Source organism: Pelophylax lessonae, assembly GCF_965119305.1.
Source record: "Pelophylax lessonae genome assembly, chromosome: 3".
NCBI classification, from domain to species: Eukaryota; Metazoa; Chordata; class Amphibia; order Anura; family Ranidae; genus Pelophylax; species Pelophylax lessonae.
This window is the reverse complement of record NC_138770.1, coordinates 266,308,200-266,838,328: the sequence shown is the minus strand read 5'-3', so window position 1 is coordinate 266,838,328 and position 530,129 is coordinate 266,308,200. Positions and strand designations below refer to the sequence as shown.

The following is a 530,129-nucleotide window of genomic DNA, read 5'->3' as shown; positions in this document are numbered from 1 at the left end:
CCTTTTAACATGGTGACAAAAGTTGATACCTATGCTACATGTGTGTAAAGTTACTTGCACCCTGCTAAATGGACAGCAATAAGGTTGTAAATACAGTGACTGCCTGTCCCCCCTGATGGCGGCCCTGGGTGTGTCATGAAAGGCCAATTGAGAAAATGGCTATATCATGTAGAGGAAATCACCAGTGTGGGGCAACCTATGTCATGGAGGTAGATTTGGACATCGATGTATATGTATCACCAGAAATGGAATTCTTTGTTCTACAATATCTCAAAGACGACCTAGCATGTTATTTGAAGACTGTACTATTTTGGACATACTTGGACTCAAACATACACTGCTCTTTCCACAGCTCCTCCTCCTCTGGGGGTATGATAAAGTTTATACGCATCTTCACCAAAAGCACAAGATGATGTGTCGTCTCCGGATGAGGCTGCAGCGGAGATTTCAGTTTCTGCCTGAGATAGTGGATCTGCAGCGGGCCTGGAGTGATGCCAAAAGGCGCTCACCCAGGCTCCTGCTAAAGGCTGTGGAGCAAATCTCCGGTAAGTAAAAATATACATTACATGTGACCAGATAGGTTACAATTTTTTGGGTAGGTGGACATGTGTTTAGCTATGCAACAACACTAATACCAACACCCCCCCCCCCCTCCCTCTCGCTCCTACCTTTCCTACCTCCATCAAGTGTCTCTTCACAACCTTTAATACTACTATGTACATTCGTATTTTTTATGTTTTTTTTTTTCTTCTGCTTCTAGCCAAAGCGGACGGACGGCACCCTCTTGTGCTTTTGGTGAAGAAGGGGAGGAGGAGGACGGCCACACTCCAATATGCAGTCAGAGGCAGCGAGCCATTTGAGCAGCTGAAAATTGTGGATCGTAAGTAGAAAATAAAAATGTTAGAAATTTCTAATCTCTAATCACATTTTACAGAGCCCCCTTTACATCGGAGTCTCCAGACTTACTACACTGTAAGAGGGAAGTGTGAAGACTCTGATATAAGGAGAGTTTGGGAACCATTATTTGAGGGGGGAAGCTGGGGACTCTGGTGTAAAAGGGAACTCTGTGTTCCCCAAAGCTCCCCCATACATCTGAGCTTACAGAGACCCTCTTACACTTCCCTTCCTCAGTCCACCACAGTCAAGGGCACAACAAGTCCCACTGCAGAAGGCTACCTGCTTGGACTTGTAATCCTCTCTGTAGGGGAATGAGGAAATACTGCCTGCTATGCTAAGACTTGTAGTGCCCTCTGTTAGGGACTAAGGATTCCTCAGTCCTCAACATTCTAGGGCACTATAAGTCTCAGCATAGTGGGCTGTCATACCTCAGTCCCTCACAGCTCGGGTCAAAAACAACACAGTTAAACATCTAAAGGACAACTCCAAACAAAACTACCAATAATGGACAGAGTCCATATGCTCTATAATGTCAAAGACCCGCTACCACTCACCTTCCACCTCTGGTGCTGTCATTGTGTAGGGCAAAGGGCTCCATCTACACCATGTTTGGCTTTCATGTCAGATAGGCAGGACTTGCTCAGCTCCACTCTCTTCCTTGGCAATTGACTCTGGCGTCATTGTGGATCTTTCCTCCTCTAGAAAACCCCCAGGGGCCCTCTCCTTGTCCCCCAGCCACCCAGGGCCTTCTTCTCCTCCTCCTCCACCAACCATTTTCAGACTCTTCCAACTTCCCTGGGGCTACTCAACCACTTTGCATAGTGGACACAACAAATCTATGACCAGCCTGCAAAATATCAAGTCTGGGCCTGGTTACCTGTATGTTCCGGGTCCAGGGCAGAGCTCTCCTCCCAGAGCAACAACTGATGATAGCAGAGTGAGTTGACCGGCCAGTCACTTCCTACTGGTGCAGGTACACACCTACCGATTCCTCCACATCTTAGGATAACATGATCAGACGGCCAATCCCCAGGCAGAGAAGGAGGAGTAAGTGTCAGCGGACAACAGACACCTGGCAGACGCAGTGAAGGGACTGCAGCACACTGCTGCAACTTTTTGATCCGAGGATTGAAAGCAATCTTTTACTTGGGAGATTTCCCTGACTGCGCCCTTCGAAATGTTGGTGCTCCGCCACTGGCCGCAAGGCCCCTGTAGGTGCGAGGCCTTAGGCGCCCGCTTAATTTGCATGGTGCCCTCCTGTTTTAAAACATGGTCAATGCATCTCATTGGTGTAAGTGCACTTCTATGTTCTGAATTGTAGGGGCATTGAGTATGGTGCTAGCATGATGAGAGGTTACTGCCTATTTGTGTCCATAAATAATATATAATGTTTTTCTTTTATTTTAGAAACCAGTGATCAGGATGTTGCGGCTCAGCCTTCTCAGGCCCCCTGTAAGTAATGTGGATGTGCTGGTGTGTTGTGTATTAGGTCGAACTTGGAGGAATGATTGTTTGTTTTGTTTTCTTTTGTGGTTGATGTAACTTCAGCAAGAGAGGAGCCTCAGGCAGGGCCGAGTCGCCTGGATCCGGGCCAGGAACAAACTGTTGGCCAAGAAGAGGCCAATTGGTCCGACTCGGATGAGGACCTGGGCTCTCCTCAAAGGGGAAGTAAGTATTCTACATGTGTTTGTGTGTTCAATGTGTCCTGGTAAATATAAGGGCTGTAATATATATATTTTGACATTGGGGTTTTGTAGCAGCTGACATTGAGGATGTTTGTTGTGGAGGACTGGGGAAGAGGGGCCACTGCTTACCCAGTCCACTGTAACTACTACCTTCAATGTTTCCAGACTACTTTCTGTGTGCCTTTATCAAATAGCTTTTGTTCAAGGATTGTATTTGTGTCTTTGTGTTTCTAGGAGATACAACGCCATCCCCCCATGAAGGGACACCATCCCCCCATGTAGGGTCTCCCCCATCCTCCCCCACTCCAGGCTCCCCTGAACTAGTCTGTAAGTACCTAAAATTAGATTCTCACATGAATTGTGTGTGCTAGGATGATGTGTATCTAGGATAATCTAAGTTGGAGTCAAAGCAAGTGTAGTTTTGCTATATGTGACAGGAAGGTTGGTCATGAAACACTCTTGCTTAACCTTCATGTTTGAAAGGTGGTTTTGGGGAGCTTTACAGGACATGTTATCTTTTGTAAGTTATCTCAAGCCACCCTATTCTAAATTGGTGTTAGTTTCTCTACATTGGAAATGGTGTGCTTTGTACTTGTAAATTTTTAGGGGACATTGTAATTTAATCATGTCCTGATTTAGTCAACACTGAAAATGTGTGTTTGTCAATCTTTCATAAATACTCTTCCTCGGTAATGTACCACATTCCAGTTCACAATTTGTGTTCTTTTTGTGCAGTTTCTCCAGAGCCAGCCACGCCATCCACTTCAGGGGCCCCAAAAAAACCTGATGATGGTAAGTTGTGTGCTTTTCCAGTAATGTGTCTACTTAGTAAGTGGAGAAATGCTAACTGTGTATGTCCCCGCTCAGGCTTCAAGTTGTTCTAAAGGCAGCGGGTTCTTTATGTGAATGCATTCTATGCATTAGTATTCCAAGTGATAGGTGTGCATATTCCCCCTAAGACTTACTGGGACCATTTTTTACGGTCCAAATTTTTGCACTAATACTTGTCTGGAACAGACTCCCCCTCCTCCTTAACTGAGGTGACAGCATGCCAATATTGCCTCCTGATGCTGTCACTCCTAATCATTGAGACCATTGGAAGGGAGGGGGGCAAGGCTGGCTCACAGCCTAGTGCCTGAACAGGCACAGGGTGCTTGGCTTCATCTCATGTGCCTCCATAGCAAGCTGCCTGCTGTGGGGTCAAACAACAGGAGGGAGGTGCCTAGAGGTGTGTACAGGGGCCATGTAAAAAGGAGGATTGTTATTTCTCTTGTCCCCAAAAACCTAGAGAGTGTAAGTCTAACCTGATTAGTTTTCCGCAGCCCTCCCAAAATGATATGTTTCCAACACTTAGAACAGGCAGGGCTGAGGCACCAAAAACATCAGAAAAACACAATCAGCACAAAAGCAGGGAGTACGTATCCTTAACGCTACAAGCTTCACCCAGAAGAATGACGCTTGCACTGTACAAATCTGCATCACCACCATATCAATGTCTAAATAAAACTTTCAGGGAAATGTGGAGGGGTAATGAGTGGGTGTTAGAGCGTTTTCATGACTGCGTAACCTACAGTTAGCGTGAGTCCATTTGTTGATAAACTTTTTCTTCTCTCTTAACACAGCTGGGATGGCGGAAAGGAGATCAGGGGAGCAGACACATCTGCTCCGTCCAGAACTGGCCCTCAAAATTCCTAAGGGTGAGTCTCTACTATGTGTCAGGTTCAATCTATAGACAGTAAGAGTGAGAGAGAACGCTCCACAGATTCCAATGGTGATAGAGATAAATGTGTGCACATGTATCGTGTTGACCAATTGAACCCAAAACACCTTACATTCTTCAAAATGATTGCTTGTGTTTACATGCAGAAAAGCATTTTACTTAGCTTTGGTGGAACTGCTACTAACATTCCAAGCCATCTTATGTAACCTTTTGAACAATTTGCTGTGAAAGTTTGAGTTTAAGGTTTACAACAGCAATTTAGCATATTTGCTTCAGAGTGTTGATAAAAGCCAACCAATAGACTCCTAAGCATATTTGTTGAGGCACATTAATTACAATCCTTGTTTGGATCATTTTGCCTAAAACTAATTGTCATGTTTTTTTCTACCCAGGGCACACCCACCTCACCTACGAGGTCCTCCTGGATTATATGAGGTGGTGCGGAGACCGAATTCTATATTTGGAACACCTTTGTGGCGTGGATCCAGACCCTAAGGAGCCATTCGTTAGGAATGTCACACCTTTAAAAAGATCCTAGTATTTTTTTTTTGTGGTTTGTTTACTTATGTTGCACGTTGCAACACAAAGAAATGTCACATTTGTAATTGTTGCCCATTATAAACAAAAATCTAACAAAAAAATCAAAAACAGTTTAAAAAAAAACCCTTTTTTTGGGACCCAAAAAAAAAAAAAAACAAAAAAAGCCTTGTTTTTGGCAACCAAAAAAAAATATAAAAATTTATAAAAAACCCTTTTTTTGGGGACCCAAAAAAAAAAAAAAAACAAAAAAAGCCTTGTTTTTGGCAACCAAAAAAAATATATAAATTTATAAAAAACCCTTTTTTTGGGGACCCAAAAAAAAAAAAAAACAAAAAAAGCCTTGTTTTTGGCAACCAAAAAAAATATAAAAATTTATAAAAAACCCTTTTTTTGGGGACCCAAAAAAAAAAAAAAAAACAAAAAAAGCCTTGTTTTTGGCAACCAAAAAAAATATAAAAATTTATAAAAAACCCTTTTTTTGGGGACCCAAAAAAAAAAAAAAAACAAAAAAAGCCTTGTTTTTGGCAACCAAAAAAAATATAAAAATTTATAAAAAACCCTTTTTTTGGGGACCCAAAAAAAAAAAAAAAAAAAAAAAAAAAGCCTTGTTTTTGGCAACCAAAAAAAATATAAAAATTAATAAAAAACCCTTTTTTTGGGGACCCAAAAAAAAAAAAAAAAAAAAAAAGCCTTGTTTTTGGCAACCAAAAAAAATATAAAAATTTATAAAAAACCCTTTTTTTGGGGACCCAAAAAAAAAAAAAAACAAAAAAAGCCTTGTTTTTGGCAACCAAAAAAAATATAAAAATTTATAAAAAACCCTTTTTTTGGGAACCAAAAAAACCAAAAAAAAAAAAAAAAAGCCTTGTTTTTGGCAACCAAAAAAAAAATGTTTACAAAAAAGCCTTGTTGTTTTTATGGCAACGGACAAAACCACAAATGTTTACAAATAAGCCTTGTTGTTTTTATGGCAACGGACAAAACCAAAAATGTTTACAAAAAAGCCTTGTTGTTTTTATGGCAACGGACAAAACCAAAAATGTTTACAAAAAAGCCTTGTTGTTTTTATGGCAACCGACAAAACCAAAAATGTTTACAAAAAAGCCTTGTTGTTTTTATGGCAACCGACAAAACCAAAAATGTTTACAAAAAAGCCTTGTTGTTTTTGGTAACAAACTAAACCAAAAATGTTTACAAAAAAGCCTTGTTGTTTTTATGGCAACCGACAAAACCAAAAATGTTTACAAAAAAGCCTTGTTGTTTTTATGGCAACCGACAAAACCAAAAATGTTTACAAAAAAGCCTTGTTGTTTTTGGTAACAAACTAAACCAAAAATGTTTACAAAAAAGCCTTGTTGTTTTTGGTAACAAACTAAACCAAAAATGTTTACAAAAAAGCCTTGTTGTTTTTGGTAACAAACTAAACCAAAAATGTTTACAAAAAAGCCTTGTTGTTTTTGGTAACAAACTAAACCACAAATGTTTACAAATAAGCCTTGTTGTTTTTATGGCAACCGACAAAACCAAAAATGTTTACAAATAAGCCTTGTTGTTTTTATGGCAACGGAAAAAACCACAAATGTTTACAAAAAAGAATTGTTTTTGTGAAAACCTTCCAAAAAATGATGTCAAAACATAAAAAATGTTTAAAATGTTTATCTAAATTAAATTTAAGTATGTTGCTCTTTGCAACACAAATGTTACATTGGCAATTTAGTTCATTCTATTATATATTGTAATATATTTTTTGTACGCTACAGTTGGTAGACACCCACATGTGTTATTAAAACATTTATTTTATTACCCAAGTTTTCTTTTTGGTGTACACATCGAATGTCTTTTGTGTTGTATTTGTTTACTTGAGTGGTGTGGTCTGTAATTGTTAGTATGTTGGCTTTGGTTTATGTTAGCCTTGAGACTTGTTTTGAAGCTACATTTGAAGGGAGACCTTTTCTTGGGTCGTTATGTGAACATTGAGTTATCTAAATTTACATGAAATCATATGTTTGGAGATCGAGAAGCACGTGTGTATAAATGCCTACATTAACCAGGGCCATTACTTGGCCACCAACACTCCTAAAAAACCAAAGAGCAAACACAAACTAATCATTTTGCATAAAATTTTATTTCATCCCCAAAAAAAGCACTATAAGAAATCATATTGTGCCACCCTCAAATTTAAAAAAAAAATGGCCCCACAAATTGGCCAATGTAACAATCATTAACAAAACCAAAAAAAAAAAAAAAAAAGAAATTAAGTTGGTGGTGGTGGTGGTGACTGAAGCAGTGTGGTGAGCAATGGAAAGGTTCCTGCCATCAAATGGTGGGCCAATAGTCCCATCTGCTCTGGGGTTAGCCTTAGAGTTCTGGTAAAGTGGCCCATTAGAATCAGATCTTGTGTCTGAGGCTGCTGCTGATGCAGGGTGTTGAACCCTGGAAATGTCCCAGACTGAAGATCTTGTGCCAATAGTCCCATCTGCTCTGTGCTCAGCCTAAGAATTTGGGTAACGTGTGCCATTACCATGAGATGGGATCGTTGCTGCTCCAAGGCTATTTGATGCTGCTGGTGGTGCAAGGGTTGTGAAGATGTGTGGGGAGTGGTGGTTGATTGGTTGTTGTGGTCCACGGTGCGGGGGCAAACGACATGTCGCATTGGTGACAAAAAAGAAGAACGGCCTGGGGAGGAGTGAAGTGATAAAGGTGTGGAGGGAATGTAGTCAGGTGGAAGGGGTACTGTGGAACCAGTGCGCATTGAGGTTGTGCAGGAGGATTGCTCATTGAGGGGTGTGGGAGTCCGAACGGAGTGTGAAGTGCTAGGAGTGGCTACAGGAGGAATTGTCCCATCCCCAGCTGCCTGACAAGTGGCCAACACTGGCATTACCCTCCCACTACCACAACCTGCAGTGGCAGGTGAGTGAGATGTTTGGGAGGGCTCTGCCAATGGGGCATCTTCAGATCCAAACAGGCATTGGCGTGTGGCCAGCACCTGAGTGTCAACACTTTGCCGATCCCGTTGATGCTGGTCTGCTAAACTTACCAAGCTGTTACGCATATCCTGTTGAACCTGTAACATATCCTGGTGAACCTGTACCATTGTTGCTACAGATTCCTGTATGAGCCCGAGCAGACGTACTGCCTCAGTAGATTGCTGAGTACGCCTCCTTAACTCATTTTGGACCTGATACTCATCAAGCAGCCTCTCGGCTACATCCAGCATAGATGGACGAAGTTGGGTAGGTGACAATCCCTCTGCATCTAAGGCTACCTGAAAGCAGAAGAAATAGACCAAATCATTATCAAACATCATGACTAAATATTTCAGATTAGTTTGACAACTTAACACCCCAAGCAGAACGTTGAAAAGTTTGATGTGCTTCTAATGAGTACTTGTTCATTGTAAGATTATCCAAGCTAGCAACACTTCTGATAATGGGTACATATTATATTGGTAGGACTAATATGACAAAGGCAAAAAAGATTCAACATGAAGGTGTTCCCAATTAACCCTGGTGTGGTAGGTTGTTTATGCTTTTGGTAAATCTGTTACTACACCAATGACTTTATACATCTACGTATGTTGTCTAAAATCTTGCCATCAATCGGCTAGAGGACAACCCAACCAAACGATACCCATGAATTTGGACCTGGAAAATCAAAGACGGGCCGGACTTTAAAGATCCTGGATGTTTTTGGAACATTAGTGGCACACCAAATTATAACATAATTCCCTGATGTTCAAGATAGAACTCTTGTTGTGCTGGTGCATCGTCAGAATGTCATAGCACTAATTTAACACACACAATGTAAGCCACATCTAGTCCAAAATCAATGCTACCATTGAAATGTTACATGTGCACCTTGTTCCCTTATATCACATACCACAGCACTGGATGCAGAATCGTCGCCAGCTCCTGATCCAACTCCAGCTGCAACGTCAAGAGGGGCCTGATGTTCTTTTAAAAAAAAAAAAAAAAAACATGTTTAGTACATAACCTTAGTCAGTAATGATTATGGCCAGATTGCCCTCCTAGCTTCATGAATGAAGCATTGAGGCCAAACATTCAAAAGTGCTTTCCTGGGCTCATAGGACACTTGCTAAACCCTCCCAAAGGTTAAGAAGGCTTGGTCTGCCTACTAATGACGGCACCCATTAATGCTGTCAACTGTGTTTTGCAGGGTAAACATCTAAAAGGCAACACTCTTTCCTAAGAAAAAACATGTGTGTTAATGGGGTTAATAAGATTCAAAAAAACATTATTTGACTAGACATACCAACACCTTCCTCCAGGCCTAGCTGCACTGGGTGTGTTCCCTGCTGCGGATCTTCTGTAAAGGACATAGCAATATGAGCTATCTTGGCCAAAAAAAAACATCTACATTGTTTGGCACAGTATGATATTGGACCTACCAGGAGGAGGGTCAGCACTGATGTCAACACCTGTGAGTCCGTCTGGTTCGCCAAGCTGCATGGGCTGTGGAGGGGCTGAGATCCGTGCTACAGATGAACAAATTGCAGGTTGGGGAAAACAAAAAAAGGACAATTGGAAGGGCAAGTATCACATTCTCTTAATGTCACACATAGGATAGTAGTTAATCTTTTCCAAACAACTCACACAATTGACATCCAAGATAATATCCTACCTCGGTGCAAAGCATCCGAATCTAAGTCCTCTCTGGGAAAGATGGTATCGGGTCCTATGATGTTCAAGAAAGGTAATTGATAATCCCAGAGAGAACTTCGTGCACGTTCATCCAGCCGACCTTGACGGTCATAAAGACCCTCCGCAGCCCATGCAATTAGCTTCTTCCGAACGGACCCACAGATGTCGTTGACCTTCTTCCGCACACTGTCACGGTGGCGAGGTGCTTCACCCAGTGCATTTACAGCATCCCGGATTTCATCCCACAATCTGTTCTTCTCTGTTACTGAGTAAGACGCGGCCCTGGTCCCATGTATCGCCTGATATCTGGCCATATAGGCGTGGACCAGGGCACAGCACTGATTGTGGGTGAAACGGGGAAGCCGGGTTAATGTGGACAAGCTGACTCTGGTGGACGGACCCGCTCCAGGACTACTGTCAGAAGAGCCAGCTTGTCCACTTGGTGTGTTAACACCTCCCCCGGCTTCCTCCTCCGGGATGGGGATGGTGGACTCCCTCATGGATACAGCTGGAGCCTCCCTCACACCAGAGCCAGACGATCTGCCCACCCTGCCCCCCCTGCCCCCCCTGGCCCCCCTGGCCCCCCTGGCCCCCCTGGCCCCCCTGGCCCTTCTCATCCTTCCAGTGGGTGGGGCCATGGGAGCACGAGGTGGGCAGAGAATCTGGCTGTCCAGCAGCAGCAAAGAGCCCCAAACTCCTAAATCTGAAATGACAAAAGAGAAAACAGAAAAAACAGGATTTGCAGATTGCTCTTCATATACAGTATAATTAGTGAACAGTTACAGAACACACTTACCTAATGGCACAAACAGACTTGGTCGTGGTGGTGGTGGTAGTAGTGGGCAAAGAGCAGAAGAGGCTGCAAAGAAAAGGAAAAAAAAAAAACACATAAGAAAACGCATATGGGTACAAATCACACGAGGCCCTCCAAACACTTACCTAATGGCACAAACACGGTGGTGGTGGTGGTGGTGGCAAAAAAAGCAGAAGAGGTTGCAAAGAAATGTACAAAAAAAACACATAAGAAAACGCATAGGGGTACAAATCACACGAGGCCCTCCAAACACTTACCTAATGGCACAAACACAGTGGTGGTGGTGGTGGTGGTGGTGGCAAAGAGCAGAAGAGGCTGCAAAGAAATGTAAAAAAAAAACACATAAGAAAACGCATAGGGGTACAAATCACACGAGGCCCTCCAAACACTTACCTAATGGCACAAACACAGTGGTGGTGGTGGTGGTGGTGGTGGCAAAGAGCAGAAGAGGCTGCAAAGAAATGTAAAAAAAAAACACATAAGAAAACTCATAGGGGTACAAATCACACGAGGCCCTCCAAACACTTACCTAATGGCACAAACACAGTGGTGGTGGTGGTGGTGGTGGTGGCAAAGAGCAGAAGAGGCTGCAAAGAAATGTAAAAAAAAAACACATAAGAAAACGCATAGGGGTACAAATCACACGAGGCCCTCCAAACACTTACCTAATGGCACAAACACAGTGGTGGTGGTGGTGGTGGTGGTGGTGGTGGTGGTGGTGGTGGTGGTGGCAAAGAGCAGAAGAGGCTGCAAAGAAATGTAAAAAAAAAACACATAAGAAAACTCATAGGGGTACAAATCACACGAGGCCCTCCAAACACTTACCTAATGGCACAAACACAGTGGTGGTGGTGGTGGTGGTGGTGGCAAAGAGCAGAAGAGGCTGCAAAGAAATGTAAAAAAAAAACACATAAGAAAACGCATAGGGGTACAAATCACACGAGGCCCTCCAAACACTTACCTAATGGCACAAACACAGTGGTGGTGGTGGTGGTGGTGGTGGCAAAGAGCAGAAGAGGCTGCAAAGAAATGTAAAAAAAAAACACATAAGAAAACGCATAGGGGTACAAATCACACGAGGCCCTCCAAACACTTACCTAATGTCACAAACACAGTGGTGGTGGTGGTGGTGGTGGTGGTGGTGGTGGTGGTGGTGGTGGTGGTGGTGGCAAAGAGCAGAAGAGGCTGCAAAGAAATGTAAAAAAAAAAACACATAAGAAAACGCATAGGGGTACAAATCACACGAGGCCCTCCAAACACTTACCTAATGGCACAAACACAGTAGTGGTGGTGGTGGTGGTGGTGGTGGCAAAGAGCAGAAGAGGCTGCAAAGAAATGTAAAAAAAAAACACATAAGAAAACTCATAGGGGTACAAATCACACGAGGCCCTCCAAACACTTACCTAATGGCACAAACACAGTAGTGGTGGTGGTGGTGGTGGTGGTGGCAAAGAGCAGAAGAGGCTGCAAAGAAATGTAAAAAAAAAACACATAAGAAAACTCATAGGGGTACAAATCACACGAGGCCCTCCAAACACTTACCTAATGGCACAAACACAGTGGTGGTGGTGGTGGTGGTGGTGGTGGTGGCAAAGAGCAGAAGAGGCTGCAAAGAAATGTACAAAAAATACACATAAGAAAACTCATAGGGGTACAAATCACACGAGGCCCTCCAAACACTTACCTAATGGCACAAACACAGTGGTGGTGGTGGTGGTGGTGGTGGTGTTAAAGAGCAGAAGAGGCTGCAAAGAAATGTAAAAAAAAAACACATAAGAAAACGCATAGGGGTACAAATCACACGAGGCCCTCCAAACACTTACCTAATGTCACAAACACAGTGGTGGTGGTGGTGGTGGTGGTGTAATCCTTTATAGGCAAAAGGAGGCTGCAAACATTAAACATACATGAGAAATCGCATGACCTACATACGTGCACATAATAAATTACAGTTATCAGGAAAGCAAAAATGGTGTCTTTGGAAGCTGGGAAGGTAAGGGGGCAGGTTTAGATGCCAAATCTAGACTGCACACCTTTAACAAACATGAGAAAACACATGTCCAAACCACATGCACATGGGGCCAACTGCCAATGATTAAAAGACACTTGAGGGGTTCCCAAGCTATTGTGGGTTGGAGGGGATTCACCATAGACAACTTAAGCACACCCAAGATAAGTACAAATTGTCTCCTTCCTTTTTTTTGGGAGAGAGAGATACAATTGTCTTACCTCCAGATAATGTAGGTTGTGGGTCACAGGGTCTTGCTAGCACATAAGAAACATCGATCTATAACATCCAGCAGCCATATTGGCCATGTGCTCCTTTTATAGCTGGCTCACAGGTGTGATAATTAGCGGCCGTTTCTATATATATCTGCGCATTCGCGAATTTGCGCGTTCAAAATGGAGGACGATATCCCAGACGCATTAGATGGTGCAATGCTGGCATTTATTGGTGCCTTGTTTGAGGAGGCCCTGGCACAGGAGGCAGCAGAAGGTGGGGAAGCTGCAGCAGCAGCAGCAGCAGCACCTTCAGCAGCAGCACCTCCAGTCCGTGTGCCCTTACCTCGCCAGCCACGCATTTTTGCTCCAAGGATCTATTTGGACAAGCTGCGGGATTCTGATGTCAGGAGGAAGTTCCGGCTCGAGCGAGGAACTATTCTACACCTCTACCAGCTCATAGCAGAGAAAATTGACCCGGACACACAGCGCGGCCATGCGGTGCCCGGCATGGCCAGATTGCTGGCCACTTTGTATATTTTAGGGCGTGGCAGCTTCCAAGCCACTTCGGGAAGTATCATGGGCATTAGCCAGCCCACAGTTTCAAGGGTGTTCATGTTGGTCATTAATGCCATAGTGGATATAGTGCCCAATTTTATCCACTGGCCACAGAATGAAAATGAGTGGAATGAAGTCAAGTTGGGTTTCTACCGGCGGGCACACATGCCGCAAATCCTAGGGGCAATCGATGGCACCCACATAGCCATTAGGCCCCCAAGGAGCCACGAAAGTGAATACCGGAACCGCAAGCAGTACCACTCTGTGAACGTCCAATTAGTGTGTGACGCCAAACAGCGCATCATGAGTGTCAACACTGGTCACCCAGGGTCGTGCCATGATTCCAGTATGTTAAGAACAAGTACTCTGTACGAGGTGTTTGAAAGTGGACAAATGCCCGAAGGGTGGCTTATTGGTAAAGTATTTTGTCTTAACAACATAAACTGTAAGATTACATAGACATAGGAATAAGCTACATCGGTGTACACCCTGATTTAAGCAAAGCCTACCTAAAATGGATGTGTTATTAGTTGTCAGGCTGTTCACACACAACCAGATCAGCAGCTTAGCAGCTCACAAAAGAAAGATTTGCAAAGTTGTCTTTGAGTCCAATGAAGGTGGTTAACCAATGTGTAAATGGTGTCCTCTAGCCACCCAAAGAAAACCTACAAATGATTCCAATGGTATTGCCATATCCCCAAAGTACTTTGCATAAGTGAGTCAATATTGGTTTCCTCACTCTAGTTGCAGATATATTCCAGAAGTAAGACCTAGGCTAATGTAATAGGAACAGAATAGGGGCCAAGTTGTAACTTGCAAGAGAAACCCACCACTTTGTGTGTCCTTTTTCCCATTTGTATTAGTGATTTAGGCAGTTAGACAGAGTTGAGATGTTTCATATGATTTTTTGCAAACAGACGAGCAGGTTGTTTAGTAAAATGCCTAATTGTCTCCCATTTTGAGGAGTCATCTAAAGTCACATGATATGAATAACTAATGTATATTTTTCTTATTTTTCAGGGGATGCTGGTTACCCGCAGCTGACGTGGCTGATGGCTCCAATCAGGTACCCCCAGGGCCCAGCAGAGAGGAATTACAACAGGGCCTTGCGGAGAAGCCGGAGTATCATTGAGTTGACCATAGGTCTTCTCAAGTCCCGGTTTCTCTGCTTGGCCCGGCCTGGGGGTGAACTCCTGTACTCTCCTACAAAGGCTTCCAAGATCATCCTGGCGTGCTGCGTGTTGCACAACATGTGCGTTGCCCGGGATGATTCTTGGGAGCTGACGGAGGAGAGGGAGCCAGAGGTCCGTCAGCCGGCGGCCCCCAGGCGGCGGAGCACCGCTGCCGGTATGGCCACCCGGAATACCCTGGTTGCTAGCCACTTTACATGTAAGTACTGTAACCGGTCAAGATAGGGCATGTGTATTAATTAGCTAGTTAGCAGAGGTGCCACTCACAGGGAGACAGAGGGTGATTATCATCTGCCAATGACACTTGCCATTGTAGATAAAGTGTAGTCAACATTGGTAAAATTGTGTTACTTGAGCAAAAACATGCACCTCTAACCATAAACATGTTGGTATTGTGAATAGTGTAAAGGGCTGAGAAGAGCTGGCAGGTGTTTATTTGTGTCTATGCCACCTGTGTAGTTATTGATAACATGAACGGCTGCTTGGTATCTTATGGTGTTGTAATTTTCCAGAACATCAACATCTTGGAATCATGGCACGTACCATGGGAAGCCTGTGGTGATGGGCTGTCTGGCGTCACAGGTGTGTATTCAAATGTTTACATTAATGATTTCTGGTTTGTGTAAGTTGGCATAAAATGTGTTATTTCACTCGTGATGTCGAAATTAAATGAAGTTCAGAATGAAGCAAACAGGCATTAAGATGTGATTTTCATAATGAAATGTCTTATCCTTTGTTTTATTTTTCCAGGAGTGGTACTGCTTGCGGGTGTAGGTGGTAGAAACCCACCTTGATGGACTCCACTCATTTTCTTTTGTGGTCAGTGGATATTTGGTAAGGCACATGGCCAATGACCAACATGAACACCCTGGAACTTCGAAAGTGGCTTGGAAGCTGCCCAGCAACCTTGCCATGCCTGTCCCCTATGAGCTGGTAGAGGTGCAGAATGGATTCTGAACTCTGCCGGAAGTTGTGGAAGACATCAGAATCCCGTAGCCATGGAGCAAAGATCGTGGTCTGGCGCTGTAAAGGCACACGGACTGGAGAGTGACAATATTCTTTTGCTGCATCCCTCCTTCTGCTGTCATTCTCAAATAAATAAATACATTAGAATTGAACATGTGTTTTTTTGTTTTGTGTGGGTGCCTACAGACAAAAGGGCCATCCACACTGTAAGATTTAGAGAAGACTTTATCCTTCCGATTGACATTTTCTATGTAGTGCAAGGGCCTGCCTGATTGCATCCAAATTGAAAGTGTTGAGGTTTGAGCTTCTATTATATGGTTTGGTTAAGTCTACAGGAAAAAGTCTAGACAAATTGTTAGTGTATGGCCCATTAAGCTGCCAAGGCCGGAGTTTTGCACTTTGCATGCTGCTTGTACTGGTGATGTGAGGGGTTGTAATGTAGAGTAGGGATGTGACAGTGTTGTGTTGAGGTGTGAGGCAAATGTAGTGTTGGACTATGAGGGCCTGTGTTGTTGAAATATGGAGAGAGTCCAATATCAGACACCTATGTTTATTGGTCAAGAAATTGTAAGAACCATGGTAAATATGTAAAGAATTGCATCTCGATAAAACTAGGACCACACTCATAAAATCAAAATTGTGTTGTTTCCATTGATGTGCTTGAAATTTGGGTAGGACACCCCCCTCCCCCCCCAAATTCAAGATAGTTTAAAAAAACTGTTTAAAAAAATGAGAGTGAAAAGAGATCCCAAGTGTAGTGATGTGATTTGAACCCATGACGTTGTGAACTGCAGTGAAGTTGCAAAGCACTTAGCTATTGTGCAGAATAAAGCTGTATGGTGGAAAAAATGGAGTGTGTTAAGGCTAAAAAGCACATATAGCTAAAGAACTAAACATTGTATGGAATGTGGGAAGAAGACCATGGTAAAATTGTGAGGTTTCATCTTGCCCTGAAGTAGGGTAGGGGTTTGGTCACTTGCCTTTGGTACTTTCCTTCATAAGATCGATTCGACACACAGACAAGATCAAAAAAACACTTAAAATGGTGTAAGCTTGCAAGCGCTTCTGAGTGTAACATTATTTAGCAATATATATGATGTAATCCGTTCCATTTTAGCAATATAAACAAAAAAAGAAAATAAAAAAAGTAGGTGGAGATGGTAAGCCTCGAACCTACAGCAGAGGGAGATGAATTACAGACATGTGATGTGTGCACTAATCCACTAGCCCACATCGCTATGTGAAACTGCTATAAGCAGGAAGACATAAGTTTGCGAATTGGCGAAGCCGCGATCGTAAGTGAATCCCGCTGACGGCGGAATTCATTATTGCTGTTTTACTCGCCAATTCGCCGCAGCGCCAGTTAATTGATTTGAACGCGGCGAAACTGAAACACGTCATAGATGTTTGAAGCTGCAGTTTCTTTAAATCCGGCCCCCCATCACACAAAAAAGTTCTTAAAATTTGTCATTTTTGATAGAGAGCCAATTATTGGAAAAATTAAAAAAAAAAAACTTAAAAAAAAAATTCTTTGTATTTATTGTCTGGGGGGTCTAAAAAGCGTACCTGTGAAGTTTCAGCTCTGTAGCATGTCCAGAACCAGAAAAAAAATAGAATTAGGGTTAGGGCTAGGGTTAGGGTTAGGGCTAGGGTTAGGGTCAGGGCTAAGGTTAGGGTTATTTTTAGTGCTTAGGGTTAGAGGGTTAGAGTTAGAGGGGTAGGGGTAGGGCTACTAACTCTAACCCTAAGTATCTCACCATAACCCTAACCCTAGCCCCTAACACTAAACCTAACCCTAACCCTCTAACCATAACCCTAACCCTCTAACCTTAACCCTAACCCTCTAAGCCTAGCCATAAAAATAACCCTAACCGTAAACCTAACCCTAGCCCTAACCCTAGCCCTAACCCTAATTCGTATTTTTTTCTGGTTCCGGACATGCTACAGAGCTGAAACTTCACAGGTACACTTTTTAGACCCCCACAGATGCTAAATCCAATTTTTTTTTGTTTAATTTTTCCAATAATTGGCTCTCTAACAAAAAATTACAATTTTTAAGAACTTTTTTTTGTGTGATTCGGTGTCTGGGGTCTAAAAAGTGTACCTGTGAAGTTTCAGCTCTGTAGCATGTCCAGAACCAGAAAAAAAAATTAGAATTAGGGTTAGGGCTAGGGTTAGGGTTAGGGCTAGGGTTAGGGTTATTTTTAGTGCTTAGGGTTAGACGGTTAGGGTTAGAGGCGTAGGGGTAGGGTTACTAACTCTAACCCTAAGTATCTCACCATAACCCTAACCCTAGCCCCTAACACTAAACCTAACGCCTAACCCTAACCCTTAAAGCCCAGTTCCTGTCCCATTTTGGTCGGTCTGGTCTGTTTGCGGTTGTTTGCGGTGCGTTAAACGGGGAGTTTGGTCTGCCACTGTGAAGCGGGCGTAACCCTTACACTACCTGATCGATACAACATCATACCTGATCGTATACACACACTGGATGTTTTAAAGCACATTATTCCAAACAATTTAGGAATGTTAGGTGATTTATGCCCTTTATGGAATAAAACCCGACTCTGCGTCAACTACGTAATTTTCCATGGGAGTTTTGCCATGGACCCCCCTCCGGCATGCCACAGTCCAGGTGTTTGTCCCCTTGAAACAACTTTTCCATTACTATTGTGGCCAGAAAGAGTCCCTGTGGGTTTTAAAATTCGCCTGCCTATTAAAGTCTATGGCGGTTCGCAATGTTCGCCGGTTCACGAATATTCGCCGATGTTCGCGTTCGCCGTTCGCGAACGGCAAATTTTATGTTCGCGACATCACTAAACAAAGCCCTAACCTTCACCTAAACACACCCTCAGGCTAAGAAACGATTACACATTTAACCCATGCATGCATCCTTTTTCCAAAAATCTGATCTTATAAAAAAAAAACTAGGGGATTTAAAGGACAGAAAGAAAAGCCGCACACCCAGAGACTGACAGACAGCAGCTACGGGGACCTGATATTCCTCCACGCCTTTGTCCAGACCCCCGGTCACCACTAGTTCTACTCAAGACCCCGCATCTTCCCAACCTCACCCAGAATTTTGTGCAGCACCACCTTGACAGGAAGGACTTTTTTTTGAGTGGAAACCTGACACCATCCATTCCACCTGAAGTAGTGAACTAGAAAAAGTGTCTAAAATCAAAATCCTGATGCGTCTCAAATGACCTGTATGACCACTCCGCATAACTCAAGCAGAAAAGGAAAGGGATACCCAGAGCCCCACCCACCCACTTATAGACTTCTATATTGAAGGGGCACTGAAGCAAGGAATGACCCATCATCAACTCCACACCGCCACACTCCACTTTTGGACAAGCACGGTTTTCCGCAAAGCGATGCTTCAAATTGCCCTTCACATAGAGTCTGCCATGGAACGAGAGCCAGGCCAAATCCCAAAACTTAAAGGCATTCCCTCCAGATTAATCAAATGCAGACCCCCCCCCCCCTCATAACAGGGCCTGGGCAATCCCTCAAGTCCAGTGGCTCCCTAAAGACAGATTCAACAACCCTCCTCTCCAGGGCTTTCCTAGGAAGAGACTTAATTTCTTCCGCCCTTACTCGCCACTGCCGAAGCATTTTCAGGCGCAGGGCAACGTAAGCTGGGAGCTTACCGTGTCGGACCCTCAGGCTTTTTACTGGTCCACCATTCTCCCAGCTTTGCAGAAAAGGCCAAAACCAGGACTAAAAAAATATCAACCCACCCAGGCGGTTCCTCTGTCAGCATGTTACCAAAAATATGTTTTACAACCATCAGAGAAAAAATACCACTGGGTTGACCATACCTAGGCCAGCCATCCGCCTTGGAAGGTAGGTTACAGACCTCTTAATGAGGTTCAGTTTGTTCTCCCATAAAAGCTGGAAGAAACAGATGTAGATCTTTGCATATGAGAGACACTGGCAAAAAACAGACAAAGCTGACATACAGAAATACCGGGATCAAGGCCAATCCTTTCCCTGTAAGAGAGTTTCCATCCCTTCCAGCTTGGCATCAGCATCTTGTAGCCTGCTTTCCCAATTTGCAAGGCTGTAATCGCCTGGGCCAAATTTGATACCTAAAACTTTAATTTCCTGCCGGAGCTCTGGGAGGGTGTCCAGGAGCTCGAAGCCATCGCCTTCGTCTCCCATCCAGAAAACTTCACTCTTATTATGATTGATCTTTGAGCCTGATGCCTTAGCATATCCTCCACCTCCTCTGTCCCAAACATGAAAACAAACACGGCATCAGCATATGCCACAACCCTCAAAGGAGGTCATCAGGAATGCCCGAAGGCGTCCTCCGCACAATGGTCCATTTTCTAATTTCCTAATGAAGGGATCAATTGTGAATGTGTATAGCAGGGGATTCAAAGGACACCCCTGATGCACACTCGAGCCAACTTCAAAGGGCCATCCGATCCAACCATTTACAAGCTGAAAGCCCCTCTGTACACAGTCTTCAAACCATCAATAAAGCCCCCCTCCAGGCCATATTTGCCAAGAAGCAGCCAAAGGTACTCTTGATTGTCCTGATTAAAAGCTTTAGCCTGATCCAATGCAAGCAGGTACTTTCTCCGAGCCTGCAGCCCTGCACCGTTCCAGGACCTCCTGAAAAGCTATCACCGCTGAAAAAGTGCTTAAACCCTGAACCGAACAGTGCTGGTGGTGAGAAAGTAGATTGCCCAAAACAGATTTTAAATGCCAAAAAAATATTTTTGCCAGTATCTTCCTATCAACATTGAGAAGGCTAATGGGCCACCCTCTCTCAGACAGCCTTTAAAAACCTCCACCAAATACAGGGCCAGAATAACCTTAAATTGCTTATAAAACTTAGCTGTCAGTCCATCTGGCCCAGGCGACTTCTTAATGGCAAGTGTGACGGTATTACCCGTCACTGGGAGTGAAAGACAGATAATTAATGGTTTGAATTGCTTCAGATGGGACAGTAATATTTGTTAGCAATATCTTCATAAAGAAATATGAAGATGTATTCTTACTTTACACTGGGAGACTTAGACTGTTATAGACCATTGCCATGAAGTTTGACTCCTAGATAATGTGTATTCCGTGTGCTTGTCTGTGAGAGAGACACACAGACTGTCATTGACAGGCTTCCCTATTGTTTGTGTATGGAAATGCAATGTGGATTGTGCCTGTCCCATTGTTAACTGTTAATGACCTCACATTGTTCCGTCCAGATGGCTAGATAATTAGTTTAGGAATTCTGTTCCTGTATACACTTTCATCTGCATATGCTACTGTAATCAGGCAGAGGGGAGGGATTGTGTACACTGTATGGGAGTGTAAATCTCTGTTTCTATTGGATTGTGAATGTCATGTCATGTTCTCCACAAGGTCCACCTGGGCGGTAACCTTGTGGGGGAAAACTGTATAAAAGTCAGTTTTTACCCCTTCATGAAGTCTCAACTCATGTTTTTGGGGGGGGGGGGATATGCTACAAGGGATTGTTATGCTCTTCCTACTCCCTTGGATAATCACTAAGCTCTTGTAAGAGCTTGCTCCTGCTTCACTCTCTGGGGAAAGAGAGGTTCACCCACTGGAACCTGGAGCCTTGTCGTAGGTCCAGGGTGGGTAGGGGACAGCGAAACCCCAACCAAGCTGCGTCGGTTTGTAGGGTCTGAGGTGGTTATGGTGTCTGGTGGAGTGCTTGGAGCCCTCGGGAAGCACTACGAGCATCCGTCAATGGCGGTACCCAGTCAGGGTGCCGGTTGATCCGTTACAGCAAGCTTATCAATCATCTTAATCACCTCATCTGCAGTGGTGTCCTCTGTCAAACTCACAAGAGAACTGCAATTTCCCAGTTCTGGAATAGAACCCAGAAAACCTGACATGCCTGCCCGATCAAGGTCTCTCCTGCCCAAGAGTCCAGCATAAAATGACCTGTTGGTTTCCAGGATCCTCGACTTGGACTTGGTCAAGGAACACATACTGTCAACCAGGCCTAAAACTGACTTAACTGCTCTACCTTGTTTGCAATTCTAGTAAGGGTCGGGCGAGTGATATTTCCTATAATCCCTTTCCAGAACCAAAATGGCATGCATGTCATATTGACATTCCCTGAGCAAGAGTTTACCTTCAGAGATCCTCTCCAGATCTCCATTATTCAAGACAAGGCTATCAAGCTTTCTCCACATACACTGGTAGGTGACATACTTATTAAGCTTTTTATTTCTTTCTTTGGCCTTGAAAAACCCAATGATCCTTTGGTTTGTAAGCTCCCATCACTCCGACTTACTGCTGCAAAAGTCCATGATCGATACCTGTGCCTGGAAAAAATCCTCAAAGGATTGACTCACCTTCTCATCCTCCAGCAGTGCCAAATTCAGCTTCCAGGTACCCCTACCCCTAGGTTGTGTATCGGGGGGATATTCAGAGTCACAGATAAAATACACTGATCTGAAAACTCCACCACCTGACACATACTGGTGCAGAGAAGACAGAGTTCCCCTTTAAAAAAAATGTGTCTATTGTACTCTGACTAGTACCTCGCTGAAAAGGGAATCCCATGTCCCCTGGGCAGCAATGAATGTGCACATCAACCAGACCTGCCTCTCTAGCTATTTTGTTTAAAAAAAAAAGCCCTCACAGCCTAGTCTGGCTCCGGTGTCCTTAGTCCTAATGACGGTCTTGAAATCGCAACCGAAGACAACTTGCTGGGCTGTAAAAAGAAAAGGCTTGATCTTAATGAAGAGGCATTTCCTGTCCCACTTTTTCTGGGGCCCATAGATGTTAATCAGGTGCAGGTCCTGCCCCCCCATGGACATGGGGAGACCATGCATCTCCCCATTTCTATCTCAATAACCTGTCGACAGGTTACCATGCCGGAAAAAAGTACCGGCACTCCCGTGTAAGGCTCGGCTGCAAGAGACCAAAAGGAGGGGCCGTGCCTCCACTCTTTCTTCGCCAGATGAATATCAGCCAAATTAGACAACCGTGTCTCTTGCAAAAAGAAAATATCAGCATCAAACCTGCTGAGCAAAAATAAGGCCATGTTACGAGCACTTACTGATTTTATGCTGGCGACATTAATGGTGGCCACCTTCAAAGGAGTGGGAACTGCCATCAGGATTGTTCTGCTTCGTGTTATTGAACTATTGTATAACACTAGTCAGACAGCTTAACAATAATTCAGAAGTCAAGAAACGTGAGACATCGGATCTGTATGTATTCTTTTTTCTGAATAACTTTGTAAAACTACAACATAAGCATAAACAAAACATATGTGTCAGTACATTAAACATTATACAGCAGCCTCATTCCATCAGTGGATGTACTTACAGACAATTCTCTGATTAGTCCTGGAATAGATAAGAGCTCTTCTGAATGCTGTCAGGAATAGTTATGAAATGGAGGAAATACAGTTCCAGGTTAAAGGTTACTGCCCTTCCCTCTGAGGGGAATACCTTTTCCTGTCAAGCTCTAGCAAATATACTTCCAGGTTAAAGGTTACAGCCTCTTCCTATGATGGAAAACATTACTTCCTATAAGCTCTGGCAAATAATAACTATAATAACTCTGACCACTAGATGGCAGCAAAATCAACAACATTGCAGTATAATCTGCAACAGCACTGACCAATATGGGCAGAACACTCCCTGTCTGGCATAATTTATTATGTCACTACCCAAACAATTACTGCTATGCAGAAAAAACATAAACAGGTAAATGGAATCCTACTTAGTCTGAGATCAAAACTATAATGTCAGTTATAGGTCTGAGATAAATTCTGGCAGTCTCATTTTTTACAATCTTGACCTCTACCTTTCTAACCTTGCAATCCCTGCTAGGTAGAACATTGACAATAAGTCCTATGGGCCACTCGTTTCTGCTCTCTTGGCTGTCCTTCAACAGAACAACATCACCCACTTTTACATTTGGGCGATCCTCAGTCCATTTTCTGCGGCATTGCAGGTTTGACAGATACTCTCTCTTCCATCTTTTCCAAAAGGTGTCTGCCAAGCATTGTACTTGCTTCCATTGTTTCGCATGGACTTGAGTTGTACTTATGGTTCCAGATGGAGCAGACAAAGAGTTCACCTTTTGAGTCCACAACATTGCTGGGGTAAGGACCATAGGTGTATCTGGGTCGGAGGACCATATAGAGTTCTGAAGGCATACTGCTTGAATAGGTCTAGTGGCATAATCTGCAGGGTTTTGCTCTGTAGATACAAAGAACCACTGATCTGGGTGAGTTGATTGCCTGATTCTATTCACTCTGTTGGAGACGTACAGATAGAACCTCCTAGTGGTGTTGCAAATGTACCCTAGGACAGTCTTGCTATCGGTGAAGAATTTCACAGCATCAAAGTCAGTGTCTAGTTCATCTGTGATTAGCTCAGACATTTCGACTGCAAGTACAGCAGCACACAACTCTAAACGAGGAATAGTGTGGGCTGGTTTAGGGCTTAATTTGGACTTTCCCATGACAAATCCAACATGACACACATTTTCTGTATCAACTACTTTCAAGTAAGCTACTGCACCTATAGCTGTGGTGGATGCGTCTGAAAAGATACACAGTTCCTTCCTGCAAGCTGATGATAGAGATACGGGCACATAGCATCTGGCTATCTTTAGGTGCTCTAACGTTTGCAAGGATTCTGTCCATTTTACCCACTCACTTAGTCTCTCCTGTGGAAGCAATGCATCCCATTCACTTTTCCCAGATGACAGTTCCCGAACTAGGGCCTTACCTCTTATTGTCACAGGCGATACAAACCCTAGGGGATCATAGAGGCTATTTACAGTAGATAGAATGCCTCTACGTGTAAAAGGCTTTTCCTCTGAGGAAACTCTGAAAACAAAACTATCTGATTCTAGATCCCAACTTAGGCCTAGGCTTTTCTGCAGGGGAAGAGTGTCTGTACCCAGGCAAAGATCTTTAAGGTCCTTAGCTCTGTCTGCTACAGGGAAGGCTTCCATTACTTCTTGGCTGTTGGAAGCAATTTTATGAAGACACAGGTTGGATTCTGCCAGCATTTGCTTTGCTTTACTGAGGATGGAAATTGCATCTTCAGGTGTGCTAGCAGAAGCGAGTCCATCATCTACATAGAAATGTCTCAATACAAAGTGTTTGGCTTCTTGTCCATAGCGCTCTGCATCTTTCTGGGCAGCTTTTTACATGCAGTATATAGCGACAGAAGGAGATGGGCTATTGCCAAATACGTGCACTTTCATTCTGTACTCGACAATTTCTTTGTCTATATCATTGTCTTTGTACCAGAGAAAACGTAGAAAGTCTCTGTGGTCTTCTCTGACAAGAAAACAATAAAACATTTGTTGCACATCTGCTGTGAAAGCAACAGGCTCTTTTCTGAAGCGCATGAGGACACCTAGCAAAGTATTGTTTAGGTCAGGGCCACTCAAAAGTACGTCATTTAAAGAGACTCCTTTATACTCTGCACTGGAATCAAAAACTATTCTGATTTGGTTAGGTTTGTGTGGATGGTAGACACCAAACATCGGTAGATACCAGTGTTCCCTGTCTGTCTCAAGTGGTTCTGCGACTTCAGCGTGATCGTTGTCTAGCATCCCTTTAATGAATTCAATGAAATCTTTTTTCACCTCTGGCTTTCTCTGCAGTGTTTTTCTAAGTGAATGCAAACGCTTCATGGCTTGTTCCCTGTTACTAGGCAAAACACGTCTGGGTGTGCGAAAGGGGAGAGGGGCCACCCAACTGTGATTGTCATCTTGGTAAGCCTCTCTATCCATAATCTGCAAGAAGGTCTGATCCTCTATAGAGAGGGCCTGTTTGTCATCATCTCTAGTTTTCTGGAACACTGTAATCCCTAGATTGTCTGTTTCAATGTTGGAATTGACTTCTTCTTTACCATATAGTGTAAAAGAGTCACAGTGTTGTGTTGACCTGCCAAAGCTTTCCTTGACAACGAAGCTGTTGTGACAGGGACTGAGAAGGGATGTGCGTCCATTTGTTAACACAGACGTCTTCAGAGTGCTAATGTTGTCAGGCTGGTGCACTGTCCCCAGGCAAACTTCTCCTACAATGACCCACCCCAGGTCCAGTCTCTGTGCATAGGGGGCATTATAAGGTCCATTTATTTGCTGGCGCACCTTGTGTACCTGAAGGATGTCTCTCCCAAGAAGTAGAAGGATAGAAACATCTGGCTCAACAGCTGGGATAAGGTGAGCAATTGATCGGAGGTGAGGGTGGTGATGGGCTACTTCTGGAGAGGGAATCTCAGTTTTGTCGTCAGGTATCATGCCACACTCTATTAGGGTAGGAAGCGGGAACTGCACTTTCTTATTGAAGGATTCAATGGTAAAGTCAGTAGCTCTTCTCCCTGTGGTTTCAATTGTCCCCGCACATGTCCTTAGAGTGTATGGAACTGCACTTGCCTTGAGGTTAAAGATATCAAAGAAATCTGACTTTGCAAGGGATCTGTTGCTCTGTTCATCTAGCACTGCATACATTTTCACTGCTCTTTCTCTCTTGCCAGTGGGATACACGGTCACTAAACAGATTTTTGAGCATGATCGTGCACTCTTGCCTTGTCCACATACTTCAGTGCAATTAGACATTACTGAGGAGAGTGGGGTCTCTTGTTGCTCCCTGCCCTGATCTTTCCTGGGTTCTACAGTCTCTAGTGAAGCAGGAGCAGGGCCAGGGTGTAAAGCTGCAATATGTCTCTCACTGCCACATTCTGTACATTCTACTGGTATTTTGCAGTCTTTGGCAATGTGACAGGTAGATCCGCAGCACTTGAAACAGATGCCGTTTTGTTTAAGGAAGGACATCCGCTCTGCAATGGGTTTGCTTCTAAAGCCTTTGCATTTCTTTAGTGGATGTGGTTTTTTGTGTATTGGGCAATGTCTATCAGGGTTTTCTATGGTGTGTACCTTGTGGGTGCTTTGGTAGTCTGTGACTTCTGAAGGTACAGCTGTTTTGTGTGTGGATACAGAGGTCCTACCGTGAGGTCTGTGAGGTCTCTCAGGTCTGTGTGGTTGATTGCCGCTGGTGGTGAAGGCGAAACTGGGATCACTTCGGATTTTCGCTTGCTGTCGGACAAACCTAGAAAACACAGAGAAAGGGGGAAAGGCAACTCCATAATCTTCTTTGAATTTACCTCCCACAGACATCCACTTGTCTTGTAGATTTGAGGGCAGTTTCTCTACTATGGGATTAGTGCCTCTAGCTGTATCTAGATATGAAAGTCCTGGTAAGTAGCCATCCTCTTTGGCATATTCTATCTCTAGTAGAAGATCACTTAGTTCTTGTAGCCGCACGTTGTCTCTGTAGCCCACTTTGGGAAAGACTTCAAGTTTTCTCAACAGTGCTCCTTCTATTACCTCTGGGGATCCATACGTTTCTTCTAGTCTTTTCCAGGTCATGTTGAGTCCTGCTTTAGGATTGAACAGGTTTGCTCTTCTCATCCTCTTCGCATGCTCTACTGACTCGGTACCAAGCCATTTTATCATTAAATTAAGCATTTCTGCTGGTGATAAGTTCAGGCCTTCAGTGGCATTCAAAAAGGAAGATTTCCATGCCCAATAGTTTTCAGGACAGTCATCGAATTGGAGAAAGCCTGAGCTAACCATTTCTTTGCGGATGAGATATTTGGTGACGTCCACTGCGCATTGTTGTTCGCGCATGTAATCTATAGGTTGAGGCGATGGGAACACTTGTTTTTTGTTCTTAGGGGTTTCTGGTGCTTCATTCTTGATTTGCTGGCAGCCGCTGACCTCATGTGGTTGATTGGGCCTGCTCAGGGGGTCTGTTGATCTCGGCCTGACTTCCTTTGTTTCAGGTTTAAGAGACTGTTCCTTTGTGTGTGCATCAGTAAGGTTCTGGATGTACTCACTTGTACGATCTGCAGAGAATAGAGGTTTTTCTGGAACCTCTGCACCTTTATATGATTTTTCACTTTCTGATCGACTTGTTCCCATGTAGGCATCGGCCTCTGCTTGAGCAACTGCGGCTGCAGTCTGTCGCTGCAGGATGAGCAATTCTGCTTCTTCTTGTGCTATGACAGCTTTCTTTGCTGCTAACTCCTGCATCATCTTGGCTTCTTCTTGTGCTGTGACAGCTTTCTTTGCTGCTAACTCCTGCATCATCTTTGCTTCTTTTTCTGCGTACTGTAGCTGGACACGGGCAGCTTCTGCCTTGGCACGAGCTCTATCCGCTGAGGAACTTGCTGAGGACATCTTGCTAGCCCGTGAAGATCTGGATGCATGCGATTGTGCATCGTCTTGCTGGGCGCCGGGAATGTTCTCCCTGCCTTGCTGTGTCGGCGGTGGCGTGACATCAGCCTTGTACTTTGTTCCTGATCTTAGACTCATGCTGCAGTAATGGCGTCTCAGTTTATTCCAGACCGGACGTGGTTGTCTTTTTACTGTTCTGCTTCGTGTTATTGAACTATTGTATAACACTAGTCAGACAGCTTAACAATAATTCAGAAGTCAAGAAACGTGAGACATCGGATCTGTATGTATTCTTTTTTCTGAATAACTTTGTAAAACTACAACATAAGCATAAACAAAACATATGTGTCAGTACATTAAACATTATACAGCAGCCTCATTCCATCAGTGGATGTACTTACAGACAATTCTCTGATTAGTCCTGGAATAGATAAGAGCTCTTCTGAATGCTGTCAGGAATAGTTATGAAATGGAGGAAATACAGTTCCAGGTTAAAGGTTACTGCCCTTCCCTCTGAGGGGAATACCTTTTCCTGTCAAGCTCTAGCAAATATACTTCCAGGTTAAAGGTTACAGCCTCTTCCTATGATGGAAAACATTACTTCCTATAAGCTCTGGCAAATAATAACTATAATAACTCTGACCACTAGATGGCAGCAAAATCAACAACATTGCAGTATAATCTGCAACAGCACTGACCAATATGGGCAGAACAAGGATGATTGAGGCACATGTTTCTTAGCCTGCTTACCCCCTCCCTACTCTAAGACCCTACACGCTTTAATGTTCCCTGTGATTCCTCTTTCATGGAGATCACAGACTCATCATCCGAAGAACCCCCATCCTCCACCTCAGAAAACACTTCAAACTTATTGGACACCTCCATCCTCCCAGGTTCAGGTACAGGCACATCCTTCTTCTTCTTCCTCCTCTTCCCATACTTTCTTTATGCCGCCAACCACACCATATCCTCATGAGACCATTCTGACTGCAAAGCCTCTCCCCTTCCACCATCACCTACAACATTCTCCACCCCACTCACCACAACAGTCCCCCCATCCTTCACCCCAGCACCCCCACCATCATTCACCCTATCCCCCGAAACCTCATGCCCTCCAGTCCTCAGACGCTGGGGAGTGGGGGTCGGTGCAACCATGCACACCAGTCCAACTCCCTCCACAGCCCCTACTACCTCTAAAGAGGCTGACACAGGAGGATCAGACACAACATAAACTGAAACCGACTCAGGGGGCACAACACAAGGGGATGACACAACATTGGATGGACCATCAGACACTGATTGCACTGAGACAACAGGGACAGAAACATTGGGGACCCCTGGTACAGCCCCCTTCTCCTCTGTCTCCTCCATGTCCAGACGAAAAAAACTCTTCCTCCAAAGCTGACTGGTTATGCAAGACTTCAGGGCACTAACTGTACGCATGCCCAAACTTATCACAAAGATTGCATTTGATCTTATTGCAATCCTTAGCCAAATGTACCAGACCCTGACATAGAGAGTACTTCATCTCTGGACATGAGGAGGCGAAATGACCCAGAGAACTGCACTTATTACAGAGCTTGGGCTGCCCAGGATAAAACACAACAATCCCAATCTTCCCAATAATGGTTGAGGAGGGAAGATGCTGGACCACATTCTCAAACACATGCAACCTCATCTGCACTGACCACCCACCTGTCCATATGCCCCTCTAATCCACAATCAATTGTGTAGATGTAGGGGCTTGGTGTAGATGTGAGACTAGGTGTAGGGGATCGTTGTGTATATGTAGGGGCTCGGTGTAGATGTAGGGGATCGGTGGAGATGTAGGCGCTCAGTGTACAGGATTGGTGTATATTTAGGGGCTCGGTGTAGATGTGAGGCTCAGTTTAGGGGATCGATGTAGATGTAATGGCTCAGTGTAGGGGATCAGTGTATATGTAGGGGATCAGTGTATATGTAGGAGGCTCGGTGTAGATGTAGGGGATCAGTGTAGGGGATCGCTGTATATTTAGGGGCTTGGTTTAGGCTCGCTGTAGGGCAGGCATGTCCAAACTCCTTTAATATGGCTCCAAAGTTAATTTGGAAAAATCTATTGTTATGGCCCCTGGGAATCCCCGAGCGCTGCTCAGGACCCCTGGGATCTCTGGATCTTTCAATGCCGCAGGACTGCACGTATGCCATATTAGTTCTTTTATCATTAATTTTATACATCATCCTATATATGCTACTTTTTTGAATGACTTATACTCAAAATATTGGTCCATCCCGGCCCGCTGCATCCAATTCCGTTTTTTCCTGTTACTTATGAATAAACTATTGTTAACACCCACCGCCCTCCAACACCAACTTTATATTCCTTGCTCAATATGGCCTCATGCTTAGCCTGATTAGGGAGCACTAAAAAAACACAAATAAATCCAGTGCTAGTATGACAGGACCAGCGTCTTCTCCATGATAATTGGCATAACACCTGGGGGTCAAGTAGCAGCTGTGTAGGAACACAACACATCAGGAGGGATGTTTAAAAATATCAGTTACACAAGGGTTAACCACATATAAGCCCTATATGAACCCACCAATGATAATTTCTGATAGTAGCAATAATAGTCATGAATGATGCCAATGTAGTAAAAAGAACAATGAAAAGTTGTCAGAATAACCATACGAGAAGCATGCACTCCTTACGCTCCCCTGGCTCCCCTGCATTGGGTCACCACACATGCCGCTTACCACCAGTGGCTCTATAGTGGTTCAAGCCTTGTTTTGGTTCTCCTTCCCCCAGAGTCTGACGTCACGTCCGGGTCCCCTTCCCGGTCGGCACTCATCGTGGGTGATCGGAGCGGCCGCAGACGGCGATCTTCCTTGCCTCCTATACCGGGCATTGTGTGACTCCTTTTCCAACCTTCCCTGTCTAGGATTGAGGCATTCCATTATCATCTCCTCACAGCCTGAGCAAGGCACAACTTTCCACAGTGCTGCATTGTTCCTGGCTGTTTTTATGCCTTCACACACACTGGATGGTCACCAAGCTGTGAGTTTTTAACTCCTTATTTTAGCTTCACCATTACAGATCCAGCGGGGGTCGTTGTACAAGGTGTACTGCTGTTTTATACATACATGGAACTGATTTGGAATAAAACTTTTCAATGTTTTATTTACTACCAGTGGTGGCTGGTGCTCAAAATTTTTTTTGGGGGGGGGGGGGGGGTGGCGCAAACAGAAAAATGTAATAGGCATTGCTTTGCGGCAAAAAACGCTGTAAAAAATTGCGTGACTTTGAGGTCGCAAAAGTGTGAAAGAGGCCTTCAGTAATTAAGGTATAGTCTGCCCCCTTTCAATGCAGAGAGACCAGCATGCCCTGTTTCAATGCAGAGAGACCAGCGTGCCCCCTTTCAATGCAGAGTGACCAGCGTGTCCCCTTTCAATGCAGAGAGACCAGCGTGCCCCCTTTCAAAGCAGAGAGACCAGCTTGCCCCCTTTCAATGCAAAGAGACCAGCATGCCCCCTTTCAATGCACAGTGACCAGCGTGCCCCCTTTCAATGCACAGTGACCAGCGTGCCCACTTTCAATGCACAGTGACCAGCGTGCCCCATATTCAATGCACAGTGACCAGCGTGCCCCCTTCAAAACACTGACCAGCGTGCCCCCTTCAATGCAGAGACCAGCGTACATGCCCCCTTCAATGCAGTGACCAGCGTGCATGCCCTCTTAATGCAGGGACCAGCGTACATGCCCCCTTCAATGCAGTGATCAGCGTACATGCCCCCTTCAATGCAGTGACCAGCATACATACCCCCTTCGATGCAGAGACCAGCGTACATGCCCCCTTCAATGCAGTGACCAGCGTACATGCCCCCTTCAATGCAGAGACCAGCGTACATGCCCCCTTCAATGCAGTGACCATCGTACATGCCCCCTTCAATGCAGTGACCAGCGTACATGCCCCCTTCAATGCAGTGACCAGCGTACATACCTCCTTCAATGCAGTGACCAGCATACATGCCCCCTTCAATGCAGAGACCAGCGTACATGCCCCCTTCATTGCAGAGACCAGCATACATGCCCCCTTTAATGCAGTGACCAGCATACATGCCCCCATCAATGCAGAGACCAATGTACATGCCCCCTTCAATGCAGAGACCAGCATACATGCCCCCTTCAATGCAGTGACCACCATACATGTCCCCTTCAATGCAGTGACCGGCATACATGCCCCCTTCAATGCAGAGACCAGCGTACATGCCCCCTTCAATGCAGTGACCAGTGTACATGCCCCCTTCAATGCAGTGACCAGCATACATGCCCCCTTCAATGCAGAGACCAGTGTACATGCCCCCTTCAATGCAGTGACCAGCGTACATGCCCCCTTCAATGCAGACACCAGCGTACATGCCCCCTTTAATGCAGAGACCAGCGTACATGCCCCCTTCAATGCAGACACCAGCGTACATGCCCCCTTCAATGCAGAGACCAGCGTACATGCCCCCTTCAATACAGTGACCAGCATACATGCCCCCTTCAATGCAGTGACCAGCGTACATGCCCCCTTCAATGCAGAGACCAGCGTGCGTGCCCCCTTCAATGCAGAGACCAGCGTACATGCCCCCTTCAATGCAGTGACCAGTGTACATGCCCCCTTCAATGTAGAGACCAGCGTGTGTGCCCCCTTCAATCCAGTGCATTTACCTGGATCAGCAGCAGCGGTGGTGGCGGCGTGGCTTCTCCTCAGTCCCCCAGGGTGCCTCCTCGGGTCCTCCTGCTCCCGCCTCCTCCTCGGCAAATGACATGGGGTTTGCCTTGCGGCCAATCAGGAATCAGGTATTAGACCCGCTCCCTGATTGGCCAGGAGAAGGATCCGTGTGACAATAGTGAATTTTCATTCACTATTGTCACACAATGGGTGGAGTCGGGGCGCACTGCTCTGCGCCCCGGGTCCACCCTTTGCATCGCCTGATTAGAGCCTCTGGCTCTAATCAGGTGATGCAAAAAAAGCCCCATTGCACTCCATTCATCCGGCGCTCCTGCATGCAGATTAGGGGGCCGGACGCATGGATGGGGGGGGGGGGGGCGGCGCCCCTGCGCCCCCAACACACCGGCCGCCACTGTTTACTACATTTGCATCATTCATGACTAATATTTCTGCCATCATTAATCATCATCAGTGGGTTCATATAGCGCTTATATGTGGTTAACCCTTGTGTGACTGATTAGGGAGCATGCATACTCCTAATTGAGATGAATACATTGTAAAATCTCAGTTAATGTCAGTTGGTCTAAATACGTTATAAATATGTTTGGACACAACATGTATACTTGGTGTTATGTTCCCGTTCATATTTTTTTAACTTAAAAGTTGACAGACAAACTTTATTACCAATAATATGTAATGTACTTTACAATATTCCTGACATACAGTATATTTCAGCTTCCTGGATTTTTTTTCATCTAGCCTTCAGATATGAAAGACAGAGTGATTTAACACCTGTTTAGATTTGTCATCCATGTGACAAAATGAAAAGTATGCCTTTTGCAATAAACTTTGCATAAAATAGTTAAATTGCATTTAATTTTAATGGTCCAAAGAATGTCAGGCAAAATGGTTGGCCCTCACACATGTTCACTTCATCAAATCTGGCCCTCTTTGAAAAAAAGTTTGGAGAACCCTGCTGTAGGGGTCGGTGTATATGTAGGGACTCGTTGTAGATGTAGGGGATGGGTGTAAATGTAGGGGCTTGTGTAGGGGATCGGTATATATGTAGGGGCTTGGTGTATATGTAGGGGATAGGTGTAGATGTGGGGCTTGGTGTAGATGTAGGGGATCGGTGTAAATGTAGGGGATCAGTGTAGGGTATAGGTGTATATGTAGTGGCTCGGTATAGATGTAGGGGATCGTGTTGATGTAGAGGCTTAGTGCAGGGGATTGGTGTTTATGTAGGGGATTGGCGTAGTTGTAGGGAATCGGTGTAGATGTGGGGGATCGGTGTATATGTAGGGGCTCGGTATAGATGTAGGGCATTAAGGTAGATGTAGGAGAACAGTGTATATGTAGGGGCTTGATGTAGGAGATTGGTGTAGATGTAGGGGATCGTTGTAGATGTAGGGGTTCGGTATAGATGTAAGGGATCATGTATATGTAGGGGCTCAGTATAGATGTAGGGGATCAGTGTATATGTAGCGGCTCGGTGTGATGGATCGGTGTATATTTAGGAGTTTGGTGTAGATGTAGGGGATCGGTGTATATGTAGAGGCTCTGTGTAGGGGTTTGGTGTATATGTAGGCGCTCAGTTTAGATGTAGGGGATCTGTGTATATGTAGGGGCTTAGTGTATATGTAGGGGATCAGTGTAGATGTAGGGGATCGATTTATAGATGTAGGAGATCCTATAGATATAGGAGATCAGTGTAGATGTAGGGGGTCGGTGTAGAAGTGGGAGATCGGTGTATATGTAGGGGCTCGATATATATGTAGGGAATCGGTGTAGATGTAGGAGATCGTTGTATTTGTAGGGGCTAGGTGCAGGGGATCGGTGTATATGTAGGGGCTCGTTGTAGATGTATGGGATCGGTGTCTATGTAGAGGCTCAGTGTAGGGGATCGGTGCATATGTAGGGACTGGTGTAGATGTAGGGGATCGGGGTAGATGTAGGGGATCGATATAGATGTGGGATATCCTATAGATGTAGGAGATCGGTGTAGATGTAGGTGATCGGTATAGATGTAGGAGATCGTATAGATGTAGGAGATCAGATAAAGATGTAGGGGATCGATATAGATGTAGGGGATCGTATAGATGTAAGAGATCGGTAAAGATGTAGGCGATCAGTATAGATGTAGGAGATCATATAGATGTAGGAGATCAGTATAGATGTAGAGGATCAGTGTACATGTAGTGGCTCAGTATAGATGTAGGGGATCAGAGTATATGTAGTGGCTCAGTATAGATGTAGGGGATCAGAGTATATGTAGTGGCTCAGTATAGATGTAGGGGATCAGTGTATATATAGTGGCTCGGTATACATGTAGGGGATCGGTGTATTTGTAGTGGCTCGGTGTAGATGTAAGAGATCGGTATAGATGTAGGGGATCAATATAGATGTAGGAGATCGGTATAGATGTAGGGGATCAGTGTATATATAGTGGCTCGGTATACATGTAGGGGATCGGTGTATTTGTAGTGGCTAGGTTTAGATGTAAGACTAAGAGATCGGTATAGATGTAGGGATCAGTGTATATATAGTGGCTCAGTATACATGTAGGGGGTCAGTGTATATATAGTGGCTCGGTATACATGTAGGGGATCTGTGTATTTGTAGTGGCTAGGTTTAGATGTAAGACTAAGAGATCGGTATAGATGTAGGGATCAGTGTATATATAGTGGCTCTGTATAACATGTAGGGGATCGGTGTATTTGTAGTGGCTCGGTGTAGATGTAAGAGATCGGTATAGATGTAGGGGATCAATATAGATGTAGGAGATCAGTATAGATATAGGGATCAGTGTATATATAGTGGCCCGGTTTACATGTAGGGGATCGGTGTATTTGTAGTGGCTCGGTGTAGATGTAAGAGATCGGTATAGAGGTAGGGGATCAATATAGATGTAGGAGATCAGTATAGATGTAGGGATCAGTGTATATATAGTGGCCCGGTATACATGTAGGGGATCGGTGTATTTGTAGTGGCTCGGTGTAGATGTAAGAGATTGGTGTAGATGTAGGGGATCAATATAGATGTAGGAGATCAGTATAGATGTAGGGATCAGTGTATATATAGTGGCCCGGTATACATGTAGGGGATCGGTGTATTTGTAGTGGTTCGGTGTAGATGTAAGAGATCGGTATTGATGTTGGGGATCATTATAGATGTAGGAGATCGGTATAGATGTAGGGGATCAGTGTATATATATAGTGGCTCGGTATACATGTAGGGGATCGGTGTATTTGTAGTGGCTAGGTTTAGATGTAAGACTAAGAGATCGGTATAGATGTAGGGATCAGTGTATATATAGTGGCTCGGTATACATGTAGGGGATCAGTGTATATATAGTGGCTAGGTATACATGTAGGGGATTGGTGTATTTGTAGTGGCTAGATTTAGATGTAAGACTAAGAGATTGGTATAGATGTAGGGATCAGTGTATATATAGTGGCTCGGTATACATGTAGGGGATCAGTGTATATATAGTGGCTAGGTATACATGTAGGGGATCGGTGTATTTGTAGTGGCTAGGTTTAGATGTAAGACTAAGAGATCGGTATAGATGTAGGGATCAGTGTATATATAGTGGCTCTGTATAACATGTAGGGGATCGGTGTATTTGTAGTGGCTCGGTGTAGATGTAAGAGATCAGTATTGATGTAGGGGATCAATATAGATGTAGGAGATCAGTATAGATGTAGGGATCAGTGTATATATAGTGGCCCGGTATACATGTAGGGGATCGGTGTATTTGTAGTGGCTCGGTGTAGATGTAAGAGATCGGTATAGATGTAGGGGATCAATATAGATGTAGGAGATCAGTATAGATGTAGGGATCAGTGCATATATAGTGGCCCGGTATACATGTAGGGGATCGGTGTATTTGTAGTGGCTCCGTGTAGATGTAAGAGATCGGTATAGATGTAGGGGATCAATATAGATGTAGGAGATCAGTATAGATGTAGGGGATCAGTGTATATATAGTGGCCCGGTATACATGTAGGGGATCGGTGTATTTGTAGTGGCTCGGTGTAGATATAAGAGATCGGTATAGATGTAGGGGATCAATATAGATGTAAGAGATCGGTATAGATGTAGGGATCAGTGTATATATAGTGGCCCGGTATACATGTAGGGGATCGGTGTATTTGTAGTGGCTCGGTGTAGATGTGAGAGATCGGTATAGATGTAGGGGATCAATATAGATGTAGGAGATCAGTATAGATGTAGGGATCAGTGTATACATAGTGACCCGGTATACATGTAGGGGATCGGTGTATTTGTAGTGGCTCGGTGTAGATGTAAGAGATCGGTATAGATGTAGGGGATCAATATAGATGTAGGAGATCAGTATAGATGTAGGGATCAGTGTATATATAGTGGCCCGGTATACATGTAGGGGATCGGTGTATTTGTAGTGGCTCGGTGTAGATGTAAGAGATCAGTATCGATGTAGGGGATCAATATAGATGTAGGAGATCAGTATAGATGTAGGGATCAGTGTATATATAGTGGCCCGGTATACATGTAGGGGATCGGTGTATTTGTAGTGGCTCGGTGTAGATGTGAGAGATCGGTATAGATGTAGGGGATCAATATAGATGTAGGAGATCAGTATAGATGTAGGGATCAGTGTATATATAGTGGCCCGGTATACATGTAGGGGATCGGTGTATTTGTAGTGGCTCGGTGTAGATGTAAGAGATCGGTATCGATGTAGGGAATCAATATAGATGTAGGAGATCAGTATAGATGTAGGGATCAGTGTATATATAGTGGCCCGGTATACATGTAGGGGATCGGTGTATTTGTAGTGGCTCGGTGTAGATGTGAGAGATCGGTATAGATGTAGGGGATCAATATAGATGTAGGAGATCAGTATAGATGTAGGGATCAGTGTATATATAGTGGCCCGGTATACATGTAGGGGATCAGTGTATTTGTAGTGGCTCGGTGTAGATGTAAGAGATCGGTATCGATGTAGGGGATCAATATAGATGTAGGAGATCAGTATAGATGTAGGGATCAGTGTATATATAGTGGCCCGGTATACATGTAGGGGATCGGTGTATTTGTAGTGGCTCGGTGTAGATGTAAGAGATCGGTATCGATGTAGGGAATCAATATAGATGTAGGAGATCAGTATAGATGTAGGGATCAGTGTATATATAGTGGCCCGGTATACATGTAGGGGATCGGTGTATTTGTAGTGGCTCGGTGTAGATGTAAGAGATCGGTATCGATGTAGGGGATCAATATAGATGTAGGAGATCAGTATAGATGTAGGGATCAGTGTATATATAGTGGCCCGGTATACATGTAGGGGATCGGTGTATTTGTAGTGGCTCGGTGTAGATGTAAGAGATTGGTATAGATGTATGGGATCAATATAGATGTAGGAGATCGGTATAGATGTAGGGATCAGTGTATATATAGTGGCCCGGTATACATGTAGGGGATCGGTGTATTTGTAGTGGCTCGGTGTAAATGTCGGAGATCGGTATAGATGTAGGGGATCAATATAGATGTAGGAGATCAGTATAGATGTAGGGGATCAGTGTATATATAGTGGTTAGGTATACATGTAGGGGATCGGTGTATTTGTAGTGGCTCGGTGTAGATGTAAGAGATCGGTATAGATGTAGGGGATCAATATAGATGTAGGAGATCAGTATAGATGTAGGGATCAGTGTATATATAGTGGCTCGGTATACATGTAGGGGATCGGTGTATTTGTAGTGGCTCGGTGTAGATGTAAGAGATCGGTATAGATGTAGGGGATCAATATAGATGTAAGAGATCGGTATAGATGTAGGGATCAGTGTATATATAGTGGCCCGGTATACATGTAGGGGATCGGTGTATTTGTAGTGGCTCGGTGTAGATGTAAGAGATCGGTATAGATGTAGGGGATCAATATAGATGTAGGAGATCAGTATAGATGTAGGGATCAGTGTATATATAGTGGCCCGGTATACATGTAGGGGATCGGTGTATTTGTAGTGGCTCGGTGTAGATGTAAGAGATCGGTATCGATGTAGGGGATCAATATAGATGTAGGAGATCAGTATAGATGTAGGGATCAGTGTATATATAGTGGCTCGGTATACATGTAGGGGATCGGTGTATTTGTAGTGGCTCGGTGTAGATGTAAGAGATCGGTATAGATGTAGGGGATCAATATAGATGTAGGAGATCGGTATAGATGTAGGGATCAGTGCATATATAGTGGCTCTGTATAACATGTAGGGGATCGGTGTATTTGTAGTGGCTCGGTGTAGATGTAAGAGATCAGTATTGATGTAGGGGATCAATATAGATGTAGGAGATCAGTATAGATGTAGGGATCAGTGTATATATAGTGGCCCGGTATACATGTAGGGGATCGGTGTATTTGTAGTGGCTCGGTGTAGATGTAAGAGATCGGTATAGATGTAGGGGATCAATATAGATGTAGGAGATCAGTATAGATGTAGGGATCAGTGCATATATAGTGGCCCGGTATACATGTAGGGGATCGGTGTATTTGTAGTGGCTCGGTGTAGATGTAAGAGATCGTTATCGATGTAGGGGATCAATATAGATGTAGGAGATCAGTATAGATGTAGGGATCAGTGTATATATAGTGGCTCGGTATACATGTAGGGGATCGGTGTATTTGTAGTGGCTCGGTGTAGATGTAAGAGATCGGTATAGATGTAGGGGATCAATATAGATGTAGGAGATCAGTATAGATGTAGGGATCAGTGTATATATAGTGGCCCGGTATACATGTAGGGGATCGGTGTATTTGTAGTGGCTCGGTGTAGATGTAAGAGATCGGTATAGATGTAGGGGATCAATATAGATGTAGGAGATCAGTATAGATGTAGGGATCAGTGTATATATAGTGGCCCGGTATACATGTAGGGGATCGGTGTATTTGTAGTGGCTCGGTGTAGATGTAAGAGATCGGTATCGATGTAGGGGATCAATATAGATGTAGGAGATCAGTATAGATGTAGGGATCAGTGTATATATAGTGGCCCAGTATACATGTAGGAGATCGGTGTATTTGTAGTGGCTCGGTGTAGATGTGAGAGATCGGTATAGATGTAGGGGATCAATATAGATGTAGGACAGTGGTTCTTAACCTGGGTTTGATCGAACCCCAGGGGTTCGGTGGGTCAGTCTCGAGGGTTCGGCACACCCTCCGCTAGTACCACTTCGCTGTCAGGGACTATTTCTCCAGTTTCGGGCATATCCTTCCGCTCCCGCTCCGCGCCGTCATCATGGAAATACATAACATCCAGTGGCGTAGCGTAGGTGGTGCAGGGGGGGCCGGCCACACCGGGCGCAACATCTGGAGGGGGCGCATCTGCTCCGCAGTGTCATGTCACTCACTCTGTCATGATAGGCTGGCCGCCGCCGCCCGCTGAGTCTGCTCGCACTCGCAGCTCTCTCTGCCCCTGGCTCACTCTCGCTGCTGGCTGTGCAGCTCGGCTCCCGGCCGAATCCGATCCAGCCAGAGCCGGCGTCGCCCACTGTGGAGTGGTGGGGGGGGGGGAGACAGGCCAGGCGTGCGGTGCTGAGAGGGACTGTCTGGGGGAGGGACTAACCCATGCCGAGGCCGCCCAGCGCAGTGCGGGAGAGAACCACCAGGCCAGGCAGCAGCAGCAGCAGAAGAAGCCGGCAGGTGAGAGGCCAGAGAGCCAGTGGTGACAGTCGTGCTGCAGCCTGCAGGGGGGGAAACCTAGCCTGTGATTGGGAGTTGGGACACAGGTGAAAAAAAGGTAGGACTGGAGTAGTACTGGCTGTACTAGTCTAGTGACTGACTGTCTGACTGACTGTGTGAGAACACTAAGAAGACTATGTAAAGAGGATCTATTTTATGGGGAACCTGGCCTGCTGTAAGGGGGGGAGATCTAAATGGGGGACGGGACCTCACCTCACCCTGGCCTGCTGTAAGGGGGGATCTATATGGGGGACATGATCCCCCATATAGATCCCCCCTTACAGTAGGCCAGGGTGAGGTGAGGTCCCCCATATAGATCCCCCCCTACAGCAGACCAGGGTGAGGTTAGGTCACTCTGGGGTCCCCCATATAGATCCCCCCCCTACATCAGGCCAGGGTCTGGACCTCACCTCACCCTGTCCTGCTGTAAGGGGGGAGATCTATATGGGGGACGGGACCTCACCTCACCCTCACCCTCACCTCACCCTGGCCTGCTGTAAGGGGGGGTCTATATGGGGGACCTCACCCTGGCCTACTGTAAGGGGGGATCTATATGGGGGACCAGGTCCCCCATATAGATCCCCCCTTACAGCAGGCCAGGGTGAGGTGAGGTGAGGTCCCGTCCCCCATATAGATCCCCCTTTACAGCAGGCCAGGGTGAGGTGACATGAGACATGATAATGACATGAGAGTGGCACTTGCCAAGATAAAGCCGCGCATCTCTGAACTGGTCTCTGAAAGACAACAGCAGAAGTCACATTAATTTGCAGTAAATATTCATTATTATGTTTTTGTTTTTGTGTGAAAATCATATATTTAATGGTTTTGTTCTTTGTTCTTAATGGTTTTGTTCATTTTGTGCACCTATGTATAAATATATACCTAAAATAATATATACCTATGTTTTGAATTTGAAAAAATCATATTTTATTTTTCCAATTAAGAAGGGTTCGGTGAATGCGCATATGAAACTGGTGGGGTTCAGTACCTCCAACAAGGTTAAGAACCACTGATGTAGGAGATCAGTATAGATGTAGGGATCAGTGTATATATAGTGGCTCGGTATACATATAGGGGATCGGTGTATTTGTAGTGGCTAGGTTTAGATGTAAGACTAAGAGATCGGTATAGATGTAGGGATCAGTGTATATATAGTGGCTCTGTATACATATAGGGGATCGGTGCATATATAGTGGCCCAGTATACATGTAGGGGATCGGTGTATTTGTAGTGGCTCGGTGTAGATGTAAGAGATCAGTATCGATGTTGGGGATCAATATAGATGTAGGAGATCGGTATAGATGTTGGGGATCAATATAGATGTAGGAGATCGGTATAGATGTAGGGGATCAGTGTATATATAGTGGCTCGGTATACATGTAGGGTATCAGTGTATATATAGTGGCTCTGTATACATATAGGGGATCAGTGCATATATAGTGGCCCGGTATACATGTAGGGTATCAGTGTATATATAGTGGCTCTGTATACATATAGGGGATCAGTGCATATATAGTGGCCCCGTATACATGTAGGGGATCGGTGTATATATAGTGGCTCTGTATACATATAGGGGATCAGTGCATATATAGTGGCCCGGTATACATGTAGGGTATCAGTGTATATATAGTGGCTCGGTATACATATAGGGGATCAGTGTATATATAGTGGCTCGATATAGATGTAGGGGATCAGTGTATATATATAGTGGCTCGGTATACATATAGGGGATCAGTGTATATATAGTGGCTCGATATAGATGTAGGGGATCAGTGTATATATATAGTGGCTCGGTATTCATATAGGGGATCAGTGCATATATAGTGGCCCGGTATACATGTAGGGTATCAGTGTATATATAGTGGCTCGGTATACATATAGGGGATCAGTGCATATATAGTGGCTCGGTATACATGTAGGGTATCAGTGTATATATAGTGGCTCGGTATACATATAGGGGATCAGTGTATATATAGTGGCTCGATATAGATGTAGGGGATCAGTGTATATATAGTGGCTCGGTATACATATAGGGGATCAGTGCATATATAGTGGCCCGGTATACATGTAGGGTATCAGTGTATATATAGTGGCTCGGTATACATATAGGGGATCAGTGCATATATAGTGGCTCGGTATACATGTAGGGTATCAGTGTATATATAGTGGTTCGGTATACATATAGGGGATCAGTGTATATATAGTGGCTCGATATAGATGTAGGGTATCAGTGTATATATAGTGGCTCGGTATACATATAGGGGATCAGTGTATATATAGTGGCTCGATATAGATGTAGGGGATCAGTGTATATATAGTGGCTCGGTATACATATAGGGGATCAGTGCATATATAGTGGCCCGGTATACATGTAGGGTATCAGTGTATATATAGTGGCTCGGTATACATATAGGGGATCAGTGCATATATAGTGGCTCGGTATACATGTAGGGTATCAGTGTATATATAGTGGCTCGGTATACATATAGGGGATCAGTGTATATATAGTGGCTCGATATAGATGTAGGGGATCAGTGTATATATAGTGGCTCGGTATACATATAGGGGATCAGTGCATATATAGTGGCCCGGTATACATGTAGGGTATCAGTGTATATATAGTGGCTCGGTATACATATAGGGGATCAGTGTATATATAGTGGCTCGATATAGATGTAGGGGATCAGTGTATATATAGTGGCTCGGTATACATATAGGGGATCAGTGCATATATAGTGGCCCGGTATACATGTAGGGTATCAGTGTATATATAGTGGCTCGGTATACATATAGGGGATCAGTGCATATATAGTGGCTCGGTATACATGTAGGGTATCAGTGTATATATAGTGGCTCTGTATACATATAGGGGATCAGTGCATATATAGTGGCCCCGTATACATGTAGGGGATCGGTGTATATATAGTGGCTCTGTATACATATAGGGGATCAGTGCATATATAGTGGCCCGGTATACATGTAGGGTATCAGTGTATATATAGTGGCTCGGTATACATATAGGGGATCAGTGTATATATAGTGGCTCGATATAGATGTAGGGGATCAGTGTATATATATAGTGGCTCGGTATACATATAGGGGATCAGTGTATATATAGTGGCTCGATATAGATGTAGGGGATCAGTGTATATATATAGTGGCTCGGTATACATATAGGGGATCAGTGCATATATAGTGGCCCGGTATACATGTAGGGTATCAGTGTATATATAGTGGCTCGGTATACATATAGGGGATCAGTGCATATATAGTGGCTCGGTATACATGTAGGGTATCAGTGTATATATAGTGGCTCGGTATACATATAGGGGATCAGTGTATATATAGTGGCTCGATATAGATGTAGGGGATCAGTGTATATATAGTGGCTCGGTATACATATAGGGGATCAGTGCATATATAGTGGCCCGGTATACATGTAGGGTATCAGTGTATATATAGTGGCTCGGTATACATATAGGGGATCAGTGCATATATAGTGGCTCGGTATACATGTAGGGTATCAGTGTATATATAGTGGCTCGGTATACATATAGGGGATCAGTGTATATATAGTGGCTCGATATAGATGTAGGGGATCAGTGTATATATAGTGGCTCGGTATACATATAGGGGATCAGTGCATATATAGTGGCCCGGTATACATGTAGGGTATCAGTGTATATATAGTGGCTCGGTATACATATAGGGGATCAGTGTATATATAGTGGCTCGATATAGATGTAGGGGATCAGTGTATATATAGTGGCTCGGTATACATATAGGGGATCAGTGCATATATAGTGGCCCGGTATACATGTAGGGTATCAGTGTATATATAGTGGCTCGGTATACATATAGGGGATCAGTGCATATATAGTGGCTCGGTATACATGTAGGGGATCGGTGTATTTGTAGTGGCTCTGTGTAGATGTAAGAGATCGGTATAGATGTGGGCTTGGACAATGCAGTGGGAGTGTCTGTGCCTCGGCTAGTGAATGGATCGTCCATCAGCCTTGTAGAGCCCGGCTCTGAAGGCTTTTGTCCGCAATCCTCCATACATTATTCTATAGCAATGAAAGGAAAAGGCCGGCTTTGCAACATCGCCCCGGAGAGACCCTCCTCCCGGTGTCTGGTTCCTCCCAGGAAGCTGTGACAGTCTTTTCTCATCAGTGAGCCGTGTGTATGTGTGTGTGATCAGCACCGAGCACACTGCGAGCATGCCCCAATTCAATGCACCCCCCCGTCCTCGCTGAGCAGAGCCGCACCGCCAGGCGCACACCTTCCCCCCCGGCCGGGATACACAGCCAGGTGGACTGTCTGCCTGCCTGCCAGGGGCGCGATCTGACAGCACCGAGCAGGAAACATGGCGAGCGACTCCCCGGCTCGCAGCCTGGATGAGATAGACCTGTCTGCGCTGAGGGTAAGGGGCATCTTGATGATCACTGTCTTTTATCTACACGATGCCAGCTGTCATCATTGGCATGCATTCAGATGTCATCCATGGATCGCCTCTGTAGAGATCTGGTGTGGCTGATCGCTTTTGTCATTCATGCAATAGCAATGTATAGATAGACAGTTGCATAGATGATGGAGCTGCACCCACAGGACCGAGCTTTGCATGGCTGTATGCAGTGGGACATGTTGGTTGTCTCATGATCCTGTAGCATTGCCCTTGGTTTACACCAGGGTGCCCATGATGAGTGTCTGCAGTGCTCCCTTTGTATGGCACTCAGATGACTCCACACATCTGCCCTTCCATTGGAATTAATTTGAGATTTAGGCACTCATATTTCATTGTGAAGGCTGTTTTCTTTCATTGGAGGGGGGGGGGGGGGTTCCAGGATGGATCACTCTTGCCATGGAGAGAATGCAGTTTGCATTCCATGACCAGTGCCTGCCTGCCCCTTAGGTTGATGGCATAGTAACCAAGCCTGTATTGCAGTGCCCTGAGGTCAGAGGTCTGCTGTGATAACACCCTATTAACAGGAGATTTTCTGATTCTTGTCCGCTCATTGACGCTAAGCCCAGCCTTTCCTCTTTCCTACAGCGTGCCATCCATTGTTACTAAGTGGATGCCATGTTCATTTTTTTTTCCTGACATGCATATGAGGATGCTGTGCACAATTGGGGCTCTGTATTTGCTTCTTCATAAGCAGCCGTCAATGAATTGCCAAGTGTCTTAACCTCATGCCTCCCTAAAATGACCTATGCTAATGAGAATGCAGTAGTGGCTTGTATGTCATACTCACATGGCCTGGAAAAAAAAAAAAAAAAAGAAGGCTCTTTGTATGTCTTGATATGTCAGACAGTCAGTTAGATTAAACATGGACATGGTTTGTCAGATTGCCTGAATGAGAGACTTAGCTCTGCTCCAATGCACAGGCTCTATTGGCAATGTCAGACTCAGCCTAGAAGCTTGGAGTGGAAATATAGAAAAGATGCATATTTAACATTTCACGAGAAATGTTGCAAGCCCTATTGTGCGCTCCTAGAGAAATGCCACCCAATGGTGATATGTGATTGGTGTGGGTGCAGTAGACATCAGGATGTACTATGCCTATCTACTAAGATCTTTAGGACTTGACTTGATATCATGTTGGTGATGAATTGCTGCAGCCCATTTTCATGTCTACTCCATAGAACCTAAAAGAATTTATGGCTGCTGTAGAAGGTCAGAAACTGTAGTGATGCATTGATGGCTTCCAGTCATTTCACAGTGTCTGAACCTGGATCAATAGTGTATTTGCTGCCTGAACTGAAAATAAAGAAGTGCTTAGAGTTTTCCTGTATTGCCTTTCATTAGTTCAGTCTCCCTGCTCACATCAGTTCACCTTGAGGTTTATATTGAGGATCAAGTGTTCAGCAGATAAGGAGAAAATACCTTGGGCATTGACCTGACCACGCAGAGCATCTAGGAGATGATAGGAGCTCATTTAGTAAAGGGGGTTATAATGGTGTTCTACAAGAACCAATTAGATAACTGCTGAAATTTTAACCTAGACTCGTAAAATTAAGCATGGAACCTAACTGGGTTATAGAAGCAGCACAATATTCAATTGAATTAGCATATATAAAACAAGGCCCAGTGATTTATGTTGGTTTGTTTCCATGAACATCAGCTTATCTAACACTTAATGCGCCAAACCCTTTAAATAAACCAATTCACAAATGTTTACCTAATGCTATCTTACCAGTCTTGCATAGATGGATATTTTTATTTTTTTATAAAAAAATTGTATATAACTACTTTTCCTGGAGAAAATGCTGCAGCAAGTTACCTCCAGTGCTGCTCAGATAATCAAAAACCTAGATAAATAAACACATGCAGGAGAATTCATAAAGAGTGTAACACACTCTATCCTCAGAGCAGTTGAGCTCCCTTCCCAGCGCTGCAACCATCGCTAAGACAGTGCTGCGGCTGAGGAGTTTTGTAGCTGGATAGGCGGAGCCTGATAGAGATTCTCAACCAGGTTTGCGCCCTTTGTGATTGACAGCAAGCAGTTGGTGGATTGATACCTTACACTGGCTGCTGTCAATCACAAGGCTTGATGGGGATTTAGACTATCAGTTTTTCCATCAGGCTCCTCCGATTGTAAGCATTACTGATGGCTAGGAGCTTGTTGGCTGTGAGGGAGGGGGTTTCAGTTGCAAACATGCCGAGCTGCTACAGAGTGTAGGGAGACGGGCACTCTGCCTATCTCTGTACGCCAAATTTTAGTTGCTCCTAATTCCCTCCAGTTTTGTTATCTACGGCAATTGTGAGATTTTGTATAAGAACTTTTTTGTTAAGAACTACCTGAATCTGTCATAAAGACAGGTCATGTTTGTATTTCTGAACAGCTTGGATGGAGTTATTTTCATTGACAGCTATTGTATTGTGCAGCTGTCAGAATATCTGAACAGTGGCTGTATCTAAATGATTGGTTTTAGTCACTATTCAGCCAAGCATTTTGTGCCCGGCTCCTTTAGATTTTTCAGACCAAAATTAGTTGAGCTGGAATGCCGACAGGACCACTCATGACTTGAATTTAGGCCAAGTTAACAGGAGTCAGCCAAATTCGAGATGTTTATGGCCAGCATAATCCCAGTTGGTAAAGATTGCGTGACTAAAAGCCTAGTCTTTTTATTTGAGTATTGCCAGAGAGATCTTTTAGCAGCCTTTTCTCCAAAATAAGTAAGTATTCTAGCCCTTCCATTTCTCTTTATATATCCATCACAGCAAAACCATCAACATAGACTTGTGTTAACATTTGATCATTGATTGGTCTGCTTTTACCGGAAGATTAGTGAATTGATATTTGTCTCCATGTTATGCAATTTTATTTGAACAGCTTCAATTTTGTAAAGAAACCTGGGCCTAGGAAACGGTGATTTGTCTGTGAATTGCATCAAATGGCAAACACCTTTGGGTGCTTGCTTGTTGGTCCTGATGTGCCTTAAGCCTCGTACACACGCAACGATTGTTGGCCGACCGATCGGCCGTCTTTTGTCCAGTGTTGTTGTGTTGGTTGTTGGTGCTCTAGACTGCACACGAATTTTGTCGGCCAACAACAACCAACTGCAGAAGTGATGTCATGTGCTGGTCTACTTTTCGTGTGTTTTTTCTTCTCTGAGCATGCCCAGTCTTGCTCCTCACATTTTTGTCTGCCAAAATCTGTACTGACTGAAGAACAATCGGCCGTTCTGGTGACGGCCAACAAAAATTTTATAGCATGCACACCAGATTTTGTTTGGCCGAAAAGTCGCAGTCGGTTGTCGGAAGCATCATACTAACAAGCCGACAATCGGCCGATCGGACGTTGGCCGAAAATTCACGGCCAACAATCGGTGCGTGTGTACGAGGCATTAGAAACCGGTGAGAACCTCACTATGCTAATAGGAACCAGCTTTTATCATCACAGGCTCTGGTCAGGAGCTCTCCCCAGATTTGCTGGTAAAAGTTAGGGACCATGTAACTGATAGTGATTGACAAGAGTAGTGGGCCACCAAAAGTGGTTACTGTTTGCAGTTTTCTAGGTTTCCGAGGGACTTTGCAAGAAATCAGGAATGGCGTGCAAGCTCCCGGAGGCATCTGCTATTTGATATAAAGCCCAGATTGCTGTTTCCTAGACACAGATTTACTTTAAATGCAGTTGTCAATTACTTAGAATGCTGCACAAATTACATTTAACCTGCTGGCTTAATACCTCTAGGACATATTGTGCTTCTTGGCATTGCAAATCAGTGATTTGGAAAAACTTAGTCTTGCATAACTACGGTTCGAGCAAATCTGGGAACTGTTATTTCTGTTTAAAATATCTATCTGACCAAATTTTGTATAATATGCTTCAATATTTGATACAGTTGTTTTTCTATAGTTCTTTTTTATTAGTTACTTTTCAATTTGTGTTGATGTTTTTTACTCAATGTAATTAAACATTGGACATTATAAGCAACATGAGAACCTTCCGCACAATTTCATAACAAATAATCTATAAACCTTCAGTTTAAGGGTTCTTTCACACGGGCGGTCCACCGTAGGTCCGTTTTTCATTCCATTTTTTTGCGGATGAAAAACGGACATATTGCATGTCAATGGGATTGCAGATGTCAGCGGGTGACCATCCGATTTGCGTCCTTTCTGATCACTTCCATTTTTTGGAACGGAACAGAACCCTATTTTTCTTCCATTTTAAAAAAACGGAACGGACGCAAAAACGGATGTCAGCTGTGTCATCCGCTGACATCCACAATCCCATTGACATACATTATGTCCGTATATCAACCACAAATGGATGGGATGATAAACGGACATACGGACCAGATGACACAAGTGTCACTCGTGTCCATAAAAAAAAAAAAATGTGCCGGAGCGGATCAAAAAACGGTCCGCTCCGTGTGAAAGGATCCTAATGCACTTGAGTGTCCGTTTATGAAACCGAGATGAGCAGCTATCCTGATGATCGCAGCTCATCTCGGATCATTTTTGGTTTATGAAACAGAGGTGATCAGGGGAGAACAGGTTCTCTGCTGATCATCTGCAAACATGGAGAATCTGTCATTGACTGACACACAAATGGCCAGTTTATGAAGCTGCGATTTCCGCACTTCACTGGCGATCTGTGCCAGAATTCACACTCCCAGATTCACCAGCCCAGGGGTGGAGAATTGGGAAGAGAAGAGAGAATCCAGGGAGAACTGAGGGGGAAGAAGGAAGTTTGACTTCCTTCTTCCTCCATCAGACCCCCGAAGACAGTAAACATGCCCCCCTGCAATATATATATATATATATATATATATATATTATATATATTATATATATATATATATATATATATATATATATATATACATACACATATACAGTGTGTATGTGTGTGTATATATATATATATATATATATATATATATATATATATATATATATGTGTTGTACAGTATCTGACAAAAGTGAGTACACCCCTCACATTTTTTCAAATATTTTTATTATATCTTTTCATGTGGCAACACTGCGGAAATTACACTTTGCTACAATGTAAAGTAGTGAGTGTACAGCTTGTATAACAGTGTCAATTTGCTGTCCCCCTCAAAATAATTCAACACACAGCCAGTAATGTCTAAACTGCTGGCAACAAAAGTGAGAACACCCCTAAGTGAAAATGTCCAAATTGGGCCCAATTAGACATTTTCTCTCCCCTGTGTCATGTGACTCGTTAGTGTTACAAGGTCTCAGGTGTGAATGAGGGGGAGCAGGTCTGTTAAAATTGGTGTTATCGCTCTCACTCTCTCATACTGGTCACTGGAAGTTCAACATGGCACATCATGGCAAAGAACTCTCTGTGGATTTGAAGAAAAGAGTTGTTGCTCTATATACAGATGGCCTAGGCTATAAGACGTTTGCCAAGACCCTGAAACTGAGCTGTAGCACGGTGGCCAAGACCATACATCAGTTTAACAGGGCAGGTTCCACTCAGAACAGGCCTCGCCATGGTTGACCAAAGGAGTTCACTGCCCGTGCTCAGCGTCATATCCAGAGGTTGTCTTTGGGAAATAGACGTATGAGTGCTGCCAGCATTGCTGCAGAGGTTGAAAGGGTGGGGGGTTAGTCTATCAGTGCTCAGACCATACGCTGCACACTGCATCAAATTGGTCTGCATGGCTGTTGTCTCAGAAGGAAGCCTCTTCTAAAGATGATGCACAAGAACGCCCACTAACAGTTTGCTGAAGACAAGCAGACTGAGGACATGGATTACTGGAACCATATCCTGTGGTCTAAAGGGACCAAGATAAACGTATTTGGTTCAGATGGTGTCAAACCTGTGTGGCACAAACCAGGGGAGGAGTACAAAGACAAGTGTGCCTTGCCTATAGTCAAGCATAGTGGTGGGAGTGTCATGATCTGGGGCTGCATGAGTGCTGCTGACACTGGGGAGCTACAGTTCATTGGGGGAACCATGAATGCCAACACGTACAGTGACATAGTGAAGCAGAGCATGATCCCCTCCCTTCAGAGACTGGGCCACAGGGAAGTATTCCAACATAACGATCCCAAACACACCTCCAAGATGACCACTGCCTTGCTAAAGAAGCTGAGGATAAAGGTGATGGACTGGCCAAACATATCTCCAGACCTAAACCCTATTAAGCATCTGTGGGGCATCCTCAAATGGAAGGGAGAGGATCGCAAAGTCTTTAACTCCATGCCCAAGAGGGTTAAGGCAGTGCTGGAAAATAATGGTGGCCACACAAAATATTGACACTTTGGGCCCAATTTGGACATTTTCACTTGGGGGTGTACTCACTTTTATTGCAAGTGGTTTAGACCTTAATGGCTCTGTGTGTTGAGTTATTTTGAGGGGACAGCACATTTACACTGTTATACAAGCTGTACACTCACTACTTTACATTGTAACAAAGTGTCATTTCTTCAGTGTTACATGAAAGATGTAAATATTTTATTATAAAAATGTGAGGGGTGTACACTTGTGTGATACTGTATATAAAATGGGGGGACTAATTATTTCATTAACATTAGGTGGGGGGGGGGGGGTCTCCTCTGAGAATGCCTGTGTACTGTGTGCCAGTGTATAATTTATCACTGCTTAATAAACGACACCAGTGATTTTTCTCGCACCATAATCTCGCTCTCGTCTCATGAGATTACAGGCAGCCCATTCACTTGTACACAAGGAAAAACCTCTTCTCTGTTCTCCCTGTGAGAAGTGAAGTTCTCTGCTTCTCAAACAGGGTGCCAGAGGAGATAATTTTCCTCTGAGAACTGCCGAGCAGTGAACTGAGAAAAAAATTCTCAAGTTTCATAAACGTACATCTTGATTCTTAGGCTGCATTCGCAATTTGAGCAACTTTGGTCATTTCGCAGGCTTTCGACTAAAACCAACTAAAACGTTTCCGTCTACTAAATTAACACAATTTTAGTCGACTAAAATACGACGAAAACTAAAACAATTCAGATGACTAAAATACGACTAAAACTAAAATGGCATTTTAGTCTTAAGATTAAAATATGACTAAAACTAAAATGGCATTTTAGTCAAAAGACTATAACTAAAACTACATTTGCTGCCAAAATTAACACTGGTGCATGCTCGAAGCTTAATACCACCATAAATAATAACATATTAGATTTTTCACTCCAGGACCAGCAGTAGTATATAATGAGTTTGGAAATTGTAGAGAAATGCTTAACCACTTAAGCCCCGGAAGATTTTACCCCCATTCCGACCAGGGGGTATTTTGCGATTCGGCACTGCGTGACTTTAACGGACAATTGCGCGGTCGTGCGACGCTGTACCTAAACGAATTTGGCGTCCTTTTTTTCCCACTAACAGAGCTTTCTTTTGGTGGTATTTGATCACCTGTGCGATTTTTTGATCACGCGCTATAAACAAAAAAAGAGCGTCAATTTTGCAAAAATAGCAATATTTTTCACATTTTTTTATATGAAATTCCCCCAAAAAAAAATTTAAAAATCAAAATTTTTTTACTTTTTCGGCCAATTTGTTTTATGCTACCTATGTTTGGTAAAAAAAATCGCAAAAAGCGTATTTTGATTGGTTTGCGCAAAAGTTATCGCGTTTACTAACAAAGGGAAAGATTTCTGTCATTTTTGTTGTTTTTTTTTTAACGTGTAATGGCGGCGATCTGCGATTTTTTTTTTTTGCGGTACTGCGACATTGGGGCGGACAGATCGGACCCTTGACTGACATTTTTGACACTTTTGGGGTTACCAGTGACATTTCTACAGTAATCAGTGCTATATATATGCACTGTTACTGTAAAAATACACTGGTAGTGAAGGGGTTAACTTTATTTGGGAGGGAGGGGCTGTGTGTATCCCTAGGGGCGTGCTTTCTACTGTGATTGGCTGGGGCTTGAGCTGTATGGACACTGATCAACGGATCTACATACTAGATCCGAGTGATCAGTATCCTAACAGCAAGGAGAATGACAGGTGGCTTGTTTACACAAGCTGCCTGACATTCTCCCTCTCCCCCGCCGATCGCCGAGTGACCGGCGGACATCGGGTCCGCCGGTCACACGCGCGGGGGGGGTCCGTGACCACGCGGGAGCGGGAGCACGCCTCCGGGGGCGCGCGCTCGCTCCCTAGACCCTCACAAGCTAGTGACGTAGCCCTACGTCACTTTGCCTGTGAGGGGCTGACTGCCGACGTAGATCGGCGTTAGGCAGTCGGCAAGTGGTTAAATAATGCATTACAAATTACAATTGAACTACAACCATTCGATTATAGATGACTAAAATTAGTTTTAGTCGACTAAAATGTACTGGAGTTTTAGTCGACTAAATATGACTAAAACTAAAACACTTGCAGAAGACTAAAATAGTACTAAAACTAAAATGCCATTTTAGTCCTAAGACTAAAGGCCCGTACACACGTACCGATCGTCGGCATACAAACGTCGGCGGACGAAAGATCTGCCGATTGTACGCGTGTTAGTATGGTGCCTCCGACAGATGTCTGCGCACAATCCGCGGACAAAAGTCTTTCGTGCAAACATGAAAATTTTTGTCTGCGGACACCAGAACGGACGATTGTTCGCCTGTCAGTACAGAATTCGGCCGACAGACCGCAGATTTGCAAGACTGGGCATGCTCAGAAAATTAAAAACACAGGGAAAGTTAACCATTACATGACATCACTTCTGCAGTCAGCTGAAGTCTGCAGACAAAATTCTTGTGCTGTCCTTGTGCTGTCTTTGCACTTTTCAACAGACACCGACATCCCGGGGAGAAAAGACGAACATTTGTATGCCGACGATCAGTACGTGTGTACGGGGCTTTAGACTAAAACTAAATTGAAATTTGCTGCCAAAATTAACACTGGTGTGATGTAAGCTAAATACTAGGGAATAAAATACATAATAGAATACATGCAGTTGTGGCATTTTTTCATGCATGTTCCTATGCACTCCCATTGAGATTTATAGGGGTCAAAAATGCTTGAAACTTGAAATTCAAAGGAAGGTATTTTGGGTGCTACAAACCTCAAGCTTTAGGTGACACTATACTCAGGTGTGAACAGGCACAATTAAAAATCATGGGTTTTCGTATATTGAGCATTTTGGAGCTTCGAGCTACAAAACGCTCAGGTGTCAATGGGGCCTAAATGCTACTGTATGAACTGATCCTAATTTCTCATCATCTAAATTCCAAATTAATATTTGGTCCTGGAACAGAAGAAATGCTGATGGGTCAATGGGTTTACATCATCAGTATGTATGTTCATGTTCTGTGTAAAACAGAAATAGGTTTGTTGTATGGATGGATGCTTTTTTTTAAAACAAATGCATGTCAATGTGCATTACAATGGACATTAACACACATAAGTACCAACACACATCCGTGCACGTGGACGCTCATAACTTCCCATTGTCATGCATTTTCAAGCATTTCCACTGTGTTCAAAGGAAACGTGGTAATGTGAATACAGCCTTAAAAATAAGCCTAGGTTAGAGTAGAGATAGACCTCATATTTTAATAGAAAATTCTCCTCATATTGTGCTCCAGTAAAATGGCAGAAAGTGATGGGAAATCTAATGAGGCAGGGACTGCAACAAATATACTTTTCTTTCAACACTAGAGGGTAGTTAAATTGTTTTTATTTCTCTCTGTCCTGGTGACACCACCTAATTTCTTGCTCTGCTGTCAAAAAGTCTGAAAGTACAGTGGATTCTCTATGAGTTATAGACAGCAGATAGCATTTATTTTTCCCATAGACCAAATAACAATTAAACATTAACAGTTGTAGTCTATAAAGTGTTTTGGGACCTGCCAATTCTGTCTGGCAGGGGATTGTAACTCACAAGGCTGACTATACAGAGTTACAAATCCGTTAGCGGGTTGCAGGGTCTACAACACCAGGTGTTTAGTTTGACAATTCTATGTTGTAGGTGACTGTTAGGACTTTTTTAGGCAGTATCATGGTGGCTGATACACTTGTTGGGCAGTTTGAGGGTCTTGGCACAGGATCCCTATACTGGGGATGTTGTAACACACTTTTCCAGAACTAACAGCATTGCGTCTAGTCCTGAGGACCAGGAGCTTCAGCTTGATCTCTGGAAAGCTGCAGGGCATGTAAGAAAAACAAAGAAGAATGGTATTCATTGGATTCTGTTGAAATAAGGAGTTTTATTAGAGTAGTAGAGGAGATTTAGGATTTACATGGAGTTGATTTTTAAATAAAGTGTAGTCATTATATTGTTTAGGTATTATATTTTATAAGTATTATATTCTTTGAACAGTTTATAAAAGCATAGCCTGGTTGTTGTGGTCTGTGGGCATGAACTTCTTTTCAGTTCATCAGAAAGCAACAAAGACGACTTTAAAGCGGAGGTCCACCCTAAAAAAAATCTTTTAACAAACAATACCCCTAGGACAGTAGGGGCTAGTGCATTTAGGCAATGATTGCCTCTGAACTGTCCCCTGTTTAACTTACCTGTAAGAAGAAAAACTTACCTTGAAAATGTCTTGTCCAGCGCTGCCATCTGTGTTGTGGGCAGCTGAAGCCGGAGCGTCCCTCTTTGTGTCCTCTTCCGTGGTGTTGGAGTCCCAGAATGCCCTGCTCATCACTTCCGGGGCAGGCGCGTCATCACGCATGCCCAGAAGCTGTTCAGCAGGGAATGACGCGCCTGCTCCGGAAGTGACGAGTGACTCCGGTACAGGCGCACTGACTCCTGGGATTGATGACGCTCATCTCCCAGGAGTCAATGCAAAGGAGGAAGTGACATCGGGAGCCACGGCCGCAGAGGGAGGAAGTGGAAGGAAGGTAAGTTATTTGCAGAAAAAAATAAGGCAAGTGAAAAAAAAAAAAAATAACTATCCAATTCTTTTTCAGGTTATTTTATGCTAACAGAAAATGCTAAGTTGAAAAATAGGGTGGAACTCCGCTTTAATGTAAATCTATTTGAATAAAATCTATTACAGGCCAACATTAATTTCCAATAGTAGGCATGGCAGTGTTACTGTACATACCATCCATCATTGATACAACATCTTCTTGTAGATTTCTAGGGAGTTTCTTATTACACACTGGCAATTTATGAAAATCCTAATTGTTACTGTGCATCCAGGCTTACCTCTTCAAATCCCACCACACAATTATTCACTGGGGTGTATAGGTTGCATTGCTTTGTAGAATTTGGGGGTAGACTGTATATAAATTCCAGCTTGGAGCCCTGTTTAGGACTTCTATTAGCTGTGACTAAAATATATAAAATGTCTGGGTTGCTAAAAAAAAAAAAAAAAAAAGTTTACCTGTTACTTTTCCTGGTACCTAATTGCAGATGCCCAGGGGTGCTTGCACATAACTTGTTTCAATCTCCAGAGCTTTTAAGCCTGTGTTACCCTGTATGAAATGATGAACCTTCCAGCTGGAAGAGGCAGGAATACTTTGCATAAAAATATGAGCTTCCCAGGTGAAAAGCTACAACTCCCTCCCCTTTACAATATATGACTGGTCTGAAAGATGTGGGGTTAGGGGGATAGCCAGTGTCAGAGCTCAGATTCCTGACCTGTATTTGCATAGTGAGTACATTGGGCTCCAAGTGACAGGTTAATTTTAAAGAGATCCTGTCACTGATTTAAAGCTGAACCTTGGGCAAAAACAATTTTGGACCTGTGCACTAAAAAAAATAGATCATAAATCTACAAAAATGACATATGTTCGATGTTTCTAGGTTGCAGCATTATGTACCACTCACCTTTCACTTACCCCCATACAGTGCAGTCAGCGTTGAATAACTGACGTGGAGTGTTACTGCTCAGCTGGAGGACAGAGATCACAGCGGGTTGCATGCACTTCAGCTCCTTTATTTAGTAAACGTCTTGCATTCTTTTCAAAGTGTTTTATGATTGGAGGTGGAGAAATTGTGATGTTTATCTGACTTTCCTCCAATCAGAGTGCCTTGCATCTCTTAGAAAACCACGCCAGAACTAACGCATTAAATGTTTCGGATAGGGATGTACCGAAATGAAAATTTTGGGCCGAAACCGAAAATGCAGGATGCCCTTGGCCGAAAACCGAAAATGACCTTTTCCCCCCAAATAATTTTAAATTGGAACAGGGGCATACACCAAAAACAGGCAGCGACGTACACCTGTCGCTGCCACCCTGTCACAGTATATGTACTGTGACGGGTTGGCAAGAGGTTAATTTAATTACCAATGGTATTAGTATTATGCAGCATGAGGGGGTTAATATATTGTCACTGCTGGTCACTGCTGCATTAGTGACCGACCAGAGGCAGTTAATTAACCCCTTTGTGCTGCATTAGTGCAACCAGTGTCAGTGCAACCAGTGTTAATTAACACTGATACTGGTTGTACTAATGCAGTACAAAGGGGTTAATTAACTGCCACTGGTCGGTCACTAATGCAGCAGTGACCAGCAGTGACAATACATTAACCCCCTCATGCTGCATAATACTAATACCAATGGTAAGCTGCCTCAGCTATCACCCCCCTCCCCCCCCCCCCCGCAACAGCCTCAGCATCCCTCTCCTACTCACTCTGCTCCTCCGGTGTCCATTATTCAAAAGACGCGCCTCTGACCGGCCGCCCGCCTCCCGGTGATGTCACTACTACTACCATCTGTCCATGAATGAAGTGACACACCGGGCGGGAGGGCGGGCGAGCAGCCGCTAATAGATATAACTATGTGAGCCTTCACTTCACTTCCCTGTCAGCGGCACGATGTCCATGAATGAACTGACACTGCGGGCAGGAGGGCGGGGGGAGCGGCCGCTAATAACTATAACTATGTGAGCGCTTCACTTCCCTGTTATGCGGGTATCTCCTCTGACAGGGAAGTGAAGGCTCACATAGTTATAGTTATTAGCGGCCACTCCCCCCGCCCTCCCACTCGGTCTGTTAGTTCATTAATGCAGAGATCGCAGTAGTAGGGACATCATTGAGAGGCGGGCGGCCAGCTAGAGGCGCGTCTTTTCAAACCTGCACTGCGCCCTCCTCCTTCCTCAAGCGGCCATTCATTTCTGTATTTTAACCCATTTTCGGACGAAATGGGATAGGCCCATTTTCGGCCTAAAATTTCGGTGGCCGAAATTTCGGTGCATCCCTAGTTTCAGAAGTCATCAGATCGGTTAATTCCCACTATTTTATTAAAAAAAAATTCACTGCATTTAATAATCAAGGTCTGAAACTTTTCCAAACTAAGTGGAGCTATTGGGATTCTATCTTCAAATTATCAGAAAAATACCACCAAGTCTTTTACTGGTTCTGGATATATTGGATTTTGGGGTTTACTACAAAATGTAGTGCAGGTAGTTTTTAGTTGTTTTAATTTTTAGTTTTACGTTTCTTTTAATTTACACTTTACCTCTTGATATAGGCATGGCATATGCCATTACATTATCCACTTGATAGACAGATTATGCATGATAGAGTTGAGTATTGCCCAGCGATAAGGTATGGCAATTGTTGAACTTCTAAAAAATTGAATGTAGGTTTTCGTCCCTCTTTTCATCTATGTTAAATCAGAGGTGCCTGCGTGTTCTTCTTATAAATGTGTTGACCAACATTATTTATCTGCATTGCGTTTAAACTTTAAAGAAAACAACACCACATGTTTACTGAATTGAGGAGCTGGAGTGCAAGCAACCCGCCGTGATCTGCATATTCCAGCCAGAACTTTAACTCTCAGAGCCAACGGAAAGCAAGTACAGTAAAACCTTGGATTGTGAGCATAATTAGTTCCGGAAACATGCTTGTAATCCAAAGAACTCTTATATCAAAGCTAATTTCCCCATAGGAAATAGTGGAAACTCAGATGATTCGTTCCACAACCATTTATTCAGAAGTCCTTCCATTTATAGTCCATATAAAAATATTATAGCAATGTGATAGTTTGTGTAACCATAAAATGTCCATCCACAAATGGCCACTTCCACAAGGGGATTAGAAGCAAAATCCAGCAGGAGCTACAGAGTATAAAAGAAAAGAGAGGCGCCTCTAAGTGTAGCGATATGGTTACATTTAATGAAGGTCCAACATTTAGCAACTCACATGGTTGATGATTAAACAGGCACATCTAAGTATGCAGGCATCCAGGGTAAAGCTTTCCACATAGACCATCCTCCTCACCGTCGGCTCTCACTGCCGTCAGTCTGCAATTGTGACCGGAAAGACTACCCTGCAGTAGAGCGATCTGAAAGCGAGGCTTGAAGCACTTGTGGAGCACAGCGTGGAAAGGATGACGTCAATGGCGTAGCGGAGGACGGGCCATGTGGACACTTTTACTCTGGTTGCCTGCATACTTAGATGTTTTAATCATCAACCATGTGAGTTACTAAATATTGTATCTTCATTAAATGTAATCATATTGCTACACTTAGAGGCGCCTCTCTTCTCTTTTATACTCTATTGTGACATGATGCTACTTGTATATCAAGACATCGCTTGTTTATCAAGTCAAAATGTATTAAAAAATGTTGCTTGTCTTACAAAAGGCTTTCAAACCAAATTACTCTCAATCCAAGGTTTTACTGTATTTATTTTAAAAGCTTACTTGCAGCTTTTCCGTTCAATACATAATTGTGTATTCTCTTGCAATGTGCTTCTGAATTTGCAATTAAGATTTGACTTCTCCAGTTCCCTAGCTTAGCCCCCTCCCTCCTTGCATGTAATCGCCCCCTCCCTTTCTTGGTGTGTCTGATTACTGTCTGTGCTGGGCTAGCTCCTCAAGTTCTTTCCTCACCTCATTACATAATGTTTTTATGTAGCTGCCAGGGGAAGAGCAAAGGGGAATACTACAGAATGTAACTTGAGTTTTAGCTGAGTCTGCTGGGGCTGCTGACATCACATCCAATATGGTGACAGCCAGCAGCAGCATTAGGGCCTTTAGTAGTTTAGACCAGGGAGGCTTTTACAGGTTAATAACATTCATAAAATGTTACATTTACATATAATCCTATGGGAAGGTGCTTGTTGTAACGAATGTTTTGGCGATATGGTCTCTTTTAAACAATGCTATTATACTATACTACGTTATACTATTTTCCAAGAACCTCTTGGCGTCTCCAACAACATGTTAGTTCTTGACATTCTAACCAAAGGCTCATTTTAAAGAGGTTATCTACTTAGAGGAAACTCCTTATTTTTTATTTTACGTTTTCATAACACTGACAGGGTGAGGCATTTGTTGACATGTACACTGGCAAGTAATGAGATGAGCTGCTCACAGCCATGTCAGAATCTGTAATCAGCACAGGGGATTTACCAACCTCTAAGTGGTAAGTAACTTCCTCTCAGATGCAGCTTGCGGCACTGCAGACTAAGGTAAAAAATAAAATGGAGATACAAGAACAACTCCATTAATGAATGTCACGACGTTCGGTTTAGTAAGATCTGCTTCATTGCCTGTGTTTTTCCTTTTTACTGTAGAAATCTTTCCGCTGAATAATAATAATGTGTAAATATTATCTCTGCTTTCCTGTAAAGACAATGAATTGTGTATATATAAGATGCTTTCAATTATTATTTTTTTTTCCATAGCAGAGCTTGTTTTTAGGTTTTTTTATTTTTACAAAATGTTATTAATAGTGTCCCTTTAATAAAATATGCGAAAGGGGGGCTCTTATAGCCTCCACTTTCCCATGGGATGGCAGAAGGGAATAGGGACACATTAGCTTTTATTCAGCCATATTGTTAGGTAGTTTTAAGCTGAGGTAATGACCTTTTGACTCCCTAGCCCTCCTTAGCCCCCTTCCCGCTCTGAGGATCCCGCTCTTTCCCGTATCTGGGCAGCTTAGGCTGGGTAGCTGGGGAGTTTTTATTCCTCTCTAAAAATCTGTACTGACTGACGAACAATCGGCCGTTCTGTTGACAGCCAACAAAAATTTTATAGCATGCACACCAGATTTTATTCGGCCGAAAAAGTCAGAGTCGGTTGTCGGAAGCATCATACTAACAAGCCGAAAATCAGCCGATCAGACGTTGGCCGAAAATTCACGGCCAACTATCGTTGCGTATGTACGAGGCTTAAGTTTAGCAGCGAATGAGGCCCCTTCCCGCCTTCCCTCTCCCGCCCTAGAAGCCCACCAAGTACCTCAGTTTGGGGCTATTTAAACAGGGTTCCGTGATCAAAGGGCTCAATCCCTCAGGACATCTCTTACCCAGCATTCCCCTCCCTCCCCTTGGTTTTTCGCGGCTACAATATTAACTGGTTGGGTCACCTCTTTTGCAGAGCGGGACGATTTGTTGGTTGAAGGATCGTATATTTATGTGGATATATATTGATGGTACAACCTGAGTTGTTCATGACTGGGTTGTGGTTGTGATGTAAAATTATATTTGGTGATTTTGTTTATGTTTTGTTAACCAGTTAATAAACAGCCGTGGCCTTTATACATCAGCACCATTTGTCTGAATTGCCTTATTTTTTCTTAATTATTTATGTATTTATTTATTATTTATTTCCTATTTAATGGTATGACAAATTAGAGTGTATGGTATAATAGATTCATCTTAACTCCTTCCTGCCATTCCATAAAAACAGTTTATGTCTAATTGTGGAATGACAGTTCTTTTCACAAGTGGATCTCCAGTTATCTATTGGTTTGTAAATACCAGATATAGCTGCTGTATTTTATACCTTGAAAGATAATTGGAAATATTCTTGTGGATTTGTAATGTTTGCATGGAATTTCCATGTGGTATTTTGCAATGAAACCATTTTGGTGTAGTGATGCCCTACTGATCTCTTAGCCACCGTCTGAGCAAAACGGTTTTGTTTTAGTTTTTCTACCCTTTTCTTATACCTACTTTTGATGGAATGAATAAGTAAAGGAGGCAAGATTCCACAGCTCAGTGCTTGATACCATTTCATCCTGTGCATCATAAGTGTGTCCATCACAAGATGTTAATGAGCAGCAACTTGTTACTGAACACTGCACCTGTACAGAGAACTGAGAATCTCAGCTGGCAACATCTGTACTACACGTCATTATTATTTTCTGTCTCCCTAATCAGAATAAAAATTGTAATTGCAAAAAAAAATTGCAGTTGATCAGGTCTCAGCTGGCAGTATGACAATTTTTCATTTACTAGAAAGGTCGGTGTATGGTACAATATTTATGGGTTATTGCTGCCTTTTGTTGGCTACACAGCCTCACTGAAGATTATACATTTCATAGTAGCCCTATACATAGGGATTTTAAATATGTCCATGAAGGATCAATTTATCCAGTAAATGGTATAGCCAGTAGTAGTCATATTTAACTAGACTTATTCTGTATGTTGATCAAGCCACCTATTAACCCCTTCATGCGGACATAACACAAATGATAATGATATGTACCGTTTTACTTTATGCTAAAGTTGCAAAATTGTGCTTAGGCATTTCGATTTTTTTTACCCTTCGGTGTGAAGGGGTAAGCCACTTCTTCAGATCCATTGAGGGTCAAGGTGTGAATACATGCTTGGAAGCTCCCAGTCACTCATTGGAACTGAAGAAGTGGCTTGGTAGGCTATGAAACATCTTCAACATTACACAGCAAGTCCAATTAAATGTGACTAATTACTACTAGCAACATTTTTCCCTAGTGGTAACAAACATAAAATCTTCTCTGCTTGAGAGTGTGCCCTAGGGCTGCAACTAACGATTAATTTGTCTGTCGACTAATCTATCGATTATTTTTACGATTTAGTCGACTAATCTAACGATTATTTAAATTTTTTCTTTTTTTGCTTAATCTAGTGTTCTTTCTTTAATTAGTTAAATAATCCTTTGAATAACTTTACAAAAAATGATACGTACAACTTCTAATATAATATTTCAACTTTTATTAAAGTTTTTCCAAAAAATACTTCAATGTGGTTGAAGTTTCAGTGGCAAAAATAAAACGTAAAACAACACTTTAACATCAGGCAGGAATAATGCCATTAATTCAAAACCAAAAGCATTCAAAATGCCATATAAATTATAAAGCACTGCAGTGCTCAACACCACTTGTGCAACTGTGCAAAAATACAAGAGACACATAAAGTGCCAAACACTTTAGGGCATCAGGCATGAAAAATGCCATATCTGCCTAACACTTTAACTTCTTTAAACTACAAGTCAGCTCTCTGCCTTCAGGTAATCTTTTGCTGTATTGGCCATTATTTTTGGCCATTACTTTTGCACAGTGTTGAGCAGTGCTTTTGTTGGACTAGTTGGCTCCTTTAAAACTTGGTTACTTTTTAGGTATGTTTTTCATATACAGTGTTATTGTTGACCAGTATTTTTTTTGGTGTGTGTGTTACTTGTAAATGTAAAACATACCTAAAAACTAACATAGTTTTAAAGGAGCCAAGTCCAACAAAAAGCAAGCACCGCTCAACACTGTGCACATTATAATGGCCAATACTGAGGAATGATTACCTGAAGGCAGCCAACAGCCATCTTGTAGTTTAAAGAAGTCCAACAATACAACACAAGAGTGCAACAGGTACAGGTTGGGGGCCTGTATCTATAATGTAGCATTGCAATGGAGGAAGGTTAGCATATCGACATGCTCTGCAGTTAGGCTTGCTCTTTTTTTAGTCACAATGTTGCCAGCAACTGAGAAAAGCCTTTCAGATGGGGTTGATGTTCAGGCACAGACAAGTAACTCTTTGCCAGCATGGCCAAGATGGGAAACCTCCCTTCATTTTCCTTCCACCATTTCAGTGGATTGTCTTCCTTTTGGAATGGCCTGCTCACTAAAGTACACGTGTATCTCATTCCTCACAACTTCACTGTGAATTTCTGGATCTTGGATGTGACCAGTGTCATCCTCACCATTACTGTGGTGTTCATTTGAATCTGAACCGAGCAAAGAGTCCAACATAGACACTTGCCTCTTTTCTGAAAGTTTCATGTCTGGACTCATTGCACTGGCTGACTGAACCTGTTCCTCACATTGACGTTGATGTGTTTGCTCTTCCTCATATCTTCTTTTCTCTTCAAGAGCAAGAGCTTGGACCTTGAGGTGAACTTTTAAACTATCCTCTGCTGCCAGGAATTTTAGCTTGCGGAATCTGGGGTCCAGGGCTGCTGCAATAAGACATATTTTCTCCACCGTCAATTCTGAATTTATTTTCCCTCTCCCATCTTGTGGTCATCTACCTGTGCAGCAACATTTTGGAAAGCCTTGACTGCCGCTGTCTCGCAAATTGTGCTCTGTATGGATTTCTGGAGGCCTTTTACCAAAGGAGGTAGAGCGGAACCAGTCACATAGGACTCTCCACTCAAGAAAACAGTAGCACACTCAAAAGGCTTCAAGACTTGTTCCACTTCCTCAAGTAAGCTCCACTGATCATGTTTTAAATCCAGGAAGCGCTTCCCTCATGGTATGACATCAGAATCGGAAAGTGTTGCAGTGACAGGCCACCTCTGTTCAAGCAGGCGACTGATCATGTGACGGATACATCATTTATTAGTGCATGATCAGGGGTACCCATTTGTTGTTGCTTTGCTTTAAGCTTTGTAGTGGCCAGCTCACTTTTTTTTAAAATGTTCCACAAGGCACTTCGCAGCCCTCAGTGTCTTGCTGATCTGGGGATCCCTCAGGGCATGGTTGACAACTAACTGCAATGTATGACCAGCACACCTGAGAGAAGAGATGCCAGGGTGCTTTTCTTCCAAAATACGCAGAGCAGCGACAACATTTGCAGCATTATCATGAACAACTGCAATTACATTGGCCATGGATATCTCAAACTTCTCAGCTGCTTTTTCCACCCAGTTAGCAATGTTTTCAGCTGTGTGGCGATCTTCAAGTGGCATAGTGGTCTGATTGTAGGATGTAAGCTTCCAGTCTTCATTAATGAAGTGGCATGTGACACCCAAGTATGCCTCTGTGGCAATACTGGTCCATGCATCTGTGGTGAGAGCTATTTTGGATTTGACATCTTTGATTGACGCTTTCAATCTTTCAAAATATCCACTCCATCCGCTTAGTGAAATGGGACCTGGAGGGAAGTGTGTATCCTGGGTAAAATGTGCTGATCATCTCACGAAATCCTTGACCGTCTACAATGGAAAGAGGTCTCATATCTTTTACAATCATGTTGAGTATGCTATTGGTAAGTGTAATGGCCACTTGGGGTGTGCAAGCAGTGACATCCTTTTTATGAAAGAAAAAATCTTGTACAAAGCTTTGCCTCTTCCTGAGGAAAAACAACAATAATAATAATAATAATTAATAATAATAATAATTAATAACATTACCAATTTACACATCTATGATGCTCAGCCTCAACACTAACAATATTAAGGGCTCTTTCACACGGGCGTTCCTTTTTTTTTGCCCGATCAGGTCCTTTTTTTTTTTTTGTAACGGACACGGATGACACTTGTGTCATCCGGTCCGTATGTCCGTTTTTCATCCCATCCATTTGCGGGTTAAAAACTGACATAATGCATGTCTATGTAAATACGGATGTCTGCGGATGACACCACTGACATCCGTTTTTGCTTCCGTTCCGTTTTTTGAAAGGAAGAAAAAATAGGGTTCTCCTCCATTCAAAAAAACTGAACTGACAAAAAACGGATGTCAGAGGATGATCATCCGATGACATCCGTATTTACATAGAGATACATTATGTCCGTTTTTCATCCGCAAACGGATGGGATGAAAAACGGACATACGGAACGCCCGTGTGAAAGAGCCCTAATTGTATTTTTTCTAGTAGAAGTTTGAGATATCCATGGCCAATGTTGTAATTAATAATGCTGCAGTGACAGTCAAAATAGCTCTCAGGTGTGCTGGTGGTCATGGTCAGATCATTGCACTTGTCAATCATGACCTGAGGGATCCACAGATCAGCAAGACAGACACTGAGGGCTGCAAATGCAAATTGCCTTGTAGTCCATTTAAGAAAAGTGAGCTGGCCCGGCCTGAGCAATCATCAGCTAGCAATGCATTAATTATATTGTTGAAATTAGTAGTACTAGTACTTACAAAGATGGCTCGTCCTTTGTGGTCAGTGCGCCAGGATGCTTTCTTCTGAGGTGCTCGTGCATAGCAGTTGTGCTGCCGTTGTATGCCATTTCACTTTTGCAAAGGGAACAAAGGACCATTTTATTTGGCCTCTGCTGAAAGTATTCCCATACCCTTGATGACCGTGATCGTGCTCTCGCTCCCTTTTGTACTGGAACTGTGCTGCTGGAACTGCTGCTGGAAGCCTTTTGTGGTACTGGTACTCTGCTGCTGGACGTGGAACTGCTGCTGCTGCTGGCTCTTTCTCCCCCAGGATCAGATGTCGCCATTACTGCTGCTATGTTCCGCTATTTTAATGCAACTCGCGCGAGATGCGTGTGACGTCACGTGTTGACGCGTCAACGCTTTTCACGCACGTCGACGATTTTTTTGTAGTCGACGTGTCGTGGCAGCCCTAGTGTGCCCGAAGATACAAATAAGCTATAAATATACAGTATCTTGGCTTTCATGGTGCCCTCATTAGACTGGGGAGTCTGGAACCACTGAAACCACAAAACAGACGGCTAACCGGCCTAGTGCATTATTCTAAAAACATAGCTTTATTAATATTAAAGGCTAGAGGCTAGTCCTCAAAGTGATTAGCCTATTTGGATCTCTAATTGTCTTGTCACAGGATATGATGTGCTGTTCTTTGTGATGAGCTTGAGTATAATACTTACCACCTTTTATAATAATAAAGCTATGTTTTTAGGATAATGTACTAGGCCAGTGCACCCTCTGTTTTGTTTTGTGGTTTCAAAATTTTCCCTAGCTTCCACCATCTTTTGATTGCAAAAACAAACCAAGGCAATCAACATGTTCTGTCAAAAACCATGAAACAATTCAAGCTGTTGGTGGTAGGTTGCTTACAGCGCCGTGGTAGTTCATTGAAAACTAGAAGCCGACAACCACTAAGGCTGTCGAGACTTGTAGTTTTCCATTCACAGAGGACTGTGAATGTGTGATACGGGCGGTCGGAGCCCCGCATGGCCACGTTTTTTTCAAAGAGTGACAACGGTTCATGCTCTGTTGTCTGGTGGAATATTTTAAAACACAAGAATTAGTTAAAGCGCAGTTGCCTTGGGCAGTCCTTTTGCAGATTAAATGGGGAAAACTGACCCTTATTGGAGGTCAGTTATGTTTAAGGTCAGGCATTTTAAGTACTTGTCACCTGTATGCCATCATAAAGGTGAGGCTTAGGCTTTTCCTAATAAAAAAGACTGTACCTAAGGGACTGTCTTGTTTCATTTGTTTATGGAGGCTCAAATCATCGCTGTTACGTAGCATAGCTTATATTCTGGAGTAGTGGTACCAAATGTAGGGTCTTAAAGGAAAACCCCATGTTTAATTTAACCAGATATATTGCATGTATACTTTCATATAATATGTTGATATAATTTTTCCTACACCCCCCCCCCCAAAAAAAAATAATTTACATAAATAAACTTAAGCTTTAACTGTATTATTTCCATGGACTTAGAAACTATTATGGTGACTTTGGGCTCTTGTGAGGTCTGCCTGTCTGCTGTATGATCACTGAAAATACTTTGTACTTTCACTTTTAAGACCAAATTTGGAAAAAATGTTATCTTGAACTAACATTTTGCAAACCTTTTGGTTTTGAAACACCGAGAAAGTATTTAGCCGATTTAAACTGAAAGTTCAGTTGGGTGTAAGGCCTCATTCACATGGACGACGATGTCCATATAGCATGAATGGGCCATTTTTTGTCCCAGCGCCTCAATTTCTAAGTGCTGCGTATGAAAAGATGCCAGAAAACTGCACAAACTGGTATTGTTTTCAAACTTGCAATGTACATAATGTGTCTGTATGGAATATAACATACTGGGGTCATCTCCAGTAGAAAACATCACTGTCCACTTAGGACAGAGAAAACTAACTGTAAAGTGCATCAAATGAATATAATCTAGTAATCTTGAATGCCATACAGAGATTTAGCAATTTTTCCACTGTAATAAAAAAACAGTATATTTGGAAATACTGTGAGTCTTTTTATCAAGATTTATTGGTTCCTGGGCAATTATCTGCAATAACTGCAGAAGCAATTTAAGAATAATAAATTAGATAGTAACATGAAATCGCTACATGGGAGCATCCTCTCATGTTGGGGAAATTGACAAATTCCATTTCCTATAAAAGGCAAACGAGAGAGCTGAACAGCCTTCCCATTTGTTTTCATTATTTAGATACAGGGAGACACTAAAATAATGTCCGTACTTTAGTGAGTAGTTCTTAAAATAATCATGGGAAATCTGTATGGAAGGGAACCACATGCTGTACTTTACTTGACTTTTTTTCTTACTTTATTTTATGCGGGGAACAAAGGAAAAAAAAATATGCAAATTACTAATGAGCATTTACCATTTATTGCTGTTGATTCAGTTAATAAGTTTATTTTCATGCAACAGTGGTTTTATCATATGAAAAAAAAAAATGTCAGCTGAAGATTAAGAGATGAAGATTGTAGTTCAAATGTAACCTTAATTGGCTGCTGTAAAATTAAAGTCTCCAGTTTTCACATATTGCCTTTTATCATGGCCTTTTTTTTGTTCTTGTTATGTAATTTTCTTGAAATTTTAGCAAATGTGTACTTTTGAAATATAGAGGAAGCTCAGTGTCCAGTTAGATGATAAAATATGTGTACAGAGTACTTGCCATCAGTATATCAAAATTGGGTATACCTTGAGCAGTCTTGTTCATTTTTAGCAAAGAAACTTAAAGCAGCTCGTCAGTAATTTTTTCATCTTTCCATCTATTTAATCTTCTGCCCTTGTTGTTTTATCTTTGGATAGTAAAACATTTTTTTACTGCCAGTAAATACCTTATACAGCCCACTTCCTCTTTCTTGTCTGGTGAAAAGCCTACGCTAATGATATCATGCACAGCTCTCTCTTTCACTCTTGTGAGAGTTTGCCAGCAAGGGAGGAGGGATGAGTCATAGGACAGCCAATGAAAGCTGCAGAGCTGGAGGGGGCTGGTTGAGGGCAGAGATAACAGAAGACTGCAGAGATCCATGAGTATTCAAGAGAGGAAAAATGTGCAGGCAAGCAGTGGTGGATGTGTGGTGTGTGTCTGTATATATGTGTGTGCCTCTGTGTAAATCCAGGAAGTGAACAGTCCAGCAGCTTCAGTTGCCCACAGTTAAAATGGCTGCAGCCAGACTTAGTGGATCGAGATTTCTGCAGCATATTTGGCAAGTACAGAATTGCAGTATATAAAAAAAATTATATGTAAAGATGTTTTTATTACAAATTATGTGAGCAGACTGCAGCTACTCTTTAAAGTAGCTGTAAAGGCTAAAGGGTTTTTCTACCTTTTTTTTAAAGCAGAACTAAACCCATTGATTTAACAATTTAAAAAAATAGTTACATTCCCATCATTCCAGGATTGTAACGGTCACATTGGTTGTGCTCTCAATCAAACCATCAAATGGTGGGTGTCATAACTTATCACATGTGTGACATCATGGCAGTTAAAGAACAAATAGAAGTCAAGATGGCAGCTTCCTTGGTTGAAAATGATAGGGAGTTTTAGTTCCATTTTAATCACTTCAATACAGGGCACTTTTATCCCTTTCCTGCCCAGGCCTGGGCAGGAAGGGAGTAAAAGGTCCCTGTATTAAAGTGATTAAAGTGGAACTAAACTCTCCTATCATTTTCAACCGAGGAAGCTGCCATCTTGACCTCTGTATGATCTTCAGCTGCCATGATGCCACACGGGATAAGTTATGACACCAGGCATTGGATGGTTTGAAAGTTTGTTCGAGAGCACAACCAATGTGACCATTACAACCCCGGAAGGGATCATACAACACTGTACCGATATGACATTTCTATAATTCTTTTACACAAATAGAGCTTTCTTTTGTTGGTATTTAATCACCAATGGGCTTTTTATTTATTGCTAAGTAAACAAAAAAAGGCCAAAAATTCTGAAGGCAAAATGCATTTTTTTATAGAATTTTGCAAATAAATAATCTTTCTTCATAAATTTCGGCCAAATAGTATTCTGCTACATTTCTTTAGTGAAAATAGCCCAATCAGTGTTTATTATTTAGTCTGTAGGGAAGTTATAGTGTCTACAAACTATGGTATGTACAGTATATCTGAAACTTGATCAATCCTGATGTACTGACGGCTAATGACTGATCTAATTTCTTGAAGGTCGAAAACGCCAGGACTGTACAAATACCCCCCAAATTACCATTTTGGAAAGTAGACAGTCTGAGGTATTTCGTAAAAGGCATGGCGTATTTTTTGAAGTTGTAATTTTATTTCACTTTTTTTAAAATGAAGTAAAAAAAAATATTATTTTCTCTTTCGTTCATTGACGGACACAGCTCCTGATCTTCTTAACCATTGGGTTATACTGCCCCCTACATGGGTAGGACACTAGGCAGAAAAAAAGTCTGACTGTGCCTATGGACAGTCAAAGAGGGTATACTCTCTCTGCTATAGGTACTTTATTTTTGGTTAGATAGAATTTTTTTCTCCTGGATTTTTTTCCTGTGAGATCTACAATCAACTGCCGGACTGGGCAACGGGCTGGATAATCTAGATCCAGGGGTCACCCCAGTCTGACAAGCGAGCATGCTCAGTCCACAGCTCCGCACTAGGTCGGCTGTGACATAGCCCCATTAAATGATGGCTGGCCTGTGAGTTAAACGCCTCGCAAGGTCGCATACGACCGGGTCTCAGCATTCCTCCTGGCCGACAGCCCCCCCCATTTCGAGAGGAGGTTTTGTCTGGAGCGGTGCCCGCCTGGTTCCTGGTATGATAACTGTCTCTCTCCCCCTGGAGGGTTTTGGGGTGAACGTGGGCCCCTCCATGGGAAGGTCAGACCCCTGGGTTCTCCTCCTTCCTATTAGGGCACTCCCCTCATCGGTCTGGTGGTCCCTGTGGGCCATCTCTCCCCCCATCCGACTCCCCTCCTTCACTGATGCTGGGGCTATGGGGTGGCCTGGTCAAACGCCTAGGGTGGGGACAGGGTGCTGTGCTGGCGATTGGGGGTGCGTTGCCTGCAAATGGGCAATCAGCTGTCGGGGGCGGTACCTGGTGGGGGCTCCTGCCAGGGCCCCCCCTACTGCCTGTGCTGTTTTCTGAGGCCTAGGGATCCCTCCTGGTGCCGCGCTGGGTTGCCATTTTTTTGTAGCCTGTGTGCATAATACACGGCAGCCATGTTTGTGTAGTCCGGTGGCCATTTTCTGGTGGTTTGCTGTTGAAAATAGCTGGCGGCCATGACAGTGGAGCCCTCTGGGTGGGGATTTTGGCAGTGGAAGCCCCTCCTTAACCCCTGGTGTTGACTCCTGGATCTTTTCATTTCCTGATCGCCGTTCGTGCAGTGCAGATTTTCCTGGTAGCTGCGGTGTCTGGTTTCTGCAGGGTGGTGAGTCTGGTGGGGTCCTCTCTCTCTCTCTCTCTCTCTCTCTCTCTCTCTACTGAGGATTGATTGGTGCTCTGTGGCTGGCAACTGGGTGGGCTGCCAGAGTGGTGGGGGTTGTCCCTTAGCAGTGTTTTACACTTTTTTTGTGGGGTCCCCCTGGTGACTCGTGGAGCGTTTGAAGCACATCTCCTCACCTGATCCCCTCTCTGAGGCTGCAGGGCCCTCCGGGGTCCCATCCTTCAATCGATGCGCTGACGGTGGTCCTGGAGTCCTTGGTGTCCTGGGTGGAGGTGGTTTTTGGGCGACGGGCTGGCAAAAAGTGCCCCCTGCCTCATCTGTCTCATCAGATCCTGAATCTGATTCGGCCGCCGCGGACGTGGGTAACCCTGCGTAACCTGCAACCACGTGCCCTGAATCCTCAGATAGTGAGGAGGATTTCTCCACTTCTGCAACCGCATACAAAAAGGCGCTGGTGGACGCACTGATTGTAGCTGTGCGTGAGACCTTAAAGATGGAGGATGCAGTTGAAGCTGCAGCGGAGGCGCAAGTTACCTTTGGCATTCACAAGTCATCCAAAGTTGAAAAGGTGTTCCCTTTCCCGCTCCAATTTTGACAGAATTGTCACTAAATATTGAGGATGACCAAAGCGTCCCCTTGGGGTCCCTAAGAGATTTTGCTAGGAGACACCCCCTATAAGGAGTCCCTTCATGAGAAGCAGACTGTTTCACTGGTGGTAGACCCTCCGGTTTCCAGATTAAACAAGGTAACCATGATTTCGGTTGAAGAGTCCCTGGCCTTTAATGTCCCGGCTGACAGGAAGGCAGAGGTTGTTGCCTGCAATATGTACACCCTGGCTGGTTCGGCACTGAGGCCGATATTCACCATTGCCCTGGTGTCGCAGACTCTGACCGAATGGGCTAGGCTTTTACGCCGTGACCTGGAGGGGGAGTAGCCCCCCCTGCCTTTGCCGAGCTGGGGGACCAGCTGGTTCAGGAGCTGCAGTTTATCTGTGATGTCTCTTTGGATGCGGCTCCCCTAGTGGCTTGGCTCTCGGTTTCGTCAGTGGTCCTTCGGCATGTGTTTTAGCTCAAATGCTAGTCTGTGGACCAGACTTCTAAAAAGGCCTTGAGTAATTTTCCCTTTCAAGGAGATCGCCTGTTTGGTGCTGCCCTTGATGACATCATTAAACGTCTCACAGGGGGGAAGAGTATCTTCCTTTCGCAGGCTCCTAGGCCAAGGACACTCGTCGTAGACGCGGGTCCTTCTTCTCGGCTCATAAGAAGTTTTTTCGTCCTTCAGGGTCGAATGACAAGGGATCAGAGCCCTTCAGGGGCCTCTTCTGGAGGATCCAAGCAAACTTGGTCCAGCAAGTCAAGAGCGGGCTTCTCTAGACCTGTGGCCAAGGCCCCTTCAGCATTAAGGTGCGCCCTCACCCGTATCTGGGGTGGGGGGATGTCTTTGCTGGTTCCCGGACCTGTGGACTCCCCTGGTACAAGTCAGGTGGGTCCACAAGGTCATTTGGTCCGGCTACAAGATCGAGTTTCATTTTCTACCCTCCGGTAAGGTTCTTTCTTCTAACGTGCGAGTGTCTCTGGTTCACTTACAGGCTCTTTTTTGGGAGGTGCATGACCATTTACTTTAAAGGGTGATGTTCCCGGTTCCGACTTCGGAATGTTTTCAGAGGTTTTACTCAAACTTGTTTATAGTCCCCAGGAAGGAAGACAAGGTGCGTCCAATTCTGGACCTCAAGGCACTTAACTTCTTTGTGCGGGTACAGAATTCAGAATGGAGTCCGTTCGCACGGTGGTGGCTTCCCTGTATCAGCGGATTTTTCTTGCCTCCATCGACTTCAAGGATGTTTACCTTTACATTCCAATATGTGTCAATCTCCAGCGCTGTCTTCTCTTTGCCGTTGGAGAGGAGCATCATCAGTTTGTGGTCGCTACCTTTTGGTCTTGCTTCTGCTCCTCTGGTCTTCACTAAAGTGTTGGCCCTGGTGCAAGCATTGTTATGCCAATGAGGGATTGCGAGACTGGGCTACTGGGACAACCTCCTTCTGCGAGCGGAGTCTCCTATTGCTCTGGTGGAAAACCTAAAAATCACCTTACGAGCTTTGGAGTGTTTGGCTGGATTCTGAATTTTCAAAAGTCTGCTCTGGTTCCGTCCACAAAGCTGGACTCCAAAAAACAATAAGGTGTAGCCACCCTTCTCCTGCGCTTGGTATCCAGACCCCTTGACCACACACTTCACGGGACTGACAACTGGCTTCTCAGATGGCTAAGGTCTTGCTGCCCTTACGGACTGGGGTAGTCCACCGATACTAAAGGCAAAAAAGAACAAAAAAAGGGCGCACCGACCTAGCGCATTATCCTCAATAAAAGGCTTTATTTAAATAACATAAAAAAAATGGCTACTCACAGACGTAGATAAAGGTATAGCATATCAAGCTGAATTGCTCAAAAGTCCGTGTTTAGTCCATATAAGCGTCCATGATGAGATGACTGACGCGTTTCGAGGACCAGCCTCTTCCTCAGAGTCACCCTGACTCTGAGGAAGAGGCTGGTCCTCGAAACGCGTCAGTCATCTCATCATGGACGCTTATATGGACTAAACACGGACTTTTGAGCAATTCAGCTTGATATGCTATACCTTTATCTACGTCTGTGAGTAGCCATTTTTTATGTTATTTAAATAAAGCCTTTTATTGAGGATAATGCGCTAGGTCGGTGCGCCCTTTTTTTGTTCTTTTTTGCCACAAAGCTGGACTATCTGGGTCTGGCTCTGGCTCTGGACTTGTCCTTAGCCAGAGTGTTCCTTCCTCTAAACAAACTCCAGAAAATACAGGCTGTAATTTGTCTCCTGCTGTCCAGCAGATGCTAATCCCAATGGACTTGCATGCGGGTGCTGGGCCTGATGTTGTCTACCTTTTTGAGGTGGTTTAGTTTGCACAGTTCCATACGAGGTCCCTGCAAGGGAGATTCTGGCCAAATGGGATTAGAATCCCCAGTCTCTGGACAATCAGATCCGGCTGAGCCGGGGTATGAAAGAGTTACTGATAGGGTGGCTTCTTACTTCGGCGGGGCAAATCCTTCCTCCCCTTTATTGGACAGTGGTCACCACGGGTGCCAGCCTGCCCAGGTGGGGAGGCATCCTCAGCCAAATTTCTGCTCAGGGGGTCTGGACACTGGAAGAGTCCAGACTACTGATCAATGTCTTGGTACTACGAGCAATCAGACTGAGCCTGGAACATTGGACGGGTCATCTTCAGGGATGTCCAGTGTGCATTCAATCGGACAATGCCATGGCCGTGGCTTATGTCAATCACCAGGGGGGACACAAGAAGTGTCCTGGTGGAGGTACCCGACATTCTAAGGTAGGCAGAACAGTTAGTCTCAGCCCTCTCCGCCGTACACATTCCTGGGGTGGAAAACTGGCAGGCGGATTACCGCAGTCGGCAGGCGTTGGACCAAGGGAAGTGGTCCCTTCATCCGGAGGTGTTTCATCAGTTGTATCCCTGGTGGCATTCCCGAGGTGGATCTGTTGGCGCCCCGGCTCAAAAGAAAGGTGCAGAGGTTTGTGGCTCGGTCACGGGATACTCTAGCGGACATCACCAATGCGCTGGTGGCCCTGTGGGCTCAATATCGTCTGATTTACGCCTTCCCTCCTCTCAAACTTCTGCCAAGACTTCTACACAGGTTCGAGGCAGAAGACATTCCGGTCATCTTAGTGACCCCGGACTGGCCTCCCCGGGCTTGGTACGCTGATCTGGTGCGGCTGGTCACTGACGTTCCTTGGAAGCTTCCTCTCTGGGAGGGTCTGCTGTCCCAAGGACCAATCTTCCATCCTGATTTACAGTCGCTGGCTTTGACGGCTTTGCTGTCGGTGATTCCAACGCTGTTAAAAGCTAGGAAATCTACTTCTAGGAAGATCTACCATCGTACATGGAAGCCGTACATTGCATGCTGTGAGTCTCTTGGGGTTCATCCTCGCTCTTTTTTTCGGTGGCTTGAATCTTGACCTTCCTTCATTGGGGGGGGGGGGGGTTAAGCAGAAACTGGCCTTGAGTACTATCAAGGGTCAGGTTTCTGCCTTAGCAGCCTTCTCTCAAGCCCCCTGGTCACATACTCCTTGGTGCCTACTTTTCTTCAGGGAGTTAGGCTCCTTTTGAGAATCTTAGGGAGATACCCCTGCTTATGCTCTGTCCTAGAATGTGGCCTTTTTGGTGGTTTTCACCTCTGCGCGCAGGATATTGGAATTGGTATTACCCTGTCATTCACCTTACTTGGTGGTTCACAGTAATAAGGTGGTTCTTCGCCCCTGTCCTTCGTTCCTTCCTCAGGTCTGATTTTCATTTGAATGAAGACATTGTGTTGCCGTCCCTGTGTCCCAGGCCAAAACATCCAAAGGAAATTGCTTTGCATGCCTTAGATGTGGTCCGAGCGATTAAGGTGTACCTGGCAGCTTTTGAGTCTTTTAGGAAATTAGACTCACTATTTGTGCTTACAGATGGGCCTCGGAAAGGGTTTTCCACTTCCTCTGCAACCATTTCCAGATGGATCAGACAGACGGCGATTCAGGTCTATTCCATCAAGAGTCAGGCTCCTCCTTTCCCTGTCAAGGCGCACTCTACTCGGGCGTTCAGTGCCTCCTGGGCCTTCCGTCATTAGACGTCAGTGATGCAGGTTTGCAAGGCGGCCTCCTGGTTGTCAGTGCACACTTTCACAAAGTTCTATAAAGTGGATGTGTTGACATCTGCGGATACTTCCTTTGGCCGCAAGGTTTTTGCAGGCTGCTGTTTAGAGGACCTGGTCCTCTTTAAGGGTGTATTGTTTTTTTCAGCTGAGCTCCAGTTGTTTTGGTTGAGCTCCTGTTTACCTGGTTGGCTATAGTTAGCTTTGGGAATTCATTTTTCGCTGTTCCCGCCCCTCATGTTTAACACTGCTTTGGGACGTCCCAATGGTTAAGAAGATCTGGAGATGTGTCCGTCAATGAACAAAAGCGAAAATGGGATTTTTGACTTTCTGTAAATTCCATTTCTCTTATGTTCATTGACGGACACAGCACCCACCCCTCTGTGGAGTTTTAATTCTTCTGACAATGCTTGTAACAAAACTGAGTACCTATAGCAGAGAGAGGGAGTATACCCCCTGGGACTGCCCATAGGTGTAGTCAGACTTTTTTTTCTGCCTAGTGTCCTACTCCTGTAAGGGGCAATATAACCCAATGGTTAAGTAGATCAGGAGCTGTGTCTGTCAATGAACATCAGAGAAACAAATTTTATGGTAAGTAAAAAATTCCATAATTTTTTTAACTATATGGTCGCTAGTGCAGTACAACGTCATCATATAACTGGTGTGGCAGTGACCAGGGACACCAACTGGGTACAGTATGTTGAAAAAAAAAATAGTTTTTTTTTTCCAATTTTTTTAAACATTTTTTTTTTCTTTTTATTTTATAATTGATCACAGCGATCACATAACATCCTAAGACGTCCTCCCAAAACAATAGGGTTACAATGATGCAGGCAGGAAGCAGTTAATAGATTTTCTGCATTAAGGTAAAAAAAACTTTTAGGTGCAGCTCCTCCCTGCCCCCTCGAAATACTCACTGAGCCCTATCTCGATCCAGCACTGTGCACAGGAGCAGCGGTCTTGCTCTCTCTTCTTCCTCACTAGACTGAGACAATTGGCTCCTGTTGCTGCCAATCCAGGCAAGGAAAGGGAGGAGGGGTGAGGCCAAGATGCACTGTGTTTGTCAATAGATATACATGGTGCGGCTCAAGATACAGCCCACCTGATTGCACTCCTAGCAAGCGGCTTTCTGGGGGGGCACTCGGAAGGCAGAAGAAGTCAGGAGTGCCAGATGGACTGCTCTGTGCAAAACCATTGCACAGAGCAGGTATATCATTTGTTTTATTTAAAAAGAACAAAAAAAAAAGAGCCTTTACAATGCAGATCACAAATGAAGTAGATTTCATGGTACCACAGTGTAATGCGATTTGGTGCAGCACATTTTTCAAAAGTAGAGCAATCTGGTGCAATTTCTTGCACTGCAGTGGAAAGCGCATCACACTGCAAAGGGGTGAACCAGGCCATAGGATCTCTTGTACTGTTGCCATTTAAAAAAAAAAAAACTGGACAGACAAAGGTGTGTATCTTCTGAAAATTGGGAGGGGGGAGAAAGCTGGAGGCTGCATCTGCATCTTACCCACAACCCACAAAAACCTATAGGTGGAATCTATACCACTGAAGGCAAAAGTGTAGACTTTCCCTTGAAGTTTTTCTACGGTTTGCTTTCTTTCCAAAATGCAAGCAAACTGCACCTATGGAAACACTCCCAAAGCAGAAACCTGGCCAAGCAGAGTTCATACATGTCAATGGATTCACTTTACAACATTTAGAATTCTGTTTGCCGTTTTCATACACTGCAGAATTTGCTCATCTCTGATCATATGCGTGAGAACAAAAATTTAATGATGCGTAGATTTGATCATTTCATGTGATCTTTTTTTTTTTAATAAAAATAGTATGATGCCACAAAGAAAAAGATTGATAGGGTCAAATGTGATTAGACTTTCTGCCAGGAGATATTGTTCCTTCTTGATGGAACTGTTTATTGATCGATGTGCGTATTTATTGCAATCGCTGGTTGAAAGATGCTATTCTTTAATCAAAACAATTGTAACATCAATGAATATGTAGTTACAGGCATGACCAGCATGATTTTTTTTCTTATACCAAAGGAAAGAATTGGAGAAAAACTCCAGGAATGAGATTACTTCAAACACTTTTACCTTGGGCCAACTTGACTCAAATGATTATGTAGAAGTAGGGGTGCACCGAATGGAAATTTTGGTGCCGAAACCTAAAATGCAGGATGCACTTGGCCGAAAACCGAAAATGACTGGTTTAAAAAATATATATATTTTTATATAGAATTATATTATTTTCAACTTTTTAAATGATATCATGAATTTGAATGAATATTAATTTGTCGGCCATTATTGACACCTTTAGTGCAAGAAAAGCTCAAGAAAATGTATCACTTTAAATTCTATATATGTCTTCACACTAGTCCGTTGTGCTTCCGTAGTGGTGTTAAAAATCCTGCTTGCTGCATTTTTGGTCAGTTAAAAAAACTCCACCAAAAATGCATGTCCCTATTGAAATGCATTGAGAACGCCTTTCTGAGAGGGTGTGGCCTTGTTATGGCTTGGGCAGGGAGCATGGGCTAGAGGCTTCTGAGAGGATGGCTGTCAGGAGCGACTAATGGATCGGCGTGAGATGTCCCTCGGCGAGAGGCCTGTGGTGCAGTGGTGCGGCACAAAGTTTAAACGGTGCTAAATCACCCCCAGTGGAATCCCTGGAGGTTGAGGATTGCTGCGGGGCTTAGACGTGCGCTAGGTGGATAGGGAGGCAGGCTGGAAGGACTGGATGATGGAGAGGAGAGAGAGGCAATGGCGCTTGCAGCGGAATCAGTGGTGTGCTCCCCGGAGTACAGCCTGGCAGGCTACAGAACCGATTCATCTGAATGGGTGCTACACACGTGGGCAGAAAATTAGTGATCCATGGTGAGCACATACCAGGCTGGGAAAAGGAGAAGGAGACAGCCGAGGAAGAGAGTCAGTGAACCGGAGGGGGGGGGGGGGGGGGTCAAATAAGGGCCATTAACTGGCAGTCTCTAAAGGACACTACATTTCAGCATATAATTGTTTGAATTTGAGGTGCAATATCCTGGGCAAAAAGAAGGAATAGAGGAAGGGGAAGCTAGTCGGTGACTCCCTGAATTACACAGTGATAAAACAATAGACGATATTGAGTATAAGGACTGCTTCAATGAGAAACACTGTGTACTGCTAACTTTGAGTCAATCTAGGGTTAAAGAATGGAACTGATCTAATATAGTTTGGGACAGTAATTCCAGTCCAAAGGGATAGCCCATAAGAAGGTACAGCTGGAGACGCTGGGATAATTGCATAACCCAGCCTGGGACAGCCCGAGGTCACTGGACTGTGCCAGACTAAATAAAATAAGTCGGCTGTACCTGCTTGTGGATAAAAGGACAGAAGTCCTATAGAGTGGCGAGAATTGCCATTCAGATCCCGATTCCGGGACCTACTCCCCTCTCCTCCTTCCACCCCAAATCCTTTTTTTTTTTTCTCCACAAATAGTTCTAAACGAAAGGTAAATCCCCTAAAGCAAATGCAAACACAAGCGAAATCAAGAAACACCTGATCAAGGAAGGAAACCTAAAGAGTCAAGAGACTAATAGTAAGAGAATATCAGGGTGAAGAAACGCAAACGAGCATAGGAGAACCCTCAAATCAAACAACAGAGGATATGGGAATGGAGGATATGGATGGGAGCAGGATGGTAGAACAGAATGCAAGTCCCCAATTGCCAACAAAAGTCGAAATAGCAGAGATGTTCAAAAAACTGGAGAACACTATTAAAAAGGAAATACCAACTCTAGATGAAGACCTGTGCCATATGTTGGCACGAGAATAAGAGTCAGAGGGTAGAATTGAGAAGCACACTGAGGAAATACCGTGTTAGGTTTTTGATGCGCTTTTTGAGTCACATGACCTATGAAAAACACGCCATAAGCATAGTAAAATTGCGGTAAAGTTGCATCAAAGTCACGTGCATTTTTGGTGCCGTTATTGGCACCTTTTTCTCGTATCAGCAAAATGGCAAAAACTAAATTTTCAGTGTATCTCTATGAAGAAGTGATGCTCAGTTTGGAATTATATTTTTGTAGCCTATTTAACATACAGGAAGCGACGTCCTCTTACAGCGGGTGTTCCGAAGACTTCACCCTTTTCTTTAAATAAAGAGTAATGCTTGCTCGCTCTGGTACCACCTCCACCCAGAAGAAGTCTTGTCATTTTTTTTTTTTTTTTTAGTGTATACAAGGGTTTCCCTGATTGGCAGAGGCACAGATCATGGTGTCATGCACCTGCCTCTCCAAATCTAATTGGAGAAAGCCTTGTATTCATTGAGATAATTACAAGGTATTTCCGAACGGCCGAGGTGCCAAAGCAAATTATTTAGTACACCATGGAAAGTCACTGGAGCCATCGCTGAAAGAGGGTTCTGCTTCCTGTATATAACCTAAGCTAGAACAGTAAATTAGAGTCACTTTTGTCCAAATGGAGTGGGAATCTGCATGATTTGTTTGGGCCAAGCTAAAAGTGTATAAAGTAACCCTATTCCTGGAGTTCTTCTTTTTACGTTCTACAAATCAGGCTATTGAAAATGCCCCTATATCCACCTCAATAAGTTAAAGCTTAACTCTAGAAAGATATAAAAGGCACACATTACTGCAGCTCAGCAATCATAAACACAACATCTTATTTATTTGTATGTAAACAAAGCGGGCAGCTCTTCTGTCAGACAGGCACACAGAGATCGTGTTTTTCATGTTAGCTGAAACACCGATCTCTGTGTGCCTGTCACAGAGCCTCCCCCCCACAGTTAGCAAGCACATTTAGGCTTACATTTAACCCCTTGATCACCCCCAGTGTTAACCCCTTCCCTGCCAGTGTCATTAGTACAGTAACAGTGCAAATTTCTAGCACTGATTACTGTAGTAATGTCACTGGTCCCCAAAAAGTGTAAAAAATGTCAGTTAGGGGTCCGATCTGTCCTCCACAATGTTGCAGTCCCGCTAAAAATCGCTGATCCCCACCATTATTAATAAAAAAAAAATCGATCCCATAGTTTGTAAATGCTATAACTTTTGCGCGAACCAATTAAAATACGATTTTTGGGATTTTTTCTTTACCAAAAATACGTAGCAGAATACAAATTGGCCTAAACTGATAAAAAAAAAATAGATTTTTTAATTTTTTTTATTGGGAATGTTTTATAGCAGAATGTAAAAAATATTGTTTTTCAAAATTGTTGCTCTTTTTTTTTTGTTTATAGCGAAATATCTAAAAACTGCAGAGGTGATCAAATACCACCAAAAGAAAGCTCTATTTGTGGGGAAAAAAAAAAAAAAGACATCAATTGTATTTGGGCACAGCGCCGCACGACAGCGCAATTCTTAGTTAAAATAACGCAGTGCCGAATCATAAAAAATGGCCTGGTCATTAAGGGGGTAAAACCTTTTGGAGCTGAAGTGGTTAATTGGTGATTGTGGAAAGAAATGAAAAAGATATTTCAGGCTGTGTTATTCATGACATTTTAAAATACATTCAGTGGTTCTTAATAATGCTTAACTGGACATATACACTCACCGGCCACTTTATTAGGTACACTTTGCCAGTATCGGGTTGGATCCTATCACCAATTTTGCTTGGCAGACTTCTGGCATTGGTGAACAAACACTTTAGTGCAATATTACAGGGGGTAGAGTCACCTGATCGCGTTCTCATCACATGACTATACCTGTCTTCTCAGCTGTCCTGTCTACACAGAGAGGTCACAAGGTGTGTGGTGTGCAACACAGAGGCAGGCTGTCTGGTGCAAGGGCCGGGGAAAGCCTAATTATTCCACAGATATTTCTACCAATCCCAGAATATTCTTCTGGGTCAATGCGGAGTCTGTCTGCTTTTTACATGTTAGAGTGAGTAATATTAGAGGAGAGGTGAAGGAAGGATTAAGTCAACTCAAGGATCTGGCATTACTGCTCTATATCATAGCGCATTTGTCCAACCATGCAAATGGGGGGCAATTACATACTAGAGTTACCATCTGATGGGAGTGGGGAGTGATCACACACAGCAGTGGTGGAGATCTGTGATGTCTCATATTCACTGGACTCACTATTTTCTGAATTATTATCCATTGGACTCCCCATTATTATTTTGGATTTTCACATTATTACAAGGATAATAGTTATTGGACTTTTGTATTGTTCTGTTTCCTTTTTTTCTCACATTTTGGGGTATATTAATTTTGTAATGTTAGTGGTTTATTGTGCTGCTGATGTTGCACAGATTTATGCGTGCTTTCTTCACTTTTGTTTATTCATTATTACATTTTGCTTTTGTGTTTTGCATATCATTTTTAGTAGTACAAACCGCACCCATTGATACAAGGCAGGATGGTTTCATGTTGTTTATGCCTATTCTGACCCTACTATCTGAATGTCACAGCTAAAATCGAGAGACTCCCCAGACCAGGCAACGTTTTCCAATCTTCTGTTGTCCAATTTTCTTGAGCCTGTGCAAATTTTAGCCTCAGTTTACTGTTCTTAGCTGACAGGAGTGGCACTCATTGTGGTCTTCTTCAGCTGTAGCCTATCTGCTTCATGTTTCGATGTGTTGTGCATTCAGAGATGGTATTCTGCATACCTTGGTTGTACCAAGTGTTTTTTTTTTTTTTGAGTTACTGATGCCGTTATTATCATCTTGAACCAGTTTGCCGATTCTTCTCTGACATCAACAAGGCATTTTTTATCCACAACACTGTCGCTCACAGGATATTTTCTCTTTTTTTGTAAACCCTAGAGATGGTTGTGTGTGAAAATCCCAGTAGATCAGCAGTTTTTAAAATACTCAGACCAGCCTGTCTGGCACCAACAACCATGCCACGTTCAAAGTCACTTAAACCATCTTTCTTCCCCATTTTGATGCCATGTAATTAGCTGATTATCAATTTGGGTTACCAAGCAATTGCACAGGTGTACCTAATAGGGTGGCCAGTGAGTGTTTGCTCTTCTTTGAGACTACCCATTTCCAAAAAAAATCTTGGTTTGGTAGTTGTGTCATACAGTGGGTACGGAAAGTATTCAGACCCCCTTAAATTTTTCACTCTTTGTTATATTGCAGCCATTTGCTAAAATCATTTAAGTTCATTCTTCTTCCTCATGAATGTACACATAGCACCCCATACTGACAGAAAAACACAGAATTGTTGACATTGTTGCAGATTTATTAAAAAAGAAAAACTGAAATATCACATGGTCCTAAGTATTCAGACCCTTTGCTGTGACACTCATATATTTAACTCAGGTGCTTTCCATTTCTTCTGATCATCCTTGAGATGGTTCTACACCTTCATTTGAGTCCAGCTGTGTTTGATTATGCTGATTCTACTTGATTAGGAAAGCCACACACCTGTCTATATAAGACCTTCCAGATCACAATGCATGTCAGAGCAAATGAGAATCATGAGGTCAAAGGAACTGCCTGAAGAGCTCAGAGACAGAATTGTGGCAAGGCACAGATCTGGCCAAGGTTACAAAAAGATTTCTGCTGCACTTAAGGTTCCTAAGAGCACAGTGGCCTCCATAATCCTCAAATAGAAGATGTTTGGGACGACCAGAACCCTTCCTGAGCTATCGGGGGAGAAGAGCCTTGGTGAGAGAGGTAAAGAAGAACCCAAAGATCACTGAGGCTGAGCTCCAGAGATGCAGTCAGGAGATGGGAGAAAGTTGTAGAAAGTCAACCATCACTGCAGCCCTCCACCAGTCGGGGCTTTATGGCAGAGTGGCCCGACGGAAGCCTCTCCTTAGTGTAAGACACATGAAAGCCCGCATGGAGTTTGCTAAAAAACACCTGAAGGACTCCAAGATGGTGAGAAATAAGATTCTCTGGTCTGATGAGACCAAAATAGAACTTTTTGGCCTTAATTCTAAGCGGTATGTGTGGAGAAAACCAGGCACTGCTCATCACCTGTCCAATACAGTCCCAACAGTGAAGCATGGTGGTGGCAGCATCATGCTGTGGGGGTTTTTTCAGCTGCAGGGACAGGACGACTGGTTGCAATCGAGGGAAAGATGAATGCGGCCAAGTACAGGGATATCCTGGACAAAAACCTTCTCCAGAGTGCTCTGGACCTCAGACTGGGCCGAAGGTTTACCTTCCAACAAGACAATGACCCTAAGCACACAGCTAAAATAACGAAGGAGTGGCTTCACAAAAACTCCGTGACTGTTCTTGAATGGCCCAGCCAGAGCCCTGACTTAAACCCAATTGAGCATCTCTGGAGAGACCTAAAAATGGCTGTCCACCAACGTTTACCATCCAACCTGACAGAACTGGAGAGGATCTGCAAGGAGGAATGGCAGAGGATCCCCAAATCCAGGTGTGAAAGACTTGTTGCATCTTTCCCAAAAAGACTCCTGGCTGTATTAGATCAAAAGGGGGCTTCTACTAAATACTGAGCAAAGGGTCTGAATACTTAGGACCATGTGATATTTCAGTTTTTCTTTTTTAATAAATCTGCAACAATGTCAACAATTCTGTGTTTTTCTGTCAGTATGGGGTGCTATGTGTACATTCATGAGGAAGAAGAATGAACTTAAATGATTTTAGCAAATGGCTGCAATATAACAAAGAGTGAAAAATTTAAGGGGGACTGAATACTTTCCGTACCCACTGTATGTGATGTCTGTGATCTTTCTTTACCTCAGGCCAAGATCCAGCAGGGTTTAGTGGCAAGAGGCATGACAGTATAAAAAAGAGGACTTGGACATTCAAATACTGCTGCTCCTTTATAAATACTGAAAACATTGAATGTGTCGGAGGCGTAAACTCACCCTAAGTGCCCATTCACACTACCGCGACTTGTCAAGCGACTGGTCAGCCTGACATGTCACTGTCCATGCAGTGCTATGGGAACCGTTCTAATAGGAGCGACTCAAGTCGCTCCAACTTAGAAAATTATTCCTGTACTACTTCGGGGCAACATCGGAGCGACTTGCATTGACATTCATTATATGAAATCTGTGCAAGTTGCGGTGCACGCGACTTCACAGGTCGCCCCCGAAGTCGTGCCGTGGTAGTGTGAACCGGGTCTAAGAACTCTGGCATTTGGTTGGAATAATTTTTAAATGGGATACTATTTACAGTTTGTGTCTTATGCAATGTAAAATCGTTCCCTGAGAACAGAGGTCAGATGCAACTAGCATATAAATAAGTTTGTTTATTTGTGATAACAAGGGTAAACTATTCTTTTTTAACTAAAGGTGAAAGTGAGGCCTTTTCTCTATATTGGCAGGGCTCTGAGGTCTCTTAGATTTTCCCTGGCCAAATATTTTATGTTCTTATTTAGAATTACAGAAAGAAAAATATCAATTTGCCAAGGTGAAGGGCATCATAGATATCTCATTGTGGTTGGAGCTTTGCAAAATCTCCCCACCCAGTACTTGTATATACTTTTACCTCAGCATTGGCCAGATTAGACATAAAAGCTAATACTAGGGAATTTTTTGTTTGCTAGTTTTTAGTTAATTATATTAAAAGGTAAGCTGAGTTATATACTTATGTTTATGCACACAAACAAAATGTATACATTCGTATTCTTATTCATGGTCCATCATGCAGTACCCTTACTGCAGGACACCTTTTTTATGCTATTTGTATCCAGCTTTATAGATATTCTTTGTGTTAAATAGATGCGACTTCATCTTGGTGAAGTAAACAGGATGTGTGGAGTGTGGGAGGCAGGTCAAGGTAATACCAGGATTTTTACACACAATATTCCACCTACAGTACAATCAACAAACGTTTTATTAATGACAGATACATTCTTAGGCAGAAGAGAGAAAAAAAATAATCTAAATATTTAAACACACTAACATTAAACAATCAGTTATTGATGTGCAGTATCTCTGTACATGATGACCCTAATGAAGTCCTTGGTGATGAAACGCATCAGAGGGCATCATGTATGGAGATAACCAGAGCAGGGGCCTTTTTACCCACTTCCCGCCTGGCCAGGGCCATAGATACATTTTTGTTCTGGGGGGGGGTTCAGCAGTAGGTACTAAGTAAAAGTATTTTTAAATAAAACAAATTGCGCCAAATTAAAAAAAGCTGGAAAAAGGAAAAGCTATGTGTTGCTTAAAGTAAGCAATTACATTCTTAATTCTATTTTCTCAGATCCTCTTGAAAATTGAGCCTGATTTCAGTTTTGCCTTCTTCCAGTTCTTATGAACATTGCCCAGTTTGGTTGGCTTTTGTCCAGTCTAAACTGGGTACTGGCTGAAGGAAAAAACTGACGGATCACTGTACTAAAACTCGCTGTGTTAGTGCAGCAATCTCCCCAGCTGTGCTATTGTGCCCCCCCCCCTCACCAAAACACAGTGGACAGTGCCCTCAGACATTGGACTGCCCACAGGGTGGTGCACTGTAATAGCCAATCTTACTGGGCAGGTGCAAAGGGCACCATCTTGTGGAAGGAAGCACTAATTGATTTTTTCGTTAACCTGGCATACCAGACAAGAGAAGCAGCTCTGTGCATTGTTCATACATACAGAACATACCTGACATGAGAGGGAGGAAGTGACTTGCGGCGCGTGGGTGTGATAAAACATTAGAGTGGGAGGGTCTAAGGGACATGGTTAAACAAAACCTGGGCTTCTTTTTAACTATAGAATACATTGAGGCTGGGGCCTCCATAATTGCTGTTGTGTTAGCCTGTTTGGGCCCTGACATTTCACGTGTAGCAATTTGGGATCTTTACTGGGCAGATGCAAAGGGCACCATCTTGTGGAAGGAAGCAGCAAAGCACACACTGATTTTTTCTTAAACATGCATACAGGACAAGAGAAGTGGTACTTTGCAGATACCGCAGAGTCCATACATACAGAAAAAGAGAAGATACTTAGAATGCAGTGCACCCAGGAAACACAACAGTATCACGACAGCAATGGAAGACTCGGCCCAGCCTTAGTCGATGTCATTAAGGCTCTGTTCACATGTAGAGATTTGGGATCACAGGCTGGCAGTATCCCCGTGATTCTGCCTGAAATTCCAAATCACACTGCAATGCTGGCAAAACGCAGCACGTGTTTGTGTTCCATTCATTTTTAGTGGCACCAAAACATGGTGTGGTTTTGGATCCTTGTGTGATAAATCGCTCAACAACCACAGCAAAACCACACCACATTTTGGTGTCACTAAAAATGAATAGAACACAAACACACGTGCTGCGTTTTGCCAGCATTGCCGTGCGATTTGGATTGGAATCTGGGTGTGGCGGTGGGCGGAATCACAGGGATATTCTTCCCACAATCCAGGAACAGTCAGGGCCTAACAGGCTAACCCAAAAGCAATTATAGAAGACTCAGCACCCAGCACCTCAATCAAGAAACTTTGCCAGCATTTCCCACAATCTCAGATACCTAGTTATAGTTTGAATCAATGACGGGAAGAAATTCTGCACTGCAGTTTTAGCCTGAGGAGCGCAGAAGGGAAAGAGACATACACACACATCTCTGCTGTGAGATAATTAACACAGAATACATTCAAATATGTAACAAAAGAGCAGCACAAAAATAATGTGATAATAATAATGTATGAGAGGCATTGTTAGCTCGTCCACGTCAAGAGACAGGTATGAGATGATTTACGACCCTTCAGTTGCTAACCCCCCTGTATAGTGAATTCTCTCTCCTCCGGCCAGGAGATGCGGCGACACAGAGCACTTAAGCAAAGCGTAGACACATCTAGTTTATTTCATGTTTCGCTCACACGTTTAAAGGAAATTTGGGTGGCAAAACCCCTTTTAATAGGTGTAAAATAGGGGTGCGCTGATATAAATGATAGCTGCAACCTGAACTGTGCCTTAGTGAAAATTGTGTGTAAAATAGGTGCGCTAACAATGAATGAATAAATAAATATATCAACACAGTGATAAATAACAATCTTAAATATGGTGATATTCCAAGTGAGTAAATAAAATAAATCAAATGTCCAAAAGAAATCAAAAGTGACAAGTGATGAAACGTTGTGATCCTTGACTTATTAAATACAAAAACTCATATGGTGATGTGAATTCAAAAGTCCACAAAAACTCTTCACCAAAATGTTGAAAAGGTAAAGTGAGTTGCCAGTGCTCTGTGATTGAAGATCCCGCCACCACCACACTATCCTTCTTACCAGATGAATGAATTAGGAAGGCAGAGAAAACTCTGATGATAGTGTTGGGGAGAAGAAAATAATCAATTAATCCACCCTGTGATATGGTGCAGGATTAGCCTCTTACCAAATGGCAGATGGAATCAGCACAGAGAATATGGAGCAGACAATGCCTCTTCACTGTATCTGTAACTGGCAGCTGTGTTTCACTTTCACTAAGAATCCGTCCTCCTATTAGCTCTCCAAGATGAGCATTATGGTGATAGAAAATAAACGGACCATAGTGTAATATCCCCGAGGTAAATTTATTCAAAATAAAGTGTTGCACTTACATTAGGGATGGAAACATTTGCGGCAGTACAGAAACGATACACCTGACTCGGCTGCAGACCGAGCGGTGTTGGACGTTCGTGGCGGCGCGACACGCCTCCTCTCTAACGACGTTTCTTCCAAACAGGCTTCTGCTGAGATAGGAGGGACGTGCGCGCCGCCACCTCCGTCCTCTTGAAGCTCAGGAGTATGACCACTTCCGGTGTCCGCAGTGCATGTGCGGAAGTGCTCACTCATAACGAAAATAAGCTGATTATCCATTGAAACCCAATCATTTCTTTCCTTCGGTACTCGATACTTATTGGAACGATAATCAAGGTGTATATCTATATGTGGGCTTTTAATATGCGCATGCAGTATAAAAGGGACACCGGAAATGTACAATCCTCCCACTTCCTGTGCCACCATAAACCTATGCATGAAACAAAATCGGAAGTGTGGGGAATGTGAATATTGGACCAATCACGGTCCATATAAATGCAAAATAAATGATGTATGTCTAAAAACATAATATTACATAATACAGTTTAAAAACTATTTAACATAATTAAAATTAATATTAAATATATATGACTAACATTTATTTGCTGATAATAAAATATTAAAATTTTAAATATAAAATATACAATATTAGAATTATTAAAATCATAATAAAATGTGTAAAATATTGAAATGTCTTAAATCAGTGTATTGAGACTGAACAAGGAGTTAATTGTTATTAATATGGGCATTGATGTCCCATTCCACGTTGTGTCCCCAAGGTCTAAAGCACTTCATTTCGTAGATCCAGAAGGTTTCCCTTCTTGAAATGGATCTCTTCAGGTTACTCCCTCTCCAATGGGGTACATATTTTTCAATCACTATAATTCGTAAATTCTTGGGATTTTTATGGTGACATTTTGAAAAGTGTACAGATACACTGTGTCCAGTGAACCCTTTTCTTATGTTGGAGAGGTGTTCACCTATTCGAATGCTGGCAGTGCGTATAGTTCTCCCAATGTATTGTTGCCCGCAACTACATTGGAGGAGATAAATCACCCCCTTCGTATGGCAGGTGATGAACTCCTTAATCTTATACTCTTTTCCAGTGGCGGTAGATGAGAACTTGTTAGTACGTATAGTCTTTGCTCCTTTGCAGATTTGGCAATTTTTGCATGGAAAATAGCCTTTCATATCTGGAAAGAATTTTGGTACTAACGGTTTTTCAATAGGATTATTTGCAATGAGGTTTTTCAAATTCCTCGCTTTTCTATAGATGATATCTGGTTTCTCAGGGAGAGAAGGCCCTAATACTTTGTCTCCTTGTAAAATACTCCAGTGTTTTTTGAAGACATGATTGAGCCATCTATAGTTTTGGGAAAATTGTGTGACAAAGGCATATTCGAATTTAGGCTGGGAAGTTTGATCAGTCGTTTTGGTCAAGACGAGATCTTCTTGTGTTTGTTGACCTATCAACTCAATTTCTTGGTCAAGTATCTGTGGCATGTAACCCTTTTCTAAAAATCTTTGTTTTAAAACGTTGGCTTGTTCTTTAAAATCCGACTCATTTGTGCAGTTGCGTCTAATTCGCTTGAATTGTCCCTTAGGGACCGATCTGAGCCACTTCGGGTGGTGGCAACTGTCCATGGTGATAAAACCGTTTTTGTCGGTCGGTTTAAAATATGTTTTTGTAATAAAACCTGCGCCATGTCTTAAAATTACTAGATCTAAAAAGTTAACCGCTGTGGGGCTGGATTCGTAAGAAAATCTGATTCCCCAGCTATTGCAGTTTAGCTGGTCCATAAAAACTTTCAATGATTGGTTACTCCCTTTCCAGATAAAAATTGCATCATCAATGTAGCGTCTCCAAAACACTAGTTCCTTGGCTCTGTGGGAAAAGATATTTCGATCCTCCCACAGAGCCATAAAGAGATTCGCCACACTGGGGGCAAATTTGGCCCCCATCGCAACTCCGGTACGTTGGAGATAAAACCTTTGATCGTAATAAAAGTAGTTATGTTCCATGCCAAAGGTTAAAAGGTTTAAAATAAACTCTTTATGTGCCACCGATATATCTTGATTGGTGTCCAAGAAAGTGCTTACCGCCTCATATCCCATCTCGTGTGGGATGATTGTGTATAAAGACGCCACGTCAGCAGTCACGAGTAGTACATCTCCTTCAATATTTAATTGTCTTATTTCTTGGATGCACTGCGTGGTGTCTTTTAGGTAAGCTGGGGTTTCTTGGACCAAGGGTTGCAAGAAGTGGTCTATATATTTCCCGATCCTGGAAGTGACAGAATCTATCCCACTCACAATGGGTCTTCCAGGAGGTTTCGTCAAGTTTTTGTGAACTTTCGGGAGATAATAAATAATGGGCAATTTTGGGGAAAGTGGTATTAAAAATTCCTTTTCTTTCTTATTTAAAATCCCATCTTCGAAACCTTGTTTGATAATCCTTTCCAATTTCTTCTTATATGAATAAGTGGGGTCTTTCTTTAAAATAGCATACGTATTAGTATCCGCTAGGAGATTATTCATTTCTTCTAGATAATCTTCTTTTTTTAGCAGTACTATTCCTCCCCCTTTATCGGCTGGCCGAATGACGAGATCTTTGTTATCACACAAAGTCTTGATCCCCTTTTTCAAATCTATTTGGGGTTTATGTTGTATCACCTTTTTCTCAAGTTCGTTCAACACAGTATCTCTAAACACTGTGATGTTGTTGCTCTGTGCCCCAGGCGGGTTAAACAGAGAAGCGTTTCTCAGGTTAGTAGAGTGTGTAGAACTGGTTTGATACGAAACATAATTCCTTTCACTGGCCTTGGATAGGAAATGTCTTTTGACATTCAATTTTCTTACAAATTTTTGGATGTCTATGAAGGTTTCGAATTTATTGAGCGATTGTTTAGGGGCATATTTAAGACCTTTGCCTAGCGTGTGTTTTTCACTTTCTGTGAGTTCTACCCCACTCAAATTGAATATACCCATCTCATCTTGATTCTTCTTCTTTTTAGTTTTACCACCTCTGCAACCTCTTGTTATCTTTTTCTTTTGTTTTTCTTTGGGCCCTGTCCTAAAAAACTCCGCTTTTTTGAATTAATAGGAGTTCTGGACGAAGGCTCATCTCTCGAGTCTTCTCTATTTTCATATCCTTCGTACCTCAATGGTTCAAACCTCGTATTGGTGTTATACTGGTGAGACCTGGGAGTATGAGGTGTATCAGGATAGTTGCCCATGTAATCCAATCTGACCCTTCTGGGAGATCTCGATCTTGAACGTTCCCGTTTTCTTTCCACTGATCTGGAACGATTTTCAAGATCTTCTCTATATGGTTCTTGTCTAGTAGGACGTTGATCTTCCTTATGATTCTCTTTCTTCTTTGCCTTTTTCCCCTTTCTGTTTTGGGAATTATCTCTCAACGGCTTATACCCTTTGTATGGAACATTAGAGGGAGGATGTGATTTGGTCTGTTCTTCAGGCATCAAGGTTTTCTGTTTCGCCAGATTCTTAAAACCAAAAGGTGTAACAACCTTCTTAGATGTCCCTTCATCAGGGTCATCTTCTATCATATCTTCTACTTCCTCATTTTCCATAAGGTTTATTTGCCATTTAAAAACTTTAGCTGAGTGATAATCTTCTAAGTCCCTGAAATATTTTTTCCGTTTTTTGGCTTTTTGTTCTTCTTCTTCAAGTGCCATAATTTCTCTTAATTCCTGATTGTAGATTTTATAAGTTTCTTCCGCCATATGGGGAGACAACTTTTCTTTAATTTCCATAATTTCCTTGTTCAACCGAATAACTTTTTTCCTTCGTTTATCCACCAGAAAATTAAGGAGGCTCATGCCGGCTCCATTAAAAAATTGGAACCATTCCTCAATGTCTAAGTCTCCTTGGTCTGGATAAATGGTCCATCGCAAGCTTCTTGGTACCATCTTCTCTTGAACATATTTTTCCAAGAATGCGATGTCCCATGAGGCATGTAGTTCAGCCACCATCACGTTCTTGAGACGCATAAAGATGCCTCTCAAGTCGGTGGATTCTGAAACGTTTTTAATGAAAACGTCATCTACTGCCAAAACTCTGTTTTTGTGATATTCAAAAATATCCATGAGGTGTATCTGCTGCTACCCGTGTGGTTAAAATGAATAGGTGTAAAATAAGCACTTTCTTGGACACCAATCAAGATATATCAGTGGCACATAAAGAGTTTATTTTAAACCTTTTAACCTTTGGCATGGAACATAACTACTTTTATTACGATCAAAGGTTTTATCTCCAACGTACCGGAGTTGCGATGGGGGCCAAATTTGCCCCCAGTGTGGCGAATCTCTTTATGGCTCTGTGGGAGGATCGAAATATCTTTTCCCACAGAGCCAAGGAACTAGTGTTTTGGAGACGCTACATTGATGATGCAATTTTTATCTGGAAAGGGAGTAACCAATCATTGAAAGTTTTTATGGACCAGCTAAACTGCAATAGCTGGGGAATCAGATTTTCTTACGAATCCAGCCCCACAGCGGTTAACTTTTTAGATCTAGTAATTTTAAGACATGGCGCAGGTTTTATTACAAAAACATATTTTAAACCGACCGACAAAAACGGTTTTATCACCATGGACAGTTGCCACCACCCGAAGTGGCTCAGATCGGTCCCTAAGGGACAATTCAAGCGAATTAGACGCAACTGCACAAATGAGTCGGATTTTAAAGAACAAGCCAACGTTTTAAAACAAAGATTTTTAGAAAAAGGTTACATGCCACAGATACTTGACCAAGAAATTGAGTTGATAGGTCAACAAACACAAGAAGATCTCGTCTTGACCAAAACGACTGATCAAACTTCCCAGCCTAAATTCGAATATGCCTTTGTCACACAATTTTCCCAAAACTATAGATGGCTCAATCATGTCTTCAAAAAACACTGGAGTATTTTACAAGGAGACAAAGTATTAGGGCCTTCTCTCCCTGAGAAACCAGATATCATCTATAGAAAAGCGAGGAATTTGAAAAACCTCATTGCAAATAATCCTATTGAAAAACCGTTAGTACCAAAATTCTTTCCAGATATGAAAGGCTATTTTCCATGCAAAAATTGCCAAATCTGCAAAGGAGCAAAGACTATACGTACTAACAAGTTCTCATCTACCGCCACTGGAAAAGAGTATAAGATTAAGGAGTTCATCACCTGCCATACGAAGGGGGTGATTTATCTCCTCCAATGTAGTTGCGGGCAACAATACATTGGGAGAACTATACGCACTGCCAGCATTCGAATAGGGGAACACCTCTCCAACATAAGAAAAGGGTTCACTGGACACAGTGTATCTGTACACTTTTCAAAATGTCACCATAAAAATCCCAAGAATTTACGAATTATAGTGATTGAAAAATATGTACCCCATTGGAGAGGGAGTAACCTGAAGAGATCCATTTCAAGAAGGGAAACCTTCTGGATCTACGAAATGAAGTGCTTTAGACCTTGGGGACACAACGTGGAATGGGACATCAATGCCCATATTAATAACAATTAACTCCTTGTTCAGTCTCAATACACTGATTTAAGACATTTCAATATTTTACACATTTTATTATGATTTTAATAATTCTAATATTGTATATTTTATATTTAAAATTTTAATATTTTATTATCAGCAAATAAATGTTAGTCATATATATTTAATATTAATTTTAATTATGTTAAATAGTTTTTAAACTGTATTATGTAATATTATGTTTTTAGACATACATCATTTATTTTGCATTTATATGGACCGTGATTGGTCCAATATTCACATTCCCCACACTTCCGATTTTGTTTCATGCATAGGTTTATGGTGGCACAGGAAGTGGGAGGATTGTACATTTCCGGTGTCCCTTTTATACTGCATGCGCATATTAAAAGCCCACATATAGATATACACCTTGATTATCGTTCCAATAAGTATCGAGTACCGAAGGAAAGAAATGATTGGGTTTCAATGGATAATCAGCTTATTTTCGTTATGAGTGAGCACTTCCGCACATGCACTGCGGACACCGGAAGTGGTCATACTCCTGAGCTTCAAGAGGACGGAGGTGGCGGCGCGCACGTCCCTCCTATCTCAGCAGAAGCCTGTTTGGAAGAAACGTCGTTAGAGAGGAGGCGTGTCGCGCCGCCACGAACGTCCAACACCGCTCGGTCTGCAGCCGAGTCAGGTGTATCGTTTCTGTACTGCCGCAAATGTTTCCATCCCTAATGTAAGTGCAACACTTTATTTTGAATAAATTTACCTCGGGGATATTACACTATGGTCCGTTTATTTTCTATCACCATAATGCTCATCTTGGAGAGCTAATAGGAGGACGGATTCTTAGTGAAAGTGAAACACAGCTGCCAGTTACAGATACAGTGAAGAGGCATTGTCTGCTCCATATTCTCTGTGCTGATTCCATCTGCCATTTGGTAAGAGGCTAATCCTGCACCATATCACAGGGTGGATTAATTGATTATTTTCTTCTCCCCAACACTATCATCAGAGTTTTCTCTGCCTTCCTAATTCATTCATCTGGTAAGAAGGATAGTGTGGTGGTGGCGGGATCTTCAATCACAGAGCACTGGCAACTCACTTTACCTTTTCAACATTTTGGTGAAGAGTTTTTGTGGACTTTTGAATTCACATCACCATATGAGTTTTTGTATTTAATAAGTCAAGGATCACAACGTTTCATCACTTGTCACTTTTGATTTCTTTTGGACATTTGATTTATTTTATTTACTCACTTGGAATATCACCATATTTAAGATTGTTATTTATCACTGTGTTGATATATTTATTTATTCATTCATTGTTAGCGCACCTATTTTACACACAAAACCCCTTTTAAACCAGTTACAATTCATGGGTCAACTTATCACTAGAACATATCTCCACAAAACAATATATAAAAAGGGCCTTGTATTCCCCATCCATCTTTGTCAATGTGAGGTGTCTCTTGTCTGGAATTGTGTTTTGTGGGAGAGCCGATCCGTCTGTGTTCAGCTATCTGATGTGTTAATGTAAGCAATTGTCAATTGTGTTTAGGTGGTGTCGGTAATCTCTATGCGAAGCCTTAACTTGTCAAGTGTCGGAATGAATGAATGAAAAGGTGTTTAACATGTAAACACCTATCAATGTCTTGTCGTCTATATGCAAAATACAACTGCCAAGGGACCAGGGTGTATGAATGAGGTGTGTCAAATGACTCGTTAATGTCATTTGCAAGAGCCCACATTCCATCGTAGAATGGGCACTAGCTGAAATGTATTGAAATGAAATATAATATTTTAGTAAGGCACGTTGATGCACTCTTTCAGGCATACTAGCACATTATGCTATTAACTTTCAGGGAGAAGATTTTTTTGTGGTTTACTACCACTTTAAGCTAAGATCAGTATTCCTAGCATCGCATGGAAAGGGTCAACAACTTCCTCAACAGGACTATAATGTAGCAGGTTAGCAGCATACATTTAAATAGGGATTAATAACCTTCAGGGCAGCATTCAAATGTAGTAGCACAGCACTCCATACAGCTAAGGGTAAATCTCAGAATGTTCCCACTGCTATGTGAATGTGCAGATAGCACACACACGGGGAGAGAGAGCCTGTTCATTTGTAGGTCTCCTTCCTTTTTTCTCAGAGCCAATCATAAAATAGATAACACAAGAACAAAAAAAAAAAATCCATCCTGTCCACTGTGCTTATATTTAGAATAGCAGGATTGGCTTTTGTAAGAGATCATCAACCTTACACCTATTTTACACTCTAATGTTGAGACTGAGGTATGCATTGCAAGCATGAAATAAGAGGAGGATAAGAAGAGATATTATGAAAGAGTTTATAAAAGAACAGAAGAAAAAAAAACTGAACTCCAACTGTTCTAGCAGCCCTGAACTTGATCCATGGTTGAACTTCAGATCTAGAACACAGCTCACAGAGAGAGACACACACCTGGTGGTTTTTGGTGACCTGTCCTCCTGGAGTTAAGGTTAAGTTCCAGACTCCAGCACAGCATCACTTCAGAGAAAATTGAGATGGTACTGGCAAGCAGGCAGGCATGTTCAGCTGAGCTAACAGCACTCAGACTCAGGCAACTCCTTCCCCAACCGACAGCCAAAGGCAGGAAGTGGCAGCTCGAAGAGAGGAGGAGCCGATCTTTTGTGTCAGTGGGCAGGATAGGTGCTACCCGCTCTGCTCTCAGTGCTGCTGTCCTCCTGGAAGCTTCTGTAACTGACTGGACAAGTCAACACATGTCTCTGGAGTCTCAGTCTGGACTAGAGAGGAGGTGTGGAGGTGGAGCCGATAGACGAGAGCACTGTCAGCCAGAGCCTCCCTCATTTCAAGCCAAGCCTACAGCCCAGGCAGCGCTCCAGGTGGTCAGGTGGAGTAACAGCAGGTATATTGTACACTAATGCTCTGGGGGGGGGTTCAACCCCCCCTAACCCCCCCCCTTATCTATGTCCCTGCACCCGGCCTATAGCAGATTGATGGCTGGGTGGGGGTTTCATTGTTCTGAGCGGACGTCATATGACGTCCTTCAGAACAAGGTGCAGTGTGTCCCTTGGACATACCGCATCTCTGATCACGGTAAAGAGATGATGACGTAGGCTCTTTACCATGTGATCAGCTATGTCCAATCACAGTTGATCACAGTGTAAATAGAAAGTGCGGGTTATCGGCATCACTCTACTCACACTGACAGCTTGGGAGGAGAGGAAAACCGATAAACGGCTTTCCTCAGTGGGGGCATCTGCACCCCATCATTGAGGTTTGTCAGTGCCTACAAGTAATGTCCATCAGTGATGCCAATCAGTGCCCATCAGTGATTCCTTTCAATGTCGCTCATCAGTGCCACCTATTTGTGCACTTCAGTGCCGCCTATCAGTGCCCACCAGTGCTGCATATTAGTGCCTCCTCATCAATGCCACCTCATCAGTGCAGCCTATCCGTGACCGTTGGTGAAGGAGAAAAATTACTTATTTACAAAATTTTTTAACAGGGCTGACGATAAACAGGTTAAACTTGTGTAAAAGGAATTGTTTCACCTCCTGCGTATCACCTGAGACCAGTCATTTTACAGTATGTTTTTAACTGCTTTAAGCTAGATTTTTTTTTTTTTGATAGGTGAATGTCAGCAGAAATTGATTTGTGGAACTGGAAATTTCTAGTCTTCTTTTTTTTTTTTTTTGTCAGATAAACAGTAATCGAATGGTCAAAAGCATGCACATTTCTTGTGCATGGAAGCATTTAGCATTATCTGGCATTGTGCGTGTGTATTTGGACAGTTATTATTTTTTTATGTGGAGAAAAATTCAGTTGATAGAACTTTCTAGGGTTGAAAAGGCATACAAAAGATTAACTTTGACCAGAATTGTTTTTTTAACACTGCCTAAAAATATTAATTCTCCTATAACATCTGCAAGGCAATCAAATGAGCAAGGGCATTTGCGGTTTTATCAAAAGTTAATATTAGTATCTGCCAGGTTCAGAACAAATAGCATAATGGTACCAATTCCATAGTTTGCATTCTGTGAGATAAAAAAAGTAAGGAGAGCATTGTTTCAGTAGGTGAGATTTCGATGCAATGTGCAAAGAGATATTTTGTGCTATTTTTTTTGTGCATTTGTGATAGAGAGCTCGTTAAGCATGCTAAAAATTAGGTTTTACTTGGCCCTCTGCTTTTGACCCTGCACTGTCTCAGTAGAACAAATCAGGCTGCTTCAGAAAATAGAGAGGGCATTAGGTAAAAACTACCAGCACTGATTTATATAAATAAATATACAGTATAAGACAAATATGTTCATTCAGGATGATGCAAAATGTGAGATCTGAGGTCTTCTTGACCCCAGATCTCACAATAAAGAGGACCTGTCATGCTTATTTCTATTACAAGGGGTGTTTACATTCCTTGTTATTAGGAATAAAAGTGATCAAAATGTTTTTTTAAAGAGACAGTGTAAAAATAAAAAGTAAAATAAGAAAAAAACATTTTTTTTAAAGTGCCCTGTCCCTCCGAGCTCGCCCTCAGAAGCAAACCCATATGCAAGTTGCGCCCACATATGTAAACAGTGTTCAAACCACACATGTGAGATCATCATGATCATTAGAGCGAAAGCAATAATTCTAGCACAGGATCGCCTCTGTAACTCTAAACAGATAACCTGTAAAAATGTTTAAAGCGTCACCTATGGAGGTTTTTAAATACCGAAGTCTGTTGCCATTCCACGAGCGTGTGCAATTTTAAGGCATAACATGTTGGGTATCAATTTAATCGGCATAACATCATCTTTCACATTATATATAAAAAAAAAAAATTGGGCTAACTTTTTTCTTATTTTTGAATTTTTAAAAAAGTGTATTTTTTCCAGAAAAAGACTGCTGCGCAAATTCAGTGTGACATAAATGATTGCAACGATCTCCATTTTATTCTCTAGGGTCTCTGCAAAAAAAAAAAATATGTAATGTTTGGGGGTTCTAAGTAATTTTCTAGCAAAAAATACTGATTTTAACTTGTAAACAACAAATGTCAGAAATAGACCTGGTTCTTAATAGGTTAAACTGCTGCAACAAAGTAAATATTCAAAAATGATGTCAATAGGTTTGTCTGTGCGAATGCCAATTACATAGGTTCTGTATAAACAACTGCTTAACCAATTTTATTATTGAAAATAATTGAGATATAATAGTGCAACAATATTTTGTTCTTTAGCAATGTCCCCTCAAATATACTGTATAAGGTTGGAGGTTATAAATAAGCTCTGATGTGTGAAACACATCAACCTTGCTCTTTTCCCCCCACTGTATGCTGTTTTGCCTTTTGAATTTTTACTACATATGAATAAAGTGGATCAAGTAGGAGTGCGGCCTTTCGGAATTTCTCTTTTACCTAGTGTTCAGCACAAGAGCTGGGTGAGCACCCTTCCGGCAGGTGTGTGAGGTGTGGACAGCGTGAACTGACTAGGAGCAGCAGCATTTTAGTGTTCAAGTATACTGTACCTGATGATCCTGTAGGCATCATTGACCTGGCTAGCATGTTCTAGTAATCCTTGCAGGTTTGTAGACCTGAAAAAAATACCCCAAATGCTGTTTTTTCGACTCATTTTGGGAGAGCCAAATGTCTAGATCTTTTAGATTTGACCACAGTCATTTTTGACTCAATTATCTATGTCAAATTGATAAATGTTCTTGAGTATCATTTAATGTCCCTAGTGTTAGCAGTATTAGACAATAATCTGGCTCACTGGGCTGACCCAGATATTTTTGGGCTGATCGGTTGTTGTGCACTCTTAGGCCAGCCATAGACTGTTCCAATCTCGACTGGTTCAACAAGAACTGGCTGAGATTCGAACAGTGTATGGGCAGCCTGAATGTACCTAATTGATCATTTGATCAACTTGGGTACAAGCAGCCTGCTGGATTTTACTTGCAACTCGTGGTTGCATGAAAGAATTTCCTATGGTCTATGGCCTGGCTTAGTCCAAAGGTAACAAGTTAGAACTTGCCTGCCTGTCAGTCAGATATTTTATACTTTCTGAATAGGAGTGACAAATGGACAAACAATTTTTCAGATCTAGGATATCTAGACAAATGCAATACATTGTATTGTGGATAAGTGACCTAATACAGTGAAGAAAGATTCACGATTGCCTAATTGCTCATTGATTTCAGCACAAAGTCAGTAAGTGCCATCGTGGCAATCCATTTTTTTAGTGTGTGACAATATAACACATGATGGAAGTTATTTGTGCCAAAAACTCCTGCAAAAGAACAAAATCAACATTCAGAAACTAAAAATGAACTGATTGGGAAAAACACATCTGATAAATCCAGCCATTCAGTTAAAAAAGTGGGATTTCATCAATATCTAAGTGATTGCAGAGGACTACATAGATATAGCAGTCTTTTCCCAGCAACTTTTGCAGCAAACAATGGGTAATTGTAATAAATCTTCCCATTACTATGATCAACAATTTCCTGCTTCTGTCTGCAATGAATTTATATAGTTTGTACGAAAGAGTAAATCTGGGGTTAAGCTGTTTTGCATGTTAAAGAGGTTGTAAACTTGTTTAAAAATTATTTTTTTTCTTTAAAACCTGCAAGAGAAAGACATAATGAGCTAGTATGCATCGCATACTAGCTCATTATGAAATACTTACCTTAGAACGAGCCCCCGCCGTGCCGCTCTCTTACCTGTATGACGGGCGACATGACATGTCGCTCCTCTTCCGGGATCGCGGCATCCGGTCATCTGATTGGCCGGAGCCGCGGTGACGTCACTCCCGCGCACGCGCGCGGGAGCCGACGGTCACGGCACGGGGCTCTGAAGGAACGGCACGATCAGCCGTTCCTTCAGAGCGCATGCGCCAGTGACGTCACTGGCTGCATTAAAGGTAAATATCTCCTAAATGGTACATGTTTAGGAGATATTTACAGTACCTATAGGTAAGCCTTATCATAGGCTTACCTATAGGTACAACTTCCTGAGGAGGGTTTACTTCCTCTTTAACTAATAAAAAGTGAATTAAACTAACCGTCCCCCAGCTTGGTCTTGTCATCACTATGTAGTATTGAAATTAATTTATGTAGGATTTTATGCCACTAATTACCTCACAATGCTGCATAAAATAAATTGGAAGAATATTGGCATAAATTCTAGATTATTTAATAATAAAGACTTTAAAGTTTTGATTGCATACTGTATTTGCCCTATTTGCTGTGAAACCCCCCTAATAAGCTATGGTGCAATTATCTGCTACTTAGTGAACTCATTAGCTGATTTGAGTCAAACTGTATGCAATTAATATTACTTGATCCTTCATTTAATACACCTGGTTCTGAAGGGCCATCCAAATTTAGAGAAGCATCTATGAGCTGTCCAACATATCCAGGACAAAATTCTAGCTGTCCAACATATGCAGGATAAAGTTCTAGCGAAACACCATTCAGGGGGCCTAATTTACAAAGCTAAATTGCATGCAGTATTTGGGTCATGTGACTTTGGATTGAATGGAATAATGAAACTGTAAATTCATTATATTTTTATGTAATGATTATCGAAAAAAAAAACCCCCAAAAAAAACAAGAAATGCATTGTAAATAGTGCATACAATTTATATAAAGACTTGAAAACTGAAATCACTGAGCAGCAAATGATATCACCTGTGATGTATTTCACTTTTCTTGCAAACCTGTCCTGTTAGTGTGCTGTGAGGACTGGAGTTGAGAAACACTCACTGTGGGCTCTTTCACACGGGCGTTCCGATCAGATCCGCCTGTCAGTTTTTTAGGCGGATCTGATCGGATGCCCCATTCAGCCCTATGGAGCAGCGCATGTCAGCGGTGACATGTCCGCTGACACCCGCTGCCATCCGCATCCGATCCTGTCCGTGAAATCCGGATGGATGAAAACCCTATTTTTCCATCCGTTCAGGGATTGGATCGGATGAGAGCGGACAAGCGGTCCGCTCTCATCCAATCCCCCATAGAGAGCAGCGGGGGCTGTGACACCTCCCTCTCCGCACTGCAAGCGGAGATGGAGCTGTCATCCGCCGACTCAGCGGGGATCGGCGGATCAATCCCCGCTGAGCAGCACGGATCCGCCTATGGAGGCGGACCGTGTGAAATAGCCCTTAGAGCTTTGGAGAGGACTTTGGAGTAAACACTACAGATATATTTGCTTGGGTCAGATTTCATGAATGAGGTTTACAACCACTTTAGGAGTTGGTTGTTAAGGAGCCAAGACCCACCAGCATCCTAACAACCAGTTACTTATCCCTTCACTGCTGTTTTTCAGCTGGGGATATCCGGCTGAAGGTAAATATAAACAGAGGAGCTAGGACAGTTATAGATGCACACAACTCAGCTCAGGAGTGAGCCCGCATGTCCACCCACAAAGCAGGTGGCTTGCTATGGTGGCTGGTGGGGGACCCCAGAAGAGGAGGTTCAGGCCTGCCCTGTTCAAAGCCACAGACCAGGTAAGTATAGCATGTTTGGTATTTAGCTCAATCTTATTTTATTCAAATTTTGCATCAACAATAACAAGTGGTACATAATTAAAATAGAAACACCAAGGTGGCAGGAAACCTATCTTCCAACAATATTGAAATGCATACACAAAGGGTGTCATAATAACACACAGTTTGCAAGTTAAGAAGACAAACCATAACAAGAATCGGGCACCATCATCTTGGGGTTTCTAGCGGGTAGCCAAAAAAAAAACAAAACATTTGCATTGTCAGATAAAGTTGGTGTCGCCCTCCTCATAAATCAGAGAGTTAGATGCAACCAGTCAACTGATAGATTCACAAATTTGCAAAGGGGTCATATTTTTATATCTCAAGGTAGAACTGCAAGGAGAGTGGGAAAAAGGAAGATGAAGACGGTTAAGGAAAAACACGGTAAAGGTCTACTCTATACAATCTATCATGGCACACTAGATGCTGTGGGGACGTCCTCCATAATCCAAGCCTGGAAGGCTGTGGAGAATTGAAGCAAAGATCATGAGATCCAACTTTGTTTAAACTGTTGTTTTTCCCTATCCATTTCCTCCGATAGCAGATGTTCGAGGTCCCTGATGCTAAGTATTTAAAAAAATAAAAATATTAATGCCTTTACAATCACTTTAATGCATGTTTTTAGTGAATTGCCTTTTCCTGAGATGAATACTACATAAGTTATTTTAAAAGCAAAAATTCATGCTGTGTTTATCTCTTAGTAAATTAAGCCTAGGGTTAGAGATTTACAAATTATTTCAAGAAGGCCTTTCATCAAAACTCTATGACCGAGTTAGAGGGCCATTTATCAAGGGAGAAACCAAGGGGCCAATGGTTACACTGAAGTTGCTACAGAAATCCCGAAACGGAGAAACAATCCATAATTATTACCTGGGCAGTTTACGAAGCTGGTCTTTATTGGAAAATGGATAAGAAGAAATCCATATTTAAACAAATAGAAAAAAAAAATAATTATTAAATTGAAATGGATTTTGTTAATAAGTGACAAAGTGTGAACTGACTATTTTTCTCCAGTGAATGTCCCTTTAAGCATAGTTGTGAAGTGTAGCTCTGCCTGCTTTCTTCTATAGTACTGTGTTGCAAGGTTGGGTAGCTGACTTATTACCTTCCATGAGACATCTTTGGATTCAATCCATCAGATTGCAAGTGTGCTTACATTACAGGTTGTTTACCAGCCAGACACGGGGCTACTTTATCTGGCAGCAGAGTCCTTAACAGCAAGTCCAAAATTTGCATTGCAAGATATAAAAGAAATTGTGACTTCACTAAGCTGGGATAAGTGGAGCTCTGGTGAAGGGATTCACATAGTGTAGAAATTCCTTTACTGGTCCTAACGTGGCTTTTATATTGTTAAATTGTATAAACAAGCTTCTATGAAAAGACTGCATTACTAATAATTGGAAAGAAATATATGGCCGATAATTACAGTTTATGCAGAAAAGCTGCCTCTACTGCCTAGAGTGCCCAATGGTAAATGTGGCCCTAGCTGTGGAAAAAAAAAAAAAACACTAGAAGTATATTAAACTTTGAGCTTTTAAATTTCACATAGGGTAGGCATTTAAAAAAATAATTTTCATGGTATAACCTCTTGACTTGTCCATTTAAACTGAGAAAGGTCTCAAGCTGCATTATCGTTGACTAATAGTTGGTTTGGTGCTTTCTGTGTGCATATGGGAGTCTTCATGTCACATGCTTCAAAACTAAGTGCACAAACTGAAGGCACTGAGGGATACAGATTCTAGATGCTGACTTTCCCATAAATAACAGATGTTCCAGGCACAGCACTTGCCCAGGATAATTATGCAATCTTAATAAAAGTGCAGTAATAATCATCACTCAGACTAATGCTGAGATATTTCCCATGTGGATGAAAAGCCATGCATGGAATGTTTGCAAATCTTTCTTTTTTTTCTCTTCCTTTATTAATTATGTAAATACTGTATGTGTATGGAGAAAATGATGATTTTATGTAGCTAACTGAGGTAAACAAATTAAATTGCTGGACTTTGCCCCGTCACTTCACTGCATCCCTGTCCCATCTTTGATTTGTATCTTTTGATTCTGTAATTAATGATCAGATAATACTTGATTTTTTTTTCTACCTTGTTTGAAGAGGTCACTTGCTTAGATAACTCATTTTATATATTTTAGGCGCTCCTTTTCTTATCTCTATAATCTCCTTTTAAGAACTGTTACCTTTGAGTATTGAGGGATTAGAACCTTGTGCTAGGTTTTTAATCACCATCTGTGTACCTATTGAGGAGCTTCCCCTCACTTCGTGTACCGATGTCTCCTGTTTCTTAAAGCGGAAGGGTGGAGATGCAGATAGCAAGGAGATTGGGGATCTAATCCTCAATTTAAAGTTCAGTTTTATTTGATATTGATCTCCCCATTGGAAATAAAAATTGGTTTTAAAGTGTAACTCCAGTCAAATTCTAAGCCTGACTTTACCCCCATCCCCATTCTAAGACTATTCTATGTACCCTGTAATAGAAAAGATGTCTATACTTACCTATTCTGAAATCACTCCTGTCCTGTCACATGAGTGGCTTCCAGTGCCAGCTTCAGTTTAGAGAAGGGACAGCCACAAACAGCTGCCCCATGTTAAGCCTATAAGTGATGTCATTATACAGGCTCTGCAGCTGTTGTCGCTGTCTCTCTTCTACACGCAAGACTTTTCCACTCTGTCTGCAGTTCTGTCTGCAGTAGCAAAACATGTTTGGCTACAATTTGTGTGTATGTATATGTACTGTTTGTGTGTATGTGTATGTTTTGTTTATTTTTATCAATTAACAAAATGCAAAGTGAGTGAACAAATCTAAATTAAATTAAAATTTGGTGTTCCTGTAGGTACACTTTTTGAAGGAATTCATCAGGTAGGTTATTCCAGGCATCTTGGAGACCTAACCAAAGATCTCTTGTGGAAGTAGGCTGCCTCAAATCCTTCCATCTCTTCAAATAATCCTAGATGGACTCGATGATGGGATCTGGGCTTTGTGGCGGCCAAACTATCACTTCCTGGACTCCTTCTTTACACTGAAGATAGTTCTTAATGATATTGGCTGTATGTTTGGATTTGTTGTTCTGCTGCAGAATAAATCACAATTGCACTCCTCCCTGATGGTATGGCATGATAGATAAGTATTTGCCTTTATTTCCAACACTGAGGATCGTAGATGAAGTGGTCGGCCAAGGAAATGAATGGAGCAGATGAAAGACAAATCTTGCTTACTCCCCTTCAACATCAGAAGATGTCCAGCAAGTGCCATCAGCACAGAACTAGTGTAAACCAGTGTGCCCAGGTACACCCATCTACTTTCCGGAGAAGTCCGGTTAGAAGTGGTCTTCATAGAAAAATTGAAGCCAAAAAGCCATACCTCCGACATAGAAACCACACTAAAAGACTCAATTATTCACGAAAGCATAGAAACTGGGGTGCAGAAAAATGTCAGTAGGGGCTCTAGACTGATGAGTCAAAATGTAAAAAGTTTGGCTGTAGCAGGAGGTATTTTTTTTGCCGAAGGGCTGGGGAGCGATACAATAATGAATGTCTGCTGGCAACAGTGAAGCATGGTGGAGGTTCCTTGCAAGATTGGGGCTGCGTTTCTGCAGATGGAGTTGGAGAGGTGGTTAGGACCAATGGTGTCCTCAATGCTGAGAAATACAGGCAGATACTTGTCTATCTTTCCATCAGGAAGGTCTGCAGCAGGAAGACGACCCCAAACATATAGCCAATGTCATTAGCAATCAACTTCAGCGTAAAGAAGAACAAGGAATCCTGGAAGTGATGGTTTGACCCCACAGGGCCATGATCTCAACATCGAGTCTGTCTGGGTTTACATGAAGAAACAAAAGGTTTTGAGGCAGCCCACATCCACAGAAGATCTGCGATTAGTTCTCCAAAATGTTTGGAACAACCTACCTGTCGCGTTCCTTCAAAAACTGTATGCAAGTGTGCCTAGAAGAACTGATGCTGTTTTGAAGGCCAAGGGGGGGTCACACCACATTGATTTATATTTCACTTTTGTTCATTTACTTTCCATTTTGTTAATTGATAAAAATAAACTATTAACATCTCTAAAAGCATTCTTAATTGACAGTGTTTTTTTCATACCTGCCTTAAACATTTGCACAGTAGTAGTAGTAGCAGTGTGTGTATGTGTATATATACACTAGATTGGGACACCTGCCTTTACATGCACATAACCTTTAATGGCATCCCAGTCTTAGTCCGTAGGGTTCAATATTGATTAGGCCCACCCTATGCAGCTATAACCGCTTCAACACTTCTGGGAAGCCTGTCCTTAAGGTTTGGGAATGTTTGACCATTCTTCCAGAAGCGCATTTGTGAGGACAGGTGCTGATATTGGATGAGAAGGCCTGGCTCACAGTCTCTGCTCGAATTCATCCCAAAGGTGTTCTATCGGGATGAGGACAGGACTCTGGGCAGGCCAGTCAAGTTCCTCCACCCCAAACTCGCTTATCCATGTCTTTATGGACCTTACTAACATCCCCATAAACACACTCCTAAACCGTGTGGACAGCCTTTCCCAGAAGAGTTGAAGCGGTTATAGCTGCAATTCAATATTGAATCCTATGAACTAAGACTGGGATGCCGTTAAATGTCATGTGATGCAAAGGCAAGCGTTCCAATACTTTTTGCAATATAGGTGTGTGTGTGCGTATATATATATATATATATATATATATATATATATATATATATATATATATATATATATATATATAATATGCATTTTTTTTTTAATTAATATAGCCTTTTTACATAATGCAGATTTCAACTAGGTTATTGCCAGTCATATTTATGGCCATCCTTTTAGCTCCCCTAGGCTTCAAGCACATATACAATTTTCTTCAATTTCCTTTACATTTAACTTTAAGTATGTAGTGCAAGTGCCTACCTAATTGCTTACAAATTGAAAGTGTTTAGGTTTGACCTCATATTATTTGGTTTTGGTAAATCTAAGTCATATAACATGAGGTCAAACATAAACACTTTCCATGCAAGCAGGGAAGCACTTGCACTACGTACTTAAAGGTTGATCTAAAGGAGATTGAACAAGAAAATAGGCTAACATAGAGTTGCTTTTACAGGCTGAAAAAAATGTAAATGCCTGTAAAAGAGGTGTTTTTAAGCCCTGTGTATATGAGCGCTTGTCAATCTATGAAAATAGGAAATGTGGAAGGTGGAGAAGCTTATATGGTGTTTTTCTATCGGATCCCTATTGTACCTCTAAGTTATCCATTGGAAGTTGAGGCTGGGATTGTCGGCTATGTGCATAGACATGCAGTCAAGTTTGGAACCATATTAGTGGAAAGACAGATGTAGCTGAATGTAAATATTCAGGGAAGAAGTTAATAGGGATATGTATTTTCACTAAATGTGACATATGCTTGTATTACTTGAGTTGTATAGGATGCATGTGATGTTAGTTGATCCAGCTCCAGTCAAATTGCGTTGTCATCTGTGATCACCAATGGCTGCTGTCTATAGCTAATTTTACACTTTCTTAGAAGTTATCATTTTTTTTTTTAATTCCTGTAGATTGAACTATTAGGCTATGGATACTTAATAAATGAGATCTCTCTGCCCACTGCCACAGCCAATATAAAGCCAAGGAATACGCTTATTCATGATAAACAAGAAATGACTAGATGGAAACACTTGAAATCTTCTTCCTTAAAGTGGTTGTAAAGTCAGAAAGTTTTTTTTATCTTAATGCATTCTTTGTATTAAAATAAAAAGCCTTCTGTGTGCAGCAGTCCCCCAATACTTACCTGAGCCCATCTAGATCCAGCAATGTTGCAGGTATGGCTTGGCTGCCCGGGACTCCCCTCCTCATTGGCTGAGACAGCAGTGTGGCACCGTTGGCTCTCGAGGCTGTGAATTAAAGTCAGTCAGCCAATCAGGAGAGAAAGGGGTGGTCGTGGACCATGGCTCCGTGTCTGAATATACACAGAGAGCTGGGACTCGACTTGGGTGTCCCCATAGCAATCTGCTTGCTGTAGGGGCACTCAACAGGAGGGAGGGTTCAGGAGAGCTGAAGAGGGACCCGAGAAGAGGAGGATCCGGTCTTCTCTGTGCAAAACCACTACACAGACCAGGTAAGTATAACATGTTTATTATTTTTAACTTAAAAAAAAAAAGAGACTTTACAATCACTTTAATTGCCTTATCTGAAAATTACCTTAGTGATATTTAATTAGCTTGGGGTGTTTAAATGGTATAATATGCACCTGTAACTGAAATAACTGTTTTGCTTGGATTACCCTTTTAAATATTACATTTCAGTGTCTATGAAACATAGTGCCAGGTTTTTGTATAGATTTCTTCCAGTATCTTTCTGTTACTTTTCTATAGAATTAGTGGAATTTTCCTTATCCTTCCATATCCAACCTCTTAGGTAGCTTTATAAAGAAAAAGATGATTTAGTCTATAGTGAATGCACAGTGTGATTTTAATATAGCATTTTCCAACAAGTATTGGAAATTGTGATAATTTTGAATGTATGTTTTGTAAGTGCTCTGTGGGTGGGAAAAGTCCATTTGTTTTCATTGTTTAACACCTGCTATGAAACGTCATTTGCTATCTGCTCCCACTCATTTTCTGTGTGGAGCTTTATTGCTGTTAGCCAGAATGTAAGGTTTTAGTCAATGATTCATTTGAGCTCATATATGCAATTGGCACGTGCAATTAAATTGACCGTTTCCTCTCAAAATGCTTAAGATCTCAAGGCAGGGACAATCTTTGCTTGGAGATCATGCAAGCTGTCCTTTACATTGTAGTGTGGACGTAGCTGTAATTGGTTTGGCAGATTTGCCACAAAATTGTTCTTGACAAATATGTATCTGTTATTCATTTATATGGTGCTAATGTGTTCTGAAGAGTGTAGTACATATAAAAATTCACATCGGCCTGCCCAAGTGAAGTTTACAGTTTAATTTGCATACAAAACTCCCTTTTTAGTAAATTTGTTGGCAGTGCACCACAACACATGTCACTGGTAGGTACGTTGAGGTGGCATTCTGAGTGAATTGCACCACATCCCACCAAATACACTTTTATATGTGTTGCAGTCATGTGCCTGGTAATTCACATGGTGCCACAAAAACATGGTGTGAATGGGACTGGCTTTGAATATGGTGTCATTGTATAAATAAGCTCCTATAAAAATGCTGCATTACCATTTGTAATTGGGTAAAAATATTTGGCTGATAAGTATACATTGAAAGTTGCCTCTTTGCCTCTGCTGCCTGCCCTGACCAATGGTAAATCTGGCACTGGCTGTATCATGTAATTTACAGTATATTGGCAATGCTCCTTTGCAGGTAAAGCACTTACCCAGGATAATTATGCAATCTTAATAAAAGTGCACAAGTGAAGTTTACAGTTACATTTTCAAATAATAGTCAGGTATAGTGGATTTCAATAGATCTACAGTAATACCATATATATGCAGATCCCCAGCGCTGTCCTCTTAAATTATACAATTTATACATATACACTGTAAATCATAAAAAACTATTAGTTCATAAAATTTAGTTGTGCAAAAAATGATCAAAGTCCTCCCAACAAAGTGCAATTATGCTTTCTTCAAAGTGCTATCAGTGCTCCAAATCTTATGTGTGATAAGGTGTGGCGATCCCTTTTTGTGCCCTCATTCACCAAATTATGAGTGTAAATGCGCTTGTCACAGATGAATGTTAAGATGTAGTTTCTCCAGGTCCTACATTCCTCTCAATTGGATGGCAGATTAATGGCCACATAAAGAGACAGAATAACCTCCATAGTGTAGTTCTAGTTTATTGTTAAAAAAATGTAAAACATACAAATGTCCCACTCACAAGTTTCCTGTGCAAACAAGCATGTAACACCGGTACAGGACCAGCAGAGTAGCGTGCTTGCCAAACGTCGATCGTGACGTCATCAGATGTTTCCATCTATTGCATTTCGCCATCCCACTGGGCGTCTTCACAGGCTCCAAATACTATGCTATGGTAGTATCAATTGGGGAATAGAGCACCTAGAAACTGGTAAGCACTGATAGAACTTACAAATTCCACGAAGATAAGAATTTGGGTTTCCGTGCACCAAGGGCATAGGTGCTGGTCATTGAGCAACCCCTAACCGAATACCCTATCAACATCCATTTTTACCTAAATGGGGTAAAGTAAAGGTGATTAGGTTTGTAGCATGTGAGAGAATGATGTGGCTGTCTGAGTACATATTGAGAAATAATTTTCAAAACAACCCAAAAGAGGCATAATGGGGTGTAGAAGTAAAGATAGCCTCGTACATTATTAAACACAAACTACAAGGGTCAATTTTGTATGGCTACGAATTACCCAACCAGCCTACATCCCACCCTATTCTCACCCACTCCACTTTACATGGAAACTATTAGCCAATTTGAGACATATACATTTTCATGCAGCTTTTCCTTCTTTGAATCACATTATAGTACAGTATTGTAATTTCATTGCAGAGCATAATAGGACGTGTCACTGTAATATGCTATGAATATAACAAATTATGGTGCTGTGGGGAGGCAACGTAGCTGCATGAAAATTGAGTCTATTGACTTCTAAATTTATTAAAAATACATTGCTGGGTAGGATGGGATGCATTTAACAGGTTGGGTGGGTTGCATTTTCACTTAGCCTGGAACAGCTTCCTGTTTGTGCTAGGGATACTAATGGGAAAATATGTGGAATGGAGTGTTTATAAATGCATACATAAATTTGGAAATTCAAGGTATCATCCTGATATGTAGCATAGAAATTCAAAAAATAATTGTGACTTTAATTTTACCACTGATGGCCAATATAGACCATATCAAACAAATAATATATAAACATTCACAATTTAATTGATTATAATTTAAAATATAACATTAGTATACATCATAAAAAATGGCGCATCCAGATGATACGCCACATTTCGCTGATGTGTATCCTTAGAAAAGGTCTACACGTTTCGCAGATGTCTCGCTTGTTCAGGACCCATAAGGATTTACATTTACGAGAGGTTAATTATAATTTATAATCATAAAAACATTTCTACAAAAATTATGATAACCATTATTATTACAAAAGCACAGACCATATATTCACATACATTACCCAACCCAATGTGTGACAGCAAATGCATCTGTTTAAGTAGTAAAAAATTGAAAAAGACAACTTGTTACGTGCACCATCTAATTATATTCTTGCCCTAGTTTCTCTAAGGGTAAGATTTTTTTCTACTTTGATAGATGCATTTGCTGTCACACATTGGGGTGTGTAATATATGCAAATATATGGTATGTGCTTATGTAATAATTGTTTGTTAGAAGAATGTAAAAGAAAGCAACAGTACTTGCGCTACATTCCAAAAATGTCCACAAAACAGAGTTTACAGACTAAGAGATTAGTCCGCCATAAAAGGGTTTAGATTTTTGTGTGCACACCACCTTGCAGCTCCCTAGATCAGTGAAATACTGAGGGCTGTTGCAAAATAAAGGAAAACAGAGCGCACAGGCTTCTAGTGCAACACCATTTTATTAGATTAAAATCAATCCACTTGCAAAATGTATTTGCAACAAGCGTCCGTATCCTTCAATGTGGCTCCCTCAGTAACAGACACTCCGGGTACAATGACTGCTGAACCATACCAGGGCTGGATAAGGATGTCATTGTGCAGCCGCTAACGAGCTGCACGCAAACTGCTCAAGCTACATCCTTATACATTTAAGTGCATTTATTTTTTTATTTTAATCTAATAAAATGGTGTTGCACTAGAAGCCTGTGGGCTCTGTTTTCCTTTATGTTTATAATAATTGTTATCATGATTTTTTCTTTCTTTTTTGTAGAAATGTTTTTATGATTGTGACTAAACCTCTTGTACGTGTAAATCTTTATGCTTCCTAAAGAAGCATGACCTCCGCAAAACACGTAGACCTATCCTGAGGATACACATCGCCAACATTTGACATATCATCTAGATCTATCCATGTTTTATGATGTCTACTAATGTTATATTCAATAAAATTGCGAATTTTTATATATTATTTATTTGATATGATCTATAGTGGCTAAAAGTTCTATAATTAAAGTCCCAATTATTTTTGGAATTCTTATGTTCCTTTTTGTACTAGTGGCATTGAACAGCATAGGATGTTCCTGCTTTAAATTTCAGGCCATCTTTGAATTGGAAACATACATTTATGTTCTACTGCATTTAACTGATTCATTTTATTCTGCAAGGACGTTTGTGTGCTTTCTTGCACTATAAATCAATACATGCCTTAGAGCGAATAGACCTTCCTTTTTATGTCAATTAGTGCAGGTCTTTAGGTAGCATCCTTTTCCCTGACTGCCAAGAGTCAGACTCCTAAACCGTTCCAAATGCTACTTGACAATTGATCCAAGAATCGAATAGGCCTAATTATTGCTTATTTTTAGAACTTGGCCATGGTGCATATGAAATGCATGGTTTAAAAAAAAAAAAAACAGCACTTGCTCAGCTTTGTTAAAAATCAGGTGAGTCTTTTGATTTAGAAAATACCCTCTTATAGTAGAAAGGTTCAGGTTTCCTGATTGTTATTCTGATCCAAAGGCTTTGTTACTTCACATTGCCCTAGGATGAGGATTGATGCTTCCTAAGTTATATTAGAAAGGATGAACCTGTGTTATTATATCAACTATAGGAATAGTACTTTGTAGAGTGTAACGGTTTTATCTTAAATGCTGCATGTTGATTATATGAAAATGTGTTATACAGGTGTAGCAGGTTTTCCAGGCATTGGGCCTGATGTGGGTCTGCCATTGTTACCGGTTACCTCTCCAGCCCATGTGAGCTGCGACCCTGGGTGTGAAAACTGAGACATGGACAACTCCGGCATCTTTGTTTGGTTGTTTTATTGTATTTTTAGGGGATGGGAGAAGGGAATGAGTGGGATACTCCTTTGGCTTGACTATGTACAATTCTGGGACTTTATAGTAAAAATGCCCGTTAGCGCGGTCTTGACGCCAGCCGACGCTAGCCAATGCTTACTGGCGCTTTGAACACACTGTATCTCTGAAAGCTGTGCTGGACCTCCGACCAAAAGATCCAAGACTGTAGAATACTGAACTTCTAACAATACATACAAAAGTCACTGACTACTCCCTCCTTCCTTGCACTAGCTTGAGGTAGCTTGTTGTGAGTTCCTGTATGGCTGCAACTCTTAACTGATGCACTACACACTGCGCACTGACTCTTCAGGGCCCAAACTGCAGGTGCCCCCTTTCACACTTCAGGGTCCTCAATCTAGGTACCCCCTCCATCACTTCAGGGTCCTCTGACCAGGTACCCCCTTTACCGCTAGCAGATACTTGGATCCTAGAACCTTCTCCGCAGTGGTCCCCACTGACGCTAGGCAGACCCCAGGGGCAATCCTCCGTACTCACGACCTGTGTAGGCTTTCCTGGGACAGGACCCCTCTTGCTCTCCGCAGGTTCTCTGTACACCGGATCCCTCTCAGCTCAACTCAGCACTCTCTGGATTCTCTGGCAGCACCCAAGACATCCGCTTCCTCAGACAGGAGGAGAGATAGCCGTCCTCTACCTCCTGGGACTCTGCTTCCCGCCAAAGACGCTCAGTCACGTACTCCACTCAGACTTATACCCACTCCCAGAATCCTTTGCAGCAGAATCTGCCTTCTGGGGTAGTTACAAACATGAATGTGTCCCTGATTGGGTTTCCTCCAATGCCCTATGAGAAGCCTCTCACAGGGCCAGTGGGGAGACTCCCCTCTCAGCAGGCATACCTGGAAGCCCTGACACCCTAACCAAAAAGCAATCATGGCCCTGCTGTTAGGCAGACAAGGCCCACTATGCATTTACCTAGCACCTACCTGTAGAGTGCTACACCGGTAATTCTTAATATAGGGCCATATTAATAAAAATATATTTATTACGTTTTCTGACCAGTAAGGCAGGCATTTACCTTTTTAACGATATCTGTAAGTATTATATCAATGTTAATGGAGTTGCGCAACCTATAAACAAATTAACATGAAAAAAACATGCCAATATTTCACCATAAAATCATAACAATAAAAGTGCAGGACAATAATCACACTAAATCGGTCCAATACACGAGATCAAGTCCAGAGTAGATTCCAAAGTAGAACCACAGAGCCCAGAATACAGCTGAAGCATTCATGTGAGAGGATTGTCTGATCTCAGAAAAAAAGTGACAATCCCTCCATCAACAGGTAAATTGTTCGCTTACCAAAACAGATGGACTCCTGAACTACGAGGAGGTCAACTGCGCATGTCCCCACTGGGATAGAGTGTAGAGATTAGCGACAACTCAGATATTCTGATGTGTCCAAAGTACATGTGGATAAAAAAAAGTTCTCTCTGCTATTAGTAAAAAATTACACATATACATGTATCCCGAATAAACAAGGCTCAGACATAAGATTAATGCTCGGTCATAGCTCCGTGGAAGCTGATGGCAGCGGGTGACATCATCCAAAGTGTAGCTCCTCCCCCCCAAAAATTCCACAATAGACATAAAAAAAAAAAAAAAAAAAAAAGGCTCAGACATAAGATTAATGCTCGGTCATAGCTCCGTGGAAGCTGATAGCAGCGGGTGACATCATCCAAAGTGTAGCTCCTCCCCCCCAAAAATTCCACAATAGACATAAAAAAAAAGATTATTAAAGTTATATATACAACATTGAGTAAAATAGCAGTGTACATAAACATCAAAATTAATCAGTGCTGGGAGTATAGTGTGTGATAAGTCAATAATTTCCAATCATAATAAAAATTCTCCACTTCTGTAATGCACTTTACAAGTCTACACTTGTAGAAAAAAGCTGTGTTGTATACTTCTGTATATACTGAGGTGATAGGCAGAGATGGAAGTATACAACACAGTTTTTTTTTTTTTTCTACAAGTGTGGACTTGGAGGTGCGTCACAGAAGTGGAGTTTTCTCACGACTGGAAATGATTGACTTATCACTCACTGTACACCAAGCACTGATACATTTTGTGGTTTATGGACACTGCTATTCAAATAATTATTTATTTATGTGCATGGTGGAATATTGATATGTTTTTTTTCCACGTTAATTCGTTTACAGGCTGTGCAACTCCATTAACACTGATATAATATTACACTGTGGGAACCCAATAGGCATTGCAGCAAATGTCTACTATTATTTATTTGTCAGATATCACATTTTATTTATAGAACATTTTGTACGCAGGTAGCGCAGGGGTCATATTCTGTTTATTGATATCTTTAAGTAGTACCTCAGATTTAAAGCCAATCTGTCATGTTAAATTTACACCCCCAATGCCCTGTGTAACATTACCTACCTCTGTTAGAGAGACTAAAATCTGGCATACATTACTCAATTTTTTTTGTTCAGCTGGCTGGCTGAACATTCAAGATGGATGGATGAAGTCCTCCTTACTGTGTCTTTGTAATCTGAGAGTGAGACTCTCTGGCTGGCAGAATACACTGATCAGTACTGTAACCCATTGGCTGCATGCATTGAACGAATGACGGTTTTCCAGGACTGTTCGACTGAAACTTGTCTAACAGGTGCCTTCTGTTGAATGGAGAGGGCTACACATAAATCGAAAAATTGTCTGGATTGGCAGGAACTGACCAAATTTCAATCCATAAGGATGAAGGTATTCATATAGACTGCACCCCCCCCCCCTTTTCTGTGGTTCCATCCTTCAACCTATACATGATTACAGGACACATACAATTCATACAAGTCACGTATTGGTTGGTGGATGGAACCATAGCACACAGCAAGAGACACGGGTATTTGACAAGTCACATGTTGGTTGGTGGATGGAACCATAGCACACAGCAAGAGACACAGATATTTGACAAGTCTCTTATTGGTTGGTGGATTGAGCCATAGCACACAGCAAGAGACACAGATATTTGACAAGTCTCATATTGGTTGGTGGATAGAACCATAGCACACAGCAAGAGACACAGGTATTTGACAAGTCTCGTATTGGTTGGTGGATAGAACCATAGCACACAGCAAGAGACACAGGTATTTGACAAGTCTCGTATTGGTTGGTGGATAGAACCATAGCACACAGCAAGAGACACAGGTATTTGACAAGTCTCGTATTGGTTGGTGGATGGAACCATAGCACACAGCAAGAGACACAGGTATTTGACAAGTCTCGTATTGGTTGGTGGATAGAACCATAGCACACAGCAAGAGACACAGATATTTGACAAGTCTCGTATTGGTTGGTGGATGGAGCCATAGCACACAGCAAGAGACACAGGTATTTGACAAGTCTCGTATTGGTTGGTGGATAGAACCATAGCACACAGCAAGAGACACAGATATTTGACAAGTCTCGTATTGGTTGGTGGATGGAACCATAGCACACAGCAAGAGACACAGATATTTGACAAGTCTCGTATTGGTTGGTGGATGGAACCATAGCACACAGCAAGAGACACAGATATTTGACAAGTCTCTTATTGGTTGGTGGATGGAGCCATAGCACACAGCAAGAGACACAGATATTTGACAAGTCTCGTATTGGTTGGTGGATAGAACCATAGCACACAGCAAGAGACACAGATATTTGACAAGTCTCGTATTGGTTGGTGGATGGAGCCATAGCACACAGCAAGAGACACAGATATTTGACAAGTCTCGTATTGGTTGGTGGATGGAACCATAGCACACAGCAAGAGACACAGATATTTGACAAGTCTCTTATTGGTTGGTGGATAGAACCATAGCACACAGCAAGAGATACAGATATTTGACAAGTCTCGTATTGGTTGGTGGATGGAACCATAGCACACAGCAAGAGACACAGGTATTTGACAAGTCTCGTATTGGTTGGTGGATGGAACCATAGCACACAGCAAGAGACACAGATATTTGACAAGTCTCGTATTGGTTGGTGGATAGAACCATAGCACACAGCAAGAGACACAGGTATTTGACAAGTCTCGTATTGGTTGGTGGATGGAACCATAGCACACAGCAAGAGACACAGATATTTGACAAGTCTCGTATTGGTTGGTGGATGGAACCATAGCACACAGCAAGAGACACAGGTATTTGACAAGTCTCGTATTGGTTGGTGGATAGAACCATAGCACACAGCAAGAGACACAGATATTTGACAAGTCTCGTATTGGTTGGTGGATGGAACCATAGCACACAGCAAGAGACACAGATATTTGACAAGTCTCTTATTGGTTGGTGGATGGAGCCATAGCACACAGCAAGAGACACAGATATTTGACAAGTCTCGTATTGGTTGGTGGATAGAACCATAGCACACAGCAAGAGACATAGATATTTGACAAGTCTCGTATTGGTTGGTGGATGGAGCCATAGCACACAGCAAGAGACACAGATATTTGACAAGTCTCGTATTGGTTGGTGGATGGAACCATAGCACACAGCAAGAGACACAGATATTTGACAAGTCTCTTATTGGTTGGTGGATGGAGCCATAGCACACAGCAAGAGACACAGATATTTGACAAGTCTCGTATTGGTTGGTGGATAGAACCATAGCACACAGCAAGAGATACAGATATTTGACAAGTCTCGTATTGGTTGGTGGATGGAACCATAGCACACAGCAAGAGACACAGGTATTTGACAAGTCTCGTATTGGTTGGTGGATGGAACCATAGCACACAGCAAGAGACACAGATATTTGACAAGTCTCTTATTGGTTGGTGGATGGAGCCATAGCACACAGCAAGAGACACAGATATTTGACAAGTCTCGTATTGGTTGGTGGATAGAACCATAGCACACAGCAAGAGACACAGATATTTGACAAGTCTCGTATTGGTTGGTGGATGGAGCCATAGCACACAGCAAGAGACACAGATATTTGACAAGTCTCGTATTGGTTGGTGGATGGAACCATAGCACACAGCAAGAGACACAGATATTTGACAAGTCTCTTATTGGTTGGTGGATGGAGCCATAGCACACAGCAAGAGACACAGATATTTGACAAGTCTCGTATTGGTTGGTGGATAGAACCATAGCACACAGCAAGAGATACAGATATTTGACAAGTCTCGTATTGGTTGGTGGATGGAACCATAGCACACAGCAAGAGACACAGGTATTTGACAAGTCTCGTATTGGTTGGTGGATGGAACCATAGCACACAGCAAGAGACACAGATATTTGACAAGTCTCGTATTGGTTGGTGGATAGAACCATAGCACACAGCAAGAGACACAGGTATTTGACAAGTCTCGTATTGGTTGGTGGATGGAACCATAGCACACAGCAAGAGACACAGATATTTGACAAGTCTCGTATTGGTTGGTGGATGGAGCCATAGCACACAGCAAGAGACACAGATATTTGACAAGTCTCGTATTGGTTGGTGGATGGAGCCATAGCACACAGCAAGAGACACAGATATTTGACAAGTCTCGTATTGGTTGGTGGATAGAACCATAGCACACAGCAAGAGACACAGGTATTTGACAAGTCTCGTATTGGTTGGTGGATGGAACCATAGCACACAGCAAGAGACACAGATATTTGACAAGTCTCGTATTGGTTGGTGGATGGAGCCATAGCACACAGCAAGAGACACAGATATTTGACAAGTCTCGTATTGGTTGGTGGATGGAGCCATAGCACACAGCAAGAGACACAGGTATTTGACAAGTCTCGTATTGGTTGGTGGATAGAACCATAGCACACAGCAAGAGACACAGATATTTGACAAGTCTCGTATTGGTTGGTGGATAGAACCATAGCACACAGCAAGAGACACAGGTATTTGACAAGTCTCGTATTGGTTGGTGGATGGAACCATAGCACACAGCAAGAGACACAGATATTTGACAAGTCTCGTATTGGTTGGTGGATGGAGCCATAGCACACAGCAAGAGACACAGATATTTGACAAGTCTCGTATTGGTTGGTGGATGGAGCCATAGCACACAGCAAGAGACACAGATATTTGACAAGTCTCGTATTGGTTGGTGGATAGAACCATAGCACACAGCAAGAGATACAGATATTTGACAAGTCTCGTATTGGTTGGTGGATGGAACCATAGCACACAGCAAGAGATACAGATATTTGACAAGTCTCGTATTGGTTGGTGGATAGAACCATCGCACACAGCAAGAGACACAGGTATTTGACAAGTCACGTATTGGACACTCCTAGAAGTATTGAATGCTGAAGAGTTGAGTACATTACATACGTATTTTATTGCAGGGATCTTTAATCTGCATTTTCTTTTTTTTTAACTTGGCAGGGTCACTTCAACTTATCCAACAGTTGACTGTACTCTTATATTGCCAGTTACATGCGACCCTTCTATTATAAAAACTTTTAGATAGGATAGCTTCAGTTATTTAGAACTATGTCCTCATTGCATTTGTTTTTTTTTTTTTTTCAAACTACACAGTTTCTATCTATTTCACTATAGGAGAATGCATACAAAAGGTCTAGTGCTGTACTAATTTGTGCCAGTGCGGTAATCTTTTTAGATTCACTAACCTATCCATATGCTGCAAGATATTTACTTCTGCCTTCACCAGAAGTGTTCTTCATACTGGAAATGGGAGGTTTACTTTTATCGCACTGCAGGGTTCTCTTATAGCAGGAAGCCATCTGTGGTTTTCACTGATCCAGTGATAAGGTCTCCTGCTGTGTTTGAACTTTATTGCACATATAGATGATATAGGCTTCTCATCACAGTCTAAGATTAAAATCAGCCATCATCACCACTATCCCAGGCTTTGTACTATGACAGAATGAGATGTTGTCATTAATATTGCAGCAAAGGTCGATTTATTGTAAAAACTAAGGCAGGAAACCTCTCAGTTCTTAGCTATACATACCTTAGCTGTTTTATAATGAACCATTTTATCAAAATCTTTTTTTCTGCCTGTTTTTTTTTTTTTGTAGTCTGTTGATTGTAGTAGCTGGTGTGTTATACATGTTTTCAGTTTCAGATGTCAAATGGCAAGCCATTTCATAACGTATATATCTATTTTTGTTTTTATTTAGGTTTATTAGTAGCAGAAGGATCATTTACAATGATCCCTATTGAACATCTAAAAAAATTAAACTAAAGTTTGCTTTATGTAAAAGAAATCCCATTCTCATTCAAGAAGATGTATGAAACTAACCAATGTCCATAATAAAAATATATATATGATCTGTGTTTACTCTATCATGACTTGTTTTCAAATACGTTTTTGGCTAAATTCGTTGAGATTACCGGACAGAACGCAAACTTTATGTTGAAAAATATCCCCTTTCAATACCAACTCTAGGTAAACTTTCTAGCCACTAACTAAAAACAGGAGACAAATAATTGCCAGTATTGAAGAGTTATTTACAGTATCTCACAAAAGTGAGTACATCCCTCACATTTTTGTAAATATTTTTTTATATCTTTTCATGTGACAACACTGAAGAAATGACAGTGAGTAGAGAGTGTACAGCTTGTATAACAGTTTAAATTTGCTGTCCCCTCAAAATACCTCAACACACAGCCATTAATGTCTAAACTGCTGTCAAAAAAAGTGAGTGCACCCCTAAATTTAAAATGTCCAAATTGGGCCCAAAATGTCAATATTTTGTGTGTCCAACATTATTTTCCAGCACTGCCTTAACCCTCTTGGGCATGGAATTCACCAGAGCTTCACAAGTTACCACTGGAGTCCTCTTCCACTCCTCCATGACGACATCACGGAGCTGGTGGATTTTAGCGATCTTGCGCTCCTCCACCTTCCATTTGTGCATGCCCCACAGATGCTCAATAGGGTTTAGGTCTGGAGACATGCTTGGCCAGTCCATCACCTTTACCCTCAGCTTCTTTAGCAAGGCAGTGGTTGTCTTGGAGGTGTGTTTTGGGGTCGTTATCACGTGGGAATACTGCCCTGCAGCCCAGTCTCCAAAGGGAGGGGATCATGCTCTGCTTCAGTATGTCACAGTACATGTTGGCTTTCATGGTTCCCTCAATTAACTGTAGCTCTCCAGTGCCGGCAGCACTCATGCAGCCCCAGACCATGACACTCCCACCACCATGCTTGACTGTAGGCAAGACACACTTGTCTTTTTACTCCTCACCTGGTTGCCGCCACACACGCCTGGCAACCTCTGAACCAAATCAGTTTATCTTGGTCTCATCAGACCACAGGACATGGTTCCTTTAAACCATGTCCTTAGTCTGCTGGTCTTCAGCAAACGGTTTGCAGGCTTTCTTGTGCATCATCTTTAGAAGAGGCTTACTTCTGGGATGACAGCCTCGCAGACCAATTTGATGCAGTGTGCGGCCTGTGGTCTGAGCACTGACAAGCTGAACCCCCCCCCACCCCTTCAACCAATGCTGGCAGCACTCATACGTCCAGTTCCCAAAGACAACCTCTGGATATGATGCTGAGCATGTACACTCAGCTTCTTTAGTCGACCATGGCGGGGCTTGTTCTGAGTGGAACCGGTCCTGTTAAACCACTGTATGGTCTTGGCCACAGTGCTGCAGCTCAGTTTCAGGGTCTTGGCAACCTTCTTATAGCCTAGGCCATCTTTATGTAGAGCAACAATTATCTTTTTTCAGATCCTCAGAGAGTCCTCTGCCATGAGATGCCATGTTGAACTTCCAGTGACCAGTATGAGAGTGAGAGCAATAGCACCAAATTTAACACCTGCACCCCATTCACACCTGAGACCTTACACTAACGAGTCACATGGCACCGGGGAAGGAAAATGGCTAATTGGGCCCAATTTGGACATTTTCCCTTGGGGGTGTAGTCACTTTTGCTGCCAGCAGTTTAGACATTAATGGCTGTGTGTTATTTTGAGGGGACAGTAAATTTACACTGTTATACAAGCTGTACACTCACTACTTTACATTGTACCGAAGTGTCATTTCTTAAGTGTTGTCACATGAAAAGATATATTAAAATATTTACAAAAATGTGAGCGGTGTACTCACTTTTGCGAGATACTGTAACTGCAAAAACCTCTGCTTCCCTAACACATAGAAGAGTGGGACAAACGTATATACAGTTTAGAATATCCACTTTTTCTTGGCAATATCTGAATAGTTTGGAACATCACCACAACGTGTGGATCAGATTGTCTAGGTCTCGACAGCATCTGGGACAAAGAGGGGAATCTGTAAATCCAATTTGTGTAGCACAAGTAGGATTTCATTAGAACTTTCATTTTCAGAACATTTGGTAGATTTTCTAATAGGTAATGAAGTCAAATCGATGATTGTCTTCAACCGTAGTGACAAAATAATGTAAAGAGCAGGATGGAAATCTTTTCTGTTTTTTCAACTACATCCTTCAAGTCTTTGATGGCATTATGGAATGTATTGACGAGGTTGTCCGTATGAACATTTGTTTGAAAATCCGACAGTGGGTGACCAGCTTCAGGGACCAGAAATATGAGAGGCAGAGGCACTGGTTTGCTGCTTCTTCCTGGGTAGCCAGTCAGTCCCTCTGTCCTTCTTCGTTGTGGTCTCTTCACTGTGGTGTAGGGGTGGAAGTAGTCGGGAGTAATTGGCCTTTCAGACCTGGAGGGAATGCACTCCAAGCGACAGGTAAGAATCTGGTAGCTAACTTTGGGTTTAACCTGCAGCAAACAGTGCGTGGTCCACAATAATTTAGTAGAGGACTTCTGTTCTGTCTCTTTTGAAAAGTCCTTTGTACTTAGAAGGCCCAATGCAAATATCCTTAATTATATTTTATTCAAGCACATCATTGCTTTTCACAAGAATGTGTGAAATAAAAGAGCTTACTGTCCATGAAGGACATATTATTTTAAGAATGTAAACATATTTTATGAGATTTTCAACATAAGAGCTATTCTGCCTATAAGAACAAGTGCTAGTTTAAAATGTCTTTGTGCTGTGTAATCTATGCTAAACTGCTTCTTTAAAGCAGAACTACCGGCACAGATGGTTACATAACTAAAAGCATGCTACCCAAATATACTTTAATCGTTTATCTGTGATAATTGCAGAGCTGTCCTCATGTCACAGCTGGCATTTAAAGCTCATGTGGTTGTTTCTTGAGGAGGAATTGCTGGAAAGCATTGGGAAATACTGGAATCCAAAGGAGCAAGAGGAGAAATGCAATTAGCAACTGTTGGAAGCTGCTAAATACTCCTTACTTTCCTAACAGCTTTGTTTTATTTTTGAACAGAAAGGAGCACCTACTGTGTGTAGTGTCACAGTGTTTAGGGTTATTATAGGGTAAGTATTTTCATCTGTACTTTTTTATTGTCTTTGATGTTTGGGCCATGATGTAAAAGCATTATTTAGGCATCACATTAAAGAAAATATTATATATGCAGTTGGAGAATACTGTGTTCAGATCTACATGATTTTGCTTGGTAGGATTTTTTAAAATCAGGGTGGATAGCATAAGATACAGGCAGACATTACAGAGATAGCTGTGACCTATAGTGTCAGAAGAAGACCATGATTCTGGTCATATTGTGTGTGGATTTTCTGGATTAGGAGCTCCAAATTATGGCCTACGGGCCTAATCCGGCCCACTGCCAAATTTTATCAGGCCCTTTGATGTAAGTGGGGACCCTGATGCAAGGAGTAAATATAATGGGAGTGACTCTGTTTGGGTGACCCCTCCAGTAGGGGGCAACTCTGATGGAAGGAGGACTTTCATGGTGACTTATTTGGGATCAAGTTTTTTTGGAATGGTTTTGCTTTTTGTTTTTTTTTTTTCTCTTGTCCTAAATCCTACCATGCTGGTTACAAAAAAAATATGCATGAATGTACATGTATTTATAAAACAGTTTTTTTCCCCAGCCTGCTAATATGTGTAAAATAATATATAATATATATAATAATGTAATATATGTGGCCCTTGTACTGAAAAGTTTGGAGACTTCTAGATAATGTAACACTTCCCAGCACATTTCAAGCTATCCAGCCAAAAAAAATAAACACATCAAAGCACTTTAAAGCGGAGTTCCACCCTGGGAATACTTTTTTTAATAAAAATACCCCCGGGACAGTCAGGGCTAGTACATTCCACAATGGCTAGCCTCTGATCTGTCCCGGGTTGCACTTACCTTTTAGGAGAAATACTTACCTTGAAAAAGTATTGTCCAGCGCTGCCATCTCAGGTGTGGGCAGCTTGAAGCCAGCGCGATCCTCTTCTGCGTCCTCTTCCTTCTTCTTCAGTCCCACGATGCACTGCACCGACCCCGCCGTCACTTCCGGTGCGCGCGCGTCATCCCTCCACAGCTTCTGGGCATGCCCAGAAGCTGTTTAGAAGGGAATGACGCGCGCGCCCCGGAACTGACGTCGGGGCCGGTGCAGGCGCATTGATTCCTGGGAGCGATGACGTTCAGCTCCCAGGAATCATTGCAAAAGTCAGGAAGTGACGAATCGCCGTGGCCGCCGAGGGGAGGAAGAAGGAAGTAAGGTAAGTATATTTTCTCTACAAGGTAAGTAAAAAAAAAAAAAAAATTGCGATTATCCATTTGTTGTTCAGGTGACCCGGAGCGAGAAGATGGAGGTAAGTATAAATTTTAGGGTTGAACTCCACTTTAAGTGTCCATTCACACTACAGCGACTTGTCAGCCTGACAAGTCGCGGTCCGTCGCAGTCCATGCAGTGCTACAGGACCCGTTCTAATAGGAGCGACACAAGTCGCTCCGACTTAGAAAAAGGGTCCTGTACTACTTCGGGGCGACCTCGGAGCGACTTGCATAGACATTCATTATATGAAGTCCGTGCAAGTCGCGCTAAAGTCGCGGTGCACGGGACTTCCCAGGTCACCCCCGAAGTCGTGCTGCTGCAGTGTGAATGCGGTCTAATGCAAATAGATCACATATTAATAATACAACAAATAAAAGGAATTACACTCACAAGCAATATGTAGTCAAATTACAGGGGGTGGTCATTACCAGGCGCATAATCCTAGGCAGTCATTGCTACTGTGTTAGCTGGCTTGTGGGCATGAATAGTTTGAAAGCAACCCAAGCAGCTGTGCACTTCAAATAGATCTTATTTAATACAGTGTGAAAAAACATAACCCTGCTGTATGTGACAGACTATAAATCTGTGTAGACTTTATACTACAAATGCTGCCACTAACCTGTTTTAGACTCTGAAGAAGAGGTGGAGCCTCCAGAAATGTCATTGGTTGGAGTTGCAAGCCTACATGCGAGGTTAAATCATCAAAATCTAATATTTTCCTCCATCCATGTTAGCATGGATAAAGCATGGTTATTGTGTTCTGACAGCCAGCATCGGCGGCTGTCAGAATGCCCAAACAGTGACTACATTTGATTGACGACAGTCACTGGCTAACAATTTTACCTGGCTCCTTCAACAAAAGCCAATTGAAAAATAATTTCTTATCGAGCTTAGCAGTAGTAGGCTTTTAAAGTGGTTTAGTAGTTCAGCAAAAGACAATCAGCAGGGCTTGTCAGTTCACAGTAGGAAATTAGTTCATTTCTTGCAGATCAACAGGTATTTTATTTTTTTTTAAATTTTGCCTTTACAGACACTTCAATGTCGTTTTTATTTATTTTTTTTTAACCTCCCTGGCGGTATGATTCTTTCGGATTTTAGGTGCTGAAAGCGGTACCATTATTTTGCATGTAATTCTTAAGAATGAGCAGCCCAAACGAACTATTTTACATATGATTTTTTTTTTTACTGTGCGTTCTTCTTTATAACATCTCGGGTATGATAAAGTTTGAAACACAAAATCATAAATTATAATTAAAAAACTATAAATAAGTATGTATGTATGTGTATATATATATATATATATATATATATATATATATGTGTGTGTATATATGTGTGTATATATATATATATATATATATATATATATATATATATGTATGTATGTGTATATATGTATGTGTATATATATATATATATATATATATATATATATATATATATATATATATATATATATATATGTATAATATGTGTGTGTGTGTATATATATATATATATATATATATATATATGTGTGTGTGTGTGTGTATATATATATTTTTGGCACTGAAATTTAACCCCGAGCCAAGCTTGAATACAGCAAGGAAGGTTAAGGAATGTTGTTCATTTTACATTATGCAGGGTAAAGTATATGGTTTTTTGCATGCTTCCACATAATACAATATAATCCACAATGGATAGCTTCACTTTTTGTTCAAGTGCTCTCCCCACCATGTGCTTCTTGGGTAGATTTTTTTTTTTTTACTTCCTGTGCCCTAGACAAAACAGGAAGTGGTAGGAAAAAACACCAAAGTGAGACAAATCCTCCTTTAAACAGTTATCAGTGCAACAAATGTCTCCATTGGAAGTCATCGCTTTTATTCTGATATTCTGATTTTGTTCTGATGACCGTGCAATATTTGTGATTTCTCTTATCATTTTGATCATTTAAACTCGAGAACACCCAGCCACACTTGCATGTATTTGTTTACCCAAATGTGGAAATTGCATATTTCAGATTGCACAAACACACCCTTTTTTACACATTCATTTCCTTTGTTTCTGATCATATTGCAACATATGAATGTTGTACTTGCTGGTTTAAATGTCTATTTCTTTCTAAAGAACAAAAATGTGTATTCTGTTTTGATAACTACTAGTTATGTTTATACTGCAAGGCTGTACAATGAGCAGCAGCCCGCAGGAAATAGAACCAGCTTTGATCCCCGTGTAGGAAATTTGGTTGGTATGTGTGGCCTAGGTGCAATACCAGCAGGGTCAATTTCAGCTCACTAAATTTTACATAGGGACCAGAAAACAAACAAGGCCACACTTATGGATTTCATATATGTTCCAGTTTATTGTGTTCCCAGAGATTATTAAAAAAAACTGATTAAAGTAGAAGTTCAGGCTATTACTAACTAAGCTTAAACCTGCTCCCACCTCCTTTCTAAATCCTATTCTAACTACCCTGTAAAAGGAAGATGCTTATACTTATTCACAGAGCGCTTCAGTCTGGTCACCTGATCCCCTCCTAGTGACGGCTTCAGGGCAGAGGAGTGACAGCCAACAACAGATGCCCCATAGTAGGCCTGAAGGTGAGGAGATCACAGAAGCATTGTGGTCTTTGGTGATCTCTCCTCTCCCCTGAAGACAGCCGCTGGGGGAGACCGTATTAGAATGCTTTGTGAATAGGTAAGTGTAAGCAACTTACTTTTACAGGGTAGTTAGAATAGAATTTAGAAGGGGGTGATAGCAGATTTAAGCTTAGTAATAGCCTGAGCTTCAATTTTATTTGGTAAGACATTGGCACTGGGTAAAGCTGTTTCTACATTCTGGAGTAAGGACCTGTTTCTTTGTGTTTTTTTACAGATATTTTTATATTGTTGACATTTTACACAGTGCTTTACATGTTATATACAGTGTTCACGTCAGTCCCTGCCCTTAAAGAGCTCACAATGTAAGGTCCCTATTCCTACTAGGGCCAGTTAAGACAGGAGCCAATTAACCTAACAGCATGTCTTTGAAGTGTAGGAGGAAACTTGAGCACCTGAAGGAAACCTACCCAAACACATGTTGTAGGGGTGCGATTCCCAAAAAAAAACCTTTCTAATTTGGTTTAGCCATCATCCCAAGAGAGTATTTGAAGGAGAGATTGGTGCCTCAAGCCAAAAGTTTGGGACTTTATGGGCTAATACAATGTTGTTTGGTTTTATACAATTTATTTAAAAAAGTTGACAACATACAAATATATATAAGGGAGAAGAGTATATACATTAGTTGTATGGGTTATAGACCCAGAAGTGATAGTGAATCAAGTAAGAAGTTCTGTGACATGGTGATATGGTGACAGTGGTATGTCTCTCTATCTGTCCACGCTTCTTGTTTTAGCGTTGGATCTATAGAGGGAGTATCCTGGGTTTACCCAAACACATGGAGAACATGCAAACTCCATGCAGGTGATGCCACAAGGCAGGAGTACTAACCACTAAGCCAATGTGTGCAGTCCATAGTAGCCAATCAGATCTCAGTTTACTGTAACAGCCAATCACATTCTGCCTACTTATAGTCTACTTGGTTGATATTGGCTTGCTCTTTGCACTGCTGTGCTTAAAAAGCCTGTCATATAGACATGCTTGGGTAAATCTACTTTTAGCGGCAACATTCTGTGTGTATTTATTTGAAAAACAGAATCTATATCCTTGAGCTGCAGAGGGTTTTTGTGCTAATTTCAGTATCCCACATCAGCCATGAGCCATCAGCCCTGATCCCCATTCTACCGTGACAGCAGGAGGGGATTCTTCTCCCCACACCAGGCCACACAGCCACATCTTTCATTCACTGATTCCTGTGAAGGAAAAAGACAAGTACCATCTTCCACTGTCACAGTTGGTCTTGTAGTTTAGGTGGCTATGGGGCCATAGTGGAGCTCTCTCGTAGTCCATTGACATGTCCTCCGGCTTTCAAACAGCCCGTACAGAGGTAGGGGGTTAAAGACAGAAGAGATGTCTGCATGAGGCTACATTGCATCTGTAATGTACGGCTGCAGGAAAAATATAATAAATACACATTTTTACCTGCAAAAATATGTGCATTTATTATTTTTGCACAAAGGTGTCCGTAAAATTGTCTACAATTTATTTTATTTCTGTCAGTTTCCCTTTACTTCCTGTCCCAGAGATGCAACAGGAAGTTAAGGGAAATCACTTAAAAAGAGGGAAATTAACCTCTTAGACAGTTGTCCCTAGAACAGGTATCCACATTAGAAGAATTCCTGAATTATTCTTTCTTCTTCTGGGGGAAACTTTTAAATTTTGTATTTTCCCTTGTGTTGGTGTCAGTGGTAACCAGTAAAATAAATAAAGTAATGCATCTCCTCAATGAGGCCTCCAATAAAAGCTTAATAGAAGGTCTAACCCTTCCCTACTCTGTCCAAAGCAAAAAAAGGTTTTGATTAGAGATACGCAATAAAGTAAATTTAGCATAAATAATAATACCTTACACTAGTTAATAGAATATATGTTATGTAAATCAACAACGACCGAAGAAAAAAATAGTTTGCTTTGCTTTGTCAAAATAGTAATAGGGGGGACTAGCCACTGATAACTAGCTTCTAAAGAGGCTCTTGAACTGTCAGATTGACCTTTTTGTTTACTGCTTGATTTTTTGACTTGAAACAACCAGTATGTACATAGTGGCCTTCAGGGCACATGATTATACATTTGCTTGCCCTGGGCCAGTGATTTGCTAAGTTTTATTAACAAATCTGGGGGTGACTGAAGCAGAGTATTTAGCTTTAGATGCAAGTCACCAATTGCAGATGCCATATTAGTAACCTGGCAGATTTAACTAGCCATGTACAGGATGAGTTTGCAATAAAATTGCATAGATTTTCATTGCACATTCTAAATGAAGAAAGCATTGTCAGAGGTTCTGACTGGTTTAAAATACTCCTATGCTTAGAACCAGCGTTATAGTAGTCTGTTCCTTATTGGTATTTATGGGTTACATACTACTATAGATTGTCACATGATACAAGAGGAATGGCCGCACACCAAGCGATGGCTCACAATGAAAGGCTTTATTGAACAAGGATGCAGGTATACCTTGCATTCTTGTTCAATAAAGCCTTTCATTGTGAGCCATTGCTTGGTTTGCGGCCATTTCTCTTGTATCCTGTTTGTGGTGGCGATCCAGGGTCCTGCACCCATGGCTTACTGTGAAGTTCCAACTGCCTGAGCGGTGTACATCTTTTTCTCTGTGTCATAGATTGTCACATGACTGACCTGTCTTTACAGTAATTGGACTAAAATGATACTGCATACTTTAGAAAAGATTATGTTTTAATGTGAACCTATACTCTAATTTAAACCTTAAAAAAAAACTGGTTAAGATAAGCCTGTCTCCAAAAAAAAAACTGCCAACAAATGTTTCCCTGGAAAGAAGATGGTAAATATTCACCCCTTCTGCTGCCCACTCCACTATAATGAAGAACATTGACCACACAATGTTTTTTGGTCCCCTCCTGTGCTCACTTTTACTTCTCACTGCCCCTATATCACTGCAGGATACACCATTGACATTGGGGTTTCCAGGAGAACCAGGGTTCCAGTAAAAGTGTAGGATTTCAGGGAACAGGTCTCTGTTCATGGTTTTCAAAGGTCCAGACAACAAGAAAACTAAGTACATAGGATCTTTATTTTATTAACAGGGACACCGAATTTTGGCAACTCGTTTTCCAATTATTACCTTTTGTTGTGTCAGAAGATCACTTGTGTTTTTCAGTAATTTATCTTCACTTATTTTTGGAGGGGGGGCGTTCTTTCCCTGACTTCATAGCCATGGCAACGCCATTCAAGTCTCCAATGAAAGTGGCCACATACTGTAGGACAGGCATGCTCAACCCATGGCCCGCGGAGCCATCTGATGTGGCCCGTGGCCTCATAGGCCTCCTTCGGGTGCACACTGCTCTACAGAATGGTTGCTGGTTCAACACAATCCTGTTGACTGTCATATACAAGCCACTATTGTGGCTGGCTCCCAGCTCTTCTTTTTTTTTTTTCCTAACACACAGACACGGAGAAAGGAGCCTTTAGCTGAGTGGATTACATCCTGTGGCAGAAATGTAGGGGTTTTGAAGGTGGCTTCTCACAATTGTGTGATGAGCTTGTTGTAATGTCGAGAGTATGTGAGTGTAATATATGTAATTTTATCTTAGCTTAATGAAGAAGTTTATTGCACTACTAGGGCATACACTTCCTTGGTCTGTTGTTTTAGTTTAGATTAGGTTCTTGCTTTGGCAGTTCAAGGGATGGCTCCAAAGACCCTGATATAGTGAAGGCTACAATACTGGTTCAGAGCTTTTTTGACTGGTCACACCTGAGCATAAGAGTGGGATTAGTGGTGATCTGGTTAATAAAAAATGTGATTTCGGTGATTAAACTGTGGGTAAACATACAACGGGGACTGCTCCCACGGAAATGATAATCCTGATGGTTTAAAATATTCATTATGCTATTCAAAACAAAAAATGTGAAATTCTGAACCGTTTTATTTCATTATGGCCTGTAACCGGTTACCAAATCACTTAAGTGACCCACACTCTTCAAAAGGTTGAGCACCCCTGCTGTAGGACAAAAGAATGGCACATAGCAGTGCTTACCTATGAAGTCATAAAATGTTAAACTAAATAATAGAGGGTCACAAAAAGTATATTAAAGGTAGTAGCAAACATTGCCTGACGTCCCCTATTATGAAAAATAGTACAGGTTTACCTTAATACCTTTTTGGCTAAAATATCAGGGAAAGCAATTGCTGTGATTGAATGGGAATAAAGTGAGTGCATGTAACCAAAGAGAATAAGGGGTGGAACTTGTTGTAAAATATTTACATTATGAGATTTTGCTGTGACTGGTAGCTGTATAGGTGGGTGCCAGAAGTGCTTACTTTGTTGTGCACAGATTGCCAATGTTTGGAAAATGCTCTTTCATGGAAATGTGTGTGTTCTGTTAAGGTGCAATTTATAAGGGAGCCATGTTTGACAGTGTCACTAAAGCATTCAGATGGACTGGAATTGTAACATCGCTGTGGCATAGCACAAAATAAACCCTTAACTTTGGGTGCTTGTGTGTTGCCAGGGAGCTCTGCAACAGATTAAAATAATAATTGCAAAACTGTTTAGATCAAAGAAGGGGCCATTGATGAATATTTGACTTTTGATGCATTTATCCCATAACTAAATAATGAAAAGTGGCAGTCTTCCTCTATCAATTCGATAAGAAAAGACCTGATCTTGCAGAAGTTCCACTTCTGTAGCCAGTAGGTATTTATATAAGTTGTGTTTTCAGATATTTATTTGGCTAAGAGTCCTGTTAAAGTCATTACAGCTATTGTTTACTGTAACTGGTACATGAAGGGGTCATTAGAGTAATGTTGTGGTACAATGCAGTTCCTGTCTGTGATCTTCGTCAGGAAGTTGCACGCTGCTGATAACACACTTTTTTAAAAATAATTATGATATCCATTGCTCCCTAAGTGTTAAAGGTTTTGTCTTATTTATTATGCAGTCTTTTGGTGGCTAACATGCAAGGTAGTTTGTTTTGGTTTCATTCTTAACAAATTAACCCGATGACACTCAATAAGTGATCTCATTTACACTACAAAAGAGGAATTCCATTGTATACCACATTCTTTTGAAAGAAAAAAAAATGGCACTAATGTTCAAGCATATTTCTTTTCTTTTTTTTTTCTTTTTTTTATTCTTAATCTGTCTGCTACCTACTTTTCACGTCCCTCTGGATCCTTAGTAAAAATAAAGTACCAATGCCTACACTTTGCCCAGTGTGCCCAGGGATAGACATTGTTTATAGCCTTCCCCTATTGCTTTACAGTATGTACACTAGGCCCTGTACTTCCAAGCGTGAAATCTCAGACACAGATCTTTGGGTGGGGATTGCTGTCATAACCCAACGTACATCATAAGACCTAAAATTAAGTTTACTTAATTTGATTGGCATTAAGACATGTTGAAATGCAATCAGCAACCTGCAGTGATTGGGGCTAAGCTATTTATACTGGGACATAACATTTATCGTGTTATGTATTTTGTAGTGCAGGATCTTCTTTTAAATGAATACAGACTGTTGTCGATTTGGATTAGTGCTAAAATTGCCACTCATGCATATTTTTTTTTCCTTTGCTAATAAAAATGACCTATTATACAGTGTCTTGTGAAAGTATTCGGCCCCCTTGCACTTTTCGACCATTTGCCACATTTCAGACTTCAAACATAAAGATCTAAAACTGTAATTTTTTGTGAAGAATCAACAAGTGGGACACAACTTTTTTAACAAATAAAAAACTGAAAAATTGAGCTTGCAATATTATTCAGCCCCCTTAAGTTAATACTTTGTAGTGCCACCTTTTGCTGCGATTACAGCTGTAAGTCATTTGGGGTATGTCTCTATCAGTTTTGCACATCGAGAGACTGACATTTTTGCCCATTCCTCATTGCAAAACAGTTTGAGCTCAGTGAGGTTGGATGGAGAGCGTTTGTGAACAGCAGTTTTCAGTTCTTTCCACAGATTCTCGATTGGATTCAGGTCTGGACTTTGACTTGGCCATTCTAACACCTGGATATTTTTATTTGTGAACCATTCCTTTGTAGGTTTTGCTTTATGTTTTGGATCATTGTCTTGTTTGAAGACAAATCTCCGTCCCAGTCTCAGGTCTTTTGCAGACTCCATCAGGTTTTCTTCCAGAATGGTCTTGTATTTGGCTCCATCCATCTTCCCATCAATTTTAACCATCTTCCCTGTCCCTGCTGAAGAAAAGCAGGCCCAAACCATGATGCTGCCACCACCATGTTAGACAGTGGGGATGGTGTGTTCAGGGTGATGAGCTGTGTTTCTTTTACGCCAAACATAACATTTTGCATTGTTGCCAAAAAGTTCGATTTTGGTTTCATCTGACCAGAGCACCTTTGTCCACATGTTTGGTGTGTCTCCCAGGTGGCTTGTGGCAAACTTTAAACGACACTTTTTATGGATATCTTTAAGAAATGGCTTTCTTCTTGCCACTCTTCCATAAAGGCCAGATTTGTGCAGTATACGACTGATTGTTGTCCTATGGACAGAGTCTCCTACCTCAGCTGTAGATCTCTGCAGTTCATCCAGAGTGATCATGGGCCTCTTGGCTGCATCTCTGATCAGTCTTCGCCTTGTATGAGCTGAAAGTTTAGCTGGACGGCCAGGTCTTCGTAGATTTGCAGTGGTTTGGGAAATCTTTTTGTATCCAAATCCGGCTTTAAACTTCTCCACAACAGTATCTCGGACCTGCCTGGTGTGTTCCTTGTTCTTCATGATGCTCTCTGCGCGTTAAACGGACAACTAAGACTATCACAGTGCAGGTGCATTTATACAGAGACTTGATTACACACAGGTAGATTCTATTTATCATCATTAGTCATTTAGGTCAACATTGGATCATTCAGAGATCCTCACTGAACTTCTGGAGAGAGTTTGCTGCACTGAAATTAAAGGGGCTGAATAATTTTGCACACCCACTTCGTTCCACTTCATGATTGTGTCCCACTTGTTGTTGATTCTTTACAAAAAATTAAAGTTTTATATCTTTATGTTTGAAGCCTGAAATGTGGCAAAAGGTTGCAAAGTTCAAGGGGGCCGAATACTTTCACAAGGCACTGTATCTGGATTTTTTAGTTGTTATATATCATCAGATTTTAGGTACTGTATGTTGTATATGCAGATGAGTAAGATGGGAACCCTGAAATCTCATTTATTGTTCATGTGGTTGGATTACTCTCTTAAGCCTAGTACACACCATTGAAGAAAAAAAACAAAAAAAAAAAACTGTCATCTCTGGTTGGAGCTGCTGTACTAACTAACTAAATGGCCATCTCCCCCAGTGAGCTGTTATGCTCTAACAGGAGAACGGCCCCCCTGCCAGAACACCCCAATCAGCACTCTCAGCCATTGGCTGAGAGCGCTAATTTGGAGCCAGTCAGCTGCCGGTTTTCCAGTATGCATGTTCAACAGAAGCCGGCTGTTCGGGGCCGTCTGGCATGCACGTGGGCCGAATGTCGGACATTTTTTTTTTGTAACCGTCTGATGTCTCCTGACATTCGGCCTGTGTGTATGGGGCTTTAGAAGTCTGCAGAGTTTAAGGCTACATTTTAGACATTCCCCTTGGGTTTGCTACTACGCGCCTTTCATCTTTTGGAGATAATTTGTTTGTACACATAAGGGGGTGCAAATTTATTATTACAGCACTGCAGAGTGATTAAAGATATTGAATGCTTCTACTTTGTAAGAAAGTTGTCAAAGAGACTTGTCTCAATTCTAGAAAAAGAAACCAATATGAATTTGTAATAAAGTTTGGTTAAATTTTTGCAAAGAAGTGTAATTTCACGTATAACTATGTGTTCATCTATTGACTGAGGAATCCACTAACCTTTCCCCTCTAGACAAGACCTGAGCATTTCTTTAGTAGACAATGGGTGACTTTTATATATGTAACTTCAACCAGGCATAAAAAGAAGAGAAAAAACCCTTGGAGGAAAATACTTCGGCCCAGATATAATTGCAGCTTTATTGGCAGAGAATTGTATGATATCAACAAGTGAACAAGTGTCTTTCAGCAGTAAATTGCTTGGTACAGTGCCGCAGAAGTCACATTTTAGACAGCAACCAGTCACCTCATTACCCGAAATCACCTCTGAAGTATGACTTGAAACATTCAAGCAAGTGGAAAGGATATATTCCTAACAGGGCCTGCTCTATTTTTACCGCTGACAAAACCAGTGCTCAGCAGCATAATTTATGATGGACGAGAAAAAAGGCCTTATGAATTATTAATTTCCTTTCTAAGCTATCTAGAAATAGAGTGTAGTCTTCACTCTCTGCTCTTTGCTTTCTGTAAGCTTAAGCCAAAGGAAACCAGGCCGAGTGTTTTATACTGACACATGGCGTGTTGAGCTAACACATTTATAGTTCCTTAATTTCCATGCTGAAAGCATTGGGCACAATTGGCTAGGTCATTGTCCTCAATATACAGTAATTTTATATGTATATAGTAGTCTGATGGGTAATAATATACAATCTTTTGGAAAGAGAATGAAAGATGCGTCTGTATGTTTCATTCTGTCCCTGTTCACACTTGAACGTTTTTGAGCTTCGAGCTACAAGCTACAAAATGCTCAACAAGCAAAAACCTATTATTTTTACTAGCCCTAGCTCCCCATAGACTTTAATAGAAACGCCTCAAAAGCGCAACTTGAGCATTTTTTTCAAGCATTTTGACGCATGTTTTCTGCAGCACTCCCCACCTTTTCATTGCAAACACGTGAAAAAACACCTGACAAAAGCTGCAAATACATGCAATTCTGCTAAGAAAAAAATAAAAAATGCTCAAAAATGCTTGAAAATGTGACGCTGAGGTGTGAATGTAGCCTAAAGTCCAATGCCAGTCTTGTCTTTTCTTTTTAATGTATTGGGTAGCAGGAAAAATGTTTGGGGCATTTTCCACTAATTGGTGGTAAAACTCTCTGATGAGGACAGACAGCAAATCTTGTGCATCCTTGAACAGCTATGTTCAAGCCATACTGGAACTCAAATTTTCTCTGTTTTTAATAATTCTAAATTCTCTCAAAAAAGTATGTCCCAGTGACTTCTGTTCTGCTGTTCTCATTTCTTGTCCTGCGTTCACAGGGACATTAAAGCCCCTTTCACATATGCCGACCGTTCAGATCCGCCTGTCAGTTTTTCTGGCGTATCTGAACGGATGCCCGATGCATCTCTATGGGGCAGCGGATGTCAGCGGAGACATGTCCGCTGCCATCCGATCCAATCCTGTCCGTCAAATCCGGACGGATGGAAACCCTATTCAGATCAGATGAGAACAGAAAGGTGGTCTATTCTCATCCGATTCCCCCATAGGGGACAGCGGGAATCTGACACCTCCATCTCAGCACACAGAGCGGAGAGGGAGCTGTCATCCGCCTGCTCAGCGGGGATCGGCGGATCGATCCCCCGCTGAGCAGAACGGAGTCTGCCAACGGAACGGACACGTGTGAAAGGGGCCTAAGTGAGGAGAATCACTCTGGTTGGCCTAAAGACTGCAAAAAAAAAAAACTGACAGAAGTTCTAAATCCAAATTATTTTCTAACAGTTACTGTATACATGCAAACATATTTAACCACTTCCCTCCTGACCGTCATTTTGCTTTAAGCCAGGGGGTTTCATTGTTCATATGATGTCCTTCACAACAAATCTGTAAAGAATAGAGTTGTAATAGCGGTGCCCAATAATGAATAATTTATCAATCATTCGATTATTTGAAAAAACAAAAAATAGTAAATTTCATAAATATTGGGTAACAATAAACTCCTGTGCTATAAAATTGCTTTAAACATTAATACATTGAATAATACATAAACACATATTAGGTAAATAAAAAAAATCCCAACAGTCCACACATAAAGTGCTCTAGGACGTCTTCATATTTCAATATGTGCTCCACCATATAACAAGAGTGCTCTGTCACCAGGTGAAATACTCACTCACTTCAGGACAAGACCCTCAAAAGGGCCAACCTAGCATAATGGTAATCAATCCTGTGCACCAGATAGTGGGCCCTCTGCTAACTTCCTCCCCCGATGATAGAAAGTCCCCAGCTTTTTATGACTCCACTGAACTCGGAATAAAGGAAACCGTATCCAATAGTGCAGTATCACGAAGAAGCCACGTGGGAAAGTGGTGTAATGAGTAAAGGGGGAGCCAGGCCGCATGTATTATTACTTGATCTGGATGCTGTGAGACCCTGTTACTCTATTATATTGAATTGCTTGTTTTTACAGTGCCTTGAAAAAGTAATCATACCCCTTGAAATCTTGTCATGTTATAACCAAAAACGTAAATGTATTTTATTGGGATTTTATGTGATAGACCAATACAAAGTGACACATAATTGTGAAGTGGAAGGAAAATCATAAATGGTTTTCACATTTTTTTACAAATAAATATCTGAAAAGTGTGGGATGCATTTATATTCAGCCCCCTTTGCTTTGAAATCCCTAACTAAAATCTAGTGGAACCAACTGCCTTCAGAAGCCATCTAATTGGTAAATATAGTTCACCTGTGTGTAATTTATTCTCAGTATAAATACAGCTGTTCTGTGAAGACCTCAAAGGTTTGTTAGAGAACCTTAGTGAACAAACCCGATCATGAAAGCCAAGGAACACATCAGACAGGTCAGGAATAAAGTTGTGGAGTCGTTTAAAGCAGGGTTAGGTTAAAAAATAACCCAAGCCTTCAACATCTCACGGAGCACTGTTCAATCCATCATCTGAAAATGGAAAGAGTATGGCACAACTGCAAATCTACTAAGACATGGCAGTCCACCTAAACTGACAGGCTGGGCAAGGAGAGCATTAATCAGAGAAGCAGCCAAGAGGCCCATGGTAACTATGGAGGAGCTGCAGAGATCCACAGCTCAGGTGGGAGAATCTGTCCACAGGACAACTATTAGTTCTGCACTCCACAAATGTGTCCTTTATGGAACAGTGGGAAGAAGAAAGCCATTGTTGAAAGAAAGCAATAAGAAGTCCCATTTGCAGTTTGCGAGAAGCCATGTTAGGGACACTGCAAACTATTTAACTTTTTGGCCTAAAAGTAAAATATGTGTGGTGGAAAACTAACACTGCACATCACCCTGAACACACCATTCCCACCGGGAAACGTGGTTGCGGCAGTATCATGTTGTGGGGATGCTTTCCTTCAGCAGGGACAGGGAAGCTGGTCAGAGATGATGGGAGGATGGATGGAGCCAAATACAGGGCAATCTTGGAAGAAAACCTGTTAGAGTCTGCAAAAGACTTGAGACTGGGGCGGAAGGTTCACCTCCCAGCAGGACCATGATCTTAAACATACAGCCAGCTTTACAATGGAATGGTTTAGATTAAAGCATATTCATGTGGCCCAGTCAAAGTCCAGACCTAAATCCAATTAAAAATCTGTGGCAAGACTTGAAAATTGCTGTTCGCTGATGCTCTCTATCCAATCTGACAAAGCTTGAGCTATTTTCACTCTCCAGATGTGCAAAGCTGATAAGAGATCTACCCGAAAAGACTTGCAGCTGTAATTGCAACGAAAAGTGGTTCTACAAAGTATTGACTCAGGGGGGCTGAATACAAATGCACGCCAAACTTTTCAGATATTTATTTGTAAAAAATGTGAAAACCATTTATCATTTTTCTTCCAATTCACAATTGTGTGCCACTTTGTGTTGGTCTATCTCATAAAATCCCAATAAAATAAATTTACGTTTTTGGTTGTAACATGACAAAATGTGGAAAATTTCCAGGGTATGAATACTTTTTTTTTTTTTTCTGTCTTTTTTCATTTGTTTAGCAAAAAACTCAGTGGTGATGAAATACCACCAAAAGAAAGCTCTATCCTTCTAAAAAAATGTTAACAATCTTGTTTGGGTACAGCGTTGCATGACTGCGCAATTGTCATTCAAAGTGTGACAGCGCTGAAAATTTGCCTGGGCAGCAAAGGGGTACAAGAGCCCTGTATTGAACTGGTTAAAGGTATACCCCAGCCAGAATTGAAAATTACAACTTGATGTGCATTCAGAAAACACAGCTTGCCTGTTACAGCATTTTAAAGTGATTTTAAAGGCAGAAGTTTTTTTATTTTATGCACTGAGATAAAAAAAAAAACTTTGTGTGCAGCAGCCCCCCTCAGCCCATCTAGATCCAGCAATGTTGCAGCAGTGTCTCGGCTGCCCGGGACTCCCTTCCTCACTGACTGAGACAACAATGATGTGCTATTGGCTCCTGCTGCGGTCAAAGTCATTCAGCAAATGAGAAGAGGAAAGGGTCGGGGCCGGGCTGTGGCTCCGTGTCTGAATAGACACACAGAGCTGTGACTCAGCTTGGGTGCCCCCATGCTTGCTATGGGGGTACCCACCAGGAGGGAGGTGCCACGTGCACCAAAGAGGGACCCGGGAAAAGGAGGATCTGGGCTGCTCTGTGCAAAACCATTTTACAGAGGAGGTAAGTAGAACATGTTTGGTATCTTTAACTAAACAAAAACAAGACTTTACAATCACTTTAATCCAGCCATTGTACTGCAACAATCTACCTCCACTCTCTTCTTTCAGTGTGATAATGATATTAGAACATGCTTGCTGAGAATGCTGGAAACCTCTCCTTGCTGTGTTTCAGCAACTCTGAATAATTTAAGTACTTTTTTAGAGCCACCAATTTAGAGTTGACCCTTTTTTTTTTTTTGGACATTAAGGGCTCTTTTACACTATGTGTCCGTTGAACGGACTCCTTTATCTCAGCGTGGGATCGATCCGCCAATCCCCCGCTGAGCAGGAGGATGACAGCTGTTCTCCGCACTGTGTGCGGAGACAGAGCTGTCAGTTCCCCATACATCTTTATGGGGAAATCGGATGGGAACGGATCATCGGATATGTCTCCGATGACATCCGATGCCCCATAGGGATGCATGGAGGGACTGTTCAGATCTGCCAAAAAAACGGACAGGCGGACCGTTTAGATCCGTAGTTTAGATGTATGAAAGAGCCCTTAGGATGTGATTGGGGAAGCAGGATGCAGACAGAGAGGAAAACACCACATATTCTTCAGATGGTTGAATGCTGGAGTACTTCTACTGACTTTTTGAGGTGGTCTGCGTGAGCAGTGGATGCAGGGGATTACAAAGACCTCAGTTAAAGTTCTGGTGTTTTGTATTAAAATGCTTTAGTTGATCACTGGTTGATTTGTTTGTCAGGAATTGCTCTTTAAGCCCAAAATATCATGTATTGGAATGAATTCTCTTTTTGTTATCCTACAGCCAAAAAGTGATACTTCCATAGTTCAACTGCAATTTCAGAGTTTAAAACTATGTGGCTGTGGGGGGCAGTAAGACAGTTCTACTGGAACGGTTATACATCAAGATTCATTGCACATGAGTACAGCAACCAATATAAATCAAATGTTCTGACATTGCTTATTCATAGCCTCTAAAACCTGATTTCGTTATTTAGTAGTATTCTTGCTTATTTGGTAAATTTTGGTATACTGTAGCATGAAATTAAGGACAATGGCTGAGAAAGTTCATACCAACCCATACAGTTTAAAACAAATGCAAAAAGTTGCTGTTGCAAAGGAGCTCATCTTCATCCCTGTACTAGTGCTGGATCCTGGGTTCACCCTTCCAAATTTTTCATTTAAAAAAAGGAGCATATAGTAATGAAAACTGCAAAATAATAACCTCCTAAGACACGGTGTTATCAAAACATTATCATTTGAGTCCATATCTGGTCAAGGTCTAGCTAAATAAAAAAATTAAACTCCAGATTTCAAGTCCTGAATACAGGCTACGATATATGGTACAATAAAAGTCCTAAAAATGTTTTCCAGCTTTTGAAAACTGGAGTTTGACTTCCATGGTCTTAATTCTTGAAACATGCCCCACTAACATTCCCAGCCAAGGAAGGGTCTTAAAAACTTTACTGTCAAGTCCTAAAAATGTTTTCCAGCTTTTGAAGACTGGAGTTCGACTTCCATGGTCTTAATTCTTGAAACATGCCCCAATAACATTGCCAGCCAAGGAAGGGTCTTAAAAGCTTTACCGTCTTGATGAATGCTACTTCAGAATAGCGAGGGAGTGGCCAGTCTGCCAGGGAAATAAAGGAAGCTATTGCATGGTTTTCAATTATACCCAAAGGCCTGATTTTCTTTTAGAAAGAAAGGGATAGTTTGACTGGTTAGGGACTCTCCCAAAAACGTCATTCTTGCTGAATAAGGAGACTGATTAAATCAGTTCTGAAGGATAAGGGTTATTTTCTTATCCAACATTATTCTCATTAGACTTCTTAGATAATATTTGATTAGTTATTCTAGCTAAACCTCTGTCAGACTATTTGTACCATATTTTAAATAAACCATGTAATGAATTCTATAAATCTCAAGCTCTGGGACCAGCTTTGTGGCTCAGACTAATGTATAACTAACACGCTTTTTTCCCACTGGAAGCTGTTTTTCCTTTTGCACGAACTCCCATTACCTCCGATAATTTATTCATTTCATCCCATATGTACGTAAAAGGTCATAAATATTAATAGTCACTTTTTAAACATTGAAGAAGCTTGCTAATGCACCTGTGCATTTCTTGGAAGTCTAAAGTTGTGATTACCAAAACTGTCATTTTGCAGTCTTTTTTTAAAACCCATAAGAGTGCTCCTTAGGTAGCTGAGGAATAGCAGGGCTGTGAAATGTGAATGTTGTCTGCTCAACAATTCCAGCACAATCTGCAAAACGGCATTTATGCCCATTCTGAGCTCTTTGCTTTGGGCAATACCTATGCCATGCACAGCTAACATAATACCTAACAGGCCAGGCATAGAAAATGTTTTGCCCTGCAGCTGCTGAGATGCTGTATCTCCTGAAAATGTGTCAGTTCCAAGGGGCAGTACCCCAGTGGCTGCCAAGACCCTCCATAGACAGTTGTGTCCAGTTTAATAAAATTTGGTCTAGAAAACTAGAATCCAAATGAACTGGTAGTATTTATGTTGCGTGCCGTTGCCTCATAGATTAAAAATTGAGTAAAAGAATAGAAACATGTTGTATATAGCATAAAAATGGCATCCAGATTCCAGGTTTGTCAATGAAAAGCTAACATTGCTATGGCAACATCTCCTCTTTTCTGTTTTTATCCATGAGGCATACTGTTTCCAAGCCAATTGTAAGCAGGTGCAAATTAATATTTAACTGCACTGGGCCACAGTTTTCAAAAAGCTTAATAGGCAATGCAAAATATTTATTTGACGTTTTAACCTGTGGGTGCCCTTTCCATTCATGTCACCATGCTGTCACTCATATATCATGTACAAAAATAATACCAAGAAAAGCAAATAAGTCTGTGCAGCAAAGTGGCAAGCATAAATGGGTACAATTTTTAACAAGATTGTCATCTTTGTTATTTTTGCTGTACTTATTTTATTATTTGCATTACTATAACGCTGACATTAAAATAGAAAATAATACCAGACTTTCAAAATGGTGCCATGCCAGATGTAAATATATACTGCAGTTTTCTAGGTATCCTCTCTGTGTATTCATACGCTTTATTATTATGGTCTATTATGGCTCTTGATTTAATTTTTGATATCCTTTTTGCATGTTGTTTCTAAAATACACCCCTATTGTGTAGCACTGCTAGGACTTACTGTATTTATATCCCTAGAAAGACTTTTGACTCAAGAATGTAAATGGAAAAGGAGAATGGGTTTGAAAGCACCCCTAACCCCTTCTCTTCATGTGATTGCAGCAGCTAGGGGTTTTAACCACTTTAAGACCGGAGGATTTTGCTGCTTAATGACCAGGCCACTTTTTTCAACTTGACACTGCGTGACTTTAACTGACAATTGCGCTGTCATGCGACGCTGTACCCAAACGAAATTTACGTCTTTTTTTTTCTCACAAACATAGCTTTCTTTTGGTGGTATTTAAAAAAAAAAAAGAGCGAACATTTTGCAAAAAATTGCCATTTGCTACTTTGACAGTTAAAAAATATGCAATATATTAAAATTTTGTCATATATTTGGGCCAAAATGTATTTAGCTACATGTCTTTGACAAAAAAATTCTCAATGAGCGTATGTTTATACACTTTAAGACCGGAAGATTTTACCCCATTCCTGACCAGGCCATATTTTGCGATTCGGGACTGCGTTACTTTAACAGACAATTGCGTGGTCGTGCGACGCTGTACCCAAATAAAATTTATGTCCTTTTTTCCCCCCCACAAGTAGAGCTTTCTTTTGGTGGTATTTGATCACCTGTGCGATATTTCATTTTTGAAAAACAATATTTTTCATATTCTGATATAGAACATTCCCAAAAAAAAAATTTAAAAAGTTATCGCATCTACTAACTACGGGAAAGATTTGTCATTTTTATTGTTTTTTTTTTTCTAGTAATGGCGGCAATCTGCGATTTTTTGCGGACAGATCGGACCCCTAACTGACATTTTTGACACTTTTCGGGGGTCCAGTGACATTACTACAGTAATCAGTGCTAAAAATATGCACTGTTACTGTAATAATGACACTGGCTGGGAAGGGGTTAACACTGTTGGTGATCAATGGGTTAAATGTGTGCCTCATGCTTACTGACGTGTGTGGGGGGAGGGGGTTCTGTGACAGAGACAGAGATCGCAGGTTCAGCAATGCTGAATCCTGTGATCTGTCCCTTTCTGTCACAGAAAAGATCCGCCTGCTATGTTTACACAAGCAGGCGGATTTTCTCACTCTTTCCCCGACGATCAGGGAAGAGAGAAGGTGATTGCCGCCTCTCCCCCGCTCTGGTATGACTTCCGCTGTGTCTAAACACAGCGGGAGTGAGCCTCCTGAGGTGCACACGCGCCACCGAGACAGCATGGAATCCAGCAACGTAGGTCTACGTCGCTGGACCCAGAGCAGTCTTAAAGTGGTTAAAGGTGTTGGGGAGCCATGTAACTGTCTGTCAGGTTTGGGAAGCCTAGAAACCCAGGTCACGTGACCTTAGAAAGTTCTAGAAATGTGAGGATCCCTGTATAAGGGGGGTTCGGACAGAGAATAACTGCCAGTCACCTCAGGAGGTCAGTTTTTGTTTCAACCTTACTTATGTGGTGGATCACATTTATTAAAAGGGAGACAAGTTATAATTGAAATTTATGGCTGGTTATTACAACTCGAGCTACAAAAGCCGAGTTGTTTGGAATAGTTATATTTATGCTTTGTGAAAAAAAAGTTATAAAAGTTTTGATGTGTTTAAAACACTTTTAAGATTGTTAAACTAATAAATTAAGGCTGCGGCCAAGTGTTTAACCAAGGAAACATATATTTATTTGTTGGTCTGGAAAATTAGCTGCTTGCAATCTGACATCTACTAGAAATGGGGGTTGCTGCCCCCATTCAAAACTCTACTCATTTGAGTGTGAGCAAATTGTGCTGAAATGGTGTGGCTTTTTGTATCTTTTGAAAGAACCTAGTTTTCTCTGTCGCTCATTGACAAACGTAGTCTTCCTTGATTAATATCAACTCGGGTTATACTGCCCTCTACAGGAGTAGGACTAGACAGGAAAGAAAACGTTCTGGCCACACCCTAGGGGCAGTCCCAGAGGGTATATCCTCTCACTTCCTGCTATAGCAAATCAGTTTTTTTCTGTCTAGTTAGGAGTAAGGACCTAGATTCCTTGCTAGGATCTTCGGTCCTGGCAGGATTTTTTTTAGAAATACTTTTTTAGACAGCTTTTTTTCTCCAGTGTTCCTGTGAGATCTTCAACCAAGCACGCTGAAACTGGGCGACGAGCTGGATGTTGAGATCCAGTGGTCACCCCAGTTCAGCGTACGAGCGCGTGCAGGCCATAGCTCCGCGCTGGGTCGGCCGCGACATAGTCCCACTGGATCGGGGACTGACCCTGCGAGTTAAACGTCTCGCCTGGACGCCAATGACCAGCAGAGTCACTGCGTCCGTATTGGTCGACAGCCCCCCCACCCCGGTGGAGAGGGGTTCTGTCAGGAGCTGGCGCCCGCCTGGTTCCGGTATGGTGAGTAGAATGTTCCCCCTCTCCCCCTGTCGGGTTTGTTGGTGGACGCGGGCCCCTCTCTGGGAAGGTCGGACACTCAGTTTCTGGGTCTCCCCTCTATCCTATAACAGGTCACAGATCCCCCAATTTGAGTGTGATTTTGTGAATAGAAACCAGAAGGCTTGGTTTGGGAGCTGACTATCTAAAGTCACTATATGACTGTAAGGATGACTGAAGTCAGTGGCAGACTACTAAAAGGCATTACTATTGAGGTATAGAGGTATCTGGTCGTTGGTGCAAACCTTTATAAAATTTTATAAAGTTGATGTGATGGCATCGGCGGATGCCTCATTTGGCCGCAAGGTTTTACAGACCGCAATTTGAGGAGACCGGTGGTCTACCTCGAGGGTTTTTTTCCGTTGGAATTTCAGTTGAGTCTCATCTTTTGATTGATGAGCCTTTAAAACTTCTAGTTGGCACCGGTTGGGCCTTCTAGATTGGATTTTGATTTCCATTTTCCCACCCCTCATTTTGTGGCACTGCTTTGGGACGTCCCGAGTTGATATTAATCAAGGAGGACTACGTCTGTCAATGAGCGACAGAGAAAAATTGATTTTTGTAAAATCTTACCGTAAAATCCTTTTCTCTTAAGCTCATTGACAGACGTAGTACCCGCCCCTCTGTTTTTGAGTTGGGTTGGGTTAAATTCTCTACACACTGCTTTGTGACATAACTGATTTGCTATAGCAGGAAGTGAGAGGATATACCCTCTGGGACTGCCCCTAGGGTGTGGCCAGAACGTTTTCTTTCCTGTCTAGTCCTACTCCTGTAGAGGGCAGTATAACCCGAGTTGATATTAATCAAGGAGGACTACGTCTGTCAATGAGCTTAAGAGAAAAGGATTTTACGGTAAGATTTTACAAAAATCCATTTTTATTGAAAGTGACATGGCATTCCTTTTGTTATGCCATCTTACATTCCTGCATGTAGAGTATGCTGTAAGCACTCTACACTCTCCCTCCCGCTATCATATCACAGCTCTCTAGTGATACCTAGGTGGCAGCAGTGTAAAAAGTCACATCTGTAGCTGTCTGTGGTCAAGGTCCTTGGTTAAAGTGACCTCATCCCTCCTTTCCTGGTATGCTTGATTTTTATGTACTTTTTTTTTGTTATATTGGTTGACTTCTGTCCATTAGGGAAACCTTTCTACTTAACAGGTACACTATATGGCCAAACGTTGAACAACCCAAACCTTGGGTATTAATATAGAGCCCCCAACTTGCAACTCTAACTGGCTCCATTTTAAAGGCTTTCCAAAATATAGTGAAGTTTTTCCGTCTGTGGGAACCTGTGTCCATTCAGCCAAAAGAGTTTTTTTTAAGGTCAGGTTCTGATATTGGGTGAAAAGGTATGGTTTGCTGCTGGCATTTCAGTTTATTCCAAAAGGTGTACAATAGGGTTGAGAACAGGGCAGTCCACTTGAGTTCCTTTACACTAATTTTGACAAATCATGTCTTCATAGACCAGGCGCTGTATACAGGGGCACAGTCATGATGTAACAAACTGCTTCCATAAGGTTGAAAGTACACAGTTGTTTAGAATATCTTTGTACTGTATGGTGTAGCATTAGCAATACTTTTCAATGGAAATGCCTGAACTACATATATGCTAAAGGATGTTCACATACTGTGGCCATATGGCGTAATAACTATTCTGTAAGGGCAGTTTCCATAAAAGTAAAATCAATTCTAAAATGAACCTATATTCGGCCCCTTTTGCAGGCATAGCTATGTAAAAAAAATAGGGTAGGAACGGTAGATCCAGATATGCCAAAGACATGTGGGAAAGGGGAGATGGAGAGCAAGGAGGGGGAAAAGGCATATCTGGAAGAAGGGGATTTAAATGTGCCTCTCAAAAATTTCTAAGAGTCATTATGTAAAAAAAATTATCAAAATGTATTAAATGTATATCAGAAAACTCATATCATGTTAAAATTACAAACATGTACATAATTACATTGATCATTAAAGTACAGTTGTCCCAAAAGGGCATTGCATGAGTAAATACACTGCTGGATCCCCTTTTGGGACAACTGTACTTTAATGATCATTGTGATTATGTACATGTTTGTAATTTTAACATGATATGACTTTCACATTTAATACATTTTGATAATTTTTTTTACATAATGACTCTTAGAAATTTTTGAGAGGCACATTTAAATCCCCTTCTTCCAGATATGCCTTTATAGGGGAAGGTGCCATTATATTTAAGCTTTAACTAGGCCACTCTCTCCCATACAATTTCCACTATGTAAAAAAAAAAAGTGCTTATACTGAATAAAATTCAGTAATACACTCTCCCACCCTGCTCTACACATGCTCAGTTGTTCTCTATGTTTGAGCACTGTGCTGAATTTGTAGAGGCTAATCTGCTGCTAAAGATTACTGCTGTTCAGTGGCTCTAGGCTTCAGCAAAATGGCAGCATTTAGCATAAGGCAACCATAACAATGCTAGAGACAATTTACAGCACAAACTCATTTTGGTAGTATAATTATTCATGTGGAATCTATGTTCCTGGCTAAAGAACATTATTTTTAACAAGTTGTTATGGGTTACACGTTAGGGCAGACTTTAGATGTTGGTTTCTCTGTGTGATTTGTCTATTGCTAACACGAGGCTGAGTGATTAGGTTAGAAGAGTTGGGTTTACCAGTATTATCTAACATTCAGAAAAGTAAACACCTATTGGACCTGAGACTTTGTCACATACTGCATATTTGATAAAAAAAATGAAATGTCTTGAGCCCAAGAGCAAAGCACAGTCAGCCTGAACTGGCATGAATATGCCCAGCTCAATGATCTCTCTGCTGCTCAACCAACTTTCAGCAGTGGGGCACAGCAATGGTCTTAGTCTAAAGACCATTGCACTGTCTGTATAGATGCTGGTCAATCCTAATTCTGACCACCTTCCTGTAATATACTTTCCTCCTAGCATGAGGAAGTGGGTGCCTACTTCTGTGCTTGTAAGTGCTGTACATGTTTTGTTTCCTTAGCATGTACACCTAGCCAAAACTTTTTTCATATTTGTGAGTGAGGGGGGAAGAACATATGTCAGGTTGTCACCAGGCAGGAAGTGAAGGTAACTTCTGACAGCAAGTGATTGAAGAAAAAACATACATGGACTTTCTCCATTCCCTATAGATACATACAACAATTTATTCCAAAATATAGATTTTATTACACAAATAAAGTAAAAAATCCATCAAAAGACCAGCCTCTACAATCATGGAGAGTGTTTCCCTTAGCACTTATACATCTATAGATCTAATGCCCCAACCCTGGGGTGAGGTACAACACAATGGAACATAAATTCTATCTGTGACGGTAGTCACCGTCACTGGGTATGAAAGACAGACATTATATGTGGGTCCCCAGATTCCTTTTGTATTTTGGTCACCCTGTGCCCATTATTGGTGCAGGGTATGTTGAATGTATTGCTTGGCTTTGCCTCTCCCCCTCTCCCTTTTTCCTAACCTATTGTTTCCCCAGCAGGGCGTTGTCCCAGGGACACTGCCAGACCAGTTTAAACTAGATGCTTTGTCCCCCCTATAAGCCCTTGCTATTGTCTGACCCCACCCCTCCTTATACTATAGTACTCTATGCATCATTGTATGTAAATGAGGCTTTTGGGGGCTTAAAATGTGTGTGCTAGGTCTAGTAAAGAGAGTTGCTGGGTTAACCTTCACCATGTGTCATCTGGTGTTTGGGGAAATCTGCTGATGGAAAGGGTGTCCAGGGCTGTAAGCACATTAGCCTGGTCCAGGGGGTAAAAGGCCCTCAGTGATTCCAGACAAGCCTCAGTGACTGGATATGAAGTGCTCCAAGGTCCCTGATTACTAAGAGGTAGCAGACTTGGCGGAGGTACTCTAAGTACTGGAAATCCATTACACTAAGCATATTCTGATCCTCTACGTTTTGCTGTATGAGCCACTCCTTCATAAGCCAGAGATGTAGGCGTAGCGTAATAGCTGATTACTTGAAAGGCAGGAACCAATGCAGAAATCACAAGTGGAACCCGGACAAGATCCCTGGATGGGAGCAAGCCAGTGCTCACATTGGCTAATACAACTCTGTAATCCATGCACATTGTGGCGATTATATAATTTCAGTGAAGTGTTCTGGCATAATTTATGCATATGTGCGCATAAATGCACAGAACAATAAAATGTAAGTGAGCATATTTTAATATGCCTGTGTGCATGAACCCGAAGTGCCAGTTCACATTTGTGTGATGCGGGAACGCTGCGAATATGCAGAGTGATCCCGCATCGCATCCGCACCTCTGGCAGTTCACACTGCCATATGCGATATGCAGGGGGTGTCAATTAAAAGTTAACGACACCCCCAGTTGCGATCGCATATCGCAGTGCGATCTGCAAGTTCGCACAGAATCGGATTGCACTAGTGTGAACCACTATGCGATCCGATTCTGCTGCGGACAAAAAAAAGCCTCATGTGCGAGTTTAGTGCGGATGCGGTGCAAATTCAGCCATACAAAGTGTATGGCTGAAATTCGCACCGCACATGGGATCGCATATAATTTAGGAGCAGTGCGCTCCGAATTACATGCGATCTCCGCGATCGCACTAATGTGAACCGGGGCTTAATCAATGTAAATGCGCAGTGCTTCATGAGGTCCTTGTGCTTCCATTACATGTTTGTTTTCTGGGCCTTTCAAAATATGTTTGGTATTTGTCAGAAGGCACCCAAACAATTGAATACACTGTTGAAATAGATTTTATTATAGGTTCTATGAGGCCCCGTTCACATACAAGCGACGCTACTTCCCGGGGCGACCTCCGAGGTCGCGGTGCGAGCTGCGCGCCGTGACCTCGGAGCGGCCGGCACGGACTTCATAACATTGAAGTCTATGGCGGTCGCCTCCAGGTCGCCCCAAAGAAGCTCCGGACCCTTTTTCTAAGTCGGAGCGACTTGTGTCGCTCCTATTAGAACGGGTCTGCAGCTTCCCTATGGAAGGCGACCTACGGCGACCTGTGAGGCGACCAGGTCACCTCACAGGTCGCCTTAGTGTGAGCGGGGACTCAATGTTCTCACCCAAGTTTTATACATTGGGGTTGGTTTCTTTACTAAAGGCAAATAGGGGAATTTTAACTTTACAAGCAAATTTTTCCTTAGCTTATGGAAAAGTTTAGTTTGCAAAGAATACTGTGCAAGGAAAAACAAAAACCGAAAAAAAAACAATATTTTTTTCTTGCACATGATTAGATGATGAAAGTCAGTAGAGTTTTACCTCATTTAAGCTAAAGGGAAAATTACCTTTCAGCCTATTTGCCTTTAGTAAATCAACCACTGTGTGTGTTTGTGTGTGAAGACTATGTGTGTTGAAAATATTAAGCTTAGACTGCCAGAGAACTCTGAGCAAAAGCATGAGCGGTGTTATGTGAATAAAGCCACACAGCTGCCAGAGAGCTGTCAAGAGACAGCATGGCTGAGATCAAGGAGAATCTGCTACCAAGTAGAGAAATAAGGATTTTGACAATCCTCCCGACTTCAGTTACCGTACTCCTGATACAGTATCTAATTCATTTGGAAGCATTCATGAGTTCTGTTCTGAACATATAGACTGGTAAAAATCCACCAGGAACTCTTGAGATAATTTGGGTAATAACATGGCCAGTGAGTCAAAGCACAAGCTATGATGCGGCCAAATGAAGATCAATGATATGTGCGCCAGTAGGCACAGGAGAAGAACCCTGGCCATATCACTGTTTAATGAATAGCTCCCAGTGGACCCCAAGCTGCAGGAAGTCAAATATTAAAAATGACAAATGTGTTCTTTAAGGTAATAGAAGTGCTGGGCAATTTAGATGAGGATCATTTGAATGTACTAAAATATGTTTCTTATTTCCCGAGGTCAAATTTGCCTATGATGAATAAAGGGATTGTATCTTAGGCAGCATTGAATTATCTAGAAGAGAAAATCAGAGAGATAATAATTAAAATAGCCCATGTTGCCTAATAAATGCTCTTACTGTTTGTGTGTGTGTTTTATAGAATATTTTAATCTGTGTTTGATTGATGGTTCTTTTGAAATCTTATTAATTATACTTTTTCTTAAAAACTAACTGAACATAATTGAATTAAACCTTCACTTTCGTTACCAGTGACATTGGTGATCAGGGCCATTGGAAAGAATCACTTTTCCCAATAGGAATACAGACAGCAATAAAAACCTTGCAGAGATTCTAACCCCTTATCACATTATCCAAATCAAATCTAAAACAATTTTACCTATAAAACAGTAGTAAACCAAAAATGTAATATATTGCAGCTTGCCGGTCTTCAGATGTGGTGCCTACATACAATTTAAATTTTTAGGCTTTTTTTCCCTCTCTTTTCCCTTGGTGATCTGGCCAACAACACCCAATCTGTATTCGAGTGCTCCAACTTTGGATGAAGGAGCACCGGGGCCAGATTTGGACAGCAGCATTGTAGAGCTGCACGATTAATCGTTAAAAGAAATTGCAAACTCGATTCACCCCCCCCTCACGATCTTAAAGCGGAGTTCTGGCCACAAAATCGACAATCGATTTTGGGCCATCCGCTTGCTTTTCGTCACCTGAAAAATAAATGGATAGTTGCGATTTTTTTTTTTTTTGTTTACTTACCTTGTTATTGAAGAAAAATATACTCACCTTTCTTCCATTTCCTCCCTCTGCGGCTGTGGCCCGCGCCGTCACTTCCTCTTAACATTGATTCCTGGGAGCTGAACGTCATCGCTCCCAGGAATCAATGCGCCTGCACCGGCCCCGCTCGTCACTTCCAGTACGGTGCCTCATTCCCTGCTAAACAGCTTCTGGGCATGCCCAGAAGCTGTGGAGGGATGACGCGCCCGCACCGGAAGTGATGAGTGGGGCCGGTGCAGGCAAATTCTGGGAGAACAGGACACGGAAGAGGACGCAGAAGAGGACGCGCTGGCTTCAGCTGCCCACACCTGAGATGGCAGCGCTGGAGAAGAAATTTTCAAGGTAAGTATTTCTTCTAAAAGGTAAGTGCGACCCAGGACAGTACAGAGGCTATACATTGTGGAATGTACTAGCCCTGACTGTCCCGGGGGTATTTTTATTGAAAACCTTTTTCGTGGCCGGGACTCCGCTTTAAAACTGCATGTCCTAGATTCTTACAGACCCGTTCTCTGCTCACTCACAGCTGTCAAAAAAAAAAAAGAGCCTCTTGAAAATGTTTACCAACATTGTTAAGGCTGCTAGATAACTATAAACACAATGTTTTACAATGTATCATTTCGTTCTTTTAGATCAAAGGAATGAATTTCCGTCAGTAAGACCCCTTTCACACGGGCTCTCCGATCAGGTTCACCTGTCAGTTTTTCAGGCGGGCCTGATCTGATGCTCCATGGACCTCTATGGAGCAGCGAATGTCAGCGGTGACATGTCCGCTGACACTCACTTCTATCCGATCCGATCCTGTCTGTGAAATCCAGACGGATGGAAACCCTATTTTCCATTCATCTGGAGGATCGGATGAGAACGGACAGGCAGTCCGTTTTCATCCGATCTCCTATAGAGGAGAGTGGGGATCCTATTGGTCTGTCTCTGCAAAGTAAGTGGAGACAGACCTATCATCCGCCTGCTCGGTGGATCGATCCCCGCTGAGAAAACCAGAGCCCGTGTGAAAGGACCCTAAGTGAGGGCAGTTTAACCTCTTAAAGACACAGCCTTTTTCTGACACTTGTTGCTTACAAGTTAACCACTTAAGCCCCGGAGGATTTGGCTGCTCAAAGACCAGGGCCTATTTTGCGATTCGGCACTGTGTATTTAACGGACAATTGCGCTTTCGTGCGACACTGTACCCAAACAAAATTGAAGTCCTTTTTTTCCCCACTAACAGAGCTTTCTTTTGGTGGTATTTGATCACCTGTGCGATTTTTACTTTTTGCGCTATAAACAAAAAAAAAAGCGACAATTTTGAAAAAAATAATATTTTTCACATTTGTTTATATGAAATTCTCAAAAAATTGTAAGAATCTAAATTTTTTAACATTTTAGGCCAATTTGCTTTCTGCTACATATTTTTGGTAAAAAAAAATCGCAATAAGCGGATTTTGATTGGTTTCCACAAAAGTTATTGCGTTTACTAACTACGGGAAAGATTTATGTCATTTTTATTGTTTTTTTAACTAGTAATGACAGCGATCTGCGTTTTATTTTTTTTGCAGGACTTTGACATTGCGGCGGACAGATCGGACCACTGACTGACATTTTTAATACTTTTGGGGGTACCAGTGACATTACTACAGTAATCAGTGCTAAAAATATGCACTGTTACTGTAAAAATGACACTGGCAAGGAAGGGGTTAACTTTATTAGTGATCAAGGGGTTAAGTGTGTCCCTAGGGGCGTGATTCTAACAGTGGGGGGCGTGGCTTTTCATGTAACCACAGAGACATACGATCCTACATAGCAGGATTGTATAGTCTCTGCAGTTACACCAGGGAGAATGACAGGCTGCTTTGTTTACATTAGCCGCCTGCCTTTTTCCCTCTCCAGCGGGAGATCGCGAGTGACCGGCGGACATCGGAGCCTTGGAGGCGCATGCTCGCCCCCTATTGGCTCGTGGGCGAGTGACGTACCGGTACGTCACTTTGCCCAGGAGGGGCTGACGGCCGCAGTATATGTACTTGCGGCGGTCGGCAAGTGGTTAAAATCAGTATTTTCTGCTAGAAAATTACTTAGCAATTTTTAGCAGAGAACCTAGAGAATAAAATGGCAATTGCAATCTTTTATGTCACATATGGCGCAGAAGTCTTTCAAACACCGTTTTTTTGGAAAACAAATACACTTAAATGAATTAAAAAAAAAAAAAAAAAAAAAGGAAACAGTAAAGTTAGAAAAAGTGATTCTTATTTTATCTAGAATTGTGCAGCTTTACAACATTGTCAGTCTTGGGGTAGGGGAGTGTAAATGTACCAGCCGATTAAACTAAATTAAACTAGCTAAACGACAGCTAACACTTTATAAGCAGTTACAGCAAACTGTTTTTTTTTTTTTGCTCTCGGGGTGAAATAAAGTAAGTAACCTAAGTAAATAAAAGCTGACCATTGTAAGCACTCCTGTCAGTGTTAAATTATTTATATCATACCTGTAACTGCAAGAGAGCTTGACAGCAGACTTACTGGACAGATCACCAGGTGAAAATAAAGGAGAGAGAGCCTGATAAGAGTTAACAAGCTGCAATATAATAATGGCAATAATGTTTACTTTTGGGTTTAATTATATTTTTAAATGCATTGAATGATTTTTAAAATGTGCGGAGAGTTTTAAAAGTATTTATTTCCTATATTGTTTTGAATACCTAAAAGTTACCTTTGGGTGGGTGACTTCTGCAACCATGGCAAAGAGTCAGTAGGGTTGATTTACTAAAACTGGAGAGTACAAATTCTGGTACAGCTCTGCGTGGTAGCCAGTCAGCTTCTAACTTCAGCTTGTTAAATTAGGCTTTGACAAAAAAATAAAAAATAGACGCTGATTGTTTTTTTTATGCAGAGCAGCACCAGATTTTGTGCTCTCCACATTTAGTAAATCAACCCAGATGAATGCATGGTGCTTATAAAAAGCATAAGAGCATGCCTAGTTTTCCTTGAATACCCCACTTTTGCAAACAAAACTGAAAAGAACTGCATACTAATAACATAGCGTTCAATATATTTACACTTCTAAGAATACCACATGCAGTTATGCCATACTTGTAATGGCATATGCATACCTACAATCAAAGTGTATCTTGTGGATAGAGTGGTAAACGTTTTTTATTGAATCTTTTTAATAAAAAAAAAAAAAAAAAACACATATTCACATAGATGGTTGGAAGAAATAATGAAGGGTATTTGGACGTTGTTGGTTGGTTATCAAATTCCAGCTGCCATAATTTTATTTCAGATTTGGAGTCAAATATCAGACTGAATACAATGGTGACACAACTACTGTATATTATTTTCTAAATTGCCCTTTCCACAGATATCCCAGAAGCTCTATCTTGGTTTATTGCAGACTTCTGTATGCAAAATTATACAGGCATACCCCACTTTTAAGTACACAATGGGACCAGAGCATGTATGTAAAACGAAAATGTACTTAAAGTGAAGCAATACCTTTTTTCATTTCTCAATGCATGTAAATACACTAGCTCCATAGGAAATCTTGGTCAGCTTGACATGGCATTGCTCCCAAACAATTTGACAAGGACACCAAGCTTGGGGAGCATGTTAAGGGGATCCAGGACTATGACATAGTAGATTTCCTAGGCAAGCTGGCCAGCCACAAACGGATTATGTTGTAGTCCTGGGTCCCCTCTCGGTGCTCCCTAAGCTTGGTATCCCTGTCACTTATGGTTTGGGAGCAGTGCTATGTCAAGCTGACCAAGATTTCCTATAGACGCCAATTTTAAAAACCGGGAGTAGTGTCATGCCAAGCTGAACAAGCTGTGTCCTTACTCGCGAGTGTACTTAAAGTGAGTGTACTTAAAGCGGGGTATGCCTGTACTGCCATAACCTATGCTTCTTTTTTTATTGTATTATTTGCTACAGTGACCTTAATTGTATCAAAGAGATTTTGTTTCTAAAGTGCTGCAAAAATAGTACCCTCAAATTAATATTGCTCTATATTTTGTATGATATTCCCTGGAGTCTGACTTTCATCAATATGTTGCATCTTGGCAAACTAAGCCAATACACTTGGTCATATAGCATGCCACTTGATCTAGTCTGACATATATTGGCCACCTATATCTGTGCTCAGATTTGACATTCATCTGGTCACTTGGTTATTTTTCGAAGCAGCAGAAGTGTTTAAACCCTTATCAGCACGAAATTCCAAAATAATTTCATGCTGTAACTCCTGCAACAAATTGGGTTTAAAAAACAACAAAAAGCTGTCATTAATGGTAATATCCAATGATTTGATGGCAAATCTCCCTGGAAACAGCCGCTATTCTTTTACCCTTTTATGTACAAGAATGGAATATCAGGAGTAGTCTGTGTAATGCTGTCACCATTGGGCGAGTATTGCAGCTCAGACTGAAGCAAATTGTGAGAAAGTAGGTAGCTATTCCCCATCTGTCATTCTCAGGAAGATATGTACGAACTGTGGCCAGCCTAGGCTGCACATAAACTTTAGAAGGCAATCAGACTTGCATGCATGATATGACCATCACCTTAGAAGCAAATCATGGGGGCTCCACCAACCAAACAAATATGTTGATTAGAGGAGCGGTGAAAATATTGTTTAAGATGGATGCTACCATTGTTGCTGATCTCCGAGAACAATAGTTATGAAGAGCAAGGTTTTTTTGTAAATATGTAATATTACCACTGCAGGGCCATCTTACCGAATGGGCACGCTGGGCAGTTGCCCGGGGGCCCCACTTGCCCGGGGGCTCCATCTGTCCAGCAACCCAGCCAAGCATGAGTTCAGATTGTCGTATGCATCCCACGGCCGAACTTAGCAGGTGGCAAGCGCCTGTCGGCCCCTGCGCTGCTGTCAGGCCACTTGGGCCATGGAAGGGATAGCCCATAACTGCAGCAATGCCTGCCTGCCTCCACAGGAACAGGCACACACAGGACAGTCGAGTCTGACTCCCGTCCATGTGTGTGTTCACCGGACTCAGCCGCCGAACTTGAAAGCTGTCATTAGCCTGGCACTGCTGTACCAATAAATATCGCCTTATCGATAATTTGCATTTTTATTATCGTGGGTGATTGTGTAGGCGGGGCCCCAGTGCACTGCATTGCCTGAGGCCCTTTAATGCTCTTAAGATGGCACTGTACCGCTGGGATATTAGCTAGCAGGTCATTTCCCTGTCATTACAAGTTTGAGGTTGTTCATGAATTGAGCAGAAATGCTGATTTTCAGACTGTCACCTCATCTTTGTGGTCTGCTCGCCAAAGACTGACAAATATCTTTGCAAAAACAACAAGCAGGGTGGCATCAGTCTATCTGCTTAAGTGCTAGGATTTGACATTTTGTGCACCTTATCTGATGGAAGCAGTACTTGCATTTTGAATGTTTCTTCCTTATATTTTAATTTGAGGGTGGGGGGGGGGGGTGTGGTTACAAGAGGTTTCTTTTTTTTGGGGGGGGGGGGGCAAACTGCAAAATCTCTGTGAGCAATAACAAGCACTTCAGATATTGGAAGCTCTAATTATCTCCTCAAAGAATTGCCTTTAGATATTATGATTCTTATCTGAGCATTGCTTTGAGCTTTAGGATTGCGGAGATACATTTTTATTAGGCAATCCAATGTAGTTTGAAAGAATACAGTATATGAAAAACCCTACAGCTTTGCTTGATGATATACTGTGTGTGTATATATACAGCTGTGGCCAAAAGTTTTGAGAATTACACAACTATAAAGGCCCGTACACACGTACCGATTGTCGGCCGTAAATATTCGGCCAACGTCCGATCGGCCGATTGTCGGCTTGTTAGTATGATGCTTCCGACAACCAACTGCGACTTTTCGGCCGAACAAAATCTTGTGTGCATGCTATAAAGTTTTTGTTGGCTAACACCAGAACGGCCGATTGTTCGTCAGTCAGTACAGATTTCGGCCGACAAAAGCCAGATGAGCAAGACTGGGAATGCTCAGAGAAGAAAAAACACACGGAAAGTTAACCAACACATGACATCACTTGTGTGCAGTCTTGAGCACTTTGTGTGTGTGTGGGGGGGGGGGGGGGGAGTTTGTTCACCCGCCTCTTGAGGATTGACCACAAGTTCTCAATAGGATTAAGGTCTGGGGAGTTTCCTGGCCATGGACCCAAAATTTCGATGCTCTGTTCCCCAAGCAACTTATCACTTTTGCCTTATGGTGCTCCATCGTGCTGGAAAAGGCATTGTTCCTCAACAAACTGTTGGATGGTTGGAAGAAGTTGCTCTCGGAGGATGTTTTTGTACCATTCTTTATTCATGGCTGTGTTCTTAGACAAAATTCCCTTGGCTGAAAAGCAACCCCGCACATGAATGGTCTTAGGATGCTTTACTGTTGGCATCACGCAGGACTGATGGTAGTGCTCACCTTTTCTTCCTCAGACAAGGTTTTTTCCAGATGTCCCAAACAATCAAAGGGATTTATCAGAGAAAATGACTTTACCCCAGTCCTCAGCGGTCCAATCCCTGTACCTTTCACAGAATATTAGTCTGTCCCTGATGTTTTTCCTGGAGAGAAGTGGCTTCTTTTCTGGACTTTTTGACACCAAACCATCCTCCAAAAGTCTTTGCCTCACTGTGCGTGCAGATGCACTCACACTTGCCTTCTGCCATTCCTAAACAAGCTCTGCACTGATGGTGCCCTGATCCCGCAGCTGAATCAACTGTAGGAGACGGTCCTGGTGCTTGCAGGACTTTCTTGGGCGCCCTGAAGCCTTCTTCACAAATGCAGTGGAAACGTTTTTATGGGATGAAGTTAATTTTCATGGCAAAGAAGGACTTTGCAATTAATTGCAATTCATCTGATCACTCTTCATATCACTCTGGAGTATATGCAAATTGCAATAAAAAAAAAACTAAGGCATCAGACTTTGTGAAAATTAATATTTGTGTCATTCTCAAAACTTTTGGCTATGGCTGTACTGTATACTTTAGCTCCATCATTATATAGCAAAAACTGGCTTTTGGAAGCTTGGACAAGTTGTAGTAGTTGTGTGCTGTTTGAATTGTTGTTACAAGACATTCTCTTTTCATGTGATTTTTGGCTTATTTCACACAAAACTGGAAGAACTCTGCACATCTCTAAGAATTGTAGTGTGACAGTAGCTGACCTCTTGTGCTATAAGGGATGAAAGCTGTTCTGTTTGCTATGCAAAGTCCTTTATCTGCTTTTTCATGAATGTGACACTGTAGGGAGTGTTTGATTTTGTCACTGACACAATCTGAATGGGTTAGCTGCAGAAATTCATTTTAAGGGTCAGCAAAAAAAAAAAAAAAAAAATGCTTTAGATAAAAGAGCTAATATAATGCTTTGAGGCTTACAGGACATGTATATAAATAATTAGCAGATCAATAGTGAAAAATTCAGACATTGAAAGCTCAGATAACTCAATATCGACAAAGGGCAAAGGGACTCAAAAGGGGAAAGCTGGGGATGCTGTATAGTGAATGTAAATGTGTTTATTTTTATTTTTTTTATCTGACCCTTACGGACCTCCTAAAATCCATTCATGGACCACTTAGGGAACTCCTTTGTCAAGGGATCATAAAGAAAAGTGAGGCAGAATTGCACTTCTACCTGGCTCTTGAAAGGGGTATTGAAAGTAAATATTCTATTTGACATTTTAATGTTTTCTGTAACTTCAATCCTTTTTGCTTTTCTAGGATCCTGCTGGAATTTTTGAACTGGTTGAACTTGTTGGAAATGGCACATATGGGCAAGTCTATAAGGTAAGTGACTTTGATTACCTAACAAGCTCAAATGTTTTACATTTTTTTAAATACTTATATGTAATACATAGATTCTTTGATGGATTATGCCATTTGAAATTTATCAACAGGGTTGGACCAAAAAAATATACAGATATACCAATGTTTATATCTGTGTAGGTTATGGCAAATATTTGCAAAAAAAAGGAAAAAACGATATTTGCGTTTTGGATTATACAATCAGACGCTGAACACTATACCTTTTTGATACTTGGCATATGACAAGTGAAAAAAAGAGTGCAGCGCTATATCTAACAGTGTAATAAATGAACACAATAAATTAACAACATATGATTCAAATAAATATAATAGTCCAGAATGTTCTCAAAAAAACTCAATAAGTGCATACAAAAAAATCAAATTTGTAGAATAAAAAATTCTTGTAAAAAAAAAAAAATGTTTGTGTAAAAGAAAGACCCATAAGAAATTCCATGCCAAGTGAGAAATGTATCCAGGGACAGCAAATGTGACGCCCAGGAAATATCCACACTGGGGGCTTACCAGAAAGCTAGTGACCCCCCCCCCCCACCACCCTCTTAGGGAGGTCAAGGAGCGCTCTATCAATTAATGAATCCAATAATGGAAACTTGAACATGTACTCGAGTGACCCCAGGCTGCCAATTCCCAGGTGAAGCCAGACAAGTGACACCAGATAGATAATTCTCCGGGTCTTAATCTGCAATCAATGGGTCATATATATGCAAGATAAAAGGCTCCAAAGTGCATTATTGTAACAACATCCCTTTTTCGTAAAAAATAAGTATTGCACTTACATTATATTTGCAGTAAACAGCATGTAGATCATTCAAATCCGCAGATAGGCCAGTTTCCAACATCAAAGATGGCTGACCAGTGACTGCACATGTGCTGTAGCGTGTGTCATAACTCTGCCCTATGCATTTCATCAGAGGTGACGTCATCAGGGGACATGTATGGCAAATGTTTGAAAAGTCATTCTGAAGCTGGGTATACAGACCAAAAGTCAATCAGTTTAGCAGGAACCAGTGGACAGTACATGTGTATTTCTCTCTGTTCAACAGAAACCAGTGTAACGACTGGCTTCTTTCAAATGGACATACTGGAAAACCAACATACAATCAGTACTTGCAGTCAATGGCTAAATTTTTATTTTTTTTTATCATGCATGTAGAAGGTTTTTTTTATTAGTAGCCATTATATGTATTTTAATGGATAAAGTTATCCATTATCCTATATACCTTGCAGGTACCCATAACAGATCTTAGGCATGAGAAGAGTTTATAGGCCCAGCTAGAATATTTGTGGCTGGCATGCTTACTTTACCATGCTTGTATATTCCAGTGTTGCATGTCTCTGGCCACATCTAACCTTTATGGTAAGCTTTGTAAGCGGTCTTGTAAATGTTTCATGGTGTAATTAAAACCTGGATGATGAATTTATATTGTCAACAGTAAAACCTGGAATTCTTACAGTGCTTTGTTTGCTCTGAATTAATCATTTTGATCATCAGAATTTGCTTTGTAGAAATGTATTTACTGTAAAGTTGTGTACTATTTAAGAATGATTTTCCAAGTATATCTTTATCCTTCATAAATCCAAACGTTAAAATACAGCTGGACACAAAACAGCTTTTTTGTTATTCTTTCCTTTATAACTGGAAGCCATTTGAAAACTCTATTACATTGAAATAGCCAGTGACTAATCAATGAGAAGAGCAACAGTTTTTATGTTTTGCTGTTTAGATTCTGGATTTTAGTAGAAAACTACCGTCTGAATCATGATTGGTTGCTAGACAACCGTAATCCTTTTACCATTGTTTCCTAATGGGATTCTAACATTTTTAGGCTAAATGTTTAGATAATTGAGTTTAATGATGCACAATCTATTGCTTCTTTTTTGATAAACCTCGAATTCAAAAACATATTTTTAAGGCCACAGAATAATCGCACATGGACAATTATCACAGTGAAGCAAGGGGCTGAGAAGTGTCTCAAGTTGAAGTTAAATGCAAAAACATCACTTTATCAGACATTCTATGATTATTACTGTAAACTCCTTTAGTAATATACCATATAAATAACTGTTTGAGGTTCCACATTCTAAGGGACATTTAATAACATACTTTTAAAGCAGGTCAACATAGACATGATTCATGCATGTTCTGTGAAGTTAGGAATTTCCCCAGCAGGTGTACAGGATGAAAACTGCTAATGCAAATTAGACTTTTAGTTTATAGTTCCCATTTGCAGAATGACAAGTATGTAATGAATTTACTTGACAGTGAGTGGTATCAAACATGGGGGTTCTCCATAGAGATTTAGGTCATTGATAAACTAAATGAATTGCCTTAGGCACATGTAGAGCAAAACAAATTAGCTTAGTGGTTTGTAACATGTTTTTGTATTTTGAATACGGCAATGAACATGACAAAGGGCATTTGGTAGCCGTTGATTTGCAAACTGATAAGTTGTCCCCTAATAAATATGTCCTTCAGGTGTTGCCTTACCTCTGTATTCTTCATGTTGGTCTCAGCACAGAACAGAAGGTTAAGTAGAACTAAAGGCAAAACTTTTTTCTTCATTTTGGATAGTATTAGGGAGAGTTATAAACCTTGCCAGGTTTTTTTTTTGCCATCTGTGTGCCATTGGGGAGATTTCCCTTCACTTCCTGTTCAATAGCCAAAATAGGAAGAGATAGGAAATCCCTCCAAAGTGAATTGGAGTGGGACTCCCTGGTTGGCACCAGAATTGATGCTCTCATTGAAAAGTTTCCCCTTTATTACTGGTCTGAGGACAAGTCAAAATTTGTGATTTTTCTTCTTCACTTTCAATGATAACCGTAAACATGACAAATAGAGAGGGCTCGTCTTCCTAACAGGCACATAGACAGCAATATAAGCCTGATGTGTTCTAATCCCTCTCCACTCCATCAAAAATAAAAAATAAAGTTTTGCCTTTAGTATATGTTGGTTTTCCAAATTTGATATCTATATAAATAAAGGGGGTTTCTACTTCATTTTAAAATCAGACCTCTCCAAGTGATAAAATGGAGAGATACATTTCTTTTTTTTTTTTCTCCAAGAACCAATGCCAAATGTGTGCACATTTCTTTGAAAGACCCTTCCATGCAATTTTAAAGCAGCCGTGAATGAGGAACATTGCTAGAGTAGTGGACCCTTTCACACAGATCTCTGGATACAATATATCCTCTCTAGTATAAAGTTCCTCTTTATGTATTATTTATGCATATGCTTCCCCTAGGTATTTTATATGATACAATCTGGTTTCTAAGTAAAACCTAGTAAATATGGGCCGAATTTGAGACAGCATCGGCTGGTTCAATAGAAAATGGCCGACATTTGGCCCGTGTGTACTGCAGTCTGTCCAACTGAAGCCTGCCATCCGGCTGGCTTCTGTCGAAGAGGCATGTCCAAAAAATGTCTGCAGACCGGCTCCCTATCAGCGCTCTCAGCCCATGGCAGAACACAATAGCACAGCAGGGGAGATCGCTGTACTAACATTGGATTGTTAGTACAGCGGCTCCCCCGGAGCTGTCAGTTTTTTTTTCCTTCAACCCTGATTCGTTAAAAGAAAGAAAATACTAGACAAAGTACAAAGCTTAAAGCACTGCAGTTGACCTAAGTATTATTGGACAGACTATGGATCCAAATAAAGAATTAGTGTAAGGATATGAATAATATATTCAGTCATATTGGTAGGTATTCTCAAGGCATACAGCTAAACACACAGCTACAATACATACCATACATATCTATATGCTATGAACTGTTTAACCTGGCAAAGGTTCTGTCTTTTGTTCAGTGAGTATAGAATTGACAAACTTCTTATACTTCCAGGAAAAACGCTACCACTCCTTGACTTAGATTTACTGCTAATGGGATAAAAGTGATGATGCGGATTCATTGTCTTGTTAGTAGGTTTGAATGGAGAGGTACCATAGGTGTTCCCCTGCCTTGCTATACAGTGTGGCAGATGAATATAAATCAGAAATCTATACAGAATTGCCGGATGGTTTATCTGGAATCATGCTTTCAATCTGTCAAATGGTGTGTTTCTGTGTATGGATTTCTGATATTTATACAGCTCTGCCACACAGCACTGCCCGACAGGGCAGAAGACCTATTTTTTCTCTGCTGCAGCTAAGAAACACTTATAGGTCTTGCTCCTCCCCCAGCCTGTACAAGGACTGCAAAAGTAATTCAAATACTTACATTTCTTCATTTAAACAAATATATTTTTTTATGTATTGCATGCAAAGCAGCATTAGATTTATCTTTTATATCTGTATAGAGTTCAATTTTAATAAAACTAATTTTTATAGTGTGAACATTTTCTACAACATTAAAGTGAGTGAATTCCTTTTGTGAAAAGCAAAATGTAACATTCTGGACAGATCCAGATACAAATACATTAAACTGCCCTGATCCCACTACTGGTAGGGGGTTCTTAATTTCCTGGGTAAAACAAAAATTGCAATTCTCTATTGTTTTAATTTTAAAATGAACAAGGCTTTTACTAGTTCTTATTTTTTGAGTAAAAGTCACCGTTTGCTTTCAAGATGCCTATTTCCTGGATCTCGCTGTCAAAGGCAAGTTGAAACTTTAGCATAGTTTCTTGGCACGTAAATTGTTTGAATTCCTGAGAAGAACTTGTTTGCAGCTATTCCTATAGTTTCCACATAGCTAAATATGTGCATTGAATAAACACCACCTTGTCTCACCTATGATACTCTGTATGTTAAAGTTGCTGGCTGGGATGAAATACTTTTATGCAGTGAGTCAGCCATTATATTCTTTAAACATTGGGTATAAAAGACTTGTTAAGGTAAAGAAAAAAAATGATTTATTTTTTTCATCTATTTATTTTCTCTCTACAAGACATACAGTAACATCAGTCAGTATTCATTAATGTAGTATTAAATGTATTCCAATCCTTGGCACTAGCATGCAGTGAAACCCATCTCCACCATCAGAAGCTCTGAGGCAGACACGCTAGTGCTTAGACCCTGCCCTTGGATGAGCCCACATCATCCGCCAGGGTGACCTGCTTGTGTACTTATTCTGCTTATGATGTGAACCTCTCTACTGCTATAGCTATTGGTCTCTGATGGTGACCCCTGACTGTGACAATGCTATTTTTTTTGCTTTGTATAAACTTGTCATTTAGGTATACTGACCCTGTCATTAAGGCTCGGTTCACACTAGTGCGACTTGTCGTGCGGCTTGTGACACAAAGTTGCATGACAAATCGCAAACCTATTTATTTCACTGCCACCTGTTCTAATTTATGCGGCTAAAGTCACAGTGTCTTTAAAAAAGGTTCCTGCATTACTTTGATGAGACTTTCTCGTGACTTACTTACCACTACCATTATACATATACAGTTTCAGACTATTCGTCTATTCATAGATAAAATCTTTTGATACATTAACATACACTGATAGGAATATATACAATAAGCTGGTGTCATTCACATGTGTATTATCTTATTAATGTATTGGGAAAAATATAATAAGGTTAGTAAAGGTGTAAATCCTTAAATGGCATAATTTTGTATTAAAAAATCATCGCATGTACATTCATGATGTTCATGTAACAATTTATTGCAAGTTTTAATGCATTTAGTAAAATCAAATAATAAAGAAATCTATTGTGTTAGGTATATAGTCCTTTTAGGATTTGTAAAGACTGGGCATGTCAAATTCAAATTTAACTGTGGAATGAACTAAGTTGAAATAAGGGGAAAAAATATGTCGACTAAGGGCCACACCTATTTAAAGAATAAGTGCATGATTACCTATAGAAAATAAATATGCTTTGTTCTTGCTCTCTATATCATTATAGAGTTGAAAATAGGCATATTTTGATGCAGAAGCTGCTTCATGCCGCCTTGTGTTGGGTTTCCATAGAATAGGAGCTTTGAGCTTTCATATAGTTAAATAGTTAATCTGGTTAAAAAAAGACACAGGTCCATCCAGTTCAACCAGCATAGAAGGAAAAAGCAAAACAAAAAACACATCCTCCATATATATACAATCCTATACCCACAGTTGCTCCAGAGAAAGGCAACCCCCCCAATAAAGCATGGTCCAATTTACTTCAGCGGGGGGGGGTCCTTCCTGATCCCCCAACAGACAATCCGGTATTCCCTGGATCAACTTTACTAATATCTACCAGTTATATTATGTGCTTTTAGGAAAAAATCCAGACCTTTTTTATTGAGCTAGCCAGAACCAGCTTTTGAGTCTATTCCACGTTTTCACAGCTCACTGTGAAGAAGACTTTCTGTATTTGGAGAGTAAATCTTTTTTTCACCAGACGTAAAGTTTCTATGAAACTTTATTTCTGTGTTGCAAAGTGGTGTGCAGCAGCTACAACTCCAAAAGTTGAGTATTTTTGACACTAAAATGATAGAGGGCCAAGAAGGAGAGTATTTTTTTTTTTTTATTTGGAAATCTTGCCCTTTCCCTTTGATTTCAGAAAACAATTTATAGTGTTTCATTCTTGATCATTATATTAACAACTGAATTTTACAATGCGTTTTCCAGGAAAATAGCATTAAGCATGGCTTCACACAGTAAAAAGCCTGGTAAGGCATGGCAGTGCTATTAATTTAGAATGGCACCCCTGTGCTGACAGCACCAGGTGCTGACCGATCTACACTGCAGCATAGCACAGTGCTAATAGCTTGCAATATGGTACAATATATAAGTACAGGGGGACAGTTGTTTGCTGTGCACTGGCATTCCATTGGTAAAAAGAGTCTTACAACACCTTTATTGTTAAGAAAAATGGCGCCTTCTATGTGTACCAAATTATTTAATCACTCTGCAGCCACTATCAATTTTGGGAATAAACCCAAAATAGCTATCTGTTTAAATTTGAGGCGCTGCGTGGTAAGATTATAATGCATACAAAAAGAATATATAGTGACTATCTTGTGTTTAGAAAATTCTTTAAGAAGATAAACAAAAAATATCCACGTGTATATTGTGAAAAACAACACAAATCAATATACATACAAAATTCCAATGTGTAGTTAAAACATTATAAACAGTATACTGCGTATATAATTGGGTATCTTCTACACCCCGTGCTTAGTTTTGCTCTACAGTATATTCCCGTCACACATGTGTTCATTTGTGGTGTTCCTCCACCTTAGTGTATGGGGGGGCTATCAACCAGACGGATTTGGGCCACCAGGACACCCACAGCTTTGCAAGTAATAAGGGTCACCGTTAAAGCCTCCCGTCTTCCAAACCAATCTCCTCACTCCAAAATGGTCACGGCTTAGTCAAAAAAGTATATTTAAATGTTGAATCAATCTCCAAATCAGAAGTTTTCCCAGAAAAAAATCATAAGGCAGGTGATTGTGCAATGTGTTTGTTGAAAATTCCATAATCTCATTTAAAACAATTGTAAATTCACTCACATTTTGTTGTGCCTAAAGTGGCACCCACTGGTAGACGTTTTTGGATATGCGCCATCCGCTTCAGGAACCGGCCTGTGTCAGCTGCGTTCCCCCAAGAACTGAAAGTGACGAAACTGGAAGTATCACTGCTGTAGACCTCAGTGCATTTCACCGGATGGCGTCCTTCGTAACCCTGGGAAATGACTAGAATCCATGTATGTGTCTGCAAATGTGCTACAGCACTGTTCACCGCAAAATGAAGGATAAAACAAAAAGTATAAGCAATATTTAACTAAAAAGTGGCATTTGTTTGTGATACGCACTGCTTTTGCAAACTAAATGTCAGGGTCGAGTATAAAATAAATGTTAATGAAAAACAAATTCCCAGCATGAAAGCATTCAGTCATGCATTTTACATGGACTGAGTGCTATAAATACTCTGTTATTTGCTGTAGCTATTTGTAGCCTGAATCAAAGGTAAGTATTCACTAAAAACCTCTGACTGATTGAAGATGTGAACCCCTGACTGATTGAAGATGTGAACATTAAATATTTTGCCTGGAATACATAAAGCATCTCTTAGACACTCTGTTGGTACTACTCTGTTGGCAAATGAATCTGCTCACTCAGACAGCATTTTGTCTGCAATCCAATGATCACACATGCAACCCAATTTACTCCAACATGGAAGAGGGCTTTTTTACCACCACTTTTTTATCACCAAGATGTGGTAATAATCAATTTGTTGCTACCATAGCAAAACAATGTGAAAGGGTCACACATAAGAACTACCAGAATTTGTTGCATGTCTGAGAAATGGCAAGGCGTTCATGAATTTAGCGGACTTCTCAATACCACCATAATGCCAGAAGGTGCTACAAATGCTTTATTAAATCGCCTATAATATAAATATTTCCCACAACTGTGCGAACGTTTTAGGCAGGTGTGAAAAAATGCTATAAAGTTAGAATGCTTTCACAAATAGAAGTTTTAATTGTTTATTTTTATCAATTACCAAAATATAAAGTATATGGAAAGAAGAGAAATCCAAATCAATATTTGGAGTGACCACCCTTTATATTCAAAACAGCTTCAATTCTTCTAGGTATACTTGCACACATGACATTGGCTGTATGCTTGGGGTCGTTGTCCTGCTGCAGAATAAATTTGGAGCCAATTGCACATCTCCCTATATTTTCTCAGCATTGAGGACACCAATAATCTTGACCAAATCGCCAAATCCATTTGCAGAAATGCAGCCCCAAACCTGCAAGGAACCTCCACCTTGCTTCATTGTTGTCTGCAGACACTCATTATTGTACTGCTCTCCAGCCCTTCGGTGAACAAACTGCCTTCTCCTGCAGTCAACTATTTCAAATTTTGACTCATCAGTCCAGAGCACCTTCTGCCATTTTTCTGCACCACAGTTCCTATGTTTGCATGCATATTTGAGTTGCTTAGCCTTGTTTCCACATTAGAGGTTTGGCTTTTTGGCCATAATTCTTCCATGAAGACCACGTATGGCCAGACTTCTCCATACAGTAGATGGGTGTACCTGGGTCCTATTGGTTTCTTCCAGTTCTGTGCTGATGACACTGCTGGACATCTTCTGATGTCTAAGTGAAGTGAGCATGTGTGGTTCATCTGCTGCATTAAGTTTACCTGACCGATCACTGTGTCTATGGTCCTAAACATTGCCCGATCAAAGGTATACTTAATGTTGATAAATACAGGTACTTATCCATCATTCCTTACCATCAGGGATGCGTGTGATCTGCCCTACTTTTATTAAGCAGGACAATGACCCCAAACACACAGTCAATGTCATTATGAATTCTCTTCAGTGTAAAAATGAACAAGGAGTCCTGGAAGTGATGGTTTTGGCCCTTGCAAGGCACTAATTTCAGCATCGAGTCTGTCTGTGATTACATGAAGAGACAGAAGGATTTCAGGCAGCGTACATCCACAGAAAATCTGTGGTTAGTTCTCCAAGATGTTTGGGATAAACTGAGTTTCTTCAAAATGTGTGTGCAAGTGTACCTAGAAGAATTGATGTTTTGAAGCCAACGGGTGGTCACATCAAATATTGATGTGATTTAGAATTTTGCTCTGTTCGCTCACTTGGCATTTTGTAAATTAATAAAAATAAACAATTCAAATATACATTTTTTAAAGCATTCTTACTTTACAAACAGCAAAGTATATAGTGAGTACAGTACACTTCCAGCACTTAAGGTTACTGTAAAATTCTAATAACCAATATACTCAATCAATTTTCAGCGCTACAACAGGATAGTACACTAATATTTCAATAGTGCAAAACGGTTGTGATCTAGAGCAAAGGAGTCCATAGAAAGAAAAGATTCTCTCAATATACAGTTGCCAGTATTACTATTACTAAAAGGTCATATTCTGGACCTCTTATTTTAACAGGTTGTTTTCTTGCATGCTGAAATTCTATTATACCAAGTACAGTAAGCTCCCTTCATCAGCCTCCAGGCTGATGGGACACAGGGACATTCACTCCTTTGGTAGCAGATCCAGGCTGTCATATCCCCTCCTGCACAGCAGTTCCGTTAAGCACAGTCCCGGCTTGGCAGTGGACATACTCCAGCTCCACTTCCGGCACCGCTCCACACACACGAAGGTGCTCCAGCTTTGCTTCTTCAGTGGCTTGCCATCCATCCCTCCAGCTACCAGTGGGTTGAGCCACCCATCTGCCCAGGACAGATGATTATCCACCTATTGATATGCCGGTAACCTGTTCCCACATGTGAATTCAATACCTCATATCTTTTAGAATTTACACCACCAATAAATTGGAATACTACACTTTCTTGGCTTTCTTGGCACCCCTATCCCCACTCACTCCACCAAGTGTGCCAAAATATATTGTATATGAGACAGAACAAGAGCTTCTCAATCCCCATAATACTCTATTTCATTACAGTACATGCTACTGGATGTTCTAATGCAAAATCATAAAAGAATAGAAACACATTATGTCCATTGTAATGTATTGACTAAAGCAAAGATATTTTAAAGTATTTACTAAAGCAAATATATTACAAGATGTTGTTAAGCAACGTGGGATTGAGCAGCTCTTGTTCTGTTTTCTATGTAAAATTAGCTGACAAACTAGCTTCAATCATTTTTGAATATGTGGCACAGCAGAAAGGTGCAGAAAAATAAAATTTCAAGAAAAGTCACAAGTATCTATGCAAGCTAACTGGGTCACTGGGTAACTGGTCAGCCAGCAAGGAAACTAACATTTTCAAATGCAAAGCTCAGTTGCAGCAGTTTCCATGCTTCTCTCATGACAGATTTCCTAAAATGACATATTTTATACTTGACATTTGCAGTGTATGGCATAAGCATAGTAAAAGGGTCATTGTAAAAATAAAACCGGGATTATCTAATCATCAGTTGTGGACATTTTCAAATACTCAGTTAATACTAGTAATTCCCAGATTGGTCATATCACTTGGGAGAAATCAAATCAAAACCTCTTCCCTGGTGTTTTTTGGAGTTGGGTATACTGAGCGTTGTTGTGCTATACTCTTCAGACCTCCTCTGTAGTGAAACATGAAGAATATGTCCCAGCTGTTCTTATTTTTCTTTCTGCTAGCAGTTAATAATTACTGCTTTATGTCAACCATTCAGTGCAATCTTTGCAGATGCTTTAGACAAGTTTAGGCCTTCATTTTTTTTAAATTATAGCAATTTATCCTCAGACAAAGGTTTCCATGGAAACAGTGTTTCTCTTTCGTTCATTGACAGACACAGCTCCTGATCTTTTTAACCATTGGGTTATACTGCCCACTACAGGAGTATGACACTAGGCAAAAAAAATGTCTGTCTATGCCCCTATGGGCAGTCCCAGGGGGTATACTCCCTCTCTCTGCTATAGGTACTCAGCTTTTTCTGCCTAGAAAGGAGTAAGGACCTAGTTCTTTGCTGGGATCTCTGGTCCTGGCAATTTTTTTTTTCATAGCTAGAATTTTTTTACTCCTGGTATTTTCCTGTGGGATCTACAATCAACTGCCGGCCTGGACGACGGGGTGGAAAATTTAGATCCAGTGGTCCAGTGGACCCAGTCTGGCCAGCGAGCACGCATAGACCTCAGCTCCGCGCTAGGTTGGCCGCGAAATAGCCCCACTCAACGGGGCTGGCCTCTGAGTTGAACCCCTCGTGAGGTCGCACACTACCGAGTCGCAGCATTCCTCCTGGCTAACAACCCCCCATTTCTATGGCAAGGGGTTATGTCTGGAGTGGTGCCCATCTTGTTCCTGTTATGGTAAGTAGCTGTCCCCCCCTCTCCCCCTCCCATCAGGCACCCCCCTTCATCGGTCCCCCATCCTACCCCCCTCCACTTATGCTGGGGCTTTGTGGGTGGTCTGATCCACCTCCTGGGGTGAGGGCTGGGTGCTATGCTGGTGATGGAGGCGGGGGGTGCGCCACCAGGGACCTGCCTGGGCCTGTCCTTGAGGCCCAGGGATCCCTCCTGGGTCCCTGGGAACCTCATGGTGCCACCATTTTCTTGTAGCCTGTGTGCTCAATGCAAAGCGGCCATGTTTGTGTAGTCCAGCGACCATTTTGCTTGGGTTTGCCATTGAAAATAGTGGTGGCCATGACAGTGGAGCCCTGTGGGTGGCGACTTTGGCAGTGGAAGCTCATCCTTATCCCCTGGTGCTGACTCCTGGATCCTTTCATTTCCTGATCGCTGCTCGGGCAGTGCAGATTCTCCTGGTGGCTGCGGTGCCTGGTTTCTGTGGGGAGTCTGGTGGGGTCCTCTCCCTCTCTGCTGAGGATCACTTGGTGTTTTGTGCCTGGTGACCAGTTGGTGCTGCCAGCACGGTGGGCGTTGTCCCTTAGCAGTGTTTTACACTTTTTTGTGGGGTCCCCCTGGTGACTAATGGAGTCTTTGGAGCACATTTCCTCCCCTGATCCCTGCTCTGGGGCTGCGGGGCCCTTTCGGGTCCCATCTATCTGTCGATGCACTGACGGCGGTCCTGGAGTCCCTTGCGTCCCGGGTGGAGGTGGCTTTTGGGTGATGGGCTGGCATAAAGCGCCCCCCCCCCCCTGCCTTCCCCTGCCTTATCTGTCTCATCAGATCCTAAATTTGATTCTGCCACCGCAGACGTGGGTCATCTTGCTGGGTCTGCCACCACCTGCCATGAATTCTTAGATAGTGGGGATGATTCCTCCGCTTCTGCAACTGCGCACGAAAAGGCGCTGGTGGACGCACTGATTTTATCTGTGCTTGAGACTTAAAGTTGGAGGACACAGCTGCGGCTGCGATGGAGGCACAGGTTCCCTTTAGCACTCTCAAGCCATCCAGAGTGGCAAAGTTCCCTCCCCCTCTTATTTTGACAGAATTGTCACTGAAGAGTGTGGACGACCAAAGCGTCCCCTTGGGGTCTCTAAGCGAGTTTCAAGGCGATACCCCTATGAGGAGTCCCTTTTTAAGAAGTGGACTATTCCACTGGTGGTGGACCCTCCAGTTTCCAGATTAAACAAGGCAACCATGATTCTGGTTGAAGTGTCCCCGGCCTTTAAGGACCCAGCTGACAGGAAGGGGGAGGCTGTGGCCCACAATTTGTACACCCTGGTTGGTTCGGCACTGAGGCCAATTTTCACCATTGCCCCGGTGTCTCAGACTCTGACCAAGTGGGCTAAGCTTTTACGCCATGCCTTTGCTGAGCTGGCGGACCAGCTGGTCCAGGGGCTGCAGTTTATCTGTGATGCCTCTTTGGATGCGGCTCCCCTAGTGGCTCGGCTTTCTGTTTCGGCAGTGGTCCTTCAGCATGTCTTTTGGCTCAAATGCTGGTCTGCAGACCAGACTTCTAAAAAGACCCTGACTGATCTTTCCTTTCAAGGAGATTGCCTGTTTGGTGCTACCCTGGATGACATCATTAATTGTCTCACAGGGGGGAAGAGTACCTTTCTTCCACAGGCTACTAAGGCAATGGACCCTCATTGTGGACGTGGACCCTCCTTCTTGGCTCATAAGAAGTTGTTTCGTCCCTCAAGGTCGACTAGCAAGGGATCAGAGCCATTTGGAGCCTCCTCTGGGGGATCCAAGCGAACTTGGTCTGGCAAGTCAAGTGGGGGCTTCTCCAGACCCGCGGACAAGGCCTCTTCAGCAGGAAGGTGCGCCCCCACCTGTATCTGGAGTGGAGGGACGTTTTCACTGGCTTGGACTCTCCTGGTACAAGACAAGTGAGTCCATGAGGTAGTTAAGTCTGGCTACAAGATCTAGTTAGATTCCTACCCTCGGTAAGGTTCTTCCTTCTGATATGCGACTGTCCCTGGCCCGCTTACAGGCTCTTTTTTGGGGCGGTGCAAGACCTTTTACTGTATGGTTGATGGTCCCGGGTTCCGACTTTGCAACATTTTCAGGGGTTTTACTCAAACCTATGTACAGTCCCCAGGAAGGAAGGCAAGGTGCGTCCAATTCTGGACCTCAAGGTGCTGAACTGTTTTGTGTGTGTGCAGAAGTTCAGAATGGAGTCTGTTCGCTTCCCTGCATCAGAGGGGTTTTCTTGCCTCCATCGACATCAAGGACGCTTACCTTCACATTCCAATATCTGTCTCCAGCTTTTCCTCCGCTTGGCCGTGGAAGAGGAGCATTATCAGTTTGTGGTGTTACCTTTTGGTCTTGCCTCTGCTCCCCGGGTCTTCACGAAAGTGTTGGCCCCGGTGCCAGCATTGTTATGCTAATGGGGGATTGCAGTCCTGGGCTACTTGGGACATCCTCCTTCTGTGAGCGGAGTCTCCTACTGCTCTGGTGGAAAACCTGGTAATCGCCATACGAAATCTATATATGTGTGGGGGTGCGCTAAACAACAATAAGGTAAAGACCCAAAACAATGGGATGAATAACTAAAAGTTATGTGACAATACCAAATAAATAAATAAATAGACATCAAAATAGATAACTTATAAGGTGACACAAAAGTGATCCGTGAGTTTAAATCAACTGGTGCATAAACACAAAAGTTCATAAGTGTCCATTGATGAGGTGATGATATTAAATTCGAGATGAAGGGAAAATAAACTCGCTTGCAAATCCAAACTAAATCCACCACCAAGTGAAATTCCTCCTTACCGAACGAAAAAAAGGAAGGTGCCACTATTAAACATGTGAGCTGAACAAAAACCAATTCCCGTAGTAATCCAAAACCACCTCGTGAGAAAATACCTGAGTTGGCCTCTTACCAGATGGAATTCAATAAATGCTTGAAACTGAAGGAATACTATCTTCCCCGTCTCCTTAGATCCACATATGTCTCTCCGTCATGCCGATCAATCTCCACCATATGACAAAGAGACAGAAGCAGGCTGATAGTGTATTACCCTTAAGACATTTATTCAAACAAGCGGTATTGCACTTACAATTAGAAGTCTTGTATACAGCATATGTTAATTCGTGCAAGAAAATCTCTCTCCAAGCTTGCGTCCGGCTGCAGCACGGATCGCAAGTACCTGTGTGACGTGTACGCCTCCTATTCTGACCAGTTTCGTCCTATTGGACTTCAACTGAGACAGGAGTGGAGTGCTGAACTGTTTTGTGTGGGTGCAGAAGTTCAGAATGGAGTCTGTTCGCATGGTGGTGGCTTCCCTGCATCAGAGGGATTTTCTTGCCTCCATCGACATCAAGGACGCTTACCTTCACATTCCAATATCTGTCTGCATACTGCATTCTGCGATGCATACTAGCTCATTATGTATTTCTCTTGCAGGTTGAAAAAAAAAAAATGTGGGGTTTACAACCTCTTTAAAGCGGAGTTCCAGGCACAAAATCGATATTTCTCTTACGTCCCCCGACAGTCGCCGCCTCTTCATATTCGTCACATATGGGGTATTAGACTTTGCTCCGAAGGAGTAGCTAGGCAACAGAATATGTTAACAATAAAGCTTTTAACATATCCCACCCTCAAGGGGTGGTCCCCTCAGTCAATACCCTCCTACTTCCTGCAACCATATCTCAGTTTTAATGTCTAGCTTGTCAGGAGTGGCTGGCTCTCTCTGTGCTGGGACTTTCTGTCCCAGACTCTTTCTTCTTTTTAAAATTTTGTTTGAGTTTTCTCTCTACCTTTACTTAGCTGTTATTTTGTCAGCGTTAGTTAGTTCTTCGGATGAAGAGGATCATGCGGACTGGGTCTCGGGCTGATCCCCCTGGTCGCAGGTCGTGGGTCAGTGGCTTCCCAGTCTGCCATCGAGCGTTCAGCCAGGTAACGCTCCTGGCATAGTGAACGACCCATCCCTGTTCGGTGCAGGGATGATTGGTGAGGTGGCTACCTCACTGGACGCTGTGCGGTTTCTTAACCCCCATTTTGTGCGTCTTGAATTGCGACTCTCCCTGCCTCATGTGCAGCGGCTTGTTCGCCTGTGCGGGTCCCCCACGCCATGTGAGGTAAGTGTATTTATGTGGGGACCTGTCTGTCTGGGGGGGTGTCAGTCTGGGACTGTGTAACCTGCCTCTATTCACACTGCTTGTCTCCCTATCTCTCGGCTGCATGCTGTGGGCTGCAAGGGGGGGGGGGAGCTGTATGACACTGTGTGTGTCAGACTGGTCAGTGTGAGAAGCTGTGTGCTGTGGGGCATGTTTTTTTGGCATGTTTGGGCATGTACAGCGATCGCTGCGGCGATCTGACATGTATTCTGATATGGGAATGTAATGTGTGTGTTTTAATGCACTGTGGAGCGGCGGTTTCGGCGCCAAACGACGCCATTTTGCCTACACCCGCTCCGGCCGCATGGTTTACATGCATGGCGGCCATTTTCTTGTAGCCTCCATAGGCTTACATAGAGCGCCCTGGCAGCATCACTTCCTCTTTCCAGGAACACCGATCGAGGCAGCAGCAGCGGCGAGGGTCTCCTCAGGTTTTATCCTTCTGTTCTTGCTATCCATTGCCTGTGTTCAGTTTGCATATTCCCTGTGGGGGGCTCATTGTGCTTGAGTGTGGTGCGGTGGGCTGCGCTTGCCGCGCTTGCTTAAAAGGGGCAGTTAACCCTTGGTTGTCTGGCATTACAGGGGCAATGGATTCTCAGGAGGGCAAATTTCCTACAGTATTGGTGGAAAGCCAGGGGACCGCTGTTTCCCCCCCAGGGGGGGATTTAGCCACTATTGTGGCTGGCCTTGCTGCTCAGGTGCAAATGCTGGTGGCTGCTCAATCTACTAAAAGGCCCAGAGTTGCTCTTTCCTCTGATTCTGAGGGTGAAGGTGATGGGGCTGTTATGGCAGGGGCCTCCTTATCGGGGTCCCGCTCCTCTCTTGATCTAGTGGGGTCTGAGGTGGAGGCTGAAGTTGAGGGGGTTGATAATTCTCCCCCTGGCTAGCCTGAAGAGCTTGCAATCATGGATGAGTTGATTGCTTCCATTAAGCAAACGCTGCGTTTGCAGGACGAAGTGTGTCCCCCCGCTGCCTTGGCGGCTTATGGGACGCAGAGGAAACGCAGGACGCCGCAGGTTTTTCCCTGCAATGATGATTTTCAGCGCGCTGTTAAGGATCAATGGCGCAATCTGCGCAAACCTTTTGCGGTACCAAGTAGATTCAAGCTGCGTTATCCTTTTTCGCCTTCCACTGATGAAAGGTGGTGTGTGCCTCCACCAGTGGATCATGCAATTGCGGTTTTGAACAAAGCCACTGCGATTCCTGCAGAGGATTCCCCTGTTTTCCGTGATGCCACGGATAGGAGACTGGAGTCTCTTGCCCGTCATACTTATTCTGTTACGGGTTCTATGCTTAAGGCTCTGTTTGCTTCTCTCATGGCGGCCCAGGCGATCGCAAGTTGGACGCAGATGCTTAGGCGCGTCCTAGTGGCCGACTCGGCCTCGCCGGCGACCCTGGATATGGTGGATCAAATCCACCAGGGTGTCATGTATCTGTGTGATGCGGACCTGGACCTGATTCCGTTGGCTGCACGTGTGCACAGCGTGGCGGTGTTGTCTCGCCGCCTGATTTGGTTAAAATGTTGGTCGGTGGACCAATCTTCACGTAAGACCTTAGCCAATCTGCCTTATGATGGGTCTCGCCTTTTTGGGGAGTCCCTGGATGTGTTTATTAAGGGGATCACCGGGGGTAAGAGCACTCTCTTGCCCCATTTCCCCAAGGCTAAGGGGGCTTCTGGGAAGAAGCATGCTAATTTTCGGCCCCCTCAGGGGTCCTTTCGTGCCTTTCGGCCGCACTACAAGGGCAAACCGTTCAAAGGTCAAGGCTCTCAGAAGAAGCCCTGGTCTGGTAAACAGAAGTCCGGCCAATCCGGACCTGCAGCCCATAACAGTTCGGCCTGAAGGGGCGCCCTCACCCAGTTTTGGGGTGGGGGGACGCTTGCTCGGTTTTCTTCAGCCCTGGTTGGCCCGTGTGCGGGACAGATGGGTTCAGGAAATCGTTCGATCTGGTTACAAGATCGAGTTTCTCTCTCGGCCGGAGAGCAGATTTTTTCCCTCAAATCTTCAACTGTCTCCAGAGCGCTTGCGGGACCTGCACCTGGCGGTGCGGGACCTGAGGGCTCAGGGAGTGGTGGTTCCGGTGCCTCATCGGGACAGGTTTCGGGGGTTTTATTCCAATCTGTTCACCGTGCCCAGAAAGGAGGGCAAGGTTCGTCCGATTCTGGACTTGAAGGCTCTGAACCGCTCTGTGCGGGTTCGCAAGTTCCGCATGGAATCCCTGCGGTCGGTGGTGGCTGCCCTGGTTCCGGGGGAATTCATGGCCTCCATCGATTTGAAGGATGTGTACCTTCACATCCCCATATTCGAGGGTCATCAGAGGTACCTTCGATTTGCCATTGCGGAGGATCACTACCAGTTCGTGGCGTTGCCCTTTGGTCTCGCCTCGGCTCCGCGGGTCTTCACCAAGGTGCTTGCACCGGTTCTGGCATTATTGAGGGCCCAGGGCGTTTCTGTCCTGGGCTATCTGGACGACATTCTGGTTCGGTCTGCGACCAGCCAGGGTCTGGAGAAGGACCTGTCTGTCACGATGCAAACTCTGCAGGAGTTTGGTTGGACGATAAATTTTCCAAAGTCGACACTGAGTCCGTCTGTTCGTCTTCCCTATCTGGGAATGATTCTGGACTCGGTGCAGGCGAAGGTCTTCCTGCCGGAAGACAAGCTCAGGACTCTCCAGGAGGAAGTCAGGTCCCTAAGGGACGTTCCGCACTCCTCTGCGGACGTGTATGAGATGTCTGGGATTGATGGTCTCGGCCTTCGAGGCGATTCCATTCGCCCAGTTTCACACGCGGGGTCTCCAAGCGGAGATCCTGTCCAGGTGGGACAGGCGACCTCAATCTCTGGATCTTCAAATCTCGTTGAGTCATCGCACCAGAGGAAACCTTCTGTGGTGGCTCCAGTCCCCGTTGGTGTCCGGGGGCAAGTCGTTTCGTCCGATCTCGTGGACGGTAATCACCACGGATGCCAGCCTGTCGGGCTGGGGTGGAGTTCTGGGCGTTCTGTCCGCCCAGGGGACTTGGTCGGAGGGGGAGTCTTCCCTTCCGATCAACATTCTGGAATTGCGTGCGATAAGTCTCTGTCTTCATCGCTGGACGGACCGGCTGCAGGGCTGCCCGGTTCGGGTGCAGACGGACAATGCCACGGCGGTGGCCTACATCAACCACCAAGGGGGCACCAGGAGTGCCCGAGCGGCTCGAGAAGTGGCCGACATTCTGTCTTGGGCCGAGACTCATGTCCCGGCGATAACGGCGGTTCACATTCCGGGGGTGGAGAACTGGCAGGCGGACTATCTGAGTCGCCAGACCCTGGATCAGGGGGAATGGTCTCTCCACCCGGCTGTCTTCCAGATGTTGTGCGCGAAGTGGGGTCTTCCAGATGTGGACCTGTTCGCGTCTCGTCTCAACAACAAGGTGAATAGGTTCGTGGCAAGGACGCGCGACCCTCGGGCAGACGCGTCGGACGCGTTAGTGGCCCCGTGGCATCAGTACAGGCTGATGTACGCGTTTCCACTGATTCAGTTGCTGTCCAGGTTCCTTCGCAGGTTACACTCGGAACGCAGCACGGTGATTCTTGTGGCACCGGACTGGCCTCGCCGGTCCTGGTACGCAGACCTCGTGAATCTGGCGGTCGACGCCCCGTGGCGTCTGCCTCTTCGAGACGATCTACTGTCTCAAGGACCGATATACCATCCTGCTTTACAGTCGCTGGCTTTGACGGTCTGGCTGTTGAGACCGAGGTCCTGAAGGAGAGGGGTCTCTCTCCAGAGGTCGTTCATACTTTAATCAACGCGAGGAAGTCTTCCTCCGGGAAGGTTTATTACCGTACTTGGAAGGCCTATTTTGCCTGGTGTGAGTCCAGGGGGTTTTCACCCCGCACGTACTCGGTTTCCCGTGTGCTGTCTTTCCTTCAAACGGGTGTTGATCAGCGTTTGGCGCTGGCTACGATAAAGGGTCAGGTGTCTGCGCTGGCCGTTCTGTTTCAACGTCCCGTGGCTTCCAACTCCTTGGTTGGCACCTTTGTTCAGGGTGTGCGGCATCTGGTCCCCCCTAGGCGGGATCCTCTGCCCCCTTGGGACTTGAATCTCGTTCTATCTGTGTTACAACGTGCTCCTTTTGAACAGATCAGGGAGATCTCGTTGTCTATGTTGTCCAAAAAGGTCGCCTTTTTGGTGGCGATCACTTCGGCTCGCAGAGTGTCGGAGCTAGCGGCTTTGTCCTGCAAGTCTCCGTACCTGGTTATTCATTTGGATAAGGTGGTCTTGCGACCTAATCCTTTGTTTCTTCCGAAACGAGTTTAGGAATTCCATCTTAATGAGGATATTGTCTTGCCTTCGTTGTGCGCGAAGCCTAAACATCCAAAGGAGGTGAGATTGCATTCTCTGGATGTTGTTCGGGCGATAAGGGTTTACCTTAAATCGACTGAGTCTTTTCAAAAGACGGACTCCTTGTTTGTTCTTCCAGAGGGTCCTCGGAAGGGCATGGCGGCTTCGGCCTCTACCATCGCCAAATGGATCAGGCAGGCCATTGAACAGGCCTATGCTTTGCAGGGGAAGGTTCCCCCTGTGCCTGTGAAGGCGCACTCTACTAGATCTTTGAGTACGTCTTGGGCCTGTCGTCATGGGGCTTCTGTAGCCCAGGTGTGTAAGGCGGCGACCTGGTCGACCGTACACACGTTCACAAAATTCTACAAAGTAGATGTTCAGGCATCGGCGGATGCTTCCTTTGGCCGCAAGGTTCTTAGTGCGGCTGTTCCCTAGGGTCCCTTGTTGGGGACTCCTGGCTGTTGGGATAAGTTTTGTATCCCCTGGTTTTTTGTCTTTTCCTGGGTTGTTGCTCCTGTTGAGCACTTGTTTTTCCTGTTGCCCAGCTGGTTTCCTTCCTTTGGTAAGGTTCCTTTCTTTGATGCGGAGACTGCGTTGCCTTTTCGTCGCGGATGCGTTTCCCACCCCTCATGTTTGCACTGCTTTGGGACGTCCCCATATGTGACAAATATGAAGAGGCGGCGACTGTCGGAGGACGTAAGAGAAAACGGAATTTTTGTAAAATCTTACCTGTAAAATTCCTTTCTCTGAGTCCTCCGACAGTCGCCGCCCCCGCCTCTCTTTTGGGGTTTGGTTGTATACTCTACTGCTATTCCACTAAAACTGAGATATGGTTGCAGGAAGTAGGAGGGTATTGACTGAGGGGACCACCCCTTGAGGGTGGGATATGTTAAAAGCTTTATTGTTAACATATTCTGTTGCCTAGCTACTCCTTCGGAGCAAAGTCTAATACCCCATATGTGACGAATATGAAGAGGCGGCGACTGTCGGAGGACTCAGAGAAAGGAATTTTACAGGTAAGATTTTACAAAAATTCCGTTTTTTTTTTTTTTGTGCCCGTCCGCTTCTACACCTTCACCTGAAAAGGAATTGGATAGTTAGGTTTTTTTTTTTTTATTTACTCACCTTGTAATTGAAGATCGAAGATACTCACCTAGTCTTCACTTCCTCCCTCTGTGCCGAGGCTCAGTCGTCTCTTCCGGGCTTGCACTGATTCCTGGGAGCTGAACGTCATCGCACCCAGGAATCAGTGCGACGGCACCGGCCCCGCTCGTCACCTCCGGGCCCCGCTCGTCACTTCCGGGCCGGTGCAGGCGCATTCTGGGAGAAGAAGACGCGGAAGAAGACGCCGAAGAGGACCGCGCCGGCTTCAGCTGCCCACAAGAGAGATGGAAACGCTGTGGAAGAAATTTTATAAGTGAGTATTTCTTCTAAAAGGTAAGTGCGAACCGGGACAGATCAGAGGCTAGCCATTGTGGAATGTACTAGCCCTGACTGTCCCGGGGGTATGTTTGTTGAAAAATGACTTCTGTGCCCGGAACTCTGCTTTAAGTATTCTAGCGGATGCCCTTAATCGCATGAATTAGAGTCCAATTACAAAGTTCTTAGAAACATTTACATTTATGGTTTCAATACCCTTTGAAGTTTAGGGTCTATAAACCCATATCAAAAAAATAAAAACATATCGCAAAAATAGAATAATACACTTTACCCCTCACACTGCCACAATGATATGCTAAATTTAATTTGACACTCTAGTCGGATGCCTTCCAGTGAAAAGCCTGCAGGAATACCATCTAAAGGCTCTGGCAGGGTAATCAAGCAAAAAATGTTAATGGCCCCCTGTAAAAAAGAGGTCCAGTACTGCTGGTAGGCAGGCATTTTTACAACTAAGGTGGCGGTGTCTCTGGTGGTCTGCTGCACGTGGTGGTGGGTATGGCATGCGTGATATTCTGATTGATGATTGTGAACCATATTTGGTGTCTTCAAGCTCCACTTTTATCTTCTGCCATAACATCTATCTGGAACTATTTATATTATAGTTTCTAGGAGTGTATATGTACACTTTGTTTGCTTCTATTTTCAAGTATTCAGCATGTCTAATCACCATCTTAAGCACAAATCTGTTTCCTTTATCTGTCTACTATTTGTGTTGATATCACACAGTTGAGTGGCTGCTTTGTATAACATGTGTTTAATGTTTTTTATGACCTATTAATTTTAAGCATGTTTTTTTCCCCCTGAAAAACATGCATTTATTTATTTGTAATAAAATCAATTTGAAATAAGTGGTGGTAAGCTCATAAAATAAGGATAACTATTAGGATTTAGATAGTTGGGAAGCCAGATTCAAAAGATCAATGGCAGAATGATGAATACCCGACAGGGAATCAGCTAAGGTTTTTTTTTTTTTTTTTATTTAAAATTTTCAAGTATAACAAAGTGTAAAACATGTATAGGCAAATACATTGAACCAAGATAAACACCAGTACAAAGGAGATACGGGGGATAGAGGACCTGCCCCTGACAAGCAGGGGAAGGAGAGATAGGTTGAAGGAGTGGTCAGAACTCAATGACCTAATCGTGGGCGGGATCAGGGAATGTAGAGGTCGCATGAATAATGGGGTCTCGTACTCGAAACGTGATTGAGGAAAATGTTCCATTTGGCGTGGAAGGACTGGGCCGCCGAGGGGGCCGTAAAGTCTGTATTGAGGCGGTCAATAGATAGGAGTGTGGTTAGCTCTGACGGTAACAAAGAAATAAGGGGAGGTGTGGAAGAGATCCAATGTTTCAAGATCAGACGTCTGGCAACAAGTAGGCTGGTGAGGATCCAAAGACGTGGAGGGTCAGCCGAGGTGCTCGACCATTTTTGTAAGCGTTTGTCCCAGTAGCCGAACAACAGGAGGAGAGGGTCTTTTGGAGCAGATAGATTGGTGACATCTTTGATGAAAGCAAGGACTTGATCCCAGAATAGCGATATGTACGAACAGTCCCAAAATTTGTGGAAGAGGGAGGGCCGCTCGGCAGAGCAAAGAGGACACTTTTGGGCTTCCGGGATCGTCTTGTCAGAGAGGAATGGAATATGAGCTCTGTGAAAGATTTTAAGCTGGGTTTCCTTCCAGATAGAGTTAGGGGGTAAGTCCGAGAGTGGTCCGGAGACCGCTAATTATGTTAGGCAAGGTGTCATCTCCAGGGAAATCTTTCAGCCAGTTTGAGGCAGAGGACATGCAGGAGGCAGATGGACAGGTCTTCAAGAGAGGTTTATAAATATCCAAGATGGTGAACTTGCCAGAGTCCAAGAGGGTGTCAATGAGCGAAAGTCGGAGTCTATTTTCGGACTTGCATGAGATCATGCATACAAAGTGGAGACATTGGTTCAGGTAAAAGGAGTCTGATGCCCTCAAGTTGTATGTGTCCACAATTTCAGAGTTAGAGAGCAGGGTCCCCGTTTGGGGGTCGCATAGTTGAGCGAAGGTGATCAGTCCTTTCGTTTCCCATCCCTTATACACCGCGTGGTCTATACCCGGGGGGAATGCAGGGTTGCCCCTGATCGGGAGGTACTTGGAAAAATAAAGAGGCAGTTTCAAAAGCTTACGTACTTCCCTCCATGCAATAACCGTGTCCCTAAGGAGCAGGTTATGGCAAAGAGGAGGTTGCAATTGGGCCCATTTGACATGGAGGAGAGCAGATAAGGAATAGGGACTGGACATCTGAGACTCAAACTCATGGTTAGAAAACTGCGAGGTCTGAGATATCCAGTCCAGGGCCACCCTTAAGAGACAAGACAAGTTGTACAATCGTAGATCAGGAAAATTAATGCCAGCGTCTCGCCTGGGGAGGCTCAATTTTTTAGAGGATATACGTGGTCTCTTACCTCTCCATAAAAAAACGGGAGCCAGAGAAAGCTCCTGAGCATCTTTATGCTTGATCAATAGAGGGAGAGTTTGAAGAAAATACAGGAGGCGGGCAAAGCTGACCATTTTTATCAGGTGGCATCTTCCCAAAAGAGACAACAGCAGTTCCATGCAGTTTTCCAGTTCCCCTTTAATTTTAGAAAACAACACGGGGTAGTTGAGAACATAGAGGCAGGGGTCCTCTCAATCTTGATATCGAGATACGTGATATATGTAGATGCGATTTTAAATGGGGATCGTTTTTCCCAGGCGCGAGACGTAGCTAACCCCAAGGGGAGAATCTCACTCTTGGAGTAATTCATTTTGAGGCCCGAGCATTTCCGAAATGTATCGAAGGTGGAGACGATCGTGGGTATATCGGCGGAAGGGTGGGAGGTAAAGAGAAGGACGTCATCCGCGAACAGGGAAATCCGCAGGTCTTGAGATCCCAGTCGTATCCCATGCAGGGGAGCTTTGCAAGAGAGATATCGTGACAAGGGCTCCATCGCCAGATTAAATGACAGCGGGGATAGGGGGCAGCCTTGGCGTGTACCTTTAAACAGTCTGAAGTCGTCAGTCATGGAGCCACCTACGCAGAGTCTAGCAGTCAGGAAGTGTACATGGAGGTTATAAGATTGACAAATGGGCCTTGAAACCCCAAGGTCGCCAAGACCTTGCGCAACCAGACAAAGTTGACATTGTCAAATGCCTTCTCGGCATCCAAGGTAACTATGGCCAGGTCCTTGGTAGGGTGTGTCCGTGCATGGTCCAGAACCAGTAACACCTTTCTGATGTTGGCAGTGGCCGAACAGCCTTTGGTGAAACCCGACTGTGCCGGGTGTATCAAATGGGGCATAATGATTGCCAGGCGAGAGGCAATGATTTTCGATAATATTTTCACGTCGAGATTAAGTAGGGAAATAGGGCGATACGATCCCAGTTCTAGTGGGTCCTTGCCTTTTTTGGCGAAGTTTAATTATAGCCTGATTACCCATCAGCAAGTAGGGCCCACCTTCCCAGATGTGCGAGTAGGCGGAGGCAGGCAGGAGGCTTCGGGCAGGATTTCTATGCCGAATTAGCGGGTCACACCGCGGGAGCTGCTGAGAGCCCTGCTACTCCATGCGGCGCCGGAACCGGAAGTCTCAGCTAAGGTTTTAAGAAAGACATGGATAGATTTTAATTTCTAGAACGTAAGCATTTTTACCCAAGACAAAGTTTTCCTATTGGGAACGATTACTGAGATTCAGGGATGTTGGGTAATACTTTGTTTCCTTTTTCTTCTTTCTCTCTGTTTGTAAGTTTTCTTTATTTTTTTTTTCTTTCACATTCTCTCTGACCTTTTTCTGTTCAGTGCTTGAAACCGTGTAAAACCTGAAGGCTTTAACCAGTGTATTGCTCCAGGGCACGATGGTGTACAATATATAGAATTTTTGCTGTGCTTGGCCTACATGAGACGTGCAGCAGTTAAACATCGTCTGTCTGCAGATGAGCATGACAGATTTCTTTTGTCACTGTCATCTTGATATGGATTTTTTTTGTAGCCTTTGGACATTTCTACGCTATTTTAATAATCGCACTTGGTCAGTGACTAAATATAATCGGGGCCAAGGTTCTGTGCCAGTTTGGTGCTTTGCCTTTCCGTCATTTGATTGTTCAAGCTGAAATCAAGTGGACAGTTTTTGTAAGTGCAAGGTTTGTTTGGTGATGACTGACAAGGCAATACTCACAGTACGTTATTTAATACGACATACTTGGGTGTCTTGTGGTTTTTCAGCTGTTTTGAACTGCAGCTCTTGGCATTCAGGCAGACATATGTGGCAGGAGTTTAAATAACAATTGAGTCACACCTTGCCTCCTTGTGTTGTGTTGTGCGATTTATATAAGGCACTTATGAATGGTACACACAACATGCAATCAATGTGAGATTGGGGTACACATTGCCTACCAATAAATTACATTTTTAAAAGGCCTACAGAATTAAATATAATGTTATAATAAATATTAGCCTTTTATACCATAAATTGTTTCTAACATACTGTGTTAGTTTTACTACTGTGATTTTGAGAAATCAGAAATTATTATAATTTTTGTTAATATTTGTTGCAAGAGCCTATTTAGGGTCAGAGCCCTTTGAATAATCTTCTGGTTGGTTAAGTAGCTATTCCAATACTATATTTATTACGGTTAAGGCCCAAGAAAATTTACAAAATCCACCCTTGCAGTGAAACACATTGCAAGGTTTAAATGCTCATTATGCCTAGAGGTAACTGAACAAGTAGCTGTACTTACCTTGCACCACTGCTTCAGCACTCTTCTCCATGTATAAACAAAAAAGTAGAGAAAAGCACCACCATCTAAGTGTAGCATTTATTAAAACATTGTTAAAACAAAAAATATGCACTCACATTTAAAAGCCAATAAAGTGATTGTAAACAATCACCTTGTAAAACAACCCATTAAGTTTAAAATTGAAATGAAAGGCAGAACATTTGTGTATAGATATAAAAGAAAAAAAATATAAATATTTTTCCCCTCTTTTATAAGAGATCACATTCCCTCTGTTCTCAGCTGGGGGGAGGAGAAGCAGCATTACACTGAGCTTCCCAGTGAAAGGCTGTGCAGAGAGGCGTGTCAGGACAAGTCTAATCATTAGAGCATATTAAAAAAGAATAGCGCACACATGCAAAAAAAATTATTACCAAATTTGAAGACAATCCATAAATAAAAATGGGGATTTGGTCCCACCATATGGCCATATAGTGCTCAAGCCCACCACTACGTCAAAGTACCCCATTATCAGTGGGTCCTACACTATCCATGAAAAAGAGATGAATCCAGCCTTTCTAACCCTTGGAGACAACACTTCTTGCTGGGAAAGATGTGCAAATGCACTACAGGGGACTCCTCCTATATCCACTTGATAGTGGACACTGATAGAGTACAGGTGTGTGTGGGGGGTGGGGTGGGTTGCTCAACCTCGGTAGTCTGGTCAGACCGAATACATAATAAACAAGCAAAACATTTTTTTTGGTTCATAGCTGCACCAGCTTTAGAAATACATGGGTATGCTCCCCCAAATTTTTTGCTTAATCATTAGAGCAGGCTGAGTTCCCAGCATAGCGGGAGAACTGACCACGGTGTGTTCTAATGCTTAGTGTGGTCAGTTTTTTTTATAGGAAAGCAGAGGGACTGGCAAGATCACAAGAGATTTCACACAAAGGAAGCAATACAAATAGAACAGGATACTTTCTCATACAAGTACATGGTACAGCAGGCACATATCAGCAGTATGAAATGCTGGGGTAACAACCACTTGCCGACCAGCTGCCTTAGTTTTACGGCGACAGGTCGGCTCGAAGCGACGTACATGTATGTCGCTTCGCGGGACCGCTAGTGGATGCGCGGACGGGTCGATTGGCCACAGGGGGAGACAGTAGGTTCGGCGGCCACAATTGCCGCTGGGCACCCACGATTGCTCCCCGTGGAGACAGAACGATGGTCGTATTTAGAAACACAGGTCTCTGTGTTCATTCAGCAAGCCCATCCCCCACACAGTTAGAAAGCACCCCCTAGGGACACATTTAACCTTTTGATCACCCCTAGTGTTAACCCCTTCCCTGCCAGTGTCATTATTACAGTAACAGTACATATTTTTAGCACTGATTATTGTAGTAACGTCACTGGTCCCCCCAAAAGTGTTGAAAATGTCAGGTGTCCGATCTGTCTTCCACAATGTCGCAGTCCCATGCACTAAAAACCGCTTATCGCCGCCATTACTAGTGAAAAAATAAATAAAAATGACAAATCTTTCCCCTGCTTTGTAGATGCAATAACTTTTGCGCAAACCAATCATTATACACTTATTGGGATTTTTTTTTTTACCAAAAACATGTAGCAGAATATAAATTGGTCTAAAATGATGAAAAACATTGATTTCCAAATTTCTTTTTTTTTTTTATTGGGAATGTTTTATAGCAGAAAGTAAAAAAATATTTTTTATTTTTTTTGTTTATAGCGCAAAAAAAAAAAAACGTAGAGGCGATCAAATACCACCAAAAGAAAGCTCTATTTGTGGGGAAAAAAGGACATTACTTTTATTTGGATACAGCATCGCACGACCGCGCAATTGTCAGTTATAGTAACGCAGTACTGTATTGCAAAAAATGGCCTGGTCATTAAGGGGGTAAAACCTTCCGGTCCAGAAGTGGTTAAAAAGCGTATCCATACTCTAATCCTCTGCTCGAAGCTGTTGTTTGTGGACAGACCCTTGGCATGAACACTTATAATACAGGGACATTCACTCTATGAGTGAGTACCTGTGAGTACCTGTGAGTACCTGAGAATCTGTGAGTACCTGTGAGTATCTGTGAGTACCTGAGTACCTGTGAGTACCTGAGTATCTGGGAGTATCTGTGAGTACCTGAGTACCTGAGTATCTGTGAGTACCTGAGTATCTGTGAGTACCTGAGTATCTGTGAGTATCTGGGAGTACCTGTGAGTACCTGAGTATCTGGGAGTACCTGTGAGTACCTGAGTATCTGGGAGTACCTGTGAGTACCTGAGTATCTGGGAGTATCTGTGAGTACCTGAGTATCTGTGAGTACCTGAGTATCTGTGAGTACCTGAGTATCTGTGAGTACCTGAGTATCTGTGAGTACCTGAGTATCTGGGAGTACCTGTTACTACCTGAGCGTTGTGCGTCTGACCGGGCTGTGCGACTCGGGGTTGTGCGTCTGACCGGGCTGTGCGACTCGGGGTTGTGCGTCTGACCGGGCTGTGCGATAGGGGTTGTGCGTCTGACCGGGCTGTGCGACTCAGTGTTGTGCGTCTGACCGGGCTGTGAGACTCAGTGTTGTGCGTCTGACCGGGCTGTGCGACTCGGTGTTGTGCGTCTGACCGGGCTGTGCGACTTAGTGTTGTGCGTCTGACCGGGCTGTGCGACTCAGCATTGTGCGTCTGACCGGGCTGTGCGACTCAGCGTGGTGCGTCTGACCGGGCTGTGCGACTCAGTGTTGTGCGTCTGACCGGGCTGTGCGACTTGGTGTTGTGCGTCTGACCAGGCTGTGCGACTCAGCGTTGTGCGTCTGACCGGGCTGTGCGACTCAGCGTTGTGCATCTGACTGGGCTGTGCGACTCGGTGTTGTGCGTCTGACCGGGCTGTGCGACTCGGTGTTGTGCGTCTGACCGGGCTGTGCGACTTAGTGTTGTGCGTCTGACCGGGCTGTGCGACTTAGTGTTGTGCGTCTGACTGGGCTGTGCGACTTAGTGTTGTGCGTCTGACCGGGCTGTGCGACTTAGTGTTGTGCGTCTGACCGGGCTGTGCGACTTAGTGTGTGCGTCTGACCGGGCTGTGCGACTTAGTGTTGTGCGTCTGACTGGGCTGTGCGACTTAGTGTTGTGCGTCTGACCGGGCTGTGCGACTGAGGGTTGTGCGTCTGACCGGGCGGTGCGACTCAGTGTTGTGCGTCTGACCTGGCTGTGAGATTGTGAGTGTTGTGCAACTGAGTGTCAAGTGAGTGGAGCGGAATACCAGAGGGTGAGAAGGTAGCGTTAGGAAGCCAGGAAATAGCCACATAGGATAGGCTTAAATTACTGAATCCCCATTAGATTAGATAGTAGGTACAATGCCCGGCGGGTGTGGAGATGCGACTCGGTGTACATCTTGTGATATGTATGCGTTCCTCGGTCATGTGATCGAAGGCGAATACAAATGTGCAAAATGTGAGCACGTTGCTTCCCTGGAAGCTCAGGTCCTGAATCTAGGGAAGCAGCTGGCAACACTGAGACGAATGTCCATGCCGGAGGAGAGCCAGGATTGTACCAATCAGGTGCAGGCAGGGGTCTGCACAGAGGTGGGCGGAGTATCGGAGGTGCAGGCATCAGAGCAGAGTAGAGGGGTGACAGTTAGGAGGGGTAGAAGGGAACAAGGCAAGGAGGCTGATCCTGGGCTGGAGCACCCCAATAGATACGCCCCGTTGTGTGATGTTGGGGAAACCAGTCAGGGACCAGCATTGCTGGAGCAGAGCGACGCCCCTAGCTGCCAGGGGAAGAACTCCTCCAGTGAGGCTGGGAGAAAGGGAAAGGAAAGACAGGTGCTGGTGGTAGGGGACTCAATTATTAGAAGGGCAGACAGTGTAATCTGTGACCAAGACCGTGTGCGCCGAACAGTCTGTTGTTTGCCGGGCGCTCGGGTTCGGCACATAGCGGATCGGGTGGACAGATTATTGGGTGGGGCTGGGGAAGACCCAGCTGTCATGGTACACGTGGGTACCAATGACATAGGCAGAGGAAGACGGAGAGTCCTAAACGATTTCAGGGACTTAGGCGCTAAGTTGAGGACTAGGACCTCCAAGGTAATATTTTCCGAAATACTACCTGTACCTCGAGCCACACCAGAGAGGCAGCGGGAGATTAGGGAAGTTAACGAGTGGCTGAAGAGCTGGTGTAGTAAGGAGGGTTTCGGGTTCCTGGAGAACTGGGCCGACTTCTCAGTCGGTCACCGGCTCTTTGGTAGGGACGGATTGCACCTAAATGGGGTGGGTGCAGCCGTACTGGGTGCGAGGATGGCCGAAAAGTTAGAGGGGCTTTTAAACTAGGGAATGGGGGGGAGGGTACAGATGTAGAATTACCCAGTGGAAAGCAAGTTTCAGAGGGCAGAAATGGGGGCATTAGCGGTAGGGTGTTCGGAGCTCCTATACCCAGGGTGGGTACGGGGAAAAATCAAGAGAGCAGCCTAAAAACATCAAAAGAGGATAAATATAACCGATCAAAATTACGAGGTTTGTATACCAATGCCAGAAGCCTGGCCAACAAGATGGGAGAGCTGGAGCTGCTGATATTTGAGGAGGACTTAGATTTTGTGGGGATAACTGAGACTTGGTTTGACAGCTCTCATGACTGGATGGCGTCCATTCAGGGGTATTCCCTTTATCGCAGAGATAGAGAAAGTAAAAAAGGGGGAGGGGTATGTTTGTATATTAAGAACAGTATACAGGTAAATATGAGGGATGATATTAATAATGGAGCTATGGACGAGGCAGAATCCCTATGGGTAGAGCTTCAAAGGGAAGGCACGGCGGGGAAGGTAATATTGGGCGTATGCTATAGGCCCCCCAACCAGAGGGAGGAGGGTGAGGCGGACCTCATGTTACAGATAGGATTGGCAGCAAGGATGGGAAATGTCATTATAATGGGGGACTTTAATTATCCAGATATAGACTGGGCAGAAGGAACCGCACACTCAGCCAAGGCTCGGCAGTTCCTAAATGTTTTGCAGGACAATTTCATGGGTCAGATGGTGAATGCACCGACAAGAGACAAGAAGCAATGCGGTACTTGACCTACTGATTACCAACAATACAGACCTGATCACGGATATAGAAATACGGGACAACTTAGGGAACAGTGACCATAGGTCAATTGGTTTCAGTATTAATTACAGTAATAGGAAACACAAGGGTAATATAAGGACGCTGAATTTCACAAGAGCCAATTTCCCTAAACTGCGCTCGCTGCTAGAAAATATCAAATGGGATAGAACCCTGGGAACAAAGAACACGGAGGAAAAATGGGAGTGCTTCAAGAGCATACTTAACAAGGGAGTGGGCCAGTGCATTCCACAGGGAAATAAATTTAAAAGAGCAAAACTAAACCCTGGGTGGCTAAACTCCAACATTAAAATGTATATTAGAGCTAAAGAAAAGGCCTTCAAAAAATACAAGACTGAGGGGTCATTGGCAGCATTTAAGCACTACAAAGAGTGTAATAAGAAATGTAAAGATGAAATCAGGGCGGCTAAAATAGAACACGAGAGACATATAGCGGAGGAGAGCAAAAAGAACCCCAAGAAGTTCTTTAAGTATATAAACAGTAAGAAAGCCAGGCCAGAGCACATTGGCCCCATAAAAGATGATAAAGGAAAAATGGCCACTGAGGACAGAGAAAAGGCGGAAGTGTTAAATAATTTCTTTTCTTCAGTCTTCACAAAGGAATCGGGGGGCTACACGAAACCCGCTTGTAAGGCCGAACTAAATAATACACCTCAGGAAGTGCCGCCATGGCTAACAGAGGATAGACTTAGAGCTAAACTAGAGAAACTTAACATAAATAAATCCCCGGGACCGGATGGCTTGCACCCGAGGGTTCTTAATGAGCTCAGCCAGGTGATTGCCAGACCATTATTCTTGATCTTTAAGGATAGTTTACAGACGGGTATGGTGCCAGCTGATTGGAAAAAAGCCAACGTGGTACCAATATTTAAAAAGGGGCCGAGATATATCCCGGGTAACTATAGGCCGGTCAGCCTAACATCAGTAGTCTGCAAAATTTTGGAGGGGATGATAAGGGACCACATACAAGACTTTAGTAATGAAAATGGTATTATAAGTAGAAATCAGCATGGATTCATGAAAAATCGTTCGTGCCAAACCAATCTGTTAACCTTCTACGATGAAGTGAGCTGCCACCTAGATAAAGGTAAGCCTGTGGATGTGGTGTATCTGGACTTCGCAAAGGCCTTTGACACCGTTCCTCACAAACGCTTACTGTACAAACTAAGGAAGGTAGGTATGGATCATAAGGTGAGTACCTGGATAGAGACCTGGCTCCAGGGGAGAGTCCAGAGGGTGGTGATTAATGGGGAGTACTCGGATTGGGCGGGTGTGGAAAGTGGGGTCCCCCAGGGTTCTGTCCTGGGACCAATCCTGTTTAATTTATTCATAAATGATCTAGAGGAGGGGATATCTAGTACAATCTCAGTATTTGCAGATGATACTAAATTAGGCATGCCAATATCTTCTATGCAGGATGTGGAAATCTTGCAAGCAGACCTGAACAAAATAACGGGGTGGGCAACCACATGGCAGATGAGGTTTAATGTAGAAAAATGTAAAGTAATGCACTTGGGTGCCAGAAACCAGAAAGCAAGCTATTCACTAGGGGGTGAACCTCTGGGTGAGTCTAGGATGGAAAAGGACTTGGGGGTACTGGTAGACAACAGGCTTGGCAGTGGCATGCAATGCCAAGCCGCCGCAAGCAAAGCCAACAGAATACTGGGATGTATAAAAAGGGGGATTCACTCCAGAAATAAAGAGATTATTCTCCCGCTCTACAAGACTCTGGTCCGGCCACATCTGGAGTATGCTGTCCAGTTCTGGGCACCGGTCCGCAGGAAGGATGTGCTGGAACTGGAGAAAGTCCAGAGGAGGGCAACAAAAATAATTAGGGGAATGGAGGACATCGGCTATGAGGAAAGACTACAAGCACTGAACCTATTCTCTCTGGAGAAGAGACGATTGAGGGGGGATATGATATCAATGTACAAATACTGTACTGGCGACCCTAGCATAAGGAACAAACTATTCAGAGAAAGGGAATACAATAAGACACGTGGCCACTCACTAAAACTTGAGGAAAGGCGGTTTAACCTTAAAGTGCGTAAGGGGTTCTTCACTGTAAGAGCGGTAAGGATGTGGAATTCTCTTCCACAAGCAGTCGTATCAGCGGGGAGCATAGATAGTTTCAAAAAACTATTAGATGTACACCTTAAAGACCACAACATACAGGGGTACACAATGTACGGTTAAAAGCAAACACACACGCATCATGGTTGAACTGGATGGACTTGTGTCTTTTTTCAACCTCACTAACTATGTAACTATGTAACTATGTAATCTATATTGTACACTAAGGAGGCAGGATTGTGACTAGAGGCAGTCGCAGATTACAGAGGCAGCTATGGGGGGTTCAGAGGTAGTAGGCTGACCAGTCTGATTGTACAATCTCTGTGCAGTCAACTTTTGATTTACCAAAACTATGTACTTTGAGGCCTTGCTATATTAACCTATCAACTTGCACATAATAGGGCAAACACAAAATCGTTAACTTTTTTTTTTTTTTTAATGCGTTTTAAGTTCGTGAGCATATGTGGCCTAAGTTGACAGTGTCTCTTTACTGAATTTTGTATTATTTTTTTTTTCCCAAAGAAAATATCCCACTCTTCACAATCACGCCTTATTCATGTCATCAGTTTTTGACATAAAATAGTTGCTTACAAACATAGTTTCAAGGACAAAATTAGAACCAAAATATCTGATGAACGCTTTGAGAATTCATTGAGAATAGCTACTACATCCATTGAACCCTATATTGATGGGTTCGTTTATCAAAAACAGTGTCAAATAGTGCACTAGGTTCTGTGCTGCCCTCTTTTTAACATTTTTCATAAAAAATATTACGAGGAAATGAAGTTTTAGTGCTCAGATAGGTACATTATCTATAACAGTGATCGTAAACTTGTGATCTGTCCAACTTTTTCTCCTCATCCGCTATCCTTTTATTTATTTTATGTGTGGCCCAAGACAATTCCTCTTCTTCCAGTGTGGCCAGGAACGTCTGGACATCCCTGCACTAGGGCAAAAAAACGGCAGGGGTTCCAAACCTTTCTCACTGTGAATTAGTAAAAAAGGAAAATTTTATGGCTAGACTTTTGCTTTAGACATTAGTAGTTGGGCTAGTGTGATATTAAAGAGCTATGCTTTCAGTTTTAAATATTAGGCCTCATGCACACTGGACGTTAGCAATACCCCTGTAGAAAGCTGTAGCTGTAGGAGTATTTTAGCTTTTTTGCAGTATCTTTTATTAGCGTTTTTTTTAGCTTTTTTTAAGCAAAGCTATATTCCCATTAAAGCTTATAGCTCAAAAACATTGTTAAATGCTGAACAGCTACGTTTTTCGGCATTTTTTGGCATTTTTCAGACTTTATCAGCGTTGGAGCGTTTTTGCAGCTGAAAAAATCCTCTCAAAACCCACTAGTTCTGGGTTTTTCCCAGCCAGAAAACGCCCCTGCCAAAAACTGCTGATAACAGTCTGTGTGCATGGACACATAGGATAACAGGCTGGGGAGTTTACTGGCTGCAGAAAAAAATGACTGACGCCAAAAACAGGAGCTGTAAAAACGTCCAGTGTGCATGAGGCCTTCAGGTTAGATTTTAGATTATGTAATAGGGTTGAAGTATAGTTTTGGACACAGTACAGGGGTTAGAACGCCTGCTTTTTATTTCTAACTCTGTCCCTGTTAGGAAGATTCCACCTTTGTATTTGTCCTGTTTACCTTTGTATTTGTCCTGTTTACTGTTATCATCAAAAATGAAAGTAAAAGAAAATCCCAAATTTTGAGTTGTCCCCAAAACATTGACAGAGGGGAAATCTTCCAATAAGGACACTAGTCCTGGTGACTTGAAGTGCCCCAATGGATTTCTTTAATTTGCAGGGATTTCCTCCCACTTCCAGTTTTGGCTATGGGACAGGAAGTGAAACTAAATCTCCCCAATGTGGGACACAGATTGCAAAAAAATGAAGGGTTATAACCGCCCCTATTCTATCCAAAATGACAAAGAAAGTTTTGCCTCTAGTTCTACTTGAAGAGTACTGCATACTGTGCAGTTAAATGCATGTGAAATTGCAGCAAAATGCTTGATAATGATATATACAGTATAGGGTGTTTTATATACTATTCTAGTCAAATGGCACTGGAACTTCATGGAGAAAATTCAGAGTTGAGAACAATAAAACAACAATAAAATTTGTGTGCAGTTCGAATGTGATAATTTGCACCAAAAACATGGCATCCGCTTTGAGGGGTGGGCTAGGGGTTAGGTTTTAAGTGTACACTACATTGTCAAAAATATTGGGATGCCTGCCTTTGCACGCACATGAACATTAATGCCATCCCAGTCTTATGCCTTGTACATACGCATCGATTATTGGCCGGGAATTTTCGGCCAACGTCCGATCGGCCGATTTTCGGCTTGTTAGTATGATGCTTCCGACAGCCGACTCCGACTTTTCGGCCGAAAAAAATCTGGTGTGCAGGCTATAAAATTTTTGTTGGCCGTCAACACAACGGCCGATTTTCCGTCAGTCAGTACAGATTTCGGCAGACAAAAATCTGATGAGCAAGACTGGGCATGCTCAGAGAAGAAAAAACACACGGAAAGTAAACCAGCACATGACATCACTTCTGAAGTAGATTTTTGTTGGCCGAGAAAATTCGTGTGCAGTCTAGGCACATTTCAACCAACAAAACACCACTCTGGACAAATGTCGGACGATCGGTTGGCCGATAATCGTTGCGTGTGTACGAGGCATTAGTCCATAGGGTTCAATACTCTTTGCAGCTATAGTAGCTTCAACTCTTTTGGGAAGGCTGTCCACAAGGTTTAGGAGTGTGTCTATGCGAAAGTTTGACCATTCTTCCAGAAATGCATTTGTGAGGTCAGGCACTGATGTTGGACCAGAAGACCTGGCTCGCAGTCTCTGCTCTAATTCATCCCAAAGATGTTCTATCAGGTTAAGGTCTGGACTCTGTGCAGGCCAGTCAGTTCCTCCACCCCAAACTCGCTTGTCCATGTCTTTATGAACGTGGATTTGTGCACTGGTCCAAATTATTTGGTGGAGGTGGGATTATGGTTTTGGGTTGTTTTTCAGAGGTTGAGCTTGGCCTCTTAGATTCAGTGAAGGGAACTCTTAAGGCGTCAGCATACCAAGAAATTTTGGACAATTGCATGCTCCCAACTTTATGGTAAAAGTTTGGGGATGGCCCCTTCCAGTGTACAAAGCAAGGTCCATAAAGACATGGATTAGCAATGATATCATCCTGCTATTGGCTTTAGAATTCAACCACTGTCTGCTGTCAATTACAAGAAGAGGGCAAACCACATGGTGAATTTGGGTCTCAACTTCAGAATTAAGCTCCTTCTACTGTTAGCCTCCCTGGTTGCTAGTAGGCTGTCAGCAATGAAGAAGACCGTGTCCTTACCAACCTATAAAAGATGGGGAAATGAGGGGATAGTGGTGGCAAAAATGCTGCCCTACTTAGAGTTGGTCTTAGTTACTTCAGTTTCGCTATTTGCAAACTGTAGGCAATTATTTTTGAATTTGGTGTATTAATAGCACTACTTTGTAAAGTTGTACTATTAACTACCTGGGTCTGCTGCACGTCAGTAAAGCTACCAAAATGGGTGGCAGGGGTTTTCAAATCTGTTGCAGGCTGTTTTAAAGTGCAATATCAAATTAAAAAATGTGTGCTCATTACCCCCAAGTGCATGGTGATCTTCTAACTACAAACATTTTTAAAAGGGCCATACCTACAGAAAAGTTTTAGCATTTTTTAAAAATGTTTCCCTATTTCAAAGTGTAGTCTGAAAACAATTCTGTTAAAATTATATATATTAAAGCTAAAAAAATAAAGGTAAAATATCAGGGCTTTGTATAGAATAGTGTCAGTGTTCGCACTGGTGTTATTGTTGTATGGTGTCAGTGTGTTTTCAGATAGGAAAAAAAAAAGTTTGGGAGATTGACATGCAAGATGCTCAGGTGTATACGTGTTGATTGTATTTTGTTATTTCAAGGTAGGGTTGGTAATATATAAGATTTCCAAATGGCTTTAATGTTCACTATAAGAAACATACAAAAATTGTAATTGTTGGGGGAGATTCATTACAGATCTTGCATTGTTATTAAGCGTTTTCTATAAATGAAAAAAAATAATAATTTGAGCCTGATTGAAAATTTTGTTTACTAAAGCAGTGATTGAATCCTAATTCCTTGTAAAGGCCCTGAAGTGTATGTAATTGGAAGAATATCCTAGAGTGACATACTGTGTGTGAGGTGTGTGTGTGTGTGTGTGTGTGTATATATATATATATATATATATATTTATTTTTCTATAATAAGTATTGGACACCTTGTTCCCTTTTTCCTTTTCTCATCAAAATCACAGTACAGTCCGATTTTCTGAGTGACTTGAGAATGCACCAACCCAATAAATAGCCATGATCCAGGATAAGTACACTCTTTATTTTTATAGCTTGGACAGAGAAGAGGTTTGAGCCGGCTTGGAAAATGGTTGTTCTGAAGAATAAAGACCGTACAAAAAGCATCAGAAAATTGATGCAGCAAATCTTTCTGAGTACAGTCTACTGTTTAATAACATTCTTTTGCCAAGTCGTAAAGCAGCATGGCCTCTCAGAGTCATTGTGTGGCGCCAGAAGCCATGAATCGACTGCAATCACAATATCAACAAGATAGCGCTGAAGGTTGAGATCTGCTCCCCTCTGATGTGTGGCCTAATAGTTTTATCACTTCTTAAAAATTGATTCTTGATGCACATCTTTAAAAAAAAAAAAATATTAAAGCACCAATGTTTCACCCTATTCATCCTGTTTTCTCAGTCTGCTATGGTGGTTTTTGTCTCTTCTGTATTATGAGTGTTAGATTTATTACCCAAACCTTTCACTGAAAAGCCATATAAGTGAAATGTGTTTTCATCCCCCTAAGCGGAAAGCCATAAAGAATGAAGAGGGTTTTTTTTTTTTCTTTAATGAACATACTCTGCAGAAGCAGCTCCTTAAGCTTTGGTCATTCATGTGAATCCAGCCAGTGAAAAGTAGGTCATATTGTAAACTGTCGACAGCTTCATAGATTAGAGCCTTCTGCATTTTTCTACTGATCGTTGGTATAAGTATAAGAATTATAAATTAAGTGGATAAAAATATATTTTTAATACAACCTGCTATAAAACTAAATCAATTTACCAAAAAGTATGTTAAATATTGAGACAGTAATTGGATTGTTTGCATTTTAGGACAAAAAATGCATGTTTTTATATCAAATATATTTATGTGGTTAAATTGCTGCATTCCAGCTGAGTTCTAATTATCTGACTCAACTGTTAACCTCAGAAATTACACTGAAAATGGCACGCTGTAACATTTTGTACAGTTCTACTGTAACTACATTGTGGCTAATGGCCAATGAAGCTGTCGCTTTTGTTTGTTTCTAAAAAAAGATTCTGCCTACAATGCTGGTCATAATTATAGGCGTGTGGAGTGAGTCTGGCAAGATTCATTTTTGCTACAAAATTAACAATTTTGACGTCAGTGAAATTTTGCTTAAGCAGAAACTAATTTTGCTTAAAAAAAAAAAAAATCACATTCAGTTGCTTAAAACATTATGGACACCAAGTTTATTATAGACACTCATTCAATTTTGACTACGTTCAATGACACAAAGTAAATAACATTTAGTATGGGTATTAATGCTGCTCTGTTGCCATTTCCAATACAGCAATTCCTAATGGGTATTCCCTTAGTAAGAGGATAAGTAGTGTTATGGGCCATACACACTATTAGATTTTCTGAAGACTTTTTCCTTTAGACTTACCAAAACCATATAATATGAGGTCAAACCTAAACACTTTCAATTTGTACGTAATCTGGCAGACCCTTGCACTACATAGAAAAGGTAAATCTGAAGGAAAAAGTCTTCAGAAAATCTTATAGTGTGTATGGCCCTTTAGGGCACCATTTAAGTTAATATCACTCTCAGCATAGCTAAAATACAATCAAATGAATACCACTCTCAAGTTTCTTAAGCTTTATTTCAGGTTCTCCAAAAAGGGGGGGGGTCTTTTTAAGACCTTAACTGTGGGTGATGGGCATAGAATTTTTCTCTGTTTTGTGAAAGAAGGTACGCTTCTGTGTCTAAAATGGGAGCTGATACTGGAATACACTTTCACCTTAAAATGATTAAAGTTAATAAAAAATCTTTGAGAAATAAAGCCCTCACACTTTATTAAAAATTACAAAAAATAAGGGCATCTACTATTTTCCCTGCATTTAACAAAGTCTCCTAAAACTCACAAAACCCAAATCCATGTCTTTATTTTTTGACTACTTGGTCTATAAGGACTGATTATTATAGTGCAAGTGAATGGGATTATGGAACGTTTCTGCACTGTAACCATTTCATTGATATATAATGAATAGATTCTGAGTTTTAGAATCCTTTTAAATCTTATGCTTTAGTTTATGCAATAAATATCTCATAATCTGTTCTCTAGTAAACTGTTGCCAGTAAGCAAAGGAAAAAAAAAATAAAAAATGTACTAACAACTCTTCTGGTCCATGAGGTGTCTATGGTTTGTTTATGTAGTTGAGAGTTCGGTTTTGTGATCTGGCCATATCTTATCAAGTGCCTAGTGCTGAAAGGCCTCATGTTTGTTGGAATTGTTCATTATAGAGTGCTTGGGCCTTTGCATTCAGAAATCATTGATATTTTTCACTGTCTGCTCAAATATTGGAAGGCATCCATGGCTCTTGGGTACTAAAGATCAAAATGATTAAATTCTTTAAATACAAAAACATTTTTTTGTACAGTTTGACAGGCATGTATAGAAACATTATGTTCAGGAGCTAGCATATACTATTAACAACAAACAACGTGCTAATTATTTTTTATTTGCTTTAATTTGTTTTCATCTCTGTTATTTGTAAAACATGTTTCATGCGTTCTTGCAGTTCTGTAACATTATTCTGAATTCAATACATTTACTTGACAATGCCTCCAGAACGGTTTGCAGGAAACACAATAGTAGGTACTGATCGTCTAAAGAGTTATAAATAGACTAATGCGTGTGCTACACGAGAAAGTACACAGCGACAGTTCTAATTATTATATTTTCCTGCTCTGCTCGTCTGAAGGGTTGCAATTAAATCACTGCTTAGACTACATTAAAAGGCAGCATTCTGCACCTGCTCTTTGAGTACACAAGTGGGAGTTACTGACTTTAAATGAAGGTGTATTATGTCTGGTAAATCAGGCCAAAGGTAATATCCATTTCACTGCATATAGCGCTTAAAGAAGAAAAGCTTAAAATATAGAAGAAATAATGTATTGCTATATGTATTTAAATGTTTTACAAGAAGACTTCTTGATAAAATTTACCATCTAGATAAGGATGTTCACTATGTTGGGTATGTGAAATGGCATTACATGGGTGTGTGATGTGTACACCTCATGCATCCCTTATAATATTTGGATGCCTCCATTTCTAGAGATGCATTTGTTGCTTAATGTTTGTTTTTATGTATTTTAAAAACCCATTTATATTCTTAGATGTCATATAGTTAATCGTTTATTTTAAGAGGTAGAAGTACCATGTGAGCCTGTCTGTTTACATTCAGGCTTATGCACTCTGTTTTTTATGAATTCTGCTTTTCAGTATTATGGCATTCAGTGGTGGTGCTGTAGGGATATTGTTTCACCTACCCTAGCCCTAATACCCTGACAGAACAGAAAATTGGACTACTGATATTAGATAGTAGTGTGAATGAATCCATAACCATAGTAAACATGATGTCATTAGCTGAAAGTGTTGACATCACTTCACCAGTTAGGCCCAGGAACCTGTGCGTCTAATAGTAACCTATTGTAATGGATCTTAAACTTCTGTGGGGTAGAGTGGCGACAAGGCTCTGGAGTACCGGGTGACATAAATAAACACCTACTCTTATGTTTAATAATCAATGTTCTTCTGAAAAGTGACCTATCTGGGACCCCTTTAGAACTTATTTTAACATGCCATCATATTTTATTTTTTTGCCAGTTCAGCATTACAAAGTAATTTCAGATGATAAACATGTACGACGTGAAATGAGGGAGTTTAGTCCTCATGTGGTTGGAGTAAAAGAAAGAATCTAGATATGCTACTATAGCATTTCTTTTTAAATGTATATAATTTGAAAAATAGGTATTCATAGAAGAGCAACTGAAGGTCTTCAGGACCCCAAGGTAGAGAATGTAAGCCCCAATTTTACCAGTGCATGTAATGGTATTTATACACTCTTAAGAGCTTTTGCAGTTGGCATCCAAGGTGTTACTCTGCTAATGTTCTCATACTGCATTTGTCACTTTTCCATTTTCACTAAGCAGTTGTGCTAGTGATATGCATATAGTGTGTGTGTGTTTTAATCACATATTTTTGAACATTAAGGATTGTCTGTAAGTATCTGGTGTGGTGTGCCTGAAATAAATACAAGCTGTGCCTCTCCCCTTTGCAACTAGTCAGTTTTTGGCTAACTAGCAGTAGAAAAGGGTGACGTGAAGTGGAGTGGCGTTTTTATTTATGGGATCTAGTGGGTACATTTTTTTCATATAAATTCACGGTATTTCAAATAAAGTAATTTATAAAGTGGCCACTGCATCCAGTTTCATTTTAAAGCCTCAACATTGTAATAGCAACGCAAATAATATTTTTTTTGACAGATTAAAAATCTCCTTTCGTGTTATGAGTTCCATCTGTCTGCTGGCCATCTCTTTCCAGAACGTCATGGATTCTCTGCATGCTCTACAGCTTCTCCTCTGCTGTTTATGTTCAATTTCTAAGAACTACATATCCCATGGTACCTTGTCTGCAAGTAGTAATTCCTATACTGACTCCATCTCCTGAAACTCCTCCTTTCAGCACCTCTTTTGTACTCACAGGGCATAGGGAATAATGTCACAGAATTCAAATGAATGTGTGGGGAACTTCACAAAATAAATTTACAACCTTCAAAATATTTTAGAATATTAGAAATAGACTACAATTATTTTAAATACAATGTGGAAATTAATATATGATTTTACATTTTGACCATAGATCCTTTTTAACTCTCTGCAGTGTGTTGAATATTAGTAATTCTATTTTCTATAATTAGAAGAGGCCATTATTAAAGGGGACCTTTCATCATTAGGTCAAATGTAGAAATGAGTACTGTATCCCCACGATTGCCTAGCTATGAGCAAGTGTACAAATGGCTCTGAAGTTAGGCACTTAGAAAGTACTTTGATAGAGTCCATTCAGTTGGGCAGGATTGCTGTTTTAGCTTATAGCCTATTAAGCCATGGCATTACCAATGCTTAAATGAAGAGATAAAAATTGTGAATATCAAATCTCTAACAAATCCATTGTGTCCACTGGGCATTTGGACCTTTGTTATTTTATGGGGAATGAAGGATGAATATTGATACTGTCATTGATATGATAAAGGAACACACATTATGTTACAGGTTATAATTTTTGATTATATTTTACCAAAATTTAAAATTTTCAGAAATATCACATTGGTGTTGCCCACAGGAAATAAACCATTTCCTTTTTTTTTTTTCAACAAACTCTATTCCACAAAACCATTAGCCCATGGTGTGTTAATATCTTCACCTGAACATTTTAAAACAAATCCTCCGACATAAGTTGCGCTTGTTTATTTGCTGTCTTCTCTTCTTTACAGCCATTCAAAGTCCTAAATTAATACAACATGCCTGAGCTGTCTGTAAAAAGGGGTCGGAGAACAAAATTACACTCTGCAGAGCTCTAATAGCTGATTGGAAGGAAGGGACACCCCCCCCCCCTTCACACTGCACACAAGAACAGCTGAGGCTGTCAATCATCTGGAGCTCCTTCCCTGTCAATTTTTTTTTCTCTTGGTGTCAGGAAAACTTGTCAGAAGTTATTCATGCTGGTAACAGAATCACAGAACACCTCTTCTCTCCTTATACAGTCAGGTCCATATATATTTGGACATCGACACAATTCTAATCTTTTTGGCTCTATATATCACCACAATGGAATTGAAATGAAACAAACAAGATGTGCTTCAACTGCAGACTTTCAGCTTTAATTTGAGGGTATTTACATCCAAATCAGGTGAAAGTGTAGAAATTACATTTTGTATATGTGCCTCCCACTTTTTAAGGGACCAAAAGTAATGGGACAATTGGCTGCTCAGCTGTTCCATGGCCAGGTGTGTGTTATTCCCTCATTATCCCATTTACAAGGAGCAGATAAAAGGTCCAGTGTCAGGTAAACAGTTTGGCTAATCAGCGAAATCGCGCATTGGCGCGAATACGCATGCGCGGCCAACTCCGGGCAAGTTCAGCTAAGAACGTGCGTGCGCCAATTCGCACACGCAGGACGTGACGGCGCTCGGCGCCAAGTGGCCTATTTAAACCCAGCAGTGACAGGTACTAGTTGCTGGATGATCTTCAGCTCCCTGTGTCCCTTGAGCCTTGTTTGCCTTTACCTTGGATTTCCTGTTGCCGACCCGGATTGCTTGACCATCGTCTCTTCTTGATACCTCTGGCTTTTTGACCCTTTGGCTTGTCCCTGGACTTTCCCAGTTTTCTCCAGTGTCTGACCCGGCTTGGCTATTTGACTCCGCTTCCCGTGTTCCTGCAGCACATCTGCCTGGCTTATCAAGTCTTCCAGATCCACCCTGGACATTCCATCCATTGGCCTCAGCCACCATCTGGCCATCCCAGCCGGCAACCCGTGCTACTTCGGGCGCAGCACTCCCTGTCTCACCTCCAGGGGTGTTCTGCACCTAGCCGCAAGGGGAGCCCTCTCTACACACTTCGGCTTCGGATCAGGTACGTGACATCCAGAGTTAATTTCAAGTGTGCGATTTGCATTTGGAATCTGTTGCTGTCAACTCTCAATATGAGATCTGAAGAGCTGTCACTATCAGTGAAGCAAGCCATCATAAGGCTGAAAAAACAAAGCAAACCCATCAGGGAGATAGCAAACACATTAGGTGTGGCCAAATCAACTTTTTGGAACATCCTTAAAAAGAAAGAACGCACCAGTGAGCTCAACAACACCAAAAGACCTGGAAGACCACGGAAAACTGTGGTGGATGACCAAAGAATTATTTTCCTGGTGAAGAAAACACCCTTCACAACAGTTGGCCAGATCAAGAACACTCTCCAGGAGGTAGGTGTATGTGTGTCAAAGTCAACAATCAAGAGAAGACTTCACCAGAGTGAATACAGAGGATTCACCACAAGATGTAAACCATTGGTGAGCCTCAAATACAGGAAGGCCAGATTAGAGTTTGCCAAACAACATCTAAAAATGCCTTCACGGTTCTGGAACAACATCCTATGGACAGATGAGACCAAGATCAACTTGTACCAGAGTGATGGGAAGAGAAGAGTATGGAGAAGGTAAGGAACTGCTCATGAATGATTCAAAGCATACCACTTCATCAGTGAAGCATGGTGGTGGTAGAGTCATGGTGTGGGCATGTATGGCTGCCAATGGAACTGGTTCTCTTGTATTTATTGATGATGTGACTGACAAAAGCAGCAGGATGAATTCTAAAGTGTTTCAGGCAATATTATCTGTTCATATTCAGCCAAATGCTTCAGAACTCATTGGACGGTGGTTCACAGTGCAGATGGACAATGACTCGAAGCATACTGCGAAAGCAACCAAAGAGTTAAGTTAAGTGGAAGAAGTGGAATGTTATGCAATGGCCAAGTCAATCACCTGACCTGAATCCGATTGAGCATGCATTTCACTTGCTGAAGACAAAACTGAAGGGAAAATGCCCCAAGAACAAGCAGGAACTGAAGGCAGTTGCAGTAGAGGCCTGGCAGAGCATGACCAGGGATGAAACGACAGCGTCTGGTGTTGTCTATGCGTTCCAGACTTCAGGCTGTAATTGACTGCAAAGGATTTGCAACCAAGTATTAGAAAGTGAAAGTTTGATTTATGATTGTTAATCTGTCCCATTACTTTTGCTCCCTTAAAAAGTGGGAGGCACATATACAAACTGTTGTAATTCCTACAGCGTTCACCTGATTTGGATGTAAATACCCTCAAATTAAAGCTGAAAGTCTGCAGGTAAAGCCCATATTGTTTGTTTCATTTCAAATCCATTGTGGTGGTATATAGAGCCAAAAAGATTTGAATTCTGTCGATGTCCCAATATTTATGGACCTGACTATATGCAACAAACGGGTGGTGTTTTATAGTTCAGGGGTAACTCGAGCAAGAAAATAAGACTGAGACAGGTATTTTAGCACTTATTCAACATAATATGGCAATGCCTGCAACAATTTGTTTACCAGACTAAAAGGAAGCAAATAAGAGGAGTGCAACATTAGGTCCCTTTGAGACAGAGTGGATACGTTCAAGCAGATCCATCTGCTCAGTGGGGGATCTCTCCGCTGATCTCTGCTGAGCAGGTGCATGACAGGTCCGTGTCTGCTCTGCCATGCTGCACAGACACATCCCGCTCTCCTCAATGAGGTGGTTGGATGGAAATGGACTGCATGTCCATTTTCATCCGGTTGTCATCTGATCTGACCTGCCGGATGGATGGTAAACTTATCCCCATCCATCTGTTTTTAGCGGACTGAATCGGATGCTGGCAGGTCAGCAGACACATGACTGTTGACATCCGCCTCCCCATAGCCATCAATCGGAGGTACAATTGGGTCCGCCTGAAAAACAGACAGGCAGACCCCATCAGCCTGCTGGTGTGAAAGGGTCCTTAGGGTTTTCATTACATACTATTTTAAAAATAAATGATTGTAGCAACATCATTAATTGTACATTACATTAATTGTTATCACAGTAGTATACTGCCCTTCTGTGTTTGTTGGATTTCTTTTATTTCCATGAAAAGAAATTAAGATCAGAATTTTAGTCTTTATCGGGTGAGTTGTTGCAATATCCTCATTCCTCAAATAAATCCTAACTTAAGCAAAAAATGCAATCTGTCTTGGGTAGATTTCAGCCATAATGTATATTGTAGAAAAAAATGTGGAAAGTATGTTCGTTGGCAAGCAATACAAAGTTGTCCTAATTTTTTTTTTTCATGCTATTCTCGGCTGTGCATACTGGCATATTGCATGCATATCTTCTATAGCTAAATTATTTAGAATAAATCACTGCGCACAAGGTTCTGTTTGCTTCCAGCAAAAATTAATGTTGCAAACCATAGGTCTTTACTAAAAATAATGAGGTGTCATACTGTTTCTTCTCAACAAGAAATCCTATTTATGATCTTTCTTAGAAAGCTTTCAATTTGTTCTTTTCTTGCTTCTATGTGTTCAGGAAGAAAGCATGGTGCAGTGTGAGTTTGGTTTAATGTTCCAAATTCACCTGGTCTGTCTGCTGCAAAACTGGTAGTAATCTTCTACCATAGTCTAAATGGACAGTGGGACACAGCAAGTGCAGTTCATCATGAAATAGGCACAAGGCTTATCTTTGAAGCAGGGAGTCAGATGGAAGTCCAGACACCCAGAGGCAGTGACATTTGCAATTAGTGCAATTTCATTTAAAAGATGTGAAAAGCAGCAGTAATAGGACAAAATGAGGGTTCCCCTTCACAGCTGCTACTCAAATGCTTTTTCTCTCAGTGGACCTTATTTAGACATATAGGAAGATTTTGCATTGCAGGGCAAGGGACATCACATGATTTTATTTTGCCTAAAGGTATGATTTCTGTAGCAGAAGGTTAGCATTTATTCTATCCCAAAAGAGTCGGGTTATACGGCCACCAACAGGAGGTTAAGCCACACTGACAAGCAGAATAATTGTAAGTCGACTGATGTATAAACTCTCCCCTATTTAGCATGCCTCAGATTTTTGCTTTTGTCCTAGGAGGTTGGATGCCTCTTCTTAAGCTCTGCTGAAAAAGTCTGACTATTTTTGCTACCCTTCCTTGCTATGTGGATTTTTTTCCCTAAGTGACTTTAACCAAGAAACCATGCATCATTGGCACTTGAGTCTGCATAGCACCTATCTGATTGGTGTTTCCACACTTTTCATTTTGGAGACTGTCCCAAACTGGATATGTGGGGCTAGCCTGAAATGTGAACTTCAAGTACTAGACTATGCATTGTGGCATTTGTACTGTTTTAGATAACCAGGGAACACTTTCCAGGTGCCAGGAGTCATGGCAGAATCCCCAGGTATGACCTACAGTATATTTGAACAATAACTTAGTGAGTAAGGCTGGTTGGGCTGAAGCACCATGTTTTAGCTCACCAATGGCACTGCTGGGCATCTTTTCAAATTTCCCACCACTGCTTGTTTTACCATGGCAAAGCTTAAGATTTAGGGACAGAGCTTGGATTTAATCCACTAGGTGCTCTTTCCTGCAATTAATTAGGGAGGAAGCACTATTCTGTTGCTGCTCATGAAACAGCACTTAGATTTCCAGTCTGATTTCACTGCCTGCCTATACTGACTTGGGTCACCTCTTGCCGTCTGATATCCTCATCAGCATGAGCTGCCTGAGTACTTGAGGCTTTTCTTCACTCTAGGCCTAGTTGGATTACTACTGTGTGGATGCAAGATGTCTTCTCTAAAACACACAGAGGACAATCCCACTGCCACGGGTGACTTCTGGTGAATCTGGGTACATTTATTCCACGCAAGAAACTGACACTTTGAATCCAGAACCTAAGACCCCTATTTGTTACAGGGTTGTCATCATCAGAATTTTCTTCAGCTTTGTTGGGTGAGGCCAAGTTCTTTCCCATGTCCACGATGATCTCCATGTCCATGTCCTAGCTGTTTGCTCTCAGCTACTTAGAGCACTCTGTTGCAGAGGCTCTGGGCAAGCTCCAGCGCCAGGCTCTGCAGAGCCTGGCTCTCAGCCCTTAAGCCAAACTGGGTTTGGGGCCTATATTGCCATATCTGATTAAGATTCAGAAGTCCCAACAGTGTGTATCCTGAATAGACTGCTTTTAAGGCAGCGCAGTCTTCTGCAATTGGATTTACAAGGGGTTGTTTCCACTCTTTTTTACGCAGTGTGTGTTACCCTGTGTCTCTAAGCATTTGGGTGCTTTTAGTTCACAGGCTAAACCCTTGTGTCTGACATTGCCCCTCATTATTCTTTTTATGCTATTACACACAGCAATTTATCTCACCAGGTCTTCCTAGGTTTCACACCCTTGAACCCCTTGTTTCTGTTTAAGTGGGAACTTCAGGAGTTGTACAAAAATAGACTTAGTCTTTTTTTTCAGGGGAATTCTGTATGTTCATATACTGTTCTATGCCTCCTGGTACTTGGGCACCCCTTAGTATTCCCCCTCTCCAGAGGGATCTTCTGACCTATGACGTTGACCGGGACCAGTTTTTGCCATTCCGCCTCATAACAAGGATCTGATCCCTATGGAAGAACCTGCTATTTCTCCAAGCGCTGGACCCTATGTAGGCACCTAGTGCCTTCCTGGGATCTCAGATAACTTTCACTAAAGCAGGTCAGCTTTCCTGGACATGTGCAGTCATCATAACTTTTATGTAGGGCCTGACACTTGCAAGCTGTGAGTGGATAGAGCCTCACAGGTGTGTAGTGTTGGTAGCTATTGGTCACCATGAGCAAGTCCTTGCTAAGGAAGTGTACACTTTTTGGGTCATTGGACCTTTTCCTAACTTTTAGGCTATATATTTCCATCACACATGTTCCTGGGAAGAGCAAGAAGTATGGGGATGCTGTAGCAACAGCCATCTGGGTAACTGGTTTTTACACAAACAAGAACATGCCGCCAGCACACCATGGACACCATTTACTTATCACCCAAATGTCTATTGAAGCAGTCACACAAACAATGTCAATGCAACATTTCGAGGCCACGCAGGACCCTTTCATCAGGCATAGTTATAGAACATTCTCTGAGGCTATGGATAAAAGAAAAATGAAAGCCATAGCCTGTGACACTGCTGTGTGGTGCATGTTTTGGGGCATTACTGCTGCCATTCTTAATATTCATGGTTCTTCTGATTTATAGGCAGTGCCATTGAAGATCAATAGTATTACTTATTTGAGAGTTATTTATTTATTTCAGGTTCTTATATAGTGCTGTCAATTTACGCAGCGCTTTACATATACATTGCACATTTATAGTATGAAAGGAGGGGACAGCTATCAAATTTGAAGTAAGTCACAAGAGGTAAAAGTGTCCACGTCCCAATTTGAATGAAAGACAGAGAAGGGGTGGGCCAGGGGGACTTTTAAAGGGACACTGTCATCAAGACAAATAGCCAGAATCAGCCATGTATATAAAATTGAACAAATTTTATTATATCAAAAAACAAAAAGAAAAAAATGGACAATTTTTAAAAATTATTATTGTGTTGGCACACACTAATAATAATAATGGACATACACAGCAATTGATAGTATTCATATAGTGGCATACAACAAAAAAGCTCGAAGAGCCAAATATCCACGGAGGGATGATGTAGATCACGCTATCCAATAACGACCTATGCCAGAGATGGTGAGACTGGTGGGTCTGTTAAATTGGAGCTAGGTGTCTAAACCAAAACCCAGCCCGACATGTTTCGCGAGTAACCGCTTCTTCAAGGGCAGATAATGTGGATATGGATATCAACAACTGCTACTACAAATAATGAAAAAGAAGAAACACAAAATCAATACCTATCTGTAAGGCAGGTGTATCAAGATTCATTTCATCAAATCATGATGGACAAATGCCCCCACGGTATACATAATTATCTAACCAGAGTACCCATTTTTGACTATATACTTCTATTATCCAGAATACAGTTATCTCAACATCCCGGTTTGGCCCTCCCCCCCCCCCCCCCTGGTTTGGACTGCTCCCATGTCCGCCGTGGGGGCATTTGTCCCGGTTGTGATCCCCTGGGTCTCCATTTGCTTTTAGAACCGGTTTTACACAGGTGGGTCATATGGTAGTTGGTGCTTACCTCTTTTTGACCTTATATGATTTGATGAATTGTATCTTGATACACCTGCCTTACAGATATGTATTGATTTTGTGTTTCTTCTTTTTCATTATTTGTAGTAGCAGTTGTTGAAATCCATATCCACATTATCTGCCCTTGAAGAAGCGGTTACCCGCGAAACATGTCGGGCTGGGTTTTGGTTTAGACACCTAGCTCCAATTTAACAGACCCACCAGTCTCACCATCTCTGGCATAGGTCGTTATTGGATAGCGTGATCTACATCATCCCTCCGTGGATATTTGGCTCTTCGAGCTTTTTTGTTGTATGCCACTATATGAATACTATCAATTGCTGTGTATGTTCATTATTATTATTAGTGTGTGCCAACACAATAATAATTTTTAAAAATTGTCCATTTTTTTCTTTTTGTTTTTTGATATAATAAAATTTGTTCAATTTTATATACATGGCTGATTCTGGCTATTTGTCTTGATGACAGTGTCCCTTTAAAAGTCCCCCTGGCCCACCCCTTCTCTGTCTTTCATACATTGCACATTCACATCTGTCCCTGCCCTCAAGGAGCTTACAATCTAAGGTCCCTAACTCACATTCTTACATACATAGTAGGGCCAATTTTTTTTATACAGGATCCAATTAACCTACCAGCATGTCTGTGGAGTGTTATTGTCTCCCTACCAGCCCCAAATCCACCATGCATTATTGCAGACCAAACATACAATTGATAAGCAAACATTAGATATACCTGCTTTCTATTTGTCCTATTCCTGTGAACTTTGTGTTAAAGAAATGACATAGAGCAGAAATGTTGGGTTTGGGTGCTGATACTTTAGGCCCATATGGCAGAAATGGCCTAATAATTGAGTTGATACTTTTACTCTTATGAATTAGCCATAGGGCATAGGTTAAGATATTAGTGAAAAGGATGTATAGTTAATAGGAGATAGAGGGTCCTTTCACATGAACGCTCCGATTAGATCCACGTGTCAGTTTTTTCGGCGAATCTGATCGGATCCTCCATGCATCCCTATGGGGCAGCGGATGTCAGCAGAGACATGTCCGCTGACACCCCCTGCCATCCGCATCTGATCCTGTCCGAGAAATCCGGACGGTGGAAACCCTATTTTCCATCCGTCTAGGGGATCAGATGGGATCGGATGAGAGCGGTCTGTTCTCATCCGATTCCCCCATAGAGAGCAGCGGGGCTCTGACACACAGAGCGGAGACGGAGCTGTCACCTGCCTGCTCAGCGGGGATCAGTGTATCGATCCCCCGCTGAGCAGCACGGAGTCCGCCAACAGAGCAGACCGTGTGAAAGGAGCCAGAGGGTTATGGCTGGATTAACTGTTAAAGATTTGTTTTTAAAGTGAATTTTGGTTGAAGTTAGGTTAAAAACCTATTAAAGCTGCACATCTTTTTCCCACTTTATAGTTCTCTACTTCTGCAATGTTATGATTTGTGACAGATTTTTGCATGTAAATGATTTGACCTATGTTTTTCTCTCATTGAAAATGCAGCATTGTGCCTTTTCTGCAGGGCTCAATGCTGGCACAGCTGAGTAACAACCACACTGCTCATCACAATTGTTCTTGCACAGACTTGAATTGCTGAGAAATGGAGGGGTGTGTCAGACCAGCTCTGTTACTGAGTACACTAAGGGCTCTTTCACACAGCCCGTCCTTCGGAACTGTGTGTGGAGACACAGCTGTCAGTTCCCCATACAGCTCTATGGGGGAATCGGATGGGAACGGACTGTCGGTCCGTTCTCATCCAATCCAATCCGCTGGACAAATGGAAAATAGGGTTTCCATCCATCCAGATTTGACGGATCGGATCAGATGTCAGCGGACATGTCTCAGCTGACATCAGATGCCCCATAGGGATGCATGGGGGGACCGTTCAGATCCGCCAAAAAAAAAACGGACAGAAAGCCGGCCATAGACGATTCAAACCATGTATGAGCAGGCTGATTGTACCCAAGTTGATCTATCAATCGACTTGGGTACAACCAGCATGTTAAACTTTTAGGATGCAATTATTGCCAGCAGCTATAGCCGCAAGGAATAATCACTGTGTTCACCCAGCAGGGATGGTTCTCTATGTCTCCCCTGCCAGGAGAAAACAATAGCTTCACGGGAGGGATTCCTCAATCATCATTGAATGTGTTGACGGGGTAATCTAGCTATCTTCTTTCCTGCAACCCAAGTTTGCAGGAAAGAAAATCGTATCATCAATGGCCTGCCTAACATTGGTTTTTGACAGCATCATCGTATTCAGATGTCCTGAACAACTGCTGTAACAGTAAAGAGTGTATTGGCATTAAAGGGTTATTTTTCAGGGGAAGGTTAAGAGTTATTGGGTTTATTGTTCGAGGTTGAATAAAGGTCAGTTGGGTAGATAAAGCATTTAATTGCCAATAGGTTTGTAGCCTGGTTAACGTGCTTTTTGAACCAGTTTTCTTAAATCCTTTAAAGCGATGCTTTAGGCCAGGGATCTTCAAGCTATGGCCCTCCAGTTGTTCAGGAACTACAATTGCCATCATGCCTAGCTATGTCTGTGAATGTCAGAGTTTTACAATGCCTCATGGGACTTGTAGTTCTGCAACAGCTGGAGGGCTGCAGTTTGAAGATCCCTGCTTTAGGTTATTATTTTTTTTTTTTTTAAATAACAAATATGTTATACTTACTGCTCTGTGCAATGGTTTTGCACAGAGAAGTCTTAATCCTTTTTTTTTTTTTTAGTCCCCCACCGGTGGTTGTTGTCCCCCCCCCCCCCTGCCAAGTGCCCCCAATAGCAAGCCTCTTTCTATAGGGGGACTCGAGCAGGCTCGCTCTTGAGCCACACTCCTGTAGATGGACATTGTCCATTCACACACACAGTGTAGCTCGGTCCCACTCTCTGCTCTCTCCTCATTGGCTCAACTGAGGTCTTGGGGCTTCAAGTAAGTTGCAAAGAAGCTTGCTAAAGGCAGAAATGCCTTTAGATTGTAGGCTCTCAAAATGGTTCGATGAGATATCATGTAGGCTACCCCTAGTGGATTAGACATGTGCTCTTTGTCCATATTGATAATAATTCATATTCTTATATACTGTCTTGTTAACCCTACTGATACTGCTACCGAGAATATTTAATGTTGATATTTCCCTGTTTAATGTTAGGAGATCCTATGTGCATACAAAAGAGAGAAAAGGAGGCGCAAACACCTGGTACTTGGTGCATTACCCTTGGACACCTTAAAACTTTTATTAAAAAGCCAAAAACATACTCACAGACATGAAGAACATATATCGCATAGAATTAGTCCACCACATGTGTCGTTGTATCGTTGGACCGCTGACAGGGACAACCACCTCCACATGTTGTGGACTCATTCTATGTGATATATGTTCTTCATGTCTGTGAGTATGTTTTTTGGCTTTTTAATAAAAGTTTTAAGATGTCCAAGGGTAATGCACCAGGTGTTTGCACCTCCTTTTCTCTCTTTTGTTTCCATTTCTAATTGGAGTCTCCCGCCTAAAGAGAGCAGCACGCCTGTTATTCCCATTGGAGTGAGCGCTTGGGTGAAAAAGTTGTTAGGAGATCCTATGTCTATGATTATTTTGAGGGAAACACATTCCTGTATTTGTATTCGATTTCACATTCGTGTGCACTAATGTTCAAAAATTGTGCCTGTTTCAACATTGTCTTATTACTTCAATAAAAAATATTTAAATTTAGAATGTAGGCTCTCACAAACAGTGCCCTCATAACCCTCTTGTCTAGCATTGCATTATAACTGTACTATCTCCCTTTATTTTGTAAAGTGCTGCTCAAAATGTAAATCCTATGTAAATCTATGTAAATCCTGTATAATAATAATTTATTTGTAAACTGAGGCTTAGTGTACTGACAAATTTTTGGATCTTATTTAAAACAATAAAATATTGTTAAAAAAAAAAAAACTGGTAAAATGGTGCAAATAAATATATTTACAGGCAAAAGGTATTACAAAGGAAAAGAGACCCTAGTTCAACAGAAAAACAAAAAGAAAAGTCAAGGGCCGAAAATACTTGGCAAAGTCCTGTATTCAGTAAAGTCCAGTTAATAAACAAGATGGATCAGTGGGCTCTCTAAACTCTTGGCTGACGTTTCTTGTTTAAAGCGGAATTCCACTCCCCCCCCCCCCCTAAAAATTAAAAGTCAGCAGCTACACATACTGTAGCCGCTGATTTTTAATATTAGGACACTTACCTGTCCTGGAGTCCAGCGATGTCAACACTGCAGCCAATGTCGGGTGCTGCCGTCGCCATTGCCCGTAAGGGAACCTGGCAGTGAAGCCTTGCGGCTTCACGGGCGGGTCCATACTGTGCATGCGCAAAGCGCGCTGTACATTCAGATTGGCTCGGCGGCGGGGGAAGGAGAAGGGGGCCAAACTTCTGAGGGACAGCGCCGCTGCGCCGTCTCCCAGAAATGGGGAAGGATACCAGTCAAAAACAGTTACCCATTCCCCCCTCCCCCTGAAAGGTGCCAAATGTGGCATCGGGGGGGGGGGGGGAAGCAAATGAGTGGAAGTTCCACTTTTCGGTGGAACTCCGCTTTAACGATAAAGGAAAGCTCAAGTAATAGTCAGCCAGGAATGTGTATTCAGCTTTTTTCTACCAGCTCAACTATATCAACTATATACGACAAGCAAGTCTGATACTATTAGTTAGGATGAATATCTGTTTAAGATTCAAATTACCCCAGCCTGTTTACCATGCTTTGTTTTGATGTTGGTTATGGTGGTTAAGGCTTATGTACACTACAGCTGCTAAAGTTAAGTTTAGGCGCAGTCGGGCATTCTTTTTTTCTTCTCTATGATCTCTTATGTGTGCATGTGCACTCAGTCGCATTTTTTTGAAAGCAGAAAAATTGCGTTCACAACAGTAGTTTACCGGCATTTCAGACGTCAAATGCTTGTAACCTCGTGTGACCGCTATAAACTGCGTTTCTGCACGTTTGCGTTTATACGTTTTTTTAAAGGGGAAAACATTTCTGATACTTTTTGAACATATAAAAATATTGAAAAAAACACCTTTCACCACATGCTGTTGCCTGCATTAATGGATGAGTCTTCTAGATTGTGAGCTCTAATGTACAGGGCCCTCTAGTTCCTCCTGTATTGAATTGTATTGTAACTGTATTGTCTTCCCTCATATTGTAAAGCGCTGCACAAACTGTTGGCGCTATATAAATCCTGTATAATAATAATATTAATGAGTCCAATCAATCAATCAATGGATGAAGTTCTGCTGTGTCCTATCAAAGTACTGATAAAGACATCTTGGAATGCAGTTAAAAGGTTGTTACTTCATGTCATGTCCTGCAAGGGGTTACTGCTGCTAAAAATAATGTCATAGCAGACATGAATTTCAGACAACATGGCTGCCCAGTTCAAATTATAATCACAAAACCGACTTACCTTCACACTATGTCCCATAATGGTAAATCAGTTCCAGGTTCACTTCATCCCAAATAAACACCCGAGTGCTAGCCCTGCCTAACCCCTGGCCCAATCTACCCCCAATGCATTTAGGACCTGTGTTTGAGGTGTCGTTAAGTTAACACTGACCCCCACTGCAGATCACACGTGCACGCAATGCGGGGAACGTGCACAGAACCCTAGTTTCCCATACTGCATTATGGTGTGAACTGGCCCTAACTGAAGAGGTGTTGTGAACTTTGTGGGGGCTGAGGTTCACATGACATTCATCTGAATCCACTCACCACCCCCCCTGCACACACACAAAAAAATGAACGCATTAGTTTAAACATTTTTTGCCGCATTTTTATTTTTAAAGTGAAGTGCAATTATGTGTGTTTTTGTTGTTTATTTTTTTTATTTTACCATATAAATCAAACTGTGGACACAAACAACTTTCTGGTTGGACAGCGCTGGCATTAAATAAAACGTCAGGCACAGCCTGAATATGATTCATAATCTGCTATTAATCTTTGAATGATAATGTTTGGTACATACTAACATTTTACAGCCATTTTTACAGGCATTTATGGGAAAATAGACATTTGTGTCAAAACAGGCAGGCATTATAAAGCAGCAGATTGCAGAAAAGCTTACAGAAGTAATTAGAAAATGGCACGGAACAGGACTAAGCTATAAATCTGTTGATCAAAAATACATGTTAATACAGACCCTAGTAAAGATCCTTCTTTTTTTTATGTGGACATAGCTTTATATACAAAAGAATACCATGGTCAAATTACCCAGTATGAAACACTTTATATGCCTAATAGTTTAGAATCAGCCATCATTCAGAAACATCAGTACAGAAAGCAATTTTTGTTTTGTACAATGATTGAAAATGTTCTGTTATTTAGATTTTCTAAATAGTTTCAAACCCAGAGTGTGCATTTGCATCAGATTGTAGAAATCGCAAAAACAAACAAGTAATTGTCTTAGGCCACTTTCACATGGGCCGATCCATTTTCAGGGACTCCGCTAGCTCAGCGGGGTATCGCTTAGTTGATCTCCACTGAGCAGGCGGATGACAGGCCTGTCTCTGCTCACTGTGCAGAGACAGACCTGTCAGTCTCACTCTCCTCTATGGGGAGATCAGATAAAAATGGATAGCATATCCGCCATCTGTCTGTTTTCAGCGGATCTTGTCAGATTGGATGCCAGATGGGTGTCAGTGGGCACATGTCCGCTGACATCCGCCTCCCCATATATACGCAACTTAAAGTTGCAGCAACTTCGAAGTATTTCATGCACTATTTTGGCTTGACTTTCCTGCAACTTGAGGGCCATAGACTTCAATGTTAACCCTCAGAAGTTGAATAAAAGTCGTACCTGAATGTTATACAATGCAACTTCTGTGCAACAGTTGTCTATTATCATTGGTCAAAGCCAAAGTTGTATCCAAGCTGCACCCATCCAAAGTTCCCGTTTTTTCTTTTCCATTAGCGCGGTTATTTATTTACCTAACCCATCCAAAGTTGCATGAACGTTGCTTCAAAGTTGCACTCCACAGTCGGAGCAACTTTGGAGTCGTACAATGGAGCCTTAGAGAAAATAACCTTTTGTTTATACTTCCTTTAAGGTGGATGTAAACCCTCACATAAACCCAGTAAAGTGAACAGCCTCAAATGATACACAGAGATGAGACAAATCTCCCTACATAAGTTGTACATGTATATCTGCTGTCTTTAGCTTTCTAGACTCTTTAGAAAATGCACATAGTGATACAAATTTTTCTTCTTGCTTCATCAGTAGGAGGAGAGTCTAGGCATACACTGTGAGTGAGCTAATTGGAGGAAAGGCGCTACTCCCTCCACATAGGCAGAGGAATGAAGAAACTTGCAGAGCTGTGCTGCGAATAGAAAAGCTCTCTGCTTATCTGTCTCTAAGTCCCTTCCCCGACACAAATTTTCAGCTGTTTTTATCTCATGCTGATGACTGAGGAACGGAGCAGCAGAAAAACATGGGACTTAGGGCTGTGAAGAGAGATAGATAGGTAAACACTACAGACATATGTGCCCAGGTCAGATTTTATGAATGGAGTTTACATCTACTTTAACTGAACACAAAACAAGATGACACAGGAGCTAAAGGCTCAAATATTAGAGTCCCACTGGTATATAAATCAATATGTGTACTAAAAAACACAGCCTGAATTGTGAACTCAATGGTCACTTTGGACAAAAATAAGTTAAAAAGTGCAAAAATCCATAGATGTGTTTGTATATGGAAAAGTTCCAGTGACAAAAAAGGTATACAGATAATAGCTATCAATGGTGTGAACAAAACATAGTCCCAAATACAGTATAATGCTTGGCATCCATATTATGGCAGCAGATCAGCACTCAATGTGAAAATAATCCACATATTGTACTAATCTGGAAAGTTAAAAGTGCTATAGTTGTCTTAAATGTACGACTCAAAAACAAGACAAAGTAGTTATCGTCTTCAAAAAAACATCCAGTTAACATATACAGGTGCCCCACAACAAATCTTAAAACTTTTTAAGTTAAACTTAAAAAAATGGATATCCAGTATATGTGGTGAAAAGCAGCCTTGATAGCGTACTGCTTTCCAGATGCATTTTGGGAGGTCAATGTCCATTCAGCTCTTTCCTTTTCTGGGTCCCCTGGATCTCTGGGACATTTTTTTTTCTGATTTTTGCACCATGGGAGTGCTTGCATAATCCAGCAAAATATTGTTATAAAACAAACAGCAGAAATGTATATTATAAAGCCCTATGAGTGTATTCAAGTAATCCCTATCTGTATAGTTTTCCATTATGCATTTGCATTTATTGGCTAAACAAAGTAGTTGTTCTTAAACCCTTGTGCTTCCTACTCCTTTCTAATGAATTATGATAGCTGGAAACCAGAGTCATCTTGTCACCGAGTTTGGTGGACCCACCTTGTCCCCAGGAGTGACAGAGGACAGATCAGGCAAGGCAAATACTAGTGCAGTTTCCAGAGGTCTAAGTCCTCAGCCATATGGTCAGACCAAGTAGCAGACACTGGGAGGGCCATCAGGCTGATGGTCATGTACAGCACAGACAAACCAATCCAGGGTCCAGACAGTAGAAGAAGGCCATGGATTATGATAAACACAGACAAGCTAAGTACAAACCCAGTCCAAATGATCACATGGCACGAAAAATCAGACATAAGCCAGACAGACAGGCATGAGCAGACATACTAACCTGTTTATTGGGCGAAGAGTGTGACTGTCCAGTAGGCTCGAAGTGAAGAAAAGTCTCCCTAAGACTGAACATCCATACCAACTCTAAGACAGGTGTAATTGGAAACCTCAGCCTGAACTCCCCAGGGGTATGGCCTGGCTGGACTCCAGGCTGAGGTTGCCACTTTATCTCAGGGATGGTACGGATGTGCAGTCATAGGGTATACTTGTCTTCACTTCGAGCCATTGCAGGAGCTGGTACAAGCTCCCTCCCGAACCAGCGTTGGACATTTAAGACTTGCACCCCTTTCAGAGAGCCTAAGTGGCACACAATGCAGGTTTTTGGGTCACAGTAAATGCCCAGTAGGCTATTTAAGAATTCCTGAGTAGGGCAGATGTGCACTGCTGAAATCTGAACTGCAGTACTAAATTACAATCAGTAAATTGCAAAGACTAAAGGCATTACATCTGGACTGATCTGTTTTGGTAGTTGAAATTGAATTTAACTGAATATGAATAAATGTTCAGATAAGGCCAAAAAACATAGCCAATTCCATAATAATAGTTTTAACCTGGCTTCAATTTTAATAATCAAATATACATATAACACAATATTCACCAACGATTATTATAATATTTTTATCTGCTTACCTAATTTCAGCATAACTGTTCTCTTTAATAACTAATTATTGAACTTTGTACTGTAATTCACTACTCAATCAATAGGACATAGGTTTAATGTACAAAAAAAGAGGGTGCTCTGCACATTATGGACATTTACAGAATATAACCAGACTTTTGGCGATGCGGTTTATCAGGTCAAAGGACCACTCCATTGCTCATTGTTGGTTTTTTTTTTTGTGTTGATTTTATACCACCTGTACACTTGTTACTCAGTTTTACTTGGGATTATTAAATCAAACTGTTGCACATTTATACTACAAGTGTTAATTCAGCATTTGTTTTTGGTGTAGTTGAGGCCTACATTTTCAAAATGGTAAATAGTCATGAGTCATTATTTCTAAAAATTGAAAAAATGATCATCCATTTCTTGATCAGACATTAATGAGATCACAAATTGCAGACCCAGCAAGAGGATTTCTGGAGTCAATCAGCCTAAAAGCTGTATCAAGAACATATTCGCAAAAACAGTGGCCTCATCTGACATTGTCTCATGTGATCCCTTCTGTACGGTAATATGATTAATAGTACGTCAGTACTTCAGCGTGATGGAATGATTTTATACTGTCAGGTATAATGCAATTCAATCTCACACTTGAGTGAGTTTAATCATAACTGAAGCCCTGATATAGGATTAATCTTTCATAAACTTCTGTACACTAACACATAAACTTATGTAATTGTAAACTTATGTACAATTTTCAGGGAAACTTTGCAGTACTTTTGCATTATGCAGTTGTACTAGGCTTCCTTGTGATTATATAAATATATAGTTAACTAATTTAAGTAGAAAGTAACTATTGGTAAAATTGATCTGCAAAAAAGTTGTCAAAGTGGTACTTACAAGGAAGAACTGGAAAAACATTTTGTAATTAATTAGGTTAATTGACAACAGTTCATAACATGGTTAGGTATAAAAAAAAGGGCATCTTAGAGAGTCAGTGTCTCAGAAGAAAAGTGGACAGAGGTTTGCCAATCTGTGAAAAGCTGCATCTAAAAATTGTCATATAATTTCAGAATAATGTTCCTCAATGTAAAATTGCAAAGACTTTAACCACTTGCTGACCACCAGCAGTGCATATACAGTGGCAAGTTGGCTCTGTCCCGCGAAACAACGCAACTGTACGTTGTTTTGTGGGACCGCTAGTGGGGGCGCGCACACGCTACGAGTGGCTACAGGGGGAGCCAATCAGCGGGTCCGGCGGCCGCGATTGCCGCCGGGCACCCACCATCGCTCCCCGCGGAGACAGAACGGCGGTCTGCCGCTGTAAACACAGCACAGTGCTGTTCTGTCAGTAATGAACATAGGGATCCTGTGCTCCTCTTATTTTGGAACACAGGTCTCTGTGTTCATTCAGCAAGCCCATCCCCCACACAGTTAGAAAGCACCCTCTAGGGACACATTTAACCCTTTGATTGCCCCTGGTGTTAACCCCTTCCCTGCAAGTGTCATTAGTACAGTAACAGTGCAAATTTCTAGCACTGATTACTGTAGTAATGTCACTGGTTCTCCCCGAAAGTGTCAAAAATGTCAATTAGGTGTCTGATCTGTCCGCTGCAATGTCGCAGTCCCGCTAAAAATTGCTAATCGCCACTATTACTTGTAAAATAAATAAAAATGACATAAATCTATCCCATAGTTTGTAGACGCCTTTTGCGCAAACCAATCAATATACACTTATTGTAATTTTATTTTTTTACCAAAAATATTGGCCTAAAATGATAAAAAAAAAAAGATTTTTAATTTTTTTTTATTAGGAATGTTTTATAGCAGAATGGTCACTTTTTTTGTTTATAACGCAAAAAATAAAAATGGCAGGGGTGATCAAATGTCACCAAAAGAAAGCTCTTTTTGTGGGGAAAAAAAAGGACCTCAATTATTTTAGTACAGCATCGCACGACCGCACAATTGTCAGTTAAAGTAATGCAGTGCCGTATCGCAAAAAATGGCATGGTCATTAAGGGGGAAAACCTTTCGGTCCAGAAGTGGTTAAATATATCATCATCTACAGTACGGGGTAAAAAGGAAGGGTGGTTGTGTCTGTCTCTATGTGAGAAGTGATCTCAAACCGAGTGTGAATGAGGACCTAGTTGATGGATATTGTGATGAGGCTGAAGCATTATGGGTGTGTGTACTACAAAGGTAGTTACTGGAGTTTGTTATGGACCTCCCAGTGTTAATGAGGAGGTGGAGACTCAACTCCCTACCCAGATAGAAAGGGCTGCAAGGGTTGGGGCGGTGATAATAATAGGGGAATTAACTAGAGTAGTGGCACTGCAGGAACAATTTAAGGGCAAACATGTATAAACCTATTACAAGACAATTTTATGATCCAGTTCATAGAGGCCCCGACTAGGAAGGACACTCTGCTGGACCTGGTAATCTCAAACCATGCAGAGCCTTTTACTAATGTTTTTATATAAAAGAACATCTGGGTAGCAGTGATCAGAACAAGCACATACTGGATAGATAAAACACTTTAGGAGCGCAAATTTTCCAAGGCTGGGGGTTTTTCTCCAAGACATAGACTGGGAGGGAATATTGGCATCAATGAACGCAGAACAGAAATGGGAATTCTTGAAAAAGACTATGTCAACACACTGCAAAATATATTCCCATGGGCAATAAGTTTAAAGGGATAAAAATAAAACCTATGTGGCTCATAGCCAAAGTTAAAAAAGATAAAAAATAATAAGGAAAGAGCTTTAAAACAATAAAAATGAAGAAACACTATCATTGTTTAAATGTTACAAAGAATATAACAGAATATGTAAAAAGTAAATCAAAGATGCAAAAATTCAAAATGAACAACAGATTGTAAAAGATAATAGGACAAACCGCCCCAAAAAAATTCAAATATATTAACAGTAAAAAGGTAAGGTCTGAACATGTAGGCTCTTTACAACATAATCTAGAGTGGGTGACTGAGAACAAAGAGAAGGTACATTTATTACATACCACCTTCAGGAGCATGGGGGAGCTCATGTCTATAATGGGGATGATATTGGCTTAGCCAGAAATGATCCAAAACGGTTTAAAATGTATATGGTCTAGAAATATTTAAACAGTATAAAGGTAAATAAAGCACCTGTACCGGATGGCATACACCCACGGATACTGAAAGATTTGAGCTCTGTGATTTCAAAGCCATTGTTTCTAATTTTTAGGGACCCTTTAATTACTGTGATAATACCACTGGATTGGCGTAAGGCCAATGTGGTGCCTATATTTAAAAATGTATCAAAGTCTTTACCAAGTAATTATAGCCATGTTATTTTAATGTCTGTAGTTGGGAAGATACTGGAGAGTTTAACCACTTCAGGACTAGACCTATTTCTGACACTTGTTGTTTACAAGTTAAAATCTGTATTTATTGCTAGAAGATTACTTAGAAAAACCCAAACATTATATATTTTTTCTAGCAGAGACCCTAGAGAATGGGTATCGTTGCTATACTTTGTCACACTGTATTTGCGTAGCGGTCTTACATACGCAATTTTTGGGGAAAAAAAGCACTCCCTATGAGCACACTTCACCCTTTGATCACCCCTGATGTTAACCCCTTCCCTGCCAGTGTCATTTATACAATGACAGTGCATTTTTTTTTAGCACTGATCACTGTATTGGTGTCACTGGTCCCCAAAAAGTGCAGTCCCGCCATTACTAGTAAAAACAATAAAAAAATAAATAAAAAGTCCATAAATCTATCCCACAGTTTGTAGACATTATAACTTTTGCGCAAATCAATCAATACATATTTGCTTAAATTGATGAAGAAATTAGATTTTTTACATTTTTTATTGGGTATGTTTATAGCAGAATGTAAAAAATATTATTATTTTTTTTTTTCAAAATTGTCGCTCTTTTGTGCTTTATAGCGCAAAAAATAAAATCGCAGAGGTGATTAAATTCCACTAAAAGAAAGCTCTATTTGTGGGGAAAAAAAGGACATAAATTGTATTTGGGTACAGTGTCGCACGACCAGACAATTGTCAGGTAAATCTATGCAGTTCCGTATTGCAAAAAATGGCCTGGTCAGGAAGGGGGTAAAACCTTGCAGAGCTGAAGTGGTTAAGAGAGGCATTAACTCCAGAGAGAGAGATATCATTCTGCCCCTGTATAAATCATTAGTAAGACCTCATCTGGAATATGCAGTTTCGTTTTGGGCACCAGTTCACAAAAAGGATATCGGGGAACTGGAGAAAGTGCAGAGAAGGTCAACCAAACTGATAAGAGGCATGGAGGAGCTAAGTTATGAGGAAAGATTAGAGGAGCTGAATTCTCTCTTGAGAAGAGGAGATTAAGGGGGGATATGATCAACATATATAAATACATAAGTGGTCCATATAGTGAACTTGGTGTTGAGTTATTCACTTTAAGGTCATCACAGAGGACAAGGGGGCACTCTTTATGTCTGGAAGAAAAGAGATTTATTCTCATAATATGGAAAGGCTTCTTCACAGTAAGTGCTGTGAAAATGTGGAATAGACTCCCTCAAGAGCTGTTTCTGTCCAGCTCAGTAGATTGCTTTTTTTAAAAAAAAGGCCTGGATTCTTTCCTAAATGTACATAACATAACTAGATACCAACATTTATAGGTAAAGTTGATCCAGGGAATATCCGATTCCTCTTGAGGAAGGAATTTTTTCCCCTGCTGGAGCAAATTGGATCATGCTTTGATGTTTGTTTGTTTTTTTTTGCCTTCCTCTAGATCAACTATAAGTATGGGATTGTGTAAATGGGATTGTCATTTTTTATTTTCTCCCCCTTTTATTGGTTGTACTAAATGGACTTGTGTCTTTTTTTTCAACCAGACTAAATATATAACTATGTAAGTGCATAATATCAAAAGATTCTGAGAATCTAGAGAAATCTCTGTACGCAAGGGACGATGTCGAAGTGCCATATTGGATGTCTGTGATCTTCGCAACCTCAGACAACACTGCATTAAAAACAGGAATGATTCTGTGATGGACATTACTACATGGGCTCAGGAGCACTGTCTGTGAACAGACTTCCCCGTGCCATCCAAAAGTGCAAGTTAAAGCTTTCACATGCAAAGAAGAAGCCATATCTGAACATGATCCTGAAATGCTGCTGTCTTCTCTACGCCAAAGCACATTTAAAATAGTCTTTTGCAAAGTGGAAAACTGCTCTATGGTCAGATGGATCCAAATTTGACATTCTTTTTGGCAACCATGGTCACCATGTCCTCGGGACTTAAGAGGAGAGGGACCTTCTGGCATGTTAGTGCTCAAGTCAAAAGCCTGAGTCTCTGATGGTATGGGGGTGCATTAGTATGTATGGAATGGCAGCTGGCCTTTCTGGAAAGGCACCATCAAGAAAAGAAATAAATATAAGATATATCCAGGTTTTAAAGCAGCATATGCAACCACCCATATGATGCATATTCAGGGAAGGCCTGCGCATTCCAGGTGCTAAAATGGTCTGCCTGCAGTCCAGACTTTTCACCAATTGAAAATATGTGGTGCATCTTGAAATGAAAAATACCCATAGACTGTTGAGCAGTTGGAATCCTATATCAGGCAAAAATGGCACAACACTTTGGGAAACATGGCCCTTTCCAAACTTTTTTGAGACCTGTTGCTGTCATCAATTTCAAAATGACCTAATTTTCTCAGTTTAAACATTTGATATGTTTTCTATTGCAAATTAAATCTGGGTTTATGAGATCATTGCAAATCATTGCATTCTGTTTTTATGTAGATTCTACACAGGGTCCCAACTTTTTTAGAATTGGGTTACCTACAATTGCATTTAATAATATATAAAGCTCCAAGGACTGCCACTAACCTCTTACCATATGATAAACTGTAAACTAACTTGATAACAAACATTTTTTTTGGGGGGGGGGAAGGGGTATTGTAAGTTGCATTTTTCAAACGTGCATTGTGCAGTTCCTCAGTGATTGCAAAGATTTTCACTAATCTAAAGATTTCAGTTTAAACATATTTGGGTGGACAAAAGCTTTGTCATTGGTTGGCATGTGTTTTTGCACATTACTGCTCTGGTTCTGTTGTTAAAATTGATTAATTTAATGTTTCCAGCACACAAAGTGCTTTCAAATAACGTTCAAATATTTTTATTCAAACTGATCACTAGGGTCACTGGTTTGTATCCCAACCATTCCACTACCTGCCTAGAGTGTGCCTGCGTGGGTTTCTCCTGGGTACTCCAGTTTCCTCCCACACTCCAAAGACATGCTGATAGGTTAACTAGACGGATCCTGTCTAAATTGGTCTTAGTATATGTACAGTATCTCACAGAAAGTGAGTACATCCCTCACATTTTTGTAAATATTTTATTATATCTTTTCATGTCACAACACTGAAGAAATTACACTTTGCTACAATGAAATGCAATGAGTGTACAGCTTGTAGAATAGCAACTGCTTCGAGGGAGATTTCCATCAAATTGCTGGATATTACCATTATTGACAGGAGAAAAGGCTCAATAAATGCAAACAAGGCTTAAAATTCAGAACAAGGCTTGCATTTTGCTCGTTCACTATATGACACTTTGCTACAATGTAAAGTGGTGAGTGTACAGCTTGTATAACAGTGTACATTTGTTGTTCCCTCAAAATAACTCAATGCACAGTCAATATTGTCTAAACCGCTGGCAAAAAAAGTGAGTACACCCCTAAGTGAAAATGTCCAAATTTGGCCCAAAGTGTCAATATTTTGTGTGGCCACCATTATTTTCCAGCACTGCCTTAACCCTCTTGGACATGAAGTTCACCAGAGCTTCACAGGTTGCCACTGGAGTTCTCCTACTCCATAACGACATCACAAAGCTGGTGGATGTTAGAGACCTTGCGCTCTTCCACCTTCCATTTGAGAATACCCCACAGATGCTCAATAGGGTTTAGGTCTGGAGACATGCTTGGCCAGTCCATCATCTTTACCCTCAGCTTCTTTAGCAAGACAGTGGTCATCTTGGAGGTGTGTTTGCGGTCATTATCTATCATGTTGGAATACTGCCCTGTGGCCCAGCCTCCAAAGGGAGGGGATCATGCTCTGCTTCTGTATGTCACAGTACATGTTTACATTCATGGTTCCCTCAATGAACTGTAGCTCCCTAGTGCCCGGAGCACTCGTGCAGCCCCAGACCATGACACTCCCACCTCCATGCTCGACTGTAGGCAAGACACACTTGTCTTTGTACTACTTACCTGGTTGCTGCCATGCACGCTTGACACCATCTGAACCAAAGAAGTTTATCTTGGTCTCATCAGACCACAGAACATGGTTCCAGTAATCCATGTCCTTCGTCTGCTTGTCTTCAGCAAACTGTTTGCAGGCTTTCTTTTGCATCATCTTTAGAAGAGGTTTCCTTCTGGGGCGATAGCCGTGCAGACCAATTTGATGCGGTGTGCGGCGTATGGTCTGAGCACTGACAGGCTGACCCCCCACCCCTTCAACCTCTGCAGCAATGCTGGCAGCAGTCATATGTCTATTTCCCAAAGATAACCTCTGGATATGATGCTGAGCACGTGCACTGATTTTCTTTGCCAAACCATGGCGAGGCCTGTTCTGAGTGGAACCTGACCGGTTAAACTGCTGTATGGTCTTGGCCACCGTGCTGCTGCTCAGTTTTAGGGTCTTGGCAATCTTCTTATAGCCTAGGCCATCTTTATGTAGAGCAACAATTGTTTTTTTTTCCATATCCTCAGAGAGTTCTTTGTCATGAGGTGCCATGTTGAACTTATAAATGACCAGTATGAGAGAGTGAGAGTTATAACACCAAATTTAACACACATGCTGCCCATTCACACTTGAGACCTTGTAACACTAACGAGTCACATGACACCGAGGATGGAAAATGGCTAATTGGGCCCAATTTGGACATTTACTCTTAGGGGTGTACTCACTTTTGTTGCCAGCAGTTTAGACATTAATGGCTCTGTGGTGAGTTATTTTGAGGGGACAGCACATTTACAGTGTTTTACAAGCTGTACACTCACTACTTTACATTGTAGTAAAGTGTAATTTCTTCGGTGTTGTCACATGAAAAGATATGATAAAATATTTACAAAAATATGAGGGCTGTTCTCAATTTTGTGAGATACTGTATGTATGAATTTGAGTTAGGGACCATAGATTGTAAGCCACCTGAGGGCAGGGACTGATGTGAATGTACAATATATATGTAAAGCTCTGCGTAAATTGACAGTGCTATGTAAGTACCTGTCAAAAAAATAAATATAAGTTACATCACAGTGGAAGAGTGCAACGTTTCAGGGTCACACAGGACCCCTTCATGATGATCACATGCCAGATGAAGGAGTTCTGTGTTGCCCTGAAACATTGCATTCTCCTGCTGTGATGTCATCACAGCGGAATAAAAATGCTTAAAGAGTGCCGATCCTTAGTGTGCGGACAATATGTACAGTATGAGATCAAGGTAAGGGAATGGCGCTGCCCACTATATAGTGTGTAATAATTAGACAGGAAAATGTGTCTTCAGCTGCTGAAGACGTTGGATGACGAAAAGCGTACAGCACCGTCACATCACTTCTGGTTCCGACTTTCACGTGGAACGCACTGCGTTCCAAAAGCTTACACAACGCTTGTTCCTTATCGGATTATTATGAGTACCCATTCATGTGTTTATATACAATAAAAAGGTTTTAGCAATATTACACTATTGGCCTTTTTCTTCCATCTACCCACACCTGTCCCGCTATACCTGGCTGTCACCGGAGTATACGCCTCATAAGAGAGCGGACCCCCTGACTCCTGGGCCTATCTATAGGAGCCACACCAGAGCCTTTCTGGGCACTCCAGATATACCCTTACCCCAGGACCCCCGGAGAGGAACAGGATCCAATTGAGCGATTACCTGCCATATCCATATACCCGCTTTATACCCCTGTGTGGGGTGGGTATTTCTGGTGAGTGGGCTACCTTCCATAGGGGTCACTGAGCACCTCACCCACCACGGGGTTGTATTCAACATTTTTGTCATAGGAAGATTTTTTGCTTCACATATATGGACTAATTACGTCACCTTATCTCCACCCATTGTTGGACCACCAGATATTGGTCACCTTGTTTGATGCACCTGTTGCATACAACACTTTATATATGCTGTCACTGAGTCACCTTTTTAGCACTTATCAATTACTTGCACTGGTCACTTTATTTATATTCTGCACATATGTGATCCATTATTTATATATTTGTACGCACAAAGTCACTTTATATACCCCTTATTCGGCTATCTAGTTAGCTTGGCACCTTTCACTGATTGTTACACTATATTTATTGAGATTATTATTCGCTGCATTTTCTATGCTCATTTATTTATTTATTTATTTATTTATATACTTTTGTGCTTATCTGCTCATTCATTTAATCACTCATTTATTTACCCTTTATTGTGCATACATTTACACATTTTCCTGTCTAATTATTACACACTATATAGTAGGCAGCGCCATTCCCTTACCTTGATCTAATTTTTTTATACAGTATATAGTCACTGACTATATTTCTGGGAGGCTGCAGCCCACCGATTTACCCAATACATATCCCTGAGCACAGAGTTTTTCACTTTTAATATGTACAGTATGTTAATCTGTGATGTTACCAGTTTCCAGCTGGCAGTTGGTACAGCAGCCATCTATCTCCCTCATAGCCTACTGTCAGAATATGTGTGATGGCAATATTGTTAGTTGTTAAAATAGCATACACCAAATTTTGCATCATATGTACTCATACATGTTTATCTTGAATGGTTTATAGTTTACCAATTTTTGATTGCTGTAGGATGCTACACACAAGTACTTTTGCTGTCATCTCGCTGTCTGTGGAGCAGAAATTATGACAATGGCCATGACAATAAACATGACATTGAGAGAGTGATGTTGCAGTTTTTCAAAAACTGGTGTACTTTTTTTTTGTTTACTTATTGATTGTTGTTCTTTTCTAATACAGAAAAGGTATTTTGCTGTCATACTTCACTGCTTAAACCTCAACTCCGGGATATTCACAAACCTCACCCACCTCTAAGCCGCTGCTGGTATGAAAAAAGAAAAGCTTTGCAAATGTGCATATGCTATATTATGTGATGTTTTTAGGTTTCTAAAATACATCCCATATAGCCATATAAGGTTTTTTTTATATGTTTACAAGCAATTCTGTGACCAATGTTGTGGAAATTTTATTAGGACTAGTGTGGACATTTTTTGGGACGTGTTTTATTTAGCTTGTCATTATGGCCTGTTGTCGGTTTGCTTGCAATACGCTTATTAGAGCGTGTACGGGCGAACCGGCATTGAGGAAAGACTACTGGCAGTGAAAACCTTCCTTTTAGATGTGTAGATGCTTTCGCTCTACATAGACATCTCTGTCGGCGAACACTCCATGTGCTATGCGCAAGTCTGTTTTGCTGGTAGATATCTATGTGTATTGGGGTGTGGAGTTCAAGAATCAAGCAGCAAGGATATGACCACAAGCGGGGGCCCCTGTATAATGTGCAGATTTGTTCGCTCGGCAGGAATATGTTTGCTCTGCTAAGTCAATAAGTTTTGATATCTATCCGCCTTTATGATGGGATACACGTTCATGTCTTTCTACTGTGCCTGATCAACATAGTGGAAACAGCATGGCTCTTTCCCTGCAGATAGCCTCCCGTCTATGGGAACAGTAGTATAATCCTATTAGGCATTGTTCTCTGAGCCTTGCTGAGTGGGATTCACACTAGTAGTAGTGGCTGGAGGGCATGCACGAGTTTGATCAGAGCAGCGTTCACAATTCTTCACGCTGGTTTCATTGTGTGGGGTTAGGCGCAATTTCCGCTACACATGGTTTCATTGTTAACTGCGGTGCGCAGATTTCCATGCATCAACCGTGGGAAGCCATGCATGCTGTTCTGCTAGTTCTCGATTGTGTACTCCCCCTTTCTATTGTATATTTGAATATATACAGGTGTGTCATTGGCTGATTCTATGTGAGTAACTTAGGTCATGTGACTGTACATTTGGAACTGATTGGCTGATGTTGTATAGCCATCACTTTCTGCTGTTATCCCTGTGTTGTCCCATAAATAAACAGAGCTCAATGCTGTAGGCAGGACATTCTATTGAGCATCCAATGTGATAACAGCCTGTGTGTCTGTATTACTGGGTACTGCTGAGCACTTTCCATTACCTTATACAAAAGAGCGGAGAACTGTGCTTATACTAATATCCAAAAGTGTACTTATTAGCACAATAGAGTTATTTGCGCATCAAGTGTACATTATAGGGGAATTAAAGGAGAGAAGAGGGGAAATCGGCGCCTGTCTCGCCAAATGTTGGTCCAGTGGATAATTACCCAAGGCTATGTATATAGCACAAAATCCTAGCGGTACTACAATACATGTTTCAATATATAGATGGGATGAATACAAAAATATATAAATATATAAATGAATTCAATAGTGACTTATAGTGATGAGTGATAAAAAACAAATGATATTCATAATTGCATAAAAAACAAATAAAGATAGGTTTGGGCAGTGATGATACGATATCCACATACAAAATAACCATCAATAAATGAATCAATAAAAAGATCGTGAAGTGATGGTGATAAATAAGTCCATGTGTAAAAGTGCAAAATTAATGCTTGAAACAAAGGGCTGACTTCTGTGACTCTTCAACAAAAAAAGTTATGGTGACTTTCGTGGAACTTCTGCAAGTGAACCGTGCCACTAGAAGTGAGCTATATCCTAAAATAGGTGCAGTGGCCGCTCACCTCCACAAACACCTTTTAAAGGCATTTTTGTGATAGTAGATCACTGGACCAATATATCTGCTTTTCCTCCACTGATGGGGAACTCTAATGGAATTTCAGGGGTCTCCTTTAAGTGGATGTTTTCCGTCTCATTCGGAAGTGCCTGTCAGTCCTCCTCCAGTGCACTCAGAAAAATGAATGGGCACTCATAGTGAAGTATGTAGGTATTATTGATTTAAAACAAGTAGAATCTTTTTTTTTCCAAAAAGAACTTCTCTTTGATTCTTTTTGGAAAAAAAAAGATTCTACTTGTTTTAAATCAATAATACCTACATACTTCACTATGAGTGCCCATTCATTTTTCTGAGTGCACTGGAGGAGGAGTGGAGGAGGACTGACAGGCACTTCCGAATGATACGGACAACCTCCAATTAAAGGAGACCCCTGAAATTCCATTAGAGTTCCCCATCAGTGGAGGAAAAGCAGATATATTGGTCCAGTGATCTACTATCACAAAAATGCCTTTAGAGGTGTTTGTGGAGGTGAGCGGCCACTTCTAGTGGCACGGTTCACTTGTAGAAGTTCCACGAAAGTCACCATAACTTTTTTGTTGTGAAGAGTCACAGAAGTCACCCCTTTGTTTCAAGCATTAATTTTTACAGATGGACTTATTTATCACCATCACTTCACAATCTTTTTATTGATTCATTTATTGATTGTTATTTTGTATGTGGATATCATATCATCACTGCACAAACCTATCTTTATTTGTTTTTATGCACTTATGAATATCATTTGTTTTTTTATCACTCATAAGTCACTATTGAATTAATTTAAAATTATATATTTTTGTATTCATCCCATCTATATATTTAAACGTGTATTGTAGTACCGCTAGGATTTTGTGCTATATACATAGCCTTGGGTAATTATCCCCTGAACCAACATTTAGTGAGACAGGCGCCGATTTCCCCTCTTCTTTCCTGTTATCCGTCTAATAAGTGGTGACACTTTAGAATTGGCTGCCAATCTCAGGAATCTTGGTCCTATCACACAGATTCCACTTCACTAGTATGTTACATATCTTTATCTTCGATATTATTCATTTTTTGGCTAGCTGCTTGTGTAGCTTAGAAAGTCTTATCTAAGCTGGACAAACAGATTATTCCTGTTCTTCACTGACAACTCTGTTTCCTGTTATCTGAATTCTGCATGCTGCCTTTCACTTCCTGAAAAAGTTGTCGGTCTCTCTTGCCCAGACATGCCAACTATTCATTACAACCGCCCCTGTCCTGCCCAGCCGCACCCCCATCCCTCCTCTCCTTAGTCAGACATGAATTTTCGCAGATGACATGCTCCCAGAGAACACCTGAAATATCACTCAATATGCACTCCTCTTCACAGATTACAGATGCATGTTTCCTGATGACACCTGAAATAAAACTCACTATCTGCTCTATGCACGCTCTATGCAGCAGGCGTGGAGCGTCATTTCCCTTTTCTGTATGTGCCCAAATGCCGGAAATAACGTTAAGCCGGTACGACGTCACTTCGTAAATTAATTATTCATGTTGGAACACACCCAGCAGCTGGGGAGTAATGGCACGCCCAGCTGCTGTAAACGACCGAGGGGAGCTGAGGAAAGAAAATTATGTGACCGGAGCACTTTTGATCAAATGTAAGATACAAAGAGAGATTTTTAATTGATATGCACAATACAGACTGATTTTAAAAGCTCATTACATGTCAGTAATGAGTTTTACTGTGCTTGCCTGTACTATTCCTTTGAGATCCAATACACCATAAAAAAGCACAGGTGCTTTTCTATTCGCTACAGAACTCTGGATTGACATCTTGCTTCGTTAGATATTACTGCGGAGGGAGCATTATTTTTTGTAATTTCTTTTTTTTTTTTTGGCAACAGAATACTGCAGCCAGATAGACCCAACAGTGTGAAAAGGTTAGTGATCAAAACACTTTTGCGGTCAGGCTTGCTTACAGCATCATATACTTTGACTTGACTAAGAGCATAGTTGTCACTCACATGTAATATTCCTATGTTGCTGGCAGCCTATTACACATTTCCTGCCATTAATTAGTGTTCTCATGCAAGCTTGGCATCACCGTATTCCAGAAGCTATACGAATAAAATAGGAGTACTTCTATAGGCATATTTATATTGTGCCATTAATTAAGCTTATTTATTTATTTTTTGCTTTAACGGTAACATTGTATCCCAAATTTATTGTTACAGCAATATAACCCAAAGGACAACAACTCTTCCAGCAGAAAACATTGAAACCTATTTGGTTAATTATTATTTTTTAGTTTAGCCTTAATGCTCTGGTAGTACACTGTCGTGTAGTAAACTGGCACCAGTCCTCCTTGTATCTGCATATGATAAAGACAGTGATGGTGGTGATTGAACTACACTTCCCATGATGCTATGCTGCAGTTGGGGGGTAGAGGTTGTTTCTTAGCGATGTGAAGTTTGATTTAACAGTAGATAAGTGGCCCAGTGTGTATGGCTATAATTGGCCACACAAATCAGTAAAACTGTTCTGCATCAATTACTGGTAGGATGCCCACAGGCTGTTCACTGCAGAATAATGTGTTCTACTAGTTGTGCAGCCAAATATAGTTCTATGTACCCTGCGCTCTACTCCTGAAATCTTGCTTCTACTTGTTAAATGCTGTTATGCAATTAAATGCTGAGATTAAAAGGGGAGAATATGGCTTGATTATCTAGGCTGTTTATTAATGTATTTTTTTTTTGATTACAGTGAAGTTTGATTGAGTGATCATTTTATTTTTTATTTTTTTATAGAAGCATCGGCTAAAGTTAAAGTGCCTGATGAGTTTGTGCTGGCTTATTTTGCCTTGGAAAATAATTACAGATCAATAAAGCATTGGCTGTGTTTTGTCATTGTGTTCTCAGATCCCCACATAGAACAGACTCTACTTTGATTTTATATTGTTTGACAGGCAATGGAGTGGCTCTCTGATTCTTGCAATGATTTTAGCTAGTAAACCATGTTTTTTCAAACATAGTTTTTTCTGCTTTGTGATTGAATGAAGGGACCTTAATGGATATTTTATTGATAGTGTGTAAAGTGCAAGGTATTGCATGAGGAGCTGCACTTAATCTTCGCTAGAGGCTTAAAAGATCAGCGCAACCAACACCTGAATAAATATAGAAGTCTAACTGGTCTAAAGGATGCAAGCACTAATTATTCTAACACTGCATAAAATGAGTGCAAAATCAAAATGCCGCCACTGCTGCGCCAAATAGCATAATAAACAAAGAATGAACTGCTAAGATAATATATATGGCAAACAGTGCTTTGACATCCAAAAGTCAAAAACTCATAAATGTACAAAAATCCATAAAACATTGACATAAAACTAATAAGTGTAATATAAATAATAAAAATACATGGACTAATTAATGCATAGGGTAAAATGCAAATAAAACAATTGGGCAAAAAATTATACTGTACAGCTCTTAGCCCAATATATTATTTAATAAACCGTGCAATGTGGAAAAAGTCTGTGTGTGCAAAATCAGCAAGATTAATGGTAATAAAAATTCATACAATTAATAATCCAAAAAAAGTCCATAAAGTGCAGCAATCAACAAATGGTGCAAAGAGTGCAGACGTAAGGTGCTAATCAGTGTTTGGCCAAAAGTGCTTGTGCTAATCCTCCACTGAAAGCAATAGCCTCTCACCTCCAATTCAGGCCCCTGTTTTACCAGCGGGTCTGAACCAGCATATAAACAAAGGGGAGGATGCCAGCAATCCAATATCCCGGAAACCAAAGGCGGGCCAGAGGTGGATCTACCATCTGAATATCTCAGACATCCTCGGCGGGGCATGTTACCCCCATGTCGGTCTCTCTCCAGAAGGCGCCTGCCAATGTCATAAATAAAGCTGGCCTCCAACAGACTGCCTTACTACAATGGTGTTTGGTTTTTTTGGTGGTATTTTTTTTAAGTAATGCATGAATTTGCAAATGTCATACCTGCAGAAATACTTACTGTCCGAAAAAATTGTACACTTAAAATGGAAGTAAAAGCTACATACACCTGATGCAGAAGTCCTGGCTCCCCTGTGTCATGGACCGCTTGACAAGGGGGCTGAATTCTGGTAACTGTGACGTCACCCACTGGCTTTCATCGCCTGTCCATTGACCGTGCTCCCTCCTCTCCCAGCAGCAGCAGCTCCAAGACACTGAGTCCGAAGCTTCTGCGTCACCTGACCGGAGCAGATTGCAATAAGGGTATATACCAGCACTATATAGCATAGGTGGGTGGGTAGCAATGATTAAAGTGCATTGATCACCTAGAGGGGAATGGAGTTACTCTCTAAGTTCAGCCTGGGTGGCAACCATGGCTGCCCCCATAGATACAGAGGAGAAGTTAGCATAACCACTGAGCAAAAAAACAACAACACACACGCATTTTTTTTTGGGATGGGGGGATGGGGGTTACGTAAGCTTTAAAGCAAATCTATAGGCTAATCAATTTTTATTCCCAATTTGGAAAGCGTAAGGGAGGGTTATAATTCCTGTCAGTTTTCTTGCCATCTGTGTCCCATTGCAGAGATATAGCTTTACCTCCTGTCCCATTGGTAAAACATGAAGTGAGAGGAAATCCCTGCAAATTAAGGAGATCCCTTGGGGCCCACCAGGTCACCGGAACTAGTGTCCCATTAAAAGATTTCCACTCTATTACTTTTATTTTCAATGACAAGAGAAGACAAATAGAGAGGGTGAATCTCCCTAATGGGGGTACAAACAGCAACCTAAAAAGTTGACAGGTATTCCAATCCATCTCCACTCTGTCAGCACATAAAAAAAAGAAAAGTTTTGCCTTTAGTTATACTTTTTTTTTTACGGCAGTGCAAAATATATGAAACAGTCATGTTTAAATATTCATCAGTCTAGATCGGAGGTTTACAAAATTCAAAATTTTAAATAAAGTACCAGTAAACTCATTTAGACTTTTTTTTTTTTTGGGGGGGGGGGGGGGGGTTGGACTATGGACATTAGAAAATACCCCAGTAGTGGTGGCAGTAAACATGGCATTAGGCTTGGTGGTCAGTGAAAGGGAAAAACAAAAATTGCATTGCTCCTGTGATCTGGAGGAGGAGAAATGACGCTCCATCATTGCTACTGGTGCGAGGGATAATGTCCCATTGTTGGTATCAGTTAAAGGAATCGTGCCCTCGTCCTTAGTTTCAGTGGGAGGAACAGTGCCCCATCTTGGGTGTCAGTGGAAGGAATAGTTCCCCATCTTTTGTGTCAGTTGGAGGAATAGTATTTATCATTTATATCAGTGGGGGATCTAATGCCCCATTGTTGGATTTAGTGGAAGAAATGGAGTCCACTTGTTGATGTCAGTCAATGGAATAGTGCTTTGTATCAGTGGGAGGAATGGTGCCCCCTAGAGCTGGATACACAAAAGTAAAGAGCTGCAGTTCGGGAACCCAAGGTTGATAAACATAGCTGTTAGGACTTTTCAAATGTGCTCAAGTACATGGTATTTAAAAGTTCTCTTGCTGTCAAAATATGGAACCAATTTTTCTTTGTATTTACGATTTATGGACTGCTTAGTAAACCAGCCTCTGTTTTCAGTTTTTACCTTCTAGGCCTTTAAATGAATGCTTAGGATTTTGAAACCATCATGCTAGAATTGTGATTATTGTATAATATGCCAGACATGCAACAGAAAGAAAGACAAAAAATGATTGATTAGACATTTTCTGATAGTTACACCAAAAAGTTCTCATTCATTAAATTTTTGAAAGCTCTGCTTTGTATTTATTAATAGTAACTAATAATGTTCTATCTCTTATTCTGAGTAAAATGAAGAATTTGACTTTTTGAAATGCAAAATACAGACACTGCGGAAAATAAAAGAGACTTTAATGCTGTTGTTGGATTGAGGAATATATCGAATTATAGGTAAAATTGATGATTTGCCACACTCTTTACTATTTGCATTTAGATCTATCAAATGATGCAATTCAGGAATCTAGGCAATATATGATTCTTGCAGACTAGGCAAATCTTCACGTGTATAATAAAACACTTCAGCATTCCACTAAGTAGCCTGATTTGCAAATAAATCTATGCATTACATTGTTGCATTAATACCTATAACTGCCAGCTGTTTTCAGAATATATATATATATATATAATATATTCTCTAAACTGTGTCAATTGATATTATTGAAAAGGAAGGTTTACAAATGCAAAACCACTTCTGGATGGGACAATATCATGTCACGTGATGACCATAAATTCATCATCCCGAAAATAATATTCTCCCTGAAACTTATTTAAAATTTATACTTATTTTAAACGTATTTAAATTATAGATAAACAGATGAAATACTTAAATGAGAGCTGTTTTACTTGTCAAAAGATTTCTATTCCTCTCTATCCAGTATTGAGATTTACACCTTTGCCACATAACCCAACCCTTTCTGAAAGGTTTTATAGACCTGATTTTAAACTGCTTTAGCTTACAGGTCTTCTCCCCGCCCCAATTCTGTGCCTTAAGATGAACACACAATTAGCATACTAATGAGCTCATCTCTGTCACTCTGTTCTCTCTTTCTATCAGCATGTTCTTTGCACTTGGCTGCCCTTCCCTCTGCTAATATAAGCTTGGCTCTACAGGGGCTAAATGGGGGCTTATGCCGGGTCAAATTTACGTATTTACACTGCTTACATTAAAAATTACATTTAAGGAGGGCTTTTTTTTTGTGAGAATGTGGGGGGACGCAGTTCCGGCACCTCCAACACAGAAAATATGTAATGGCAAGGGGTGTTGGGGTGTGATGGAGGCTTCATTGATGTTGGAGGGATTCTATTTTTGCATGTCGGTCTATTGTTGCTTGGGGAGGTCTGTTGTTGCTGGTGGGGGATCTATTGTTGCTGGCGAGGTCAATTGTTGATGAGCGGTCTATTGTTGCTGCAGGGGGATGTATTGTTGCTGGGGGGTCAATCAATTGTTGCTGAAAAGGATCTACTATTGATGGGAGGTCTATTGTTGCTGGTGGGGAGTCTATTGTTGCTGGAGAGCATCTACTAGTGATGGGGGCCTATTGTTGTAGGAGGGGGATCAATTTTTGCTGGGGTTTTATGTTGCTGTGAGGGTTCTTCTCTTGAGGAAGTGGTAAATTGTTCCTGGCTGCTAGAGAGCCTATTGATACTGAGCTGGCTGCTGGGAAATCTGTTGCTTGTAGGGTTTATTGTTGTTTGGGTCCACTGTTGCTGGTGGTCTGATGCTGGGGTGAAAGTGTATAGCTAGGAAATAGCCATAACCAATGGAAAAACATGCATAAAAAGTGTTAAAAAGTACCCATGGAAGACACCCCTAGAACACCAAAGAAAATCTTCAAAAAGTGAAAAATAAATAAGGTGAAGTAACTGACACCAGTGGTAGAAAACAAATCCCACAAGTGAAAAAACTGAATTGTGAAAATAACAGTGATAGAAGAAAATATAGGAGCAGGTGAATATTTCCTAGCTATACACTTTCACCTCATTTTCTGGTACCATTACTGGTTTCACTTTCTTCATATGGTTTGGGCTCCCTTTTTCCTTTACTAATTCATACTTACTAACCTTATATGTGGATCAATGGCTTGATTTATACATATATGCATATATATTTTTCGTACAGTGTCATGACAATTCTAAATCGAGCCCTTCAATACCTCTTCCCAATTTCTTCACCACACTATGGATCTTGTGCTTTGACTGTGTTTGTGGAGACTGCTCTCTCAGTTCCCATTTGGGACTCAATTCCGGGCGATCCCATTACCTGACTGACATTCGATATCATAAGTGTAAGTTCTTTTTCCTTACGCTAACAACATAAAACATTCTTTTATTTTTGATATCATATTACATTTGTATATCTATTTTTTAGATGCTATGACCATGCCTGCTTCTGAGGAAGTGAATAATATTTCACGAAACGCGTCGAGCTTAAGAGGCAAACAATTCATCTACAAGCATTACCAGATATACTCGAATGTTTTGTAATATTTTCTTCTATGTTCAATTATTTGTGTTACAACTTTGTATCAATTTTATATGCAAACCCTTTTTACCTCCATTGTATTGTATCTATAACATTGTCAACTGCCATTTATACAATATTAAAACACACAATGTTAATTGATTCTATACCTTTTTTTGTGCTTACCAGCCTAGGTATATTGAACATCATATAACAACATCATGTGCCCATTGGCCATATCTCATACAAAGTCCCAAAATATTTTTGAGCACTATGTGCTCTATATATTCATGTTACAACTTTGTATCAATTTTATATGCAAACCCTTTTTACCTCCATTGTATTGTATCTATAACATTGTCAACTGCCATTTATACAATATTAAAACACACAATGTTAATTGATTCTATACCTTTTTTTGTGCTTACCAGCCTAGGTATATTGAACATCATATAACAACATCATGTGCCCATTGGCCATATCTCATACAAAGTCCCAAAATATTTTTGAGCACTATGTGCTCTATATATTCATGTATACACAGGGATGGAGACTCTAGGCAGGAGTCTCATATAAAGTCCCACCTACCCTTGACGTTTTCCCATTTTCCTCCCCTGTTCCTTTCCTCCCCCCCCCCCTCCCTCCCTTCTTTCCTTCCCCCCCCCCATTGTTTCCCCCCCCCCTTTCTCCCATTATTAGTTAAATATACTCTAAAAGTGGCGGTACTAGGGGGTGGATCCAAGGAATGATGCTCAGAGGTGGGTGGAGGGTGAAGATAACAAGTTCCAGCTCATATTCTCTAAGAAAAAAAGCCCTGCATTTAGGGGTGTATTAATCAATAGAGAGCTGCAATTATTTGTATCTTTTATATCCTATCCACCTGGAGTAAGACTTTAATATTCAATTTAGATTAAGGCCACACAGGACAAGACCTACAAAGCAAACCTTCTTTCAGTGTATTTAGCAGTAACAGTCTGTCACAACTTTACAGTTCACTGAACACAGCAGAACAGATGGTTGAACTGTCAGAATTTGGATGGGTTCAATGTTCCATTTACAAATAAATACAGATGCATAGATTTTAGTGCACAGATTGAGTTTGCCTTGGTTTCTAAATGGTTTATTTTATATTTATTGTCACTAATCCATATACTGCTTTAGGGTGCAGAAACTCGTATTGTTAATCATAACATCGTAATATGCTAGCAGTGACATTTCAGAGAATATTGTTGTTTCATTTGTGCGCTTTATTAGACAAGTCATTTTGTTTGAGACATAAAGCTCGGTTTGCAAGGTCAAAGAAGGTTTGTATCATTTTTTTGGTTGTGCGAATATTTGTGTTGCCTTTAACTGAAGAGCGCAGCAGAGATGTAGCAGTGTGAATTATTGTAAATAAACTGAATCTTGAAAGCTTTGCGAAGAATGGAAAGAAGTGAAGTGAATCGGCATTTTAAGTAAAAGTGAACATACATCTGATTTTCTCCTTCATGGACTTTTCTCAAGGTTAATTTAGTCACCTAAAGCTGAGCACTAAACATATTCAACTATGAATCTCTGAGCTGTCATCGTTTTTGAGTGTACTGCAATTTAAACAGCTGTTCATGCTTCTAATTAACTTCAAATGTTTCTCAAACTCTTTATGATACAAAGACAATTCGGTAGCAATTGTGGAATATCAAAGCAACTGCAGGAAAATATATTTTCACAGAAATTAATTTAAAATAAAAACGCCACTTTATCTTTTTTTTTTTTTTTTTAATATAAATTGGTTCTGTGAAAATGAGACGCTGGATGCAAATGAGATAAAGAAAAATATACTGCCTTTCACTTGCCCAAAATGTAGAGAAATACATAATGGAATTGTTATGGTGGCAATTAACCTCTACAATTGGTCATATCAAATTAAATTTTTAGTAGTAATTCACGCTTTTAGGGAGGCCTGCATGCACACTATATTACCAAAAGTATTGGTACACCTGCCTTTACACACACACATGAACTCTAATGGCATCCCGGTCTTAGTCTGTAGGGTTCAATATTGAGTTGGCCCACCCTTTACAGCTATAACAGCTTCAACTCTTCTGAGAACGCTGTCCACAAGGACTAGGAGTGTGACTATGGAAATGTTTGACGCTTCTGGAAGAAGCGCATTTGTGAGGTCAGGCACTGATGTTGGTCGAGATGGCATTGCTTGCAGACTCCACTTTAATTCATTCCAAAAGTGTTCTGTGGAGTTGAGGTTAGGACTCTGTGCAGCCAGTCAAGTTCCTCCACCCCAAACTCGCTCATCCATGTCTTTTATGGACCTCGCTTTGTGCACTGGTGCATGTTGGAACAGGAATGGGCCATTCCCAAACTGTTCCCACAAATTTGGGAGCATAAAATTGTCCAAAATGTCTTGATAGGCTCACACCTTAAGATTTCCCTGCGCTGGAACTGAGGGGCCAAGCCCAACCCCTAAAAAACAATCCCACACCATAACCCCCTCCCCTCCTCCAAATGATTTGGACTAGTGCACAAGGCAGGGTCCATAAATAAATGGATGAGCGAGTTTGGGGTGGAGGAACTTGACTGGCCTGCACAGATGAATTAGAGTGGAGACTGCAAGCCAGATCTTCTCGTCCACATCAGTGCCTGACCTCACAATGCACTTGAGGAAGAATGGCATAGGTGCAAAATACTGACCGGGAATGCAGATTTTCCTAATTTTTTTGTTTTTTTTTTACGAAGAAATACTCGGTGCTTGTTTACCCTCCTGTGTGCACAGGCACATTGTAAGTATTGGGCTACATTTTAGCTCAGTAAAAAACAACGCTGTACTGAGCTTTTTCGAGCTGAAGTGTGCAAGAAGCCTTAAAGCTATTTTATTTTGCTATTTATAGTTATTGTGGCCAAATATGAATTTTTTAGCTCGATTAACCAGCCCATTTTGTGTAACTCATACAGTCTAGTAACAGGAAACCAGGTTATCCATTAAATCAAAGAAAGCACTGCCTTTTGATATCAGTCATGTGTCACTGTTCTCTATGTATTTAAAAAATCAGCATGTTTTTGAGTTGGAGAGGATTTAACTGTTTATTTTACTGATTTATTACAGATATTTCTTTAGTGCTACAAAGTACACAGGGCTTTATATGCTGTACATTCACATCAGTCCTTGCCCTCAAAGAGCTTACAATCTAAGGTTCCTATCTCACATGCCTACCATATATGCACACACATACCAGGGTCAATTTAGACAGTAGGCAGTTGACCTACCAGCATGTCTTTGGAGTGTGGGAGGAAACCAGGATACCTGGAGGAAACGCACACAAGCAAGTACATGCAAACTCCTTGGGTTGTATTTGAACTGATGAATCCAGTGCTATAGGGCTGCAAGCAATAAGCCACTGTGCTTCCTTTTTACAAAAAAAAAAAAAATTACCATAAGTTAAACCCAGAGAGAGGAACATTATCCCCATTGGTTGGGACATTTTATACATTAACTGGTGAGGTCATAGTCACGCCTCTTTAATTAACCCAATACTTTGTATAATACAATTAAAGGATGATTTCTTTATATTTAAGAGTAATCATAAAACACCACATAAAACTTTGTCCATACTCTCAGTACATACATAAATGTCCATCTAATACCTCCATCATGTACCCTGGCAATTATTGGATCTGGTAAGCCATTTATAAAGATAATTATTAATACAATATTTATATATATATTTATTTTGGAAATACTGAGTTACCCTGAGACTGCATTTAGTAGCATCTCCCAAAGGGGGCAGTATTGTACTGTTCATTAGATTTGGTATATAGAATAATAATACCATTGTTATCGGATGACCTATCCCGACCTCTTGGCTAGTGAAAAGCCTTAAATTATTCAACCATGTCATATGCTGTCAGACATTGCGTCTAGCTTGTAAGATCTATATGGCCATAAAAACTTAAACACAGACTTCTCTAAAATGAGGTAATTAGTATTTAGCTTTGTCTAAGTAAGATTACTATGTGTTAAAATATAAAACCAAAATATGGTATAACATTCCTAAATATATATGTATACATATACGTATAATTATTACTCATATTTTCTTACACACGATATAATGCATCTTTAAAACTTATATAGTTTAAATGTCTGATAGAGTACACTGGACCATTGTCCATTGTTAAAATACTTACAGACAGACTGGCACTACCATTATGTCTTATCTGATGAGATGTCCATGTACCACTTATTTACGATCAAGAAAGACCAAGATCTTCTATTAAAATTCTAGACTCTCTTGTAAGAGACATTTTGCAAAAGAACATATATGAACTTTCATTCACCTTCGAACAAGATGGAAGCTGTGCTGTTCAAAATCTATACAAGACTGAATATACATGGCTTATTAAATACTTCCATTTTTTTTTCTTTTATTCAATTACCCCCAATAACCCTGACAAAACAAAACATACTAAATCCATAAGATGCCATAAGGTGCAAAATACTGTATTATTATGTACTTTCCAAGATGTCCGTGAATGAAAACTTCACTCTGAGCCCCAGAGAAAGAAAAAAATTCCTACAGTTTCTGTGAGTTATGGTGATTGGGATCTCATATCTGTGCACAGGTTATTGAAAATTTAGAAACTTTTTGGTACCAGTACTGAGCTCATTACAAATGGAAAATACATAAATGCATGAGTGTAAATGTGATCACATTTCTTATTGATGGCCATCAAACAATGGTGTGTTCACACCCCTATGGCATAAACCAAATTAGACACTGACAGTCTGTTGTTTTAGCAGACCTAACTTCTCAGAAAATAATGAAACCAGAGTAAGCTCCTGTCCTAAAAGCACTACTTATACGATATATCTTTGCTTATTTATGTCAGTCTTCCAATCCTTTGGGGAAAATAAATAAAAACCTGCATTAATAATTATCATGTTTTTATACAGTACCTAGCTTACCTTTGTTAGGTGTGTGTATTTATGCATATATACATATATGTACATACACCTGCTTTAGAGTCACCGGAAGTGACATTGTTGTAGTTCTCGGCAAGTTGTAGTTTTTGGCAGAACACCAGCCGCTGAGCTATCCATGTGCAGCTCCGCTTACATTCCAGGGATTGCTGTGTGTGGACCGGTAGGTGTAGTTTGTTACAGAAGAGACATCACATGTCTTTTTTGCAATATAAAGTCTGCCTGCTCACAGGGAGTTACAGCGGAACTTGAGTTCTGCTTTAATAACTTTTCCTCTGTGTTCCTAATTGAGATGTTATTTCCATGGAAAACATAATTAGCATAGAACAATTCTACCAATGCCACTGCATATCAGTCCACAAATCAGACCACAAAGCCCTAGTAATACAACAGACATATTTGTTTGATTTTGCTAAAAGTCACTCTGTAGAGACATTTGGAAACCTATTTCTAATGATTACAATATCATTTGCATATGAATTCTAATTTGATGAAGAAGGATTTTCTTTTTTCTTTTAAAGCTACCTTTAACTCATTCTGTGGCAAACAGCTATGTAGAATGTTGCTTTACTGGGAAATGAAATTCAGCACCTCACATGGGGTTAATTCATTCACCTAAATTGAATCTAATTATCCAACTACTATGGTGATAGCAAAGGCACACAAATGCGTGCTTCTTCTTCTCATCAGGTTACATTATTAGTGCTGAAATGGTGATTCAGTAAAGACTGTAATCATAGACTGAACTGGGAACACGTGGAGTATCTTGCATATAACCGTGAAGGGAGGAAAAAGTCAGTATGGTAGCCATGACAACCATGACATGGCTAAACCTTTTATATTCATACTTGAATATTTCTCAATGTAAATTTGCAGAATCCAAAATTATGCCATCGTAGAGCCTTGTTCCAAGCTGGATTGAGTGGGATTGTTTTGCGTTTTTTACCTCGGCGACATGTTGATGATTTATGGCTGGCTCATAATGATTCTTTAATCTTTACAATCAAACCAAATCTGGCATTTCTAAGTCAAGCATATGACATCCATTTTGCATAATACAGAAAAGTTGTCAATGAGGGAAAAGTGGTCATCTAGAGCAAAGAAAACAGGAGTAATAAGATAAGGTTTCTGCCTATAGCAACCAATAAGGTTTTACCCGCTATTCACTTGAATACTTAAAAACCAAATCTGATTTGATACACTTTTTAATCCTCCAGAAAATTATACAAAATGTAGGATGTATGGGTTGTTTCACATGCCTTCTTTCTAGGAAGTTTGACAGCATATTGTTGAGATTCATGGCTTATCATGAGCTTGGTTTGAAATGCCAGTACAACATCTAGGCAGTCTTCTTCAAAGCTTCCAAAACTTTGTAATTGAAGCCCTAACTATTAGCAATATATTTCATTTGTACTTGACAGGTTTGTTCTTGCACTACATACAGTAGTTGATAGATCTAAAGGAGTATGGCCCAGCTTTAGTCAGCCAGGCACGATTTGCAAAATGACGGCTGGGCAGGAGCCCTATTTTCCTGGACAAACTTCATATGAGGTCCTCCCTGTATCGTGTCTAACATGGACTGCGCCCGGCGAGATCTGGATGACAGATCAGTGTATCCACCTGCTGTTGGTACAGTGAGATCGGTGTGACCAATCACAACAGATCACATGACAATTGTACACAATTAATGGCTTTCATTCATGTCATTCATTGTGTAGTAGTGTTGATCTCTGTGATTGGCCACAGTGATCACATGGTACAGACAGGACCTATCACAGCCCTTCTGTACCATGTGAGTTGCTGTGCGCTGTTGTTGCCAAACGCAGCTAATCACAACCATACACACACTGAATGAATCTATTTCATTCAGAAAATGTTTTCTTAACCACTTGCCGACCGTTCACTGAGCTGGTACTGCGGCAAAGTGGCTCGATATCGTCCAGCGACGTAGACCTACGTCGCTGGACTCCTCCCCTTGTGGGCGCCGCAGGAGGCTCGCTCCCGCTGTATTCAGTCACAGCGGGAGTTGGGCCAGGGGAGGAGCGGCGGTGATCACCACCGCTCTTCCCCGATCGTCGGGGATCGACTGTGGAGATCCGCCCGCTTGTGTAAACAAAGCAGGCGGATCTCCTAAGTGACAGGCAGGGACAGATTGCAGGATTCAGCATAGCTGAACCTGCGATCTGTGCCTGTGTCACACAGTCCCCTCCCCCCACACACGTTAGTAAGCACCAGGCATACATTAACCCCTTGATGACCAATAAAAGTTAACCCCTTCCCTGCCAGTGTCATTTTTACAGTAACAGTGCATATTTATAGCACTGATTACTTTAGTAATGTCACTGGTACCCCCAAATGTGTCAAAAATGTCAGTCAAGGGTCCGATCTGTCCGCCGCAATGTCGCAGTCCCGCAAACAAAATCGCAGATCGACGCCAGATCGCCGCCATTACTAGTTAAAAAAAAACAGTAAAAATTACATACATTTCCCGTAGTTAGTAGCTGCGATTAACCTTTGCGCAAACCAATCAAAATACGCTTATTGCGATTTTTTTTTTTTTACCAAAATTATGTAGCAGAAAACAAATTGGCCTAAAATGTTAAAAAATTTTGATTTTTACATTTTTTTGGGTGGGAATTTCATATAAAAAATGTAAAAAATATTGTTATTTTTTTCAAAATTGTCGCTCTTTTTTTTGTATATAGCGCAAAAAGTAAAAATCGCACAGGTGATCAAATACCACCAAAAGAAAGCTCTATTTGTGGGGGAAAAAAAAGGACATATTTAATGGACAATTTAATTTGGGTACAGCATCACACGATCGCGCAATTTTCCGTTAAAGTAACACAGTGCCGAATTGCAAAATATGGCCTGGTCAGGAATGGGGTAAAATCCGGTCTTAAAGCGGTTAAAATATGCTCATTGAGAATTTTTTTGTCAAAGACATGTAGCTAAATACATTTTGGCCTAGATATATGACAAAAATTTAATATATTGGATATTTTTTAACTGTTAAAGTAGAAAAATATTGTTATTTTTTCAAAATTGTCGCATTTTTTTTATTAATATCGCAAAAAATGAAAAGCACAGAGGTGATAAAATAACACCAAAAGAAAGCTCTGTTTGTGGGGAAAAAGGGACCTAAATTTCGTTTGGGTACGGCGTTGCATGACCGCGCAATTGTCAGTTAAAGTCACACAGTGCCGAATCGCAAAAAGTGGCTTGGACGTACAGCAGGAAAATCCTTCGGTGGTAAAGTGGTTAAACAGTGATGTTCTATCAGGTTGAGGTCAGGGCTCTGTGCAGGCCATTTAATTTTCTTCACCCCAAACTCGCACATCCATGTCTTTATGGACCTTTCTTTGTGCACTGTCCAAATCATTTGGTGGAGGAGGGATTATGGTGTGGGGTGGTTTTTCAGGGCTTGGGCTTGGCCCATTAGTTCCAGTGAAGGAAACTTTTAAGGCGTCAGCATACCAAGACATTTTGAAAATTGTCATGCTCCCAACTTTGTGGGAACAGTTTGAGGATGGTCCCTTCCTGTTCCAACATAACTGTGCAACAGTGCACAAAGCAAGGTCCATAAAGACATCAATGAGCGAGTTTGGGATGGAGAAACTTAAATGGCCTGCACAGAGTCCCCTCCTTAACCCGATAGAACACCTTTGGAATCAATTAGAGCACAGAATATGAGCCAGGCTTTCTCTCCAACATCAGTGCCTGACCTCACAAATGCGCTTCTGGAAGAATGGTCAAACACTCTCATAGACACACTCCTAAACCTTGTGGACCGTCTTCCCAGAAGAGTTGAAGCTGTTATAGATGCAAAGGGTGGGCCAACTCAATATTAAACCCTACTGGGATGCGAATAAAGTTCATATGCATTTAAAGGCAGGCGTCACAATACTTTTGGTAATATAGTGTTTGTATACAGTGCATCCGGAATGTATTCACTGCGCTTCACTTTTTCCACATTTTGGTGTGTTACAGCCTTATTCCAAAATTGATTAAATTCATTATTTTCCTCAAAATTCTACAAACAATACCCCATAATGATAATGTGAAAGAAGTTTGTTTGAAATCTTTGCAAATTTATTAAGAATAAAAAAGAAAAAATCCTATGTACGTAAGTATTTACAGCCTTTGCTCAATACTTTGTTGAAGCACTTTTGGCACCAATTACAGCCTCAAGTCTTGATGCTACAAGCTTGGCACACCTATCTTTGCGCAATTTCTCCCATTCTTGTTTACAGGATCTCTTAAGCTCCATCAGGTTGGATGGAGAGTGTCAGTGCACAGCCATTTTCAGATCTTTCCAGAGGTGTTCAATCGGGTTCAAGTCTGGGCCACTCAAGGACATTCACAGAGTTGTCCTGTATCCACTCCGTTGTTATCTTGGCTGTGTGCTTAGGGTCGTTGTCCTGTTGGAAGATTAACCTTCACCCCAGTCTGAGGTCCAGAGCACTCTTGAGCAGGTTTTCATCAAGGATGTCTCTGTACATTGCTGCATTCATCTTTTCCTCGATCTGGACTAGTCTCCCATTTCCTGCCACTGAAAACCATCCCCACAGCACGCTGCTGCCATCATTATGCTTCACTATAGGGATGGTATTGCCCAAATGATGAGTGGTGCCTGGTTTCCTCCAGACATGGTGCTTGCCATTTAGGCCAAAGAATTCAATCTTTGTTTCATCAGACCAGAGAATTTTGTTTCTCATGGTCTGAGAGTCCTTCAGGTGCCTTTTGGCAAACTCCAGACGGGCTGTCCTGTTCCTTTTCCTGAGGAATGGCTTCCGTCTGGTCACTCTACCATACCAGCCTGATTGTAGGAGTGCTGCAGAGATGGTTGTTCTGGAAGTTTCTCCTCCACAGAGATATGTTGGAGCTCTGTTCTTGGCCACCTCCCTGACTAAGCATTTCTCCCCCGATCACGCAGTTTGGCGGGGTGGCCCGCTCAAGGAAGAGTCCTGGTGGTTCCAAACTTCTTCAATTTATGGATGATGAAGGCCACTGTGCCGACCAGCCGCCATAGTTTTACTGTGGCAGGTCAGCTCTGTTAAGCCCGATTATTTACCTGTACATCGCTTCGTGTAACAGATAGTGGGGGCACGCACACTGAATGCCAATCAGCGGGTCCGGCGGATGCGATGTTCACCGGCCACCCACGATCCCTCCCCATAGAGACAGAATGGCAGTCTGCCGATGTAAACAAGGCAGACCGCTGTTCTGTCAGAGATGAACACAGGGATCCTGTGTTCCTCCTATTTAGGAACACAGATCTCTGTGTTCATCCAGTGAGTCCATCTCCTACTCAGTTAGAAAGCATCCCCTAGGGACGCACTTAACCCTTTGATCACCCCTGGTGTTAACCCCTTCCCTGCCAGTGTCATTAGTACAGTAACAGTGCATATTTTTAGCACTGATTACCGTATAGTGTCACTGGTCCCCTCAACAGGGTCAGCTAGGTGTCCGATCTGTCATTACTAGTAAAAACAAATAAATAAAAATGGCATAAATCTATCCCCTATTTTTATAGATGTGATAACTTGCGCAAACCAATCAATATACACTTATTGGGATTTTTTTTTTACCAAAAATGTGGCAGAATACATATTGGCCTAAATTGATGAAAATTTTGATTTTTTTTTTTTTTTTTTTTTTTTTTAATTTTATTGGGAATGTTTTATAGCAGAAAATAAAAAATGTTGTTTTTTTTTCAGAATTGTCGCTTTTTACTTTTTTGTTTAAAGCGCAAAAATTAAAAACCCCAGAGGTGATCAAATACCACCAAAAGAAAGCTCTATTTGTAAGAAAAAAAAGGACATCAATTTTTTTTTCAGGACAGCGTCTCACAACTGCGCAATTGTCAGTTAAAATAATGCAGTGCCGTATCGCAAAAAATGGCCTTGTCATTAAGGGGGCAAAACCTTCCGGTCCATCAGTGGTTAAATACCACCGAAAAATAGCTCTATTTGTGTGAAAAAAGTGTGAGTACAGTGTTGCATGACTGCGTAATTAGCATTCAAAGTGTGACAGCACTGAAAGCTAGGAAGGGGGTGGGCTAACTCAATACCCTACAGACTAGGACTGGGGTGCCATTAAAGTTCATGTGCGTGTAAAGGCAGGCGTCCCAAAACTTTTGGTAATATATTGTTGTGTGTGTATATATATATTTTTTTTTTCTCACTATGGGACATGCTTTGTAAAGATGGCTTGACTAGCCCTAACTAAGCTCCCTGTAGGGCTATTGTAGCCAACTTCCGTGGCACATTCTAATAGTCAAACACAGTAGTACATGTCAGCGATAGTGCTTTTATGTCAGCAAGCTGCCTTATGAACTGCGCTACCTGCGCAATGCTGCCCATGACTTCGCTGGCTGATACCAGTTCCAGGACATTGTAAATCCTTTGCTTGCTGGGTCCATCACCTATGATGAGTAATAGATATTAGAGAATACTAGTGTAAGGCCTCATGGTATATGTAGCTTGAGGCTAGGGATGCACATAACCACAGTGAAAGGTGCACTACTCAAACCTCAGTCCATAAGTTCAAAGACACTGTTTTGTAGGACCGGACTGCTAGATTAAAATGAATTAATTAAAAACACTTTTTCTAGCTAGTTCTGCAAAAAAAAAAAAATATTTGATGGGCTTTAGTATCTATAGAAAGACTTGTACCTGCCTTTTAATGTTAAGGTTTAGTAAACCCAAACTCCAGCTTGTTAAGAGTGGACCTTTGTATGGGCTGCATTGATATTGAAAACCATAGGACAATTATTTTGAGCAATAAATCCCCCGTTCATTTTCTTCCTTGTGATTGTGTAATATTTGGCAGGAATGTATCATATCCATGTTTTGTAATATTGGCTTTAATTTCTAATCCCCTTACAGAATTCTCTGCCAAGGAATAAACCTCATCTAAATACTGATTTGCATTTTATAAAAAAAAAAGGCTATAGACCATCAAATCAATTTTCTGATTATAGAGTCACCTCATTCATCTGTTTTCTGTCCAGTCTGTTCCTTACTGGCATGTCTGCTTTTAAGCTGACAACTGCTGGAACCACAGAAGCAGTAACGGCATGGCGCCTTCTTGATTTCTTGTCAACTGGCAATGGCAGCAGTTGTCTATTAAAGAAACATGGGAAGATTCATTTGTGCTGTCCTTAGTCATAGCTGCTGCCAGAGCTGGTACAACTGTGATCAGAGAAACTCCTATTATATAAAGGCCACAGCCTGGAAGATAAGTACAGTATCTCACAAAAGTGAGTACACCCCTCACATTTTTGTAAATGTTTTATTATACTTTTCATGTGACAACACTGAAGAAATGACACTTTGCTAAAATGTAAAGTAGAGAGTGTACAGCTTGTATAACAGTGTAAATTTGCTGTTCCCTCAAAATAACTCAACACACAGCCATTAATGTCTACAAAAGTGAGTACACCCCTAAGGGAAAATGTCCAAATTGGGCCCAATTAGCCATTTTCCCTTCACGGTGTCATGTGACTCGTTAGTGTTACAAGGTCTCAGGTGTGAATGGGGAGCAGGTGTAATACATTTGGTGTTATCGCTCTCACTTTCTCATACTGGGCACTGGAAGTTCAACATGGCACCATATGGCAAAGAACTCCCTGAGGATCTGAAAATAAGAATTGTTGCACTTCATAAAGATGGCCTAGGAGCGCAAAGGTCTCTTACATCCACCAGCTCTGTGATGTCGTCATGGAGGAGTAGAAGAGGACTCCAATGGCAACCTGTGAAGCTCTGGTGAACTCCATGCCCAAGAGGGTTAAGGCAGTGCTGGAAAATAATGGTGGCCACACAAAATATTGACACATTGGGTCCAATTTGGACATTTTCACTTGGGGGGTGTACTCAATTTTGTTGCCAAACAGGAAGGGCTGTGTGTTGAGTTATTTTGAGGGGACAGCAAATTTACACTGTTATACAAGCTGTACACTCACTACTTTACATTGTAGCAAAGTGTCATTTCTTCAGTGTTGTCACATGAAAAGATATAATAAAATATTTACAAAAATGTTAGGGGTGTACTCACTTTTGTGAGATACTGTATATGCTGGAGAGCAGTGCGGGGTTAAAGCAAAGCTAGTTTGTTTTAAAGCCTAAATCAAACTTTTTTTTTAAGTTTTAAATGAAAGATTAAAATGTCTGTGAGGTTTTTATTTCTGCCCTTGACAGACTATATACCACTGAGGTGCTTACAGAAGCTTTTATTTATTTATGTAAAATCTTTATCCAAAAGTAACTGCAATGCTATCCATAGGTGCTCCTGTTCTTTTTCATTCAGAGTGGAGGAATTCTAATATAGGATGTTTGTTACTAACCATATCACCAGGTGAAAACAAAAGGGAAAAACCCTAAAAAAAGGAGACTAATGCAACCACCACATCCAATGATTGTAAGTTGTGATATGTTTCATTTTTGGTATTGGGTTTATACAAGAAGTATGGCAAAATCTCTTTCGGCCATACTTCTCCTGTGGGTCACAGGAGTGCATTTAGTTCTGCACTCCAGTGACCCAGATTCAGCTGACAGTGGGCTAAAATCCACTGTCTGCTGATGTCACAGAGCTAGTCCAGGCTCTACAGGGATCCCACGAATATGCTAGGATTTGCCCAGATGCCTGACCGGGAGCTGGCTTAACCTCTCAGCATGCTACTGAGCCAGCTGCTCTTGCCCCTTTACAGCCCAGTCCTCCAGTGAGAGCTGGAGGGGCAGAGCAGAGAGTCAGTGGCTGACCGTCATCTCTCTCTGTTCAGTGAAAACCGAGTACTAAGCAATCAGTGGTCATGTTATCGCTCTTAGTCTTAGAGCTGGCGAAGGAGAGCTGCAACATCGGACCGATGATGCAGCCACATAGATAAGTATGATTGTTTTAGTTTTTTTTCTTCCATCCCACATTTTTTTTTTTTTTTTTTTTTTTTTTTTTTAATGCCACTTTTACCTATTCCTTTTCAAGATAATTTTCACTTGGTCGTTAACTTTCAGAAGTATATGTGGGAAAAGGTTTTGGTTTTACAAAGAATTCAATGTCTTAACAGACTGCTGTGTCAACTAATGCTATACTGGTACATAGCCGAACCTACATGCTTGGTATAGCTAGTGAGTCTGGCTATTTAATTGTGGGACTTTCAAATCATTGCGCCTCCATTAGGGCCTGTTTAGACTTGCAGTTGAGGAACATTAAAAATATGCAGTTTACTCCTCCAGCTGCCCTTCCTAATGCTGTATAGGCAGCGGATGGGGATGGTAACATGCTGCCATCGCAATGCTTTACATTGTGTCTGCCGAAAAAAAAAAAAAACTATCATTGCTGATGCGTTGGGCAGGCAATAATGCAGCAAAATGTAACGTATTCAAGCGAATGGAAAAGTGCCAAAAAAATCCCACACAGAACGTGGTTGTGGTGCTTTGGTGCAGGCAAGAACGAGGTTAAAACAAGTAGTGAAGAGACATAACTTACTGTGAAGAAACCTCATATTCCACAATCCCTGGGTCTCTCAATCTAGTACTCACGCAGGTGAGAACTTCACAGTAATTACGTATGACCCACACAAGCAGGCAGAACATTCATGTACACACAGAGAGCTCTATCATACAGTGTTTAGCAGTCACGCATTAGTGCTCCCCCATTTGTGATGCAACACAGAGAGGATGGCTTGTATTGGACGTTGTGTGACCTAGAGCAGGAAGTTGTTCTATCCCCTTGACACATAGGTATCCGCAAGCTGAAACAATGCATGGAAATGGGGGAATCGATGAGCTATGACACTACAAACTGCAGCCTTAACATGTGACCCCATCATTACAAAGCAAGACAAAATACAACATAGGGAATTTAAATGTACTAATACCAAGAAAAAAAAAAAAACGTTTGAAAGTGTACAGTGTCTTCAATATGTTGACTTCCTATGATTGTCAGCTCCATCTAGTGACCATAATGTGCTATTTTTCTTCAAGGAAAAAATAAATTTTGGCCACTAGACATTTGTTTGAATTTTAACATGTTCTTGGTGGCTCAAGCTACCAGTGCTAGTCCCCTGACCCCAAAAAACAGCTTTCTTTTCCTTTAGTAAATGCACCATGACTCCTGCAGGCAAAGCCCTAATCTTTACATATGGTACTGAACTCTAAGTATAGCTATAAATAAAGAATACTTTACCATAGTTACAGCAAGAGCTTCACAGTGATTACAATTACATTTGACAATCTGTTTATAACTTGTTTTACATTTATATTTATTTATTTGTTAATATGGTTTGAATTACATAAAAAAAAAATACACTGTATTTTCTGGCGTATAAGACTACTTTTGAACCTCAAAAAAATCCTTCAAAAATGGGGAGTCGTCTTATACGCCGAGTATATCTCCAATGTACCCTAAGTATAAGTATTACCCCTAGACGTAATCTCTCAAGATGCTGGCTGTGTGGGAATCCTGTACCGGAATACGGTATGTACCGTAGCTTCGGCAACATACAATATACCACGCTGAGTCAAACACGGAGAGCGATGTATTCTATTAATGAATGCAAAGCCTGCTTGGATTGGCAGAGTAACATCAGCCCGCCTCTCTGACTCTGCCAATCCGAGAAGGCGTTGCATTAAACAATAGAATACATCGCTCTCCATGATTGGCTCAGCGCGGTATACTGTATGTAGCCGAAGCTACGGTACACACGGTATACCGGTACAGGATTCCCGCACAGCCAGCGTCTTGAGAGTTACATCTACCGGTAATACTTATACTTAGGGTACCTTGAAGATATTATGAGAGATTACATGTATTACAGTTCTTGGGGTACCTTGGAGATCTATGAGAAATCTGATGTTTTTCAATGGTGTTGCCTTGCCTCGGAAGGGAGGTAGTCTTATACGGCGAGTATAGCCCAAAACCTATGTTTTAACTTGAAAATTAGGGGGTCGTCTTATATGCCGGAAAATACGGTATATACACACACACACACACACACACACACACACACACACACACACACACACACACACTATATTGCCAAAAGTATTGGGACACCTGCCTTTACATGCGCATTTTAATGGCATCCCAGTCTTAGTCCATAGGGTTCAATATCCCACCCTTTACAGCTATAACAGCTGCAGCTCTTCTGGGAAGGCTGTCTACAAATGTTTAGGAGTGTGTCTATGGGAATGTTTGACCATTCTTCCAGAAGACCATTTGTGAGGTCTTGCACTGATGTGGACGAGATTGCCTGGCTCGCAGTCTCCACTAATTCATCCCAAAGGTGTTCTTTCGGTTTGAGGTAGTTGAACAATTTGGGGATTCCTGTTCCAACATGACTTTGCACCAGTGCACAAAGCCATGTCCATAAAGACATGGATGAGCGAGTTTGGGGTGGAGGAACTTGACTGGCCTGCACAGAGTCCTGACCTCAACCCAAAAGAACACCTTTAAGATGAATTAGAGCAAAGATTGTGAGCCAGGTCTTCTCATCCAACATCAGTGTCTGACCTCAGAAATGGGCTTCTGGAAGAATGGTCAAACGTTCCCATAGACAAAATCCTAAACCTTGTGGACATCCTTCCCAAAAGAGTTAAAGGAGTTGTAAAGTTAAAAGGTTTTTTTTTTACCTTAATGCATTTTATGCGATAAGATAAAAAAAACTTTTCATGTGCAGCAGCCCCCCTAATACTTACCTGAGGTCCCTCTCTGTCCAGCGATGTCCACAAGTGTCTCAGCTGTCTGAGATTCTCCTTCCTGATTGGCTGGGAGCTATTGGCTGCCACTGCTGTCAATCAAATTCAGCTAGCCAATTTACAAAAAAGGGGCTGGGTTGGGTTGGTCCTCCATATTTGAATGGACACAGGGAGCTGTGACTCGGCTCTGGTGCCCCATAGGAAGCTGCTTACTGTGGGGGCACTCAACAGGACCGAAGGGCCAGGAGCGCCGAAGAGGGACCCGAGAATAGGAGGATCTGGGCTGCCCTGTGCAAATCCACTGCGACAGAGCTGGTAAGTACAACATGTTTGTTATTTTTATAGGAAAAAGAAAGAAAATACTTTACAATCACTTTAAAGCTATTGTAGTTGCTAAGGGTGGGCCAACCCAATATTAGGCCCTACGGACTAAGACTGGGATGCCATTAAAGTTCATGTGCATGTAAAGGCAGGCATCCCAATACTTTTGATAATATAGTGTGTGTGTATTCATAATTTTTTTTTCTCTCATTTAAAATAAAATAAAATATTGTTAATTAAAACACTGTGTTGTATGTTTTAAGTCATACCTAGGAAAGCTCTAAATATTCCATGTTTCTCTGCTATGAAATGTTAATGTTGAAATGTACGCATAAGGCTAATCACACGCATCAAACTTTGGTTTTAATGATGTGTTGTAAATTCCTTTCATATTCAGTCATAAGAATTGGCTATATTTGTGTAAAAACAGTCAGGCAGTCTTGCTTGTCAGTGTCACACTAAGGCGTGCGAAGACCACTAGAGAGTTTGATAGAATACATTTTACGTTCCTCACATATTTTATACATATACACTGATCTATCAAATTATTGTGTAATGCGAGAGGGCATGGTTTTGGTGTGCTTTTATTCTTTTAGCGAGAACCATTTAGAAGATGCACAAGACACATTTTTGCATTCTCCCTATAGTAGCATGTGAACATGCGCAAAATCATGAAACTTGCACGAATTGAATGTCGCGCTTGCCGTGTCCTTCACCCTAAAAGGGACATGCAATGGCGCAGGTTTGTGCACCAAATGTGCCAAAAAGTGTGAAGCTCAAAAAAAGGGTCTATAAGGTGCTTTGCTGCATGTAGAACAGTCCTTTGGAATGAATAGACTGAACTATTCGTGTAGCGTGACAAAGTGCAAAAATAAACCATGCATATGTGCGATGTATGGTTGGTGCATAAGGGAGGAAGATCCGTTGACACTGGTGGAGTACTGTGATATCATTTCATTAGACATCTTATCCTTTGTGTTTGAGTATTGCATGACAGCGCAATTGCCTTTCAAAGTACGACAGCGATGAAAATTGGCCTGGGTGGGAAGGGGGTGAAAGTAACCAGTAGGCAAAAGGTTAAAAAAAATACTGGCTCATAACTTTTTTAGTTGGCTCCTAGATTCAAAGCAAATTTGTCAAGCCCTGATCTAGAGTCCATTTCCTCTGGTAAGCGGCCATCTCGTAATCTATGGTGTAGGTGCACCTGGGTGTTTATTACTATTATTATTTCAGGTACGTATATAGCGCTGTCCATTTACGCAGCGCTTTACATATACATTGTACATTCACATCAGTCCCTGCCCTCAAGGAGCTTACAATCTAGGGTCCCTAACTCGCATACATACACCGTAGGGCCAATTTTTTTTTTTTTACAATTAACCTACCAGCATGTCTTTGGAGTGTGGGAGGAAACCGGAGTACCCGGAGGATACCCACGCAGGCACAGGGAGAACTTGCAAACTCCAGGCAGGTAGTGTTGTGGTTGGGATTCGAACCAGTGACCCTCTTGCTGCTAGGTGAAAGTGCTAACCACTACACCACTGTGCCGCCCCCAAAGGGTATTTCACCTTTTTATACGATATTCACCTTCAAGGTGCTTCATGATTGGACTATATCACTTCTATATGCACCGTAATATTTATAGGACTTTATTTATTTGTCATTTTAGCGTGGCAATTCTGTGTTCTGTATATGCTATTTACAATCGTATCCATATTGTTTTTGCCAGCTGCTTTCCAACTTGGGTTCATCTGTGCGATAATTTTTAAATTTTACTACACATACTCCCTCATAACTGAAAGCCCATCAGATGGACAGAACAGAGGGGATGGGGTTGCATGGTGAAGTGAGCATCAGTGTGTGACTTTTTTTTTTCTCTCCAGTATGTTAAAGATTTTAAAAAAAATACCAACTCCTGAAAATGCATTTTCTCGTTTTGAATAGAACAGGCACATGTTAAAACCTTTCTATTCCAAAGAAAAAAAAAATAGTGCAATGCACCTATCTCCTGCGCTCAGGGAAGGGACCTTCTGACCAGCTTCAGCCACACACATTCGGCTACCAGCGACTGTACACTGGGCTTCTTCTAAATGCTTCAGCCTTGCAGCCCCTTCAAGACCAGGGTGATCTGCAATAAAATAAACACAAGGGCGCACTGGCCTAGAGCATTATCCTCCATAAAAGGCTTTATTAAATACAGAAATAAAAATACTCACAAACGAGTTCTTGGAAAGTGCATATCACAATACTAAGTTGCCATCAGCATCAAAAACGGAAGATGTACCGTCCACAGTGGCTTGAAATGGCTTACGCGTTTCGAGCCCTAACCTCTTCCTCAGAGCCTCTCTACCTTTCTATTGTTATACGTCTCTCTGGGAAATTCCTCCTCACTTCCTGTCAAGGAATCTCAGAAAAGCAGGAAATATCGAGAAATCTCTACAACAAGGACACAGCAATAAAATCTTTTCTGATCGTGTGGGGAAGGATTAGAATCTCTGACAAAGATTTTATTTCTGTGTGTGTCCCCCAGTGGCGGGAAATCTGGTCCTGAATGCACACTGTCTGCGTTTGGGGCTGTGCAGACGCTTCTACACGGCTGTCAAATTTTGTCATGAGGCTGTGTCTGTATCCACCTCTGCCTGCTTGCAGCTCTCAGAGGCTACAGACGTAATAACAAGTGTCAAAGTCCAAGCTTAGGAAGAATTGCAAATTCCTGCACATAGACCCTTATCCACCCAACAATGCATGTCCCATCGTCCCCTAAAAATACATCTGTTCCAAGTATCTAGCTAATCTCTTGTAGACATGTCACTAAGTCCACCGTAGCAGGATGGATTCTGCTCAGACACTTATAGACCTACCACTATATCTCTCCTATGAGAGGCCTTCTAACTTTAAAAGCAACTGCAGTGCGATGATACTTACTCCCCATCTATCCATTCTTCAATATCAATTTTGCTGAACTCACCACAACTTGTGGTGCTATATAAATAGACCCTTAATTATATAAATAAATAAATAAATAAAAACCCTCAACCTTCATGTATTATTGTGTCGTAGAGACTTTTTTAAAAAAAGAATAAGCTCCTGAGTCCATTCTCTGACCATAGGCTGAAATATTGATACAATTACTTGCCTCTGCAGTTGACACTACACTTTTCTCAAGCTCCTTCCTCAACTTTGTATTGCTCGGCATATTTGAATCTAATCCTCATATCATTATAATTACATCATTTTAAATGCCTTCAGCGCAATATTTTGTCTAATACTGACCCTATGTTCATGAGCATGCTGCCATTGGCACCCTTTTGTTGCATCTCCATGAAAATTTGATTTCTACTGTCAAAGTCCTTTGGGACAGCCAGTGCCCAGCTTCTCCACTCAAGGTGGCTGGAAGCTCCAATAGATGGCCATCACTTTTAATATACTTTATCTCTCAGACCTTTTACCTTGTTACCCATTGCAGGACTCATTCTGTTTTACCAAATATTTTTGTAAGTGACATCTCCACCACTAGACAGTGTGTTCTAAATGAGGTCCAAATAAAGATCCATATAGGGAAATCAGGACCTCCTTCCTTCTTATGGTGTCCCCTTTAGAGATGCATCCCATAACTTTATTCGCTTTCCACACTACCATGCCACTCATTTTGCTCTTTTTGCAGTTATCTGAAATAAACATTCCCAAGTCACTTTCTTTTGTAGTTCTGGCCAGCGCTGTAGCCCCAATATTGTACTCAGAGGATTCTTCTTCCCTAAGTGCTTTTTTTCCATTTAGAAGCATTGAACTGCAGTTTCCACTGCTTTGGCCAATCTCCCAGTGCAACCCTAATGCACACCTTTGTGTCATCAGCAGAAGACCCACCAAACGTTTAGTTATGTCATTTGAAGATTAAATAGAAAATGACCTATTACAGAGCCTTGTAGTACACCACTGGTCTGTGTTCTGAATGAACCCAATTCACAACCCCTTCTAATAGGTATCCCTTTGGGTAGCTATGTATCTACTATACCACCCAAGGGTTGAGTTCTAACATTTTTTTTTTTTCTTATCATTATGTGGAACTGTATCAAATCATTTGCTGAACCCCAGAAAGGCTATGTCCACAGCACCACCCTGGTTCAAAACATTTGTGATATAGTTGTGATAGATCAGCAGCATTGAGATGCAACCAAGGGTGAACACATGCAATTCATTTTTAAAAAAGAACACTTGTTGACAGTGCTATAACTAGCTAAGTGTCATTCAGTAAGGGTTTTTAAATCTGTCTAGGTGATCATATATCACAGTGCTGGTATAATGTTGGAAGCGATACAAATTGTTGTTCTCCTTTTCGTATCCTAAATGTATGATATTTTAATGACGTGGCCTGTAGCTGCTTCTGTAAAAAATAATTTTGCCCTCTGAAAACTGGTCCCTGTGAGCTTTATTTTGCAGCTTTTCTGTGAGGTGTACATGTAGATTGGTATACATTGTTTTGTATCAAGGGATCACTTTTGCTGTAAGGGTTAAAAAGTAAAGTTCAGAAGAAAACGGCTGTGGGAAGCAGATGTTTTTTATGTTCTTCTAATTGGTTGAATTTGTGGTTGTTGATATAAAAGAAATGACCCTTATGGTGCTTAGTCATGTAGAAAACTGTGGCTGACTCACTGATCTGTACAAGGCCCTGCACTCAATTCCCTTTATGTCAAAATGTCAACAAATCTGCTTATTTTTTACCATGTAGCAAAGGCTAATCCATCAAAGAACTGCAAAGTTGCCAATGATACATAACTCAAACTCAGGTGATGATTCAGACAAGGAAAAAGTTGCTTACTTTTAAAGTGAAATGAGTCAGTTATATAAATTGAATTTTATGTAATCATATTTATTTTTGTTACAGGGGCGTCATGTTAAAACAGGACAGCTGGCGGCCATCAAGGTCATGGATGTCACAGGGGTAATGTATACTTCTTTTACCCTCCTAGCATTTGAGCGCCAGGAGATTTTTTTTTTCCATAGGTGTGTTTACATACCTTTGCAATTAATTAACATTGACTACAGATTATATATTTGAGATAAAGCTAACAAGTTGAAAATGGTAAGCTGCTCAGTTCATGTATTACAAGTTAGGGAGGAGTATCTATCTATCTATCTATCTATCTATCTATCTATCTATCTATCTATCTATCTATCTATCTATCTATCTATCTATCTATCATGTCTGTAAATATCTATCTATCTATCTATCTATCTATCTATCTATCTATCTATCTATCTATCTATCTATTATGTCTGTAAATATCTATCTATCTGTAAATATCTATCTATCTATCTATCTATCTATCTATCTATCTATCTATCTATCTATCTATCTATCTATCTATCTATCTATCTATCTATCTATCTATCTATCTATCTATCTATCTATCTATCTATCTATCTATCATGTCTGTAAATATTCTATCTATCTATCTATCTATCTATCTATCTATCTATCTATCTATCTATCTATCTATCTATCTATCTATCTATCTATCTATCATGTCTGTAAATATCTATCTATCTATCTATCTATCTATCTATCTATCTATTATGTCTGTAAATATCTATCTATCTATCTATCTATCTATCTATCTATCTATCTATCTATCTATCTATCTATCTATCTATCTATCTATCTATCTATCTATCTATCTATCTAGTGTGTCTGTAAATATCTATCTATCTATCTTTAAAACAAATACTTCTGTCAACTTTAACTTTGCTGTCTGTGTCCCCAATGAGATTTCACCTCACTTCCTGCCTATTTTACAGCCTGGTTAGAAATAAGGTTAGTGGTCGTCACCAGGACTGGACGTCACAGAAAGTAAAAATATTTCGACAGATGTTCTGCTCCTTCGCCATTTTAATTAGGAATGTGTTTTGGTACTGTGTTCCATCGAAGAGGTTTCACATTGCTTCCTATCTTGACAGGAAGTAAGGGGAAATCTACAGAACCGTTTTACTGGCTGCAATAAAAACCTGAAAAGGGTTTTTAGCCTTTCCTACTTCTTAAAAAAAGCTTTTAGCTTTAGTTGAGCTTTAAGCTTCTATAGATTTGCTACAGTGACATCACTGGTAAAGGAGACTACATTATTGACATACAGATTACAGAACTGTCATTCCTACCTGCTGTCAGTTGGAATGCCAGGTCATAGCTGGTCTTTGAGCTAGGAAGCTTCCATGTTTGGAGGAGTCAATATTTACTGGGTTTATTTGAGGTTTACGAAGCCTGGCATACAGATAGGGCAAACACCGACTGATAGTACATAGTATATATCAGAATAAAACAAGACACTGAAAGCTGGAGCATAAATTCTATTGCTTGACCCTCATTGTGAAATTTTGAAAACTGCGGCCTCTGCTGTGCTTGCTGTCCATATTTGGCAAATGTGCTTGGGTATTCTTTGGCATGCCGTAACTCTCTAGCCAGCTCTCAATGCATTAATTACACAACTCGTGTCAATCCATCTTATTTCATCAGGTGCCTTCTTTCACGCACAAGAGATTGGACTGTATGCCCCTATTTTATCCAATGAAATGTGCTACCTACTGATAGTGCTCCATCTACAATACAGCCACTATTTACTTTAGAGGTGAAAGCAGCCAGTAGATATACAAGCTCATATGTTTACAGTGGCAGCTCTGGGCTAAAGGTCCTTCTGTAAAAACACTTTTACCTCTTTCACCTATGTGTAAGGAGACTACAACAGAATTGAGAAAAGAAGGCTAACCTGATTTTCATTGAATTGCAAGTCTGCTTTAGGCACCTGAAGTTTTGAAATTCTTTGTAAAAAGCCGTTGCCAAAATATTATATTTTGAATGGAATGATTCAGTTGACATTCCACTAAAACATTGATGTTTTTGTTATAATTTCCTCCTTTATTTGGAAAGTTCCAAGTGGGGAGGTCATTGAATTGTTCCAAAATAAACCTATTAGCATGAATGTTCCAAAGAAACATTGTGACTGTACCAAGGTTACTCTTGTGAGGTCCGGTGTAAACATGTTCACTACAGTATTATGGTTATGTGAGTGCTTAAAAGCCCCTTGACCCTCATGCAAAATCCAAACAGGGACCATCATATTTATACTGCTTTTCCCTGTACATCTAGTCAATGAAGGCCAGTAGTAGTTGGGCTTGGCCCAGGGGCATTTTCATATATTGTAACATGAAAGTTAAAAGTACATTTCTTTCAAAGTTTCACATTTATGCTGATATTGTCCAAATCCATAATATATACAAAATAATTAATACGATTGGTATCAGCAATCTTTGATGCAAAATATAACTTAATTGTGTGAAATGAATATGGCTCAAACATGAGTGAGAAAAAAGTATACACTCAAACTGAATTGCATAATTAAAGAGCCAAAATTATAAAGTGCTGTCTGTGTGCAAAGTAAAATGAGGCAAGTGCTGACCTTAAAGTTCAACTGTTCTCAGACAATGGGCATTATTATTCTTAACAATCAATAAGAAAAGTAAAAAAAAAAAAAAAAACCTCACTGACCTCTCTAGCTCCATGTACTGTGAAGTAATTCATTCTGAAAGATCCTCAAACATCACAAAATATACTTTTGTTTCTTAAAGTTTATAAACACCTACTGTGTGTTTACATTAGAAGACTGACAGGCTGCCAAAATTCTGCTTTTCTTACAAATCAGCTGAGATTTATAAGCATCTTCAGTGAACTTTGATTATTTTCTTTACAATGCCTATAGCTACAGAGGTGAATGAGAGCTTCGTTTAAAGTGATTTAACTGCTTGTTTGAAACATGTAAATACTTTAGCATGTATAGGCTGGACAGATTCACTTTAAAGGTGCGTCTAGAAATGGTAATAGAAATGGCAAAAATGACACTAAATGTAAGCTCACAAAAATAGAGGCAAATATACCCTGGTAGATGGGAAAATTGTCTCTGAGTATTCAAAATGCAAAAGCACTTAAGCCAATGTAAAGTGGTCACTGGGGCTATATTATCAGATTTATTGATGTTTTAGGAGTCACTTATGCATAAAGTCTAGTGCAACAAAAAAAAAAAAAAAAAAAATCAGCACCAGGGACATAACTCATTTAGTATGAGGTGTTTTTCGTGCTTATGCCTCTTAGGTGAAATCCTCCTCTGTCCATGCTCCCCTAAGCCCCACTGCTATAATATTCTGGTGTGGCAGGGGTTAAAAAAAACCAGTGAGAGCTGTCACAGGCTCTCATCATAGGCCTAACCTTTCTGCCCAGCTCCTACTTTTATAGAACCTGTTCAATCACACGCCCGTACTCCATGGTGCAGCTGGGCGGAAAGAGGGGGGGCATATTTGGGCCATTTTGATGAGAGCCCATGACAGCTCCCGCAGTTCTATTAACCCCTGACGCACAGATTACAGTAGTGGGGGGGGGGGCATGAATGAAGGAGGATTTCACCACTGCACAATGAAAAAAAACCCTTAGCCTGCCCCCCTCCTAACATGTAACCTGGGCAGCTTGAGAGAATAAGGCAGCGCCAGCCGATTCCAGGGCATGTTCACAGCAAAGAATGTTACCACGACACCCCTTCAAGCTGTTGTTTTGATTGGTGAAGAAGCCTCTGCTGGGCCTGAGCCCTCATGCGGACATAAAGGGACTGGAGCCTCTATTGGTGGCCCTGTGTACAAAAACACCAATTTGATTTCTAACATGAAAAACAATGAAAAGGAAAACTACTATCAGTGCAAATCTCACCATTAAATGTTTTCACTTAAATATTAAAAATAATTGTATTTAAATAAGAATGAATGCATTTTTGTACTGAGCTCTAGATGTACTGTACCTACTGTATAACAAAAGTGTGCAGCACTTAACCCAATAAGTTATGTAGCAACGTCCAAGGTAGGTGCTAGGTAAATTATAGTGGGGCCTTGCCTGCTTAACAGCAGGGCCATATTGTTCAGCTAGGCTGACATGTGCTCCCAGGTGTGCCTGTTGTGCTGGGGAGTCTCCCCACTGTATCCCAATGAGGGCTCTCATTGGGCAGTGGAGGAAACCTGGCCAATAGCACACCAGGACTTGTATCCATCTTAGAAGGGCAGATTCTGCCGCACAGTATTCTGGGAGGGGGTAAAAGTCAGTGGGGCGCGCATGTCAGATTGTCTTTGGCGGGAAGCAGAGTCCCAGGAGGGAGGTGAGGGCTCTCTCTCCTCCTGTCAGTAAGAATCGGGTGTCCCAGGCGGCTTGCCTGAGTGGACACAGGGCTGAGCTGAGCTGCAGAGAAGGATCCAAGTGTGCTGAGGACCAGCGGAGCATTGGGGTCGAGATTCAGGAAAGCATTCTGAGTCGTGAGTACTGCAAACTGCCCCTGGGGGTCTGCCTAGCAGAGGGGACCACTCCGGAGAAGGTCAGAGGGATCCAGGAGCTAGCTAGCCAGTACAGGAATATAGTAAAGGGGTGCCAGAGGTTACCCTGAAGAGTAAAGGGGGTGCCAGCGGTTGGGCCCTGAAGTGTAAAGTGTTAAGCGTGGCAGCGTCATTGCTAGTGGCTACCTCAGTCAGAGAAGACCACAGGGAGCAGTGCACAGGACTTTTGAGCTGTGAGGAAGCATCAGAAGTCAAGTTTCAGTTCACAGACAGCAAGTCAGGTTTACAAGCGCCTGTAAGCATTGGTCGGCATTCAGCCAGTGCCAAGACAGTGCTAGGCGGCATTTTTCTCAAGTGTCCCAAGTTTGTACCTAGTTGAGCCAAAGGAGTAGCCCTCTTATTCCCTTCTCCCATCCAAGTTCCTACAATAAAACTAAAAACCAAAGATGCCGGACTGTTCATTGTCTCAGATCTCACACTTGGGCAACAAGCTTAAATGTGCTGTTAGTGGTAACGGTAACCATGGCAGACCCACATCAGGCCCAATGCCTGGAAATATTGCTACAGTTATAACATCAAAGTCCATAAAGGTCCATATATAATATGGTAACTTGTATTGTAGAATCCCAACACCAGCTTCAGTGTGAAAGATGAATGCACACAGCATCACATTAATGAGGCCAATCTGCTTACCAGATGATATAGACCCTCAGATTATAGAGTGGTCTACAAATGTCTTTAAGCTTTTATACTGAAATCCCACATCTATGAAGTAGATTGAAGCTTATCTGGAATCCAGCGATAATTTCAAAACCATGGGGAATAGTGAAGTAAGTAGTTGTGCCTTGAGGATGTACATCTTGAATTCCACATCTCATGCCAGATATGCACCTCCGCTGATAGCGACATCAAACCTATTTGGTATATACCTCTTGAAAGTGTACATGAAAAGCTACCATAGTGCAGTAAATTTTTAAAACCAAAGAGTGCTTTAATGTAAGTGTATAAAACTCACATGTATATGGAATAAAATGCACATCTATCAAACTTTCAAAATGACTGCGGCGCCCACCGTGCTGACCTCACATGCCCATCCCTACGCATTTCATCACAATCTGACATCATCAGGGGTGTATCTGTACTGAAAATGAAAAATGAGTTTCCACAAGCAGTATAAACTTGAAATCAATAGCATGCTGCAGGGTGCTGTTGGACTAAGTTGCATTAACACACACTTAATGGTTAGCTGCATCTTCAGGTCATACTGGTAATCTGATGTTACAGACAGGCTTTTAGAACTGTATGTGATAGAATTTCTGCATGTGTTAATACAATACATCGTCCTTTTCAATGGCTGTCTGTGTAAATACATGGGGCATAGTTTCTCTGTCACATCTAATACTTTATTCTAGGATGAAGAGGAGGAAATCAAGCAGGAGATTAACATGCTCAAGAAATATTCCCATCACAGGAACATTGCCACTTACTATGGAGCCTTTATCAAAAAGAATCCCCCGGGAATGGATGACCAGCTTTGGGTAAGCTAAGTGTGCTAAAAAAAAGTCCTAATTCAATAGAAGGTTGTGTTGCAGCTATAGATGTGCAGTCGCTTCCTGAACACAGGTGACTAGACCCTGGACTTTAATATTGTTAAACATCCAGTGACCATGGGAACATTTGATATATGGTGTGTGAAAGAACTCCATCAGATGCAGCAAGCATCTAAACTGATGTCATGAACTTCCAATACATCCATTGTTTCTCAGAAAACACATTTATTGCCTACAGGAAGCAATCTTCAACTTGGATCTGTTTGCTTTGCTGTGGGTGGATTCAGTAGAGCCTTCATTCACCTCTGTTGTGAAAGGCAGTTCCTACTTATACATGGACTAAACCTTTATTGTGGAACATATTGGTGATCACAAACTGCATACAGTTGTGTACCTGCACCCACTATTGTATATTAAGTGTGTACTGTATAGGTGCACATATATAAACCAAATTTACCTTCCACTTAGTGTGACTAAACCTATATTATAAAAAAACTTTCAATAAATGCTGTATTACATGCTGTTTTTACTGAATCAGTCACTATGAGATTTCTGTATTCTCCAAAAAAAACTGGTTGATCCTACAATTCTCTATCTCCCCCATCTGTCCAAGTCCCTAATGCAGCTAGGGATTTTGCAGAGCAGTGTTGGCAGCTCTGCACATGCTCAGTTTTCAGAGTTTCTATGCTGAGAATTTCCTCCCTATCACATCTGAGCAGCCCATGGGACATTCGAGTCACACAGGTGGGTGTATGCACAGTGGTAAATGACAGCCCACTCCCTCCTCCATGCCCACTAATAAGCTCAACACAATCGGGTGGGATATTACATGTGAATTAATGGAGGCTTCACCTCCCTGTTAATCTCAGACACGGGTTGGAGGGGTGTGACAGTCTGTGACTGGTTGAAATTTACCCACACTATGTTTATTGCCAAAAAATAATACATATTTGATTTCAAATATACAGTATCTCACAAAAAATAAGGACACTCTTCACTTTTTTGTAAATATTTTATTATATCTTTTCATGTGACAACACTGAAGAAATGACACTTTGCTACAATGTAAAGTAGTGAGTGTACAGCTTGTATAACAGTGTAAATTTGCTGTCCCCTCAAAATAACTCAACACAGCCATCAATGTCTAAACTGCTGGCAACAAAAGTGAGTACACCCCTAAGTTAATGTTTTTTTCTGTTTTATGGGCTGGAATACGATAAAGTTAAACCTAATTTTAAAACATTTATGCTGCCTGTTTCCCATCGGGGAGATTTACTTTAAGTTTCTGCCTTGGATGCCTAATATTTAAAAAAAAGGAAACTTCCAAACTATACAGAATCCTCATGTGGACAGCAGTCACTGAAAATGCCAAAATTGGAAGATCTGTTCTCTTTTCCTGTTCCAGTGACAACTTAGTGTCCCTAACCCCAGGACCCTGCATTCATTATATCCTGTCTCTTACAGTGCACAGAACATGGAAAAGCAATTATTGTATAAACTGCTATATAAAATACCTTTTCTCATTAGCAGTTAGAGCAGTCTTGTGACTTCTATCAGTGTCTAGCCAAGCATTGGGTAAAGCTTGTAGGAGGAGTTCTCATTCTACTCTAGCTGTCCTATAAGACTGCAGGGCCCCTGACCTTCTGTCCAGACAGTGCTGATTTGCCCTGGGCTGATCACATGCATCCTCCCAAGAAAAAGAAAAAACCTCTCTAGCAATACACGACAAACTGAGCATGTGCAGTCTGACTGCATAGACTGTGTTATCAGGAAATTATTAGGAGTCAGTGGAAGGAGGAGGGGATTAGAGAAGACGGGATTAAACAGCCTTTTTCCACAATGTGGAGGATTAAGGTTCCACAGTGAGTATAACAAGCATGCTTTACTGCATATACAGACTCATTTTACTGTTGTGGGTTTAGTAACACTTTGATATGTTTGGATTTTCGCTCATTTTTAGTCCTACTAACAGCAGTATCCAGAGAAGATGAATCTCCCCACCAGGGACACAAACAGAAAAAAAAACTGACAGGTTTTCTAATACTTCCACAGTCTATCCAAAATTATCCAAATATATTAAATCATTTAAATCAAAAAGCAAGCCTACCACATGCAGTTGACTTAATTTATCTGCTTTCGTCACTGCAAATTCTTTTACAAAACAAATTAGATGTCACATTCTAATCATTTAAAAAACTTAACAGGATGCCTAAAATTTGCCATTTACTCCCCAGCTGGTGATGGAATTTTGTGGCGCTGGATCTGTGACGGACTTAATCAAGAACACCAAAGGCAATACGTTAAAAGAAGAATGGATTGCATACATCTGTAGAGAGATCTTACGGGTATGTTTGTATGTCTGCCTGCTATTATTCAGTAATGTTCTTAACATTATTCAGATATACAATATGTACAAAAAAAAGGAGAATAATAGAAAAAAAATAATTCTTACTGCAGAACAGTTTTATACGGTTCTCTGTGAAGTGTGAAATCAATATTATTAGGCAGTAAGGAGGAAAATTGTATCACTATTATCAATTCTGTTAGTAAGCATTCATTTCACTCTGAATTATTTGATCTTTGTTTCTTAATAGGGATTTATCTTGCCTCCCTTCACCTGATGTTTTTTGCAAGGGTGAAAGGATAATTGAAGTCAGGGAATTGATTAGCTCTACGCCATGCATGTTAAAACTGGCACATCTAGTCCTATGTGGTGGTCCACAAAATACTTAGTGCTTAATATCGGTGCCCAGTGGTGGTAACATTATTAATATCATTGGACCATAGCAATGGTTCCTAGTTTCTTATGCTGTAGTATTACATTTACTGTATGTTTCTTCCCAAGAATATTAAAAATAATATGGATTTTAGATTAAAACAGAACTGCTCTTCAACCAAGACAGTCACTTCCATACAGGTAATGTGTGGAACAAGTAAAGAAACTTTCTCATGTGTCCCAAGGAAAGGAATATAATGAAAATAGTGGGGATATTTAAAATGTTCAAAAATAACAATTGAATACCTGTATTGAATCTGATAAAACTTCATATTTCTTATATGAAAATATTAATGTTGATAAAAACATATTGTAGACTGCACACCCCAGTAAACAAACATTCAATCAGAGTATCCATAAAAGTATGTAGAAAGGGTCAGGACTGACGCGTTTCTTGAGGCTTCTTCAGGATTCTTTTGGTGCTTGATGAAGGATACAAGAGTGCAACTAATAAAGAGCAAGTTGTATATTAAAAACAGATAACGCAAATGAATATGGAAAAAATGACCAGATAAACACTATATTACCAAAAGTATTGGGATGCCTGCCTTTACACGCATATGAACTTTAATGCCATCCCAGTCTTAATCTGTATGGTTCATTATTGAGTTGGCCCACCCTTTGCAGCTTAAACTATTCTGGGAAGGCTGTCCAAAAGGTTTAGGTGTGTCTATGGAAATGTTTGACCATTCTTGGACAAGAAGGCCTGGCTTGGAGTCTCTGCCTCTATTTGTCCCAAAGGTGTTCTGTCAGGTTGAGGTCAGGACTCTGTGCAGGCAAATCAAGTTCCTCCACCCCAAGCTTGCTCATCCATGTCTTTATGGACCTTGCTTTGCACACTGGTGTGCAGTCATGTTGGAACAGAAAGGAGCCATCCAAAACTGTTCCCACAAAGTTCCCACATTAAATTGTCCAAAATGTCTTGGTATGCTAAAGCCTTAAGAGTTCCCTTCACTGGGACTAAAGGGCCAAGCCCAACCCCGAAAAAAAAACCCACACCATAATCCCCCCTCCACCAAATGAGACATACACACGGGCCGAATGTCAGCTGGTTTTTATTGAAACGGCCAATGTCTCCTGACATGTGGCCCATATGTGCTAGGCATAAGACTTACAACTGAGTGATCAAACACCGCTGATCACTCAGCTCTCTGTCTTCAGGCTGCTTTTCCTTGCCAATCCAGCGCTCGCTGGAGCACTGGGCTGTGGCTGTGGTGGGGCGGGAGTGGCTGGCTCAGGCTTTCAGCGGTTTGCTGAGAAGCTGAGCCAGCTACCAGTCCAGGCATCTAGGTGCATCCTGACCATAAGGTCAGGATCTTTTCAGAGCCTGGACTGGCTCTGTGATGTCAGCCGATAGCAGGGTTTAGCCCACTTTCAGCTAAAAACAGGTCACAGGAGTGCAGAACAAACTACAATCCTATGAGCCCCTGGAGAAGTATAGCCAAAATAGCTGTGGCTATACTTCTCCTTTAAATTAAAATAATAAACATGTTATATGGCATTGCATAAGGCTGCCCTGAACCAAGGATCTTGCACAGCAGTTCGAAGAAACTTTTTATTGCAAAAGGATCACATCAGGATAGGTGCAACGTTTCGGAGTCACGCAGGACCCCTTCGTCAGGCATGTGATGACAACTGATGTGCCTATATCCAGGAAGGTGTGCGATGGGAATATGAACTATTCTTGACTCTTCCTCTTCTGTGTCTACCACATCAGTAAGCAGGTTGGTATGGGTAAATGTGTGAGCTCGCTGCAGAGCCGGGCTGTATGTACCCATAGATGCACACAGCTCAGCTCCTGGTGCCCCTTGCTCTCTGCCTCCTGGGTCTAATTGACAGCAAAAACCAATGGCTCCCATGGTTCTCAGTAAAGCCTGTGAGATCAGGAAAAGAGGGAGAAAAGACTTGCAGCTGGGCACAGCACTGGGTCGATATTGGACTCAGGTAAGTGTTAGGGTGGGGGTTAGTGATAACAGACAGTGTAAGGTTTTTTACCTCTATGCAGAGAATGCATTAATCTAGAAACCCATTAGTATTTAGAACCACTTTAAGTAAATTGCCTCTTGAATGTTGAAGCTCTAGGGCAGTTTCACAACCTGCACATACTTTTTAAATTCAATAATTAATAGTAATATTGATTCTAAAAAAATTATTTATTTGAGGCCAAACTTTTGTTGGCCTCAGGAACAGGTAAACTGGTCCAGGAAGTGTTCCTTCCCTGTACATGCTGAGCCATGTGGTATTGCCAAGTCAGGCTTTCTTATGGTAAATTGTATTTTGTACTATTCTGATCCTGTTATACCTACACAGGGTTGTACGTTTTCTTCCACTTCCATTGAGATGTATTTAAAATGTGTTCATTACTATGATGAACTTATAAGCACAGGTTGTCTGCAGCTTTTATTGGAATGCTCACATCCTTTTAGCCATAAAAATGGGGGAAAAAAAGAAACTTTTAACACATTTCACAATTGATAATTTTACCACCCATAAAAGCCGAACACTTTATTCATAGATGTGAAATGGTGGTCTTGGGAAATGTGAAATTCCTACATTACTGTGCTTCTCTTTAAGAGAAATTGTGTGCATTTCTCATTATTCAATCCTTGCAGCACACTAGCCAATTGGATTAGTTGAACTAGAATTCTACTACAAAAGCCACCTTTTGTGCTCTGATTTCTTCATAGGGTAATAGAACAGTTGCACCTTTACATTTGCATTTTCTTTACCTGGAACCATCATTTCTATACTAACTGATATGGCCACATATGTATTCAGCAAAAATACAGTTTGCTGATACAGATGGTTGGTTTGTCCTGTTTCTTTAGGTTGCCAATCTAAGTAAGACAATAAATGTATTTTCCAGAGCTGAATTTTTTTTTTTTTTAAGGTGAAACAAGTGATCACACAAAGTTTAATGTTACTGGCGGTTTTATAAAAAATTATGCAATGCAACAGTTGCTAACAGCACTTGAGATTGATTTACTGGTCCTGAATGACAGAACCATACTGCAGACACAACAGAACAAGTGTAATATGCGGTGGTTAAACTGAATGAATGTCAATTCCATTTTACTGGCAAATTCCAATGACTCCACAGGCCAAACGCCCACCAGCATTGCCAGTTACCAGGCTCTCATTGTCTCCACCTTTTCCCAAGTCATCTTCCTTCTCATGGACCACCACTTGCAAAGAAATTAGTTTATCATCCATTTCAAATTCTGCGACACCATCACTTGCTGTTACATTTCCGAGGTCTCCAACATGCCTCACTTCATCATCTGGACCACCATGGGTCTTGCCGTAGGGGTTGAAGTGTGGACAAGCACTTACACAGCCATTAGTGATATCTCCATATAAGTGGATATGAAAGCCGTGTTTTCCATCAGCCAGGCCAGTGATGCGACCTTTAACATTTACTGGTCCATTTCCTTCCTGCTGGAAGTGCACCACACTGGTCACCTCAGCGCTTCCCTTCAGTACAGCTACACAGCTCATGTCTTCTACACACTGCATACTCCTGAATGTTTAGCTAGTATACCTTATAGTCCCCAATTCATTGAAAAGAGGAGTTGAAATTCAAGATGCCTTACACTGCATTTTGTTTAGGTTTAGATGAAACAGGTACGGCCTGAATTGAACATAATGGAAGCTTACGCAAGTATAAGGGCCTGTGTCAACAGGTTTTTGTGTGCATCAGACAGGTTTTACTTCCCATATAAGCCTATAGGGATGCAAAACCTGCTTTAAGCAGGTCAAATGGAGGTCCGAAGGAGGTCAATTGCAGGTCAAATGCATAGGTCAATGCGATTTGAGTTAACTAAGAAACACCTCAAACTGATGTCAAATCGATACCATTGACAAAACCCATGAAAACAGGCTCTTGGAATAGGAATATCAGATGGCGGATTGATCAACCGTTTTCTATTTTGCAGTCATCTACACTGCTGTGTATATAATTAATTAACGTGATAACGTGAACAATCTTCATATTCATGTAGACAGAATACTGTCGCACTCTGTGAAGGTCACTGTGAATAACTGACTTGCGGATAATTATGAATGTGTAAAAAATGTAATGTGGGCATTACAACTGCTAAATGAACATTTTGTTGTAGAAAATAACAAGCGGTGAGTCAGCTTATCACAGGGCATTATGCAGACAGGCGTGCATAGATTGATGTTGACTTGCCATACAGTTACAAAGGTCTTAATTGTGTAAGCAGTGTCACAGTTTCTCATAAGCTGTGCTCTTAAGATGTAAGCAGTGAGTGACATTTTAGTCAACAGTTTTTATGAAGTCCTAATTGCTGTACTTTGTATTTCTTACCACACTCAGAAAAGATACTCGATAGGGTGCGACAGTACAGACTAATATGAAGAAGTAAAGTTTATTTTGAATGAGCATATATTTTTAGGCATCATTGCACAATTTTTAAAGCAGTGTTAAACCCAAAATCAAAAATGTAATATATTGCAGCTTGCCAATTCTTAGATGTCATGACTGCATTCGTTTTCATTTTTTAGGTTTTATTTCCCCCTTTGTTTTTGCCTGAATAATTTGTTTCACCAGTTATAAAGTCAATCTGTGGCCAGGCTAAAGAGATAAAACATGAGCGAGCAAGGATGATAAATATGAAAAGTCATAGCAACACTGCAATATTTACTCAAAATATGAGCTCACTGAAAAAATACACTAAACCCAGCACAATTTTTTTTTTATTTCTAATAGAGTGGGAAAGTGCTATATTTTTATTTCACTTTTGTTCACTGGAGGACACAGCTCTATTTTAGATCATCACCTACTGGGTACAGTGCCACCTGTAACACAAAAACAAAAGGCAGGGTTGGCCCCTTCTAGTGGCTAACCCCCCCCCCCCCCCCCACACACACACACACACACATACACTTGGGCCTCTTGATTGAATGAGCTTGTTTCCGAGCCTCGCAGGACCCCTTCATCAGGCATGATAAAGGGGTCCTGCAAGGCCCCGAAACATTGCTTCTGTAACTATCATGTGATCACTGAATAAAGCTTTGGACCCATTCTGGAGATCCTTCGTATGCTGGTGATAGACTTTCTGCTTTGAATGTCTTAATTTTCCAGCCGGTGGTCGCTACAGCACCCACTTACACTCACGGACACGTGTAAGTTGGGAATAGCATGCTTCAATGAATGAAGGGAAAGAATTTTACAGTGAGTAGAGAAATATATAAATTCCTTTTTCGTTTATTAAAGGGGACAGCTCATCATTCCCTTCTGGGACATCGCAAAGCAGTACCACAATAAAGCAGACAAAAACAAAACAGAAAATAAACTAACCCGCTCAAAGAAAACTATACAGGCCAATCAGACTGCCAGTGGCAAAATATAATACCCAAACTGACATCAGTTGCTGCTGCCAAATCCACCCTGTAAGCTTGGTGGAATGTATGAATGACGACCTAGTTGTCCGCCTTTCAAAACTGAGAAATTGATGCTTGATGAAAGTTCAGAATGCACTTACTAATCTTGTAGAATGCAGTTATCTGTGCTTGATATCATATGCTAAGATAATAGTTTTTCAGATCCAGTGTAGCGGTCGACTGCAAGGCCCTTACATCCATGAACAGGGAACTTGACCTACAGTATGAAACCTGGACAAGGCATTCAAATAAAACCCAATTGCTCTAACTAGAAATGTAATTTGAAAATCCACAAGAGAAAACCCCTCAATTATTGCCAACATCCCAAGAACAACTAGAGGAACAAGAGGACTACCCCCAAAAAATTGGATTTTAAAGGCAGCTGAAAATCATTTTATGACTAGAATAAATTAAAACACTAGTTCATTACATCAAATAGAAAAAACTTACAAAAGTGACTAAATTGCTAAAAGTTGGTAATAACAGTTGAATACTCAATGTATAAACAAATATTAGGTGTAGATATGTGTCCTCTTCTTCCAGGCGTGCTCAGAAAAGGTTAATTTTCTTTCATGAGAGGTGTATAGAGGAAAGATGAAAGGATCGCTTCTATATAAGAATTACCTTCTGTAAGAATTCAATACATATTTCAGACATTGTGTCCATTATTAGATGCTGCAAGAATTATATACCATTGAACATTAAGCAACACTTAGTGCAGCTGCTAAGTAAAAAATCAATGTTCACCATCCCCACCAGGTGAAAATACGCTGCAAACCCCCCAGTGGGCCCTGGGCATCTCACGCTGGGATCCCCAACATTTCGCCCCTACATTTTTTATATGATGTAATAAACTTGTTTTTATCTAATCTAGTATCACGTGAATTTCAGTTGCCTTTAAAGTCCCATTTTTTGGGGGTAGTCCTCTTGTTTAACTACAAATGTAGGGCAACTTCCTTAGGGAGGACTGGCATGGGACAAAGTGGAAAGCTGATACCAGGAAAGAGTCTTGGACACAGCACAACTTTATCAAGGAGCCAAAATGGAGGCTTGTAAGACAAGAAAGTTGGAGATTCTACATATCTTTCTGAGAGGATGTTCACTTTATGATCTCTTCAATATCCATGAGAGGAGGTTTTTGCAATACTGCCAATACCAGGTTAAGGTACCACAGTGAACATGGTGGCCAGACTGGTGAGGCAATGTGGGTAATATCCTTAATAACGGTGCGGACAAGCGGCAGTGATGCCAGAAAATTCTGAAATAAGACCACCAGTGCTGATATCTGACTTTAAATTGTGCTTAAGGACCTGCATTTATCCAGAAGTGAGGGTATACCCCTAGAAACGAAAACCATGGCAATAAGTCTTACAAGATGTGGCCTTTTCTGAGAGTGTTCACTTTGGAATTTCTTTAATATCCCTGAGAGGAGGTTTTTGCAACACTGACAATACCAGGTTAAGGCCCCACCGTGACCATGTTGGCCAAACTGGAGAGGCAATGTGCATAATGCCTTTAATAACGGTGCATCCAAGCAGCAGCGATGCCAGAGAATGCTGAAATAAGACCGCCAGTGCTGACATTTGACTTTAAAATGTACTTACGGCAAAGCATTGATCCAATACTGTGGATGACTTCATCTTATAACCCTCTGTCCCTCAGCACTTGACTTTTAATAGCAAAGCCAATGAAGTGGGTGCCTTTAAAACTGTGTGATGAATGGGCCCTTAAGACCTAAATCTCCTTGTGGTGGCAAAATTTAGGAAGCATCCACTACCAGACTACCACTACCTGACTAACAAGATCCACATATCATGACTTGAGGGGCTAATACAGAGAAACCAAGATCACCTGAATCCCCAAGTATTTTAGTTATCCCATGGAGTCACCAATGCATCTGCCATGTCTGACCAAGGGTTCTTTCACCTTGCTACAAACCTGTCAAGCTTTTGATTGAGATTTGATGCTATAAGATTGACATCTGGCATTCCCTATTGCTGGCTATCGCTGGCTGATTAGTTAGAAGACTTTGGGTGATGTTCTAAAGTTCTTTACCCTGTCTCTAGGCGGGATTTAGATCATGTTGGGAAAGAGTGGATAAAGAAGAGTAATGCCATTATTTACATTTGCCTACTATAGTTGGGGGAGAACCAAGAATTATGAACAAAATATCTCACCACTGTATTGCCTAAGAGTTACAGTATGAAAATGTTTATATTTCAAAAATAGAGCATAGAATCCATTTTGATAGTTCCCTGCATGTATGTACAGTATACATTATTAAAACTGACATTTTTAGACCAAGATATTATCGAAACAAGGAAATAGGTCACTCATGCTAAAAATAACAATATACCTGTTAGCAGTTCTATTTTATTCAATGTGGTCATTTAGATAATATGATGATTGCAGCCTAATTGTTTTAAAATGTAAAGGTTTGCTGATAATTTATGAAATTAAAGCAGTTAATATATCTCTTACACAGCCAGACACATTGCTGTCTCTATGTGGGTTTAACCACAGACTGTGAGAAGGACTAATTGCACGCAATGTGGTCTTTGCAAACAAAATGCTTCTGATAATCTAGATCCCAAAAGCACCGTGTTCATTATTTTTAATTAAGAAAAAAATAAAAAAAATAACCAAAATAATGAAGAGTTGGATAGAGAGCAACAATATAGCTACATTTTAAGATGCTGAAGAACTAAAATCTAAAACTGGATTTATGGTGAGGATTGTGACAAACCTCTGCAAGGTATAATCCAGGACAGAATGAGGTTACATAGTTACATAGTAGGTGAGGTTGAATAAAGACAATAATCCATCTAGTTCAACCTGTGTAGGTGTGTGTGGCTGTAATCATCTCACATACCCCTGAATGTTCTGATCCTTGAGATGTAAGTCTAAGAGTCTTTTGAAAGCCACCATACTACCCGCAGAAACCACCTCTTGTGGTAGAGAATTCAGCAATCTTGTAGCCCTAACAGTAAAGAACCCCCCACGTTGCCTGAGGTTAAAACGCTTCTCCTCTAATCGCATTGTATGCCCGCGAGTCCTCATGCAATCCCTTCGAATGAACAGCTTTTTTTCTAAGCTGGGATCCCCATTAAGATATTTATAAATTGCTATCATGTCCCCCCTCAGACGTCTCTTCTCCAGGGAGAATAAATCGAGCGATTGTAGACGCTCTTCATAGTCAAGGTCCTCCAATCCCCTAATTAGTTTAGTTGCCCTTCTCTGGACTCTCTCCAGCTCCAACACATCCCTCCTGAGGACTGGCGACCAGAACTGGACGGTTCATATCCTGCCCATTCTGGGGTGCTTTTTGACTTGAGAAACTCCATATCAGATTTTGGTTCCTGCCTGGAGGGCCACAGGTGCTTGATTGATGGCGGGATTTTTCTATAAGCCCTAAAAAAAAAGCTGTCCGCCAGCAAGCCTGCATTGATTTGCATTTTACTTTTGCGTTTTCGAATGGCATTGCAGTGGAATATTTGGTGTTGGTTGGGCAAATTTAAATTTGGAAAGTTATATTAAATTTGGAAATATTATATAATATTATATATTAAAGTTATATTATATAAAGTTATATTTTAAAGAACAATTCTACCCACACTACAGTGTAAGTTTCGAGTAGATGTTATAGTCAATGTTGTAATGTACTTTTTTTTTACCACTCATTCCTTAGTTATTTATTTTCAGTGTAAGGATCTCACTGTGAGGTTTTAGTGTGGACACTATTGGCACAGATTAGGTACACAGATACAGCTCTAAGGATTCATTTAGTGTTATGCCCCGTACACACGTGCAGATTATCTGAAGACTTTTGTCTTCAGATTTACCTTTTCTATGTAGTGCAAGGGCCTGCCGGATTGCATACAAATTGAAAGTGTTTAGGTTTGACCTCATATTATATGGTTTTGGTAAGTCTGCAGACAAAAGTTTTCAGATAATCTGCACGTGTGTACGGGGCATTAGTTTAAAGTTTGTGGGAGGATTAAAGGTATGAGTTGGGGTCAGTTTAAGGTCTTTTTTTAGATGGTTAATTTTAAGAGTAACATTAAGGTTAGGCGATCTTTTCACCAAAACTGAAAAGGTCATGTGGCCACTCACTGTTGCTTGTAACAGCCTTTTGGCATTGTGTAGTGATATTTAAAAGTGCCAGAGAGATATACTGGCTGGAGAGGGTGGCAGATGATTTGGAGCATGTAAGGTACATGCAGCAGGTACCAGAGGGGCGGGGAGGGTGTCGTGAGTGAGTTCACTTTTTTTTTTTGTGAAAATGTGAACTATACCCTCGGTTTCCAGTTCAGTATTAGGATTTAGGATATGGTAGGGTTAATTGTTAAAATAACGCTAAAGGATGCTGTATATCAGTGGACCTCAACCCTGGCCTACAGGGCCCACTAACAGGCCAGATTTGCAAGATAACTGAAATACATCCCAGGTGATATAATTTGCTGCTCAGTGATTGCAGTACTCTAGTCTGCATCTCCCCAAGGTAATACTTAAAATCTGGCCTGTTAGTGGGCCCTGAGGACCGGAGTTGAGGACCACTGCTGTATATGACTCGATAGCAGTTCGCTAATAGAGTGCATGGAGGAATTGCTGTTGCCCTAATACAGTGAAGTGACCAAACAGTGAGTGCATTTTATAGGATGCAGGCGCTGTTCAACCAATAATTTTTAATTTGACTTTATGGGTGATGCTTGCACGGCTACCCACTGCTCCAATTTTGGCTGAACTTCGAGCTATGGGGCTTTTAGGGTTAAAGTAGCATTAAACCTAAAAACAAAAATGTATTTATTATATATATATATTGTATCTTACTAGTCATTTAGCTTAGTGACTGCATTGTTTTTTTTTTCCTAATTTTACCTGGTGATCTAGCCAGTTACGCGCTTTTGTGCCTTATGGTGGTTACATTGATGGAGTAGCAATGGAGCCACCCTTGGACAGCAGCATTGTCAATCTGTATAGAAGGTAGTGTTAAAAGCACTCGCAGGTTTAGATTGACTTGACCAACAAATTAAAGCCATACTCCAGCTGACCCTTATTAAGCAATTAAAGCAACGTGTTTTTTCCTTTTTGCATAAAGTATTTAAAAAATAAAAGCTTGACCATTATAAAGATCCCGCTCAGTGCTAAATGTGTCTGAACACTCTGCCACTTTTGCTGGACTACTTGGCCTGATAAAGTAACTTGAAATATAACAGACTTATTAATATAAACATCAGGTGAACATAAAAGCAAAAAAACAAAATGAATGCATCCACCACATCTACGATTTGTTAAGCTGTAATCCTGATTTAAGGATAGGTTATAGGTAAAGAAGATGTCTACAGCCATTTCAATTGCTTTTCATTTATCCAGGTCATTGTATAGCTAGTAGAAGTTAGTCAAATTCAACTGGACTTGTTTTATAATGTTGAGAACAATTTTGCATCTTGCGAAGTGGCTTGCTCAGTTCAGATGCATATTGGCAATGTACCCCACTATTTTTAGTTGCACAGGTAACTCAGTCACATTACTAAAGAACAAAAATCAGGGAATTCATTTCTGGATGCACAGTGCATGTAACCAGAACCTTAGTGGTGATAAAAGGCTGGTTACAAGCATAGTGCGCCCACAGTTGTATTCCTTGCTTTTGTACATTTTTGCTTTTTAACAGTCAAGGAGTTTCCTGGGTGTGGTCAGTGACTGAGCTCAGGAAACTTTTATATAGTGTCAGTGTTTTTTATTTTATTATTTTTTTTTTTAACTTCGTCACCTCAATCTAATCCCCATAGACATTTTCAAGAAATTGTCAATGGTTGTTTGTCCAAGAACAGGATAGGGTGTGTAAAACCTTGTATCTTCCATCTATGACAACCAGATATTGGGAGACTAGACTGAACAATTCAAACTGAGAGTCTTGTTTGTCCTATCCTGCGCCAAATCACCTTCTTCCTGCTAGAAAAGAGGGATCTTACAATGCTTATTCGGGTTCCAAGCATAATTATCCTGGCAATAGACAGGCACTGTTCTAACTGATGCATCCAATTATCTTTCTAAGGTGTCCACTCTGTACAGTGATGCCAGTATTTGAGCCATTAAAATAGGAGCCATCAGCTGTTACTAGGCAAAGGAAATGGACTGTATGCTTCGTGTCAAGGAAGAGGAGTGACTTAAAAGTTACTTACTTACACATACCAGTATAATCTTTTTGATTCCCACTGCCCAGTGGAGCACAAACTGGGGTTATTAGGAGTTCTTACTACAGGGCTGAGGTGGAAACAAAAACAGAGTCTAAAGACAAAAAAGATGGGCATCTTATAAGGTCGTCCACAAGGTTGAGCAATACCATGGGACCATTAAACAGAAGAGAGAAGCAAAACATGGAGTAATTTAGTCATTCCACATGTGGCTGAAGTGTTGAAAAAACTCTGATCGGTTTTTAATAAAGTTCTCATCTCAGTGCTTTTCAGGCCCAGCGACACACAGAGTTTTTACAGCAAAATAATCCAGTACCCAAAATCAAGAGAAAAAAAAAATGGTTTATACTATCCAGTGTAGTGAGGAATTAAAATGTTTGTACATTGGGGAGGCAAAGCAGCCTCTGAATAGAAATGCACGGCTCAACATTGGAGGGCAAACTTTGCAGTTGAGAATTTGTCAGTCTTCCTACACCTTAAAGTGGTTTTACAGCCTCAAGGTATTTTACCTTAATGCATTTTATGCATTAACCACTTGCCTACTGTGCACTTTCACCCCATTCCTACCCAGGCCAATTTTCAGCTTTCAGCAATCTCACACTTTGAATGACAATTGTGTGGTCAAGTAACACTGTACCCCAATGACATTTTTATAATTTCTCACACAAATAGAGCTTTCTTTTGGTGGTATTTAATCTGTGCTGGGTTTTTTTTTTAACTCGTTTTTTAGTTTCTGTTAGTAAATTTTGTAAATAAGTAGTTTTTCTCCTTCACTGATGTGCACTGATGAGGCAGCACTGATGTGCGCTGATGAAGCAGCACTGATGGGGACTGATGAAGTGGCACTGATTAGGTAGCACTGATGAGGGGGCACTAATAAGCCGCACTGATAGGTGGCACTGATATGTGGCACGGGTGGGCACTGATAGGTGGCACTGATGGGCACTGATAGGCGGCGCTAATGGGCAGCACTAATGGGCACTGATTGGGGTCACTGATGTGCACTGATTGGTGTCACTGGGCACTACTGGGGCTTTACTGTAATCAGGGCACTGATGATTAGTGCCCTGATTACCTATACACCTCTCCCCTGCAAGGAGATGCCGCTGATCAGCTCTCATAGCCACACACTCTGTCAGTGTGAGTCGAGGAGAGCTGATAAAGGACATGTCCCCATTTTACATGTGGCCAGCTGTGATTGGACACAGCTGATCACATGGGTAAAGAGCTACGTCATTGGCTCTTTACTGAAATCAGGGTCACGCCGTGTCCTAGAGCGGCCGTTCTGGGGCACTGTCATATGACTTGTCCGAGAAGGAGAGCTGCACCCTCCACCCCCCCCCCTTTACGTATCTGAACCCTATTGCAATTTAGCGCTGTGCATGAGTGCTGCAGCTCTCTTTGCTTTGTCCCTCCTCCCTCGGCAGATTGATAACAGTGGGAGCTATCAGCTCCCGCTCCTGTTAATCAACTCCAGTGATGAGGGAGTGGGGGCAAGTCTGTGTCCCGCTGTCTTTGACAATGGATGCAGCAGTGGGTCTCGGGAGCGAGCCTGCATGAGTGCCCCAATGGGAATCGGCTTCCCATTGGGGAAGAGAGGAGGAGCCAGGAGCGCTAGCATGGGATCGGAGAATAGGAGGAGGATCAGGGTCACTCTGTGCAATTCTACCGCACAGGGCAGGTAAGTATAGACATTATTATTATTATTTTATGTTTATTTTTTTAACATTTCTTTTCTTTACAAACACTTTAAATTGAAGCTCTGTCTAGATTAGTGTTTCACAACCTTTTTTTAGTCAAAGCACCCTTTCAAATTCTGCACAATATCAAGGCACCTCCTTCTAAAATGTAAAAAACTAAGCTATTCATTTTACGTATTGCAGCAGCATCCGCATATGTTGGACACCCAATATTAGAGGCGATTTATACTTTTAAAGCAGATATAACAGTTCTTTTGCACACTGCTACTAACTAGGATTTTAGCATTTCTTTTTCCTTATTTTCTATCATGCAGCTAATGTGACCCCAGTGCTGGCAGAGGGGGGGGGGGGGGTCAAACAAGGATGCTGTGCAGGTAGCCAATGTCCTCCTCATCAACCGGTGACGTCAGTGGTTGTTAGGACACTGTGGCTGGCCTGCCTAGTGCTTAAGGTTGTAATGTTGCACAATGAACCCTTGTGGCTTTCTGTATCAAAAAAGCAGATTTGATCCACCCTCTGGCTTGTGCACAAATTATAAAGCGGTTTTGGAAATTTTTAGGCCTTTTGCCAAAGCTCCCCTGAGGAGCCCAGATTGCACCTTGGTTGAAAAAGGCTGGTCTAGGTCACGAAGACTGAAATATTTGCATATTTTAAACAAGCTATACATTCCAATTTGTACCTGTTTTTGGTAATGAGAACAGCTATGCCAGCCTACCAACACTGAATATCCATATAATGACCTCTTTCTGACAGTCCCTGCATTAGGAGGGTACTGAACCTTCTGCTTCTACTCTTCCTCTTAGCCAAAGCAAGCACATTTCCAACCACAGGGATGCTCAATGGTATAAAGTGGTGAGCATCACTTTGTTTAGGTTTGGTCAAATAAAAGGAATAGCAATTACTAGGGTTGGTTCGGATAATATATTGAGGTACTTTGAGGCTGACAGTATCCCAATATTTACATTAGTACCTATATTTTTAGCCTGTGGAAGTGTGTGAAGATCAGTTGGATTTAGTATCCCACCAGTATAGTTCTCCAATTACGATCTACCCAAAGTTTATGAATTGCATCTATGCCTTACTCTCCCGCATAGACACTCAGTTTTTGGAATTTTGAGCAACATTATTCTCAGGTGTAAACTGTATTTTTAAATATAATGGGTATGTTGCTGTTGAGCGTTGTGAATGGGGCCTAAAGTCTGCATTCATTCAGTTTCTAGAATCCTACAAACATGATTTTACTGCTTGTTCAGAAAATGTAAATACTTTAGTGTGTATGATCTGGGCACAGATTCACTTTAAGGGTCCTTTCACACGGAGCGGACCGTATTTTCCTCCGCTCCGGCACTTTTTTTTTCCTTTTTCGGACACGGATGACACTTGTGTCATCCGGTCCGTATGTCCGTTTATCATCCCATCTGTTTGCGGATGATAAACGGAGATAATGCATGTCAATGGGATTGCGGATGTCAGCGGATGACACCGCTGACATCCGTTTTTGCATCCGTTCCGTTTTTTTAAACGGAAGAAAACTAGGGTTCTCTTTCGTTCAAGAAAACTGAACTGATCGGAAAGGACGCAAATCGGATGTCAGCGCGGATGGTCATCCGCTGACATCCGCAATCCCATTGATATGCATTATGTCAGTTTTTCATCCGCAAAAAAATGGGATGAAATACGGACATACGGAGCGCCCGTGTGAAAGGACCCTAAAACCTTCAAATACAAATTACAGCATTAACTTGTTGCCGTTTCTGAATAACATTTTACAACTTTTTAGTGTCATCATGTTGCTCTATTATTTTGTAAGTTACTAACTTTCAACAAGTGTGACCTCACTGGCAGCATGCTATAAAACAAACTTGGCAGGCAGGAAATTAGCTACTAGCAAACAAGTAAGCAGTTTTATTTTATAAAGTTCAAGTGACCAATATGCATTTCTTAGTTAATGTATTCTGTTGCCTTGAGAAAGACATCTCACTCTATTTTTCTTCATCAATCTCCCCAGGGCCTGAGTCATCTACACCAGCACAAGGTGATTCATCGAGACATTAAGGGGCAGAATGTGTTGCTGACAGAAAACGCAGAAGTAAAATTAGGTATGTTAGCCCATGGATTTGGAGAAAGAAAGACAATTCATTAAGTTGTTGGTAGGATAAGAACAAGAAAATACTCAAATACTGTATACTTTACTTTTACCATATATTGCAATAAACCAACACATTGACAGATAATTCATATGGATGTTGTTCTACCTGGGGGCCTTAATGTAATTTAGGACACAGCCGAGTATCATCTTTTTAGCAAATTAAAAGGGATCCAATGGAAACTTAAGAATATATACAATATGTATTTATTTTTAACTTTTCTTTAATATCCATACTTTTTTATTCAAGTTAAACTCAGGAATAAGCAATATTATATACAATATATGTATACTTTTGTATACAAGAGTTATGTGTATTAATACATCAGTCTTGGTGTGCATTGTGTAATTCTTCCAGATCTGTGCAATAATCCAGTGAGACACTTTTCCTTTGTGCATGAGCCTCCTGTAATACAGACAGGTCACTGCTGCTCTCTCTCCTTTTGCAGGGTGGCTGGTCTCCACCCCTTCCTGTAGTTTTCTGCAGGTAACCTGTAGTGGGTAGAATATGCTGGGCCCCGCCCACAGTTATGCTTTCTGCACAGGCTGATTACATTTGTATGGAGAGCGGTAGTCTGGAACATTATCCATGGAATGTATTACTGACAGCAGACAGTGATGCGTGACCCTACCCCTTGTAGCCCTGCCAAGCCCTGCCATAGTCGCTGTTGGCTATGCATAAATCCAGCCCTGACTATAAAAAAAGAAAACTAGTTGTCACAGCTATATTGTGTTTCTGTTTTCTTTCTGCTGCAAATCATTCAAAAATGCAAATTCAAATCTATTGAATGAAAATATCTGTATTTGTTGGTTAAGCTGGTGTTTCATTATTTTCAGCCAATCTGTTCTCTAGGAACCTATGAGATCATTGTGGCAGATGCTTAGTGACTAATAGAACCTCAGGCTAATGATACAGAGCAAAACTCGATGATGATTACAAAGTATGTTAACCCCAGGAAATTGTTTTTTTTTATTTCCATTTACTGACAAAATATTGTAAAAAAATCAATGTATTCTTTTTTGATTTGGGTAGCCATGCTTTGCACATTGCTTTTTGTAGATGTGTGTGTCATCCAAATAGTACATAGTGGTTAGGAGCTCTAATCAAGCAAATCTCTAAAAAAAAATGTCCCAAGCAGTATAAATTTTTTTTTGTGTTTTTATAGTCAGTACTCATTAAAGTAAGTGGTTCACAGAACTGGGAAATTCTAATGGATGATATTGTATGAGAATTCAGGAAAGGTTAAAATCAATAAATACCAAATATCAAAATGACTAGTAAAGCTGGGTGTACACGTACTGAAATTTGACTGGTTCAGCAGCAGTCGGCCGAATTTCGGTAAATGCGTAGCCCTGCCTGTTCAGCAAAAGCCGGTCATTAAACTGGCTTGTGTTGAGGGTTTCTGCTGGAAAACCACCATTCAATCAGCTGTTGGAGCTGACAGCTGCAGCACTGATCATTGCATTCTTACAGTGGGTGGAGTGCAAATCCTTGCATCAACATTACTTGTGTGGATGCTGAGATCTGTGTCTGTGTTTTTTTTTTTTTTTCAACCCTCTGTGTATAATGTGCTTATGTAGCTATAGGCAACTGAAATTGTGTAAATCTCAACTTGTCCTGTAAAAGATGAGCTTCACTCCGCCTACTAGCATGTCACAAGCCTTTCCACTGGTCATTGAGACTGTGAGAAACATTATTGGACCAATGGGAAGACTTAGAAAGACAGGACATGGTTAACGTCAACTTTTAGCTTAAAATTATTTATATATAAATAAGGGCATTTAAACCTTTGCATCATTTTTTTTTTTTTTTTTTTTATTGTAGGTAACCTGTGATTATGCTTGTTTTTTTACAATATACTCTGTTTAAATTGCCCAGCTTTGTGACAAGTTTACTTGGATTGTGTAACTAAATTTTAAAGTACCAATGTATGACTGAGAGAAGCTGAAAAAAAAGCTGGCACATAAAAAAACAAAAAAAAAAAACAACAAATGCATAGAAATGTCTACAAGGTACTAATTTTTTTTATTTTTTTTATATTTTACTTTAGTGGATTTTGGTGTGAGCGCTCAGTTAGACAGGACTGTGGGCCGGAGAAATACTTTTATTGGTACACCATATTGGATGGCTCCTGAAGTCATTGCCTGTGATGAAAATCCAGATGCAACATACGACTTTAAGGTATTTTTCATACATGTGGTATTGATATGTAAAGGGAATCTTTAACTGCTGTTCTGTGCAGGATCAATTTTTGTTATGTATGTACAATATATGTGTGTATATATGTGTGTATATGTGTATATATATATATATATATATATAGTTCCAAGGGTATCCACGGCACTCTATACTTGAAGTAAATGCCCAGGTGCTCACCCACAAAGAAATTCATATAAATTCAAAACTGGTTTAAAGGCACTCATGGGTCTTGTTGAAGAAGCTCAGTTAATTTTTCTCAAGAAAATCTTGAGAAAGATGGACTGAGCTTCGTTGAAACATTGACAATAAAAACACTGCAGTTCTTGATCTTCCTCCTCTGTAAGACCTGTGAGTGCCTTTTAAACCAATTTTGTATATACTGTGTATATATATATATATATATATATATATATATGTGTTCATCCAAAACTGGATTACTATTACTTTAAGCATAGAGTGCTGTGGAATATATATTTTTATACTATATAGTTAAAATATATATACTGTAGGCACACATGCTTGTACATATATACATACAGTATATATATATATATATATGTATGTATATATATATATATATATATATATATCCATACCCAGTACAGAGGCTCTAACAGGTCTTGCAGCAGAGATAAATCAAAACAACCGTGTTTTATTTTCAGCATTTTGATGGAGCTCAGTCCATCTTTGTGTATATGGTAAGTGGCCTTCTTTACACTTGTGCGTTCTGACCCGGATCTCTTTGATAAGGTGCCTGACATATACAGAATCTCACAAAAGTGATTACACCCCTCACATTTTTGTAAATATTTTATTATATCTTTTCATGTGACAACACTGAAGAAATTACACTTTACTACAATATAAAGTAGTGAGTGTACAGCTTGTATAACAGTGTAAATTTGCTGTCCCCTCAAAATAACTCAACACACAGCCATTAATATCTAAACCGCTGGCAACAAAAGTGAGTACACCCCTAAATGAAAATGTCAAATTGGGCCCAATTAGCCATTTTCCCTCCCCAGTGTCATGTGACTCGTTAGTGTTACAAGGTCTCAGGTGTAAATGCGGAGCAGGTGTGTTAAATTTGGTGTTATCGCTCTCACTCTCTCATACTGGTCACCATGGCACCTCATGGCAAAGAACTCTGAGGATCTGAACAAAAAGAATTGTTGCTCTACATAAAGATGGCCTGTGCTATAAGAAGATTGCCAAGACCCTGAAACTGAGCTGCAGCATGTTGGCCAAGACCATACAGAGGTTTAACAGGACAGGTTCCACTCAGAACAGGTCTCGCCATGGTCGACCACAGAAGTTATGTGCATGTCCTCAGCGTCATATCCAGCGCTTGTCTTTAGGAAAAAGACATATGAGTGCTCCCAGCATTTCTGCAGAGGTTAAAGGGGTGGCGGGTCAGCCTGTCAGTGCTCAGACCATATGCCGCACACTGCATCAATGTGGTTTGCATGGCTGTTGTCCCAGGAGGAAGCCTCTTCTAAAGATGATGCACAAGAAAGCCCACAAACAGTTTACTGAAGACAAGCAGACTAAGGACATTGATTACAGGAACCATGTTCTGTGGTCTGATGAGACCAAGATAAACTTATTTGGTTCAGATGGTGTTAAGCGTGTATGGCGGCAACTAGGTGAGGAGTACAAAGGCAAGTGTGTCTTGCTCACAGTCAAGCATGGTGAGAGAACCATGAATGCCACCATGTACTCTGACATACTGAAGCAGAGCATGATACCCTCTCTTCTTAGACTGGGCCGCGGGGCAGTTTTCCAACATGATACTGATGCCAAACACACCTCCAAGACGACCACTGCCTTGCTAAAGAAGCAGAGGGTAAAGGTGATGGACTGGCCAAGCATGACTCCAAACAACCTAAACCCTATTGAACATCTGTGGGGATTGAGGAGCACAAGGTCTCTAACATCCACCAGTTCTGTGATGTCATCATGGAGAAGTGGAAGAGGACTCCAGTTGCAACCTGTGAAGCTCTGGTGAACTCCATGCCCAAGAGGGTTAAAGCAGTGCTGGAAAATAATGGTGACCACACAAAATATTGGCACTTTGGGCCCAATTTGGACATTTCCACTTAGGGGTTTACTCGCTTTTGGTGCTAGCGGTTTAGACATTATTGGCTGTGTGTTATTTTGAGGACACCATTATACAAGCTGTACACTCACTACTTTACATTGTAGCAAAGTGTAATTTCTTCAGTGTTGTCACATGAAAATAAAATATAATATAAAAAAAAAAATGTGAAGGGTGTTTTTGAGATACCATATGTGGTAAGTTTTGCCATAAGTTGCCATTTGTGAGCTATACATAATTGATTCTTCTGTGTGGTGTTCTGGGTGACCACACTGTGTCCAGGCCCTTTTTCCTTAATTTGAAGCCTTACCAGGATTACCAAAGCCTTACCACTCCTTTGGCTATAATATATATAATCAAAAACACTCTTACACTTGTTTCCTTTTGGCACATGTGCTCATTCTTGCGTATTGTTTTTTTGTGGCCATTTTTTTATTTGTTGCTATATTTTCCTAGCACATCACTTGTTGTTTTATTATTATGGTATGTTACCAATTAATGGGTAGCCCATTCCTCCTTTGTGTTTTCCATGTGCAATGGTGGCCATCTTCTGAATGCTTATAATATACTTTGTTTCCACTTTTTCTGCTTTGGGCTTTTCTATGCAGGAGTCCTTTCTGTATATATTTATGTAGGCTGGGATGTTGTATATTTAGCTTTTTGATGGGCTATTATGATTTGTTCCTTTTGCGATCTTTTCCTGATCTCTACCCTGTATGTGTCTTTTTTATCCCTGCACTGTGTAATACATTTTGTTATATTGTATAATAAGAGGGGAAACCCTTTCTAATGAGTGTTTTCAGTAAACTGTAAAGGTATAACCAGACTGGTAGACACAAAAGAGACAAAATCTCTCCACTACAACAGTGCAAAGCCTGTCAGAGCCTTCTTAAAACAGCGTGTCTGCATATCTAACTTTCAACACAAATCTGTCAAAAATGGTTCATTACTTATTACTCCCACTGTCCAGAAAAAAAGAAACGCCTTGTTTTGGCATTGGAAGTGTGGCATAAGTATTTTCAGCTTTAATAAAGCTCTACTGTTCTTCCTAATGAATTGTGAAAACTTAAAATAGACTTAGAATCAGTGTAGGTCATCTAAGTGCCCGTTCATACCTGGGCAATTGGGAATCATGGCAAAACGCGTATGTAAAATTGCGCCTGGTTCAGGACCAAACTTTGCAACAAATGCGCTTAGGGCAGGCCATTTAAAGGAATGGACTACCCTATGCACAACATATGAAATTGCATGACAATCGCCTGCACAATGTCGTGAGTGGGAAAGTGAGTTCCCACTACACGCAGCGTGAATGGGACTTAAATAATTAGCTAGGCATTAGGCTGGTTATGTGGTTTCTAGTTCAACCCAAAACTATGGTAGCAGTAGATTTGAACACTGATGTCTATCTGAAAGTGGCCCTGTTGGCATGAACATTAAAATAGAAAAAAAAGAAAGGGCAAAGCATTGTGCCTAACACAAAACATGTTGGAATAGAACTTGTTCTTGTTGGCTCTTTTATTAAGGAAGAATAATATTTTGCAGCTAAGGCTTAATGTACACGGGACGTTTTAAAAAGTCCTTTTAACGCTGGAATTTAACAGCTATGTAAAGGACGTTTAAAACGTCCATTGTGTCGCGTTTGCATGCCGCGCTTAGCGGTGTTTAGCGGGCATTTGCGCTCAGATTCGTTTTTAGAGGTCAAAAAATCATTCCCCTTTAAACCGTAAAAACACAAGCGCTAAATGCGGGTGACTGCGTTCGGTCGCGTTTTGTCGCGTTCGGTCGCGTTTTGCGTTTGAAGCACCAGTAAACACATGTTCTGAATATCCTGAATGCAAATAATTGCTTTCCAAAAAACGACACTGAACTCAACTGCCTCTAAATGACTGTAAACGACTCAGTGTACATGGACAGATAAGATAACATAGAGGAGGGTTCAGGGGCTTCTGAAAAAAACGCGCAACTGCTCCTAAACGTCCATTTACAAGTAGCAGTGTACATGAGGCCTAAATGTGCTGCAACCCTGTTGTTGGTACAATTGATTTTTTCCGGTGAAGAGACCAGCTGAGCCAGTACATGAGATGCGTTAGTGAAGCCTGATCACACCTAGAGCTGCATGTAAAATATTTAGCATTTGTGCTTATCTGGATTTACAAAGCTGTTGTCCTAAGCAAATATTCTGAATGATGCCCTAGGCACAAGAGCTTCCAGTGTCAGCTGTATACTAGCTGTATCTTAGACAGCTCTGAGAATGGCATATCCCAGGTAAATGAGTTTATGGTATTTTGGAGAGTGCAATTACTGCTCCAGGCGCCGGAAAAGTAAAACACAGGAGAGTTGAACAGATGCTGATCCAGGCTTTTACCATTTCAGAATATACAACGATAAAATTTAGACAATGACCACACTAAGTGCTGCTGCACGAAATGCGTTAGTGTATCCTGTGATTTCTAGCTTTGCACCTGTGGTTTCATTAATAAATGAGAGCACAGTCATCATTTACATTTTATATTTTCCGGTATTTAGCTGAAGTGTATCCTGAGCTGTGAACTTGTTTATTACAGTTGTGATCCCGCCAACAGAGTATTTATGTAGAGATGTTTATGGTAACCATAGAAAACATAGACAGAATCAAGTCCAAATGACCAACAATGCTAGTTTATAGGGAGACTATATTGCTTTTTGTGCATGAAGTAAAATTTGCATCTGCATATCTTAACTGCTTGATGTTGCAGCCACAACTCTTCAAAGTCTGGTCTTCATTCCACTTTTTTTTCTTATTTTAAAACTCAACAAGTCACAGCTTCTATCTTTTTATTCTTGTGCTTAAAACAACTGTCTGAGAAAATAATGTAAGAACAGAAGAAGGAGGGGGAGTGTGCTATCTGGCATGATAAAAAATGCTTAAGAAGTGGTCTTGAATTCTACAGCTATGAAGTTTAATCCTATTATAAGCTTAATTCCCTGTTGGACTACTTGAGATGGTCTTTTTTTTATATGAAGTCTTATTGTCTTTTCACCATTTATGCTAAAAACCATAAGACACAAATAATGACACACAATTTTGCAATGTGCATGTGTGTACTTTTGTTTTGCATTTACAACTCCTTAGCGTAATTATTGGGAAAACAATAGAAAACTCCAGATTATACCAACATGCCTAAAATTTTTACTTGACGATGCTAAATTCAGTTTTATTTGGAATAAAAAAAAAGAGTTAAAATTGGAAATCGGATTCCTTCTGTTCCATTGCTCTTGAATTGCTAAGTGTGCATGATTCTACCACAAGTACATACTTTGGTAATATTATAATCCTTGCCTGTGTCTGCTTATGCAGTGCTTGCTACTGTGCCTTGCTGCAGTGGCAGAACATGTGTGTTCTACTTTAACAATAGCTGTTGATGCTCCCTGTATGCCCTCGATTGCACTTTCTGCTGCTGCCAGCTTTCATAACAAGGAAGAGGCCAGAAGGCAACAACAGAGGTTTCTAGCTGTTCAATGCCAGTGGACGTTGATCAGTTGACAAAGCCAAGATTACCAGGCACCTCTTTCTGATAAGAAAAAAAAAAGGGTTCATGGCACACGTAGAGTTGAAGAGATCACACTATTTAGCATTTAAAAATATGCACTGGTATTAGACCTGGAGTAGAGAAACACAGCTATTGTCCTCTCTGACTGTAACAAAGGTGGCATAAGGCGGCACAGTTATTCACTGGTCTCTACTCACCATGACAGCAGATGGCATTAACTTCCAGTAGAGGGGTAGAAAGGGGGGAGGGGGTTGGAGTAAGCAGGCTGATCCTTGGAGAAGAGGAGGATTGGGTTGTCAAACACAGAATTTTTAAGAAAACAGTTATGAATGGTCCTGCCCCAGGGAAAGAGAGAGACATCTTTATGTGGTTCGAAACATTTACTAAGTGTCTTCTCCATTCATAACCTTTATGCAGAAAAAGCTACTGGCACAAACAATGGGAACTTATAAACTTTACAGGAAAGGCAGAATAAGAGTTAGCAAATGAAAGCTAGGCTTTACTGAAAAATGTTTTGACTCACAAGTTGAATTTGTCTACATGTAGACATACTGATTTGCGGCTCATGTATTCATATTAATATGGTTTTGTCCCTTTTTGAATAACTGCAGCTTTCAGGACAGACTTGCTGTAAAGCTTGATGAGTGTTGCTGTCCTACACAGCTGTCCCATTTCAAGGCTCAGTTCATACTGCTGAGAATAAAGAAATAAAAAAAAACTTAGATGGGATCACCAGCCGAGACAGCCGGCAACACACAATTCATCTTGTTCGTTGTCGCTGTTCATCAGGAGTGAAAACCACAGCCCATCACTATTGGAAAAGCATTTTCCATCAATTCAGAATGACGTTGTCCTTACTTGTTTATTATTTTTCATTCCAAATAACACTTCCATCCTGAAAACAGAAAATTGATGACAGTCTGTCTTATATGCAAGTGTGAATCATTCATAAATAGTTGTGGTTTTTTTTTTTTTCTGTTGCTATTATGTTATCTAATATTTCCCTGTTTGTCTGTATTTTTCAGAGTGATTTGTGGTCCTTAGGAATTACAGCCATAGAGATGGCAGAGGGAGCTCCTCGTAAGTTAAACATAACTGATGTTTTATGAACCAGATGTTAAACTAAACTAAACAAAAAGCAATCAGTGCAGTCAGTAAACTCCCTAAAGTGAGTAGCAAGCATACACCAATCGGTAATTCCACAACACCCTTGTACAATATCAAAACATAAAGTAGTACAACTGTACATAAGATATAACATATACGTGAATTTATATCCAATGTGACACTGAATATTCACATGTATTGAAATAAAACATGCATAAAAATGCATAATTCGGTATAGACCCACACACATTTTAGGGGAAACACTTAAATGTCCTTCGCACACCATGCAATAACTAAAAGTGAATGATGTATAAGTCCAAAACAAAAATTGTAGTAACGTACTAGAATCTTCTGTGATAATATAGGCAATGACCCTCCTCCATAAATAATAACATACTTCACCCAGTGTTTTTACTCCCCTCACCTCTGTGTTGGACCTCAAAGCTTCCTAAGAAAACAGCTTAATTCATATATGAGCACACAATTCAGATCTATCTTTCATAATCACTCCTCCAGCAGACATCTTCCAAAACTCACAATCATATGAATGGTATAAAATAGAAAGGAACACTCATAGTGCTCTCTGTATGCAATTCATTACAATAAAAAGGGTTAAAGACACACTCACATAAAAGATGTATTAAAATCGCATATACCTCAAGGATCATCCATTAATTACACAGGTTCTGTGGCTGATTAAGGTGGTAATTAAACTCACTTAGTGCCTTATGTGCATTATATTTGCCTATGAACCTGTGTAATTAACCACTTAAGCCCCGGAGGATTTGGCTGCTAAACGACCAGAGGGCATTTTGCGATTCGGCACTGCGTGACTTTAACGGACAATTGCGCGGTCGTGCGACGCTGTACCGAAACGAATTTGGCGTCCTTTTTTTCCCACAAACAGAGCTTTCTTTTGGTGGTATTTGATCACCTGTGCGATTTTTTGATCACGCGCTATAAACAAAAAAAGAGCGTAAATTTTGCAAAAATAGCAATATTTTTCCCTTTTTTTTATATGAAATTCCCCCAAAAAAAAATGTAAAAATCAAAATTTTTTAATATTTTCGGCCAATTTGTTTTATGCTACCTATGTTTGGTAAAAAAAATCGCAAAAAGCGTATTTTGATTGGTTTGCGCAAAAGTTATTGCGTTTACTAACAAAGGGAAAGATTTTTGTCATTTTTGTTGTTTTTTTTTTTTAACGCGTAATGGCGGCGATCTGCGATTTTTTTTTGCGGTACTGCGACATTGCGGCGGACAGATCGGACCCTTGACTGACATTTTTGACACTTTTGGGGTTACCAGTGACATTTCTACAGTAATCAGTGCTATACATATGCACTGTTACTGTAAAAATGCACTGGTAGTGAAGGGGTTAACTTTATTTGAGAGGGAGGGGCTGTGTGTGTCCCTAGGGGCGTGATTCTAACTGTGATTGGCTGTGGCTTCAACTGTATGCAGAGTGATCAATGGATCTACATAGTAGATCCATGTGATCAGCTCTCATACAGAGAGGAGAATGACAGGCAGCTTGTTTACACAAGCTGCCTGACTATCTCCCTCTCCCCCGCCGATCGCAGAGTGGCCGGCGGCGATCGGGTCCGCCGGTCACGCGCGCGGGGGGGTCCGTGACCACGCGGGAGCGGGAGCGCGCCTCCGGCGGCGCGCGCTCGCTCCCTAAACCCTCACAGGCGAGCGACGTAGACCTACGTCACTTTGCCTGTGAGGGGCTGACCGCCCACGTAGATAGTCGTGCGGCGGTCGGCAAGTGGTTAATATGTGTCCTGGTTTAAAGGGATGAGGTGGCAACCCTACCTCCACCCATTTGCCATTTCCCAGATATAAATGTTATAGCAGCATCAGCAGGTTCCTCTCCTATACGCGTTATGTCTCCAAAAGGCCTTCTTTAGTAGGTGGCCTATATTATCACAGAAAATTCTGGCACATTGTGCTATAGAAGATTTTTTGTTTTGGTCTTATTTATCATTTACGTTTGGTTATAGCATGGTGTGTGAGGACACTTCAGTGTTTCCCCTATAATTTGTGGGGGTCTATACTGATTTATGTACTTTTTTAATGCATGTTTTATTTTATTACATGTGACTATTCAGTGTCACATTGGATGTAAATGTATGTTTACGATATACTGTATCTCGGGTAGTGCTGTACTATTTTATGTTTTGAAGCTGTTAAAATAAGTCCCAGAGAAGCTTTGCTTGTTTGCAGTTGTATTTAATCATATAACTATTTGCTCTTAATCTAAACTGCCAGCCTTAAGCATGGCTGCCCAACAGTCACTCCCACAGTCACTCCCCCCACCCTTCCAATCAGAAGGTTAGTGGCCAATAACACCATCTTATTGGGTTAGGTGCAAATAGGGGATACCCTAGCAGTTAGCAATGGTACTTTCCAGTAACAAAGTGAAACAAATTCATGCAGTTTTATGATCCTTTGATTCTCATAAATATGTGCACCTTACGGGAACACTTGGAATGTACAGCGGGTATAGAAAAGAATCACCCTTTCCCCCCCCTTTAACCACTTGCCGACTGCCGTCAGTAGATTTACTGCGGCAGTCAGCCCCTCACAGGCAAAGTGACGTAAATTAATGTCACTAGCCTGTGAGGCTCTCGGGAGCGAGCGCGCGCCCCCGCTCCCGCGCGGTCACGGACCCCCCCCCCGCGCATGTGACCGGCGGACCCGATGTCCGCCGGTCACTCGGCGATCGGCGGGGGAGAGGGAGAAAGGCAGGCAGCTTGTGTAAACAATCTGCCTGTCAGTTCTCCCTGTGTAGAAACACTGATCATACGGTTCTATTATGTAGAACCGTTGATCAGTGTAACTACAGCTCAACAGACAGCCAATCACAGTTAGAATCACGCCCCTAGGGACACACACCACCCCTCCCTCTCAAATAAAGTTAACCCCTTCACTGCCAGTGTATTTTTACAGTAACAGTGCATATGTATAGCACTGATTACTGTAGAAATGTCACTGGTAACCAAAAAGTGTCAAAAATGTCAGTCAAGGGTCCGATCTGTCTGCCCCAATGTCGCAGTACCGCAAAAAAATCGCAAATCGCCGCCATTACGCGTTAAAAAAAAAAGCAACAAAAATCTTTCCCTTTGTTTGTAAACGCAATAACTTTTGCGCAAACCAATCAAAATACGCTTTTTGCGATTTTTTTTTTTACCAAACATATGTAGCAGAAAACAAATTGGCCGAAAATGTTAAAAAATTTTGATTTTTACTTTTTTTTGGGGGGGGAATTTCATATAAAAAAATGTGAAAAATATTGTTATTTTTGCAAAATTGTCGCTCTTTTTTTGTTTATAGCGCGTGATCAAAAAATTGCACAGGTGATCAAATACCACCAAAAGAAAGCTCTGTTTGTGGGAAACAAAGGACGTCAAATTCGTTTAGGTACAGTGTCGCACGACCGCGCAATTGTCCATTAAATTCACGCAGTCCCGAATCGCAAAATACCCCCTGGTCTTTTAGCAGCCAAATCCTCCGGGGCTTAAGTGGTTAAAATAATCACATGTTGCTTTACAGCCTAAGATGAAGACCGACGCTGTTTTTTAACTTCTAACATCCAAGTGAAATATATAACACCAACATGCCAGAGAAAAATAAATAAATAAAAACAGAATCACTGTGTTGGAAAGAGGATCACCCTCTTGTGTCAGTATTTTGTTGAACCACCTTTTGCTATAATTGCAGCCTTTAGTTTGTTGGGATATGTCTCTACTAACTTTGCACATCTAGACTTTGCAATATTTGCCCACTCTTCTTTGCAGAACTGCTCATGTTCAGTTATATTTGATTGTGAAAGTTTGTGGACTGCAGTCCTTAAGTCATTCCACAGATTTTCAATGGGGTTAAGTCTGGGCTCTAAAAATGCCATGCAAGGACATTAACCTTGTTCTCCTTCAACCACTGTGTGCTTTGGGTCATTGTCATGTTGGTAGGTAAGCCTTCTTCCCATTGGCAACTTTCTGGCAGATGAAAGCAGATTTTGCTCAAGAATTTGACTGTATTTTGCCTCATCCATTTTTCCTTCTATCCTGACAAGTCCTTGCTGCAGAGAAACACCCCTATACCGGGATATTACCACCTCCATGCTTTACCTTTGTTATTTTGTTACTTTTTATTTTGTTACTTTTGAATTGTGTTATTTGGATGGTGAGCTGTATTGGTATCCGCCAGACATATTGTTTGGTGTTGAGGCCAAATAATTACATTTTAATATCATCTGACCATAACAACTTTTTCCATGTATCCTCAGAACCTTCAAGGTGCGTTTTGGCAAAGCTCAGTCTTGACTGCATGTGACCTTTCTTGAAGAGTGGCTATTTTCTTGCAACCCTCTCATACAAGCCACATTTGTGGAGAATTTGTGATATTGTTGTCACATGCACACAATGACCACTCTTTGTCATAAATTTCTGCAACTACTTCAGAGTTTCTGTAGGCCTCTTGTTAGCCTCTCTGACCAGTTTCCTCCTGGCTCTTTCATCCAGTTTGGAGTGACATCCTGGTCCAGGGAAGGTCTGCGTTGTACCCTATACCTTCCACATGTTAATAATAGACCTCACTGTGCTTCTAGGCATGATAAAGCCTTTTTTTTTGTATCTATCTTCTGACTTTATCCTGGAGATCTTTTGACAGTGCCTTGCCACCCATAGTTGACTGTTTGCTTCAGTTGCACTACCAGGGACTGAAATGCTCCAGAAAAGCTCTTTTCAGGCTGGGCTAAAAAATGACCACAGCTGATCACAGTTAAAAGTCAAATGGCTTTGAGTGCCATTGAGAAGGTGATTAGCTTTTTAGGAGGGGGTGATCCTTTTATTCGAAGTTGGAGATTCTGTTTAGGATTTTCTTTTTTTCGAACATGTTGGTGCTATATCTTTCACCTAGATGTTATAAGTAAATCCAGCTAGATAAAACAAAAACGACTGTGTCGGTCTTGATTTTAGGCTGCAAAGCAACAAAAATGTAAATATTTTAAAGGGGTGATTCTTTTCTATACCTACTGTATCTCAGACAGTTCTAGTAAATATACAGTATGGCTTAATGCTTTTGGTACTTATCACAATGATACTACAGCCCTTGTTCAATATGATAATGGCAGCTCTTTGTAAATTTGTTTACAGTAGTAGATGTGAACCTACATTTAAGTCTTAGAATGAGCATTTTATGTTTGGCCTACACAAGCCATGTAACACTCATGTATTTAAAAAAATAATATAGCATTTACTATGTAGATTGGATGAACATTAGCTCTATATTAGGTGTAATAGTAAAAAATCAAGTTATTTTTTGTTGCTAAATTCCATTTAATTATATACCAGAAATCAAATTTCAGGAACTATTATCCCAGGTAGAGATATGTCATCCTCAGGAACAGGTTTCTGTATAATAGGAGCAGACTAGTATCTGCCACAGTAGATTAGTGTAAAGGCTTCCTAAGCCCTATAGTGTTAATAACAGATATATTATTTTCTGTCACTATGAGCCAATGGCCTTAATTCTTACTTCACACATATATAAAGCTGAAAATATTTTATGTTGCTTGCAGTTTCTGACATTTTTTTTTTTTTTAACCTTTAGCACTGTGCGATATGCATCCCATGAGAGCCTTGTTCTTAATCCCTCGGAATCCAGCTCCTAGATTAAAATCGAAGAAATGGTGAGTCATTGCTAAGGCTGATTTCCCCATGTATTTGTGAAATGAAAGCTCCGTATTGGCACTGGCCTGTATCTACAATAGGAAGACATATGGGATCTGTGGTGTGAGAAGGCTCGATAAACCTTAAACTCCCTTTATAAAATCAATTTGATCCTGTTTTACTCTTCCACTCGCAGTGCATACTTGTTCCAGACCTGTTGAAACTTGACTTGGCAGCCCTTCTGCTTGTAGCATAGCATAATTTTTCAGTGGTAACAACTTGTCATTCTAGAAAGGCATCGTTTATCTTGAAGGATTAGGAATGCACCAACTTGAATAGCATTCAGGCTGGGGCTGGGCTTCTAGTACTGCTTAAACAAATTATTTCGAAAACCAGGGCAATATGCATCCTAATGTACACCAAGCAGTTACATTTTTCTCCAGCTGGTATGCAGTATTCAAAGGTAAATGCAAATCTGCGGTGCCAAAAAGCTACACATACCTGAAATGGTTTCATTGCAGACAGTAACAAGATGTTACAGTTTGAATTGCTGGTGACTTTAAAAGTCAATATTTGTAGTAACACAGCTCGTTCTTCTTTCTTTATCTGTGGTCTATGCATACAATTTTTAATGATTCTTAAAAGTGAATTTTTATCTTATAAGAAATCCAAATTGGCTTTAACTGGCCATTCATGAAAGGATCTCATTGTTCCCAATCAGACTCTCAGTTCTCTACTTACCATATTTATCTGCTGCTCTTTCCATGGCACGTGATCTTGCAATAACAGACTGTGTGCTAGAAATAAGGAGCACTTTATTTGTGGGGAGCACCTTATTTCTGGTCAGCACTGCTTGGCCGCAGTTCTTTTACTAACTGCCAAACTTGTCAAACTGCTGGATCCCTAGTAAGGGCGACACTGATATCCCAGGGTTTACTCATTTTCACTCCATGTACAGGAAGATTATTGCACAGCTGTACTGAAAAAATTCCTATTGTGGAACCATCTTGTTTGGCCTCCGCAAAGTGTATTTATACTTTTGCAGCCAAACTAAGTTAACACCTATTTTATATTTGTTAATTGTCCCCATTCATATAGCATACCTTCAAAATATTAAAAATGCACAACTTACCTTTTTTAGGGTCCATTCACACCAGACGCATTTATGACTGCACTACAACTGCATAGACAGTCCAAAATCGATGTTATCCCATGGGCATAATTCACACTAGTGCAGTGAAAAAGTACAGCAATCTGCATTGCACTGCGAATGCATAGAGATGAGCGCAAATGCATGTAGATGCACAGAATTGTACCGCGATGCAGTGCAATGCACATAAAAGCCCACAGAAGACAGCTTAGGAACAATGCACTGTAAATGCAAGTAAAAACTCATGTCACATCACTGCACAAGCATAAATGCACAGAAAAAGTGCAATTTCTGGTGTGAATAGGCCCTTAGATGCTCTGTTCCGGACCTTCCAGCAAGGAAAAATCCTAGGTAGTGTTCTTTATGAGGGGGCTGGGCAGCTGTAATTGCCATAATTAGCCATGTCTATACTGTGCAGGCAGATGTCCATAACTAGATTTGAACTCTAGTGTCCAAACAAAGAGTTAAAGGTCCAAACAAAGGGTTAAAGGTGTAGAGGCTGGGATTTTTGCCATGGGGCTGAACAAAAAAATCAAGAACCGATTCCTTTATCCACCCAATGAGTGGAATGAAAGAGAATCCCTTCCCACTGATGCTCACTGCTGAACCAGCAAATTTGAATCCGTCTATGGCCAGCATTTTTCAAAAAACCTTGCAGTCAGCCATGACACCTCCTTCTGAGAAACATCTCGAAGGTAAAGAATATCAAAACAAACATTTAGGCATGCTGTGTGAATGAGAAAACATAACATACATATAGTGGAGTTTTGTCCGTTAAAGTGACTCTAAAGTTTTTTTGTTTTTTTAAATAACAAACAAGTCATACTTACCTGCTCTGTGCAATGGTTTTGCACAGAGCAACCCTAATCCTTTTCATCTTAGGTCCCCCTCTTGCGCTCATAGTTCCTTTCCCCGCCAAGTGTCCCCAAAGAAAGCAGTTTTGTACTGGGCTTCCTCTTGAGCTGCCTGTTGACTCCTGTGCTCCCCCCTCACTGGCTGTGATTGACAGCAGCTTCAATCAATGGCTCTCGATGCTGTCTCCCAGCCAATGAGGAGGGAGAGAGCCAAGAAAGCTGCTGCTCTCATGCACATCGCTGGATCGGGTACCCAATCAGATCCTATTTCTTAGCAGTATAGTGTTTTCAGACCAATTAAATCTGATCTTTAATTGCACACAATTGCTTATTGATTTATTTTATTAGTTGTAGTTTAGCAGTTGTGTAGTACTGTACTGACTATCTGAAGTCCCAGGCATTTGCCTGAAGCCTTGGTGTGCGTGACTTTTTTTCTGGGATTATGATAGTTCCTACTCATCCTCTGTCAGCCCTGCTCTGATAAAGTATTTATTTAGTAGGGCAGCCAATATGCTTTCTGTTCCTTACCCTCAATATAGCCTTGAACTGTCAGTGGTGCCAGTGCAAAGACATAATTGTTTTACTTGAGCTTTGTAAAATGTTGTTTGCATACACAAATGATGCCTGGTATCCTTACCTGTGTTTTGCCTTGTTGCCTTAGATTTACAATCAAACTTTAGCAGCACAGCATCCCAGAAAACATGCATGTGAATACTTAGTCTCCTATATGTATAATTACTAATAGCTAAGCTTTAGCAGAAGGTCTATCATGTGTCCTAATAAAAAGGCCATACTTATTTGGTGCTTTTTCTGCCAAATGGAAATTCTTCTTACATGGTATGTGTTCCCAGATATTATTTGTGCTATAAGGTAACTTTGGAGTCTATACACTATACATTCAATAAGAATTAGTCCATTTTGATTTTATTTCACAAAAGTGAAAAAGGAAAAAGTATACAGATGAGTAGGCCTGTAAAGTAGCAATCAAGGTACATAACTTCATAGGGCAAAGGTTAGCCAATATGTATTGTTACGAAACAAGGTACACCTAAAAAAAGTGAGGCAAGCTAATACAGAAAACATAGCCAAGAGAGGTTTGTGAGGAACTACACTGGCCTTCAAGGATTTGGCCAATAGAGTGTTAAGGTAGTTAAAGGCATTTTGTAAGTGCAGATTTAGAATGTCAAAAAATGTCTTATAAAAGAGGGTGGTATAACAATCCGAGCCTGGCCACTTGCCCGACTCCAAGTCCTTGATGGGCAAGCATATTTCTTCAGACGTAATGTCAGCTTTCAGGGATGCGTGGCCTTGGTTGAAGAATTTAGGAATTGGAACCGCAAAGGAATTCCTCTGCTTTATCAGCTCCATTTTGTTTTTTGACTTATCTGTATCTTTTTGTTTGTTTTGTGAACACGCTGAAGCATTCTAGCATCAGGTTTGGGGAACAGTTTTATAATCTTATTCGATTTCCTCTAGTTTCACTTCTGTGGAAGAATATTTGGAGGAATATTTACTGCTTACAAGAAGGCCTATGCCACTATCCATTATTTGCTGTAGATTGCCAAGACTTCATCAGCAAAGAAACAGCTGGTGTCCATCTCTATATTTACATCATTGTTGTGCTGTTTATACACATGCCATCTTGCCATTGTGCCACCTTGCTGTCTGTCAGGGTATCACATGGCACCAACAATACAGTATGGTGTGCCTGTACGCAAAAGTTCTTATTTTATATTTTCCTCCACATTTAACCATTCACTAACTCTCTACTACCATTCTGTGTGCTTGCTGTGTCACCATCACCAGTGAAATCCCCTTATGTTGTGGTATCAGCTCTACTAGACCCAATTCCATGTCACAATCTCACAACTGAATATTCTTTATTTGGGCCTGGTCTGTCATCAGAAAAGCCCAGAAGATCAAAAGCGGAAAGGTAGTATACTTCAGTAATGTGTCACGTACACATGTGCACTCCTCTAAAGAAGAAGTTCAAAATTAAAAAAGCAAACATTTATACTTACCTAGGTGGATGCAGCATTAGTCCAATGGTGCATCTGTCCCCAACCACCGCCACCACCAAAACCAAGAACTGCTCAATTAAAGACTGCTGATCACTCGGTTCTCGGACTACAGTGAACAGAGAGCCAGGGACTGTCTGTCACTAGCTCTCTGCTCGGCCACTCCAGTACTCACTGGAGCACTGGACTGTGGAGGGGGGGGGGGGGGGTTAGCGGCTGGCTCAGGCTCTCTACAGCTTGCTGAAAGGCTAAGTCAGCTGCCGTTCCAAGCATCTAGGTAGATCCCAACATTAAAATCTGGATCTCTGGAGCGACTGCATATGGGTCACAGGAGTGCAGAACTCCTTTGATCCCCAGGAGAAGTAGGGCCAGAAGAACTTATGGCCCCTACTTCTCCTTTAAAGTTTTGTCAACTCTTCCTGCTTGGCATGTTTAGCCCAGCGGGCTTGAACAAGGGAAAGAGGATGGGTTGAACCAGGGAAAGAGGGTGCATTCGACAAGATTTTGTATTTTAATTAGACCAACATTCTTTCATAATAGAAATCACCTCTTCTCTTCCTCTCTGTTTATATGATGAATTGATTTTCTACATGGGATACAATTTTTTTGGGTTTGCCCAACTTGCTATCCTCTATTTATTTTCAGCTGCTTTTCTTCCACGTATCTGCATTGTCATTGTGTCTGTGTTCCTTAGTCCTTTTCACTTTTAGACTGTCATCTGCAGTTCATGTTTTTTGTCTTATCTCATTCTCTGCTTGACTTGAGCGTGTAAGTTTGTGCTTTTTCATCACGGAGTAAAGATGCCAGCTCAGTGATCTGAACAGAAAGATCCCATTTCCGCTGGGAACAGCACCTGGTGCGCATGTGGCTCAGGAGGAGGACTCTAGCAGCACATGGCGTGATCCTGCAGAGATCACCAAATGACACACAGAATAGCACAAAAAAACACATTGCACAGAGGTTCTTTGTCATTTGTGCAGAGACAGTTTGCATCATTTTATTTCTTTTAGCTTTGATTAACTATACATTTCCAAACCATATGTGTTATTTGTATTTCTGCCTTGCTTTGTAAATTAGGGTCTGTCTACCCAAAATAATTTTTTTTAAAGATTATTGTTGAGAATCCTGCATGAGGAGAGATCACCAGACTCCCTAAAAAAATTCAAGAAGTTTAGCGATTCGGCTTGCCAGTTTGTTTCAGAAACTGAGATGTCAGCTTTGGGTGGACTTATATGTGTAATATGGTACCCTTGTGCCATTGCTAAAAAGTGCTTCTTCGTTATTCTTGTCCTGCTTATGTCAGAGTAACTAGAGGCAAAAGATCTTAAAAACAGACCCAACTCACACAGCGTTTTCAATTTTTATTTCGTTTTTTTTTTTTTTTTTTTTTAAATAAGTCTTTACTCATATTAAATGCTCCACATAAAAGAGGTACAATAAACACTTGCCAAGATTTTCTCTTTTACAAAATACAGCTAGGCTCTAGTGACCCCTGTGCATGAAAGGGTTTAATAATTATATTAAAATATGAAATATATATAGATACAGACACACACACTATATTACCAAAAGCATTGGGACTCTTGCCTTTACATGCACATGAACTTTAATGGCATCCAAGTCTTAGTCTGTAGGGGGGTTCAATATTGAGTTGGTCCCCCTTTGCACCTATAACATCTTCAACTTCTCTGGGAAAGCTGTGCACAAGGTTTAGGAGTGTGTCTATGGGAGTGTTTGACCATTCTTCCAGAAGTGCATTTGTGAGGTCAGGCACTGATGTTGGACGAGAAGACCTGGCTCACATTTTCCACTCTAATTCATCTCAAAGGTGTTCTATCGGGTTGAGGTCAGGACTCTTTGCAGGCCAGTCAAGTTCCTCCACCCCAAACTCACTCATCCATGACTTTATGGGCCTTGCTTTGTGCACTGGTCCAAATCATTTGGTGGAGGGGGGATTATGGTGTGGGATTGTTTTTCAGGAGTTTGGCTTGGCCCCTTAGTTACAGTGAATGAAGCTCTTAAGGCTTTAGCATACTAAGACATTTTTGGACAACATCATGCTCCCAACTTTGTGGGAACAGTTTGAGGATGGCCCCTTGCTGTTCCAACGTAACTGCGCACCAGACTGCCATTAACATTTATGTGTGCGTAAAGGCAGGTGTCCCAATACTTTTGGTAATCTAGTGTGTGTTTGTGTGTGTGTGTGTGTGTGTATAAAATATATATCTATATAAATATACACTGAACAAAATTATAAACGCAACACTTTTGTTTTTTCCCCCATTTTTTATGAGCTGAACTCAAAGATCTAAGACTTTTTCTATGTACACAAAAGGCCTATTTCTCTCAAATATTGTTCACAAATCTGTCTAAATCTGTGTTAGTGAGCACTTCTCCTTTGCCAAGATAACCCATCCCCCTTACAGGTGTGGCATATCAAGATGCTAATTAGACAGCATGATTATTGCACAGGTGTGCCCTAGGCTGGCCACAATAAAAGGCCACTCTAAAATCGTGTATGGCATTGTGTGGGTGAGTGGTTTGCTGATGTCAACATTGTGGATCGAGTGGCCCATGGTGGCGGTGGGGTTATAGTATGGGCAGGCATATGTTATGGACAACGAACACAGGTGCATTTTATTGATGGCATTTTGAATGCACAGAGATACTGTGATGAGATCCTGAGGCCCATTGCTGTGCCATTTATCCACGACCATCACCTCCTGTTGCAGCATGATAATGCACGGCCCCATATTGCAAGGATCTGTACACAAATCGTGGAAGCTGAAAACATCCCAGTTTTTGCATGGCCAGCATACTCACTGGACATGTCACCCATTGAGCATGTTTGGGATGTTCTAGATCGGCGTATATGACAGCATGTTCTAGGTCCTGCAAATATACAGGAACTTCGCACAGCCATTGAAGAGGAGTGGACCAACATTCCACAGGCCACAATCAATAACCTGGTCAACTCTATGCGAAGGAGATGTGTTGCCCTGCGTGAGGCAAATGGTGGTCACACCAGATACTGACTGGTTTTAGGACCCCCCCCAATACAGTGGAACTGCACATTTTAGAGTGGCCTTTTATTGTAACCAGCCTTTTATTGTACACACTATAAGAAAATCGGGCTAACGATCGTCTGAGTTTCACAGCAAATCTGGACTGATGAACGAAAATTCGTACAAAAATTTTCGTACGACAAAGGCTTTTTTTGTTATTTATTGTTTTTGATCATGCACAGTCTTTTATTTTCTTGTACAAAAGAGAAAACATTTGGAGTTTGTCCCTTCGAGAATTTTCGTATGAAAATTCAGAATCGGCTGTAAAAAGTTGCGTACACACTATACGAAAATCATACGAAAATTATTTGGATGAAAATGTTCGCCGATTTTCTTATAGTCTGTATGAGCCTTAAGGCACACCTGTGCAATAATCATGCTGTCTAATCAGCATCTTGATATGCCACAGGTGGATGGATTATCTGGGCAAAGGAGAAGTGCTCACTAACACAGATTTGGACAGATTTGTGAACAATATTTGAGAGAAATAGGCCTTTTGTGTGCATAGAAAAAGTCTTAGATCTTTGAGTTCAGCTCATAAAAAATGGGGGCAAAAACAAAAGTGTAGCATTTATAATTTTGTTCAGTGTGTGTATATATATATATGTATGTATATGTATATGTGTATATATATATATATATATATATATATATATACACACACACACACATACCATGGTTGTGGTTATGAGTAAGTGACTGGAATTGTCATGAAACGCGTCAACCAATTACCTGTCCTGTGTCATATCAGTCTTGCTTTGTCCGTGATGAAGAATAAACCACTCCATTTGTTTTGATTTACATCAGAATGCGGTCATTACTATTTCTGTGTTTGGTTCACTATCTGAAAGTGGATGTAAACCCTCACATATACCCAGTGAAGTGAACAGCCTCAGATGATACACAGAGATTAAACACATCTCCCTACATAAGTTTTCTTTTTAGATCTGTTGTCTTCACTGTTTAAAAAGTGAACATCGTGATAGAATTTTTCCTTACTGTTCCAGCCCTGGGTGTGGAGTCTTGGCATACACTGTGAGACAGCTGATTGGAGGAAACACACACACCCCCCCTCCACAGAGGAAGAAAGAAACATGCACAGTTGTGCTGTGAATAGACAAGCTCTCTGCTTATCTGTTTCCAAATCCCTTCCCCAACAAATTTTCAGCTGCTTTTATCTCCTGTGTCCGAGAACTTGTGAGAAGCTATCATGCTGATAACAGATGAACAGAGCAGCAGAAATACACAGGTCCTAGGGCTTTGGAAAGAGATATGTAAACACTACAGATATATGTGCCCAGGTCAAATTTCATGAACAGAGTTTACATCCATTTAGGTCCCTTACAGCACAACTCCCAGCACCTTTGCGCCTGCCTCAGTTCGGCTCTGCCAAGGAATAATCAGGGATGCCTTTGACTGCCAAAACCCACCGATCCTCCTCAAAGTAAGGAAACATCACTGATGTGTTACCTACACTACAACAGTTTGTGCTCTGTTCATATATTCTATTAGCTGCTAATTTTTAGGTCATTTTTGGCCTGCCTAAAAAAAAAAAAATATAGAAAAGCAGTTTTTGCTTCCAACTTGCTTGCTATTATTTAAAACAAGTATAAAATAAACAAGTAGTGGACCTGTTGTCCGGAATACCCAGTAAAGCTATTGGACACAAGTGAAAAAAAGAAAAAACTATTTTAGTAAACTTCACTTTATAAGAGCTTCTTACATCTGCTAGATTTTCACACCAAACTGAATCCTTGTCTGGGAATGGAGTGAATGCCTGGAGATTTGCTGTGTATATTACTTATTAAACCTCACACATCCTCCAAACATAAGCAGAGACAAAAGGTCAGCAAGTTATATTAAGGAAATAGAATGAAATCTTGAAAGAGCTGGAAAGAGTGACAGGATGCAAACAACCTGTGATCCCAGGTATTGATGCAATTAGCCCTTGGCACAGTGAATCATGATATAACAATGCAGTAAAGGCTGTGCATCAAATCCAGCACACTGTAATAGAAAGTCAGTGTTGCCTTCAGTTCACATCACTTGTATTCAAAGCAACTGAATGGGCAACTGAACTGAACCCTAATCCTTCTCTTGTAAGGAGAACCCTAAGCATTCTCTTCAACCCACATAAACTTACTTTTTTTTAAATATCTATACACAAAGTTTTGCCTTTCATTTCTATTTAAAATTGAATGGGTTGTTTTACAAGGGAAGGGTTCACATGCTCTGATTGCAGAATGGAGCATCTAAAGCAGGGGTCTTCAAACTATGGCCCTCCAGTTGTTCGGGAACTACAATTCCAATAATGCCTAGTCATGTCTGTGAATGGCTAAGTTTTACAATTCCTCATTGGATGTGTAATTTTGCAACAGCGGGAGGGCCGTAGTTTGGAAATCCCTGATCTAAAGGATGCACAGGAAGGTGAATTTTTTACTTAGTTGGGGGGAAATTTGACAGAATCTCTTTCACCCCATTAATGGCAAACACATTTAAAGTGCTTCTAAAGTAAAATGGTATTTTACCTTAATGCATTCTATGCATTGAGATAAAAATCTCTCTACTACTTGCTCGCTAACACTTACCTTCCTCCTCTTTTGACCTGGCCCTGTCCTGATGGCAGCACCACTACTCTCTTTCTGGTCTCACAGGAGACTCTTGGAGCAGTGGGATCCATAGGATCCATAGGCTCCTGCTGCTGTCAGTGAAATCCTGGGAGGAGGGAGCGGGGAGCGTGGCCAAGCTGTGCTGTGTGCGCCTATGGAAGCACACAGCTCAGCTCAGGAGTTAGCCAGCAGGAAAGGAGAAGCAGACAGAGCCATCCAGAAGAGGAGTTAAGGGATCGCTCTGTGCAATACAAATGCAGAGAGCAGGTACGTATAACATCTTTTTTTTTATAAGAAATAAAAAATTGCCTTTAAAGCGTAACTCCCTTTTGTTGAGGAAAATAAACATCCCCCTCTGGGTGAGCTATGAACATTGCAGGGATTATAACAACCTTTGTTGTAGATTCCTAAAGATAAAAAGACAAGGCGCCTCTAAGTGCAGTAGGCTCTGAGTATTTATTAGGTTAAAAGTATAAAAGCACTCACATTTGGTAAATATGACATGGGCATAGCAAAGATCTGTCTGGAGTCTTCCTATCCGCTGTGCTGAGTGGTTGCAATGGGGACATCCGGTGATCCGTTTCCTGTAGATGCGTCCTTTCGTCTGTGTCTCAGCCTGGTCGGCATGAGATTTCCTGAAGGCAGGGTGTGGACGCAGTGGCTGGTGTCCAATAGAGCGGGTGGTGGGCGGTTACATGTTTCGGAGCTCAGCTCCTTCGTCAGACCTTCACCCGCTGGAGGTAAAAGGACATTTATATAGGCAACTGAAATCGTTATTAAATGGGACAGGTGCATTCAGGCAGAAGATAATTGGATAGTTAATTGATACCAGCATGTGCATACCCTGAAAGCTGGTAACCATTGCACAATTATCGCACGTGTTAATACTGCATTACCATGTTAAAAATATTTAAAAAAATGTATAAAAATATATATTAAAACATACACACATACATATACATACATGTAAATAAAAAAACAAAAAAACAAAAAAAAAACGCACATCCAGCACGAAATAATATTCAAAGAGACCCAAAAAGATATTTCTCTGTCGCTCATTGACAGACGTAGTCCTCCTTGATTAATATCAACTCGGGTTATACTGCCCTCTACAGGAGTAGGACTAGACAGGAAAGAAAACGTTCTGGCCACACCTTAGGGGCAGTCCCAGAGGGTATATCCTCTCACTTCCTGCTACAGGATATCAGTTTTTTTCTGTCTAGTTAGGAGTAAGGACCTAAGTTCCTTGCTGGGATCTTTGGTCCTGGCAAGATTTTTTAGAAATACTTTTTTAGGCAGCTTTTCTTCTCCAGTGTTCCTGTGAGATCTTCAAGCAAGTACGCTGAAACTGGGCGACGGGCTGGATGTTGAGATCCAGTGGTCACCCCAGTTCAGCCTGCGAGCGCGTGCAGGCCATAGCTCCGCGCTGGGTCGGCCGCGACATAGTCCCATAACCCTGCGAGTTGCACGTCTCGCCTGGACGCCAATGACCAGTTGCAAACTGAGTCACGGCGTCCGTATTGGTCGACAGCCCCCCCACCCCGGTGGAGAGGGGTTCTGTCAGGAGTTGGCGCCCGCCTGGTTCCGGTATGGTAAGTAAAATGTTCCCCCTCTCCCCCTGTCGGGTTTGTTGGTGGACGCGGGCCCCTCTCTGGGATGGATGGACGTGATCCTAGCAGGTGTCATTGATTCCCCCTCTTAAGAGCTTGGTTTGGGAGCTGACTATCTATAGTCACTATATGACACTATAAGGGAGATGACTGAAGTCAGTGGCAGACTGCTAAAAGGCATTACTATTAAGGTATAGAGGTATCCTACCTGACATAATGTGTATACAGGCCGATGCCTATGCCTGGATTACCGCATCCGCAGGTCGCCATCCTTCCATAAAGCCGGTCACCTCCGCAGGCCGCACAGGCCGAGGACTACCTCCCGCAGGCCGCACAGGCCGAGCGCACACTCCCGCAGGCCGCACAAATGCCTCTCTGCATTTATGCAGGATAAGCTGCCCCGATCTGAAACAAAAAATTAGACCCCTGGATCACCTACCTGATAGGGATTGCCTCGTCCGATTTGAGGCAAGCTTCTTAGTGCCATAGGGGAGGCTCGCTGTATCTTTTCCTTATCTTCTTTCTTTACCTCTTTCTTCTTTCCTTCTTTGTCCTCTTCTCTTCTTTCCACTTATTAAACCTTTTGATAGCTTGGGGAGAGACATGAGACCACTAGTTGAGTGGGCCCCGATCATGCAGTTCCTCTTTGGAGGATGTATTCTTTGTTTTCAGGGAATATAAATACAGCCCAAAATTACTTTACACCGGTACCTTTGTGATCGCTATCATGTATCGGTACATATCTTTACTGTATTGTACAGTTTTATGTTTGTATAGCTTATAACCTTAATAAAATGATTGGAAAATAAAACAGCCACATGCTCCTCAGCCCCTGGTAGGTGCTTAAAGGTTCCTGGAGGTAATGCAGGAGGAGTGGAGTTTAATTTGTAAGCTTCTTACATTTCCATCCCTTCGCTCTGAAAACTGACAAAAGGGTCCTCTGCAACAGATTCCCACTGGTTCACAGATGTCTAAATGGATATGACAGGTTATAGGCCATACATGGAGAAAGAAGGAACTCCACAGGGAGTATTACAATTATTGTATTTAAATGTTGCGCAAAAACATTCAGTTATAACCAGCAATAAAAGAAATAAAAACCATGCCGTTCACTCCGGCGGGCGTGATGTCAGCTCCACCAAACACCTTTCATTGCACCATAATGTCATCAGGACCCATAGTGCCTGAACAGTTCTTTAGAGAAGGAGCTGTGAGGATTTATTTTTAAATAAAGCTAATTTTACATTAGTGCGGGGGTTGGCAACCTGTTGATCGCACCCAGGTGACTGGTAGATCGTGCCCTTGGGTTGCCAAACTGCCCTCTGCAGAACCTCAAACACAGTGGAGCAATAATACGAAGTAGTGGGACTATTTTTTCACTTAGAGCGGGCCTAGCCACGGGGAGAGCAGCTGGCCACATCATTCGATGCAAATTCCTTAAGTTACGGCTGCAGTCCTCGGCGGAGTAATATCAACTACACTCTGCCTCTCTCTTTGCCTTAATAGGAATGGAATGGCACCAGCAGCAACTGCTGCAAGCTGTGATCTGTGCTAACGGACAGTGGACTCTTGTCCTGTAATATCTTGTTAAGGTCAGTATGAAGCCCACAAACATACTGAACTTGTGTCATCGAAAACAGAGCAAGCAACTATTGTATTATAGGGGGCTCAGGACAGTAAGGGCTCATTAACACTTGCGGTTTTAAGGGAGGTAAAACCCCACAGTTGAACCATGTTTTACCACCCCCTTTAGCTGCAGTGGCCAGGGGTGTAAAAATCCTGCAGCCGCAGCAGAAATTATATACCCACCTGTCACGCTTGACTTGTAGCGCCCGCCAAGCGTGACCTATTCAAGTTCAAGCAAGCACCCAGCAACACAAAAAATAAAGCAGGCATTGAGGAGGCTCTGTATCGCCTCCTCACCACGTATTTTAACCCCTTAGATCCGGTACTAAAATGTTGCAACTGCGTTCATTGCAAACGGTTGCGAGGTGCTTGCAAAGTGGCCCCATTCACCTGAATCAATTCCACTATTCCCCAGCAAACCAAAGATCATCATCAACATTTTTTAGCAGAAAGATCACATCACAAAGGACCATGCGCAATGTTTCAGAGCTTTGCAGGACCCCTGTGTTATATGCCTGACAAAGGGGTCCTACGTGGCACTAAAATATTGCAGTTGGCCCTTTTTGATGTGATGTTTCTGCAATAAAAGCTTTGAACGATATTTGATGATCCTTGGTGTGCTGGTGAATATGTGCTTGTGCATTGACCTGAGATGTTTCCAGCAACCAGCTGGTAGTTGCTGCTGCACCCACTACTACTGAGCCTGTGTCCAGGAATGTGTATAATGGGATTGTTGACAAATATTCACCTGAATTGGTCACAATCGGCGGGCAGTAGTGCCCTCCAAAAGTGACAGGGGGTATAATTCCTGGCACTGCATTTCTACACCATCATCTGCTGCCCCTACAGCTAAATGGGGTAGGGATTAAGGAGGTAAAACTTCAGCTCATGCTTCTACCACCCCTCAATCTTACGAGCCCTAAGGGTGCTGCCACTGAATGCAACGAAGGGCTCATTCACAAGTCAGCAGACTTCTGCTCCTCTGAAAACCAATCCGAGTGTGTTTGACAGGGAGTGAGGAGGCAATATGTTGCATCCTCATTTCCTGATTTAAGTCTATATTCATCGTGCAATGCACATGAAGGAGGCGCGGTAGTAAGGCAATTATAGATTTGAATCTGGCAGTGAGGAGGAGACATTGTACCGGTGATCTTTGGCCCTTTCCATGTTCAGGTAGATGTCCACCTTTGTAAGGTTCCCTACCCTTGCACTAGTGGAATTTAATGTTTACATTTTCGTTTTGAACATTTTCGTTTTCAGAAAACTTGTTTGTTTTTCTAATGGTCAGTGGGGTCCAATCAACATTCATTTATATTCATTTTAGGCTGCAGTAATGAGAAAATTTGAAGGAAACTGTTCCTGGAATGAAAAATTTTCAAACTGTGAATGTGGTTTTCCTTCAGAAATGACATTCATGCCAAAATCCAATGTTAAGAGTAAGCAACATTTTGAAAGACTTTTGAACTACATTCATCAAGCCTATGGGGTTGATTTACTAAAATTGGAGATGCAAAACCTGGTGCAGCTCTGTATAGAAACCAATCAGCTTCCAGTTTTTTTTTTGTTTGTTTTTTTGTCAAAGCTTAATTGAACCAGCTGGAATTAGCGGACTGGCTACCATGCACAGATGCACCAGATTTTTCACACTCCAATTTTAGAAAATCAACCCCAATGTTTCTGTTATCACATGTACCAATGAGATTTAAAAGAAAAAATATGGAAAAATCTACCAGTGTATGGCCAGCTTAACCTTCCTGTGGCTCAGGGTTAATATTCAGTGCCAAAAGCAGTAACCCCGAGCCACACTCAGGATTACCCCAGAATGATACTCACCTTCCCCCTGTGATCCCCCACCGTCCTCCCCAGCCTTCCTGCAGCCATCCTCCCGCTGTGTGCTCAGCCGATGCTGGCACCTTCTTCCAGTTCCCTTCACTGTGAGCGACGCATCGCAGGGGGGTGGAACTGGTGGGAGATTACACTGTGTCATGTCTTTTTTTTTTTTTTTTTTTTTTAATCCCTTAGGATTACAACTTTGTATCATGCCATTTCACCTAGAGGCTTTTCCAGTGCCCTGCCTGTACTTTTTGTGGTACTTTGTTCCTGGAAAATTGATTACGTCCATGGCCTCCAAAAAGCGCTCTTTTAGCTCAAAAACGCTTTTGGGCGAACTGGAAAACAGTGATGGTGAATCGGCAATATTTGAAGAACTGAGCGATAGCGATTCGTGGGAAAATTCGTCATCGGGTACTAAAAGTGAAAACAGCAAAGATTCTGCGACTGAGCTCAGCGATGTGCGAACTTGGTGCTCTATTGACTGCAGTATGGATCAGGCAGCGCCCCAAAGATTCCCGTTTACTGGAGCACCTGGTATGAAAGTTGATGTTGACCATGACAACCCCTTGGCATACCTACAATTATTTCTGACCGATGAGGTTATTGAATAAATAGTTACCAAGCCAAACCGGTACAAAGAGCAACAATTGGCTACGCATCGGAAGTTTGCAAGATGCAGAAAGTGGAAACCAGTGACCAAAGATGCCATTTGGAAATTTCAGGGCCTAATAATTCTTCAGGGAGTGGTGGCACAAAAATTCTGACATAATCAGACCGCCAGGGAGCTTAAGCGATGCTAGTTTTTCACTAGACTCAGCTGAATTAATACCAGTTTTACCTTTCTCAAACTTTCTATATATTTTGTGAACTAACATTACAAAAAAAAAAAAAAATTGTAGGTGTAAATTCACATGGTGAATATTTTTACGTTCTAGAAGCCTCAACTTTTTTACTCTTTGATGAATCAGGTAATAAAAGCAATATGTAGCATGGGATATTATCAATTGAAATAATATCTAACGTGTGTGGTACATTGCTGCACTAAAGTGTATTAGAAGGTGATTTCGTTTGGGTTTTCCTAGGTAACACAAATAAGTTGATTTTTAGATCTAGATTGGAAGAACCCTATGAAACATGGGTTGCAGATAAATAACCCACAAGTGCAAGAATTAAAATATCATTGAGACTTGTATGTTGATCTTCTTTATCATAAGATTATCATTGCCAAAAAGTCTGAATCAGAATACTCATGTTTCGCTTCTGCAGGACAATACTAAAATTTAAATTATAAAAAAAGATTTTCTTGGCCCATATGTATGCATAAAACACCTATTGTGAAAAAGTGCCATACTTTTTTTTTTTTTTATTAGGGTCTTGAAAAGCTGTCAAGGTTCATGCAGCTTTGTGTATAGCTACACAATAATGTAATGTGTGCAGACTCTATCTCTGAATACTGTTCAGCATTTATGACTGACCCAAGCCCTAGGTGCCTCACTGGACTAGATGGGCCACGTTGGACATGTCATTTCTTGACTCGGACTGGACTGAATATAGTGAAACCTATTTCTTCAAAAGGTAGAATTATTCAACTTAAAATGTTTCCACCATTCCCATCTTACCCATGCTAAGACTATTTAGGGTGGGTCTGTTCTCTACAGCAGGAAGTTTTATGAATTGTGGTTAAGTTTCTGATTTCCTACACTGTTTTTGGTCCTGTCTGGTGGTACAACAATTATGGGGAGAAGTAGGCTCCTTTATCTCTACCACGTTAGGCCTTCTTAATGTGTTACATTTTAAAAATTGCCTTTTGGCCATCTTTGGAGAGTTGTCTCTTTATAAATATGCAAAACAATTACTACATATTTTATACTTTTATGCAAAAAAACGATTTTATTGTCTTGGAAGGGGTCATTTCTACCTGCTTAAACGTATTAATGATTCCCTACCGCTGTTGAGGCTTACTTTTGAACTACAAAAAAAAACAAAAATATTTGATAAACTGTAGGGCAGATGGCTTTCTAGTCCTCATATCTTAGCCTCCTTGAATCCAGGTCATTAAACTTTTCTTTTCTGTCTATCTCTTATGAGATCTTGTACTGGAGTGACCTATATTTTGTGATCAATGCGCTTGTACCAAGCTTTATGTATATTCAATTTTTATTTTCTGAGATCTATGAGACCCTGTGAGGCTGCTTTTTGAATTGTTGAATTGTATTTCTTAGATGGATTGTGTTTTTTTATGTATGCATTTAAAATTTTAATTTTTTTGCTACAAAAAAGGTATACAGATGCTTAGTGCTCTACACGTGCTTTAGCCGTGTAGCTTTGCTTTGCGGCTGCAGCAAAAGTTAAACTGCATGTCATTTTTGGCAGGTGGTACTGCTGATGACCCATTCAATTGAATGGGCACATAGCAAAGAATTGTTTTCTCTTTGCACCGTTGACCTATATACAGTATGTCTGGTGGTATTTACTGTGTGTGCAGTATCTCCGTACTTTGAGGCAGCACAACTCCCCTCACCACACTGCAGTGTGTGGCAAAGCTACAAGTCGCAATGCTTATTTCAGTTTTTGAATATTAAACCCTTGTTATTTTTTGGTACTTGAACTTCACAGTATATTTGTACCCGTATGGTTTTGATAATTATGTTTAATTTAGACAATCTATACATAAATCGTTCTGTAGTGGAGCAGTTGGCTATAACATTGTTTGTCTCTTAAAGCGGAGTTCCGGGCACAAAAACAATATTTTTTTTTGTGCCCCTCCGCTAGGTATGCCTCACCTGAAAAGGAATTGGATAGTTATTTTTTTTTGTTTACTTACCTTGCAATTGAAGATCGAAGATACTCACCTCAGAGTACTTCCTCCCTCGGAGCCGCGGCTCACCCCGTCACTATGATTCCTGGGAGCTGAACGGCCCCGCTCGTCATTTCCGGGCGACGCCGCATTCCCCTGCTAAACAGGCATGCCCAGAAGCTGTGGAGGAATGCGGCGCAGCGCCGGAAGTGACGAGAGGGGCCGGTGCGGCGCATTCTGGGACAAGAAGACGCGGAAGAAGACACAGAAGAGGACCGCGCCGGCTTCAGCTGCCCACGAGAGATGGAAACGCTGTGGAAGAAATTTTCTAAGTAAGTATTTCTTCTAAAAGGTAAGTGCGAACCGGGACAGATCAGAGGCTAGCCATTGTGGAATGTGCTAGCCCTGACTGTCCCGGGGGTATGTTTATTAAAAAAATGACATCTGTGCCCAGAACTCTGCTTTAAACCAAGCATGGGATCCTGCTGCTATATGTATAAGTTCCTCTTTCACTGTAGTTTTCTTACAGGGCTATTTAAAAATGAGTCCCATGTCTTCCTTGGGAAAGAATGCAATTATTGCTGAAAGATTAGCAATTTTTAACAATACATCTGATGTGAAGGGTTGTGTGTGTGTGACATAAAGCCATAATATTGGATGGAGTAGTGTTGTGAAGCTAGCTCTTTGACAACCTGATTGTTAACAACAGAAACATGGTTTAACCTGGTATTTTATGTATACAGTGCTTTGCATTCAACCCCACCCTCCTGGACATTTTTATGTTTCTTAGTATTACATCCTGGTGATATAATTGATTTAACTGGGTATTTATGTCAATGATCTACACAACAAAAGTCTATAACGTCAAATACCTAATCAATCTACACCATTTTCCCAGATAAAAAAATGAAGGTCTGATTGCCTGATTGAAATATTCACTCTTTTTGATGTTAAAACGTCTAGATAGTTCAATGGAGTTCATACATGTGCGGTTACAATGTCACATTCTTTCATTATAGATGCACATGTCTCTGGAAGGCCCAAAATTGTGTTCTCTAAACAAATTGCTTCACAAAGGAGTTTTTGATGCAAGTCCAACACACCAAAGTTCTACAGATGCAACCATTAGGGTTAGGTCATGCAACCAATAAATCACTGTTATTCTGTCTACATTAGTTTAGTCTCACAATGAAATATTTGAAACTTTCAAAGTGTTAAGTATGGTTTAAGACAAGTCATGGTTTAAAACAGCTCAGTCCCCAAACTAAAATTGTAAAATTATGGTTTTAACTCCATCCTCCTGCTCACCTGTCCCCGATCCAGCGAGACCATGGCTGTGCAGCCTTCATGTGGTCTGTCAGATTAGTGAAATATAGGTAATTTGGCAGTACCAAATAAATCACTGTGTTTTGGTGGTTACATGATCCTTGTCCACATGTACCCCCTTTAAAGCTGAACTTTAGCTATAACAAAAAATCCATTAGCTTTGGTCCCATCACTAACCTGTAGTGAAGTATGTGTCAGGGACCATAAAAGAGGCAGAGACAGAAAATGCAGGTAAAATTACACCTTTAACCACTTCAGCCCCAGAAGATTTGGCTGCTCAAAGACCAGGCCCTATTTTGTGATTCGGCACTGCATAACTTTAACGGACAATTGCGCGGTCGTGCGACGCTGTACCCAAACGAAATTGACATCCTTTTTTCCCCACAAACAGAGATTTTTCTTTTTGGTATTTGATCACCTGTGCAATTTTTATTTTTTGCGCTATAAACAAAAAAAGAGCAACAATTTTGAAAAAATAACAATATTTTTGAATTTTTTTATATGAAATTCTCAAAACAAAAAATGAAAAATCAAAATTTTTTAACATTTTAGGCCAATTTGTTTTCTGCTACATATTTTTGGTAAAAAAAATCGCAATAAGCGTATTGTGCAAACGTTATTGCATTCTCTAACTACGGGAAAGATTTATGTCATTTTTATTGTTTTGTTTTTTTTTAACTAGTAATGGAAGCGATCTGTGATTTTTTTTTTTTTGTGGGACTGCGACATTGCGGCGGACAGATCGGATCCCTGAGTGACATTTTTGACACTTTTGGGACTACCAGTGACATTATTACAGTAATCAGTGCTATAAATATGCACTGTTACTGTAAAAATGACACTGGCAGGGAAGGGGTTAACTTTACTGGTGATCAAGGGGTTAAGTGTGTCCCTAGGGGTGTAATTCTAACTGTGGGGGGGGGGGGGCGTGGCTTGTGATGTAATCACAGAGACATGCGATCCTACATAGCAGGATTGCATAGCCTCTGTGATTATTTTAGTGAGAATGACAGACAGCTGTGTTTACATCAGCTGTCTGTCCTTCTCTCACTGCAGCAGGAGATCGCGAGTGGCCAGCGGCCATTGGAGCTGCCGGGCACATGCACTGGCTCCCAAGCCGATGAACGGGGGCGGGAGCACGCCTCCGGCAGCGTGCCATCGCCCCCTAGCTCCCCCCAGGCTAGCACCGTACATGTACGGCACTTTGCCTGGGAGCGCCAGACTGCCGCCGTACAACTGCGGTCGGCGGTCGACAAGCAGTTAATGTGATAGTAAAAATAGTACAGATCAAGAACATAGTCAAAAACAGAAACCAGGGTGAGAAAGCTAAAATGGGTAATCAAACAAGCCAGGATCAAGAACCAGAAGAAATGTCAGCCAGGAAAAGTCATAGCAGTAACACAGCAGAGACACACTGGAGATGTTGACCAGGCGAAGACACGGAGGGAATGAGCAAGGCAGTTTAAATAGCAAAAAGGGGCTGGCTGTAGGCTGTACTAATGAGGCAGGTAATGGTAACCATATGAGTCATTGTTGAAACAATGAGTGGCTGGTATTTAACTGTCAGCTGAGCAGCCTTCAGCACTGGGAAGAGAGCTGCTAGAACCCCAGTTCTGACAGTATATCCCACATTGTACAGGCAGTTGGATCAGGGAGAAATCTTAACTGAAGGGATGCCTGTCCTCTTCCTGTGTCTGAATTTCTGATGCTGCAACGGTTAAATATTAGAACTTTTCTCAATTGAGGTGGAGAAATGAGGGTGTGTGTTCCCATGGGACCATTTGTACTGCCGTTCTGCCCAAAGACTCGAGCTGTTAACTATTATAGCATTGAAAGATGTTCAGAGACTGGAAGAGAATGGGGCATCCCAGCATTAAGATTACTCTAGGATCCAGCTGCCTGCACAACGTGGGACAAACGTCATTGCAGGTAAGTGGTGTGACTAAAACTGTAGGGATTTTTTTTTTGTAAGGGGGGCCTAAATTTCAGCTTCAGACTGTCATTTTGCAGCATCTAGAAAATGTAGAATGGAAGGAAAAAAAAAAAAAAAAAAAGAGAAATTCTTGTGATTCATCAGCTGAATCATACCAATAATAGAATGACGTTTATCTTTTTTTTATGCATTTAATGTAATTTGCTGCCTCTGTGCTTATTGTGTGAGTTGTTTCTTTTTACCCTAAAAAAAGAACAGTAGAACAATGCAATAGCTGTACATCTGTGACATTTATTATGTAGCTTGCAGAGGGAGCCTGTACTAATGCTTTTCACCTGAACTGTGAGGTAAATTTCTGGTGTCCTGTCACTAATACTTCCTGTCAGCAGACATGATGTGCGCCAAGCATTCCATTAACGGCTAACTGCTGTGCTCCTAACAATCTGCAGAGCAACACAACAGAATTTACATCTCCCTCCACAAATGGATAAGACAGAAATTATTCATGATTAAGTTGCACCTCTATCTTTAACTATTCCAGCTTACTGAATTGAAAACATGTTGATACGGGGTAAATAGACAACCACAATATGCATTTCTACATTATACTATATTTCACAAAAGTGAGCACATCCTTCACATTTTTGTAAATATTTTATTATATCTTTTCGTGTGACAACACTGAAGAAATGACACTTTGCTACAACGTAAAGCAGTGAGTGTAAAACTTGTAAAACAGTGTAAATTTGCTGTCCCCTCAAAATAACTCAACACACAGCCATTAATGTCTAAACAGCTGGCAACAAAAGTGGAAATGTCCAAATTGGGCCCAAAATGTCAAAATTTTGTGTGGCCACCATTATTTTCCAGCACTGTATTAACCCTCTTGGACATGGAGTTCACCAGAGCTTCACAGGTTGCCACTGGAGTCCTCTTCCATTCCTCCATGACGACATCACGGAGCTGGTGGATGTTAGAGACCTTGTGCTCCTCCACCTTCCATGTAAGGATGCCCCACAGATGCTTAATAAGGTTTAGGTCTGAAGACATGCTTGGCCAGTCCATCAACTTTACCCTCAGCTTCTTTAGTAAGGCAGTGGTCATCTTGGAGGTGTGTTCGGGGTCATTATCATGTTGGAATACTGCCCTGCAGCCCAGTCTCCGAAGGGAGGGGATCATGCTTTGCTTCAGTATGTCACAGTACATGGTGGCATTCATGGTTCCCTCGAACTTTACCTCCCCAGTGCCGGCAGCACTTATGCAGCGCCAGACCATGACACTCCCACCACCATGCTTGCCTGTAGGCAAAGACACACTTGTCTTTGTACTCCTCACCTAATTGCCTCAACACACGCTTGACACCATCTGAACCAAATAAGTTTGTCTTGGTCTCATCAGACCACAGGACATGGTTCCAGTAATCCATATCCTTAGTATGCTTGTCTTCAGCAAACAGTTTGCGGGCTTTCTTGTGCATCATCTTTAGAAGAGGCTTCCTTCTGGGATGACAGTCATGCAGACCAATTTGATGCAGTGTGCGGCGTGTGGTCTGAGCACTGACAGGCTTACCACCCCACCCCTTCAACCTCTGCAGCAATGCTGGCAGCACTCATACATCTATTTCCCAAAGACAACCTCTGGATACAAAGCTGAGCACGTGCACTCAACTTCTTTGGTCGACCATGGCTAGGCCTGTTCTGAGTGGAACCTGTCCTGTTAAACCGCTGTATGGTCTTGGCCACAGTGCTGCAGCTCAGTTTCAGGGTCTTGGCAATCTTCTTATAGCCTAGGCCATCTTTATGTAGAGCAACAATTCTTATTTTCATATCCTCAGATAATTCTTTGCCATGAGGTGTCATATTGAACTTCAATGAGAGAGTGAAAGTGATAACACCAAATTTAGCACACCTGCTCCCCATTCACACTTGTAACACTATCAAGTCACATGACACCAAGGAGGGAAAATGACTAATTGGGCCCAATATGTACATATTTACTTATGGATGTACTCCCTTTTGTTGGCAGCCGTTTAGACCTTTAATGGCTGTGTGTTGAGTTATTTTGAGGGGACAGCAAATTTACACTGTTATACAAGCTGTACACTCACTACTTTACATTGTAGCAAAGTGTAATTTCTTCATTGTTGTCACATGAAAAGATATAATAAAATATTTACAAAAATGTGAGGGGTGTACTCACTTTTGTGAGATACTGTACATGCATTCAGGCGCATGCACATACAGTTTTGATCTGCCTGTTATATATATGTATATAGAAGTGATAATTTATGTAAAATTAAAGTGATTGTAAAGTCAGTTATTCTAATTCCTGCCAACCCCTCTGTAATAAGATTTTTTTTTTGTTTAATTCTGCAGCTAAATACCTTTTTTTAAATTGCCGATGTGCAGTCATGTGACAGCCCGCCGCTCTCCTTCCCTGACTACAGGGGGAAGGGCTAAGTTTCCTCACTGACATCAGCCGGGCTGTCATGTGACCGCACATTGGGGATGTGAAAAAAGGTATTTAGCTACAGAATTAAAAATAAAAAACACACACACACACTGTGTATTACATGTTGTTATTACATAGGGGCTGGCAGGAATAGGAATCAGTAACATTACTGCCAGACAAAATAGTGTCAGGAGGGGGCGGAGGAGATGGTTCACACACAGACTCCCGAGCTGACAGGCAGGGAGGAAGGGGGAGAGGGAAAGCAGCGGAATGATGGAGGCACGTAAAGTGACCACAGTATCATGGATCAGCAACCATGATTACCGTGGTCAGCACACTAAGGGGGGCACAGGAACAGCCAGGATCAACCAGGTATATTACAACATAGAAAGGGAAAAAATACACCACACAAGCACTATGCAGTTTAACATGGAACGGATTATTTTATTTTTATTTTTTTTTAGGGTTACAATTTCTTTAAGTTTAAAATGTTTGCAGTTTAAATGTATGTTACTACATCTTGGGGCAAAGTTTAAGTTAAACTCTAGGCATAATTAAATAAAAAAAAAAAAATCTATTAAAACAGGACTGTAGTATATATTTTAAATGCAGATCGTTTAAGTACCTGATTTGGTAGCATCAGCAATAATTTCTTGGGAAGTACTAGAAACCAATCAAATGGACTACATACAGATGTGCTGACAGGAAATATTCTTTTTTTCAATCAATAATTTTTATTAAATTTCAAATACAAATGAAAAACAGAAAATCACATCAAACAAAGTGTGATATAAGAAAATAACAACAACAAGGTAGAACATTATCCAGTAGTGAATGTTACAGTGTTCAAACAATAGTTATAAGCTTTGTACAAGAGTGCTTTGACATCATGCATGTAAAGGTTTAACATAGTTTGTTCTGATGATGGGAGGAGAAGAGAGGCGTCGAACCACCCCGACTCAGAACCCCTAGGGGAACAATGTCACTAAGCCACGAGTTGTCAACACCCCCCATCATCCCCAGGACAAGGCTGAGTAGAACTAAGTTAATTAATAGGTTACATTATAAGCTTCTAGTATCAGGTGTTAAATAGGGCCACTCCGACCAAGCTTTTTGAAATTTGTGATAGGATAAAGCGTTGAAGGATAAAGCTTTTTGTAGTTTGTAGTTTTCATTAACTAGGGTTATTGCCTCAGAAAGATTAGGGGTGTCGGTGGTTTTCCACTTACGTAGTATTAAGGTTCTGGCAGCCGAAAGGAGATGTATAATCATTTGTCTGTATGTCAATGGGTATAGTTCAATGTTTAGATTCAACAATGCTAATTCTGGTTTAGGAGGAGTTAAGATTCCAGTGGTGGATGCTATACATTGGAAAATTGCTTTCCAAAAGCTTGTAAGGGAGGGGCACTCCCAGAGGACGTGCTGTAAGGTATCCACTCTACCTTACCTGGGTCGAGTTGATCGCTATTTGCCATTGCTTTAGGGTGAAAGAGTGATTAAGCGTTTTCTCCCATTTCAGCATATGTGGCGATTTAGTTTTGAGGGAATCAGATGTAAGGCAGGAGTAAAAGAGGGATATACCTTTGGTTAGGGGCGGTACCGTGGAGATGAAATTCCATGTGTGGGAATTGGCTAGTAGTTCTGAAAATGGATGTTTGGCTAAAGTGAAAATGATCATAGAGATGGTGAGTGACAGGTCATGAGGGAGGGAGAATTCCTGGATAATTTCTTCTTTTTCTATAAGCCTACAATTTCTGTAGAGTTGTGATATGAGTGATAGACCGTAATCCCCCAACTTAGTGACGTTGAGCTTGTTAAATTTAGATTCTAATATCTTAATAGGAATATCACAGGCGTGGAAAAGGTTTACTGTGGTTGCTAGTTTGGAAATAGCTCTCCAAGCTTGCAGAGAAACTTTGACTGTGATGGGAATGTTGGACCAGTTCCATGGTATCCACAAGTCACACTGAAGCATGAGTGTTAGGCTTTTAGTTGGCACTAAGTTTTCCTCAATTGATGCCCATAGTGGTTTTTCACTACTGGTGAGCCAATGTTTTATTTGGTCTAGTCTTGAGGCCCACCAATAAGCTTGTAAATTGGGTAGTCCAGCTCCTCCCATGGATTTGTGTGCAGTGAGTACATTGAAGGCTATGCGGGCTTTCTTCCCTGACCATATACATTTCCTAATAATGCTTGTAAGGGCATTCAACTGTGTTTTGGGCATGGGGACGGGTAGTGCTCTAAATAGGTATAAGATTTGAGGAAGGATGGTCATTTTTATTACTGCCATTCTCGCTCCCCATGATAGGTCTATTTTCGAGAAGTTATTAAGGTCTTCAGAGATTTTTTGCTTTAGGGGTTTTAAATTTGAATGGTCAGAGGTTCCAGGTGTGATGTGAACGCCTAAATAAGATATTTTCTCATCTGTCCATAAGAAGGGGCAGTTTTCTAGTAATCATTTTTTTGTGTCAGGACAAACATTTAGGTTCAGGACCAATGATTTGGAGTTATTTTCTTTATAGTAAGAGATCCTACTGAAACGGGTAAGGATAGTGTGGGCTGCGGGTAGGGATGATTCTGGAGATGTCAACATCAAGATAATGTCGTCTGCGAACAAATTAATCTTGTGTTCTGTGTTGCCAAAAGTGAACCCTCGTATGTTGGGAGAAGTTCTTATTGCTTTGGCTAGGGGCTCAATGGATAAATCGAAAATTGTTGGGGAAAGGGGGCAGCCCTGTCTTGTGCCGTTTGAGATTTTAAAGGGTTTGGAAAGCGTTCCAGACGTGAAGACTTTGGCTGTAGGTTGGGAGTAGAGTGCCATAATTGCTGAATAGATGTTACTCTCCAGGCCAAATTTACGTAGGGTGGATGACATATACGTCCAGTTGATCCTGTCAAACGCCTTCTCTGCATCTAATGTAAGCAGCAGAGAAGGCGTCCGACGTTTTTCCGCTATATTAAGGACATTTACAATTCTCCTAGTTGCGTCTGACGTTTGTTGCCCAGGGATGAATCCCAACTGATCCTTCCGGACCAGAAAGGGAAGCACCCTCTGCAGATGTTTGGCCAGTAGTTTAGCAAATATTTTGAGGTCTGTGTTTAACAGCGAGATCGGTCGGTAATTTTCAGGTATTGAAGGATCTTTCCCCTGTTTGGGGATTGTGGTCACATATGCTCCCAGCATTTTTTTTGGCAATGATGACGTGTCAACCACTTTTTGGAATACGTCAAGTAGAAATGGCGTGAGGGTGTGTTGAAATAGTTTGTAGTACTCACTTGGGAAGCCATCTGGGCCTGGTGATTTGACTTGAGACAGGGATATTATTGTTTTTCTAATTTCGTCCATAGTTATGGGTGCGTTAAGCATTTGGAGTTGGGCTTCAGAGAGACGGGGCAAATTAAGGTTCTCTAGAAAGGCTAAAATATCCGTACTTATGGGTTTGTGGATTGTGGGATCTGATTCCAAATTATAAAGTGAGTAGTAATAGTCAGCAAATTCATCTGCTATTTCCTGGGGATGAGTTAATTTGTGATTTGTTTGTGACTGAGTAAGGTGAGAGATCCTAAATTTGGTTTGTCGGGATTTAAGCCTATTTGCTAATGTTTTACTTTTTTTGTTGGATTGCGCGTAACATGTTAACTTAAGTTTTCTAAATTGAATATCGCTCTTTTCCAATAGGATAGAACAAAGTTTTTTGTAAATTTGGGGTCTGGGAGAATTTTGTTTTTTGATTCAAGATCATGAATTTGAGATAGGATGTGTGAGAGTTTTTGATTATATTTTTTCTTAAGTTTAGAGCTCTGCTGTATGCAGACTCCCCTCATGTAGGCCTTGTGTGCTTCCCAGAGGCTCCAAGGGTCTGACACCGAATTTGCATTTAGTTGGAAAAATTCAGTAAGATGTTGGGAAACATGTTTTTTACACACATCGGACTGCAGGTTTCTGATGTTGCAATGTCATACAGAATTAGCCCCCCTGGGGATTCCCTCATCCACGGTCACCTCCACCACAGCATGGTCAGACCATGTGATATCTTTGATGGCTGCGGATGAGATCATCTCCAGAAGTCGCCAATCAGACACAAACATATCCAACCTTGAGTATGTACGATGTCTGGAGGAGTAGAAAGTGTAGTCTCTCTCAGATGCGTGGAGACACCTCCAAACATCGTACAAGCTTTCCTTTATAGAACAAACCCTGTAAAGAGGTTCTTCTGTTGTTTAAAGAGGAGGATGTGTCCATCTCTGTATTGGATGTCAGGTTGAGGTCACCACAGATCATAAGATTGCCATACTTGACTTTGGAGATGGCTTTGAGTGTTCTTCTGAGGAATCGCAGTTGATGCGTGTTAGGAGCATAGATCGATGCTAGGGTCATAGGTAATCCGTTAAACGATCCTGTGATAATAATATAGCGGCCATCTGGGTCAGTCATTAGATCCTTGAGTTGCCAATTAATTGTGTATTTAATCGCTAGGAGGATTCCCTTTTTCTTCGCTGGTGATGTAGCTAGATAGATGTTGGGAAAGTCCTTGTTAGAGCATTTAGGATGATTGGACGTCTGGAAGTGTGTTTCTTGCACTGAAATGTCCGCATTTGAATATTTGGCTTCTTTCCAAAGAGCGTATCTCTTGGCTGGATGATTCAATCCGTTTGCATTTATCGAGATTATTTTAAATGGCATTTTTATGTATAGAAAGGATTTGCTGGTCAGGCTCCGGTGTGGAGTTACCAGTTAATGGGAATGTACTGTGCTTATATTCTTGGTCTCGAGAGGGATGGTTTGAAAATGGAGATTCCCTGTCGTTGGAAGAGGAAATTGAAGCATAACTGGAGAAGGAAAAAAAAAGTACAAAAATAGAACATTATAAAAAAAGGACCATAAAAGTGGTCCGAGATCGACAAAAGTGGTCGATAACCTGTGTGGATAAGGGGCCGTGAGGAAATTTTTCACTCCATAGGCCTAGAACCGGTATGGTGCTGGTTTGAAGTGCTGGGAAATCCACCCTGCAGCTTATTTTTCTTTTTTTGAGATTTCTTCCTAGAGACTACATTCCATTCCTCGTTGGTAGGTAGAGGGGTAGGAGCTCTGTGTTGGGAGTCCTCAGTAGGAGGGACGATGCCCCATCTCTGAAGCAATGAGAGTCCTTCTTCTAAGGTTGAAATTGAGGTAGTGGTACCGTTGTGAGTGATGGTGAGGGTTGCCGGATGTTTCCATTTGTGTAGTATTTTATGATTTCTTAGCGCTTTTTTGATTGTCGCCAAGTTCCTCCTTCTCTGAAGGGTGTGTCTTGACAGGTCAGGCAAAATTTGGATTGTTGAAAATTCTGCTGGTAATTCAGAGGATTGGCGGAATGAGGGCATTATTTTCTCCTTGGAATGGAAAAAATGTACTCGCAAGAGCACATCCCTCGGAACTTCTGGCGCTAAGAAAGCTGGTTTGGGCACCCTATGAATTCTGTCAATAATCCTATCAGTTTCGGATAGTGTAGGAACAAGCGTAGAAAATAGCCGGGTAGCATATTGTTCTAGTTGCTGTGGCTGCACTGATTCCGGAACTCCTCTCAGTTTCAGGTTGTTCCTCCTTGATCTGTCTTCTAGATCAGCAACCTTGTCCTTAAGCCACAATATTTCATCAGAATGTTGATTGTGGGCCTCAACTATTGTGTTAAAGGACAAAGCTTGGCTGCTAAGAGAGGATTCAACTGTATTCACTCTGTCCCCCAGGTTATGGACTTCCTGTCTGTATTGCTACATCCAGCCCATTATGTCTGCTTGGAGTGATGATCTAAAGGAGTGCAGCATTTCTTTCAGCATGATGTCAGAGACAAGACGCCCTTCTGTGGGAAAGGCAGCAAATTGATCCTGTTGGTGAGGCGCAGAGCCTGAGGCATAAGACTGGGTTTAGATCCATCCCCTTAATGTGCTCCTGACTCTGTTTGGCTGGAGATATGATACGGGGTTTATTTTTAGCTGGACTTCTTGAGGAGGGGGACTCCGGGGAGGAAGACACTGAGGAATATTGACTGTCAGGATTCCCTACTTGGCGTAGTGTTTGTGAATTGCCTCTTCTGTCACTTACTGATGCTGTTTGTGTATGGATTTGCAGGACCCCACTGCTGTTGTTGCAGTTGTTTTGTTGTAGGGTGTCTGTGTGGAATCCGTGGATCTGCTCAAGTTTAGTTTGTTTTGGTGATTCTTTGCACCTACGGGTCATGACCACAGATGTTTGCGAGGTGGGCAGGAGTCAGAGGCGTTTGTCTTTTGCTGTAGGGGTGGATGGATGGGGTCCAGTTCACTGTGGCCGCATGGAGCAGTTAGTTTAAGTGGTCATTTGTAGCTCTGATCTCCACTATCCCTCCTAGAAGGAGATTAAATAGTCAGTCTGAGCAGAGGTAATGTTTGGGCTTCCTAAATGATGTTGCAGATAGCGGGGGTACTGTGTCTCCACGTGGGGGAAGGGTGTAAAACAGCGCCGCTTTAGGTGAAGATGGAAGTCTTTTTATTTTTGCCTGGGCCGAGCGGGAGGCTTGCAGCAGGAAGGATGCAGTTCGGGAGGTGGCAGAGGGGCCCCAAAGTAAGTTAGGCCTTACCCGATCACCGCCGCGTCCCGCGGTAGGAAAGACCGCGGCTCCGGCCCGCGGCTAGGCCTCAGTCCTGGCGTCCCGCCGATCGGGTCTTTTCCTCCGCAATTTCGGCTGGCAAGTGTCCCAGGGAGGTGTAGAGAGAGCTTGATGGCTTTTTCTGATAGCTGGGGGTGAAGGATTGAGAGGATTGCAATAGATTAATCCAGGCCGAGTCGGAGCTCCTCTCTCCAGCGTCCTACTCCGTCGGCTTGAGACAGGAAATATTCTAATAAGTTATCAGAAGGGTGAGCTAATCTGCTTGCTGCTGCTCGTTGACTGCTTATCTGCAGGCTGGGGCAAGGAGGTGATTAAAGCTATTTTATTCATGATGGACACAGCTATCCTTAGGGGTTTGAACCTATCCATAGGAATCAAAGCAGTGTGTACAATAAATGAGGTACTTGGGCTGCACCATTCATAATGAAAGGTTGTGTAGCACCAGACGAGACTGCATAGGGCTAAAAATTAAGTATTTAACTGGGTACACCAGGGGAGGGGGGATCTATAAAGGACAACTTCATTAAAATTGGAGTTGTCCTTTAACTGCAGTAGAAAAAAGTTTGCTAAGAATATTCGCTGGTGTCTGGCTACAATGAGGGTAATTGGTGTGCCCTTTGTGTAAAATGATTTTCACCTTTGCAGCCCCGGGAATTAAATCTAGCCCCATGAAGATTTCAGCCTCTTCCTGCTCCTTCTGTATCTTGTCTGTGTTCTGAACAGGCAAGAGAAAAAAGTAGGATATTGTTAGTGGAGCATTACACCTTTTTGATTAGACAAATTCCTGCAGTTCAACAAAAGTTAATAAATAGTTTTGGGCAGAAGTCTTTCCTAGGTTTGGTCCACACTATTGTGATGCAATTGTGACTCAATTTGCAGTGCAATTATGTAGTGCGACTTTGACGTGACTTAAGTTGTGTTTTGGATGTGGTTTGCATATTTTATGGGGCCAAATCGCACCAAAGTAGCACAGGACTCTTTCCCAATGTTGCATCGCAGCTGAGCTGCGTTGATGTGAACTGGCACCTTGGAAGCAAGGTTTTTTTCCATTGTCATGCAATTCAGTGCGACCCAAGTCACATCTAAAGTCGTATCATTGTGAGCCAGGCCTTCATCTCCTTTTCCCCAGTGATCACCAAAACAGCAGTATTTTAACTTTGTACCAAATCGTACGTTTAGAGGCAGTGGCAAAGGGCTGGTTGATGTCAGATATATTTAAATACCGCCAAAATTTGCACAGGCACCAGAGTTTACATCACAGCATAATTTCTTAAGTCAACATCTCGGTGCAGAGAGTAGAAGCTTACCCAGGACAATATCCCAACAAAGATCCCTCTGTAGAGGGTAACATTGTCAAAGAGAGTATTGTGATCCCTAAAAGTGTTACACATTATCAAGCATTTATTCACCTAATGTAAAAAAAAAATATATATATATATATATATATATATATATATATGTCTGATTTTTTTAAAGATTCTAGGATGTAATAATCAAGATTATATATTGCTTTTTAGGTCAATGGTTAAATAAGGTGATAGTGATTGTAGAGCTTTAATGCCGAACACAGGGCACAAAAATGTTCTGTTAAATATATTTAATAGCCGTACAGAATTTAAATCTGCTTTGTGTGCACCAGATGCCTCTGCAAACTCAGATGTTTGCCTTGGAAAAGTAGCTATCTCTTGGGAGGGACCCATTAGGTATACCCAGTACAGACTGTCTGCAGAAAACTAGAGGAGGGGACAGATACAAGACCAGTCATTCTGCACAATTTAAAAGTGCAGCAGTGACCGGTCTTTATTACATGAAACTCCCACAGAGACAGAATGCTTTACTGCACAGACCTTAAGAAAATTCACAAAGCACAAGTAAGAACACACACTTCTCTTGTAGTTAGAAAATATTTGTTGAGATTCATTACTCCCTATTAGATAACAATGCCTCAAGATGTTGCATGTTTTATGTTTGCATTTGAAGGCCTGAATTATGATCAAATGTTTTCCACTTAGGTCCAAAAAGTTTCAGTCATTCATCGAAAGCTGCCTAGTGAAGAACCACAGCCAAAGACCCACAACAGAGCAGCTTATGAAGCATCCGTTCATCAGAGACCAGCCAAATGAAAGACAGGTTCGAATTCAGCTGAAGGACCACATTGATCGAACTAAGAAAAAACGTGGAGAGAAAGGTAATATGATTAATCAAAGCCACAAGTTGTGAATTAAGTTTTAACATGTGAAATCAATAATGTAATATCAGGCTTTCATTTTGGCTGATGAAACTGGGAAATTGATGGTAAGGAAACTCGTATGTCAAGTCACTTATTTAGAAGCAATGTGTGCTAATTCATTTTTTTCGTTCAAATTTGCAGTCCACATGTTTTTTAGATCAAAACCCACACATGCACATTTTTCTCTTTTGTTCATCGATGGACACAGCGCTCCATAATTCAAAACTACTGGATTATATTGCCTCCTCCAGAAGTAGGACTAGACAGAACAAAAAAAACCTTGCTATGCCCATGGGCCATCCTCAGCTTGGTATATAACCCCCCCCTCTCTGCTTTAGGTAATCCGTTTTAATCTGTCTTGTCAGGAGTAAGGACCTAGGCTCCCGGCTGGGATCTCTGGTCCTAGCAATTTTTTTTCCTTCTTTACATCTTTTTTGTTTTTTCTCTTGGGACATTTACAATCAACTCCCGGGCTCGGCGACAGGCTGGATAATCTAGATCCAGTGGTCCCCCCAACCCAGCCATCGAACACGTGCAAACTGCAGCTACGTGCTAGGTCATCTGCGACATAGCCTCACAGACAAAGGCTGGCCAGCTAGATAAATATCTCGCAGGGTCGCATATGACCAGGCTTGGGTCTGAGTCACAGCGGTCACTTGGCTAACCACTCCTCTACTTCAATGGCAAGGAATCTGTCTGGAGCGTTACCCACCCTTTTGGCGTTTTTTTTTTTAGGTGGACTCAGGTAACCTCCAGGGACGGCCAGACCTGCCTGCAGGTTCCCTACTCCCATCCTTAAAAATCCCTCAGTGAGCTGGGCTTCCCCACTTCCTTTCCCCCCTTGTCTGGATCTGAAGTCTGGTGGGGGTCCCAGGGCATAGAAAGCAGCGGAGACCCCTGGGGTCTCCCCCGCTATCCCTACTCTTTAGGGGTCCTTGGATAGTGTGTGTGTCCTGCCCTGGTAGTCTGGAGGAGTCCCAGTGTAGGAGACCCCCAGGTGCATGCCCTACTGTTTGCAGAAACTGATGCAGAGTGCGCAGCGGAGTTTCCCCAATGTGTGTCCTACCCTCGAGGGGGGGTCCCCTTGCAGAGGTTGCAGCATTGCAGAGGGCGCAGGGAAGATCCTGACGGCATGTTTCAGAGTTTGTAGCTGATGGTGGCCATTTTCCCTTAGTCTGGCTGGTCTCCGGTTGGCGGCCATGTTTGTGTAGCTCGATGTCATGGGGGGCCATTTTCCCTTAGTCTGACTGGTTTCCAGCTGGCGGCTATGTTTGTGTAGCCCGGTGATGTCACGGGGGCTATTTTCCCTCAGTCTGGGAGACGCTGGAGACGACCGAAGCTTTGTGGGGATGCCGAAGCTCCTCCTCTTCCTCCTCAGTTTCCTCTTCCTGTGCCTGGGACATGTGAACAGGGATGGCATCCATGGTGATGCTGGGTCCGAATTCTCTGCGGTCCTCCGATCAGTAGGGTAAGTTCTCGGGGGTCCGTGTTATCTCTCTCTCTGCTGATAGGTACCCTGAGCCGTGGTGGCAAAAGATTGTTTTTGCACTGCAAGGTCTTCCTTTCCTTTATGAAGCCTCAGGGTCACATTTCCCCCACTGACCCCCTCATGGAGGTGGCAGGTCCCTCGGAACCCCAGCTTCCCATGCTTGCACTGACGGTGGTCCTGCAGTCCTTAGTGTGGCGGGTGAAAGTGGCATGTGGGCAAAGGCCCAGGAGGAAGCGTCTCCCGTCTTTCCCTGATCAATCTGTCTCATATTATTCTGAGCCTGATGCACTGGGGATGCCGCTTGTCCAGGAGGGCTTACTACCACCCCCCCAGATCCATCTGATAGTGAGGATGATTCCTCCATGGTCGCAGCAGTGAATTAAAAAGCGCTGGTAGACGCACTTATCACTGCAGTACGTGAGACTTTAAAAATGGAGGATGCGGCTAATGTAGCCACGGATGTGGCTGTGTCATTTGGTACGCATAAGTCACATCGCCCTCCAAATGTGTTTTCTTATGTGCCTTGTTTTGACAGGTTTTCCTGTAAGGAATGAGAACAGCCAAAATCACCCTTTGTAGTCCCCAAACGTTTTGCTGTACGTTACCTTTTGAGGAGTCACTTTTAAAAAAGTGGGCTAGTCCACCAGAGGTGGACCCTCCTGTTTTCAGGTTGAATAAATGATCCTAGTAGAGGAATCCCCATCCTTTGGGGACCCGGCTGACAGGAAAGCGGAGGCTGTGGAACGCATCGCATTTACTATGGCTGGTTTGACATTGCGTCCAGTCTTTGCCTCAGCCCTGGTGTCTCAGACCGTAACTGAATGGGCCAAGCTTTTACACCTGGGTTTGGGGGGTAAGCAGGTCCCCACTGCTTATGTTGATTTAGCGGACCAGTTGGTCCATGGGCTGCAGTTTATTTGTGATGTAGCTTTGGATACAGCTCCTGTGCTGTCCAAACGTTCTGTTTTAGCGGGGATGATTAGACTTGTGCTCTGGCTTAAGAATTGGTCCGCAGACCTAGCCTCTAAGAAAGCTCTCATTGATCTGCCCTTCTAAGGCGATCGCCTGGTTTGGGGCTACCCTGGATAACATCATTAAGGGTATCATGGGGGGGTACCTTCCTGCCATAGTGTAGGAAATTTAAGGAGCCTTGTTGCAGATGGGGGCCCTCCTTCTCAGCACATAGAAAATTATTTTGTGCTCCTTGGATGGAGAATAAGGGAAATAGATCTTTCAAATCTTCCCCGGGAGGTTCCAAGCATCCTTGGTCTGGTAAGCCTAGAGCTAGCTTCTCCGGACCCGTAGACAAGACCCCTTCAGCATGAAGGTCTGCCCTCACCCTCTGTTGGGGTGGAGGGATAGCTTCCCTGGTTTCCAGCCTCATGTACCTCCTTCATGGGTGTCAAGGGGATCCACAAAATGATTATTTTGGGGGTACCCAGAAAGGGGGACAAAGCTTGTCCTTTTCAGGGTTTTTTTTAGGTCCTGAGTCTCCTTGTGTGGATTTAATGCCTGAAAAGGTTCAGGTGATGTCTGAACTACCTAAGGTCCCCCATATCCCTGTCCAGGGAATTGATTTACCTAGGTCTGATTCTAGTTCTGACCAGGGTGGTCCTTCCTCTGGACAAACCTCAGGAACCACAGGCCGTGATTCACCGGCTGCTGTCACACAGATACTTTTCTCTCCCATTTTGCATACAGGTTCTGAGACTGGTGGTATCCACCTTCAAGACAGTTCTGTTTGCACAGTTTTACATGCAGCTCCTTTAGCAGGTTCGGCTCCACAGTAGGATACCGAGGTTTGTGGTGAGATCACAGGTTCCTCTGGCAGACGCCACGGGCGTCCAAGGGCCATGGTCAGGCCTGTATTATTCTTGGCTCAGGCTTATTCCGCAATTCCTGAAAAGGGATCAAGGGCAAGGATCTTCCAATCAGTCTGGTGGCCATAAATGTCCCTTGGGGGCTTCCTCTCAGAGAAGACCAGTTGTCCCAAGAGCTGATATACCATCCTGCTTTACAGTCACTGGTTTTAATGGCATAGCTATTGAAAGCCAGGTACTGAGGGATAGAGGTCTGTCTGGATCAGGGAAGGTGAGAAAGTCTTCTTTCAGCAAGATATTACATCGTCTGTGGAAAGCATATATTTCTTGGTGTGAGTCGATTGGCATTCATCCTCGATCCTTTTCTGTGGCTTGGATCTTAAACTTTCATCAACAGAGCGTTAATCAGAAGTTGGCCTTGAGTACCATCAAGGGCCAGGTGTCTTCCCTTTATTCAAAGACGCCTAATCACACACTCTTGGGTTCGTACCTTCATTCAGGGGGTGCGCCTGTTCGGTCTCTTTTGCCGTCATGGGATTTAAATTTAGTACTTTTGTTTCTCCAGAAACCTCTATTTGAGAATATTCAGGAGATTCCCTTGCCTACGCTATATCAGAAGGTGACATTCTTGGTGGCTATAACCTCAACCCGCAGGGTATTGGAATTGGCGGCATTATCCTGTTTTAGTCCCTGTCCATCATTCCTGCCCAAAGTTGTCTGACTTCCATTTGAATGAGGGCATTGTGTTGCCTTCCTTTTGTCCCAAGTCGGCTCATCCCAAGTAATTTGCTTTGCATAGCTTGGATGTGGTTTGTGTGATTCGGGTGTATTTGGCAGCTACTGAGTCCTGGCTAGGCCCATGGGTGTAGCCAGGTGTTTTTTGTTCTGCCTAGTCCTACTCTGGAGGAGACAATATAACCCAGTAATTATGATTTATGGAGCGATATGACCGTCGATGAACTCAGAGAAATGGATTTTACAGTAAGTACAAAAATCCCATTTTATCAAACAAAGCACAGATTAATATATTCATACATAAATAAAGAATTCTTTTGCATGCACCTATTCATTTTTCTATATTTTTTTTCCAGATGAAACAGAGTATGAATATAGTGGAAGTGAAGAAGAGGAGGAAGAAAATGATTCAGGGGAGCCAAGGTAAATAGATGACGCTGCAGAAATGAGAAATCCTCGTTACTTATTAAGAATAAGAAATATATGTTTCTCTTACGTCCTCCGACAGTCGCCACCTCCTCTAAGTCATCACTATTGGGTATTGACTTCCACTCTGCAGGAGTAGCTAGGCATAAGACTTAGTCAAAAGAACAAAAGCATTTGCATAGACACACCCATGGGGGCTGTCCTACTGGTCAATACCCCCCTGCAGTGAACACTCCCAACTCAGTTTGTTTCTGCCTAGCGTCAGGAGTAGTTAGGCTTTCCCTGTGCTGGGGCTACAGTCTCAGCCTTTCTGATCTCTTTTATTTGATTTTCTTTGAAAATGTCAGTTTTTTCTTGTTATACTAGCTGTTTATTTTGTCAGCTTTAGTTTTTAGTCGACTCTTCGGATGAAGATGGATTCTTGCGGAGCTGGGAATCGGACTGACCGCCCTGGTTCTCCAGGGCAGAGGGTCAGAGGGACCCCCAGCCCGCCATCGAGCGTTCAGCCATGTGTTCCTCCTGGCATTATGAACAACCCATCCCTGCTCGCAGCAGGGATGCAGCCTGTGAGGTGGCTACTTCACTGGACACATCTGCGGTGCTGCAGTGTCCTGTCCTTGGCTAACGGCATTCTCTGTCAGATGAGGACAGCGGCTTTCCGTTCATAGAGGCACCCCACGCCATCTGGTACAGGTAAGTACTTCTGTGTGGGGCCTCTGTCTGGGGTGGCAGTCCTGTGTTGCTGTGTGTCCCCCATGTCTGTGCCTGTGTGGGGCTCCCTGTGGCGATCCCTGGGGGGGTCTTTTGTACATGCGCTGCGGTGCTGTGTATTGTTGGGGGCCCCTTCCCCTATGTCACTTCGGTGTTTTTCTGGGGGTACAGACGATGTGTGTGGCGGCCGCAGCGGGGAAAAACCACGCGGTCCGCCATTTTTAATATGGGCATGCATGTCTGGCTTCACTGTGGGCTACATTACATGCTGTTTTGGCGCCATCCGGCGCCATCTTGCGTGTGGCAGACCGATCGTTCCGAGCACATGTTCGGCGGCCATTTTCCCAAAGCCTCCCATTCAGTTCTATAGGCAGCCATTTTCCCTGGGTTATTGCAGCTTATAGTTCAGCCTCTTATGACCTCACTTCCTTTTCCTCTGAAGCAGCGATCGATGTGGTAACACTCTGTGGGGCTCTGCAGACTGTCTCTTCCATAACGTTCTGTTTTGTCATTCCTGGCTCAGTTTCTTCTCCTTTTGGGGGTATTTAGTCACTGTACATATAGCGGTGGGCTGCGCACTCCGCATCGGTATTAAAGGGCCAGTACCTTTAATTGCACTGTTGTTTTTCTAACTTGGGCAATGGATTCTCAGGACAGCAAATTTCCTCCAGCTCTGGTGGGGGACCCCAGTCCTGCTGGGGCCCCTGTTATACCTGATTTGGCCGCCGTAGTGGCGTCTTTAGTATCCAAAATGGAGGTGCTGATGGCTGAACGTGCTGCTAGGAAAAGACCCAGACTATCTATCTCCTCTTATTCAGATGGTGATGTGGCTGCTGTGGCGGGCGTGCCCTTTTCAGGGTCTCGCTCATCCTTGGACCCTCTGGGGTCTGAGGGGGAGGCGGAGGTGGAGGGGGCTGATGTTTCTCCCCCGGGGTTGCCTGAAGAACGCGCGACCATGGATGAGTTGATTGTTTCTGTAAAAGAAACACTACACTTGGAGGATGAGCCCAGTCCTCTAGGCATTGTGTCCTCTTTTTGGTACACATAGGACTCGCAAGTCGGCGCAGTTTTTTCCCTGCCCTGCTGAGTTTCATTACACTGTGAATGAACTGTGGCGCACTTTAAAACGTCAAATCATGGTTCCTAGTCGGTTTAAACTACTTATCCCTTTGCGCCAGCTACGGAATCGCAATGGTGTGTGCCTCCACAAGTGGATCACACTGTGGCCGTGTTAAACAAGGCTACCTTGATTCCTACTGAGGAGACCCCAGTTTTTCGGGATCCCACGGACAGAAGGTTGGAGTCTCTAGCCCGCCATTCCTACATGGTGGCGGGTTCCTTGCTCAAACCTGTTTTTGCATCCGTTCTGGTGGCTCAGGCGGTGGCTGATTGGACTAAGTTGCTTAGATGCAACCTCGCGTCTGATTCTGCCCCCCCTGCCACGCTGGCTATGGTGGATCAAATTCACCAAGGAGTCATGTATTTGTGCGATGCGGCCTTAAAGGCCCCTTTGGTAGCACGCCTATCTAATGTTGCGGTGCTTAACCGTCGACTGATCTGGCTGAAGGGCTGGTCGGCTGACCAGACATCACGGAAAACAGTTGCTGATTTTCCCTATGCTGGTTCTCGCCTTTTTGGCGAGGCGTTGGATACCTTGGTAAAAGGCGTCACGGGGGGCAAGAGCACCATGCTGCCCCAGAACCTGAAGCACAAGTCCTTTCGTGGCAAGCGGGGTTCCGCCTCTCGACCCAATCAAGGGTCCTTTCGTGCCTTTCGGAATCACACCAAGGGCAAGCCCTTGAAGGGCCAAGGTAGCCAGAAAAAGCCCTGGATGGGCAAGCAGAAGTCTGGCAATGCCGGTGCGGCGGGTCAATCCGCCTCTGCCTGAAGGGGCGCCCTCACCCATTTCTGGGATGGGGGGACGTTTGCGCGGTTTCCTCCAACCTTGGCTGCTCCAAATTCCGGACAGGTGGGTACAGGAAATCATTCGATCAGGGTACAAGATCGAATTCCTTTCCCGGCCGGCGGACAGATTTTTTCCCTCAAATCTTCATTTGACCCCAGGGCGCCTGCAGGACCTGCATCAAGCGGTGCAGAACCTCCTTGCCCAGGGGGTGATTGTCCCGGTGCCTCATCGGGACAGGTTTCGGGGGTTTTATTCCAATCTGTTCACTGTGCCCAGAAAGGAGGGCAAGGTGCGTCCTATTCTGGACCTGAAAGCACTGAACCGTTTCGTGCGCGTTCAAAAGTTCCGTATGGAATCTATCCGCTTGGTGGTGGCCTCCCTGAGTCCAGGGGAATTCCTGGCCTCTATAGACCTGATGGATGCGTACCTACACATCCCCATTTTTGAGGGTCACCAGAGGTACCTTCGGTTCGCAATAGCGGAGGACCACTATCAGTTTGTGGCGTTACCTTTCGGCCTCGCTTCGGCTCCAAGGGTCTTTACCAAAGTGTTGGCCCCTGTTCTGGTCCTGCTAAGGACTCAGGGCATTGTGGTCTTGGGATATCTGGATGATCTCCTCTTAAGATCGAGTGTCCGCCAGAACCTACTGCGCGATATGTCCACCACGGTACAGACGCTCCAGGAGTTCGGATGGACAAATCAACATACAGAAGTCGACCTTGTCTCCTTCGGTTCGTCTTCCCTATCTGGGAATGGTTCTGGACTCTGCTCAAGCAAAGGTGTTCTTGCCGGAGGACAAGCTCCGGACCTTACAGGACGAGATCAGGTCCCTCAGGGATAAGCCATCCTCGTCACTCAGGACCTGCATGCGGTCCCTAGGATTGATGGTATCGGCCTTCGAGGCGATACCCTTTGCTCAGTTTCACACACGGTCTCTTCAAGCGGAGATCCTGGCCAGGTGGGACAGACTACCTCAGTCCTTGGATCTGAGTGTCTCATTGAGTCGCCGGACCAGAATGGATCTTCTGTGGTGGCTCCAGTACCCGGCTGTGTCAGAAGGAAAATCCTTCCGTCCGTTGCTGTGGACGGTGATTACCATGGATGCCAGCCTGTCGGGCTGGGGTGGGGTCCTGGGCAACCTGTCTGCCCAGGGCACTTGGTCGGGGGAGGAATCCTCCCTTCCGATCAACTTATTGGAATTGAGAGCGATCAAACTCTGTCTCTTCCAGTGGTCGGATCAACTTCGGGGCCGTCCGGTTCGGGTACAGATGGACAATGCTACCGCGGTGGCTTACATCAACCACCAAGGGGGCACCAGGAGTGCCCGAGCGGCCCGGGAGGTGACCGACATTCTGTCTTGGGCCGAGACTCATGTCCCAGCGATTTCAGCAATTCACATTCCGGGTGTGGAGAATTGGCAGGCCGACTATCTGAGCCGCCAGACCCTGGACCAGGGGGAATGGTCCCTGCACCCGGAGGTCTTCCAAATGCTGTGTGCAAAATGGGGATCCCGGACATGGATCTGTTCGCGTCTCGCCTAAACCACAAGGTGGAAAGGTTCGTGGCAAGAACGTGCGATCCTCTGGCAGACGCCTCGGATGCGTTGGTGGCCCCTTGGCATCAGTATCGTCTGATGTATGCCTTTCCTCCGATTCAGTTGTTGTCCAGGTTCCTTCGCAGGTTAGCCTCGGAACCGCACCTGGTGATTCTGGTAGCGCCGGACTGGCCACGCCAGTCCTGGTAGGCCGACGTTGTTCACCTGGCAGTGGCGCCTCCTTGGCGGCTGCCAATGCGGGAAGATCTACTGTCTCAGGGACCGATCTTCCATATAGTCGCTGGCTTTAACGGCCTGGCTGTTGAGACCCAGGTCCTGAGAGACAGGGGTCTCTCCCCTGAGGTCATTCCTACTCTGATCAAGGCTAGGAAAACCTCATCTGGTAAAATCTATTACCGTACCTGGAAAGCTTATTTCGCCTGGTGTGAGTCCAGGGGGTTCTCCCCTCGCTCATACTCGGTGTCGAGAGTGTTGGCTTTCCTCCAGACTGGTGTGGACCAGCGCCTGGCGCTGGCCATGATAAAGGGCCAGGTGTCTGCACTGGCTATTCTTTTCCAATGCCCTGTGGCGTCTCATTCCTTAATTCGCACCTTCATTCAAGGTGTGCGACATTTGGCTCCTCCCGGGAGGGAGCCTTTACCTCCATGGGACTTGAACTGGGTTCTGTCCGTGTTACAGCGTGCTCCCTTTGAAAACATCCGGGAGATATCGTTGCCTCTGCTGTCTAAGAAGGTTGCCTTTTTAGTGGCAATCACTTTCGGCTCGCAGAGTATCGGAACTGGCGGCGTTGTCTTGCCGCTCTCCTTACTTGGTCATTCACAAGGATAAGGTGGTCTTGCGACCACATTCGTCTTTTCTTCCTAAGGTGGTCTCTGAGTTCCACCTTAATGAGGACATTGTCCTGCCTTCACTTTGTACGAAGCCTAAGCATCCTAAGGGGGTTGCTTTGCATTCCTTGGATGTTATCAGGGCGATCAGGGTTTACCTGTCGTCTACGGAGTCCTTTCGGAAGACGGATTCCCTCTTTGTCCTTCCTGAGGGACCTCGGAATGGCATGGTTGCGTCTGCAGCGACCATTGCCAAATGGATCAGACAGACCATTAAACAGACTTATGCTTTGAAGGAACGGGTTCCACCCTTCCCTGTTAAGGCGCACTCTACCAGATCTTTGAGTGCGTCCTGGGCCTATTGGCATCGTGCCTCGGTGGCCCAGGTGTGCAAGGCTGCGACTTGGTCGTCGGTGCACACCTTTTCCAAATTCTATAAGGTGGATGTTCTGGCATCAGCTGATGCCTCCTTTGGCCGCAAAGTTCTCAGTGCGGTTGTGCCATAGGGGACCCTTGTATTTTTTAATGTGGGTCCCTGGCTGTTGGGGTGTTTATCCCCTGGTTATTTGTTTTCCTGGGTTGTTGCTCCTGTTGAGCCTTTTCTGTTGCCCAGAAGGTTCTCTTACTGTGCGTGTAAGGTTCCTTTCTCTGATGTGGGTACTGCGTTGCCTTTTCTACGGTTTCGTCTCCCACCCCCTCATGTCTACACTGCTTTTGGACATCCCAATAGTGATGACTTAGAGGAGGCGGCGACTGTCGGAGGAGGTAAGAGAAAACTGAATTTTTGTAAAATCTTATCTGTAAAATTCCTTTCTCTGAGTCCTCCGACAGTCGCCGCCCCGCCCCTCTTTTGGGGTTGTTTTCTTGTTTACCTACTGCTATTCTACCAAACTGAGTTGGGAGTGTTCACTGCAAGGGGGTATTGACCAGTGGGACAGCCCCATGGGTGTGTCTATGCAAATGCTTATGCCTAGCTACTCCTGCGGAGTGGAAGTCAATACCCAATAGTGATGACTTAGAGGAGGCGGCGACTGTCGGAGGACTCAGAGAAAGGAATTTTACAGGTAAGATTTTACAAAAATTCCGTTATGTGTACATCAATAATGATATGGACATTAATCTTCAATTAATTTCATGGCATACAGAACTATGATAACTTTTGCCAAGACAAATACAAGATTTACATTGAAGCCTATGTCAAGGCAAAAAAACAAAAGAAAAAAAAAAACATGAAATGCATCTCTACAATACATGCTTGTTTCCCCTTGTTCCCTTTAAAGACCCTGCCAGTACAAAACCAAATACTTGCTCATCTGCCAGAAATACACTCAGCCACTAAGGCTGGCCATAGACGGTACAAATTTCTTTTCTGCAACCATGAGTTGCAGGTAAGAAATTAGCATGCACGATTCCCCCATCAACACAGTGTTGACAGGGGAATCCCTCCTGCCTGGGCCATTGTCTTTTCCCAGCGAGGGGTGTTGATGTGGGAGTTGGCGGGGGAAGCCGTCCCCACCGGATGAAGGTAGTGATTATAGCTAGTGGCTATAGCAACCGCTTGAGATATATATGTATAAATGGTTCCTGCGCTATCCTGGAGACAAATTACTCCTTAATGCTGCACCACAATACTGATACTATATATACTATATACCCCCTTTTAACCGCTTGAGATAATCGCAAGCATCACGGCAGCTGGTTTTACCCAAGTTGATTGATCGATCAACTTGGCACATTCAACCTACCCATTAATGATTCGAATCTCGGCCAGTTCCTGCCTAGATTCGAACCATGTATAGCCTTAGCCCTGTTTTGGACTGACAATGACATTACTCAGCATTTTTGTAAACAAAATGTTGCCAGTTCTCCCTGTTTTAGTTTGCTAAATTACTCAACCACCCCACTTTTAGATCTCTGAAAGCTAATCCATTTATAATCCAAGATAAGGGGGGATAAACAGGATTTTTGAGATAGCACAGGAAATATGTAAAAGGACAACTCAGAATTCCTGACAAAATTAACAGGGTTTTTTTGCATTTATCAACCAACTATACAACATCAATTCCCCAAAAGTTGGGACGCTGTGTAAAATCGACATAAAAGCAGAATGCAAAGATTTGCAAATCTCGGAAACCTGTAACCTAAGATCCCCCCCCCCCCCCACCACCTCAAAAATAAAAATGTGTGTTTGTGTATGCATATATACAGTATCTCACAAAAGTAAGTACACCCCTCACATTTTTGTAAATATTTTCTTATCTTTTCATGTGACAACACTGAAGAAATTACCTTATTTTATTCCTCAACCACTTCCGGACCGCCCGCCGCAGTTTTTCGTCGGTATTTTGACGTTAAATACCGGTGTTATGATAGCAGATAGCTGCCATAACCCTGGTATTTTCTTATAGGGCCAGTGGTCCTCTTTCACATAAAAGTGGTCCCAATGGTGGATTCGCCACGGGATCACTTTTATGGGCGACAGGAGAGGTGTCCTCCCCCCTCCCTTAAAGGGCCATTTTTTCTTTTCTTTTTTTTTTTTTTTTTTTGCTTTTAGATGTAGATTTGAGATCTGAGGTCTTTTTGACCCCAGATCTCACATTAAAGAGGACCTGTCCTGCTAATTTCTATTACAAGGGATATTTACATTCCTTATAATAGAAATAAATGTGATCAATATTTTTTTTTAAAGGGACAGTGTAAAAATAAAGGTAAAATAAATTTAAAGTGCCCCGTCCCTCTGAGCTCACACACAGAAGTGAACGCATATGCAAGTCTCGCCCACATATGTAAACTGTGTTCAAACCACACATGTGAGGTATCGCAGCAATTGCTAGAGTGAGAGCAATTATTCTCATCCTAGGCCTCCTCTGTAATTCTAAACTGGTAACCTGTAGAAATGTTTAAAGCGTCGCCTATGGAGATTTTTAAGTACTTATGTTTGTTGCCATTTCACGAGCATGCGCAATTTTGAAGTATGACATGCTGGGTATCTATTACTCGGCATACATTATCTTTTACATTTTAGAAAAAAAATGGGCTAACTTTACTGCTTTCTTATTTTTTAATTTAAAAAAATGTATTTGTTTTCCCCCCATAAAATTGCATTTGTAAGACTAAGCGCCGGTTCACATTGCAGCAACGCTACTTCGTACCGCGACCTCCGTGGTCGCGGTGCGAGCAGCGCGCCGCGACCTCGGAGCGGCCGCCACGGACTTCATAACATTGAAGTCTATGGCGGTCGCCTCCGGGTCGCCCCAAAGAAGCTCCGGACCCTTTTTCTAAGTCGGAGCGACTTGTGTTGCTCCTATTAGAACGGGTCCGCAGCTTCCCTATGGGAGGCGACCTGCGGTGACCTGTGAGGCGACCAGGTCGCCTCACAGGTCGCCCTAGTGTGAACCGGCACTTATTCTCTAGCAAAAAATACTGATTTTATGTTGTAAACAACAAGTGTCAGAAATAGGTCTGGTCCTTAAGCGGTTAAAGTATAACTAAAGGCAAAACTTTATTTTATGTTTTGGATAAAGTGCAGAAGAATTAGAGCTCTTGTTAGTTTTTAATATTGTCTGCATGCCCCGTTAGGGAAATTAACCCTCTCTATTTGTCCTGTTTACCATCATCATTGAAAGTAAAAGTAAAACAAAATCCCAAATTTTGGGTTCTCCCCATAAAAGTAATATAGGGAAAATCTTCCAATGTCACCTGGGCATCCACAAGGATTTCCTTTATTTTGCAGAGATTTCCTCTCAGTCCCTGCTTGGCTCTGGGACAGGAAGTGAAGGGAAATCTGTGTAATGGTACACAGATCGCGAAAAAAATATATATATATCTAACGTGTTAAAACTAGTGATCGTCTGATATCGCCTTTTTTAGTGCCGATACCGATATTTTGGTCATCGGATATCGATATTGGGCGATATTATCGGACATTTAAAACATTTTTTTTTTTTTTCAGGTACTGTTGTGGAGGGATCCCAAACCCCTCCTCTGCACTTAAACAAGTTTAGCTGTTTTGAATGCTCGCAATTTTTTTAATTTGCCGCCGAGTACCTGGAAGTGATGTCATGACATCACTTCTGGGTTTTTACATGGAGACCCGATCAGAGTCAAATGCGGCCGTGCAGGTAGGGTGCCCGGTTCTCCCGTTGGGACGGGAGACCCGGGCGAGCCACGGAAGGCGACGGGAGGGGGGTGACGTCCCCTCCCGCTCCTTGTAATGACAACCGAGCGGCTTCTCAGCCGCATCGGTTATCATTACAAGACAGCCGACCGTCGGCTATGGACGCCTGTACCGAGGTGATGCCTCTAGCTGCAGGCATCACTCCGGTACAGCACTTTTCCAAAATATCGGCAATATTAGTAACCTCAGGGGCCGATTCCATAGATCGGGAAAAGTGCATATCGGCATTGCCGATAATTGGTTGATCAGTAGTTAAAACCCTCTCTTGCTCTATCCAAAATGAAAAAAAAAAAAATTGCCATTAGTTCTACTTTAACCACCTCCCACCCGGGCCATTGTAGATATACGGCCGGGCGGGAGTCTCGTCCTTCTGATCGGACGTTCCGGAACGTCCTTCAGAAGGAGAGAGATCGCGCCGCCGCGGGCGCGCACAGCGGCGCGATCTCGATGTGCCTGTATCCCTAGGACACAGAGCAACAAGACTCGGCAGGAGGGCCCTGTGATTGGCCCTCCTGATCACATGACGGCTGTGTCCAATCACAGCCGTCATGTAATGTCAATACAGCCATTGTAACAGCTTCGATCTCTTCTCCTCCTGACAGATCCTGTCAGTGAGGAGAAGAGCAGAGGATCGATTCTGCAGCCGGGGTGATCAGTGAGTATTTCTGATTACTCACTGATCACAGGGGGGGTCTGTGCTGGTAATCAGATGATTGATTACCAGTGCAGCCCTGGGGGGAGGGGGTGCCACTAGAGCCACCAGGGATGCCCACCCATGACCACCAGGGATGCCCACCATGGCCACCAGGGATGGCAAACAGGGCTCAGAGAGCCTGCCAGTGGTGCCCCCCTATCAGTGCTGCCCACCAATGCCATCTATCAGTGCTGCCCACCAGTGCCCGTTTTTGCCATCTATCAGTGCCGCCCACCAGTGCCCATTATTGCCAACCAGTGCTGCCTATCAGTGCCCCCCATCAGTGCCGATCAGTCCCGCCCATCAGTGCCACCTATCAGTGCCCATCAGTGCTGCCTATCAGTGCCCATCAGCGCTGCCTATCAGTGCCCACCAATGCTGCATATCAGTGCTATCTATCAGTGCCACATCAGTGCCCATCAGTGCTGCATATCAGTGCTACCTATCAGTGCCCATCAGTGCTGCATATCAGTGCCACCCCATCAGTGTCTCCTCATCAGTGCCTGTCAGTGCGGTGTCATCAGTGCTCATCAGTGGAGGAAAAAAATGTATCCATTTACAAAATTTTATAACCTAAACAAAAAAACTTTTTTTTTTTTTCAAACTTTTCGGTCTTTTTTTATTTGTGCACCAAAAAAGAAAAAACCTGGCGGTGATCAAATACCACCAAAAGAAAGCTCTATTTGTGGGGAAAAAATGACACAAATTTGGTTTAGGTACAGTGTTGCATGACCGCGCAATTGTCATTCAAAATGCAACAGCGCTAAAAGCTGAAAATTGGTCTGGGAAGGAAGGGGGTTTAAGTGCCCAGTATTGAGGTGGTTAAAATGGTAGAATTTCTCAGCTTAAATATTTGATTTGCTTCTGTTTTCTTTTGTGAGATTTGCAATCAGTGCATGTTGTTTTTATGTAGATTTTACACAGCACCCCAACCTTTTTGGAACTAGGGGTGGATTAAAAATCTTCGGATAGTATTTTTACCAGACCAAAAGCAAGCCAATAAAAGAAGTTGATTTTGCATACACTTTTAATAGGAGTAGTACCCCATGGGTAAGGGACTCTGAGGGCCCTTTCACACTCAAGTGCCTGAAAAGCTCGAAAAAAATGCTTTGCTTTAAAATCAAAGAATGTGTTCACACTGGGGTGATGCGCTTTTGTTGCAGTGAAAAAAATCCAGCTTGCAGCATCTTTGGAGCATGTTTGGGGAGCTAAAAAAAAAAAAAAAAACGCACCAAAAATGCAATGGAAAACGCAGTAAAAACGCACACCGTGATGCATTTTTGGTTTTTGAGTCACATGTCCTTTAAATGTCTTTCTATGTGCCATGTTTTTGCAGCGGATCAGTGTGAAACTGTCCTTAATGTTGTCTCAGGATACATTTAAAGATGTCCTGAAATATTGTATGTAGATTTCCTTTTTTTTGTATATTTTTTTAAACCTTCCTTTTAGATGACATAATAGTAGCACACATGCTAAATACTGTTAGAATATTTCTAAAAATGATTGGGATCTGGTCTTTACTCTCATTTATAACACATTATTCAAATATTTGTGAGCACTACTTATCTGGACAAACAAGTTCCTATCAGCTTTATTCTGGGGGCCCATTCACACTTGTGCATTGTGGCAACGTGTGCTACAACACACGCATTGACACATAGCAACGCACCTGCTCTATGTGCATTGCAAAGCACATTCTACAGTAGTGCACAAAGCATCACAGCTCACCGCAACGCTTATGCTACTGTATGTTATATATACTAGTGTGAATTAAGGTGACTAGATTTTTAAAATGAAATCCGGGGACATTTTTGTTTTTTTTATTGGCAAATGGCACAGGACTGCATAATAGACAGAGCGCTGGGCACAGGACTGTATAATACACAGAGGGTTGGACACAGGACTACATGATACACAGAGCGCTGGGCACAGGACTGCATAATACACAGAGAGCTGGGCACAGGACTGCATAATACACAGAGCGCTGGGCACAGGACTACATGATACACAGAGCGCTGGGCACAGGACTGCATAATACACAGAGCGCTGGGCACAGGACTGCATAATACACAGAGAGCTGGGTACAGGACTATATAAAACACAGAGCATTAGGCACAGGACTAAATGATACACAGAGCGCTGGGCACAGGACTAAATGATACACAGAGCGCTGGGCACAGGACTGCATAATACACAGAGCTCTGGGCACAGGACTGCATAATATACAGGAGGGTGTTAGGCATAGAGTGCAGGGTTCAGAGGTTTGCTATGCACAGAGGACACTTCTACCCCACATCCATAGCTCACCTCTGCACCCTTCTCTCTCAGATTATCTCTGCAGCCACCTCTTAGCCCTTCCCCCACAACAGCTAAACTCCCCATCTCTCCATGCAGCTGCATCAGCTCTGACCCCTGCTCCCCCACTGCGCTCACCTGAGTACAATCAGAACCCCTCATCTACTCATCTCCCGTTCTCAGTCCTCCACACAGTCAATTTTTGGCTCTGCCTCTCCTCTACTGAACAGGAGCAGCAGTGAGATCGTCCAGCAGGGGGTGCCTGCTGCTGAGCCACGAGGCTATTTCTCAGCCAGCATGGGATGCCCTGTCTACATTAATCCCGCCCTAAATCTGGGGACAGACTTGAACCGGGGACAGTGTCCTCAATCCGGGGACTGTCCCCGTAAACCAGGAATGTCTGGTCACCCTAGTGTAAATAAATGTTGTTACCCATGGTGGACTCCTTGTTTTTCTTTCCCTGTGTGGGTTAGAGATGAGAATAGAAACTCTCCTGGAACCATGTAACTTTGCGCTAGTTTCAATAATTCAATGGCAGTGTCATCACAATTTTGCATTTACTAAGTATTTACTTTCCAGCCTTATACAATTTTATGCCACATTTCAAATATAACATTATTCTTGGCAAAAAAAAAAACCTACAGTGCCACTAGTTTTTTTATTGTAAATGTTATTTAATGTTTGAAAGGTTTTAAATGTCCACCAGAAATAATGGAACAGTGTAACAAAAGAATTATGTGATGCAGATAGATAAGAATAAGAATCCTGTTCATCAGGGACATAAAAATGTCATGAGAAATATATTTTTAAACCTTTTACAGAAGTACAAAAGATGTCATTTCAGTGCTTGTTGATGAGCTATGGGTCAACGTAAGCGCAGATGATTACATCTGCTGAAAATGTTACTTATAAAACAGTTTCTCATTGAGGATTGATTGTTAATGTTTCCTATGTGCTCAGCTCAATTTTAAATCTACCCGGAGAGTCAACGCTAAGACGGGATTTCTTGAGGCTGCAGTTGGCTAACAAGGAGCGTTCAGAGGCCCTTAGACGTCAGCAGCTGGAACAACAGCAACGTGAGAATGAGGAGCACAAAAGGCAACTTCTGGCTGAGAGGCAGAAACGCATTGAAGAGCAGAAAGAACAAAGACGACGTTTAGAAGAGGTAAGGCTGATTTCTTTCCTCTGCAAGATGGATGTGCAACTGTATAGGGGCCAAAAGAATCTGCAGAATGTATGAGCACATCTATTTATAAATCCATCCAAAAAGTTGTATACTGAGATAGCACAATAGGTAAAATTATCTAAAAAGGCCAATTTATGATATTTTATAAAAAAAAAAAAAACCAAATGCAGAAATACTCAGAATTCTAATAAAAAGGAAATTACATTTTATTGTAAGTATATAGTATATTGTAAGTATAGGGAGATAAACAATATATTTTAATTTGAAAATTATTAAAGTAAAACTCCAGGCTAAATGCAACATTTCTTAAAGTGTTACTAAACCCCAGAATCCTGTATTCACTATATTTAGTCTCCCACAGTACATATAACATGGAAATGCAATTATTTTCATAAATATAAACTGCTAAATACCTTCTTGGCAGTATATAGCAGTCTTGTAACTTTTATCAGTGTCTGGTTAAAGCTTGTAGGAGGAGTTTTCATTCTCCTCTGACTGTCCCATGAGGCTGCATGACCCCTGACCCTCTGTCTGGACATTGCTTATTGGCCCTGTGCCGATCACATGCACCTTCCCAAGAAAATAAACCTCTCTAGCAATACACACCAAACTGAGCATGTGCAGAGTGACTCCTAAGGCTCTGTCTTATCAGGAGATGAATTGGGGACAGTGGAAGAAGGGGATGATCAGAGAAGACAGGATCAAACAACCTTTTTACACAATGCGGAGGATTAACCCCTTAGGTCCCACAGTGAGTATAACAAGCATGCTTTACTGCATATACAGACCGATTTTACTGTTGTGGGTTTAGTAACACTTTAAATAAAGAATATGTCTCCTTAAAAATCTACAGAATCTGCCATCTGTAATATCTTCTTTGTTTTCAAGTTGTTGATCTTGCCAGTCCACCCATTATAGCCAAGTTGACTTTTGTGAGGCTTGTAACACCAGTCTCATTGCTAAATTTTAACACTATTGCCTTCACATATGGCTCAGTAGTAACGTCATCACTCCTATTGTTGGCTGGAGAGATAATGCTGAACATACCAATAGGTTTTAAATACTACTTTTCTACTACTTTGCTCCTCCCAGCCTTAGTGTTCACCCCCTGCCCGAACAGGAATAATGGCTTCTGAAGGACATTTTTATGAAGGAACGATGGATCCATGATAAGGGCTAAGTTAGTGATTGTAAATGTAAATCATTTTTTAACCACTTCTGGACCTGGAAGGATTTGCCCCCTTAATGACAAGGCCATTTTTTGCGATTCGGCACTGCGTTACTTTAACAGAAAATTGCGCGGCCGTGCGACAGTGTACCCAAATAAAATTGATGTCCTTTTTTCCCACAAATAGAGCTTTCTTTTAGTGGCATTTTATCACCTCCTGCGATTTTTTTTTTTTCTTGCGCTATTAACAAAAGAAGAGCGACAATTCTGAAAAAAAAAAATATATATATTTTTCACATTCTGCTATATAAAATCCCCCCCCCCCCAAAAAAAAAAATTTAAAAATCAAAAATTTTCATCCTTTTAGGCCAATTTCTAGTGGGACTGCGACATTGGCGGCAGACAGATCGGACCCCTTTAGTTAGCAACCAACACAGATAAGATGTATAGAGACATAGAATTATGCAAAATCCTTGTTCATTTTTGGTGCATTTTTATTTTAACCCTTCCAGGGCAGTCTCTTTAGCTAGATAAAATTCTCCTGTTTGAGGTGTGTTTGAATTGGCTTTGATATTTTCCTTTAGTGCACACAAAGCAGTTTGTAAGCATTGGTGTTGTCTTTTGTATGGGAGAGAGACTCTGTCTTGAGTGCTTCACCACCAGAAGTAGTGGGGGAAAGATTTATGTTATTTTTATTTATATATTTATTTATTTTACTGGCAATGGCGGTGATCTGTGGTTTTTAGCGGGACTACGACATTGCGGCGGACAGATCGGGCCCCTAACTGACACTTTTGACACTTTTGGGGAACCAGTGACATTACTAGAGTAATTAGTGCTAAAAATATGCACTGTTACTGTAATAATGACACTGGCAGGGAAGGGGTTAACCTAGGGGTAATCAAAGGGTTAATTGTGAGCCTAGGGGGGTGTTTTCTAACTGTGGGGGGAGGGACTTGTGAAATGATCATAGAGACCTGTGATCCTATATAGGAGGATCACAGGCGCTCTATGATCATTTCAGAGAGAATGGTCAGCTGTTTACAACAGCAGACCGTCATTCTCTCTCAGCGGGGAGTGATCGCGGGTGCCCGGCGGCAATCGCGGCCGCTGGTCCCGTGGATCAGCATCCCCACTGTCTATTGGGGCTGCCCTCTCTCGCCCCCTCCCTCGCCCCCCAGAACCACTCCCACGAACCGACATACCCCTACGTTAATTGACGCAGCCGAGCCAGCCTGCCGCAGTAAAACTGCGGTGGGCGGTCGGCAAATGGTTAAAAAAAGTAACAAACAAGTTTATACTCACCTTCTCAGGTTCCCCCCGTTGGTTCTTCTAGCTCTTCCTTTCTGGCAAGTGCCCCCATATGAAGTGGCTTACTATAGGGGCACTCGTGCAGGCGCATTCCCTAGCCACAATGCCTCTGTCCCCTGCTTCCTTATTACTGGCTTTGATTGACAGCAGCAGGAGACAGTTGCTCCCACTCTGTTTATGCTCCTGTTTCCCTGCTGTGATGCAAAACTAGTTGGGCTGCGCCATGAATGTGTGACGTCTTTCTCGCCTGCTGATGCTGGCTGTCAGTAAGGCTCCATGCAGTTTGAATGCTTTTTAGTGTCCTGAATCATGTGAGTACCTTGTGGTGTTTTTAACAATAAACGTACACTAGTGTATTCAGTGCATTGAAAAAGTATCCATACCCCTTACATTTTCCACATTTTGTCATGTTACAACCAAAAACTTAAATGTATTTTATAGGGATTTTATGCAATAGACTAACATTATTCCCTCTTGATATGTCTCAAGTGTTACTACATGTATGTACATGAACATTACCTACTGTACTTATTTCAATGCTCACACTGCAATGTTTTGTTATTGTTGTACCATGTTTCTTCAATAAACTTTTTGGAAAACAAAGTGGCACAACATTGTGAAGTGGAAGGAAAATGATAAATGGTTTTCAAAAGAAGTGTGTTTGTGCATTTGTATTCAGCCCCTTTAGTCTGATACCCCTAACTAAAATCTAGTGGAACCAATTGCCTTCAGAAGTCACCAAATTAGTAAATAGAGTCCACATGTAATCTAAGTATAAATACAGCTGTTCTGTGAAGCTCTCAGAGGTTTGTTAGAGAACCCTAGTGAACAAACAGCATCATGAAGGCCAAGGAACACACCAGACAGGTCAGGGATAAAGTTGTGGAAAAGTTTAAAGCCGGGTTAGGTTATACAAAAATATCCCAAGCTTTGAACATCTCACGGAGCACTGTTCAAACCATCATCCGAAAATGGAAAGAGTATGGCGCAAATGCAATCCTACCAAGACATGGCCGTCCACCTAAACTGACAGGCTGGGCAAGGAGAGCATTGATCAGAGAAGCAGCCAAGAGGCCCATGGTAACTCTGGATGAGCTGCAGAGATCCACAGCTCGGGTGGAAGAATCTGTTCACAGGACAATGATTAGTCGTGCACTCCACAAATCTGGCCTTTATGGAAGAATGGCAAGAAGAAAGACATTGTTGAAAGAAAACCATAAGAAGTCCCGTTTGCAGTTTGCGAGAAGCTATGTGGGGACACAGCAAACATGTGGAAGAAGTTGTTCTGATCAGATGAGACCAATATTTAACACTTTGGCCTAAAAGTAAAATGATATGTATGGTGGAAAACATGGCAGGATCATGTTGTGGGGATGCTTTTCTTCAGCAGGGACAGGGAAGCTGGTCAGAGTTGATGGGAAGATGAAAACAGGAAAATCTTAGAAGAAAACCTGTTAAAGTCTGAAAAAGACTTGAGACTGGGGCAGAGGTTCGCCTTCAAGCAGGACAACGACCTTATACACATAGCCAGAGCTACATTGGAATTATTAGAATGACTTAGTCAAAGTCCAGACCTAAATAAAATTGAGAATATGTGGCAAGACTTGAAAATTGCTGTTCACAGATGCTCTCCATCCAATCTGACAGAGCTTGAGCTATTTTGCAAATAAGAATGGGCAAAAATGTCACTCTCTAGATGTGCAAAGCTGATAGACATACCCAAAAAGACTTGCAGCTGTAATTGCACATATTTATTTGTAAAATATTTTGAAAACCATTTTTTTTTCCACTTCACAATTATGTGCCACTTTGTGCCCCAAAAAATACATTTACGTTTTTGGGTGTAACATGAAAAAATGTGGAAAATTTCAAGGGGTATGAATATTCTTTCAAGGCACTGTATGTGCGGCTGTCTGAGTTGGATCTAAAGTTGTGGCTTTGGTATTAGGGAATATCATATGTTGAAACCCAGTGGACCATACTGATCCCATTTAGAGACACACAGAGGGGTCCGTTATTTCTCATGTGTATGTGATCTGTTTAATTTGGGATCACAACCATTTGGTAGGAGGCTTGATTATGACGGAGGGCACGTGTATATGGTGGAATTCCTTAACAATTCACTTGGTTTGCCACCTGGTGGGATATATTAATATCTTGAGAAGAAACATTTTTTACGTTAATACAAGGAATGCACAAAGGTAAAAAAATAAATAAATGTATGCTTCTAACCACTTTAATATGTTTGGAGGCTGGCCATATACTTAAACATGCCAGTAAGGTAAGCCATTGAACCCTTTAAGGCATGTTGGATGTCTCATCTTTTTTTCTATGTTTGGAAAATGGGAAATCTGTTCACGAACAAAGGTTACTCCTGTGGTTTTCACAAGTGTCTTTATATCCCATAACCGTATTAGATTTGCATGGGTGGCTATCTTATAAAGAATAGGATTCATGGTTTTAGGATTTAGGAGATATGGTTACATTTATCTACTTGGTTGGAAGGCATGTTTTGTCCTAGAAAATTTTCTTTTTTGGGTAGAAGTGGTTTTTGCTCATCTTAACAGATGACACCCCTGGTAGGTGATGCAGGCTCTCTCAAGTCTAAGTGATAGCTTAGTCTGCACCAGAGCACCCCACAAGGAGTGATGAGCTGCTGACCCTGGTGCCCCACCCCCCCCCCCCCCGAGCTACTTGCGGCAAACTGACACCGGGTCACGGCTCTCTGGATTTTACCACCAAGGGGTCAGAGGGGCAGAGTAGTTAGAGTACATTAAGCAGGCAGGATAGGATATGGCAGCAAGTCAATTTCTAGTCAGAGCTCAATACAGCCTGCAGGCAAGAGAATAGCCGATGTCTAGGCAGAGGTAGAAACAGGCAAATGGATAGTTAGTGTTAGGTAAAAGTCATGCCAGGCTGCAGGCAAGAGAATAGTCTAGAAAGAGGTTGAGGCAGGTGGTAGGCAAAAGAATAGTCTGTGTTCAAGTAGAGGATGAGGCAGGCAGCAGGCAAGAGAATAGTTGGTGTCAGGGAAAGGCTGTGGCAGGCAAGAGAATAGTCAAAGTCCAGGCAGGGAGAGAGGCAGGTGGCAGAGTCTGCAAAAAGGACAATGGTAGAAGAGTCAGGTGATCTGGCTCAGTAACAAGTAATCAGAGCAGTAATCTCATGCCCGGTGAAGCTGGTTAGAAGACACAGCACCAACCACCAGAAAGGAAGATGTTTAAATACTCTCCAAGCCACTGAGCTTGCCCAGCATCGGGTATGCACAACAGTGCATACTAATTCATATGTGACACATGCCAACCCACATGTGCCAAGGCCTATACATACGACCAGCCATAGCCAAAAGGCCATGTGCCAGTGCATGCATGATTCGCTGTAGACAGGCAGGATGGGCCATGCTGATAGCATATAGACTCCAAGAGGTACAGCAACAATCGGTGTCCTGCCATCTTTTAGGACTTAACGAAAGTTGGTTGAAAGTTCTTTTTCTAGAGCTCTGTTCTTGCTAGTGGGTCCTACCATTCATCGGATTCTGGATGTGGCCCTCATTTTTCAAACCATGTCTGACTGGTCTAAATCCCTTAAAAGTGATATAACTGCTGCTGCTATTGATCCCTTGCTAAAAGAACACATGAAGCAGATGGCTATAGCACCAAATTTCAGCTGTGTTTGCTGGAAGCCTCCCATTTCACTTATTGCATGTGTTTCACGTCCGTGCATATGCTTAGGGCACTTTCATTAAAGTAAGAAACGAAACAAATTCTCCTAGATAAGTTGTACCTGATTATCCGCAGTCTTCTCATATCTACATCTGTTCAAAGTGCAGAATTTATACAGCTTGCCTGAGATTTCATTGCCTGAGAAATCAGAAGGTGAGGAGCTGAAGTTACACGTTGCAGATCTCAGTGAGGAGAGCACTGAGAGATGATTGGAGGGAATGAACACTCCCCACTTCACACAGAAACAGTGCTGAGGCTGTCAATCACAGGCTGTGTGCTGGGGATCCCTCCCTGTCACCTTTTTTCTCTTGGTGTCAGAAAAACTTGACAGAAGTGACTCGTGCTGATAGTAGAGGAATAAGGCAGCAGAAAGAAATGACACTTGGTGCTCTGGATTCAGACAGGTGCACACTATGGAGGGATATGCTATGTTCATAATTTAAATCCAAGGTGTACAACCACTTCAGGGGTTCTACTGGTGGTAAGAGCACCCATCTTCCTCCGCAGACAAAACCCCCAGTACTAGTGTGCTGCTCTCGCATGGTATCCCCATTATGGGATACTTTGATGACTATGTGTTGAGGGAACAGTTGGTAAGGGCTGTTTTGGACAATGGGATGTTGACCATTTAAGTGTTCCAATGAATATGAATAGATCATGAACCTACAGAAATTGTCTATGGAACGGTCTTATCATTTGGCATATCTGGGCCTAGTCCTGAACACAGGCCAGAGTGTTATTTATACAGGAGAAACTTAAGACACTCTGCTCTCAGATTTGAACTCTCCAGTCCAGGAGCAATCTTACTCTCTGCCTTTACATGATAGTTCTGGGTCTGATAATGGCATCTTTTGAATCCGTCCTATTTGCCCATTTTCATTCCAGATCTCTACAATGTCATATGACAAGTCAATTTGGTCTCTGGACACATTGATTCATCTATTACCTAAAACCAGGTTGTCCCTGGCCTGGTAGCTCAGGAATCCTGCTCTAGTGTCTGCCAAGTCTCCCTTTTGCATATTTTGGAGGATTCTCAAGATGAACACCACCATGTCAAGCCTGGGGAGGATTTCCAGGCATTCAGTCTATGCAGAGAACTTGGTTGTCAGAGGAGTCTTGCCTCCTAATTAACATGCTGGAACTTTAGGAGAGTCAGCCTTGGACAATTTTACTGAAGTGTCAGCCAGACCAAATTCAGGCGCACAACACCACGGTCGAGGTGTTATCATCAGAGAGGATCCAGGTGTTTCACCATGGTACAAAACAGTTCAGATTCTTTCCTGGGCTTAAAACTTCATGTTCCAGCTTTGCCCACCGTGTATTTTCAAGGCATAGACCATTGGAAACTGGCTTTGACCCAGGGGAGTGGTACCTACCCCAAAAGTTGATTGTGGGGGGGGGGGGCAGATGTTAATCTTCTAACCTTCAAGTTCTTCTGTTCCAAGGACTGATTTGACATCCTGCTTTATAGTCACTGGTTTTCTGGTTTTAACAGAATGGTGGCTGTTGAAGTTCAGGTCCTGAGGAAAGGGAAATCTGAGTCTATGTTTTCTACAATGCTAAAAGCTAAGTTTTCTGCTTGCAAAGTCTATTATCGGATGTGGAAGACATACTTCACTTGGTGTGATTCTTGGAGTTTTCATTTAGGAGTTTCTGTGTAGAACAAATCCTGTTTTCCTGCATCTGGATTTTTAGTAGCATTTGACTCAACATTATTAAAAGGTTAGGTTTCTGCCCCTTATTTTCTGTTTCAGAAACCCTTGGTGTTTTACTCCCTGATTAAAGCCTCGTACACGCGTTCAGATTATTGGACAAATTTTCTTTCGTTTTATGTTGCATGCTAGTCTTATATGGAAGTGAAGAGGTTACTTTCATACAAAAATTCTCGAATGACAGAATTTAACTCCAGAAGTTATGTCATGTGTTGAATTGTTTTGTATGTATTCTTTCATTTCCGAGCATGCCTAGTCTTGCTCTTACGATTTTTTTTTTTGATGAAAACTCTAATTAAACGGAAATCGGACCTTGTGTTCACGTACAATAGCATTTTTATAGCCTGCACATCCAGTTTTTGTCGTCCGAAAATTCGTAATCGGCTGTCGAAAGCACCATACTAACAATCTGAAAATCGGCAGATCGTTTGTCGGACTAAAGTTTACTTCCGATTTTGTTATCGTGTGTACGTGCCTTAAGACCTGTGTACTAGGGGTCTTCCACGTAGCTCCCCTGTCCATTTGAACCATTAGAGACATTCTTCTCTTTACTCTCACCAAAATATTGGTGTTTGTTGCAGACATCACCTCTGCGAGGCAAGTGTCTAGACTTGTGGCCGTACCCTGCAAGGAACCCCCTTTAGTTTTGCATAGGATAGCATTTTATTATTTAGAAAAAGTATTCAAAGTTTTATGTAAGTTAGGAAAATTGTCTGTGAGCATGCCACAGTGCATCCAGCTTGTAGTTGCTGATAATTTGATCATTTAATACCAGAAGGAATGGTGTGTAGGCACACCACTGGTAGTGAAGGCTTGGCTCTCAACAATGAAGTACCATAATCAAAGTACAGAGAGACCCTTTCCTATTTAGCTGCACCACTCTCAGATGTATGGAACATGTACACATTAACCCCAAACCATAAAAGCAACTAAGAACAAATGCTCCAACAGGAAAACTTTCCAAAAATACTGAAGATGATGTTATATAACTTATTTCCAGAGGACAAGTTAGAAAATTCCAGAAGGGATAACATACACTTGCAGACCTAGAAATGAAGTACCCATACACTGTGGGGTTTATTTATTTACAAAATCTGGTGCAGTTCTGCACAGAAACAAATCAGCTTCCAGGTTTTCAGTCAAAGCTTAATTGAACAAGCTAAACTTAGAAGCTGATTGACTATCATGCAAAGCTGCACCAGATTTTACACTCTCCAGTTTTAGTAAATCAACCCCTGTGTCTATATAGTAACAGATGGAAGTCAGAATATCAAGCTCTATAAATAAGCAACATAAAGTAATATAATGCATACAGAATTGCCCTCCAAAATACACAACTTATACCATATACGTAATAATGGCAGTACCAACAGAAACACAGTGACCCCCCCAAAACTTAAACCACTGGCAGAGGTAATAGGCCCCTTCAATGCCCCCCCCCCCCCCAAAAAAAAATGTTTGCAAAAAGTATATACCTGTAAATGAAGGGGGAGAAGGCTCAAATTATATTGTTGTACATTGCTGTTTCTGCAGTAGAATGCATGCTATATGGCAGGAATAGAGGAATTGCTGTTATTTTAGGTTATTTTGCATAAAAAACCTACACTTAATTAAAAAAATAAATAATTTAAAATTTTAAGAATAAGCACTTACCTTCGGTGAGATGTGTCCCTTGTGCTGCTGTGTCCTCGTTTAGCCTAAGTCTTCTTACTCTGATTCCCTCACCATTGCTATAATTGTTGGTATAATGGGAGTCAATACAATCAAAGGATCTGTCTCAGGATCTGTCTCAGTGACTCATCAAGAGCGCCCAACTATCCCTGCCCTAGCTTCTATGAGCAAAATAGGATCTATGAATGGAGGAGGGATGGATAACTGAAAAGGCCACTCCTCCATTCATAGATCATGCTTCATTCAAAAATGCCATAGTACGGCTTCTATGAATAAAGGAGCTGAGCCAGAAAAGGCAGGCATAGTTGGGCACTCTTAACCTCTTCCGGTTTCCATGTACCTTCTCCCGTGCATTAGCTGCCTGCATGCTCCCTGTGTAGTGTGCGCGGCTCACTCTGTTATCAGCGAGTCTATGAGACTCGGCTGATCACAGATCTGAGTAAGGGGCTGGTCCCTTACCATGTGATCAGCTGTCAGCCAATGACAGCTGATCATGTGATGTAAACTGCAGCCTGCGATTTTTTTTCCCTCACGCTGTCAGTGTGAAGAGAAAAAAAGCAGATTGCCGCTGCTGTCAGAGGGACATCGGTCCCGAAGAGGAGAGGGGCATCTGCGCCCACCAGCCCCACCTACCAGTGCCCACCAGCTATCATTGCCCACCAGTGCCACCTATCAGTGCCCTATCATAAATGCTGTCCATAAGTGTCACCTACCAGTGCCCATCAGTGCCACCCATCAATGCCGCCTTATCAGTGCCCATTGGTGCCACCCATCAGTGCCACCTATCAGTGCCCACCAGTGCCACCTTATCAGTGCAGCCTATCAGTACCCATCAATGCAGCCTATCAGGGCCCATCAGTGCCACCTCATCAGCCCACATCACAGAAGGAGAAAAATTACCTGTTTGCAATTTTTTAACAAACTATAAAAACTGTTTTGTTTTTGTTTTTTTGTTTTTTGTTTTTCAAAAACTTTTTTTGTTCAGCGAAACTTAAAAACTCCAGTAGTGATTAAATACCACCAAAAATGTATTTGGAAAAAAAATGATAAAAATTTAATTTGGATACAGTGTTGTATGACCGCACAATTTATATTCAAAGTGCAACAGCGCTGAAGGCTGAGAATTGGCCTGGGCAGGAAGGGGGTTTAAGTGCCCAGTAGGCAAGTGGTTAATAAGTACCAGTGACAGCTCTCTTAGGTTCTATTAACCTCTGCCACACCAGGTGAAAACAACGGTGAGAGTGGGAGGGCTTCGAAGGAGGAAGATTTCTGCTAAATGAACACAGCAGCATAAGGGACACATTTCAGTGAAGATGAGGAATGTTTTTTTTTTTTTTTTTGCTTTGTTACATTTGGGACAATAATAAAGATATAAATATATTTCTTGTTCTCTTTTTTTTTTGGATGTGTTCATTTCAGACAACAATGCTATGGTATCCTGCAAAATATAGGTTGCCACAACACTCGGCAAAAAGGGGCAGAAAAACGCCACTCGCCTAAAAATAAAGTAACTGACATAAAGAACTGCAGTAAAGTATATACTAGCTGAACTTGTGCATTCTAAAACAAAGCCTAGCACTTTTCTTATTTTGTAGAGGCTGCTTGACGAACAGGCTCTTTTATGTAGTGTTTATTCTCTGTTCCTTTTCCCAAGGCATTATCTATCACTGCAGCTTTTTTAGATCTACTGCATTATGTGCCTACTTTGTCCTCTGCTGGCAATTGGCTCTGCCCAACACAGGAAGCAGGCGGGGGCCGTGAGCTGCTGCTCAGCACATGCTTGACAAGATGTCTTTTCTGATCAGCATTCAGCAGAACCATCGCTGCTGGCCACAAACAGGAAGTTACACCAGCCGCTATAAAATGAGAGAATGATTACCTCACAAAAGCAAAGGGTTGGGGGGCAAAGTACACAGGTATTCATGGATTTATGTCCCGTTGAGCTATTAAGTTGCATGAGGCTTTGTATGAGCAGCATGGCATTACATGATAGCTTTCTTAACCATTTATTTTTCTAGCTGTAGATTTTAGTTAGCAACCAACACAGATAAGATGTATATTGTCACAGAATTATGCAAAATCCTTGTTCGTTTTTGGTGCATTTTTATTTTTCATTATGTTCCAGGGCAGTCTCTTTAGCTAGGTAAAATTCTCCTGTTTGAGCTGTGTTTGAATTGGCTTTGATATTTTCCTTAATGCACACAAAGCAGTTTCTAAGCACTGCCGTTGTCTTTTGTATGGGAGAGAGGCTCTGTCTTGAGTGCTTCACCACCAAAAGTAGTGTGTGCGGAAAATCCTGCAAAGGTTGACATGTTGGCATTGCCTGAATTCATTTGTAATGGTCTAGAGCAGTAATGGCGAACCTTGGCACCCCAGATGTTTTGGAACTACATTTCCCATGATGCTTATGCACTTTTCAGTGTAGTTGACCTTCATGGGAAATGTAGTTCCAAAACATCTGGGGTGCCAAGGTTTGCCCTCACTGGTCTAGAGTCCCTTTTATTATCCACTTTGCACTCTGAAAGGTTTACCCCCCTTCATGACCAGGCCATTTTTCTCTAGCGCTCATCGACAGACGTAGTCCTCGGTGATACACCACCTTCGGGTTATGTTACCTCCGCAGGAGCAGGACTAGACAGGAAATTAAAAAGCTCTGGCCACACCCTAGGGGCAGTCCCAGAGGGTATATCCTCTCTCTCTCTGCCTCAGCAAATCAGTTATTTTCTGTCTAGTTAGGAGTAAGGACCTAGATACCTTGCTGGGATCTTAGGTCCTGGCAAGAATTTTTTTCTAAAAGGATTTTTGGACAGCTTTTTTTCTCCAGTGTTCCTGTGAGATCTTCAAGCAAGAAAGCTGAACTGGGCGACGGGCTGGATGTTGAGATCCGGTGGTCACCCCAGTTCAGCCTACGAGCGCGTGCAGGCCATAGCTCCGCGCTGGGTCGGCCACGACAAAGTCCCATTAAAAGGACTGAACCCGCGAGTTAAACGTCTCGCTGAAACGCCAAAGACCATGAGTCACGGCGTCCGTATCGGTCGACAGCCCTCCCGCCCCGGTGGAGAGGGGTACTGTCAGGAGTTGGTGCCCGCCTGGTTCCGGTATGGTGAGTAGTATGTTCCCCCTTTTTCCCTGACGGGTTTTGTGGTGAACGCGGGCCCCTCTCTGTATGGTAAGAAAGAGTTCTTTCTATCCTATAACATGTCACAAATCCTCCTACTTTGAGTGTGATTTTATGTGTGCAAAAAGCCAGGAGGCTTGGTTTGGGAGCTAACTATCTATTGTATACATGTTTTTAAAGATGTAATCTGTGGCATTCTGGGAATCTTATGGGTTAAGTATAAGCTACCTACCAGTCAGAAGCCATGAACATGTAGACTGCCTTCCAAGTCAGATCTCCAGCTAATAGCAGGCCTCCCGAATGGCCATGCGGTCCGCCAGGGCCGGTACCGCCAACCACGCCATATCCCCATGCAGAGAGAGTGTTGTGTGCCTGCAGCACACCGCTAGTCAGCACAGGCCGCCGCCATTTTTTTTGCTGGATCGCACGAGCCGCCATTTTGGCGTAGCCTCGTGTCTCCAGCATGGGGGCGGCCATGTTTTAGGTGATTCTACACCTCGTGGAGCTTGGGGGAGGCGCCGGAAGGCGTGCAGAGGGGCGGAGCCGCCTCCTTTCTTCCTGGGCAGCCAGCCAAAAGACTTCCTGTTTGTCTAAGACAGCGCTGTAAGCTGTTGCAGTTCAACTCTGAACATCAAGTGGTGAGCCTGGGGGTCTATCTCTCTCTCTCTCGATCGATAGGGATCCCTAGCAGGTAACACTAAGGGGTTTTTTTTTGTGGCGCTGAGGGTCAAAAAAAAAAAAAAAGTTTTTTCTTTACTTTGAATTATATCATCCAGGAAGTAACTGGAGTTATTATGGACCCTGCCACACATATTCCCCCACCTGTTTCCCTCGAGGGGGCCTCGGGACCCGCCGGTGTACAGAGTATAGAGTCATTTACAGCAATTTTGGAGTCTATGGTGGCTCGGGTGGAGGCGGCCTGTCAGGGACGGGGGTCAAGGAAGCGACCCCCGCCTACCCCTATACTATCTGACACCTCTGACTCTGATTCAGAGATGGTCACTGCAGTTGCAGGTTCCTCTGCAAGGGCTGCTATCCCAGGTAAAGCCCCCTCAGACAGTGAGGAGGACGCTTCTTCTCCTGCTATAATTCAGGAAGAAGCATTGGTGGACGCACTAGTTGTGGCAGTGCAAGAAACCTTAAAACTTGAGGCTTTACCGGCAGAGGCAACTGAAACAGAGAGGCCTTTTGGGACTAATAAGCCCATCAAGACGGCGAAGGCTTTTCCTGTACCTAAATGTTTTGGAAATCAGATTAAAGGAGAATGGGAACATTCTAAACGTACCTTTACTATTTCCAAGCGTATTGCTAGACGCTATCCGTTTGAGGAATCCATCATTAAGAAATGGACGGTACCACCAGTCGTGGATCCGCCTATTTCCAGGCTGAATAAAGCCACGGTTATTCCAGTGGAGGACACTTCGTCCTTTAAGGATCCGGTGGATCGAAAGATAGAAGCGGAGTCCCGCACTATCTTTTCTCTGATAGGGTCAGCATTTAGACCAGTAATTGTTATTGGTCTAGTTTCCCAGACACTTACAGAATGGGCGAAAATGGTACGCCAAGATCTTAGGGGAAAAGATATTCCCCAGGAGACATCTGATTTGATAGAACAGATCATACAAGGGCTACGGTTTATCTGTGACGCAGCCTTGGACACTACTCCCTTGTTAGGGCATGCATCTAAGTTAGCAGTGATCCTCAGACGTGTGCTGTGGTTAAAATGCTGGTCAGCTGACCTAGGTTCCAAAAAGACTTTGACCAATCTCCCTTTCCAGGGGAATCGTCTATTTGGAGCCAACCTAGATGAAATCATTAAGGATGCCACCGGGGGCAAGAGTACTTTTTTGCCACAGGCTGCAAAAGCTAAGGAACCTCGCAACAAGCGAGGACCTTTCTTTACCGCCCATAAAGGGCGCCCGGCTGGTACTTCCGGGAAAGGCAAGACTCCTCCAGGGGGGTTCAAGAAGGGCTGGTCGGACAAGCAGAGGACCAACCCAGCCAAACCCGAAGTAAAGGAGTACACAGCCTGAAGGTGCGCCCCCACCCGATTTCAGGGTGGGGGGACGTTTTCACCGGTATTCAGGACATTAGATCGAGCATCTACCACTACTACCGGTGCGATTCTTCCCTTCCAACATTTAAGTACAGGAAGCGGTAGTTACCGTTCCCTGTATAGATCTTTTCCTTTACCTTTTCCTAAGATTAGTCCCGATACCTCACAGGAATCGGATCTGATTGACCAGATAGGCCAAGTAGCCTCTTGTCGGGTGACTTCGGTCCCTGAGGTTCAACCAGAAAAGATCACCTTTCCTGATAACTATCAGGTATCTGATAAATGTGTGGGAACAGAAAACGACCAGACTTTCTCGGATGGTCGGGGCCAGATAGCTCTAGGGACGCCTGGTTCAGATCCAATCAGCGCCAGTGGTCCTAGAAATTCTAGGCTGGCCTCTTCAAGCCGGCCTGGCCGACTTGGACATGTTAGTCGCAGACGTTCCGTGGGAACTTCGTCTCAGGGAGTGTCTGTAGTCTCAAGGACCTATTTACCTTCGTGCTTTACAGTCGCTGGTTTTAATGGCCTGGCCATTGAGACCCAAGTACTGAAGGACAGAGGTTTGTCTACTTCAGTCATTCCTACCCTTATTAAAGCAAGGAAAGCGACTTCCAGCAAAGTCTATTATCACACATGGAAGACTTATATTGCGTGGTGCGAATCTTTAGGATTTCCTCCACGTACCTATTCGGTGTCTCGTATATTGGCCTTTTTGCAACAAGGGGTTGAGCAGAAGCTAGCCTTGAGCACCATCAAGGGTCAAGTTTCAGCATTAACAATCTTCTTTCAGAAACCTTTAGCTACCAAATCCTTGGTGCGGAATTTCATCCAGGGGGTGCGGCACCTGGCTCCTCCAGTCCGCGCGCCCTTACCGCCCTGGGATCTTAATTTGGTTTTGTCGGTTCTACAGAAACCTCCCTTTGAAAACATCAGGGAGATTCCCTTGCTTACTCTATCCCAGAAGGTGGTCTTCTTGGTGGCTATTACTTCTGCTCGCAGGGTGTCAGAACTGGCTGCATTATCATGCCAGTCCCCATACCTAGTGATTCATAGGGATAAGGTAGTACTTCATCCTAAGCCATCTTTTCTTCCTAAGGTGGTTTCAGATTTTCATCTGAATGAAGATATTGTACTACCTTCCTTGTGTCCTCAGCCCAAGCATCATCGGGAACATGCGTTGCATTCCTTGGATGTGGTTCGGGCAATCAGGGTATACCTGAAAGCTACGGAATCATTCCGTAAGACGGATTCACTTTTTGTGATCACGGATGGCCCCAGAAAGGGTTTGCCTGCATCTGCCGCGACCATTGCCAAATGGATTAGACAAACGGTGGTACAGGCTTATTCTATTAAGGGTCAGAGTCCTCCGTTCCCTGTTAGGGCGCACTCCACTCGAGCGCTCAGTACTTCCTGGGCCTTTCGCCATCAGGCGTCAGTGGTCCAGGTATGTAAGGCGGCCACTTGGTCGTCGGTACATACCTTTACTAAATTCTATAAAATTGATGTGACGGCATCGGCGGATGCCTCATTTGGCCGCAAGGTTTTGCAGGCCGCAATTTGAGGAGACCGGTGGTCTACCTCGAGGGTTTTTTTCTGTTTGAAAATTTTTTTGTTGAGTCTCATCATTAAGGATGAGCATTGTAAACTTCTAGTTGGCACCGGTTGGGCCTTCTAGATTGGGATTTGATTTCCATTTTCCCACCCCTCAGTTGTGATACTGCTCTGGGACGTCCCGAAGGTGGTGTATCACCGAGGACTACGTCTGTCGATGAGCGCTAGAGAAAAATGGATTTTTGTAAAATCTTACCGTAAAATCCTTTTCTCTTAGCTCATCGACAGACGTAGTCCCCGCCCCTCTGTTTTGGAGTTGGGTTGGGTTAAATTCTCTAAGCACTGCTTTTTCACATAACTGATTTGCTGAGGCAGAGAGAGAGAGGATATACCCTCTGGGACTGCCCCTAGGGTGTGGCCAGAGCTTTTTAATTTCCTGTCTAGTCCTGCTCCTGCGGAGGTAACATAACCCGAAGGTGGTGTATCACCGAGGACTACGTCTGTCGATGAGCTAAGAGAAAAGGATTTTACGGTAAGATTTTACAAAAATCCATTTTTTTCAATATGGCACTGAGTTACTATAACTAACAATTGCACAAACGTGCAATGCTGTACCCAAATAAAATGTATGTCCTTTTTTCCCTACAAATAGAGCTTTCTTTTGGTGGCATTTGATCACCTATGCCACTTTCATTTTTTGTGCTATAAACAAAAAAAGATATAAATAAATAATAATAAATAATGCTATAAAACATCCCAAAAAAAGAAAAAAAAACACATTTCTTCCTCATGCCTTGTTTACATAGGCAGATCGCCGCTCTGCCTGTGTACTGTATATTTGGCCGGTGCCGGCAGACATTGAGTCTGCGGTACCCGGCGCTGGGCTCCTGCTGTGTGCGAGCACAATAGGAGCAGGTCGCCGGCGGCTTGCGTCTGCGCCCCAGAACCGGAAAAGTCAGATCACCTACTAGGCACATGATCTGGCACAGAGACGCCAACCTGCCGCAGTATATGTACGGTGGGCGGGCCGCAAGGGGTTATTTATTACAGATACTTATATAGCGTCAACACTTTACATATAAGTTGTACATTCATATCAGTCCCTTCCCTCAAGAAGCTTACAATCTGAGGTCCCTACTCCCTACCTCACATGCTTATACTGTAAATAAGCATACTACGGCCAATTTAGACAGGGGTCAAAAATCTTACCAACATGTCTTTGGAATGTGGAAGGAAACCCAGGGAACATGCAATCACCATACAGGTAGTGTTGTGGTTTGAACCAGTGACCCTAGTGCTGCAGGGCAGAAATGCTAACCAGTGCACCCCTCCTGCATACAAGCAGAAAAAAATTAATATATCAACAGGTTTTCCCATCCAATGTCACCAATTCAAAACAGTACAATAATTCCCCTTCTAGAATCTAGAATCCTGTGGGATTATACCCCCCCCCCCCATTCAGCTATCCTGCGTTAAATCATACTGTATACTTACCCTTTTAAATCCACTCCAGTCCAGTCCAGTCATGTGACCCTGTAGCTCCGTGGTCTCCAAACTATGGCCATCCAGTTGTTCAGGAACTACAATTCCCATCATGCCTAGTCATGCCTGTGAATGTCGGAGTTTTACAATGCCTCATGGGATGTGTAGTTCCGCAACAGTTTGAGGGCCATAGTTTGGAGAACCCTGCTGTAGCTCCAGCTCCCCTGTTTGCAGAGGAAGGGAGGGAGTGCTGACAATGGCTGGGACCTGGTAGCCTATGGGTGATGTCACAGCTCTTGGAAATCCCAGCCGCTATTGAGCACTTCCTTACATGGGCACTGAAGCTGCAGGGTCACATGACCAGATTTGAATATTAAAAGGTAAGTACACAGAATATGCAGGATAGGTAGGAGGAGGGGAAGGGAACATTTTTAGAAATAGTTAAGGGTTCATTTGCTAAAACTTCAAAATCAGGTGCAGCTATGTATAAAAACAAACTTTCGTTGTGTTTTTTAATTTTTTATCAAAGTTTAATTGAACAAGCTGACGTTAGAAGGTGAACAACTACCATGCACAGCTACACCAGATTTTGCACTCTCCTGTTTTAGTAAATCAGCTCCTTATTGTTGGGCTTTAATTCCAATAAAAAAGCTTGGCATTTTGGCAAAGCTACTGTTGTCATCAACCTAAATTTTCTATATATTCCAGTAAAGGATCAACCAGAATGTACGTGACACAGAACTGATTTTTCATGGACCCCCAAATAGAATCTTTATACGAAAATACGTACAGTATAACACAATAATCTCATTAAAGTGGTAGCTTATTTTTTAAAAGCTAACTTTTCGTGTCCCCATCACGTCAGAAATGATCTTCTCTTTATGCTGTTGGACAGCAGTAAGTATCTGATAAGGGATGCATCCATTCAAAACAAAGGATTTTCAGTGGAGGTGCAAAATCAAGTTGCCCCTCTAGCATAATCACCGCTTTGATTGAACTGGGTACAGTATTTGATTATTGTATTTAAGAATGTGGCAGTTAAAAAATTATTTTTTTATCTTTGTGGTTTTACTCACAGATACCTGCAGAAAGAAAAAGTTATTTTTCTACATGCCTTCCCACATACCTTAGATAAGTCTTGCTGATATTTCTGTGTAATACTCTAGTTATCAGGAAATGACACATGTTGTTTGTTACGTTAATACTCAAATTCCATTGAGTTTCCTAGCAAGTTCACCTATCTCTAGATTAGGGATGGGCAGAAGCCAGCAGTTCATCCACACTACTGTAAATAGGACATAATGCTTAGCATAGTATGTACAATATTTATTTTATTGAACAAAATCTATGGTCAATAATGTAATAATAATACAAACCATAGGTATTTTGACAATCCAATATTAGCTTACTTGAAAAATTCCTTTTTGTATTGTTAGTACTGCCTGTCTGCTGGCCATTTCTTTCTATAACCTCTTGGACTTCCTGCATGCTTTGCAACTTCCCCTCTGTTTCATTTTAACTTCTAAGAACTACATATCCCATGGTACCTTGCTGCCTGCAAGCAGTGATTCTTGTACTGACTCCACCTCTTGAAACGCCTACTCTCATCACCTATGTAGTTCAGAAGGCAGACTCTGTGAGTCACAGTGCCTAGTCACAGGGCAAAGTTAACACATTTCATCGAATTTAAGGAAGTTAATGTGTCGGGATCTTCAAGATCGTTCAGATAAAACACTTGCCCACCACCTACTGCAGATATACTGCGGCACAGTGGCCCCACTGTACCGGATCATGTACGTGTGCACCCGCCACTTCACCTGTGCTGCTAGTCGCTCCAGCACGTGCCGATCAGTGGGTCCCGTCCAATGATTTAAGGCCTGGGACCCACCGAGATCAGCTAAACAACACAGGACACTCTTCAGACAGCAACAATGTGCAGTTTTATTTCTCTCTGCAAACAACACACAGTAAACACATTACACACAGTTAACCCTTTGATTGCCCCTAAATGTTAACCCCTTCCTAGCCAGTGTCATTGGTACAGTAACAGTGTATAATATTAGCATTGATGACTATATTGTCACTGGAGATATCCGTTCATTCAGTCAGTTCCCACCCAGAGTCAGGCCCCTTTCACACAGGTGGACCGTTCAGATCCGCCTGTCATTTTTTTTGGCAGATTGCATCCCTATGGGGCATCGGATGTCAGCGGAGACATGTCCGCTGACACCTGATCCGATCCGTCAAATCTGGAAGGATGGAAACCCTATTTTCCCTCCGTCCATCGGATCGGATGGGATCGGATGAGAACGGATCGACAGTCCGTTCCCATCCGATTCCCCCATAGAGATGTATGGAGGTCTGACAGCTGTCTCCGCACACAGTGCGGAGAACAGCTGTCATTCTCCTGCTCAGCGGGGATCGGCGGATCGATCCCCCGATGAGATAAACAGAGTCCGTCTGATGGACTCCTAGTGTGAAAGAGCCCTTAGTGTCAGATTGTCCACCGCAGTCCCACTATAAGCCGCTAATCACTAACATTAGTAGTATAAGAAAATAAATAAATATAAAATTCCAGCATCTATACCAGTTTGTAGACCCTATCACACACTTCCATTTATTTATTTTATTACCAAAGACATGTAGCAGAATACATTTTGATCTAAATGTATGGCGAAATTAGATTTTTTTTGTTTGTTTGTTTTTTATTGTGTATGTTTTATAACAGAAATAATTCTAGCAGAAAAAACATTTTTTTTCAAAATATTTATATAATAAAAGAATAAAAAACCCAGTGGCGATTAAATACCACCAGAAGAAAGCTTTTTGTGTGAAAAAATTATATACATTTCATCTGGGTACAGCACTGCATGACCACACAATTACCAGGTAAAGTAGCGCAGTGCCAATTAGCAAAAATTGTCAGGTCATTTAGGGGGTAAAACCTTCTGCAGCTGAAGTGGTAATAGGAGGAGGCTAGAAATAACTGAAATACAATGCAATCTTATATCTGTGTTGTACATGATAGTCTCAAAGATTGAGAACCATCTGAATGTCAGAATTATTTTTCTGAGAGCAGTCTGCGAATTACCATTAATTCTTCTATTGTAATAAAGTGCATGTTTATACCCCCTCCTAGAAACTGCAGAACATAACCTAAACATCTATTTTTAATAGAGTGGGAAAGGGCTACATCTTTTGTCACGTTTTTATTGCTGTCTGTGTAAATTTCCCCTGGTTTCCTTTTGTGGTCAGCAAGGGCTCTTACTAGAATCATTTCAATGGCCATTTTTAGTGTTTTTTTTATTTTTTAGCAAACATGAAATGCAATTTTCTGCTATCCTCTGGAAGCTAAATGACTAATTGCAATACTCCAGTGAGTTTTAGTGAATAGTTGGGCCTCCTCTGTTCAAATGTTCGTGAACTTGCCCAGTTAAGCGAAAAGGCAGATTAAAGAGGAAGTGATATTGGTAGGAAAATGGAGGGAAGCAGGAAGTGACATCACAGATCCATGTGTTTTAGCAGTACACAGAGCTGCAGACTCTGCAGAAGGAAGAGTGAACAGTCAAGCCTGTGCCCTCTTAGAAAGGGAGAACTTCATCTTGACTATTGCGAAAGCATACATCCACCATCCGAACAGATAAGTTGATGGGGAAATGCACATTTCAAAATAGGACCATAGGCTCTAGTGGTTGTTAGACTTGCCTAAAGGAGCTAGAATATTTGCATCAACTGTCCATGACCCCTGTCTTGCTAAGCAAATGCCCCTTCCTTCTTACAGGTTTGTACCTGATATTCAAAACAGTGGTACTTGAAGACCCCAACCACAGATGCCATGTCCGTTCAGCTGACTGCTGCTGTCACTTGTAAATAAAGAGTCAGTAGAGGAAGGCTTCCACTACTCGCTTCCTCTGCCGGACTCTGCGTTAGATGATGTCATCAGTCAGAGCCTGACAGAGAAAGTGAATAGTGGAAGACTTCCTCTGCTGGCTTTTTGTTTACAAATGACAGTAGCAACTGGTTGAGCTGTCTCTGCACCTGCGGGTTTGTGCTGACAAAGGTTTTAATGGGGCACAATTTAACAATACAGGTGCCCATCAATTCCCATCCCTGATGCCCCCACTTATGGCACTTTTCCACTGCAAGTACCGGCTAGTACCAGCTGGGCTCTACTCGGCCCTGCTTGGCCCGGTTTGCTTTTCCACTGCTGGTACCGCATGGTATAGGGTCGGAACGGTTCGGTACGGTACGGTATAGGTTTGCTTTTCCACTAAAGTAGTACTAAGTTAAGTGGGTGGGATAACAACGGGGTGGGTGGGATTCTCTGACCAATCAGTGGCTAGTAGTGACTGCATGCAAAGGATTGTGGGATATGGTACCAGTTTGGTACCTGTTGGAACCACAATCGAGTAGGTACTGTTTTTTCAGAGCCGTACCGTACCGTACCGTTCGGTTCCATGCAGTGGAAAAGCAAACCTATACCGTACCGTACCGAACCGTTCCGACCCTATACCATGCGGTACCAGCAGTGGAAAAGCACAAAAGGGTGCCGAACTGGTACGGTTCCATGCAGTGGAAAAGCGCCACTAGTCCACTCACTGGTCTGCAACACCCCCTCCACACGTGCATTTTGAAAATACCCCACTCCCCTCCTCATCCTGGCCTTGTGTTTTGGTTAGGTGCACGTTATGTTATGGAAATGGCACTCAGGATGCCCTAATAATTTAATTTAAAAACCCCTTAAGCAAATAAACCTGAAATAAATAAGACCACACAGGAAATTGGTTTGGACAAAGGCCGCGGCTGTTTTTTATTATTGGCTTAATAAATATATAAATACTCAGATACTTTATTTTATTCAACTTCACTTTTAAAGATAAAAAACATCCAGCAGCCCAGCCAGACGGCTCGGGCTGACACTATGACATCAACATTTTAAAATAACATTTTCCACAACACACAGAATAAATACTTTTTTTTTTTTTTTTAAACAACAGTCCACCCAAGCACCTTGGCTAAGGCGACAGCAACAAGCCAATAATTAAATAACTGGCCGCGACAAATAAGGGAGGGGGGAGGGGGAGACAGCAGTAGAATGGTCCTGAGGAGATGAAGTGACCAGGAGACCCTCGGTCACCACTTAAATAGCCTCCCGCAGAGCCAGCTGGAACTGGATTTCAGTCAAGAGCAGGGGAATTCAGGCGGGAGTTCGGGGGGCACGCGCTAATCTGCCTAGCGATACCTTAGATAAGGGTGGGAAAGCAGCAATAATTTAAATTTCTGCCCAGATACCTGAAGCTTAAGAGCGGGAAACCTTGACCCAAGGATTAGCCCAGGTCAAAAGTTCATCCCACTGAAGCTGGCTGAATTAACTAGGCCTAAGTAAACCTATTGAAATAACCTTGTTACCACCTGAATTTTTTGAATAACTAAACCCCCTCTGCCATTCCATATAGAAGATGAGGGTTATATGAAACCCCATCTTCTTTATATTCATCATATACAGTACTACCTAATCGCTAAATACACTGAAGTCTTTCTCTGTATGAACACCCTTTTCTGTGCAGTATGCTTTTAAAATATATTTGTTGTTAAAAGGTGCATATAGTGGGGTATTATTATACACTAAGGAGTGTACTTATAAAGCAGTGAATGTGACTTTCACTCACTAAACATTTACTGCAAGAATTTTCCAGGTGTATGATGTTTAAATGACATTGATTGATTCACCGTCAGTATCTGGCTTAGCCCTGGTTCACACTGATGTGATGCTGGAAATGCACAAGATTAATTGTGTTTCCCCCCATCACATCACACTGCTTGGCAATCGCATGGCATCCATGCGATCTGCTGCAGGTGTCAATATTAGAGTGACGACAGCCCAAAACAGATTGCAAAATCTGTGTGAACACCCATGCGATGCGATTTAGGTGCGGAGGAAAAAAAAGGGTCCTGCATTTTGGTGCAGATGCAATTTGAGCCATAAAAAAAAATGTGTGGCTCAAATCGCACCTCACAGAATGTGTATGTGATGTGCACAGAAATGTGGTGTGATTCCTGTGCAAATCGCATGCAATGTTTTACACACACTAGTGTAAACCTAGGCTCAAAGTGATTTATAAATTCTTCAGTATGCCCTTAGTTTTTGTTATTGCTATCTGCTTAGTCTGTCATTTTTAGTGTTGTAAAAAAAAATACACAATTTTGAAATCACAACCTGCCCCATCATGTTGGCACAAGTGTATTCCATGAAATATGATCTCATATAAAGTTCTTAGAACAGACAAAATACCAAACAAATCATTGCAGGCTGCACAAGCTAACTTTTACAGCCCATTCTGGAGATTGTCATTGCTGCTGCTGCCTTGATAATGGGGTGTCATTATCCCCTCTATAGCTGTCCTATTTTTTTTTAGTATTTATAGAGAGAACATCCTTGTAAGGGTACCGATTCCCCTTGTACTTCAGCAGCAGCACATTCAATGACAGGGTAAAAAAAGAATCCTTGCAGCTAAGGATGTAACTGTATATTAGGTGTTTTTGCAGGCTACAAGTTATACATTTTAATGTGTCTTATATATATATATATATATATATATATATATATATATATCTCTATATATACACTCACCGGCCACTTTATTTGGTACACCTCTTCAATTGCTTGGTAACAAAAATTGCTAATCAGCCTATCACATGGCAGCAACTCAATGCATTTAGACATCTAGATGTGGTGAAGACGACTTGCTAAAGTTCAAACCCAGCATCAGAATGGGGAAGAAAGGGAATTTAAGTGACTCTGAATGTGGCAGTATTTCAAAAACTGCTGATCTACTAGGATTTTCATGCAAAACCATCTCTAGAGTTTACAGAGAATGACCTGAAAAAGAGAAAATATCCAGTGAGTGGCGCTTGTGCGGTGGAAAATGCCTTGTTGGTGTCAGAGGTCATCATTGAGGTCAATGGGCAGACAGTCAATGGTTTGAGATGATAGAAATGGAACAGTAACTCTAATAACCACTTGTTACAACTAAGTTATGCAGGATTCCATCTGTGAATGCACAACACATCAAATCTTGAAGCAGACAGGCTACAGCAGCAGAAGACCATACTGGGTGCCACTCCTGTCAGCTAGGAAAAGAAAACTGAGGCTACAATTTGTATAGGCTCATCAAAATTGGACAATAAAAGATTAGAAAAACGTTCCCTGGTCTGATGAGTCTCGATTTCACTGCGAAATTCAGATTGTAGGGTCAGAATTTGGCGTAAACAGTATTAAAGCATGGATCCATCCCGCCTTGTATCAACGTTTCAGTTTGGTGGTGGTGGTGGTGGTAGTGTAATGGTGTGGGGGATATTTTCTTGGCACACTTTTGGCCCCTTAGTACTAATTGAGCATCGTTTAAATGCCACAGCCTATCTGAGTATTGTTGCTGACCATGTCCATCCCTTTGTGATTACAGTGTACCCATCTTCTGATGGCTACTTCCAGCAGGATAATGCACCATGTCACAAAGTTCAAATCATCTCACCACTGGTTTCTTGAATATGGCAATGAGTCCACTGTACTCCAATGGCCTTCACAGTCCCCAGATCTCAGTCCAATAGAGCACCTTTGGGATGTGCTGAGGAGATTCGCATCATGGATGCGCAGCCAACAAATCTGCAGCAACACTTTGTTGAAGCTATGCCATAAAGATTAAAGGCAGTTCTGGAGGCAAAAGAGGGTCCAACCCGGTACTAGCAAGGTGTACCTAACAAAGTGGCCGTTGAATGTATATCCTCCTTTCTTGCTTTCTCTCTCTGTATACAGTAGCTGTGTGTTTGTGTGCATGTGTCAATTGTCAAATTGTTTAAATTGTTCTCTATTTTCTTTTCACACGTGCCTACTACTACTATAAGTAAGCTAAAAATTTGTGGTTGTCGGATTAATTATGTATGGCCATGCATACAAATATTAGCTTGGCTGAATCCACCTAAACTCCACTAAGTCCAGAAGTTCAACTCCTCTATATATTGATTTCTATAATACATTTGCCATATGTTTAGGACTAGATAATCTATCCTGAGGTAGGACAGCTATTTGCACCCACTAAGGGACCAGTAGTGATAGAGTAGACTATAGAGATAGAGTAGAGCTGGTTCATACCAGTCCGATAATTGCATGGAACGTGCAGTGTTGAACTGTGCTGTGTGATTAACATGCTATTCTGTATGGTTCTATTTCAACCTATTCATTTTGAATGGGCTAAAATCGCACTGAAAGTAGTACATGCACTACTTTTGGAAACTCAAAGCGCTGCATTTGCAGCTTGCGTTTGGGATGTCGTTGACTTAATATTGACACCTGCTGCAGATTGCAACTGCAGTGCATTTGAACGCGGTGCAGGAAACACAGACAGAGTGCAGGTTTCCTGCACCATGTTCTGGCGTGAGTCACCAAATCTGCAATGCAGTTGGCCTGCATATCTAGTAATAGCCACATTTAACTGAGCATGTTCTGTAATGTTGAAGACCGTTTTTTCACTTATCCAAGTCACTTCTTCAGTTAGTATGTGTGTCAGGAAAGTACTCCTTAAGGGTCTTTTCGCACGAGCTTTCCGTCCACGGGACATTTTGCTCAGCGGGGATCGATCAGCCGATCCCCGCTAAGCAGGCAGATGACAGGTCCGTCTCCGCTTACTTTGCAGAGACCGACCTTTCAGAAGCCCGCGTTCCTCTATAGGAGATTGGATGAAAATGGACCGCCCGTCCGTTTTCATCCGATCCTATCCAATCCGATTCTCCAGACGGATGGAAAATAGGGTTTCCATTTGTCTGGATTTGACGGACAGGATGGGAACGGATAGCAGTGGGTGTCAGCGGACATGTCACCGCTGACATGCTCCACAGCATCCGATCAGGTCCACATGATAAACTGACAGGCAGACCTGATCTGAAAGCCGTGTGAAAGGGGTCTTAGGCCCCCTTTCACACATCCGGACCGTTCGTCCGTTTTTCATTTATCTGTTGATGGATGAAAAATGGCCATCAATGCATTCCTACGAAAAAACAGATGTAAATAGATGATCAATTATTTACACCGGTTTTCATCTGCTTCTGTCAGCATAGCCATATTTTTCATCCATTAAAAAACAGATTGGATGAAAAACTGATGACAACATGTAAAACGTACGAAAAACCGAGGACAATGGATGAAAAACTGATGACAGGATGTAAGACAGTATGTAAAACGTATGAAAAACCGATGACAGGATGTAAAAATGTATGAAAAACTGATGACAAAGGATGACCACGGATGAAAAACTGATGACAACGGATGTGAAACTGATGTTGACTGAAAAAAACTGATGACAAAAAAACGTGATTGAACTAATGAAATGAACGGTCCGTATATGTGAAAGGGACCTTATATCCACACAGGAAGCACAGACCTCTTTATCCAGTTACCATAGAAAGGCACATGTTATTGTCAATGAACAGGATAAGTGGTGTAAAAGTTGTGGAACCACCCTATTCTAGTTACAAAACTCCATCCTTGATGACAGGAAGGCTTCATAGGTATTAATCCTTCGATTTACATGGCTAAAGATGTGAATTGTCAAAAGGCCTGGGGAGCACAGTTAAAATGGATTTAAATATAGAACAAAGATGCTTTTGAAGACCCCCACAACTATTAAATGATGAATGTTCCAGCCTCGTTCAAGCCATTTAGGAGCCAATTATCCTCTCTGTCCAAAATATGCCCCTCACTGTCCTCAAATGAATGCCCCTTTTCCTTAAGGTGTAGGAACAGTCCTGAGTCTTGACCTATAGAATCCCCCGACCCAAGTTTTGCTTGTCTTTGTGTGGTTTGGTCTACAAGCTTCCGTCTCAGTCCCAGAGGACTGAAAAAAAAAAAAAACGATTGCTGTACTAACACACACAATGTTATTGCAGTGATCTCCTCTACTTTGCCTTTGTGTTCTGGCCTGGGGACTGACCCCCAACCAGAACACACAGTGCTGACTGGATGCTGGTTTTCCAGCATGTCCCTTCAACAAAAGCTGGTTGTAAAGCCCCGTACACATGCACTGATTGTCGGCCGAATGATCGGCCTTCTTTTGTGCAGTGCTGTCGTGTTGGTTGAAAAGTGCTCAAGACTGCACTCGAATTTTGTTGGCCAACAACAACCAACTTCAGGAGTGATGTCATGTGATGGTTAACTTTCCGTTTGTTTTTCTTCTCTGAGCATGCCCAGTCTTGCTCATCTGGCTTTTGTCAGCCGAAATCTGTACTGACTGACGAACAATCGGCCGTTCTTTGTTGGCCAACAAAAATTTTATAGCCTGCACACCAGATTTTGTTCGACCGAAAAGTCGCAGTCGGTTGTCGGAAGCATCATACTAACAAGCCGACAATCGGCTGATCGGACGTTGGCCGAATATTTACGACCGACAATCGGTACGTGTGTACGGGCCTTAAGACCAGTTTCTGTTGGAAAGCCAGCTGTACATATTGACTGAATGTCATCCGGTTCCTGTTGAACTGGCTGATAACGACCAATATTCGGTTCGTGTGTACCCAATCTAACTCACTACCTGATGTCAGAGCCCATCCACACCACTTGCTGTATGGGAAACGTGTTTCTGGGTGTTTCCCAAACCACACAGGAACAATCAGCCCTCTTTAGATGAACACAGATGACACTTAGATGACATTAAATGGCACATTTACCAAACGCTTGTGCATTTGAAGCCACCAAAACTCATGATGATGCAGTACCATGCGGTTAAGTGCCATGAGATTTTAAAAGAGCTCCCTGCTGTACTTTTTGTGCTTTCCTACACATTAAACAGCTAGTTGAAATGAACTGTCTGTCAAAAATGTGATGTACAGAAATTCGCAAACATGCAAGCGCTCAAACAAATGCAATATGGTGTGAATCGGCCCTAAATGCTGGGGTATTTTTCATACACTCCTTAGAAGGGAAGGAGTGGCTTGGATAAGCTACGAAAAGATTTCAACATTTCAGAACAAGTCCAGTTATATGAGACTAACTACTACTATATACTAGGGCTGGGGAATATAATCGAAAGATCGATGCATCGCGATTCGACCCTTCGCGATTCTGCATCGATGCGGGCTGCCGGCATAATCGATTATACGAGGTGACGTCATCAGCCGCGGCCACGCCCTATCGCGCAAGGGAAAAAAAAATCACAAGATCGCAGGATCGGCAGCTGATTGGTGGGTTAGTGGCGGGAGCTTAATAAAAAGGCTCCGCCCCTCCCCTTCCGCCTCTTTGACCCGGGCCGAGGCGCAGCAAGACATCCCCCGCGTGTATCGGCATCCCACCTGTGGCCTAGAAGCCAGCCAGCCAGCCATCCAAGCCAGAAGCCGCCAGTCCAGTGAGTCCACACACAGGAGCGAGGAGCCCCAAGTGCGTCCCCATTGCAGCCAGACAGCGCCGCCAGCCTCACCTCACCTCACCGTAGCCGACAGGCCCTGGAGGCCCAGCCGCCACGCCACGCCACTGCCAGTGACGCCAGCCGCCCGCCACAGAGCCCAGAGAGCAGCACAGCACCTGTCCTCCTCTGCAATGCAGTGCACAACAACCCACACAGTCACACAGCAGGTATGTCCGAACAAATAATTGTGTTATCATTCATGGGGGTCTCTCGTCTGTATCTCTGGGGGATGTCTGTGATGGGGGGGGGGCCTGGGACAGGGGACGGTCGGTCGGGGCCCGGGGGTACTGTTCTGCTGTGGCATATACTGCATAGTGCATACCATAACCTGAATAAATGAGAATCTTCGCACACAATTGGCTTGCATCAAAATCATCAAAGCTCTATAATATATATATATATATATATATATATAGTCTGGATCGTGAAAAAGGCTACTTTTCATGCTTGTATTTATATTTATTAACACCCTGTTGTGGTGTTGAAATTGAGTAGTTTATTAGTTTATAGCAGTGGTTCTTAACCTGGGTTCGATCGAACCCCAGGGGTTCGGTGGGTCAGTCTCGAGGGTTCGGCACACCCTCCGCTAGTGCCACTTCGCTGTCAGGGACTATTTCTCCAGTTTCGGGCATGTCCTTCCGCTCCCGCTCCGCGCCGTCATCATGGAAATACATAACATCCAGTGGCGTAGCGTGGGTGGTGCAGGGGGGGCCGGCCACACCGGGCGCAACATCTGGAGGGGGCGCATCCGCTCCGCAGTGTCATGTCACTCACTCTGTCATGATAGGCTGGCCGCCGCCGCCCGCTGAGTCTGCTCGCACTCGCAGCTCTCTCTGCCCCTGGCTCACTCTCGCTGCTGGCTGTGCAGCTCGGCTCCCGGCCGAATCCGATCCAGCCAGAGCCGGCGTCGCCCACTGTGGAGTGGTGGGGAGGGGGGGGGGGGACAGGCCAGGCGTGCGGTGCGGAGAGGGACTGTCTGGGGGAGGGACTAACCCATGCCGAGGCCGCCCAGCGCAGTGCGGGAGAGAACCACCAGGCCAGGCAGCCGCAGCAGCAGAAGAAGCCGGCAGGTGAGAGGCCAGAGAGCCAGTGGTGACAGTCGTGCTGTAGCCTGCAGGGGGGAAAACCTAGCCTGTGATCGGGAGTCGGGACACAGGTGAAAAAAAGGTAGGACTAGAGTAGTACTGGCTGTACTAGTCTAGTGATTGACTGTGTGACTGACTGTGTGAGAACACTGAGAAGACTATGTAAAGAGGATCTATTTTATGGGGAACCTGGCCTGCTGTAAGGGGGGGAGATCTAAATGGGGGACGGGACCTCATCTCACCCTGGCCTGCTGTAAGGGGGGATCTATATGGGGGATCCCCCCTTACAGTAGGCCAAGGTGAGGTGAGGTCCCCCATATAGATCCCCCCCCCCTACAGCAGACCAGGGTGAGGTTAGGTCACTCTGGGGTCCCCCATATAGATCCCCCCCTACATCAGGCGAGGGTCTGGACCTCACCTCACCCTGTCCTGCTGTAAGGGGGGAGATCTATATGGGGGACGGGACCTCACCTCACCCTCACCTCACCCTGGCCTGCTGTAAGGGGGGATCTATATGGGGGACCTCACCCTGGCCTACTGTAAGGGGGGATCTATATGGGGGACCAGGTCCCCCATATAGATCCCCCCTTACAGCAGGCCAGGGTGAGGTGAGGTCCCGTCCCCCATATAGATCCCCCCTTACAGCAGGCCAGGGTGAGATGACATGAGACATGATAATGACATGAGAGTGGCACTTGCCAAGATAAAGCCGCGCATCTCTGAACTGGTCTCTGAAAGACAACAGCAGAAGTCACATTAATTTGCAGTAAATATTCATTATTATGTTTTTGTTTTTGTGTGAAAATCATATTTTAATGGTTTTGTTCTTTGTTCTTAATGGTTTTGTTCATTTTGTGCACCTATGTATAAATATATACCTAAAATAATATATACCTATGTTTTGAATTTGAAAAAATCATATTTTATTTTCCCAATTAAGAAGGGTTCGGTGAATGCGCATATGAAACTGGTGGGGTTCAGTACCTCCAACAAGGTTAAGAACCACTGGTTTATAGTGTGCCATCATTTACAAAACTGCATATTCTCTAAAAAGATCAAACCATCTCTGGGCATATGTAATTGCGGTTGCTTTCTCCAGCCCGATATTAACAGAAGTAGCAATTGTGATATTTCAGTAATCTTAAGTGTAATGTTCAGATTTATAACAATTATTGCTCTAATTAGAGAGTCATTTATGCCCCGTACACACGTGCAGATTATCTGAAGACTTTTGTCTGCAGACTTACCTTTTCTATGTAGTGCAAGGGCCTGCCGGATTGCATACAAATTGAAAGTGTTTAGGTTTGACCTCATATTATATGGTTTTGGTAAGTCTGCAGACAAAAGTCTGCAGATAATCTGCACGTGTGTATGGGGCATTAGGAAGGGAGTTTATTATCTTTAGAAGACAATTACTGTTAACCTAGCCACATGAATTCACCTTTGATTCTTTTGCACACCACTGCTACCCAGTGGCCATTTCACCAAAGTGCACACTCTGCTTGGCTCAGACTGCGTTGTTTAGATTCCTATGCTTAACAATTATAAATCTTTTAATCACAAGTATTTCAAGGGCATGGTGTCATGCAGCAAACAAAAACATTTCCTTCTTGTTTTACATGCTAAATCAATGTTGCCATTGCCTGATAATCAGGAGTTGAGAGTCGTTAATTTTGTCTCTTATTTCAGTATAATACTTTTAAATAAATGGGCATAGATGTTGTATAGTGCAGTAGCAGTATGTAGCATTAGTACTACTCCGCACCTGGACTCCATTAGATAACTGTTCAACATGGATACATGCATTGTGAATTTTTTTTTCTTCGAACAATAATCCAGGCACTTGACAGGTTTGCAATTGTTTTGCTTAACCACTTAACCACCAGAGGATTTTGCTGTCTTACGTCTGGGCCACTTTTTGCAATTTTAACTGACAATTGCGCGGTCGTGCGACCCCGTACCAAAATGAAATTTACGTCCTTTTTTCCCACAAACAGAGCTTCCTTTTGGTGGTATTTGTTCACCTGTGCCGTTTTTACTTTTTGCGCTATAAACAAAAAAAGAGCGTAAATTTTGAATAAATAATATTTTTCAAATTTTTTTTTATGAAATTCCCCCCAAAAAAATGTAAAAATGCAACATTTTTTTACATTTTTGGCCAATTTGTTTTCTGCTACCTATGTTTGGTAAAAAAAATCACAATAAGCGTATTTTGATTGGTTTGCGCAAAAGTTATTGCGTTTACTAACTAAGGGAAAGATTTCTGTCATTTTTGGTGGGTTTTTTTTTTTAACGAGTAATGGCGGCGATCTGCGATTTTTTTTTTTGCGGGACTGCGACATTTCGGTGGACAGATCGGACCCTTGACTGACATTTTTGACACTTTTGGGGGTACCAGTGACATTACTGCAGTAATCAGTGCTATATATATGCACTGTTACTGTAAAAATGACACTGGCAGGGAAGGGGTTGATTTTATTGGAGAGGGAGGGGTTAATGTATGCCTGGTGCTTACTAACGTGTGTGGGGGGAGGTGACTGAGTGACACAGGGACAGATCGCATGTTCAGCTATGCTGAACCCTGCAATCTGACCCTGCCTGTCACTTAGGAGATCCGCCCGCTTGTGTTTACACAAGCAGGCGGATCTCCACACTCGATTCCTCGATGATCGGGGCTGCTCCTCCCCTGGCCTAGTACACACCACTAGTTTTTCTCATTAAGTGGGTCAGAGCCTCTTTACAAAATATCTGTTGTTGGTACAGCAAACTCCCCTGCTGTTCTCTTGTGTTCTGACAGAGGGGGAGTCACCCCACCAGAACACTCAGGCTAGCGCTCTCAACCATTGGCTGAGAACGCTGATCAGGAGCCGGTTGGCTGCTGGTTTTCTAGCGTGCTCGTCTGACAGAAGCCAGCCAAGCGGCTGGCTTCTGTCAGACCGTCTCCCATATACACTGGCTGAATGTCGGTAGTTTTTTATTGAACCGGCCAATGTTGCCCCACATTTGGCCCGTGTGTACTAGGCCTAAGAAGTGGTCTGTCTGATCTTTATCTGAAGCTAGCCACAGCCTTTGATACCAAGATTGAAGATGAACGCGTGTGAAAATAATTTTTTTCTTCTATTAAAAATGTCCTCCAAAATGATAAATATCAGTAATTTTCTGACATGGTGGACAATCATTTACTGCGGACCATTAGTACCATTAACACAAATGATCAAATTCCTCAATGATTTTTAAGAAACTGTGTTTGAATAATCACTCTTTGCAAAGCTATAAATGTTTTAACAATTTTTATGACTGTCTTTGTCTTGTTCTTTCCTTAACTGGGTAAAAAAAAATGTCCCACCCATCCTAAACAATAATTGTCTTGTTTGGCTAATAGCACATGTACAGTTTACATTTCTATACCTTGATTGAGGTAAACATAGATCATTCCTGGTACTTTTTCCTCCAGTAGCTTTTCCTAGGAACCCAGCCCCTCTGGGAGTATATAGTGATGTTGTTAGTATCAGTAGAATGTGTCTAGAGATTCAGGTCTGGAAGCTGGAGTTCTAGCAATTTTGCTTGTTATCAGAGATATAAATCAGCAAGTTTTTGGGTCTGTTGAGAATTCCAACAGTGATCTTAATTGATTAAATCAATAAAGATATAGCATTGTAAAATAAAATGTGTCCTAGTTGGATAATTATTTATGGTCTGAAACTTTAAATTATTTTTTGGCTTGAACTGATGCATTGAATATTTTTTACTGTTTGTCCAGAATGGGGCTTGAGCTCAGTGACTTCAAGCTGGGGAATGGCCTAGAATGTTCACAGGTTTATTGAAGCATTACCTCTTGGTTTATCTGTCACATACATTTTAAGTACTTCAAATACACTAAAAGTTGCAATATGTTTGCTGTGTAGCCAAAATGGAATTACATTTGCATCACAAAATCTCAAAATAAATGCTTTTTAACAAATAGATTAATTGGATATGGGGATGAGTTTACTAGCTCCAGAGAGGCTTAGACGTGGTTTCCAAAAAACACATGACTCACCAGACAGCAGCAGTCTGGGTCATTATATATATCATCTGAAGAGGGCCCTATCCTACATTTGAATTATTGGATATGGAAAGGTTGGGAGACAAGGATTTCGGGCACTTGAATTTTCATAAAATTGCTTTTTATTAAACAAACATTTTAAAAAAACATCTAATGATACAAGCAGATGAAAAAAATCTACATTGAACATGAGACCAGAAAACGGTCAGCAGTATCAGATATAGTTTTGCATGAGGTACTGGACCTTCATATAGTATAGGAATAGTTATGTACAGAACAAGTTGTATTATGCATACATCCAATGTAGTATACTTCAAAGCAGACAAAAGCTGCCGGCAGATACCTCAATGCTGAGGGTGCCGGTCAGCAGAGTCGGCCGAAGTTTACAGTAAATATATAGTATACATTACTCATGACAGTTTGCTCAACATGTTTCGCCTTCTCGGTGAAAGCTTCGTCTGGAGCTTAGTAATTGTTTTGTCTGTGTAAAAACATAAGTAATTTTAAGGAAACAGAATGTGTTGTCTACTATATATTCCATAAATGAGAATAATGCATTTTATATGTGATATACAATGTCAATGTAAAGGAAAAAACATTTCACACATATGATATTATTGTTTTAGCCATCAGGGGGAGGGGGGCTCGATGGGTAGGCAAGAGGATAGCCATTGGGACACATGTGGGGACACACACCGTATGAAATAGATAACACTATTTTTTAGGCATCAGTATATATACATGATAAAGAAAACATATCTGTATAGGATATGAACATACCTGTACAGTGTATATTCTGAACTTTTTTGGTACTGTAACGAGGAGGACTAAAAGACGGTCACTGAGCTCATAAATGGGGGAGCCGGTGTTCACAAGGAGTGTAAATACAAACGCTCCTGTGTATTTGTATCTAAATTGGATATAGAAGGTGCGCTAATTATAATATATCAAACCATTAACGATAGAAAATAGCCACACCCGGTGCATGTTGATATACAGATAGGTGAGGATAAAATTGTTTGTATACAAGAGGAAAAAGACCCATTGAAGAAAGATGCATGGACATATACCAAACACAGGGAAGGAGCTTCTATTTTATGTCATCATATACCGCAATAGTTAGAGGTTTTTTGGTTTTTATGAGAGGAATTCCAAAGGAGTAATTGCCTAGATATAGGTCGCCTGTATGGTCCCAAGTTTCCATACAAGCAAACAAATAGGATACATTGATTCCCTCATATAAGGTGCAACATTATTCAGCCTTGAATGTATAGTGGATCAGAAGAATTACTTCTAATACCGCATTACTTTCAATAAGCCCAGCAGTGGTAGTCCATGCATGTTTCAAGATAATTGGAAAATCACCAATGGTTACATATGAGTGTATTGGGGGCTCATTAATAATTAAACATGCTCACCGATCCTGCAGAGTACTTTGTTAGGATAGAGGTAAGTAGAACCTGCCTTGTAAGTGGTAGACACTGTTGAATTTGAGAGAGGATTAAAGAGAGAGTTGTAAGTAAAATGGTGTGCATAATCCAAAAGATAGCGAAGATGTAGGTTTGTCGGCTTACCCTGTTGAGCCAAATTCCGTCATGAATGTCCTCCCCGGATGGGGAACCGCCGCCATACTCGGACGCTTGTATGGCGTCCTTTTATGGCGTGGGTCCCGGGTGGTTCGTCAGATCGACGTCGCCACCCCGGCCACACCCCCCGGAAATGACGATGCGGCGCAGGCGGAAGTGACTCCGCTACGGCCACTCGTAACGCTCCGAGAGGTTAGGTCAGACTCTCAGAGCTGGCAAGCTCCAGAAAGTCTGATCTGGTGCCACAGGAAACAATGCTCCTGGGAGCGGAAGTTCACTGTGGCTTACCAGGCCGCACATATGTCACCGGATTGGCTGAAAACTCTAGCGTCCCACAGCGCCCCCAGAGGTTACTAGCATGGCATAATGAGATACAAAGCATCTGCAAACACATAATAACAACAAGAATACATTGATCTGAGTGATAGTTACAGAGCAAAATGTGTATACATCAATAATTAACAGAGAGTGATAAAAACCAAGAATATAATAATATATTATATTCTAAAAAAAGGATAAACAGAATATATTAATAAGGAAAAAAAGAAAAAAAAAAAGGGGAAAAAAAGAAGAAGAAAAAATGGTGTATCTAGCACCCAGGCAATTTTGGTGCTTAAGAAATGGAAGAATTAAAGCCGTTAGGCCCAAAAAATGAAGACACTACCCTCAATAGTTTTTAAACATATGGAGAACTGAGTTTGAAAATTATGATTCTCATGCATATCAAAGAGGCATAAGGTCAGCACATGGACATTCATTGGGTTTCATATTATACAATAGTAAATCGTCTAATGATTGGTGAAGGATAATTAGGGGTAAAAAGACACAAACAAAGGGGGGGGGGGGGCCAGGGCTAAAAGAGAGAAAGAAAAAAGAAAAAGAGACAGAAACAGGGGGTGGAAAGATGGTCACGCCAGACAAGCCGACACCCATCCCACCCTCCACAGATGACAAATAGTAACGACGGCGGAAAGGGGGTTTTTTCTTAAGTCATTGAAAAATGCATATTTTACAAGAATGACTTATAAGATTGGGTTTCATTCAAACCCGGTCTCACGGTGGCATTGAGACGTTCAATCCAGATGGTTTCCCTCTGGAGAATTCTTTTGTCCCAATTGCCACCTCGTGGGTCCTGGGGAATCACGTCCAGGACATAAAAGCGTGCTTTTTTTGGGTTGAATCTGTGGTAGAGGTCTAGGTGCCTGCTCACGGGCGTGACCATCTTTCCTCCCTCTGATATGTATATATGATCATTTATCCTCTGACGGAGCTCTCTAATTGTTTTCCCAACATAGAACATGCCACATGTACAGTGCATGAGATACACCAACCCACGAGTGTCACAATTGGCACGAAAGGTAGGGGAGAAATCTTCCCCATTAGGTAGAACAAAATGAGAACCCTCCTTAACCCATGGACACATGGCACAACCACGGCATCTATACGTACCCCTATTGGTAGTTTTGGAATTTTTTATGGGTTGGTAGTGGCTAGCTGTTAATTGATCTCGTAATGATCTAGTACGTTTAAATACAATTTGTGGGTATGGTCCCACATATTTGCTCGTGATTGGATCATGACTGAGTAAATGCCAGTGTCGTTCAAGAATGGTTCGGAGTATATTTTGGTGGCTTGAAAACTTCGTTATGAGTTTCACCGTGGGTAGTGTATCTCGATCTTTAACTCTAAAAATCAGACTATTTCGATCTTGTGAGAAGGCTCTATTGTATGCTGTACGTAAAAGGCGTTTACTGTATCCACGAGCTTTTAAACGTTCACGTAGTGAGTTGGCTTGAGTTTTAAAATCTCTATCGGTTGTGCAGTTACGCCGAAGGCGTGCGTATTGGGCATAGGGAATACTGCGTATTAGTGCCGCTGGATGGGCACTTGACGCATGCAATATTACATTACCCGATGTTGGTTTACGGTAAAGGTTCGTGGTCAGTTGGCCATTTTCATGCTTCAATACCGTTAGATCAAGGAAGTTAACTTTTGAAACGTCTACAGTACATGTGAATTTTAGATTGAAATTATTAATGTTTAACGCCTGAACAAAATCATCAAATAGCTGTCTAGAGCCTGTCCAAACTACAAACACATCGTCTATGTAGCGATACCAAACCGCCACATGTGTAAAAAACTTTGATAGAGTCTCATCTGATGTAATGTGTCGTTCCCACCCCCCCAGGTACAAATTGGCGTAGGCCGGGGCACAACAGGTGCCCATGGCCACGCCTTGCACCTGGAGGTAGTGGGACCCATTAAACGTAAACCAGTTGTGCTGCAGGATGAACAGGAGTAATTTCAAAAGGAATTCACAGAAAGGCCATGTATGGTGGTTTTGTTCATAGAGGAAGGTACGTACTATCCCGACGCCCTGCTCGTGAGGGATGCTCGAGTATAGAGCCTCTACATCCAAAGTCACGAGCAGGGCGTCGGGAGGAATGACCATATCCTCAATCATTTTTAAAAATTCAAGTGTATCCTTGACATAGGATGGTAGGCGAACAACATGGGGTAATAAGAAGAAATCTATCAGACGGCTAGCATTTTCCGTTAAGCTTCCAATGCCTGATATGATAGGCCTTCCTGGGGGCGTGGTCAGGTTTTTATGAGTTTTGGGGAGGGAATAAAATGTAGCTTGTCTAGGGAACTTATTATTCAGATAGTCGTAACAATCCTTGTTTTTTTCATCTGCTTGTATCATTAGATGTTTTTTTAAAATGTTTGTTTAATAAAAAGCAATTTTATGAAAATTCAAGTGCCCGAAATCCTTGTCTCCCAACCTTTCCATATCCCTTAGACGTGGTTTGTGTAATATATATACAGTATGTATCCCACTTACAATAGGTTGTCGGGAGGATTATTTTATATTGGAGATGATTATAACAAGGATTTTGCAAGCTGATAAAAATCAATATAGATGGTTTTTAAAATACCCAAATCAAAACCATTTTTCAAAGCATTCTGTTTATTACACCTCTTATTTCTCAGTATTAGACAGATCATAGATGATTTGATTTGTAGTGCCTGTGGTTGCAGGAAAGAAAATCGCTTTGTCCCCCATCAACACAGTCGGTGTTCATGGGGGAATCCCTCCCACAGAGCTATTGTGTTCTACCGGTGGGGGAGTGTGGAGAGCCATCCCTACCGGGAGAACACTGACTATCACTAGTTAAATATTGCCTCTGGAAATAATCACATGTAAAAATCTTACACCAATATGCACCCAAGTCGATCCCTGCTGAACCGGCCGTGATTCAAATTATCTATGGTTGGCTTTTCCTAAGAATCTAAACAGTTATTTCTCTTTCCTTCATTGACGGACACAGCTTTATATCTTCATTAGACGGATGGGTTATGCTGCTCTTCCTAGTAGTAGGACACTAGGCGGAAAAGGGTTAACAAAAGTTAACAAACGCTTAACTACGCCTTTGGGGTAGTCCCAGGTGGTATACTCCCAACTGCTCTGGGATCTTAATTTTTTTCTGCCTAGTCACAAGTAAGGACCTAGTTCTTTGCAGGAATCTCTGGTCCTGGCACTTTTTTCCTTTTATAAATGGAATATTTTCTTTTATTGTTTTTTTTTTTTTCTCCTTCTACAATCAAGTGGTTCCTGAGAGAACTGCAATCAACTGCTGGACTGGGTGATGCACTGGATATCCTAGATCCTCACGGTCGTCCCAGTCTGGCCAGGGAGCGAGCGAAGGCCGCAGCTCTGTGCTAGGTCGGCCACGACAGGGTCCCACTGAAGGGACTGGCCTGCCAGTGGGACACCTCGCGAGGACACACACGACCTGGTCGCAGCGCTCTCCTGGACCACACCACCCCCCGTGCTGAGATGGGAAGGTGATCTGCTCTGAGTGAACCCCGCCTGGCTTTTAAGGTATTGTGAGTAGTGCTTCCCCAGAATATTGGGTGGTTGGTGTGTGTCTGTCTCTGTCACCTCAGTGAGGAGAAGGACTGATCTGGTGGGGTGAACTTTCAGCTGCATCCGGTTCACTCTGCGCAGTGAGTGGCCGGATGCCTGTTTAAGGTGTCGGGACAGCTCTCCGGCTATCAACCGCGCAGCGCAGGCGCCGCCGCCATTTTTTTAGTGGAAAAATATGCGGCTGTTCGGCCGCCATATTTCTGGGGATCGGCGGCCATGTTGGGGGTGCCTTCATAGGCAACAGCGGCGGCCATTTTCTTGTAGCTGCATGAAGCATCGCGAGGGCGGCGGTCTCTAGTGTCGGCGCGGTCGCTTTCTGGGATCGGCGTCCTGCAGATTGGCGCTCTTTTCTCTCCTCCTCTCACTGTTCGGCTGAGACGTGGTGGTGGTGAGTCCTGGGCGGTATCTCCTGGCCTAATCCCTTCTCATGCTGTGGTGCTGGGACTTGTATATATGTGATTTTTCCTGTATTGGTGCGAAGATATCACTGTGGCACCAGGGTACATGGAGCCTGCAAAAACTTTAAATATGGAGGACGCAGCACATGCTGCGTCGGCTACTCCAGGGCAATTTGGAACCGGCAGGCCATCCAGAACAACTCAAGTGTTTCCCTTCCCTGCTTATAATGATGAGATTATGACTAGTCAGTGGGGATCTCCGAAACGCATGGCTGGGATACCTAAGTGTTTTACGAGGTATCCTTTTGAAGAGTCTCTTTTGAAAAAACTGACAGTACCACCGGTGGTGGACTCCCATGTTTCTAGGCTGAATAAAGTCATGTTACTACCAGTTGCTACCATCCTTTATGGATCCTGTGGATAGGAAGGCCGAATCCTTGGTCTGCCATCTTTTCAGCATGGCAGATTCAATCCTAAGACCGGTGTTTGCCATAATCTTGGTCTCTCAGACCCTGACAGAGTGGGTGAAACTTTTATGCCAGATTAGAAGGAGAAATAAATAAAGTGATACTGCGCCACTGATCCCAATATGGTGCAACAAGCAAAAATGATATGTGCAAAATAAGCATCCAATATACTATTGCAAATCAAAAACAAATAATACTAGGTATATATATACTTGTAAAGTGCTCACATTATAAATTGATGTATACCTAACATAAATGCAAAAAATATACAATTAGGTAAAACACAGGTATAATGAATTACCACGAGTAAAGTGCTACCACAATAATAGTGTATACTTTAGCGTGACCACAACAAATGAATGTGCAAATTAGCAAAAACAACACATATTAAATATAGGATCCGTAAAGCAGGAAATAAGGTGGTTAGTGCTAGTCTAGTGGAGAAAGCATGGGTAGTAGATCACACTGTTATTAAGTGCCATCACACAGTCTCCTCAGTGACCATAAAAGTGCCAAAAGTGGATGCCGTAGGTGCTCGTGATCCCATAACAAATTATAGATGGCCTCTCACCTTAGGTTTTGACCCGTGTTTCACCACTGGGTCAAACAACGCTAAATGAATAAGGGAGGTATGCCAGGTCGTGTTGCCACATCAAGAAATCCTAGGACACTGTGCAGGCTGATACAAGATTCTGTCTTCACATTTAGTAATCCAGGTCTCAGCGTATGGTCAGAGAATGAGAAAATAGGGAGATCTAATGCTCTCTGTTTGCAAATTTTATTGAGGAGTAAAGGCATAAATACACTCACGTTTGATTGCACATGAAGCTGTGCGGGCTGGAGGAGGCACTGTATGATAGGAATATTATATTATAATATAATACCCGGAAGTGTTCCAACAACTGTGTCTCCGGTGGGGGACCCACTTATGTGGACCTTTTGGCCTCTTATCTCAAACAGAAGGTTCAGAGATTTGTGGCCAGATCTTGGGAACCTCTGGCAGACGCACTAGTGGCCCCTGGGGTCAGTATCGTCTGATTTATGCCTTCCCTCCAATACAACTTCTGCCAAGACTTCTGCGCAGAATTGAGGCAGAAGGGATTCCAGTGATTATGGTGGCCCCAGACTGGCGTCGTCGGTCCTGGTACACGGGTTTGGTAAGACTGGTAGCCGATGCCCCTTGGCGGCTTCCTCTCAGAGAAGATCTTCTGTCTCAAGGACTAATCTGCCATTCTTCTTTACAGGCAGTTAATAACGGCCAGGCTATTGAAAGCCAGGTGCTGAAGGATAGGGGGGTTGGCTGCAAATTCCTTGGTTCACACTTTCGTGCAGGGGGTTCGCCACCTAGTCCTGCCAGTGCGGTCCCTGGGGCCTCCGTGGGATCTTAACCTGGTACTGTTGGTCCTTCAAAGACCACCTTTTGAGAATATCCGTGATATTCCTTTACTTAACTTGTCACAGAAAGTGGCCTTCTTGGTGGCTATTACTTCTGCAGGCAGGGTCTTGGAGTTGGCTGTGTTGTCCTGTCGGTCACCTTATCTGGTGGTTCATAAGGATAAAGTGGTGCTCTGCCGATGTAGTTTCAGGGTTTCACTTGAATGAGTATATCGTGTTGCCTTCGTTATGTCCTAAGCCAAAGCATCCAAAGAAGGTTGCTTTGCATTCTTTGGATGTGGTTCAGGCCATCAGGGTGTACTTGATGGCAACGGAGTCTATTCGGAAATCTGATTCCTTGTTTATCCTCACGGATGGCCTTCGTAAGGGGCAGGCTGCATCTGCTGTGACCGTTTCCAGATGGATCAGGCTAACGGTGGTGCAGGCCTAATCGATTAAGGGTCAGGTTCCTCCTTTCCCTGTAAAGGCGCATTCCACAATGGCGCTTACTGTCTCTTGGGTTTTCCGTCATCAGGCGTCAGTGGTCCAGGTTTGCAAAGCCACCACCTGGGCGTCTGTACACACGTCTACAAAGTTCTACAAGGTGGATGTTTTTGTATCTGCAGATGCTACTTTTGGCTACAATGTTTTGCAGGCCGTGGCATAGACTTCTGCCTCTTGAGGGTGTTTTTTTTCTGGTAGGTGCGCTCCAGTTTATCTGGTTGGCTACGTTTAGCCTTCTTTTTGGGAATATATTTATTTCTGTGTTTTTCCCACCCCTCACGCTGATACTGCTTTGGGAAGTCCCATCTGTCTAATGAAGATATGAAGTTGTGTCCGTAAATGAACGAAAGAGAAAACTGGATTTTCGTCTTACCGTAAAATCCTTTTCTCTGATGTTCATTGACGTACACAGCACCCACCCCTCTGTGGAGTTAAGTTATGTATTCTTCTGACACTGCTTGTTACAAAACTGAGATCCTAGAGCAGGAAGTGGGAGTATACCACCTGGGTCTGCCCCATAGGCGTAGTTAAGCTTTGTTAACCTTTGTTAACCCTTTTCCACCTAGTGTCCTACTCCTAAGAAGAGCAGCATAACCCATCCGTCTAATGAAGATATGAAGCTGTGTCTGTCAATGAACATCAGAGAAAAGGATTTTATGGTAAGACAAATATCCAGTTTTTCCATATGTGCCCTTATCTTTTAGCAATGGCAATGTCCAACTAACCTAAAATAATTTTTTATTTTTATTATCCAAAGTAGCTTTTTCACAGCTTTTTCCATACTATAAAAACATTTTTTTGCTTTATAGTTTTTTTATGTGTAAGAATGCGGTATTTATACAATGTGCAAGAATAAACACCTCAGCATAATTGTTTTTAGCCTACTCCAAGCTTGCCTAAGAAGTGCTAGTATAGAATAGTAATGTCCCAGAGTTCCAAGTAATGTATGTGAGCAACAGTTTTGTCCTACAATAGAATTAATTTTAGTGAATCAATAAAGTGATCAGCATTTATCTATCTTCTTTCTCACTTTATTATGTAACTAATAAAAATTGAGCAAAATTGAAATCCATTGCAAACTATCTGAGGGACTTCTTAAACACCAACTCTATACCAAATACTCCCCGATTTAAAATTTGTAAGTCCCATAAATGTGTGATCAGAGGGGAACACATTAAACTCACCACCCAGCAGAAAATAGCATGATTAAATATTGTACTGGCTTCCCTATTGTCACAAATTGCCAAACGCGAGTTGGCACATATACATTCTCTAGCACAAGCCCAAGCCAAGGAATTAGCGAACCTATGCTAATGGCTTTCTTCCCTCCTATCAAGCAACTTCAAGGTTGCCCAACACCAATTCCGTCACCACATTTATGAACATAGCAAAAAGCCAGGTAAGATGCTAGCTAAAGCCATAAAATAAATTAAACTCTGATCATATATTCCAAACATTGACCCCCGTGATGGAGGCCCAAGAGCAGTCTAATCTGGTAACATTGCTCAATGCTTTTGAAAATACTATGAGGAGCTATATAATTTATCCCTCAGTGACTCTCCAAATGGGAGTAAGGTGTCTCTCTCCCATTTAAAAAAAATACATAACTGACTTCCTTAATTATCACTTCATGCCATAAACCTTTGACTTGGTCCTGCCATCAATTCGGCCACAATGGGCTCCAGGCCCAGATGGTTTTGCCAACCACCATTATGAACCTTCAAACCTATTCTCTGTAGGAATATGTCTAAAGATACAAACGTCTCAGTCATCTCAAAGCTGAATAAGGACTTGCATATATGTTTATATTACCTGTCTATTACATTGTTGATCACAAATTTTAAGATCTTTACTATAATATTGTATAGTCTTCTGTTACCCTACCTTCCCGAACTTATTGACTCTGGTCAAGTGGGTTTTTTTCCTGCAAAGAAGCCATACCATCCTAATCTTTAATATCATCCATGGCATCACCTCCATACCCTTGCTGCTACTATCGACTGATGCTTACAAGGCATTTGATAAGTTGAACAAAATGTTTATGGATTGTATCCATACAATCCCGAACATGCATAATGAATCAAAGATATATTGTATGTTATTTGTCCAACTTCAGCGTTCCGAACAAATGAAGCCCTATCAGACTTTTTCCAAAAATGGCACCTGTCTAGGCTGCTAATTATCACCTTGATTAGGGCCGTATCTAGCCGCTCTAATGTGGGGGTGCAGTAAAAAATGTCAGAGGGGCAAAAGAATTGAGGTCAGCAGGACAGTGTATAGGAGGCAGTGTACAGGGGATCAGCAGGGCGGAGGATAAGGTCAGCAGTTTGTAGGGCAGTGTACTGAGGCCATTAGTTTGTAGGGCAGTGTACAGTGAGTTATCAGGGCACTGTATAGGGGTTAGCAGGGCAGAGAGTCAGCAACTCAGTGCGCAGTGCGTCAACAGGGCAGTGTACAGGGTGTCAGCAGGGGAGTGTACAAGAGTCAGTAGGGCAGTGTAAAGGGGGTCAGTAGGGCAGAGGATAGAGGTCAGCAGAGCAAATGAGAGGGCTCAGCCGGGTGGAGAGCAAGCGTTAACAGGGCAGGAGACAGAAGTTAGTAGGGCAGTGTACAGGGGATCGGCAGGGTAGTGTAGAGTGGTCAGCAGGGCAGAGGATATTGTTCAGGAGTGCAGTGGACGGGTCAGTATGGCAAAGAAGAGCGGTCACAAGGGAAGAGGAAAGGGGGTCACAAGTGCAGGGGACAGGGGTCAACAGGATGGGAGACAGGGGTCAGCAGTTCAGAATACAGGGATCAACCCCCCCCCAATTCTCCTTCTTAGCCAAAAATCGCCCCCAATCCCCCATCCTAGCACATATCCTCCCCATTCCTCCTCCTAGAATGAATCCCCTCTCCCCCTCAAATTACCTTTACTATTACAAATAGCCCACCTTCCCCTCTTCTCCACCAACCTCTTATCCCAACCACCAAATAGCTGTCAGCCCCCCCCCCCCCCCCATTGTGTTTAGAGTAAAATATCCCCACCTGTAAGTTCTAACCCTCCTGTCATAACTGCATTCCTCGATGGAGCTGATGTCACAGGATCGCTAGATCGGACTGTACGCACACTGTTTGTTTATCAGCCCCCTATGTCCTACAAGGGCTGCTTATATCCTGGCAACAGGAAATGTGGGCAGGGGGCCATAAACAAACTGTGTACAGTCTGATGTAAGCATGATCCAGTGACATGTGCTCTCTATGGAGGAGCGCAACGGTGACAGGAAAAGGGAAAGCACAGCACAGCCGGCACCGCCTCTTGTTGCTGTCACATTTCTCCAGACCTTTTAGTTTACTGCACTAAGGCTGCCTCCATGCTCTGTTCTGGCCCCAGAGGACAGGAGCTCAATGGGCCAGGCTCAATGTCCATTTGGGAGTACAACTGAAATCTGGGGGGCGCAGCCCCCCCTAGACCCAACCATGCCCTTGATATTTATTCTTATACTTGAACCCCTACCACACCACATTTGAAATAATCAAAATCTCAAAGGTTCCTTCCAGTCAGGGAATCCATAAACTTGCTGCCTTCACAGATGATTTGATCCATGCCAGATTTCATGCAACAGCTCGAAATGTTTGGCACGTTGACCAACTTTAAAATTAATATTAGCAAATCACAATTCATGAATGTTTCGTTGCCCGCAAAGCTTCTTAGAAAACGTTTCCAATCCTTCACCTTCAAAAGGTCAGATACAGCAATAACATTAACATACGGTATTTAGGGATACAGTTCACATGCTCGATTGACTGGACCTTTGAAGCTGATTTCCCTCCCTTCCTCACTTCTGTTCATGCTGCTTTCTCCAGATAAAAACTTTTCATGGTTCTTCTGTTTGTGCTGATCTCTCCAGATGAAAACTTTTTTTGGTTCAGCCGCAACAATATATTAAAAATTAATGTTCTTCCATGCTTTCTATATCTACTGCAGACCATGCCCATTTACATATCCACACGATTCCTCCAATCTATCTGCAGGGGATTTCTTAGGTTTTTGGGGGGCGTCAGAAAGCTCACTATAATGACCGGTCTTTAACCACTCTTTCCAAAATGCATGGTGGCATAGGCTTTTCAGACCCATCCCTTTACCACGCTGCAGCCCTTACAGAACTAATAATAGACGGGTGCAGAAACGTTCCAATCAAAAAATGGGTCACTAACAGAGTTACCACGGTTACAGTATTCACATACTTGACCTCAAGGTTACTTATTTTGCATCCCCTTTATTCGGAATGCTCCAGAAAAGTCTGATAAATTGGCAAGCTCTGATAAACTATTTAGACTTTTACTTCACTAAAGGAAATATTTTCAAATCCATGCTGGAAATTCAACTGATTCCAAACCCCCCCCCTTAATTTTTGGATAAAAAAATTGGATCAAAAAAAATTTCCTAATGAAACCTGTGCAACGCACATACTCCTTTTTCTCCGTGAAAAAGACTGTGACTGTGAGACACACTGTTTCCCAGGGCTATGCCCTTCCCTCACCACCATAGGATTATGTCCCACACTACAGTATATTACTCAATGTGAAACTGAACTGGGGACCTCTTTTACTAAGAACCAAGTAGACTATAAATTATATACTTTGCCCACAAAGCCTCCATAGCTCTACCAAATCCAAGAAATGGGATGCAAGATCTGTACCAGGTGGTATTATGTCTAATACATATTACATTAACTTTTCCCCACCTCACCATCCATGTCCCAGATATATAATGATGCACACAGGATTTTGTTGCAAATGTTCTTGACCTGCCCAATCCTGCACCCTTTTTGAAGCAAAGCTAGGGAAGTTTTCAAAACACTTACAATTGTTGATTTAGGCCAAGACCTTGCAAAACTTCACATGGAAGTGGTATGAAAAGACACTCCTACTCACTGCAGCCAGAGCCTGTGTGCCTGCGATGTGGAATCGGACACAAACTCCCACTATTACCCATTGGCTGGTTAGGGTGAGAGAGATTTGTTGCATGAAGAGCTCACTCTCACCATGCAGAATGAAGAAGAGCAGTTCAGAAAGACCTGGTGTTCTTGGCTTGTGTGAACTACTGGGGAATATGAAGCCCTAATGTGGGACAGTTGAGGAATGGTAAGAGAGCCCCTCTCTCTCTCTTGCTGTTTTCTGATTATGGCTAAGAAGGGCAGAATGTCACTTTGGGATGACTGCAACACATGCCCAAGCACCCCCCTCCCTCCTTTTTTTTTCTCTTCTTGCACTCATTTTCCTCATTTCCAACTATTCTTACAAATTCTTTCTTTTCTCACTTCCTGTGTCATTCTCTTCCATATTCTTGTTTTCCACCCCTAATTTTCTCATGTACTGATCTGTTTGAATTACAGTTCTGTTCTACAGACCATACACCAAGGATATTACAGATTATTATTATCTCTTGCTGTGAATCATGTTGTTCAAGTGTGCAGGTTTGACATATCCTGTTGTTGTTCTTTTATATGGCTGGAGACAATGCACCTATAGTGTACCTACATAACTAACATGACTTGGTACCATATGCAAATTGTTACAGCTCTGTACCCAGTACCTGTACTTTCTGTACTTTTTGTATTTTCTGTACCTTTGTTAACCTTGCAAATAATTAAAATGTTAAAAGTAAAGAAATAAAAAAAAAAAATAGTAAAATGAGTAAGACGTGGAATGATGTATAAATTTCAATGGTATGCCGTATGTGTATCGTAACAGGGACATCAGTTAAGTATAACTGTGACCCAACTTTTTCTTGTATTTTTTTCAGCAACAAAGAAGAGAAAAGGAGGTGAGGAAACAGCAGGAAAGGGACCAGCGGCGGCGGTATGAAGAGCAGATAAGAAGAGAGGAAGAACGGAGAAGAGCAGAGCATGAGAAGGTCTGACCTTTCTTTATATAATCTTTATTTAAAATGTTTGAGCAGGAGTAGCACTGAACACTTTTATGGTGATGTTCTCACAATATAAAGAAAAGTGTAATTATAGGAGCATAATTGGCACAAAAATACACATTCTTTGCGTATAAGTGACCATGAGATATTTTAGGTTTCGTTTTAAAAATTTCTTGAAAGAAGAACTTCAGACCGTGTTAAAAACAGGATACAGCTTATTACAACATTAGCGTAATTCTTTACAATGGCAGATTGTGTGAGTGTGTGTTTGTGTGGGGGGAGTCTTTTGCAGTTAATACAATACAAAATATAATGGTGTCTGTTGCAACCCCCTCCACTGAATTTTACTGATTGACCACTCAGTCAACACAGCAGAATAGGGTAATTCTTCACACGATGAAGCCAGACATTTGTTTTTGCTTATTTCAGTTTTACACATTTTTAATATTCTAAAGAAGAAGCATTTTCTTTTATACTGTATGTGTTGACTGTCAGATAAAATTATCACTTTTTTGCTTTAATCTGTATTGGTTATGCTGGTCAAGTAGTTTACATGCAAACAGCAAGTGTTGTGTGTTGACCATTAGGTTAGGGCTTTCACTTTTCACAAACCAAGGGCAATTTATAATTTAGTCATTCAGGAAGTTTAGGTTAAATGTAATAACACATGAAATCTACCAAAGTGTATGTACATTTCAGACTTGTCTTTAAACTTTGGGTAGAGTAGGTAAGAATTTAAATTAGAGTAGGTAAGTTATTATGTATTGGCTTTGTCCTGCTGCAGAGAATTCCATTCACCTTCAACCCTGGAGAAGGAACAAGAAGTGACTGTAAATATTCCCAAATTTTGGGGGTCTTGTCATCTTAGACAATTGTCACCAATCGTGTGTCCCTTTTGATAAATTTCCCTCAACTCTTGCTTTGGTGACAACTCAAAAATTTTTTATTTCCCCTCACTTTCTCTCTTGATGGCAATAGTCTGGGCCCCACTGGAGAGATCTGTTCTCTCTATACTTCTGGTCACCAATGCCACTGAGACAGAGAGTGATGGGCAATCAGAAATCTTATAATTGTGACCAGAATAAGATTTTAAGGGATTTTAACCCTTCCTTACTCTATCAAAAATGTTTTGGCTCCACATACATACTATCCACGTATCACAAATTGCCTAGGCTGTCCAGATGCATCTTGTGAGATTGATGTCACTGAGCGTCTTCCCCCCTCTTCTGTCCAAGAAATTCATGTTTGGAAAATAGATGCCATCAGGTTTCCTTCCTCTAAATTTCCCAAGATGCAGCTGGACAGCCTAGGCAACTTGTGAGCATAAAAAGCTGACAATTGCATCTCTTTCTATTTGTTCTGCACTCATCGTTGCACTTTTTATCATTTACACAATACATTTTACATGTACTTCTGGATGTTGTCACTTTTAAGCATGTCACATGTGACTTCTTCTTTTGGTTTAGCCTAAAAAGCTATTTATGTGTGACCTGAGCTTTCTTGTATATCCATGCATCTATAGCACTGACAGGGGTTGTGAAGAATTCAGCAACATAATTTCTTGCTTGGTTCTGCGACAGATGTAGAAGTTTCTTACTGATGCTTGTATTCACATAACTGCATAAAGCAAAAAGATACATTTTTGTATATACTTATCTATACAGAAGTATTGGCACACCGAATGATCACATTGGGCTTGAAGGGGTATAACAGAAAATTATACTTTTCTCAGAAATAACCTAAAACTTTATTCACCTTAAGGTGCATTCCTGGACTATTTTTTTCATTTCCTTCAATTTCTGTGTTATTTAATATAGTATTCTCTGATGTATAGTCTTCTCTTTTTTCCCTGCTTTCCAACACTGCCCATATCAGGAATACATCAGGCGACAGCTAGAGGAAGAGCAGAGGCAGTTAGAGATCTTGCAGCAACAATTACTGCAGGAACAAGCTCTGCTTCTGGTAATAAAGATTTGTGTGCTGTTTTCCAGCATGTCTCCTTCACCTAGTGTCCTTGCATGACAGAACTTGTGTGCTTGTCTATCATGCCATTTTCTTCATGACAAGTTGCATGACACTTGCATGTACTTGCACCCATGATATCACATTCATTTGTATTTGTTTCAGAACCCTTCATTCAGCATTTAATGCATGGTAAGTGAAGCAATTGTGGAGCAACCACCCAGCGGTTTGCATTTATATTGTGTGGGTGCTATGGCAGTATTTCTCAGCTCTGTCTTTGGAAACTTAGCGGAGTCGTTTTTCCAAGTTTTTTTGCAGAATCATAGGCACATCAACCCTGTAGCTAAGAATGGCCAGAGAAAATAAGCTGAAATATGTATAGCTGCTACAAATCTTTGCTACAAAGTTGGTGTGCCATCTCCTTTATTTAATGCACTTGTGCTCACTCCCAGCACCAGATTGGGAAGCAGTAATATATGACATTTATCTGTTCATACAAAAACATTTATATAGATTTTGCGAAAGACAAAACTGCTGTATATATACACATCAAACTTCATTCACATCCTTGCCACTGCACAGGTCTTCTTTTTAGTAGTCAGTGATTTCTATAGTGGAACTACACAGATAAGCACAAGTAAAATGCCTAAAAGTGTGTTAACAGTCATTAATATCCTTCTTGTAGCATTCATTACCACAGCAAGTACAGGGCAGTAAGGGCTGTCCTGCAGGGGCCCCATAAAATACAGTGGTGTGACCATGGTGACAGTGTATTAATTACATGATACTATACCATGCTTTGGTTGTTTTAATAATAATGGGGGTTGTAAAAGAAAAAAACTATAAAGCTAGTCCTGATAGATCATCAGCTTTATTCTTTTGTAAGATATTTGATTTGCCTGTCCTTAAAATCTGTAAAAGATATTTTTGGCCCAGTTAAATAAACACTGTAAGTCCTGTGTACAGCGATCACATGCATCACTGAAACAGGCCATCTGCCGAATGCCATTTATGTAAAAGGGTGTTCTGGGATGCCAGTAAAACCATATAGATGGTTTTTGTTTTAAAACAAATATATTGAGGTCACACATAAAATTAGTATGGGATAAGATATTGACCAGTCTATACAATTGTGGTCATTTTTTTATAATGATTACAATAAAAAAAATAATCAAGAGCCTAAGGTCTTAGAAGCATCCAGACTTTGGATATTAATTTAAATCTTATAGGGGTGGCCATGGCCGACTTCTTTTTTTTTTTTTTTTTTTTTAAAAGCTGATGTGCTGACTTCCTGTCCCTTACATAGAAGAAATGAAGTCCTTTCCTGCATACTTTTTCTGGATTTTAGAACTCCGAGTCAGGCTAGTAGCTGCCAAGTCTGTACTGGTAATCTCCATGTTTCCATAATTAAAGGTTCTTTGTAAGACCAGTTGGTTTTAAATGATCTATATATGAACTGAACATACAGTATGCTCCTATTGTCTGTAGGTAGGAATACCTTTTGATTCAGACTGTCCAGATGTATGTCGTTTTGCTGAAACAATGTAGGAAATATGAGTGTTTCTTAATTAAAGTATTCCTGATTTTCTCTGAGTTGCAGTATTTGACAGATGCATAAAATAATTCCCACTTCAAGCAACATTTTGCACCGTAGTGTTGCAAGCTTCTTTACATGAGCATTGACATAAAGTGTAGTGTAACACTTCATACATATCTTTACTGCCCAATTTGCCCTTGGTATGGAAAGGTCTGCCAAAGTAACCAGAACATTCATTAATAAGAGCTATCATGGCTATATTTTGTATTTCTGTAGAGTATTACACTGAACAAGTATAAATAATAGATGTGATAGGTACTGGACCAAAAGATTATGAGCTGTACAACAAGTGATAGAAGAGTTGCAGGGTGTCCTACAAGGTGCAAATAAGATAGTATTTAAATGAAATGCCTGAGTTATCCCAGGTAAGGTGTGTGAAAAGTGTAATTGCAAGCTTTCTTTTTTACGGGCTCCTGATTTTTCATAGTTTATTTTAGAAGAATTTGATTAAATATTATCCATCTTTATCTTCAATTCCATTATTTGTTACCATCGTAGAAAATCCTCTGTTTGTGATTTTGCTCTGAAAACCATACAGCCATACAGCCATTGTTTCATTAATAAACTGTATCTCTTTAAACTTGTTTTGTCAACCAATTCCGTTTCAAATATTTGTTTCACGTCCCCAAAAGGAATATAAACGCAAACAGCTAGAAGAACAAAGACAAGCGGAAAGATTACAAAGGCAACTGCAGCAGGAGCGAGACTATCTGGTGTCTCTTCAGCAGCAGCAACAACAACAGCAGCAGCAACAAAGACAGTCAGAGCAGAGACCATCAGACAAAAAGCCACTGTATCACTATAAGGAGGGGCTGAACCCCACTGAGAAACCAGCTTGGGCAAAAGAGGTACGCATACTTTGCCATTTAGTCAGTGCTATTTGTATTCAAACAAGGAGACAGCATTTTTATATTAGGCAGATGACCTAATGCAAGGTTTTTTAATTTAATGACTTGTAATAATTGCTTTAAATTGGTATCTTGTACAGTGGTGATTCACTAATGATGAACATAGGGTGTGTCATTCGATGTATTAGAAGTTATAAAACATTTAACATTGTATGATTGTTTCGGATTATAAATCATTATTTGTTTCATGGTCAGTTCATCAAGGTCAGTTTTTAAGCTTCAGGTTAGTATGTAATTATTTACTTATTATAAAACTCATCATTCAGAATGACCTACCCCTATTCTTTCACATTATAAGAAGTCTGCCAATACGTTACAATGTTACTTCAGATAGATTTTAGGCATTTTCCTGACCTGTAGATCTTCAAGAGCTTCTGTAATGGCTGTTTGTGTTGGGATTAAAATGCTGCTCTACCAAATAGTCCATAATAACCCAACTTCATGTATTTGTATAAAGCAGAAATTATTTTCTGTAAATGTCACATGATATTCCATCAGGTCCTGGTCAGTTAAATTCAAGGACTACCACTATAGCTGTATTCATTTTGCAAAAAAAACCACTATAGACACTTTGTATACTTGGCTTCTAATTACTGTACTGGTTCAAGTTCACAAACACTGCACTAATGAAGTGCAAAAGTTAGTGTAGCCTGGAACATAACATCCATGCTTTAAACAAGGCTGTAGGAAATGCTCCTAATGCTTTACACAGCATGCTGGCTCCCTACACAGCTAGGTGTAGTGGAAACACAAATAGAATCCTAGTACAATTACAAACATGGGAATTTAGACCTGCCCTAATGGAAGCTATCAGATCTGGCAATTGGTTATAGCCACTCAATATTTTATGTGCATACATTGAAGAGCTAATGTACCCTACTGTAAACCGCAGGCCTGCCTTCTGTAATATAGTTGACTGTGTAGTAACTGCCAACATGGCTCTCTTGTTGTAGGGGGGTAGACAATGAAAACCTTTCTTCTCTCATTGTTGTTCCTACTCCACATTATAATTGTGATCCAGAAACGTGGATTATGAACCATAATGCTCAGAGCCTTGCCGCCAATCATCGTCCTGTTACTGTCCATTGTTTCTGACTGAGCAAGAAGAAGCAGTAGTGACAATATGTGAAGTGGAAGATAACATATTGCACCAACAAGTAGATGAAGGGAAGGTGAAGTAACATTAAAAGGCTGATTACCATTTATGCTAAGCTTTACTTAAGACTGCATTTTTCCAAAAGTAAAAATTAATTTATTGCATAAAAGAGCTCCTTTTGGTCTCTTAAAGCTGCACGTGACCAGGATAGAAAATTTTAATTATACACCATATATTCAGAGAGTATGGTTAATTTGTTTCTATGGTAGGGACAACCTGTTGAGGAATTAGAAACCCACAGGGGTATAGTATGAGTCACTGCATGCTGGTAGGATCCATCTCTAACAATGGCAAGAAAATTAACATATATTCAGTTGTTCACAGTCAACATCCTAAAGGAATTTGATGTGCATGCTCCATTAAATAATCAAATTTGTCATTGAGTTTTTTTTATGTTGTGTTGTAATAGTTTAATTTTGTGTGATCCCACTCCCAGGTTCAACAGCGATCTCTTAGTAATTCGCCTGTTCTTCCAGCTAAGCAGCAGCACACTTCTGTTATCGAGCAGCAGTTGCCCTTGGTAACCAAAGATGCATCTACTAGTTGGCAGCCCTCAACTAGGCCAAATTCTCAGAATCTGCAAGCTTCAGATCGTGTGAAAATGGACAACTTAGCTCAACCCATGATTTTGCCTTCAATTCAGATTTCCAAATCAGGGCCTTGGTCACAAGGAACACAGAGTGAAGTGCAATCTCTAGATGATGAAGTGAGATTCTTACTCCAAGTGACCTCACAAGAAAATGAACCAGGGAGAAAATCAGTAACATCCCTTAAAGGGTCCCGCTCACAAGGATGTAGTCCAGCCAGAGATACAGGATTGACAAAGGTCATGAGAGGTTTCAATTCTTTACCAAATTGTACATGCATGAACCATATAACATGCTACTGTGAAATAGCTACAAGTGAGATAGTTACAAGCTATCTTTGTGTATATATGGTACTTCACTCCAGGAGAGGTCATGCATGGATAGTGTATGTCTTGGGAGTCTTCTCCAACTACAAGACAATTTAACCTTTTATACCTGCTGTTAAAAGCATGTATTAACCCTAACTGGCTGTGGTGGCTTATATCTGAGCAGAATCCCTTTGTCACTTCATATTGTGAAAGCCTATCAGCAAACTTGGCTGGGCTTCTAACTTTACTGTCTGTCATCTACCAATTTCTAGCAGGTGTCTTTATGGGCTTGTCCTCACTTTGTGTTTGTAAGCATTTTCTGCATCACTGGCTTTGGGCTTCCCATCTCCTAACTATCCTACTCCTATTTTTCCATAACTATATTTTGGCAGTGTTTGAGCTATATTTTAGAGCTTATGCAGTTGTAAAAGTTGCTTGCCGCTCCACTCCATAATCACCTTAGCAAAGCATTGTAAAAGAGCAGATGCTTAAAAAATTCAGTTTATCTTGAGAAATAATAACACATGTATAATATTTTAAAAATATGCATCGTCAGCCCAAATGTCAACAGATAAACTGTTGACCTACATAAATATTAGTGGGCCCAGGGCAGCACTAACAGAGAGTGTCGTTATCCTCATGCATATGGCAACTATGCAAAAATGTTTTCATAGAAATAAAACAGTTGTCCAATCAAGGACAGCAGGCCACAGAAAAACGTAATGCAAAAATTATCAAAAAGTGCAGTGACCCATAGTAACCAATTTCCAACATATCCGGCTCATGGAATCTGATTGGTGCCTTTCAAACAATCCTGTATGATTCTGGAATGGTTTAGGGAACAGGAGCAGTGCACATGGTGACCATATACATATTTAGATGTTGTCACTGAGTAATTGTAACAGAATATACCATCCCAGCAATTCAGCATTCAGTTAGATATCATTTGTCCCTGTGAGTTATTTTGTGAGTTGTATAGTTTTGAAAAAGACCTAAATGCCTGATACTATAGCACTTAGAGCGCCTATTAGGATGGTCTTTCTATATTGTGCTTTAGAGAGGGGATTTCATGCAAATACATTGTAGCTATATTGGCTTTTTTAAATTACCACTACTTTTTGTTTAAATTATAAATCAAGAAATTAAATTGGCTTAAAAAAAAAAGAAAGTCTTTCAATTTTACTATGGTATAGTGTCCTTCTACTGCCATTATATTTGACTTGTTGCTATGATCTAATCCAATAGTGTTTCCCAAATTTGTCCTCTGAAAATCCTACCAATATATAAAGGTGAAATATTTAGTCTGCTATGGTGTGATTGTGTCTACAAAGATAAAAAAAATAATAATATTAAAAATTGCTTTTAGTGTTCATGGGGTTTGGGAAACACTACTCTAATTCTTCTGAAGGTGCTTGGTTGGTATTGGAATCACAGTTATTAATCTTTTGTCAGACTTTTTTTTGTGTGCAATACACTTTTAATTTTTATTTTCTAGTGTGATGTGCATTTATTCATTTCTTGTCTGTTTCTGTACAAGCATGATTGAGCACTACTACATTAAAAGCTCTTTTAGATTGAGTTAGTTTGCATGGCTAGCAGTTCTGTTGTGCCACTATGTCTCCCAGTGGTAAAACTGTGTACTGTGTGCTCATAGATTTCAGAATTGCCTCTGAATTGAAATACCACTAGCAAATGTAAAATGTTTTTGTTTTTGCCTCTTATTTTTATCCTAAACATAGACGGTCTACTGTTTTTATTTTTCCTGTTTAGCGTCTTTCACATGTTTTTAAAGTGTCAAGTGCACTTTAAATTCTTCTATAACTCTCCAGTATTTTTTTTTTTTCCTGTTTCCTTACCATAAAGATGAGATGCTGGTCGGAAGATTTGCCTAGCGTAATTCATGACATACACATACACACTTCTTTTGGCATTGTGTATATACCATAGTGCAAACCTTATCTTGGGCTAACAATAGCTGTCAGCTGGGAAAATCCATTTGAGGTAAAATTAACCCTTCAAAATAATTTGGCCAATGGGCTCCTTCTGAGATCACAAACTGCCAGTGGACATATGGTAATTTCTCTATCCAACCAACTGGATTGGTGATTATTGTCATACGCCGGTGGATAGTTTCACTTCCATACTTGTTCTTCCAATGCATGCATGTTTCCAATGTGTATTTTTCCTTTAAAGCAGATACAGTTATAGAATGGCAAACCAAAATATTGCTTCCCAAACCTGTGAATGGCTACTGAAATAGAACGGACCAGCAACATAAAACTTGAGTTGGCTTATATAAAAGAGCATTAGCAAATATATGTATGTATGTGTGTATGTATAATATACTGTATTTATATTTATTGAAAAAACTGGTGTATATCAGAACTGAAGGCACCTGAGAAAAAGCTAAGGTCATTAAAGGGTGACAACATTTTAATACCCTAATGCCTTTTTTAGTAATTACAGTGTACATGGCAATTATACTCTTTTTACCCTCTTGCTAGCATTAAATGGATAAATATAAACCAGATCACGCATAACTTTAAGGTGTGTCAGAATTTATGTAGAAATCCTACCTGGTTGTTGATTGGTGCATGGAACCCTTGAGGGGGACCCTTGTGGTTTGGTCTTGGCACAAGTGTACTTAAGCACAGCTGTAAGTTTTTGCAAGCCTGTCTAAAGCAGGCTTCAAGCTAAGAGGATAACTAAGCAATAAGCATAAAGCATGAAGTGTCTCAGTACAAAGACCTGCAAGAATTTAAGCATATATAAATTCTCAGTTCATCCAAGCCTAAGCCGATGGAAATTGAATACTGGTGTAGCAAGTTGTTGCTGTTTTATCAACCATTTACTCCAAAAAAGGCTGGTTGTCTTTTACTCGACTTACTGACTAAATGCTCAGCTCAGGAATTAAGCTCAGCAATCCTGGTTTGAACTTTTTAGATGTTCACACACATCACCGTCCAATTTTTACAATATCCTTTTTGGTTTACTAACAACATAGTGTTAGGACTCATGCACTACATAGTTCTTGTTAAATCCAAAGGAAGATAGTACAATAATGTTGCAAAGCATTTAGCCAGCTTTAGTGTAGCAATACATAATCTAATATCTCAAAACAATTTCACAGATTCAATGTTAACTTGCAATAGCTAAGTGGTATATAGGTTTCTTGGCATAATGAGCAAGTGCATATCAGAAATACTGTGTTTGCCATTCAGCAACTGTTATACTTTCTGCTGAGGAATGGAAACAGTCAAATCTGTTTCAGATGTCCCACATCCATTTTTCAACAAATTGGGGATATATATTAAAGTGATTTTTGAGCACACACTTTTTAAGCAAGGATGCCCCACTGCTTCTTGTAAGAGACATTTGAACCAGACAGCTAGATAGACTCCCTACGAATATTCGGGAACACACAGAGACGCACACGAGGGTAGAGTCAAAGCATGTTCGCTTATTTCAGGAAATGTCCCGAGCATTTATACAGTTAGAACAACAGAAAAATTATTTTCGCAATAAGGGGCTTGGCTTCAGTATGACTCACAATCACATGATACTTTTTGGCATACTGCACAAGTTTAAACTGTTCCCATAACAAATTTACCAATCAAGATGTTCTTATGTGCAACTATTTCTGCAGAGTCAGACATAGCCAAACAAACAAGATGTTATGACTATAAATCAGGCATAATTGCAGGAGAAACGAGAAGAATATACAGCATGAAAACACCAGTAACCCTTCAATTTCCTCTTTTATCATGAATATGATGAATTCCATTAAATCACTTGGGAAACAGGCTTGTCCAAGCCTGTTCATCAGCCTTTTTAATCATTCTGTTAATCCCTTCTCCAAATAACAACTATACAGGACAAGTATAACCAAAACATTAACACAGACAGCAAGTGGGCAGGTTCCTTCCACCTCACTTCCTGTGGGTGGTGACCACACTGTAGACACATCATACCATGAATGGTGGGTATCCTGGGACAACTGAGTGGTGCTGCAAGTTTGCCCCCCTCATCTTGGCTGTTTTTACAATTGCCTGATGTACTGTGGAATTATATGTTAAGGTGCTGTAAGAATTTCCTTTGTTGCTTAAGCACATCTATAATTGGACCAATGGGTAGTGAAAAATCACCTATTGGAAGTGCATGGGCTTATTTGTTATTGAGTCCTCAAAACACACAGGCCTGAATAGGCCTAAGTCATTTCAGTATGATCCATGTTGGCAGAAAGACCAACAAAATCAAAAGACTAAGTATACACAGTGCTTTCCCAGAAATCTGGGGAGAATAGCATCCATAAGATGTTTGACTATCTCTGAATGAGAGATAGACTTGCCATCAGCCAAGACAAATTCCCTCTGCATCCCTATACGGCCAAAATCGTGTACAACACCATGTGCATATTTGGAATCAGTATAACTATTGACTGCCTGTCTTGAATCTGTGATGCAATCATGAGGCTTCAATAACCTCATCAGTTTCTCCTTTTAACCTCAAGCATTAAGAATGGGGCAGGTCCTGATGTGGGAGAAGCATCCTGAATAGTTAGGGGGGTAGTAAACAGGAGACGTATCTCATAACCACTCATTCTCTAAACAGTTGTGTGTTCAGATTTTTTAACAATTGCAAAACTTGATGTAATGTGTGCAAAATAGTTGAATGTCCCAATGTGAGAACCGTTGACATCTCTACCCCCACTGCACAGGCTGCCAGAGCCCATAGACACGCTGGCATTCCTTCTACCGGAACTGAAACTGGAAAAATAGGCTACAGGTCTCAGCTTACCTCCATGCTCCTGCGCAAGGACAGCAGCCATTGTTTTACAATTGTCCCTCGTATACAAATAAAAAGGTTTACAATAATCAGGGATTCCCAGGCCTGGGGCAGCCACTATTGCAGTTTTCAACCTTGTTTAAGCATGTATTTTTTCATCATCCCAAGTCACTAGGTCTGGAGCTTCTGTCAAAGTGCTTTGTCTGAGTATATTATCAAAATGGCAACAGTCAGGTATCCATTGGCAGCAGTACCCAAACATTCCTAAAAAGGACAGCATGTCTTTTTTTGTTAGTGGGCGTGTCATTCCCATGACAGCTGTAACCCTTGCTGAGCTTATTTTGCATTCCCCTGGGGTGAGTGTAAACCCCAAATACTCAACCTGTGGAAGACAGAGCTGGGCTCTGGAGTGAGAGACTTTGCGACCCTCTTTACACAGATAATTCAGCAGACATACAGTATCAACCTGACTAGCCTCCAGGGAGGGAATACACAACAGTAAGTCATCGACATAATGAAAGACGGAACCCTGGCCAGCTGTCCAAGACTACAATGTAGCATGGAGCGCTATGGAGAAGACTGCAGATGAGTCTATATAGCCTTAGGTTAGTTGGCAACCTTTAAAACCAGTTCTCTCCTCCTCCCTTCATATATTCCATATCCCACATGGAATCAGGGACAAATGCATCATAGGCACTTGTGTCTCCTAGACAAAGTCCTCTAATCATACTCATATGAAATTCGTCATTAGCCCCATCCCTAGGAAAAGGATTACTACTTCCCACTGCCTCTGTACAGACCGCTAAATTTGAAACCCAAGGGTTAACAGTAATAATTAGTTGATGACACTATGCCTACATAATCCTTACAATTTTCCCCATAAATCGTAGGTGCATATTTGCTACTTTGGGAGCCCATTTTCAACCAAATCTTAAGAACTCTATAGGGAAGCGAGGAAGCCACTTTACCAAATAGCCTCTCCTTTTGCTAGCTATGTGACTGTGTGTCTCACAAAGACCTACCTCTCACTGGAATCGGCTGTACAAATCTCTTTACAGAGACATCTGACAATCCGGTCAACCACAAGAGTGCAGTGTCAGAGCACACATTCGCATACAATTCTTACACATATACTTACAAATTTAAGTATGCAGCATATAATACAGCTTATGTGCACATTATGAGCCATCCAGCCATCAAAACCTGCTGTGTTCCAACACTGCTTCTACGCAGCTCCTGCAAAACTTGTTTGCAGAGCGCAACTCGATCTGTACCAACAGATCTTTTACATTTGTCCCAAGAAAACAATTTTATGGCCTGTGGTTCTTTTAATGCAAAAAATGCAAAAAGAAAATCAGCTCTAAGGTGTTAGAATGCACCAAAAAATAAGGTACAATTCACTCACCTTAGATGATCTTGCATTCCATGCACAGACACCATCATTTTTGCTGAGGAATGGAAACAGTCAACTCTTTTTCAGATGTCCCACATCCATTTATAAACAAATTGTGGATATCAAATGCAATGATTTTTGATCACACACTTTTTATGCAAGAATGCCTCACTGCTCCTTGTAAGGGACTTTTGAACCCGATAGCTAGATGGACTCCCTACGAATATTCGGGAACACACAGAGGCACACACGAGGGTAGAGTCAATGGATGTTTGTTTATTTCAGGAAATGTCCCGAGCATATATACAGTTAGAACAACAGAAAAATTAATTTTGCAATAAGGGGCTAGGCTTTAGTATGACTCATGATCACATGATACTTTTCGGCATACTACACAAGTTTAAACTGTTGCCATAACAAATTTACCAATCAAGATGTTCTTATGTGCAACTATTTCTGCAGAGTCAGACATAGCCAAACAAACAAGATGTTATGACTATAAATCAGGCATAATTGCAGGAGAAACGAGAAGAATATACAGCATGAAAACACCAGTAACCCTTCAATTTCCTCTTTTATCATGAATATGATGAATTCCATTAAATCACTTGGGAAACAGGCTTGTCCAAGCCTGTTCATCAGCCTTTTTAATCATTCTGTTAATCCCTTCTCCAAATAACAACTATACAGGACAAGTATAACCAAAACATTAACACAGACAGCAAGTGGGCAGGTTCCTTCCACCTCACTTCCTGTGGGTGGTGACCACACTGTAGACACATCATACCATGAATGGTGGGTATCCTGGGACAACTGAGTGGTGCTGCAAGTTTGCCCCCCTCATCTTGGCTGTTTTTACAATTGCCTGATGTACTGTGGAATTATATGTTAAGGTGCTGTAAGAATTTCCTTTGTTGCTTAAGCACATCTATAATTGGACCAATGGGTAGTGAAAAATCACCTATTGGAAGTGCATGGGCTTATTTGTTATTGAGTCCTCAAAACACACAGGCCTGAATAGGCCTAAGTCATTTCAGTATGATCCATGTTGGCAGAAAGACCAACAAAATCAAAAGACTAAGTATACACAGTGCTTTCCCAGAAATCTGGGGAGAATAGCATCCATAAGATGTTTGACTATCTCTGAATGAGAGATAGACTTGCCATCAGCCAAGACAAATTCCCTCTGCATCCCTATACGGCCAAAATCGTGTACAACACCATGTGCATATTTGGAATCAGTATAACTATTGACTGCCTGTCTTGAATCTGTGATGCAATCATGAGGCTTCAATAACCTCATCAGTTTCTCCTTTTAACCTCAAGCATTAAGAATGGGGCAGGTCCTGATGTGGGAGAAGCATCCTGAATAGTTAGGGGGGTAGTAAACAGGAGACGTATCTCATAACCACTCATTCTCTAAACAGTTGTGTGTTCAGATTTTTTAACAATTGCAAAACTTGATGTAATGTGTGCAAAATAGTTGAATGTCCCAATGTGAGAACCGTTGACATCTCTACCCCCACTGCACAGGCTGCCAGAGCCCATAGACACGCTGGCATTCCTTCTACCGGAACTGAAACTGGAAAAATAGGCTACAGGTCTCAGCTTACCTCCATGCTCCTGCGCAAGGACAGCAGCCATTGTTTTACAATTGTCCCTCGTATACAAATAAAAAGGTTTACAATAATCAGGGATTCCCAGGCCTGGGGCAGCCACTATTGCAGTTTTCAACCTTGTTTAAGCATGTATTTTTTCATCATCCCAAGTCACTAGGTCTGGAGCTTCTGTCAAAGTGCTTTGTCTGAGTATATTATCAAAATGGCAACAGTCAGGTATCCATTGGCAGCAGTACCCAAACATTCCTAAAAAGGACAGCATGTCTTTTTTTGTTAGTGGGCGTGTCATTCCCATGACAGCTGTAACCCTTGCTGAGCTTATTTTGCATTCCCCTGGGGTGAGTGTAAACCCCAAATACTCAACCTGTGGAAGACAGAGCTGGGCTCTGGAGTGAGAGACTTTGCGACCCTCTTTACACAGATAATTCAGCAGACATACAGTATCAACCTGACTAGCCTCCAGGGAGGGAATACACAACAGTAAGTCATCGACATAATGAAAGACGGAACCCTGGCCAGCTGTCCAAGACTACAATGTAGCATGGAGCGCTATGGAGAAGACTGCAGATGAGTCTATATAGCCTTAGGTTAGTTGGCAACCTTTAAAACCAGTTCTCTCCTCCTCCCTTCATATATTCCATATCCCACATGGAATCAGGGACAAATGCATCATAGGCACTTGTGTCTCCTAGACAAAGTCCTCTAATCATACTCATATGAAATTCGTCATTAGCCCCATCCCTAGGAAAAGGATTACTACTTCCCACTGCCTCTGTACAGACCGCTAAATTTGAAACCCAAGGGTTAACAGTAATAATTAGTTGATGACACTATGCCTACATAATCCTTACAATTTTCCCCATAAATCGTAGGTGCATATTTGCTACTTTGGGAGCCCATTTTCAACCAAATCTTAAGAACTCTATAGGGAAGCGAGGAAGCCACTTTACCAAATAGCCTCTCCTTTTGCTAGCTATGTGACTGTGTGTCTCACAAAGACCTACCTCTCACTGGAATCGGCTGTACAAATCTCTTTACAGAGACATCTGACAATCCGGTCAACCACAAGAGTGCAGTGTCAGAGCACACATTCGCATACAATTCTTACACATATACTTACAAATTTAAGTATGCAGCATATAATACAGCTTATGTGCACATTATGAGCCATCCAGCCATCAAAACCTGCTGTGTTCCAACACTGCTTCTACGCAGCTCCTGCAAAACTTGTTTGCAGAGCGCAACTCGATCTGTACCAACAGATCTTTTACATTTGTCCCAAGAAAACAATTTTATGGCCTGTGGTTCTTTTAATGCAAAAAATGCAAAAAGAAAATCAGCTCTAAGGTGTTAGAATGCACCAAAAAATAAGGTACAATTCACTCACCTTAGATGATCTTGCATTCCATGCACAGACACCATCATTTTTGCTGAGGAATGGAAACAGTCAACTCTTTTTCAGATGTCCCACATCCATTTATAAACAAATTGTGGATATCAAATGCAATGATTTTTGATCACACACTTTTTATGCAAGAATGCCTCACTGCTCCTTGTAAGGGACTTTTGAACCCGATAGCTAGATGGACTCCCTACGAATATTCGGGAACACACAGAGGCACACACGAGGGTAGAGTCAATGGATGTTTGTTTATTTCAGGAAATGTCCCGAGCATATATACAGTTAGAACAACAGAAAAATTAATTTTGCAATAAGGGGCTAGGCTTTAGTATGACTCATGATCACATGATACTTTTCGGCATACTACACAAGTTTAAACTGTTGCCATAACAAATTTACCAATCAAGATGTTCTTATGTGCAACTATTTCTGCAGAGTCAGACTTAGCCCAACAAACAAGACGTTATAACTATAAATCAGGCATAATTGCAGGATAAACTAGAAGAATATCCAGCATGAAAACACAATTAACCCTTCACTTCTCACTTGGAGAAACAAAACTGCTCATATGTGAAAATTTTATAAAAGCCACTCAGTATTTTAGGTTCCTTGGTCCTTTTAAAAGGAAATTGAACATTCTCTAACTTAATGCTTTCTTTTTGTATCATTTTAACACAGTAATAGGATTTCAATCACTGTCAAGCTTCTGTGCTTTTCTGTGCAGAATGTAACCTCTACTACCTCTTGTCCACTGTGCTGCAGTGCGCTGAACAAATCCATGGCCTACACAATGAAGACAGCTATGTTCTCTTTCCTTGATAAATGCATTATGGGCACTTTAAGTGAATAATAAATTGATATGTTCTTTTCAAACCAGTATCAGTATCCTGGTAGGTAAATAAGTAGCCAGTTCGAATTATACATAGTTTCCTATGATTTTACCCATTATTGTGTATTTTAATGACGTGGTTTGGAGAGTTGAAAATGGCTATGATGGGAATGCCATCCTTTACTTGGCTTATTTGGCATGCTTTCTCTGTTTACAGGTAGAGGAACGCTCTCGGCTCAACCGTCAGAGCTCTCCTGCAATGCCACATAAAGTAGCTAACAGGATTTCTGACCCTAACCTGCCTCCAAGATCAGAATCTTTTAGCATCAGTGGGGTACAGCCAGCACGGACACCGCCAATGCACAGGCCAATAGACCCACAGGTATTTTTTTAATTAATCGCTACATCACGTTAATTTGTAATACCTGTATCTAGGAATAATTAATGAGATTCTATTTACAAATTCCAAAGCCTTGTTTTTCTCCACCATGAGCAGTAGGTGGCATCAGTTTTCTTTTCTGATAAGAGTTTGTGGGGTGACATCACACTGGCTCTAGGGCGAGAACAATGCAAACTTTGGTCTGCTCTCTCACGGCATGCCAATAATTTATTCGGAGCTCTCTCCTAGGCATAAAAGACAAATTACATCAGGTTAAAGTTGCCTGTGTTGTTAAATGCTTATCTGTGACATAGTAAAATATTGGGAAAAAAAAATTCTATCCTGGCCAATAAGTGTTTTTTTTTTTTTTTTTTTAAATCTCAAAGATATCGGTAGCAAATATTGACCCAACTTAAATCTAAATATGTGAAATTTAAAATGTTTATTGGTTGATTTAAACATACTCACAGTCAGTTCAGTTATCCAGTAAATGGTCTTTAATCTAATGTTCTTGGATTTAGTGTACACATTGGGTGCTGAATGCTTTGCATAGTAGATGCTTTTATTATGGTGAATTAAAGTGATTGTAAAAGGTAAGTTAACTTGCCTGCTCTGTGCAATGGTTTTGCATTGAGCAACCCCGATCCCTCTCTTTGGCATCCCCACTGGCGCTCTCGACTCCTCCTCTTCTTGGTATGCCACCATAAGAAACCAGTTCCTATGGCGGCACATTTGTGGGCTCAATTCCGAGCCCCGCTGTGTGCGTCTATTGGTACATGCCGCATGGCTTAGTCCTGCTCTCTCATAACCAGATTTGAATTACAGCAGCTAAAAAAAACCCGAAGCCTTTACAACCACTTTGTTTTTAATCGAATGTGCATCAAATGATCAAATCTATTTCCTTTTGTCCCATAATTCACAAAAAATCTAATTCAGATTTGAACATACTGTATATGTATGTATAGCTATACTTAAAGTGGGCCAAATGTCAAAATTTGGGGGCCTTCATTGCAGGCTTCCTTCTGAAAGTGCTTTTTACCTAGCTACAGTATGTCTGACTTAAGTATGTTTCTGTAACAGTGATGTCAATGGCATGCTGTAAATGAGTGACAGAAAAAATGCTGCGCTACCTTCAATGATATACATAATACAAACAATATTTCTCAAATATCAAATAATTAACAAACATACAAATCCTAAAAATCTAAATCATACCCCAAAATAAACAAATGCAAAATTAAATAAATACTGTCCACTTACATGGTCAAGTTGTGAGAAGTGTTTAAGCATATATGTGACCTGCAGTGTTACAACCTCTTATCACGCAAATGTTCTTTACTTCTTTGTTCTAAGTCAGTGACTTAGACAGCACTGAAGTGAAAGTATCAGAATGATAACCAGAGAACCAGCATTTCCAATAGTAACAGTGTCCATTTAATAATGGGCCACCTGAACTGTAGATGAAAGGCCATGGTCATCATAAAGTGGCACTCCAGGAAAAAGTTTTATTCGGTTATGTCTCAATTTAAACCTATTTATTAACTCCTGTAAATCCCTGTGTAAACATACTAGAGGAGGAGGGGGGGGGGGGGTAGAGGTATAACCTCACCATCGGTCTGCTGCTTTTTGATTATCCTGTCAAAGGCAGGGACAGGGCATAGACAAGGTAGTGTTGCCTAAGTGAAGAGAGGTCCAGGATCAGGATGTGGTGCTTGTCTTAGGTTCCTCGTAGCCAGACTGAATAAAATAACGCATTCTATGGCAGTTACAGTGACTTTCAAGGATGTATTTAACTGAAAATTTAGCTATTTCCCTGAGCTAAGATTTAGGCTGGGTTCACACATGTCCGGTGCTAATTTCCCCTCCCCTTCCCCAGTTTTCACTGCAAATTTTCTAAGCAGCTGTTCAGCTGCAATTTAAATGCGATTCAGATGCACATTTTTGGAGCCGACAGCCACCAGCATCATAAACATTAGCTGGTTGTTAAGGAGCGGGCTGGGAAGCTGGGCACGCATCCTTGACGGATGATTTATCAGCTGTCAGCAGGGTTCCCCTGCCCCCTAACCCATAAACCATCCATAATCAAATTTTTTTTTCTTCAAAAAACGGCATGTCTCCCCCCTCCTTAAATCCATTCCAGACCCTTTGAGGGGAACTCCCACACCAAAATGTTTAGAAAAATGGTCCCCCACAAAATCCATACCAGACCCTTATTTAAGCATGCAGCCTGGCAGACCAGGAAAGGGGGGGGGGGACAAGCGAGCGCCACCCCTCTTGAACCATACCAGAGGGTGGGTGGCTGGCTGGCACCCTGTGGTGGGTGGCTGGCTGTCTGGCACCCTGTTGTGGGTGGGTGGCTGGCTGTCTGGCATCCTGTGGTGGGTGGCTGGCACCCTGTGGTGGGTGGCTGGCTGTCTGGCACCCTGTGGTGGGTGGCTGGCTGTCTGGCACCCTGTCGTGGGTGGGTGGGTGGCTGGCTGTCTGGCATCCTGTGGTGGGTGGCTGGCACCCTGTGGTGGGTGGCTGGCTGGCAACCTGTGGTAGGTGGGTGGCTGGCACAGGGGCAGTGGGTGGCTGGCTGGTACAGGGCCTATGGGCGGCTGGCTGGTACAGTGCCTGTGGCTGGCTGGTACATGGCCTGTGGGTGGCTGGCTGGCTGGCACCCTGTCTGTGGGTGACTGGCTGTCTGGCACCCTGTGGTGGGTGGCTGGCTGTCTGGCACCCTGTCTGTGGGTGGATGGCTGTCTGGCACCATGTGGTGGGTGGGTGGCTGGCTGTCTGGCACCCTGTGGTGGGTGGCTGTCTGGCACCCTGTGGTGGGTGGCTGGCTGGCACAAGGGCAGTGGGTGGCTGGCTGGTACAGGGCCTGTGGGCGGCTGGCTGGTACAGGGCCTGTGGTGGGTGGCTGGCTGTCTGGCACCCTGTCTGTGGGTGGCTGACTGGCTGGCACCCTGTTGTGGGTGGGTGGCTGGCTGGTACAGGGCCTGTGGTTGGCTGGCAGGTACAGTGCCTGTGGCTGGCTTGCTGGCTGGTACAGTGCCTGTGGCTAGCTGGCTGGCTTGCTGATACAGTGCCTGTGGCTGGCTGGTACTGGTACAGAGCCTGTGGGTGTGGGTGGCTGGCTGGCACTGTGCTGCTGTGCGTGGGTGTATGGCTGTGATACACACCCACGAGACTAGTCCCGACTCCAGAAGAGGCTGTCTAAGGCGAGGGAGGCAGCCTAAGAAAGCAGAATGATAATTGGTCTACCCCTAATTCAGATGCGTACCCATAGAAGGCAATAGCCAGGAATTTGCTTTCCGAACCACACCACAGTGCTCAGAAAACGCACAGGACTCTTTTTTAATTCACAGCAAATTCGAACTGCCGCTGCATCAGATATCTGTGAAGCGGCTGCATAGAAAAGGCTGCCAGTTCACATGTCATGCGAATCAGATGCGATTCAAAATGCATCCAATCCACATATACAGTCATGTCCATAAATATTGGGACATTGACACAATTCTCATCTTTTTGGCTATACAGTGGGTACGGAAAGTATTCAGACCCCCTTAAATTTTTCACTCTTTGTTATATTGCAGCCATTTGCTAAAATCATTTAAGTTCATTCTTCTTCCTCATGAATGTACACATAGCACCCCATACTGACAGAAAAACACAGAATTGTTGACATTGTTGCAGATTTATTAAAAAAGAAAAACTGAAATATCACATGGTCCTAAGTATTTAGACCCTTTGCTCAGTATTTAGTAGAAGCCCCCTTTTGATCTAATACAGCCAGGAGTCTTTTTGGGAAAGATGCAACAAGTCTTTCACACCTGGATTTGGGTATCCTCTGCCATTCCTCCTTGCAGATCCTCTCCAGTTCTGTCAGGTTGGATGGTAAACGTTGGTGGACAGCCATTTTTAGGTCTCTCCAGAGATGCTCAATTGGGTTTAAGTCAGGGCTCTGGCTGGGCCATTCAAGAACAGTCACGGAGTTGTTGTGAAACCACTCCTTCGTTATTTTAGCTGTGTGCTTAGGGTCATTGTCTTGTTGGAAGGTAAACCTTCGGCCCAGTCTGAGGTCCAGAGCACTCTGGAGAAGGTTTTTGTCCAGGATATCCCTGTACTTGGCCGCATTCATCTTTCCCTCGATTGCAACCAGTCGTCCTATCCCTGCAGCTGAAAAACACCCCCACAGCATGATGCTGCCACCACCATGCTTCACTGTTGGGACTGTATTGGACAGGTGATGAGCAGTGCCTGGTTTTCTCCACACATACCGCTTAGAATTAAGGCCAAAAAGTTCTATTTTGGTCTCATCAGACCAGAGAATCTTATTTCTCACCATCTTGGAGTCCCTCAGGTGTTTTTTAGCAAACTCCATGCGGGTTTTCATGTGTCTTACACTGAGGAGAGGCTTCCGTCGGGCCACTCTGCCATAAAGCCCCGACTGGTGGAGGGCTGCAGTGATGGTTGACTTTCTACAACTTTCTCCCATCTCCTGACTGCATCTCTGGAGCTCAGCCACAGCGATCTTTGGGTTCTTCTTTACCTCTCTCACCAAGGCTCTTCTCCCCCGATAGCTCAGTTTGGCCGGACGGCCAGCTCTAGGAAGGGTTCTGGTCGTCCCAAACGTCTTCCATTTGAGGATTATGGAGGCCACTGTGCTCTTAGGAACCTTAAGTGCAGCAGAAATCTTTTTGTAACCTTGGCCAGATCTGTGCCTTGCCACAATTCTGTCTCTGAGCTCTTCAGGCAGTTCCTTTGACCTCATGATTCTCATTTGCTCTGAAATGCATTGTGATCTGGAAGGTCTTATATAGACAGGTGTGTGGCTTTCCTAATCAAGTCCAATCAGTATAATCAAACACAGCTGGACTCAAATGAAGGTGTAGAACCATCTCAAGGATGATCAGAAGAAATGGAAAGCACCTGAGTTAAATATATGAGTGTCACAGCAAAGGGTCTGAATACTTAGGACCATGTGATATTTCAGTTTTTCTTTTTTAATAAATCTGCAACAATGTCAACAATTCTGTGTTTTTCTGTCAGTATGGGGTGCTGTGTGTACATTCATGAGGAAGAAGAATGAACCTAAATGATTTTAGCAAATGGCTGCAATATAACAAAGAGTGAAAAATTTAAGGGGGTCTGAATACTTTCCGTACCCACTGTATACACCACCACAATTGGCTTGAAATGAAACAAACAAGATGTGATTTAACTGCAGAATTTCAGCTTTAATTTGAGGGTATTTACATCCAAATCAGGTGAACGGTGTAGGAATTACAACAGTTTTTATATGTCCCTTCCATTTTTTAAGGGACCAAAAGTAATGGGACAGATTAACAATCATAAATCAAACTTTCACTTTTTAATACTTGGTTGCAAATCCTTTGCAGTCAATTACAGCCTGAAGCCTGGAATGCATAGACATCACCAGACGCTGGGTTTCATCCCTGGTGATGCTCTGCCAGGCCTCTACTGCAACTGTCTTCGGTTCCTGCTTGTTCTTGGGGCATTTTCCCTTCAGTTTTGTCTTCAGCAAGTGAAATGCATGCTCAATCGGATTCAGGTCAGGTGATTGACTTGGCCATTGCATAACATTCCACTTCTTTCCCTTAAAAAAACTTTGGTTGCTTTCGCAGTATGCTTCAGGTCATTGTCCATCTGCGCTGTGAAGCACCGTCCGATGAGTTCTGAAGCATTTGGCTGAATATAAGCAGATAATATTGCCTGAAACACTTTAGAATTCATTCTGCTGCTTTTGTCAGCAGTCATATCATCAATAAATACAAGAGAACCCATTCCATTGGCAGCCATACATGCCCACGCCATGACACTACCACCACCATGTTTCACTAATGAGGTGGTATGCTTTGGATCATAAGCAGTTCCTTTCCTTCTCCATACTCTTCTCTTCCCATCACTCTGGTACAAGTTGATCTTGGTCTCATCTGTCCATAGGATGTTGTTCCAGAACAGTGAAGGCTTTTTTAGATGTTGTTTGGCAAACTCTACTCTGGCCTTCTTGCTTTTGAGGCTCACCAATGGTTTACATCTTGTGGTGAACCCTCTGTATTCACTCTGGTGAAGTCTTCTCTTGATTGTTGACTTTGACACACATACACCTACCTCCTGGGGAGTGTTCTTGATCTGGCCATCTGTTGTGAAGGGTGTTTTCTTCACCAGGGAAAGAATTCTTCGGTCATCCACCACAGTTGTTTTGCGTGGTCTTCCGAATCTTTTGGTATTGCTGAGCTCACCGGTGCGTTCTTTCTTTTTAAGGATGTTCCAAACAGTTGATTTGGCCACACCTAATGTTTTTGCTATCTCTCTGATGGGTTTGTTTTGTTTTTTTCAGCATAATGATGGCTTGCTTCACTGATAATGACAGTTATTTGGATCTCATATTGAGAGTTGACAGCAACAGATTCCAAATGCAAATAGCACACTTGAAATGAAAGCTGGACCTTTTATCTGCTCCTTGTAAATGGGATAATGAGGGAATTACACACACCTGGCCATGGAACAGCTGAGCAGCCAATTGTCCCATTACTTTTGGACCCCTTAAAAAGTGGGAGGCACATACACAAACTGTTGTAATATCTACACGTTTCACCTGATTTGGATGTAAATACCCTCAAATTAAAGCTGAAAGTCTGCAGTTAAATCACATCTTGTTTGTTTCATTTCAAATCCATTGTGGTGGTGTATAGAGTCAAAAAGATTAGAATTGTGTTGTTGTCCCAATATTTTGGGAGAGACTATATAAATGAACACTTGTTTATTTTATCTCTTCAGCTAATTGGCATTACACATTATAAAGAGTATATACAGAATATTTAACATTCCTGAGGCCTATAAATCTGTCTTTCATGTTACACCTTTTTGTTTTATATATTCATTCTGGTTAAGAACATGATTAGTACTTCATGTCAAAAGCAATTTCTGTTTACAGGACGTAAGTGGAAACGAAGCAAAGACATGTTACCAGTAATATTATCTAATTTGGTTTTCATTCCTTTGTCAAATGCTAATAAAAGGGCAACAGGTTTTGCAGAAATGATAGATATATTTAACGGTAAAAGGAGTCCTATGAGCTAACCAATAGAAAAAATTCACCAAATTTATTTTAACACAATAAACACCACTGTGTTAGAAAACCATAAATATAGCATCCATACTTTTAATGGTACAGTGTTAGAAAGCAAATACCTGTATTAGAGGATTCTGATAGGGGTGGCCATTCCCTGTCATATGCCAATTCCATCGCAGCAATAAATACATATTTTTTTTCATATATCATAGTTATATAAATAATGCCCAGTTATCAAAGGAGCTTTGCATTCATTTGTAGTACTGTTTCCTATTTCTGCATAATTGTTCACGCAATTCTATTCCCGACTGCTGTTTGCAATCTAAAAAGGTCCTATCTATTTCCCGTTCTTCCCCAGTAGCAGATGAAAGGGCTGCAAACAATGCAAATACTGGCTCTGTCCACAATGGGGCTGAGTTCATGTATGTCCTATGGCTTGCATCATCTTATCAGCATGAATCCAGCTTCAGGCGTAGTATGTGTACAGTTGAAACAATCACATCTCTACACTTTGATCTGCAGATCTGAAGAAAATAAATAAACACTAGTGTACACTGAGCACAGGAAAATATATTTTCCCTTTCTTTATCAGACATCAGAAGTAAAAAATTGAATGAAGTAAAAAGTTGAGTCTCTAGAGAGGTTGATCAACCTATAGAATACTTATAACATCCTGGCTGTTAACTTGGATTAAAAGGAACCCACCAGGACAGAAATATTGGAGCATCCATTGCTAAGGCAACATTTAGAGATGTCAGATGTCACCTAAATTTAAATTTTTGCACATGCTCAATTATGACTGGTTCTTTTTAAGGATCCAGAAAGATTTAATAAGAGCCCCTTCATTTTTTACTGGCACAAATTTCCAGTTATAGCCAGCATCATTGAAGTCTGAGTTGGCTATATATTTGGGAAAAGGGAATAGTTTCTAATTCACCCATCATGTTCTATGTTTTTTGGTAGGGTAGCAAGACTTTGGCTTATTTTAACTGCAGTAGCACAGCGCAAAAGCCAATGTCTGCCAGGGTGAATTTTTAGGGAAGATATTAGTTCCTGGAGCCAGAATTTTGGCCCTGTGATCTTTTGGCAAAGCAGCCTTGGTCTTCAGTGCAATCAATTTTGGGATCAGTATGCAAACAAAAAGTTTACTTAAGTAAAGGTCGGTGTTAGGGTTAGTAGGACAGTTAACATAAGAGGGATCTTTGTGTAGCACTATAAGCTATTTACAGTATATTAAGAGTTAAGCAGATCTTATGTATAGCCCATATATGCAACAAATCAATCAGTTCTTCTCTCTGTATGACTCATTTTAGATACTTTAAGCATGAAAAAGATTGTATTTAAGTTGACACCCTTTAAAAAGTACATATACCTTTATGCATAGATGTAATCTTTTATTTTTTTTTTTACATTTTATTTTTATTAGATCCTTATATGAAATAACAGTGGCATTAGAAATGGTACATATGCAATAAAGACAACAATAATTCAGTAGACACCAGATGAATCACATAGATAAATGACTCTATCAAAACTGTGTCTACTGCACAAGGTAGACACAAAGACAAATTGTAAGGCGTCATGGCACAGTAAACACAAATGATCACCTGGAAGCATTATTACGCAAAAGGATCCTATTTTCAACATGAAAACGTAAAACAAGGCTCACAAACGATAAACTGTCAACCTCACAAAACCTTTTGCATGGAGCTGTTTTTGGAAGATATTGGGCCATGGCATGTGTTTTTGAGTGGCACTGGCAAGCCCCTTGGAGCCGTGGCTAAGGTTAACTGTGTCTGTAGCATCGTCTAGTGATGTTCCTCTCAATGCTGAATTAGAGCCTGGGGATTCTGATCATTCACTTGTCTAACCTCCTAACGTGGAGGTTAGCTTTCTAGTAAGCAGCACCCCCCCCCCCCCCCCCCATTTACGGTGGTAGTCTTACACTCCCAAGTGGTATTATTCCATTTAGTCGGTGGTGGAGCTTCGGATATATGAACTATGTGGATTTATGTATGAATTCTGGACTTTATGGACTTCATTGAATTGTTCACTGCAGTTATGTATTGTTATGCATTGCCTTTGATGTGTTACAGTATATCAGCACTTTGTTTAGAGAATAGCATTATATGTTTCATAGCACTAGGCAAGAAACAACTATTGTTTTTTGATACATTTTTTTATTTTTTTTCGAATGACAGCAAACCATTTTTTTCATAAAAATGGTTTCAGTTCTCTTGTATTCAGGTATTCGCAGCAGTCTGGATTTTGGACAGAGACCAAGTGCAGTTTGATTTTTTTTTTTTTTTAAACATGTCTCTGTACATGTTCATTCTTTCAAGGTTTCTGCAGATAGAAAATTTGAGATGCTTGCTCTTGTGGGTCCAGCTCTGCAACCAGCTCTTGCAGCTTTCACGATGTCCAGCCACCACTAACATGACTAGGGCAATGAACATCCAACCTGACCCTTTATTTATTGCATTCTGCTTTGTTTTTTTTTTTGTTTTGTTTTTTTTTGTTTTTTTTGTGGATTCCCTAGAACTTCTCCTCCTCCTTGCTTAAAGCAAGACAAGCCTTATCTGGGAAGATCTACCATCTTTTTTTTTTTGGCCTGGTATGAACACAGGCACTTCAATCCCAGAGATTACTCTGTGGCTCACTTTCTGACATTCCTACAAACCGGTCTTGACCAGGATTTGGCCTTAAGCACTCTCAAATGTCATGTTTCTGCTTTATCCAGTCTTTATAGTAGACGATAAGCATCTCTATTGGATGGATAAATAGAGACCCACATATAACACAGAGAGAGGCAATGCCACGTTCCCAAAATGCATGTGTAAATAAAACCCTTAAATAACAAATAATCAAGGAGTCACAGAACACATAAAAAATATATTTCACAGGTTAGAAAAAAAACAGACATCTAAAATTCACATATCAATTGTTAGGTCTCCCTTTACCAATAGATAGACTCCCCTAGATAAAAAGACTACAAGGTGTACAAGGTGTACAAAAACCTGCAGTAATAAGCAAGACATAAAGAGGATCCCTGCACAAAATGAAACAAACAAACCTGGGGATGGTGATGCACCCCACCTGCATGTTAACAATTACACCTACATCTGTTGATCTTTGTAAGGGAAAATTCAGGCCAGCCTTTCATGCATGCAAAGTATTTTGGCTTTGATTACTCTCACTGTCACACTTGCGTGATGAGAAATGATACCTCAGTGCAATGAATTTTATATGTCAGCTCAGATAAGTAAAATGTAAAAATCTAATTTAAAAAAGATATTCCCATACTGACATTCTCCTTATGGTCACTTGTCTGTTATTTCAATGTAAAGAGTGTAAAGTTAACTGTGAGCTCATATCTATAGCAGAGTTTAAACAAATATGTTTTTACCCTAAACTGCCTAATTTTTTAAGCCCTGCAAATCCTGAGAGCCACTGTAAAATTTGTTATCCCCTGTGTTGTTTTTGCGTTACCTTGTAGTAATAGGCTCACATGTTGTGGCTGCAGTTTGTAGTGTCACAGTTGATCAATTCCGTCAATGTATTGCTTCCGCTAGCCTGTACCTATCTGCAAGGGGGGGGGGGACAGACAACTTCCTTCTCTGGGTTGCACAGCATCCAGTGCATGGTCTTCATCCCCCCCTGTGTTGCATCACAAGTGTACTGTTGATTTATGAGAACTGGAGCAAACAGAATTTAAAGAAGCTGTGCATTGCATCCAATTAGTTTATAACTTTAGTATGTTCAGTTAAGGTTTAAAAATTCAACTTAGAAGCTGATTGGTTGCCATGCACAACTGCTGCAGATTCTGGTTCTAGCTGCTTGGGTAAACTCTCTGTGTGTCTGTGAATGATCTGCCTTCTTGTGTCTTTGTCAGATCTATTTACTGTGTAGTTCTCACCTGAATGGGCACTAGACTGAGAGGCCCAAGGTTAATGGGATATGTTGTTTTCAAAGGAAGTGTCAAAACTCACATTACAGACAGAGGTCATACATTATTTAGAATGCCTCATGTTTCAACACAAACAAAAACTGCTTAAACAGGAATGGGAAGATTTACTCCACTAAAGCCTGTGTATATAGGGCAACAATTGACACCTTAAAACCACATGATGAATGCATATCTTATGAAGGTGAAAAACCCAAACTGCAGGGTGCTTTTAATTGCTTGTCTACCAGCACATTTTATAAATGCCGGCTGATAAAATGTGATTTTTTTTTTTTTAATTTGTTAAGCCAACTGTAGGCTTTTAGGTGGAGGTGGTTCAGCGGTTTGATCACTTTCACAACTCGTTGAAGGTAACGTCCCCTGCCAGACTGGCCCCACAATGTATTTTGGACTCTGCTGTGCCATCTGCAGGCCTAGAATCGGCATGGCAGGTGTCTGCGGGTGGAACAGAGGGCGATTAGAAAACATTCATTTGTTGATCTCCCCTTTGGTGATTGAACACTAAACTGACATGTTTCACATCACTAATCTTGAGGCCTAAAATGTGCATTTTAACATGTGTGCAAAAAACTGAAAAAGCGGTCATTGTCCTAACAGGGACTCTATGAATTACATTTTACCAAATTTTCAAACTTCCTCTGAGCTATTTTATATGATGCTTTTTTTGAATACCTGACCATCACCATTCTATATAACCAAAAATATGGATACCCCCTCCAAATTCAGCTCAGGCATGGCCAGTGAAAATACAGCATACAAAGACATTTTAGACAGTTGTATAACCTACATAACTGTGCTCTGTGCACAAATCCAGGTCCATAAAGACATGGTTAATTTGAGTGGCCTGCACAAACACCTAACTTTAAGGCCCCTTTCATACTGTCCGCTCCGTCGGCGGACTCAGTTTTTCTCAGCGGTGGATCGATCCGCCCACCCCCGCTGAGCAGGCAGATGGAAGCTCTGTCTCCGCGCTGTGGGCAGCTCAGGTCCCTGCTCTTCTCTATGGGGGAATTGGATGAGAAATGACCACCTGTCCATTCTCATCCGCTGGACGGATGGAAAATAGGGTTTCCATCCGTCCAGATTTGACAGACCGGATCAGATCGGATGTCAGCTGACATGTCTCCGCTGACATCCGATGCCCCATAGAGATGCATGGGGCATCCGTTCAGATCCGCCTGAAAAACTGACAGGCGGATCTGAACGGTCCACTAGTGTGAAAGGGGCCTAAACCCTAATTGGCACCTTTAGGATGATTTGGAATGTTGGTCGTAATCCAGTTTTTTTTGGCTGAACAGGCACAATTCTCAGCAGCCACACTCCAAAATCTTGTGGAAATCATTAACAGAAAGGTGAAGGCTTTTATAGCCACAAAAAAGGAGGGGTGCAATGTAATGATAATGCCCATGGTTTTGGAATGGATATCTAACAAGATCATATGAGGGTGATGGTCAGATTCTGAGAAATAGTTTTGGCCATATACTGTACACTTCCCAGAATTCTTGTCACTTTATTTACTGGCTGATATGTAAGCAATATCTTATTCTGGGATTTAAAAAAATTACACTACAAAAATCATTTGTGAACAGACTCTGTCCAGCCTGTTTAGCTGAGGTGAAAAATGGAATTGTGAACGTGTTTATACTAGTGGGTTATTCTTGCAGCTAATTTGTTATATATACAGTATAAGAGACAACACTATTACTATATGTGAATAATTTTCGTGTCAGTTATTTACCTGTAAATAGCCTTTAGTGCAGGGGTCTTCAAACTATGGCCCTCCAGTTGTTCAGGAACTACAATTCCCATCATGCCTAGTCAAGTCTGTGAATGTCAGAGTTTTACAATGCCTCATGGGATGTGTAGTTCCGCAACAGCTGGAGGGCCGTAGTTTGGAGATCCCTGCTTTAGTTGAATAAATATTTGACTGGAACAAATTATATTGGTTGCTATAATATTTGGAGAATATTGGTGTCACTCATCCAGAACAAGTAAGCTGTCATGGTGAATTCAGCAAATCTGAGCTGCCCACTTTTTCCAGGTCAATGACTCAAAAGGACCCTAGAAAAACATGACAACCAGACAACTGGCATTTTCATAAGGAGAGGTCAGCAATGACACCCCTTATTTCTCACTATGCGTGTTTCATTTAAATTATGTGAATAGGCTGGAGAAAGGTCTTTTGTACTTTGGTAGGGCTAAATCGTAATGCCGACATCCTAATTCAGTTCTATGTAGAAGAGTAATGTATATTTTAAATTAGTACCTAAAGTGCAGGACCGAGGGGGGACAATCCAGTACATCTACTTTTAAAAAGAACGGGTATTTCCCTGACACCATTGCAGTGATGGTTTGGAGACCTTAAATACATTTTTAGAGACACTGGTTGTTTCTTCAGTTGGCTAGGCATAGTTAGGCACAATGTAGCAAACCTGTTTCACTGCTTCCTAACAGTACTGTGAAGTGATTAGGAAGTAGCAAGGAAAAAAACTCTCCTCTTACTAGATGGTGTGGTTCATTTTCTGCCACTTCATTGTGACTGTTAAAGGTGTTAAGAAAGTGGATATAAATGTACACACATAAATGCATGCTTCTGTGATAGCACAATCTTCTACAGGAAGTATGTAGATTGGAGTATGCCTGTGAATGTGCTTGCTTACCTGAATGTGTACAGTAAACAATATGATTGAGGGAGTGTATATATATCTACAGTATGTCCTGGTGCATTATGCCTAATTTCACCAGGATATAAATATGCTATTAATTGACCTAAAATGTTAAATGCAATATCCCCAATATAAAAAATATTCATTATTAGGAGAGATATTAATAGATTGGTTAATCTACCCTCTACTTGTATTTCACCAACTTTTTTATTGAAATCTTCAGTACTGACATCTACTAGGAGCATTGTTTTGCCTTGCTTCAGGCTGAAAGAGTTGCATGACAATAATGAATGCTGGGGGGGGGGGGGGGGGGGGGGAGAAAGAGCAAGAAGTTCTGAACTGAAGCTAGTGTTCACTTATTCCTAGTGCTGATATCTTCCAATGCTCACTCATTGAAATTTTATTTTCAGGTGCAATTGACCTAAATATAAATGTTTTCAGTTATAACTATTTACTTTGTACAGAGAAAATGTGTAGAATTTTTTTTTGCTTCCCAATGTATACTACAGTGATTTATTATTCAATTCCCTTTTCTCTGTAGCAACTTCCACTCTTGGTGTCCGTGAAAACCCCTGGACCTTCTTTATCTGCATCCCAGTCATTACATGAGCAGTCTGCAAAAGGAATGTCTGCATTCCAGGAAGGTATCATTTCTCATCGACCTGAGATGCCAAGACAAAACTCTGATCCAACCTCTGAGAATCCTCCCCTCCCTCCTCGCATTGAAAAGTTTGACCGAAGTTCTTGGTTACGTCAGGAGGAAGATCTTCCACCAAAGGTCCATAATCTGATTTGGGACTTTCATTTGCATTTATATTATTACAATTGTTTAAAGAGGTTCTAAAGCCTCAAGGTTTTTACCTTAATGTGTTGAATGCATTAAGGTTAAAAAAAAACCTTCTAGGTGCAGCTCCTCCCCAGCCCCCTCTAATACTTACCTGAGCCCAATCTTGATCCGGCAATGGGCATGAGAGCAATGGCTCTCCCAGGTCTCTCTCTCCTCATTGACTCTCACAACAGCGGGAGCCATTGGCTCCGATGGCAGGGAGACACAATAGCTCATTGGGAGTGGTTTATTTAACCACTTCTGGACCGGAAGATTTTCCTGCTTAACCACTTTAGGACCAGAGGATTTTCCTGCTTTACCCCCAGGCCACTTTTTGCAACTTGGCACTGTGCGAATTTAACTGACAATTGCGCGGTCATGCAACGCCGTACCCAAACAAAATTTACATCCTTTTTTCCCACAAACAGAGCTTTCTTTTGGTGGTATTTGATCACCTCTGCGCTTTTCATTTTTTGCGATATTAATAAAAAAAGAGCGACAATTTTGAAAAAAATAACAATATTTTTCTACTTTGACAGTTAAAAAATATCCAATATATTCAATTTTTGTCATATATTTAGGCCAAAATTTATTTAGCTACATGTCTTTGACAAAAAAATTCTCAATGAGCGTATTTTTAACCGCTTTAAGCCCGGAAGATTTTATCCCATTCCTGACCAGGCCATATTTTGCGATTCAGCACTGCGTTACTTTAACGGACAATTGCGCGGTCGTGCGACGCTGTACGCAAATTAAATTTATGTCTTTTTTTTCCGCACAAATAGAGCTTTCTTTCGGGGGTATTTGATCACCTGTGCGATTTTTACTTTTTGCGCTATAAACAGAAAAAGAGCGACAATTTTGAAAAAATAACAATATTTTTCACATTTATTTATATGAAATTCCCCAAAAAAAATGTAAAAATCAAAATTTTTAACATTTTAGGCCAATTTGTTTTCTGCTACATATGTTTGGTAAAAAAAATCGCAATAAGCGTATTTTGAATGGCTTGCGCAAAAGTTATCGCAGCTAGCTACGGGAAATTTAATCATTTTATTGTTTTTATTTTAAACTAGTAATGGCGGCGATCTGCGATTTTTTTTTTTTTTTTTTTTTTGCGGGACTGCGACATTGCGGCGGACAGATTAGACCCCTAACTGACATTTTTGACACTTTGGGGGGTACCAGTGACATTACTACAGTAATCAGTGCTATAAATATGCACTGTTGTAATAATGACACTGGCAGGGAAGGGGTTAACTTTATTGGTGATCAAGAGGTTAAATATATGCCTAGTGCTTACCGACGTGTGTGGTGAGAGAGGACTGTGTGACACAGGCACAGATCGCAGGTTCAGCTATGCTGAATCCTGTAATCTGTCCCTGCCTGTCACATAGGAGATCCGCCCGCTTTGTTTACACAAGCGGGTGGATCTCCTCACTCGATCCCCGACGATCGGGGAAGAGCGGTGGTGATCACTGCCTCTCCTCCCCTGGCCCGATTCCCGCTGTGTCTGAATACAGCGGGAGCGAGCCTCCGGCAGCGTGCGCCGTCCACAAGGGGAGGAGTCCAGCGACGTAGGTCTACGTCGCTGGGCGATAACGAGCCATTTTGCCGCAGTACGCTCCATGTGAGCCGTCGACAAGTGGTTAACGACCAGGCCCTATTTAGCGATTCGGCACTGCGTTACTTTAACAGACAATTGCGCGGTTGTGCAACGCTGTAACCAAACAAAATTGACTGTTTTTTTTTTTTCTCAAATAGAGCTTTCTTTTGGTAGTATTTGATCACCTGTGCGATTTTTTTTTTTTTTTTTTTTGCTCTATAAACAAAAAAAAGAGTGACAATTTTGAAAAAAAAAAAAAAAACTTGTTCACATTCTGCTATATAATAATCCCAAAAAAAATTTTAAAAATAAATTTTTTTTAACATTGTAGGCCAATTTGATTTCTGCTTTTGATGTTTTTGGTAAAAAAAATCGCAATAAGTGTATTTTGATTGGTTTGCTCAAAAGTTATTGCATCTACTAACTACGGGAAAGATTTATGTCATTTTTATTGTTTTTTTGGGTTTTTTTTACTAGTAATGGCGGCGATCTGCAATTTTTTTTACTTAGCTTTGCTTCAGAATGTTGTTTTATTTGTCATTTTTGAGCTGATTAGGGCCCCTGTTTGATAGGTTTGGTAGGTGTTTTTCTTACTGCAAGGTGTACGAGTCTATTTCGTTTTCAGATGGTTTTAAGAGCAAATTTGTGTTACCTGTATTGGATATTATATTCATCTCTATTGCTACAATGGCATTTTTTTCTAACTGAATTTCATCTATATTACTAAGTTTAATTCTCAACAAGGTAATAACATTATCCCTTTATATTTCAATTGCAGGTGCCTCAAAGGACCACTTCCATTTCCCCTGCACTGGCACGTAAAAATTGCCCTGCCAATGGCAGCAATCTCGGAAATCGACTAAGCACACAGCCCATAAGAGCAAGGTAAAACACCTTTAAATAAGCATAAGAGTCAGTTCTAATTGACAATAAATATACAGTATAACCTAGTTATACTGAGGTCATTTGAATTTTCTATGTTATATCTCTGCAAATTAACTAAAATAACATTTCACAGTCACTGAATTACATCTTCAAAGGAATCTGGTCTTCTCTAGAATCAGGCAGTTTAAAAACAATAATGGTATTTTTGAATTAGCGTAGATGATAAATTAGTTATTTATTATAATATACTTTTAAAAATATATATTTGAATTGTTTTTTTATTTATTCTTTATTTAAAGTATCCAGCAGTCATTAGACATCAAGGTGCGGTGAAGTCATATGACGTGCTATATCAATGCCACATACTGATTTAATTATTTTTATCAATTTACAAAATGTAAAATGAGCAAACAAAAGAAAGATCTAAATCAAATCAATATTTGGTGTGGCTACCCTTTGGCTTCAAACCAGCATAAATTCTAGGTACACTTTTTAAATGAACTTGACAGGTAGGTTGTTCCAAACATCTTGGATAACTAACCACAGAACTTCTGTGGATGTAGGCTGCCTCAAATCCTTCAATCTCTTTGTGTAATACCAGACTGACTTGATGTTCAGATCAGGGTTCTTTGGGGGCCAAACCATCACTTCCAGGATCTTCCTTGTTCTTTTTTGCGCTGAAGATAGTCGGTAACCTCCTGGCGCCAACAGTACACAAATATGCAGCATCCCTGCAGGTTGGCCTGCACCTCTTTGTCCTGCTGAAAAATAAATGAATACATGTGGGGCCAATTAAATGCCTCCCTGCTGGTCTGGCATGATGAATAGGTATCTGCCTGCCGGGGATTACATGAAGAGACAGAAGGATTTGAGGCAACCTACATCCACAGAAGATCTTCTCCAAGATGCTTAGAACAACCTACCTGCCGAGTTCCTTCAAAAACTGTGTGCACATATACCTAGAAGAATTGATGCTGCTTTTAAGGCAAGGGTAGTCACACCAAATATTGGTTTGATTTGGATGTCTCTTCTGTTCATTTACTTTCTATTTTGTTAATTGATAAAAATAAACTATTAGCAACTTGAACTATGAGCTGTTTCTGAAAGCATTCCTACTTTACAGCATTTTTTCACACCTGCCTAAAACTTTGACATTGCATCATACAGTATATTAGAAGTGCGACTTTCAAATTCTAAACTTGAAAAGACTCTCCTATGCTTGACTCATACTGTACATGTCTTATTTCTACATATTATCTTCTTCTAATAAGTAAACCTTCCCCTCTTTTATCTAAACTTAAAACACACTGGTTAGTAGATCTTCCTGACAAAAGCTGTAAGGAAATGTTTAATTCCTGACCTTCCACTAGGATCTCTGCCCGGGATTAGCTTGTTCAACTAAGCTATTTACATAGAATATATCATCCCTCACAACGTTTATTTTATATGCCTCAGAGGGACTCACCTTTATGCCATAAATGTGCTAAAGAGAATGGTAACTTTCTGCATATGGTGTGGTACTGTGATAGTCAGTCCTTTTTTGTCGAGTGTTGCAGCCTTTATAGCGGACACCTTCACTTCCCAAAATATATGCAACCCTAAACTATGTTTATTAGGTGTGCTTGAGTGCCTAGACATCTCTGCCACAGCCTATTTTAAAGTTATATTAAACCCAAAACTAAAAAATTTAAAATATTGTAGCTTAACAGTCATTAGATTGGTGGTTGCATTAGCTTTCTTTTTTATGCTTTTTCCTTCTGTTTTCACCTGGTGATCTGGCCAGTAACACACCTCCTGTATTAGAGTGCCTTCACTTTGGATGAAGGAACACAGAGACACGTTTGGACAGCAGCATTGTAAGTCTGGGTGGAGGATATCATTAGATGTAATAACAATAAAATACACAAATACACTAAACAAAGCCAAATTCCAGCTAATACTCTATAAGCCAGTACAGCTTTATAAGCCCATTTTTTCCTTTTGAGATAATGGTATTACATAAATAATCTGATCATTGTAAGCACCTCTGTCAGTGTTGAGTGGTTGGTCTCAACCCTCAAAATGCTACATCTGCAGGACAGCTTATTGTTTTGAAAAACAACATATTTTTTGGCTAGATCATCAGGTGAAAATAAAAATATATAAAAAAGAAAATAATGCACTCATCACATTTAGGAATTGGTAAGATGCAATATAATATATGTTTTCTTTTGGGTTTAATACTGCTTTATTGACTCTATATGCAACCATCCATCTCCTGACTCATAATAGGGATAGTTGATGAATAGAGGAGTTTAAGAGCATACAGGTTTTAACTTGCTAGTTGATAGGTTATCAATGTACTGTATGTGTAAACTGTCCATTGCATCTGGGAAAAATAATTTAGAGAAATAGAAGAATAGAGTTCTCAGCAGTTTAATCCTAATTTCCTCTTTCACTGTAGGTCTGATTTATTAACCTGGCACAAACAGTGCATTGCACAACACTACTATAACCTGGCACAAACAGTGCATTGCACGACATTTACTATAACCTGGCACAAACAGTGCATTGCACAACACTACTATAACCTGGCACAAACAGTGCATTGCATGACTATACTATAACCTGGCACAAACAGTGCATTGCACGACACTCCCACCAAAAGAGGACTTTAGTTATACCTACAACCTTGTAATAAGAGTGCCCTCTGACCCTGTATCTGAGGCTTCAATTCATGTGATGTGTTTCCCTTTCCATAAGCATTTTTAATGCTGGAAGCTTATAAAACTTAAGCTTGGGCTTCATTGTCTAGCTCTAGGTTGCGCTTATGGTTACCCTTGATGGGTTTTTTTTAACCTTCAAAAGCTGTAAATCGCTTAATCGGACAAGGTTTAAAAAATGATAATGTCTTTTTTGAATGATTGAATATATGACTATTGCATTCTTTAGTAACCCTGATCTGAGGAGAACAGAAACAGTCATAGAAAATCCAATCCAAAGAACTAGCAGTGGCAGCTCCTCTAGTTCCAGCACCCCCAGCTCCCAGCCTAGCTCACAAGGTGGATCACAGCCTGGGTCTCACGCAGGCTCCAGTGAGCGAAACAGAGTTCGAGGTAAGGTTCATTTCTAATCCTCTTGCATGACATTCAGAATTATAGGCTACACCCACAGTAACCTAAACCACAGGCACTGCTAGCAGTAGGGCTGCATTGTCACAGCATCGAATAATAACTTTGCATTGCACTCTTACACCCACATGCAGCTCTTGGAAGAGATTGTGTGCGTGGGAGAATCCCTCTGACTTTTGCTTTCAGCTTCACCAGTGTACAAGTAGAGCTTCACATTGTGCCAGGGTGAATTAGGTTAAAAAAACATTTTCCCAATACAAAGATTAATGTTTGCATTGTGTTTGGCATTCCATCCTATTTCTAGCTGAGCTCTTGTCTTAAAGCACTGACTAAAATGGGATCTCTCAAAAGCACACAGTGTACTATGTCTATATCTGCAACTATGGAACACACTTCAAAATATCCTAGTTACTTGCATAAGAAGTAATGGTATCCAAGAAGGTAAAACTAATTATTTAAATTAACAAATTGTGTTGATTTATAGTCTGAAATTAAGATAGACACTGTTTTTGTTTTATCCAGCTGTATTTAATAGTGCAACATCCAAGTGAAAGATATAACACCAACATGTCAGAAAAATAAAAAGAAATTCAAAAACAGAATCACTTGTTGAAAAAAGGATCATCCCCCTTATGTCAATATTTTGTTTAACAACCTTGTGCTTTATTGACAGCCTTTATTCTATTGAGATACCCTGTATGTCTTTACTAACTTTGCACATCTAGATTTTGCAATATCGTGCCCACTCTTCTTTGCAGAACTGCTCAGGCTCATTTAAATTTAATGGTGACCATTTGTGGATTGCAGTCTTCAAGTCATTCCACAGATATTCAATGGGGTTTAAGTCTGGGCTCTAAATAGGCCATGCAAGAACATTCACCTCTTTCACCTTCAACCACTGTGTGGTCATTTTTCCATGTGCTTTAGGTCATTGTTATGTTGGAAGGTAAACCTTCTTCCCATTGAAAACTTTCTTGCAGAGGGCAGCAGATTTTCCTCAAGAATTTGATGGTATTTTGCCCCATACATTTTCCTTCTATCCTGACAAGTGCTCCTGTCCGTACTGCAGAGTAACAACTCACAAACAGAATATTACCACCTCCATGCTTTACTGTAGGAATAGTGTTTTTTGGATGGTGAGCTGTATTGGATTTCTGCCAGACATATCGTTTTGTGTTGAGGCCAAATCATTACATTTTAGTCTCATCTGACCATAGCACATTTTTCCATGTGGCCTCAGAATCTTCAAGGTGCCTTTAGAGTGGTCAGATGAGAGTAAAATTATTTTTTTCATCATTGCTCTGGACAACTTTTTTGGGGGGGAAATTAACAGAGAATAGCAGATATTTGGCCAGGGCTCACTCCAGATCATCTTCACCAGTGGTGGCCCATGGCAGTCAATCTCATTCAAGCCAGGGTGGGTCGTACCAGCAGCCAGGGGCAGAAAATCTTGTTACAGGAGAAGAATATCGTTTTCAGAAGATTCCGCAGATGAGACGGCTTGTTGGGCTTTCTCGGATCAGGTGTTGTCTGGGAAGCAGCGGTGTGCATCCTGCCTTAAGGATGTGGTACGGGATTCTGTGGCAGAGACACGGAGGGTCAAAGAATAAATTAGAACCTCTGTAAAGGAAGGTTTGAAAAGTGCATCAAAGAAGTCTTTTCGCAGGGAAGAAGTGGAATCAGCATCCCGGAATGACTCGGAGCCTGCCACTGCCACAGAATTATTGTCGCTTGAAGACGGTGATGGTTATCCTGGATTGGATGATGAAACAGATATGCATACAATTGACTTCTCTCTGGTGCCTGCCTTGGGGGATGCAGTAAAGGAGGCAATGAGGTGGCAGGAAGATGCCTCCCCACCAAAAAAGCAACGCAGATATTACCCTGACCTCAAGAAGTTCATTCCTTCCTTTCCTCTCATTTTTGAGATTCAAGAAAAATTGGAGGATGAGTAAGCAAAGCCATATAAGAGATTGTACATTCACAACAGACGGGCAAAGTTGTAACCATTCAGTGCCAAGGATGCAACTTTGTGGGACATAATACTTAGGGTGGATGCATCCTTGCAGAGATTAGCCCACCACATAACACTTCTGCTGGTGGACTGCTTAGTTTACTAAAACGATCCCATAAAAATGGAAGAATGATACTGATTGGAAGAGAAAATATATGGTGGCAGGGAAAGCGTGTACATTGGCCTTAGCTATAACTTCATTGGCAGCAGCCCTTAGAGTATGGGTGTTGGGTTTGGGGTCCCATGTTTTGGGAGAAGTGAAGAGGGGCAGGAATTCATCACCCCTACATTTCATAAAGATGGCAGTTGACTTCCTGGCTAAAGTGACAGTTGATCAGGTCAAAATTACAGCTAGACTTAAGGCCCACTCGATGACGGCTCAAAGGGCCCTATGATTGAAGCATTGGGCAGCAGATAACGCCTCTAAACACACCCTGTGCTTGTTGCCCTTTGATGGCAAGCTTCTTTTTTGTAAGACTGAAGGCAGCGACCCCGAGGATCTCAGGGAGCAAGTCGGGCCTTATTCTTGAAGTAAGACCACGCCAATAATTTGATCCATTTCTCTAAAGAGAGACCAGTTCAGACAGATAGTCGTCCCTTTTTTCACCAGTGGAAGACTAATAACTCCAACTTTTTTAAGGGGACCAAGGCGAAGTCCAATCAGGAATCTTAGCCCGCTGACAAATCTTTCTGAAGGTGTCTCTGCCCAGACACCTCAGGTGGGAGCAAGGCTGAGAAGAAGAAGTGGAAGACGCATGGATTTTGGATATAATCCAAAGAGGGTATTGTTTATAATTGGGCGAGAGACCTCCTCAAACCACCTTTGTAGAAGCTCACGTAACAAGGTGTCCCAAGAAGCAGCAGTGTTTGTTAGTCTATATAACGGAGTTATTGAAGGTACACGCATTCCGGAATGGGAATGTGGAGAAGGCATATACTCTCCTCTGTTTCTGGTCACAAAGTTATCGTGAGCCTTCAGATCAGTTCTAGAACTGAAGTTTCTAAATTCCTTCCCTTCAAAATGGAGTCACTGGAAACTATCATCATTGTGATAACAGTGGGAGACTGGATGGCCTAGATTGACCTGGCAGACGTCTATCTCAATGTGCCCATAAATCCAGCACATTACCGTTTCCTAAGATTCGCATTAGAAGGAGCACACTTCTAATTCTATTGTCTACCCTTCAGCCTCTGTTCTGCTCCTCGGACCTTCTCAAAAATGTTATCAGCTACCATTGCAACACTCAAACTCAAGGGTATCCAGATATTTCACTATCTGGACGACATCCTCCTGCTAGCCCCATCAAGCAGCATATGTCATGTAGCTTTTGTTTGTGAAATGCTCGGTCAGTTTGGCGGTTGGGTGATCAGTTTTCAGAAGAGCAAGATAAAGCCGACTCCAGTTCTGGTTGAAATATTTGGGGGTTCAGTTTAATCCTAACCTAGGTCAGGTATTTCTTTCCTAAAGGAATGTCCAGAAACTGCAGATCAGTACAAGGATTATGATGTCCAAATCTTCTCTCTCGGCAAAAGAATGTATGCAGTATCTGGGTCTCCTATCCTCAACCATCCCAGTAATGCCATGGGCCAGGTGGGGAAGAAGGATGTTCCAATTCAATTTCCTTCATCAGTGTTATCACCATTTCTTATCCCAGGAGATCCTTGTTCCATTAACAGTAGCCTGATCCTTGGCCTGGTGGATGATCGCCCAGAATCTTAAGTGAGGGGTCCCTCTGGAGTCTTCAGAACCAATAGTGCTCACAACGGATGCCAGTCTGCAGGGCTTGGGAGCCCATTGTTTGATTCATCAGGCCCAAGGGAAGTGGGGGAGTATGTTTGCTTGAAGTTCGAATTTTTTGGAGCTAGGAAATGGTCAGGCGCATTCTACAAGACCAGGCAGTGAAGGTTCTTTCAGACAACTGGACCATCAACTGGAGCGTCATCAGGTGCGGCGCCATATTGCTGCACCCTCTGGTTTATATGGAGTGTGGTAACCTAGCAACGCGAGAAAAATGACCCACAGCCATTTTAAAATCCTCTTGCAATCGTTGACCGGAGTCTATGATAGTGGTGACTTGGCAACCGGAAACAGCAGGTATAAATGCCTGACTTCGCTACCCAGTGCTTAATAAAGAGAAGGATATTTAAATTGCCAAGTTCTAAAATCCACATTGTTAACAAGATTAATTTAGGAAATCAAATAGGGATGGATTAACCGCTTGCCAACCAGCTACCGTGGTTTTACTGTGGCAGGCTGGCTCTGTCCTGTGAAACTACGTACTTGTCGTGGGTCCACTAGTGCGGGCACGCACGTACCAATTGGCCACAGTGGGAGTCGATCAGCGGGTCTGGTGGCCGCAATGTCCACCGGGCACCCTCGATCGCTCATCGTCTAGACAGAACGGTGGTCTGCCATTGTAAACACGGCAGACCGCTGTTCTGTCAGTAATGAACATAGGGATTCTGTGTTCCTCCTATTTAGAAACACAGGTCTCTGTGTTCATTTAGCAAGCTTATCCCCACACAGTTAGAAAGCACCCCTTAGGGACAGATTTAACCCTTTGATCGCCCCTGGTGTTTACCCCTTCCCTGCCAGTGTCATTAGTACAGTAACAGTGCATATTTTTAGCACTGATTACTGCAGTAATGTCACTGGTCCCCCCTAAAAGTGTCAAAAATGTCAGGTGTCCGGTCTGTCCGCTGCAATGTTGCAGTCCCGCCTAAAATCGATGATCGCCGCCATTACTAAAAAAAAGTACAGTAAAAACAAAAATGTTTAAAAACAAAAATGTTTTTACAGTAAGCCCCCGTTCACACTAAGGCGACCTGTGAGGCGACCTGGTCGCCTCACAGGTCGCCGTAGGTCGCCTTCCATAGGGAAGCCGTTCTAATAGGAGCGACACAAGTCGCTCCGACTTAGAAAAAGGGTCCCGAGTTTCTTTGGGGCGACCAGGAGGCGACCGCCAAAGACTTCAATGTTATGAAGTCCGTGGCGGCCGCTCCGAGGTCGCGGTGCAAAGTAGCGTCGCGTGTATGTGAACGGGGGCTAAAAAAAAAAGATAAATAAATAAAAAAATTACATAAATCTTTCCCCTAGTTTGTAGACATGATAACTTTTGCGCAAACTAATCAATATACACTTATTGGGATTTTTTTTACCAAAAATATGTAGCAGAATACATATTTTCCTAAAATGGTGAAAAAAATTTGATTTTTACATTTTTTTTTTATTGGGAATGTTATATAGCAGAAAGTAAAAAATAAAGATTTTTTTTCAGAATTGTTGCTCTTTTTTTGTTTATAGCGCAAAAAAAATCGCAGAGGTGATCAAATACCACCGAAAGAAAGCTCTATTTGTGTGAAAAAAAGACATACATTTTATTTGGTTACAGCGTTGCACAATCGCGGAAATGTCTGTTTAAATAAGGCAGTGCCATATTGCAAAAAATAGCCTGGTCATTAAGGGGGCAAAACCTTACGATTCAGGAGTGGTTAAAGAATGTGCTCAGGTTATTATGTTACCATATAAACTCACACATGCTGATGAAGTTAAAATAAAACCAAAACCAGCTTGTGTATTACTAGGATACTCTGCATAATACACACAACTGATACGAGCATTTAAAAAACATGTTTTAAAAAATATATACACATTCCTAAAAATATATACTCACTTTAAAGATATATACTGGATATTTTCCGGACTACATCCCAAAAAATAAATACGCAATTTAAAAGGAACTAGCATAAGAATGGTCCGGCATTATGAAAATAACACACTCCCCCAGACCTAAAATTTAAGTTTGGGAAAGGGCATCCTTCCTAACTAGCTTGTGTACATGAATGTAAAGAGCCCTACCCCAGTGATGTAAAAGTGATTATATATATATATATACAGGAGTATGTTACGAAACGTTCACCCAGGAGGGAAACTAGGCTACACAAATGAACTAATTTACAAAATTTATAATCAAGTGTACAAATAAAAATGAAAATATACCACAATTAATCATTGGCGATAAAACAGATGTCGATCTATCGATGTTGAGGCCTTCTGGCTGGAGGGAATTAAGCAAAAAGATCAGTTTTGTCTCATTCTGTGATAGCTTAATCCTCTTATTATCCCCCCCTCCAGTGTCCCCTAATCATGTCAATCCCATAGAACATCTTGACAGAAGGGTCCTTCCGGTGTACCTCACGGAAGTGTTTTGATAGGCTATGTTTCATGAAGCCCTTTTTTATGTTGTTGATATATTTCCTAATTCTAACATGGGGAGACACCGGGCACTTTGCATGGCTTTGAGAATCCCTCGCCTGTTATAACATAACCAGATTCTGTCCTCGGTGCAGTACTTGTAATACTGATACATGAAGGGAGAAATATTGAATTAATGGATGGACTATCTTTTTTCACAAAAGGACTTATGACTGATAGCACTGGTCACTTTATATGCTTAAGACACTTATACATTCTATTATGAGTTTGTATGTACAAACCCAATTCCAAAAAAGTTGAGACACTGTACAAATTGTGAGTAAAAAAGGTATGGACTAATTTACAAATCTCATAAACTTATATTTTATTCACAATATAATATAGATAACATATCAAATGCTGAAAGTGAGACATTTTGAAATGTCATGCCAAATATTGGCTCATTTTGGATTTAATGAGAGCTACACATTCCAAAAAAGTTGGGACAGGTAGCAATAAGAGGCCGGAAAAGTTAAATGTACATATAAGGAACAGCTGGAGGACCAATTTGCAACTTATTAGGTCAATTGGCAACATGATTGGGTATAAAAAGTGCCTCTCAGTGTGGCAGTGTCTCTCAGAAGTCAAGATGGGCAGAGGATCACCAATTCCCCCAATGCTGTGGTGAAAAATAGTGAAGCAATATCAGAAAGGAGTTTCTCAAGAGAATAATTGCAAAGAGTTTGAAGTTATCATCATCTACAGTGCATAATATCATCCAAAGATTCAGAGAATCTGGAACAATCTCTGTGCGTAAGGGTCAAGGCCGGAAAACCATACTGCCCGTGATCTTTGGGCCCTTAGACGGCACTGCATCACATACAGGAATGCTACTGTAATGGAAATCACAACATGGGCTCAGGAATACTTCCAGATAACATTGTCGGTGAACACTATCCACCGTGCCATTCGCCATTGCCGACTAACACTCTAAAGGCCAAAAAAAAAACCCATATCTAAACATGATCCAGAAGCACAGGCGTTTTCCTCTGGGCCAAGACTCATTTAAAATGGACGGTGGCAAAGTGGAAAACTGTTCTGTGGTCAGACGAATCAAAATTTGAAGTTCTTTTTGAAAAACTGGAACGCCATGTCATCCGGACTAAAAAGGGCAACAACAATCCAAGTTGTTATCAGCGCTGAGTTCAGAAGCCTGCATCTCTGATGGTATGGGGTTGCATGAGTGCGTGTGGCATGGGCAACTTACACATCTGGAAAGGCACCATCAATTCTGAAAGGTATATCCAAGTTCTAGAACAACATATGCTCCCATCCAGATGTCGTCTCTTTCAGGGAAGACCTTGCATTTTCCAATATGACAATGCCAGACCACATACTGCATCAATTACAACATCATGGCTGCGTAGAAGCAGGATCTGGGTACTGAAATGGTCAGCCTGCAGTCCAGATCTTTCACCTATAGAAAACATGTGGCGCATCATAAAGAGGAAGATGCGACAAAGAAGACCTAAGACAGTTGAGCAACTTGAAGACTGTATTAGACAAGAATGGGACAACATTCCTATTTCTAAACTTGAGCAACGTGTCTCCAGACGTTTGCAGACTGTTATAAAAAGGAGAGGGGATGAGTGGTAAACATGCCCTTGTCCCAACTTTTTTGAGATGTATTGATGCCATGAAACTTAAAATAAACTTATTTTTCTTACATTTTCTCAGTTTAAACATTTGATATGTCATCTACGTTGTATTCTGAATAACATTTTGAAATTTAAAACTTCCACATCATTGCATTCTGTTTTTATTCACAATTTGTACAGTGTCCCAACTTTTTTGGAATCAGGTTTGTATTGTAACATTGATCATTTTCACTGGGCACTTTTTTTTGCACAAAATTCAACATATATTAATTTATGCATAATTTCTATAGTTTTATCAGTTTGTTTTATTATGTTTTTGCCTTATTAGGCATGGTATTTGGGCACGGCATGATGACAAATTTAGTCTAACATTATGAAATGTGAATAGAGCAGCGCCAAACTCACTCCCCTTTTTTTGAAATTCACCTAATAGATACTACCAGGGTAGCCAGTTAAAGTGGGGGCAGCTGCTATATATACAGCCATAGTGCGGAAGCACACAAATTAAACAACTGACCACGGTAGCCTATGTAACTTCTCAGGGTGGTTCCAAGAGTCTTCCTCTTCTGAGGATTGCATGTCCAATATTCCTGTGGGCAGAGAAGAATGTCAAATTTCTAACAGCTACTCACCTTCCAGAATCAGAGAATGTGTTAGCAGATCACCTAAGTCACAAGTTTATAGATCATTATGAGTGTAGTCTCAATCTCAGTTACCTGCGCAAGGTGTTTCGAGATGTGGGGAACCCTGTCCTAGACCTGATGGCTTCAGGAGTGAATTTCTATCTTCCTCTTTACTTTTTCCGGTCCTGGAACCCACAGGTCTTAGCCGTGGAATGCTCTGATCAGACCATGGAACTTTCACTTAGTATATGTGTTTTCACCAGTGCCCCTACTACTCAAAGTACTCCTGAAGATCCAAAGGGAAAGAGTGTCAGCAATAGCGATTCACCCTTTTTGGCCCAGGAGGCCCTGGTTCACGTTAGCTTGGAGAATAAACCTGGAATAGCCTATCCTGTTGCCTGTTTCTCAAGACCTTCTGCTCCAGAATTTAGTTTGTCACCTGAACCCCAGCAAATTGAAGCTAGCGGCATGGAGATTGAAAGGCGGGTCACTGAAACCTCTAGATTTGTCAGAGAATAGCGGGTACACTTTTACAAGCCAGGAAGAAGGCAAACAACTTTTCTTACCAACAAGTATGTAAGGCATTTTTGCGAATAGTGGCGGAGAAAAAATTGAATCCTTTGGATCCATCAGTATTGAATGTCCTAGATCTCCTTCAAAGCAGACTAGAAAGCGGCTTAGCGTATAATTCTTTAGGAGTCCAGGTATCCGCTCTGTCGGCAATGTCAAATCATAGATTGGCCTTTAATCCTTTGGTCATCTGTTTCCTAAAAGCAGCAATTAAAATCTGACCATTGGTTAAATCATACTTTCACAAGTAGGATTTGTCGCTGGTGTTGAGAGCCTTACTAGTTCCACCATTTGATCCAGTTACATCATGTTCCCTATTCCACTTGACCTTGACAACTATTTTCTTAAAGGCTATCGCCAGAAGAGTGTCAGAGCTTTGTGCCTTTTCAGTCAAAGAACCATACTGCTTAATTCTGAGGGACAGAATAGCTCTGCGCTTGGTTTCCAGTTTCCTGCCGAAAGTATCTACCTCCTTCCATATCAATTGGGAATCTATCCTTCCAGCCTTCCCAGAAGAGGGTGTGGAATACGAGTGGAAGAAGTTGGATCTGGTTAAAGAAAAACTAAAGGCAACACTTTTTTTTTTTTTCCAGTTTTGGATAGAGTGGAGATACATTAGAACACCTGTCAATTTTTATTGCTGCCTCTACCCCCATTAAGGAGATTCAACCTTTCGTATTGTGCTGTTTTCTATTATCATTAAAAGTAAAAGTAAAAAAATAAATAAAATTTGGGTTGTCCCCAGAAAAGAAATAGAGGGGAAATGTTCCAAATGGAGACGCTAGTTCTGGTGACCTGGGAGTCCCCAAGGAATTCCCTTAATTTACAGAGATTTCCTGTTTGGCTGTGAGACAGGAAGTGAAGGGAAATCTGTGCAATGAGACAAAGATTCAAAATGAAAAAATAAAATTTTGCCTATAGTTCTACTTTAAATCTCTTCTTCAACTTATCTGGAGCAGACAAGCAAGTTCCAGAAGCAGGGAAATGTATTTGTTTTGCCTAAGACTCCAAAGAAAGGTTGTGCCATTCCACCTAGAATTATTGGATTGTTAAAATAATTCAGATTGCTTACAAGTCACATGGGCTTCCTCCTCCGGCGGACCTAAAGGTGCACTCGACTAGCAGTATGGCGGCCTCATGGGCAGCATATGTGAAAGTCTCAGTGGAGGTAATTTGCAGAGCAGCAAGCTGGAGAACAACCAAAACATTTATTCGTCACTACAATGTGGATGGGACTCTTCCGCCTTCGTAAGCATTTAGGTCTACGGTCATTGCGGCGGCTGTCGGTCATTAAAAATTTTAGATTGCAGTAATTGTGGTGTCGTTTCTTTTTCTTTTACCCTCCTCTTTTTAGTGGCATTGCTCATTACATGCTGACATGAGGAGGTCCAGGAATATGAAAAATGAAAAAAATTGTAGCCCATACTTACAGTACTTTTTCCTTTCCTGGATTCTCCTCATGTCAGCCAAGTATTTCCCACCCAAGCTTGCCGTCGCAAGGTCTCACATTTAGAATGCTGACTTGGGGGGGAGACAGACATCCTATATAGGCTAATCAAGAGGTTGTCCTGAAGGGGTCAAAGGGGGGCATTGCGGACCTGTTGTAGGCTGACATGAGGAGGATCCAGGAAAGAAAAATTATGGTAAGTATGGGCAACAATTTTCCGTAGAGTTGGATAATAGTTTGATAATAGTTTTATAGTTTGTTGTACCTCTTTAGGGGCTTTGTATTCATTTTTTTCTTTTAATTATTTAGTTTTCATATAGAATGGGGAAGGTGTATCTGTATTTTCTCCTTTTAAAGGAAAGTAGAGTCCTGTGTTTTCAACTTTCCAATACCCTAAAAACACCCACCTTTTCTCTTCAAATCTTCCTCTCATCTCAATTTCACAAATGTGAACCATTTATAAATGGCTTGAAGAGCAGAATTAAATCACTTATTCGTTTACAAAAAATAGGAGCAGCAGACATCAGTTGTGAAAAACCAAACCAAAACTTTTATCCTTAAGCAGGCCATAGATAATACAGTACACCCACAGTACACCCATTATACAGATAATACACCCATTCATGGGTGGAAGAAAGGAAAATTGCTTGATTCCTTCTTCTACACAGTCAGTGTTGTTGAGGGAATCCCTCGTTCAACGCTACTGTGTTCTGCCTTCAGGTAGCTTTGCATGCTGGCAGAACACAATGCTTAGGCCTCATGCACAATGGGCGTTTCAAAACGTCAGTAGAAAGCTGTAGCTGTGCAAGGAAAAACATAGATAAATGCTGAATAGCTGCGTTTTTCAGCGTTTGTAAGCTTTTATCAGAGTTAGAGCGCTTTTACAGCTGAAAAATGCCTCTCAAAACCCACTAGTTTTGGATTTTTTTTTTCCAGCCAGAAAAAGCCCCTGCCAAAAACTGCTAATAACAGCCTATGTGTACATAGACACATAGGGTAATATGCTGAGGAGTTTACAGGCTGTAGAAAAAAACCTTTTAAGCCAAAAACAGCTACTGTAAAAATATCCAGTGTGCATGAGGCCTAAGTGTTGCCGGCTGTAGCCAGTGGCACTAATCATTCAGGAAAAAACTGACAGGCTGGTTGTACAAAAATAATTGATAGAGGGTGCCCAAACATGGATAAAAATTGTCTGGTCCCTGCTGAACAGGCTGATTTTCGATCCATATATTACCAGGTTAAGAATGATGGTCTTGGTGGTATCTTATCTGATCTAAATACAGACATAATAATGTAATCAGCTTAGCTGTCTTTATGAACCTCATTGGTTCAATAAAAAAGTAAACAGAAATACACTCCAGCAGGTTTGCGGAGAAACTTAAGGCCCGTACACACAATCAGAAAATCATGTGGAAAATACCGCTTTTAAAGCGATCGTACGATAATCTGATTGTTAGTACAGAGCTTTCCAGAGCTGATCACGACAGGTCATCCGATTATTATCTGATCGGACAGTACAAAAACTATTCTTTTACCGAACCAGATTGTAACAATTTTGTTTAATCAGTACAGTTGTCGTTCAGAAATACAATGCAAAAACGCTACAACAAATTACATCACTTAAGAATGATTATTCTGTCTTATGAGAATCTCCGTTATTTTAGTAAACTCTGCATTTTTGATATGGGATTAGCATGCAAAAAGAATACAGATGATCATTTGTCCGATAATCTCATCTGTGTACCGAGCGTTAATCGTTTGAAACTATTTCATTTCTCACAGTGTTTCTACAAATTTCTGCAAAAAAAAGCCAAGAAGCTTGACCTTTCTTCCTGGCTGCAGGTTTTTGGCTAATAGTTTATTCACATTTGCGTGTGGCACATGTCATAAACCGTACATGTATGAACATAAATTGTGTGTAATTTTATGTTTCAGCAGGAAATAATAAACCCGAAGGTTCTCCGGTGATGCCACATGATGGACCCAATATGAAAGCTGAAGATAATATGACAAGGCCAAGTAGACCAGCTGTAAGTTTAGTAAATCATGCCTGCTCTGCTCTGCTGTGTGTTGTCATAATCCTTTTCAACCACTTAGCGTCCCAGCCACTGTCTATAATCATGTGTTATTGATAGATTAACTTTTAGACTTTTTTTTTTTTTTTTGTTTAGCTTATTCAGCTGTAAAGGTTGTATCATTGTGAGCAACAATATTTATTTGTTTTATATATGATAGATATATACAGAACATGACTGGAGACATAGGATATAACAGCAACTCTTCCTAGATGTTTAAAAGGAACTTGTGAAAATTAGAAAATAGGCAGTGACACCAAGTCCGCAATAGCAGCTTCTATGTTTCTATCTATATAGTTCACATTAAGGGAACTATTAATACAACAATAGTATGTAAACCCCTAAATGAAAGGATTACCCATAGAATCTTAAAATGGTCATCTGTTGTAGATTAATCAGATGGTATCAGAGGTTGTCACTTGCTCAGTTGGCAGAAATGGACCTCTCATATTAAATCAAATCTGACTGCAATACTACTTTTCTTATACTTAGGGTAGCTGATATAAGTCCATAGTGAAGAAGGATATGGGTGTTCTGATCATAAGCTTAATAATAGCAGGCAATGCCAAGCTGTGGTATTCAAAGCAAGCAAAATGCCTTCTTGTATTAAGAGAGGCATGGGCTGCAGAGAGAGAGATGTTATTTTGCCCCTGTACAAATCATGAATACGACCTCATCTGAAGTATACAGTTCAGTTTTGGGCACCAGTTCTCAAAAAGGATATCGGGAAACTGGAGAAAGTGCAGAGAAACTGATAAGAGGCATGATGCAGCTCAGCTATGAGGATGGATTTGAGGAACTAAATGTATTCTCTCTTGAGAAGAAGAAATTAAGAGGGGGATATGATCAACATGTTCAAATACATAAGGAAGTATATATATAGTGAACTTGGTGTTGAGTTATTCACTTTAAGGTCATCACAGAGGACAAGGGGGTACTCTTTACGTCTAGAGGAAAAGAGATTTCTTCTCCAAATATGGAAAGGTTTCTTTACAGTAAGAACTGTGAAAATGGGGAATAGACCCCCTCCAGAGGTAATTCTGGCCAGCTCAGTAGATTGCTTTAAAAAAGGCCTGGATTCTTTCCTAGGTGTACATAATATAACTGGGTACTAACAATTATAGGTAAAGTTGATCAAGGGAATATCCGATGGCCTCTCAGTGGATCAGGAAGGAATTTTTTCTCCTGGTTTAGCAAATTGGATAATGCTTTGCTGGGGTTTTTCTCCTCCTTCTGGATCAACTGTGGGTATAGGATTGTGTACATGGGATTGTATGGTTGTGTTTTCTTTTTTTTTTTATCGGTTGAGGTGAAAGGACTTGGGTCTACTTTAAACCCGATTCACTATGTAACTGAGTAGAGCTTCCTCATGAGCAAACCCAGGATGAAGGGGTATTAGTAAGACAAGGTAAGAGAATATTAACAGATACATTTATTAAGTAAGTAAGCTTAAGAGTGGTGATAGTTTTCACAGTTTTAGAGGATGGTAAGGGCCTCTTGCTGAGGTTACAAGGTACACAGGCAGCTCAGAAGAACAGTTCACCAACAGAGCTCAAACTGTATGTAATTCTGGATTTCTATAGTAACAAAGTAATGCAAACTTGGATTTGTGTTGTTGCACATTGATGTTTTGATCTTTAGGAATTTACCATTTAATCTAAGCCTTTTCATTTATACAATAAAATAAATAACCTACATCTACAATATCTTGACCATGAGTCTTAAAGCCCCAATCTAGTCTGCTTGAGGTAATTGCTTGTTAAGTCTAGTGAGATGGTGGAATAGGCTGTAATACTTCCTTTTTTTTTCTTGCTCGGGCAGGCTTTCACCATGGTGTGTGACTGGTCTCCCAAAGCAGGCTCTCTTTGCTTTTTCTCCTGGGAGATCTACAATCAAATGCCAGGCTGGGCGACGGGCTGGATAATCTAGATCCAGTGGTCCCCCCTGTCTGGCCAGCGAGCTTGTGCAGACACCTGGGTGTCTCCCCTCCATCCCTCCTCTGTAAAGTCCTTGGGGTGGTATGTGTCCTGCCCTAGCAATATGGAGTGCTGTACCTTGAGTCTGGTGGGGGTCCCAGTGCAGAGGGCGCAGTGGAGACCTCTTGATGTATGTCCTGCCATGTGCAGGTTGAAGTACAGTACCTTGGGGGTTCCTATTGGAGAGGATGGAGTGGTTCAGAGGGCGCAGGGTGGATCCAGATAGCCTGTACCGAGCGTTTGGCGTGGCCGGCAGCCATTTTTGGGAAGTCCGTGACATCACGGCAGCCATCTTCCCTTGGTTTGGCTTGGTCTCCAGCTGGTGGCCATGTTTGTATAGTTTGTGATGTCACAGCGGCCAATTTTCCTTAGTCTGGTGTGACGCTGGAGACAGCCAGAGCAACATTGTGATGCCAGGGCTCCTCCTCTTCCTCTTCCTTCTCTTCCCGGGATATATGAACTGGATAGCACTGATGGCAGTTGCTGGGTCTGAATTGCGGCGCTCTTCTGGCTGGTACTCCTAGCTCGACATGTGGCTCCACCTGTACATCTCTTTTGCCGCCATGGGATTTAAACTTAGTGCTCTCAGTTCTCTAGAAACCTCCATTTGAGAATATTCGTGAGATTCCCTTGCCTATGTTGTCCCAGAAGGTGGCACTTTTGGTGGCTATTACCTCGACCTGCAAGGTATTGGTGTTAGCGGCATTATCCTGTTGTAATCCCTTTTTAGTTGTCTATAGAGATAAAGTGTTGTGTTGCCTTCCTTGTGTTTTGTCCCAAGCTGGCTCATCCCAAGGAATTTGCTTTGCATCCCTTGGATGTGGTTTGGCGATTCGAGTGTATCTGGCAGTCACAGAGTCCTTTCAGAGGTCAGACTCCCTTTTTGCGGTTGCACAAGGACCAAGGAAAGGGCTGGCCGCTTCTTTAGGCTACCATCTCCTAGATGTATTAGACAGATGGTGACTCTGGCCTATATCTATTAACCACTTTAAGACCGCAAGATTTTCCTGCTTAATGACAAGGCCCTATTTTGCGATTCGGCACTGCGTTACTTTAACGGATAATTGCGTGGTCGTGCAACACTATACCCAAATAAAATTGACGTCCTTTTTTCCCACAAATAGTGCTTTCTTTTGGTGGTATTTGATCACCTGTGTAATTTTTATTTTTTTGCGCTATAAACAAAGAAATAGCGACAATTTTGAAAAAAAAAAAAAAAAACAATTTTTCACATTCTGCTATATAACATTCCCCCCAAAAAAATGTAAAAAATCTAAATTTTTTAACATTTTTGGCCAATTTGTTTTCCGCTACATATTTTTGGTAAAAAGAAATCACAATTTTTTGATTGGTTTGTGCAACAGTTATTGCGTCTATTAACTACTGGAAAGATTTATGTCATTTTTATTGTTTTGTTTTTTTTACTAGTAATGGCAGCGATCTGCGATTTTTTGCGGGACTGCGACACTGCGGCGGACAGATCGGACCCCTAACTGACATTTTTGACACTTTTGGGAGTACCAGTGACATTACTACAGTAATCAGTGCTAAAAATATGCACTGTTACTGTAATAATGCCATTGGCAGAGAAGGGGTTAATACTATTGGTGATCAAGGGGTTAAATGTAAGCCTAGGGGAGTGATTCTAACTGGGGGGGGGGTGGGCTAGGCTTGTGAGATGATCACAGAGACATGCGATCCTATATAGCAGGATCACATGACCTCTGTGACCATTGCAGGGAGAAGGACGGATGGCTGTGTTTACATCAGCCGTCCGTGCTTCTCTGTCAGCAGGGGGGGAGATCGCCGGTGTCAGGCAGCAATCAGAGCCGCCTGACAAACGCAATGGCTCCCCGGCTGACAAATGGGGGCGGGAGCGCGGCGCCCGCGGCACGCGCTCACCCCCTAGCCTCCTGAGAGCGAATGATGTAGAGATACGTTGCTTTGCCCAGGAGCGGCTGCCTGCCGCAGTAAATCTGCGGCGGGCGGTCGTCCAGTGGTTAAAGGTCAGGTTCCTCCTTTCTCTGTCACGGCGCAATCTACTCGGGCGCTGAGTACATCCTGAGCCTTCCGTCATCAAGCGTCAGTTTCTCAAGTTTGCATGGTGGCCACTTAGTCGTCGCTGCATAATTTTACGAAATTCTACAAAGTAGATATTTTGGCATTTCTGGGTGCTTCTTTTGGCCGCAAGGTTTTGCAGGCTGCTGTTTAAGAGGAGTGTTTTTCTTTACATTTTTATTTCAGATAGGGGTTCCTGTGACCTGGTTAGGGCTCTTGTTTTTAGCCTTGGGTTATTTTTCCCACCCCTCATTTTGCTTTTGGCACTTATTTTGGAGGTCCCTTTAGTCATGATTTATGGAGCGCTGTGTTTGTCGATGAACGAAAGAAAAAATTTGATTTTTGTACTCACCATAAAATCCATTTCTCTTCGTTTATTGAGGGATACAGCACCCACCCCTCTAAGGAGTTTTTGATACTTCTATTACTGCTTGCTACTAAATTGAATACCTATAGCAGAGAAGGGGTTATATACCAGCTGAGGACGGCCCATGGGCATGGCCAAGTTTATTGTTGTTCCTAGTACTACTCCTACAGATGGTGACCACGTGATTAATCAGTAAAATGGTTTTCTAACCCAGGGTATTTGAACCAACATTTGTCAATAAATTTAAAAATATATGGCATTTGTGTTCCAAGTCAGTAATACAGTACAGTACAGTACAGTACATTACAGAAGCCTGTAATAAGAATACATTTATTATATACTAGTACAAAGTGTAGTAAACTATGACCACCAAATTTCACCTTTTTTATTGTCGGAAAAGTAAAGTTCTCCTCCATGACTTGGGACTGTTTATTAAAAAATGTTTATGCTTTTTAATACTAAATATAAATTTTGGCCTCATAATAGGTTACAGTACATGACTCATGTATGGTTTTTGGGCATAGTTTATGAACTTAAAGTGGGCATCTACCTATAATGTAAGTTTTGGCTGTCATTAGTACAGATTAAGGAGACAAAACGATACATGAACCTTTAGCATATAATTGCTAATTAGAAGCAGAGGAGCAATTTGTAACACATGACAATGCCCAGCCACTCTCTACTTCTAGTCTCAAAGAAGCCTATCAGGAGTTTAATAGATAGACCCTACCCACGATTAGGTCTGGTTACTGATTTACGATAGTGTCATCAGTGGTGAGATCCAGAAACAAAATGAACGTTTTCTACAGGAACAATGTGCAGTGGAAAAAGTAGGTCTAGCAAAAGAGCAGCTGCAGAATGCCAACTGTATGTGCTACTTCATTTGCACCTGACATTTGTTATACTGTTTGTAAAATAAGATTGTCTTAGTCTATATCCACTTCTTGATTACCGGTTAAGGTATTTTGTTTATCGAAATGTTTAATAATATAATTTGATGGAATTCTAGTGTGCATAGTAAAGACTTGTGTTTTTACAGCACAGGTCACCAATAAGATAGTAATAATCGAATGTGGTATTGTAACTGAAATTTTTAGAAATCTGAAATGGACATCCTGGACATACTTTCAGTCAACCTCAGAATTCTCCTACCTGAACAATTTAACCACATAAGGATAGAAGTACTTTATCCTACAATCTGGCTTCCAAAACCTATAATACATTTTCCTAATTATCTAGATGTTGACCTGTAACCCCTGCTCTCCTAAGGGTCGTCCCCCTCCATTATACATTTGAACTCCTGAAGGAGCTACGTACATATAGTCAGCCACTGGGGAGGGACCTATCCCTCTCTCTACTTGACTTACCCACACCTGTTCATCTCATAAGAGCCACTAACCTTAGCCTCTTTCTCCATAAACGAGCACTGTGGATACCCCAACAAAACTTTGTTGTCTAGCTCACAAGTTGCACTCTAGTTTAAGTTCACCTACTCTACTATATGAAATGGGACTAGATCCATGTCCTTAAGGCTAATGCATTGTCAGTTGACTCTCTCCTGTAATTTCACTTTGTCTCACTAATTTTCATCGTACAATTAATGTTCAAGATCTCTGTATGTTACTCTTTTACCTAAATAAAAATCTTTTTGAAAAAAAAAATGTAAAAGAAATCAGCTTAAAGTAATTAATCACATCAATATGTGTTATTACTTTAAACGCATTGTTTCTGGTTTTATTTTGTAATCGTATATGTTCATGAAGGCAGCCACCTTTAATCATTTTACATGCAGGCTTTTTTCCTGCTTTGCAATGCTGCACAATAGTTTGCTAGGAGTATGCCAAATTATTAGAAAAACAATGTGCCCTTTATGGGGGTAATATTTCAGCAGTAATTGCACTAGACTGCTGAGAGCTTCATCTAGGAACAAATCTACACATTTGTTAAATAAAATGACAAAGGTATGGAAACATGAGATTGTAAAATGTGAGTCATACCACAAACTAGTGCTTACTATAAATGGACTGCGCTTCTCTTTTAGGGTAATCTGAGTTCTGCGAACCTGCATTATTGAGTATTTTGGTGGCCTAGCCCACCAAAATAGGGAGATAACCTTTAGATTATAATGGTACCTTTAGTAGCAGAGGTACTAAAACATGTTTCATTTTTGGTTAGGTTAAAAAAACCATAGAAAACTCATTTTTATTCCTTTAGTTAAATATGTAAATAAACATTTTTTTCATTCTAACATTTGCATTTTTAACTGTTCTAAGTTTCATTACTCTTCAAACTACTGCTTTAAATAGGTCTTGCAGATGACCCTGTACTAATATTTGTGCTTGTGTTACATTAATATCCAATATCTCTTTCGAAACTCTAGCATGATGTTTTTTTTTGTTATTAGAATGAAATCCTATAGTCAACCTTTCATTGGGATAGCACAGTATTCTACTGCATGAAGTGTGCCTGGGTGAAGTGTATTAGGCTTACAGGTCATTCAGGGCTATTTGGATGTCATAGAATGATTTAAAATGAGTTAGAAACCAATATAATAAATCTCAGGGTTTATATTTACATAAATGTCTTCTGTAGTGAGTGACAAAGTTTAGAGTAGCATTATCTGGTAATAATACAGCATCTACGTTCTGTGTCAGTAATGTTGCAAAATTATTGCGCACTATGTCCTACGTACTCTGTGCAAGCATGTGGCTGTGTATTGCCCATATACCGAGCTTGGTAAGCACCAAACTAACACTTGTATTTCTTACCTGCTTCCTTCCCTGTGGCTTACCCTTGACCTGCTCTGCTTTCTCCGATGCTGATTGTCATTCCCTTGCTCAGAGCTATAAGAAAGCAATAGATGAGGTTAGTGATATTTTAAAGTTTACAATGTAACATTCACCCTAGACTTTATATTCAGTCGTTACCAAAAAGTCCTGCTCTCTCATTTCAAACTCACAATCCTCCATCTAAACCAGGTACTGGTAACCAATTCATGGTTTGTTCAGTGCTAAGTTTTTTTCATTCCAGTGTTTTGTCATGTGTCTGATAATGCCCTGCGATGAGAAATGAATGGACTGTGGCTTCTGTGGCTGGAAGTTTAACTTGCTAAGTACACGTGTTTCCTCATCCCTTTCATTCAATTTAAAAATGTAAAAGGATGAAGGTGATGAAAGCAGCTACAGCAAAAGCTGCATGTCAACTCTTCCCTCCTCTGTATGTATCCATATACTTCAATAGTTTTCTATAGTGCTGGCTGCTGCTCTGTTATTTTATATAGGTGTACTGCTGTTTGTTTGAGTTGCAGGGGAATTGTCTATGTTTGTCTGTTTTTTATTGTATTGCTTTTGAAGATTTCTGCTAAACTGAAATCCAGGCATTGCTGTGTGTAAGTCTGTTGAGTTTGTGTAAAGATTAATTATAATTTGAATCCCTTGCAACCTGAACAAAATAATGGGGTGGGCAACTACATGGCAGATGAGGTTTAATGTTGAAAAATGTAAAGTAATGCACTTGGGGGCCAGAAACCAGAAAGCAAGCTACTCACTAGGGGGGGAACCTCTGGGTGAGTCTAGGATGGAAAAAGACTTGGGGGTACTGGTAGACAACAGGCTTGGCAGTGGCATGCAATGCCAAGCCGCTGCAAGCAAAGCCAACAGAATACTGGGATGTATAAAAAAGATTCACTCCAGAAATAAAGAGATTATTCTCCCGCTCTACAAGACTCTGGTCCGGCCACATCTGGAGTATGCTGTCCAGTTCTGGGCACCGGTCCTCAGGAAGGATGTGCTGGAATTGGAAAAGAGTCCAGAGAAGGGCAACAAAAATAATTCGGGGAATGGAGGACATCAGCTATGAGGAAAGACTACAAGCACTGAACCTATTCTCTCTGGAGAAGAGACGATTGAGGGGGGATATGATATCAATGTACAAATACTGTACTGGCGACCCTGGCATAAGGAACAAACTATTCAGAGAAAGGAGATACAATAAGACACGTGGCCACTCACTAAAACTAGAGGAAAGGCGGTTTAACCTTAAAATGCGTAAGTGGTTCTTCACTGTAAGAGCGGTAAGGATGTGGAATTCTCTTCCACAAGCAGTCGTATTAGCAGGGAGCATTGATAGTTTCAAAAACCTTAGGGCACCTTAGAGACCACAACATACAGGGGTATACATTGTACGGTTAAAAGCAAACACACACACACATCATAGGTTGAACTGGATGGACTGATGTCTTTTTTCAACCTCACTAACTATGTACCTATGTAACTAGGGAGAACAATAGTTATGGGAATGTTCAACAGAAGGTAAAGATAGAGAGCTTCTATAATCAAATCTCATAATCGAATCCAAAAAAATGTATTCATTTTCTTGGCATTGCTGGTATACAAAGCAAAATTATGTTAAACAAAAAGTAGATTGACAAAAAAGAGTTTGCTCAGGAAAACATAAAAATAGTGTGGAAGCTGACAGCCTCATATTCATACAGGTCTACTCTGTGTACTCATGAATGGACAACTTGTGGCCCAAAGGAAAAAAAAAATCACCAACAAGCAATTATGTATTAGACTTGCTTTTATAATCATAACTTTTAATTCCATTAAATATTTTCCAAATGTGATAACTGAGCCAGTGCAATCCTGTAAAAGTGATTGTTTCATGCAGTATGTAAATAGCATCATCCATGGAAGCTCCAAATCTAATTCAGTTTGCAATATCAACATGTCATCCTTCCTCTTCATGTAACTTGTAATGCAGTCACAGAGCCCAGGATAATGGTCTTCTGTGCTTTCGCTCAACAATTATTTTACTCCTAACCTGAGCAAAATATTTTACAGGGATGAAAATCCAGTAGACCATGTAGGGTTGACAGCCTGGCAGCAGGTTACAAAAGCTCTATGTCTACCATACATGTTAAATTATTTATAGAGTGGCCTAGTTTCTTTGCTAAACTCCTAATTCATGCCTGGTAGTACTATCTTTTCCAGCAAGAACTATATAGATTACATTTTATTAGAAGCCGAGAATACCCATAGATACAAGATTGCTTATTATCAGATGATCAGCCATGATGTAATCTTATGTAACACATAGTAAGCTGACACTATAACACCTGACATGCAGACTTTCCTCACTGCCTGCTACACGCAGTGTCTACTGTTCCTTATTCAGGTCATCCTTGTCAGAAAAGATAAATAATCATCTGAAATATTACAAACTTGGTTTCCCAATGTGATTGCACATTTTGTTTTTAAATGGAACACTATTACCGTTTCATGGCAGATCACATTGTAATCTTCTCGGAATCTATCACAAAATAACAGAATGCAATATGCTGAACATTTTCAGCCTGGCTAATCAAGTTCCAAATTGCAATCTTGAACTTACTACGCTGTACCATCTGCAGGTATACCTCTTGCAGTGCACAGTTTTGTTGAACTATGGCCACCAGAACATTTTGAAAAACAATATTGAACTTTTAACTTGGCATGTGAATGTTATCATGAATCTTATACGCATCTGCCAGAGTCAGCCCTAAATGGTATTCATGATGTTCATGTGTATCAACTGCTATTAGATTATTGCATGCCTGGGAGGCATGTCTATTTTCGTTGTGCTGAAAACAAGATGGTATGATTCGCCCATTGATTCAATGTCCTAGTTGTTTATACCACCTTTTATTGATCCGTGGATGTACATTTGTATCATACAGAAAAAATGTTTATTTCCTGTACTTGTTTCGGGTTAGTCAGAAACTCGGGACGGAATATTAATCCCAAGTTTCCTGATGTCCCCACTTGATACTTCTCTACAGGCTGTTATCACGCAGGCATTGCCCGCGGATGATGGAAAGATCATGCCGCGGAGGGTGAAAACTAAAAATAAGACGGTAAGAAAATCTTTCTTGCCTTTTATCAGACTTTGTCTCATACTCATAGCATAGGTCTTTGAGATATGTAGGATTTGCTTTACCCAACACTGAACAGTGAAGTTGAACCTAATATTCTATACATATAGAAAGATCCACTGCTATATGCTTAACAAAAAAGAGAAACCGTGATTTATGATCTGCTGCAAAAATATTGTGAAATGATAATATGCCTATTTGGATAGATGCATAGTCCCCCATTACCCTTCACCCAAAATAAACAAATAGTTCTAGTCAATTTTGGATAAAGTTAGAAGAAGATATCATCCGGTTTCTATAAAATGCTTGCAACTGGTATGTTTACCAGCAGAATCGTTACATCCATTTTAGGGTGGACAGTACAGTTGGTTTGGCTATTGTTTTACTACTTTTGACAGTGTCATTGTGCTTAATGGCAATAGTGTAAAATAGTAATATCACTGTAATAGCAGTAATATTTTGAACAATATCTTCTTCTGTTCATGATGAGACTCACCATATGTGCAGGTTTTCATAATCTAGAATATTTTACAGTAGTGTTCACATTACTCAGATTTATATTAGAATTTCTAACATTCCATGTGATATCATTTGTTGTATAGTGAAAAAGTAGTGGAAGACATTTTTTTTAGTTCAGTTACTGTTGGTTTTTAATTATTTTTCATTTATTGTTGCCTGTTTATGAATGTATAGTTTAACCATATACAGTATATTGTAGAGTAGGTAGAAATGGTCAAATAGAAGATTACAATCATACAGCAATAACCTATACTTCAATATGAGGAACTTCAAACCCCTGTATTTAATGCAAATTAGATAAATGTTTTAGTCTGTAAGTGTTTAGTTTAACTAAGGTTAGTCCACCTAAAACTGATGTTTTCGTTTTCCTCGCTATGTCTTGAAGCCTCAGTAAAGATGTCCCCTTGTCACAGTTCCCTACTTTGACATGAAATCTTTCTCTTCCTGTTGCTTCAGAAGGAGCTAAACTCCTCCTGCTCCATTTTCAATACATTAAAAGAAACATGCAATGCAGCATTAGTAAGACCTCTAATCATGGCCATGGCAGATGTCAGATCTCACAAATAAAGTCCCAGAGAGCGCCAGAAACCTGGCAGATTCAGCCTACTAACATCTATGAAATTAAGTTTCAGTTCTGGGTACTGACCCTTGCATTTTAGAAATATATAATGTTGTAATAATAATGATAGGGGAGGGAGTTGTTGGTACGACACTGGAACTATACACTTTCATTGAAAACACTGGACTTCAGACTGCTACCCCACTAATTAAACCAAACTTTATATGACACGTCAAAAAAGGTAGCCTAAACTCTAAAGCCTTAATAATGTGCATTAAAAAGACTGAAGCACATAAAAATAGTTTTCCAATGAGTAATTACAGTAACATACTGGTGCCAAATTTGCCAAATAATGGATATAATATAGTATTATAGGCTGAATACCATTCAAAATCACATATGTAAACTTCAAAAGTGTAATCTTCAAGCTGACTAGAGGCCTATAAATAGTCCTGTGTCAGTGCACATAACTCCAAGAAGGTACTATGCAAGGGCTATATATGCATAACGTAGAGTTCCAAGGTGGGCTGTAATATGCAATGGTATATTTCCGAGGAGCCAAGTGAGATGAATATCCACCAGAAACAGATGTGGTATCTCGTATATGATGTGTAGTATATAATGCAGAGGAGTGCAGGCATAGGTGAGCAGTTTGTCTAAAAAAAACAAAATACAACCCTTAGTGTTAGCTGTTCACAGGTAATGTCCCACGGTTAAAGAGACCAATAGGCTCCAGGGTGAGTTGACTTGAGTTTCATGTCATTAAACTAGCAACTACACTTCAAATAGTGCATACAAGCAATCCAAACAAAGGTAGTTAAAATGAGGATGAATCACATTTTCTCCACTTGGGTAAAAATATATAATGTTCAGTCCAAATGCAAAGTATTCAGCCCTTAGCAACATAAGAGAGTCCTTGTGCACATGCAGGAAATATAGGATATACTTATCCATCCAGGAGGATAATGTTGGCCCAAAAACAAATTATAATTTTTTATAAATTATTTGACATGTCATATACAGGTTGGTTTAATTAGAGGGGTAGCAGTCAAAGTCTGGTGTTTTTATTGATGGTGTATATTTATTGCAGGTACTTGTATAGCACCATAAATTTACATATGTTTGAAGCCTAGTACACAGGCCGAATGTCGGGAGGCAATGGCCGGTTCAATAGAAACCGTCCTGCATTTGGCCCCTGTGTAATGCAGCCGGTCGGTCAGAAGCTGCTCGTTCGGCTTGGATCTTGTCAAAGGCTCATGTCTGAAAAGGGTCTGCCGACCAGCTCCCAGTTGGCACTCTCAGTCGATGGCTGAGAGCGCTGACCAGAGTGTTCTGGCGGGAGGCCATTGCCCTGCCAAAACATAATAGCACAGCAGGGGAGATCGCTGTACTAACATCAGATTGTTAGTACAACGGCTTCGACCTAAGTTGTTAGTTTTAAGGAAAAAAAGTAGTAGTGTGTATGAGGCTTTATACATTGACATCAGTCTCTGCCCTCAAGCAGCCAAATTAGACAGGAGCCAATTAACATACCAGCATGTAACTAATTTTAAAACCCCTGTGCAATGGTATATTCCAACACAGGGCAGGTGCGCTCTCTCAATGCATGCACATTGACTAGTAATTTATATATATATATATATATATATATATATATATATATATAATGGAAGCGCCCTACTCCCCTTTTAAATATTCATAGAATGGATTTGCCCATTAAGCAGTGAATAATCCTGTGAAATACTGCTGATTAAATTACAAATGCACAAATAAATGGAGATAGATATATGTGCCAGTGCTTAAATTAGGTGCAGTCCATGAATTCATAAAGAAAATACGTGTAATAAGGAGTCCGTGGTGGTAAAAGATGTGTGAAAATAAATAATGTATGAAATTATTAATAGATACAGTTAAAAATGTATTAAAATTCTTCTATTAAAGGATGCCAGAGCATAAGGTGGTTATCCTAGTGAATTGCTAATCCACTTCAGTCCACTCCAAATAAGTTGTGCCCTTGCCCCAATGGGTTCAAACTCACCAAATGTAGTTGACCTCTTTTACCTTATGTCAAAAAAGATCAAAGAATGTTTTTCACAGCTCCGCTGTGCGTGTCTAGGGTGTCCTTCACTTTGTCCTGTCTCCTCTCACACAGACCAGATATGAGCTCACATACATACAAGGGTCAAAACAGAGAGGGGTATCACATTCCAAAACGTCTTTATTAAATCTTGTTTAAAATACTAAGTAAAACCACTTTTAGGTGCCTCCCCAGCACCCAGGAAATATGTGCCAGTAATTCTAAAAGCCACTGATGATGTTTGACTGATAGACGAAACCCGTACGAGTAGGGGAAAAGTAGTCCTCTCGGGTCTCCGACTATGTGCATGCAATCATTACCAGCTCCCGCATCCTGAGCGGCAGACAGCGGCTTTTAAAATTACTGGCAGATCATTTCTGGGTGCCAGGGAGGCACCTAAAAAATGTGAGTGGTTTTAATTAGTGTTTTAAACAGGTTTTAATAAATACTATGTTACCCCTCTCTGCTTTGACTCTTATATATATATATATATGTGAGCTCTCATCTGGTCTGTGTGAGAGGAGACAGGGCAAAGTAAAGGACACCTAGCCACGCACAGTGGAGCTGTGGATAGCTTTCTTTGATCTTTTTTTGGCATAAGCTAAAAGAGGTCAACTAAATTTGGTGAGTTTCCACCCATTGGAGCAAGGACACAACTCACGTGGAGTGGATTAGCACTGCACTAGGATAACCCCCTTAAGCACCAGCATCCTTTAAGAGAAAAATTTTGATTAATTTTTAACTTTATCCATTTTTAATTTCATCCATTTTTTCCCAGATCTTTTACCACCATGGACTTTTTTGTATGAGCAAAGATTTTATGTTACACGTATTTTCATTATGAATTCACAGACTGCACTAAATTTAAGCATTGGCACTTTGTGTGTATATATATATATATATATATATCAATTTAATTGTGTAGTTGTTTAATGTTTGATTTATTTCACATATGTGTAATTGGCGATAATTTATCAGCAGTATTTCACAGGATCATTCACTGCTTTTTGGGCAAATTCAATGTGCAGATTTAAAAGGTAGCGTGCGTCCATTATATATATATTACTTCCCAAGCATGTCTTTGGAGTGTGGAAGGAAACCCCCAGCTAGGTAGTGTTGCGGAATTCGAACGGACGACCTTAGTGTTGCCAGGCGGAAGTGCTAATCACTTCGCCACTGTAATTATCTTCAGAATCCAGGTACAGAGCATGGTGAGATCCTCCAAATCTGTGCAGCCTTCTGCCATAGAGTCAGAGATTTAAGTCCTAGGAATCCATTTAGCTGCTTTTCTCCTGTTGATTATACAACAGCAGCAGCATTAATTCAGTAAATGCAAAATCTGTATTTGTATTAATCTGCCCTTAAACTGTAATCTTGCTTCACCAATAATAGATTATGATTACTGTTTCAGCACAGGACATTCACTTTGCTAGATATTTCCCATAGGTTTATTTTTTATTTATTTTTAGAGCCAGACAGTAGGGTTGTTTCGCAATAAATAAACCATGACACTTATTTAGACAGTAGGGTTGTTTCGCAATAAATAAACCATGACACTTATTGAATTTGGTAATGTTGAATATTTTTTTCCCTTGAAACCTTTGTTTATGATTGCATTGACGGCTACATTGGTCACTAATATAGGGGGAAATGGTAAGGCCAATGCTTTGTTCGTCATGTGCATGTTTTCTTCTACAGAACAAACCAACTCATCAACTGCAGATTCTTCATGCTTTACCACTACCTCACCTACATTGCTTTAAAGCATGACCTAGATACACTGACTGTATCTTAGACTTGCTGGCTGTGATGTTACAGTTAAAAATAAAAACAGTGCTGTCTTATTATCATGTCAAATTCATAGTAAGCTGAGAAAATGCTCTTTTCATGTTGTACTTTAATTCAATGTTAGATTATAAGAAAATTAGCATTTACCACAGATTGTATGTAGCTCAAAATGGGAATTGTCTTGGACTTATATCGAAAGAGGAAAATATTTTCCAGCTAACTATGACAGGATTTTCTAGTTTTCACAGAAAGTGTATCCATCTGTTCTGCGCACCAGGCACATAATGGTTGAAATTGCGTCTGTCAGTAAGACTGGCTAGTGATGTCCTTTTTTGCTTCAAACATTGTCTGTTTAAATGGGTGTGTAACTGCATTGCTCAGCTCCTTTCTTGCTGACTTTAGTGCAAGTGAACATGCAAGAAGGTGGCTTATTTTACACATAACCCTGTCATGGTTTGGTTGAATTACGACGTAAATTATTTTTCAGGACCTGACTGCCTTGGCGAAAGAGTTGAGAGAATTGCGTATCGAAGAGACAAATCGACCGATAAAGAAGGTGACTGATTACTCCTCCTCTAGTGAGGAATCTGAGAGCAGTGAGGAAGAAGATGGCGAGAGTGAGAACCAGGATGGAACTGTGCCAGTTAGTGACATCCCTAGACTTATGTAAGCACTGCATCGGTGTACTGACATGTTTGTCTTTCAGTATTAAAATATTAAGGAGAAACAGATGCTCTGCAACATTGCACTCATATTTCAACTTATATATTGATCTATTTTTACTAAAAACTGTAATTACTTCTTCTCAGCCACCTCAGATCTGCTTGAAAGTTTGTATTTGTTTGATAGCTGTGATAAAGTAACCCCCATTTCTTAGTAAGAACACAGATATATGTACAGTAAATTTTCAAACATTTTCATCCAAAGTCCACATTCAATTCAGGTACAATATCTGCTCTTTTATGCATACTTAGGCTGGCCATACAAGGTGCGAATTTCTTTCCTGCAGCCATGGGTTTCAGTGTTCACATAGGAATCAGCGATTGTCTTCTCCTGGCAGAGGCAGGTGGGAGAAGCTGTCCTCACCGGGAGAAGACAGTGATTTATATGCACTATAATACCAAAAGTATTGGGACGCCTGCCTTTACACGAACATTAACTTTATTGGCATCCCAGTCTTAGTCCATAGGGTTCAATATTGAATTGGCCCACCCTTTGCAGCTATAACAGCTTTAACTCTGCTGGGAAGGCTGTCCGCAAGGTTTAGGGGTGTGTCTATGGGAATGTTTGACTTTTCTTCCAGTTATCCCTAAGGTATTCTATCGGGTTGAGGTCAGGACTCTGTGCAGGCCAGTCAAATTCCTCCACCCCAAACTCGCTCATCCATGTCTTTATGGACCTTGCATTCTGCACTGGTGCGCAGTCATGTTGGAGCAGGAAGGGCCAACCCTAAACTGTTCCCACAAAGTTGAGAGCATGAAATTGTCCAAAATGTCTTGGTATGCTGACACCTTAAGAGTTCCCTTCACTGGAACTAATGGGCCAAGCCCAACCCCTGAAAAACAACCCCACACCATAATCCCCCCTCCACCAAATGATTTGGACCAGTGCACAAAGCAAGGTCCATAAAGACCTGGATGAGGGAGTTTGGAGTAGAAGAACTTGAGTGACCTGCACAGAGTCCTGACCTCAACCCGATAGAACACCTTTGGGATGAATTAGAACGCAGCCTGACCTTTTACAAAATAAGTTCTAAAAGAATGGTCAAACATTCCCATAGTCACACCCCTAAACCTTTTGGACAGCCTTCCCAGAAGAGTTGAAGCTGTTATAGCTGCAAAGGGTGGGCCAACTCAATATTGCCATTAAAGCTCATGTGCCTGTACCTTTGGTAATATAGTGTATATAGCAGCTGCTAGTGATAATTACAAGAGAATCTGGCGGGCTGGTTGTACCCAAGTTGATCGATTGATCAACTTGGTACATTCAGCCGGCCCATTAACAGTTCAAATCTTGGCCGGTTCCTACTGAACCAGCTGAAATTCGAACCCTGTATGGCCAGCCTTAGTATATAAGCATTAGTTATGGCAGAGCTGCTACAAGTGATTAGATTAGCACTCTGGTAGTAGTCCTTTTCTAACAATTAAACTACATTACCATCTGTACGATTCACTGCACTTGTACTATCAAGGGATCTTCAATTTATGTTACTATTGTGTCATGTAGAGTTACGGTATGTGCTATCAGTTTTTATCTCTCACTGGCTTCTTTAATATCCCAGAGACTAAATAGCTGTAGTATTTTCACCTAAGAGATCCACCTGACTGCTATGTCAATCACGCAAAGTCTCACTCTGACTGTTTGCCCTGTCATTTAGGTTAAAGTACAGAGAATGGAGTAGGAAAATTAGGACTCCTGTCAGTGCAGGAGGGGGCTTGAGATGTCATAGAAGGGGTAACCTATGCCAGATACTATTGAAAGGAGATTTCACCACGGAATGCACGGAGCAATATAAGAGGAGAAATGGGTGATTCTGTCAGCACACCTCATAATTAGAAACAACATTTTATGAATTGGGTTTTTTTTTTTTTTGCTATATTGGATTGAGTAGAGAAGGGTGAGAACCTATTGCAGGTTTTTACTACTGAATACTGTATGTCCATACTTGAAGTAATTAAAATCACTTTATAATGACATGGGAAATTATGAGAAGTCTCCCCAATTAGGACAAAGTTTCCAACAAAAACTTTTTTAGTAAAGTTTCTATTGCTTTCAGTGTTATCCTCGCTCAGTGACATGTATGTCACTGCCACAGGGAATTAAATGAAGGCTGCATTAAAGCCCAACAAAGTCTACCCCTTATTTATTCTGTCCAAAAAAACTTCATCAAATGTCAGCCTAACTTTTTATTTTATTTAATAATGCTTCTTTATTTTTTATCACCAAAGCTACTATATTACTGCTATATTACCTTTAAAATTTGCTTTTGTGCTGTATGTTTGTTGTTGGCCCTTGTACAATGAGAGGTTTCAGTGAATAGTAAAGTGACTTCTTATATTGTTGCTTGTATGTAGACCAACAGGAGGATCTGGAAACAATGAGCCATATAATACAGGGACACAGGGTCTTGAAACCTCCCAGTCCGAGACGTTCAGAAGCATCTCCAGAGAAGGAACTTTAATGGCCCGGGAGGTAAGCTGTTAAGACCTGCACTATGGCTAAAAACTACTACAAATGGTCATTTTCTCATCCATATAAAATTAATAATTTTTTCCCAATAGATATTTTAGGCTCTGTATTTGCTATTGATGTATGAGTTATGTCTATGAAGGATCTCACTAGTCCAGGTCATTATATAGCTAGCAGTAGTTAGTCACATTCAATTGGATTTGTTCTGTATTGTTTTGTAGCTTCTCCAAAGCCATGTTTCAATGGATGTCCAGTATATACTTTAGCATTTACGGTATATCCACAGAAGTAGCACATACACTTTAATGCAGTTACCATAGAATGGGTAGATTTTCCAAGAACAAGATCTACATAATCCCATCCTTGGTGCCTGAAAATCTTCATAGGTGCTACTTTCTCTTATTAACTTGCTAAAAGTATGATTTGTTGACAATTTGCTGGGGGTAGAGATGTTAAAGCGGCATTATATTTGTAAGACAGACTGTTCGGGATGGTTGTTCCAGTTTCACATAGATGGCCTCTTTCACGCTCTTGCAAACCAGTTGTTTACTCTGTTCAAAATGTCCTTGTTCTTAAAGGTAAAGAAAGACCAGTAAATCTTGACTTGTAGAATTAGCCCTCCTATGTTGGGCTATTTGTTTGTTGAGTTTGCTTTTTCTCACTAATGTACAGGTCTTTGCATCCCTCACTACACTGTATTGAATATACCAAGTTTTGCCTGTATTTGTATGTTGGGTCTTTAGGGTGTACATGCTTTTGTCTCAGTGTATGGGTGGGCTTGAGATTCTGAGTTATCCTGACACTTCAGCTATATATAGTATGCCTATATTATTCTGTGTGTACTGCTTCACCCCTCTGTTCCATGGTCCTGTGTTTTTTGCTTGACCTTGAAGAGGTTTTACCCCCTTAATGCCCGGCCATTTTTGCGATACATCACTGCATTACTTTAACTGACAATTGTGCTTCATGCGACGCTGTACCCAAATAGAAAAAAAAAATCCCCACAAATAGAGCTTTCTTTTGGTGGTATTTGATCACCTCTGCGGTTTTTATTTTTTGTACTATAAACAAAAAAAAGAGCAACAATTCTGAAAAAATATATATATTTTTTACTTTCTGCTATAAAACATTCCCAATAAAAAGAATAAAAAACCTAATTATTTTCATCAATTTAGGCCAATATGTATTCTGCTACATATTTTTAGTAAAAAAAATCCCAATAAGTGTATATTGATTGCTTTGCGCAAAAGTTATCAGGTCTACAAACTAGGGTATACATTTTTTGTCATTTTTATTTATTTATTTTTTACTAGTAATGGCAGCGATCAGCAATTTTTAGCAGGACTGTGACATTGCAGCGGACAGATCGGACACCTAACTGACACTTTTGACACTTTTGAGGGGACCAGTGATGTTACTACAGTAATCAGTGCTAAAAATATGCACTATTACTGTACTAATTGAAACAATACAAAAAGGTTGGGACTTTGAATGAGAGACATGACAGAGTAAAATTGTATCATATTTGTTGATGCATAAAAGGAGGTAATGATGTAATACACGTATAGGCTGAGATGATATGGTGACAATAAAGTAATGAAGTACATGGTGTACACCCCAACAGTTACAATCTCAAAAGAACCAACATGACAATGAAACAGTAATACAGAGTAATATGACATCATAACATCCATTGACTGACGCGTTTCGTGGACTAAGGCCACTTCTTCAGAGTCGGTGTATAGTCATATCTATAAGTAAATGAGTATATACGTATGAGTACATTGCATTGGATGGTAATTAGGAAATTGGGGGAGAAGGGGAGAGAGAGGGGATAGGGAGCAGAGTCCCCATGGCCCCAACACTTACCCAGTCACTCCAAGTGTGATGGGTCCTGGAGGTGGGGGTATCACCCCAAATGTCTCCCCCGTTTGCTGAGGGCATGTGGGGCCCGCGGAACAGGCGAAGGCGTCACATACAGGGTAAATTTGTAAAGATATAATAGAGTAGGCAGAGTATATCTAAATAAAGTAATGGTAATAATAATGAGTAGTTGTGTCGAATAAACAACGTAATAATATTAGCTGATGTATGTGAGTGAGGGGAAAGGGAGGGGAGGAAAAGATGATGTGAACATTGGAGAGATGAGTAGGGTAAAGTGAGGGGATGTGATGGAGATGGAAAAAAATGAAATGGTCATAATTAAATTAAATATGTAACTAAGTAGCCAGAGTATGTCTATATAAAATGAGTATAAGTATTAACTGTCATAAATGAGTATATACTATATAGAGATTATAAAGCTACATGAATAGTATGTATATTGATTATATACCTGTATGATTGTATACTAGTGAAAATAATAATAAGTATTATTATTTTCACTAGTATACAATCATACAATACATTTATGACAGTTAATACTTATACTCATTTTATATAGACATACTCTGGCTACTTAGTTACATATTTAATTTAATTATGACCATTTCATATTTTTCCATCTCCATCACATCCCCTCACTTTACCCTACTCATCTCTCCAATGTTCACATCATCTTTTCCTCCCCTCCCTTTCCCCTCACTCACATACATCAGCTAATATTATTACGTTGTTTATTCGACACAACTACTCATTATTATTACCATTACTTTATTTAGATATACTCTGCCTACTCTATTATATCTTTACAAATTTACCCTGTATGTGACGCCTTCGCCTGGCCCGCGGGCCCCACATGCCCTCAGCTCCCGGGGGAGACATTTGGGGTGATACCCCCACCTCCAGGACCCATCACACTTGGAGTGACTGGGTAAGTGTTGGGGCCATGGGGACTCTGCTCCCTATCCCCTCTCTCTCCCCTTCTCCCCCAATTTCCTAATTACCATCCAATGCAATGTACTCATACGTATATACTCATTTACTTATAGATATGACTATACACCGACTCTGAAGAAGTGGCCTTAGTCCACGAAACGCGTCAGTCAATGGATGTTATGATGTCATATTACTCTGTATTACTGTTTCATTGTCATGTTGGTTCTTTTGAAATTGTAACTGTTGGGGTGTACACCATGTACTTCATTACTTTATTGTCACCATATCATCTCAGCCTATACGTGTATTACATCATTACCTCCTTTTATGCATCAACAAATATGATACAATTTTACTCTGTCATGTCTCTCATTCAAAGTCCCAACCTTTTTGTATTGTTTCAATTGATATTAGGGATGGAGGCGCACGGCTATTCCAACCGTGCGTTTCATTTAAAGTCCCGCCCTCCCCCCCTCCTTTATTACTGTACTAATGACACTGGCAGGGAAGGGGTTAACACCAGGGACGATCACAGGGTTAAGTGTGCTCCTAGGAAGTGCATTCTAATTGTGTGGGGGATGTACTCTAATAGATAACTCAGAGACCTGTGTACCTAAGTAGTAGGAACAGAGGATCCCTGTGTTCATCTGTGACAGACAGTCTGTGTTTACATAGGCAGACCGCCATTGTGTTTCCATGGATCAACAAGACTCACAGTCTGTAACTGTGATATCTACCACAGGAACATGTCAGGGTGCCAAAGTAAAGTTCAATCCCTTGGCTGAGACTTTCAAAACTTTTTTCAAACAAATTTTATACATTTTCTATCTCAAAGCATCAATAGTGAAATAGGTCTGTATCAACTTCTCATTTAATTGTTTTTGGGCTCTTTCTAAAATCGTCTTGGCACACTGATCATTTACTGTGGAATCCAAGTCAACAATATAGCCAATAATAGTTAATCACATTTAACTGGAATTTCTGTAATATTGAGGACGGTTTGTAGCTTCTCCGAGCCACTGCTTTAGTTCTAGTGAGTACCAGGAAGATATCCTAGCATTTATAGCCACACAGGTAGTGCAGGCACCTCTATTCAATCCCCATGGAAGATGTAGATGTTGATTATCCAAGAACAGGATGGGAGGTGTGAAAGTTATGGAACTGCAAGCTGTTAGTGAACAAATAAACTGAAATAAAGTAGACAAATACATCAAAGTTTATACAGGAAGGACAGAATACCAAATTGCCCTTTTTTTGACCATGTGTCAAGAAAAGAATGACTTGGACACTGAGGTCTACTGGAAACCTACTATCTCAAACCAGTATCTGCTTTTTGACTTCCATCACCCACTGGAATACAAACTGGGGTTTTTGAAAACTCTGCAACATCTGCCCGGGATGGCCGCTACAAACGAAAGACTAAAGACAAAGAACATTGACATATCAGAAGTGCTTTGAAGGTTTATGGCTACCCAGGCTGGGGTTTCATTACAACATTCAAAAAATCTGTCAAAAACACCACTGAACATATGGGAAAAATGTAACACGCTGAGTAATACAGTATATTCATCTTGTATGTAGTTAGTGTTGGGAAACCTCAAAAGGTTCTTTAACAAACATTACATCCTGGTGTCATTCAAGCCCACTAATACACTGAGACAGAAACTTGTATATCCTAAAGACCCAACACCCAAATAGAAGCAAAATACGTTGGTATATGCAGGGTATTGTAGTGAGGAACGCAAAGATCTGTACATTAGAGGGGAGAAACAAACAAACAACCTGACATAGAAGGGCGACTCGGCAGTCTTTCTACACATTACAAGTACAGGGAGGTACACAGTTTGAACAGAGAGGGCTGCTGGTTTACAAAAGTGAATAAGGAACAACCAAACTAGAACAGAAGTTGGGAGGCTTTGACACATCTGTCTTCCACATTTGATGCCTTTTTACCATTTCAATGCCATCAATTTAACAACAATTAAGACCTTTAGACATGTAAATCGAGGAATTAACACCCACGCAGACACCAAGGTTGGGAATATGTAATTAACTTTCACAGCTATCATCCAACTCTTGATCAATCAGCATTTCTTCCATTCCATGGTGATTGGATTAAAATGTCTGCAATACCTGTGTGGATAAAAAAAGGTTGTGGTGTCTTTCTGACACTCTTTGGAACTGAAGAAGTGGTTTGGAGGAACTATGAAATGTCTTCAATACTACAGATCAACCCCAGTTAAAGGTGACTAAACACTACTAGCATTGTATGATATATTTATTTTATGTTGTATGATGTGGTATTGGGAGGGGGTACATGCCATATCTTGAATAATTATAAACAAAATAAACTTTAAAAAGGGGGATTGATAAAAAAAAAGCTGCTCCCAGATATTTACACCACAGATATAATTAACTAGAGAACAACGTTGGGGCTTAATTTGTTGCTGTTTCACAGTAAAATTGGTATTGACTGTTAGGCTAGGCATGAAAGAGTTCACACATGAGCTGGGTTTTTTCATGGCCCTCACAACTGGGAGAAGTCTAGCTTTCTTTTTCATTTTTGGTTATTATAATATATTCATGTTTCAATAGAATGTAGAGAAGGTAGGCATTTTATGAGCTGAATCAATATTTATAGCCCGATATTGCCTAGCATTGAATAGGCTATGCAACTGTGAGCTCTATGTGTTTATGGGTGTCATGTATCCTAAAAACAGGTGAGTAAATTATTATTAAAGTAAAAGGTTGAACACCATGTAATAAAGTGATCGATAGCAGTTATTAAAAAGAGGGTTTCAGTTGTATCTACTTTTTAGAACATACTACAGAGCAAAAACAATGTATACTGTGTATGTGAGATAGATAGATAGATAGATAGATAGATAGATAGATAGATAGATAGATAGATAGATAGATAGATAGATAGATAGATAGATAGATAGATAGATAGATAGATAGATAGATAGATAGATAGATAGATAGATAGATAGATAGATAGATAGATAGATAGATAGATAGATAGATAGATAGATAGATAGATAGATAGATAGATAGATAGATAGATAGATAGATAGATAGATAGATAGATAGATCGATCACTGGTTTAGAGGTACTCACGGGTCAGTGTTATTATTGTCAACATTTAGATGAGGCTCAGTCCATCCAGTCCATCTTTCTCGTCTTGAGAAAGATGGACTGAGCTTCATTGAAACGTCGACAGTGCCTCTAAGCATGGCTACCCTTAAAAATATATATATATATATATATATATATACACAGGGCTTATTTTCTCAGAAGCAAAGGTGCATGAACTAAACCACGACCCTGTGTTTACCAGTGATGGTGGTGAGCAGGGAGCAGAGGGTCTGAGCCAAAGCCACTAGTACCAGCTGAAAAGGAGCCCTATATATATATATATATATATATATATATATATATATATATATATATATATATATATATATATACACAGTATCTCAAAAAAGTGAGTACACCCCTTACATTTTTGTAAATATTTTATTATATCTTATGTGACAACACTAAAGAAATGACACTTTGCTACAATGTAAAGTAGTGAGTGTACAGCTTGTATAACAGTGTAAGTTTGCTATCCCCTCAAAATAACCCAACACACGGCCATTAATGTCTAAACCGCTGGCAACAAAAGTGAGAACAGAACACCCCTAAGTGAAAATGTCCAAATTGGGACCAATTATCCATTTTCCCTCCCCGGTGTCATGTGACTCGTTAGTGTTACAAGGTCTCAGGTGTCAATGGGGAGCAGTTGTGTTAAATTTGGTGTTATCGCTCTCACTCTCTCATACTGGTCACTGGAAGTTCAACATGGCACCTCATGGCAAAGAACTCTCTGAGAATCTGAAAAAAAGAATTGTTGCTCTACATAAAGATGGCCTAGGCAATAAGAAGATTGCCAAGACCCTGAAACTGAGCTGCAACACGGTGGCCAAGACCATACAGCGGTTTAACAGGACAGGTTCCACTCAGAACAGGCCTCGCCATGGTCGAGAAAAGAGGTTAAGTGCACGTGCTCAGCGTCATATACAGGTTGTCTTCGGGAAATTGATGTATGAGTGCTGCCAGCATTGCTGCAAAGGTTGAAGGGGTGGGGGGTCAGCCTGTCAGTGCTCAGACCATACGCCACACACTGCATCAAATTGGTCTGCATAGCTATCGTCCCAGAAGGAAGCCTCTTCTAAAGATGATGCACAAGAATGCCTGCAAACAGTTTGCTGAAGAGAAGCAGACTAAGGACATGGATTACTGAAACAATGTCCTGTGGTCTAATGAGGCCAAAATAAGCTTATTTGGTTCGGATGTTGTCAAGCGTGTGTGGCGGCAACCAGATGAGGAGTACAAAGACAAGTGTGTCTTGCCTACAATCAAGCATGGTGGTGGAAGTGTCATGGTCTGAGGCTGCATGAGTGCTGCCGGCACTGGGGAGCTACAGTTCAGTGAGGGAACCATGAATGCCAACATGTACTGTGACATACTGAAGCAGAGCGTGATCCCCTTCCTTCAGAGACTGGGCCATAGGGCAGTATTCCAACATGATAACGACCCCAAACACACCTCCAAGAAGACCACTGCCTTGCTAAAGAAGCTGAGGCTAAAGGTGATGGACTGGCCAAGCATGTCTCCAGACCTAAACCCTATTTAGCATCTGTGGGGCTTCTTCAAATGGAAGGTGGAGGAGCGCAAGGTTTCTAACATCCACCAGCTCCATGATGTCATCATGGAGGAGTGGAAAAGGACTCCAGTGGCAACCTGTAAAGCTCTGGTGAACTCCATGCCCAAGAGGGTTAAGGCAGTGCTGGAAAATAATGGAGGCCACACAAAATATTGACACTTTGGACCCAATTTGGACATTTTCACTTAGGTGTGTACTCACTTTTGTTGCCAGTGGTTTAGACATTAATGGCTGTATGTTGAGTTATTTTGAGGGGACAGCAAATGTACACTGTTATACAAGCTGTACACTCACTACTTTACATTGTAGCAAATTTTCATTTCTCCAGTGTTGTCACATTAAAGGGTATAATAAATAAAATAATAAAAATATATATGTGTGCAAAAATTTTAGACGGGTGTGAAAAATACTGTATATTAAAAATGCTTTCAGAAAAAGAGGCATTGATGGTTTATTTTTACCAATTACCAAAATGGAAAGTAAATGAACAGAAGAGAAATCCAAATCAAACCAATATTTGGTGTGACCACCCTGTGCCTTAAAGACAGCATCAATTCTAGGTATACTTGCACACAGTTTTTGAAGGAACTCCGCAGGTAGGTTATTCCAAACATCTTGGAGAACTAACCACAGATCCTCTGTAGATGTAGGCTGCCTCAAATCCTTCTGTCTATTCATGTAATCCCAGACAGACTGGATGATGTTGGCAACTGGGCTCTGTGGGGTCGAACCATCACTTTCAGGACTCTTTGTTCTTCTTTACACTGAAGATAGTTCTGAATGACATTGGCTGTATGTTTGGGGTCATTGTCCTGCTGCAGAGTAAATTTGGGGCCAATCACACGTCTCCCTGATGGTATGGCATGATGGATAAGTATCTGCCTGTATTGTTCAGCATTGAGGACACCACTAATCCTGACCAAATTCCCAACTCCATTTGCAGAAATGCAGCCCCAAACTTACAAGGAACCTTCACCATGTTTCACTGTTGCCTGCGGACACTCATTATTGTACTGCTCTCCAGCTCTTTGGCAAACAAACTGCCTCTTGCTACAGCCAAATATTCAAAATTTTCACTCCTCAATGCAGAGCACCTACTGCCATTTTTCTGCACCTGAATTCCTATGTTTTCATGCATAGTTGAGTCGCTTAGCGTTGTTTCCACATCAGAGGTATGGCTTTTTGGCCGCAAATCTTCCACGAAGGCCATCTCTGGTAAGACTTCTCTGGACTAAAAACTGACTTTTCATTTATAGTGCACAACATTTGTATCATATGCATTTATCTACCTCTGTTTTGTATGGTTAAATATATTTTTGAAAGCATTCTTACTTAACAGCATTTTTTCACACCTGCCTAAAACGTTTACACAGTACTATATAGATACACACATATATATTTATATAGAGAAAGACAGACATACGAATGATCAAGATCGATACACAGTAATGTAAACAAGGTTGGATATAATGTATTCTACACAGGGAACTTTTTAATACATATGCTTATACTACTGTACTAGGTATTCCTGATTTAAATGTAAATAGAGATGTATAGCAAGTCATAGGTGGTCATATGAGAATCAAAAATTACAAGTTCTGCTGATAATGGGATTAATAGTTATAAAATGTGCACAAATATATATAAAAAGTATATGAATAGCCTAAATGTCATGTTACTATAATACATTGTGCACCAGTGTGACAGCAGTTCTGCCTTATTCTGTTGTGTTAGGACATCTATTCCATATTGAAGATGTTTAGGCTTCTAAAAAGACTTCTTTCTGTGGAGAAAAAACATTCATTAAAAGAAAAACTGTACTGCGAGAATTATGTAGGCTACCTGTTTATTAGCTAGCTTTTTCAAAAGGGAGGTCAGCAGCGACAACAATAACCTGTGTATTTTTGTGGGATGGTGCAGAAAGGAAGTAAGGTTATGCAGCAGAGCAGTTAAGATTTACCAATCTAATGTGAACCTTTATGAAATATCATTTCCGGGCCCCTGTTTATCTAAAACTGGTCCTCTTGAACCATATTAAACGCATTTGTAGAACACATTGTTGCATAAAATCTGTTGGACTTAATCAGCGGAGAAGTGCATAGAGCAAAGCTAAAGTGTTACCCATATCAACAACTGAAAGTCCAGTTCCTGCTCATTGTCCTATTGAGCAATCTGTGTGTGTCCAATGTCTGATTACTTCTGTTGTAAGTTCTCTTTATACACACTAAGGAAAAAATTCAGTAGTTTATTATGTAGGCTTTGATTTCAAGGTTTGGGACTAAAGATATAAAATAGTGAGATATTTTACTATTATTATTGAAGAAAACAATAGAAGCTTAGAAGAGGGCCTCTTGAGTTTTGAACACAAGCAACATACTGTAAATACTGAAAAAAGGATACCTAAAGCTCAAATCACAAAGATTTATAAGAGATGAAGTGTGAAAATGTCAGATGATCATTGAGGTTCTTGTCATGCTTCTTCTATTGATTTGAGTTATCACAGATCACTGGGAATTGGCTAGGATGTCTGAGTGAAAAACACCCTAGAATTCCCCCAGAACATTGATTTTTAAGTGTGGTTGTTTTGCATCCAGCATTCAGAATCTTCCCCAATAAATCACTTCCGGCCTTTCACAAATGCAAAGCAAGTCCTGAGAGTTCCTTGGCAAAATGACTGCTGAGAAATGTATAATAAATATTTTATTTTATATGGGCTATGCTTCACTACACTACATATGCACATGTGGCAGCTGAGGGGGAAAAGCGATTCATGCTCAGGTTTTCATTAAATAAATGTCAATCCTGTCAGCGCATGCAGGAAGAGATTCATGCAGAGCTGACATCAAAGATTGTTTAATTCTTGCTCAATCCATAATTCTACCTGGGAAGCTTACTATTTGAATGGTTTCAATTATTATGCATATTGGAGATTGGAAGAAAACTGAAAATTACCTTTACTCTTACTTTACTAATAATATTTAAGTTTTAGTATTAGTTAGTTGTGGTGGAGGTGCATAAGAAGTACCGTATTTATTCGAGTATAACGCGCACCCCTAATTTTCGATTAAAAATCGGTATAAAATTTTGTTTCACACCAAGCATTGTAATTGACAAAAAACGTTGTTGAACACGTGCGGCCATGATTAAAATCATTTATTGACAACCTAAACTGGTGTAAACACAGTACCGAAATAAAATTACCTGAATTGTACAAAAGCAATGCTTACCGTAACGTGTGGGCGAGGCAAGGAAATGAAGCGGCGACCATACAGCGGATATTAGTAAGAATTCTCACCCCCAGTTCGGACCGCCCACTGTACGCGACGAGGGGACGTTTTTTTTTTTTTCTTCGCCCTTGTGTACAGTGAGCGGCTGCAGCCCGGAAAAGGCTCAGTGCGAACTCACAATTCGCCTGCGCCCTCAATGGACCGGCCGCCACTGCCACCCCACCCCAGCCCTCGTTTATAACGCGCACCCAAACTTTGATTTCTTTTTTTGGTAGAAAATTTTGCGCGTTATACTCGAATAAATACGGTAATGTTTTATAGTGGGACCAATCTTACAGCTTGTTAGCATACAAATTGTCCATAGTTGTAATACAAGTGGTCTCAGAGCACTGGTCATTGCCTTTGTTTGGAACCCTATAGGGATCCATCTGAAGAGATGGAGGGATGGGAACAAGTCATTGTTCTAATTATTCTCTTGGGGGTGTACATTTTAGCTTGAGCTATTGATCTTTGTACATGGGATTTTTACAACAAAGGGAGCAATCAACATACTGGAAAACATTTGATAAGGCAAATAAAGCTTATGCTGCTGCTCAAATAAAAGAATACATAATTGTATATAATATTTCATGAATTCATAGCTAGAAAAGAAATTATAATTTTTTTTATTTTCTTTATTCATTTATTAACTAGAGGGAACTCTCACTGCATTTTCCATTGAGTCAGACTTCCAACTCCTAGACTTGTCTTATGAGAAGCATCGCAAAGCACAACCATTGTGTAGCACTGCAAAGTAGAAAGCAGATAGTGTTTATGTAATAATCAAGTTATACACAAAAAACAAGGTATTTATATTAAAGTGGACCTTGCAGTAAACAGATTTGTCTGTGTAATATAGCAGGACCCCTTTCCCTGTAATAAATAGCAGCATGAAAGTAAAAAAAGAAAACTGTAGGGAATAAAATCAGTAAATGTTCTTAAGTACCTTACCCTCAGCTTCTGTATTGAAGAGTTTGATGTTGTGATTCTTCTAGCAATGCAATTCCACATGTAAGCATAGTGCATAAGGATATTCTTGTGCAATTTGTGATTCTGCTGTTGATTTTTGGGGAAGGGCCTTTGATATATTACGCAGGCTTTGCTTTTTACTGTCAGGTTTGCTTTGGAGTGATCTCATTCTAAAGCATACAGTACTTAAAATAAGAAATGCAATATTACCATTGCATATGGGCTTCAAAGGAAAACAAAGATGTAAAATTGTGGCTTACCAGTCCTTAAAAGTTGAGGCTGCGTTAATTTTCTTTTTTTAGGCTAAGAACATTTCCTGAGTAGAAGGAAACTGGTAACAGCATACAATGACTTGGTGCATTAACACAGATAATATTTATTGTACATACATAAAATGCACTCACAAGAAGTCAAAATTTCTTGGGCCTATCAAGGGCCAACAGCAAAAGATGACATCCAGCAACCCTCCATGAACAGCAGCAATGCTGGGTGTGCACAAGAGACTGCGTCCTGGAGTGTGAAACTGCTCCCACGCAAGCATCACTTTATACAAAGGATTGTTGGATGCCATCTTCTGCTACAGGCGCTTGATAGACACATGAAATTGTGACTTCTTGTGAGTATATTTTATCTATTACGTATGAAAGAAAGAGGGAAGGTATTTGGAGCTGCCTAGGTAAAACAGTGTTCTAAATAGATTTGCACAATATGTGATTGGAGTGTCAAAAATGCAAATATAATCCACAGCAATGTATGACCTAAATCCTTTGCTGTGGATTATATTTGCATTTTTGACACTCCAATCACATATTGTGCACATCTATTCAGAACACTGTTTTACCTAGGCAGCGCCAAATACCTTACCTCTTTCTTTTATACGTAACACATATACCCTTTACAGGGTCATATTTTGGAGGTAGGCTGCAGCCTTTTATTATCCTGAGCGCAGATTCTCCCCCTTTTTCATATTTTATGTATTCCCAATATTTTTATCCATGTTAATGCATCAGGTCATTGTGCCCTGTTGTTTGTTTCCTTTTGCACAGTTTTGGAATTCTTTCAATTCTACTTTTGTCTGTTTGCTGTAAGACCTGCATGTTATGAACTAGATTGTACCTATAATATTGCTGTGCAAATCTCTCCCTGTGAATATTCCTTGAGCGGCAGTCTTTTTTTTTTTTTTCTTTTTTTTTTACGTGTTAAGAATATTTTAAGCAAGAAAATACCTGTTGATTTTAAATGAATGTTGTGTCCTGGGCATCTCCAGTGACCTTAATAGGAAGCACAAACAAACTCATCTTTCGTCTGTAAACTACCAATCCTGTCAGGCCCTATGTAATAGCACTGAACAAAAACAGACATGTTTAATGTCTACCCTGGGTGACAGTCATGGGTGCCCCCATAGATACAGTGGAGTGAGTGAGCTTAGCCACCCAAGGACAGGAACTGTGTTATTCACAGCATTACCAAGTAAAAATTGAAGACTATAACAGAAAACAAATGAAGCCACCGCATTTTAAGGACTTTTAAGCTGCAGTAAAATAAATGTTTGTTTTTGCATTTAGCAGCCAGGATACTATCATTGTTTGAAATCAGTCAATCTACATATTTCTTCTGGCACAAGTTCCCTTTAGTGGTATGGTGTTATAGAATTAATAATAATTTGCATACATAGGAAACCATATGCAAATATTTGGTTTCCTACAAAATGAACACTGGGAGGTTAATTTACTAAAGGCAAATACACGGTTTACTGCAAGTGCACTTGCTCTAGATCTGAGTGGAGACTCTGAAATGAGGCGAAGTTCTGCTGGTTTCTCATATCCAATCATGTACAAAAATGCTATCATTTTTTTTTTTCTTGCATGTGATTGAGTTTACTTTGCAAAGTGAAGTTTTACCTCATTTTCTAAGCTCTAGAGCAAGTGCACTTGTAGTGCACAGTATATATACAGTATATTAAGTGGAGAAGATGCCTTTTGTGGGGCAGATTTGAATATTGGGTAAATATCTGGAGGAGCTTACAGGCAATATAGCTTTGGATGTACAAAGATTGTCTAGCAGTACATTACTAAATTGCTTAGCCTTCTGGATAATACAGCTTGTCTATGTGTCTGTGTTTCTGAACTTTGCTACTGTTTGATATGCACGTTACTATACAGACATCGAACTGCCAATTAAGCTCTTGTAATGGAGTTGTCCATGTACTTTCCTTTGTGTGTCCGCAGACATCTGGAGATAAAAAACGCTCAGGCCATGCAGAAAGTAATGGTTTTGCCAGCCACATAAATCTTCCTGACTTAGTCCAGCAGAGCCACTCCCCGGTGGGTACTCCAACCGAGCCTATAGGGAGAGGTTCAACGCATGCACAGGAAGTGGAGACTGGGACTGAAGTAGGTGGTGGCAGTACCAAACTAACACTTCCGCTTACTGGATAACTGGTTGCTAGTACTGACCGTTGTGCTACTTTATTTCTCTTCATCTTTCCTTCCCTAACCCTGTTTTAGCAATGCAAATGCATGCATGTTAGGTTTTTTGCTGGTGAAGGGAGGATGTGTCTTTATAACTGGTTTTGGTACCCCAAAATTGAGCAATATCTGTTTTTCTCAGCTCATGCATGCTGTAGGTCCCTCCTTAATGCACCATTTGTTATCTGGCATAGCTGTATTCCAGAAAAAAAAAATTGTGTGTGTATGTATACGTGAATGCAGGGGGCTATAGAAATGCATCAAAACAGCTAGTAATTAGTATAGCTTTGATATAAAAATAGCTTAATGTTCAGTTTACAATTGCATTCTTTTTTTGTGATGCAGATGATGAATGCCAATAAAGTGTCAAGGATACTAAAATGTTATTTGTGGTCACATTTTGCCTACTAAAGTAGTTGATCTGTAGAATAAATGCATTAGTACACAGCACCTAGTGAGAGAGGGTGGTATCCAATCCTGATAAAATTTGTAAATGTACCATACTATCTTGTGTGTTAGCTGCATGCATGTTCCAGGGTAGTAAGATTGAATCCGGCATTCATCTAACTTTTGCGTAACAAAATGTAATTTCCCTCCTCCCTGAGCAGCGTGAGGCATGGAGAACCACTAAACTCTGGGCTCCTGGTGTTGTGTACTTTTAGGATTAAGTAATTACTTGTAATGCATGTTTATTATTGATATTATAACTACTTTTTAAACTAGTATAATTATATACAATATTCTTACTATAAGAATTACTATATCATTATTAATGCTGCTTAATTGTCACCATATCATTAACCTTATTGTAACATTTTTGTTTATAATGGACATGATACATTTTTTTTATTTATGTTTTGCCTCTTTTTAACCATTATAGTATGGTGTAGGAAGTACAACAAAAGCATCTTTTACACCATTTGTTGATACAAGAGTTTTCCAGACATCACCCACCGATAACGATGATGAAGACGATGAAGATGATGATGATGAAGAGTCGTCGGCAACAGGTATTGAGTTGATATGGTTTGTACGTGAACACTTTATTTCTCTTATGGTAGTGTACAGATAGGTGTATAGGTGATTTATTTTGGTTTATAATGTAAGTGTAAGGGCTTTATCTAGTACTCTAGTGCTAAGAGCAGTGCTGTGTTGCCATCCATAGCAGTCAATAACAGATCAAATAGTATTATACCAATTTTCAACTAGTAAAACATATATATATTAGCTATGGACTACAACACAGTACTTCTACTTCTAAAGGTTTAGTCCATATAATGCTAGGAAGAATTGACACAACGGTTGCTTCCTTTACTAATAAATCCGCCAAAGTAGTACATTGTGTGTGTCAGTCCATCACATAATGTTGATATTCACTAATTAATCTTTTCTTTATTATGCATTTCCCCCTATGCTATGCTTGAACTGGACTAAATTTCTCATATAAAGTATTCTTTTTTAATTTTCTAAATGGATGCAATGGCAAATGGTTGACCTCAAGCATGATGATGTTTCTGGTAAAGCATAGAAGAATTGTTGGGTTGCGCTCATAGTAATGTTTCTGATTAGAACAGCTTGGGACTAATCTACACATCCATACATTTTCAGAAATGGTTAGTTCATTTATGGCTGTTAGCCTGATAATACACTTTCCATTTTACTGGAATGATCTCATTGTTATCATAAACAAGGCATGGCTTACAACAGGGTAACTTTTCCTGGGGCCAAAAGTGGATGGCAAAACCTCCTCGAGTACTGGCTCATAAAAAAAACATCATTACTTTAGATTCACTACAGTTATTTTAGAAAAAGTAAAGGTCAAAGCCATAAAATGGAAGAATAGAGTTGACAAACCACCATGCTTGCCATCTCTGCATTTTTCCCTTAATCTCTTAGTCAAAGCTGATGCTAATATATTTTGGGCTGCCCAATACTGATAATAGATAATTTAGTTGAATATCTTTACATAAGTTGACTAAAACCAAATATCCTAATAAAAGTATCCACATGTTTCATATTCTTTTTTTTTTTTAATGTCTGTACCTTCTTTCTTTCATTTTTTGATAAGAATTGGGAAATTTTAAAGCTGATCTCCATATTTTAGTGAGTTTTAAATAGCAGTGCTCAGTCCAACTTGATTTTGTCTTGGGAGCGGGACAGGAAGTCCTCGTCATGCTGCCAGAACTCATGTCATATGCTGTATGTAGCTAACAGCCACTGCATGTGTTAGTGAAGTAAATAGTGTGTTTGGACCAAGCAGTGAAGTAAATAGTGTGTTTGGACCAGCTTGGTCCAAACAAGCTTTTTAAACTTTACTAAAACATGGAGATGTTTTTTAAAGCATCAATCACGTTTGCATTGCATAAACAAACAAAAATGTTCCCTGCACACTTACCAGCTAATCTACAAAAAAACAAAATGACATTGTCTAGCCATTTGTTTGAAAAAAAAAAAAAAAGGTTTTAGTTGCACAAATTTGCAAATACATGTGGAAGCTGGATTGCCTTTGTATTGCTCTCTGCGATTACTGGAGATAGTCCAAGAAGTTTTGCAATCCAGCTTCCTTCAGACCTTCCATGTAGCCAGGTGCACATTTAAACTGATGAATGGTACATAGTACAAAGCTTTAAAAATATCACCAGCACACTGATGTAGCAGAAAATTAAACATTTATTCACCACCATGTAATGTACAATGTGTTGGGGTCATGGGGAACCCCTCCTGCTTTCTGAACAAGGGGTCTTTAGTAGTCCTGAAACATTGCGCATTATGTGGTGGTGCATGTTTAATTGTATGCTTTTCTATGTTGGTGCTCCTATTTGAGATAGTTCCCCCTATTTTCCTATCAGTGAAAAAACATATTCAACAGGTACAATGACAAAACACAGATTAGAATCTTGGGGAAAGATTTGATCGTATTGCTTTCTGTGTCTAATGTGTCATACTGACAACCGCTCCACCCAATTCTTGCATGGTTAATAGAAAGGGAAGGAAAAATTCTCCAATGTGACAAATAAAAAAAACCTGACATCAGTTTCAACTCTTTCCTACTCTATCCAAAACGTGTTAAAAAAAATGGCCAGATTTTAAATAACTGTACACAATCTGTTGCATCCATTTTCTTGCTTTATTAACTAGACCTGTCTTCCAATTTTTCAGGTTACTTATATTTTTTAATCACTAATAAATCCCCCAGATCTGCTGGTCAGTCAGTGGAATTCTGTAATTACAGCACTGAATAAGTATTATTATGTAAAACGAAGCAGCACCAGTTGTCATTCTTCCCAGCTGAAGGATCTTAGGCCATTTTGATTTATTTTGTTTTTTTTTTTGTTGCTGCGCTTGAAGTTTTATTTCTTTATCTCCTTTCCCCTCTGAATGAGAATGTCTAATCAGGAGTGGGTTAGCAGAGGCCTCATCAGTTATTGCTAAACTACATGCTTAATTGACAGAGGACTGTGGGACATGTAGTTCAGCAACATCTGCAGCCCTCAAAGCGGTCCACGCCATGTATGAAATGTGAAATGCTGAGATTTGTCACAGAACACGCATGCTCCATTTTCTTATTCTTTTTTTGCTGAATGAAGAGAGTGTTTTTTTTAGCCCTGTTTACTAGCGAACTGCTTAGACAAGAACAAGCCAAGCTGAATGAGGCCAGAAAAATATCAGTGGTAAACGTGAACCCTACCAATATTCGTCCTCACAGCGATACTCCAGAGATCCGGAAATACAAGAAACGCTTTAATTCTGAGATACTTTGTGCAGCATTATGGGGTAAGTCAACTTTTGTTTTGGGGAAAAGTACATTTTTGCTGCATTTTCCTTTCTGGAATGTTTAGCCTAATTCCCTAACAATTTTTAAGCAGGTCGCTTTTTATATATAGGCGACACAACATATTTTCTGGTGTGGTGTGGGAAAATTTTTATGAACCACAGTACATTGTAAGTCACTGACCTGGAACAAGTATTCAAATTAGAAGGCCACCACAAGACGTCAGAACTTATAATCCATATACCTATTTTGGGGAGTGACTCAAATTATTCAAGCTTGAATTTACATGAAAGCCAGGCATTTAGCATTTTTTAGGTACACCAAACTTGAAAGAAATATGTGGGCTGCCATTCGAAACTGCTAGCTGCTTGGCTGTGTCTGGCTTCAAATCTTCTGAATTACAGAACCACAATAAGCAAATGAAAGTTGGTGAAAAGTTAGATATTTTAATGTCTGCTTGTTCTGGGTCAGTGGCTCTGACATGTTGAAGCCAAAGCATCAACTTAAAGCTGGGAATATACAGATCGAAATTTGTCCTGTTCAGCAGGGACTGGCCTGAATTTCAGTTCATTTGTGGCAACCCCCACTTGACAGAAACCAATTGTTGTATTCTGACAGCAAAGAAACCTCTATAGGGAATAAAATGTGCTTACATGGAAAGGGGGGGGGGTGATTCCTCCAACCCACCTTACTTGTGTGGTTTGGGAAATCTGTTAGTTTTTGCTGAAAACAATAAAAACTAACCATACCCAGCATATCAGGCAGTCAACTAGCATTTTTAAATGAGGCAGTTTCTCTTATTGTGATGAAGATGAGGAGTGCTGGGATATTTGGAGTATTGTGGTATGCACTTGATAGTTTATGGCAACTCTCTGGTGCAAAAGGACCTTTTTGGATGGTCCTAGTGGAAACCTGTAGGAGAATTCAAGGAAGAAGACATAACTCCACTGAGGAAGTCCACAAACTTGTATGGTTAATCAACCGAAAAAACACATTGTGGGGGCTACAGGAAGTATACAATCAAAATATAACCAATGACAAATTCAACTATACAAAATTTGCCAATTAATTATAACTCAGTATCGGTTTAGTGTTTTAGAATACAGTTTGTAATTTTTTTTAGACATGGCGACATATCAATTAATCTCATTTATAAGAAATTAATTGTAAATTGACAACCTTCATAATGATTATTACTTAAATAAAAATATCATGATAATATAATACAAAGCAATATAAATGTGGTCTCAATAGTAAGAATTATAATATTAATAACTATATTTAATTGAACCCTAAATACTGATAACATGCTTAAAACATGATGTGATAAAGATTTATAGCCAAACATATATAAAACAATCTAGTAATCATTTGCAAGTTATTGGGGAATAATATATAGGGTAAAGTTTTTGGGACAGTATATACCCTAATGAAGATTCTGAATGAATTGAAACGTATTGGAGTTTAAATATTTGTACTTTTGGTTGTCTGTTGTAATGATATATCATGATCCCAATATGACTTTGTATTTTTAATGTTGCTACCCTTGTGGAAGTGGTTTTTAATGTGTGCAATAAATGTGTTATATTTTAAGCCTTTTTGTTGTGTGCCATCAAAGTCCCAACCAGTTACCCAAACAATTTTCTGATCTGTATTAGAGATGGGGGCACTTTGCAATCTAATCAGACGTAGATGAAAAAATAGACAGGGGTTGTTTTACTAAAACTGGAGTGTGCATCTGGTGCAGCTGTACATGGTAGCCAATCAGCTAACTTCAGCTTCTTCAGTTAGGCTTTGACAATAAAACCTGTAAGCTGATTGGTTTCTGTGCAGATTTTGCACGCTCCAGTTTTGGTAAATCAACCCCATAGTTTGAAAAAAGGTTAGTAAAAAGCTAACTGGAAATTCAAAGACTAAGGTCTGGACTGAAATGGACAAGCAGCGTAGCAGTCAATCTAAATGCGAATTGCAGTGAAATATTAAATCCCAGCATATGTGCATCTGTGTGGGAACACAAATAACATATAGTACAGAAAATAGTGACTAGTGGTTGTCTATGTTTAAGATTAAAAGAAACAAGGGAACAGTAGTAAAAACTATAAGTAATAATGAATGGAATAAAGAAATAATAGTAGATAATGAAGAAACGGGATAAGTGTAAGGTGCCCGATAGCCAGTGCGGGAGAAAAGGCAATATGCAGATATGGAAACTTACTGTTCTAGTGCTGGTTTGCCAGCACCCGAACTAGGCTACAACAGGGCTTTAAATCCCATTTAAGATGCCTAGTATGTTGGAGTTTGAGGGGGGATAGTGGAGTAGAAGTTTCAAGGGTTGTGGCCAAAGAATGTGTTTGTTAGGAAATGTGACCAGATGACATGTTTTGTTTGTATAAGCTGTCACCCTGGAGGGGCTGTATATATAAGAGCTATATAGGGACAGAGAAGTGGACAAATCCCTTTCTGCAGAAACAAAATATCATGCAATAATAATGAGTGGGGAAGTGGTTAGCTGAAATCTGTGGGAGTAGTCAGTGGTGTATACATTTAATCTCAGACAAAGGTGTATGAGGTTTGGCCACACTCCCCTATTACTTCCACATTCCCTATTCACACCTCACTTACTTGGCGCTTTTTATGATATTTAAAGTCCTGCTCCAGCCTAGTTCATGTGTGGCCAAACTCGTGCCTGAACACTCGATCCCAGTGTGCTTAGCAGTAAATATTATTATATGCACATCAGCTTCTCTCACACTGGCTGCAGGGATTCCTACACTAATCTATTCTCTTGAATCCCTTATGCTTCTATTACTAAGTCTTTCTTTTTTAATTACTAACATTCCCTCCTTTCTTGTACACCTTTACATAGACAACCACTTAGTCACTATTTTCTATGCCATATGTCATTTATGTTCCCCTGTGGATAAAAACAAGCTGGTATTTAACACATCGCTACCACTCTCTTTTTTACATTGCTTTATATTCAGCTTGTCGCGATAACTTTTTTCCTGACTATATATACAGTATCTCACAAAAGTGAGTACACCCCTCACATTTTTGTAAATATTTTATATCTTTTCATGTGACAACACTGAAGAAATGACACTTTGCTACAATGTAAAGTAGTGAGTGTACAGCTTGTATAACAGTGTAAATTTGATGTCCCCTCAAAAAAACTCAACACATAGCCATTTATGTCTAAACCGCTGGCAACAAAAGTGAGTACACCCCTAAGTGAAAATGTCCAAATTGGGCCCAATTAGCTATTTTCCCTCCCCCAGTGTCATGTGACTCGTTAGTGTTACAGGTCTCAGGTGTGAATGGGAAGCAGGTGTGTTAAATTTGGTTTTATTGCTCTCACTGTCTCATACTGGTCAGTAGAAGTTCAAAAAAAGAATTGTTGCTCTACATAAAGAAGGCCTAAGCTATAAGAAGATTGCAGGGCACTGAAACTGAGCTGTAGCACTGTGGCCAAGACCATACAGCGGTTTAACAGGACAGGTTCCACTCAGGACCGGCCTCGCCATGGTCTGGGGCTGCATGAGTGCTGCTGGCACTGGGGAGCTACTGTTAATTGAGGGAACCATGAATGTTAACATGTACTGGTACATACTGAAGCAGAGCATGATCCCCTCCCTTCGGAGACTGGGCTGCAGGGCAGTATTCCAACATAACGACCCCCAAACACATCCCCAAGACAACCACTGCCTTGCTAAAGAAGCTGAGGGTAAAGGTAATGGACTGGCCAAGCATGTCCCCAGACCTAAACCCTATTGAGCATCTGTGGGGCATCCTTAAAACAAAAGGTGGAGGAGCGCAAGGTCTTTAACATCCACCAGCTCTGTGATGTCATGGAGGAGTGGAAGAGGACTCCAGTGGCAGCCTGTGAAGCTCTGGTGAACTCCATGCCCAAGAGGGTTAAGGCAGTGCTGGAAAATAATGGTGGCCACAGAAAATATTGACACTTTGGGCCCAATTTGGACATTGTCACTTAGGAGTGTACTCACTTTTGTTGCCAGCGGTTTAGACATTAATGGCTGTGTGTTGTTATTTCGAGGGGACAGCAAATTTCCACTGCTATACAAGCTGTACACTTACTACTTTACATTGTAGCAAAGTATAATTTCTTCAATGTTGTCACATGAAAAGATAGAATAAAATATTTACAAAAATGTGAGGGGTGTACTCACTTTTGTGAGATACTGTGTATTTATATATATATATATATATATATATATATATATGTGTGTGTGTGTGTGTGTGTGTAAATACACTCACCAGCCACTTTATTAGGTACACCTGTTCAATTGCTTGGTAACACAATCTAGACGTGGTGAAGATGGCTTGATGAAGTTCAAACCGAGAATCAAAATGGAGAAGAAAGGGAATTTAAATGACTTTGAAGTTGGCATGATTGTTTGTGCCAGACAGGCTGGTCTGAGTATTTAAAAAACTGCTGATCTACTGGGATTTTCACGCACAACCATCTCTAGGGTTTACAGAGAATGGTCCAAAAAATAGAAAATATACAGTGAGCGGCAGTTGTGTGGATAAAAATGCCTTGTTGATGTCAGAGGAGAATGGGCAGACTGGTTCGAGATGATAGTAAGGCAACAGTAACTCAAATAACCACTCGTTACAGAATACCATCAAACCTTGAAGCAGATGGGATTCAGCAGCAGAAGAGCACACCGGGTGCCACTCCTGTCAGCTAAGAACAGGAAACTGAGGCTACAATTCGCACAGGCTCACCAAAATTGGACAATAAAAGATTGGAAAAACGTTGCCTGGTCTGATGAGTCTCGATTTCAGCTGCAACATTCCGATGGTAGGATCAGAATTTGGCATAAACAACGTGAAAGATGGTTTAGGCTGGTGATGGTGCTGTATTGGTGTAGGGGGTATTTTCTTGGCAGACTTTGGGCCCCTTAGTACCAATTGAGCATCACTTAAAAACCACTGCCTTACCTTAGTATTGTTGCTGACCATGTCCATCCCTTTATGACTACAGTGTACCCATCTTCTGATGGCTACTTCCAGCAGGATAATGCACCATGTCACAAAGCTCAAATCATCTCACCACTGGTTTCTTGAACATCACAATGAGTTCACTGTACTCCAATGGCCTAAACAGTTACCAGATCTCAATCCAATAGACCACCTTTGGGATTGTGTGGAACAGGAGATTCGCATCATGGATGTGCAGCCGACAAATCTGCAGCAACTGCAAAAATCTCTGAGGACTATTTCCAACACCTTATTGAATCTATGCCACAAAAAATTAAGGCATTTCTGAAGAAGGCAAAAGGGGGGTCCAACCCGGTACTAGCAAGGTGTACCTAATATAGTGGCTGGTGAATATATATATATATATATATATATATATATATATATATATATATATATATATATATATATATATATATATATATACACTGTGTGTGTGTGTGTATATATATATATATATATATATATATATATACAGTATCTCACAAAAGTGAGTACACCCCTTACATTTAGTAAATATTTTATGATATCTTTTCATGTGACAGCACTGAAGAAATTACACTTTGCTACAATGTAAAGTATTGAGTGTACAGCTTGTATAACAGTGTACATTTGCTGTCCCCTTTAAATAACTCAACACACAGCCATTAATGTCTAAACCACTGACAACAAAAGTGAGTACACCCCCAAGTGACAGTGTCCAAATTGAGCCCAATTAGCCATTTTCCCTCCCCGGTGTCATGTGACTCGTTAGTGTTACAAGGTCTCAGGTGTGAATGGGAAACAGGTGTGTTTAATTTGGTATTATCGCTCTCACTCTCTTACTGGTCACTGGAAGTTCAACATGGCACATCATGACAAAGAACTCTCTGAGAATCTGAAAAAAAGAATTGTTGCTCTACATAAAGATGGCCTAGGCTATAAGAAGATTTCCAAGACCCTGAAACTGAGTTGCAACACAGTGGCCAAGACCATACAGCGGTTTAACAGGACATTGTTCCACTCAGAACAGGCCTCGCCATGGTCGAACAAAGAAGTTGAGTTCACATGCTCAGCGTCATATCCAGAGGTTGTCTTTGGGAAATAGAGGTGTAAGTGCTTCCAACATTGCTGCAGAGGTTGAAGGGGTGGGGAGTCAGCCTGTCAGTGGTCAGACCATTCGCTGCACACTGCATCAAATTGATTTGCATGGCTGTCGTCCCAGAAGGAAGCCTCTTCTAAAGATAATGCACAAGAAAGCCCGCAAACAGTTTGCTGAAGACAAGCAGACTAAGGACAGGGATTGCTGGAACTATGTCCTGTGGTCTGATGAGACCACGATAAACGTACTTGGTTCAGATGGTGCCAAGCATGTGTGGCAGCAACCATTTGAGGAGTACAAAGACAAGTGTGTCTTGCCTACAGTCAAGCATGGTGGTGTGAGTGTCATGGACTGGGGCTGCATGAGTGCTGCCGGCACTGGGGAGCTACATTTCATTGAGGAAAATTATGAATGCCAACTTGTACTGTGACATACTGAAGCAGAGCATAATCCCCTCCCTTCAAAGACTGGGCCACAGGGCAGTATTCCAACATAACAACCCCAAATACACCCCCAAGACGACCACTACCTTGCTAAAGAAGCTGAGGGAAATGATTATGGACTGGCCAAGCATGTCTCCAGACCTAAACCCTATTGAGCATCTGTGGCCATCTTCAAATGGAAGGTGGAGGAGTGCAAGGTCTCTAATATCCACCAGATTCGTGATGTCATCATGGAGGAGTCGAAGAGGACTCCAGTGGCAACCTGTGAAGCTCTGGTGAACTGCATGCCCAAGAGGTTTAAGGCAGTGCTCGAAATTAATGGTGGCCACACAAAATATTGACATTTTGGGCCCAATTTGAACATTTTAACTTAGGGGTGTACTTACTTTTGTTGCCCGCGGTTTAGACATTAATGGCTGTGTGTTGAGTTATTTTGAGGGGACAGCAAATTTACACTTTTATACAAGCTGTACATTCACTACTTTACATTGTAGCAAAGTGTCATTTCTTCAGTGTTGTCACATGAAAATATATATCAAAATATTTACGAAAAAGGTGAGGGGTGTTCTCACTTTTGTGAGATACTGTATATATATATATATATATATATATATATATATATATATATATATATAAAATATACAGGTGCATCTCATAAAATTAAAATATAATCAAAAAGTTTATTTCAGTTATTCAATTGAAACTCATAAAACCCAAAATTCGGTATCTCAGAATACTAGAATATTACATAAGACCAATTTAAAAAAATACTTTTTAGTAAGCCAACATTTTTGTATGTCCATGTACAGTATAGTATGCACTCTTGTACTTGGTTGGGGCTCCTTTTGCATGAATTTCTGCATCAATGCGCCGTGGCATTGAGGCGATCAGACTTTGGCACTGCTGAGTTGTTTTGGAAACCCAGGTTTCTTTGATAGCGGCCTTCGGCTGTAATGATCATGGTATCACTTTGCTTGATCAGCCAGCAAGCTCGTCTGACCTGAACCCCATAGAGAATCTGTGGGGTATTGTCAAGAGGAAGATGAGACACCAGACCCAAAAATGCAGATGAGCTGAAAGCCACTTTTAAAGAAACGAAACCTGGGCTTCCATAACACCTCAGCAGTGCCACAGGCTGATTGCCTCCATGCCACGCTGCATTGATGCAGCAATTCATGCAAAAGGAGCCCCGACCAAGTATTGAGTGCATACTATATTGTACATGGACATACTTTTCAGTAAGCCAACATTTCTGTATTAAAAATTTTTATTGGTCTTATGTAATTTTGTAATTATGGAATTATTTTCTGATACTGAATTTTAGGTTTTCACTAGCTGAATTATCTAAATAAATTAACTTTTTGATGATATTCTAATTTTATAAGATGCACCTGTATATAATTATTACTGGATTGTTACTAAATTACATATACTGTATGTTTGGCTAAAGGTGTTTTACCATATGATGGTTTTGATCATCTTTTCAGTATTTTGTTTTTTATAACATTATTATCACTATGTTACAGCTTATGGTTACATTATGTATCAATAAATATATCATTAATTTACTATGGGTTTATTATCAAGATAATACATACAGTAGGTTACATAGTTAACTATATTTTATTGACTGTATCTTGTAGCCCTAATCAAGGAATTCCATCGTAGCTCCATATGTTCGGTACACACTAAGTTTTTTTTTTTTTTTTCAACCCATCGGGCTGAACAGGAAAAAAAACTCTCCGATCGCTGTACATTCAAAATTAGTGTGGCAATTTCCCCTGCTGAGCTATTGTGTTCTGACAAGGGGACTGCCCCCCCCCCCCCCCAAGGACAAACTGATCAGCGCTTGCAACCATTGGCTGCAAGCACTGTTCGGATTCTGGTTTTCCTACATGCCCGTTCAAAAGAAGCCGGGCGATTTTTCGACCCGTATGTACCCAGCTTTAAACTCATTGACTTTTCCTGTTGAATAAAAAAAAAAAAGTTCTGTACTTCACAAATGAAGTGGCCCTTTTTTCCTCTAATCCTCACACAAATATCTTATGACAACTATTCTTTAATGGATGTTTATAGAAACAAATACTGCTGATGGGAAAGAGACATAAGCCTAAACAGTAAATTTGGTTGGCATGAAAGCTATACTTGGAATTTAGTTGCAGATAGCATCCAAATAATTGATAATCTTGATAATAACCTTTATGATATAATGCTAATTTTATCAACAATAAGATTTCTGTCAGAACCTGCCATGCACCAGTTGGGTTTTCCTTAGATCAGATATGTTAGATCAGCAAGATTTACCATTAACTGTTGATAAATATCCCATTTAGTTTATAGTCTAGGAGTAAGCAGGCATTGGTAACTTTTAAGCTAGAGGCATGTATAGTGGTTTTTCAAATTTTCATTATTTTAATAGGGTTCAGGTTAAATACAGTTTAAAAAATATTTTCTTTTCAGTCAGGTAAATATGAAATATTGCACATCAACAATGCATTCCTATTTATGGCAGGAGGTATTTTAACCTCCTCCTCCTCATGTTTTCCAGCCTCTCCCTACTTCCTGCTGATAAAAGCCTGTTTACAGAGCTCAGTAACTAAAGCTAAAGTTTGCATACCCAAGTGTACATGAGTAAGAGCAGTGACTCATGCTGCTCCTTCTGAATTTCTCCAATGTAGCAGTGAAAGATATCTCAACAACTAATCCCACAATAAATAACCCACAATGCTCTGGTATTCCTTTTAAAATTGACCCTATTAGTATTCATTACAATTCACACAGTAATATGTATCAGACACTTTTTGGATACTTTGCTTTACCACTTTAAAGGTGAACCAGAGCCAAAGCTCTTTTGGCACTACTTCTTCTGTGGGTCACAGGAGTGCACTTAGTCTTGCACTCCTGTGACCATTATTTAGCGGACAGCATGCTAAAGTCCGCTGTCGGTCCATATTTTTTAAATTAAAGTGGTTGTAAACCCTTATGGATACCCAGTGAAATGCCTGGCCTCAGGTGAAACACAGAGATGAAACAAGTCCTCCTACAAAGGTTGTTTATCTGCAGTCTTCTCTCCTCTACAGCCATTCAAAGTGCAGAATTTTTAAAGCTTGTCTGAGCTATCAGAAAAATAGGGAGGAAGAGCTGAAATTCTACTCTGCAGGGCTTAGGGAGGTGAGCTGATTGGAGGGAAAGGACACACACACCCTTCACACAGCACACAGATACAGAGCTGAGGCTGTTTGTCACCTTTTTCTTGTGGTGTCAGAAGAAACAAAAATGTGATTAATGCTGATAGCAGAGGACTGAAACAGCAGGTAAAAATTACATTTAGTGCTCCTAAAGTGGTAGTAAACTGGAAAATTAAAAGAAAACTTTTCGCCTGCAAGGCAATGTTATAATGTGCTAGTATGCATTGCATAATAAAGCTACCTTAAAACAAAGCATGTGCACGGGAGTCACGGTTTATAGCACAGAGCTCTGAAGGAACAGCACGGGTATGTCGTTTCTTCAAAATGCATGCGGCAGTGATGTCACCAGCTGCTACACAAGTAAATATCTCCTAAACTGTGCACATTTAGGAGATATTAAAAGTACCTACGTGTTAGCCTTATTACAAGCTTACCTGTGGGTAAAACATAAACAAATCGACTTTACTACCACTTTAACAGAGACAAGTACATACTATAGAAGGATATGCTTTGTTCATATTTCATGCCTGAGGTTTATAACCACTTTAAAAACTACTTTTTATAGATATATATTGAATCAAAGTCAATATAAGCTGGCTAGCATGTGCTGACTCTTTAAGCAAACTGATACTTGGCATTTAAATTTATCATGAAAAATGTCAGTTTCACAACCATTTGGTGCTAACAAAATCTTTTTTTTCTGCACACAGGTGTAAACTTACTAGTGGGCACAGAGAATGGGCTGATGTTGTTGGACCGCAGTGGGCAAGGAAAGGTCTACAACCTTATCAACAGGAGGAGGTTTCAGCAGATGGATGTTCTAGAGGGACTGAATGTCCTGGTAACCATATCAGGTGTGGTATTTACTTTTTTCAGACTTGTTATGCTTGTGTACAAGAAACCATGGGGCATTGTGTCTGTGTCTATACCAAAAACCAAGAACAGATCAAGAGTTCCGACTCCCTTGCCTTCAAAGTTCTAGGCAGTCAGTTGTTCCCTCAGCCACCAGCCATACATTTTGCATTGATGCAAATAAACTGTCAAAGGCATTCACTGTAGACAATGTCAAAGTCTAATTAGTGGCTCAAAGATATTTGATGTTTACTATACAGAATAAGAGCCTGAACACTGAAAGGTCTTAAGTGACTAAAATTGTAAAGGAAAATGGCAAACAACTGTGAGTTACATTTTAGCCTCGATGCTTTTTTGGGTTTTACTGTGCTAACTCATTAATATATATATATATATATATATATATATATATATATATGTGTTAATATATCACACACACACACACACACACACAAAATAAGGAGTATGTATAGTATAACCATTTCACAGTTGTCTTCAGTACATGCACTAGCTGACATAGTGCATTTTTTGAATAGACTGTACCTTTTACCTCCTGTATATACATGTAAGTATACACTAATTATCTGTAAGTAACAACATATCCTTTCGCAAATCTTTTTTTTTGAATCAAGACTTGTGTTATATGTCTCATTAGGGAAAAAGAACAAGCTAAGAGTGTATTACCTTTCCTGGCTGAGGAACCGGATATTGCACAATGATCCAGAGGTAGAGAAGAAGCAGGGCTGGATAACAGTAGGGGAATTAGAAGGCTGTGTGCATTATAAAGTTGGTGAGTTCTCTTTATTGCATTACAATAAACATAACGTACACATGGTTTTTAGTCCTCAACATCCAATTGGATATAGACTGATATTCCTATTGTTATTAAAGTGGTCCAAAACCCCTCTTTAAACCAAAGCTTTTTTTTTTTTTTTTTTTTACAATTCACCCTCCTCTCCACTGCATTATCACTAATGTGAAATACTAAACTGTCAGAATTTAACAGTTGGTGACAGCTGGCTGTTGTCACTGAATGGCTGGCTGTACAAGAATGTCACTCTAACAACATCTAGGTGACCTGCCTGAGAGGTTGTGCTCTAGCATCATTGGCTGTAGGGTCCTGGAGCTTCTGTTGGGTAGGAACTCGACTGCTTGGCTAATGAAAATTGAAGGGGGGGGAGATTTTTTTATAAAAAAGCTTTGATTGTAAGAACTGTTTAGCTCTGACTTAAACTGGAAATAGCAAACATATGATTGCATATAGTGAACCATAGTACTAGGATATTTACTCTGTTGTGCTAGTATTCCCTTAGCAGACTTGTATACCTACATAAGTTAAAGCCATCCTGTCGCTGAAAAACAAAGTGACACAAAAGTTCTCCTGTAAAAGAAGACACTTCATACCTACTAGTCCGGGCACACATTTGTAAAATCCTGCTCTGGTGCTATGCAAAGGTGCCTGACACAGTAGTTACATAGAGGTTCCAAGAGGAACAAAAGAATGCGGTAGAGGATGCAAGTATCCAACATACCTGGAAATGTATTGGATGCAAAAGATTCTTGAAGCAGCAGAGCAAAGATTCATAAACAGGTTTCAGTATAGGCAGGTATGAAGTGTCTTCTTTTTTTCAAGAACATTTTTATTTTTTCTGCTTTCAACAACAGGGTCACTTTAAAATATTCTGTGTACTGTCTATCAAGTTAAAAGAAACATGTTATGATTTGGTTCTTAAGTAAGCACAGAACCAGGTGGCAGCACAGTATGGATAAAGGTATTTGCACATTTGTATTTTTTTTCTCACTTTAGGACTCTATTATGATAAAGTCTGTATTTGTTTCACTCTTTTTTTTTTAGTAAAATATGAAAGAATCAAGTTCTTGGTTATTGCATTAAAGAGTTCTGTAGAGATTTATGCCTGGGCTCCAAAGCCGTACCATAAGTTTATGGCTTTTAAGGTATGTAGCATTTATTTATATTTTCATTTGGAGGGCCCGAGATCACCAGCAAGCTGTTTGTAAAAGTAATTAGTCTTTATTGGTTTCTCAAAACAGGCAAACACAAATGGCTTTCTTTAGCAAAAGTAATGTATTCAGTTTACAGTCCTGGTGTAAGGAAAACCATACAACAAAGTTCATTACCAGTCTCTGGTCCCACACTGGGTTTACCTTGTACACAGGGGTTGGCTTTCTATCCAATGGGCGTGCTGGAAAACCATTGTTTGACCAGCATCCGATCAGTGCTGCCAGAACTCAAAGGCACAGCAGGGGGGAGATCGCCGCACTAACATTGTATGTCATAGAATGCCAATCTCTTAGTTTTTTAGAGTTTTTTTGTTCATCCCTTCGGGTTGAACACCCCTAAGTGAAAATGTCTAAAGTGGGACCAAAGTGTCAATATTTTGTGTGGCTACCATTATTTTCCAGCACTGCCCTAACCCTCTTGGGCATTGAGTTAACCAGAGCTTCACAGGTTGCCACTGGGGTACTCTTCCACTCCTCCATCACGACATCACAGAGCTGATGGATGTTAGAGACCTTGCGCTTCTCCACCTTCGATTTCAGGATGCCCCACAGACGCTCAATAGGGTTTAGGTCTGGAGGCATGCGTGGCCAGTCCATCACCTTTACCTTCAGCTACTTTAGCAAGGCAGTGGTCGTCATGGAGGTGTGTTTGGATTTGTTATCATGTTGGAATACTGCCCTGCGGCCTAATCTCCGAAGGGAGGGGGATCATGCTCTACTTCAGTATGTCTTCAGTACATTTTGGCATTCATGGTTCCCTCGATGAACTGTAGCTCTGCAGTCCAGGCAGCACTCATGCAGCCCCAGACTGTGACACTCTCACCACCATGCTTGACTGTAGGCAAAGACACACTTGTTTTTGTACTCCACACCTGGTTGCCGCCACACACGTTTGACACTATCTGAACCAAATAAGTTTTTCTTGGTCTCATCAGACCACAGGACATGGTTCCAGTAATCCATGTCCTTAGTCTGCTTGTCTTCAGTAAACTGTTTGCAGGCTTTTTTGTGTATCATCTTTAGAAGAGGCTTCCTTCTGGGATGATAGCCTTGCAGACCAATTTGATGCAGTGTCGGGCATATGGTCTCAGCACTGACAGGCTGACCCCCCCCACCCCTTCATCCTCTGCAGCAATGATGACAGCACTCATATGTCTATTTCCCAAAGACAACCTCTGAATATGATGCTGAACATGTGCACTCAACCTTTTGGTCGACCATGGTTTGGCCTGTTCTGAGTGGAACCTGTCCTGTTAAACCGCTGTATGGTCTTGGCCACCATGCTGCAGCTCAGTTTCAGGGTCTTGGCAATCTTCTTATAGCCTAGGACATCTTTATGTAGAGCAAAAATTGATTTTTTTCAGATCCTCAGAGACTTTGCCATGAGGTTCCATGTTGAACTTCCAGTGACCAGTGGCTGGGGGAAGAAGGTTCTCATTCAAGATTTTACAATACATGGCCCCAGCCATTTCACCCCTCAATGTGGCAAAGCCAGGTTGTACCTTTAGCAGGAAAACCGCCCCAAAGCAAAATGTTTCCGTCTCCGTGCTTGACTGTAGAGATGGTTTTCTTAGGGTCATAGTCCGAATTTTTCTTCCTCCAAACACGACAAGTCGAGTTAATGCCAAAAACATCACTTTTGGTCTCGTCTGACCACAGCACTTTCTCCCAATCCTTCTTTGAATCATTTAGATGTTCATTGCTAAACTTCAGACGAGCCTGTAGATGTGCCTTCTTGAGGAGGGGGACCTTGCGGGCACTGCAGAATTCCTATCTATGGTGGCATATTGTGTTACCAGTGGTTTGTTTTGGTGACTGTGGTCCCAACTAGTGATGCACAAACATCTGATGGGACGGTACGCAAATTCGCTCAAATGTTCCTGCGGTTCGCGGTGGGTCCCATTCATTTTAATGACAGACGAACATGAAAAACCTCCAGGTCATATTTGCAGCCACAAAATACTTACTAGCTGTGCACACATAGTCCCACAACATGGACACTGACATACCAGAAGTATTAAGCGAATCTGTGATAGACCAGCATTCTTTTTTATCTGCAAAAGTTTGTCAATTCAGGAGCGCATGAAGGCCATGGAGGAGAGGCAATGCCAGGCTATGAAGGGGTTGCAGGAGATGATCCTGCTATTGGAAACGTTGCCAGAAAATTTTTAATTTTAAAGTTATATAAATTGTTTTTACAGTTATAACGTGTATTTTGTTTTTTGTAATATTGCTCGGTTTTAGTTTAATAGCTCGGCCTAAATCAGCCAGAACTGACAGCTGCCGGTAAATACATGTCAAATACATATAGGGTCCATGCACATGTCTGTAAAATGGGACCGCATCCATTCCACAATTTAGCAGAACGTTTACAGACCCATTGATTTTCAATTCCAGTCTGAAAAATTTGGCCTTCACAGGATAAAGAAGTAAGTGTCGGCCAGTACAGGCCCCAAAAATTAGCCAACAGGCGTTCACCTGACAGCAAAGAACTTTGTATTCTGTGGCTGGAGGTACATTAGGCATTCACAGGATACAGAAGTAAGTGTCGGCCATTACAGGCCCCAAAAATTAGCCGACAGGTGTTCACCTGACAGCAAAGAACTTTGTATTCTGTGGCCGGAGGTACATTAGGCATTCACAGGGTAAATAAGTGTCGGCCATTACAGGCCCCAAAAATTAGCTGATAGACATTCACCTGACAGCAAAGAACTTTGTATTCTGTGGCTGGAGGTACATTAGGCATTCACAGGGTAAATAAGTGTCGGCCATTACAGGCCCCAAAAATTAGCTGACAGGCATTCACCTGCCAGCAAAGAACTTTGTATTCTGTGGCTGGAGGTACATTAGGCATTCACAGGTGATGGATCGGAAAATAATTCCTGTGACTCAAGCGGAGGGTATATGGTGGTGGTGAGGGGTAGTGCTGCGCTACCTCTTGCGTGATAAACGGTATTTCTAATGAGAGACAGTCAAAAATAGGTAGCTCTATAGATCAGAAGAAAATGTAAACAAATAGAGATCTTCTCAAAAAATAAATATGTAAATAAACGAGGTATATATCTAAAATATCAATCTAATATCCATAAATATAAAAAGCAGTGTAAAGGGGAGGTGCTATGGGTAGTGCAAAAAATGGTGGTTGGACACAAAGTGTGTATTGCTGTGATTGCCACAAAGTGCCTTGTGCTAACGGATAAAACTAGGTATAAATTAAATAATATACATATAGGTGCTAATACATACATACGTGTAAAAAGTGACCGTGCTGATACTTACAAAAATTTAAAAAAATAGGTTTAACTGGAGAACAAGTGCATACAAGTAAATATTCAAAAGGTAATAATTGTAAGTATATAAATAAGTTCAAATAAAGTGCATTGTGCACAAGTGTAGTAACAGTGCTTGTACTAAGCCAAGTGCTGGGTGCAGGTGACAATAAATCAATCCGAGGTATATGTGCAGATGGATACTACTGGGTACTTCCAAAAAAAGAAAGTGCAGGTGATGGAACGTGAAGGGATCTCCTAATCCTGCGGTTGGCCTCTCACCTGTAACTTTCTTGTGTAAAGCCTGTAGGTAGGTTTGGCTGCAGGGTTCCAGGGATGGGTCCCTCTCCTGGTTCCTGGTACTGGTCTGTCTTCTGATACAGGGTGGAGGGGTGTGGTCAATCACTCCAGGGTTCCCAGGGTCCTGTGAATAGGGTCTCCTATGATCCTATGACTGGGAATTTCCGCTACTCCTGGCAGTATTCTCCTGGCAATATTCTCAGAGATGGGGTACAAATAAGGGACCTCTCATAGTGTAGTATGTCAGCAAATTTATTTAAAAAAAGATTGCAATAACTCACATTTAAAATTACTGTCAGCAGTAAGGTAAAACGAATGGAGGTAATGTGCGTCTCTTCCTCATACGTCACTTCCGGGGGTCCTACGCGTTGCTTCACATGATCTCGTGACTTCTTCCGCGATGCCCAGTGAACATTTCCAGGCATTTTCCTATATCCTATACTTCTGTTCATGGCATTTTCCACCACATGCAAGTACTATGTATTTCCCGAACGTGGACGTTTTTTGTTTGGGAAATATGTTGAAACATGCATGTGCATGTAAAAGCTGAAATACTGAAGTATCTGCGCTTAACAATCACAGCCGATCACTTGTATGGCAGGCTTTACACGGCACGTACGACTCCCCAAGCACAGGAAAAATCCTAAAATTGTATCCTGGACATATTTTCAGCCTCTTACCATCCACTTACATTTAGATGAATTTTTGTTCTATTGCTACTATTTTGTCATTCACCAACATTTTTGCCCTTGTTTTTTTTTTATTATTAAAATCAAACTATGGACATAAGAACAAGTATAAAACTATCTTCTGTATTTCTGGATTACAATTCAAATTCAACAGCTTTTTGAAAATCTAGCAACAAAATAGCTGATGTATACAACAGCTTTGTTACAGCTGGGGTGCTAAGCCTATAGCACTTGTGCTGCAGTAACATGCAGCAAAACACATTATATGCTTTGGTGTGCCACAGTGATTTATTGTGATTAGTACCCCAACCCATCTCCAAAACACATGTGCACTGCAATGCAGTGTGGCACAACGCATTGTGTCCTGTGTGTTACATGCAAATGCAGCCTGCCCTATTATCTCATTCATGTAAATTGACTGTATAAAGCACTGCAAGAGGCATTTATCAGAGTTCTGTGTTATGATGTGAATGGTCCCTAAGTTTGTCACCTGCTGCTGTCAGAATACACTGATAAGTAGCTGCAGCCTTTGACTGATGCAACATTTTCCAACATGTCCCTGCTGAACTGGCCATATTACGAACCATATATGGCCAACTGTAAATCCGTACAAATCCATAAAATCCAAACTGTGCAGGAAGAAAAACACCAAATTTATGACATTTATGGCATTGATGTGGCCATTGTAGAGTTACCTCTACCGTCCTAGTTGTTCAATATTTGATTATATATCTGTTGGCCATATATATCAAGCTTGGCCCATACATAACACTGTCGTCAACACAGCCAGTGAGAAAACAACCTTATCGGCCTAATAATTACCGTATGTGTACTGGAAGCTCAGAAGAGTCTACCAGTAATTCATGGAGGTTTTCTACGAATAATAACAAGCTATATTACTTTTTATTTTCTGTGTAGTTTCAGCTGCCGATAATAAAACTGAAGGTATATGTTTAGTCCTTTACAGACCTCCAGCATAGACCATTGCTCTGTGATCTCACCGTAGAAGAAGGTCAAAGATTAAAAGTAATATTTGGCTCAAGCAGTGGTTTCCATGTCATTGATGTTGATTCTGGAAATACATATGACATCTACATTCCATCTCATGTAAGTAAATATGTTCAGAATGTGGTTGAGGTATATTGTTGTATCTTTAAATTAACAGCAACATGTGCCTGCACTTTATCTTTTGGAGGTACAAACACATCTATTAACTATGTTATGTTACAGAATTTGTCTCAGCACATTTACAGCATGGTTCAAGTAATTATTCATATGTCCAGGACCCCAGTTTTTGGTGGTTCTAAATGTAAAAAAAAAAAAAAGTGAGTCCCAGAAAAATCAAATTCTACACTAGAACAACTAGAACAATATTGGGCTTTGAGAAAGTCGGTTATGATTATAAATATATTTAAGTAAACTGTAATTATTACTTGTGACATAACTAAAATATAAAAGTAAAATTAAAAATAATTTAGTGCACCTTGTGACGTACATAATTTCCATTATTGGACTGTTTATGGAGATAGGCTGAAAATGTTATTTACTGGTAGAAAATAATTCAAGATAATATAGGTTAAGTATAGCAAAATCCAAACTGAAGCTTGCATTTTATCTTTCTAAATAATAGGATGCTTGTGTCTAAACTCCATCTTCTTCTTTTCTTGTTTTCAGATTCAAGGAAACATTACTCCACATGCCATTGTCATCTTGCCCAAAACAGACGGCATGGAAATGCTTGTGTGCTATGAGGATGAAGGGGTGTATGTTAACACATATGGCCGAATTACTAAAGATGTGGTGCTTCAGTGGGGTGAAATGCCCACTTCAGTAGGTTAGTGTTTTGGGTGTTGACAAAACTGTGCCACTAGTTTACATTGCATATGTAATTAAATGATCAGGCCTTTGTGGGCATTGTGAGTATTCAAGTTTAAACAAGGGTCCTTAGAACTTATTCCTAACTCAGGAAACACTGCACAACGTCGGGTACAGTGGGTAACCATGGCCACATAAAGCTGAAATTCTTCACTCCTAAAAGTATACTGTCATGGTAGATTAATAGGGCTGCCATTACTGAACTCTCTTTTAGAATTGCAGTTCTCTTGTTTTCATTCTGATACATTTGACTTTAATACTATCTGAGTCACTGACCTGGAATGAGTATAGAGAAAAGTAGTCGTGACTAGGGATGGGCTCTGTGTTACGTTCGACTCTAACATCAGCTGTTCGTGTGTTCACTGAATACATGAACAAATGGGGCGCTCAGCCGATAAGCGCGCCATAGCACACTGCGCTCTTGCAGTGCATTGATTTCTGATGATTGGCCAAAGCATGCACCTGATCTGTATGCTTTGGCCAATCATAGCACAATGTACTGCCTTTGGCCAATCATGGCTTAGTAGCTAAGTCCACGCCCCACACTGTATAAGGCTGCTGCTTACATGGCAGCCGTGTATAGTGTGTGATAATAGAGATTAGGTAGGCAGTTAGTGGATAGTGAGTTCAATCAGTTTAGTGCAGTCAATATAGTGTACAGGCATACTCCACTTTTAAAATGTATGGATATGTTGTAGTCCTGGGTCCCTGCTCGGTGCTCCCCAAGTTTGGTGTCCTTGTCACTTATGGTTTGTGAGCAGTGCCATGTCAAGCTGACCAATATTTCCCCAATAAGGGGAACCCTATGACAGAATTTTAAAAGAAACGGCATGGGGTCCCCCCCAAATCTATACCAGGCCCTTTGGGTCTGGTATTGATTTTAAGGGAAACTCCACACCAAATAAAAAAAAAAACGGCGTGAGGTCCCACCCAAAATCCATACCAGATCCTTCAGGTCTGGTATAGATTTTAAGGGGAGCTCCACACCAAAATGTTTTTTAAAAAATGGCGTGGGGTCCCCCCAAAATCCATACCAGACCCTTATCCGAGCATGCAGCCTGGCAGTCCAGGAAAGGGGGGAATGAGCAAGCCCCTCCCCCTCCTGAACCATACCAGGAGCGCTTGCCCTCAACATGGGGAGGGTACTTTGGGGTGCCCCCCAAAGCACTTCATCCCCATGTTGATGGGGACAAGGGCCTCTTTCTGACAACCCTGGGCTGTGGTTGTGGGGGGCTTATTAGAATCTGAAAGCTCCCTTTAACAAGGGGGCCCCCAGATCCCGGCCCTCCCCCCACATGTGGATGGGTAATCGGGTACACCGTACCTGTACCCATTCACCAAAAAAGTAAAAACCACAGGAAAAGGTTTTTGACAAGTCCTTTATAAAAAGAAAAAAAGAAATAGTGTTCCTCAATGTAAATCCATCGCCAATCACGATGCCCACTGGAAAAATTTTAAAACTCTTTGCCTCCTAAGAGGCTACCCACCGTAAGCCCGAACTTTGGCTTTGACAGTTCTTTTATAGGCAAGGGGACCCAGGTACGTCACCCGGTGGCACCGGCCCTTCTAACGTCACATGACATCACGAAGATCAGGCATACGGTGGGTAACTTCTTAGGAGGCTTTTTTGCAATTTTTCTATTTTTCCGGTCAGCAGGCGTCGTAATTGACAATGGATTTTGAGGGACACTATTTTTTTTTCTTTTTAATAAAGTACTTTTAAAAAACAGTTTCCTGTAGTTTTTACTTTTTTACACTTTTTAGGTAAATGGGTACGGGTACGATGTATCCAATACCCATTCACATGGGGGGACGGGATCTGGGTGCCCCTTTTTTAAAGGGGGCTTCCAGATTCCGATAAGCCCCCCACCTGCAGACCCCCACGACCACAGCCTAGGGTTGTCGGGAAGAGGCCCTTGTCCCCATCAACATGGGGATGAAGTGCTTTGGGGTGGCCCCGGCCCAAAGAACCAACACCCCCACCAACCCCCCCATGTTGAGGGCATGTGGCCTGGTAAGGTTCAGGAGGTGGGGGCGCTCGCTCTCTCTCCCCCCCCCTTTCTTGACCTTCCAGGCTGCATGCTCGAATAAGGGTTTGGTAAAGATTTTTATTTTTTAATTTTGGAGTGGGGTTCCCCATAAAATCCATATTAGACCCTATGCCGTTTTTTTTTTTTTTTCATTTTTTTTTTATCTGTATTGCCGGGAGCCAGCAATACATTACAGCCGCGAGCAAGTTTAAATTACATTTTTTCCTTTAGAAATGTCAATATTGCTGCAGCAGGCTCCATACATCGTACAGATGAACCAACACCCCCACCAACCCCCCCATGTTGAGGGCATGTGGCCTGGTATGGTTCAGGCGGTGGGGGCGCTCGCTCTCCCCCCCCCCTTTCTTGACCTGCCAGGCTGCATGCTCGAATAAGGGTTTGGCAAAGATTTTTTTTTTTTTTTCGAGTGGGGTTCCCCATAAAATCCATATTCGACCCTATGCCATTTTTTTCATTTTTTTTTTTTTTTTATCTGTAGGAGCCAGCAATACATTACAGCCGCGAGCAAGTTTAAATTATATTTTTTCCTTTAGAAATGTCAATATTGCTGCAGCAGGCTCCATACATCGTACAGATGTGCCACTTTACAGGCACATTAAAATCACTGCTCCTTTTTAAAACGATCGTTTTAAAAAATGATTGATGCATGTCCCCCACGGCTTTACCCAGGTCCCTATACACTTTTTATGGCAATAACTTGCATATAAGCCTTTAAAATGTGGACTTTGATTTTTCATGTTCATGTCCCATAGACTTTTATAGAGTTTGCATGTTAGCTAGAACTTTTTTCTTGTTCGAGATGTTCTGGTGCGAACCGAACAGGGGGATGTTCGGCCAATCCCTAGTTGTGACACTCATTTACAGCAGACTTGTTCTGGGACTGTAACTAGCATTTTCAGAAAGTGGCTGTAATGCAGACCCTATTCTTTTTTAAGAGTTGCTTTTAAAAAATTGATGGCATGACGTCTGCATTAGCATGATACTTAAAGTGTACTAAATCCAGGACCCTGAATTCACAATATCTGGTTTCCCACAGTACACCGAACATGGAAATGCAATTATTTTAGTAAATATATAATGCTAAATACCTTTTCTCATCAGTAGTATTGTGATTTCTATCAGTGTCTGGTTAAAGCTTGTAGGAGGTGTTTTCATGCTACTCTCCCTCTCCTACGAGGCTGCAGGACCCCTGATCCTTTGTCTGGAGAGTGCTGATTGGCCCTGAGCTTATCACATGCACCCTCCCAAAAATTAAAACAAAACAAAAAACTTTAGCAATACACACCAAACTGAGCATGTGCAGAGTGATTCCAAAGGCTCTGTACTGTCAGGAGATAGACTGGGGACAGTGGAAGTAGAGGAGAATCAGAGAAGACAGGATCAAACAGCCTTTTTACACAATGCCCAGGATTAACCCCTTGGGTCCCACAGTGAGTATAACAAGCATGCTTTACTGTGTGTGTGTGTGTATATATATATATATATATATATATATATATATACATATATATATATATATATACACACAGTGCCTTGCAAAAGTATTCGGCCCCCTTGAACTTTGCGACCTTTTGCCACATTTGAGGATTCAAACATAAAGATATAAAACTGTAATTTTTTGTGAAGAATCAACAACAAGTGAGACACAATCATGAAGTGAAACGAAATTTATTGGATATTTCAAACTTTGTTAACAAATAAAAAACTGAAAAATTGGGCAAGCAAAATGATTCAGCCCCTTTACTTTCAGTGCAGCAAACTCTCTCCAGAAGTTCAGTGAGCATCTCTGAATGATCCAATGTTGACCTAAATGACTAATGATGATAAATAGAATCGACCTGTATGTAATCAAGTCTCCGTATAAATGCACCTGCACTGTGATATTCTCAGAGGTCCGTTTAAAGCGCAGAGAGCATCATGAAGAACAAGGGACACACCAGGCAGGTCCGAGATAGTGTTGTGGAGAAGTTTAAAGCCGGATTTGGATACAAAAAGATTTCCCAAGCTTTAAACATCCCAAGGAGCACTGTGCAAGCGATAATATGGAAATGGAAGGAGTATCAGACCACTGCAAATCTACGAAGACCTGGCCGTCCCTCTAAGCTTTCAGCTCATACAAGGAGAAGACTGATCAGAGATGCAGCCAAGAGGCCCATGATCACTCTGGATGAACTGCAGAGATCTACAGCTGAGGTGGGAGACTCTGTCCCTAGGACAACAATCAGTCGTATACTGCACAAATCTGGCCTTTATGGAAGCCTGGAGTGGCAAGAAGAAAGCCATTTCTTAAAGATATCCATAAAAAGTGTCGTTTAAAATTTGCCACAAGCCACCTGGGAGACACACCAAACATGTGGAAGAAGGTGCTCTGGTCAGATGAAACCAAAATCGAACTTTTTGGCAACAATGCAAAATGTTATGTTTGGCGTAAAAGCAACACAGCTCATCACCCTGAACACACCATCCCCACTGTCAAACATGGTGGTGGCAGCATCATGGTTTGGGCCTGCTTTTCTTCAGCAGGGACAGGGAAGATGGTTAAAATTGATGGGAAGATGGATAGAGCCAAATACAGGACCATTCTGGAAGAAAACCTGATGGAGTCTGCAAAAGACCTGAGACTGGGACGGAGATTTGTCTTCCAACAAGACAATGATCCAAAACATAAAGCAAAATCTACAATGGAATGGTTCACAAATAAACATATCCAGGTGTTAGAATGGCCAAGTCAAAGTCCAGACCTGAATCCAATCGAGAATCTGTGGAAAGAACTGAAAACTGCTGTTCACAAATGCTCTCCATCCAACCTCACTGAGCTTGAGCGGTTTTGCAAGGAGGAATGGGCAAAAATTTTAATCTCTCGATGTGCTGATAGAGACATACCCCAAGCGACTTACAGCTTTAATCGCAGCAAAAGGTGACGCTACAAAGTATTAACTTAAGGGGGCTGAATAATTTTGCACGCCCAATTTTTCAGTTTTTTATTTGTTAAAAAAGTTTGAAATAGCCAATAAATTTCGTTCCACTTCATGATTGTGTCCCACTTGTTGTTTCTTCACAAAAAAATTACAGTTTTATATCTTTATGTTTGAAGCCTGAAATGTGGCAAAAGGTCGCAAAGTTCAAGGGGGCCGAATACTTTCGCAAGGCACTGTGTATATATATATATATATATATATATATATATATATATACAGGCTGATTTTACTGTTGTGGGTTTAGTAACACTTTAGGTACTCACAAACATTGGATGTCCAATGGCCAAATAAGTTGACAATGTAATGTCTGTAAACTACATGCAATAAACACAGTCAATAAAGGAATGGTGATCAAGTAGGTTGGAATGCCTTGTCTGAGTGCTATTGGTTTTTCACTTGATAAGCTGGCACTAGAAGTATCTACAGATCATCTCTACAGGCATAAACGTGAACAGTCTCCGGAGGCCAAAGGAATGCCCTATCCGGAATAGATGACTTAAGCTGTCCTTACACACATACTGTAAATTTCTTTCATTCTGCCTGCAGGCTGAACAAATGAAATCTAACAGCAGGAATGGATGAATCTCCACTGTCAGCCATTTTATTCTGACAGCTGGCTGCAGCGGCTGTCAGAATATCCAAGCAGTGTCGGTTTGAGCCAACAGAGGCACCCATTGCTCGAATTTCGTCAAACTCAGCATACAGCTGTCACAATTCTAGCAGCGTATGCCATCCCTTAGGGTGGTTCAGTTGTGCCTGCACATTCAACTGCCTTGACAACTTTACTTCAGTAAGTGATTTTAGTTTAATCCAATTCTACATTCATCCTCCTGTGCAGACAGCAGCTTATCATGCTATGTGTATGCTGTAATTGACCCCAAACACGTGAATGAGCAAGATATCTCTAGCAGATTAGCCTTTTTTCAGTTTTTATTTTTAGGACTTTCAGTAAGCATGCATTGTTTCCCGGGGAAAGGTGAGGGTATGTGTACTCAACACCTCTGGTGCTGCTGGACTTGGAGTAGGAAAAGTTAGTGGTCAGGAAGGAAAGTTCAATTCCTACTGTTTGACTCCTTACCTGATAGAGTTTAGTCAAGAGGTGTCAGAGAAAGATTACAGACATACAGACATTCTCCTGTGCCCCCTCCCCCAAACTCATGATTTTAGTACAGTAGTACGAAAAAGAAATACAGGCCAATCAACAGATCAAGGGGTCCATGTGCCCACGGCCTTATTTCTAGATATCTAGCATCACCAGTCTAAAGCTTGTGTTGTCCTTTGCAGCATATATCCATTCCAATCAGATAATGGGCTGGGGAGAGAAAGCTATTGAAATCCGTTCAGTGGAGACCGGGCACCTGGATGGAGTATTCATGCACAAGAGAGCCCAGAGGTTAAAATTTTTGTGTGAGAGGAACGATAAGGTATGTACTACATAAGAACTGTGGTTTGACTGCTGGATTATGGTTTAACCTTATTCACTCACACACCGAAAACTAAAAGAATATTACCCTTTACTGAAGGATGGGTGTCCTCTTACCTTGGAGTCAGTACACATTTTTACTGTTCTGATTACTGGTATATGATTTTCATAGCACCGCTTTCTTTTTGTGAAACTGCACAAAGTGTTATAAGCACAGACAATTACAAAAGTGTACTGTATGTAACAATAACAAGATACACCAAAAGTGAAAAATATGTCCATAGTAGTTTAATGCCCACTACAAATTATAATTAAGCTACACAATCTAAAAAAATTGTGTGAAGTACGGAATTCAACTGCTTTTTCTCCCAGAGTGCATGACTAGTGATACACATTAAGTCAGGTTTTGGGTAAACCATTGTCTTTGCACTGACAGGCACTGTATAAAAAGAACATGTCGCTTATGCAAGCACAGACTGCCGATGATATGTTTAATGCTGTCCTCTCAAACAAAATATTAAGATGTAAAAGGAATTGCTTTGCATACAAATCAAAGAACGATGTGTAACTGATATACCATTTTCCTAGTAAGACATGGCCACTAGTGGCAGTGTTTCACTTTGGATTGATTGTACCGGTTTAACCTCTTTACAGCAAGTAATATGAACTCTCCAAAAAGAAATATCCAAAGCATATATTATCTAAGACACATGTAAAAGTAATGTAAACTCTACTTAAATTCAGCACTGTAATTGTTTTTCTCTTAAAAGTCTTTCCATGTAATAAATAGATCACACATTAAAGCACTGTGTAGCAGTGTTTTGGGATGAGTAAAGTGTGAAACACAGTGCTGAGTGCTGAAACTTTGCTACTCTATATACAGTGGGTACGGAAAGTATTCAGACCCCCTTAAATTTTTCACTCTTTGTTATATTGCAGCCATTTGCTAAAATCATTTAGGTTCATTCTTCTTCCTCATGAATGTACACATAGCACCCCATACTGACAGAAAAACACAGAATTGTTGACATTGTTGCAGATTTATTAAAAAAGAAAAACTGAAATATCACATGGTCCTAAGTATTCAGACCCTTTGCTCAGTATTTAGTAGAAGCCCCCTTTTGATCTAATACAGCCAGGAGTCTTTTTGGGAAAGATGCAACAAGTCTTTCACACCTGGATTTGGGGATCCTCTGCCATTCCTCCTTGCAGATCCTCTCCAGTTCTGTCAGGTTGGATGGTAAACGTTGGTGGACAGCCATTTTTAGGTCTCTCCAGAGATGCTCAATTGGGTTTAAGTCAGGGCTCTGGCTGGGCCATTCAAGAACAAGCACGAAGTTGTTGTGAAGCCACTCCTTCATTATTTTAGCTGTGTGCTTAGGGTCATTGTCTTGTTGGAAGGTAAACCTTCGGCCTAGTCTGAGGTCCAGAGCACTCTGGAGAAGGTTTTTGTCCAGGATATCCATGTACTTGGCCGCATTCATCTTTCCCTCGATTGCAACCAGTCGTCCTGTCCCTGCAGCTGAAAAACACCCCCACAGCATGATGCTGCCACCACCATGCTTCACTGTTGGGACTGTATTGGACAGGTGATGAGCAGTGCCTGGTTTTCTCCACACATACCGCTTAGAATTAAGGCCAAAAAGTTCTATTTTGGTCTCATCAGACCAGAGAATCTTATTTCTCACCATCTTGGAGTCCTTCAGGTGTTTTTTAGCAAACTCCATGCGGGCTTTCATGTGTCTTACACTGAGGAGAGGCTTCCGTCGGGCCACTCTGCCATAAAGCCCCGACTGGTGGAGGGCTGCAGTGATGGTTGACTTTCTACAACTTTCTCCCATCTCCTGACTGCATCTCTGGAGCTCAGCCACAGTGATCTTTGGGTTCTTCTTTACCTCTCTCACCAAGGCTCTTCTCCCCCGATAGCTCAGTTTGGCCGGACGGCCAGCTCTAGGAAGGGTTCTGGTCGTCCCAAACGTCTTCCATTTGAGGATTATGGAGGCCACTGTGCTCTTAGGAACCTTAAGTGCAGCAGAAATCTTTTTGTAACCTTGGCCAGATCTGTGCCTTGCCACAATTCTGTCTCTGAGCTCTTCAGGCAGTTCCTTTGACCTCATGATTCTCATTTGCTCTGACATGCATTGTGATCTGGAAGGTCTTATATAGACAGGTGTGTGGCTTTCCTAATCAAGTCCAATCAGTATAATCAAACACAGCTGGACTCAAATGAAGGTATAGAACCATCTCAAGGATGATCAGAAGAAATGGAAAGCACCTGAGTTAAATATATGAGTGTCACAGCAAAGGGTCTGAATACTTAGGACCATGTGATATTTCAGTTTTTCTTTTTTAATAAATCTGTAAAAATGTCAACAATTCTGTGTTTTTCTGTCAGTATGTGGTGCTATGTGTACATTCATGAGGAAGAAGAATGAACCTAAATGATTTTAGCAAATGGCTGCAATATAACAAAGAGTGAAAAATTTAAGGGGGTCTGAATACTTTCCGTACCCACTGTATATATATATCTCATTTTTACTATTCTAATGCACTGTCAAGCTGTCCCCACATGTTATAGTCTGATTGTACAATCGTCTTTAGTTTTTCCTATAACTGTGTTGTACAGGGTTTCTCAATCCTTTTACCTTGGAGGAACCCTTGGCAAAAAGGCTGAGATCTTGGGGAACCCCTGAAACAAACCTTCAGATCTATAGCTCACAGAACATTAGATCTGATCAGCAAGCTGTAGATATAGCAACAATTAACAAACAACATTAAAGCGGAGTTCCTGCCCAAAAAAATTTTTTGGGTAAAAATATCCCTAATATAGTCAGGCCTCGTGCATATACATTAAGGTATCCTGTAAACTGTCCCCTGTTTGTGTTTGTGCAGCACATATACCTTACTTTAGTCGGGTCCTGTACAGCGCGGCCATCTGCAGTGTGGGCATCTGAAGTCACAGTGTTCCTCTTTTGGGATTCCGTGCTCAGACTCTTTGGCCCCTGATTGGAGGAGATGCAGCCTCCCATACACACATACAGTACTATGCACGGCCACTCCCCGTCCCCCTCTCCAAGCACAGACCTTGGCCCCTCCCCAGCAGTGCCAGCACTGCTCTATCTCCCCTCTCTCTCTCCTTCCCTACAGCTGAGCAGAGAAGCCTAGGGACGTGTCAGTATTGGGGAGCGGGGCTGGACACAGTGCTCCTGGGGACGTCACGAGGCAGCTGACCGTTAGAGGAGAGTTACAGAACCACATCTGGTCACTGACCTGCATAATACAATACTTACATAGTTACTTTGATTGAAAAAAAAGATATCCATTAAGTTCAACCAAAAGATAAAACAAAAACACACTGCTTCCTCAGATTTAGGGATGAGCTTCAGGTTCAAGTTATTAATTCGACTAGAACCAAAATGGTTCACAGTACGTCAAATAGGCAAAATAAATGGTCAAATGTATCCAGTTTGGCCTCCCAACCCTCCAGCTCCTGCAGGTGATACAGTATTGCTACTGCAAATAAACTACACATGCTGACTGCCTGCTGGCTTGTTTTAAATTGTAAATGGGCTGGTGGGCATCCCTGGTTATGTCATTGATCAAATATAGTTATGCCGATACTTGGTAAATGACATCAGCCAGTGTACCTGGCCTGTTTGTGGACATTTGCAGCTGAACAAGAAGCTGGTATTTGCAACAGGAGACCCAGGAACAGGGAGATCGAGGAACGGGGGGCAGAACAAGGGCCTCATGCCCACATTCCTGACTGATGGATGTAGGAGTCTGCAGGGATGGCATGTATCAGAATCTGGAAGCCCACTTCCAAAATGGGGGGCCCCCAGGTATCCAACATCCCCATGAATGAGTAAGAGCTGGTTCACACTACCACTACCAGAAAGTCGCCCCGTGACTTGAAGAGACTTGTTTAGAGACTTGTTTAGAGACTTGTTTAGAGACTTGTTTAGAGACTTGTTTAGAGACTTGTTTAGAGACTTGTTTAGAGACTTGGAAGAGACTTGGAAGAGACTTGTGCACTACTTTGAAGAGACAGGCGACTTTGTCTGTGGGGAATGCCTGGCTAATCTCTTTCTTCTTCCTGGAAAGTCTGATAACAAGTCGTGTCAATTAAGATAAGGAGGCAACTCCCATTGAAGTATATGGGACAGTTGGATCACAGGTCGCTTCAAAGTAGTACAGGACCCTTTTCTGAAGTCGGAGCAACTTCAGTAGTGCCAATTAAGACGGCACTGATTGATTAACATTGCTTTTGTTATGTCAAGCTACCTGGGGCAACACAAGTTGCCTCACAAGTCGCGCTAGTGTGAATGGGCTCTAAGGGGTACATAGTATCTCTTGTTACTCGTTCACAAAAAACTTTGGCCAAGTAAATGTAAACACAAAGTTGCCAAAGAAAATTTACATTAAAATTTCTGTAGATCCAATGTGAATCACAATGAACTATGCCCCATGACCTGCTGACTTTATGATTCAACAACAATCTTCTCCTGCTGTACTCCCATCGCAAATGGCAGCTCTCCAGCCTAATGCTAAATGTCAACAAACTGGTCATGGATAATGTCATTGACTGTATTTGGTCAATGACATCGCCCAAGAATCCCTGAACACTTTGCTTACAAACAGAATCAGGCAAGAAAAGATCTGTCATTTAGGCTCCGTTCACATCTAGGCGTTTTGGGGCGTTTTTGGGGCGTTTTTCTGCTCTAGGATCAGCTCTCAAAACGCCCAACAAGACAAATCCTATTCATTTCAATGGCCCCTGTTCACATCTGAGCGTTTTGACGCTGTTTACAAAACGCCCAACGCTCAAAAAAGTACATGAGCTTCTTTTTGGGCAGATTACAGGCGTTTTCCATTGATCTCTATTCAATCTAAAAACGCCTGCACAAAAATCGCGGTAAAAATCGCGGTAAAAAACGCCGCAAAAATCGCGGTAAAATCGCGGTAAAAAACGCGCGAAAAACGCTACGCTCAGGTGTGAATGTAGCCTTAGTGTAAAAAAAAAAAAAAAAATATACAGGAAACCCCCGCTCCATCGCGGTTCAGTTTTTGCGGTCCCGGTATATTGCATTTTTTTTTTTTTTTGTAATGTTATTTTACTATATAAATCATTAAAAATGAAATATTTTTGTGTTTTCCATAGCTCTTGCTATGTCTCTCAGTATCTTTTATGTGTTTAAATGAGTTTCTATTGTTTTAAAAGTGTGTTTAAAGACCTTAAATGCTTTTACACGTACAGTGACAGTAAATAAAACATGCCTACAATGCATTTTAATAGGGTTTTTCTATTTCGCGGATTTTCACTTTTTGCGGCTGGGTCCGGAACGTATCCTCCGCAATGGAGGGGGGTTTACTGTGTGTATATATATATATTTTTTTTTTAAGTCCTTTTTATAAGAAGGCATCCTACAGCTGTGCTACTTCACGTGCAGGCATAAAGCACCCCTTTGCAAGTTGTTTAAAGGGAATAGTGTATTTTTATTGTTGCTCTTTAAGCCACATTAAAAGACCTACTCTGGCTTAAAGCGGAGTTCCACTCAAAAGTGGAACTTCCACTTATCTGTCTCCTCCCCCCCTCCGATGCCACAAAGCGCGTACCCGTTTTTGACAGCTACGCTATCCCCACTCCTGTCAGATCTTGCCGCGACGAGGTACGCCAGGGGTTCGACCCCCTACTCTTCCCTTTGCTTCCAGGCCAATTACCGAGCGCAGCGCGCATGTGCAGTAGGGACCTGGCCGTGAAGCCACAAGGCTCCACGGCCGGGTTCCCTTACAGGCAATGGCAGTGGCAGCACCCGACAGCCGATGGAAACAGACATCGCTGGATTCCAGGACAGGTAAGTGTCCTAACATTAAAAGTCAGCAGTTGCAGTATGTGTAGCTGCTGACTTTAAATTTTTGAAGGGTGCAGAACTTCATTTTTACATTTAAAAAAATGTATTTCTCCTTTGTTCATTTACTGAAAGAGCTCCTTATCTTCTTCACCATTGGGTTATACTGCCCCCTACAGGAGTAGGACACTAGGCAGGAAAAAGCTTGACTACGCCTAGTCCCAGGGGGTATACTTCCCCTCTCAGCTATAGGCACTCAGTTTATTTCTGCCTAGTCAGTAGTAAGGACCTAGTTACTTTTTGGGATTTCTGGCCCTTGCAATTTTTTCTTTTTAAATTGAACGTTTTCCTATTTTTATTTTGTTCCTGTGAGAATCTACAGTCAACTGCCAGACTGGGCGATGGACTGGATAATCTAGATCCAGAGGGTCCCCCCAGTCTGGTCAGCTAGCGCGCAGGCCTCAGTTCTGCACTAGGTCAGCCGCGACATAGCCCCGCAACATAGCCTATGAGTTGAACATCTCACGAGGGCGCATACGACCTGGCCTCGGCCTGAGTCACAGCGTTCCTTCTGGCCCGACGGCCCCCCGTTCTGATTGAGCGGTTGTCTGTCAGGAGCGGTGCCCACCCACTTCCTGGTATGGTGAATAGCTGTCCCCCCTCTATTCCTGGAGGATTTTGGGGTGGACGTGTGACGGTCAGACCCCCACGTTCGCCTCCTTCCACTTCAGAGTTTCCCCCCTTTCTTGGTTGTCCTCTGCAGACTTGTTACCCCCCATCTGCACACACCCCCCCCTCCACCCTCCCCTCCCATGGGGTGGCCATACTTTTAGGTCAGTCTGTGGTGTTGAGCTGGCGATGGGGGTGGGGGTGAGCGTGCTGCCGGTGACCAGACTATCGACTTTTGGAAGGGGGCTTTACCTGGTGGGGGCTCCTGCCAGGGCCCACCTTCCTGCTGGGATCATGTTCAGAGATCCTGGGGTCCCCCCTGGGCTCCCGGGAACCACATGATGCCATGCGTCGCATAGCCTTTTGTGCTGTAGATCGGCGTCCATATTTGTGTAGCCTCAGCTGCCATTTTCTTGTGGTTTTCACATTGAAAATAGTGGCGGCCATGTTTTTGAAGCTATATGATGGTGATTCAGCAATGGGAGCCCCTCCTCATTTCTAATGCTGACTCCTGAATCTTTCTTTTCCTGATCGAGGCATGATGTGCAGTTTAGCTTGGTGCTGTAAGTGCCTTATTGGTGGTGGTGAGTCTCTTTGTGGGGTTCTATCTCCCTCTCTCTGCTATAGCAGCGGTAGTGCTCCGTGCTGAGTCCTGTGTTGCCGCCAGCACAGTGGGGGTGTCCCTAGCAGTGTTATACACTTTTTTTGTGTGGGTCCCCCTCTTCACTAATGGAGTCTATGGAGCACATTTCCCCACCTGATCTCCTCTCAGAGGTGAACGGGCCCTCCAGGTCCCAGCAATCCCTGACTGCACTGATGGCGGTCCTGGAGTCCTTAGTGTCCAAGGTGGATTTGGTCCTGGGAAAAACAAAAAACATCCCCCACCTTCACCTGCTTCATCTGTCTCTTCAGATCCTGAATCTGATTCGGGTACCTGCAGATGCGAGTTACCCTTCTGGGTCTGCGTCCAGGCACCCTGCATGCTCAGATAGTGAGGATGACTCCTCTGCTCCTCTAGCTGCGCATGAAAAGGCGCTGGTGGATGTGCTGATTGTGTCAGTGCGTGAAACTTTAAAGATGGAGGATGCAGCTGATGCTGCCATGGCGGCACCAGTCCCTTTTGGCACCCACAGGCCCTCCAAGGTGGTGAGGGCATTCCCTTTTCCCACTTACTCTGATAATATTGTCACAAAAAAACAGTGGGGTTGCCCAAAATGCACTTTTGCTGTTTTGCGATGCAGTATCCTTATAAGGATTCCCTGCTTAAAAATTGGATGGCCTCCCCCCCCCTGTAGTGGACTCGCCAGTTTCCAGGTTAAATAAAGCAACCTTATTCCAGTTTAGGAGCCCCCCGGCCTTTAAAGATCTGGCTAATAGGAGGTCGGAGGCTCTTACCCACCATATGTTCACTGTGGCTGGTTCGGCACTTAGGCCAGTATTTACTATTGCCCTGGTGTCGCAAACACTCTGACCGAGTGGGCTAAGCTTTTACACTGGGACCTGGAGGGGAAAAGCTTTCCCCTACCTTTGCGGAACTGGTGGATCAGTTGGTCCAGGGGCTACAGTATGTCTGTGATGCCTTTTGGATGCGGCTCATTTGATTTCTAGCCTGTCTGTGTCAGCAGTGGTCCTTTGGCATATTATCTGGCTGCAATGCTGGTTTACGGACCAGACTTCTTAGAAGGCCTTATCTGATCTCCCATTTGTGGGGGATAGCCTGTTTGGAGCTTCCTTGGATGACATCATTAAGGGCCTCACAGGGGGGAAGAGTACTCTTCTTCCGCAGGCTTCCAAGATCAAGGAGCCCTGTCGCAGACCGGGGCCATTCGTCCCGGCTCATAAGAGGCCTTTTCATCTTCAGGGTCTCCAGCGGATTTTCCAAGAGGACCTGGTCTAGCAAGCCATGAGTGGGCTCTTCCAGAACTGCGGACAAGGCTTTGCATGAAGGGGTGCCCTACCCCGTATCTGGGGTGGGGGGGCGTCTTCGCTGGTTTCCAGATCCGTGAACCTCCCTGGTACAGGACAAGTGCTTCCACAAAGTCATTCGGTCTGGCTACAAGATCAAGTTTCGGTCTTATCCTCCGGAAAGGTTCTTCCCTTCCAACCTGCACTTACAGGGTCTCTTTGGTGCAGTGCAAGATTTATTACTTCAAGGGGTGATTTTCCCAGTTCTGACTTCGGAACGTTTTCAGGGGTTTTACTCAAACCTGTTTACAGTTCCCAGGAAGGAAGGCAAGGTACATCCAGTTCTGAACCTCAAGGCGCTAAACTGCTTTGTGCGGGAACAGAAGTTCCGAATGGCGTCCATTCGCATGGTAGTGGCGTCCCTACATCAAGAGGATTTTCTATCAACATCAAGGATGCCTACCTTCACATTCCAATTTGTGCCGGTCACCAGCGCTTCCTCCGCTTTTCCATGGGTGATGAGCATTATCAGTTTGTGGCGTTACCCTTTGGTCTCGCCTCCACTCCTCGAGTCTTCACTAAAGTTTTGGCCCCGGGACTAGCATTGTTGCATCAGCGGGGGATCATGGTACTGGGGTACCTGGATGATCTTCTTTTGCGAACGGAGTCTCAGACTGCTCTGATTATCAACTTGGAGATTACTCTGCGAACTCTGCGGGAGTTTGGTTGGATTCTGAACCTTCAGAAGTCTGCTCTGGTTCTGTCCACAAGACTGAACTATCTGGGTCTGACTCTGAACTCTGCCTCAGCCAGTTTGTTTCTTCCTCTGGAAAAACTCCATAAATTGCAGGAGGCAATTCAGTTTCTGTTGTGCAGCAGATGGTCATCCCTCCGGCTTTCATGTGGGTGCTGGGACTTATGTTGTCTACCTTTGAGGCTGTTCCATTTGAGCAGTTCCACACGAGATCTCTGCAAAAAGGGATCCTGGTGAAATGGGACAAGGATCCTCGGTCTCTAGACAATCTGATCCTGTTGAGCCAGGGTACGAGGGGTTCCCTGATCTGGTGGTTTCATTCTCCAGCACTTCGACAGGGAAATTCCTTTCTCCCCCTGTACTGACCAGTTGTCACCACAGATACCAGCCTGTTCGAGTGGGAAGGCGTCCTCAGCACAGAGTGTGCTCAGGGCGTCTGGATTCTTCCAGAGTCCAGACTGCCCATCAATGTACTAGAGCTCCAACTTTGTCTGGATCATTGGACAATTCATCTTTAGGGGTGTCCGGTACGCATTCAGTCGGACAATGCAACATATTACATTATCATTTTTTTTACATAGACAATTTAAACCCTTTTGTTATATCTGTTTGATATGTGTGAAAAAAACTATTTGACTCCTGTCAGAAATCTTGTCAGCTTATTACTTCCTGTGCTGACTTGTTAAAGAGGAAGTAAACCCTCCTCTGACACTTGTACCTATAGGTCAGCCTATGATAAGGCTTACCTATAGGTACTGTAAATATCGCCTAAACATGTACCGTTTAGGAGATATTTACCTTTCATGCAGCCAGTGATGTCACTGGCGCATGCGCTCTGAAGGAACGGCCGCTGGTGTCGTTCCTTCAGAGTCCCGTGCCGTGACAATCGGCTCCCGCGCGTGTGCGCGGGAGTGACGTCACCGCGGCTCCGGCCAATCAGATGGCCGGATGCCGCGATCCCGGAAGACGGGCGACTGGACATGTCACCCGTCATAGAGGTAAGCGGACTGCACGGCGGGGACTCGTACTAAGGTAAGTATTGCATAATGAGCTAGTATGCGATGCATACTAGCTCATTATGTGTTTCTCTTTCAGGTCGAACAAAAAAAAAAAAAAGTGTGTATGGGTTTACAACCTCTTTAACTGTTACATTGTTCTCAGTTATCTCTGAGCACCACAGACCCCCACACTAGAAAGGGATGTTCTAGTTAGTCCTGCTCTAGTGTGACAAAGCCCCCCCTTCATAGATACATCACAATGAGTAAGTGTTGTCACCCTTGGACAGTAAGTATGTTACTAGTAGGGTCACCAAGTGAAAAATAAAAAATGCCTGAGAAAAGAAAACTGGTAAGCTAAAATATGTTACATTCATGTTGTTTGTTTTATATATGCTTTAAGTATGCTTTGTGTATGTAGTTGGAATTATCCTGGTCGAGTATGGATTGGACACAGAGGGTTCACTCTGGTACTAACAAGAATAAGCGCTGCTTTTCCTTTTTATTTAGTTTTGTCCCTCAGCTGATCAGGGATGGTCATCATCTGAAGACCTTTCTAAACGGAAAGTAGAAATTCAGCTATCGGCCCAATAGATGAGTAGAATATCCTTTTGTTTGCTATAAATAGTATTATTAAAAGATTCCCAGGAAGACTTGTAATCTCCTGTCCTTTGGGGATTCTCCCATGTCCCAACATAGAGGGGTCTCCACTCTCTACCCATGCAGGATTTTCATGGAATAAGTGTTATTACAAATTTCACCTGCAGCTCCACTGGCTGGTGAAATCTAGTATTGTGGCACAAGCTGACAATTCTCTGGTTCTGTAAAGAATCACCAAATGTTTGTGGATGAACTTTCCACCAAGTGCTGCTGTGGTTCTACTTGGTATACAAGGAAACCTGTTCATATAGTTTGATCATCATGCAGTTTGTAGGTCACCATTTCTGAAATTCTCTTTTACTTTGCAACTTCATGGACATATGGGTTTCAGTGTTTTGCATCCTGTCTGTTTCTGTTTGCCGACCGCTGCTATATTTATGTTTCTCATTGGCTCTGTAACTAAGAGTTTTCTCAAAAAAAAGAAAATTGCTGCTGTGAAGGGTGGAGACTCCTCAGTGTTACTATACAAACACTCTAATTACATTAGGGATTTCCATTCATTTTGAAAATTCCCAATAAATACCCAATGCAAAATGATGTCACATGAGCAAACTTTTTCATGTTTTTAAATTCTGCCTGTCTTTTATAGGTGTTCTTTGCGTCTGTCCGGTCAGGAGGCAGCAGCCAAGTCTTTTTTATGACATTGAACAGAAACTCCATGATGAACTGGTAACAGAGCTGTCCGAGCAATCCTATCCATGGCATTATTTCTAAACTAGGTCTGGTTTTTGTAGACGTGCATAGCCTCGCGGGATTTTCTGCAGCTGCCTAACCAGGCTGGGTGTTCTTGTTTATCAGATCTGCAAGAGTACACAGGACTTATTACAGCAGCATGCAAGGATTCAGCAGCCTTGCCCTAGAGAGGGAGAACTGAGACTTTGCACTTCAACACTGAGAACTGTGGTTCACAGGTCCACAAACATCAGCTGTCGGCTTGTTCATTTTACCTTTTCATTGTGTCTTATTTTGTAAGAATGGCAAAAAAAAAAAAAAAAAAGTATTGAGACTTGAGCCAGTTTGTCGATTCCTGTCTGCCTGCTCTAGCGTTATATATAAATATAGATATGTTGTAAAATTACTGAGTAAAATAGGACAGCACAACAATGTACTTTTTTTCTGTTTTGCTGAACGCTAAAGCTGTATAGCTGGGTAATTGAAGAATTAAAAAAAAAAACCTTTTTGCCTTCATCAACCTGAATGTTGCTTTTTGATAGCAACAGCCTAATTCATTTTTAATGAAAAGCAAAGTTTCCTCTTCTTTCGGGAAACGTAGTTTAAATGGCTAAACTAGCCGCCGTTTAAATAAATCTTATGCCATTACTCGATCTGTCTGTTCATAGAGTCAATCAGTTCTTACACAGTGGTGTGCGTTGGTATTGTAATGAGCAGCAAGTACTATTTGGGAAATGGAAAGAGACTCCTGTGCTGTTTTTCTTTTTGTATATATTGCAAGAGAGCAAAAACCAAGAGGTAATGTCAGTGGAGAGGTTTCAGGTGACTGTCACCTTTTAAATTCCATTCACAGCTATTCAGACAGATAGCAAATAGGCAATAATAGGACTGTTGCCAATATTGTCACAATGACACTTTCTAGTATTAACCAATTAAAATGTCAAGAGCTTCTGTGAGGCTGTGGCCTACTACTTAAAAAAAATAAATGAAAAAAAAATAGTTTTTTAACCAAAGGATGGCAGAATGAGAGCAACTGCCGCCACGGTTTACAGGCTTCAAGCTTTACCGGCCAACATTGTAAAGACAGATTTCTTAGAATTACCCAACGTACAGTAACAGACCACATCTGTGCAAAAAAAAAAATAAAAAAGTAAAATAAAAAAAAAATCTACAAAAAAGTGTGTATGTAGTTCAGGTGATAATAAGTCTTTCAACACAAATGCTCTAATAATTTAATGATAAAATACGTGTATCAAAGGTTTATTTTTAATAGCTACAAGCATGGCTGGCTGTGATAATAGAGTGTTACATCAAGAAAAGTGTGGCGCTTTTTTTTTTTTTTTTGTTATTAAAAATTGATTTTATTCTTTGGTTTACCTACCTCGTTTTGCCTTTCTTTTTGGGCCCTTCATTGCAGCTTTGTTATTCCTATAACATACATCAAAGGTGTGCTAGGAACTGCCAGTGAAATACACTTTGCCTCCTCCTTCAAAACAAAAACATTGCATTCAAAACCGTATGCCTGCAGACTAGATAAGAACCACAGAATTGTTTGCACTTCACTAGGACACTTCACAGGAGAATGATGTTGATCTAGTGACTGTTTGATTTGGAGGAAAATTGCTGCACACTCTGTTATTTACAATTTGGTTGCAAATTGTTTTCCTTTAGTGGCTGTGATTGTACTTTCGCAGGGTGCTTTTACTATTTTGTTGCTAACTGATGAACCTTTTAACAGTAAAACAGTCAAAACAAAATACACATTTGCAATTCTTTTTTATTGTGGGTTTTTTTGGGTACAGTTATGAAATAAAAGGGAATTATTGTGTTTCACAGATTGTCTGTAATCATTTTCTTACATTTTTTTTTTTTTTTCGACAAGACAGGTGCAGAACAACAACAAAGTAGGTCTGAATTCTTGGGATGGCAGCTTTTGCCAAGCTATATGTACATCCCTGCAGTATTTGGAGTTACAGTGTAACTGGCCAGAATAAAAAATGACATAAGAGACAGCCTTTCAGTAGCATTGCCCACAGCAATCTTTGTTTTTCTGAGCCTTACCTGTAACATTAACGTTCATTAACTAGTGATATGGCCATACATTGATCAAAATTTGGCTGGTTCAGTAGGGACTGGCCTAATTTGAATCCATGTTTGGGCACTATGATTGTACAGAAGTCAGACTATCAATTGACTTTTTGTACAACCGCCCTGTCAAGTCTTCCCACTGTCAGAATACTAAGGCACTGCATGGAGGTTTTGGGTCACCCACTGGGTGAACAAAAAAAACTGACTTATGTATAGGCTGCTGTAAGCTCCAACTTACTTTAAAAGAACAAGCTCACCAGCAAAAGTTAGAGGGTTGAGACAAACCATTTAACACTGACAGGGATGCTTACAATGACAAGCTTTATTTTTGTAAAGTGTTAACTGGAGTTGGGCTTTAAATTGTTAGTCACTTATGTAAAGTCCATCTAAATCTACTAGTCCATTTAAATCTACCCTCTCCACTGCTTGACAATGCTGCTGTTCAAAGTCATAAATACTGCGAAGGAGTAAATTTAGCCACCAGATGAAGATAAAGCAATAAAAGCCTAAAAAAAACAAAACAAATACAGCAGGCACAACATTAAATTATTAGTAAGGTATAGTATCTCACAAAAGTTAGTACACCCCTCACATTTTTGTAAATATTTTTTCATGAGACAACACTGAAGAAATTACACTTTGCTACCATGTAAAGTAGTGAGTGTACAGCTTGTATAACAGTGTAAATTTGCTTTCCCCTCAAAACAACTCAACACACAGCAAATAATGTCTAAACCGCTGGCAACAAAAGATAGTACACCCTTAAGTGGAAATGTCCAAATTGGGCCCAAAGTGTCAATATTTTGTGTGGCCACCATTATTTTCCAGCACTGCCTTAACCCTCTTGGGCGTGGAGTTCATCAGAGTTTCACAGGTTGACCACTGGAGTCCTCTTCCACTCCTCCATGATGACATCACGGAACTGGTGGATGTTAGAGACATTGCGCTCCTCCACCTTCAGTTTGAGGATGCCCCACAGATGCTCAATAGGGTTTAGGTCTGGAGACAAGCTTGGCAAGTCCATCATCTTTACCCTCCGCTTCTTTAGCAAGGCAGTGGTTGTCTTGGAGGTGTGTTTGGGGTCATTATCATATTGGATTATTGCCCTGCGGCCCAGTCTCTGAAGGGGAGGGATCATGCTCTGTTTCAGTATGTCACAGTACATGTTGGCATTCATGGTTTCTTCAATAAACTGTAGCTCCCCAGTGCCGGCAGCACTCATGCAGCCTCAGACCATGACACTCCCACCACCATGCTTGACTGTGTGCAATGCACAATTGTCTTTGTACTCCTCACCTGGTTGCCGCCACACACACTTGACACCATCTGAACCAAATACTTTTATCTTGGTCTCATCAGACCACAGGACACGGTTCCAGTAATCCATGTCCTTAGTCTGCTTATCTTCAGCAAACTGTTTGCGGGCTTTCTTGTGCATCATCTTTAGAAGAGGCTTCCTTCTGGGACGACAGCCTTGCAGACCAATTTGATGCAGTGTGTGGTGTATGGTCTGAGCACTGACAGGCTGACCCCCTCCCCCACCCCTTTAACCTCTGCAGGCAGCTTGCAGCACTCATACGTCTATTTCCCAAAGACAATTCCTGAATATGACGCTAAGCACGTGCACTCAACTTCTTTGTTTAACCATGGCGAGGCCTGTTCTGAGTGGAACCTGTCCTGTTAAACCACTGTATGGTCTTGGCCACCATGCTGCAGCTCAGTTTCAGGGTCTTGGCAATCTTCCTATAGCCTAGGCCATCTTTATGTAGATCAACAATTCTTTTTTTCAGATCCTCAGAGAGTTCTTTGTCATAAGGTGCCATGTTTAACTTCCAGTGACCAGAAGAGTGAGTGCGATAATACCAAATTTAACACACTTGCTCCCCATTCACACCTGGGACCTTGTAACATTAACAAGTCACATGACACTGGGGAGGGAAAATGGCTAGTTGGGCCCAATTCGAACATTTTCACTTAGGGGTGTACTCACTTTTGTTGCCAGCGGTTTAGACATTAATGGCTGTGAGTTATTTTGATGGGACAGTTTATTTACACTGTTATACAAACTGTACACTCACTACTTTACATTGCAGCAAAGTGTCATTTCTTAAGTGTTGTCAAATGAAAAGATATAATAAAATATTTACAAAAATGTGAGGGGTGTACTCACTTTTGTGAGATACTTTGTGTGTGTGTGTGTGTGTTTATATATTACTGGAATCATGTCCTGTGGTCTGATGAGACCAGAATAAACTTATTTGGTTCATATGGTGTCAAGCATGTGTGACGGCAACCAGGTGAGGAGTACAAAGACAGGTGTGTCTTGCCTACAGTCAAGCATTGTGGTGGGAGTGTCATGGTCTGGGGCTGCATGAGTGCTGCCGACATTAGAGAGCTACAGTTCATTGAGGGAACCATGAATGCCAACATGTACTGTGACATACTGAAGCAGAGCACAATCCCCTCCCTGCGAAGACTGGGCCACAGGGCAGTATTACCACATGATAATGACCCCAAACACACCTCCAAGACGACCACTGCTTTGCTAAAGAAGCTAAGGGTAAAGTTGATGGACTGGCCAAGCATGTCTCCAGACCTAAATCCTATTGAGCATCTGAGGGGCATCCTCAAACGGAAGGTGGAGGAGCGCAAGGTCTCTAACATCCACCAGCTCCGTAAGAGGACTTCAGTGGCAACCTGTGAAGCTCTGGTGAAATCTATGCCCAAGAGGGTTAAGGCAGTGCTGGAAAAAAATGGTGGCCACACAAAATATTGACACTTTGGGCTCAAGTTGGACATTTTAACTTAGGGGTGTACTCACTTTTGTTGGCTGTGTGTTGAGTTATTTTGAGAGGACAAAAAAACGACACTGCTATACAAGCTGTACACTCACTACTTTACATTGTAGCAAAGTGTCAGTTCTTCAGGCCCCGTTCACATTGCAGCGACCCGACTTTGCCGGGCGACCTCATAGGTCGCGGCGCGCTGCTCGCCCCGTGACCTCGGAGCGGCAGGCACGGACTTCATAACATTGAAATCTATGCAGGTCGCTCTGGGTCGCCCCAAAGAAGCTCCGGACTCTTTTTCTAAGTCGGAGCGACTTGTGTCGCTCCTATTAGAACGGGTCCGCAGCTTCTCTATGGAAGGCGACCTGTGAGGCGACCAGGTCGCCTCACAGGTCGCCCCAGTGTAAACGGGGGCTTAGTGTTGTCACATGAAGATATAATAAAATATTTACAAAAATGTGAGGGATGTACTCACTTTTGTGAGATAATGTGTGTATATATATATATATATATATATATATATATATATATATATATATACTGTATATATAATATATTAAAAAAAAATTGGGGGGGGGGGGTTAATGCCTGGTACACATGGGGAATTTTTTTTCATTCAACCCAGTGGGCTGAACGAAAAAAAACTGATAGTTCACTCTACTAATACAAGCGATGTTAGTACAGCAATCTTCCTGCTGAAGTATTGTGTTCTGATAGGGGGACTAAACCCTTTCTTTGCCACAACACAGTGATCAAGGCTCACTGACTGGATGCTGGTTTTCCAGCATGCCCATTCAAAACAGGTAGACAAGCCTGCTGGAATATGTAAGGCCCCTTTCACACATACGGTCCATTCAATTGATCAGTTCAGTCACGTCAAAATGTATCAGTTTTTCATCCATTTTTTCATCCGTTTTTTTTTTACATCCACTACCAATGCAAAAATGGATGAAAAATGGACCATTTGTCCGTTTATATCTGTTTTTCATCCGATCTGTTTTTTTGACGGATGAAAAATAGGGCATTCATCTGTTCCAAAAAACGGACATTGACGGAAGAGGATGAAAACCGATGATCATCCTTTGTCATCCGTTTTTACATAGAGATGCATTGATGTCCGTTTTTTATCCATTTAACGGAGGGATGAAAAACGGACCATATGTGTGAAAGGGCCCTAAAACTACTACTCATGCTGAAGTTCAGCTCCAGCAAATTAAAGATCTAATAGATTTTCAAACACTGAAAAAACACATGTGCGCACACACATACGCTAATGAGCATGCATGGGCTGTAAACTACTGCCCCCTTTTTATTACTGTTCAGGAAATTAAGACAAAAATAATATTGAAAGCGGTGACTTTTTTCACACATACATCAACAACAAGTAAAAACAAATCAATACTTTCTACTATTGATAACTGACAGAAGAGAGATACTGACCTTCCTTATCATGTGTGCATTTTGGATTCTTTATTTTTGCAATGTATTAATAAAATTTGCATTTTAGTTTCAAAAACCTTTTTCTAGTATTTATACTTCTCTTGAATATATCAACTCATTGCAGTGGCGTAACTTGAACCTTCAGGGCCCCGATGCAAGAAACCATAAAGGGCCCCCCTCCCATTTGCTTTATTCATTTTTTTTTTTTTTTTTACAATATGGATGGTAGGAAGATGACAGGGGGGATGAAGATGACAGGGGGTGGGATGGTAGGAAGATGACAGGGGATGGGATGGTAGGAAGATGACAGGGGGGATGGTGGGAAGCTGATGGGGGATGAAGATGACAGGGGGTGGGATGGTAGGAAGATGACACGGGGGATGAAGATGACAGGGAGTGGGGTGAGGTGGTAGGAATTTTACATACATACATTCGCACACCCCTCCATCTCCATACACCCCCCCCCAGCTTCACGCACCCCTCCATCTCCATATACCCCCCAGCTTCACACACCCCTCCATCTCCATACCCCCCCAGCTTCACACACCCCTCCATCTCCATACACACCACCCCCCCCAGCTTCACACACCCCTCCATCTCCATACACCCCCCGCCCCCCCCCCCCCAGCTTTACACACCCCTCCATCTCCACCCCCTAGCACCATACACCTCCCCCCCTTGCAAGTTAGTATTATATTAGTTATAAACATCACAGACCTCAGATCAGAGCGGCGCTGTTGCAGAGTGGAGAGCTGGTCCCGCCTCCTCTCCTCTGTGTACTGAACAGGAAACACACAGGAGGGGGGAGGGGCGGGTTCAGTGCTCTTCTCTGCTTACTGCACTCACACACAGGCAGCTGGGGAGAGAGACCAGCTGCCGTGTGTGTGTAACTCGCTGAAGAATGGGGAGCTCGGTCTCAGCTGCGCTTGCCGCTCCTCCTCTCTATACATACAGGGGGCCCTCTCAGGCCCCCTGCAGCATGGGGCCCGGTCACCATGGGACCCGGTCGCCATGGCGACCCCTGTACATCCGCCCCTGACTCATTGTTTAAATATTGTCTCACAGAAGAAATAGTCTCTAACTTCAGTAATAATTGTATAGACAAGTACAGCATAAGATGCTTTAAGCCATGAGATGGCAATCAGAAGATCCAACCCCCAAATGACCATGATCTTAACATGCACAATCTATATTAGTTTAGCATGTGTGTTTAGGCAATGATCAAGCCTAAACATTGTTGCTGACCTTGTCAGAATAATAGTGATCGGCCAGATCAAAATTGCAGACAGTTGTTTCTTTATTTAAGACTGGTAAGCCTGAATATGTCTGAAGAGGTACTGAGTGTCCAAGGATTCTACATAGGTTACAGAGTTCCTATGGTAAGTCTGAAGCTATCTAAAAAAGGTTTCAGCATGCCCATGGTGAGCTAAAAGGTTGAGCAGTGGTTAGAGTGGCCATGGTAAGTCTGGAGTAGTCCCCAGAGGTTATAGAGTGCCCATGGTAAACCTGTGATGTTTGCAGGGGTTACAAAGTTCTCATGGTTATACTGAAGGTGTCTGCAGAGGTTACCAAGTGCCCGTAGTGAGCCTTGAGGTTTATGGAGAGGTTTCAGAGTGCCTATGGTAAGTCTTAAATTGTCTACTGATCATAATGAGGGCCAGTGGGGAGACCAGCAGTGTCTGCAGAAGTTAGTGTGCCAATAGCAAACCTGAAGGTGTCTGCAGAGGTTACATAGAAGCAATTTATCAAAACTGGAGCAGATGTGAATGACAACCAATCAACTTCTGTCTTTCATTTTCAAAGCTTTCCTGAACAAGCTGAAGATAGAAGCTGATTGGTTTCCATGCCCAGCTGCTCTAGATTCTGGCTGCTCTACTTTTGATAAATCCCAACCCAAGAGTGTCCAATGTGAGGCCTGGAGGTGTATTCAGAGGTTACAGTGTGTCCATGTAATTTTCCATTGTCATTTTTCCTATCTGGCCGTGTATATTACCTAATGTCAATGGACATGTCAATGTAGAATTGCAAGTTGTTACTCTTAGGTTTGTATCCAAAACCACTGCAGGTCTTATCACTTTAGCTCTCACCCTTATGGACTGGAATCATTTGCACATTTCTGCTATAGGCCTATTGATTTAGCATTACTTTGGTTATAATTTATAACTGACATTTTTTTTTTTTTTTTTTTGATAAACAAGGCTTTCTAGTTTGACCAGTAATAGTTTTAAAATGATTAGCGTTATTATTGATATAAACTGTAAATTTTGTTCTGTAAGTTATTTTTCATAATGACACTAAACTTGAGGGGCCAATTTAAAAAAAAAAAAAAACATTGATGTGCAAATGTATTAGCATTCACGCACAAGTATAATACCCATAATGTTTTTAATATGTTCCAAATGTTATTTTCTAATATTTAAATTGTAAGTCCACCTTTAACAATAATTTACAATAAGCCCCTATGCAATTTCAGATCCCCTGAATACCACATACCAGTGCTTGCTCCTTGTTTTCAAATGTTGCACCTGCATTGCATTACATATGCAGCTGTGGGGGTGCCTTTCCACAGAAACTGCTCGCTCCTCGTTTGCAAAATGGGCTGGATGCTACATGTGTGCGCCCCCTGTGCTCTGGCCAATTCAAACTACGTGCATGTGGTCTAACTGCAGTGGCTAAACATATATAATAGAAAGCAGTTTCAGCATTTTAAATTGAGGAACACTGTTATTGTGTTATTGAGC

General features: G+C 41.6%; 1 protein-coding gene across 11 annotated transcripts; it reads left to right on the top strand.

Annotated features, from left to right (window-relative positions):
- The first annotated feature begins 43,955 nt into the window (after window positions 1-43,955).
- TNIK (TRAF2 and NCK interacting kinase) lies at window positions 43,956-522,073 on the top strand. 11 transcript variants are annotated; one of them, XM_082249641.1, is made up of 35 exons: window positions 43,956-44,283; window positions 159,427-159,492; window positions 260,965-261,021; window positions 266,846-266,971; window positions 269,218-269,328; window positions 285,068-285,158; window positions 287,257-287,387; window positions 294,059-294,113; window positions 299,757-299,835; window positions 331,723-331,898; window positions 336,341-336,407; window positions 349,536-349,740; window positions 398,178-398,288; window positions 400,176-400,262; window positions 402,492-402,707; window positions 404,360-404,749; window positions 415,064-415,228; window positions 429,481-429,717; window positions 432,150-432,256; window positions 435,188-435,351; window positions 447,809-447,903; window positions 455,191-455,214; window positions 458,168-458,242; window positions 463,691-463,869; window positions 466,278-466,395; window positions 480,384-480,548; window positions 481,504-481,633; window positions 484,227-484,397; window positions 494,822-494,965; window positions 495,619-495,753; window positions 496,819-496,919; window positions 502,201-502,350; window positions 502,918-503,077; window positions 509,432-509,571; window positions 520,992-522,073. In XM_082249641.1, the coding sequence occupies exons 1-35, from the start codon at window positions 44,227-44,229 to the stop codon at window positions 521,073-521,075; spliced, it is 4,569 nt and encodes a 1,522-aa protein (XP_082105767.1). In that variant the 5' UTR covers window positions 43,956-44,226; the 3' UTR covers window positions 521,076-522,073. The 11 variants fall into 11 exon arrangements, with proteins under 11 accessions (XP_082105767.1, XP_082105771.1, XP_082105774.1 ...); XM_082249645.1 differs by lacking the exon at window positions 400,176-400,262; XM_082249648.1 differs by lacking the exon at window positions 404,360-404,749.
- The last annotated feature ends 8,056 nt before the right edge of the window (window positions 522,074-530,129 follow it).

Coding starts and splice junctions, on each gene's coding strand:
- TNIK (XM_082249641.1), top strand. CDS start 44,227: ATGGCGAGCGACTCCCCGGCTCGCAGCCTGGATGAGATAGACCTGTCT. Junction 481,634..484,226: donor TGAAGAGTCGTCGGCAACAG/GTATTGAGTTGA, acceptor TGTTTTTTTTAG/CCCTGTTTACTAGCGAACTG. Junction 496,920..502,200: donor ATAAGTTTATGGCTTTTAAG/GTATGTAGCATT, acceptor GTATATGTTTAG/TCCTTTACAGACCTCCAGCA.